We start from the raw sequence: 576716 nt of genomic DNA on the forward strand, positions 1-576716 counted from the left end.
GATCCCAGAAGCTCTGACTGGCCATCCTACAGCCAGGATTAAATCTGCGAATCACCTTCTGTTTTGTCCTACTTTTCTTGATTGTACTTACAAGCATCCAAATTCATCTTGAATATTGCCTTTCCTCCCTCCCTTCAGTCTAAGGGACTCCTGAGGGCTAGGACCTTACCTGTGTTGGTCAATGTTGAATTTCCATGATCTGGAACAGCGCTTACCATTTAGGAAGTGCTCCAGAAAAGGTATGTTGAGTATACATGAGCAAAATTCCTTTCCCGACGAACTCCTATCCATGCTTCAAAACCCAGCTCGAGTTGAACACCCTGCAAAGCCTCCCCCTGACAAATACGCTGGACCAAACACTCAACCAACATTTGTCGGCCAAGCTCTGCTGCGCTCCCCACGGGCTGAGCTGGTGAACGTGGGCTCTGCAGCTTGGCAGCCAGCTGGAACTCGCCAAGTAACCCCCTCAGATTGGGGCTAGTGCAGAGAGTGAGGAGTGCGGGCAGCTTCCAAAGCCAGACTCCCCGGGCTCCCATCCCAGCACACCCTGCTATGTGTGAATTTGGAAACGATTTTGACCTTTCTGGGCCTCCATTCGTCATTGTCAACGAGGATCACAATAATCAGCCACAGAGGGTTGCGATGAGGCCCTGAGACACAAGGTGCCTGGCACGCAGCAAACAAGCACAGGGGTTCCGTGACTTTATACTGAACGGGGGCATCTTAGACACAAACACACAAAATACAATCTAAGAGGAAATAAGCAAGTCAAGTGAACACAGTGGAAACACAGCGATCCTCTCTGTAAGGACACAGAGGAGGCCCCTGCCCCCAGATGAGCCCGTTCACACCGGCTCCATGTGGGGGCTCCACAGGGACCCATCCTCTGCCCGATGGTCCCTGTGACCGAGCCCACGTGGGACTCCTCCCGACACGGGGCTGAACTCAAGCTCCCCAAGGGCCAGCCAGCCTCCACCACCGAAGTCACTTAAAATGCATCCCCATCTCATCGCAGAAAACCGTCACACAAGCTCACCGTTTCTTACTCGGAAGAGACTCAGTAGGTACAGAATCCCAGGAGCCCCCGCTGTCTCAGAGCGCACAAGAGCAAGGAGCCCCACAAAGATACAGGGACGGCCGGACCTCTGTCGTGGGGGCGCTGCCGATCACAGATGAGCAGCACAGCTCCCTGGATGGCCCGACACACACACAGGAGGCGGTCCATCCCTCCACGGGTTCAAGGACTGGTTCCCGACATGTCCTGGAGAGGACGGCAGGGTCTGCCCTGACCCCGAGCAGCCGAACATCTCCTGGGAAGCGTAGGTCACGTACACAAAGCCGTCCTCGTCCTTGTAGTCCCTGTAGACTTCGGCCATGGTCACACTCATGCTGACCAGGCTCTTGTTGTTCACCAGCAAATAAAAGGCTTCAGTGGCCCCGAGGACCAGGCGGCTCCTGGATGGGGAGGAAGGAGAGGGCAGGACGGGAAAACTTTAAAGAGGCAGGGAATGGGCCCCTGGCCCAAGGCCAGACTTAACCTCTGTTTGTCCGCCGTAAACACGTCTACCCAAGGAGCCCACCTCCCCGCGCGAGTGCACGGTCCTCAAACTTGATAGTTCCCCACGAGGGCTGTTGAAAGTGCAGATTCCTGCACTCCAGACACAGAGGTACTTTTAAAAGTTTTATTTGTTTGTTTGTTTGAGAGTGTGTGAACAAGCAGGGGGAGGGGCAGAGGGAGAAGCAGACTCTCTGCTGGGCACAGAGTCTGATGTGGGGCTCGATCCCTGAGATCATGACCTGAGCCCAAGTCACATGCTTATCTTAACGCACTGAGGCCCCCAGACGCCCCTCCAGACCCAAGGATTCTGATTCAGCTTGCGGGATCATGACCCTCGGGAAGACTGAATTGCTCCCTATTCCTTCCCTGCAGATTTAAAAGACCATTAAGTACTCCCAGTTGGGCCAAAAAGGCAAGGCCATCCTATCACTAACTAGGAGACATATCAACACAAAAATGCTAAGTGAATAAGCCGGTCCTTGCTCTGAAGCTCAAGGTCTGTACATCCCCGGACATACAAAGGTGATGACAGTATCTCCCAGCATCTCACTGTTCAACAGCCTCGGGATGACACTTGGGAAGGTTGCCGCTCTTTCTCTGCCAGCCACCTCTCCTCCCCTCTCAAGGAGAGGGAGAAGCGGCCAAGTTCAGTTGGACGTGCTGTAAATGTCAAGGTCAGTCTGGGGCCTGGCTCATCCTGGGGTGGAGGACAGCATGACCATGGGGACACCCATGTAAGGGTTCTGTCTCCCCGCGGCACCTTCCGTTTGCTTGGAGACGCAGGCACAGCCTGTGCTCTCTGGTCTCAGAGCTTTGGACTTTCTGAGCTCGGGCTGGGTTGCCGTGGGACACAGGTGGCCGGAAACTGACTAGTGTTCCAACCAGATACGCCCTCCCAACACAGCCCCATGCTCAGCTTTGACAACTCATGGCTGTTCGGGGTTAAAGAAGTGGCTGTACAGGGGAAGCGGGTGGATCTGGGACAAGTGCATGACCTTCCCGAGTGTGCATGACCTTCCCGAGTCAGCACGGCCACCTCCTATCTGTTGCCTTTCCTCCCTCCCTCCCTCCCTCCCTCCCTTCCTTCCTTCCTCTCTCTCCCTTTTCCTTCCTTCCTCCTTCTCACTCTCCCTTCTTTCCTTCCTTCCTTCTTTTTTTTCTTTAAGATTTATTTATTTATTTGAGAGAGAGAGCGCGCATTAGCAGGAGGGGGAGAGGGAGAGAACCCCAAGCTGACCCCCATCAAGCGTGGAGCCAGTGCAGGGCTCAATCTCACAACCCTGAGATCCCAAACTGAGTGGAAACCAAGAGCTGGACACTTAACCCCCCAGAAGGCCGCCATGCTCTCCTTCAGTGTGGGTTTTGGCATCCTCCCCTGGAGAAGGGGGTTGAGGGCAGGGATTTTTGTCTGTTCTGTTCACTGTTACAAAGACAGAGTCTAGAAAGAGCAGAGAACATAACTGGTGCTCACAAACGCCCTGGAGCACCCCGTGTTGGGATGGGGCGGGGGGCGGGGCTGGTGGGAAAGAGCATCGATGACCCCTGTGTGGAAGGGAGAGAAAGACTGGCTCTCGGAGCTGACCGGGTTGTTTCTGAGGGAGGTGGGGGAGGGGATGTAATCCTCACGTTCCCTCAGCCGCTCCGTTCACACCCGGCCACGCTCCGCTTCCCTGAGGAGGGGGATCAGGATGCTCTTACACGACTCATCAGGACAAACACACTCGTGCTGAATTCCTGAAGACACGAGCAGCCAGGCGGTGTGCGAGGGCCGGCCTCTCCGGACTTTCCAACCCATCAAGAATCACCCCCCAGGGGTTGCATTCACATTAGCCCCAAATCATTTTTATTGAAGCCGTGTGTCGGGTGACACTAAACCCTGTTAAGCTTGGAAAATGGCTCCATTTTCTTGGCTGTGTCTTAGCCCCAGGGAGGAGCACGTGTGGGGAAGCCTTCCCTGTCCTCCCTCCCAGAGTCTGAGCAGTTGGGGGAATTGAAGAGGCCCCCACTCCCCCACTTGAAAGGTACTATGTCTCTCCTGGGAAAATGCAGACTGGGTTTAAGCAGCGTGTGGAAAAAAGGATCTTCTGGGCTAGTTCCAGAGCCAAGACGACCTCTGAAACTTCTTAGAAAACTCGGCAGCTCTTACTCCCTTCACACTTGTTGTCTGTGGGGTTCTCGCGCCTGTAGGAGCTACAGCATCTTTCCCACCGCACCTTTCCCGGGCGCTGCAGAATCTAAAAGGCGAGTCGCCTTTTAGAAACTTTTTCTCTCTCTTCAGAACGCCCCCAGCCTCAGAACCAAACCAACTAACAAAGCAAACGGAAAAAACCCCAGCGCACTCCCCGACGTTCACTTTGGCACCTACCGGACGACGCTGAGGAACTGGGTCATGGTCAGCTCCTGCGGGACCAGGAACTTGGTCTTGTCCAGCGGAGGCAGGAACTTCTCCCCGGGGTAGCGCTCCACGATCACCTGTCAGAGGGTCAATCCCAAGAATGTGACTCCGAGCTCTCACCATCTTGGATGCTCAGAACAGGGAGAGACAGTGGGGTCCCCCTCCCTGCTTCCCCCCCCCCCAGGGGACAGGGTGTACTCCTTTTCAAAGAGCCCAATGGAGTCTTACCGGGATCTTGTTTGGGAACTTTGCCCGGATTCCAGCAACTTCCTCTTGTCTAGTTGCTATGAATATTTCAAAGACAAAAGAGTAAGTAAATGGCAAGAGAAGTCTGCATCCTCTTCCCTCTCTCTGGCGACCCAGACAGCTTCCCTTAAGAGTTTTACCTAAACTCTTCCTCTGCTTGAAGGGTCTGAGGCTTTGGGTTTTCTGTGGAGCCTGCATTTTGTGCAACAGCTGTGTCTGACAAAAAAAAAAAAAAAAATCCCCACAGCCGGGACCTAACTCATTCCTCCAGCTGCTTCCAAACCGCCCGCAGGAGCCTAAAGGAGGCCCTTATGTAGGGCTGTGTGACATCAGGACTCCGCAACCCGCCCTCCCCTACCCCTCCCCGGGCAGGAGGAGGTCAGTCCCGAGGATGGAGACCGGGTGGAGACCTGTGTTTGCTGCTCAGACAAAGTCACTTTGCTCACCATCAGCTCAAGATATTTCTTTGCTGGAGACACGAGGGGTCACAGTAGAATCAGTGGCTGCATCATCCAACAGCTACATCCGGGCGAAGTACTCTGGAGAGGCCAAACAGTGGTTGGCTAGGCGCCGCCTCATGCTTCAGGAGGGACCCATCTTGCCGGCGGGCCGGGACTGGGCTACATGACCCTCGCAGCAGTCCTGGCCAGTTTTCATGGAGAGAAACATGCTCAGAAAGGTACAGGCATTTGTCCAAAGTCACACAGCCAGCAAGAGAGGCGGCTGGGATTAAAGCTCTCATTTGGTACAAAGTAGGGCACACTCCCTTGTAGACTGGAGTTTTATCTTCTCTGCCATGGAGGGGGAAAGGAAGCCCAGCAACACCCCCCCCCCCGCAACAAGATCTCCCTTCAAGAGATGAGAAACAGAGGCCCATAGAGGCTAACTGGTTTGCCGGGGATCCAGCGGTTTATAAGAGGCAAGACACAGATTTCCCAGGTCCCAGCATCCAGGATTTGCTTCCAGAAACTTATGCACATCCAGGCCCACCTCAGCACTCCGAGTGAGCAGACGGTTTCTGCTTCCCACGCCGACTTCCCGACAGAGTAGCACGGCAGTGGGGTCTTCCAGTGAGCAGAGAGCGACCGGAAGGAAGGTGACGGTAGGTCCTCCACGTTTGCTTTGAAAATCCGAGTGTGAATCTCAGCACTTCGGTTAATCCTCAGGAAAGGACATCGAGTGAGTAAATGGTGGCATCACTGCCAAGTGGCCTCATCCTCTGTCTTTAGAAAGGGCACATGCGCTCATGGGGCTGGGAGGACAGGGGGGAGGTGTGCACGGCAGGAATGTAGCCAGGCGGCTTTCAGAAGCACCATCTCGTTGAAACCTCAGGTGCCTCGGGGGCGGGAGGGGCGGGTCCGTGCACCCTCAGCAGGGACTCCTGGACGTGGGGGCTCCCCGAGACCATCCAGTTCCCAGGACCCACAGAGCTGGCTCCAGGCCTGGCCCTCCCAACTCTCACCTCAATTTCTGATCGTAGGTAAATCACTCCACTTTATGAACTATGGTTTTCCTTGTTGCAAAATGATTATTTTTACCTGATTAAAATCGTCTGTTTTTAACCTAAGGCGGAGTGGCTAAGTAGGAGTTGGATGAACTCATTGATGCGAAGCAGCTAGCAGGGGGCCGGCGGGGGGGGCTGGCCCCAGATCCCAAGCTCTCCCGCACCCGCCCTCCCCAAAAGCCCCACAGTCCAGCAACCGCTTTAAGGCCTGAAGCCTGAAGGAAATCGCTCTGGATTGGGGCCAGGGGAAAATAAGTCCCAGCTGCAGTGTTTGGTCCGTCAATATTGGGACTGAGATGTGTCCTAACTCAGGATATAATGGGGGTAAAGGGGGTAAGAGAACAAGGGACTTGGGGAAAATATAAAATAGGGCCACAGTCCTGGAATGTTTTGTCGTTCAGCAAGAGAGTGGGCTAGATCACGTTTTCCTTTGTGCAAAAGCTTCTTTTTTGAGGGGAGCAGGGGACCCGTGGGTGCTGTGGGGCCCCATCGTGCTCCTCGGCGAGGGACAGGACCAGTCATCCGGAAGGTGACCAACGGCAGAGAACACAGCGTCGATGCCGCAAGGCCTGCGGCGAAGGAGCCGGGAAGAGCCGCGAGGTAGACGGCTGGAGGGGGCGCCCGGGCCTGGCCCGGAGTCCGGCTACTAACGTCGTCATGAGCAGAGCCCAGCTTTCCTCTCCCTAGACCTGCCCCGCGGCAGAGCTGTGCAACCCGAGCTGGGGAAGGTCACGCTGATTCGCACCCACTGGGCTGCCCGTCCCCGAGTCCTCCGACCTGGGGCCTGGGCGGGGGTCCTAGGACTGGACAGAGCGGGTCCAACAAGACGTTGGGTGGCGGGGTTGGGGGGGCGTGGCTAGCAATGGGGGATGAGGAAGAGTCGTTTCTCTCCAGCTATAAACACGCCTGTGTCCCACCTTACAATAGCAACCTGCCACCCTTCCTTTGACTCTACCGGACATGCGGAAGGTCACGGAAAGAACAGCTTGGAGAACAGGCTCGGGTCCCAAATCTGGAGCTTCATGTCGCTCCTTCTCGATAGGCGTGTGCTCTCGCCCCTCTCCTGGGCTCGTGTGACGGCGAGAGGCGGGGAGCTCCGGGGTGTCCGTGGGCACGTGAGACGGCACAGTGGGGCTCCGGGAGCACGGATTCTCCCCCTCCCCCTCCTGGGTTGCCTGTGGCCTGGCCCGCTCCGCTCACACTTCCTGAACCTTCTGCAAGAGCGGCCCGAGCTCACTCTTCCCACGGAGCTCACCGCCGCTCTTCTCCCTCCGCTGTGGTCCGGAGTCCGTCCCGACACCAGTGCGAGCTCCTGGGAGGTCAGCACCAACACACACAAGCACCTCTCTTGGGTCCTTACTCACGTGATCTTGGATCCATCAGGGTGTGGAATTGCGCAATTTCTCCTTCTGAAAAGTCTCATCTTTTGGGTTCCAGGATCCCACTTTCTGGCGATTCTTCCCCCTTTTGTCCCGCCACCTCACCCCCCCCCCCCATCACCAAACCTGCCAGTTCCCCTTAAGGCTGCTAAGGACATAAGTGGACTGCCCACTTATCCATAATAAACCCACGTTTGTTTATGTGAATAAAAACGTTCACAGAACATCTCTAGGTTGCTTGATCTGTAGTTTTGTGGGGTCTGCTGGAGCTCACGGAAGCCTGTGGAACGGCAGTGTACTGGCTGTGCACACTGTCTTCAGTGAGCCCCCTAGCCCCCGCTAACCGTGCTTCCAACCCCCTTGCTGCCCTGAGCCCTTGCTGTGTACAAACCTTAGAGCCACCAGAGCTCCTGCGTCTTGAACTTGACATTCCTGCAGTCCAACCCCTGTCCTCATCTTGCTTTATGGGTTTTCCTGGGATGACTTGAATCATTCCTGAGGAGTGCCCTCAGGTGACTCAGTTTCTTTAATGTGAACACAAGGAGCCTGTCCCCTGCCAAGTGTAGATGTGTAGGCTTACGAGGGACTAGGACCAACCCAGATTGCTTTCCGTCCTGTCCTATGGTGGTCCTGGGCATTCATCCGTCCCGGCTACAAACTTTTATTCTCGGGGAACAGGTGTGGGAAGTGAAGTGCGAACACCTTGGAGAAGTGGCCAGGGCGGGTGGGAGGGCTTGAGTGGAAGGAAGTCTCCATCAGCGCCTCTGTTTCCGAGAGGGAAGGTTCTGGAAGCCTGACTCCTCCATGGACTTTGCCTGCACTTTGTGGCTTCACAGTGGCCATGGGGGGAGACGGGAGAGCTGTGTGTTGGAGGGGGTGGCTGCTGCTGCTGCAGACCCCCAAGACTTCCCCTCCTAGATAAGACACATCTGCGAGGTAGACAAAAGTTCAGACTTCCTTTCCTTCTATTTTGTTTTCTTCATCAAGTGCCTTTTAAGATGCTGCTTACCAATGAGACTTGCTTATCTGATCAACATGGAAGAAAACACTTTATTTTGAGTCAGACCATCAGTGAAAATAGAAGCTTCTAGTTCCCAGTCCCAAATTAGCCATGGAAGGATGACATCACTTGAGCTCAGAATCTGCTTAGTTAGCCTATGAGATCATTTTAGTGCTGGAACGTTGCCATCCTGTTCCCCAGTAGCTATGAAACAACCGAGGGCAAGACCTTGCCTGTCTGTAAAGCCCCACTACCTAGCACAGAGCCTGGCATGTAGGTCATGCTCTATAAAACTAAATGCATTTCTCCGCATGCAAACCACCAACACGGAGCAGTGCCCAGGCACACAGTGGTGTTTGTTGTGTGAAACCCTGCATGCGGGGACGGCGAGCTCATACCCAGACCAGGTGTTGGTTATGGTCAGATGAATTGCAACTTCTTCCAGCAGTGAAACAAAGCGTCTCTGGCTACTGGGTGACCAGTTGGCCTCCCTGAGGACTCTTGCGATCAGGGCTCTAGCATCGGTGTCGGTCGGGTGATTGGCCGGGGGCCATAGCGCCGTGGGAGCTGGGCCTGGAGGGTTGGAATTCATGCTGCTGGGCCCGTGCCTCGCCTCCATCCCATGGAATGGCCCGCATGCATCTTCCTTCACACAGTCAGTGTGAAGGGGAAAGTGGGTGTTGGTGGCCAACATCAACCGGCTAACTGCCCAAATCGTTCTGTGTCCTTGGCTGTCGAATGCTTCCTCGGGGGACTGGTCTGCTGGCATTCTCGTGTGTTATCAAGATCTCCACACTTCACATCTATGCCCATAGGTGCCTCTTCACGTTTCTTTCCTAGATGTCCTTGTCCCCCTTCTTTGTGTTTTCTTCTTACAGCCCCTGAACAAACAGCCAAGACATTTGCCACCATCCAGAGTCTGTAGAATGAGTGGGCATATGCTGCCCAAAGCGCTGCCCTGAAGCAGGACTGCCCCCCGCCACCGACTTCGGGGCTATGAGGGTAGGGTTGTAAGGTACGTCAGCTTGCACCGTATCCTGAGCCTACACTTCTGTGAATTAAGTGTAGCCTTCTCCTTCCTTTGTCGGCTGACGGGAAGCAGCCCTCCCCAGCAACGGCCATCAGAGTGAATGAAGGAGGACCGGCATACAGCGGCAGTGAGTTACACGGGCTCCGCGCTGCCTGCTAATGGAACTTTCTGTGCTCTTGGTTCTGTGGATCTTTTCCTAAAATGCACCCCTTCGGTTTTATTGATTTAATTAAATTACTTTGTTTGTTTGTTTAAATATTTTATTTATTTATTTGAGGAGGGAGAGGGACAAGCTGACTCCATGCTGAGTGCAGAGCCCGAAGCTGGGCTTGATCCCATGACCCAGAGATCATGATCTGAGCTGAAATCAAGAGGCAGACACTCAACCGACCGAGCCACCCAGGCGCCCCTCCCGCTTCAGTTTTATGATAGATTGCTGCTGCTTATAACTTTGTGGGTCGGACAAAAATCTCATAGTGGCCAGGTCTGGCCACGTTTCCTCTTAAAGTCCATGGTCAGCTAAATTTAAAAGCTGAATCATTCTCTATTGCAGATGACATGGCTATGCTTTGGGACCCTAGCAGTCTAAATGGTGACTCTTTCCTTGGGACTGACTATAAGTGACCCAACACAACATTTTTTTCCATCATAGATACCATGAGGTCTATGGGGTCATATGGCCTGAGTCATGGTGGCTGGGGACAAGAGTTCTTTCTTGCTGTGTCTACAGTCAACGCTGGCAACATGTTATGTCTTCTTGTATATTGTCATGTGCAGAATATGCAAACTTTAGAACCCGAAAAGGCAATCAAGCATTGCCTTTCCGTCTTTGTAGTGGGAGGTGGGCTATGGAAGAATTTGTTCTTGACTACTAAGAGGATGTCGAAACATGCCCAGGCCACTGACTCCCTAAAAGCTTTAAGGATTAGGCAAGCCCCTGACTCATTGAAAGATTTATGTCCCACCTCTGGAAAGCATGTGCCTCATAAAGGCTCCCAGTGTACTCCCTACATTTTGTTCATCTGATTGAATCAACATCATATACTGGACCTATTACTTGGAATGACTAGAAAATTTTTTTCTCTTCAGACAATAATATAACAGAGGGTAGGAGAATTCAAATAGCCTGGCATTATCTGCTCCAAGTAAATGCAAAATGTTTTTAGTTCTTTTTGGTAGGGATGGAAAAGAATGTATTTGCAAGACCATGGACATATATCATGCATCTGAAGCTATGTCAAGATTCTCCAGGAAATCTCCTACACCTGGCAGAGCAGCTATGGTGGGTCTTCTGTTTGGTTGAGTTTCCAAGAGCCACCCAAGCATCTTGGTCGTGGCATCATCTTCTATGTTCCTTGCCAGGACATCAAACCCTTGCTATAGGGAAATGCTCTGACGTCAGTTACTTCTCCCTTATCTAGTTGTATGTTCCATGTCTGCCCACCAGGCGTACCTCCCATCCACCACATTTAAAATCAAGACCTATACGTTCTGTCCTGGCTGCAGGGGTACAATGTGTGAGGTCCTGCCCCTCTCCTACTGGCCATCTTGTGCTACTAACCAGGTTTGGGTCATAACTGAAGGAGCTGGGTGGTGTCATATCCTGAACCTAGTCATTAGCATACTGGCCAGTGTGGCAAATGCTAAACAGGGACACCTGTTCCCTTGTAGGGTAAAAGTCTCTGCATGATCTTTGGGTAAGGGGGAGGAACTAGCTTTTACCTGGAAAGAACAGATCTGATCTTTCAAGAGAACCCAGGGGCTCAAGAGTTTCGAATTAATTGACCCAGATGTCTTTATTCCAAGTCTCAGGCTCCAGTCCTTCCCTGCCAGGAGACTGGCCTCAGCGTAGCAAACACACCTGTGCTGTGAATTCGTCCTTCTCTGCAGTTCTATTATTCTTGTAATTATGTTGTGGCCCTGATCGTCAGCTCCCTCTGTCCTCCGGCTGAAGGAGAGGAGTCTCTTCCTGGGAGGTCCTCTGGATTTCATACCTTGCTTTTAATTGATGATTAATCAACATGAGCCTTTCTTTTACTTTCTGGATAGCAGCATAACCCCCAGCAATAGCTATGAAACTCCATGGTCCTTATAATTACCCTTTGCATTTTAGTACTCAAATTCCTGATACAGTGTGTCTCCAGCGCACCCCTTTGCCTGCCTACTGCCCCAGTGCCTTAGCACCGCCACAGCTGGGGGATTAGAGTCTCAGTCCTGGCCTTTCACTCAGCATGCACCACAGGCTTCCTCTGCCACCTGTTACCTCACTTACCGAGCTGTACCACTTGCTCCTCCTTGGGCTGGGGGTGGAAATCAACATCACAAACTCAAGTCCTCTTATTCCATTGTCTTAGTTAATCCCTCTAAAGAGAGGTCAAAAGACACACCTGAAGGTCAGAAAGTTTAAGTAATTTGCTCCAGATCAGCCAGCTGGTGGGATCTGAGCCTGTGACTCTAGCGCACCCAAACCCATGACGATATGTTTGCCATTCTAGAATTTTAAGTTAGCTTAAACCAGAGCCATCGCCGTCATGGGGAAGACACTCCCTGAAACGTGTCCCCAGCAGCTCCCAGTTCACTGCCTGGAACCTTGACCCCTTCCGCTGCAGACATCCCCAAGTTTGTTTGCTGTTTTGTTTGTTTTTTAACTATCATTGAGGGAGAATTGACATAACATTGTATCAGTCTCAGGTGTCCGACGTATCGATCTGAGATTTGTATACATTGCGAAACTGAGGTCTAGTTAACACGCGTCACCTCATAGAGTCACACTTTTTTAAAACTTGTGATGAAAACTGGTAAGATTTACTCTCTTAGCAACCTCCCTAATACACCCATCATACGGTATTGGTCTTTCTCCGATTTATTTCACTTAACTTAATGCCTTCAAGGTGAGGAGTCTCCGGGTTCGGGTTAAGACAGACCCTGCGCTGGAATCTCGCCGCGAGACCAAGAGCCCGGTCCCCGGCGCTGTCCGCGCGCCTGCAGCCCCTGGAAACGAAGGCCGAGCGCCCCGCAGGCAGGTTCTTTTTTTTTTTTTTTAAGTTTATTTTTTTTCAGTGTTCCAAGATTCCTTGTCTTTGCACCACACCCAGTGCTCCAGGCAGGATCTTTCTAGAATCCCCGGAGCCCGAGGAAGGAGCCGGCCCCGCCTCCCCGCCCCGCCCGCACGTGGTTCCTCCGCTTTAAACCCGCGGCAGGTGTTCGCGGCAGGTGTTCGCTCGCTCCGGGCCCACCTGCGGGAGCGGGAGCGGGAGCGGGACCGCGCGGGGCTGCCAGTGCCCCGGCCGCGGGCGAGTGGAAAGGGCAGGGAAGTCTAATAGGGAGCGGGACGGAGCCCCGAAGCTGGCGGGGAAGGACCGCGGGCCTTGGCGGGGGCGTGGGGGCAGGAAGGAGCCGGAGCTCCAGCTCCCAGGGGCCGGCGGCGTCCGCACCTGCTGCGCTCAGGGGCCGCCCGCCCTGCCGGAAACTGGGCCCCGGTCCTGGCGTCTGCCGGGAGCCCCGCTTCTGGCATCTTCGGAAGCTGCGGGAGGGTGTCGCACGGCCTCCCCTGAAGACCCGCCGCTCGGAGCCCCGGCCTTCCCCCGGCCTGAACCCGTCACCCCGCGACACCGGCGTCCGCTGCGTCCCAGGCTCCGGCTTCGGGAAGACTCCGGCTTCTCGCCGAGCTTCAGGTTCGATCTTTACTTTACCTATTTATTTATTTATCTACTTTAGATTTTATTTACTGATTGACGGGAGGGTGAGGGAGACGCAGACTCCCCGCTGAGCAGGGAGTCGGAGGTGAGACTCGATCCCGGGACTCTGGGATCGCGCCCTGGGCCTAAGGGCAGACGCAGTATGTTCGTTTATTCATTCCAAAAACATTTACTGGATGCGTCCCGTGGGGTGGGCGGCCTCCACCCTCGGTCTCGGGGATGCCTCGGAGCTCAGGCAGTCCACGGCTTAGTGGGAGGCCGAGGATGACCTGCCATGAAGGGGGGCCGTGGTGCCCGGAGAGGACAGGTTGGGGGGCCGGTCTGGGTTAGGAGAGGCAGGCTGGGGAAGGCTTCCCGAAGAAGCCATATTGAGGGACATACTTCAGGAATGACTAGGCGTGAGTCAGGCAAAGTGAGGCAGTGGTGGAGGTGGGCTGTGGGGGTTCCGGAGGTGTCTGAGGCAGAGGGAACAGCATGCCAGAGGCAGGATATGGCATGGCGAAGGAACGGTTGGAGGCCACAGTGACCGCAGCATTGATAGCCAGGAGGAAAACGGGGCTGCCCAATGTCATGGGAACCCACGGGCCCTGACACCTGATTCTTATCACAAGGGCAACGAGCAATCACCTAAGCAGAATGTAATGGATTAAATTTGCAATTTGAAAAAATGGTTCAGGGAGGCAGCCTGGGTGGCTCAGTAGATTAAGCATGCAGCTCTTGATTTCAGCTCAGGTCGTGATCTCAGGGTCCTGGGATCGAGACCCTGGTCAGGCTCTGTGCTCAGCAGGGAGTCGGCTTGAGGGTTTTCTCTCTCTGGCTCTCTCTGCCCCTCCCCCTGCTCGTGCATTCTCCCTATCTCTTTCTAAAAATAAATAAATCCGTCTTAACAAAAATGGTTCTGGAATGTGAAGAATAGATTGGAGGCAGAGCTATTGTAGTGGTTTAAAAGTGGGAGAAAAGATGGAAATTTGGCTTAATATCGTCAAGGTGTGGATGTATAAATGTGCCACTTTGGGAACATTGCAAGTAGATACAATTAGGATTCCTGGGTTTATGGCTCAAGTAACCAGATGAGTTGTATTGTCCCCTAAAATGGAAAGCCTGGCTTAGTGTCAGGTCGGATTTGGGGTTTGGGGCACACGGAGCTTGGGGTGCCTTTGAGACCTCCAACAGGAACTGTAAAGGGGAGTGGTGTGTGTAGGTTTGGGCCGAGTTCTAGGTTCGCGAGTTAATGTTTAAGTAAGAATGTTTAAGCCAAAGGTGTGGCCGAGATGGCGAGGGAGAAAACACAGAGGAGAAAAGAGGGCTCGGGGACCAAACCTGGAGCTGTTCTAGCGAGCAAAGATGTGCACCCAGGAGGGTGAGCTTGCCAGAGAGACCGAGGTGCGCCGGCGACGGGCAGGTGCAGCCGGGCTGGCATGGTGGAAATGAGGCGTGTTCTCAAGGGGAGTTCTGTGCTCCGGGAAAGGGGCTGCTGCCCCGGACGTTGCTCAGACAAGGACTGACCAACAGGGAAGAACCTTTCTTGGGGTGCAGGTGTGCGCTTGGGCCCATGGTGGAGTGACGCTTGGCAGATGGAATGGAATAACACCCCGTGTATCACCTTGAGGATATCTGCATTTGGCTCATAAAACTATCATTTACTTAAGATATTTTTTTTGAAGTTACTCAAATTTTTAAAAACACAGATACATGTATTTTGAAAGGAAAGTTTATATCATTGATGGAAATAATATAATTCACTATAAATGGTAAATTTTCAAAAAGGCAATGCTAGGGGCATTAGACATAGTGGGCTTACCCCCGGAGACAAGGATCTGGGTGACCTGACCGCTAGGTCTCATCTGTGCCTGTGTACGCTTTCTTAAAATGGCAAGGACTCTATGATGGGGGGGGGGGCTCCGAAAGGGACCTAAGGGGAAAGGCAGGAGAGGTTCCAGAGGTTTTACTCTCAAACTGTTGGCATCATCTAATGTGGCCTGGCCTTCTCTGGCCCATTCGGGGCCTCCCAGATTCTCTCTGTAATGGGAGAGGATGGAATGGGAGAGGAAAAGCTGAGTGAATGAGAAATCTTCTCAACCTTGAAATCTATGCGGTTTACTCAGTCCTGTGGCATCCCTACCTATGCCTTCCCGTCAGTGACTGGCCCGGAATTTTAAAAACCTTAAGTTCTCAGACTTAAGAGTGAAGGGCACACCTCAGTCAAGACCCTTCATCATCTGATCCCAATCTTTCCCACACCGTGACTCACCCCCCCGCCCCCCAACAAACCCTCCCTACCCTCTGGCACCCAATTCAATTTCCTTCCCCAGGCCTTGGACTCCTCGCCCCATATTTTGAAAGCTCTCAGTCGATTTCCTTCTAGTCTTGCACAAACCCTGTTCAAGAGAATGTTTTTCCCCCTAAAACATTTCCTGTAATTACAACATTGCCAAGGACATTTATATTTAACTTCGAATGTGTTCATGGCTCAGTAAGTGTGAATGGGTTTGGTTTATTCTCAACCATCAATTAGTGACAATTGTGGGAGATACAAGGATGTACTGGCTACGACATCTTCCCTTGGGGAAGGTAAGAGTGGATCCTTTCTTCTCTGCTTGTGTTCTCGAGTGTGTACCCACGGGGCTGTTTGTGCCCAAATCTCAGGAACACCATTTAAGCCCAGAACATAGCTGGGAATGTTCTTCCATGTTCCTCTAGTGGGTGAAGAGCATCACCAGATGATTCAGGTCATGGGATAGGGTGAGCTTAGACTCACCCAAGGGCTACCAGTCCATTTCTCCTCAGTCTATCATTTTAAAGCCTTAGTATTGGTTTATATATATTTTTAATCACGTAAAATTACTAAGGCAATTTGAATTATCTTGCAAGTTGATGCCATTCTTGTCTTACTGAAGTGCGTGAATGTTTAATCTCCCTCACACTTACACCCAGTGAAATGTGGCCTCGCAGAGGACCTTGTGCTCTCTGGCGCTCTCTGCCGTTCCTCGCGTTGGTCACGGTCTCTGGAATTCGTCTGCAAAGCAATTCTCCACATTCAGGAATGACAAATTTCCACAGTGACCACGTTTCCTGACTGGCGTTAATCCAGCTTTAAAACCATGGTTTTAACAGCATTGACACAAATGTTCACTTTTTAGTCACTGAGAGTGAAATTGTGAATAGTGACTAAACCCCCAAACTGGTAAAAGTGCTGAGCAGAAATGAGTATGAAATTAAACATTTCCAGGCCATTTTCCAATCTAAAATTCGGCACCCCATGTGACGATATTCTAGACATTAGGAATTTTTTAAATGCTATTTCTATTTCTTTTCGGAACACAATTTTTATATTATTTTGCCAATTTCTCAAATGGCATGTGAGGCTTATTTTTTAAAAAAATTTTCCAGAAACACCAAGCTTAAAGTAAAATAAAATAATTATACATAATAATTTTGCAAGTGAAAATTTAAATTTATTATCCAAATAATATTTAAATACATTTTAATTATTTCTAATTACATGTACATTTTTATTCAGAAGCATCCTAAGGAAATCAGAATTTAAAATCAGATTGAATTTAAATTTCAATTCAGTTAAGGTTAAATTCAGAATTATCAATAAAACATCAGAAATTGCCTCAAACCCTCTCACTATTAAAATTCTGAAATGTGATTTTGAACAAGAAGCATGTGAAATAGTCCAGCCCGGTCAGTTCACACAAAGAATTTAAGGAATCAGGAAAAGCCTTCAAAGAAGCAGAAAGGAAAGGATTATAATAGTAAGTCAATGAATCATACCTCAAATTTGAAAAACTATAGGTACACCCTTAAAACATGAGATGAACCCAAACACAGAGGCAACCTGCCTAAATATTGGCAAAGCAGAAATTAACATAGAGAACTGAGAAACACACCAAACGGAGACGTTTCCATCTGGAATGCTGAGCTTAGAGACTATAATAAAAATTCAGGGAGAAAGACCTATCATTACCTGTAATCAAGACTGACAACAGATGAAGACATTTTTAGTAAATGAACACGTTTGGCAAATTGACCGCGATGGTCTTTCCATGCAGCCTGATTGCTTGCGGTTATCGTTTTAGGTCTTTTCAGCATTTCCTTTGGACAAGTGGCCCAAAGTTAAACAAATGTAGGTATTTTAAATGAGTGTCCTGTTTTAGGGTTAAAATCTCTTTCCTGCACATTATGTCAGTTGATCTGCACAGGATTTCTGTGAAGTGTTTCTTAAGCTTGTTTGACAGTCGGGCAAGCGTCTCCGAGCAGCGGCGCCCCGTCGGCCGTCCGTGGGAAACACCCGCGCTCGCACCGCAGCCCCAGTAAAATGTGTGTTTGCCAGCATCTGCGATTTAACGTTTCATCATTTTATCACACCCAGGAACTGCCGTCCAGTGGGAGCTGGGACTCCCCTGATTCTCCTCTGGCCACCATGGCTTTTGGCAGCTTTGATGAAATGTTATTGAATAGGAGTGGATACTTACTGCGCTTTACTCTGTGCCAGTCTCAAGGCTGAGGCTTCCTGTTGATCGCCACACTCCAGCCCCAACAATCCCCTGTTGTTCACTGATGGATCCCAGATCTGTCCCCGGCTGGGGCCTCCCCCATTTCTGTCTGGTTGCCCATGCTGGAAGGTGGGATCGTGACACAACGCTTGAGATCGGGAGTTAGAACAGGTAACACCTGTCTTTCCCCCACGCGCTGTAACTGAGGCCGAAAGCTCCAGGGAGAGCAGAGACAACACATTTCATCCCCTTCGGTCGTCTTCCCCTTTCTGCCATACCAGCTGCGGGGTGTGCATTGGCTTCAGGGTACGTTTTGTCACTAGGGCACCTGCATCAAGGCAAGAAAGAAAACGAAATTGGTAACTTTGGCCACTAGATGTCACACTACCTTTAAAGGTTAAAAAAGTTCCCAACCTGATACTACAAAATTTTACTTCGATTTTAGTGTGTAAGCGAATCTTGTGTTTCTGTTGACTCCAATCTCCGTCATTTAAAGCGAACGATCAAGCAGACTTGGTATTGGCGTCCTTTTTTAACCCCTCATTGCTGTGGGAGGAGACGGGGTCTGGGGCTGACGTACAATCATTTGAACTGAGTTTGGAATGTATCATGGAACGTCTTCCCAGCCTTTTGGGCTGGGAACGGATTGTGTCCGTTTAATATAAACTTGTGCATCTGAGTAATAGCGGAGTGAGGTCGGGGGCTAATCTGGGGTCAGGCAACATTCTTGTGCTGTGTTTGGCAAAATTCTAATGATGCCATCTTGGGCACTGAGCCCGTCTTCAATGGGTTCCCATTGTTTCTAGAAGGATCAGTGTGCTGGAGGCAGCTGACCTGGTCCCTGCTTGAACACCTGCTGAGCTCTCCACTCCCCTGACATCACCCCTCCCCTTGCTGCTCTAACCTCCTCTGTTCGGCCTGCTCCGACTCTGCCCTCCACCTGTTCGCCCAGGTAGCCTGTGTGGTTCCTTCAGATGGTATCCAAGAGCCGCAGCCTGATGGGAGGCTTTCCAGGACCTCCCACTGCATTAGTGTCTTATCTCTGCTGTAACAAACTCCCCTCAATTGCCACAAATCAGTGGCTTAAAGCACCGCACATTTATTAAGTTCTGAAGCCCAAGGTGGGTCTGACTGGACTAAAATCAGGATGGGGGCGCCTGGGTGGCACAGGGGATCACGCGGCCAACGCTCCGTTTCAGCTCGGGTCTTGATCTTGGTGGTAGGATGGGGTCCCACTCCGGGCTTCATGCTCAGAGTGGAGTCCGCTTGGGTTTCCCTCTCCCTTCCCTCTGCCCGCACTCCCTATACTCATGCTCGATCTCTAAAATAAATAACTCGTCAAAAAATAAAATAAGATCAAGATGGCCTGCATCCCTTTTAGAGGCTGCAGGAGAGAATCTCTTTTCTGAACAGCTTCTAGAAGCTGCCTTCATTCCGTGGCTTGTGTCCACTCCCATCTTTGAGGCCAACAGCCCCATCACTCAGACCTCCGTCCTGGTCGCATCTCCTTCCCTGACACTCTGGGCTCTTCCCCACTCGACGGCCTTGTCATTCCATGGGGCGCGGCCAGCCGATCTGGCATCATCTCCTTTTTTAAAAAAAGTGAGCTAATCCACACTCTGAATTCTACCTAAACCCTCCATTGCCCACCCACCCTTGCTGGATAACATAACATATTCACAGGTTTGGTTGGGGTCTGCATGTCTTTGGGGTCATTATTCTGCTTGCCACAGACGTTTCAGTTAGCCCTGAGCTCTGATATCACTGGCCACAGTTAATTATACACACATATTTTTAGGTTTGGATAATGGCACTCTTGCCCCCTGGCCTCTGTAATTCACGAGGCTGCAGGTCGCATGCACTCGCCGCTGCATCCTCACGTTCTAGCACTGAGCTGAGGTACAGGCCCGGTCCAGAGCTGGCCAGTGGGGATTCACGGGGCTTGTGATAGCATTTTCTAAAATGAAAAAAATTAGTGTATTCTCTTGGACTCCCACCAACCCTACTCCCCAGTATAGTGAACTCCTAAAAATCCTCAAGGCCTTGGAAACCTTGCATTTCCAACATCTGGCGCAGGTTCCTCACACTCTCCAGCATCACACATTGAAGTCAGGCAGGCCTGGCTGTGAACAGGGCTTCTCGCTCGAATCTGTGTCTCCACGAGAGGTGACCTGATCTTTGCGAGACACGATCTGGGGAAAAGCACACCCAACAGTGCTGCACCGGCTGTTAGTGCGTAAACTGCGCACCACCACGCCAGGCACGGGACCGACGCTCGCTGATGTCTGGAAATATCCTGTCCTGCCCTTGGATGCTCTGTTATTCCTCTTCTCATTCTCGGACTCTCGAGTGTTGAAGGGTGGACGGGGTCTGGAACTGTCAATCGCATGAACAAAGTCTCCAAAAATCGTAGTGGGAACCATCTGGGGATTGAAGAGTTAAGTGTGAAAGTGAGGAGGGAGTTCAGACCGGCTCTGGGTCCCCCAGAAAGAGGAACGGCATTTCCCCGAGCAGCAGCGAGGGGTTTGTTACCTTTGAAAGAGCGGCAGTGGGCCCTCTCGCCTGGGGCACCTGCACGCTCACTTAATGGGGAGCCGGAGCCCCTCGTGTCCGGTGCTGAAGCCCGGCCGTGTGCGCTCTGCGAGCCAGGCCCGGGAGAGGTGCCGCGTGGCTTTCATCCCAGGCTGAAGAAACCACTTTTCCATGATGGGAGCTAAGCCGGGTTACCCCCCAGGCGGCTTTAGGCCCCGAGCGTATGCGCCGACCCCCTTTCTCCCGCTAAGACTTTCCTCCAGTAGCAAAGCATTTTCCACAGTGAACGAATAGACCAAAGTCCGCACAGCTCGTTCCTGTGCTGGGGAGCGCGAGGGCACACGGGGGCTCATCTTACACAGTGTGGTTTGCGGAGTCTGCAAGATGCCGCGGGTGACGTCCGTGGAGACGACGAATTTCACCTGTTCCACGTTCCCATTTCACGCAGCAAGCGCGTCAGAATAACTGCTGGGAGCTTTCTTCACGAGAGCAAGCTATATTCAGCACACACACTTGACAAAAACATCCTCGGTGATGAACACTGTCAGTATTGACGTTTTCCCCAGCTTTCTGGAGATACAGTTGATCAAAATTGAATATATTTAAGGCATAAAATGCCATGTTTTGGGACACCTGGGGGGCTCAGTCATTAAGCATCTGCCTTCGGCTCAGATCATGATCCTGGAGTCCCGGGATCGAGCCCCGCATCGGGCTCCTTGCTCCGTGGGGAGGCTGCTTCTCTCTCTCCCGCTCCCCTGCTTGTGCTCTCTCTCTCACTGTCAAATAAATCTTTTTTTTAAATCCATATTTTGATGCATGTTTACATTGTAAAATGATTACCGCCATCAAGCCAATCAGCACACCTGTGACCACACAGTCACGACTGCTGTGTGTGCGTGCTCGGGCTGAGCACGCTTAGGGTCAAGTCTTAGCAGTCTGCTTTGAAATGAGCAGATTTCAAGGGCATAGGACAGTACTCTGAACCGCATTTACCATGACCTCTGCGGCCCATTCACCCCACATAACCGAAACCCTGCATATCTGCATCCATTGGCCAACATCTGCTCGTTTCTCTCACCCCCGTTTGGCCATAAAACATTAGAGAGGAGGATTGGTCAAATATTTTTGTTAAGTAGAAAGATCTGCAAGATGGGCGTGAAGTGTGTTTTCTGAAGTGGGGTTTTGTTTTGGTCCTTTAAAGCTTGGGAATATCGTTTCACGGTCCCTTTCAGAAGCAGGAGACTCCAGCCCCTTACAAACATTAGACCAAAGCTCCTAAAAGATACGGACTCAGGCAGTTCTTGGATAATGATACGAAGCTTTGGAGAATTTAACTGATGGGTTACTGCCCATGAGGAATCTCTGAACTCCCCGTCTGGCACCAGAGCAGGATCCCACCGTATTTCTTGGTGCCTAGCACAGCTTTTGTGGTCCTTGCCATAATCTTAGCTCTGGGTTTTAGACTGGCTTGTATCGCTCCTAGGTGTTCCGTGTGTATAAGTCTTGACTCAGAAAAATTTAAACTCTTTTGCTCAATAGCCATGTAAATTGACAATCGAAAATAACTGTTGAGGGACGCCTGGGTGGCTCAGTTGGTTAAGCATTTGCTTTCAGCTCAGGTCATGATCCCAGGGTCCTGGGATCGAGTCCCACATTGGGCTCCCTGCTCAGTGGGGAGTCTGCTTCTCCCTCTGGCTCCTCCCCCACTGCTCATGCTCTCTCTCTCTCAAATAAAATCTTAAAATACCAGTTGATTTATTATTGCTTTAAACTTCAGAGTAAATGATTTTTAAGATTTTATTTATATGAAACAATATAGGAAGGCGGGATAAGCCACACAATGAGAAAAAGTGGCCACCAGTGTTAATAGCCTTAATATATAAAGTGCCTATGCATATTTATAAGAAAGATACTGTGACTTCGTAGAAATGCTAAGTACATGTAAAGCTTATTCACAAATGATGGAATGAAATGCTTAATATATAAGAACACATTTGAAACTCTATTAATGATAAAATAAAGGCAAAATTTTAAAAATATCCAATTTCTGGGGCACCTGGGTGGCTCAGAGGGTAAAGCCTCTGCCTTTAGCTCAGGTCATGATCTCAGGGTCCTGAGATCAAGCCCCGCATTAGGCTTCTCTGCTCAGCAGGGAGCCTGCTTCTCCCTCTCTCTGCCTACTTGTGATTTCTGTCAAATAAATAAATAAAATCTCTTTTTAAAAAAATAAAATAAAAATATTCAATTTCTGACAAATTGTGAAGATTTTTAGGGTTTTTAGAAAATGAGAAATACTGAGTGAAGACAGTTTATTTTATAAAGATTTTATGTATGTATGTATGTATAGAGTGTGAGCAGGGAAAGGGGCAGAGGGAGAGAGATGGAGAGAATCCAAAGCAGACTCTGTGCTGAGCCCCCATGGGGGGCTTGATCTCATGACCCTGAGACCATGACCTGAGCCCAAGCCAAGAGTTGGAAGCTTAACTGAATGAGCCACCCAGGAGCCCCTTGAGGGAAGGCGGTTTATACATGGAGAACTCAGGCAGGACCATAAACATTTTCCCCAAATCTTCCTCTAATGCATTGAGTGGTGTCCACCCAAAAGGTATGTCCATTCAGAACCTCAGAATGGAGCCTTGTTTGGAATAAGGGCCTTTGCAGATGTCATGAAGAGTGACTCTTGAGATGAACTCATCCTGGATTAGGACGGTCCTAATCCATGACCAGTGTCTCTACAAGAGAAAGGACAGGAGATCCGAGACCCGGAGATACAGGTTGGGGGAAGCAGAGTGAAGACCAAGGAAGAGTTTGGGGGACGCACTCACAAGGCGAGGGGCCCCGGGATTGCTGCTACCCGCCCGAAATGGGGAGGTGGCGTGGGAGGGGGTTTTCCCTCTGAGCCTCCTGAAGGAACTAGCATGCCGGCACCTAGACTTTAGATTTTCTGGTGCCCCCCCCCCGCCCCAGTGTGTGTATTTTGTTGAAGCAGCACTAGGAAAATAATACACCTACGCTCTATTTGCCTGGCTGGGCGGGAAGGGGTTTTAACAACTGTGTCACAGGATCAACTTAATTCAACAGCTATAAACTGCCCACTACTACACGGCAGATCTTGAACCTGGAGGACAGAGAGGTTGGTAATGGAGATATAGGAAGGAACAAGACACATTTTAGGGGAAGGGAATGGAGTGGAGAGCAAAGAAATAGGGGAAATGGTAGAGGGCAGGTCTGGAATGGCTTCAGAGCCATGTTAGCTGGTCTAAAATTCATCGCCAGGGGACACCTGGGGGGCTCAGTCGGTTAAGCATCTGCCTTCCGCTCAGGTCATGATCTCACGGTCCTGAGATCGAGCCCCACGTTAGGCTCCCTGCTTAGCAAGAAGCCTGCTTCTCCCTCTCTCTCTCCTCCTGCTTGTGTTCCCTCTCTTGCTGTCTCTAAAAAAATATAATAAAAATAAATAAAATAAAATTTATCGCCAGACCAGTGCAGGGTACCACTGAAAGTCTTAAGCAGAGGAACAACACAGAGTTGTATTTTGGGAAGATCCTTCTGACTATAGTCTGAAGAATTAAGCAGCTAACCTGAAGGGGCAAGACTTGGACCAGGGACCAGTTGAAAAGTTGCTAGAAGGAAGCGCCTGGGTGGCTCAGTCGGTGAAGCACCTGCCTTCGGCTCAGGTCATGATCCCAGGGTGCTGGGATCGAGTCCCACATTGGCCTCCTTGCTCAGTAGGGAACCTGCTTGTCCCTCTGCCTCCCCGCCCCCTGCTTGTGCTTCTCTCTCTCTCTCTCTTAAATAAATAAATAAAAATCTCAAGAACAGAGTTGCTGGAAGGATCTTGGTGAGGGATCCTGGGGGTATGACTGTGGTTGTGGACATAGGGGAAGAGAGCCGTGAGCAGATCAGAGAGATACTGAGGAGGCTGGATCAGGAAGACCTGGCGGCTGGCTGACAGTTTGAGGGAGGAGGAGGAGCACGGAGCTGAGGACGAAGTGCACCTTCCGGCCTCAACACCACTGTGGGGCTGGGGGGGAGGGCGCATGCTCGGAGGGATGGAGCTCACTTCTGGAGTTTCGAGGACAAAGGGGAACATCCAAGTGTTAGTTTCAGTAGGGAGCAGAATTTGAGTCTGAAAATCTCACAGAAGCTGGGGGGCGGGGGGGTTGTGCATAAAATTGCCTAGAGGGATGCCTGGTTGGCTCAGTTGGTTAAAGCGTCTGCCTTTGACTCAGGTCATGATCCCAGGGTCCTGGGATCAAGTCCCGCATCGGGCTCCTTGCTCCCTGGGGAACCTGCTTCTCCCTCTGCCCGCCGATCTCCCTGTTTGTGCTTCTCTCTAACAAACAAATAAATAAAATCTTAAAAAAAAAAATTCCCTAGAAAGAGTGGGTGAAGTGAAGACAGAAGGGAGGAGCCCAAGTGAGAACACCAAGAGGTACCAACATCTGAGTGACTTAGAGCAAATTCGGCTTGCCAAGAAGGCAGATACGGAGCAGTTACAGGGATAGGACAAAGTCTAGGAGCCTGTAGTGTTGTGAAAATGAAGGAAAACCAAGAGGACAGAGTGCTTCTTTTTTAAAGTATTTTTTTTTAAGATTTTATTTATTGATAGAGATCTCAAGTAGGGGGAGAGGAAGGCAGAGAGAGAGGGGGAAGCAGGCTCCCCCACTGAGCAGAGAGCCCAATGCGGGACTCGATCCCAGGACCCCGGGATCATGACCTGGGCTGAAGGCAGAGGTTTTAACTCACTGAGCCACCCAGGCACCCCACCTTTTTAAAAAGGTTTAATGAATTTATTTTTTTAAGTAATCACACCCAAGCTGGGGCCCAAACTTACAACTCCGAGATTAAGAGTTTCGTGCTTGACGGACTGAGCCAGCCGGGCACCCTAAGGATGGAATGTTTCAAATGCGAATGAGTGGAGGCTGGTGTCAGATGCCATCAGCGATTTAAGATCAAGCCTTAAAAGGGGAGATGTTTGACGAAATGAATGCCAGCCCTGTCCGTGGAGTGGCTGAGACTGGAAAGCCACACGGCAGGGGAGAGAGGAGCACGTGAAAGGAAGACGTGTGTTTGGATACTTGGTTGTGACGTGAAGGCAAGCGGGGTCAAGCTGCATGTGCTGCCTCGCTGGGGGAGGAGCCGGTGTTGAGGAAGACGATGCAGATGGAGGAGAAAGGCACACGCAGAGGCTGGGGAGGACAGAGTCGGGAGCACGGGCGGGGTTGGGGGGCTGGCCTCAGCTAGAGCGCGAGGGGGAGACCAGGTGAGATCTAGGGGAGTAGGAAGGCTTGAGAATGCTGCAGGGCCGCTCCTACCTGGTGTGCAGACTGCGTACTACTTTGCACGAACCCTTATTTGGGAAGCACTCTTTTTCTGGCTCCGGTAGTAACTTGATTTTGTCTGGTGCCTCTGGTTGTCTCCCTGAGGGAACAGCTGGACACAGGAGGCTGTGCTTACTCGGGAGTCTGGTACAGTCACTTTGCCTTGCCTGAGGGGTGCGGCTCCCCATGGTACTCCCCAAGACTCCCAGGGCCTCCCGGGGGCCGGTACCTCGCGTTGCCTCTGGCTTTGGACTTCTCCTGTGGCTGGATTTGACCGTGTCAGCGCCTTCAGGTACGAGTGCGGATGATTTACTGAAAACTGGGGGCAGTGGAGATTTATGTCAGCAGCACACACCATCGAAAACGCAGTGCTAGCTATTCCTCTCCAAGACCCCTCCGTCATTTCTGACATGGGGGCTCTCGCCAGTTTCTGCATGTGGATCAGCCCTTCTCTCTGCTCAGAGCTTGTTCTTTCTGGCAAATTCTGCTCTTATCTGAGGCACGGAGGGTCAGTGCCCGCCCCCCCGTGGGTTCTGTTGGGGTTCTGTTGCCTTGACTCCTGCTCATGTGTCCTCAGGGTTTGGCCTTTAACCTCCGGGCTGCTTATGAGGGTATTTTCCTGAACAAAAATGGTTCCCTCCTTAAGAGAAATTCTGGTTCCAAGTGTCACTCAAATACATTCTTTATCCCAGTGCATAATTTTGAAAGAAATTAAATACTTGCTTCTGTCGACTCAGCATTTGGGACGCATCCACCTGCAGGCATGAGAAAAAGTAAAAATCACAGGGTGTCTGGGTGGCTCAGTGGGTTAAGCATCTGCCTTTGGCCCGGGTCATGATCCCGGGGTCCTGGGATTGAGTCGCGCCTCATTGGGCTCTCTGCTCAGAGGGGAGCCTGCTTTTCGCTCTGCTGCTGCCCACCCTGCTTGTGTGCGTGCTCTCTCTCTTTCCCTCTTAAATAATATGATCTTAAAAAATAATAATAAAAATCACAGAAGGGGACTCTTCAACTGTCCTGGGCTCTACATGAAAATGGTGCCTTTCTTCCGTTAAGTCGTAACTGGTATTAGTGTAGGGTTTTCAAGCGTACCCCTGCATTTGATTTTCACAAGAAGTCAAAGCAGAAGCAATTCCAGCATCCGTCCCTCTCTGCCAGTGAAGCACCTGGGGCTCCACACGAATGACTGGCCCTTTGGCGTTTTGCTGATGAAGCAGCAAGGCCAAGGCCAGCTTCCAAGGAGAGTCCTGGGCTCTCCTCTTTCCGCTGTGACAGGACGCTGGTCTGGTTTCTGTTCCTTCGTTCACAATGACAAGTCCTTCTCAATACGATTCAATGGGATCCTTCCCTCGACAACCGCAGTGTGAGGTATGACTTCTTCCGACCATGGAGTCATGCTTGCTTTCATAAACTCTTTGCTTTGACATTTTGGGTTTTCTGGCCATGCCACCTAAAACTTAACAAAAAACTCACCAGACCTACAGGCTCTGCTTTAAGTTTTTGGGGTACAGTCATGGAGAGAGTAGGGAGGAAGGTCTTCTCCATTCCCAGTTCCCAGATAATGGGTCGTCAAGGACAGCATCGATCAGTGTTGGCAGAGCTCAGAATCTCTGTCTCACCCAGCACGGGGTTCCTTCGCTGGCTCACGCGATGCCTCACACAGGCCTACAGGATCATTTGCGGAGCCGAGTCTCCAAGTGCATTTAAACGCTTGTGCGCCAGCCCTGTGTGTCCCCCTTCCCCTCATCCGTCTTTGTTAGTGATCAGGCGAGACATCATAAATTGTTTCTTCTCTAATTTTTTTTCTTTAAATAACGTAATGAATATTGATGCGGCCAAGAGTTCAGGGAGTGGGTGGGGTGGATGATCATTAGGAGAAAAAAAAAAATCAACGCGGTGTAACCTCAGGACTCTGGCTGAATTCCATATTGGGAGCCTGTTTTGCAGTTTAGAAAGAAATGATTTCCATTCCAGCTGTTTGTGCCTTGACAAGAAAATGCGACCTGACAGTTCTATTCAAAGGATGAACTCTGCGAGAACGGAGGGTGGGAACAGTGCCATCTCCCTGACACCTGGAGTGGAGATGTGACAGCACTGGGGACCGACGTTGTTCTGGCCAGACCAGGTTCCCCTGGCACCAAGGGGACTTGTGGGGAGGAGCTGGGTTCAAAGGGACAAAAACATGGGCTCTGAAGTTAAAGCTGGATTCGAATCCAGCCCTGATGACTGTGACCCTGGGCACTGCCCTGAAGCTTACTTTCTTCCCCTCTAAACGCGATCATAATGTCTCCTTTGCAGGTAATGATCAGCAGTAATGCACACGACACAGACACACGCTTAATGGGGAGTAGCAATTATCGTATCCTCCATATCATGGGATTATTTTTTAGAGAAATAAATTACAAGATTTGTCTTTCGTTGTTTCACACATGATTATTTTTTGCATGTGATTTATTTGAGAGCAAACAGTCGTATTAAAAAGTTCCCTATTCTTCTTCTAATTCTTCTATTGACCTCTCTGTGATCTCTGGTCTTGCTAATGTTAATAATAATCCCTGCCTTTAACTATACACCCCAGATTCCCAGGAGAGCAATTGAGACATAATATGAAAAATATCTCACAAAATGCAAAATGTATTGCAATGGTGTTTTTAGGCTTCTTTTCCCCAAATCCGGTATTAAGTGTGCTCAGGAGACTCAGCCTTCTGGAGGACTTCTAGCAAATCACAGGTGCCTTTCTGCATGTGTGCTCGCGGCAGACCCCACGTGGCGGAGGTGATGGCCAGGAAAAGGCATTTCTTGTAGAAATTTGTCACGTCTGACAACTGGTCCCTGTCCCCTCATTTGTCTTGTCTTCACTCTGTTTTGAGTAAACAGCTGTTCGACACCATTGGGCAGGGGAGATAAAAACCTCCAGCAGAAGAGCTATTAATAATTTGGGTTGCTCGTGATGGTAATGTAGACCGTCAGAGAATAAGCTAGAAGAACATAGTAAGTGCTTCCTTCTGTATAACAGGCATCTTATAGATTTGGGGCTTTTCTTCTTAAGTTGTCGTGGCCGTGGCTGGAGGTGGGGATCCTACGCACCTATGGTAATAAGCCACGAACACGAGGTGTCGAAGACGCATCAAATGCTCCTCCGTTCTGTGTTTTAGTTCCAGCCCCAGTGTGGACAGCTGGATGAGGCTTCTCCGGGCGGGCAGGCGTTTCCCAGCCGGGAAGAGCAGGGAAAGCCGGCCGTGGAATGACTCTGGAGGCTGAGGTCGGGAATCAATACCAGGGTTTCCAGACAGCCACAGGCGGGTTGTCTGGGAGATAAAGTCATGGAAACTGTTGATAAGAATGCAAAAAAGACCTTAGTTAACTCACTGTATGGTAATTTTGAAAGTTGTTAAGAGAGTAAACCCTGAAACTTCTCATCGCAGGAAGAAAAACCCACCTTTTTCTTTTTTTTTTCCTTTCCTTTCCTTTGCTCCCCCTCTTCCTCCTTCCTTTCCCCTTTCCCTTTGCCCTCCTCCTCCCCATCTTCCCCTCCCCTTCCTCTTCCCCCTCCTCCTCTTTCTTCTTCATCCATCCATCCATCCGTCCATCCATCCGTCCATCCGTCCGTCTATCTGTCTATCTGAGGTGTTGGATATTAGCTTACCGTGGTCATCATTTCACAGCGTACGACAGTCGTGTCATTGTGCTGTACATCTTAAACTTCTGGAGTGCCAAGTATCAATTCTATCTCAATAAAGAGAAGAAAAGAAAGCAAATAATTATTTTGCCAGCGACACAATCTCACCGATCTGGCTCTCGCTCGGAAAGATGATCTGATCACGGCAAATTCTCTTCCTGAAAACGAAGTGGAAGTTTCTCTCCCTTGATGCCCCAAATAGTCCTAACATCCTAATACCTAATTAAATTAGGATTCTTCTGATTTAATTTCAGTCTTCTTTGCTAGTTTCACTTCCTACCACACAAAATCCCAGGTCCAACGACCATTCTCGGCCACGCTTCTCACACTACAACCGGTGCACGGATCACCTGGGCATGTTCAAACGCAGATTCTGATTCCGTGGCCTGCGTTGGGGAGGGGGTGCTGGGTTTCTGCATTTCTTCCCAGTTCCCAGGTCTACAGCCCATGCAATGAGTAACCAGGGTCTTCTACAACAAGGTCTCTATCGGTTCCCTGCCGTGTTTGTGTCCGATCAATATATGAAAATGTCTTAGGATGGTGCTTCTTAGTTTATTTATTTTTTAATTTTTTTTCAGTGTTCCAAGATTCATTGTGTATGCACCACACTCAGTGCTCCATGCAGTACGTGCCCTCCTTAAACCCCACCACCCGGGTCTCCTATCCCCCCCGGTTTGTTTCTCAGAGTCCACAGTCTCGCATGGTTCGCTCCCCCTCTGATTTCCCCATTTCACGTTTCCTTTCCTTCTCCTAATGTCCTCCATGTTATTCCTTATGCTCCACAAGTAAGTGAAACCATATGATGATTGATGGTGCTTTTTAAATTCTGAGCTTCCTTGGGAAGCTCTTCCTTCTGTTCAGCTAAGGTCTGTCTGTCACTCCTCTCCATTAGTTCTAGTTCCAAAGACATGGAGGTTGAATCTCTTCCACCGAAAAGATCTACAAATATTTAAAGACATTTATCAGATCCCTCTAGGTTTTTTCACCTTCAGGTGAACGCCCCATTGCCTTCAACCACTCCCCATATTACAGGGTCATTGCTGTCCTTCTAGGGTCACTGCTCATCCCTACGTCGGTGACGTTGGTCTTACGTTTGTTCTGGGTCAGAATGCTCTTCTCTATCTCATTGGTCGACGTCTTGCCAAGGTCCATTTAAACACCGTCTCTTCTCAGCTCTCCGAGGCGCGTCCTCCTCTCTCCTGTGCCCTCTCCCATCCGAGCCAGGGTGGTTCGCAGTGTGGCCTCTGGCTCTTTTCATTTCATCAGATTGATCCTGGGTAATGGGATGGAGGCATTTCTGGTTATCTTTTGGTTTTTGTTTGTCTTTTATTTTTTTGAGGGTAGTCAATATACAATGTTACATTAATTTCAGGTGTACAAGTTAGTGATTAGACAGGATAGGTTATGTCAGGTTCACTACAGGTGCACCTACCATCTGTCCTGTTAATCCCTGTTACAGTATCGCTGCCTGTATTTCTTATGCTCTGATATTTTTGATAGTGATATTTTATTTTTTTTAAATTATTTTTATTAACATATAATGTATTATTTGCCCCAGGGGTACAGGTCTGTGAATCATCAGGCTTACACACCTCACATTATGCTCCGATTTTTATTCCCATGACCTACTCATTCCATAACTGGAAGCCTGATTCTCTCTTCCCTTTACCATTCTGCCCAACCTCTCACCCCCTTCCCCTCTGGCCGCCATCAGTTTGTTCTCTGTATTTGTAGTTCTAATTATGCTTTTTGTTTGTTTTTCAGATTCCATTTCTGAGGGGAATAACATGGTATTTGTCTCTCTCTGACTTGTTTCACTTAGCATAATACACTCTACTTCCATCCATGTTGTCTCAAATGAACCCATCCTTTTCATGGCTGTGTAATAGTCCATTATATATGTATGTATGTGTATATATATGTACACATACACACACACACACATAACATACACACACACACACACACACACATCTCCCTTATCCATTCATCTGTTAATGGAAATTTGGGTTGCTTCCACATCTTGGCTATTGTAAATAACGTGCGGTAAATATAGCAGTGCCTATATCTTTTGAGTTAATGTTTTTGTTTTCCCTGGGTATAGTGGCATTATTATCAGACAGAATTTCTATTTTTAGATTTTGGAGGAACCCCCATTCAGTTTTCCACGGTGGCTGTACCAGTTTGTGTTCCCACCAACAGTGCATGGGGTTCCTTTGTCTCCACATCCTCCCCAACATTTGTTATTTCTTGTGTTGATGATTCTAGCCATTTTAACAGGCATAAGGTGATATCTCTTTGGGGTTTTGGTGTGTATTGCCCTGATGATCAGTGACATTGAGTATCTTTTCATGTGTCTATTGGCCATCTGTACTCTTGTCTAGAAAAATGTCTATTTAGGTCCTCTGCTCCCTTTCTTTCTTTTTAAATTTTTTTCTCTGCTCATTTTCTAATCAGATTGTTTGGGGGTTTTTTGGAGTTGTGTGAGTTCTTCATTTTTGATATTAACCTTTTATCAGATACGTCATTTTCAAATCTTCTCCCATTCAGTAGGTTGTCTTTTTGTTTGGTGACGGTTTCCTTTGCTGTGCAAAAGCTTTTTATTTTGCTGTAGTCCCTGTGGCTTATTTCTGCTTTTATTTCCCTTGACTTAGGAGACATATCTAGAAAAATGTTGTTATGGCTGATGTCAGAGAAATTATGGCCTGAGCTCTCTTCCAGAATTTTTATGGTTTCAGGTCTCCCATTGAGGTCCTTAATCTATTTTGAGTGTGATAGTAACAGGCTAGAGTTGAGTCACTGCAGTGTTCCAAGGCTAGTGTCGAGGCAGATGGTTTGGGAGCTTATGTTTACAGACACCTTTCGTCCTGCTTACTGGGATCTGCATGGGTCTCTCTTGCTCGGTTTCCAGTCCAAGAGAGCAGAGGTTGCATTTTAGCTTTCAGTCCTTGCCACCGCTCTCCTGGCTGAGGAGCGATGCAACATGGAACACGACCCAGAGGTTTCGAGTCAGAAAGAGCAGAATTTCAGTGCTGATTCCGCCACAACATAGCTAAGTGGCCTTGAAAGCTTTCTAAGCTCTCTGGACCCCACTTCCCTCAGCATATAATAACGATGACTCTGTTTATCGGACAGTGTTATCATGAGGATTACATGAGATGATTCATGTAAAATGCATGCACAGGATCTGTGTGTTTCACGTGGGCTGTGAGCCATTTTATGTTCTCAGTATCTGTGAGTGTCGGTTTAGGATAATTGGTCCATGATCTTCATATGGCCCAAGATGAGTGGATTTTTTCTTCTCTAAGCATACCCTGTAAGTCAGCTTTACAGGCGAAGAAATGATTATTTAGGCTTGAAATGGAGGAGCAAGAATGAGGGAAAATCGTGGAAATGTTCATTTCTAGGGAAGACACACCTGTGTCATCCCCTCCCTCTTGGCTTCAGGATATTTTCCTTGCAAGGGGGCGAGGGAAGACCTGGGGCCCTCGTGGGAGGTGAAAGGCCCCTTCACTCCTGGGGCTGGCGAGCGGGAGGACACCCTGAGATAAACCAGGCTGTGCCTGGCTTCGTTCCCCCAGTTTCAGCTTCTCCCGCTTTCTCACAGAAACATAAGGTGGGTTGGGCAAAACCCCAGCCTCTGAGCCCCAGCTATGAAGTTAGCTGGTGTAGGGGAAAAGCCAAGCATGATCACGGATGTCGTACCACCTAGACTGCTTGCCGTCTTGGAAGTCTTTGTCATACAAAAGCTGTCTTGGGTTGGATGAGCAGACTCACATGTAGGGAACAGAGGACACACTGCTGGCTCACAGCCCTTTAGATGGGCCAGAAGGAAGGCAGACGGAGCCAGAAGACGCATGCGGATGCTCATCGTGACTGCCTGTGTCCCGGCAAACACCACAGTTCTCCATCCTTAAGTTCTTGTACCAGTATTTGGGGTTTGCTACTGATCCCCAAGGCAAAGTGCATGGGATAGGGTTATAGAAATAAGGCATTGTTTTTGCACTTGAATGATAAGATCTCATGCAGCACAAACCAGTAATGATGGAACAATAAGGTCAAATGGTCCATCTGTAAATCCCTGTGATGAAGGTTTTAGCACATGATTTGTCCAATGTAAGAGCAGAACTCGGTTCCTTGGATGCAGTGGTCACGAGACCTACCGCCAGTGAAGTAAAGACGTAAAAATTCCTCCAAGTTAGCCTTTTCAGATCTTCTCTGTGATGCTTTGGAATGCTACGGGACAGACCAAGTGAGTTGAGGGCAAAGTCATAGTCAGTTATAGAAACAGGAGGCTGAACCCTCGGACTCCTGTCTGTATCTGGCCCAGGTTTAAAACACAGCTAAGTCTTCCTAGGGCCTGGCTGGGGGAAGATGAGACATAGTGACCTTGAGGACCTGCAGATTTTTTATAAGATTTTATTTATTTGACAGAGAGCACAAGCAGGGGGAGTGGCAGAGGGAGGAGAAGCAGGCTCCCCGCTGAGCAGAGAGCCCGATACGGGGCTCAATCCCAGGACCCTGGGATCATGACCTGAGCCGAAGGCAGAGGCTTAACCCACTGAGCCACCCAGGACCTGCAGGACCTGCTGATGAATTCAACATTGCTCAAACGCTGATACATCCAGGACGCTTCCAAGCTCTTGGGGTACAGGATAACTAGAACAGTAAAACTCAGTACCCTCATGGACCTCACATTCCACAGAGGAAGACAGATAGTTAAAAAAAACTGATCAGGTAGGGGTGCCTGGGTGGCTTAGTTGGGTAAGTGTCCAATTTTTTATTTTGGTTCAGGTGATGATCAAGGGTTGAGAGATGGACACCCCCTTTACCCCACTGGGCTCTGTGCTGGGCACGGAGCCTGCTTGAGATTTTCTGTCTCTGCCTCTGCCCCTCCCACCCCTGCTTGCTCTCTCTTTCAAAATTAAAAGAAGAAAATCAATCAAGTAAATCCGACGATGGTACATGCTGTGGTGCAGAATACAACAGGAAAGGGAGGTCAGGTATGAAGAACGGGGCTATGTTTTTCCAGATAGGGGGCTGGGAGAAGGAGTTCGGAAGGAAGAACAGACAGGGAAGTCCTACGGCGGGAATATCCTCGGCCTCTGAGAAGCAGCAAAGCGTTCAGAAGGGGCCGTGGAATGAGCACAGGGTGAAGGGAAGCGTGGGAGGTGGCACAGGAGAGGAAAGGCCGTCTGACCTTGACTCCAAGAGAGATGACCCGGAGGTGATGGGGAGGCGGACGTTAAAGCTGCCGGCCTTCACCTTGTTGACCTGTTCTCATTCCTGGGCTGGGCACGGGCTGGAGGATGCTCCCGGCGAAAGGAAGAAGGCAGGTCCCCTGTGTAATCCCTGGTGGACAGACGCGCTGTTCTCTGGATTTCCCGGCAAGTCGACTCCTGGTGTTTGCGAAGAGGAAAGTCCTCTGTGCAAGGCTTATCGCAAGACCGCCTCCCCGGTCTGGGATCGCTTGTGGCAAAAAACTCAGAATCTGTGGATTTATGAAGCATGACTCTGTGGAAAATGTCACAAGCCCTAGAATGATCTGAGACTAAAATAGGGACATTTCACTAACTTACCAGTTCCTGCTCTGTGGCGTGACCCAGAAACCTTACTTTGACTCTGGCCCAGAGAGCGTGTTTCTGATGTGGAAGGAGCCAGGCGCCTCAGGGTGTCCCAGAGCGCACCTGGTGCTCCCTGTGTCTCTGAAATTACTAGGAAGGCTGGATACTGGATAAGCTCTCTACTATGTGCTAGTTTGATTTGGTAATTCCCTTTTCGGTGGTTTTGTTTGGATACAAGTAGTTAATTTTAGAGCTGATCCCAGGAAACACAAGCGAAGGAGCAGGGGAACTGAGGCAGGGAAGGGAGAAAAGCTGATAAAGGACACAACAATGTGTGAGCTCTGCTGTGGACAACCATGTGTAATCCTTTCAGAGATGCTCTGAGAACCAGGGACCTTTGTTTTTTTGTAAGACTTTATTTATTTAGGGGTGCCTGGGTGGCTCAGTGGGTTAAGCCTCTGCCTTCAGCTCAGGTCATGATCTCAGGGTCCTGGGATCGAGTCCCACTTCGGGCTCTCTGCTCAGCAGGGAGCCTGCTTCCTCCTCTCTCTCTGCCTGCCTCTCTGCCTACTTGTGATCTCTCTCTGTCAAATAAATAAATAAAATCTTTAAAAAAAAAAGACTTTATTTATTTATACATGAGAGACAGAGAAAGAGGGAGGCAGAGGGAGAAGCAGGCTCCCCACGGAACAGGGAGCCCAGTGCGGGACTAAATGCCGTGACCCTGGCTGGGATCATGACCTGAGCCGAAGGCAGATGCTTACCTGACTGAGCCACCTGGGCACCCAGAGAAACAGGAATCTGATAAACTCAGATGGGTGCCATTGAAGAACTGAGCCGAATGTCATGTTCAAGATGATGTTTTAAAAGGGTCCTTTGACTATTATTTTTAAAAACAAACTCTATAATGGCAAGAATAGAAGCAAGGAGACCGTTTGAGGGCTCTTTCTGTAGTCCTGGTGAAGTTGATGATGATTTGGACCACTTGGGGGTGTTGAAAGTGGTCCAGAGGACTTTGGGAGGAGACAGATGCGTCGTTCAATGGGGAGGTCTGGTCGGAAGATACGTGTTTATGATCAGTTGGATACTGATGCATACTGCAGAAGAGTGAATATAGAGAGAAAAGAAAAGAGGTCAAGATCTAAGCTCTGGAGCCTTCTAAAATGAAGAGGTTGGTGAGATGAGAAGGCATTGGAAAAGGAGTCTGAGAAGGAGCAAAACCTAACAAGAGAAGTATCCAGAAACCTATTGGTGACAGTGTTTCCAGAAGGAGCAAGGGGTGCCCTTCAAGGTCATGGAGTCTGTGCTGCTTCAAGGTCATGTGAAATGTGCCTGAGAAGGGCACATTAGCTCTAAGAGTGTGCAATTCACTGGGGCCTTGGCAAGAGCTGTCTGGTTGGAGCAGTGAGGGTGAAGCCTTGACTGAGGCAAGCTCTAGGGACCGGAGGAGAGAAAGTGGGGTTGCAAAGGAGAATTCTGTTGAGTTTTGCGCTTTAGGGTGGCAGAGAAATAGGGGAGGTATTTGGCAGAGGGTATGGGTTTGAGAGCGGGTCTTTTTGTTGCTCTGTTTTCCGAAGATGGAAGTATTACAGCATGTTTTAATGCTGAAGGGAGTGTTCTAGTCGGGGAGGGGGGGTAATGTGGGACTTGATGAGAGCAGGTCTTGGGGTGATGTTCCTGGGAGGGAGAGAGGGGGATGGGATCCAGCTCAGAGAGGAGGGTCTGGTTTTAGATAAGAACAGGGGTGATTTGTCCACCGTAAAGGAGAGAACAGAACATACAGGCACGCTACAACTGGGTTGTGGGTAGAATCGGTGGTGGGAACAAGTGGAAATTTTCTTTTGGCATTTCTATTTTTCTCAGTGAAATACAAAGCAATTGTCTAGTACCAAGCTCTTCCAAGTGTAGTCCACAGAGAAGTTACACCAGGGTCATGTGGGAGTTTATGGAAAATGTACAATCTAGGGCTTCACTTTAGATCTCCTGAATTAGAATCTTTATTTTAATAGGAACTCTCAGGTGAGTCTCACAAACATTAAAGCTTGAGAAGCGCTGCTCTAAACTCGTGCCCTCAACACACGGCCCCCACACCGCAGCTCGTCTGCTGATGATGTTTGCCACTGGCCTACAGCAAGTTTGTGAAGAAACTGAGAGTACTTGTTCAATAACTTTTGTAGAAATTTGACGTTGCGGTGACATTGACACATGAGATCGCGGGACTCCCCTTGAACGACTGAAGAGCATCGGGCGGTGCGGAACCCGAGAGGCGAGTCCCATGGGATGCAAGGTATGTTCTCGGTCGGGGCAGCAGGACCGCGTTACAATGTGTGGTTTTGAGAATTAATTTGCCGGTTTTAAGGTTCATGAAATGTAGAATGCATTTCTTTGGAGATTTAAATTTAACAATAACTTATTGGATGAACTGTTAAAACTGATGATGGATTGGAGATGAATTTTGAAACAAATTCTTTGGCTGCACCATCTCTAGCACCTAAGGCCCCGAGATCTCTTCCTCCTATGACCTGCAATCTCTGCCTTCTCGCTCCGCGCTCCGCCAGAGCCTCTGACTCCTTAGAGAAGAGAGGGACTGTTTGTTGTACAAATATGGCTCCATGCAGCTGGAGAGAGATACTTGGTTTTTGTATCCGGTGTTAGTGTGTGCGTACGTGTGCTGATATGAGTCTAATAATGATTCCTTTGACCGAAGTGTGTCATAAAGAATTTGGCTTTGGCCAAAGAGAGGTCTGGCCTTTGCCCTTGGCTTCTGGGGAGTTATCTACGGCAGACCTGACAAGAATGTCTTTGTTCGGGGCAGAGGTTGGCCTCACCGATGTTTTAGGATAGAAACTGGTCATGCCAGAATGATCGAACATGTGATTTAGGGGTTGGGGATCATGTGATATCAGTCTACCTAGAAGCTAAATTCAAACACTTAAGAAGTCAGTGACTCGGGCAGTCATGCCTACATAATAGAACCCCAGTAAAATCTCTAGACCGGAGCTCAGGCGAGAACCCCTGGCCAGCAGCCCTCTACATATTGTCACATGTCAGTGCTGGGAGGGTAACATGTCCTGAGGACAATGGCAACATTGCGTTTGGAACCCTTCTAGACTCTGCCTTTTCATCTCTTTCTTCAGTCGATTTTAATTCATATCGTTTCCTGGTAATAAACCATGTGAGCATAATAGCTTCAGGTGAGTTCATTGTGAGTCCTTCTAGCTAATTACTGAGCCTGTGGGTAGTTTTTGGAACCTCCTAAACTTGGCAGTTGGTATCAGAAGAGAGGATGGTCTCATGTGGATTCTTCTTCCCAATGTGTAGTTGGACACTGTCTTAGTTTGCTCAGGATGCCATAATAAAATACTCTAGGGTGTTTGAAACAACAGATTTTATTTTTCTCCTTGTTTTGGAGGCTGGTGAGTGTTTATTTCCTGGTGGGAGCTCTCTGGCTGACAGACACCCACCTTCTCTCTGTGCTCACGTGATGGAGAGATACCTCTGGCCACCAGAAATATCAGATCAGGGTCTCCTTCTTCTTGACCCCATTTAACCTTAAGCACCCCTCAAAGGCCCCATTTCCAGTACAGTCTGTGGTGTGTATGGGGGTTGGTTAGGGTTTCAATGTATGAACCTAGAGGGGGGCACAATTCAGTCCACAGGAGACGCTAATTCCTCGCAGTGGGGTCATAAGTCCCGGACAGACTTGACAGTGCAGGGACTGGGCTCTTAGCCTCACAGTTTGACTGCCTCTGGGAAAGAGGGATCAGGTAACAAGGGGTTACTTAAAAGTCCATGTGAAACATTATGCTCAGTGGAAGAAGCCGGACATAAAAGGGCGAAGATTACATGAGTCCACCCATGCGAGCTACCCGGAAGAGTCAAATTCACAGAGAGAGCGAGTAGAACGAAGAGGCCATGGCGCGCAGTGAATGGGGAGTTGCTGTTTGATGGCTGGGAAGGTTCACTCTGGCCTGATGGAAGGTTCTGGAGACGGGTGGTGGCTACAGTTGCACAAAAATGTGAATGTGCTTAAAGCCACTGAACTGTATACTTAAAAAGGGTCAAAATGGCAAGTTTCACGTGATGGATATTTTACCACAATTTTAAAAAGTCCACATGATCTGTCAACCCATTACGGTCGTGGTCACTGCATGGAGTTAGAATCCAACCGACTGGCAGCCCGGACAGTCTATGGCAGTGGGGGCAGGGCCGCTTTTCCCCTTCAAATCTAGCTCGCCTCTTGATTTAGGGGTGGGTGTTCAGCCAGTACTGTTGTGTGCTGAAACAGAGGCGGCTCATGTCCCCCAAACCCACTTCCTCCCCTTCCTGGGTGTATAGTCAGACCAGGTTTCCAAGGAGAAGCGGCCACACCACTGAGTGTGGCCCACCTCCCGTGAGGGGCGGCTCCTATTGTTGTGTCTACCGTGACCAAAGAGAGGGTTCCGAGGACCCAGAAGAGGCTGGATTGTTGTAGGTCAAGAAATAAGTTTATACTAAGTAAAAGCCTGTTTTTTGCGTTTATTTGTTTGTTTTTTCTGTTATGGGAGCTTAGGTTACTTTAATTCCTGTTCGCGCTCTTGTTTCCACTGGGATCTGCTGCAAAGAAAGAGCTAGACGTCCAGGTACTTCTATTATAGAAGCATTACTGTGATAAGGAAATCCGTTCCCTCTCCAAAAAGCAAATAGAAATCTTTTTCTTGAAACCCATTTCTAAAAAAAAATTGACATCGGGACATATCTAGTAATAGATTTTAGCAGATATTATACAGTAGGGTATTAAAATGAAGTGTGAGATACTGGACCCGTTCCTGCATGGACACAAAAATAGCACTATGGCTTGTCACACTGTAAAAAAACATAGCTTTCTTTAAAAGCCAAAGTTAAGGAAAAAAAATACAGCATTTCAAGATCCTATTAAATTATGTGTACTGCCTCAGCATTTATATAAAGCTTTGTCATAGTGAAATATTTCAAATATATAAGAAAAATGTGTGATTATTGAACCATATATTTCAGTGTGGGAGGAAACCCCAATTATAAAACAGGTATTAGAGAGCCCCTGGGTGCCTCAGTGGTTAAGCATCTACCTTCGGCTCAGGTCATACCCTGGGGTCTTGGGATCGAGTCCCACATCGGGCTCCCTGCTCTGGGGGGAGTCTGCGTCTCCCTCTCCTTCTGTCCCTCCCTGCCATTGGTGCTCTCTCTTGCGCTCTCTTTCTCTCTCTCTCTCAAACAAATAAAATCTTTTAAAAAATTAATCAGGTGCATGGAGCACTGGGTGTGGTACAAAAACAATGAATACTGTTATGCTGAAAATTAAAAAAAAATCAGGTATTAGAAATTCGATATGATGAAGCTGTTTTGTTTTTCTCTTCTGTATTTTTTTTAAAGATTTTATTTATTTATTTGACAGAGAGAGATCACAAGTAGACAGAGAGGCAGGCAGAGAGAGGGAGGGAAGCAGGCTCCCTGCTGAGCAGAGAGCCCGATGCGGGACTCGATCCCAGGACCCTGAGATCATGGCCTGAGCCGAAGGCAGTGGCTTAACCCACTGAGCCACCCAGGCGCCCATTCTCCTCTGTATTTTGAATCTATTTGCACACTCAGCGTGTCCCTCTGCTGTCTTCCAGTGGGACGTGGAAGATTTCACACGGGAAATCCCCCTGGTTCCTGAGCCTCTGCATGTCTGGGCATCCTCTGTGTTAGGCCGCGCCGCGTTCCCAGTCTTCATACTCCACCGGGCCTCGGGGTGTGCACCCAGGAACTGGAGAGGCTATTCTGGGATAGAGGAAGCGGTGTGTTTCCACACTCCTCTCTTTCCGGAGACCCTGCTCCAGGTCAATATTCTGGCGTGAAACTTTTTTAGAGGAGGATGCTGTGAGCGCCGGTTGCCCGGGTCCGGCAGTTGCTCAGAAGTCCCAAACCAACTGAAAATCCTGGGTACCACAGTTCTAGAATACCTTCTGTCGTCGTCAGCATGTTTATTTATTAATTTCCTCGGTGTTTCCGGGTACCACAGTTCTAGAATACCTTCTGTCGTCGTCAGCATGTTTATTTATTAATTTCCTCGGTGGACATTATCAAGTGCGGGGCAAGGAGGGATAATACGGCAGCTTAGCTGTCAAAGCCCCACAGTGTGCTGGGTGAGCCGTGGGGCTGGAGGGTCCAAGGGCGTCGGAGGATGTAGGTGTCCGAGGGGCATGACCGGTGGGCGCCGTGCTCATCCCGCTGGAAGGAGGAGGTCGGGGAAGAGCAGAGCATGCCTGGGGCAAGTTATAAAGGCAAGTAGGAGCAGATGCAGGGAAATGGGGGTTTCAGCCCAGGATTTATGTCAGAAAAGGTCCTAAGTCCAAGGACTGGTCAGGAGCTGGGAGGGACAGCATAGGAGGCTGATGGGGACGGGCAGGGAGGAAGGCGCGAGGGGCAGGGGTCAGATCGGAGCTCTTCACTGGCAGATGAAGGAAATAGGAGTTTATCCACAGGAAGTGGTGCACCCCAAAATACCTAGGGTCGTCAGTCTGGGGTCACGAGGGCACGTTAGGAAGAGGGGCCCATCTGGCTGGTCGCAGGTGATACTGAAGACAGGAATCATTGTTTCCTACCCGGAAATAAGGTGGGCTGTGGTCGGGGGCGCGGAGGGTACGCAGATGGGAAACAAGGTAGAGGGAGGAGTTAAAATCGTGCGTTGCCTGACTGATGGCGGGGGGGGGGGGGCGGCAAGAGTAACTCGCTGGTTCTGGGCGCAGGGGATGATCAGGTCGGAGTGGTGGTGCCCGTCGCTGGGACAGGAAGCGCGGTGCGGCTGGAGGAGGCATGGTGAGGGCACACGTGGGTGTGAGCGGGTGTGCACGGGGTGTGCACGGAGGAGGGGTATTTTCTCCAGACACGGATACTGCCCAGAGATCAGCCTTGCTCATCCCCTAAACTAAAGCCGTCCTCCCTGAAGGAGGGCGGGAGACATGGGGCGAGAGGCCCAGCGCGTCTACACCGCCGCTGGGGGGGTGGCAGGTAGCACTGAGGGAGCCGCAGGACTGCCCTGGTTCCTGGGCGAGCGTGTCTCTCCCTGTGTCCACCTGCGTCCCGTGACTCAGATTTGCACACGCACCAAGCAAGCTTATGATCGCAGGAGGTTCTCCAGTCTCCCCCCGAGGAAGGGACACACACAGGCTGAGGCCGGACAGTGGTTTTTCTCACTGGAAGTTCGTCAGTTCTCTGGATCGTTCTACATTAGTCCCCTGAGTTTGGTGATCCTGGGTGAATGCTCAAACCCGGTCACTTGAGGGTGTCCTGGCAGATCGGAGGGGAGCTCCGGTGACAGCCCAGTTCGAACAGCCAGCTGGTCTTTCCAGGCCCCCAATCCAGGTGATTTTAACGGCACTCATTGAGGCCAAGCCAACGGAGCCAGGACGCTCTGCAGCACGTTCACCACCGCGTGCTGTCGCGGAGCCCGCCCGGGTCCCAGCGGAGGGTGTATGACCATCCGGAGGAGCCAGCCCTGCTGTTTAACCAGCCTGATGCGCCGCGCTGCTCTGGGGCTCCCGCCCTCGACTGACCGGGAATGCGTAGAGTCTGGAAAATGAAAACAGATGGATTAGCCGCAAACACATCGTGGCTTCACATGCAGCTTCATCCACGAACACATCGCCTACAGAGGCATAGCCCTTTAACGTGTGTGCAAGGAAATGCTCTCGAGGGCAACAAAGCCACCGCATTCATTTGTTCACTCACTCATGCAGTTGCTTGTTAGCTGTCACCATGAGCCTGGGTGTGCTGAGTGCTGGGGTTGCCACGGAGGGTGGGGCAGGGTTCCACGGGGGGCAGCTCCGCGGGTGGGACAGAAGGCAGGTGATGGTGTGGCCGAGCTAGGATTCCTCGGAAGACTCTCCGTCTGCATGCGTCATTTGCCCAGAAAGCTGTTTCCCTGTGAATGTCCTGGGAATGGGACATTGATATTTCATATTCCAAACTAGAATCACAGAGCCGGGCACTGCTGTTTGCATCTTCATTTTCAGAAATGTCAGTTCAAGTTTACATGTAAGCACGATCATGTCTACGTGAGCACCAGCGCGTAGCTGCTCAGTTCAGCTACTTAGAAACATTAGGCAAAAGAAAGGATGATCATTAGGTTAAAAAATAAGGATGATCATTAGGTAAACACAGTCCTCCAAACACAGGAGTCCTGTGTATCTTTTATGCTGATTTTTTTTTTTTAAGTTTAAGACTTTTTTTTCTTGAGTATTATAAAAGAGTAAAAAGAGCAATCCGGTAGAACATATATTTTTATTTAAAGAGAAGCATAGCTGGGTTGAACATTTGCTCATCGCTATATGAGGGAATGTGACTTGGGTTTGACTCAGCCATCCGTGTCCATAGTTCACAGCCTCTTCTGCATCTTGGACAGTCCTTATCCATTTTCTTTTTCAAAATACTCATTTTCCTTTCTCATACCTCAGTCACCCGTGTGCTCTTCACGGTTTTGTGGTGTTAAATTTTTTTTCAGACTGAACTCCTCACCTTAGTGCCTATGGATGAGACTGTAATTCACGGTTCTCCAGGAGCCTAGTGGAGTCAGTAAACAGCCAACAAAGGCTTTCAGAAACTCTTGGAAAACAAAGGAGAAAGATGCTTCAGTTAAAACTTGCAATAACAGAAAACACTAGTAGCACAACAGTTCTCAAATAAACCATAGAAATCAGAAGTCCTGGGCGCCTGGGTGGCTCAGTGAGTTAAGCCGCTGCCTTCGGCTCAGGTCATGATCTCAGGGTCCTGGGATCGAGGCCCGCATCGGGCTCTCTGCTCAGCAGGAAGCCTGCTTCCCTCTCTCTCTCTGCCTGCCTCTTTGCCTACTTGTGATTTCTCTCTGTCAAAAAAATAAATAAAATCTTTAAGAAAAAAAAAAAAGAAATCAGAAGTCCTCTTGGGGCACCTGGGTGGCTCAGTTGGTTGAGTGTCTGCCTTTGGCTGGGGTCATGATCGCGGGGTCCTGGGATCAAGTCCTGCATTGGGCTCTCTGCTCAGTGGGAAGCCTGTTTCTCCCTCTCCCTTTGCCTGCTGTCTGCCTGCTTGTGCTCTCTCTGTCAAATATTTTTTTTTTCTTAAAAAAAAAAAATCAGAGTCCTCCTATCAAAAAAAGGAGGAAGGACTCAAAGAAGTAAATCACAAATGAGAGGGGAAAAATAACTACCAACATCAGAGAAATACAAACAACTATTAGAGAATATTATGAAAAACTACATGACAACAAATTAGACAACCTAGAAGAAATGGATAAATTCCTAGAAACATATCACCTAGTAAAACTGAATCAAGAAGGATATTAGTATACTTAGGAATAAATTTAACCAAGATGTGAAAGACCTGTACTCTGAAAACTATAGAACACTGAAAAAAGAAATCGAAGATGCCCCCCACCAAAAAAGGAAAGACATTCCATGCTTGTGGATTGGAAGAACAAATATTATTAAAAATGTCTGCATTGCCCAAAGCAATCCACACATTTAATGCAATCCCTATTGAAATACCAATGGCATCTTCCACAGAACTAGGCCAAAAATTCCTAAAATTTGTATGGAATCTCAAAAGACCTTGAATACCCAAAGAAATCTTGAAAAAGAAAAAGTTGGAGGCATCACAATTCTGGACTTCAAGTTATATTACAAAACTGTAGTAATCAAATCAGTATGGTACTGGCAGAAAAACCAGACACAAAGATCAATGGAACAGAATTGAAAAACCAGAAATAAACCCTCAATTTTATGGTTAATTAATCTTTAACAAAGCAGTTAAGCATTCCAATGGTAATTCCAGTGGAAATAGGATAGTCTCTTCAACAGATGGTGTTGGGAAACTGGACAGCTACATGGGAGAGGATGAAACTGCACCACGGTTTTACACCAGACACAAATATAAATTCAAAATAGATTAAAAACCTAAACATGAGACCTGAAATTATAATATCCAAGAAGAGAACACAGGCAACAATTTCTCTGACATTGACCATAGTAACTTGTTTCTAGATAGTTCCCCTAAGGCAAGGGAAAAAAAAAGCAAAAATAAACTATTGGAAACGCATCAAAATAAAAAGGTGCACAGTGAAGAAAACAGTCAATAAAACTAAAGAGCAACTTACTCAATGGGAGAAGATACTTGCAAATGACATATCTGATAAAGGGTTAGTATCCAAAATATATAAAGAACTTATAAAATTCAATACCCCCCAAATAATCGAATTAAAAAAATGAGAAGAAGACATGAACAGATATTTTCCCAAAGAGGACTTACAGGTGGCCAACAGACACATGAAAAGATGCTCACCATCACTTATGATCAGGGAAAATAATCAAAACTACAGTATCACCTCACACCTGTCAGAACAGCTAAAATCAACAAGACAAGAAACAAGAGGTGTTGGCAAGGATGCAGAGAAGGGGGAGCCCTCTTGTGCTGTTACTGGGAATGCAAGCTGGTGCAGAAATTGTGGAAGCCAGTATGGGGGTTCCTCAAAAAATTAAAAATGCAACTATACTACAATCCAGGAATCACACTACTGGGTTTTTATCCAAAGAATATAAAACCAGTAAATCAAAGGGATACAAGCACCCCTACATTTATAGTAGTATTATTCACAATAGCCAAACTATGGAAGCAGCTCAGTGTCCATGGATAGATGAATATCTGGATAGATGTGGTATGTATACACAATGGAATATTACTCAGCCATATAAAAGAATGAAATGTTGGCATTCGCAACAACACAGGTGGAGCTAGAGAGTATAATGCTGACCAAAATAAGTGAGAGAAAGACAAATGCCATATATCACTCACATGTGGAATTTAAGAAACAAAACAAATGACCAAAAGAAAATAAAGAGTGAGTGAGAGAGAGAGAGAGAGAGAGAGGCAAACCAAGAAACAATCTATTAACTATAGAAAACAAACTGATGGCTACCAGGGAGGAGGTTGATGGGGACTCAGGGAAAGAAGGGGATGGGGATTAAAGAACAACAACAAAAATTACATTGAGGTCATTATGAATAAATTTGGTGAAATCTATCTTTTTATTATTGGTTTCTAGTTGTCTGGACTCTTCTGCATTCCTTTCTTTCTATTCTTGCCTTCTAGTGACTCAATTATTTTTTAATCTGCTTCCTTCCCATTTACTAGCTTATTGGCTATATATCATTTTATTACTCATTTAATGATTGTCCTATAGATTATAATATACATCCTTGGTTTACTAAACTCTGAAATAAAAAAAGTCTCATTCTTTCTTGGACAAAGAAGTCCCTTTAGAACAAGGGAACTCCATTTACTTCTCACTTCCCTGTGCTTACTGTCTCGTGTTGCCATAAAAAATAAGTATTTATTTACACAGATCAGATTTGTTTAAATGTGCCCACATATTAACGCTTTCTGTTAATTTTCAGTCTTCTTGTGTCTTAGAACTTCCATCTGGGTTCACTGCCTTCTGCATGAGGAAGAATGTTTAGTGTTTCTTTTGGTGGGTGAAAAAAACCTTCCGTTTTCTTTGCTTGAAAATTATTTGACTTCATCATCTCCCTTTGAGAGTATTTTTCCTGTGTAAAGAATTCTAGGGAGGCCGTTATTCCAGCCCTCTGAAGTTGTTACTCATTCCGCTGTCTGCTGGGTTCCATTATTTGTTGAGAACTCAGCCATCATTTACACTGTTCCTTCTGAATTGAAGGTAATGTGTATTTTTAAAAGATCTGTCTAATTTCATTGTCATTGGTAGTTAGCTGTTTTACTATGGTGTGCCTAGGAGTGGTTTTCTTTGTATTCGTCTTGCTTGGAGTTCATAAAATTTTTTAATCTTTGGGTTCATATCTTTCATTGGTTTTGAAAATGAAGGTGGCTAAGCTGGAAGCAAGAACAATCCCAAACCATCTGACTTCAGAGACAGAGACCACCTGCAAGCCCCCCGATGCGGTTGGACTGTTTCCAGTTCATCCGTACTCCTCATACTCTATCCTTCACAGTCCCAGTTACGAGCCTGGGGCTTGTAGGGGCCCATCTCACTTAGTGGATCTGATTTCCAGTATCTCATTTCTAGTCCCTGGAGTCCACTGAACACGCTGTTCAACATCTGTGCTTTTAGAATCCGCAGATGCCTCTGAGGAGAAGTGGCTGCAAATTCTTACCTCACGTCTCTCAGTTTTGTCTCTCATTTTGACCATGAAATTTTCTTCCCTCCCTATTTCTGATACATTCAAACAAACCTCGTATTCAACCTTTTCTCAGCTTTTTAACTGGTTTTCTGTAACGGGATTGATCAGTACTACCTATGCAATCATTGTAGGAAGCACAATATTCCATAAGTTTAAAATACAGCATTTCACTTTTGTCTTTCTCTTTTCTAAACTCTGAAGTCCCTGAGAGGACAAATGATCTTACTGATTTTGGATGGCTAGCACTCAGCACAGAAATTGGAGTACAATACAGGATTATTAGATATTTGTTGAATAAATGAATAAACATAAATTCTGCTTGGAATTGGTGGCAATTAATGTTAATTGTTTCTACCCTTTACCAGAAAGTGGAAGAGTGTCATTCATGAACAGTAGTATCTATACCAAGGGTAGGGCAGTGGGAGCTGACCCCGCTAAATGTAGTCACTTGATTAAAATTTAGACCAACAAATTTTTTTTTCCTCAAGATGAGTATTTTGTCATTGACATTGTTTAGAATTGCTAGTAGTGATCATCATCGTAAAAAGCACATGATTTTAGTTATTCTTTGTTTTAAAGTTCCAGGATAAAGGATGCCCTACTAACTGCAAAGTAGGGTGGCCTGCCCCTACCACATAACCCTTATTTTGGCTGGCTCATGACAGTGGAGGCAAAGGAGATGATTGTGGGGGACAGTCCAGTTGGGTGTATGGAAGGATTGTGTCCATGTAAGTGAGGGGTCAGCTTGGACACACTTCATGTCCTGCCCTTTATTGGGACTCAGAGAAATATTTTTCAGGATTGGATTGTTTTTAACTACACTTCTAATGATGAGATGGACCAGAGCACAATCAGGCAAATGTTAAAGAATTGTTTGGTCCAACTGGAGTGATCCCATGTTTGAATTTGCTTTCTTTTTCCTTTTCATTTTTAAATTTAAATTTAATTAGATATAGTACATCATTATTTTCAGATGTAGTGTTCAATAACTTATCAATTGTGGATAACACCCAGTGGTCATCACATCACGTGCCCTCCTTAGTGCCCATTACCCAATTACCCCATCCCCCGACCGACCTCCCCTCCAGCAACCCTCAGTTTGTTTCCTATAGTTAAGAGTCTCTCATGGTTTTTCTCCCTCTCTGATGACTTCCCATTCTGTTTTCCCTCCTTTCCCCTCTGATCTTTTGCACTGTTTCTTATATTCCACATGAATGAAACCACATGATAACTGTCTTTCTGTGATTGATTTATTTGACTCAGCATAATACTCTCCAGCTCCATCCACGTCAGTGTAAATGTTAAGTATTCATTCTTTCTGATGGCTCAGTAATATTCTATTGTATATACATACCACATCTTCTTTGTCCATTCATCTGTTGATAGATGTCTCAGCTCTAACGCTGCTATCGCGGACATTGCTGCTATAAGCCCTGGGGAGCAGATGCCCCTTCAGATTACAACATTTGTATCTTTGGGGTAAATACCTAGTAGTTCAATTGCTGAGTTGTAGGGTAGCTCAATTTTTTTTTTTTTACTTTTATAGTATACTTTTTATTTTATAATAATGGGTTTTAGATTTCCAGTATGCCCCATGCCAAGATTCCTCTATTATTAACATTTTACAATACTAAGTTGTATTTGCTATTAACCGATATTGGAACTTTGCTATTAATTCTGTCCTTCCCCACCCTGCCCCGGGATTTCCTAAAGTTTCTTTCTTTCTTTTTTTTTTTTTAATTTAATTTAATTTTATTTTATTTTCCCAATTTATTTATTTTCAGAAAAACAGTATTATTTTTTCACCACACCCAGTGCTCCATGCAAGCCGTGCCCTCTATAATACCAACCACCTGGTACCCCAACCTCCCACCCCTCCGCCACTTCAAACCCCTCAGATTGTTTTTCAGAGTCCATGGTCTCTCATGGTTCACCACCCCTTCCAATTTACCCAAAAGCACATACCCTACCCAATGTCCATAACCCTACCCCCGTTCTCCCGACCCCCCTCCCCCCAGCAACCCACAGTTTGTTTCGTGAGATTAAGAGTCACTTATGGTTTGTTTCCCTCCCTATCCCATCTTGTTTCATTTATTCTTCTCCTACCCACTTAAGCCCCCATGTTGCATCACTACTTCCTCATATCAGGGAGATCATATGATAGTTGTCTTTCTCTGCTTGACTTATTTCGCTAAGCATGATACGCTCTAGTTCCATCCATGTTGTCGCAAATGGCAAGATTTCGTTTCTTTTGATGGCTGCATAGTATTCCATTGTGTATATATACCACATCTTCTTGATCCATTCATCTGTTGATGGACATCTAGGTTCTTTCCATAGTTTGGCTATTGTGGACATTGCTGCTCTAAACATTCGGGTGCACGTGCCCCTTTGGATCACTACGTTTGTATCTTTAGGGCAAATTCCCAGTAGTGCAATTGCTGGGTCATAGGGCAGTTCTATTTTCAACATTTTGAGGAACCTCCATGCTGTTTTCCAGAGTGGTTGCACCAGCTTGCATTCCCACCAACAGTGTAGGAGGGTTCCCCTTTCTCCACATCCTCGCCAGCATCTGTCATTTCCTGACTTGTTGATTTTAGCCATTCTGACTGGTGTGAGGTGATATCTCATTGTGGTTTTGATTTGTATTTCCCTGATGCCGAGTGATGTGGAGCACTTTTTCATGTGTCTGTTGGCCATCTGGATGTCTTCTTTGCTGAAACGTCTGTTCATGTCCTCTGCCCATTTCTTGATTGGATTATTTGTTCTTTGGGTGTTGAGTTTGTTAAGTTCTTTATAGATTTTGGACACTAGTCCTTTATCTGATATGTCGTTTGCAAATATCTTCTCCCATTCTGTCAGTTGTCTTTTGATTTTGTTAACTGTTTCCTTTGCTGTGCAAAAGCTTTTGATTTTGATGAAATCCCAAAAGTTCATTTTTGCCTTTGCTTCCCTTGCCTTTGGCGATGTTCCTAGGAAGATGTTGCTGCGGCTGAGGTCGAAGAGGTTGCTGCCTGTGTTCTCCTCAAGGATTTTGATGGATTCCTTTCTCCTCACATTGAGGTCCTTAATCCATTTTGAGTTTATTTTTGTGTGTGGTGTAAGGAAATGGTCCAATTTCATTTTTCTGCACGTGGCTGTCCAATTTTCCCAACACCATTTATTAATAGAGGCTGTCTTTTTTCCATTGGACATTCTTTCCTGCTTTGTCAAAGATTAATTGACCATAGAGTTGAGGGTCTATTTCTGGGCTCTCTATTCTATTCCATTGATCTATGTGTCTGTTTTTGTGCCAGTACCATGCTGTCTTGATGATGACAGCTTTGTAATAGAGCTTGAAGTCCGGAATTGTGATGCCACCAACTTTGGCTTTCTTTGTCAATATCCCTTTGGCTATTCGAGGTCTTTTCTGGTTCCATATAAATTTTTAAAATTATCTGTTCCATTTCTTTGAAAAAGATGGATGGTACTTTGATAGGAATTGCATTAAATGTGTAGATTGCTTTAGGTAGCATAGACATTTTCACAATATTTATTCTTCCAATCCAGGAGCATGGAACATTTTTCCATTTCTTTGTGTCTTCCTCAATTTCTTTCATGAGTACTTTATAGTTTTCTGAGTATAGATTCTTAGCCTCTTTGGTTAGGTTTATTCCTAGGTATCTTATGGTTTGGGGTGCAATTGTAAATGGGATTGACTCCTTAATTTCTCTTTCTTCTGTCTTGTTGTTGGTGTAGAGAAATGCAACTGATTTCTGTGCATTGATCTTATATCCTGACACTTTACTGAATTCCTGTACAAGTTCTAGCAGTTTTGGAGTGGAGTCTTTTGGGTTTTCCACATAGAGTATCATATCATCTGCGAAGAGTGATAGTTTGACTTCTTCTTTGCCGATTTGGATGCCTTTAATTTCCTTTTGTTTTCTGATGGGTAGCTCAATTTTTAACATCTTGAGGAACCTCCATACTGTTTTCCAGAGTGGCTGCACCAGCTTGAATTCCCACCAAGAGTGTAAGAGGGGTTCCCCTTTCTCTACATCCTCACCAACATTTTGTTCCCTGTTTTGTTAATTTTAACTATCTGACTGGTGTGAGGTGGTATCTCATTGTGGTTTTGATTTGTATTTCCCTGGGACCAAGGGATGTGGAGAATTCTTTTCATGTGTCTGTTGGTCATTTGTATGTCACCTTTGGAGAAATATCCATTCATGTCTTTTCCCATTTCTTGACTGGATTCTTTGTTTTTTTTTTTTTTTTTGGTGTTGAGTTTTGTAAGTTCTTTATAGATTTTGAATAGTAGCCCTTTATTATATACATCATTTATAGATATCTTCTCCCATTCTGTAGGTTGCCTTTAGTTTTGTTGACTTTCTCTTACTGAGAAGAAGCTTTTTATCTTGGTGAAGTCCTAACAGTTCATTTTTGCTTTTGTTTTCCTTGCTTTGGAGACGTGTCTAGCAAGCAGTTGTTGTGGCCTAGGTCGAAGAGATTGCTGCCTGTGTTTTCCTCTAGGATTTTGATGGATTCTTGTCTCACACTGAGGTCTTTCATCCACTTTAAGTTTGTCTTTGTGTATGGTGTAAGAAAATGGCCCTGTTTCATTCTTCTATAAGTGGCTGTCCAATTTTCCTAGCACCACTTATTGAAGAGACTGTCCTTTTTCCATTGGAAATTTTTTTCTGCTTTGTTGAAGATTAGTTGACCATAGAGTTGAGGGTCCATTTCTGGGCTCTCTATTCGGTTCCATTGATCTGTATATCTGTTTTTTACCAGTACCATACTATTTTGATCATTACACCTTTGTAGTGAATTCTGGCATTGTGATGTCCCCAGCTTTGGTTTTCTTTTTCAAAATTCCTCTGGCTATTCAGGATCTTTTCTTGTTCCATACAAATTTTAGCTTATTTGTTCCAGCTCTGTGAAAAAAGTTGATGGTACTTTGGCAGGGATTGCATTAAATGTGTAGATTGCCTTGGACAGCATAGACAATTTAACAGTATTTATTCTTCCAATCCCTGAGCATGGAATGTTTTTCCATTTCTTTATGTCTTCCTTAATTTCTTTCATAAGTATTCTGTAGTTTTTAGAGTACAGATCCTTACCTCTTTGGTTAGGTTTATTCCTAGGTATCTTGTGGTTTTTGGCGTAATTCTAAATGGGATTGATTCCTTAATTTCTCTTTCTTATGTCTCATTGTTAGTATATATACAGAAATGCAACTTATTTCTGTGCATTGATTTTATATCCTGTATGATTTCTGGTAACTTTGAGGTGGAGTCTTTTGGGTCTTCCCCATAAGGTATTATGTCCTCTGCGAAGACAGAGTTTGACTTCTTCTTTGCATCTAATTTGGATGTCTTTTATTTCTTTTTCTTTTTGTTTTCTGATTGCTGAGGATAGGATTTCTAGTACTAAGTTCAATAGCAGTGGTGAGAGTGGGCATTCTGGTTGCGTTCCTGACCTTAGGGGAAAAGCTCTGAGTTTTTACCCATTGAGAATTATATTCATTGTGGGCTGTTCATAGATATCTTTTATGATATTGAGGTATGTACTCTCTATTGCTACACTGTGGAGAGTTTTAATCAAGAAAAGATGCTATATTTTACCAAATGCTTTTTCTGCATCAATTGAGAAGATCATATGGTTCTTGTCCTTTCTTTTATTAATGTGATGTATCACGTTGAGTTGCAAATGTTGAACCACTCTTGCAGCCCCTGAATAAATCCCACTAGGTCATGGTGAATAATCCTTTTAATATACTGTTGGATCCTATTGGCTAGTATCTTGGTGAGAATTTTGGCATCCATGTTCATCAGGGATATTGTCTGTATTCTCTTTTTTGGTGGGGTATTTGTCTGGGTTGGGGATCAATATAATGCTGGCTTCATAGAAAGAGTTTGGAAGTTTCCTTCCACTTTTAATTTTTGAAACAGCTTCAGAAGAATAGGTATTAGTTCTTTAAATGTTTGGTAGAATTCCCCTGGAAACTATCAGGCTCTGGACTCTTGTTTGTTGGGAGATTTTTGATTACTCCTTCAATTTCTTTGCTGGTTATGGATCTGTTCAGGTTTCCTATTTCTTCCTGTTTCAGTTTTGGTAGTTTGTCAGTTTCCAGGAATTCATCCATTTCTTCCAGACTGCCTAGTTTGTCAGCATATAGTTTCTCATAATATGTTCTTAAAATTATATTTTCTTGGTGTTGGTCATGATATCTCCTCTTTTCATTCATTTTATTAATTTGAGTCCTTTCTGTTTTCTTTTTGATAAGTCTGGATGGGGGTTTATTGATCTTATTAATTCTCACAAAGAACAAGCTTCTAGTTTTGTTAATCTGTTCTACTGTTCTTCTGGTTTCTATTTCATTGATTTCTGTTCTAATCTATATTATTTCTCTTCCCCTGCTTGATTTAGGCTTTATTTGGTTTTCATTTTCTAGGTCCTTTACATGTAAGGTTAGCTTGTGCATTTGGGATTTTTCTAATTTTTTTGAGAGAGGCTTGGCTGGCTATGTACTTTCTTCTTAGGACTGACTGCCTTTGCAGTATACCATAGGTTTTGAATAGTTATGTTTTCAATTTCATTTTTTTTTCCATGAGTTTTAAAAATTCTTTAATTTCCTGGTTGACCCATTCATTCTTTAGTAGGATCTTCTTTAACCTTCAGGTGTTTGATTTCCTTCCACATATCCTCTTGTGATTGACTTTAAGTTTCAAAGCATTAAAGTCTAAAAATATGCAGGGAATAATCCCAATCTTTTGGTACCAGTTGAGACCTATTTGTGACACAGGATGTGATCTTTTCTGGAGAAGGTTCCATGTGCATTTGAGAAGAATGTGTATTCTGTTGCTTTAGGATGGAATTCTCTGTTCATAATTGTGAAGTCCATCTGGTCCAGTGTGTCATTCTAAGCCCTTGCTTCCTCGTTGATTTTCTGCTTAGATGATCTGTCCATTGCTTTGAGTGGGGTTGTTGAGGTCCTCTACTATTATTGTATTACTATCAATGTGTTTCTTTAAATTGGTTAGTAATTGGTTTATAAAATTGGCCTTTCCCAAGTTAGGAGCATAAATATTTATAGTTGTTAGATCTTCTTGGTGGATAGACCCTTAAATATGATCTAGTCTTCCTCTTCATCCCTTACTACAGTCTTTAGTTTAAAATCTAATTTGTCTGATATAAGGATTGCTACTCCCAGCTTTCTTTTGATGTCCATTAGCTTGATAAATTGTTCTCTACCTCCTCACATTCAATCTGGAGGTGTCTTTAGGTCTAAGATGAGTCTCTTGTAGACAGCTTATAGATAGTTCTTGATTTTTTAATCCAATCTGATAGCCTGTGTCTTTTGATTGGAGCATTTAGCCCATTTACATTCAGAGTAACTATTGAAAGATATTAATTTAGTGCCATTGTATTACCAGTAAAGTTCCTGTTTCTGCCTATTGTCTCTGTTTCTTTCTGGTCTATGTTACTTTAGAGTTTTGTCTTCACTTACAGGCTCCCCTTTAATATTTCTTACAAGACTCCTTAGCGATCACAAGTTCTTTTAGTTTCTGTTTGTCCTGGCAGCACTTTATCTCTCCTTCCATTCTGAATTAGATAGCCTTGCTGCATAAAGTATTCTTGGCTCCGTGTTTTTCTCATTTAGTACCCTGAATATATCCTGCCAGCCCTTTCTGACCAACTGGGTCTCTGTGAATAAGTCTGGTGTCAGTCTACATCTTGCCTCCCTTGGGTTTGCTTTCCATACTGGACTGTAAGCTCCAATGAGGACCGGGACATCCATTGTTGTCTGTTACACAGCACCAAATCCAGTACTGCAGAGAACTGGTGCTTGAAAAATGTTAGTTACATCTAATAGTTCTCCTGTGTTTTCACATATAAAACAAATACATTCATTGTATTTTTCATTCTTAAAACCCAGATGAATGGGAGTAAAGAATAAGTTTTTAGGGAATATATGACATCCTGATAAAGGGCCTTTTGCTTCCTGAGATAGAATTTTAAGAGAAATTGGTAATATATAAGTTAGGAGGGCATTATTTGCTTAAAAGGATAACAAATATTTGAAAAAGAGATGGTTTTATTTCATGAGGGAAATGATACAAAGATTAGTGAGCAGCTAGCCTAGACAGTATAGGGAGCGACCACACACACATCAAGAAATGAGAACATGAAATTCAAAGACAGACTGAAGCTCCTTGTGCCAGAAAACTTCAGACACATAAAGCTCAGCTGAAAACACACTTTTCTTTAGTTATGCTCTTATTTATCTGTTATTTTAGGTGTTGGCAGAAAATGAAGTTCACCTAAACAAATATCTAGAACATACAACCCCATTAAAGAAAGAAATTTGAGCCCTTTATATCCATGATTATCTTTGCCATTGCCTAAGCATTAAGTCAGCTAGCTGACAACTCTGACTCAAATTTTTGGCCTTTTTTTTTCTTAAGCAGTTATCAACATTGAAGATTATGGTATACTGTATTGTTTCCATTCATCCTTTCTTAAAGTCATTCTGATCCTTGAATTCTTATATTCTTTATATTCTTTTTTTTTTAAAGAATTTGTTTACTTATTTATTTGACAGTGAACAAGTGAGAGAATGAACAAAGTGGGGGGAGAGGGAGAGGGAGAAGCAGACTCCCCTCTGATCAGGGAGCCCATATTCTTTATATCCTAAGCATTCCTTACTTTTCATCTTCATAAATTTGTTTTCAACTGTAAATGAAAAGCTCATTGATAAGTTTGTATCTTTCTAATTAACTATATTAGTCATTCCTCCTATTCACTAAATAATTTATATTTTCCACCATTCCAGAAACACTGGTAGGATTGAATTTTTTAGCATTAGGCTGGGTGAGATCGTGTGACTAGTTGTGAGCAAAAGGGCATATGTTTCTTCCTGGCCAGAGTTTAATTGCTCGCTGATGTAAGACCTTCCAGCAATCTCCTTTCCCTCTGGCATAGTGACAGCAATACTGGCTTGGAACTCTGAGGGGCCATGGTGAAAAGATTATCCCCACTGACCCATCAAGTACATGCAGTCTGAACAAAAAAATAAATCTCATGGAATCCTATGGTATTTGTCCTTTTCAGTCTGACTTATTTCACTTAGCATAATACTCTCTAGGTCCATCCATGTTGTCTCAAAAGGCATGCTCTCATCTTTTTTATGGCTGTGTAATATTTCATCATTTATATATATCAATTTTCTTTATCCATTCATCTATTGATGAATACTTTGGTTGCTTCCATGTCTTGGCTATTGTAAATAATACTGCAGAAAATATAGGGTGCATATATGCGTATACCTTCTTGAGTTAGTGTTTTTGTTTTCCCTGGGCAAATACCCAGTAATGGAATTACTGGGTCATATTTTTTTTTATTTTTAATTTTTTGAGGAACCTCCATACTGTTTTCTGCAGTGGTTGCACCAGTTTGCATTTCCACCAACAGTGCACAAGGATTTCTTTTTCTCCACATTCTTACCAATGCTCGTTGTTGCCTATCTTCTCCATTTGAACCATTCTGACAGGTGTAAGGCGATGGTGCAAAGGAACAGTGGTAGATACACTTGTGGTAGACACAGCATACTATATAAACTTGTCAAATCACTAAATCATATACCTGAAACTAACATAACTTTGTGTGTCACCAATACTCAAAAAAATGTGTTAGGTGCAACTAATGGATCATTGAGTACTACATCAAAAACTTTTAATAAAAGAAAGAAAAAATTACAAATAATAATAATAAAACTTTTGGTTTTAAGCACTAAGTGGTTTTAAGCCACTAAGATTTTGGGATTGCTTATTACTATGTTTATCAGTCAGGGTTCTACCATGAAAATAGAACAAGTAAGGCACAGACCATATTTTAGGGTTAAATAAGAAAAAATGATTTATTGTAAAGGACTGGTTTCTCCTTTGTGGGGCAGGAGCAGGGGGGAAGCCCCAGGAACCCAGGGAAGAGCTGGTGGTATATCCCACAGGTGGAATTTCTTCCTTGTGGGGATGCCTTTATTTCTGCTCCTGCAGCCCTCCACCTGCCTGCCTCAGGCCCGGCTAGACTATCTAAAACAATCACCCTTACTTAAACTGATGATCGACTTTAATCACATCTACATAGTATCTTCCCAACAACTCCTAGGTTAATGTTTACTGAATACCTGAGGACCATATCCACCCGAATGGACACATACAGCCGAGCATCGCACTTGCTGTGACATGATTAGGCTACCCTAATTACATGAAAATACTAAATTAGCAAGATTTGACTGTCAGCAGACCTTACGCTTAAATGATCTACCTCACACATCCTTTTCATGTACTTGACCACAAACTGGCTGAGTGACAAACTTCAAAATAAGAACTTTGTTTTCAGCCCATCAATGAAATGGCAGTTTTTTAGGGCATTCTTTTCACTTTTGAATGAGTGTCCCCAAGGGGGTTACACGTGAAACAGAACACAAAAACCGTTGACCTTCTTCTTCTTCTTTTTTTTAAGATTTTACTTACTTATTTGACAGCGAGTAGACAGCGAGGCAGGCAGAGAGAGAGGAGGAAGCAGGCTCCCCGCTGAGTAGAGCGCCCCATGTGGGGGCTCAATCCCAGGACCCTGAGATCATGACCTGAGCCAAAGGCAAAGGCTTAATTCACTGAGCCATCCAGGCGCCCCCATGACTTTCTTCTGATATTACTAATCCTTACTCAGTTTTAGGAGGGAGATACTCCAGACTAAATATGCCTGATGCTGCCCCACTTCCTCTCATGGTGACATGAAGACCCGTCCTCCCTTGTCAGACTGCTTAGGGACAGTGAGACTTCCATCTTCCATAAATCCCTGTAAACTACCCACTTGCTCCAAATATTCAGCATATTATTAGCAATTTTTGCATTTATTAAGTCAATCAGAATATGTATTTAAAAACATTTCTAAATTCATAACACAACTGCCTCCACTTAAACTCAGCATGTGTTCCATGGCTCATTTTCCTCATCTAGTTAAAAAAAGATGGCCTTGAGCTTCAGGAGTCCTTTCTTCCAGCTCAAACAGTGTCTTTGTCTGTGGAGTAGTCCTCTCCTGAATGCATTTTCATCTGTGTCCTTAGTGCTTCCATTTCCTCTTGCTGAGTCCAGGGTATCTGGCAACAACTGATGTGATATTCATACTCGCAGAGGGGATCCAGAAGATTCACTGTGGAGATCGCCCAGTGTGGGCCTGTGTCTAATCGAGACACGATTACTACAGTGCTTCTGTTATTTCCTCAGAACATTCTCCTGGGGATAGCTGTGACTTTCTGAAGTGTGTTAGGCCTCTCTGGATGGCAAGGAACAGACACACAGTCAGGTTATCTCAATTATTGTGAGTTTATTTGTGTTGATACACAAGAAAGTACGAAAGATAAGAAAGCAACCCAGGAACCACAAAGTCCAGCCTTGTTGTTCGGGGATCAGTCATTCCTTGAGTAACCTAAAAGCAGACACGGTGAGTCAACGAGAGCTCTTGGTATGTCACCTCTGGGCATGTCACTCCTCTAAGGCAGCATCATTAGAGTGACTGCTCCTGTCTATTTTGGCTGCTCACTTCCTTTCTCTCTCTCCTGTTCGGAGGGCTCGTAAAGGAGGGTTCTGGATGGTGGGGCCAGGTGCCATCCAACAAGAACAGCACGGCTGGATCCTCTCTCTTCCTAGGCCACCCCACTAGCCCATAACTGAATTTCTTTGAGTGATGTTGCAGTTGACGGTGGTCAGTGTGGAGTGTTCATGGGATAGGAACATGCTTCTGCTCATGTAGGAGCCATGGACGTGGTCTCTGGAGGACTCTAGGAAAACTATAGATCCACCCAGGAAATATGGATAACAACACACAGCTTTACCCCTGGGGACAGGCAAGCTTTTGATTCCCAGTGACACTTTCTTAGGGAGGATTTTCAAAGTGCTCTATCAATGCTGTAACTTCCCCAAAACTATGGTGTTTTACTCTTACTACATTTTTTTTTGGGGGGGGGGGACAGTGTTGCCTTTAATAACATGTACTTTCTAGAACAGTTGATCATCTCCATTTTTTAAGCAAAAGGAAGTGGAATTGTAGATTAAGCTCTGAATCACATGTTGTTGGGTCATATTTTCTGAGTTGTCTTTAAAGATCTTCTTCCTCCAGAATACTAGAAAGTCATAGATAATTTCAATATTTTTAATACTGGAAATTGAGGTTTTAGTCCCAAGATCTGTTGTATACTTATGAGGGGGAAACTCTAAATTAGAAACCAGGTTTGTCCATGTTTATGTCTTACAAGGAGCTCAGTATTTCTCAACTATTCCTAAGATTTCTTTCACCCATGAAAGACAGTGGGGTCCATAAAGGAACTAACAATTTTTCAACTTGTCTGAGGCCAGAAGGAATAGATTTGATAGCCACATATCCATTTTGTAAAAGGAGGAATTTTTTCCTTATTCATTTTTCTATGAAATAAAAATAAATCATAAATCTTCTTCACCCTTACTGTGATTTAACTGGACTCCTTGTCTACAATCACTTCTCATTAGATTGTTAGGCCAATTTCTTTCTTTTTTTTTAAGATTATATTTATTTGACAGAGCACAAGTAGGCAGAGCGGCAGGGAGAGGGAGAAGCAGGCTCTCCACTGAGCAGGGAGCCCGATGTGGGGCTCCAGCACAGGACCCTGGGATCGTGACCTGAGCCGAAGGCAGTCACTCAACCAACTGAGCCACCCAGGCACCCCAGGCCAATTTCGTTTTAAAACCTGAAATGGCAGGATTCAGAAACAGCTGACAAAAACCAAATTACAATAGACTGTTGCAGATTCTTCAAGTTGGTTTGGTTAAGCCTTTGTTAAGCTCTCAAATGATAGCTCATTTGAAAGAAGTTTGCCTCCTCAGCCTTCATCCCTGCAGAGAAAGGGTCCCCACCACGTACATTCTTTCAGGGTAAGATGTTGTCTCAAATCCAAGCGACTCTAGCAAATCATGAAGGCGGTACTCTGTGTGGGTCTCGTGAAAGGGACGGTAGTAACCACTCCCAGTGTGTTGGCTTGAGTAGGTCCCCAATTACTGAGTGGCCAAATTGGAGGGAATTTGGAGTAGTTGCTTTGGATGGCTTTCAAGGAATGCTCCAGACCTGAGATTAAATTTGGGTCTGCTGAGTGGACACCAGGTGTGCTTGATTATGGGTTGAAGCCTAGAAAGAACAGAGTGTGCTGGGTAAGTGCACGAGGCACCTGAGCCTGTTTCCACAAATTCCTTTTCTGTCACTGGGCTAGAGTGTAGAGTCTGGAAGCTGAGGAGAAAAATAAATGCCTCATCTCACATAATGAAAAAAACGTAGAATATTCACTTATGAAAAAATCGAGCATTTGGTTATATGAAAGGTTTGAGAATTTTAATGATGCCCCCAAATTCAGCCCTTTATCACATTGATTTATTTAGGGATCTTAAGGTTAATAGGATAGATATGTCCAGGTACAACTTTATCCTATTTACATAAAGAAACATTAAAAATCCAAGATATCCTTTGTAACAGAATTAGAAGTTCAGCAGTTGAACTTAACAGCAGAAAATGCGGAATAGCTATTAAATTTCCCATTTCTTCTCAGCAAATTGCCAAAAGAAACAAAAGTGACCAGTGACCTTTTATTTCGTGAACTCTGTAGGTATATGATGGCTGATGAGTCAAAAATAAGAAAATTCGGTTTTTACTCTTTCTAGAAGCTTCCAAAGAATACCTATCTAGTCACCTTAAAAAGCTCTCTCTTCCTAATTCAGCCACTAGAAGGGAGTCTTCAGAGGGAAGGCAGACAGTGAACTGGGGTTGACTTCAGGGGTATTAAAAAGCTCCAGCAATTTAAATCGATTGGCTAACAGCTTATGAGGAACAGCTATTTGGTTACTAGCATAAAAAATAAAAAGAAAGAAAAAAGAGCTAAGTCACAGCAAATGGGAAAATGCTATGGATTCATTTATCCAACCTACCTTGGACCAAATGGACATTATATGAATCTCCCCATTCGAAAGGTTTATAATAATAAAGTGCACCAGTTCACTGAGTACAGAAACCCAAGCACTCGGACATTTGTCCACAGTGCGTGGGGCTGTGTGTCAGGGACGGCATCTGAGTAGCCAGGAGCAAAGTGTCTTTCATGGCGGGAGAGAACTGTCCCCTCGCAAGTGACGGCAGCTCTTCACGTCCCTTCAATGTTAAAAGAAAATGAAGTGAATTCTGGACAGAGAAACTCACACAAGCGATTACGCATAAGAAAAAAAGGCAGATTCTGGGATAGAATTCCTGAGACAGACGGACCCTGGGTCTGATCGTATCAAGAAATTCTGAGAGTCTCTTTATTTTGTGTTCCCCGGGAACTTAGTTCCATAAAAGCTTCTAAAAACAAACAGGAAGCTCAGAGTGAATCAAAGCCACTTGAGAACAGCCTCAGGCTGGTGGGAGGTGAGCTTCTGTCGGTCCCAGGCTCCGCGAGGCACTTTGGACAGACCAGTGACCGCAGTCACAAAACACAGTTTGCAAACGGCGAGATCAGCCAACCATGTGATCAGACCGTCACGAGGAACCGGGTCGGCGGGGGGACCAACAGCAGAGACATCCCGGGTAGAAGAAGGAGCCCAGAGCTACAGGACAGGCCGTTCTCCGCTTCCGCAGCTCGTTTCCTTTACTGGGGCTTTGAGACACGAGTTTTCATGCTGTGCTCCACGAGACCGTGGAAGTCCATGAGCATCTCTCGACGAGTCCTTTAAAGACAGCGGGGACATTTTTCACTGCGCCTCACTTCTGTCATTTTCAGCTATGCAAAGCGTGGCATTCACAGAGCACGGATATCATCCAGAACATTCCACTTCCCCTCCGGCGATTTGATAAGCTGTGATTTAATTAGCGGATACAGTGGTGGCCGGCGGCAGTGCATAGGAGGCCGACAGTGAGGCTGTTTGACCGTGAGTGTCAATGACTTGTGGGGGTGCTCGGTGCGGTGTGGTGCGGCTCGGGAGGGGAACAGGCTGCCCGAAAGCCATCGACACTCAGCACTTTGCCCGGAAGGCCCGTCGGAAGGCCTCACTGGACCCCGCGGGAAGCAGAAGTATTCTCATGGAGTGAATCACCGTTTAAAATCAATAATTGAGAATAAATAAGGCACCAGGTTAATGGAAGTGACACAGAACTCTAAACTATGGTCTTGAACTGCGTTTGCATTCCTTTTCATATTCCCCTTTGGGAAATTAACTCCTGGAATATTTATGTAGAAAAACAATGGAAGTTAGCAATTAGCCTCTTGCTCCTAATTTCTGGCAAGGGCATCGTCAGATTGTCTCGAATTCAAGTGTTTTTGCTTTGCCTTCTTTCCTTCTTGGGAAATCATTGGTGGGGCGTTGGGGGGTGGTGTGGGATGGAAGTTACTCGTCTATTTAGCACAGACATGGAGTTGGAAAGAGAGAAAGGCCACTCCTAGAGGGGTACATGAAGCATCCAAATGCAGAAGAAAGTACTGCCGAATTAAACACTCTCTCAGGAAACCTGGCCCATTTATGAAACTCTGTGCAGGGGCTGTTTTCCCAGCTGCCGGAGGCCAGCTCTGTCTCCGGAAGTCAGTGGCCTGGCTGAGGAGGTGGCCTCTGGGCTACAGGGCAGGGGGCGCTCTGCCGCTGCTGGCCCCGGTGGCCCGAGGTCCCGGGACACGGTTCCTGGTGACCCCTTACTAACGGGCTCAGCGCAAAATGGCAAGGACAGTCATTTTATAAAGGATTCAGTTCTCTCCTATCACATGGGGAAGCGAGGGACAGTGGAAGGGGCCCCCTTATGCCAAGCCAACGCTTGTCCCTCAGCTGGGACGCGCACTCCAGGGGACAACAGCGTGTCTCCCCCTCGGATGCCCTGTCGAACCCAGCCCCGGCTGCTCTTCTCTGCCCAGGACCGAACTGGGTATGTTTGCTTGTCTCCATGCCCGCTCTGCTTGTTCTTTAGTTTTCTTTCTTTTTAAAATCATTTTCAAAACCACCTTTACTTTAGCGAGATGGCTGGCAGGACCGTCTCCCTACTCGAAAGGGACTGGGGATATGGTAAATATTTAGAGTCTCATGGCCTAGCCACTAATGGTGAAGACTTCCATGAAGGACCTCCCCATCTTGCCCGGCTGTCTTCACTGACGGGTCTTATATCCAGTAAGGCCTATGTTGGAAGCAACAAAGAAAGAAGCTACGTGACCATCAGCGGGCCCACAACGGCCCTTCTGCGCCAATGGAACCCACAGGATGAGACTTGGAACTTCTTCTAGAAAAGCAAGTCTCTAGATATAAAAGGTAGTAATTGAGATTGCCTTTCCTTGCTCTGAAAACACACGTATATACCGGTCCTGAAGAACGATCCCTAACACAATGTCTCGTTTTGTATGGATGTTACTTGACAAAGTGACCTGACAAAATGTCCCATCACAGTGATGACAGTCCCGATCTCCAGCATGGCTTCGGAGTTCCTGTGTGCACCCACACCGACAGATGAAGGCTGTGGATTTGTTTTCCCTTGTAGGCTCTCTGCAAGAACCCGGTATGGATTATCTCAGGGTACCACAAAGATTAGTTCAAGGAAAAGATTATACAGCACAATGCTTACCTTAGCATTTATATAGATTCTTTTTGATTTCAAAACAAGTTATAAATATTTCCTACCGTGACAACATCTACGCGAGGTAGGTATGATCGTCCCTACGTTGCCAACAGAAACCCAAGGTCAAGGAGATCAGGACCCTGTTCCAGGCCCGCGGGGGTTAGGAGCGACCTTGAGACTGGCATCCTGGTGGTCACCTGCTCTGGGCTCTAGAGAGGCCATGCCGGTCTCGACGGGGGGCAACGGTCTCCATTAATATAGGGCTATATATTGTATAGATAGAAAACAGCAACACACGACGACGTTATAGAACAATAATCCAATATTTTTGTTTCTTAGTAAAATATGTGAAGCACAGTATTTAAATTGCATTTCTCTGAAAAGCATTTGGTATATTAAATAGCTCTATAAAGGTTTGCTGGCATACCCTTAACAGCATAATGAATGGTTCTAAAGAAATTAAAATCCACGGATGCATAGAGATCTTGCTGGTATAATACCATTAAGCTAACAACAACAAAAAAAAAAAGTGAGAAACTACTTTATTCTCATAATGCAGACCTAATCGCTTGCTGGATTTTCGCAGGTAGCTACCTAATTTTTCCGAGCTTGAGAGAAAAGGTACCTATTGCTGGCTGTGGTTTTTAAACTCGTAATTTGAGGGGAAAATGCAGTTGGAAGGTGAACATTAAAGACTGCTATTTCCACTTGGTATCCATTCGGAGGAATTCATACGTTTCCCAGAAACGTTGCCATACTTGGAACTAGTGTGGAGGCGGACAGAGGGACGCTGATGCTAATAAGGAGGACATTCTCTGAGAAGAGAAAAAAATGGTACCAAGTAAAAGGTACGGAATTTGAAGAAAATGAACAAAGAGGCCAAAGCGTGGTTTCCGAGCGCGCGGAGGCCGGCACGAGATGTGCGCCGCTCACGCTCGGCGACTGCAGGCCCTTGGACGTGGTTTACGGGCTAAGTTCTTGGCTGGGTCAGTCCCTTGGCCGTGGTGAAAGCCTCACCCGCCTCTCTCAGAAGCCGATCTCAGAGGGGTGTGAAAGCACTTACCTCATGCTAAGCTTTGAAAGGACCGACCAGTTGGGTCGGCAGAAAAAGGTCTAAAACTAGGAAGGGAGAGGCATCAGAGTCTTAAAATCGGTATGCAAACGTAAAAACTAACTTCCGAGCTGAAATGACATTCTCTGTCAGGAGTAACAAATACAAAAGTCCTAAACTTCGTGCACACGCCGCTAGGATACTGTTAGATAAGATATTACAGGGCGTGCGGAGAATATTTTTGTGGAAGTGTGCTTTTTCCCTAAAAAAGACATATTAAATTGTGTGGGGTTTTTTGTTTTTGTTTTTGTTTTTTAAACTCTCCTCAAGTCCTTTCTATATAAATAGGAAAGACGAGCTGTCCTGTCAGTTTGTTCCTTCACGGGATACGCTGGCGGGGTCCTTCGCGCTGCGGGGGTACGTGGCAGTTTTGTTGGTGGGGGGTCTGAGCCTGGACATGTCCGAGCAGTTCGGCTGCTTGGTCGGCTGCAGGGTCCTGGCGTAGGGCGAGTACCAGTCCCGCTCGAACACATCCTTCAGCTGCTTGATGATGCTCCTGTTGTTCCTCACGTCCGCCTGGTTGATGACGAGGCCTGTGCCGGCGTTCTGGGTGAAGTCATTCCCCACCCAGTCAAAATTGCCTGCCAACGAACAAAGGAGAGAACAGCGCCGGGTTAGAGCCGCGGGGGGGATCAGTCCCCGTTTAATGAAACACTGAGCAGATTCTATTTTAAAAAATAATAACGATGATGATGACAGGGAGATTGAATTGTGTTGACAGCTGAGGAAAAAAAATTCCAAGAGGCCTTACATATGGCGTATTAATATTTGCATATTATTTTGGCATTTTCTTCAGCTTTGCTCAACTTGAAACTCAAAACAAGGAATCTGCCTGGTTGGTTTTTTTTTTTTTTTTTTTTTGGTAAATGTTATTTCTTATTGACATTCACAAGACACACTAAATACAGCACATTTAGGATATATAGGAATACACTGAAGAATCCTGTGAACAATTACTGCCTTCTCAGAGAGACAACGTCTGATCCGGACGTGCAGACGAGGGATTCTCATTACAGTGCTCACAAGCTTGCCTGTCGAAGAAAAGGCTGAAGCCAGAGGAGGAGGATCGGTTCCTGTGTGAATGGACAAACCTCTCCTTGCTTGGCCTATAGGTCGTTTCCCGTTCCAGGAGCTTCTTGGCTTGGGAAACAAGGCAGCTGCTGTGGTGGTGGCTCCCGGCACAGCTGCCTGTGTGGGGCCATGTGCTGTTAGTTTGCTAAGGCTGCCGTAAGCAAGGCCCACTGACTGGGCAGCTTAAACCAGACAAATCTACTATCTCATAGTTCTGGAGGCCAGAAGTCCAAAATCAACAGGGCAGCAGGGTTGGTTCCTACCGGGACAGAGAATCCGTTCCAGGCCACTCCCCTGGGCTTGTGAGATGGCCAGCTTCTCCCCGCGTCCCTTCACACTCTCTTCCCTCTCTGCATGTCTGTCTCTGGGTCCAATTTTCCCTTACTTATAAGGGCACCGTTCAGATTGGATCAGGGTTCACCCTGATGAACTCATTCTGACTTGATGACCTCTGTATAGACCCTCATGCCAAATAAGGTCATATTCTGTGGTACTGGGAGTTATAACTTCTAACATATGAATTTGGGAGGGGACGTGGCTCAGCCCCTAGGTAGTAAGGCTGGAATCTTTCCTGGAAGGGGCCAGTCGTATCTAGGTCATTCACATCTCGTCCGTCTTTAGTGGGGGAGTAGATAAAAGCAGAGACTACCCCGAAGTCTCCCCGAAGTTTTCTCTTTAGGAGGGTTCAGTACCATTCATTTCTTTGATCTTTTTGTCCTTCATTTAATGCACATTTCCTGAGTGTCTAGTGTCTGTCAAGTGGGTACCTGGGCCCACGATACAAACCGGACAATGACAGCCCCTGACTTCAAGGCGTCCAGGAAGGAAACACAATGACTGTAACGCGGAGAGATGAATGCACACAGTGCCATGCGGGCAAGGGAAAGGATTTCCAGCTCTCGCTGCATGAGTCAGGAAAGCATTTTGTTGAGTCAGAAGAGATACACAGAAACCTCAGTTAGGAAGTTAGAGAGCCACACCTGCAGACGGATGTGGACAAAAATTCAATCAGGATCTTGGAACATGATGGGGAAGACTTAGGGAAGAAGTGGGATATAAGGGCCTTGACTGGGGGAGAGAAACTGTCCTTTATTAAGTGCCTACTGTGAGCAAAGCATTGGGCTTGGTATTTGTATCCATTATCTTTCATAGTTGGTAGGATTTACACCCATTCCACAGATGAGAGGCCTGAGGCTCAGAGATGTGAGCAAATTTGACCAATGGTGGACCCAGGTCTCCACAGACTATTTATAAAACCATAAAGGAAGCAGTGTTCTCACTAAAAAAACGATTTCTTGAATTACTACTGACCTGGGTCTGGTCTCAGCTCTGTTTTGTGCTCCTCTTTGGTTCACAGCTGGTTTCATAAAGAAAATGGAAAGCGTATTAAGTGTGAAGCTTGATTTCTAGGCCCTCAGAGTCTCTCCAGCCATCACTGTAGGGATATTTGCTGCAAAAGACACTGGGCCTCCCTGATCCAAGGCCCTGCAGTCACTTGGGCAGGAAGAGACACCCCCAGAGAGCTGATACCCGCTCCTTCCTGGCGCTCGTCCTGGGGGCCCTCCTCCGCTCTCTGGAGGCCCCGCACTATGAACTCCCCTTTCCACCGGCACTTCCTGGAACAGCGGAAGTAGTTCCCTCTTCTCCCACTGCACTCCTTGACTTTATTCCTCGGGGCCTCATACCAGGTCCCTAAATAAAACATGACCAGCAGAGAGATCAAACTCTGTCCCTCTGTCCTCCATCTCACACTGTCTCCCGCCACTCCCCAGCAGCACGCTGTTCCCCCTGATGGTTTCATGACAGGCATGACGCTGGGTGAATTTTGTTGCTATAATGAGGGAACCGTCCACCGAAGGGTTCATGATATGGTGCTGCAGTCTCTTCCAGAGCTGCGTTTCTGACCAGGTGCTCTCAGACACACGGCCATGCTCAGTGGTGGCAGGTTTGCGTGACTTTCAAGGCCACGGAAATACAGGCTTGGACTCTTACCCTGGGGATTAGCCGCAAATGCGGGTTAAGAGTTATTCTGGAACCCGCTGGCAGGCAGCTCCTTCGAGTCATCCCCTAAACAGAGGACCCCTGTGCTCCTGCACGCCTTTCGAGGACTTGTGGCTAAGACGCTGAGTGCCAGGCGGCGGATTCATCATCTCATTACGTGATCTCCTTCAATACCCACCGCGGGCCTGTGGTAATATTCCGTTGTACCGATGGGGACATGAAGGCACAGACAGGTCAGGCACTTTGTCCAAGACTGGAGTGGAAAACTATCAGGGCTGAGTTTCAAAGCCAGGTCAGAGCCCACAGCCCACACTCTGCTTCTGTTCTGTGTCATGTCTGACCCTAAAGGCCTGCGTGGTACCCCCCGTGCATTCCCCTCCCCCACGCCCGGGCTTGAGCGGCAGCCACGAGGGCTGGAGCGTCGGGCCGCTCGGAGCTCCTCTCCTCTAGGGACCACACTCTCTGAGCGACACGGAGATGGAGAGAGGCTTTGGGGGCCGCGTGAGAAGACGAAAAGATAAGCGGAGAGAAGTGACAAGATTTTGGAGCCTTATTTTGTAAGATTCGGCTTTTCCCTTCAAGACAGCGGATGGAGCCAAGATTCTGCATCTTTGATTCTCCAAAGCTTTAATTAGGTTCTTCTCTGCAACTCCAGCCCTAGGCAGCGCTTTCTCAGGCTCACAGAGGCCACCCTCCACCAGGATGATCATGTTTTCCCACCTTTCACGTCCTCATGGTTTGGCTCAAGTTCAGAATCCTGTACCTGCGTCCGTGTTTTCTCAGCTGGGACACGGTTCCACCCAGGGCTGAGCCTGCCATCGTGGCTTCCCGAGTGCGTGCGCGGGGCTGGGCAGCGGGAGACATACAGGGCCACCCCCGAGCCATGGCACAGCTATAGAGAAGCTCACTGGGAAGGCATGTGCGCCTCAGTGAACCTTCTGAGTGCTTCCGATTAACCTACCACCCCCTTGTCAGCCCCCCAACAATTCAAACCATCTTCTGGACAAACGCACCAAGCCAGACTCAAATATACTCCAGAGAATTCAAAATTAGAGAGACAGTACTGTTCGGGGTCTGTTCTGTTAAGTCTCGTGAAGATTTAATGAGCTATATACTTCCACGCAAGGTCTAGTGTGGATTATTCTTAATTCCACATTCTCAGCAGGTGTCCGTGTGATGACTTAAGATTTCCAGAATGTGCTGGTAATTATTTAAATTATCAATGAATTTTCCCTCTGGTTGCTCTTTAAATATTTTTATACAAGGACTATGCCTTGCTCTAGGGAATTAAGTGTTTTTCCAAAATGCTGTGTGTAAAATGAACTCATTTAAAAATGCATTATAATAGAGAGCCAGAAATAGACCCATGTAGATAGAGTGAACTCATCCTTACGGAGGAGCAAAGGCAATACGAGGGGGCAAAGCTAGTCTTTCCAACAATGGCGCTGGAATAATGACATCCACCTGCAAAAAAGGGAATCTTGACACAGACCCCACACCTTTAACAAAAAATACCTCTAAAATGGATCAAAGAAAAATGTAAAATGCAAAACTATAAAACTCCTAGAAAATGAAAAATAAGAAAATCTAGATGACCTTGGGTTTGGTGAGGACTTTTTAGACATAACACCCATGGCACGATCCAGGAAAGAAATCACTGATAAGCTGGACTTCATTAGAATTTAAAATGTTTTCTCTGTGAAAGACACTGTCAAGAGAATAAAGAGATAAGCCATGGGCTGGGAGGAAATATTTGCAAAAGACACACCTGATAAAAGACTGTTATTCCAAATATACAAAGCACTCTTAAAACTCAACAATAAGAAAATGAAAAGCCTGATGAAAAAAATGGGCCAAACACACCTCATCCAAGAAGATATTCAGATGGTAAAAAAGCATATGAAGAAGTGCTCCACATCTATTATCAAGGAAATGCAGATTAAAACAGTAAGGAGGTACCTCTATACACCTACAAGAATGGCCAAAGTCTGGAACACTGACACCGCCAAATGCTGGCGAGGATGTGGAGCAGCAGGAACTCTCCGTCTCTGCTGGTGGGAATCCAAAATGGTAGAGGCACCTTGGAAGACAGTTGGGCAGTTTCTCACAACATTCAGCATCGTCTAACCATTCGACAGGGCAGTCAAGTTCCTTGCCATTACCTAATGGGGTTGAAAACATGCCCACACAAAAACGTGTGCACGAATGTTTACAGAAGCTTATTCATAACTGCCAAAACCTGGAAGCAACCAAGATGTCCTGAAGGTAAATGGATGAACTGATCCCTCCAGACAGTGAATATTATTCAGCGCAAAGAACTCAGGAGCTATCTAGCCACCCAGAGATCCCGAGGAAGCTTAAACGCATACTGCTAAGTGAGGATATACACTATTTGAGTCCAACTATGTGAGAGCTTGGAAAAGCCCAAACAGTGGAGACCGTAAGAGAGATCAGTGGTTGCCGGCAGCTGGCAGGGAGGCAGGGAGCACAGAGGACGGGTAGGACAGTGAAGTGACTGTGACACAGTAATCGTGCATACACGTCATTACACATTTGTCAGGACCCACAGAATGTCACCTCAATAGCGAACCCCCACTGTACATCCGTCTCGGCGTTGGTTCACCCACTGTAGCCAAAGCACCCCTCTGTGGGGGCGGCTGGTAATGGGGCAGGTTGTGTTTCGTGTGTGAGGAGCCCAGGGATGTGGGAATTCTGTAGTTTCTGTTCAGTTCTGCTGTGAACCTAACTGCTCTTAAAAAAAAAAAAAAAAAAAGTCTATTCTAAAAATATATCGTACAGGGAGAAGGAAAGAGAGAGCCGAAAATCCGTATTTACTGAGGATTGAGACAGATGAGAGCCAGTGTTTGGAGCTTCTCCTATATTATCTCTTTTAATCTTTCTACCACTACCAAAGGGTGGATACTTTTATACCCATTTTACAGATAAGAAAACAGAGGCATGGGGGCACATGGGTGGCTCGGTCAGATGTGGCTGCCTTCGGCTCAGGTCATGATCCCCGGGTCCTGGGACTGAGCCCCGCATTGGGCTCCTCGGTCAGTGCAGACCCTGTTTCTCCCTCTCCCTGCCACTCTGTCTACTTACGCTCCCTCTCTCTCTCGCTGTCAAATAAATAAAATCTTAGAAAAAAAAAATCAAATGAGATAAAGTGCTTTACAAACCAAAGGCCATTCTCTTGACTCACTCACTGAACTGGGGGGGAGGGGACCACCATATTCCACATTCCTCCATCCCACATACATTTTTCTTTTCTGCTTTGAGCCTGCCATGTCCTCTGTACAATGAAATAGGCAGACTGCCGTTCTGGGATTTATGTCCCTTCTTTTATAGATAACAATTTCCGCTCCGATGTTGATGGTACCAGTTAAGGGATTACTCTGGACTCATGCACACTGTAGGAAAGGAGCACAGACGGACACATTAGTAATTCCGCCAGCTGGTATGATTTCGGCATCTGGAGCATTATTACCCTAAAAATAACCGCTGACACGAATCCGTTATTATCTATGTGCCGGGATTCTAATTGTGCAAGGTACCCTGCATATATTCTTCTGCTTAAATTTCACCCAACAAAGTAGAAACTGTTATGGGCCCCATTGCACAGAGAGGATGCTGAGGCTCAGAGAGCGTAAGCAAGTTCTCCGAGGGCAGACGTTGCCAGATCGGCGGCGGAGGGACGCTTGTCCAGGCAGCGCTCCTTGTGCTGAGCGGCCGTCAGGTCGGCCTCCTGGGACTCGGGACAGGCCGGCTGAGGTACGGTGCGTGGGAAGGGAGCACTGTGTTCACTGGACTCTCAGGACTCTCTCTTTTTTTTTTTTAGATTTTATTTATTTATTTGAGAGAGAGCCAGAGTGAGAGAGAAAAAAACATGAGCAGGGTGAAGGGCAGAGGGAGAAGTAGACTGCACCCTGAGCAGGGAGCCCGATGCGGGGATCGATCCCAGGACCCCAGGACCATGACCTGAGCCGAAGGCAGACGCCCAGTGACCAAGCCACCTGGTGCCCCTGGGACTTGCCTTTCATGAGCCACTCACGTCCTCACCCGCAGCACGAAGCAAGTGGGCCAAAGAAAACACTTGTTCAAAACATCTTCTATGATGTCCTCATACTTGAACCAAGCCCTAGAGGAGATGTTCAGTTCAAGGGGTGTTTGTCCTCCCCGTCCTGTTTCCTCCAGGGCCCGCGGGGCATGGAAGACCATGGTGGGACCACCTGTTGGCCTGCCTGGTCCCCCAAGGAGCCCGACAGCCCCAGCACCTACCGATATAAGCTGCGCTGTCCGTCACCATGTATTTGTTGCGATTTAATTTAGGAAAGGTGTGATCCTTTTGTTCTTTTGTAGCACACACATTCTCTCTTTCCAGATCGAAAAATTTCTGTAAGACACAAAAATAAGCACATCAAGAAAGCAGGTGAATAGGGAACATTTCTGATTTTGTTCAGGAGCACAAAAGGGTTTCTTCTCCAAATATGCACAGCCGACCTCGTACTGGGTTATCAAAGCCACAATCTTGTTGCTCCATATAGAGGAAGCTATTTTTGTTCTCCCATCTATATAGGCAACAAGAGGGAAAATTAGCATGCTCAACTAGATCTATAATTAACACTTTTAAGCTGCAAAATGAGCATAAAATTCATTCTTTCAACAGGGTGAAGGCCAGAAGTTTCTTTAATTCTCGTTGTCTTACTCATCTGGATGTACGGGTATTTGAGGTCTGCCTCGGGGTCCTCTCTGTCACGCATGCTAACGAACTGAATTAATGTTCCTCTGTTGCACGCATTATAAAAGCAGCAGGCCCTTTGTCAATGACTAGGTGATTCAGCTGGGGATTTGCAAAGGTCAAAAGAGATTTTGCCAAGAGAACAAATGCTTTGCATCTCAACACCTTGGTCTTGAAGTTCTTTTAATAAGTCAAAAACAAATCACCATTTCAGACTGTGAATCCTGAATTTCAACTTTACTGTGACCCCAAAAGCACCTCTCGGCCTGGGGCATGGGGTGGGGGAGCTGAGAGGGGGCTGACAGTGGAGGTAGGTGGGCTGGTGTTTCCAGAATCTGCTAGAACTGGTAACTGCTCAGATGAGACCTGAACTGTGACTGAGCTCACAGGATGACCCACCATCCAGGGTGATCTCTTGACTAAGAAGAGAACAAAAGGATGGATTCTGCTTTCCTTATAATTTCTTGCTAATCTTAAACGAGAGCACTTAATATTCCATGATGGAGATTTCAAAGGGCAGGGTCTTCGAGAAGAGGGGCGAGCAAAGGCACCATGTGTGCTAGGCTCTAGACTTTCTTCCCTCTGCTTCTGTATTAGTCATGTCTTCTTTTCTGTGTTCTGATGCTTTGACATCTGAGCCGTGCTGAGCCTGGGGGACTGCCCTCCCGGGGGCTGGCTAATTCCTGGAGATAGCAAACAACTTGTCTGTGAGAACACTTCTCATACGTAACCCAAACAGTCCATGGTCCATACCCTGAACCACCTGCTTTATGGGCTCCCACTCTGGGCCACTACCCACCTGCCCTAATCACCCCAGGGTCAGGTACCAGACAACTAGGGACAGTCCCCAGGCCTAAGAGCCCACTGAAATCATTCAACTTGCTAGTCCTAACTGGGTTTATCCTGCCTTGCCCCTTCCCCAACCCTGTAAACCAAAACAAAAGTTCTTGTCCATGCTTCCTTCACTCCTGCCTCCCCGATGACCCTGGGACTTCCCATCTTGCTCCCTTCTCTTGAGATCTGTGAATAAAACAGTCTTTCCAATGGCCTTCATCTCCTGATCTGTGGGTACTGTCACATCTAAATCATAATCAGGCCTGTACCTTACGACCCTACTGAACTTGGTAAGTCTGGCAATGGTGCTCCTCCGACTGCACATGTACTGAACTTGGAGTGAATCAGCTTACCCGGCAGATTCTTCACCCTTTTCCAGCACACTAGAGTGTGCAAAAGTGACTCCACGTCCACATGCTTCCTGCTCCCTTCACTCCCTGGTTCACAGATCCTTCCTGAACCTTCATCAGCTACCTTTTTTGATTCCTTCTTTCCTCCCATCCAGCCACCCAACACACACGTTTTGAATGCTTTGTGCCAGCATCCTGCTAAGCACTGGGAATACAGTGCTTCACTTGCTTCTCCATGGTGTCCCACGTGCCACTTCAGTTATCTAGAAAATGTCATCCCTGAGCTGAAACAACCCCCAGGATTCTCTCATCCATGGAAAGGTGCTGAACACAAATGGGCTCTATTCTCCTGGGTCTCTGTCTGGCTTTCTGGTGGGAACATATGACTGTTTCCTCTAATCCCTGATTATCTGATTCCAAACTGAGATTGTGCCCCAATCCCACTCCTGGTTATCACATTCACTTGCAATTCTGGTGTGGAAAACAGATCCATAGTAGTGATCATAGACCCGCCTCTTTCCATTTTACTGAGGAGTAACTGACATCTATCACTGTATAAATTTAAGTTGTACCGCATTATGCTTTGATTTACACATATCGTGGCATGACCCGCAATACGTCCAGCTAGCACCTATCTTCTCATATAGATACAATAAAAAGGTAAGAATGAAGAAGAGAATAAACAAAATTTCTCCTTGTAATGAGAACTCTTAGGATTTATTTTCTTAGCAACCTACCTGCATACCACATAGCAGTGTTAGCTGTAGTCATCAAGTTGTACGTTAAAGTATTTATCCTGTAATTCGGAATTTGTACCCTTGACCACCTTCCTCCAATTCCCCGTCTCCCCTACCTTTACACCCCACCCCCCGTAACCACAAGTCTCATCTCTTTTTCTATGACTTTGTGTTCTTTGTTTTTAATTTTAGACTATACATACAATATCATACAGTATCTCTCTTTCTCGGACTTATTTCACTTAGAATAATGCCTTCAAGGACCATCCATGTTGCCAGAAATGGTAGTATTTCTTCATTTTTCTGGCTAAAAGTCCATTGCATAGGTATATCACTTCTTTATCCATTCATCCACTGATGGGCACTTAAGTTGTTTCTATGTCTTGGTTACCATGAATACTGCTGCTAAGAACACAAAGGTACAGATACCTTTTTGAGTTAGTATTTTAGTTTCCTTTGGATATAGTCCCATAAATAGAATTGCTGAATCATTGTAGTTCTATTTTTAATTTTTCGGGGATTCTCCATACTGTTTTCCATAGTGGCTGTGCCCATCTACATTCCTGCCAACGGTGCACACAGGCTCCCTTTTCTCCACATCCTTGTTATCTCCTGTCTTTTTGATGATGGCTGTCCTAACATGCATGCTACGGTATCTCACAGCGGTTTTGGTTTGCATTTCCCTAATGACTAGCAGTGTTGAGCATTTTTCATGTACCTCTTGGCCTTCTGTATATCTTCTCTGGAGAAATGTCCGTTCGGGTGCTTTGTCCATTTTTAAATTGGGTTATTTGTTATTCAGTTGTATGAGTTTTTGATTGATTTTGGGTATTAAGCCCTTATCAAATATATGTTTTGCAAAACATTTTTCCCCTTCAATAGGTGATCTTTTCACTTTGTTTCTTTTTAATTTTGTTGCTTGTTATTTTAGATGTCCCATCCAAAAAATTATTACCTTAATCCATGTCGAGCAACTTCATTCCTGTGTTTTCTTCTAGGAGTTTCACGGCTTCAGGTCTTACAGTTAAGTCTTTAATCCATTATGTGTTCATTTTTGTGATAGGTGTATGATTTGGGTCCAGTTTCATTCTTTTACATGTGGATATCCAGTTATCCCACACCATTTGTTGACGAGATTATTTTTTCCCCATTGAGTATTCTTGGCTCCCTGGTCAAATATTGGTTGGCTGCATATGCTTGGGTTTAATTCTGAGCTCTTGGTTCTATTCCATTGGTCTATTTGTCTGTTTTTATGCCAGTACCGTATCTGATGACCGTAGTTTTATAGCACAGCTTGAAATTGGTAAGTGTAATACTTGCTTTTTTGTTCTTCTTTCTCAAGATTTCTTTGGCTATTCAGAGTCTTTTGCAGTTCCACATAAATTTTATGAGCGTTTTTTCTACTTCTGCAAAAATACCATTGGAATCTTGATTGGATTGCATTGAATCTATAGATGGCTTTGGTTGTATTAATGTTTAAACAATATCCATTTTTCTAATCTGTGAATGTGGGATACCTTTCCATTTTTTTGCATTGTCTTCGATTTCATCATTGTCTTATAGTATTCAGTATAGAAATGGTTCATCTCCTTAGTTAAGTTTATTCCTAAGTATTTTGTTGTTTTGATGCTAGTATAAATGGAATCTATGTCTTTATTTCTTTTTCAGAAATTTCATTGTTAGTGTGTAGAAACACCACTGGTTTCTGTATTTAATTTCATATCCTGCAACTTTGCTTAATTCACTGATTAAATCCAACATTTTTTGGGTTAATCTTATGATTTTATATATAGAAAATCATGTCATCTGCAAATAGAGACAATTTTGCTTCTTCCTTTTCAATTCTAATACTTTTAATTTCCTTTTCTTGCCTGACTGCTCTGGCTAGGACTTCCAGTACTATGTTGAATAGGAGTGGTAAGAGCTGGAACCCTAGTCTCGTTTCTGATCTTAAAGGAAAAGCTTTCAACCCTTCATCATTGAGTAAGATGTTAGCTCTAGGCTTCGCAGACCTGTTTCTATTTCTAATACTGATTTGTGAACTCAGACATGTGCATGGCTACCACAGTTTATAAAAACCAGTTAAATGGAGATAAAAATTTGTTTTCCATCAATATTATTAGAATGTTAGGGAGACTAAAATGTAATCTACATGAGAATCATCATTTTTTTGAAATCTATGGTAAATCCTAGAATTTTATGTCTTTATATTGTTGATAACTTCAACTTTTAAAAAATTTAATGATATGAATAAGTTAAAGAACATTTTATCTATATTTTTGTTTATCCCAGAAATATATAAGTCAGATGTGTAGCTTCTCAAGTCTTTACAATGTACAATATAAATTTCTATGTCTTTACAATATAAATGTTCCTACTTCATAGTGTAGTTGTGAATATTAGATAGTACATACAAAGTATGTAATTCAGTGCCTGTCCAACTTATACTCATGAACTTAAGAAATTCCTTCATTTAAAAAAAATTAAGCACTTACTACTTCTAGGCAAAGTGAAATGAGATGATGCTGTACGGTAATGATAAAAACTTAACAGAAGACGTAACAACGGTTTACCCAGTGGGTAGCAGGCAACAAGGAAATTGGTTCTGCAACATGGAAAGAATAGAGAACAAAGCAGTGGCAAGGTATTTGATAAAACCATAACCTGCATTAATTTGGAAGGAAGACCAAGCACTCCCCCCACTCCTGCCCCCCCCCCAAATACTCTGGCTACAGGGCAAGGGATAGGGAACAAACTGTTAGTGGTGTATGTTGTTTGTTATTAGTGCTTTCTGGAAGTTATCAGAGGAGATAAATGAGCTCAGGATCAGGTGTGCTGGCTTATAAGCAGACAGGAAAGAGAACAGAATACTGGAAATTTGGTATTTCAAAGCATTGGTAAAACTGATTGTGCCAGGAGCCTGAGAGCAGAAAATTAGTTTGAAAAATACTTTTAAGTGACTGAGGCCCATTAAGACTCAATCCTGCAGCAAAAATCTGGTAACTGGAATAATCATAATCGGTATAATCTTCCCACCCAAGTCTGATGGAGCTGAATGAAGCCACCATGAACGAGAGAGAGGGAGAAAAGGAAGCGAAGGGGGAGGAAGGGGAGAGGCGGCGGGAGGCAGAGGCAGAAGTACAGGGGCAAGGAAGCATATTGGTCATGTTTCAGAATTACGTGCAACAAAACCTTTGGCTGTGGCTACTGGTACATACATTTAACTGGCCTTTCCCTGTCCCCGTTATATGGGGAGGAGGTAACTTCAGCCTGGGTTTTGGGTCTTATGCATAATCGTTTTCTTTTTAGTTTCTGTTTATCGAACTGTGAGGTCCAGAACTGCATGTCTCTGGGAGGTCCTGAACTTTGTGCTGTGCGGTACCCAATGGGGGACGAGGGTTCTCGGTGTGGGTGCCCAGAATGGCAGACTGATGACCCACAGACCTATTCCTGTGTCTTTTTGGGAACACGCCCCTCCCCTGCCATTAGGTGTGGCGGGGCGGGTGACTTCTGAGCAGCAGAAGAAAGGCTACCGGGATCTTCACACCTCCAGGTCCACCCCGGGAACGCGTCACGGGCAGTCCTCCGTTCTCTCTCCTGGCCTGGGGATGCTGAGGCTTGGGACTACCTTGGGAGCTATGTGTCAGAGTAGATGGTGGCGTCTCTGTCATCTTGGTCCCTAAAGACTGCATGGAGCACAGAGCCATGGCCCAGAAGGGTGCCTGGCACAGAGTAAGGTCTCAGGGTACAATTACTGAATGACTGCAGTAGGGGTTGGAAAAGGTGAGCCCTAAAGGACTAGCGGGCCTTAGTGAGATAAGGCACAGAGGAAGAGAGTGCTGTAGGCCGAGGGAGCAGTGTGTGCAAAGGCCTAGAGGGGAGGGCGAGGGCGTCACATGTGAGGACCCGAGAAGAATCAAAGATGAGCTAAGGCATTGCTACACTGAGCTGAAAACCCGGTCCTGATCTTGCCTCCCTCAAAGTATGTGGATGAGCACCCAGCCCGAGGGACTGGAGCCCAGGTGGTGATGGTGAGGCACTGTGGAGGAGCACGTGTCGCTCCTCTGATGGTCACAGACTTAGAAACAGGAACGGCAGGTGAACGAGGCAGTTCAAGCAAAGCAGAGAAGACCCAGCAGGCAGTGTGGGAAGACAGGGCAGGGCCGGGAGGGCTCCAGCAAACATGGGTTCCAGGCTCTTTTTCTCCTGTGTTTGTCTTAAAAAAAATACTTATCCTACTTTTGAAATATTTTCTTACTGTCAGAGACTGTAATCTTGGTTCTTAAATGGCAGTTTATGCAAACACGTGTGCCTACAGCTTTCAGGGACGTGGGGAAGGAATCAGCCCTTTTTATGTAATAATACTGAAGTCAACATCATACTTACAACTTTCAAACTGCAGTTGGCTATTTCAGTGCAAATAGCTTTAAGAGATGAAATAAAGTTAAATGTAAGGGGGTCAGTTTCCTTCCAGAAGCTTATAAGGAGTCGAACTTTAACGCTTCGCAAAACTAATGCTTCTCTTATTTTCCCATCCAAGTCTGGCCAGTAAGTCCTGTAGGAATAATATCCATGTGGATAAAAATAAAGAAAACAAGTTAGTTTGAGGGAAGAAATTTACTAGACTGCAAAGAACATTTATATTAACCCGATCATTACTTCGTTCTTCAATATAGACATAACCTGATGGGACACCTTGAAAACACACAGATCTCCTGGGTTGGGCACCTACAGACGATACTCTCCTGGGTCCTCCCCCTGACTGAAATGAGTTCTCCCACCACCGGGGCCTCAGGGGGTGTGGACAGACTGACCTCCACCACCTGCTGTCCTCACCGCTCCTAATCACCTCAGCTCACCTGTGCGCTGAGAGTCAACTTTCCAACAGAATTCTTTGAGCACCCCATTAGTCCCCAAAGGCTTCGAGAACTTCTTCTTTGGAAATTGCCCCCCCAAGTGAGCTTCTGCTCTGATTACCCAAACTTCCCCATACTCTCATTTCCAGGCTGCCTTCCTCTTTCCTGACCAAGCCGCCAGCTACTCTGGCCCTGGACTTCTCCTCCAGGCCAACGGGGTCTCCTGGAGGCTCAGCCTCTGCCCCGAATCCATAGCCTTTTGCCTTAACTAACTCCTGATTCCTCCTGAGGCCACAACTTCTCCAGAACTTCTGCCATGTTATTTGCCACCACAATTTACCCATCTGGTTTAGGAGATGGGGTTGGCCCCCCCAACACCACACATTGTCACTTCCAGAACTGTCGATTTCTCATTTAAAAAGAAAAAACAACAAACATTTCCATCTTAAAGACAAGCCCCAAATCTATCTCCCCTCAGCTCTGATGCACATAGACCTTCTGTTCACTGGTTCAAATCTTTCCCTCATTCCAGGCCAACTCAGTTTCGACTAATAAAGTATTATCAAAATGTTAGCCTGCTGCTGGCTTTGTAATCAGCGCACCTCCAAATGTCTCCTCTTCGTATGGACTAGCCTGTGGTCCCCCAGTGTCCTGCACCCTGTGAAATCCCCACTGAGCGCTCTCCTGCCCCATCAGCTTCAGATCCCCTTCCCAACCCAGCCCAACCTTAGTGATCACCTGAAGGACACATGCCCTGCCCCTTCCTCGAGCTCTTGGGTCAGAGCCACACCTCCCTTGGTCTGTTTCTACAGCCACAAAGCCAAGGACTGCTGAACAAGGTCAGCTCGGCCCCATGAGGTAGGAGACATCACCAAGGCATCTAGGCCCTCACCGCCATCCATCACCTCATCCTTGCCTTGGGCAAGTTCTTCCTCTAGGACCTTTCTGTTGCTACTCTAAGCTGTACCCCACTCTAGAAAAACCGGTTTCTCCCTCTATGCACCACGTAGAGCTTCTCTGTTCTGATCTTTCACAACTTTCTACCCCCCAGAGCCTCATACATCCTTCTCCCCTTTCCCCCAGCTCAGAGGATAAGGCAACCTGTTCAGGGTCATACCTGAGCCACCCTAACCCCTGGGCTATTCCCCTGACCCTCCGCAACTGTGTTTCATTGACCATTCCTTCCCAAAGAGAGTTTCAACCCTCCACCCCCACCCCGCCACCCCTTCCTCTTAGTTGAGACAAAATGTAAGTTTCGCTCAGAAAACCCTCCCCTGACTGCATCTCTGTGTGGCTGGTGCACAGTTTCTTTTCCCTTTTGAACTAAATAAACTTCCATCCGTCTATCATCTGTCTTAGAGTGTAGCTGACATACGGTACGTTAGTCTCGGTGTACAACGCAGCAATTCAGCATCTCTATGTAGTACGTTGTGCTCACCACAAGGGCAGCTGCCATCTGTCACAGCACCGTGACACGATCTCAAGTACGTTCCTATGCTGTGCCATCATCCTTGTGACAGACTCGTTCTGCAGCTGGAAGCCTGTACCTCCCTCTCCCTTTGCCCACTTTGCCTATCCTCCTGCCCCTCCCCTCTGGCGACCATCAGTTTGCTCTCCATCTGTGTGGGTCTGTCTCTACTTTTTTGTGAATATAACTTCTCGACAGTGTAATCCAGAACCTCTGACTTGACTTGACCGCCCCCACCCACTCCTCAGCCTACTGCCCCTGGGCTCCAGCTCACCATTTTTGTGCAAACCTCCAAGTCAGCAGTGATGTCCCAACAGCCAAATCTAATGGAAATCATTCCATTCTTATTTTTTTTTTTTTAAAGATTTTATTTTATTTATTTGAGAGAGAGAGACAGTGAGAGAGAGCATGAGCGAGGAGAAGGTCAGAGAACGAAGCAGACTCCCCATGGAGCTGGGAGCCTGATGTGGGACTCGATCCCGGGACTCCAGGATCACGCCCTGAGCCGGAGGCAGTCGTTTAACCAACTGCGCCACCCAGGCGTCCCATTCTTATTTTACTGTTAGTTTAAGCCACATGTGTCTCTGTTGATGGTTCTTTTCTTCTTGAAAGGGATTCCCTGGCTTCTATGACCCTGTGGTTTGATGGTCTGTCCCTTCCTTATGTCTCACAGCGTTCCTTTATCTATTGTGCGGTCCATACACCCCTAAGACTCCATCACCATCCCATCCTCCTCTCGACAGGCCATCTCCGGCGGCTTCATCGACGCACTTGATCTCAACTGTCTCTAGAGTTGAAAAGCTCCAAATTCACATCACCAGGCTAACCTTCTTCAGACTTCCTTCTGGATATCTTTGTAAGATCTTTACCCATCTGGACCTTTATAAGGTGCTTAAAGTCACAAATGTGCTTATTTCCTTCTACTTTGTATAATGTTCATCATCTCATCACCCAAAGCAAAAACCTGGCAATCCTTGTGCCTGCTCTCCGTTTCCCCGTGTACTGCAGAGACTCTCCTGGCATGTATATCCTTTATTCTGTCCTCCACGTCTGTCATCATCATCCCTGACCTGGGCCACTGTACCTGCTCCAAAATGGTTTCTCAGCCTCCAGTCTTGTCCCTGTCAAGTACATTTTCCATGACCACCGAAGTGATCTAAAAGTGTATCTCCCTTGAATAAAACATAGTGGAGGCTCCCCAAAGTCACAAGACTCCCTCACAGTCAGATCCTCCTGTCCTTGGTCCCTGCCCTCCCTCCAATTTGATCTCTCACCGCCTGTGTCCAGCACCAAACCCATTACAGATCCTGGCATGTGGTAGGGCTATTTTTCCCCACCTAAAACTGCCCAAGCTGTCCCTTCTACCTGGAAAACTCCTTCTTATCCTTTGTTTGATCAACTCCTGCGTATTTTAAAATGTAATCAGGTAGTATTTCCTCCAGTAAGCTTCTGCTACCTTTGAACCTGCCACAGGTGCTCTCTCACTGAGGACCTGTAATATGATATGGATATACTATTGTACCATTCACCGCACTGTGCGGTTACAATAGGTTCTGTGTCCGTGCACCCTATCGGATGGAGTTCCTGGGACCATACACCGCTCAGACTTTACTCACTCCTGCACAGTGCCCAATAAATATTTGTTGAATGCAAGCATAAGTGAAGAATATTAATAGCCCACAGACCAATCAGCCTCCTTTTTTTCTTAAGGAATAAATTCGATGCATAGCATTGTATAAATTTAAAAAGCTACACAGCATGTTCCTTTGGTACAGTCTTATATTGTAATGACTGCCCATGTACCGACAGTCACCGGATTACATAATCACAGTAAAATGCTCACAGCACATTAGCCTTGACCTATTTACTACTCATCACAAGTCTGCAGCCTTCAACACCGTCACTCTTGTCCCTTATCCCCCAGCCATTGGTAACCATCCTTGCACTGTGTTTTCTACAGGTAGAACTTTTCTAGATTCCATACAGAGTGATATGGATTGCAAAAATCTTTCCCCATTCTGTAGGCTGTCCTTTTATTTTGTTAATTGTTTCCTTTGCGGTGCAAAATCTTTTGAGTTTGATATAGTCCCATCTGTTAATTTTTTGTTATTGTTGTTTGGGCTTTGGTGTCATGCCAAAAGAATTATTGCCAAGACCATTATTGATGGGCTTTCCCCCTATATCTTCTTCTATGAGTTTTATGATATCAGGTCTTATCTTAAGTCTTTGATCTATCTTGAGTTAATTTTTGTGAGTCGTGTTGATAGGGGTCCAACTTCACTGTTCTCTCTGTTTTTCTCCAGTTTTCCCCAGCACCATTTGTTGAAGAGACTGTCCTTTCCCCATTGAGTGTTCCTGGTGCCTGTGTTGAACGTTAGTTGACTATAGGCCAGGGTTTAGTTCTGGGCTATTTTGTTCCATTGGTTGATGTCTTGTATTATTTTTATTACTACGGCTTTGTTCTTTTTCTCAGGATTGTTTCGACTGTTTGGGGTCTTTTGTGGTTCTGCACAAATTTTAAGGTTATTTCTTTTATTTCTGTGAAGAATGCTTTTGGTATTTTGAAGGGGACTGCATTGAATCTGTAGATCACTTTCAGTAGTATAGTCACTTTAACAATATTAATTCTTCTAGTCCACGGACAGAGATGCCTTTCCATTTATCTGTGTCTTCTTCAGTTTCTTTCAGCAAAGCTTTGTAGTTTTCACTGTACAGATCTTTCACTTCCTTTGTTAAATTTATTCCTAAGAACATTGTTTTTGATGTTACTGTGAATGTGATGGTTTTCCTGCTTTTTCAGAGGATTCATCATTGGTGTAAAGGAATACAACTGATGTCGTATTGTAACACTTTACTGAAATTGTTGATTAATTCCAACAGTTTTTTTTTTTCAAACTGATTTTCTACATATAAGGTCACATCATCAGCAAATAATGGTAATTTTACTTATTTCTTCCCAATGTGTATTCCTTTTATTTCTTGCCTGATTGCTCTGGCTAGGGCTCCCAAGACTGTATTGGGTAAGACTGCTGACAGTAGGCATCCTTGCTTTTTTCCTGATCCTGGGGGAAATGGTTTAATTTCTCTCCAGTGAGTATAATGTCAGCTGTTGGTTTGTCATATATGGCCTTTATCATGCTGAGTTATAGTCCTTCGGTACCCATGTTAGAGGGATTTTTTGTTTTTGTTTTTTTTTTTATCATGAAAGGGTGTTATATTTTGTCAAATGGTTTATCTTTGTCTATTGAGACGATCATGTCATATTTATCATTTTACTGATGCAGTGTATTTGCATTTGTTGACTTGCACATGTTGAAATACCGTGGTATCCCAGGGATAAAATCCCATTTGTTCATTGTGTGTGTATAATCCTTTTAAATGTGTTCCTGAATTCGGTCTGCTAATACTCTCTTGAGAATATTTGCATCTATATCCATCAGGGATATTAGTCTATAGTTTTCTTTCTTGTGGTCTTCTTATCTGATTTTGGTAGCAAAGTAACGCTGGCCTCACAGAAGTGTTTCTCCTTCTTGGTATTTTGAACAAGTTTGGGGGAGGACTGGTGTTAATTCTGCTTTAAACGTTTGGAAGCCATCTGGTCCTGAGATTTCTTGTGTTGGGAGTTTTTTTTATTACTGATTCAATCTCTTTACTCACAACTGGTCTGTTCAGATTTTCTCCATCTTCCTGTGTTAGTCTTGATAGGTTGTGTTTCTAGAAATGTAGTCATTTCTTTTAGTTTACATAATTTCTTGACATACAATTGTTCAGAGTAGTCTCATAATTCTAGGTATTTCTGTAGTATCAGTTGTAATATCTCCTCTTTCACATTTATTTCTTTGAGCTTTCTCTCTTTTTTCCTTAGTTAATCTAGCTAAAGGCTTCAATTTTGTTTTTCTTTTCAGAGAACCAGTTCTTGGTTTGTTGATACTTTCTATTGATTTGGTCTCTATTTCATTTATTTCTGCTCTGATACTTTCTTTTTTTAGTTCCTTGTGGTGTAAAGTGAGGTTATTTAAGATCTTTCTCATTTCCCAGTTTTTGTATTTATAGTCATAAACTTTCCTCTTGGATCTGCTTTTATGCATCCCATAATATTCGATATGTTGTGTTTTCAAGACAACTTTTTATTTCCCTTTTGATTTCTTCTTTGACCCAACAGCTGTTTAGAAGTGCTTTTAGTTTCGTGTATTTGTAGATCTTTTTACTGTCTTCTTGTTGATTCCTAGTTTCATAGGATTGTGGTCAGAGAAGATAGTTGGTATGATTTCAACTCTCTTAAATTTGCTGATTTGTGGCCTAATATGTGATTTATCCCGGAGAATGTGTATTCTGCTGCTGTGGGGTGTGATGTTCTGAGTACGCCTGTTAAGTCCATTTGTTCTAAAGCTAGGTTCAACTGCAACATTTTCTTGTTGACTTTCTGTCTGGTTGGTTTATCCATGGCTGATGTTGGGTATTAGAGTGCCCTACAATAACTGCATTATTGTCTGTCTCTCCCTTATGATCCCTCATTAATCGCTTAATATGTTTTGATGTCGCAGTGTTGGCAGCAAGCACATATATTTATGATTGCTCTATCTTCTTGATATACTGGCCCTTTTATCATTACATAAGAACCTTCTTTGTCTCCTGGGACCCTTTCTGGCTTAAAGTCTATTTTGTCCGATAGAAGTATGGTTACACTTGCCTTCATTTCTGTCCCCTTGGAGTGTCATCTTGCATTCCTGCACTCTGAGCCTGTACGTGTCTCTAGAGCTGCAGTGAGTCCCCTGTAGGCAGCATATTTGCTATTTTGTCCCTTCAGCCACCCTGTGCCTTTTGATTGGTGAGTTCAACGCATTTTCACTGAGGGTGATTGCTAATAGGTAAGCATTTACTTACTACTGGCCATTTTATCTCCCGCCTTCTGGTTTTGATTTTCCGTGTTTCTTTTTCTTTCTGTTTCAGTCTGCTTTTGCCAGTTGGTGGTTTTCCAGGATGATTTGGTCGTTCTCCCTCCTTTTTATATTTCTGCCCTAGATTTTTGTCATGTAGTTACTACGGGGTTTACACAAGGCATCTCATGGAAAAACAGTCTTCTCTCTGACTGCTCTCTTCTTTTCACCCATCATCCTTTTGCTCCTCTGCTCCTGTACTTTCGATGCTGTGATGTTACCTCTTCGTCAGCTGTGACTTCATCCCCAGTTTTAGTAGCAAGAGTTATTTTAATGCTCTTTTCCTTTAACATACAGTTAGAGTATAATCTACTATTCCAAAAAGGAGTTACAATTACAATATTCTAATTCCAACTGCTTATCACCTTAATCGGAATTTACTGTGCTTTCATTTTGTTGTTGTTGTTTCAATGAAAAGCTCCCTTCAACACCTCTTGTAAGGCAGGTCTCTGAGTGGTGAATGCCTTGAGCTTTTGTTTTCTGGGAAAGCCTTTGTTTCTCCTTCACATCCAAAGGTAACTTTGCCAGAGGGGGTTCTTGGCTGCCAGCCTACATTTTTATTGTTCCTTCACACTTTTACTGATTTCCTTCTGAAAGATGTATTGCATGTGACTGAGGAAATAAATAATGAACCACCGCACACTGAGAACCAAATAAATAAGTGAATTGCTTAAAGAAAGAGCACCCGATGGCTAAAACAGGAAGTGAAATAGGGCCTCTGGTTTTTTTACTGCAAGATCTACTTAGCCACACATCATTGTTCTGCTTTCTTCCTACTTCTTTGAAAAGTAGAAGTTACTTCTAACATTGCTGCTAAGTGACGGTGTATATTTATTTTTTACACATTGCCAACTATTTCTACTTTGGGATCATGTGTTTCATTTGGATGTTTAGCAGTGCATACACTAAAAGTTAAGTCTGTAGCATATTTGATAGTATCTATTTGTTTATTCAATTTGGAATCACTCCTGAAAGATTTCTTGAGGACAATGTAAAGACAAGGAGTCAGGCGGACTTAAATATTTTTTCTTTCTTTCTTTCTTTTTTTTTTTACTGTAATGAAAAGGAAGTTTAATTTACAGAAACAAAACAAAATTTTCTCATAGACTGGCTAGTGGTAATATTATTCAAAAGTTGTCTGAATTTCAAACCTGAAAGACCCAGCTTGCTTAATTTTTTTTATACTATCAAAAAAGAATGTTTTGCCACAAATGAATAATGAACAGAGACATGTCATTGGCATGTTTATAATTATGAAATATCTAAAGCCCATTTACACTTGATAAGAAAATAGTTAAAGGTAATTATTTTAAAGTAAGGCAAAAGCACATCTGGTTACAGTTGAGATTTTAATGGTCCTACTTTCAGATTTATGAGTGGGGGCATTAAATGCTTCAAGCAGTTTGTTTTCCTTTGGTGAGACTATGAAAGGAAGAAAAAGTGTAGCTCTATGTGGCTACATTGTTCTACTGCAGCAGAATAATGAAGTCATGTCACCACTCCCAGAAGTAAAATGTACCAAAACAAAAAACAAACCAAATAGACATTCTCAGCTGACACAAACTTCAGTGTCTTTTCCCAGGAGTTTTCCAATTTTTTGTTTCATTCTCACATATTTAATTATAGCCTAGATGTTTGAACTCTTATGTCTCTGATGACTTTTCATCAGAATCCTTGACAACAGGGGCAGGTCTTACATCATTTTAAGGATGAGAAAAGAACTCTTCTTTTACTAACAGCCGAAATGGGAGATTAATAACCCAAACGCAAAACTTCATGTGAGTTTTCTGTTCTTTATCATTCTTTTAGTTTTCTCTAACTTTGGCTTTTCCAAGATGTTTTAGGTTCTCCATGCTAACTCCCTGCCCCCGCCCCAACCACAAAGGAGCTTAATTTTCTTCCTGAGACTTCATGGGATGAAGGTTTTGTAAATCCCAAGAAATCAGCCTCCATACTAACATAAGTCCATAAACTTGACCTTATTCTCCTTCCACAATAATGGAAACATCAGGCAAAACCCATCTAATAGGTTTCAAAATCGTCCCCAGGGGGAGTTGACATCTAAAATGGTATCTGAAACCACACACACAATAAACAAGAGGAAAATGAAAAGGAGGGCTAGAAACTGTGCACAAGTAGATGGGTAAAAACCTGTGAGTATTCAAGGATGCACCGCATTTTAGAGTAAAAGTGTTTTCATACTGTCTCCAGCAGTTCTGGAGAAACATGCTTTCGCCGTCCTACAGCCGTTTGCATACGGAAGCATATTATGCCTGTGTGGCGTTGGCAAGTGAAAAAACGTTAAAGCAATAGAGAGCACGCACAATCATTTTACCGCAGCAAATGGTTATTTTGAAATTGTAATTTTCCAAATTAAAAAGTCTCAGGTGGTACTCCCAGAAATGTGCCCTTTGAAAACTTTTCCCGGACGAAATGTGTCCTTCAGAACGCAAGCCCCCAAATCTTTGCACCCCCAGCAAGAGAGCAAAAGCAGGAAACATCTGGGGGCAGAGCCACGCCTGTATCCATGTAAATATTCAGGGACTTACACACTGCCCCAAACAGTGATGAATTACTGCAAAAAAATCCCTTTTATTTTTAAAATAAAAATTCTTCATAGAGAGGAATGGCCTGAGAACATCCATGTTCTGAGGCTCCTCCTCCTTGACGCGGGAAGCGCATGAAAGTTGAGCATTTCATGAAGACTGGCGGGGGCACGGCGAGGTGAGTATCCTCCACGGAGGGTCTTGCCAGGCCTCCTCAGTGTCAGCGTGTCCTTCGAGGACATCTGCGAACTCATCTTCAAGACGTAGTATTTTTCTGAATCGTTTGGATTATTCCATTTGTTTTTACTTTTCAAGTACCGCTCAGGATGACAACACCCGCATCTGCACTTTACATGGTCCCCCTGCTGTGAGGTAGAGCACGGAGGAACCCTGGCAGGAGCAGGCGGCCCCCGAGTCCTGCACATGGACCGAGGGAGGAGCCATGTCACGGGGAAGGTCCGAATGCAGACCTAGGAGGTCTGATGGGCAGCGACCCCAGGTGAACAGAGAGCATCTCCGGGGGCAGGCTGGCTCCCCGTGGTCCCCCACGTGTGCCTGGCCCTGGAGAATGGGCTCGAGGACGAGGCTGCGCACTCACTGACCTTTTGGTGCTGGTGCTGGAGATGGGCAGGTAGTCTGTGACTGCGATGTAGACGTACTGCTTGGCATCATCGATCACGCTGTAGATGGCATCGATGTCGAAGCTTCTGTTCTTGGGGCAGAAGAGCTTGGGAGAATTCTGCAAAAACACACAAAAACCCCGAGCGATTAGATTGCTTTTTGTTAGGTGGGGCTTTCTCTCTTTTGTTGCTGTTTATGTGTTCTAATGGAGCTTGGCTTTTGGGTCAAGTTTTGCAAACCAACTTCGCAGTTCTGGATGAGATTGGACAAATCCGTATGCGATCCTAGCATAGTGAGGCATGTTCAGATCTGGGTGTGCTAGGACGGGTCTCGAGGCTGTCCTTTGTGTCTGTTTTGGGAGGGGATTCTAGTGTTCGATACCCACACCTGATTTGGGGAGCACTCTAGCTCTAAACTTAGGGGGCTCTGGCGGACACCTTGTCAGGCAGAGCTGCAAATTTTCTCAGGCGTTACCGTGTAGTACATAGTCTATACCGACGGCACGTGGAGAGGCATGCGTAATCCAAGGGGTGTTTTGTACCAGAAGTCTGAATACATGGTTTCTGGAACTCCCTGCTGTGGGGGCATTGGGTCTCTCATCCAAGGTTCAGGGGCTCCCCGCACCACGCTGCTGGGAATCCTCAACCCTGCTTAGGGAAGACGAAGTGGGTGTTCTAGATCCCGACCCGGAGGAATGCGGAGCGTGGGGGAGGGGGGCGGGAAAGGAGCCTGGTCAGGGTACCCCCCCCCACCCCCACCCCGGAGTCCCTGCTCAGAAAGTCACCTTGGCAGCTGACTATCAAATGGTTTTTGATTATTTAAATGATTTTTACTTTGGAATGAGGGTGAGCTTCTAAGTCTTTGAAAAAGACTAACGCCAAAACAACAACAAATCCTCATGAATGGACACAAAATAGAAAAAAAAAACATACCATACAAAAGCAATAAAAAACAAAACCCAGAGCTGTCTCTCCCCTTCACCCAGCTCACACATGGCGGTTACTCCGGCTGTCCGTGGGACAGATGTTCCTGCTTCTACAGCGTCTCCTGTGTCTCCCTGTCCTCCTGCCATTTCTCCCTAGTGCTCTTTGCTGGGACTTTAACACATCATTTCCTTGTCACCATGATGTAAACACACACATGTCAAGCTCAGCATTCCTGGTGTCTGGGAATCCTGCCTGAACTCACTGGAGGGGTCTATCTCTGGCCCTCTGTGCCCTGGCTTCCCGTTTCTCTGCCTCCCTCGTGGGCCAGCCACCATGCCCTCCGTGCCCCAGAGGGAAGGAACGGCCCAGCTCCCATCTGTGCGCTCTGCGTGTTTGCTCCCGTCAGCATTTCTGGCCCATCAGAGTCCTATACTTTCTCTACGTTCCGGCTCAAGGACGAGCCCCTCTGTGGAACCCAGAGGCTCCTTCTCCTTTCTCTGGCCTCTCATAATATGATTTATCTGTGCTATTAGTTAGCCTATGGCCCCTGCCTCATCTGCCTGCTGAGACAGTCCCTGGCTGGATTTTAGGGATTCTATGCACTCATTTTTCTGTCTCTATCAATACAGTCAATATGGAAACGACTTAATTTCCTCAGCCTGTTGGGTCTGCTTTAAATATTAGCACCAGGGGGCCTGGGTGGCTCAGTCAGTTAGGTGGCTGCCTTTGTCTCGGGTCATGATCCCAGAGTCCTGGGATCGAGTTCCGCATGGGTCTCCCTGCTTGGCGGGGAGTCTGTTTCTCCCTCTGCCTCTGCTGCTCCCCCTGCTTGTACTTTCTCTCTCTGTGTGTGTCAAATAAGTAAATTAAATCTTTAAAAAAAATGTTAGCCCCAGACCAGGGCCTGAGCCAGCCCTGACGTGCAGCTGGAGGCCCCGGTTTTTTGTTTCAGACGTCTCCCGGATTTCCTTGTGTATTCCCAAAACTAGTTTTGGTTTCAGGGAGGAGCAAATGGAGGTGTAGTGTCCTTGGTCTCCTCACATCTGGTCGTGCGTGGTGCCATCTGGTGCTCCTGGCCCGGCTCCGGCATTTACAGCCTGCGGCGTCCGGGCGGGGTCCCTTCCACCTGCTGAGCCCCGTGGCTGAAGGTGGGGGGGGTGGGTCATCACGGGACACCCCCATCTTGCTGTCTGGGCTCCGGGCCTCCCTTCTGTGCTTGCTGGACTTTGTTCAGCCAATAGCACTCAGCGCCTGCCACGTCCTAGCTCTGGTCTGGCTGCTCCGTGTACATCGGTGGCCCAAATAAGTTGCTGGCTTGGTGGTGGTTATTCTAGCCCGTGACATGGGGTTGTCTTCATGAGGCTGGGTGCTTCTGCACTGGCCTGTGCCCCGCTGGGCTGCGTGTCTCCAGGCCGCTCCTGGCCCCTGCTCTAGAGCAGTATCTGTGGGCTGAACGTGAGAGGGCTTCCTGCGTTAACCGGCGCCGCAGGTCGGAGGGACTCCCGGACCGGACCTCACTCCCAGTGGAGCTGCTTCACGTTGGGGATTTCCATCCACTGGGGAACAGCCCTGGATGTGTACTTGCCCGCCGCGTTGCTTCCGCCGAACCCAATGCCTGAAGTGTGGCAGGTGTCGTGGTGTGTATTAGGGAAATGTGTGACTATTTGTATCAGTCCCCCCAGCCCTGGGGGCGTGGCGGTGCCTGACGGGTGTATTCCAGAGTCCGCTACCTTTGAAAACAGTGTCTGGATATACTAGTGGCTTTGAAATATTTGCTTAAGACGTAAGTGAATGAACAACCACCTAAAGAATGACTGATCTACTGGTCCGACAGAGGAAGTTAACTAGTTCCAATAATTTAATTAGACAGAAGGCTGTTAAGTCTCCCTCTTATTGGTACTGAATTTTTTTTTTTAAGAAGATTTTATTTACTTATTTGACAGAGAGTACAAGCAGGGGCAGTGGCAGGCAGAGGGAGAGGGAGAAGCAGGCTTCCTGTTGAGCAGGGAATGCCGAATGTGGGGCTCGATCCCAGAACCCTGGGATCATGACCTGAGCAGAAGACAGGCGCTTACCTCAGCGAGCCATCCAGGCGGCCCCTGAATTAATTTTCTGAGCCTTGCACTGTGTACTCCTTTATTATGGGAAGGAGCAGGAAAACATTCTCTTTGTTTTGGCTCTGTGATGACCTTTTACCACTCCAGTTCTCTTCTGCACCTGCATCTAGGCAATATTTCTCTCTCAGATCAATTAGTGCCTTAAACATGCACATAACTTGCTTTGTATAGTCTTTAAATACTTGCCTTAGCAGGCTTCTGATTTATCTCACAACTGTTTCCTGGTTTGTAAAGAGTCCACACTCCATCCCAAGACTATGTAAGTTAAAATATATTAAACACAAAAAGCTGGCCCCATGGAAGGGAGAAAATATTTGCAAACTGTATATGTGGAATGTATAGGAACACTCACCACTCAATAATAAAAATCCAAGTAAAGTGGGCAAAGGATCGGAAAGACATGTCTCAGGAAAGATGAACAAAGGGCCAACGAACACATTAAAATATATAAGTAAAAACCACAGGGACATACCATTTCACACCCACACACCCACCAGGAGGGGTGAAATAAAATCGAAAACAACAGGCATTGGGAAAGATGTGGAGACACGGGAGCTGTCATTTGTTGCTGGTGGAACCGTCCACTGGGGCACCCAGTTTGGAGAAGGGTCTGTCAGTCGGAGCGTGCAGCCCCGCTGTCACATTACCACGGCACTTCTCCCGAGTCTCCATCCCCAAGACACTGGAAACGGGTGTTCAAATAAGACCTTGTACATAAAGCTTCACGCCAGCACTCTTCACAGGAGCCAGAAGATAGAAACTCCTAAATGTTCATCAACCGGCAGATGAATAAACCAAATTAGATACCTGGAGTATTATTTGACCATAAAAAAGGAGGGACGTACTGATTCATGTTGTAACATTAATAGACTTTGAGTGAAAGGAGTCAGTTACGAAAGACGACACCGTTGGGTGCCTGGGTGGCTCAGTCAGTGAAGCGTCGACTCTTGATTCTGGCTGAGGTTACGATCTCAGGGTCACGAGACTGAGCCCCATGTTGGGCTCTGGGCTCAGTGGGGAGTCGGCAAGAGTCTGTCTCCCTCTTTCTCTGCCCCCTCCTGTGCTCTCTCTCAAATAAATCTTAAAAAAAAAAAAAGACTATATACTGTCTTATTCCACTAATATGAAATGCTAGAGAGAGGAAAACCCTAAGAGACCGACAGTAGAGGAGAGGCTGCCAGGGCCTGCGGGAAGGGGACTAGGGAGAGGGACCCCCGTGGGTGTGGTCCTTGGGGTGATGACAGTGCTCGAAATGAGACAGTGGAGATGTAAGCACAGCTCTGGCCACACTAAAACCCACTGAATCTCATACTCGGAAAGGGTGAATTTCATGGACTGTAAAGCATGTCTCCACAAAGTTATTCAAATGTAATTAACAACGACGTAGGGGAATAGAGCACGGTATTTTTCACAGCACCACATTCTGCTTGATGTCTGTGCTTACTCACTAAACGCATCTCAGTCCACAGGACTGGATGGGTGAATGAAACCGTAACGAGAAATGAGATCTGTCTAGCACCCAGATCAGTAATGACAGACTTTGAGGGAAACCTAGGTGGTTCCACCGGTTAAGCGTCTGCCATAGGCTCACGGTCCTGGTATCAAGTCCCACGGTGGGCTCCCTGCTCATGAAAAGAACAGACCTTGAACTAACTAGTCTTGATCTTAGAAAGCAAATTTATAATCTCAAGGGTTCTAAAGAGAAATCTACAAGATAAGACCAAAACTCAGTCAACTAGGGTTCCTGTTTCTGATTTCAATGGGGAATGTAAATAAATCGAAACCATGTGGCTCCAAGTGGTTAGAGATCACAGAATGAAATCTCGTCAGGCCTCTCCTTTTGTTCCATGAGAAAATTAGAAATAATCCACGTTTATATCATAACTTAAAATTTATATATAACATGCTAAGTTATTAGTCATCCCAAATCTAATTTGGGGAATAGTAATTCTTAAGGTCTTCAATAATATTTGTGTGTGCATGTGTTAACTTAGTCTTGGGACTGTGAGATTATAAAAATATACTATTTTAGGGGCACCTGGGTGGCTCAGTGGGTTAAAGCCTCTGCTTTCGGCTCAGGTCATGGTCCCAGGGTTCTGGGATCGAGCCCCGCATCGGGTTCTCTGCTCAGCAGGGAGCCTGCTTCCCTTCCTCTCTCTGCCTGCCTCTCTGCCTACTTGTGATCTCTGTCAAATAAATAAATAAAATTTTTTTAAAAAAATATTATTTTAGGGGTACCTGGGTGGCTCAGCGGGTTAACCTCTGCCTGCAGCTCAGGTCATGATCCCAGGGTCCTGGGATCGAACCCTGGGATCGGGCTCTCTGCTCAGCTGGGAAAACCTGCTTTCCCCCACCCCTCTCTGCCTACTTGTGGTCTCTGTCAAATAAATAAATCTTTTTAAAAAATATACTATTTTAAGACATACTTTGAATTTCAATAAATTTGCTTGACATTTGTTTGGCATGTATTACTCAGAAAATTATATGCATCCTAGAACTTTTTATTAAAATTACTACTAATAAAACCAATCCCACATTTATTGTTGCTTTTAGAGAGCTGCAAGTAATGTACTGGGAATAGCAATGATGAAGATGGCCCTGTATATGGCCTTTGGAGCCTTTTAAATAGTGGGAGCGATGATCAATAAACAAGCAGTTATGAGAATGTGACAAATGCTACATTAGGGGTGAGATCAAAGAGCTTTGGGCAAATGTTACCAATTCCATTGGTGGGGAGGTCTGACTTTATTTTTTACCTGCAAGATTTTATGTCTCTGCAAAAACTGTGTTCAATTAATATCTGTCGGACTGGAATTCAAAGGTAGGCTTGATATTAATAGGAAATAGAAGATAAAGTAATAATATGAAAAATAAAAACAGAAAGCAGAGGTATTATACAGTTTAAAAGGCTATTCCTGAAGGCATGTTTCAAAACTCTATTTATTTTGGGGCAAATCATTTAATAAAAAGCAACTGGCAGATCTGCCCTAGACTACAACAAAGGCCTTCGTTTTAGTAGATTTTATTAAGGGTCTGGCCTTCTCTCTGGGGCAGGTATGGTAACTTTGGGATCAACAAGGGGGGACTCCCCCAGCTTTTTAAGAGTCAGAATATAAATGTACACAAAACTCACATCCACCTAGCTCTAAGATTCAAACCATAAATTCAAAATCCAGCAATTGTCTGAAACCTGCTGAGAATTCCTCTATTCCTTGCTGCTTCCCATCTGCTCTACTGGCCAAGCAAGTGTCCCTTGGGGTGTCGTGTCACCTTCGGATTCAGGGTTCCTTGGCCAATTTCCTATTGCTGGTTGTCTACAAATTCAGAATCAGAGCTGGCCTTCCCGTCTTACAGGGTTGTCTTGAGAGGAAATGAAACCGAATATGCTCGTAAAACGCCTTATGCAATATGCTACTTGCGACTGCATTGTGGTCTGCTGCATATTTTAAAGAAAGGGTTTTTTTTCTTAGCTTGGTTTGATGAAAATCTTGCAGTCTGTGTTCTGCTATTTGTATTTATATGAATTTGTTAAGACAGAAAAACACCCTCTTTTGTCTCAATTGCTACCCAGCTAAATTTTCAGACTGTGCTTTTGGTTTGAAATGCAAAAAGATGATGAGCGTGTTGAATTAGGAGCATGGTTTTAAGCAGTTTATCTGAGCACTAGGATGAGCTGTGGAGCCTGATTCAAAACAAAATTCTAAGGTCTTACCCCAGACCAGTGCTTGGATCCTGGGTAGGAGTAGGGGGGGCTCTACATTTGCATTTTAAACAGAATACCCAGCCAGTCCTTTTTTTTTTTTTTTTTTACGGTTTTTCTGTGACAGAGACTCCTCGAGAGAGGGAACACAAGCAGAGAATTTGAGGGGAAAGGAAAAGCAGGTTCCCCACTGAGCAGGGAGCCAGATGTGGGGATCGATCCCAGGACCCTGAGATCATGACCTGAGATGGAGACAGACATCTAAATGAGCCCCCCAGGTGCCCCGACCCCAGCCAGTTCTTCATTAAAGATTGGGGAGCAGGGCTGTAGGCACAGAGTCACACTGCCCATTTCCAGTGACACTGTGGGGCAGCTGTGCTGGGTGGGGGGTGGAGGTGGGGGATGGGTGGTGGTTTTCAGTGTATTCAGGGGCCCGAGGCTGTGCCCTGACCTGCCCTCAGCTTCAGTGACATACACACAGCTCTCCTTTTATCTGTGTTACACACTGGGGTTCCCTCAGACTCCTTTCATCAAAGGAGGACTCCGTGGCCAGAGTGGAGGAGCACGGTGACCGCGGGAGCTAGGAGCGACCATTAACCTTCATCACTGTTCCCCTCACTGGGGACGGCCGAGCCTGAGAGCGCGTACCTTACCTCTTTGAGGGATGGGACAGAACGGATGTGGGGAATTCGGGATGGCCCGGCCCCGGATCATACTCGAACGTTCCAGCTTGGGAGGAAGGAGGAGCGGGAGGGCAAGGACTCACCGACACAAAGGCTTGAGATTTGGTTTCGTTCAACTGAAGCTGCAACTTCTTCTCGTTGTCGTAGACGCCATAGAGCCTCTTGGACCAGGTCTGAGGCACTCTGTTCTTGAACTTTAATGAGCTATACAGAGCGAATATCCTCTGTAAGTCCAGGACCAGGCAGCTGCAGTTGTAGAAGATGACCCCGAGCTCTTTCATCTGTGGGATTAAAACAGAGAGAGCATCGATGCAGCGTACAATGGATGGTGTCCGTTTCAGAGGAAAAAGACGGGCAAGATTGTGGTCCTGGGGACTTCGTCTCCTGCGGCTGTTACACAGAAGCGTGTGGATACAGTCACAGTCTGGGATATAGAAGTGATGCCGTATAAAAGTGCTTCAGTATTTAAGGAGAACTGTGGCCTGCCATTTTGCATTGGGGATCTTACAATTTTTTCCATATTCACTTCCATTTTTATTTATTTCAGAGAGAGAGAGAGTGTGTGTAAGCATGAGCAAGGAGGGGGGCAGAGGGAGAAAGCCGACTCCCCGCTGAGCAGGGAACCTGATACGGGGCTCAATCCCAGGACCCTGGGATGGTGACCTGAGCTGAAGGCAAATGCATAACTGACTGAGCCACCCAGGTGCCCCTGCCTCCATTTTCCATACCAGATCTTCAGGGTCATTTCCTTAGAATATTTTTTCTGTATGAATCCTTACATCACCCAGCAATATAAAGGTAGGGTTTTAAGGGCAGCTTCACGGAATGGTTTAGGTTTAGATCATGGATTCTGAAGTCATGATAAGGAAAATCTGTGTGGCGGCGAACCAACCCAGCAGGGGAATCCTGCTGGCCATGCCAGGGGGCCATTCTTTGTTCTCTGCCACCCACCCTGCTGGTCGTGGCGCAAGAGTGGCTGGCACAGATGCAGAAGTAAAAGTGTACAAACGACCCCCTTTGTGCTCGGGTCTCACACCCTGAGAGATTACTCTGTCCCAGGCCCACCGCCATGAAGTTAACCTCCGGTCCTGAAGGCCGCGTGGGTTTTGGGCCAGGACCCAGTCCAGGTTCGCGACACGTGGCTCCCCCGCCCGCACTATCGCGGCCACCGGTTTGCGGCCGTCGCGGCGGCGACGCACGAGGGTCGTAAAGGAGAAGGCGCGCCGCCTGGTTTCCGGCAGCCGCCCACGGGGCGCAGCCGGCTGCTCCGCCGGTCCCGCCCGGACTCACGGGAGACTCGGCAGGTGAGGACCTGGTGGCGAAGTCGGGTTCCGGCGACGCCCGGGCCCCCAGGCCCCCGTCAGGCCGGAAGGGGAGGGTCCCTCAGGTCAGGAACCCCCCGAAAGGGGGGACAGGAAAGAACTTCCGAAGGGAAAGGAAGTGCGCAGGTCTGGGCCTGGGGGAGGAACTGTAAGAACTTCGGTGTGAAAGCGCGAGCGGATGTGCAGTTCGACCTGGCGGGTCAGGCGGCCCGAGTCCGTGGCTCCAGCCTTGGGGCCCCCAGAAGTCCACGGAGTCCGAGTGGGCCCTGACCTGTCTCCGGAGTGACCTCATAGGGTCTAAGACGAGCCCTTGGGGCGCCAGTCTGGGGTTTATATGGACTCACGGTGGCCAAGAGGCATGCAGGTGTCCCCCAGGAGGGCGGACAGGCGGGCCTGTGCCTGGTCTCTCTGCAGGGACACCCACCCTTTGTCTGTCTCTGCGCCGGCGACACAGGGAAACATCACTATGGGACCAAGGCAGAGTCAACCTACAGTCCCAGACTGTAGGATCAAAATCCGAGATAGGGGTTTACAGAAGACTATGAAGTTAAAATGCATCCTGGCCAACTGAGAACCCTATGTGAGTTAGAATGACCCACCTTCAATGCTGGATGGCCTTCAAAAGGGACATTAGCTGTCCCAGCGACTCATCGGGTTTGGCTCGTTGTAACAGAACACCAAAACACCCTGACCAATTTCTGTACATTGACTCCTGGCTAGGACTTGCCCAGACCCTACCCTCTGGGTGCCATTCGCTTGCAATAGGCAGGGATGGGCCTGGGTCTTAATCGCCTCATCCAAGTAGCCCAAAAAGACCAACAGAAGCCTCTACAGATCCCAGCCAGAAATCTCAAGGCTAAACCGATCCTGTCCCCTTTGTACGCACCCCCACGGCTGTCTACACCTGGCTGCCTCCAGCTCCAGACACTCCGCCGCCATCAGTCTTCCCAGCGCCCCAGGCCCAGAGGATCTACTTTCTCTAAGACCAGCAACCAGGTTGTTTCCCAGGCTGGGCCAAGTGCCCTCCAAATGCCGGTACAAGAAAAGCAAGATCCAGAGCGGCACCATAAAGACCTGACAGTCCAGCCCGGCCGTTGCATGATGTATTATCAACCTTTCTCCACCACCGACCCCTTCAAGTGGACACACAAGCCCACCTGTTCATTCTGGGAAAGGGTTTCCAGGGTGGCTCTGTTGACAGGTCTATAGGGTGGAGAGGCCACAACCACCAAACCTGGGGAACCCAGAACCCCCTTGGCCAGGGATCAATGTGCCCTACTGTAAAGAAAAGAGGCATTAAAATAAAGTATGTCTCAACCGGGGAAAGGCTCCCTGAAAAGGGGGACCTCATAGACCTTGCAGAAATAGACTGAGGGGAACCAGGCTCTATCCTCCTTGGCCTCCATGAGCTCATGGTCAGAATAAAAATGGGCCAACCAGTGACTTTTACGGTTGATACTGGGGTGGAGCACTCTTTTGTCACCTCCCCAGTGGCCCCTTTCAGCAAGAGGACTGCGATCATCCTTGGGGCTACGAGGACACTGGCAATTTGCCAGGCTCGTCAGTGTAAACTCAGGGGCTACCAGGTCCAACATGAGTTCCTCTATATCTATTGCCCCGTCCCCCTCCTGGGCTGAGGCATACTCTCCAAGCTTGGGGTTCAGATAACCTTTCAGCCCACTGGGCACACCAGCCTCCGAATGGAGACAGGGTCTCTGGTACTAGCAATTATCACACCAAGGGAAAAAGAATGGAGGCTATTCTGTGCCCAGGCCGAACCGAATGGCCTGCCGGAGTTCAGGTTCACTTCCTTTCAGTATGGTCTAAAGAAAACCCACCCCGACTAGCCCAGAATCGGGCCCCTATCATTGCTGAACTGATCCCAAGAGCCCAACCCCAGAGGCAAAGGCAGTACCCCCTCCCACAAGAAGCTAACGTTGGCATTCAAGAGCACCTGGCCGGACTTAAAAAGCAGGTATCCTGATTGAGTGCCAGTCGGTCTGGCATACCCCACTCCTGCTGGTCAAGAAGCCAGGAGGGGATATCTACCAGTTCAAGACCTCTGCCCATCAACAAGGTCGCCATCTCCCTGCACGCAGTCATCCCAAATGCACGTGCCCTCCTCCAGGACGTGGATGACCTCCTCACCAGTGACTGCACAGAAGGCACAAAGGATGGAATCTCAGGAAGACCTAAATCTGCCAACAACAGGTCTGATACCTCGGTTTCCTCCTCACCCAAGAGAAGAGAGAACTAGGGCCAGAGAAAGAAAGCCACCTTCTCCTTGCCACAGCCCCAGAAAAGGGCCTATGAGAATTCCTGGGGCCTGCAGGATTCTGCTGCATCCAGATTCCTGGGTTCTCAGCAATAACAAGAACCCTCCGTGATCTCTTAGGGGGACCAAATCGAAAACCCCTGCCTGGACTGAGAAAGCAGAAGCCGCCTTCACAGAGATAAAGGCTGCCCTGGGCGGGCTCTAGCCCTAGTACTACCAAATATAGAAAAACCCTTCAATCTCGTTGTACATAAAAAAAGATAGCGCTCGGGGTACTTACCCAGACAGTTGGGCCTTGACAATGGCCAGCTGCCCATCTGTCAGAGAGACCGGACTCTGTGGCAGCAGGATGGCACCCGTGCCTCAGGGCACTGGCAGCCAAAGTCCTACTCATTAAGGAGGCAGACAGGCTCACCCTGGGACAAGAACTTAACACCCAGGTCCTTCATGCAGTTACGTTCCTTATGAACACACGGGCACCACTTCCTTTCCAGCTCCCGGCTAGCACAGTACCAAGGGCTCCTCTGGGAGAATCCATAGGTCACCCTCGGAACAGTAAGGACATTAAACCCAGCAACCTCTCTCCCCAGGGAAGAGGGGGAACTAGACCATGACTGCTCTGAGGTAACTGATAAAGTCTATGTGAGCTGTCCAGACTTACAGGATTAAGCCATAAAGAATCCAGAGCTCACGCTGTTCGCAATGGCAGCAATTACCACAAGAGGGTGCCCGGAAAGCGGGTTATGCAGTGACCATGACCACGGAAATCCTAGAAGCTAAGGCATTACCAGCTGGATGGTCAGCACAACAGGCTTAACTATACGCCTTAGTCCGAGCCCTCACCCTCAGTGAAGGCAAGCGGGTCACCATCCACACTGACTCTCGGTACATCGTCTCTACTGTGCGTCTACAGGGGACCACCTACAAGGAGAGGGGCCTCCTAACTGGTGCAGAAAAAGCTATCAAAAACAAAGAAGAGACACTAAAACTCCTTGAAGCCATCTGGCTTCCAAGAGAAGCAGCAATCCTGTACTATAAGGGACCCCAGAAAGGAGACGACCCTATAGCATGGGGAAATCATCTGGCAAAAGAGGCTGCCAAGACCACAGCCAGTAAGGACACCGACAGAGCTCCTTCCCTCACCATGGCCCTGACACCCCCAGAAGAAGTCCCTCCGCCCAGTTACACTAAGAAGAAAAAAATGGCTCACCATTTTTTTTAGTCAGGGGCCACCCTGACTAAAAAGGGGTGATGGGTGATGCCAGACGGGCATGTCTTCATCCCAACAGCAACAGGAGGGCATCTAGTCAAGAAATACCATTGACTCACCCACCTGGGAAAAACTGCATTAGAGGCCCTTCTCCAGAAGCATGGCTGCATCCGCCAGCTGCCAGCACTGCACTAAGCAACCAGTGAGTGGTGTGTGACATTGGCTCAGTGGGTTGGGCCGCTGCCTTCGGCTCAGGTCATGATCCCAGGGTCCTGGGATCGAGTCCCGCATCGGGCTCTCTGCTCAGCAGGGAGCCTGCTTCCCTCTCTCTCTCTGCCTGCCTCTCCATCTACTTGTGATCTCTCCCTGTCAAATAAATAAATAAAAAATCTTTAAAAAAAAAAATAAAAAATAATGCCCAGCCTGCTCTGCGGCCCCCACCAGGTGTCCAGTTTGGGAGTAACCCCTTTCAAGGAGCTAAAAAGAGACTTCACAGCCGTGCAGCCGAGCAGGGGTTCAGGTGTCTCCTAGTTAATAGCATACACATTCCTGATTAAAACTCTTCAAAGTACAGGGATAGAGGGAACATTCCTCAACTTCAAAAAATTGATCTATGAAAAACCCACAGTGAATATCATTCTCAATGGGGAAAAGCTGACAGTCTTCCCATTGAGATCAGGAACATAAGGTTGCCCACTCTCACCACTGTTGTTCAACATAGTACTAGAAGTCCTAGCAACAGCAATCAAACAACAAAAAGAAATAAAATGTATTCAAATTGGCAAAGAAGAAGTCAAACTCTCTCTCTTCGCAGATGTCATGATCCTTTATATAGAAAACCCCAAAGACTCTAGCCTCAAACTACTAGAACTCATACAGCAATTCAGTAATGTGGCAGGATACAAAATCAATGCACAGAAATTAGTTGCTTTTTTATACACTGAAAATATAGAAAGGGAAATTAGAGAATCGATTCCACTTACTATAGCACCAAGAACCATAAGATACCTTGGAATAGACCTAACCAAAGAGGTAAAAGATTCTATACTCCAGGAACTACGGAACACTCATGAAAGAAACTGAAGACACAAAAAGATGGAAAAGCATTCCATGCTCATGGATCAGAAGAATAAACATTGTTAAAATTCTATACTGCCCAGAGCAATCTATACTTTCAATGCCATCCTGATCAAAATTCCACCAGCATTATCCAAAGAGCTAGAACAAACAATCCTAAAATGTGTATGGAACCAGAAGAGACCCTGAATCGCTAAGGAAATGTTGAAAAAGAAAAACAAACCTGGCATCATGTTGCCTGATTTTAAGCTTTACTACAAAGACAGCATAGTACTGGCACAAAACCAGACACATAGACCAGTGGAACAGAGTAGAGAATCCAGATATGGACCCACAATTCTATGGTCAAATAATCAACAAAGCAGGAAAAAATATCCAGTGGAAAAAAGTCTCTTCAATAAATGGTGCTGGGAAAATGGAACAGCTATGTAGAGAAGAATGAAACTCGACCATTCTCTTACACCACACACAAAGATAAACTCAAAATGGACGAAAGACCTCAATGTGAGGCAAGAATCTATCAAAATCCTAGAGGAGAACATAGGCAGTAACCTCTTTGACACTGGCCACAGCAACTTTCAAGACATGTCTCCAAAGACAAAGGAAACAAAAGTGAAAATGAACTTTTGGGACGTCAGCAAGGTAAAAAGCTTCTGCACAGCAAAGGAAACAGTCAACAAAACAGAGAGACAATCCACAGAATGGGAGAAGATATTCACAAATGACACTACAGACCAAGGGCTGATATCCAGGATTGATAAAGAACTCCTCAAACTCAACACCCGAAAAACAATCACGTCAAAAAATGGGCAGAATACCTGAACAGACACTTCTCCAAAGAAGACATACACATGGCTAACAGACACATGAAAAAATGTTCATCATCATGAGCTATCAGGGAGATTCAAATCAAAACCACACTGAGATACCACCTTATACCAGTTAGAATGGCCAAAATTAGCAAGGTAAGTAACAAGTATTGGAGAGGATGTGGAGAAAGGGTAACCCTCTTACACTGTTCATGGGAATGCAAGCTAGTATAGTCACTCTGGAAAACAGTGTGGAGATTCCTTAAGAAATTAAAAATAGAGCTACCCTATAACACTGCAATTGCACTACTGGGCATTTATTCCCAAAGATACAGATGTAGTGAAAAGGGCCATCTGTACCCCAATGTTCATAGCAGCAGTGACCACATTCGCCAAACTGTGGAAGGAGCTGAGATGCCCTTCAGCAGATGAATGGATAAAGATGTGGTCCATATATACTATGGAGTATTATGCCTCCATCAGAAAGGATGAATACCCAACTTTTGTATCAACATGGACGGGACTGGAAGAGATTATGCTGAGTGAAATAAGTCAAGCAGAGAGAGTCAATTATCATATGGTTTCGCTTATTTGTGGAGCATAAGGAATAACACGGAGGACGTGAGGAGATGGGGAGGAAAAGTGAATTGGGGGAAATCGGAGTGGGAGACAAATCATGAGAGACTCTGGACTCTGAGAAACAAACTAAGGGTTTTGGAGGGAGTGGGGTAGGGGGCTGGGTGAGCCTGGTGGTAGGGATGAAGGAGGGCATGGATTGCACGGAGCACTGGGTGTGGGGCATAAACAGTGAATGCTGGAACGCTGAAAAAATAAAATTTTAAAAAATAGTATACACATTCTCTGGATGGGTCAAAGCCTTCCCGAACAGGACAGAGTGAAGCCAGGAAGGAGCCAAAGTTCTCTTATGGGAGATTCTGCCCCAGTCCAGCCCGCCATTAACAAATCACGGTAACGATGGGCCCACATTTGTAGCAGACCCTGCACAGGTCTTAGCCAAGTCTCTCAGCGTCACTTGGGGGCTGCACACTGCCTTCCGGCCCCAAAGCTCAGGGAAAGTAAAGTGAATGAATCGCACCCTCAAGGGAACCTTAGCCAAGTTTTGTCGGGAGACTAGCCTCCCAAGGCCAGATCTGCCACCCCCGGCCTCCGGTGTGCCCACTGCACACCCGGGACGCTAAGTTACTCCCCTTTCGAATTAGTGTATGGACCAGCTCCCCTGTGCAGTTGGGGAGTCTTACATCAGATTGGAGAAAAAGAAATAAACCACTTCTGGCCTGGGGGCCACCCTAAATAAATGACAAAGTCACACCACTGAGAGGCCCCGGTCTCCGCAGGGTACCAGGTGCACGCCTTCCAGGCAGGAGACTCAGTGTGGGTCAAAGACTAGAAAAGGGACCCCCTCAAACCACAGTGGACAGGGCCTCCCTCTTTGTTCCAACCACCCCTACTGCCTGTAAGGTCTCCTGTGTCACCTGTGGCTCCACCAATCCAGAGTGAAAAAAAGCCCATCCCTCAGACAAAGAGCCAGAGCAATGGCAAGTCAGCCAAACCCCGCACACCCGCTCCAGCTTCACCTCCGACGAGACCCCACCGACTAAGGGACACCTGCTTGCTGTGCTCCCGAGTTCTCACTGGCACGATACCCATCATCTTAGGGGTCAGACTCGACTCTGTTGCCCCTTCTGGCTGGACTTTCCCCCAGAGACTTGCCATTACTGTTGTTTCTTGGGTGACCATAGGGTGTTGTACTATATACTTCCTTGTCCACAGGTTGGATCTGCTGTCCAGCTAGCCGCGATGGCGCCCTCTAACTAAGCCGGGGACCCTCCACTTTTGCTGGCCCTCTGCTGTCTACTCCTAAGTGCATTTCACTATGGTCTTTCTGAGCCCAGTCAGTCCTGGTCTTCTGCTGCCTGGGGTGTTGTTCCTCCCCACTGCCTTTAGCCCGCCCGACCTGGCAAGGGGGCAAACTCTCGCATTACCACTACTGGAAAGTGGCTCCCTTGGCGCCTCCTCCTCGTCAGCCCCCTCCTCATAGTAGCATTTGGTCCTCGTATTTTTAATGCCTTTACCAGGTCCACACTGCTCAGATTGCCAAGACCAGACTCCAGCTGCGCCTTACTCCCTGTTGTCCCGTAGATGATAAAGATGATGTCCTCTAAACCAGGTGTTTAAAGGGGCACTGAGGGGGGAATAATAAGGAAAATCTGGGTTCTGAGGCGGCTGACCAATCCAGCAAGGGAATCCCAGTCCCGGCCCACGGCCATTCCAGGTTTTCCCCTGCCCCACCGGCCACGGCCACAAGAGTGGCACAGATACAGAAGTAAAAGTGTACAAACTGCCCCTTTGTTCGTGCTCGGGGCTCAGACCTTGAGAGATTACTCTCCTTGGGACCTGCTGGCATGAAATAAACCTCCAACCCTCCAAGGTCTCCCAGGGCTGCTTGGTTTTTTGGCCAGGATGCAGTCCAGGTTCCATAACAGTCAGACTGCCTGGAATTATGTTCAGTTCTATGGCTTTCTATCTGCATGATTTTGTTGGACAAGACACATAATCTCTGGGTCTCATTCTCCTACAAAACGGAGTTAAGAGTACTTATTCCACACACCTGCTAGATGCTTTTAAAATGGTCAGGACATTTAAAAGGCTCAGAATGGCGCCCATGACTTGGCACACACAAATAATTTGTTAACAATACACAAGAAGTGACTCCTATGAACACGGCACAAGCCTCAAGAAGAATGCACCAATACACTCCTGCAACGCAGAGACCACAGAAGGATTTCTTCCACTTCCCGCAATGCACAGATGAAAGAGGGAAAGCTCAGGCACACAGGCAAAGACATTTGCCCCAAGTGGGAGACCTAGCCAGCCAACAGGTTGAGAATGTGAACGCAGGTTTCTGACCTTCGATGGTGCACACCCAGAACACAGCAGCGCTGGCTTCATCTGTGTCTGGCTCACTTTGTGAACATTACAGATGTTTTCTCATTCAGTCAATGACAGCGACACAGTAACACATGGATCATACATGAACAACACAAGGATGCGTGTTCTGAGATCTGAATACCCAGGGATGAGTGTGCTAGGGACACCTGAGTCCGCTGATGTTAAACTCCTTCCTACCCCTTCCTCCAGCTACCCCCTGAAGACACTACTCAAGAACAAAGAAGACGTTACCTGCTGCAGAGGAACCCCTAGGACTCCTCCAGTATGTCCTGGAGGTCTTTCCCCATGCATCTACACGTGCCTGGCTTCATTCTACCAGCCCACAGTGGCTACAGAATGAGGCATACATGCTACTTCACCTGCAGATAGACTTGCCGTATTTTCCTCTAATGCAAGACATAAAGCAATGAACATCCTTGAGCATCTATCTTTGTGCATCTGTGCAAGTACTCCTTTAGTATAGCTTCCTAGCACTGGATGTACAAGCACATTCAGGGCAATTAGAGGTTATAAAGTGGGCAAAGGCAGAGCAGAAGGGGCGTGTTGGGCATGTACAAAGGTACTGTGGCTCGTGGGGGGTGGGATATGATCAGAGCTGGGAGGCTAAAGCAGAGTGAGCTAGGGAGAACATGTGTGAGTGTGTAAATATGTTTTTCTGGGTAAAACTGTAGGGACATGGATAGCAGATCCTCAGGGACTTCGAGCTGGGATAAACGGCTTAACATTTATGCTGAAGGTTATGGGGAAGCAGGCAATGAGGGTAGGGGCATGACCAGGCTGTGAATTGGAAAGTTCGCCTGGGCTGTGTGTGGAGACAGAAGACAGGGTGAGGGACCTGGGGCTTCAGTCCCCAGGCCTTGGCAGGAGCCAGGTACAAGACTTACATGTTCCTCTGTGGTTACCAATCTCGGAGATTTCAAAAAATTGTCCAGGGTAATTGCCAGTGATCGCTAATCTTATTTAACATTGAAGACAGAGCCCACCCCACTGTTTGCTGACAGGGTGTCAGGAACATTCAGCTCTGCATCTGACCTTCACGCTTTGGTACCCTTTTGTAGACTGAATCAACACTGCCGCTCTGTCTTCTCCAGGGAAGCCTTGAGCATTTCACTTGAGCATCTCAACTTTTATACTGGTTTAGCAGGTATGAAATCAGGCTTTTTGTCTGGGGTAGGGGTGGGGGGTGGAGAAGCTCAGCTCTGGCTCCCTTGTGGGTAAGTAGTTGTCCCCAAGATCAGGGCCTCCTTGACCTCCAGGTGGCCCATGTTCTCTGCCTTGCCTGAGGCCACCATCAGGCAGGAAGGAAGGGAGGAAGTGAGGGAAGTGGGGAGGTGCGAGAGAGAGAGGAAGGGAGGAAGAGAGGGGGAGGGAGGGAGCTAGTGGAGGGAGGGAGAGAAGGGGGGAAGAAAACAGCAGTGCTGGACCTGAGGCCAAAGAGGGTGGATGGAAGTCTAAATCTTACACCAACCAGACACAGGGCCTTAGGGAAATCATCCCGTTTTCAGTCTTGGTCTACTCCCCTGAGCAATGAGGAGGTTGGGTTCATCAAGTCCACAAGGGTCTTTCGGCCTTGCCCTCTAGGGATTCAGGACATCGATGTCTTGCCCACCTTCATCCCCCTTTCCATGCCCTATCAACCCAGTTAGTGCTGCTTGGAGAACGTGCTTGTGTGACAGGATGACTTCCTCTCGGCTCCTGCTTGACGGTGGCTAGTGACCCTCCCTGGTTTTATTTATTTATTTATTTTTAAAGATTAATTTATTTATCTGAGAGAGAGAAGGAGTGTGAGTGTGGGGAGGCAGGGGAGAGGGACAGAGAGAATCTCAAGCAGACTCCCCGCTGAGTGCAGAGAAAATGAGGGGCTGATCTCACAACCTGAGCCGAAACCAAGGGTTGGACCCTTCACTGACTGAGCCACCCAGGCACCCCGTCCCTCCTAGATTTTAAATTCAGACAAGGCACATTGCATCTTAGTCCTGCAGTTTGCTTCAGATTGCTTCCTGAAATCCTGTAATTACCTAATTCTTACATTTCAGTTTATTGTGTGATGAAGGTAATGCTGATCTCTAAGGTTTGCTCTCAGAATTTAATAATAATCGTAATTTTGACAGCCAGTATTGATGGAGTGTTTAGTTGACGTGCATCCTGTGTTGAATAGTGCCCCCTCCCCGCAAATGCATTTCCACCCGGAGTCTGTGAATGTGACCTTGAGAAATATGGTCTTTGCTGCTGCAATCCTGATGAAGTCATACTGAATTATGGTGGGCCCTAAATCGAGTATGACTGGCATCCTTATAAGAAGAGGAAAATTTGTACAGACACACGGGGAGATGGCTCTGTGAAGACAGATTGGAGCGACACACTACAAGCCAAGGAACGCTACGGACTGCCGGCAACACCCGGAAGCTAGAAGGAGGTGAGGAAAGATTCCCCCGCTAGAGCCTTCAGGGAGAGCATAGCTCTGCCGACACCTTGACTTCACACTTCTAGCCTCCAGAAGTGTGACTGGGTAAGTACATTCCTGCTCTCTGAAACCACCAAGTATGTAATTCATTCTGGCAGCCCTACGTGTTAAACGTACAGGGTGCCTCACTGACTCTCACCTTGATGGTGCGTCTGGTAGACAGTGTTCATCCTCATTCTACACAGGGGAATGGAGGCTGTGATAGTTATTTGCTCACTGGTAAATGACACAGCTGAGATTTGAACTTGGGTCTAACTCAGAAGCCTGCATGCCTAACCGTTATGCTAATAACCCCACTTAGCACATGGTTAGAATTCAATCCATGGGACTTATTATTAATTCTGTGATGCCTTTTCTGGTCAACCTGTTTCCCGCTTTGTCTAGTACTATACCTGGTCCCTATTTCTAATGGGGCATGTTTTATACTGTATCATAGTTAAAAAAAAAATTATATACGTCTGTCTGTTCCCCTAAGTGACTGTAGTCTCCGAAGACACTATATCAGCTTCCTATTTTTTTTTCCCCAGTGCTGGATTATGGTACTTGCCTGGAAAATGTTTATTGAATGAATGCCTGGCCTTTGAAATGAGTAAATGGTGGAGAAATATGAAAACAAGTTCCCTTCTGAATTCAGGAGCCTAGCTCTAGGTCAGCCTCATGCCCTCTGATCTTTAGCACATGAATTTAACACAAATCTCTTTTCTGGTGTTAAGGGAGCAGAAAACCTGGAGATGGCCATGCCCAGAGACCCACCTGGAAGATTTCACAAGCATGGTTCTCCGTGATCTGTATCAGTGGCAGCGCTCACACTGGTCAGTGGGCCAACTGTCCTCTACATGTGCCTCCTGCATCTGCCAGCACTGGGGTGCAGAGACCAAGATGAGCTCATCTTTTGAATGCTGACTGCCTTAAAAGAGTCCACACTATCCAACACACAATGGAGTCAGAGATAGAATACCACTGAAAGTAGAAATTCAGAGAATCATTTGATTTTTGTCACTGAAAAGTGAACTCATCAGCCATTATTCACTTCTGGTATGCTCAAATCTTGTTGGTGTTCTTTGTTGTTGTTTTTTTTCTTCCACATCAGACCTGTAGTGTTTTTTGGTTAAGTGCTCTCATATAGCAAACACGTATGTTTGGAGATATCTGATCAAAGGTTGAAGAAGAATGTCATTGCTTCCCTGTCCACATTTTTCTCAGGAACAGATGTCCCCTAGTTTTCAGGTGGAGGTTATATCCTCTCTGCTGTGGTTGGGGGGTAGATCAAAGCTTTCAGTGGTTGGGGAACAAAGCCACTTCCCTCCCACTCCCTGCCATTCTCCACTGACTCTTTCCTGATGCGTGGAATGATATTAAATGCGGTCTCAAACACTGCTTCAAGCTCTCATAACTGTGAAGGAAGACAACCACTCTCTAGTATGATACAGCATGACTAATACGGGTACGCATTAATGTGAAATTTGACATCTAGAAGGGTGCCAGGATGGTAATTCTGATAGCCTTTTCCTGCAAATGAGAGGCCTCTCAATATGACCTAATGGGGACACATTAGGTCTAGAACAAGCTCAGAAGACAGACTAGCTCTACCCGGGGCTTGGCCCTGAACTCATCTGTGAATGGGTAAGCATCAGAGGATTGCTATGAAAAAAAAAAAAAAAAAAAGGAACAAAATGCACGTACAACGTTTCTCTTAGTGCCTGGCTCAAACAGTGTTAGCTTCAGCTGTACCAAGATCCCGCTCTTCTGCTGAGAAGAGATGAGAAGGATGTTTCTGCTATACTCTTGCTTGAAAGGGTCACAGATTTGTTTGAATCAAAGAAGAGAGGTGGCAGAATTCTTTATATGTGAACAACTGTGCTTTAACCACCAACAGATTCCAGACACTTTAGTCACAACTGTGAGGGCACGGAGTCATTCCTCAGAGACCACTGGTGGCGGGCACTCGGGGTCAGAAAGGTCACAACAGAATGGCTATTTCAAATGTATGAAATACAACATTTTCACTTGCTTCTTGAGGTCAGCTCTTGCTGGTCTTAAATGTAAGCCTTCCTCAGATGGTGTTGGGGGTGGCAAAAGCAGAGCCTATTAGCTGGAAAAAATGGGTGATAGTGAAACAAGGAGGTGCCCCTGGATAGAGCTGAAGCAGGATCCCACAGGGAAAAGGAGTCCACTGAGATGAGATGGGATACCGTCATGGGATAACGTCAATGGCTGGGGAAGCGTCTCCATGGGGCCAGGAGAACGACTAAAGGTTTGGGGCAAGGCAGGGAGGAAGTAGAGTGGTCGTACGAGCTTCACGTGGACTTCTCCACTGAAGTCCCAAATCTGGACATGCAGGGTGTTTGTGAAAGTGTTAGCCTGTTCATGAAGGAAGACCCAGTGGAGGGACAGTGACCTTCCTTGGACCTTCCCTGCATTACCGGAGTCTGTGGAACTCAGTACTCACACCTTTGAAGCCAACTGCCCCTAGAAGTCACCCTACTGAGGAGCCAGCTTTAGAGTAATAATGAAAGGCTCTGGTCATTGGGTTTCCAGGGAATTTTATCATTTTCAATAAATTGTTTTAAAAAGAATTTTATCTAATGTTTAAATTACCAACGAGGTCTCACCAACGTGGATATACAGGAAACATACCTCCACATGATAAAGGCCATCTATGAAAAACCCATAGCTAACGTCACACTCAATGGTGAAAAACTGAGAGCTTTTTCTCTAAGGTCAGGAACAAGACGAGGACATCGGCTCTTGCCACTTTTATTCAACATAGGACTAGAAGCCATAGCCACAGCACTTGGATAAAAAAAAGAAGAAAAGGCGTCCATATTGGTAAAAAAGAGTTAAACTTCATTATTTGTAGATGACATGATACTATAACACAGAAAACCCTAGACTCCACCAAAAACTAATAGATGAATTCAGTAAAGTTGCAGAATGCAAAATTAATAGCCAGCATTTCTATACACTAATAAGACTAGTAAGAAAGTAGCAGAAAAAGAAATTAAGAAAACAACTCCATTTGCAAGTGCACCAAAAAGAATAAAATAACCAGGGATAAACTTAACCAAGGGGGTGAAAGGCCTGTACTCTGAAAAGCTATAAAACACTAATGAAAGAAAGATCACACAAATAAACGCAAAGACACTCATGCTCATGTTGTTAAAATGTTCATACTACCCAAAGCAATTGACAGATTCAGTACAATCCCTATCAAAGTGCAAACAGCATTCCTCACAGAACAAGAATAAATAATACTAAAATTTGCATCGAAGACAAAAGACCCTGAATTGCCAAAGCAGTCTTGAAATAGAAGAACAGAGCTGGAAGCATCACAAGCCCAGACATCAAGATACACTACGAAGCTGTGGTAATCAAAACAGTACGGTATGGACACAAAAATAGACACAAAGATCAAGGGAACAGAATAGAGGATCCAGAAATAAACCCACACTTCTGTGGTCAATTAACTTATGACAGTGGAGGCAAGAATACATAATAGGGAAAGACCATCTCTTCATTAAATGGTGCTGGGGAAGCTGGGCAGCTACATGCAGAAGAACGAAACCAGACCATTTTCTTTCATCATACACAAAAATAAACTCAAAATTCATGAAAAACCTAAATATGAGACCTGAAACCATATTACCCCTAGAAGAAAACCCAGGCAGCAATCTCTCGGACATTGATTATTACAACATGTTTCTGTTTCTTAAGGCAAGACAAACGCAAAAAATAAACAAGTGGGACCTCAAGATAAAAAGGTTTTGCACAGTGAAAGAAACCATCTACAAAGCAAAAAGACAACCTACTGAATGGGAGAAGATATTTGCAAATAATATATCCTATAAGGGTTTAGTCCAAAATACATAAAGAACTTATACAACTCAACACCCAAAACCCCAAAGAATCCAATTTAAAAAGGGACGGAGGACCTGAATAGACATTTTTCCAAGGAAGATATACAGATGGCCTACAGACACACACAGAGAGGCTCCGCACCACTATTCATCAGGGAAAATGTAAACCAAAAGCACAAAACGGTATCACTTTACATCTGTCAGAATGGCTAAAATTAAAAAAAAGAAACGATAAATGTTGGAGAAGATGAGGGGGAAAAGGAAGATTCACACACTGGCAGGAATGTAAATCGGGGCAGCCACTATGGAGAACAGGATAGAGAGTCTTTCAAAACTTAAGAACAGAACTATCTTATGATGCAGTAATTTCATTATTTGCTACTTACCCAAAGAAAATTAAAACGTTAATTTGAAAAGGTATATGCATGCCTGTTTACTGCACTATGTACAATAGCTCAGATATGCAAGCAACCTGTGTCCTCTGACAGATGAATAAGAAAGATGTGAATAGAGAAACACACACACGTGTACATATGTATGTCTGTATAATGGAATAGTACACAGCCATAAAAAGGGATGAGATGGAGTCGTTTGAGACCAAGAGAGTATTATGCTAAGTGACATAAGTAAAATACTTTTCCGATATGTAGCAGAGCTCACATGGGACCCAGTATGTTTGGTGTCCTTAATCTGGTTCTTTCCATTGCATCTCCTGCCATAGGCTGTCTGCACCACTATATCCCTGGGGGGAATATCCCTAGCACTTTCTTCCACTTAAAAAAGAATACTTTTCTCTAAAGAGGGGTTCGCTTGCTCTGTTAACCTCAGGACACTTCTATCAAACAGTATCTGGAGCTAGAGGCTGGAGATCACCCACTAGAGGAGTTTGTGAATGTAAACATGGGTACCTAAACATGATCTGATGCTTGACAGAGGCATGGAAGGTTCAGGGAAAGAAGCTGTACTTGAAACAGTGTCACACCAGGCTTGGATTCTTGCTAAAGTCAATGGACAATGTTGTTTTCAATATTCAGTCCAATTTCCCACAGAATATGACAGGAAACTTGGCAGGAATCCTCTGGGAAATCCAGGAGGATGAAAACAGATGTTTCATGAAAACCAAATGAGAGCAAATCTTTGTCAAACGTTTGGGCTTAGGGACCAGATATAGCATTAACATTGTGGTTCTCTAACTCTCAAGCTGTATGACTTTGGACTAGCTCATCAACTTCTTTACGCCCCCGAGACAGACAGAAGCAGTTCTTGACATCTGGAAGCTGGCACATGACTGCCAACTTGGCCTCGATATTTCCAGGAGTGGCCTGGCACTCACAGCTGTGTCTTGGTGTTCTCTTGTTAAACATAAGCCATTTCTAGTGCACTAACATCAAAACAAAAACAAGACCACTCCATGATCATGTCCAGACACAGACAAAACCATAAGCACTGTCCAAATCACAAAAATGACCAACGATCCCCCCATATGAGTGACTGCTGCTTCTTTATTAACTGTAGTTTTAGCCTCACTGGATTCCCTCGCTCAAATAAATGAGTCTTATGGAGATACCCAATCATAAAATTCCCCCCTACTTCCTGACAGCATTCAGTCCTGAGCCAAGCCCTGCTTCCTAAATCCTCCCACAAATCACATAAGCCCTAATCCCCTAAGTCCTAGGACCTGCTTATTGAGACAGCCCACGTTTTGTCACAGTGTGTACTCTCCCTTGTAACAAGCAACTTCTTCTGCTTCACTTGGCTGGTCTTTGGCTGGAGGGCAATGCCACCACCTTACTCCCATGACAACTACCTCACAGGATTTTTAAGCACAGACAGTTCGGTGTAGCAGAGAACAGTGACCAGTACTCCGTATGTGTTCACTGTTGTTTTTCTATTCTGAGTCATACTACAGAGGTAAGTGTTAGGTATTTAATATAGTTCCAGTTTAAACAGCAACCTGCCCAGGCAGCAGAGCAAGAGGTATTTAGAGGCAAGGAGTGAATGAAGACACTGATGGCTCTTAAGCGAGGGCATAAAGAAGGGCTGAACTTTGGGAAGGAGCTATACCCATTAGAACCTAAGGCCAACTCAGGTTCCCAAGACATTTTCAGTGTTGCTCTGTCTTCTTGTCTCTGCCTGTATTCTATACTGTTTTGGAATGCCTATTGTTTAACATTTTAATTTGGAAACCTAGAGAACTAATTCTTTAAAACCTAATTGGTGAAATTAGTTTCACATTTAAGTCTTTAATCCATTTTTACTTTTTCTGTGTGTACAGGTAAGAAAGTGGTCCAGTTTCGTTCTTTGGCATGTCCGTTTTTTCCCGCACCATTTATTGAAGAGACTGTCTTTTCTCCATTGTATATTCTTGCTTCGTTACATATTAAATGGCCATATAATCATGTGTTTCTTCCTGGGCTCTCTATGTCATGTGTCTGTTTTTGTTCCCATACCATACTGTTTTGATTACAACAGCTTTGTAGTACCTCTTGAAGTCCGGGGTTGTGATACCTCCAGTTCTGTTCAAGACTGCCTTTTCTATTCAGGGTCTTGTGGTTCCAAACAGATTTTATTATTATTTGTTCTTGTTCTGTGAAAAATGCTGTTTGCACTTTGATAGGGATTCCATTAAAGCTGAAGATTGCTCTGGGTAGTATGAACATTTTAACAGTATTTGTTCTTCCAATCCATGATCATGAAATAGCTTTCCCTTTTTTGTATCCTCTTCAAATTCTTTCATGACCTAAATGTGAGACCTGAAACCATAAAACTCTTAGAAGAAAACACAGGCCGTAATCTCTTTGACTTCAGTCATAGAAACATTTTTCTAGATAGGTGTCCTAAAGGCAAGGAAAACAAAAGCAAAAATAAACTACTGGGACTTCTTCAAAAGAAGCTTTTGCACAAGAAAGGAAACTATTAAGAAAAAAACCCACAAAAAGATTATCTGCTGAGCAAGAGAAGATATTTGCAAATGATTTATCCAGTAAGGACTCAATACCCAAGATCCACGATGAACTTACTAAACTCAACCCCAAAGAAATAAATGGTCAAAAGTGGGCAAAGGACCTGAACAGATGTCTTTCCAAGGAAGACATACACATGGGAAACAGATACATAAAATGATGCTCAGTGTCAATAATCATTAGGGAAACGCAAATCAAAAGCATAAGATATCGCATCTGTCAGAATTGCTAAAATCAAAACCACAAGAAATAGTAATGTTGGAAAAGACGTGGAAGAAAAGGAACACTTGTGCATTGTTGGTGGAAATGTAAATTGATGCACCTACTGTGGAAAACAGTATGGAGGTTCCTCCAAAAGTTAAAAATAGAAATCCCATATGCTCCACTAACTCCATTACTGAGCATAAATTCAAAAAGACATGTGCACCTCTATGTTTACTGCAGCATTAACTATAATACCAAGATAAGGGAACAACCCAAGTGTCCACTGACAGATGACTAGATAAAGATGTGGGGTGTGTGTGTGTGTGTGTGTAAAATGGATTATTACTCAGCCATAAAAAAGAATGAGATCTGACCACCTGCAACAATATGGATGGTCCTAGAGGGTTTAATGCCAAGTGAAATAAGATAGTGAAAGACAAATATCATGTGATTGATTCATTTGTGAAACTTAAGAAATAGAACAAATGAACAAAGAAAAAAAAAAAAGAGAGACAAAAACCCAGACTCTTAAATACAGAGAACAAAGCGGTGGCTGTCAGAGGAACGGTGGTTAGGGGGATGGGCGAAGCAGAGAAAGGAGAGTAAGATGTACAAACCTCCAGTTACAAAATCAGTAACAGCGATAAAAAGTACAACATAGGGACTATGGTCAGTAAGACTGTAAACACGGTGTGTGGTGACAGATGCTAACTACACTTATCATGATGAGCTTGGAGTAACATATGTTTGGTTGTAATGTACTGGAGTAACATGTACGCTGCTGACTCATCACACTGTGCACCTGAAACTAATATAACACTGTTAATTATACTTAAAAAACCTAACAGAAAAGCTAGAAGTATAAAAATAAAAATTTTCATTTAATGGCACCCTAATTATGAGTGATGTTTGTCCCTTTAGGTACGATCCACTGGATGAAAGCATGTCTGTGAACACTTGAGGCATTTACTATCCCCAGGACCCCCTGACACACCATTCATCATTCTCTCCGTGCACACTATCCAGACGTTCTCCAGCTACTAGTAGTGCTAATCACTCTCTTCTAAACAAGATGCAGTGTTCCCTTTCCTCTGTTGTGTAAGCTGGTTTTTGTTGTTGTTCTTGTTGTTGTTTTGGTGAGCTTTTCTCTTTAACTCCTGACATTAGTCTGCTTGGTGACTACATTATAGCTTCAGAATCTGAAGGCGATAGAAGACGCCAAGCCGGGCCCTCTAGAGATATAAAAAGAATTATACTTCCTTTGAGTATCGTCCTCTCAACCTTAGGATGACTCAAACCTATTTCTAATTATATATATTTGGTTCAGACTGGTGGTGACTGAAGATTGAAAAAAAAAAAAAACTGGCTTTCATTTTGCAGATTTTTCAGCTAGAGCAAAAATCCAGGACAGCTTTGTGAACCAATCTTAAAATAAGGGCCACGGAAACAATAACTGATTTGGGTTTCTGAAAAGCTTCTGAGTCTAGATCATGAAGGGAATTAAAAGCTAAAATGATTGATGAATTGGCTGAGGTTCTCTTAATGCTGCTGTACTGGTAAGACAAGCCTTACCTATCAGGGATCAGCCCTCTGCTGATGGTGGGCAGTTCAGCTCAACATGACCATATGCCTGCCACATACCAGCCACACGCCGGTCACATGCCTGCCACATGCTGGTCATAAGTCTGCCACACACTGGCCACACGCTGGCCACATGCCAGTCACGTCTGCCACATGCCTGCCGAGCTTCCTGAGGGGCCACCCTGACTTTTCAGTTCAATCACACAGTTGACAGTTGATTGAATGGTCCAACTGTTTGAATAAAACAATCTTGAAAAAGTTGGAGATTTATCAGCTAATGCATCTTTGGAAGAGAATTAGGCTCAACAAAAGAAAAATTGTCTTTTCCACAAAATGGCCGCTGTGCTGGTGACCAGCCGATGGGGCTAAGGTGGCTTGGGTAAGGTGGCTTGGGGCCTCAAGACTTCACTTACAGCTCGAATTCTCTCTGTGGTTCCATCTGTCCCTTGTACTGGGATTTTAACGTGGGAATTTCTGGTGTGTGGGTTTGACACGACTCGGGAGATGGGACCATCCTGCCCCTGAGGGAGAACAAAGAGCAGCAGCACGAATCCTCCCGTTGCCTCCTGTGCCCCTTGCACGTTCGAGATGCTCTACGAGTCTGCGTTTGTTTAAACCTCACAACAACTCATCTTAGAGGGAAGAAACAGCAAAGGAGAGGACTTGCCCAAACGTAGCCGGTGAGCCGGGAAGCTGGCGTCCTAGATGCTCGGAGATGAGCTTATTTCGTCTTTGGGAAGAATTATGCACAACATGGAGTGTCCATAAGACACCAGCCTGGCTGTTCATGCTGTTCACGTGAGTCTGTCTTTGTGTGTGTGTGTGTGTGTGTGTGTGTGTGTGTCCAGAAGTTCTGTATATATTAGTCGTCTCAGTTTGAAAACAAAACAAAGATTAGGGGAAATGTGCAATTACACCAGAAAAACATTTTTCTTTGTTTTCTCAACATCAGTGGAAGGCAGTTATGGAAGGAAATGTGTTGAGTCAAAAACCAGCCCCTTTCTGCTTAGGGCCTAAGTGGTGGCAGAGGGAGACGGGCTGGGGTTGGCGTCTCCTGCGGAAACCAGAGCAGGCGTCTGATGGATGGTTCTGTCAGCAGAACGTGAAGGGAGAAGCATGAGCGCTGTTCCTCATTGTAATTCAGAATAATTAATGCAAGTTAGCTTAGCCACAGCTCAATTTATCATGTACAGATGTCCAGTTTGCTCTTTTCATGATTTCATAGGAATGTGAACAAGCATTTCTTTAATTTTCTTGACAAAGACAAAAGAAGCAGTCCTGTGAGCAGCTATATGCATCCTTTGGCCCCTGGTTTCTATTCTGAGTTACTGCGGGAAATTTAATTAGTAGGAGCTCTAACTTGATTTGGTTTCTGCCCTCAAGGTGAAATTTTTGTGCCCAGGGATAGAAAATAAAGAACTTAATCTCAGCATCTCAAAGACAGCCTCCCACTCAGACATGTGCTCTATGGCCTCTCCTTTCTGGAAGCCGGAGGTCTACACCACATCACTTCTTGATGTCTTATTTTCTCTGTCACTGAGCGGGAATAATAATGATGGCCACAAAGAACATGACTATTGAAGAGACAGCAGAGTGTAAGCACCTTGGAGAGCACCTGGTTCTGCCTTATCTCAAAAGGAAGGAAACTGAGGACCCCAAAGGGGACTGACTTGCAAGATTACAGAATAATGGATGTCCTGTGATTTTGGGTCCCAGACTCCTTGACCCAATAAGGCTGTGCAAATACCACCCAAGGTCTGTCGACAGGATGAAAAGGGCTGGTGTTTACTGGCTCCCTCCCTCCTTTTCACCCAAACCAATGCTTCATTTTTTTTTTTTTTTTTTAAAAAAACAAGGATATCACAATTCTCCAAAGTAACACTTATTTACCTGGCATCTTTGCTGGCTGTAAGAATTCACACATCACTTGCTTGGCTTTATCTCGTCAAAGGGAAATCAATAGATAAAACCTCAGGTGACCAGAGAATGTTAATGGAAGGAGTCCTGAAGGGGTAGGGCCGAGAGGGAAATGGGATGAAAAGCATCAGGATCACAGCTCGGTTATTTTTAAGTACTTGAATTTCATCCTGTGTCTTCTGGAGAGTTGCAAATGATTTTAGAGCACTGCCACAGCCCTGGCCATGCCGACTTTGTCTTCTCTCATCAATAAGGAGCATTAAGGAAGCTGAGATCATCCTTTTCAACTCACTGTACTGGAGTCCCTTTCCAACTCCCTCCAAGCTCGATTCTTTTTTTTTTTTTTTTTTTTTAAAGATTTTATTTATTTATTTGACATAGAGAGAGAGATCACAAGTAGGCAGAGAGGCAGGAAGGGAAGCAGGCTCCCTGCTGAGCAGATAGCCCGCTGCGGGGCTCGATCCCAGGAACCTGAGATCATGACCTGAGCACCCAGGTGCCCCATCAAGGCTCGATTCTTGACAAAATGTTGGGCCAGACCTGGGTAACTATGTCTGCCTTCCAGGTTTGAAAAATAAACACCCACCCCACTTCGGTACCGGGATATTAACAGTAATGGGAGTATTTGCCATTTAGCTTCTTTTTATTCATGCAAAGATGAAATAATTAATTAAACCAGAAAAGGAGAGAAAACCTTTTCTGAAATAAAATACAAAATTGTAATTTCAGGCTACTTTTCTTTGAAGCCAGGTCATCTGATAGTGGGAAACAGAGGCAAGGGGATAGAATTTAGGGGGGGGTTCCTTTGTAGATTCTAATTCATTAAACTAATTCAGTCTTCAGGGCTTTCTTTGAGACCTTGAAGTACAGAAAGGCTCTGAAAATTTTCAGGAAAAAAAGAGAAAAAGGATCTTCCTTTGGTCCCAGAGAAATGTTTTGACCTCAGTCTATTCCATTCCTCTTGATTCATTCCTTTGTAATTCAGAGCATGGCCTCAATACCCTTCTTCTCAGTGATGCTATCTTGAGCAGTACTGAGTTCCCTTCACTCATGTCACTGGACCAGGGATAGTAAGAGCCAGAGATACCTAGCCTTTTAAGAAGAAATGTTACACCTATCCTCTCGGCTCACTGGTTCTCATCTCCCCCGTGCCATCAAGAAACATCTCGGAACGGTGAAAGGAGACAGTGCTTCTCCTCTGGGCTGGGACACCTCTGGTCTAGCCTACGATCCTGACTATAATTGCTGGCCACCCCAGGAGTTTATCTGCCTTAGTGGGTAAAGCATGGATTCAGGCTTGAATTTTAGTTCTGTGGCCTTCTCCACAGGGACTTTGGTCAAGTTCTTTTTGTGCCTGAAACTGACATGTTCCTTAATCTCTCTGTGAAGTGGGGTAATATTAATACCCATAGGGTTGCTGAGATGATTAAACAAATATACAGAATTTAGTTAGGCCATTGACCTAAAAACAGCTCATGAGACTGTCCAAACCATGAAGTCACCACTGAATCCAATGGGCTCCCATCATAACCTGGTCTTCCTTGCATCCATCATGACATCAAGAGCCATCTTCTTCCTCTCCTGGGATTCCTATCTTGGCCTAAGGCTGTGGCTCAAAGAGTAAGGTCTTAAACCCTTCTTATTGAGAAAGGTAACTTCCACCTTCTTTCTACATCTTGCTCATTCACTCACTCGCTCCTCCCAAGGATGAAAGAGCGACCTCCCCAGGGAGAAGGGAAAGGACACAGGAGGCTCTTCCTCTCATTCAGAGCAGCCTGAGCTTTGGATGTTTTGCTACCGTCCTCTGCAGGCATGCACAGGGCCAGCTGGCAGATATGCCTTTAACTTGAGCAAGTTCAATTCTATAGTGAAAGTAGTAGGAAGCCCAGTTTTGGCCACAAATTCAAAATGGATTCTCCATTCTGGTTTCATCAGTGATAAAGTCATAATTTGATCAGTGTCTGTCTGATTCCTGATGCTGGTTTTAAAAATGGCTTAGAGCTCAGGAGAGTGGGAGAGGGATGTTATTTATTGGATTCCTACAACCCCAGGAACGAACTGCCACATCTAATGATCTCAACTTCATTCTTCTTTGGCCATTTCTGTGGGTTTCTCCACATCCTCACCAACACATCTTACTTCTTCTTATCTTTTTAATTCCAGCCATTCTCACAGTTTTGAGGTGATATCACATCATGGTTTTTAATTTGCATTTCCCTGATGATGAGTGATGTGGAGCATCTTTTTGTGTATCTCTTGGCCATCTGTAGGTCTTTAGAAAAATGTCTATTTGGGTTCTCTGCCCATTTTTTGATCTGACTTTTTTTTTGTGCTGAGCTATATAAGTTCTTTTTATAGCTTAGATATTAACCCTTTACCAGATAGGTCATTGGCAAATATTTTCTGTTCAGCAGTTTGGTTTTTTGTTTTATAGATGGTTTTCTTTGCTGTGAAAAGCTTATTTTGATGTAGTTTATTTTTGGTTTTGGTTCCTTTGTCTTTAGAGATGTATCTAGAAAAATACTGCCACAGCTGATGTCAAAGAAACTGCCTGTAAGATACAGTTTTTTTTTTTTTGTGCCGTGTTATATCCTCATGACTTATCTGTGTCGCTCACAGATACATTGTATTTTTCATCTAGCTCTCAGCACACTTTCCCCATCATAGTGTTTTGAATAGGTGGCCAACATTGCTTAATCCACTGATATCTTAACCTCCAATCATGGTTGCACCATGAAAATACAATTGAGATGGAACAAACCCTCTTCTGATTCTTCAGTTAGTTCCTAGACCCTAACTCCAACAAAGTACCCAGAGCACCCCTCTGTTGATGCTGTGGTGTCATGTTTTTCCCTTTTGGTGCTTCTTGTTCTTTTCATTACATATCGAACTAACATTTCTCTTGTGAGATGGGATGTTCTAGGAAATGTCAATATTCAAAAACAGAGTAAAATTGAAATCTGTGAACCTTATCATGTAACAATTTCACACTGAAGACATCAATTTATTTGCAGGTATTTATCTCATGGGAAGTCACCTTTTAAAGGATCAGGAGTGGGACAAGCCCTTCTTAAGTAGTGGGATGAAGTTCAACAGCTGCTCAGTAACTGGCTGGTCAAAACCATAAAACAGAAACCACCACATTGGGCTTGCATTGGGATAGCTGTGTGGGAGGGAGAAACTTGCTGCAAATAATATTGTTCCTTCTGAATATAACCAACATTGACTTGAAAACAGCCTCGATAAAAAAACAGGCATAAGGGTATCTTATTGAGAACCAGACTGGCAATTATATGGGGGAGAAATGTTCCCAATAATCTTACAGGTGGAAATGTCTTGAGGATTATCTATTAGCCAGTCCAGTGTGGTTTGAACTGTAGGATCCTTTGATATTGAAAACTATTACACAAACTGTAGCCAGATCTAACATGGGAGAACAGTAGGATCTGCTCAAACACAGACGTGGACTGTGAGCATCTTTAAAATGTATTAGAACCACAGAAATACCAAATATGCATGGAGAGAAAACTGGTCAAGAAGTGTGACCTGCTGGAAAGAAATGAAAGCAATACCACTGAATGCAGAAATAAATAAAGTAAGACATCAAAGACTAGATACTTTGTTTGCCAACTTCAACTTCTCCTTTGAACCTAAAATGAAGGCTGAATTATTCAAATCTTTCCACATGTTTATGGGTTACAAAGACATGACTGTCATCAATAATTCAATGAACTGGATGCCCTGGAAGTTAACATCACACAAAACAGTTGGCAACCAAGCATTTTATGTCCCATGTATAATTATAAAGTGATAATTTCTCCAAAATTATATGCAATGCAATTATTATGAAATGGTCAACTGCTTAGTCAATTCACAGGCTGGTATCCAGGGTTTATAAATATTAGATTCAATTCAATAATTAAATATCAAGCATGTCTGATGTACAAGGCATTGTAGGAGGCAAGCAAGGCAAGATTATGGGCAAGTCATGGTCTCTGATGGATAATTACATGTGCAGGTAGGCTAGGGTGTGAACGGGTGGTAGCAACTGGGAAAGAAGAACAAGAACAAGCTATAAAACAAGACAGAATCTGAAAAGCATCTTGAGAAAAACATCAGCAACACTCTGTAGGATTCAAGTAAGGGAGATACTGCATCAGATTAGAAGGATTTAACCCATGGACCACGAATGGAATTCAGTGAGCATATGTGTACCTGCAGGTTTCTAAGAAGACCCTTAGGCTTTAGCCAAATACTTTGATTATTAAAATAGCAAGAACTTGACTGGAAAATATCTGAAAATTCGCTGGGTATGAAACAGCTTCATGGAGGAGGCGAAATCTGAAAAAGATCTTAAAGGATCTTGAAACTCTATAGTTGTAACAGCAGAGCTGGGAGGACATGCCCAAGAGAAGAAAGGACATGAACAAAGGCAGGGAGGTGAGAATGGCAGGAGCATATGAAAGAGTGAAGGGACTGAAGGGGTAACCCTGGTCAGTGGTAGGATCTACCTGAAAGGCTGGGATTTTAAGGAGTGGGACTATCACCATTAGCTCAACTTGGAGACAAGAAAAACATGTGATATAAATGTGGGTAAAAATTTATGGCTTTCCTCGAAGATCAGGAATGAGAGGCAAAGATGTCTACTCACAGCTCTTATTTAACATAGTATTGGAAGTCCTAGACACACAATTAGACAGGAAAAAGAAATAAGAAACATCCATATTGGTAAAGAAGTTAACCTGTCGCTATTTGCAGACGACATGATACTATACATAGAAAATACCAAAGACTCATAAAAAAAACCTACTAGAGGTAATAAACGAATTCAGTAAAGTTGTAGTATATAAAATTATTACCTAGAAATCAGTAGTATTTCTGCATGCTGAGAATGGAGTAACAAAGAGAAATTAAGAAAATAACACCATTTACATTTTCACCAAAAGTAATAAAGCACCTAGGAATAAACTTAACCAAAGAGGTGAAAGACATGTATTCTGAAAACTATAAAGAAATTATTAAAGAGACTCAAGATGATACAAACAAAAATAAATATTCTAAAACAAAATTTAACAAAAATTAATTATTGGAAGAATTAATATTGTTAAGATGTCCATACTATATAAAGCAATCTATAGATTTAAGGCAATTTATATCAAGGTAACTGTGGCATTTTTCACAGAATGAGAACAAATAGCACTAAAATTTGTATGGAACCACGAAAGACCCCAAAGAGCCAGGGCCATCTTGAAAAAGGACAGAGTTAGATTATCACAATCCTGGATTTCGAGATATACTACAAAGCTGTAGTAATCAAAATAGTATAATAGACATATAAATCAACAGAACAGAATAGAGAGCCCAGAAATAAACCCATGCTTTTGTGGTCGATTAATTTTGGTCAATCAACCTATGAAGAAGGAGGCAAGAAAGCACATGGGGAAAAGACAGTGTCTTCAATGGTGCTGGAAAAACTGGGCAGCTACATGCAAAAAATGTAACTGGATAATTTTTTTTTTTTTAGATTTTATTTATTCATGGGAGGGGTGGGCAGAGGGAGAAGCAGACTCCCTGCTGAGCAGGGAGCCCAATGCAGGGCTTGATCCCACAATCCTAAGATCATGATTTAAGCCAAAGGCAGATACTCAACTGAGTGATCCACCTAGGTGCCCTAGACCATCTTTTAACACTATCACAAAAATAAACTCAAAATGGATTAAAGACCTAATTGTGAGACCTGAAACCATAAAACTCCTAGAAGAGAACATAAGCAATAATTTCTCTGACATTGGTTAAAGCAACACTTTTCTACTTATGTTTCCAAAGACAAAGGAAAAAAAAGCAAAAGTAAACTATGGGGACTACATCAAAATAAGCTTTTCACAACAAAGAAAAGCATCTACAGAACAAAAAGCCAAACTACTGAACAGGAGAAGATATTTGCCAATGACCTATCTGGTAAAGGGTTAATATCTAAGCTATATAAAGAACATAAAGAACTTATACAGCTCAACACACACACACACACACACACACACACAAAAGTCAGATTAAAATACGGGCAGAGGACTTGAATAGACATTTTTCTAAGGAAGACCTACAGATGGCCAAGAGATACACAAAAAGATGCTCCACATCACTCATCATCAGGAAAATGCAAATTAAAAGACAGTTAGAAGTAAGAAGTATTGGTGAGGATGTGGAGAAAAAGGAGACCCCTGTGCACTGGTGGTGGGAATGCAAATTGCTGCAGGCTCTGTGGAAAACCGTATGGAGGTTCCAACAAAAACTGAAAATAGAACTAACCACATGGTCCAGGAATTCCACTACTGGGCATTTACCCAGAGAAAAAAATTCAAAAATTTCACCCCAATTCAAAAAGATAGATGGACCTGGGTGTTCATTGCAGAGTTACTTAAAATAGTCAAGTTATGGAAGCAACCCAAGTGTCCATCAGCAAACAGATAAGGATCATGTGGTATATACGTACAATGGCATATACACAGCCATAAAAATGATGTGATCGTGCCATTTGAGACAACATGGATGGAGCTAGAGGGTATTATACTAAGTGAAATAAGCCTGAGAGAGAAAGACAAATACCCAAGGATTTCATGTAAATGTGGAATCTAAAAAACAAAACAAATGAAAAAGCAAACAAACCAAAATCAGAATCAGACCTATAAATACAGAGAACAAAGGGATGGCTGCCAGAAGGGTAGTGGTACGGGGTTGGCCAAAGTGGGTGAAGGAGAGTCGGAGTTAGAGCTTCCAGCTATGGAATGAGTAAGTAACAGCAACAAAAGGCATATCAAAGGGAATACCGTCAATCATATGGTAACAGCCACCCCTTAGGACAGATGGTAGCTATGTTTGTGATGAACTTAGCAATAATGTAGAAATTTGTCCAATCAGTATAGTATGTTGTATACCTGAAAGTAATGTAACATTGTGTGTCAATTATACTCAAAGTAAAAAAAAAAAAGGGGGTGTGTGTGTGTTGGGTTTCAAGAAGGAAGAGATCAACACAGACCATGCAGCTGAGAATTCCATTAAGACGAGTAAGTGAAGAGCCCACATTGATGTCTTGGCTGGCAACTGGGAAATCTCTCCTCTCTGACCTTTGCCAATTTTCTTAAGTGTGTCTAGAAAAGCTTTTTGCTTCTCTTTCTGAGAAAGCTTTCTGTTCTCTTCCTTCTTGAAGGCAGTTGAGCAGGTGGTAGAGAGAGAAACAGGGAGGTCAGGTGAATTCCTAAGTTAGGCTGGATCCTAGCACATTCTCAGTGTTGTTCACCAACACGAGGTGAACACAAAGCCCAGAAGGGAAGGGAAGTAAGAAAAGGAATAACTTCTTTGTTTCTCTGCATCCATGCATACATGAAATCATATGGTATTTGCCCATTTCTGTCTGACTTATTTAACTCAACATAATACCCTCTAGGTCCATCTATGTTGTCACAAATGGCAAGATCTCATCATTTTTGTTTTTGTTTTTTAATTGTTTTATTATTTATTTTTATTGTATGTATATGCGCACACACACACACACACACACCCACCCACCTCTTTTTTATGCAATCATCTACTGAGTGACACTAGGATTACGTCGATATTTTGGCTTTTATAAATAATGCTGCAATAAACATAGAGGTGCATATGTCTTTTTGAATTTTTGTTTTTGTTTTCTTTGGGTAAATAACCAGTAGTTAAATTACTCGATCAGATGGTATTTCTATTTTTTTTTAAAAAAGGTTTATTTTAGAGAGAGAGCACAAGTGGAAAGGCAGAGGGAGAGGGAGAGGGAGAGAGACCCTCCAGCAGATGGCCTGCTAAGCATGGAGCCCAGCATAGGTATGGATCTCAAAACCCTGAGATCATGACGTGAGCCAAAATCAAGAGTCAGGCATTTAACCAACTAAGCTGCTCAGGCACCTCAAAAATCAAGAGTCAGACACTTAACCAAGTGAGCCACTCAGGGACCCCAGATGTTTCTTTCTTTTTCACAACATGCCCTACACTTAGAAAAATTATGGAATACAGTGATTGTATAAGCACTAAAAGAACACTGTAGATCTTTTTTTTGTATCTTTATGACACAGAAGAATAACGATCCTATGCATTAAACAGTTCTTATGTTAAAATGACGGTAAGAGTTATGTATAAAAATCACGGAGGGTAATTTACACCAGTGGCTCATCAGTATGCACCAAGGTGACTCAAGTTCAGGACACACTTAGAACACAATGTTGGAAACTAGCCACATTTTATCCTAGTATGGATTTTGTTTTTGCCATAGGAATCACAGACCCCCACCCGCCCGCCAGGAAGCTTTTCCTAAAATCCTGTGCTAAATTATCTAAAACTGAGTTTGGTGACAGTGTTTGAAGCCAAAACCATTATAAAAGCACAGGTTTAAAGATGATTTCCATTTTTATTAATGGACACTTTATAGACAGTAAAGTCCCCCTTTTCAGCACACAACCTCGAGTTTTGATAAGCACTCTGCACCAGCACAATCCAGACACCGAACATGCCACCACCCACCCCAAAACTCCCCTGACACATTCGCAGTCACCTCCTCTTCTAACCCCAGCCTTTGGCAACCATTGATCTTTTATTTATTTATTTTTTGGTCTCTATAGTTATGTTTTTGTAAGAATGTCCTATAAATCAAACCATACCATACATAGCCCTTTGAATCTCGCTTCTTTCATTTAGAATGACCCACTTCATATTCATCTGTGTTGTGTAGAACACTAGTTTGTTCCTTTTTAAAACAGATTTTAGATTTTATTTATTTATGTAAAGATTTGATTTTATTTACTTGAGAGAGAGGGAGAATGAGAGCGAGTCCATGAGAGTGGGGAGAGTCAGAGGGAGAAGCAGACTCCCCACTGAGCTGGGAAACTGAGGCGGGACTCGATCCCAGGACTCCAGGATCATGACCTGAGCCGAAGGCAGTCGCCTAACCAACTGAGCCACCGAGGCGCCCATATTTTTAAAATTTAAATTCAACTTAATTAACATATACTGTATTATCAGTTTCAGGGGTAGAATTTAGTGATTCAGCAGTTGCACAGAACACCCAGTGCTCATTCCATCAAGTGCCTTCCTTAATGCCAGTTACCAGTTACCCCATCCTCCTACCCCCTTCCCCTCCAGCAACCCTCACTTTGTTTCCTAGAGTTAAGAGTCTCTTAGGGTTTGCCTCCCTCTCTGTTTTTGTCTTATTCTACTTTTCCTTCCCTTCCCCTATGTTCATCTGTTTTGTTCCTTAAATTCCACATGGGAGTGGAATCATATGGTATTTGTCTTTCCCTGACTGACTTATTTCACTCAGCCCAATACCCTCTAGCTCCACCCATGTTGTTGCAAACGGCAAGAGCTTGTTCCTTTTCTCTACTGAGTACCAATTACATGGGATGGGATGTGCCACAGTTTGTGTATCCAGTCTCCAGCTGAGAAACATTTGAATTGCTTTACTCCTTGGTGATTACAAATAAAGCTGCTATAAATACTTACATGTACATTTTTTTTAGAATGTATATTTCATCTCACTTGAGTAAGTATCTAGGAGCAATATTGTTGTCATATGGTTTAACTTAATAAGAAACCTCCAGACTGTTTTCCAAAGTGATTTCGCTATTTTGAATTCCCACTAACAATGTATGCTAGCCTCAGTTGCTCTCTATCCTTGCCGGAACATGGTTAATTTTAATATTCTTTATTTTTTGAAAATTTTAGTTATTCTAGTAGCTATATAATGGTATCACACTGCAGTTTAATTTGCATTTCCCCAATGACCAATGATATCGAATATATTTACATGCTTATTTTTCATCCACATGAGAAGTGCTTATTCACATATTTTATACATAAAAAAAACAGGTTGTTATTTTTTATATTGAATTTTGAAAATTTTACTGAGTTTAAGAATCTTACATATTCTGGATTTAAGTTCTTTGTCAGATTTGTGATTTGCAAATATTTTTTCTCAGTTTGTGGCCTGTATTTCATCTTCTTTTAACAGTGTCTTTCAAAGAGCAGAAGTTCTTAATTTTGAGGAAATTCAATTTATCCACTTTCCTCCAACAGATGTTTGAAACTCAGATGAAATCAGAGAGGGAGACAAAACTCTTAACTATAGGAAACAAAGTGAGGGTTGCTGGAGGGGAAGTGGGTGGGGATGGGGTAAATGGGTGATGGGTGTTCAAGAGGCACATGATGTAATGGGTGCTGGTTGTTATATAAGACTGATGAGTCACTAACCTTTACTTCTGAAACTAATAATACACTATATGCTAATTAATTAAATTTAAATTAAAAAGCTATTTTAGTTTAGAAATCTTTGCCGAACCCAAGGTCATAGTGATTTTACTGTCTTTTTTTGTTTTATTTTGTTTTTTTTCTGGAGTTTTTTTGTAGTTTTAGCTCTTCTATTTAGGTGTATGGTCCATTTTATGTTAATTTTTGCATAGGAGTGAGGTATGGATCAAGGTTCATTTGTTGAAAATGAACTGTCCTTGCATCTTTGTTAAAAAAACAACTGGCCAGAGGGTCCTAGGTGCCTTGGTTGGTTAAGCATCCGACTCTTGATTTTGGCTCAGGTCATGGTCTCAGGGTCCTGGGCGTGAAGCCTGCTTGAAATTGTCTCTCACCCTCTGCCCCTCCCCCACCCCAAAAATCAATTGACCATATATGTATGGGTCTATTTCTGTACTCTCTATTATGTTCTATTGATCAAGATGTCTATCCTTTATCTAGTAGGACACTTTCTGACACTTAGTAGGTAAGAAATTAACCAGTGTTAAACTTCCAACTTGTTCTTGTATTTCTAAAATTATTTTAGCTATTCTAATTACTTGGGTATTTATTTATAAGAAACCACCAAGTAAAATTTCTAAATAAATTTTAGAATAAGGGTGCCTGGGTGGCTCAATCAGTTAAGCGTCTGACTCTTGATTTTGGCTCAGTTCATGATAAGTTGTGGGACTGAGGCCCATTTTGGGCTCCATGCTTAGCATGGAATCTGCTTGTCCTTCTCCCTCTGTTCCTGCTTTTTCTCTTTCTCTCCCTCTCTCTCTCTAAAATAAATAAATAAAATCTTTTAAAAAAAGAATCACTTTGTCGATTTCTGTAGAAGTCTTGCAGGGACTCTGATTGGAATTACATTGAATCTATAGATCAGTTTGGGGAGAAATGAAATAAAAATATTGCATAATCCAAACCATAAATAAGTATAGTTGTATGTTTTTAAGGTCTTTTCTTAGTTCTTTAAAAGGTGTTTTGTAGTTTTCAGCATAGAGATCTTTAACATATTTTGTAAGATTATAACTAAATATTTCATACTTTTGGTAAATGGTATGGTTTTTTAAATCTAATTGTTCTTGCTATCATATAAGAACACTATTTTTGTATACAGAACCACTGAATATAGAAGAAATATTTCTATAAATAGACACATTCATTTTGGTGTACTGACTTTATATTATGCAAGTATTCTAAACTTACAGTTTTTATAACTATTTATAAATTCTTTAGGAATTTTTTTGGAATGGTTCACTTTTATTTTTTTAAATTTTATTTCCATTTATTTATTTATTTAGTTCAGTTAGCTATGGTACAGTACATCATTAGTTTTTGATATAGTGTTCAATGATTCATTAGTTTTGTATAAGACCCAGTGATAAGGAATAGCACATGGAATTTTTACATAATCATATCATCTACAAATAGAGACAGCTCTATTTCATCCCTTCCAGTTTATATGTCTGTTACTTATTTTCCTTATCATACTGCTTTGGCTATAATCTCTAGAACAATATGCATCAAGGTTGATGAGAATGGATATCCTTGCGTTGTTGCTGACCTTAGGAGGAAAGCATTTAGTCTTTCAACATTAATTATGATGATAGCTGTAGGGTTGGTTTTTTTTTGTTTTGTTTTGTTTTGTTTTTGCAGGGGGTAGATACTCTTTATTAGGTTAACAAAATTTCTTTTTATTTCAAGTTTTCTGAGAAATGAATGTTGAATTCTGTCAAAGGCCTTATAAATATGCACTTTGTAGTTATCATATATTACATTGTATATTACACTATATATACATATAGTGCTGCATTGGCAGATTTTTGAATATTGAACCAGCCTTGCATTCCTAGGTAAACTCTACTTGGTTATGTTTGATTTGCTAGTAGGTTGTTGAGAACTTCACATTTATGTTCTTCTTTTTTAAAATAGTCTTCTTTTCTTAAAATGTATTTGTTTCATTTGGTATTTGGGAAATGCTGGCCTCATGAGATGAGTTGGGAGGTGTTTTCTCCTCTTCTACATTCTGGATGAATTTGTAAAGAACTGCCATTTTCCCCTCCTTAAATATTTAATAAAATTCTTCAATGAAGCCATCTGGGCCTAGAGTTTTCTTTGTGGGATTCATTGACTATATATTCAACCCCTTTAATAAATAAAATATCATTAAAATCTTCTTTTCCATTTTGACTGAGTTTTGGTAGTTGGTATCTGTAAAGTAATTTAACCATTTCATCTAAGTCATCAAAATTATGTCCGTAGAGTTAATCATGATATACCTTTATTATCTTTTTGAGTCTATAGAGTCTGTAGTGATCTTGTATTCCTGATATTTGTAATTTGTCCTTTCTCTTTGTCTCTTGGTTAGTCTGGTCAGAGGTTTATCAACTTTATTAATTTGTTCAAAGAATCAACTTTGATTTCACTCATCTTTCTAACATAAGCATAAATTATAGTACAAACATAAATACAAATGAAATTAAGGCACTGTTGTACCTGCATCTATAAAGTGTGATGTGTCATAGTTCCATTTTCATTCAATTAAAATATTACTCAGTATCCCTTGTGATTTCCCCTGTACCTAGTCAATGTATGGGATATTTTTTATTGATTTCTACTTTTTCATTCATAGATTTAACTGTTATATGAGAATGTATTTTATATAACTTTAATTTTGAAAGAAATAAGTTTTATTTCTGATGACTTGGGATATCCTGATAAATGTTCAATGTGTACTTATAAATATCTATTCCACTCGTTTGGGATGAAGTGTCCTTGAAGCATCAATTGGTTCAAGTATTGATGGTATCTTTCAAGTTTTCCATATCCTCACTGATTTTTTCTCTACTTGTTCAATCAATCATTGCAAGGTGAATAATGAAGTCTTCAGCTTTAAGTGTGGATTTGCTTATTTCTCCTTATGGTTTTATTTATTTATTTATTTACTGCTTTCTACATTTGAAAACTCTCTTGTTAACAGCATATATATTCAGGATTATCAGTGGTATCTAGAAGAATTGGCCCTTTACCATTATCTGTAACATCTGTCTTTATTCCTAGTAATATTAATTTTCTGAAGGTGACTTTGATATCCTTATGCCCACTTCAGCTTTCTTCCAACAAGTGCTAGCAAGGTAAATATTTTTCCATCCTGTTCTTTTTATTCTATTATATATTAAGTTTAAAGTAGATATTATATATTTAAGTTTAAAAAATATATATTTAAATTTAAAGTAGATTTCTCTCTTTTTTTTTTAAAGATTCTATTTATTTATTAGAGAGAGCAAGAGTGTGCAAAAGAGCACAAGCAGGGAGAGCTGCAGAGGGAGAAGCAGGCTCCCTGCTGAGCAGGGAACCTGATGTGGGCTCCATCCCAGGGCTCTGAGATAATGATCTGAGCCAAAGGCAAATGCTTAACTGGCTGAGCTACCCAGGTGCCCCTAAAGTAGATTTCTTGTAGATAATATATACGTGGACCTTGCCTTTTAATTTTCGGTTTCTTTAAATTTTTTCCTTCTTTCTTTCAGATTGAATCTCATTTAATATTTCATTTTTATTTCCATGCTGAGTTAATTATTTGTGCACTATTTTAAATATTTTTAGTGGTTTTAGTTGTCCTAGACTTTAAGATATACATTTTAATTAATTAGTCAACTCCAAATAATATACCACTTTATATAAGAAGTAAGGATCTTATCTCCTTTTCTCTTAACCAGGTGAGCAAGTGCTTATGTCCTCTCTCTCTCTCTGGCGCCCTTTCTTAGGTTTTAGATTTGCTGTCTACCCTGAAATTAAAACTCCATGATGTATTCAAGAAAAGCTGTGAATCTGTGGTTTACCTTGTTTTCTTTCCTTTTTTTCCTATGTTAGAGCAATGCTCTTTCCAGCTTCCTCCATCCTAAGCAGATTTTTAAAATCATAAGTTTCCTTATAAAGAACTATTGGAAACCTGTCATTTAAAAAATTAAGATGTCGAGATTGGTCGGTTGGGACGATGGTGGAGAAGGAGGATTCTAAGATGACCCTGTCCCTTAGATACAACTAGGTAACACCCAGATCGATGTATATAACCCAAGAAATGATCCAAAGACTGGCAGAACGAACTCCACAACAAAAGGCAGAGAAGAGGCAACCTCAAATTAGGTAGGAAGGGTGAAGACTTGGTCTGGGAGGGAAATAAACTGTGGGAGGGAGCCAATGGTGCAGGCAAAGGCAGAAAACAGACCTTCACACCAGGAAGCCCATGAACGGGGGAGGATGAGTCTCCCTAACATTTGCCTTTGAAAGTGAGAGGGACTGGAATTCCCTAAGTTCTTAAAACCTACAGGACTTAAAGCCTGGAATTTAAAAAATTGACAGGCTTGGCTCTGGAAGAACCCAGAAGGCATCAGAAATGGAGTCATCCCCCTGCCCCCGCCCCCGTCTTAAAGAGACAACATCACAAATAGCCCATTCAGATACAGCCCAGAAGCAGCAGTTTGAAAAACTCTGGGAGAAAATTGAAGGTAGTGTGATGTGCTTATCTCAGAGTTTGGCCCAGAGAGACAGGTATGGTAGGGAAATCCCTCCAAGAACAAAGGAGAGGGCAGGCAGCATCCCCCCGCCCCCTCCACCGTACCAGCATAAACAACTACTACCTATGGGAACTAGTGCACACCAACATTCCTTACTTAACTTGCACCAAGCTCTGACCCCCTACACTTGCATGGATCCACCCTTCCCGCTCACCTGAGTCCCAGCGCTGTGGGCCCCTCCCCCAGAAAACCTGTGCCAACCTTGCCAACACCATGTCTCCTGAACTATGCATTTTGTGGGACCTCAGTTCTGGGAGCAGCAGGGGCAGGTCTGGTTTGGCAAGCAGATCACCACACAGCTTGCTGCCTACAACAGTTTAGTAAAGGGAGGTTCTGCAGACAATTGGATTGAGGAAAAAAGAGGCCAAGACTTAATAGCAGAGCATATACACACACATAGGAGACATTCCCTGAAGCAGCAGGTACAAGGGAACAGTGTACTGCAGGGCACTATAGAACCTCTTCTTCATAAAGCCATTTCCATCAAGAGCAAGAGATATAGCTGACTTTACTAACACAGAGAAACAGACACAGAGAGTCAGACAAAATGAGAAGACGGAAAAATATATCCCAAGTGAAAGAACAGGAATAAACCACAAGAGACCTAAGCTAACAGATACAAGTAATATGTGTGATAGAGAATTCAGAGTAATGATCAAAAAGATCTGACTGGGGGCACCTGGGTGGCTCAGTGGGTTAAGCCGCTGCCTTCAGCTCAGGTCATGATCTCCGGGTCCTGGGATCGAGTCCCGCATGAGGCTCTCTGCTTGGCGGGGAGCCTGCTTCCCCCTCTCTCTCTACTTGCCTCTCTGCCTACTTGTGCTCTCTTTTAAAAAAAAAAAAGATAGTGACAGGACTGGAGAAAAGAGTGGAGGACATCAGTGACATCCTTACCACTGAGATAAAAAAGAATCAATCAAGGACACAATGAATGAAATTAAAAATATACTTGAATAAATAGCAGGCTAGATGAAGAAGAGGAATGAATTAAAGAACTGGAAGACAGAATACTGGAAAATAACAAAGCTGAGAAAAGGAGAGGAAAGAGTACTATGTAAAGTGAAATTAGTCTTAAGGAACTCAGTGACTCCACCAAGTGAAATAACATCCAAATTATAGAAATCTCTGAAAAGAAGAGAGAGAGATAAGGGGGCGGAAAATGTATTTGAAAAAATAATAGCTGAAAACTTCCTTAATCCGGAGAAGGAAACAGATATCCAGACCCAGGAAGCACAGAGATCCACACCACCCGCCCCAATCAACCCAAGGAGGGAATGGCAAGGAGTAGCAATAAAGAAAAAAAATAAATAAATAAAAGCAGCAAGAGAAAAGAACATAGTTACATACAAGAAAAAACCCATAAAGCTATGAACAGATTTTTCAGCAGAAACTCTGCAGTTCAGAAGAGAGTGGTAGGATATATTCAAAGTGATGAAAGGGAAAAATCTGCAGCCACAAATCAAAAAACAGTGATAGAGATGCAAAGTACAAAGAGAAAGAAATGCAAGTTACTAAAAAATCCAAGAAATCTATATTACTAAAGAAAGCCAGTAAACCATGAATGAGAACAAGAGGAGAAAGGTTCTGAGAAAATCTATAGAAACAACCAGAAACAGGGGAACAAAATGGCAATAAAGACGTGTCTATCAATTACTACTTTGAATGTAAATAGACTAAATGCTCCAACAAAAGACACAAGGTGCCAGAAAGCAGGCTTATCAATATGCTGCCTAAATGAGTTTCATTTCAGACTGAAAGACACCTGAAGATTGAAGATGAGGGGGTAGAGTAACATTATACAAATGGATACGAAGAGAAAGCTGTGGCAGCAGTACTTATGTAAGACAAAATAGACTCTAAAACAAAAACTGTAGCAAGAGACACAGAAGGACAGTATGTAACAATAAAAAGGAAAATCCAACAAGAGGATATAACAACTGTACATATCTATGCACCCAAATATATAAAACAGTTAAGAACAACCATAAAGAAATTATCAATAGTAATACAAAAATAGAAGGGGACTTTAACACCCCACTTACATTGATGGGCAGACCATCCAAACAGAAAATCAACTAGGAAATGGTAATTTTGGAAGACACAGTGGGCCAGACAGATTTAACAGATATATTCAGAATAGTCTATCCTAAAACAGCAGAACACATATTCTTTTCAAGTGTATACAGAACATTTTCTAGAACAGATCACACATCAGGCTATAAAACAAATCTCAAGAAATTAAAAAAGATTGAGGTTATACCACACATCTTTTCTGACCAAAATGCTATGAAACCAAAAATCAATCACAAGAAAAATATCTAGAAAGGCCACAAATACATGGAGTTCAAAAAGCATGCTATTAATATATGGAGCTTAAATAACATGCTATTAATCAAAGAAGAAATAAAAAATTACATGGAGCAACTGAAAATGAAAACTCAGTGCTTCAAAATCTTTGCGATGCAGCAAAAATGGTTTTAAAAGGGAAGTTTATAGCAATACAGGCCCCACCTCAGGAGGCAAGAAAAATCTCAAATAAATTACCTAAACTTATACCTATGGAGTTAGAAAAAGAACAAACAAAACCCAAACCCAGCAAAAAAAAAAAAAAAAAAAAAAAAATCAAGATTAGAGATGACATAAATGATATAAAAAGAATAAATAAATAAATAAATAAAATAAAAACTGATCAATGAAACCAGGAGCTGGTTCTTTGAAAAGATCAACAAAATTGATAAACCTCTATCAAGACTCATTAGAAAAGAAAAGGAGAGAGATACACACAAATAAAATTAATAATGAAAGAGGAGAAATAACAACCAACACTACAGAAATACAAACAATGGTAATATTATGAAAAACTATAGGCCAACAAATTGGACAACCTAGAAGAAATGGATAAATTCCTCAAAATATTCACCTACCAAAATTAAAGCAGATGGGAATAGAAAATTTGAACAGAGCAATCACTGGCAATGAAATTGAACTGGTAATCAAAATAATCCCCCAAAACAGAAGTCCAGCACCAGATAGCTTCACAGGCAAATTCCCAAACATTTAAAGAACGGTTAATACCTGGGACCCCTGGGTGGCCCCATCAGTTAAGCATCAGACTCTTCAGCTGAGATCATGATCTCAGGGTTGTGAGATTGAGCCCTGTGTCAGTGTGGAGTCTGCTTGAGATTCTTTCTGTTTTTCTCCCTATGATCCTCTTCCTGCTCATACTGTATAAATAAATAAAATAAAATAAAATAAAATAAATCTTTGAAGAAGAAGAGTCAACACCCATTTTTCTCAAACTACCCTAAAAAATACAAGAGGAAGCAAAACTTCAACATTTATTCTATGAGGCCAATATTATCCTGATACCTAAACCAGATAAAGACTCCACAGAAAAAAGAGAACTAGAGGCCAATATCCTTGATGAACCTAGATGCAAAAATCCCCCCCCCCAAAATTAGCAAACCAAATTCAACAATATATTTAAAAAATCATACACCATGATCAAGTGGGATTTATTCCCAGGATGCAAGGGCGGTTTAATATTTACTAAACAATCAACAAGATAGGTTCCGTCAGTAAGAGAAAGGATAAAAACCATATTGTCATTTCAATGTAAGCAGAAAAAGCACTGGACAAAGTACAATATCTGTTCACGATAAAAACCTCCTGCCAAGTAGGTATAGAGGAAACATATCACAACATAATAGAGTCTTTATATAAAAATCCATAGTGGGGGCACCTGGGTGGCTCAGTGGGTTAAAGCCACTGCCTTCGGCTCGGGTCCTGACTCCCAGAGTTCTGGGATCGAGCCCCATATCGGGTTCTTTGCTCGGCAGGGAGCCTGCTTCCTTCTATCTCTCTTCCTATTTGTGATCTCTGTCTGTCAAATAAATAAATAAAATCTTAAAAAAAAAAATCCATAGTGAACATCATACTCAATGGTGAAAAACTGAGAGCTTTCCCCCTAAGGTCAGGAACATGATAAGGATGTCTACTCTCAACATGTTACTGGAAGTTCTAGGCACAGAAATTAGATAACATTAAGAAATAAAAGGAATCCAAAATGGTTAGGAAGCATTAAAACTTTGAGTCTCTGTAGGCTACAAGATACTATATAGTATGTAGATACTATACAGAAAACCCTTAAGACTCCACCAAAACTCTATTAGAATTGATAAATGAGTTCGGTTAAGTCACAGGACACAAAATCCATGTGCAGAAATCTGTTACATTTCCATATACCAACAATGAAGTAGCAGACAGAGAAATTAAGAAAATAATCCCACTCGTAATGCACCAAAACCTATAAAATATCAAGGAATAAACTTAACCAAGGAGGTGAAGACAACCTGTACCCTGAAAACCATGAAACGCTGATGAAACAAATTGAAGATAATACAAAAAATGGAAAGACATTCTAGCTCATGGCCTGGAAGAACAAATATTGTTAAAGTATCTATATACTCAAAACAATCTACATATTTAATGCAGTCCTTATCAAAATACCAACAGCCTTTTTCACAGAACTAGAACAAATAATCCTAAAATTTGTATGGGATAAAAAAGCCCCTGGATAGCCAAAACAAACTTGAAAAAGAAAAGCAAAATTGAAGATATCGTAATTCCATGTTTCAAGTTATATTACAAAGCTACAGTAACCAAATCTCTACGGTACTGGCATAAAAAGACACACTGGTCAAGAGGACAGAAAGAAAACCCAGAAATTAACCCACAATGACATGGTCAACTAATGTCTGACAAAGCAGGGAAGAATATCCAATGGGATAAAGACAGTCTCTTACTTAAACAAATGGTGTTAGGAAAACCAAGTAGCCACATGCAAAAGAATGAAACTGGACCCTTTTTTTCACCATACACAAAAATAAACTCAAAAAGGATTAAATACCTAAATGTGATACGTGAAATTATAAAAATCCTTGAAGAGAGCACAGACACTAATCTCTCCGACATGAGCCTTAGCAACATTTTTCTAAATATGTCTCCTGAGGCAAGGGAAATAAACACAAAAATAAACTACTGAGATTACATCAAAATAAAAAGTTCCATGAAACAAGATGGGATTGGGAGGGAGACAAACCATAAGTGACTCTTAATCTCACGAAACAAACTGTGGGTTGCTGGGGGGAGGGGGGTTGGGAGAAGGGGGGTAGGGTTATGGACATTGGGGAGGGTATGTGCTTTTGGGTAAATTGGAAGGGGTGGTGAACCATGAGAGACTATGGACTCTGAAGAACAATCTGAGGGGTTTGAAGTGGCAGAGGGGTGGGAGGTTGGGGTACCAGGTGGTGGGTATTATAGAGGGCACGGCTTGCATGGAGCACTGGGTGTGGTGAAAAAATAATGAATACTGTTTTTCTGAAATTAAATAAATTGGAAAAAAATATAAAAAATAAAAAGTTTCATAATCAAGAAAACTAAAAGGGAACCTACTCAGTGGGAGAAGATATTTGCAAATGACATATCCAGTAAAGGGTTAGTATCCAAAATATATAAGGAACTGATATAACTCAATAACCCCAAACAGAATAATCCAATTAAAAATGAGAAGATAAGAACAGACATTTCTCCAAAGAAGACATATAGATGACCAATAGACACATGGAAAGATATTCATTAGGGAAATACAAATCAAAACTACAAGGAGATAGCACCTCACACCTGTCAGAATGGCAAAACAACAGGTGTTAGTGAGGATGTGTTGCACTGTTCGTAGAAATGCAAATGGTGCAGCCATTGTGGAAGACAGTATGGAGCTTCCCCAAAAAGTTAAGAATAGAACTACCCTCTGATGTAGTAATCGCACTACTGGGCATTTACCCAAAGAATACAAAAACACTAATTCAAAGGGGATACATGTACCTCTATGTTCATAGCAGCATAGTTTATAACAGCCAAGATATGGAAGCAGTCCAAGTTTCCTTCAACAGATGAATGCATAAAGAAGCTATGGTATGTGTGTGCATATATATACATAAATATACACACATATACATACATATATACACACATACACACACAGTGGAATATTACTCAACCACAGAAAGAATAAAATCTTGCCATTGGCAACATGGATGGAACTAGAGAGTATTATGTTAAGTGAAGTAAGTCAGTAAAAGACAAATACTCTATGATTTCATTCATATGTGGAATTTAAGAAACAAAACAAGCAAAGAGAAAGAATAAGAGAGAAACAAACTAAGAAACAGATTCTTAACTCTAGAAAACAAACTTGGTTACTAGAGGGGAGGTGGGTGGAAGATGGGGGACACGAGGCAGTGATTGAAGATCACACGATGACGAAAAATAAAATAAAATGATAAAAACAAGTTGAGGTTAGGTTGAAAACAGAGAAAAGACAGAAACAAATCTCAAGAGCTGGCGCTTAAAAGCAAGAAAGGCCAATAAAACCTTCTCTAACAAAGCAAGGGGAAGGGAGAGAAATCTTGAATACACAAAACAAATGAAGTAATGTACATCGAGAAAGAAGAGATTACAGATTTCTAGCAAGGGCTGCTGGAAATCTATTTGGTGCCCTTGGTAATTTCTCAATCAAGATAAAAAACATGGATGTGAAACCATATGGAGACTCAGCTGTCCCAGCAAAGGGGAAGGAGAAATTGTTCTCTGGGTTATGCTTGGGCCCTCAACCCAACCTGAATATCTCAGTCACTGAATATCTGAATATCTCAGTCACTCAACCACAGCACTGTCATCATTTGCATGTTTCAAAGAAACAAATACTTGGCATAATTAAAAAATATATAGATATCATGAATTTTCAAGAAGATGAGGACATTTATTCAACAGGAAGCTAAATTCTCCTCTGAAACTTATACAACATTAAATTTCCAATTAAAGTTTCCAAAGATGGACGTCACTGAACGAAAGAACAGGGAACACTTAAAGTAGGGATCTTTGTTTTTTATTCCATAGGAATTCCCTCTGAATAAACTGGAAGTTTTTTGCTGAGTGTTGTCACCGTTCCACTCCACCAGTCATTTTTCTTAGGCAGGCACTCATTTCTCAGTTGAAAGAAAACTCTCTCACCCCCAATTCCCAAATTCAGTGTGAGTTCATTTCTCTAGCTTTCTTTTTCTCAGTCCTGTAGACAACTTTAAAGTATTAGAAAATAGCTCAGGAATGAGACCCTAACAATTAATTACCCAGACTCTGACTGTAGATTCATCTGAATATTTTTTTTTTAAAGATTTTATTTATTTATTTGACAGAGAGAGATCACAAGTAGGCAGAGAGGCAGGCAGAGAGAGAGGAGGAAGCAGGCTCCCCACTGAGCAGAGAGCCCGATGCGGGGCTCGATCCCAGGACCCCGAGATCATGACCTCAGCTGAAGGCAGAGGCTTAACCCACTGAGCCACCGAAACATCCCCCATTTGAATATTTCTAATATTGAGTTCCACCTTCTCTTTTGGAATCAAGGTTGCAATACCAAAGAGCTACACTGAGCTTTGCTATGGCTCCCAAAAGAGAATAAGTCTTGCCATAGAAGTTTCCTTTAAATTAGAAAAAATGAACAGCCTAAGTCATTCGTGAATCATAAAGCATATGCTTTATTTTTCGGTTAGAAGTATTTGCAAGTGAGAAGCAGATGGTAGCAAGGTAGCAAAATTACCCTCCAGCCTGGCAAGATGAAGAAGGAGACTCAGAGTCACCCATTTATGTCCTGAACACAAAAGAAGAAATCTAGTAAGTGTAAAAAGAAATTGTGTTAGCAATAATCAATACCATCTTTCCCCAAAACAGTTGGCAGAGACTCTGGAGCTTTCTGCCTCAGTCCATCCCAATCCTTCTGTCCAGTGCTATTCATTAAATGTGTGTTGGCTCTGGATGCCACAGACATCTTAGGGCTATGCAAAAAATTAAGGAATTCATGGAAATAGAAGCAAAGCAAAGGACAGATGGAAGTATTTTCCTCAAGTTTTAATTGTCATTGAGAGGGCAGGTAATTTTTATTTTTATTGTGTGTGTGTGTTTTAGTGAGAGAGGAAAAAAAGAGAGTGTGCCCATGAGCGGAGGGGTGGGGGCCCAGGGAGAGGGAGAGAGAGAATGTCAAGCAGGCTCCACACCCAGCATGGAGCCCAACATTGGGCTCGAGCTAACAACCCTGAGATCATGACCTGAGCCAAAATCAAGAGTCAGGTGCCTTATGACTGAGCTACCCAGGCACCCCTCTTTGCTTGTTTTTTAATGACAGCTTTAGGCCTTGAAACCCCAGTCACCGACAGTCTGCTCTACCTCTGTTTATTTTCCTAATTTGGACAGTCTACATAAATGGGGTTACGTAATACGGGATTTTTCCCTCCCCGGCTTCTTTCACTTAGAATAATGTTTCAAGTTTCATCCAGATGGTAGCATGTTATTGGTATTTCACTCTTTTTTTTTTTAATGGCTGAATAATAAATACTCTTTTGTAGAGAAATTAAACATTTTTTTTCTGTTCATCAGATAAGGGATATTCGGGTTATTTCCATTTTCTGCCATTATGACTAATGCTGCTATCAACATTTACATAAAGCATTTTTGTAGACATAAGTTTGCAGTTAAGTTGAGGTATATCTAAGAATTAAATTGCTGGGTCATTTGTTAAACATACTTAGGAACCATCAAACTGTTTTCCAAAGTGGTTGAATTTCCAATTTCCCCATGGCCTTGCCAACATTTGTTACTGTCTTTTTGTTTTTAGTCATCCCAGTAAGTGTGCAGCGTATCTCCATGTATTTTCGATTTGTGTTTCCTTTAAAATGAACTTGAAAAGCTGAGTACCTTTGCCTGTGCTTTTTGGCCATCTGTCCATATTTGGAGAATCTCTATTCAGATTCTTTTCCATTTGTCAAATGCACTGTCTTTTTATTGCTGAATTATAAGTATACTCTTTATATATTCTGGATATATGCTCCTTATCTGACATATGATTTTTCTTTTTTTTTTTCTTACTCTGTGGGCTTTCTTTTGATTTCCCTGATGGTCTGTGCAGATTTTCTAAATTGAATTAAAATTCAAACAAACAAAACAAAGACAAAAAAAAGGATGGAAATAGGGGCTAAGGACGGTTAATCAACATATTAAAAAAGGAAATTTTCTCATAAATTTGAACTTGGAAAGGTACGTCACTTAGTAAGCACATAAGTGCTTCCTCCCCCCATGCATTTTTCTTTCTTTCTGTGCCTCCGTATATGACCTGGGCTGGTTGAACTTACAAAAGGTGGAAAAAGGGGAAAGAAGAGATGGGAGCGAGAGGAAGGAAGCAGAAGAGGAGAAAAGAGGGGAGGGAGCAATGTCAGCACGGGATCACTCTCTGCCTCGGAGGAAAGAAATAGTATCTTCTATTTCAGGTGGACCTGAATAATTTTAATTCATAAATTATGACACAATTAATTATATATATTTTACCTTTTATATATATTTCACATGCCTATATTTTAGAGAAATATGGATTAAAAAAACACCAAAATTGCAGCAGGTGTGAGTAAGTCGCCAGCCATCTACAGGTAATTTCATCACTTAAATTTCCTTGATGTTGGCAAAGGTTGAGGCTATTTAGGAAGCTGATTTAGAAAACCATATAAACGCATATAAATGTATGTGAAAGCCATTACTGCCATTATATTTTAAAGAGATACTTGGGTAAAGGAGGTTTAAAAAAAACAAAACAAAAAACAAAACAAAGGGGCACCTGGGTGGCTCAGTGGGTTAAGCCGCTGCCTTCGGCTCGGGTCATGATCTCAGGGTCCTAGGATCGAGTCCGGCGTCGGGCTCTCTGCTCAGCAGGGAGCCTGCTTCCTCCTCTCTCTCTCTGCCTGCCTCTCTGCCTACTTGTGATTTCTGTCAAGTAGATAAATAAAATCTTAAAAAAAAAAAACAAAAAAAAACAAAAAAACAAAACAAAAAAAACCCCTTAACACCCAGCCACTGGTCATGCATCTGAAAACAGAAAAAAAGAACTGTGTGCACTTTCATACAATTACGGAAGGTACAGAAAAATCATGTTCCTAGAATCAGATTTCCTTTATCCTCAGTAATGTCAAAAACCCAAGTGAATGTGGGGGAAGTAGCGTTAAGACTAATTTGGTATGTGAAAAATGTCTGTACTTGATGCAAGTGAAACTGTATATACCCCTGGAAGGTTCGATCAATTTTATCCAGTGGGTTGTCAAATGGTTTCAAAATTAAAAAGCGCTCTCCAGCCGCGCTCTCCAGGGACGTCTACTCTCCAGATTCACTGATGTTGCGCAAACACTAAGCCACGTCAATTGCCAGCACATCAGGATACTTTATTTGTAAATATAATCTGGGGCAAGAGAAAGACAGCAGCAGCAAAGAAAGGGAGTATTAGATACGACCTTCTTAAGATCCCAAATTCAAACTCATAATGTCTGCTTTTTTTTTTTTTTTATAATGTCTGCTTTTATGTGTGGAACCAGATCACACACTGGATACGATGGTGTCTGTCGGATAGATGTGATGGGTGTATGGCAGGGTGGACAGAAAGGGACCTCACATCTACATGACTTTCACTTTTAAAACCTTCACTCCGTGACCTTGGGGAAGCCCCGCCTGTGTGACGTCACTCAAGTGTCCAATTCCTCCTGCAGCTTATTACAGAGCTTAGTACTTCTCTACTTGGTTTAGACGCGATGTGTTCGCAAGGATTCCTACGTTGGCTTCTAGATCTCTGAAGGCACTTTTCTTCTGTGGGTATCATGCTGCTCTGATTTCCATCAGAGCAGCTAATTCTGCTTCCATTCCTTCACAGTCTTCCACTGTCTGTCTGTTTCCTCCCCCGCCACTCTCTCAGCCTAGCCTTCACAGAAACAATTCATCACCCTGCAAAGGGCTTTTTCCAGAGCAAGAAGACAAGTGAAAGGGGAGAGGAGTTTTCCCAGTTGGAACAGCTTCCCACCCTCCTGTTTCCAGTCCTGCCTTTCCTTACATTCTAATCCCCACAAGCAAAATGTTCATTTTTGAGAGGGAGCAAGAACAGAACTCAGTACTCTGAAACAAGGAAATGGAGTGATCACAGTCTGTGTTTACCACACGCAGCAATACTTCTAGAATGAGCTGCCTTCATGGTCTTGAGGTTTCAATGCCCTTTTGCAAGAGGGCATCTTCTCCAGAACACGCTGTAACTTGTGTTTACGGAAAATTAATCTAAGCCATTTTACTTCCTCAGTCTGATATACAGCCTGTCTGTGGCTTGAAGGGAACAGATGCCCGCCAGCCTCCAGCTGGAAGTGAAAAGTAGACTATGCAAAACAGCTTTTTTCAAATCTTCACCCCCATAATAAACACATGGGAACCAACGAGAGGCCTTTAGATCCTTACTGGAGTGATGTGTATAGTTAAGAAGAGGTAAAAGCTGATGCCCTTCTAGAACACTCTCCTCTACCCACATGAGCCCGGGCACATGAGTGCACACCCGCTCCCGACCCCTGCCCCAGACCCTGCTGGGGCCGAGTACCACCAGCCTCTTCTCTTTTGGCCCATGCTCAACCTCCCCACCAAGCCCAAGACCTACCGCGAGCGGGACCATGTTAAGAGACACGCGGACTTTATTCAGCAAGTGACCTGCCACCTCTGCAGTGACTAAAGGTTTCTTGAAATCCTTCCCCATTTTCTTTTCCAGTGGAGAGACACAATTTTTAATAAGGTTCCTTCAAATAATTAACTGAATGTTACTCGAAATGATCCACTAACTAGGTGTTGGCGGACAGTGATAAGTCGTTCAGGAAGAAAGCCACCTTGGGGAAAATGGCAGAATTCACCCTTCGTAACAGTCCACAGACTTGCAATCCATTTACAGGCTACTGAGGCCCGTGTCAGATGTATCTGCCTGTCCTGAGTTGTGGGCTGTACGTGAAACCCTGTTATGGATCAAAGAGAAGAACCAAAAAAACTGAAACATATTTTGGCTTCACGAATGAGAGTGGATTTAAGCTCACTCTTATTGTAAGGTCCCTGTCACTTGTTTTCTGGTAGCTTCTGTGGAGGAGGATGCATGTAGGCTACAGCAGGATCCTGGGGATAGCAGTGACAGTCAGAGCTCCCAGGGATGACAGAAATCATGCACACTTAGGCCATCTTTAATAATTGTCTGAGTTCTTAGTATTATCTCATTCAGTCTCACAATAACACGACGAGGTTGATAGCATTTTAATCCCCATTTTATGGGTTGAGAAACCAAGGCCAGGAGAGGGACAGGGTCTTATCCAAATCACCCATCTAGTAAATACATGTACTGCTTATGCGAAAGCAATCTGAAGTAGATCATGGCAGAGTTAATGACCATAAGACCCCCGATTCTCCAAAGATTCAGAGAGGCTCCTTGTTTGTGCTTTCTCGGGTGAACTGCCGTTTGCCTTTGAAATATTTCAGTAATTTTTACGCAGCCAGAGGATAAGTTCCCATCAGGGTAAGGTGGAAAATGTCAGCTTGAGGAGAAGGTGGCTCTCCACCAGGTTGTGTGAGACAATAGACACTTTGGGAAAGCATTTTCCAAATGCATATGCAAGGGGGCAGCCCCAAATCTATGGGTCAAAGTCTCCAGCCCTTTTAACAACAAACATAAACAAGGAAAAAGCAAGTGGTAATGATATAATCCTTAAGAATAATAAAAATTAAGATAAAATTAAGACTTAATAACCTTATAGACATCTACTTATCCATTTTATTATTGTGGATGATGGAATGGTTATAGCATTTAGAGTGAGCCTTTGGCCGGGCACAGGAAAAGATGACTTGGGCCAACAAATGAAACACGCATGTCTTGAATACCAGAGTAATAGAAACATGTTATTAATGAAAAGAAATTTCCAACTTTTATTTCTGACTTAATGACTTTTTTCCCCCCCAGCAATATGGTGAGTTAACTATGAACCTGTCAAAGATGTTGGACAAAGAAGCACTTAGAAACTGTAACAACTCCAAGGCAGTCTTTTCCTTAAAACAGTTTCGGGGATGAGAGCTTTTCCCGAGTACAAATTTATTCAAGAAGAAGAATATAAACAATACCCCCTTGATCAATGGATACAACCACATTTAAGATTGTAACAGGGGCCAGCATGGCAGTATACTTTCGCATTATTTGTGAGGTAAGAGGATTCTTAAAGGTTTTTAGACGCACATCGTTAACCTGCTTAAATACACCAGCTTACTTTGAGCAAACCATGCTGGATAAAGAGAAGTTATCTGCTCACTAAAGTAACAATTATTGCTAAACATCAGCCTGAAAGCTGCAGGTACATCTCGTTTGATGTGTTCCAGCAGCCATGCACCTGAAAATCATGACGCAGTACTTCTTCAGAGGAGACGTCACTCATTCGCACGGGGTTTATCTGTAGTCCCATCTAACGAGTAAGTTTTATAGAATGAGCTTCTGGGACTCTGCTACTTATTATAAAGCCAAAGAAATGAGAGAAGGGAAGAAGTTCCAACGAATTTAGGCCCACCATGTAGGTAAGAATTTAAAACCACTTTAGATGTCTCAGAGTGCTTTAGTTTCCTTATAAACAGTGTCGATTATTAGCGGATTCATGTACTAAGGCTCTCCCCGTCCATCCACTAGTAGCTCCCCAAACACAGGAAACAATTCCAACCAAATGGTTTTAAATTAGCGTAGATCAACCCAATTGCTTTCCCCCTTCAGAATGGAACGCTTGAGAATCCCTTAATTGTCCACAAAAGCTGTAAATAACTATTCTCTTTCAAGAACAGACCAGGACTCCCCCCACCACCCCCGCTAGGCTCAAGATTCTATTTGCTAATGAGGCCTCAAAACACAGGATTCCAATGGAAAGCCAACCAATGGAATCCCATTAACCCCTCATCACTACAACGCCAAGGAGTGCTTGGGCAGCGTGTTCTCACAGGACCTTGCCCTGGGTCTACAGCCCAGTCTGGAAGACAAGATGGGACCAAAAGGGAGAGGCTGGAGCAAATGAAGATTAAGGGTCTGACACTGGGGACCCGGACAAGACCTAAGAGCCTACCCCTTCACTGCTCAGCTTGTGCTCACTCCTTGAAACGAGCATCAGTCACTGTGTGCATCTAGACAGAATGGGTTAATTGAGGGTTCTTGGGTTCTCCTTGGTTTCTACCCAATGCTTTGAACCAATCTTCCAGGTTAAAGCCTGTTCAGCTTCTAGAATGAGCTCTTCCTCCAGTCCCTATGGATTGAAATGCTGCCATGACTGCCCACATCACTGACCTGCCAAATACACTCACTGTTGAACCCCCAACTGTTCTTTGTATAAGTATGACCAGCCCTCGCCTCGCCCACATTCCAACTCAGGAAATGTGGCCCAAGTCAGCAAAGACCACAACTCCCCATTCATCACAACTCTAACACAACGCCACCGTGCTTCTGAGCATCGTGCTTGGGAATACACACTTCACCTGCCATTCCTCTTATCTGTGATGTCTGTCACTCTGTCCTGGAGAGAAATGAAGCTGGGAAATTTTCTCCGTGAACCTCTTCTAGGCCCAACTTTTTCCTCCTAGATCCTTTCCAATTGCTATTCTGGTGCTGAACTTCCCTGACTATTTTCAAACAGGTTTTCAAGCAAGACAAGATGTCATTTCCATGACTCTCTCGGCTTCGAGAGGAGGATGTTCACATATGCTGCCAGCTACGAACGCATTAATTAACACTCAGACCACAATGTAATTTCCACCGCGTTACAAGCTGCCGTCGTGCCACAGCATCTGTGTTATTGTAGAACAGAACAAAAATAATTGACTTCAGAAAAATACGTACTAAATCTGACCCATCAAGAAGCCACTGATCTCTCCACTTGTGTAGAAAGGGTACACACATTTTATAATTCAGGAAATGGCTTGCACTGAGTCTTGCACATGCTACTTCAGTGCAAAGACACTTTGCTGTGGGACTGAAAATTTGAGACTAATTGCTAGAGCTTTCTTCGGTACTACAATACATCCAGAAATTACCCAGGAAACACACAGACAGCTTCTGAGGGCGGGCCGGATATTCCTGGGACCCTTAAGAAAATACGTGAATTGCTGTATGTAACTGTTGACATAACCATTTTAAAACAACGTGTGAGTACTCACAATGAGGACTCAGAGGGGGCTGTGTGGGTGTGACAGAGAGGCTCAGGGGGGTTCCCCTCTCTTTTGAAGGTTTCTACAGAGCCGATTTCTTAGGTGACAATCAGTGGAACATTCCAGGCCCTGAGAAAACATCAGGAATGCCCCCTTACTGTCTGAGGTGGGAGTACAGCAAGGGGAGCAAACGGGGGGGGGGGGACCATCAGGCAACAGGGGAGGCACCATCGGCAAACAGTAAGGAGACTCAGAAAGACGGATTGTGCCCAGGATTCTAAACTAGTTCAAAGACCATTCCTCAAGAGGTGGTGGGCTTCATCTCTATCCTTCCCATTCCAGTTCGTTCCTTATGCCCCTCGCTGCACTGCTGCAAGGGTACAGGAGGCTGGGTCACTTGTCTTTGGGTCTGCCGATGCCTGGCTGCTCTGGACTGTGGCTCCAGAGTAGCTCCTGCCTCTGTCACTGACCACATGCTGGCCCTGAAGTCCAGGGCCCTCATCTATGAGATACGGGTATTCATGCCTACTCTGCAGGGAGTCGGGGGGGGAGCCAAGAAAATAGGTGTAAAATACCTACTACACAGCCCAAGACAGGAGCGGTGCTGAGCAAATGATTGCTTTTACTGCATACCAACCAAAGTCTTTGACACTGATTTTAACATAGGTATTTCAATATATACTGAATGGGATCACTTAACATCCTAGTGGGTTTCCATTCCCCATCCTGACATGTGAAGAGGTGCATAGTTGAGTCACGACAGTGGGAAACAACACTGGTTCCTTAGCAAGTGGAATTGATTAGGGAAAAAACTCTCTCAAAATAGAATGCCTGTGGGGAAAACCATAGTGCTATCTTTGACAGGGAAAGATGTTCTGGTAAACTGGTCCTGAACGCGCGCGTGTGTCAGAACCATCTGGAGAGCTTGTCAGAACTCAGATTTCTGGCATTGGTGGTACTGATTCAATGGGTCTGTGTTGGGGCCCACGGATTCCCAAGTGGTGCTGCTGCTGTTGGTACAGACACAAAGATCCCATGCTGTCAACCACTGTTCTAGAAAGCAGGGATTCTCAGACTTTAACACAGGCACCAATTACATGCGACGTCTTACGAAGATGGAGACTCCCATTCCACAGGTTGGGGACGAGATATGGGAATTCTGCATTTCTCCTAAGCTCCCAAATAGTGTTGATTCCTCTGGTCTACAGATCATGCATGGCTTTGGCAAAGTGGTGTGGGAGCTGCCTTGCACAGGATGGTAGCTAAAAACCACGTGTGGCTCTCGAGCACTTAAAATGCAGTCTGAATTCAGAAGTCTTTATAAAGGTAAAACACTGGATTTAGAAGACTTGGTATAAAAAGAAGTAAAAATATTTCAATTTTCCATATTGATTGCATACTGAGATGCTGACATTTTATTTTAGCTAGATGGTGATAAAATATTGATGATTTTTACCTTTTTAAAAAAACTTTTTTTTTTAAATGTAAAAAACATAAAATAATGTGTGTCCCATTACACTTCTATCGGGATAGCACTGCTGGAGAGAATGTGAACACGCCCTCTGCCTCCTGAGCCCAATGCGAATCTCGAAGCAGCACCATGCAAGGATTTCAAATTAGAGCCTGCTGCCTTCATGCCTCCTCGACGCTGCTTTCAATTTCACATCTCTAAAATACTTCTTTGAGGGACACCTGGGTGGCTCAGTCGGTTAAGCCACTGCCTTCAGCTCAGGTCATGATCTTGGAGTCCCCGGATCGAGTCCCACATCAGACTCCCTGCTCAGTGGGGAGTCTGCTTCTCCTCTGACCCCTCCCCTCTCATTCTCTCTCTCTCTCATATATATAAATAAAATCTTTTTTAAAAAAAGAAAAAAAATACTTATTTGATTTAGTCAAGATAAAGAAATCTTCACTGGCCCTCCACTGTTTAAAAGACAGACCTCCGAGTTAAGTGCCTCTTGGTTTTGGCCCCCATCACAGTCTCATGGTCCTGATCTCAAGGTCGTGAGATCCAGCCCCAGTTGGGCTCCGCGCTCACTGGGCAGTCTGCTTGAGATTCTCTCCCTCTGCCCCTTCCCCCACTCACATTCTCCCTCTCTCTCCGTAAAATAAATATATTTTAAAAAAAGACAGACCTCGAGCTCTTAAACTTAGCAGCCCAGGCCATCCATAGTCTTTCCAATCTCCTTTTCCAGTTTGTGTACAATTACCTTTCCTAAAGCACAAGGCATGGAAGTGACTTGCTGATCGTTAGATTCATGATTTCGATCAGCATCAAAAAAAGTGGATTTCTAAACCAGCCTCACCCAACATCAGTCCTTTAGGGTAAATGCTTCGATCTCTACTCAGCGGTAGAAGTTAAGATGATAATTCCTACCTTCGAAGATTGACACGAGGTCTCAGTGTAATTTTATAGATATATAAAGACCTGGTGAGTTTCCGTTCACTTCCCTGCAAATTCCCTGCAATTTTTACATGTCAGGTCCTCTTTGTAAGTGATCGCTGGTCTGCCTTCACTCTTACCCAACTGCCCCCTCGAGGGGAGGAAGCCCTGGGGTTCAGGGAACTAGGGAGTCCTCCCCGACTCACTACCATTGCCAAGACTCACTCCTACCTCTTCTTCCATCCCTCGATCACATCATTTCACTCTGTGATGGTCTCTGTTCCCAGATTCTCGAATACAGAAGCTACTGCAGCAGGGGAGGGGTGATGGAGGTTTATCTTATTTTATCTTAATTTGGGTAGGAAAAACAGCAAGAAGAAAGTTAAATATTAATAATATGCCCACGAACTCCCTCCCTAACTCGAGCATTCACTTTTTAGCATAACTTGTAATTTCCCCTAATGAGGGCAGCTGGTTATAAATTACAGTATGTTTTTGCTGTATTGCAGTTTAAATATTTTATTAAAGCACCATTCCTTGTTAAATATTAGTAATGTCACCAAATGGGAGTCTAGACTAGTGGGACTAGCAGAGCTCCAAGACAGAGGTCCCCAAACTTGCTTGATTCATGGCATCCTTGGTGTCTCAATAACTCAGGGCAGCACAGTCCTCTCAAGCCAGAAGAGAAACTAAGAATTTGACTTATTAAGTAATGAGGTCCAAATGACTTCACTTGTAGGTATGTCCTAACAATGTACTAGCTTTTTTTTTTTAATGCACACAAAAATTAAGAGAAGACATTATTTTCACTTCTAAATAATCACAATTACTCATCAATGGGATGTGTGTACCTGTCTGACCCAACCTCTCAGACCTGGGAACCAGCTGAGATCTGGCTCATGATCTGCTTCACAGAGGTTTTGCCCAGGACTTGCTTTTGATCACAGTAATCCCTGGAAAGGGAGATTCACAAAGAACACTGAAATCATAAACTATTTTGAGACAGTAACTCATGCGGTGACCAGACCAACAGATTTTGCTGTGTTTTCCCTGAAATGTAAAGCAACCTCCAGCACCTCTGTGAATGGGCTGGTGACTCAGGGTGCCTCAGGACCCAGTTTGGAAACCACCGCTCTGCCATCTTCTGCCTCTTCAACACTGTGGTTCAAAGGATTTTAAAACCTTAAGTGAGTTTGAGTACCACTTGAGTCCATGCCTTCTTCCCCCCCGTTAGGACTCAAATCCCACAGCACTGTTGGAAAAAAAACAAGCATCGGGAAAAGTGTGAGGCCCACGGACAGAAGGGCAGGAGGCACGTAAGTGCTTGGCTGTTTTTCCCACGGGATCAGACAAATGGGGTCCTGAGATGAAAGGCAACCAGCAGATGTGTTCCTAAAGTTGAAGCCTGGGTGGACCACAGAACTTCCCTACTAAGCCGGGGACCCCACCCCCACCACTGCCCCCTGCCAAATCACCACATCTGCTTCATAAGCATAGTAGCGCGCCACACGAAGCAATGATGAAGACCTGGGCAATGGGGGCCCGCTGTGACAGCTGGCGGCCTCTGCTCTGTCATCTGGAGCCCACTCGGGAACACACGCATCTGCCACGGTGTGCTCCTTGCGACGGAAGAACCGGCTTGCCCAGCCCCGCTGCGCTTCCGATGATGAGTGAGGCTGCCTTTGCCAAATCCAGTGGAAACCTACCACGGGCCAGGAGCTTCTGCAAAATGAGCAGCTACCCACAGGGAGGGAGGAAGAAGCTGGCTGAAAGCAATTATCAGTCGGGGAGGGTCTGTGCGATGGTGAGTGCTGCGGACTGTGTAAGACTGGGGATTCCCAGACCTGTACCCCTGAAACAGGTAATATAGGATGTGTCTGTACCCCTGAAACAGGTAATACAGGATGTGTTAATGAAAAAATAGTAAAATAAAAGCAATTATCAATGCACCAGACTGTAAGCTAAAACTGAGTAATAGATACTTGTATTATTTAGGAGAATTATAACCAGGAATACTAATAAAGCAAACTGTGAGTACTGCATGTTCTTTGCATAGTTCTCATTTGGGGCGGTGCAGAGCGGGGGAGGAGGGCAAAAAAATAACTGTGGCTATTTTCTCGATGGCCATAAACAAGATTCTGTTTTATTTTCAGAGAAGACAAGAACACAGAGAAGACAGCTCCGAGAGGCTCGCCTGGGGCACAGAGATATTACAGAAGGAAAACTTTATTTGGCAGAATCATTCTCATGGTCCTGTTAAGGGTCTCTTGCCGGCCCTGACTGCAACTTTCATGGGTGTCTTTTACATCTTCTTAAGCTATGCTGGCTAGGTCGCTTAAAGAAAATTAAAAGAATATGCCTCTGCTTTTTTATTTTTAAGGATGGCATTTTAAATTTAACTTGAGATGCTCCTCCTTACCGCCCCCCCCGCCCTTCTAAAGAATGGAAAAGCCTCACAGCCTGGGGTGTTGACAGTATTCCAGGAGACCCCAGAGCCCTGTGGCTTCTGGATGATGACCACAGGGCCGGCATCTGCCAGCCCGACTCAGAGGGATTCCCCATAAAAACGTGCCTGGCAACAGTGCCGGTCCATTACCCACATCACAGCCCGGAGTGCGGAGGAAGAAATGATAGGGTCAGTTTCTTGGCCGTCATGCTCTGATGGGTAAGTGAAGTAGTTTTAAGAAAATACGAATACGATTTTAATGCCCCGGTTGGTCACATGCTATGTGCTAGGCACTACTCTGTATTCTGTAAAGAATATGTAGTTTTAAAGGTGTGGTCACTGCCTTTCACAAGGGAAAGCTGAGAAGGGAAAAACTATGCAAACAGGTAACCTAAGAGCTGCAAAATGGAGTAGCTCGCGAAAGATACATTTTATGAATTTCGGAGGAGAAGGACAACCAGCTACAGAAAAAGCTACTCTGTCCTTTCCCTATGTTCTCATTGAACTTTGCGTCATCTTTGTCAAAGCCCTGTAAAACAGTAGAATCACCAATTCACAGCCCAGGACACGGAGGTTTTCAGAGATGACGCAGTTCAGTCACGGACAGCGCAAGGGGTCAGAACGCATGGTTTCCAACCCTAGAGCCGATCTCTGTTCTTTGCCCCTGTGACTCAGGGCAAACACATGAACAGGCATATTATTCACGTATTCCAATGAAGGTTTTATTTATTTTTTTTTTAAAGATTTTATTTATTTATTTGAGAGAGACAGACAGTGAGAGAGAGAATGAGCGAGGAGAAGGTCAGAGAGCGAAGCAGACTCCCCATGGAGCTGGGAGCCTGATGTGGGACTCGATCCCGGGACTCCAGGATCACGCCCTGAGCCGAAGGCAGTCGTCCAACCAACTGCGCCACCCAGGCGTCCCCCAATGAAGGTTTTAAAATACCTATGCTGAAATAGGAAGGATAAAGTTCCTTATTAAAAATTTTAATTTCTCACTCAAGCCAAAGCAACACGTATATTATCCTAGGATCCAAGGAGAATAAAATCAACATTTAAATGAATCCCCCAGGACATATCCACTATAGCAAACACTTGTGCATTGTCTGATGCAACAACAACCAGCCACAGCCCCTTCTCCCCAGCTGGGGTGGCCATGGGGAGCCAAGGGGATACAACAGAAAGGCCTGAGGAGCGCCCCTACCCAAATGAAGACTTGAACTTGGAGAGAGAAACCCTTCTGCCCTCGGCCTTTGTACCACTGTCTTCCCACTGGTGGCTTTCCAGAATGCAGTAAGAGAGATACAGGTCTCAGCGGCCTTTTGACCATGATGCCTCAAACAGGAGAATAAAGGCCGAGAGAATCAGGTCCTTGATGGCATCACTGAAGCACGGTGTCAGCCCTCGGCTGTTTGCTTGTGGCCTTTTTGCTGCGTGAAACACCGAGCTGGGGGCCATTCCAGCCCGCGTGGCTTTTATTGTTGTTTGCGGTGAGCGAGTTCATAACTGATTTATACCCTGTTAATATGACATACATAGGTATACACTATATATGCACATTACATATGTGTATATATATACTTCTGCATATAGAATTTTGAAACTCGCTTTTTGTCATTAAATATTAAATGCCTTCCTGGTGTTTCATTAAGTGCACGGAGCTAATTTATTTTATGGTGTTCCATTACTACATTCCTGTTTACTGCCTTTCTTCCCTTCTTAGCCACTGTTGACATCTCTGAGCACCCCAAAGGTAGAAACGCCCCCAGGCAGCATGAGAGGGGAGCGCATTCCCCCTTCTGGAGGGAAGAGTGTGTGCAGAGACACAGAGAGGAGAAATGGGGATCTCGCCCAGGGAACAGTCCCGCCGTGTGGCTGGTGTGTGCGGTGATGGACGTTCTGGTTAGAAAGATGGATGGAGGTGAGGGTTGAGAAGAGCTTTGACTGTCAGCTGAGGAGAGTCCCGGGGATGTCTGAGTGCGGAAGGGGTACAATTAATTTAGGAAAATGAACCTCGGGTAAAGGTAGGGATTAATGGCAATGGGGCAGAGCCAGAAGCAGGAAGAGGCCACTGTGCACTGATGAGTCCCAGAAAAGACCACCAAGCGCTCGCTCCTGCGTCCCTGTCAACGGAAGGATGACTGTGCGGGTGGCAAGCGTGAAGCCCGCCTCTTCCTCCGCTGGCCATCAGCTGGCTGCGCGCCAAGGGAAGAGGGAGAGAAGTTACCAGCGGCTGCAGCCTGAAGTGAAGTGGCTGTGAAGTGGCCGGACAGCAACGCGCCACAGAGGAACGGGGGGATCAGGAATGAGAGCTCAGGCAGGAGCGCATGCAGCCCCGTTGTGCTGGGAGGCCGAGATAAGGCTTCACGGCGGCGTGCGCACAGGGTAGGGATGTGTGCTTGCAGATCCGATCTCAGTCAGCGAGGGCTCCGAAGCTGGAGGCACTCAGCTGTAAGCAGCATTGCCCAGAGCCGAGACGACAGCCGAGGCAGCGGGCGTGACATCCTAGGCACGGCAGGTGGCCGAAGGCAGCGAGATTCTGGGCTATGAAATGGACGCAGGCCAGTGGGTTGCTTGCGATACTGAAGATGGCGGAGCCCTTGAGCAGAAAGGAGGGATGCGAGGCCACAGAGTCTCACGAGGGTAAGAGAATCTGGAAGAGGGAGTGCCCTGGGTCCCTCCTGCACCCCCCCACCCCCAGCTTCTGTCCGGGGTCTAGTCCATGGCTCTTCCATAGCCCAGCCCGGGAAGTTCTCCAGGCTTCCTGCCAATCATGGATGCTTCCAGGAATTCTCTGTCCCCGACACCTTCCTCCCGTTGTCATCGGTCACAACACCCTCTGTGCTGCACTCAGCACCCTTCACTGTAATGACTATTTCTTTGCTCACTTGATCTGTAGGCTGACTCTCCCCTCAGACTGGACGCTTGCTGAAGGCAGGTTTTTTCCCCCCTTGGTCTATTTTTATTTCCAATGCCTAGTAATGGTCTAGATGAAACGAGGGAGCAAATGAACTAAGGAAATGGAGAGGAAAGTAGAGTAACTGTTCACTCTTCTCTCTTCTGGGAGGCCTCAGACGACATCCCATCGCTCTGGGAGAGTCTGAGAATTCAAGAGGCTCTTTCCGCTGCGTCCCTCACTGCTGGCGAGTGAGAAAAACCTTAGCAAAGGAGGACAGCCATGGGCAGGGCCATGTCCCCATGGAGGGGCCCACCTTGCGGACAGACACAGCCAGGGACACGACACATCACTGGCTTCTGGGACTGGGACCAAAGGAAACATTTGCTTCTTGCTCATTCACCATGAAATGTTTGATAATCGTTATTCTCGGGGCCATTCATTAGGGTGTCGCTTGGGTGAGGAACACCAGGGTCCTTCCGGAGGAGACTCAGGCGAGCAGAACAGCCTCTTCCAGGGACCCACTTCGAGGACATACTCGGGCTCATCACTTCATGTTTCTGGACCTCAGTCCCACATCTGTGACCTCAGGACAGTAACACAGGCCCCTGTCTCATCACCAGCTGTAGGAGGATCAGGTAAATTAATGTGGAAGAAAGTGTTTTATAAAGTACAGAGAACAGACAGGGCTGGTTTTCCTTCAGACGTCTTCATTGTCAGGATATTTGCTGCAAAAGCATTTCATCTGCATTTTATCTTTGGAGGAGCTAACAAGCTGTGTAAGTATTTACAAGAACACAAAATAAATCTCTTCAACATTTAGCAAAAAAATAGCCCCTATGCCCATATGCCGCAAGTTCTGGCCTTAGGGACACAAGGCCACCCTTCCACAAGGGCAGTATTGATCCGGCGCCCGCAGAGGGGAATGAAAGCTCCTCTGCTGCCCCACGCTCCAGACACCCTGGCAATGCCTGCTCCCAAGTATGTGGGTTCTCACACTCTGTTCTCTGCTCACAAGGTCTGTAGTGTATTATGTCAGGATTTTTCTCGAGGCCTGTGAGAATGTCTGTTCTAGAACTTGGAATGATGAATGGTTGGTTTGGAAGCAGATTTGGGGCCACATGGAGGAAAACTCTTCTAAGGAAATGAGAAATTCATCAGTAAAATCAGCTTAGGCAGGAGTGAGCCTCCCGTCATGGGGGGGTGTGCAAGCAGAGGCAGGTCACTGGTGAGGAGTGCTGCACAGCAGCGTTCCGCATCAGGAGTTATTCTGTTTTTCCCTTCCCCACCTGGGTGAGTTCTCGGTGCGACTCCTGGTGTAGGAAGGTGCTGAGAAGAGAGCACCACAAAACGAACTTCTTTCTCCAGGAAACCATCCCGGGGCTTTGCCCTGGTTCCCGAGCCTCTTCCACTTTGATGCTTATGCTCCAGCGGGTGAGGCGTGTCTTCTCTCTGACAACTTCGGTCTCTTTTTTCTTGGTTCTAGGTGTAAATGCCAACTGACACCAAGAAACTGACAATGCCAACTAAAAATAACTTGAAAATAAAAACATTACGGCTGCCTTAAATATGGTGTTTTCCATCTGTTATAGACGCAATGTCTCACATTGTCTGGCAGGCATTTCAGAGACCGAGAGGCATCCAGGGCCAGCCTCCCGGCCCCTTCCATGAGAACGCGCCTCTGCAGTTCACGAGGCCTCCGTCTGGGGACCTGAACCCGGAGAGACACCCAGACGGGATTCGGGAGGGACTGGCTGCTTCTTCCCCAAGGAAAAGAGCCTTCTGAGAAGACTGGTCACAGAATAGAAAGTAAAGGGAAGAGGACGAACGCTCTTGTTTTAGATCCTATGTTTTGCTCAGAATTTAAGTTTAGAAATGGGTAAATAAGCCTGAAAGGCCAGAGTTAACACTGGGTTGAGACCCAAGTGAACGAGGTCAGGGGCCGAGAGAGAGGAAGAGGAATGGGACTTGATGTCATGTGACGGTGAAGGGCAGAAATAAGTTGAATGAGAACCAGACAGGCCCCGAGGCAGAGGATAATATGCAATATTCTTGAATAGTAATTCTAATATTACATTATTATTGTTTTGTTGGGGGGGAGGGACAGAGGGAGAGGAAGAGAGAACCTTAAGACCCTTAAGCAGGCTCCACGCCCAGTGCAGAGCCCGACACGGCTCTGAAATCAGGCTCGATTTCAGGACCGTGAGATCATGACCTGAGCTGAAATCAAGAGTCAGACACTTAACTGAATGAGCCACCCAGGCACCCCATACTATTAAAATTATAAAATATTAAAGTGGTTTGAACTATTTTTGTTGTTTGAGTATTCATGTTAATCTGTCCTGCACATTTTTATAGGAGACAAATACAATCTTTGAAATCTTCTTAGTAAACAAATCTGAAAAGAAATTATGTCTGTGTTTATACATGAAAGCATCACGGAAATTCCGGACTCTCACGCTGCCCACTGTTAATGGTGCTGGAAGGCGAGGCAGGCGGCCTCCAAGCCATTCATGACCCACATCCCTGGGGGCAGGCCCAGCCAGCATGGTGGGGCATTTATGGTCCAGGGGTTTTGGAAATCGGAAAGATCCTGTTCTAGCTTTACTGAAATGTAATTGGCACTACACCACTGTGTAGCTCAAGGCATACAGAACGAAGGTTTGATACGTGATACCTCTATATATTAAAAGACATCACCCTAATGAGGCTAATGAACATATCCATCACCTCACGCACTTACTTTCTGTTGTTGCAAGATCCCCCCTCTCGGCAACTTTCAGGTATATACTATTGTTGAATAAAGCTTTTCTTGACCTTCGCTTTGTATCAGTCTCGCTCCTTTAATCACGGACCCATTACTGGGGTACCCAATTTTGGGGGTGCAGTGCATTCCATCCCCAGAACTCACTCATCTTACAACTGGAAGCAAGGAAGGTCTTTGATGATGGACCCTACGTGCAGGATCCGGGACTTAAGTATTTCCCCTTGCTGGGTGGTTACCGTTCTGTGTGACATGTCACACAATGATAGATCGATAATCTCTACAAACTCTCTACACACACATATAAACACTTATTATGACATACGCAATTACTATTGAATTAAAATTAAATCTATTTTAGAATGTCACTCAATTTGAATATGCATGTTTATTCAACACAAAGGAGTACTTTGGAGCATGTGGGTGTCCCTAGAGAGTGAGCTGAAGCCCTTCTTCTGCTATGTCTGCTCCCTCTGCAGAGGTCATCGCTGCGAACAGTCTGCTGTGTGTCCTTTGGCTCATGTATGCCGCTAATATTAAGGGCTGTCCCTGTTTATAGAAACGGATAGTGTTGCACCCTCTAAGCAGACACAGGGGCTGATCTGACTCCTGACTCCTGACTCAACCTCAAGCTTCTCTCGGGGGCCCATGACAAGAAGGAGCCTAAAGTGGAGACTCGTGGTGAGAGCCCGGGGCCCCTCCGGCCCCTCCTGATTGCCCAGGGCGTGGCTCAAGAACGCACCTTCTCCAGCGCCCGCCTGCCCCACCCCGTCTGCAGCCGTCTCCCCAGGGGGGTCCCTAACAGACCCCCGTCTTCCAGCCTCCCATCCACGTCCCCACAGCTGTCACTCTTCTGCCTAGAAACTCTTTGAAGATTTCCTGCACAACTTCAGACCGAGTCCACCCTTCTCCGCGTGACACCAGAGGCCCCCAAGACCCCGAGCACCTCCCTCTACTCAAGGCGGCACCGTAAGAGCCACGCGGGCAAGCACGTCTTCTCTGAGCCAGCGGTGTCCGTCCTCTCCACGGACCCTTCAGGTCCAGCCCAAACGTCACCTCCTCCAGGGAACCATCCCCGACCCCTCCTCCAGGCTCAGTTAATTAAACGCACATCAAACTGTATTCAAAATATTTTCTCACTTGCTTATCTTCTTAGTATAATGTGAGCTCCTTAAGGAAAGGGACTGGGCTTCGACTTCAACGTCCTGACGCTCTGCGGAGTCCTGGGCCCTCTGACTTTCCAGGTGGCCATGGCTGCTTCGTCTGGCTGATACAAAACTAGCTTTAGAGCGTGAACTCCTTAGCTCTGTAGGCTTGTGGTTAAGTTAGAAAAAGCAGTCTTCTTCCTAATTCAAGAGAGATGCTCTAGACCCAGGCTAACTGCCCAGATTGCCAGCGGTGCCGTGTGGTTAGCAGGCACCGTCTGGACAAGGCGAGCTGAGACATGCTGTGGACGTCAAGTGTCCACTGGTTCCTGAAGACTCATGACAAGGAAGGTAAACATATCTCACTATTCATATTTCATATTAATGACATGTTGAAATCATATTTAGGGAATTTGAAATTCATGAAATATACTAATGTCAATTTGACTTTTCTCTCTCTCTCCTTTTTTTTTTAACTAGAAAATTTTAAATTACACCCATGGCTCTCATTAGTGGCTTACAGGATAGATCTATGGGTCAGCTCTGGTACTGAGGTCCCAGCTGCCCAGAGTTGGACACTCTGGAGATGAGGCCTTCCACCATTTTGACAGACAGACAGACTGACAGCTCTGCACGAAGTGGAAGCATACGTCTTGTGTCTGGAATGGGAAACAATGAATGGACAGTTTTCCGTCTTCCGAAAGGGAAAGCCGAGGTCATTCTGAAAGCCCAGGGCCACTGGAGCTGGCTGAGAGGCATGCGTGACTAGCTTAGACTGATTGGTTCATGAGGACTAGGAATTTCAAATCTATGTGTTGCTTTTATTTTTCTTTACTTTTATTATTATTTTTAAAACATTTCTTTCTTTCTTTGAGAGAGAGCACGTAAGCGAGCATGAAATGGGGGGGAGAAGTAGGGGGGAGAAGGACGAGCAGACTCCGTGCTGAACGTGGAGCCCAACGTGTGGTTTGATCTCGCAACCCTGAGATCATGACCTGAGCTGAAACCAAGAGTCCAGTCAGAAGCTTAACTGACTGACAGGCGCCCCTGTGTGTTGCTTTGAATGGTCAGTGTTCACTCCTGCCCCAAGGACAGTTCTCATTTGTCTCAGCCGTTGGTGTTCTCAGACTTGTGACTTCTAATTGGCCACAGCTTGGACGTTAATCAGACTTGTGGTGAACCTAAGGTCGAACAGATCTGTCACAAGGCCAAAGGGGTGTTCTAGGAAGGAAAAGGCCATGTGGGTGTTGGCTGTACTCCAGTTAGAGAAGGCTCTCAGGTATCCAGTTTCTAGTCTCTGGGGTATTACCGTAAATGTGGGATGTTGCTCTGTTTGGACCACTGACTCAGACAATTATTAAGTAAGAAAAAGAGTAGGCCATGGAAAAAGAGTGTTCCAGAAACCAGAGGTTTAGGTTCCAGTCCTAACTCTGATGTTAACTGACAGAAAAATTTCAGAACATTTTTTAAGTGGCCTCTCAGAAACAGTTTCCGGGTCTGTAAACGAAGTTTCTAAAACCGTGAGCTCACAGCACGGCTGTGAGGAGTGAAGAAATCAATGGGAAATTTTTAAAAGGTATAAAGGTCTGCGGGCACCTGGGTGGTTTAGTCAGTTAATTGTTCAACTTTCCATTTCAGCTCAGGTCCTGACCTCAGGGTCTTGGGATCGAAGCCCTGGGTCAGGGTCTGCTTGAGACGCTCTCCCCCTTTGCCCCTCCCCTGCGCGCTCTCTCTCTTTAAAAAATTTAAGAAAAAAGCCCAGAAAGCTCTGTTGAAAGCTGGAAGACTATTAACATTTGAATCTATCGGTTTGGTTTATCTTAATTTTGCTTTACTGTGAAGCATGAGTTCTCCCACAGGCCTCTGAGGATGACATTCAGACCCACCATTTCCAGAACAAACATATCCCATACCGTAGGCAATTAATTCAGGAGCGGAGGAGTAATTTGAGGCTGTTCCTAAGGTCCGAATATGGTACATTCAACTCTGGCTGTGACAAGAGAGAAGTAGTTTCGCAGTGTGGGGGGCGAAGGTTAAGCAGGCCAGCGGATAAGGGCGGCAAGGCAATGGAGCTAATTTTCTACATGCAGTTTCCAGGGGCAATTAAACTTCAGGAACGCTTTTTACGAATATGACAGTTACATTTTGGTGAACTCAACAATAAAGGACTGAAGTGACAGCTTATTATAATAAAAGATGCTTGAGCTGTAACAGCTGAAGTACGCAGAATGACTTATGGGTGTGAGGAGTATTCTTGAAAGTCATTGTATCAAGATAATACATTCCAATTTCTTCCAATTAAAATATGAAAGCCATGAAGTAAAAAAAAAAAAAAAAAAAGAGACAATAAAATTCACCTAAATGAGTCTTTTTAAATATAGTTGTTAAAATCAATGCATTTCTTAGGTCTGACTAAGCCCTCAAAGAAACCCAGTGAAACGTTTTTAATCAAGTTTTGCTAACGGAAACAGAATCTGGAGGTATGTATTCAACAAGCTTTGCCAGTTAGAGTTTTACCTCAATATTAAAAACAGAACAAAACTCCACGGTCTCAAGTGGTATTTTTCTGCACACAAAGACTGTCATAACACATAGTGTATTTTTATCCACCCTGAGGGGCAATGTCAGAAATTCGACTGGGTCGTTGTGGGCCAGGTTTGGGGGTAGGACACTGTTCTGTCACCAGCGCGACATGCGGAGGGAGGGTGTGGCCAGGCTCCTGGGGGTGCGCACACCTGTGCTGTGGCCCCAGAGTCAAATGGGCAAGCAGAGGGGTCGTGTGTTGTTGAGTTGTGTGAGGTAATGAGGACGAAGACGACGTTCGCTCACGCTCACCAAGCTCACCATGTGTCAGTCGTGGTGAAGAGACCAGAGACATGTCAACCCTCACCCTCTCTTCCTGCCCTTACACACGTGGTCCGGGGATGGCACACCATTCACAGCTTCCAGAACATTCCCTCCACTGAATCCTGGAGAGGTTACCATTTAGCCCCTGCCCACGACAGGGAGCTAACACGCTCACGACGCTGGCCTGTCTATTGCTGAAAGACTCCAGTGTGAGACACTTCTCGTTCACACTGACATAAGCCCAGTCTTGGGTCCTGGTTCTCACATGAAACAGCTTTAAGCCTCATGTGGTTCCTGAACACACACTGGCTTGCTAGTTCATGTATTTATGGGACAAAACAATTTTAAGCATTGACTATGGGCCGGGCACGGACATCGGTGCTGGGATTTCCTGTATTAACCCACAGTCGGGTGACCCCCATCCTGGTCCTCAGAACTGGCTCCCAGACACCCATCCAGGATTCTAAAAATCTCCTGCAGGCAGGCAGAGGGCGGGAGAGGGCTTTTTCAGAGACTGAACATACAAACGGTGCCCTGGACAGAGCACATGTAAGAACAGATCTCTGACACACAACGTGCAGCGGCCAGCCCCAAAGCCAGACCCTAACTCCTGGAGCAATTGGCTCCAAAATGGCCCAGACTTGGTTAGTAATGCTGTAGTTGTCCTCATTCTGCCCATTCTCCATTCAGGATCAACCAGAGGAAGCCAAAGACACATCCCTAATGATCAATAGCACAGCATATCCTAGTGCCGCCACCGCCCCCTGCCGCCAGGCACACCTGCAGCCAGGCCACCTGCCGCCTTCCCCCTCTCGCCACAAAGCACCCCCCACCCCCGCCACCTGCCTTTAAGTCTCTACCAAATGCCTCGGCAGCGACAGGCTCCCCCCTGCAACCCCTCCCCCGTAGCTCGCTCTGAATAAACAGCTTCTGCTTATTTTCACTGGGTGGCCTGCATTTATTTTCACACCCCTGCTCAATGTCTCCTCAATAGCACCAATCTGATTAACTAGCTAAAATCTCTTTACATCTGGTTTCTGAAAACCACGGTTTTAGCTCGGTCTCCCAGACTTGCACTACGTGTAAATCTGGCTGACCACCCTCTGTGTCCTTTACCACTGCTGATAACGTTGAGCAGCACAGGATATAGAACGATAACCCCTCGCCTGTGCCCCTCGGTACTCACCCTCCACGTCCCTGTACTATTAATGAGGCTACATGCTTTGGAGATTTATGAAATCTTTGCTGAAGATCATAAATAAACACCAGTGCCTCTGGCTTTCCCTTGACCTTGATCTAGGTAACTTAGGAGGAGGAAAAAGTGTGCTTGTCCTGAGCTCCAAGGCAGAACATCCTATTCCCATTCCTAACAATGACATGAGGTTCATATTATTGGTCTAACTGTAGATATACAGAAATTAAAGCTCAGGGAAACAAAAAAAAAAAAAAAGAGGGTCATCTACTGGTAAAAGGTAGAAAGAAAATTCACTGTCAAGTCATTTCTGACTCCAACCACTATGCTGTCTTGGGAGGCAAGGAACTTGAAACCATAAAAATAACAAATCCTACAAACCTGTGAGTCTAGATTTAGCCTGTTTTCAGGGGAAATGCTCATATGACAAGAAGCCGAAGTCCACATGGGGAGGCGACTTTTGAGGTATTGTATTGAATTCTGGCCATCATATTTTAAGAGGGAATTTAACCAAATGGGATTCAATCTACAAAAATAAAAAATTAAAAATTAAAAAAAAACAAAAAAACAGTGGCCAGGATAAAGACCTTAAGACATGTCACATGAGGGGCCATGATGGAGCTCTCCGATTATCATGCCGGTTAGAACACGTTTACTCAGGAATGCCTGGGGGGTGCGGTGCAGTCGGTTCAGCCTCTGACTCTCGCTTTCGGCGCAGGTTGTGATCTCAGGTCCTGAGATCGAGCCCCGCGTTGGGCTCCAAGCTCAGTGTAGAGTCTGCTTGGGATTCTCTGTCGCTCTCCTTCTACCCCCTCCTCATGCTCTCTCTCTCTCTAAACTACATAATTTTTTTAAGATCAAAAAAAGAGCATATTTATTCAGGAAGTAGGGCTGGAGGGACATAGGGACATGGTACGTTTCACTCGGGAAAGACCTACGAAGCCCCAGCTTGGCAAAGGCAAGCAGGAGAGGGCAAAGGATGCTCGTATTTCTTCACAGAACTGCACAAGCGGAGCCCATTCGCCAGAGGCAGCAGACTGGTTTGTAAGAATGTCTCCCACAAGAGCCTAGAGAAGACATTTCCTGCTTACGCCTCCTTGGAACAATACCACCTGCCAAACCAGTGCGTGAAAACCTGCAGCGGATAAGCAGGACTTTGCCGCTGCCGCCGCGGTCTGCGAATACGGTTCCTCTGTAACACCCTGGGCCTCCCACTCGCTCATTTACTTCAGACGCATCTGCCCCCAAAATGACCCTTCCGAGCCGTCCCGGTAATCTGAATCAACCCTTGCGGGATTAATCCTTTGTTTGCCTCCATTTCGCGTTGCTGAAGGAATATTAATTATTCTCTATTGCATTTCCACTCGAGTTGCCTTCCGCTTTGGTTCATCTCTGTTTTGCTTCTGACATGTCGTTACCTGTATTACCAGTGCACTACTTCCCTGGGAGCTGAACGTGTCCTTAGAAACTCATACATTCTGGGGAAGATGCAGGCGTGGGGCGAGCCCTGAATGGGGATGAGGAGACCCGCTACAGGACAGCGCGCTCCTCCGGCCCACTGGGTCTTAAAGGTCCGCCTCTGCCCTCTGTCCTTTTAGGGGGCAGAAGCCACAACCAAAGACACTTTAAAGTGCTCTTTCTCATTCTTAATGTCAGGACACAACCTTAACCTTATGGAGACTTGAAAAGAGTGACCCGGCTGGGTGCACAGAGGGAGCGTGACTCCCGTCAATATTCCACCCCACGGTCACTGTCAGGAAATTGTAGCTACAGATGAGATCCGTAGGTTTGGGGCAGTCAAGAAACATCACTATTAGATAAAAAGCATCAATATCAGCCAACCTCTTGGCCGTTTTTCCAAATGCCCACTGGACTTCAGAACTGCCCCTTTCTCCTGATGTCCCCCACTTCTGTCGACAGGTTGGTCCTTCTCTGATGAGCCCAGCTCAGGGACTGGAAACGTGCCCACTGTGCCTTCTGGCTTATTCCTTATGGCCTGCCAGTCACTACGACACAGCTTTGCCAGGTCTCTCTGTTCCATTTCCTTCTAGCTCTCACAGTCACTGTCTGTACTAATCGGTGCACTCCAGAGAAACAAAACCAATGGGGATATATAAATAAATACACACACACATTTATTTTCAGGAATTGGCTTCTGATCATAGGGGCCGGTGAGCCGGACATCCACAGGGCAGGCTGGCAGGCTGGGAACTCAGGCAGGGTGTCTATGTTGCTGACTTGGGACCAAATTCCTTCCTTCTAGAAACCTCAAAGATCTGCTCTTCCTATCTGCTGCCGTAGAATAAGACCAACCCTCAGTATGGAGCGTAAGCTGCTTTGCTTAAGACTACCGATTTAAATGTTAATCAGGCCTCAAAAATGTCTTCATAGCAGTATCTAGGCTGTTTGACAAAACAACAGGGCATCAACTTGACACAGTCAAGAGTCAAGAGACTCTTACCCAAGTCTCTCCTGTCTTTTGTCTTGGCCACAGGCTGTCTCCCCGCTCTCCTCTTCCCTCAATGCACACCCTTCGTGGAGATTTCTTCCAGAGCTGCCAGATCCTGGCCCCTGTCACGAACCTCAGTGTCCCCTGTAGCCTGCAGGACTTCATCCGCACTCCCTCACCCCCTACCCCGTGCTGGGCACACGCAGGCCTTCCCGGGCTTATCCAGGTCTTTCCTAGCTTTGCATCCAAGGGCTCTGCGGCTGGAACGTGCTGGTCAGCAAGAAACTGATCACAGACCTTCTGACACACCACGCTTGCTCCCAGCTCTGGCTCTTTGCCCAGAATCCATCCTTCTCTCTCCTCAGCTCCCTTACCACTCCAGGCTCAGATCAGATCCCGCATCTCACTGTGGTCTCCACTGTTTACTCAGTGGGGATTTTCGGCTTCCTGAGTCCCCACAGTACTTGTTGCCGACCCTCCTTCCTCAGCACCTGGGTTCCTGGCATCTGGCTGTGGAACGCGGAGGACCTGACTTACAGGGACCCCACGCTTGGCATGCTGGCTCTGCTCTCGCCATCCTGAGGTTCTTGATCGTTCCGTAACATGAGGCCCCCATTTTCATTTGGTACCGGGTCCCGCAAATGATGCTGTTGGCCTTGCTTGGCAAATATCCTGGGTGGTCATTTTCCCTTGAAGACAGCTGAAATATTTTGGTTTTCAGGCTGGATTATAGACTTTTTGCCAGTTTATGTGTTTAGTGCGGATCCCTGAATAGACATGCAACAATTCCGGTCAATTATCTTTCCCAGTAAGCCCTGGTCTGCCAATTGTCCAGTCGTTCTGTTGCTAAGGAGACAGAACCTACAATTACCAGCTCTGGAATCACATATGTTTCTTGAGGCAGCACATGTGCTGAAAAGAGCGTTCGCCCGAGTCCTAAAACCTGACGGAAGTGATGTGGGGTCGTGGGCGACTGACCAGCACCTCCCCTCCCCACTTGTGCCCTCTCTCTCTCTGAGAAGTAAATAAATAAAAATCTTAAAACAAACAAACGAACCACAGTTTCTTCCTGTTAGAGTCCACAGTGAATAGCATTTCCTAAGACACATCCTGGGGACACCAGACTCCTTCTCCTGTGAGTTAACTGCCAGCTGCAAGATTAACAGCCTCAGTGATCCTGGACTCCAGGCAGATCCTGGGCCAGGTGTGCTCTCCCCCCTGAGCTCCAGGACAGGGACAGGTCTAGGTCCACGGCACTGCTGAACCACCACGCCAGGTGGGTCAGCGACAGCCTCACAGCCAGCACAGTCACGGGGCTGGTGCCCCCCACGAGAGCCCATCCGTGCCAACGTACCCGTATTTAGGTCTTCTCAGAACAAAGGTGGACTAAGATGAGAGTACATATTAACAGAGTTTAAACAGGCCTATTCCTGTTCGCTCTAATTACATTTGCAAATATATTTTTTAAAGACTTTATTTGTCAGGGGGAATGAGTACAAGCAGGGGGAGCAGCAGGCAGAGGGAGAGGGAGAAGCAGACTACCCGCTGAGCAAGGAGCCTTACTCGGGTCTCGATCCCAGGACCTTGAGATCATGACCTGAGCTGACAGCAGACGCTTCACCTACTGAGCCATCCAGGTGCCCTGTATTTGCAAATATTATTTAAAAGATCTATCTCCCTCCAGAGTTGCTGGATTCTTGGACCAACAAACCTATGGAACCCTGCTTTGAACTCCAGGCTAGTATTTGTTTAAGACGGTATGTCCGAAAAATAAAAAAGTAACATTTCTACGAAACGTGGTTTTCACATTTTCCCTCCCAGCCGCTCCCCCTTCAGCATCACACCTCTGAGCCCCGTGTGGTTTCGAGGCTGCCGTGCCCTTTCCTTTCTACTCCACACGCTACTTAGTCTTTGGTTTGCTTTGCGGGCCCTGTATTCGGCATTTCCCCGCCCCCCACCCACGGTGGTGGTTTTAGGCATCCCTGAGACTCCCAAATCCAGACCCCTGTGTCAGAAAGCCTATGGGGTTGTTCTCTTTACTCCTGCAGGATCCCCTGTGGCGGCGGATTCTAGGGGAGCACCCGGAACCTTGGGAGAGACGAATAGAGAAGCAATCACAGTGACTCCCTAGTCTTTGAATTCCAACCCCGAGCTTAAGAGAGTTTGCAGAACTCGGGTACCAAGGAACATCTGTCCATCTGTGGCCGTGGTGTCCTCGTGGGTGTGCGATCGGAAAGACGTGAGTGAGGGAAGGGCTTCTTGGCCAACAGTGCTGTTAGCTCTTCTTAAAGAAAAGAACAAGTGAGACGGACTCTATAGCTTAGCATCCCGGTTAGAGCACGGGAGAAAATGATTTTTCATCAATGTGATGTTACTATTTTTTTTTTTTTTTAAATGATTAGCAGTGAAATCAGAGTGAGGGATTTAGAGAAAGATTGCCTGGATAAGAATTCTGGCTTTACTACCTCCGGGAAGGAGTAAATCACTTCTTTGTCCCTCAGTTTCTGCCTTTGTAAAACAAAGCAATAATAGTATTTGCAAGGAAGGGTTACCGTGAAAATTAAGTACGTTCATATTCTTTAAATGCTCAGAAGAATGCCTAGTACAGAGAAAACCCTCAATACACTGAGGCTTTTATCAGCAGTCGTACTGTTTCTCCTAGTTAACCACACAGTGAAGGCAAGAGTGGGTACCGGCAACCTGCTCTCCGCGAGCAGGAAACCTCACAACACACAGAACTGATGAGATGGGTTGACACCGACACTTGGAAAATGTGTTATAATTCTTCCCGTAATTGTTTGCCTCACACACCACTCTGCTCAAATGAAAATCCGCTCTCACGCACGGGTCCCGCTGAGCAGGGTTTTATGCCACGCCGAGGCAGACCAAGAAAAAATCCCACACAGTTGAGCACGGGTGAAAAAGCAAACGAATTCCAGGTGGATGTGAAGTGCGGCAGCGTGACGCCAAGTTCTGAGCGCTGCGGGGGACGGTGCACACGGTGGGCGACAGCACCCGGGTGTCCGCGTGAAGGGGACAGAGAGGGGCGGCTGCTGAGGGAGGTCTCCAGTCCTAGTCACGGCTGACACGCAGATGCGGGGAGCTGAAAGGTGCTAAATGCTCTCCCAGAAGAGTCTGAAACCCTGTGCCCCCCACCAGCCCTGGCGCCTCTCCGCCCCCATCAGAGAACATAGTTTCTGCCGAGAGGAAAATGGGAAAAAGTGTTGAGAGAGGAATAGGATTTAGTTTAATTTTTAAGTGTTTGTTTGGCAGCAAACGGCAGCTTTGTGCTGACGCCCGCCTGCGTCCCAGATTGCGAGGAACGGATAAAAGATACAGACTCGACCAACTGGACCGTCCATCTAAAGGGAAACCCATCTCCAACTGCCTAATTCCTACACGGGTTAGAGAGTGTTTTCCTGGGTTACGAGAGAGGAGCAGCAGAACAGAATCTGTTCTGTTGTTATTTTTCCAATATTATCTTCGTTTGGAAGATGACGACTGAAGACAGCCGTACGAAGCTTACGAGCCCAGGGCCCAGCACATGCACAGGAGCCTTTTGGGAAAAATGACACAAAGAATTCTTCCACTCACCTCCTCCCAGTTCCCTGGTCCCCATGGAGCTTAACCTGTTATTGAATTTACAGCCTGTTATTGAAGTTACAGCCAGGTGAAGAATGCAGATTTCCGCAAAAGAAGTCCACGTGCCCTGAAATCACCGGTGGCTTAAACATTCGCCACCAACGTGGACACTGTATTCCGGCCTGCAGCCTCTGCTCCAGCCTGCCCGAGGGTGTTCTCCTCTGAGGCCTGTTTCCACAGACTGCAGGCGGCATGACCCTTCGCCTGCCCTCTCTTCATGGGCAAGTCTGGAATTGTTAAAAAGGAGGTAGCAGGCCCCAAATGGAGTCACTTATGTTAAATCCCATGTTAGCGAACCAAGACTTAATACCAGACCTAACTGCAGTTTCACCCACCCTGGAACGGAACATTAAACAGTTTCCACGGAGGGACGCCTGGGTGGCTCAGTTGGTTGGACGACCGCCTTCAGCTCAGGTCATGATCCCGGAGTCCTGGGATCGAGTCCCGCATCGGGCTCCCAGCTCCATGGGGAGTCTGCTTCTCCCTCTGACCTTCTCCTCGCTCATGCTCTCTCTCACTGTCTCTCTCTCAAATAAATAAATAAAATCTTAAAAAAAAAAAAAAGTTTCCACGGAATTACCTGTCCGCACTCAGTGAAATACTCCACCGATGGATCTCTCCCGTTTCCCTTAGGAAGGCGAGCTTGCCTACAACAATTCATTCTTTGCCCATAATTACCTTTTCCGCCCCCTTTCCACCTTTATAAACCTTTTCTTTTCTGCAGCCTGGCAGAGCTCCTTTCTGGTGCTAGGTGGGACGCCGCCCGACTTGCCAACTGCTGAGTAAAGCCAATTTGATCTCTGAAATGACTCGGTTGAATTTCTGTTATTTAACAGAGTGCAGAGCGTTTTTATCATGGTTTCCTTTCTGAATTGAGGATGGATCATAAAGTAAGTTTATTTATTTTTTTTTTTAAAGATTTTATTTATTTTTTTTTTTGACAGAGATCACAAGTAGATGGAGAGGCAGGCAGAGAGAGAGAGAGAGAGAGAGAGATTGAGAGGCTCCCCGCTGAGCAGAGAGCCCCATGCGGGACTTGATCCCAGGACCCTGAGATCATGACCTGAGCCGAAGGCAGCGGCTTAACCCACTGAGCCACCCAGGCGCCCAGTAAGTTTATTTTTTATTCCTGCTTACACTTACTCCATCCTGAAGAAGCATCACGATATAGATTTGTGTTTTCAAAAGGAAACTCTGCTGCTCTAGCTGGGCAGATCCTCTGAAGGAGACAATCTCCGGAGTCCACCGTTTATTCTCCCTCATTCCATGGCTTACGAGCTGAGCCCAAGCCAGCCGTGGGACGGGGTCGGAGGGACAGATCCGAAGGGCCGGGTCACACATGGCGTAATGGAGAGGTGGTAATTCTCCTTACAGAGAAGGACAGTAAATGAATTGCAAGGAGCTGGTTGACCCTTAGCCGAGGAGCCTGGCTAGCTGTTTGACAGAGACTGGGCCCTGGCACTTCTGCGCTTGGTCCTCTGACTCGTGAGCAACTCGGGCCTTCTGTGCTGGGAAAGGGAAACCAGCTACGCCTGCAGAATGGCTACACAAGCAGAGATTGGGGATGGTTTCGAGTCTTCTCTGGACTCATGCAGCCCTGCCTTCATCTGCGTTTACCATATTTAAAGCAGGGAAAGTGTCACATTTCACGATGGGGATCCATGTCTAAATGACGATGGGTAAAAAGCGAATATTTAAAAGATCGACCTACTTTTCTACGGAACAAACAGCAAAACTCAGAGACAAAGGAGTAAGCCTCAAGCAGGGACACCGACACATGAATATTTTAAGGAAACACCTGTCTGAGGAAATTAGAAAGATAATTTACTCAAAAATATGGAGAAAAATGTCACTAAACTTCAATTATTCAAACGGTATTCAAACGGAATTCACAGAACTTTAAACCCTATCTGATAGTTTCACTTAATATCAAATGAAATAAAGTTAGGTGGTGGGGAAGTGCATTTTTCTGAAGCAAAAAAAAAAAAAAAAGCAAATGATTCTCAAGTTAAAAATTGCTTAGCAGCAGAATTTACATGTAATCAATATTGTTACAGAACTAATTTTATCTATTTATTATAAAAGGCTCAGCTGAGAATTTCTGGGCAAAGGATGATTAGCAAAAGATGAACTCAGATATTTCTATAAATCAGACTATAATACTATCCTTGCCTTACTTCTTGTTTCTGTTTTCTGTACAGCCGAAGTTGCTGTAATCCATATTTTTTATTCTAATTAATTAGATAGTTTTTTTGTGTTTTTTTTAAGAGACACAGAGAGAGGGTGTGCACACACACATGGGAGGTAGCAGGTAGGGGTGGAGGAAGAGAGAATCCCAAGCAGGCTCCAACCTCAGCATCTAGCCCAATGCAGGGCTGGATCTCAGGACCCCGAGCTCGTGACCTGAGCCAATATCCAGAGTCGGACCCTTAACCAACGGAGCCACCCAGGTGCCCCTAATCCATATTTTTTCTCTCCACATTTGAAGGGCTATCAGACATGAGATCTACTAAATCAAAATTTATGTTGTTCATATCAGAATTAACACTCAAAGGAACGGCCTAAAAATTTTAATACCAAAATTCAATCCTGGGCGCAGGTCTACTTATCTTCAAAACAGGAACAGAAATCTTTTCCCATCATAGGATCACCGTGAGACTTAAGTAATCTACTTAAATGGCTTAGCAGAGCACCTGGTGGGTAATATTCGAGAGTTATTACTGTCACGATTGCTAATCGATACTATTATTTTGTTCAGAATCATTTTTATATCAGTAGGAAGCACCTGCAAATTCCTAAGCAAATATAAAATAAAGGATGTTTTGTCAACCTTGGATGATGACTTCTCCCAAAACTGATTGGGAAACTTCCTCAGTGTTCCTTCTTGCTGGGGTGAGGCCATCTTCTCAGAAACAACAGTTTGAGCTTCGGGACTGGATGACCCTGACTATCCTTTAAGCACAAAACTAGGTAAACCCACCTTAGATCAGTTGTACTTGGGCTCTACACTGTCTGTTTCCTGGAGAGGGAAGTATTATTTTATTTCAGTATTTGGTTTGCCCGTTGGCTACTTCTTTTACAGCTGCCTCCACCGGAAAAATGGAAGAACAGAATTTGCATGCCCGAAGGGTAGCATTTTAAGAAGAAAAACAGGACAATGGTGGAAACTGGGAGGCAAATGGTGAATCAGCTGGAAGCCGACCGTACCAACACCCTGTTACCCTCTCTCGGGTTTATCCTACGTAGTTGGTATCTTTCTTTACAAGTTATGGCCCTTGTGTCTGTCCACACATCCACGCTCTCTTTCCCGTGAGAAACACAGTATAATTCACTTGGTAATTTCAGGGATCTGAACATTAAGAGTTCAGCCAAAGGTCTGTATGGGCCACATGGCATGTGTGATTGACCTGCCCGTCCTCCTATGTCCCCCAAGGATCGAGACCTTCCAGCCACCGGCTGACTAGTGGGAAGAAGCTGGTTTGCCATCCTCAAGGGATCACCCGACAGAAATGAATACATGAAAATTACATGAAAATACATGAAAATGAATACATGAAAATGGTTCAAGTGTATCTTCAAGACATTTGAAATGACTTATTTGCCAAGAGGAGGGAACACCGTCATGTGAAGATCTACTCGAGGAATAACACAAATGATCACTGTTCTAAAACATACGGACTACGCTGAATTGATGTTTTCCGCTGTCTCATAGAGTATGTGATCTCACGCTGACCAGTTCGGTCCGGATAACATAAAGCACACACCAACCCGCCTACAGAATCTGGGTGCAGCATCTGAATTATAAGAGCCCTGAAACCATGCTGCTTTGGGGGAAGGTGACTCTGTCAAGGAAAGGGTTCTCATTTCATATCAAAAGGAGGGGAGCCTATTAAAACTTCCAGTGAAAAATAATCAGTGCTGTGTTTTATCTCCTACACCCTGGCGGCGCAGCCCATGTGCGTTATGGAGCGGGGAGCTTTGATGCCGACGTGGCTCTGAGTTTACGGAACGTGGAAAGCTTACCTGTCCCAGCGACTGCCAGTCCAAGCCAGCGCTGCCGATGTAGACATGCTGCTTGTCCACGATCCAGAAGGAGGACTGGAGCCGGCCCTTGTTGTAGGCGGTCATGTTCATGTAGGTCACCTCTGCGCCTGGGGGGTTCAAGGAGATCCTGGTCAGCCTCAGGGTCAGGCCTTGAACTTGCAACCAGACATGGCAACACTGCTCAGGATTTGCAACGACCGCAGCTGGCACGCAGGCCGGCCCAACATCTGCATTAGTTTGGTGCACAGAAGGCCCTGGAGAACTTATTTGTTCTCAGAGGAAAACAAAAGGAAAATAAGAAGGAGAATTACAGGGACCCTTGTGCAGAGGAGGCTGGAGTCAAGAGGCAAGAACACGGCCTCTCCAGTCAGACGGGATTCAAATCCCAGCTCCACTGCTGGCCTCCCAGCTGGTGAGATCCGTGCACCAAACTCTTCTAGTTTTGCAGTCATTTTCATACAAATTTGCAATCAAAGGATCATCCTGTTTAGTATCACAACTCTCCTCAGCAAAAAACTAGCTATCTCGTGCTTTTCTATGGGCTATTTTCACCCTTGACCCTGCAGTGGCTTTTCCTTCCTCACTTTTCCTTTTCATGCCTTTGAACTTGGCCTCCTCCTGCCCTGTCTTTATCTGATGTTCCTAACTTAAGCAACAATTATTCAAGCCTTACAAAAATCATCTGTCATGCTGTTACCTAGTCCTGCCTCAGAACAATGCAAGCACCACTTCTCAAAAAGAGCATATTGTCCACTGAACGCAATTAAATCTATTTACTGGTTGTTTTTCTATTTGAGTGTAGTTGACACAATGTTAGCTTCAGGCTTATAACACAGTGACCCAGCAGGTCTACCCTGATGTCCTGCGCCCCACAAGTCAATGCGTCACCACGCAATGCTGTTCTGACACCACGGACTCTTCCCTATGCTGTGCCTTTAATTCCCATGACTTAGTCATTCCGTAACTGGAAGCCTGAATGCAGTTAAACTTAGAGAAATGCAATCCAGTTTAAATGAATTCTTTTTTTTTTTTTTTTTTTTTTTTAAGAGAAGTGGTCAGAAGGGGCAGAGGGAGAGGGAGAGAATCTTAAGCAGGTTCCGCACTCAGCATGGAGCCCAACGTGGGACTCGATCTCGCGACCCTGAGACTACAACCGGAGCTGGAATCAAGAGTCAAGACACTTTGCCAACTGAGCCAACCAGATGCTCCTTAAAGAAATCCTAAATTCCCACATCTTCAAAAGAACAGGCCTATATGCATATTTTTAATGAAGCAAGCTACTTTGTTTTCAGACGCTGGATATTAATGAAGCAGATGTATTCTGGTGGCCTACTTCATCGTCAGGATCTTCATTAGCAGGGAAAGATAGAACATCGTATGCATAAAGGTATATTCCAGAACACCAGAAAGGAAGAGTGGTGTGTACTCTGCACTTAATCTGCTCCTCTTGGGAGAAGGAAGGTAAAGCGTGCACCCGGCCCTGTGGCAGGGGGATGGCAACAGAGGCTGCGGGGCGGGGGCAGGATGGAGGGGAAGAGAGTGCGCAGGTGGGTTGCCTCAGCCTCCAGCCACGCAGGCATCGTCTCATCCAGGGAGGGTTACGGGGAGGAGGAGCAGTTGGGGAGAGAGGGTCCAAATGGCCACAGTGGGTGGTGGCCATGGCAATTACGGAGAGATCCACATCTGCACGGACGCTGTGGTATCCCCCGCGTCCCCCAAGCACACAGCTGCCAGCACCCATGAGTGGACGGAGAAGAGCATGTCTTGGGGACGTCATTTCCCATGGCCACTCTAACTAAGTATCACAAACTGAATGGCTTGGAACAAAAAAAGGTGATTGTCTCTCAGTCCCGGAGGCTGGTCGTCCACAATCGAGGTGTTGGCAAGGGCCATCCTTCCCCTGAAACCTGCAGGGGGGACTCCCTCCTGTGTCTCCCCAGCTTCTGGTGAATCTCTGCTGTCCCCTGGCTGGCAGCTGCTTTCCTGCCACCTTCACCCATTGTCCCACGGAGGCATGCCCCTGTGTCTGCTTTTCCTGAGCTCACAAGGACACTAGTCCTGTTGGACCAGGGACCACCCCACTGCTGCGGGCCCTCATCTGAACTAATTATATCTCAAAAAACCCTGTTTCCAAATAAGGTCACATTCTGAGGGACTAGGGGTTAGGCCTTTAGCTCTTCTTTTTTGGGGGACATAATTCAATCCACCAACAGAGCTCGAGGCCACATTGGCTGGCTGTGCCCTTCAGCCCACTAGGCTGAGCAGCACTGAGGGAAGCATCTTCTCATCTCTGGAAGGAAGATAATGCAGGGGACCCTGGTGTGTGCCTCAGACTCTACCCACGACAGGGGTCTCCGGGCAAGTCTTTGCCTGCCTTCACGTTTGGACTAGAAACAACTTGATCCCTCTGTGACGCTGGCTGGCTCTCGCCTCCTAGCCTGGGACACTGGGCCTGAAATTTGACCCACAAAGTTGGGTCAAAACACAAACCTGGGGGCGCCTGGGTGGCTCAGTGAGTTAAAGCCTCTGCCTTCGGCTCAGGTCATGATCCCAGGGTCCTGGGATCGAGCCCCGCATTGGGCTCTCTGCTCTGCAGGAGGCCTGCTTCACCCTCTCTCTCTGCCTGCCTCTCTGCCTACTTGTGATCTCTGTCAAATAAATAAATAAAATGTAAAAAAAAAAAAAAAAGCAAAAAAACCCCACAAACCTGGCATTGGATTGTGTTTTAGTTCTTAGATCCCTGTGCTCTCATTCGGGTCTACTGCAGCCCCAGCCTGCTGGTCCCCTGGAGGGAACCCCGAGCCATCTGAGGGGCCCACGGGGACCGTCCCTTCTGACCTCTCTGTACCACACTGCATAGCCACGGCCCTAAGGGTACTGTGGCACTTCACTTGGACATTTAGCCTAAACAGTGTGATTTCAGCGACCATGGATGGGGCTTGTGTGATGCTCTAGGCAGAGCCTCTACAGTTACATACTGATGCCTACAATCATCCTATAGATGAACAGCTTCCCTTCAGCAAACTTTTCCTATCTAATATATCCCAGCTACTATGATATGTGGAATTAGGAACACAAGACCTCAAGTGGCTGAGTCAAGTTCAGGCACACAATTATTTTGTGTGATTTTTAAGGATTTTATGTATTTGTTTGAGAGAGCGAGACAGACAGAGATAATGAGAGAGAGCAGGCGCACCCGAGTGGGGAGGAGAGGGAGAGGCAGGTTCCCCACTGAGCAGGGAGCCTGATGTTGGGCTCAATCCCAGGACCCTGGGATCATGACCTGAGCCAAAGCCGGAAGTTTAACTGACTGAGCCACCCAGGGGCTCCTAAAGCGTAATATTTAAAATGACTGGGATTGTTGGGACCCCTGGATGCCTCAGTCAGTTAAGCAACCGACTTTTGGTTTTGTCTGTTTTCACGATCCCAGGGTCGTGAGACTGAGCCCTGTATCGGGCTCCACGCTGGGCACGGATCCTGCTCAGGATTCTTTCCCTCTGTCCTTGCCCCCACTGTCCCCCTCTTAAAAAGAAAAGAAAAGATTGGGATTGTTCAGACAGTGAGAGGGCAGTGAGTATCTGAAAGGTCAGGAGGGAACTCCAAAGGGGGGCCAAGGGCACAAAAGACACAAATGACTTCACAGTTCTGCCTGGGGCGGGGGCGAGCTGCCAGGAGGCCTGCGGAGCTGGGTGCAGAGATGACTAAGCAACGCGCAGTAATGGTAACGACCCTTTGCTCAACACCATGTGTGCCCGGCACCAACACAGCTGCGCTGGGGCAATCTCTCCGGGGATGTTGTTGTATTTTCCCCATTTCAAGGGACAAACTACTGGATGTGGTGTCATCAGTCAGTCAACGGAAACTGTCTGATGGTACAGCTGGAAAATGCCTGCCTGCGTATGGTTTGTGGAGTATTACTTTCCCATGAAGAATGCTGTTTTTCTGTCAATATATCCTCCATCTATCTCTGAAGACATATGCCTTTATCTTAATTTATACCTAATAGGTACGTTGTCATAGCCAACATGTCCCTGTTTATTACATGCATATTATTCAATGTTTAGCCAAACAATTTATTTTACAGGCACTTAAGAAATATTTTTGTTGATTGGTCACAGAGATTCGCCTCATCCTACTCTCTTTTTTTTTTTTAAAAGATTTTATTTATTTATTTGACAGAGAGAAATCACAAGTAGGCAGAGAGGCAGGCAGAGAGAGAGAGGGAAGCAGGCTCCCTGCTGAGCAGAGAGTCTGATGCGGGACTCGATCCCAGGACCCTGAGATCATGACCTGAGCCGAAGGCAGCGGCTTAACCCACTGAGCCACCCAGGCGCCCCCATCCTACTCTCTTTTTATACGTGTTAGAAAGATACAGTTAAAATTCAATGTTTCTGGATGATAAAATATAATCACTCGAGTTTTAAAAGATTCTTTTTATTTACTTATTTGACAGAGACACAGAGAGAAAACGCATAAGCAGGCAGAGTGGCAGGCAGAGGCAGAGAGAGAAGCAGGCTCCCTGCCAAACAAGGAGCCCAATTCGGGACTCGATCCCAGAACCCTGGAATCATGACCTGAGCCGAAGGCAGCGTCTTAACTGACTGAACCACCCAGGCGTCCATCACTAGAGTTTTCAATGTACCACTCATGCAGGGGCAGTATTATGGGCACAAACTAAATCTGAGTTTATTCCCTAGGGCTGTGCTAGAGAATTCTAATTCTACGGATTTAATTTAATTCTAATTTTAAAGACTTATGTATTTGAGAGAGAGAGAGAGGGAGCATGCATGTTCAAGTGGGGGGGAGGCGCAGGAGAAGGTCAAGCAATCAAGCAGAATCCCCTCTGAGGGCAGAACCCAGTGTGGGGTCCACGATCCATGAAAACTTATGACCTGAGCAGAAACCAAGTGTCCTGACACTCAACCGACGGAACCACCCAGGTGCCCCACTGCTAGAATAATCGGCAAGGATGGTCACTCATGTTATGAAGCTGCCCTTTAAATATTACAGACGAACAAGATCACAGAATATCTTTAAAGGCTTGCTTGACCCAAAGAAATACATCTTCTTCAACAGCATCGAAAAGTTTTTGCTTTCTTAGATTCAATTTTTAAGAGGGCAGACTACTCCCCTTCAGCCTGTTTGCAGTCCACGACCCACTGTGCCGAGGCCCCAGGATGCCAAAGAGATGCTCATCGCAGGACCTGTGGCCCACGAGGACCCCTGGCAGGTGGCTGCAAGGTGGGGGAGGGAGGTCTGAATCTCCGAGACCCTCCCATTTCAGTCCCGTCATCTATTTGTTTAACCGATGGTTAGCAGGACTTATTACCAATTCCAAAGAGTGTTTCCAGATGCCCAAAGTGATGAATCAAGAATATGCACTTGTTTCTATAGTTGCTTATGAAATACTTCCCTGATATCTAAGAGGTCCAGTTAAGTCTTAAAAAAAGCTACCAGGGGCGCCTGGGTGGCCTAGCGGGTTAAAACCTCTGCCTTCGCTCAGGTCATGACCCCAGGGTCCTGGGATAGAGCCCCGCATTGGGCTCTCTGCTCGGTAGTGAGCCTGCTTCCTCCTCTCTTCCTCTCTGCCTGCCTCTCTGCCTACTTGTGATCTCTGTCAAATAAATAAATAAAATCTTAAAAAAAAAAAAAAGCTACCAACATGCTACCATGGTCAAGGTGGTGGGCCAGGACCTAAGTGGTTGCATTGATCAAGATAAAGAGGTACAGATAATTCCCATGTTTTATATCCTTCATGCAAAGTAGAACATTAAAAAAAATAAAGAAAAATCTCAAACTGCTAATTACAACCACTTTTAGCTTTCACGGAGATGTTCTGTTGAAATGGAAGAGAATGCTTCTGCTTTCAGGGAGGTCTGCTTCTTTACTGTTTTGCCAAAATTGTTATTCTTATAGTATTAGCCAGATAATACTATGCCTATTTTGTGCATAATTTCGATGAAGAAAATATGCCACTGAAATTAGAGAAAATGAAAATCGGGACTAAAAATGTAATAGTTAAAATTTATTTAAAGTACAAAGTATAATATCACAATGAATTGGAGATTAATGTTACTCCTTTGGGGAATCAAGCTGACTGCCACAAACACACATTTCAAAATGTGTTTTTCTCAAAAGCCTTCCCCTAAGACTGGACAGCATTAAATTTGCTTATCAGAGATCTGTCCCATATCCCATTTAGTGGAATGGATAGCGTTCTCACCTACAGCACTGTTCCTTTTCAGAGACCCTAATTTGCTTTACTGTCAGATTTCAGAGTACCTCGTTGTTCGGCTGTGGATGACAATACATGAGTGAACCTCAAGGTCACCGATGCCTCCCTACACTGCAGACCCCTGGGGACCATCCTTCCAACCGCGCCTATTACATGATTTCGAGGATACGACTATGTCAGTATTTCCGCACCATTATCAACAGCTTAAAAATCTGTATACTCAGATTTTGATCAGAAGGAGTTTCACAAAGGGCTCCTGGGTGGCTCAGTCAACAGTTAAGTGACTGACGCTTGATTTCAGCTCAGGTCATGGTCTCAGGGTCATGAGATCGAGCCCCATTGGGCTCTGCACCGGGCCTGGAGCCTGCTTGAGATTCTCTCTCTCCTTTTCCCCCGCCCCATTCCCCCACCCACACTCGCATGCTCCTGCTCTCTCCCACTCAAAAAAAAAAAAAAAAAAGTTTTACAAATAATCTTGGGCATTTGTTGAACAGGTAGTTAATTCACCATCTCAGAGCTAGACCAAGGGTTGACACCTGACCTACACCAAGCCAATACGATTTCCTCAATCATGAGTCACAAAATGAGTCAGGCAGGGGGTGAGGAGAGAGAGTACCTGGCAGGCCCAACCCCCGAACCCAGTGTCACTTCGAACCCTGAGTCCCTCTCAATCCCTAGAGTAAGTTCCTTGTTATTTAAGCTGCTTTTGAAGGGTTCTGTTTCCTGACTTATTCTTATCGTATTAATCAGACAAGATTGTACCTTATTTTGTGTGCACATGACTTGACGTCTTGCCCCCTTTCTACATATATTTTTGATATTTGACGGGAATATTCAGTTCTGGCCTAAAAGCCGCACAATTTTTAGCAAGAGCCGGTTGCCCAAATTGCATAATTAAATGTTTCAGACTTTGAAGATTTAAAATAAACATCCTGTCAAAATACGCATCATAATGACACACGAGGAAATATGCTGGTGCACTGGTTGGAAAGTGAAAAATAAAGTTCCACACTCTCCATGAATCATCGTGACGCAGATCAAACAGAATCTGTCTCCAAGGTGATTTCCAGAAAGTCACCTGCTGCAAGGAGATTATCTGCAGCTTTAGGACATTTAGGATAGAACACGGAGGCGCACTCTCTTGAGTACATGTACGTAACTTCTAAGCAAATTACGAAGCGCCACGTACAAATGGACACCCATGAGCCTTCCACTCCACTACCAACCAAGCATTCCCGCTCTGATCAAAGCACAACTTCCCAATCAGTGGGGATTCCCTTTCCCTGCCCTCGGGAACACACAGCCATATCTGTAGGCATTTTTTGGTTGTCACCATTAGGAAGAGAGGTGCCAGCAGCATCCTGTGGGTAGGGTTCAAGGATCCTGAACATCCTGTAATACACAGGGCAAGCCCCCAGGAGAGATGACCCCAAACAACAACAGTGTCAAGGTGGGAGAAATCCCGCATTGACCTTAGCGTGTTCATGCTTGACCCCAGACCCCTGCCACTCTCCTCAGATGCAACCGCTTCCCTGAAATTAGTGTTTACCACTGTCTTGATCTTCAGAAGTTTATGGTATGGTACGTATCCTCATCGGCATTATAAACAATGAGTGTACCACCAGCTTTTGAACAGATTGTTAATGAGCATCAAGTGTGTATCAAGAGGAACTGCACTTAGTATCAATAAGTATAGATTTTGGGGAAGGATTGCAGATGTACCCTGAAAGCAAAACATGTAGCAGAAATCTGCCTTATCGATCAAGCCCTTCTAAATATATTGCTTTGTGTGAGCAATGAAAAAGGTCATAATTAGCCCACATTGGGGAGCTTTAATAAAACCAGCGCAGTTTAATTGGTTTAATGAACAGCATTTTGGAATCCATTGGGTTTAAGGGCTACAGGGAACCCCAGGGGGTAAAAATCAGCTGTGGTGACATATGCTTGGCTCTTTAATCATTCAGTGAGTAATGTCCAGAAAGACTGTAAGATAATCAGTTACATGTTCTGTTGTAGAAAAAGTGAATCTTCAGTGCACGTTTCATTTTTAGTTCTAATGTGTCTATTCAAATATTGTCAAAACCGTGTTGTAGAATTTTTCATAGGCTGCCCTTGGTACTTTCCTTCTTTAGTCCACAGGTTTGGACTCAACAGGGGAATTTCTATGTGTTGTCTCTTTCCTCCCCCTATTTTTCTTACAGTTAGAATATTCTGCTTCCAGGGAAATTCTGTGCATTGATTATTGCCTTAGAGTCCAGCAGGCAAGCTATCTATAGGAATGGTTGATTTAAGGAACCATTAGGCTTAAAATGGAAAATTATGCTTAAAAATAAAACTTGCTTAAATTATACTTCCTCGATTATGCATAAAAGTGAAAAATTCCATAGATCATAAGCAAACACATGATCGACAATGGCTCATCACTTCTCCTAAGACATGGTAAGTTCTGGAGGTTGATGTCTAAAGCAAGTGCTTCGGCTTCCTCTCTCTTGTCCCTCCACGTTGAGTTCACACAACTAATGACGTGGACACCAACATGGAGAGCAGAGAAAGAGGGTCACTCCTGAAGATTCTGTTTTGGTGCCCGTGTCACCAGAAGGAGGAGGCCCACCGGAGTTGTTGCAATGACAGGGAAGACGGCAGCTTGGAAGCGCTGAAGGGAGTTTGCTTTCTTGGCAAAGTTTGAATCACTGTCTTTACTTTATCTTGCTGTGCTAGTAGTGACAGAAGATCCAGAGCCCAATCTGACAGGCTTCTGAGGTAACAAGCCTGCTTTCATTGTAACAAGCCTGCTTTCATTGAACATGGCACTTCTTCTAACACAAGTCGGCCGCTTAGGGGAGGCATGTCAAGTAGGAAAAGCATATGGCTATCATTGAGGCAGATTAAATGAAGAAACCGGGGTTCTTAAGGACAGTTGAGAAGAGATTTCCAAAGAATAATCCAAGAACAAAGAAATGTTCTTGGAAATTAAAAAGATCCAAAATATGAATCTCATGAAGGCAATGTAATATGGCACTGGCGAAGCTGAAAACTGAAACAGTGACCTACAAGTTCAAATACAGTAGCTTCCAACACAGAATGAACCTAGAGACACTGAAATTATTACCGAAAAGTTGATGCATGAAGGATATATCGCAGGAACTAATATCTCAAAGTCTCGGAAGGGAGGAAAAGGGATATCTCTCCAAGTAGAAAAAAAGCATGATTAATGTTAACAGGAAAAGTATGAAGTTAGAGGATTTGCCCAAGATCCTCAAAATCCAATTAGGAGAGTTCTGGAGAGAACCAAAATCAGACAGGAAGAAGTTATACATCAGATTGCGAAGCAAAATTTCTATGAACTAAAGGACCTACATGTCATTTTATTTTATTTATTTATTTTCAAAGGGCATACACTTCTAAATGATGAAAGCTTATCAGTCCTGGGGCAAGAAGTAAAATAAGACCCAAACACACATCAAAACTTTTCAGAACACTGGAAATAAACAAGATCCCAAAAGCTGTCAGAGAAAGTAAACTTATAGAAATGATAACATACAAAGATTAGTAAATATGATTTATACCAGCTATTTTAACAGTAACAACAAAGGAAATAGGAAATAGTCTGAGGGGAAATAAATCTGTGTATCTAATAAAGACTGGTGAATGTCCTCCAACATAGTAAGGAAAATAAATGTAGAAGACCCTGCGTAAGACAGACACAAAGTGAATTCCCAGCAGGATGATGAGGACAAGTCTCTGTGCAACAGCCCCAGAGAAGCTGGGGAACAGTTTCCAGGCTGGACCATGAGGGAGAGATCCATGAAGGGCATCGCTAAGAAACGGTCAGATGGACAGAATATGCGACGTGTCAGAGAATGGTTAAATGGTTAAGTTCTATGCTAGAGTGTTTTGAGGGGATTTAATACAAGGTACACAGCATCATTAAGTAAAATGGAAAAAGTGACTGCACAAGAAGAAATGGGATTGTTGTACACAGCTCACTTGTTAATTATGTTCGGTGTGAACAGTAAATACTGATTTAACAACAGCAACAAGACAAGATGACAGACCTCTCCTGGGAGGCTCCGGAGAGAGGAAGTACGGGCTTGTAGTGGGGGAGGGAATGGGAGAGAGGGGAAAGGGAGACAGGAGAGAGGTAATGCTTCATATTCTACAACAGTAATTAAACAGATCGTCTTTGAAACTAGGAAATCAAGAAATAGCAATGCAAACAGGTTACATTAAAAAATGAAAGGAATACTAGAAGATAGAGATAAAAGTAAGAAAGAAGTTTCCTTCTGGGAAGTAAGAATTAGAAGTAGGTTGACCTAGCTCAGAGAACTCCTTTCTTTAATACAAACATTTTGGCCATTTTTTATTTTCTATTTTTCTGTATTACTTTGATCAATACATCAATAAAAAGGATATGCAGATGAAAAAAAAAAAAAAAAGCTACCCCAAAATCTTATGAACTATTTACCAAAATTCCAAGCAAATTCCATTTTACTGGTGAAATTATTTCCATTTCCATTATAAGTAGAAATAATAATTCCATTTCCATTTCCATTATAAGTAGAAATTATTATGTAATTATTCCAAACATACATTAAAAATGAAAAAAAAAACCCTATAAACTGAAGATATAAAATTCTCTCTTTTGGTGGTGGTTTGAATGGTATATATCTGAAAAAACCCAACAGAGTATAGCAAAAGCCTTCCTGAATTTAAAAAGATAAGGTGTCTAGATAAAAGATATATTAAAAAAATAATTTTCTCTTCAATATCAATAATCAGGAATTTGAATTTTAAAAATCCATTTATGGTGTCAAAAAAGTATAAATATGTAAAAATTATTATAAAATCTTACTGAAGAACTTACAAGTCTATAATATTGGAAAAATATTCCAAGGGGTGTGTGTGTGTGTGTGTGTGTGAGAAAGAGAGAGAGAGAGACTTATTTCTGGAGTGAAAATTGGGATATTATTTTTTTTTTTTTTAAAGATTTTATTTGTTTATCTGACAGACAGAGATCACAAGTAGACAGAGAGGCAGGCAGAGAGAGAGAGAGAGAGGGAAGCAGGCTCCCCGCTGAGCAGAGAGCGCGATGCGGGACTCGATCCCAGGACCCTGAGATCATGACCTGAGCCGAAGGCAGCGGCTTAACCCACTGAGCCAACCAGGCGCCCCGGGATATTATTATTTTTTTAAGGTTTTGTTTGTTTGTTTGTTTTAATCTGAGAGACAGAGAATGAGAGAGAGAGAGAGCACGAGAAGGGGGAGGGTCAGAGGGAGAAGCAGACTTCCCGATAAGCAGGAACCCCTGATGCGGGACTCGATCCTGGGACTCCAGGATCATGCCCAGGCGCCTGGAATATTGTTATTTTTATGTTTATACTTCTCTGGTTTTCCAGTTTTCAGAAAGTAAACATGCTATTTCTATAATCACAAAACTAAGAAAGCCTATAAATACCTTTCTAATTAAAAAAAAAATACGTAGCATTCTCTCTATAGTCCGATATGAAATAATGTCATGAAACACGCCCGAACTCTCATGTTCTCCCTCTGTGAAAGGGCCCTGCCTCTTCCAGTCACTCTGTAGCCCTGCCTCCCTCCAGCCCCATGAAATCAAATTGAGATCTCTTTCCCTTCTAAAGCCCCCAACATTAACATTCAGGTTAATACAGATATTTTCTTATATTTGTCAAGGTATTGTTATGTTTTCCCAACCAAAATACAAATTTCTCCAGGAAATTATCAATTTTTAAAATACTTTTTATAAATTGAAGGGATATATGTATATAATTTGGGATGTTTTGTATCTTGAAGGGAAAAATATAAATTAAGGGCATAAAATGTATATTGCCATTATGTTTTTTCCATGCTTGTGTGTGTGTGTGTGTGTGCGCACGCGCACATATATACTGGAAAGGAAAAAAAAACACTCAAGATCTTAGGGTTTTTTAAGGGCTTGTTCAAGCTAGTTCAAGAAAAGAGGAGTCCTCAGCTAAGTCATTCAATGAGAAAAAACGGTAATACTAGTCAACAAGATTAGCAACAATGCTCCCTTGTTTGTATCATACTTAACAAACTAGTGCAAAGAATGACAGAGTTACAGGGTATTAGGTCATTCTGTGGGATGATACCATGAGGATCTTGAGAGACAAGTAAAAGAGGCAAAAGGGATTAAATCTTGGGAAAGTGAATGACTTGCCTGAAGGCACACAGCTAGGAAGCAAGCTGAGACTCAAGGTTATTCCTTCAAATTCGGGGCTCTACCTGCCCTCCTGCTCAGAATTACAGAATAGTCTGCGTTATTCTGACACTCCCTAGGAGATGTGACTCTTGCAAATGGTGATGTCTGACATGAGTCCTTCAAAAGGAACCTGTCTTCTAATGAGGTCCCTACTCAATTTTCTTCTTAAAGAGAAGCTAAAGGGAAAAAAATAAAAAGAAAATGGAAATGTGGGAGCTGTTTGAGAGGCTGCGTCTTACTCGTTTCCCTAACTCAAGAAGGTAGCACAGTGCCAGGCATGGTTTAGGGGCTCAATAAACAGAAAAACAACTGAAGAAATGAATGAGTGAATGTGTTTCTGAGCACTTGTCCTATAAAAGCTCCCTCCCCAAATAATCAATGGAAGGGAATCTGTGGGGATTTCCAGTGCAAATTCTGAGTAAATGTATTAGGGCAGCAAGGAACCCAGCAATGTGAAGAAAATACACTAGAAACATACTTTTTATAGGTGGGAGATATGGTGAGAGGAAACCTCAATAGTTATATGGAACTCAGGTTCCACTCTAGGTCACATTCAAAATGAAGGAAAACTGAAGCAGTCTGACCGGACTTCCTAGCATAAATTAAACAAAACTCCCCAAACTTCAGTTGTTTCTTCCTTTCAGAACCAAGGGTTTTAACATTTATTCTTCCTCTTCTAGAAAAGAAAAAATTACAATGTTGTCTTCCATTCTCCAACACGCAGTACTTTGTATCTCAAATTGTAACAGTATTCAGAAGGGGGAAAGAAGACAGAGATTTTTTGTTTTTATTTTTATTTTTAACTTAAGTTTTTATTTAAATTCTAGGTAGTTAACATATAGTGTACTATTGGTTTCAGGAGTAGAGTTTAGTGATTCATCACTTACACAGAATACCCAGTGCTCGTCACAAGTGCCCTCCTTAATATCATCACCCATTTAGCCCGTTTCCCCGCCCACCTCCTGTCCATCAACCCTGTTTGTTCTCTATAGTTAAGAGTTTCTTAGGTTTGCCTCCTGCTTTTTTTTTCCTTTCCCTATGTTCATCTGTTTTGTTTCTTAAATTCCATATATAAGTGAAATCATATGGTATTTGTCTTTCTCCATCTACATCATTGCAAATGGCAAGATTTCATTCTCTTTGATGGCTGAGTAATTTTCCTTTGGGATATTTGCACCACATTTTTATCGACTCATCAGTCGAAGACCTCTGGGCTCTTTCTCTAATTTGGCTATAGTTGATAATGCTGCTATAAGCACTGGGGTGCATGTGCCCCCCCGACTCTCTATTTCTGTATGATTTGGGTGAATATCTAGTAGGGAAGTTGCTGGGTCGTAGGGTAGCTCTATTTTTAACTTTTCGAGGAATCTCCATGCTGTTTTCCAGAGTGGCGGACCCAGTTTGCATTCCCACCAACAGTGTATGAGGGTTGCCCTTTCTCAGCATTCTCGCCGGTATCTGTCATTTCCTGACTTGTTAATTTTAGCCATTCCGACTGGTGCAAGGTGGTATTTCATCATGGTTTTGATTTGCATTTCCCTGATAATGAGTGATGTTGGGCATCTTTTCATGTGTCTGTTAGCCATCTTGATGTCTTCTTTGGAGAAAAGTCTATTCATGTCTTCTCATTTCTTAACTGAATTATTTGGTTTGGGGTGTTGAGTTTGATAAATTCTTTATAGATTTTGGATATTAATGCTTTATTAGATCGGTCATTTGCAAGTATCTTCTCCCATTTTAGGTTTGTTGGTTGTTTCCTTCACTGTGCAGAAACTTTTTAACTTGCTGAAGTCCCAATAGTTCATTTTTGCATGTTTCTCTTGCCTCCAAAATGTGTCTAGTAAGAAGTTGCTAAGCCTGAGGTCAAAGAGGTTGTTGCCTGTGTTCTCTAGGGCTTTGATGGCTTCCTGTCTCACATTTGGGTCTTTCATCCATTTTGAATTTTATTTTTGTGTATGATATAAGAAAGTGGTCCACTTTCATCCTACTGCATGTTGCTGTCCAGTTTTCCCAATACCACTAGTTGAAGAGACGATCTGGTTTCCATAGGATATTCTTTGCTCTACTGAAGATTAGTTGACCATAGAGTTGTGGGCTCATTTCTTTCATAGGATTTTCTTTAACCTCCATGTATTTGAGGTTTTTCCAAAAATTTTCTTGTGGTTGACTTCAAGTTTCATAGTATTGTGGTCAGAAAATATACATGGTATGATCTCAATCTTTTTCTTTTTGTATTTGTTGAGGTCTGACTCATTACATATACTGGAGAACGTTCCATGTGCACTCTAAAAGAATATGTAGTCTGATGATAGGATGAAATGTTCTGAATGTATCTGTTAAGTGCATCTGGTCCATTGTGTCATTCAAAGCCACTATTTCCTTACTGATTTTCTGCTTTCATGATTTGTCCATTGCTGTCCTTACTGAATGCTTAAGTCTCTTACTATTATTGTATTATTATCAATAAGTTTCTTTACATTTATTATTGATTTATATATTTGGTTGTTCCCAAGTTAGGGGCATAAACATTTACAATTGTTAGATATTCTTTTGGATAGACCCCTTAATTATGATATAATGTCCTTTTTCATCTCTTATTACAGTCTTTGGTTTAAAATCTAGTTTGTCTGATGTAAGTATGGTTACTCCAGCTTTCTTTTGACATCCGTTAGCATGATAAATGTTTCTCCATCTCCCCACTTGTAGTCGGTAGGTGTCTTTAGGTCTAAAGTAAGTCTTTTGTAGGCAGAACATAGATAGGTAGGTTTTTGTTTTTTTTTTTTTAAATCCATTCTGTTACCCTCTCTTTTCTAAAGTAGGCTCCATGCCCAGCACGGCTTAAACTAATGACCCTCAGGATCAAGACCTGAGCTGAGATCAAGAGTTGGATGCTTAACCAACTGAGTCACGGGCACCCCCGATACCTTATGTATCTTCGTTGGAAAATTTAGTTAATTTATATTCAAAATGACTATTGATACATATGAATTTAATACCATTGTATTACCTGGAAAGTCATTGTTTCTGGATATTTTCTCTGTTTCTTTCTTTTCTTGCTTTTCCACTCAATGAGTTGCCCTTAATATTTCTTGCAGGGCCCATTTAGTGGTCACAAAGTCTTTTAGCTTTGTTTGTCTGGGAAGCTCACGATCTCTCCTTCTATTCTGAATGACAGCCTTGCTGGATAAAGTATTATTCTTGGCTGCATATTTTTTTTCCCATTCAGCACACTGAATATTCTGGCCTGCCAAGTTTCTGTGAACAGATTGGCTGCAAACCTGATTTACTTTCCCTTGTAAGTTAGGGATTTCTTTTCCTTTGCCACTTTCAGGATTTTTTTCCTTGTCTCTGTACTTTGTAAATTTTACTATGATATATTTTGGTATTGGCCTGCTTTTGTTGATTTTGATGGGAGCTCTCTATGCCTCTTGGATTTGGATGTCTGGTTCCTTCCCCAGATTAGGGATGTTCTCAGCTATAATTTGCTCAGATAAACTTTCTGTCCCTTCCGTCCCCCCCCCCCCGACTCCCCCGGGGACTCCTGTATGGTATTATGCTTTATGACGCTGCTATGCTCCCTACAATCATGATCCAATATTTTTCTTTCTCTATTCTTTTCAGCTTCATTATTTTCCAAATTTTATTTTCTGTATCAGCTATTCATTCCTCCTCCTTCTTCCATCCCTACGGTTATTACATTCAATCAGTTCCACATCTTGGTTACAATATTTTTTTATTTAGGCCTGACTAGGTCTTTTATCTCTGCAGTAAGAGACTTCCTGGTATCTTTTATGCTTTTCTCAAACCCAGCTAGTATCCTTATGATTGTTGTTTTAAATTCTGGCTCACACATATTGCTTATATCTCTTTCGATTACCATGACCTTTTCTTGTTCTTTCTTTTGGGAGGAATTCCTCAGTCTTGGCATTTCATCTAGGTCTCTGTCGTCTCTGTGTTAGGAAAGCCTGTTATAATTCCTGTTTCTGAGAGTAATGGCTATATTAAGAAGAGGTCATATATTGACCAGGGCCTGGCACTGCCAGAAGTGTCTCTGGTGTGTGTTGCATGCACTCGGCTGTTGTGTTTTGGCTGCTCTTTCCTGCAGGTCAGTCCTCTGCAGAGTTCCCCCTTGCCTGCTATAGGAAGGGTTTGGACCTTGCCCGGCGTATGGCAAGTTTTGACTAGGTGTGCTTTGGTCTGCTTTTTAAAAGACGCTAGATCCTGTTTCCATTGGAGCTGAAGCTTTGCAATACTCTATGGTCAGCAGACTTGGTATGTGCGGTAGGTTTACTGGTCTTCTGAGGGGTGGAGAGGCTGCTGCCACTCCAGCTCTTGGGCACACCTGCCCTCGACCCAAGTCTCCAGTGTGGGCGCTCTGCGGCTCACTGAAGTCCATCTGGGCTGATGGGCAGGGGTAAAAATGGTATCAGGGGGCTCTCTTTTCCCCAGAGGAAAGAGTTCATGCCCACCACGGTCCAGGAAGCCCTCAGAGAGGAGTGATCAATTTCCCCTTGTGTGTTCCAGCCGTCTCTCAGATCCTGCCTTCACCCTATCCATGTCCAAGCTGTCTCTCCACTCAGTGGTGCAGTGCTCCTGTGTTTTATCTTAGGCCCACCAGCTCATTCACAAAACTCCAAATATTAGGGACTCAGTGTGGCTCAGGCCTGCACGATCCTTTGGGGGTCTTGCCGCCCTGTAGCCGGTGCTGGTTTTTCCCAGAAGGACAGTCATATGGACATGCTGGAGCTTAGAGTTTGTGGTAAAGCACAGCAAAAAGCCGGTATCCATGTTAGCTGCCCTCGGCAGGTGTCTCTGCTCCCGTGTTAACAAATAGGGCAGCTCAAGGGGTTCCCGCCTCTGGCTCTTTTGTCCCCAGAGAGGCAGTACCACCTCTCCCAAATGCACTCCAGGAAGGGGAACCATCTATCTCAGTGGGACCCAGGGCATCCTCAGATCACACGGTCAGCTCCGGGCCTCTGCCCTCCTTCTCCGGGGGAGCACTAAGCATGCCAGGCTCTATCCTGGCAGCGGCATGGACTTCTAGAACTTCAGACTTTGAGTTCTGCTTCTGGTACAACCTTGTGATAACCAGCCTCTCTCATTTTGCCTGTCAGTGGTTTTGGAGAAGTGCTTTTCTTCTAACACTGTTCTCTCTCTCTCTCTCTCTCCCTGGTCAGGGATCCCTCACCTTCCCACCACTCATGGTTCTGTTCTCCCCCAAATCATGTCTCCACATGCCCTACCTTCCACAGTGTGGCTTCTTATCTCCCTCTAGCTGTTCAGTTAGTTCCCTCAGTCCTCAGATCAAATAAACATCCAACAATCCAATTAAAAATATGGGTGGAGGATCCAAATAGACATTTTTCTGAAGAAGACATACACATAGCCACCATGTACATGGAAAGATATTCAACATCACTAATCATCAAGGAGATGCAAATGAAAACCCCAATGAGAGATCACGTCATGCCTGTTAAAATGACTGAAAGACAAGAGCCAAGTTCTAGGATGTGGAGAAAAGTCAGCCTTGTATATTGTTGGTAGGAATGCAAACTGGTGCAGCCATTATGGAAAACAGTATGGAGGACCTTCAGAAAATTAAAAACACAACTACCATATAATCCAGCAATTCCCTGAGTATATATCTGAGGAAAACAAAAACACTCACTTGAGAAAATATATGTGCCCTATATTCAGTACAGCATTGTTTACAAGACAATTCATTTATAATTGTCCACTTATTTACCCTTCCCAACATTTTCATTCCTCCCTTCCTAACTTTGCATACATAAGTTTCCTTCTGACTAAAAAATTCACTTACTAGTGGTTTTTAAAAATGAATCTTCTGCCAATAAATTCTCTTTGTGACTGTATGAAAATATCTTAATTTTGCCTTCAGTTTTGAAGGCTATGGTTGCTGGGCACAAAATATCAGGTCAGCAAATATGTTTTTCCAGATCTTTCCAGATGTCATGTTATTATCTTCTGCGTTCAGTAAGTTCTGCTGAAAAACCAATTATCCATTTCATTATTATTCCTTTGGATGTAATATGCCTTTTGCTGATGACTTAAAAAGCTTTTTCTCTTTATCTTTGGTTTCCATCAGTTTTTCTATGTTATGGTTACATACAATTCTCTTTGTATCTGCCTTTCTTGGCTTCCTACATTACCTTGATGCTTTTTGTTCATTTTGGAAAAGTTATAAACAGCATATCTTCAAATACTGCTTCCTCCCACTTCCTCTTCTTTACAGTTCTTCAATGCCACCCAACTAACATTAGAGTTCTGAACCACGTTTTCTATGTTTCTTAAGCTCTTTCCTGTGTTTTCTATCCTTTTCTTCTCTGACTTACCTCTATGGATATGTTCTACAGACTAACAATCCAGTAACTCCCTTCTGTGAATCTACCCTGCAATTAAACTTTTCTATTGAATTCTACTTTACAGCTTCCCTATTTCTCAGTGTTAGAATCCTAGTTGATTTAATAGATCCTAGTTCCTTTCTTTCTTTTTTTTTTTTTTTTAAAGATTTTATTTATTCACTTGACAGAAAGTGAGAGAATACAAGCAGGCAGAGAAGCAGAGGGAGAGGGAGAAGCAGGCTCCCCACTGAGCAGGGAGCCTGATGCAGAGTTGGATCCCCGGACCCTGCGATCATGAGCAGAGCTGAAGGCAGTCGCCCAACCAACTGAGCCACCCAGGCACCCCTAGATCCTAGTCCCCTGGTGAAAATCTCCACCATGTTATCTAGTTCCTTAAACATACAAATTACTGTGATGTCAAAGTCCCTCTCCAGTATCTGGAGATCTCTGTGGATTTGTTTCTAATGACTTTCTTCTATAGGCTTCACTCATTTTTCTTCCTGTGCCTTAGCATGCCTGGTAATTTCTGACTGCATAATGGGCTTTGTGTAGATAAATACCATTTTTTGTCCCCTTGATCCACTGATCTAGGAGCCAAGTCGAGGTCTCTGCTTTCTGCTTGACCTCTACTCCCTGAGATATAAGTGACAAATGTCTCCAAAGAAAAGTTGGTGGTGAATACAGGGCTCAGCCTAAGGAGTTCTCTGTCTGCCAGGTCTGGGACCCCAAGACTAGAGCCTTTAATTGCTCTCTGATAGATTCAAATGGTTTTCTTTTGTGTGACTGTATCTTACCTAGCTTTTCTAGTCTTCTGTGAAGGAATGGGTTCTTTCAGACTCATCCTATCAAAGTCCTTCTTAGCGTTTCTAAAGCCATTAATCCATTTGCAGACCCTTTCCTGGGGGGCGGTCTTATCTCTTACACTCCTAGTACCTCAAGGCTACTACAAAGTGAGGCAAGTGTTCTCCTGGATTGCTTCTGCCACTTCTGAACTACTTTCCTTCATCTTTCAAAATCCCAGGCTACACTGAAATGCAGGACATCTGGCTATATCCCAAATGATCCCCCAACACCGGTGCCTGCTGCTATCCTTTGTCAACTTCCTGGTTCTCATTCATTTACTAAAGACTCTAGTTAACTGCCTTCTCTACTCCTTACCTCCTCTCCTGCAAGATCATCACTGATTCCCAGAACCACAAGGACAAGCACTCACTCCATAGGGTAGGTCCTTAAGGACTCTGCCCTCCCACCCCCACTGATCTTTCCCTGTTTTTCTCTCTAGTAACCACCCCCACAGGAGTCTAGATTTTATTACAAGTAACTGTAATTGGAAATGGTGACTGTAAGAGACTCTGTTTCTGAACTATACTTCCCTCCAGCTCACTTGTACCACGCCCTCACTTTGACCTCACTGAGAACTCCAAATCACCGACCTTATCACGACCTGACTGTCCATCACACACCCCTTCTGGTGACTTCCCCCTTATCGAGTTTATGTTTCATGGTCATCTCGGTCTCTGTAACATTTTCCTGGAAAAATCTCAACCCAGGGGAGTTCAACCTATCCTTCCAGCTAAATCTCACAGCCATAGTGATTCTTTTGAATTTCAAATTATGATCACATGGGCGCCTGTCTCAGTTGGTTAAGTGCCTGACTTGATTTTAGCTCAGGTCATGATCTCAGGTTCGTGAGATCCAGCCCTGCATAGGTTCTGCACTGGGCCTAGAGCCTAGTTGGGAATCTGTCTCTCCCTCTCCCTCTTCCCTCCCACTCACTCTCTAAGGAAATAAAAATAAAATTACGATCACAAACCTCTGATGAACATGCAGTCCTAGCAGACAATCCTTCGTTTCTCTAATAAGCTTGATTTCCATCTCCCCGTACAGCTATGCCATTTCTTTCTTTCTCTTCAAAGCAGAATGCTTGGAATGAGTTGTCAATACTCATTTCAACCTCTTTACCTAACCATGCATTTTTCAATCCACTTCAATCTGGCTGATGCTGTTCCTGTTAAATTCACCAGAGAATTCTGCTGTCAGGTTGAATGGCTCCTTCTTTCCTCCCCAGAAAGCAGAGAAAAAAATCTTTCTCTCCTCCTCCTCTTTCCCACCTCAGTTGTTCCTCCTTTGCCGGCTCCCTCACTAGTTTCTCCATTTCTACAAAGAGAAAAATGTTGGAAAGCCCTTGGGCTTGGTCCCGGTCCCCATTCTACAGCTGTTCTTCCTCCCGTGAGGACAGTATCCAGCTCTGCAGCTGTAAATGCCATCTCTATGCTGATGATTCCCCAAATCCGATCTGCAGGCTTGACTCTCTGCTAGGAGAGGCCAGACCAAAATTAATCTCCCCACTTGCATACCTCATAAGCACAAAACAGAGTTTGCTATGCCCACAGCAGAGCTCTTCATCTTCCCCAGACGCCAAGCCTGTTTTTCCATTATCCTTTCCATCTCAGTAAATGATAACTCCCTCCATTCAGCTGCTCAGACTAATACGCTGGGGGTCATCTTTGATTTCTCTCTTTCCCCCAACCCATCCACCCAGGCAAATACATAATCAAGGTCTGCCAGATCTATTTCACACACACACACACACACACACACACTTTTTTAGAGAGAGACTATGTACAAGCATGTCATGGGGGGAAGGACAGGGGAGAGGATAGAGGAAATCTCAAGCAGACTTCACACTTAAGCATGGAGCCCTACTGGGCTTGATCTCATGACCCTGACATCATGATCGGAGCTGAAATCAACAGCTGGACATTTAACCTACTATGCCACCCAGGTGCCCCATCTCCAAAATATATTTTTGAATATGTTTCATTTCTTTCTACCTTCCCTAGCTAAGGCCATGTTTATCCCCTGCCTGCAGGAAACCTGACAGCCCCACCCACCGGCTGGTTTCCCTGCCTCGATTCTCCAATCTCTTCTCCTCGCAATAGCCGGAAGGAGCTTTTAAAGATCTGAATCAGATCCCATCCTTTCTTTCTTCTTCTTCTTCTTTTTTTTTTTTTTTTAAAGATTTCATTTATTTATTTGACACACACAGAGAGAGAGACAGCGAGAGAAAGAACACAAGCACAGGGAGTGGGAGAGGGAGAAGCAGGTTTCCCACTGAGCAGGGAGCCCGATGGGGGGCTCGATCCCCAGGACCCTGGGATCACGACCTAAGGCAGATGCTTAACGACTGAGCCATCCAGCGCCCCAGATCAGGTCATTTCTATCAGTGCTTCATCAGCGGCACATTGTAAGAGTCCAGTAAGTATTCATTAAAGAATGAACGGACAGATGAATGACTGGGAAGGCAACTTGTTTAAGATGTGAGAGCTACAACCAAAACCTGCGTCTCTCATTTCATGAGAGCGTACACCTTTACCCGGGATCTGGAGCGGCTCCAGCCCTTATTCTTCGGCAACCTTGCTGAGAACAACCAACCACACTTTGCCAAATTTCAAAGCAGAATCTATAGAACAGCTACATTTTATGCATAGAAATACTACAATAATTTACCAATTTTTTTTTTCATTTAATTCCATTTAGGAAGAAGAGGAGCTAAACGGAAGAGGATGGATGTTCTTCTCATTTTCTAAGGTCTTTGCTAAATGTGTAATTTACAAAGATGCGATGGTATTGACTAAAATCACACGCAGAGGGCACTCAGCCAAGAATTAGAACAACAGACATCTTTTATTACAATGGGACCACAGGCACCTGCTTTCACCTTTCTATACCCATTTCCTTGTGTGTAAAATGGAAATAATACGGTATCTCTTAGGGACGCCTGAGGGTTAAGCAAAAACACAACCCAAGTACCTGAAACGCCTGAATGCTAACTGCAACTTTATTCTTAGCTCCAACTACACAGCAGATCTGCTGAAAATATTTTTCATTTCTTTTTTTAATGGCTAATGTTTTGCTCTGCGGCAGGACTTTTAGTAAGTCTTATTAGGACCCCTCATCTGGAGGTTTCCCAGCAAGTCCCCAGTGGAATCCCGACCCCACGTCTTGGGGATTACAGGCGGGTTTTCATTACCGGACCTTCTCTCTTTTGCTTCCTAAAAGCGCATTCCCCACTCCTGGGCCCAGCAAGAAACAACAGACATGTGACAAAAATGGCATTCTCAGGAACCAACAAGAGTCCTGCAACAGTGGAAAAGAGGGAAGAAGGCATCTGAGGCTGCCAATCAGACAGCTTGCTGTGCACACTGTCCCTGGTACACACTGGCCAGGCGCCTGCTGCTGACTTCTGAGACCAGAAGGACTGGGCAGGGGTGTGGCAGGGGGCACACTTCAGGCAGGAAAAGGAGGTTAAGGGGAGTCTGGGACCAAGTCGGTCAAAGAAGGGGCCCACAGCGTGTATAGCTAGCTTCTTTCTGGAATTCAGAAATGAATGACATTTTCCATTTCTCCTAAAGAGCAGTTAAAATGAGGTGGGTTTTAATGGCAGCCACGAAGACAAGAGAAAAAGGCTGGGAAGAGCTTACAGCTGAACTGGAGGGCAATGAAATGAATAATTCAGGAAGAGACGTTTATTACCAGAGATGCTCGCTCTCGGTTTAAGAGAGCTAAAATCCAGCCTTGTCCAGAAACTCAAGCCCGTAAACACTTAGTGAGCACTGGTAGTTTTGGGTACAGAGCAGGGAATTCAATTCCATCCAACCAACCAAGGGCTTTCTGGTTCTGAGTACAGTGGAAGGGACGATGGAAGGGGGCATGGGCTTTGGAAGTCCTCCTGGGCCAGCTCCTGTCCATTCTGGACCTTCTGTAGACAGAGGACTCTCTGCTGCCCATGAAATCAAAAAAGTGGGGTACACATGTCAGAGCTTTTGGGCGGCCTTCTCTGCCTGAGGCCTCAACCGACTGAGGAGTGATTTAGTCCTTCCTACCATTTTTCTGTTCAAGATTCTCTGGAGCTTACGCTTTCTAACCTGAAACAGTGGACTACCGTGCCTATTCACACCCTATGTACTTCTTGGATTGTAAAATGAATAACGATGTTCCTCAGAAATGTGATCTTCGGAACACCAGCTGGTGTTTTGTGTGTCCTGGTCACGGTGAGACTCAGGAAGGACGGGGGCAGCTCTTCTCGGGGCCTCGAAGCAACCAGGTTTTCTAGATCATCTGCCTAGTCTCCCAACAAATTCAGAATGGATATACTTTCCATGTGGGATGAAATGCAAGCGCGTACCCCCTGATGTGCTGTGTCAGCCATGGTGGGGCCCTGTGGGGAGGCAGAAAATGCCTGTTCTGCACAAGGGCATGGGAATCGGGGTCACGAGGCACCTGCACTGCGGCCTGTGCTTTAGGACAAGGTCCTAGGCAGATGACCTTGAGGAACTTTTGCAGCTGCAAAGTACTCGTGATGGGGCAGAAGTGATCCTGCAGGTCGTGGCCCCCAATCCCAGGAACAGGAGAGAGAAAGGGAAAACAAGGAGACGAAACAAAGTGGGGTCTAGTGAAGTTAAGTTACTGCATCTGAGACACAGATTAGAGATCGACCAAAAGTGACACAACGGAAAAAGTCACTGGGTCCTGGGGCTGGTGAGCGCCAAGTCACTCAGGGGCACCTGGGTGGCTCCGTCGGTTGGGCGTCCAACTCCTGATTCTGGCTCAGGTCGTGATCTTGGGGTCCTGGGATTGAGCCCTGCACTGGGCTCCACACCGGGCATGGAATCTCCTTGGGAGTCTCCCTCTGTCCCTCCCCAACCCTCTCGCTCTCAAATAAGTAAATCTAAAAGCAATGAAGAACAGAGTCACTCAGCCAAGGGTTGGCTGTAAACGAGTGCAGACACACGTAAGTCCGTCACGGAATTCCAGGCTTCGAGGGGACTCAGGGAGGAGTACGGCCAGGGTGAGACTTCGGTCTGCCATTAGCGAATAAGCTGTTAAAAGAGCGTCGCTTCCTTTGGAGAATGGCTACCGGAATGTCCACGTAGTTCGTGGTTTCTTCAAGATTCTGGGGGTCAAGACCTGGACGTCTCATTACGCCTCAGTAGGTGGTCAACCACCTGTTGGATGCATCTGCACTGCTGAGCTGTGCTTCCCCCATCAGCTGCCCCCGCCCCAGACAAAGACATTTTTTCCCAAGTTCGGTCTTAGCAACAACTGAACAGAAAATAAAGCTCTAGCTGAACTTCCAAATCAGGATAATACGAATACTCGGAAACTCCCCTTGGAACTCAGAAACTTCATCAACCCCCTATTAGTTCCCAAACATTACTGAATTATTATACAACCCTAAATGAATCACATGACGCTCCCGTCAGCTTATGAAAAGTTCTGTCATTACCGATTATTCTAAGACGTGTATGGATTAGGGAAAGGTGTGAGGAGGAAGTTTTTAGAGAAGGTTAATTCGAAAGATAAGCAGAATCTGCACTCAAGGAAACAAAGAGCAGAGTAAATGTGCTACAGAAGCTCATAATGCCTTCCCCAAACTGCGGCCTGAGCAGAGGAAAAGACTTTCCTCCGGCATAATTACGGGGAACTCATTTAGGGGAACACAGCGGCACAGACTCTCCTGGCTCCCAGGTTGGCATCTGCCTTCTCACCAGCTTTGTTCCATGAATAATTAGATCCCTTCCTCAGCCTCTACGTTGACTGGAGCAGCCTCCAGCGGGGGGAGGCCTGCTTGGCATGCAGTGGGCCTCAGTGGTGAGGGTTCCTTGGGGAAAGGTGGGCCTGGCTTCGTGGGGGGAGCACAGACCCATTACCAAGCCTGTCAGGCAGTTAAAGCCCATCTCTGCCACCTCCTCCTCAGACCCGCAGGAAAGAGCTAGCCCCCACTGGTAGTTTTAACTCATTCTCATCCATTATTTATGAAGTGTTGGCATTTTCAGCTGAGAAGCCCTGTAGGCTACAAATGAGGGAATTTCCCTGGGAGACGAGGGAGTGGGTTCAAGGGTGGGGGTGGGGAGAAGCTCTTTGAGCCACCTGCTTGTTTTTTTTTTTTTAAAGATTTTATTTATTTGACAGACAGAGATCACAAGTAGGTAGAGAGGCAGGCAGAGAGAGAGAGGGAAGCAGGATCCATGCTCAGCCCCCAATACAGGGCTCCATCCCAGGATGCTGGGATTATGACTTGAGCCAAAGGCGGAGGTTTTAACCCACTGAGCCACTCAGGTGCCCCTGGTTCTTGCTGAGGGTCTGTCCCAACCCGCGTGGGCTGCAACCCCTCACCCTACAGGCCCCTCACCCCTGCCGGCCTCTCTCACGGGAGCATCTACAGAAGTGAACTAATGCCCCCTCTTCTCACCTCCCTCCTTCCCTTCCTTCATTGACAATGTTTCTCCCTCTGTACAATGTGCCGAGTTTCTTGGAAAAATCCTCACCGGGCCCTGTGTGAGCCACGTACCAGGTACAATACTTCCTAACGGGTACAACACTTCCTAACGGGTTATCTCATTCACGTTCGGGTTACTATCGCTAGCCACTGCCGGAGTCAGGAGACGGGTTTGACGGGGTTACATCATTCACAGACGGCACCCGAGTGGCAGAGCCTGCGACACAGTCCCGCTATTCCCACCCTGGAATCTGAGCTTTTAGCTTTTACCCCACACCTCAGAGCAAAGTGACCTGTAATCCCACCACCCACGGTAACTTGCAGGAATACCTCAGAGGAGATCTTTTCACATGTAAAACATCAGATTATCCTTGAATGAAAATGAAAGAATACAGGAGCTTCCGTTTCCTGATTTTTACTGAGCATTCTGTTCTCGAGGTCCCACCGTCCTACTGTCTTACCCGGGTCACGGGCTCTCTGCCCGCGGCATGATTTTAGGACGATGAGTGATAATCCATCATGCGACTGTCCCACGGTTTATCCACCAGATCCGTTTCTAATCCCAGGAATTGGGCTGCACTATACATATTTGCCCATCATCCCTGGGAACCTAACTGAGCCGTCGCTGGGGCCTGGGGCCGAGGGGGACAGGTCTGGAGAACCATGAGCAGGAGGAAGACAGACCCTATCCCAGGTGACGCCCGTCTCTGGCGAGGCAAAGGCACAAATCCCGCCATGACGCAGGACCTCTGGTCTTGCTGTTTAATCAAGTCATTTTAACTCCTCTCCAGGTGGTTATTAAGCAGCATTTTGGTTCTGTATAGTTATGGGATGGTTATGTGGTTACTTTACCTTTATTAGTTATTCTACATTTTGTTATATAATTATTTTGCATCTACCTTTAAGAGAAACCATAATTTATTAGTTTCCTGAATAATTGGACAAGATTATGTATCTCTGCACATTCTCAAACCTTCTTCCAAGGAGGGCTGAACCAGAGTCCACAAAACCCCACAGGCAGGGTGGTCTTCTCAACCCTTTGTTGAGAAGGAAATCACATAATGTCTTTGCCTGTTTGGGTGAATTAGCCTTATGGAGTGAAGGAAGAACCTGGAACATCTCAGCAAACCAGACATGCTCTTCTAGGCATGATGAGTCCCTACCTCACCCTCCAACTGGGCAAATGACCATGTGAAGAATGTACTAAATGGTGTTCCTGTATCTGATTTCCGTGGGAGCTTATTTAAAGAACAGAAATGCACACCAAAATAGCTCAAAGTGCCCTTCAAGTGCCCTTTCACTGTTTTCCATCAGAAGAAAGGTACTATGTAAATTTCTATAGAAATCAGCATTTCTGCAGCATTTTATATTTTCAAAATGCTTGTACCATCATTTACTGATATAACATTTGATTTAACTGATTTTACTGATATAACATTTGATTTAACTGATTTTACTGATATAACATTTGATATAACATTACTGATATACATTTGATGTACCATCATCTGCTTTAAATATAGGTAAATTATTTTTAAAATGGTTCTTTTAGTACAGAGAAACTCATCCGCTCACCCCCTCCTCCAGATCTTTATCATGTCAGACAAAATGGTTCAGCCTCTTCTAAATCTTCTGATTTTACATTTAGCAACTTACCACAAGGCCTAGGGTCTTTCACACACACAAAAAAACAGAGTAAGAAATCCAAGACTTCATCTGAAATCTGGACAATCTGAAAGCTGAGCTATGGGATGCTCCCCACAGCCAAAGCCTGGGCTGTTCATCCCACAAACACGGACTTACTGCCTACATGGGCCTCGAGTCTCCATCTTGCCCTTACTGGCAGTGACGTCTAGAGGTAGAAATGGGCCTGGCAGCGCCCTGGGACCTAATGGGAGTGGGCATGACTCAGACTGGAGACCTATGGGATAGGCCTGTGGAGAAACCCCAATGAAGGCTTCGGAGTATCTTCTCTAAGTTGTCATTTGAATTCTAGGTTGTCTTTTTAACCAAGACTGGGTCTTGTAAATTATATTTACATAAAATTGTATTGTCATTATTCTTTTAACCTAACTATTCCCTAAGCATTCAATATTCACAAAATAATGGGTCTGATGTGCTAGTTATTTTATCCCAACACATGTTAAATGCACATATTGCACGGAGCATTGGGTGTTGTGCATAAACAATGAATCTTGGAACACTGCATCAAAACCTAATGATGAATTTTATGGTGACTAACATAACACAATTTAAAAAAAAGCCAGGAAGACCTAAAATCACCTCACACACCATCGATGGCATATGAGCCCCGATGAGCCCACGTTACAACAGATGACAGTCAGCCACCAACAAAGGTCAAAGCAAGGAAAGGCAGGGGGTATATGCTGATTTGTAGGAGCACCATTCTGTTGAATTGACGACACCAGGAGGCCATTGGGCTGGGGTGACTCTGATGCCTGGGTAGTCTACACAAACCAAAACCTATGCCTGTCAATGTCTTGTGTTTAAGAAACTGAAATTTTGGGAGTGTCTGGGTGGCTCAGTCGGTTAAGCGTCTGCCTACGGCTCGGGTTATGATCTCAGGGTCCTGGGATCAAGCCCCACGTCAAGCTCCCTGCTCAGCAGGGAGCCTGTTTTTTCCTCTCTCTCTACCTTCCCCTCCCCTCCGCCCGCCCTCTTCTCTCTCTTGCTCACTCTCTTTCTCAAATAAATAAAATCTTAAAAAAAAAAAAAGAAAGAAATTGAAACCTCAGGGCAACCAGAAATAAAGAGACAAGTTAGTAGGGTTTAAGCTACAACCAATCAAATAATTTCCTTCCTTTGCTTTGCCTCCTTTTCTGGACAAGTCTCGGCTCCCATCTGCAGAGCGCCGCTAACCATCGCCAGGTTTCCCCTGCCTGGTTTAAAATGATTTTTGCTCAAATAAAATCTTAAAATATATACTATGCCTCAGTTTATCTTTTAACAATTCTGTGTAGAGAGGAGTAGACAGGAAGCCCAGAGGCAGGAGAAACTGTTAGCATGTCTTCAGTGATCATTCCAGAGGGAAACTGTAAAGGCCTAAGCCAAGTGGTGGTGGTAGACGGGAAAAGGGACCCGTTTCCAGAGATGCCGAGACTGTGTGTCTGTGAGAACTGTAGTCCAGTCTGGTTTTAGAAGTTAGGGAAAGGAGGGAGTTGAGGATAACCCTAGGGCTCTGTCCAGAACCGGTGGAAAGACACTCTGGCCATTTTCCGAGACACGACATAAAGGAAGGAGAACATGGAGGGAAGGGAAGGGGTAGCAGCAGCAGCTTAATCTTGGATGAGTGGCTTCTGAAGTATTTCAAGAATATCCAAGTAGGAATACTATATTTGATGTTGAATGTTGTGAGCCTGGGGTTCAGAAGCCACCACGTGTGGACCATCTCCTGCGGGTGACGAACGGGGCAGCGGGCTCCAGAGCAATTAGCATGGAAGGGGTGTGGAGAGTGGGAGGGGAGAGGAGGAGAGGTGAGGAGACCAAGCCTTAAGGAGCAGAGAGAGTATGAAAACCAGCAGAGGAGACTGGGGAGGAAGAGCCAGGGACAGGAGGGAAGCATATGGTGAATAGGGCCATGAAAACCAAGGGACAGAGAAGGTCTAAATGTCTCCAGTGAGTTCAACGTCAAGGCGGTTTCTGGGGAGCAGGGACAGAAGCCAGACTGTGGCTGGGGGGCTGCATGGGGGCGGGGAGGAGAGAGAATGCACAAAGGAACCCGGAGGAAAGGGGAGGAGGGAAGAGGGCAGCAGGGAGTGGGCCATCTGGGGGGGGGGTGTTTGCTGGGTTCTTTTTCCTTTTCACCAGTTGACTTGAGCCTGTTTCTATAAGGCAGAGCATAACCAAAGATCTTGGGGGGAAAAATGCGGTTGGGGGACCTGAAGGAGCTGTGAATATCTCCACGACCTGCTATGGGTGAGGGAGAGAAAACCAGTAGAATCACCAAGGCATGGTGGTCCCTTGCCATAGGAAAAGGTAGTTCAAAAAAGAAAAGAACAGAATATGAAGAGAAGAATAAGGGCACAGAAATTCTAGGAAACTGTAACTGGCACTCAGCATGCCAGAAACAATAGAAGGGGCTTTGCAACTTAACCCGCATGAGCTTTTATGACGTTGATTTCAAAAGCAGGTCTGACCAGGAGACTGAACTTGAGAATGGACACAAAGTCCCAGAAGTAGGAGATCTCACTAACTAGGGCTTGCAGGACTCCTCCCTACATGGAAGCTTCCAGGTCAGAGTCAGTGGGTGGCCAACCGAAGAGGAAAGCCAGCTCACAGACACCTTCACAGCACACATAAGTGAAACCCCACACAGCTTCCCGGGCACCCCCAAACAGGAAACCAGTTGCTAAAAATGATGGGCACAGGGTCCCCAGGAATCATGAGGCTCTCGGGAACATTTTTATTCATTGCTTTATTTTTATGTATGCCTGTATTTCTCTTAAAGGACACCCCCTCCAAATTCTAGTATCACAAGGATAGAAATGCATAAAGTCACCACTAGGTTGAACAGATAAAACTCTCCTTACTTCTAGAATGTCACATGGCTGAATATGCATATAATTTGCCTTAAAAATGCCACTCCTGCCAAAGTTCTTCTGTATTAAGGATAAAAATAAAGCCTCTGGCTCAAGATCCTACATTTTAGAGCAAACGGATGACATCTTACATTCTCTGTGCCAGATGAACCCCTCTGAAAGTTTATGAACACTGAACTGCAACCTAATCTGGGTGGATCCTAGAAGAGTGACGGAAAATACAGATGGAGCGTCACTGGTGCTGCCGGCTGGAGAATTCTGATCACAAACTGAAGCCAGCCCAAGTTACTGCAAAACTATAAAGGCAAATGAACCAGCTGGATTCCCAAGGATGATGTGTACTGTGTTCAGAACCAGGCCTTCCTTTCACTGCAAATCACAGGGCTGGGTGTGGGCTTTCAGGGTAGACACGAATTCAATCTGGACTAAGAAGGGCTGACAGATCAGACACAAAAATAACACTCCCGGCTAAGAGATAGCGGCTATACGTGGAGGTCACTTATGACTAACGGTTCACTGTGAGTTAGGTGCCTGCACTGGCTGGTTTTTATGCATTACCTAATCAAAGTCTCATAACCCTCAAAGGATTATTATTATTCCCATTTCATTGAAGAAGATACCGAGGGTCAGAGTAACTTGCCGACGCTTGCATCCCACCATGAATGAAAGGTCCAGGTCCAGATTTTTAACACAGGTCTACGTGACAGCAGAGTATGGGCTCCTAAATGCTGTCCTTCTTACTCTGCTAATGATCTTTAAAGCATAATGGCTCTGAAGAAGCTCCCGCCTTGCTGCCAAGTTCTTTGGTGTTTTGTAAAGCAAGGTGGAAGACAGAAAGCCTTGCATTGAACAGAGATGAACAAAGGTGCCAGGCTTCAGGCACTGAGCATGAGCCTAAGTGGCATCCGCCTTGAGAAGATGTGAAAACAGAGCAGAGCCTGATGACAAGCACGCTGGATGGCAGCAAGGGCACCGTGACTTTTGCCCAGGCCACTCCCGGAGCAGGCTACTGCCCAAAGGAGGCCCCTCCCCTTGTGAGAGTCACTAGAACAGGCCTTCACTTGGAAAACCAAAAACCTTATCTTTAACAATGGCAACCTCTCAAATGGTGGGCAGAAAAGCCAGAATAATATAAAGTTTACTCTGGGGAAATTACTAAAATATACTTGCTAATGTTACCTTAGATTAACCCATACTACCGGACATTAACACTCAGAACCATACCTACTTGTAGAGTTAGATTTGGGGAAAATTATAAAAACAAAATTACAAAGCCATAGTAAAAAAAAACCTTGACAAGCATAAAATCCCCAAATTATGCCACACTTGTTTGGAACAAGCAGTTCAAAAAACAAAAAACAAAAACCACCTTGCAAAATTTCTAACTTGGAAAGTGGGGCACCTTGTGTTCCATTTAAAATTTACACAAGCCCTTGTTCTTGGATTTTGGAAAATATATTCCCGTTAGGTTCTGCTCAGCCTTGTCCATGAGTGTGAGAATAATAATACAGATTACTAATGTGAATATAGCTTTCTTCAATTAAATAAGCAACAGTGAGGATCACATTTAGAATTTGACAGAATGAACACAGCATTTCCGCCCCCTGTTTTTAATAATGTGACCCAAATAAATATAATAATTAAAAATACAGTATTAGCAAAAGAATGAAGCAGAACCTCTATCTTAGCTTACACCACTGAAAAATGAGCTCAAAATGGATTAAAGACTTAAGTGTAAGACCTACAGCCATAAAACTCTAGGAAGAGAACAGAGGGAAGAAGACCTCCTTAACACTGGCCTTGGCAATGAGATTTTGGACTTGACACCAAGAAGCCAGGCAACAAAAACAAAAATAATCAAGTGGGACTATGTCAAATTAAAAAGCTCCGTGCCAAAAAGGAAAGAATCAACAAAATGAAAAGGCAATCTACAGAACAGCAGAAAATACTTGCCTAGCAAGTAAGCAAGTTAGGTAAGGGGCTAATATCTAAACATATATAAAGACCTTATACAACTCAACTGCAAAAAAACAAAAACAAAAACAATTTAAAAAAAGGACAAAAACCTGAATAGACATTTTCCTAAGAAGACATAAAAATGGCCAACAGGTATACACCGAAAAGATTCTTAACATGACTAATTATCAGTGAAACACGAGTCAAAACCACAGGGAGGTATCACCAAATACCAGTTAGAATAGCTTTTATCAAAAAGACAAGAAATAACAAGTGTTGGCACAGATGTGAAAAAAATGAACACCTTTGCACTTTTTTTTTTTTTAAAGATTTTATTTATTTATTTGACAGATAAAGATCACAAGTAGGCAGAGAGGCAGGCAGAGAGAGAGGAGGAAGTAGGCTCCCTGCCGAGCAGAGAGCCCGATGCGGGACTCGATCCCAGGACCCTGAGATCATGACCTGAGCCGAAGGCAGCGGCTCAACCCACTGAGCCACCCAGGCGCCCCACCTTTGCACTCTTGTAAGCTGGTGCAGCCTCTATGAAAAACAACATGGAGTTCTCTTAAAAAAAAAAAAAAAAATTAACTACTATACAATCCAGCCAATCCCACTTTGGGGTATATACATCCAAAGAAACAAAATGAGTATCTCAAAGATAGGATGCCCATGTTCGTTGCAGGATTACTCACAATTGTGAAGATACAGAAACAATCAGTCTGTCAATAGCTGAACAAAGATATGATGCGTAAACAGACACACACACACACACACACCCCATTTAGCCAGAACAAAGAAAATCTTGTTATTTGCAACAACATGGATGACCCTAGAGGGCGCTATTCTAAGTTCAACAAGCCAAAGACAAAACTCCTGTATTATCTCATTCACATGTGGGATCTAAAAAAAGTTTAAAAGTCAAAGTTACAGAAACAGCTACCAGGGGCGGGGGTGGAGGTGGGTGGGGGAAGATGGGGAGATGCGGTCAGAAGGTAAAGTTATAAAAGGAATGAATCTGGGGATCTAATGCACAGCATGGCGCCTATAGTTATTCTTATATTGTGTACTTGAAATTTACCACGAGTAGGTCTTAAGTGTTCTCATCACAAAAAGGAACAATAAAGGTAACTATGTGAGGTGATGGATATGTTAATTAACCTGACTGTGGTAATCATTTCACGGAAGTATGGATATCAAATCATCTCATGGTACCCTTGAAATACATACAATTACATTTGTCAATTACAACTCAATAAAGCTGGAGGGAAAAAAAAAGAAACAGTTTCACTGACAAACAGAAATCATTGCCAGTTTCTTCTCTATAGGCCAAGCTCCGCATTATGGAGAATTTATGAACATGCTGATGGGTGATAAGAAACAGGTACTAGTCACCCAATAGTTAAAATGTGGAGACTTCATTCCTATAAGCTTGGGTAACTTCTCCAGAACTAGCATTCACTCTAGCCGACTAGAAAAGTAATTAGAATCACCCAGATGGAGCTCTAGCAACTATGGGACTATTCTGTAGTAATCTTTTTTTTTCCATAGTATTTTGAGCTAATAATTCAAAAATAAAATCAGGAATTAAGGGAACAGAAGGTTTACTATCAAAGTTATTTGCTACCCTTCTGATTTGAAACCATCTCTCTATTTTACATACCTATAAATCTGATAAATTTTCTCATGGTTAGAACCCTATTTTCTTTTACAAGAAATATCTTGGGAGTTTCAGAAGACTACTGACAATAGTAAAACTTGGCAACCCCAGGTCTGAACACTTTGAAAAGCATAATGATATGTTTAATATGTGTAGCTGCTTATTTTCATTTCTTGTCCTAAAACAGGTTATTAAATAACCACACAGATATAAAATATAATTGATGCTCCATGAAAAAAGGAAGTTGTTGTTATGAGTGCAAGGGCTTTAGTCTTATTGCAAATATTAAAATTCTGACTTAAGGGACGCCTGGGTGGCTCAGTTGGTTGGACGACTGCCTTCGGCTCAGGGCGTGATCCTGGAGTCCCAGGATCGAGTCCCAAATCAGGCTCCCAGCTCCATGGGGAGTCTGCTTCGCTCTCTGACCTTCTCCTCGCTCATGCTCTCTCTCACTGTCTCTCTCTCTCAAATAAATAAATAAAAAAAATCTTTAAAAAAAAAATTCTGACTTAAAGGCATAGACTTAGTCACAAGAAAATGTCAGCTAAATATTTGCTCTTTGTTCCATGCTTTGTGGATAGGAAGCCAAGACAAGCTGGGGATGCCCAGCCCGGCTCCTTAGGATCCTTTTGCCCTTGTCTGTTCACCAACATGGGTAAGGTTCTGATTAGTTCATTTGGTTGACATACGGTGGTAAGGAGGGACCACTGAGGTTAGGTTTACTCAAACCACAGACTCTGTTTGAGCCCGTCACCCAGCAAATGTATGACAGATTCACAAAAGGAGAAGATGGCAGAGGAGTAGCAGGCTGAGACGATATTAGGTAGTAGATCAGCTAGAGAGTTTATCAAACCATTCCAAACACCTACAAACTCAACAGGAGATCGAAGAGAAGAGCAGCAATTCTAGAAACAGAAAATCGACCACTTTCTGAAAGGTAGGGCCTGTGGAGAAGGGAATCCGAAGTGATGGGAAGCTAGACCGCGGGGGGAGGGGCCCAGCTCCTGGGCAAGCAGAGGAGCAGCGGAGCACAGAATCAGAACTTTTAGAAGTCTGCTCCACTGAGGGACATCACTTCAGAGGCTAAGCAGGGTGGAGCCCTCTTGGGGAGGTGTGGTCTCAGGTCCCACGTGGTCAGAGAAGGATCAGGGCTGTCTGAGTGTAGCAGAGCTCACAGGTATTAAAGCGGGGAAGCCGGCTAGAGAGACAGAGCAGAGGAGTGAGCGCTCAGCTCAGGGTTACCTTAAACTGTGATCTGCAGCACAGTCGGACCACTGCTCTTTGAGCAGGGACGCCACAGTGGCAGATCCACCAGAGAAAGAAAAACTCCGTTACAGGCCGGGTGAGCTCGGAGCACGGCCAGAGACCAGGGAGACAGGAGGGACTGACGGCTCTTCTTGGAGGGCGCACGGAGGAGTGGGGCCCCAAGCTCTCGGCTCATCCAGGCCTGAGACTGGCAGGCCATCATTTTCATTCTTATACTCCAGAGCTCTACGGAAAGCGGAAAGTGCTCAGGGAACAAAAGCACCCTAGAGTGAATGGGAGGGGGCAGATCATTTAGCCCGGCCCCTGGCAAGGGCTATGCAATTCCGCCTCAGGCAAAGACACTTAAGAATCACTACAACAGGCCCCTCCCCCAGAAGATCAGCAAGAACATCCAGCCAAGACCAAGTTCACTGATCAAGGAGAACAGAGGAATTCCAGAGGAGGGAAAAGCAAAGCATGGAATTCATGGTTTTCTCCCCATGATTCTTTAGTCTGGCAAAGTTAATTAAATTTTTATTTTATTTTATTTTTTTCTTATTTTAATTCTTAAAACTTTTACTCTTTTCTCTTTTAACATTTTTTAACTAGTTTATCTTAATATCTTTCTTAAAAAAAAAACTTTCTGAACCTTTATTATTCTAGTCATATTTTATCCTTCATTGTATCTAACTTTATCTTTTCTATACACGTAAGGTTTTTTCTTCTAAAAAATTTTGGGATACAACTTCTTCTAATGGATCAAAATATACCCTAAATCTAGCACAGGGTTTGTTCTAGTCTCCAGCCTCAGCAAATTCTCTCCACTTTCTTTTTCTCTCTCTTTTTTTTTTTTTTTAATTTATTTGACAGAGAGAGAGAGAGATCACAAGTAGGCAGAGAGGCAGGCAGAGAGAGAGAGAGGAGGAAGCAGGCTCCCTGCTGAGCAGAGAGCCCGATGCGGGACTTGATCCCAGGACTCTGGGATCAAGACCTGAGCTGAACACAGAGGCTTTAACCCACTGAGCCACCCAGGTGCTCCCTCATTCATATATTCTTATCTGGATAAAATGACAAGGTGAAAAAACTCACCACAAAAAAAAGAACAAGAGTCAATACCAAAGGCCAGGAACCCAATCAATACGGACGCTGGTAGTATGTCAGATCTAGAGTTCAGAATGACAATTCTCAAGGTGCTAGCTAGACTCAAAAAAGGCACAGAATCTTCCTTCCTTAGAGAAACCCTGTCCGGAGAAATAAAAGCCCTTTCTGGAGAAATTAAAGAACTAAAATCTAACCAAGCTGAAATCAAAAAAGCTACTAATGAGGTTCAATCAAACATGGAGGCTCTTACTGCTAGGATAAATGAGGCAGAAGAGAGAATTAGTGATATAGAAGACCAAATGATGGAGAATAAAGAAGCTGAGCAAAAGAGAGAGAGACAACTACTGGACCACGAGGGGAGAATTCTAGAGATAAGTGTTGTAAGATGCAACAATATTAGAATAATTGGGATCCCAGAAGAAGAAGAGAGGGAAGCAGAAGGTATATTGCAGCGAATTATTGTAGAGAATTTCCGTAATATGACAAAGGGAACAAGCATTAAAATCCAGGAAGTGCAGAGAACTTCCCTCAAAATCAATAAAAATAGGTTCACGCCGAGTCATCTAATAGTAAAACTTGCAAGTCGTAGTGACAAAGAAAATACTGAAAGCAGCCCAGGACAAGAAGTCTGTAACATACAATGGTAAATGATCCCAGGTCCTGGGTTTGAGTCCCACATCGGGCTCCTTGTCCAGCAGGGAGCCTGCTTCTCTCTCTGCCTCTGCCTGCCACTCTGCCTGCTTGTGCTCTCACTACGACAAATAAATAAAATCTTTAAAAAAATCTCAACCAAAAAACCCCCATCAATATGCTGTCTGCAAGAAACTCATTTTAGATCCAAAGACACTTCCAGATTTATTTATTTATTTATTTTTTAATTTTTTAAAGATTTTGTTTATTTGACAGACAGAGATCACAAGTAGACAGAGAGGCAGGCAGAGAGAGAGAGGGAAGCAGGGCTCCCGCTGAGCAGAGAGCCCCATGTGGGACTCGATCCCAGGACCCCGGGATCATGACCTGAGCCGAAGGCAGCGGCTTAACCCACTGAGCCACCCAGGCGCCCGACACTTCCAGATTTAAAGTGAAGGGGTGGAAAACCATTTACCATGCTAATGGACATCAAAAGAAAGCTGGGATGTCAATCCTTATATCAGATCAATTATATTTTAAGCCAAAGACTATGATAAGAGATGAGGAAGGACACTATATTATACTTGAAAGGTCTGTCCAACAAGAAGATCTAACAATTTAAAATATCTATGCCCCTAACATGGGAGCAGCCAACTACATAAACCAATTAATAACAAAAATCAAAGAAACACATTGACAATAATACAATAATAGTAGGGGATTTTAACACCCCCATCACTGAAATGAAGAGATCATCCACGCAAAAGATCAACAAGGATTTCCTTAAATAACACACTGGACCGGATGGACATCACAGATATATTCAGAACATTCCATCCCTAAGCAACAGAATACACATTCTTCTCTAGTGCAGGTGGAACATTCTCCAGAATAGATCACATCCTGAGTCACAAATCAGGTCTCAACCAGTACCAAAAGATTGGGATCATTCCCTCATATTTTCGGACCACAATGTTCTGAAGCTGGAACAAATAATCCTAAAATTTGTATGGAACCAGAAAAGACCTCGAATAGCCAGAGGAATGTTGAAAAAGAAAGCCAATGTTGGTGGCATCACAATTCCAGGCTTCAAGCTCTAATACAAAGCTGTCGTCATCAAGACAGTATGGTACTGGCACAAAAACAGACACAGAGATCAGTGGAGTAGAATAGAGAGCCCAGAAATAGACCCTCAACTCTATGGTCAACTAATTTTTGACAAAGCAGGAAAGAATGTCCAATGGAAAAAAGACAATCTGTTCAACAAATGGTGTTGGACAGCCACATGCAGAAAAATGAAACTGGACTATTTCCTTACACCACACAGAAAAATAGACTCCAAATGGATGAAAGACCTCAATGTGAGATAGGAATCCATCAAAATCCTTGAGGGGAACACAGGCAGCAACCTCTTCCACCTCAGTCGCAGCAACTTCTTCCTAGAAACATTGCCAAAGACAAGGGAAGCAAGGGCAAAAAATAACTACTGGAATTTAATCAAGATCAAAAGCTTTTGCACAGCAAAAGAAACAGTCAACAAAAACAAAAGACAACTGACAGAATGGGAGAAGATATTTGCAAATGACATGTCAGATAAAGGGCTAGTATCCAAAATCTATAAAGAACTTATCAAACTCAACACCCAAAGAACAAATAATCCAATCAAGAAATGGGTAGAGGACATGAACAGACATTTCTGCAAAGAAGACATCCAGATGGCCAACAGACACACGAAAAAGTGCTCCATATCACTCAGCATCAGGGAAATACAAACCAAGACCACAGTGAGGTATCACCTCACGCCAGTCAGAATGGCTAAAATTAACAAGTCAGGAAACGGCAGATGCTGGCAAGGATGTGGAGAAAGGGGAACCCTCCTACACTGTTGGTGGGAATGCAAGCTGGTGCAGCCACTCTGGAAAACAGCACAGAGGTTCTTCAAAAAGTTGAAAATAGAGCTACCCTACGACCCAGCAATTGCACTACTGGGTATTGACCCTAAAGATACAAATGTAGTGATCTGAAAAAGCATGTGCACCCGAATGTTTATAGCAACAATGTCCACAGTAGCCAAACTATGGAAAGAAACTAGATGTCCATCAATGGACATACAATGGAATACTATGCAGCCATCAAAAGAAATGAAATCTTGCCATTTGCGATGACATGGATGGAACTAGAGGGTATTATGCTGAGCAAAATAAGTCAATCAGAGAAAGACAATTATCACATGATCTCCCTGATATGAGGAAGTTGAGAGGCAAAGTGGGGTTTTGGGAGTAGGGAAGAAAAAATGAAACAAGATGGGATTGGGAGGGAGACAAATCATAAGAGACTCTTAATCTCACAAAACAAACTGATGGCTGCCCCGGGGAGGGGAGCTGGGATTGGGTGGTTGGGTTATGGGCATTGGGGAAGGTATGTGCTATGGTGAGTGCTGTGAAGTGTGTAAACCTGGTGATTCACAGACCTGTACCCCTGGGGCTAATAATACATTATAGGTTAATAAAAAATAAAAAATAAATTCACAAAAGGAGCACGTGGTCAGGGAGGCTGCGGGCCAATACAGAAGTCCAGAGTCCAAAGGCCACACTTTGTTCTGCCTTCATAAAGAGTAACAGAAATGAAACAACGTGGATAAAAACATAGTGAAAGGGGCGCCTGGGTGTCTCAGTGGCTTAAAACCTTTGCCTTCGGCTCGGGTCATGATCTCAGGATCCTGGGATCAAGCCCTGCATCGGACTCTCTGCTCAGCAGGGAGCCTGCTTCCTCCTCTCTCTCTGCCTGCCTCTCTGCCTACTTGTGATTTCTGTCTATCAAAATAAATAAATAAAATCCAAAAAAACCCAAAACATTGTCAAGCCTAGAACTTTAGTTTTTAAATCTCATAGCAGATTTGAAGATCTGTCTATCCATCCATCCATGTTTTCATCTGTCTATTTATCTATACAGCTAAGGAAACCAAAGAGGAAAGAAATTCTCGACACATTAATGCTATGGCTAAGATCTGAAAATCTGTCTGTCTACCTATCAGTTATCCATCTACCCACCTATCTAAAGAAGCCAGAGGGGAAGAAATTCTTGACACCTTAATGCTCTAGCTAAACAAAATACAACTCCATAAAAAAATAGCTCTGCTACCATCTCCTTAATGATGTCACAAGCATCTTCAGGCAGAATGGTCTACACTCAAGGTTTGATCTCCCGTATGTCTGCATGTGCACAAAAGAAGGGATCAAGAGGAAGACGGGTTTGACTCTAACGGACTGAGAGCTTGAAACTCCAGCTGACCCAGGGTTGGGCCAGGCCTGAGCCCACAATGAGCTGCACCATCAGAAGACAGGGGCCCAGTGCGCAGGCCCAGTCGGAGGTCCCCCCAAGCTCTAAGATGAATTTCTTTCTCTTGTGTAGCTGGGCTGATCACCAGCAATGAGGAAATCCAAGAAGCATCCATGCCAGAATTTAACCTATCAGTTTTGACTGTTTTAGAGTCCTCGCCTTTTCAAAACCAAGCTTTTAGGACGACCACTTCGCTTTTCATTTGGGCTGCGATTTCATAATGCTGTATTCTTTGGATATGGTTTCTGACTTCTTCTTTGTCTACCCCAGGAGGCTGTCTTGTCTCTGGTGTATTTTGGGCTTCTGATTTCATTATGATGTTTTCCCATAAAACTTTGGTATAAAAATCTGGTTTGCAGAACCTCTTCCCCATTTCAAGTCATAAAGCACAATTTTTCTTTTTTGTTCATTCGGACAGAAACATTTCCTATACCCGAAGGCACCTGCCATCAGGAGTTCTGGTAAAAACATCCTGGTGTTCCTGAAGCATGAACAGAGCCTGAATTCTCTGCATTTCTGTTCAGAGGATAGCTACTGCCCCAGAAAGAATCCCTGGGACGAGAGGCATGGTCTAGCGGCCACCTCCCTCCGTGCAGTACTAGGAATGGTCGGTTTTAACTTGAGTATTAAAGCTGAGGGTTTCCGGTTGGATTTTGAAATTTATTACTGAATTTTAAAGTATCCTTCACTACCCTATGTCACTGGTTCTAAAACCTGCTGTTTCAATAAATGGTGCTGGGAAAACTGGGCAGCTATATGTAGAAGAATGAAACTCGACCATTCTCTTACACCGTACACAAAGATCAACTCAAAATGGATAAAAGACCTCAACGTGAGACAGGAATCCATCAGAATCTTAGAGGAGAACATAGGCAGTAATCTCTTTGATATCAGCCACAGCAACTTCTTTCAAGATACGTCTCCAAAGGCAAAGGAAACAAAAGCGAAAATAAACTTCTGGGACTTCATCAAAATCAAAAGCTTCTGCACAGCAAAGGAAACAGTCAAAAAAACAAAGAGGCAACCCACGGAATGGGAGAAGATATTTGCAAATGACAGTACAGACAAAAGGTTGATATCCAGGATCTATAATGAACTCCTCAAACTCAACCCACACGAAACAGACAAACACATCAAAAAATGGGCAGAAGATATGAACAGACACTTCTCCAATCAAGACATACAAATGGCTATCAGACACATGAAAAAATGTTCATCATCATTAGCCCTCAGGGAGATTCAAATTAAAACCACATTGAGATATCACCTTACACCAGTTAGAATGGCCAAAATTAACAAAACAGGAAACAACATGTGTTGGAGAGGATGTGGAGAAAGGGGAACCCTCTTACACTGTTGGTGGGAATGCAAGTTGGTGCAGCCTCTTTGGAGAACAGTGTGGAGATTCCTCAAGAAATTAAAAATAGAGCTTCCCTACGACCCTGCAATTGCACTCCTGGGTATTTACCCCAAAGATACAGATGTCGTGAAAAGAAGGGCCATCTGTACCCCAATGTTTATAGCAGCAATGGCCACAGTCGCCAAACTGTGGAAAGAACCAAGATGCCCTTCAACGGATGAATGGATAAGGAAGATGTGGTCCATATACACTATGGAGTATTATGCCTCCATCAGAAAGGATGAATACCCAACTTTTGTAGCAACATGGACGGGACTGGAAGAGATTATGCTGAGTGAAATAAGTCAAGCAGAGAGAGTCAATTATCATATGGTTTCACTTATTTGTGGAGCATAACAAATAGCATGGAGGACAAGGGGCGTTAGAGAGGAGTAGGGAATTTGGGCAAATTGGAAGGGGAGGTGAACCATGAGAGACTATGGACTCTGAAAAACAATCTGAGGGGTTTGAAGTGGCGGGGGGGGGGGGGGTGGGAGGTTGGGGTACCAGGTGGTGGGTATTATAGAGGGCACGGCTTGCATGGAGCACTGGGTGTGGTGAAAAAATAATGAATACTGTTTTTCTGAAAATAAATAAATTGGAAAAAAAAATAAAACCTGCTGTTTCTACTTTTTTTTTTTTTTTTTTTTTTTGGTGTGTTTCTACATTTTAACAACTCTGATGTTGGGATGCCTCTTAGGGTTGCTGAGAGCAGGCGCTGGTTGTGACTGAGCTGTCACTTCAAGTCTTGGCTGTTATTCCTGGTGGTGTGACAGGGCTCCTGAAGTTTCTTAATATTCAGTCGGCAAAACACTTAAGGACTCTTTGAGGAAGGATTGTGCGGCCTGGTTACTGTCAGAATTTGTCTTTCATTGACATTTTCTGATAATGTTCAGAAACAAGCAGAACGGAAGTCTGCTCAGAGAAAAGAGACAATAGTAGAGCGTCTGTTTCTAAAGTTAGAGCACCCTCCGCATCTCGATGGTGCAGATGGTGCCAGGTGGAAAACACAGGCATGCATGACTCAGACGCCGTAAGTGTTTTGGAAAACTTGGACTCTGCGTGGATGTTTCAAGAATTCCTTGATCATTTTATTTCACTCACAGCAACCTACTCTAGCTAACTGTAAACTCTCCAAAGTCTGCAGAAGGCTCAGGCCTTTGTCGGTTTTTTAGCTTTCAAGCCCAGCTTCCTGGCACCTGTCAGATGTTCAAGGAGTGCTTGTTGAATGACTAATGAATGTACAACAGAGGAAAAGAAGATGGGAAGACCAACTGTGAGACAGAAAGGAGGTCTGAAGGCGATGTTATGAGTGAGGCTTAAAATGGACCTTGAGGGTTGAACAGGAGCTCGCAAATTGATGAGGAGAGAGAGGGTATTTCAAGTTCAAGGAAAAGTATGTGTTAAAAACAGAGCCCCAGGAAAGCGGCCTGTGCTTGGGAAATAACAATTATCATTCAGCTCTCTGGAAAGCCAAGATGAGAAACTGGTACGAATGAGAGTGAAAAGGACATTTGGACCCTGAGCAGTTTCAAGCACTTTTTTAAAATTCATGTGGACTTTATTTCTAGATCACAGATTTCAATCCTTTCTGACTTTAATAGAATGACTCATGATATAAAAGAGTTATCGTCTGACAGTGAACGAGTCAAAGCCTGGTTTTTCCCAAAGTGAAATTTATATTTTCTATTTTAACATTATTTTAGTCTTAATTTTTGGTAGGCTATTGGAGCAAATATTTTCATCATATTCTAGAACATACACTGAATTGCTATGGCTTTGAAAGACAAAAAATTATTATTATATATTTCAGTGCAACAACAATAGAGTATAAGAATTAAAAACGCAGTAAGTGGGGAGACGGCTGGCAGAAGACCGAGGACTTCTAGGCCATGAAAATACTCTGTATGGTGTTATGACGACAGATGTATGTCACTACCTATGTGTCCAAACCCGCAAAATGTATAACACCAAGAACGAATCCAAGGGAAACTGTGGACTTCGGGTGACGATGAAGTGTCGAGACAGGCTCATCCTTGGGGACACCCCTCCCCCTCTGGTGAGTGAGGACGGTGATGGCATAGGCTGTGTGTGATGGGAGAGGGGTTACCTGGGAAATCCCCGTATCTTCCCCTCTATGTTGTTGTACACCTCAAACTGCTCCAAAAAACACAGCCTTAGAAAAACGCAGTAATATGACTGAGAAATAATATTTTGCATATGACTAAGAAACACACCTAGAAATAAAAATTTTTTTTAAAAACCCCCAACAGGGTTTATAGTACAAAACAGCCTTGGTGTGGCTGGATGAGGTGGAACTTTCAAGGCACCTGCTGGGAGACAAGAGCCGGGCCGGTGGCGTCGCCTGCAGCCATGGTGGGCCCCACGTACGGCAGGGGTATAGGAAGGAGCAGGACTGGTGACAATCCCACATCGTATCAGCTTGTCCGTGGGGAATGAGGCAGCCAGAAGCCATTTCCCATATGCTGCCGTTAAGCTCTGACCTCATCGCTTTCTGACTAATCCTCCAGCCAAGACAACGGGGAGCGGATAAAATCCAGAAACAAAACTCGTGAAGCCATCCGAAAGGCGTCCAGATTTAGAGAACAAGTTTACTGCTATGAAAAACCATTTATGGGGTCCTTTCCCACACATCAAACAGAGTGCCTTCTCCGATGTGGATGTGCCCAGGAGTGGCTGGGCACGTGGGAACCCAGCTGGAGGGCTTGTGGCTGGAAGGGAGGAGAGGAAGAGCGTCGGCTAAGCCCACGTGCTCATTTCAGATGCTTACGGGGACAAGTGCTAACGGTCAGTCAGTGGCATAAATGTTCGAACCGAAAGGGAGCCTTGTCTAAAATGAAATCCCTCCCCGGGCTCGCGGGCTTCTTGAGCATAGGGTTTCAAATGCACCCCACCCCCCGGGCCACAGTGTGAGGTGTTTGCGGGGGGGTGACCTTTCTGATGTCTTAGTCCTGTGAGTGGAGGAGCGGTCCCGGGCGGGGGTCGGGGGGTGTGGGGAGCTGGGATCTGTAAGCTACTGGGATCTCCCCCGCTCCAGGAAGGGCTCGGAGGCCTGGCCGGCCAGCCTTGCCCTTGCTGGGCCCACACCCACACTAAATCCTCGCCACTTCCTGGGGAAGCCTCACTCACCCCTTCTCACCTTGTACGTGACCAGTTTCTATTCCCAGTGACTTCTCACAGCTGCAGTTGCTCATAGCTAGTCTCATGCTTATCTGTCACTCGTGGACTATTTCCGGCCAGACCTTCCTGGAAAGTCACCCGAAGACCAGGATCTCTCCATAAAAAAAGAAACGATAAACCTAAAGAAGGGTGTTCCGACCCAGATTGAAAATGATTTCATAGGGGCGCCTGGGTGGCTCAGTGGGTTAATGCCTCTGCCTTCGGCTCCGGTCATGATCCCAGGGTCCTGGGATCGAGCCCCAGGTCAGGCTCTCAGCTCAGCAGGGAGCCTGCTTCCTCCTCTCTCTCTGCCTCTCTCTCTGCCTGTCTCTCTGCATCCTTGTGATCTCTGTCAAATAAATAAATAAAATCTTTAAAAAAAAAAAAAGAAAATGATTTCATAAAAATTAATTCATTAAATAAAACGGTTTCATGACAAATATTTCTACGATGCACAGTTATTATCTAATTTGTCTCTGCCAGAGGATGAGAGAAATACAGTCACTGTGATGACTACGTGTGGTGCCACATTCAGGCGCAGTAACAGAAGTCGGACGGACCTACCAGAAGCACACACAGGACAGCAACAGGAAATTAGGGTCCTGTTCGTTTCTCTCCGATTGTAAAGGGAAGTAAGTCATCTGTTCTGTTTTGGTAAGAACTCCTATCATACATTAACAGAGCCTAAGTTGTAGTAATATACCCAATTTGCTGTGAAATTCCTTTGTGAGAAGTAATGGTTATAATGAAACTTTAATTCATAGTTCACTCTAGAACCATAGTCAAGGACTTCACCTATAAATTCATTTATAGTGAATGAACATCTTAGGTGCCAAATATTCAGCAGCACCTGACATACCCCTCAGTCCTCATAGTCGGTATATATATTTCTTAATTGTTATAATTGACATACAATTGTCATACAATATTTCATTCATTTCAGGTGAAAGAAGAGATTGGGGGGGTGTATATATGTCGGGTGTGATTGTGTCTTATGTGGTGTCTATGTGTATATAGGTGTTGTATATACACAACATGTGTTTGTATGGAAGTAGACACCATGGGAAATTTATCAGCAAATACAGGAACTCGGAGTTAGCCCAAAGTAATCCGTTCCTAAAAATGTGGCAGCTTGTGGATTTTCAGGTAGTGGGAACCCAATCTCGTGTTTTCTAAACAGGAAAAGTAAGATCACAAATCAAACAAAACACAAATCAAAACCAGATACCACCTTACACCAGTCAGAATGGCAAAAATCAAAAAGGCAAGAAACAACAAATGTTGGAGAAGTTATGGAGAGAGGAGAGCGCTCTTACACTGCTGGTGGGAATGCAAGTTGGTACAGACACTTTGGAAAAGAGTGTGGAGATTCCTCAAAAAGTAAAAAAATAGAGCTACCCTATGACCCAGCAACTGCACTACTGGGGATTTACCCCAAAGATACAGATGTAGTGAAAAGAAGGGCCATATGCACCCCAATGTTCATAGCAGCAATGGCCACAGTCGCCAAACTGTGGAAGGAGCCGAAATGCCCTTCAGCAGACGAATGGATAAAGAAGATGCGGTCCAGGGGACAAGATGGCGGGGAAGTAGGAGGAGGCGCCTTTTCATCTTGTACCCCAAAGTGAGCTGATTACCTACCAAAGAACTCCGATCACCCATGAAATCAGCCCGAGATCAGAATTACACACGTCGGGATCTCTACAGGGGAGAAGACGCCAGTGGGCAGGTAAAGCGGAGTGGGAACAGCGGACTGATATCGGAAGATAAACAAAAGGGGGAGGGAGCCACCAGAGGCGACCGGTGCGAAAGTCAGACCCCGATCCGAGCGAGAGCGCCCCGCGTCTGGGGACCAGCAGTAACTCGGAGCCTGGCTGAAAGCACTCCAAAAGAGCAAAGGATCGCGGGGGGAGATTGTGGGAATCGGGGCGGCTAGGGACAGGGGCTTGAGTCCCCGGTCCCAGACGGCCTCCCCTGTCCTGGGCACACAGAGCGCGGCAGAGAAACCAGCTCTGCGTCCCTAAGCCGCCAGCGGTCCGTTTCCTGTGAGGGGACGGGAGCCACGCGGGGGCCGAACGCGGGAGCCGAACGCGGGAGCCCTGCTGCAGAGCCTGAGATACTCCCCTGAGAGAGGGATGAGGGCCCAGCCGGTGCCCTCGGATACCCGCCACTGTTTCAGAGCCTGCACCAACCCCCCCCAGAGAGGTCGCGAAGGCCCAGCCTGGTGCTCTCGGACCTGCGCCCCGTTCTCAGAGCCTGAGACCCGCGCGCGAACCTCAGCCTCCCCTGAAACTGGCGCCGCAAGCCCGACGCTCTTAGACCAGCAAGACCAGCCCTCCCAGCCCGGCCGGCGGGGAATGTAGCGCGCCATCGCGGCCTGGAACCTCTCTGGCGGTCGGAGGGGCCCAGGGCCGCTGCTGCCTCGGCTCTGGGGACGAGCAAAAGATCCTGCGTCCCCCGGGACTGCGACTTGGAACCTGCGCTGCCAGCGGCCAAGGGGGATCTTATTTAGGCGCCACAGCCAGACTGAGGCTTCTCTCTGAGACGGAGATCAGGGTGCGGTTTGTTTTCCTCTAAAACTACAAAAACCATCAAAAGCGGTCAAAGTGAGGGAAAAAAAAAAGTGAACAGACATAAAAACCGCCAGAGAACAAAAGCCTGGGGGGAAAAAAAAGTTTCCTCAGAGCCCACCGCCTTGAGGGGAGCGGGAAGACTTAAGTCAGGGAACATCACTGACTGAAAACCCACGTGGCAGGCCCCTTCCCCAGAAAACAAACCAAGAAAGAAAAAAAAAAAAGAGAGAGAAAAAAAAAGGACTGCAAGAGAACAACCACTACTTTATAGGAAAACTTTATTTTTCATTCATTCCCACCATTCTGGTTCATTTTTTATTTTTTTATATATAGGTAATTTTTTTAACCTACTAACCATCACAGCGAGCTATCCAGTAAATCAAATTCCACAATAACCTTCTAACCTGAACTTTTTGATACATACACCTATGTTTTTCTTTTGCATTTCTATTTTTTGAATTCCTTCTTTTTTTAAATTTTAGTTTAGTTTAGTCTAGTTTATTCCTTTTTATTTTTATCTTCTAATATTCATATAGAGTTAAACTTCAAACTGATCCCCTATCCCCAATCAATACTACGCCAATAGGTAAACTAATTTTTAATCCCCCTTTATCTTAGGAAAGTTGAGTCCTTTAACAAAGATATCAAGATACATCCAGGAAGAATCAAAACAACCTTCCTCGCACACACTGAGAATTTATAACCAGTCTCCCATCTTTTTCTTCCACCAGTGTTTCTGTGTTTTTGTGTTTGTCCTGATAGTATATAAATCTTACACGTGGGGTTCTTTTTGATGAGGTTCTTCCTTTATTTGCATATATATATTTTTTTCTCTTGTCATATACTTTTATCAGTCTTTTTGTTTGTCTGTTTTTGTTTGTTTACTTCATAAATCTTACCAGGGGGCCCATTTGGGCTGAACCTTCTCTTTCATCTTCCCTTTCTTCCTGTCTCTCCCTCTATCTCTTTTTTTTTTTTCTTTTTCTTTTCTTTTGTCTCTCATTTGGGTGGGGAATCCTGATTGCTCAGAAGTGTTCCACAGTGCACCTTGACTGCACCACAGTTGATACATCCAGCTACATCTGTTCAGTCATCTCCCACTAAAATGACTAGGAGGAGGAATGCCCAACAGAAGAAAAATACAGAGGATGGACCTTCTACAACAGAGCTAACGGCTATCAACATAGACAATATGTCAGAAAGAGAATTCAGGCTAATAATTATCCAGGCAATAGCTAGGTTGGAGAAAGCCATGGATGACCAAACAGAATTGATTAGGGCCGAGCTGAAAGCGACCAGACAGGATGTTCACAATGTTAGGGCGGAGCTTAAAGCTACCAGGGAGGAGGTCCACAATGCTCTCAATGAGTTCCAATCCAATCTAAACTCTCTCAAAGCTAGGGTAACTGAGACAGAAGATAGAATTACTGATCTGGAGGACAAACAGATAGAGAGAAAGGATCAGGAAGAAGCCTGGAACAAAGAGCTTAGAAACCACGAAAACAGAATCAGGGAAATAAATGATGCCATGAAACGTTCCAACGTCAGAATTATTGGAATCCCTGAAGGGGAGGAGAAAGAAAGAAGTCTAGAAGATATAGTGGAACAAGTCCTTCATGAAAATTTTCCCAATCTCGCGAATGGAACCAGCGTTCATGTACTAGAGGCTGAACGGTCTCCACTCAAGATTATACATTCCAAAAATACATCATGACACCTGATAGTCAAATTGAGGAATTATAATTGTAGGTATAATCTCTTGAAAGCCACTAGGGCAAAGAGGCTCCTTACTTATAGAGGAAAGCCCATCAGAATAACATCAGACCTGTCCACAGAGACCTGGCAAGCCAGAAGAGGCTGGCAAAATATATTCAGGGCACTAAATGAGAAGAACATGCAGCCAAGAATACTTTATCCAGCAAGACTGACATTCAAAATGGATGGAGAGATAAAGAGTTTCCAAGACCGGCAAGGCTTAAAAGACTATGAACCACCAAGCCAACACTGCAGGAAATATAAAGGGGGGGGTTCTATAAAAGAGGAAAAATCCTAAGAATAGCATTGAACAGAAATATAGAGACAGTCTACAGAAAGAAAGACTTCAAAGGTAACTCGATGTCAATAAAAACGTATCTATCAATAATCACTCTCAATGTGAATGGCCTAAATGCACCCATAAAATGGCACAGGGTTGCAGATTGGATAAAACGACAGGACCCATCCACATGTTGTCTACAAGAGACCCATTTTGAACCTAAAGATACACCCAGACTGAAAGTGAAGGGTTGAAGAAGCATTTTTAATGCCAGTGGGCCTCTAAAGAAGGCTGGGGTAGCGATTCTCATATCAAATAAATTAGACTTTAAACTAAAGACTGTAGTCAGAGATACAGAAGGACACTACATAATCCTTAAAGGGACTATCCACCAAGATGATCTAACAATTGTAAATATCTATGCCCCCAATATGTGATCCAACAATTGCTCCAATATGGGAGCAGCCAATTACATAAGAAAACTGTTAATCTAGATAAAGAGTCATATTGATATGAATACACTAATCGCTGGAGATCTTAACACGCCTCTCTCAGAAATAGACAGATCATCGAAGCAGAAAATCAATAAAAAACAAGAGCATTGAATGACACATTGGACCAGATGGACCTCACAGATCTATACAGAACATTCTACCCTAAAACAACAGAATACTCATTCTTCTCAAGTGCACACGGAACCTTCTCCAGAATAGACCACATACTGGGTCACAAATCAGGACTCAACCGATATCAAAAGACTGAGATTATTCCCTGCATATTCTCAGATCACAATGCTTTGAAACTGGAGCTCAATCACAAGGAAAAGTTCAGAAGGAACTCAAACACCTGGAAGCTAAAGGCCACCTTGCTTAAGAAAGCTTGGATCAACCAGGAGATCAAAGAAGAACTGAAACAATTCATGGAAACCAATGAGAATGAAGACACTTCGGTCCAAAACCTATGGGATACAGCAAAGTTGGTCCTAAGGGGGAAATACATAGCCATCCAAGCCTCCCTCAAAAAAATCGAAAAATCCAGAACACAGCAGCTTTCTCTACACCTTAAAGAACTGGAGAATAAACAACAAATCAAACCAACTCCACACATAAGAAGGGAAATCATCAAGATTCGAGCTGAGATCAATGAGGTAGAAACCAGAGATACAGTAGAACGTATCAATGAAACTAGAAGCTGGTTTTCTGAAAGAATCAATAAGATCGATAAGTCACTGGCCACATTAATCCAAAAGAAAAGAGAGAAAGCCCAAATTCATAAAATTATGAATGAAAAGGGAGAGATCACAACTAACACCAAAGAAGTAGAAACAATCATCAAAAGTTATTATCAACAGTTATATTCCAATAAGCTTAGCAACCTTGATGAAATGGATGCATTCCTGGAAAACTATAAACTCCCAAAATTGAACCAGGAAGAAATCGACAACCTGAATAGACTGATATCTAGTAACGAGATTGAAGCAGTGATCAAAAACCTCCCAAAAAACAAGAGCCCAGGACCTGATGGCTTCCCTGGAGAATTCTACCAAACTTTCAAAGAAGAAATAACACCTATTCTCCTGAAGCTGTTTCAAAAAATTGAAGCAGAAGGAAAACTTCCAGACTCTTTCTATGAAGCCAGCATTACCCTGATCCCCAAACCAGGCAAAGACCCTACCAAAAAGGAGAATTTCAGAACAATATCACTGATGAATATGGATGCTAAGATTCTCAACAAGATCGTAGCAAACAGGATCCAACAGCACATTCAAAAGAGTATCCACCATGACCAGGTGGGATTCATCCCTGGGCTACAAGGATGGTTCAACATTCGCAAATCAATCAATGTGATAAAATAAATTAATATGAGAAGAGAGAAGAACCACATGGTCCTCTCAATTGATGCAGAAAAAGCATTTGACAAAATCCAGCATCCATTCCTGATTAAAACGCTTCAAAGTATAGGGATAGAGGGAACATTCCTGAACTTCATCAAATCTATGAAAGACCCACAGCAAATATCATCCTCAATGGGAAAAAGCTTGCAGCCTTCCCATTGCGATCAGGAATAAGACAAGGATGCCCACTTTCATCACTCTTGTTCAACTTAGTATTAGAAGTCCTAGCAACAGCAATCAGACAACAAAGAGAAATAAAAGGTATCCAAATTGGTAATGAAGAAGTCAAACTCTCTCTTCACAGATGACATGATTCTTTATATGGAAAACCCAAAAGACTCCACCCCCAAACTACTAGAACTCATACAGCAATTCAGCAACGTGGCAGGATACAAAGTCAATGTGCAGAAATCAGTGGCTTTCTTATACACTAACAATGAAAATACAGAAAGGGAAATTAGAGAATCGATTCCATTTACTATAGCACCAAGAACCAAAAGATACCTGGGAATAAACCTAACCAAGAGGTAAAGGATCTGTACTTGAACTACAGAACACTCATGAAGGAAATTGAAGAAGACACAAAAAGATGGAAGACCATTCCATGTTCTTGGATCGGAAGAATAAACATTGTTAAAATGTCTATACTGCCTAGAGCAATCTATACTTTTAATGCCATTCCGGTCAAAATTCCACCAGTATTCTTCAAAGAGCTGGAGCAAATAATCCAGAAATTTGTATGGAATCAGAAGAGACCCCGAATCGCTAAGGAAATGTTGAAAAACAAAAATAAAACTGGGGGCATCATGTTACCTGATTTCAAGCTTTATTACAAAGCTGTGGTCACCAAGACAGCATGGTACTGGCATAAAAACAGACACATAGACCAGTGGAACAGAGTAGAGAGCCCAGATATGGACCCTCAACTCTATGGTCAATTAATCTTCGACAAAACAGGAAAAAATATGCAGTGGAATAAAGACAGTCTCTTCAATAAATGGTGCTGGGAAAACTGGGCAGCTATATGTAGAAGAATGAAACTCGACCATTCTCTTACACCACACACAAAGATAAATTCAAAATGGATAAAAGACCTCAACGTGAGACAGGAATCCATCAGAATCCTAGAGGAAAACATAGGCAGTAATCTCTTCGATATCAGCCACAGCTACTTCTTTCAAGATATGTCTCCAAAGGCAAAGGAAACAAAAGTGAAAATAAACTTTTGGGACTTCATCAAAATCAAAAGCTTCTGCACAGCAAAGGAAACAGTCAGAAAAACAAAGAGGCAACCCACGGAATGGGAGAAGATATTTGCAAATGACAGTACAGACAAAAGGTTGATATCCAGGATCTATAATGAACTCCTCAAACTCAACACACACAAAACAGGCAAACATATCAAAAAATGGGCAGAAGATATGAACAGACACTTCTCTAATCAAGACATACAAATGGCTATCAGACACATGAAAAAATGTTATCATTAGCCCTCAGGGAGATTCAAATTAAAACCACATTGAGATATCACCTTACACCAGTAGAATGGCCAAAACTAGTAAGACAGGAAACAACATGTGCTGGAGGGGATGTGGAGAAAGGGGAACCCTCTTACACTGTTGGTGGGAATGCAGGTTGGTACAGCCTCTTTGGAGAACAGTGTGGAGACTCCTCAAGAAATTAAAAATAGAACTTCCCTATGACCCTGCAATTGCACCCCTGGGTATTTACCCCAAAGATACAGATGTCATGAAAAGAAGGGCCATCTGTACCCCAATGTTTATAGCAGCAATGGCCACAGTCGCCAAACTATGGAAAGAACCAAGATGCCCTTCAACGGATGAATGGATAAGGAAGATGTGGCCCATATACACTATGGAGTATTATGCCTCCATCAGAAAGGATGAATCCCCAACTTTTGTAGCAACATGGACGGGACTGGAAGAGATTATGCTGAGTGAAATAAGTCAAGCAGAGAGAGTCAATTATCATATGGTTTCACTTATTTGTGGAGCATAACAAATAGCATGGAGGACATGGGGAGTTAGAAGGAGAAAGGAGTTGGGGGAAATTGGAAGGGGAGGTGAACCATGAGAGACTATGGACTCTGAAAAACAATCTGAGGTGTTTGAAGGGGCGGGGGGTGGGAGGTCCGGGTACCAGGTGGTGGGTATTATAGAGGGCACGGCTTGCATGGAGCACTGGGTGTGGTGAAAAAATAATGAATACTGTTATGCTGTAAATAAATAAATTTAATTAAAAAAAAAAGAAGATGTGGTCCATATATACAATGGAATATTAGGCAGCCATCAGAACGGATGAATACCTAACTTTTGCATCAACTTGGATGGGATCAGAAGAGATTATGCTGAGTAAAATAAAACACCAGAGAAAGTAAACTATCACATGATTGCAGTTATTTGTGGAACATAAGGAATAGCATGGAGAACAGGAGAAGGTAAAAATGAAGGGGGAGAAATCAGAGTGGGAGATGAACCACGAGAGACTGTGGACTCCGGGAAACAAACAGAGTTTCAGAGGGGAGGGAAGGTGGCGGATGGCTTAGCCTGGTGATGGGTATTAAGGAGGGCACGGATTGCACAGAGCACTGGGTGTGAGAAACAAACAATGAATAATGGAACACTACATCAAAAACTAATGATGTACTGTATGGTAAATAACATAACACAATGAAAAAAAAAGAACACATTTCTAATTCACGTTAATCCACTGAACTATGTATTTTCTAGTGTTTCAAAAATATTATCCTGTGCTCAGGTAGCACAGTGAAGATTTTCAGGCCTAACAGTAGCTCCTAAGTTACCCTGATTTTCCCATGCATAGAAAAAACAATACACCTGAGCCTGACCACGCTTATATATTCTGTGTAATTATATCGTCCCTTAGGTTTTATTGCTTCCAAGTTTTCTCTTGCACAAGGAAAGACTACTTGGGCTCAACCCTTTGCTTCATAGCCTGGTACATTTTTCAGAAAGTGTTTTCACTTAATAATCCAGGGAAGATAACAAGCAACACCGCCCAGCATGTTTAAATGCACACACAGGAGACGCAACGCTGCTCCCTGGGGCCAAAGCCTCGTCTTCTCCTGGGGACACCTGGTAGCACGAGCATTTTCACGGGCCCACACCTACCATTTCCATTCAGAGGCTTACAGCTCCAGTAGTGAAATACAGGGCCAACATTCTGATAAACCCGTGAGAAGTATTTGGAAGGAACAGTTGTGTTAGTGAAGACACAGCAAAGTCAAGGAAGTTATTTCCTAAGGATTCCTCCTGGTCTTGGGATTTGGAGACAAATCACAAAGTGGCCTGTGAATGATATTCTCTGTGGAATTACACTGGGTTTCACAGACGCCTCCATCTGACTATACTATTTTAAAAGAAGTTGGGGCATGAGGAGGATTTTCATTTGAAGGGCAAGAGAAAAACAGAAATCCAGTGTTTGTTTGAATGAGAAGTGGCTCTTGAATCATATCATTGCAATGTTCAGAGAGGGAAAGAGTCTTCTTTTTAGTTAATTATCCTTTAATGGCTAGTAGATTATTTTGCAACAACACTATTTAAAACCTCCCAGTAGTATTGATTAATTAGGTCTCTCATTTATAGGCTTTAATCGGGTTATTTTTCAAAGGAGAAACAAGAAGTGAACTTCATGCAGTGGGCTGACCATCAAGAAATCACGTATTATTTTAGGCAGAATGAGAGCTGTCCTCAGGGGGCCCCCCCACCCCGGGGCTAGAGTAGCGCAGAGACCTTGGCCTTCCTTACCCTTTGATCTCAAGGCTTCTAATACCTTTGAGTCGGCGGTCACATCACTCACTAGCTTGATTTCAATATTTTGCGAAGTCAGTTGGAGCAACTTTTCAAAAAGACGTTGACCCTAGAAAAAAATATTCAGAGATGAGGAAAGTCAGAAAACCTAAAGTATGCTACTTAGGATAGGTATAAATAAACGTATTAACAATTAAAACTATTCCTTCAAATTTTTTTTAAAAGATTTTATTTATTTATTTGACAGAGATCACAAGTAGGCAGAGAGGCAGGCAGAGAGAGAGAGGAAGGGAAGCAGGCTCCCCGCCGAGCAGAGAGCCTGACGAGGGGCTCGATCCCAGGACCCTGGGATCATGACCCGAGCCAAAGGCAGAAGCTTTAACCCACTGAGCCACCCAGGTGCCCCTATTCATTCAAACTTTATAAGGGAAGCGTTTCAGCAGTTAGCGTTCATGGAAAATTTCTTTCAGAAGAGTTCTAGAACCGGAGCAGTAGCATGAACACAGATTACATTATGTTTTCCGAGTGACAATTACTCCAATTCCACGTTCAATGCTACAGTGCAAATCTACTCTTCTTTTCCTTTTCCATGAATTCTGACATTATCGACACCAGAAGAGGCAGCAGAGACTATTATAAAATTGTGTTTGGGCCTAGAGAGACCTGGATTCCAGCTGGTTTTCCAATTTATAAGCTGTGTTTCTTCTCACTAATCTCTAGCTCTTCCTCAGTAGAACGTAGATAAAAATAACGTACTTTAAAAGTTTTTTTGTGAGAATTAAAGGAATTAGTAGTAGGTAAGTATCCTTTCAGTGGAAGCTCTGATGGGGAAAGTCACGGCTACTTATCGGTGATTTGCCTGAATTCACCTTCTGGTTTAAAACCCCTTTTTACAGAATTCAACTAACGCTCTGCCCTAGCCATCTGTCATTACTAGCACAACCCAAAAATGACTGGAATAAAAATAAAAAATAAAACATAAAGCTTTGCTTACATAAGATTTTCAAAGCACTACATTTTTATAAGAAATGTTCATCTCCGGGAGACTGCGCTGGGGCAGGTCCTCAGCAATTACACCGTCTCTGGTGAGGGGACGGCAACCTTAGCTCGTTTATTTTCCCTTGTGTGTGTTCACAGACTCCCTCTCCTATCATAAAAGGAACTGGTCTTCCTTTATTGATTTTGGAGAACTTTGTTATTCAGCCACAAACTCAAATGCCTTCCGGGGTCGGACAGGCAATAAGGTTTGGTCTTAATGGCCCCCAGGTGGCAAAGTCTTATCCTGCTTTGCTAAGGATGGACCGTTAATAATGATTCGGTACAAAGGATGGGAGGGAAGGGAGGGTATGGATGCAGGATTCCTGCACTTCAGCCTCAGAAAGCAGAGAAGCCAAAGATGCAAGTCCGAGACTTTGGAGGGTAAGGAGAGCAAGCCGGCAGGACAGTCCTAGGGCCACGCAGCAGGAGGGGAATGTCTGGCATAATCCAGCCCTGCTGGCCTGGAGCGGGGCCCCAGATGGCCAGTGCTCTCTCATCCCTGAGTACCAGAGGGCGGAGTGGGAAGTGCACCCCACGGCAGGGACATGAGCCTGCCTTCCTCTAACTAAGCATGGAAATCAAGGGGCCCAAAGTGGAGCTCATGAATTACTCCGCACCCAGAGCCTGGAGGCAGGCTCCCTGCAGAGCAGGTGTTCTGGAGAGGGGTGGAATGAGTGTACCAGGCTGGTGTCCACTATTTATTTAAAAGAGATTGGAGGGGTGGTGGCTGAACAAGAGAGAAACACACAGAGAGGCAGAGGAGGGAAGAAAGAAAACAGCAGCCGCCTTGTAGATTGCAGGGTCTATGTGGATTTCAGGTTTCCTGCAGGAGCCGGAGTACCCGGCAGCCACGGGCTCAGATAGAGGTGGAGAGGGATAGCCAGGTGGCGGGGAGCTGTGGTTCTCCTGCGGGGTTATCACCAACACAGCCTTCCTCGTCAGCTCTGGTACCCCATGGACTTGCGGACTATAATCTTGTCACACACCCTTGGAGGCTTGGGGATGTCTGCATGGCCCAGATTTCTGGAGCCCAGCCTCACCGTCAAACTGTCTGTATTCTTCCCTTCACACAGAGAAAAGGCTTATGTGCGGTGTGTTTTGGGAGACTCCACCGGTAACAAGCCACAGTTTTTACAGGAATGCATGGTTTTTTTCCCCCTGCTCTTAGTTAACAATAGATCTTGCACCAGTGAAATGTAAGAGATCTCCTAACCTATCTGTATTTCTGGCTGTGTGCCTTAAATTGATTCCCACTATGTTATTTTTGTGAGATTTAAAATGAAGACCAGAGCTCTCAAACATAGATGAAAATAGAAACTCCCAAGTTCACAGATACTGGCAGACTGTCATTAAATAAAGCTAATTTTTCCTGTTAGTACGTGCTGATGACTTACCCCAAGGATTCTTAAAATTGTTAATTATATACTTACTGTAATGAACTTGGGCCTGGGTGGGTGAAGTTCTCCCCTGCTTACAGGGTCTTACCTTCCTATCTGCACATTTTTGTTAAGACATTCGGAATGTGGTAACCAAAGTATGAAGCACAGAGTATGAAACACTGAGAGATCTCCTCTGAGGGCTTCACTGCGGAGTTATATCCTCTCGCTGAGTTTTCATAAAGGAATACAAAAGCTTCTTTGGTTTTTAAACATCAGAAACTCCTGAATGACAGGAGTTTGAGCTGCATGGGTCCACTTATATGCAGATTTTTTTTTTTTTTTCAATAATCAGGGTAGTCCTGTAAAAATGTTTTCCTAGCCTTAGGATCTTCTTAATCAACATATTTTCTTAGCTTACGTTAATGTACATATAACATACAAAGTATGTGTTAGTTGGCTCTTTCTGTTATCAGCTCTGGTCAACAGGAGGCTATCAGTATCAAGTTTTGGGGAGTCAAAAGTTTCGTGCAGATTTTTGACTATGCAGTGGGTTATCCCCCGTTAATCCCCATGTTGTTCAAGGGTCAGCTAATTTTTTTTTTTGAGATTTTATTTATTTATTTGACAGAGGGAAAGAGAAAGCGAGAGAGGGAACACCAGCAGGGCGGAAGTAGCAGACTCCCTGTGGAGCTGGGAGCCCGATGCAGGGCTCCAACCTAGGACCCCAGGATGAGGACCTGAGCCAAAGGCAGACTCTTAATGACTGAGTAACCCAGATGCCCCCAAGGGTCAACTAACTTAAAAATGTGCTCTTTCTGATGAGAAACATTAGGCAAAATTTCCAAGTTAAATACATCATCTTGAAGATAGTCAGTGGTTGAGGCGTGTTGAGCAATTTAAGCCGATTAAGCCCAAGCAGACTGCCTAGGGGTTGGAGTATGAAGTACGGGGGTGGGGGTGGGGGGCTAGTTAACCACCTAATACTGCCCCTTCTTCACCTAAAAGGAAGAAGCCACTAATCATCTGATAAAGTCAAATACAGATGCATGTAAGGGGCCCAATAAGAGAGAAGACGCTGGAACACAGTAAGCAGCTGACGAGACAGGCTACTGGAGAATACGGAACTGGAGCTAAGACACAACGTTGTCAGATGCAAAGACAGAGAAGTCTGGCTGGGACTAACACTCTAACGATTTTAGAATTAAATTAGAAGTATAATTAAAGAACAGCATGGTCACTGTCGAGACCCAAATTACAGCTTGAAGATCTAACGGAAGAAATATTTCAAAGCACAGAGGGGCATGCACACAGAAACAGAAGGGTAATAAGGGAAGAAAAGGGTGATAGATAAATCAAGGATATATAACACATGGCTAATAGATGTGTTGGAAGAAAACAAGAGGCAGAAAGAATAAGCTTTCAAGTAACAGAAGAGAAACTGTCCCACTAGGAAAGGCCTAAATCTACATGTTGAAAAGATAATTGAAGGATGAAGGCAATGCAATGCAGAAAGACCCATTTAGGCACAGTCTATGCAATCGATCAATAGCAAGAAGAAAGAGGAATTCTTACAAACTTCTGGCCAAAAACAAAACAAAACAAGTTACCTCCCGAGCACAGTGGATCGGATGGGCAGGAGCCAGTCACCTGCAGCATTAAGCCAGTACAGGGTGGCCACAGACTCCGATAAAGAATAAACTAGAACAAGGGAATGTTTTACCCCAGGGTCAAAAAACAAAGAAGAAAGAAATATTTGCAGATATATACAGTAAAATCTCTTTTAAAGACTGTATTACCTACATGACCCATATGAGGAACATATTCAAGGAAAGTCTCTAATCAGACTGTAAATAATACTACCCACCACTGAGGAGGATGAAAGGGAGAACACATGATGAACAGTAGAAAATGGTATGTGTTTGACGTAGCTGCTACAGAAGGATTCTTGAAATAGGACAGACACATTACAAGGGAAGTTCTACTGTTGTACTGAGACCCTACTACGTGATTCTCAGTGGGAAGCACTATTATTTGAAAGGGATTGTGTTGGGGTGCCTGGGTGGCTCAGAGGGTTAAGCTTCTGCCTTTGGCTCGGGTCATGGTCTCAGGGTCCTGGGATCGAGCCCCACATCAGGCTCTCTGCTCAGCGGGGAGCCTGCTTCCCCCCGTCTCTCTGCCTGCCTCTCTGCCTACTTGTGATCTCTCTATCAAATAAATAAATAAATAAATAAATAAAATTTTTAAGAAGGGATTGAGTTGGTTCGTGTGTGTGTAAGTTTATTCTATAAATAAGACATGTATATAAATACAATAAACACACAGTGTATCTGTGGTATAACAATGTCACAGGGTGGTAGGTTTAGGGAAAAAAATATGTAAAAAGTCTCCTTATTAAGGTGAGAGTGAAAAGCAGCCGAGGAACACTGATCTGCGGCCAACAGGACAAAGAATCTCAGTAAAAATTAGAGTAAGAGTTAGGAGGGCTCAAAAGTACTAGATGGGAAAGAGTACGGCCTTAATCTGTCGTGGCACGATTTATGGAGCAGTGACAGCTATCGACTGGTATGTGCCAAACAACACAGCAGCGAAATACGTAAAGCAAAAGCTAACAGTAATGCAATTAAAACACAACCACAATATAATGCTTCAAAACAGGTCTCTCAAAAATGGGTAGATCTAATAAGGGATAAATGAGAATATATGAAAATTGAATATTATCAGTAAATTTGATGTGTATACATTTATACATATTTCTCATTCTATATATCAAATCCCTCCAAGCGACGGTTTGTCCTGAGAACATTATAAAAATCTGTTCTGTAACGGCTGTTAAAGAAAAACCTAAGAAAACCAGTTGCAGGGAGATGTTCTACCAGCTTCATTCTTTACTCATAATTTAAGAAAATGAGAAATAGACCATTAACGCGTGACACATAAAACACATCATATCTACTTGAAAATTTAAAAACTCACTCTTAGATCATCTGTACATCACAGGAGAAAAGAAAAGTGAATTTCTATATTCTCTAGAAAGCTATAAATAGTGGAGAACTTCACAGCAAAGCCATGAAATGAAGGCAGTATCTGGTGTCAGAGAAATTTATAAGTGTAAATGCCTTCAGCATTATAAAAAAAAATTACAGGGTGCCTGGGTGGCTCAGAGGGTTAAGCCTCTTCCTTCGGCCCAGGTCATGATCTCAGGGTCTTGGGATCGAGCCCCGCATCGGGCGCTCTGCTCAGCAAGGAGCCTGCTTCCTCCTCTCTCTGCCTGCCTCTCTGCCTACTTGTGATCTCTATCTGTCAAATAAATAAATAAAATCTTTAAAAAAAAATTCCAAAGTCACAGTAATCATATCAACAAGGTAGAAGCACAGGAATAGATAAACAGATAAGGGAACAGAAGATCCAAAAATGGTATACACACAATTCTGTCAATAATAAAGGTGTTATTTTAACTCAGTCTGAAAAAGATAAAGTAGTTTAATCTGGTATAAGTGAAAGGATCCTTATATTATACCACAGAGAAAAGTATGTTTCAGGCAGAATAAAAACACAGCAATACTGGGGCACCTGGCTGGCCCAGTCAGTTAAGCATCTGACTCTTGGTTTCAGCTCAGGTCATGATCTTGGGTCATGAGATTGAGCCCCATGAGCTTGGGCTGATGTTCCATGGGGAGTCAGCTTGGGATTCTCTCTCTCCCTCTGCTCCACCCCCCCACTCAATTGCCCATCCTCTCTCTCTCAAATGAGTAAGTCAGTCTTTTAAAACAAAACAAAACAAAACAAAAACTAAAACAAAAACAAGAGCACCTGGGTGGCTCAGTCAGTTGGGCATCTTCCTTGGGTTCAGGTCATGATCCTAAGGTCTTGGGATCGAGCCTAGCATTGGGCTCCCCGCTTAGCAGGGAGTCTTCTTCTCCTTCTCCCTCTGCTGCTCCCTCAACTCAGTACATACTGTCTCGCTCTGCTCACTCTCCCAAATAAATAAAATCTTTAAAAAAAAACTGACAAAATAAAAGCAAAACCAAAAATCATACCAACCCTTTCAAGAAAAAACTATTCAAGTACAGGTATGTACAGTCTTAAGAGTAGGGAGAAATTTAGCTTAGTTACAGGAGGCTAAATAATGCCCCCCAAGATGTCACGTCCTCACCTGGAGGATGTAAGTTTTACCTTCTTTAGAAATAGGATCTTCACAGGGATGATTAAAGACCTGGAGATGAGATTATCCTAGATCATTGGAGAGGGCCCTAGACACAAGCAGTACTTGCAGGAGAGAGGCAGAAGGGAATGGCCACCCCTTGCGGAAGTGGGTACATGAAGACAGAGCAGAGGTATTCAAGGATGGCAGCCTTGAAGACTGGAGAGACACAGCAGCAAGTGACACGAGGGGACACTGGCAGCTGCTACATGCAGGAAGGGGTGGGAAGTATTATCACCCCAGTAGTGGAGGCTGCAGGAGTCTCTGGGGGGAGCACAGCTCTGGTGACACCTAGGTCTCAGCCCAGGGAAAGAGGTCACAGACTCGGAACCTCCAGAACTGGGACAAAATGAATTTCTGCTGTTCTAAGCCACCTGTCCGTGGCACTTTGCGTGGCCTCGAAACTAATATACAAATTAGCTACACAGAAGCGATACAAGATATACAGAGTTACAAAAGACAAAAAAATTATATTGCAAAAGATACCACCAACTAGATGAAAAACAGTAAAATTCTGGAATAAAATATTTGCCATGCAGACAAGAGGAGAAGGGTTAGTGGGTGTACTCTATAAAAAATATTAAAAATGAGGAAAAGCTGAAAGCCAAATCAAATCTGGGCAAAGTCAGGCTGGCGGATGTGAAGAGATGCTTCATGGGAAGCCCAACACGAAGAAATGTGGGGAGCTGGGTACTCAGGAGATGGGAAACAACTTAGGAGTGGCAACCTTGACTCCTGTTGGCGACTGGGGGAAAAGGTACTCGGACATTGCTGTCTTCCACTCAGCAATCCCACACCTAGAAGGCATTCCCCAAACCCTAATCCTAACATAAGCACCAGAATGTGCGTGTGTGTGTTTGTGAGAGAGAGAGAGAGAGACTTTGTGTCTTAGGGATGCTGTTATCTGCCCGTGTACATACGTGTATATGTGTCTATATGTGCACAGAAAGTTTAAATCAAAGTTTCAAAGGACTGATTAAAGATACTAAGCAACTGATGATACAGTCACGAGAAAACAAGACTAGGATTTATTGTAAGCCACGATTTCCTTTCAAAGCAATAGACTTCCCTTGATTTTTTTTCTTTATGATTTGACATAAAACCACATATGCGTGGATCCCCTCTGGACTCAATTTCCTAGCTTTTTATTTAACCAATTAGTCCAGCATCTTTGATTATCTACAAGACTGATCTCTTATTTAACTCTCTATATTTACTGAAAGTTTCAGTATTGTATTTGTGGAGTTTTTTTTTCCCATTTAGAAAACTTAACTGAAATTTTATTTACTTACTATAATTACTGCCAGGGATATAAACAAAGATATGTCATTTTCTTGTCTATTTCCCAGCATCAGCTATTATTCTCAAATAAAAGGAGGCCCAGAACAGAGAGAAGGGTGTTTAAAGCAATTTCATTTAACACATTCACTGGGTTTTGCTAAGGGTTAGGGACCTTCATAAGTGCTGGAAATAAATGATAAGTAATTAAATGGAGCCCAGTGTGTCAGATGCCAGGGTGTAGGAGTTACAAGCCTGGGGACAATGTGACAGGGGCACTAATAACCCAGCCTAGGGCACACAGGGAGAGTTTGCCAAAGGAAGGAAGGCAAGAAAAAGTGGTCCAGGTCTGAGTGCGAAGTAGGAGGTTCCTGTAAACCTGGATGTAATTTGTACCCAGTCTGGAAAGCTCCGTGGATCTGAGGGATTTTACATAGCAAAGAATATAACTGAATTTGTTTTTCTGTTCTAAAAGAAACCTCTGGGGCGCCTGGGTGGCTCAGCTGGTTAAGCATCAGACTTGGTTTTGGCTCAGGTCGTGATCCCAGGGTCATGAGATCCAGCCCCGCATTGGGCTCTGCATTGGGCGTGGAGCCTGTTTGAAGATGCTCTTCTTCTGCCCCTCCTCCCCAACTCACGCATGCTCTAAAATAAATAAATAATTAAAAAAATAATAAAATCCTGATGACAAATTGGAGAAGGACTAGTATAGGGCAGGGCTGGAGGCTGAATGGGGAATCAGATTGGTGCACGGTCCAGTGGGAGGTAATATGGACTGGGACAGAGCATGTCCAAGATAATCGGAAAAATGGGAAGATCTCGGGCATTTATGGGAGAGCACAGTGATGAGCTCCATGGCTAGGCTTGGGCTCGGGGGTGGGGGGGAGACAGCAGAGCCAGGGAAGGTGGCCAGAGGCCCCAGAAGCTCTCTCAACATGGCTGTGGAACACGGAATTCCTTATCCAAAGCGAGAAAGTGGTGGCCTGCACAGGAGTTCATAACCATCCTGAAGTCGGGGATAAATCACAGCTTTGGGAAGTCAGGCAGTGCCACATGTCCAGCATCTTAGAGACTGCCCGCCTCGTGGGCAATGAGCAACAAGGCTCACCAGCCACCACCAGCGAGAGGATCTGCTAAGCAGGCCTGCAAACTAAGGCCACTCATTAATCCAGGTTCCATCCCACTCAGGGGCTTCATTATTCTGAACAGTTACTCATCAAGGGTTTGCCTAATGACAGTGAGCACAGTTATGCGCCCTGTGGGCAGGAACACAGCCACCCCTATCCAGGGCTGAGAGATGAAGACAGAGTGAATAAGCTCATGTTGCCAATAACAGGTCAGGAAACAGCAAGGACTTCACATTGGGAGCAGCATGTTTATAATGGGGACCTGGGCAGCTGGAGATCTACAGTAACTAGAAATGTAGCTTTTGGGGTGGTGGGGTGGGGGGTGGAGCTCTCCAGCATCACCTCTAGCTGCAAAGGGCAGGTGGGTGAGGTCACTCCGGTGGCACGGTCAGCCATGTCTGGAAGCAGGTGGCTGGCACAGCTGGTCAGCACCCTCGGCTTCAGAAAAGGCGGAGGGGACAGGCAAGGGCATAAGCCTGACACTCCAGCTCTTTCCCAATCACTTGTTCTGAGCGGGCAGAGGGCCCCACACTGCACGAAGGCAGACTTCCTTTAGGTCCTCACTCCTGACGAGTCCCACTCCCCCTGCCCGTAACCACTAGGCCGCCCTACACGCTCCCTGAAAATCCCACAGTCTTTTTTTTTTTATTTTAAAGATTTTATTTATTTGTCAGAGAGAGAGAGAGAGTGAGCACAGGCAGAGAGAACGGCAGGCAGAGACAGAGGGAGAAGCAGGCTCCCTGCCGAGCAAGGAGCCCGATGTGGGACTCGATCCCAGGACGCTGGGATCATGACCTGAGCCGAAGGCAGCCGCTTAACCAACTGAGCCACCCAGGCGTCCCTGAAAATCCCAAAGTCTTAAGGAAGCAGCTTCACCTTCGTAGCCCTCTGCCCCCACTTATGAGAACTGATCCCAAGTTAACGAGCAAAAAGAAAATGTTTTGCACAAAGGTATTTCCTGCAGCGGAAGTTCTTCAGGAAAAGAAGGATCAAAAAATAGATAGCAAGTCCAAGAGGAAAGAGCTACGTCAATTTAATTCACTACCCTGCATATCATGCAGCCAATTTAAAATAAGGTTTAAAATGTTAAAATAATATAAAGGTGCTTATGGTGTAATGTTAAATTCAAAATCAAGATACACATTTCTTTGTATAATAGGAGTATAGGTATATAATTATGCAAAAAATATCAAACTTAAAAAAGTTTTGCTGATGGTCCCATGGTGGATTGTGTTTTTCTCATCATTTCTCTAGTTTTTAAATTTTCTATAGTGCGATGCTATTACTATTATAATGAGGGAGAAAAATCCAACTCGTGCTTTTTCAAAAAAAGCTGCAAAAACATAAATTGGCCAATGGGACCCTGGAAGCTCAGCAAGAAGGTCTAGAGAGACATTTAGGTGAGAATTTAGGAGAGCAAATCTAAGATAAGACCACTTAAAAAGAAAAATCATTATTTAATCCAAATTATTGGGAAGAGTATCTTGGGGTTCATGATTTATTCATGCCTATATGATTGGATTTAAAAAGAATCAAAAGAGGTTAAACTCTTGCTAATCATAGCGCTTATGAGTTTATATGAGAAAGATGATTTCCCTTGGAAATATATTGGAAAGCAAGAGCATAATTAGGATCGCTCAACAGATGGGGGCACAGAAGCACAGGGAAGCAGCAGGAATTTACCAGGAAAGAGCAACACTGAGGGAGAACCAGAAGCCACAGGAGCCGGAGAGCTCGCTGAGCCACCAAGGGCCGACCGAGGACGGCCTTCCCAGCCTGCTCACTGCTGGCTCCAACTGCTGTTCTAGCTCTCTGCGCTCTCCTCACCCATTTCTCCATCTCCTTCACTCAACTTTTGAGTTCCACAGTGGGTATTTGACTTTGCATCCTCAGGAAACACAGTACCTTGCTAAACATTTGTGCAACACAGGCCCATGCGAAAATCATCCCATGGCCACATTTCCCATGCAAGAATGCTAATTTGTAAGCTTCTGCTGAGTGCTGATTTTGTGGAACAGGGAAGAGACGCCCTTTCCATCAGGTTGTGCTATTTTCATGCTGACACCGCATACCAGGAGCTTGACTGAAATCATATTCAGCCTAGAGATGTGAGGGCTGGAGAGGAATTTACGGTTTCAAAGCTCAAAGCAATCACTGGGCTCCCTTCCCTTCCAAGCCACATGCTAGACAATAAAGCTACAGTAGTAATACATGACACATGCTCCAGAGACCAGGAAGGTGAGCAGTATTCCAGTAGAAGCTGCCACCATTTTATATCACTGCGGAGAGAACAAGTGGGACAAACAGGGTTAAACTGAAACAGAGAAAACTGGGTCCACAGACCAGATGGGAAGGGACCAGTGTGGGCCTGCTGTGAAATCTACCAGAACCAGACACTTTATTGGGCTGGGGTGGTTTTAAAACAGGGATACTCAATCCTGGCTTCCAAGTCTTCTTTTTAAAAAGTATCAAAGCCCGAGCCCCTCTCCAGATCCTCTAACCTAAGTGTCTGGGGGTGGCCTGAGCATCAGTATGTTCTAGAAGCACTCCTGGTAATGCTGACAGGTAGTCATGGTTGAAAACCGCCCTCCTGGGACCGGAGGGTAAGATCTCCCTGAAAATATGCACATTTCTCTTTCTTCCTCCTTCACCTACAACCTGAACCTCCTTTAACAGAAGTTGAGAGCTTGACGGACAGCATAGTTATTCCCGCTCTCAGAAGACACAGAAAGCAAGGTAAATTTGAAGTAAATGTGAAACTAACTGCCCTTCACCAGAAAAACAAAAATAAAAATGAAAACAGCAACTCTCTTTTATGAGCTCCATTATCTGTTCTTTTATAAACATGATCTAAATCAGATTTATAGAGCCATCAAAGGAGACTGGCATTATTATACCCATTTTATAGATGAGTTAATTGAGGATCGGATAAGTTATGACCTTTGCCCAGTGTGGCCACAGGTACTAAACTACAGGTCACGTCAGACGCCTTTGGTGCCAAACCCTGCAGTTCTCCCAGGGGAGTCTGGGTCTCCTGAGGAATGCTGCTTGGGTGCCTTTTCTACAGAACCAAACCCTGAGAACTGAAAATAAACAAATTAATGAATTCTAAACTGAGCCAACTAACAGAACATTAGTATGCATCCTAATTTTGTATTCATTAATTTACACATCTTATTTTTCCCTATATCCCTGCTTAAAAAAAAAAAAAAAAAAAAAGATAGCAAGAAGTTGGCCATCATATAGTAGAAACGCAAGCAAGCCCCCAGTTCCACAACAGAACAAAGGATGAAATGTGTGTTTTCCAGGTAGTAACAGAAGATTCTGTTTTCTCTGGCTGCCTCACGCCAACCTACTAATTACAATACACCAATCTATTAATTGCCAACAGTCTCAAAGAATTTTAATCACTTAAAGAACCTGGTCTCCACCAACAATGCTCATCTCCTTTAAGACAAAATGAAAAGCAGGAACTGCTGTGATTTTTCCCTAGACTACAAAAAAATTCAGCAAAAAAAAAATTCAGGAAAAAAAAAAAAAGAAATTCCTATTAAACATTACGATGAGGCTGCCAAAGTACTGGGTCCTTTTCTGACTTTTACATGGGAGTGACCCTGACAAAAACAGGATTCTCCTGGTTCCAGAAATACCCCTGTGTTGCTGACTGTGGACACTGACTGTCTGCATGAGGAATGAATGAATGAAGCTTCCTTCACTACTTGGGAAGGGAATGGACGCACTTTGGGACAGGAGGAGTGAGAAGACAGGAAGAATGGAAGAGATGTGGAGAGCACAGAGCCCTAGCTGACCCCTTCAGACGACAGGTTTCCTGGGACAGCTTGAATCATACAATGATTCTAATAGAAAATGTTAATAATACCATTTAGGAACCAGCTATGAACATGGCTATGAAACCAATGGGACAAGGAAGAGGTTTCTAAGTTAGGTACAACAAAAATCCTTGGCTGTTGGTTAGCACACATCTTTAGTCCATTAGGATGAATACCACTAGCAAGGAAAGAGAAGGCTACAGGAGGGACCAACTAAGTCACACTCGGCTGCAATACCCTGGTCCAGACAGCAGAATGCGTCCCATCAACATCAAGGTGAGATCTCTCAGTGTTGCCTGGGTGTAGGGATCTTCCATTTAAAACCAAAACAAGGAGCAGAAAACCAACCAATTGATCAATCAGCAAAAATCAGAAGTGGCCACAGGTTTGAGAAGACCACATGGCTTCTTCTGGGTTCAAAATTCGAGATATCATACACAGGTGTGCATGAGCAGATGGACAGAAGCAAGACTGTGTGGTTGTGTGTTTGTGATTTTGTACTTAACAAGTGAAATTTATGTAATAAATGTACTTAACGTACTTAATAAATGAAATCTACAGTTGTATATTTAAAGATAATTTGCATAATCCTTCTTGTCTACCCAGAGCTTCACATTTTTAGAAACGGTTTCTCTTTCAATTTGATGGACCCATCCCGGTTTCCAGCAGAGCATAAAGCATAGAAGACGAATTCATTATCTGTTAGTAAAATCAAACTATAGTGGAGCTGTAGCTACAGTGTGCACGTGAGTAACATTGGTGAGCTTAACGAACATGTAGTAAAATGGCCAAACACTGTTCTATGCTCTTCACGTACATTAGTGCAATCTACACAGCAGCCGATAAGGCAGGCTCTGGGCCCCTGGTCTTGCTGATGAGGAAACTGAGGCCTAAAGTTCAGCATCTTACTCAAGGTCACACAGCGGATAAGTAGATAAAAAGGAACCTGAGCCACTCCCTCCTCACTCACCTCTACCTTCTTCCTACTACCTACAGTGTAGAGATAGGATCCTGGCTTGAACTCTCCCAAACGACCCATGGCTCCCCCAACTTTCATTTGTGGTACCACTGAATTGAGCAAATACCACCCCATTTTTTTAAAATCAGGAGTTTTCAAAATTAATTGTAATGTACCATGAATTGGCAATCGTGACTCACGGTAGACAAGTGACTAACCGATTCCGTATAAAAGCATCTCAAAGATTCAGTCGTTGCAGCCCATTAATTATTTCATTTGGTTTCTGACAACGAACTTGCAGAGAATAGGGATTTTTTTTTTCCCCAATGAATCAGGTAGTTCTGAAATCATCACATTTCCTGGCTTTTCCCAAACAGTCTTGATTTCATAAATCCCCACTACCTTAGCCCATAAATTAGCAATCACACTGTCCTAGAAATTTCAGTATTTTGGGGTCGAAATTCATCATCTGGACAGAAAGAAACAAAATCCCTTGCCCGACCACGTACTTTGATCACATTTTAAAATATGGTTACCATGGAAACACAGATCACTAGCCCTTGACCTGGCTTTCACACACAGGAAAGTCACAGAAGGGAACAGATACAATAGTAGCGCAAGTTGGAAAAGAGGAGAGTTTTTCAGGGTAGGAATTGAAACAGCAATCTCTTAGAACCACAGATTAAAACTGCATTTTTAACGAATGTGTTTACACACACACACAAGTCCACATTCATCATCCTTTAGATCATGACCACCACACCCTCTGCTGAAATTGCTTCTCACCCAGAGAAGACACAGGTGTCCTGTGCCAGGCTGATCTGTGTCTCTTTTCTGCTGATCTGGGGCCTGGCTGCCACCTGGTGCCCATTTCTCAGGGTATTTTGCTTACAGTATTCTTTTGTATTATTATGTATTATAATGAGTAGATGGGCTGAATCTCAGTTATGGCTCCTGTTCATTCATGTGTCATGTATGGCTTCCATGTAGGACATTTCAGGCTCAGTTGGTTTAGAAGTAAATACCACGTTTGACTCTTTAACTCTTCAAAATAAAAGCCTTTTAAAAAAACATATTCAGGGAAAACAAGCTGTGAACCTGGGTCAATTTGCATTATATTGGAACATCTTAAAAAAAAAAACTTCAGATTTTCTCCCTTGGGTTATTAGGGTTTGAAAGTTTTTTTAGCATCTTTTTAAGAGTGCAACAAGCCAATCAATGACTACATCACAGTATTTATAAGGTCTCGATAAAAACAAAAAAAGTCCAAAGATTAGCCACCCAAACTCTGAAAGGAATTTTTTTTGGGCGGGGGCAATGTAATTGTTTTGAGGACACTGCATTTTCTACTCTCAAGATAGTGCTTATAAAGTACAATGTTATTTCCTTTTCCCACACACATAATCCATGTTCACATACCAAGAATGTCCCATTTTTTACTACAGCAGCTCAACTTTAAAACTGCCATGGGAATTTATTACAAATTTGGGTCCTTTGTTGTTTTGTGCGGAACAATGTTCAATATTAAATCCAGAGTCTTGAATCTCCTATTGCATTTGAAAGGTAAGATCAGGTAAAATTTAAATCAAACGGGCACTCAGCTGGTACCTTCTTTTTTTTAGGAATGGTAAAAACTTAGTGGCCTAAAGGAAACAGAATCTGGGGTCCTTACTGCACCTGGAGAAACAAGTTGGTGGTTAAGGACCTACTTTCAGGACTTTGGTCCTGGTCTCATTCTGGACCTCTGCAAGATTACCCTCCACTGGCAGGAGGGAGGAGAGGAGAGAAGGGAACAAACTTCTTTCAAAATAATCTTAAGAACCCAAGACACGTGGTACTTCGACAAGTTCTCCTGGGTCCCTTTGCAAATACTGCTCTAGAGGTCAAGGGGGGCATGAAGGAAGATGGGATAGGGAGCTAATCAGGCTCCAAGAACCATTTCTATTCTACAGGCTTGCTTGCTCTCTCTTTACTTTCATGTATTCGTTTTGCTTTTAAGATTTTCCTGTTCACAAAATCTATAAAGAGCTTAGCAAACTCAACATCCAAAGAACAAATAATCCAATCAAGAAATGGGTAGAGGACATGAACAGACATTTCTGCAAAGACGACATCCACATGGCCAACAGACACATGAAAAAGTGCTCCACAGCACTCGGCATCAGGGAAATACAAATCAAAACCACAATGAGATACTACCTCACACCAGTCAGAATGGCTAAAATTAACCAGTCAGGAAATGGCAGATGCTGGCGAGGATGTGGAGAAAGGGGAACCCACCTACACTGCTGGTGGGAATGAATGCAAGCTGGTGCAACCACTCTGGAAAACAGCATGGAGGTTCCTCAAAAAGTTGAAAATAGAGCTACCCTACGACCCAGCAATCACACTACTGGGTATTTACCCTAACGGTACAAACTTAGTGATCTGCAAAGTCCACAATAGCCAAACTATGGAAAGCAAAGTCCACAACAGCCAAACTATGGAAAGAACCTAGATGTCCATCAACACATAAATGGATAAAGAAGATGTGGTATATACACACACACACACACACTGGAATACTATGCAGCTATCAAAAGAAATGAAATCTTGCCATTTTCGATGACGTGGATGGAACTAGAGGGTATCATGCTTAGTGAAATAAGTCAATCGGAGAAAGACAACTGTCATATGATCTCCCTGATATGAGGAAGGGGAGATGCAACCTCGGGGGTTTGGGGGTAGGAAAAGAATAAATGAAACAAGATGGGATCGGAAGGGAGACAAACCATAAGTGACTCTTAATCTCACAAAATAAACTGAGGGTTGCTGGGGGGGAAGGGTAGGGAGAGGGTGGTGGGATTATAGACATTGGGGAGGGTACTTTTACCCCTGGGACTAATAATACATTATATGTTTATAAAAAAAAAAAGATAAAAAAAAATAAAAATTCTAAAATACAAAAAAAAAAAAAAAGAAGAAGAAGACGAAAAAGATTTTCCCGTTCATCCTAGTGGAACGGATTCAACTCTGCTCGGATCTCAGCCCCATGAGGGAAGGGACCTCGATCTCGTCCCCTGCTGCATCCCATACGCTCTCAACAGGGCCCGCACAGAGGGACCTCAGCAACACCTGATGGCTTGCTTTCATCATTTGGCCCGTGAGAGGGTCAAATGTGATCATGTAAAATACTATGAAGGCATGAATAGAATTCTTGCAAATAGTTATTAATCTAAGAACCGCCCTTTCATTTACACTTTTTGTCTCACAGCTAACGCTGGGCTGACTCGCCAGAGCGCAAACCTGTGTGTAGACTCGGATTTCCCCGTGGGGCCTGTAAGTTCTAGAAGCCTGGCGCCCACATAAAATGCTAACACTTCTGTGGGACGGAGGCAGGCAGGGCAGGCATTCTAACTTGTATCATCTCGGTTTCTGTGGTTTTCCCCTCGCTTTTTTAAAAAATGGAAGCCGAGCTGGTGCCCAGTCTTCGCTTCAGCGGCGCACCGTGGGGCGTCAACCATGCACACGTCCGACAGGACATCCCGTAAGTGCAGAGCCATCCTTCACCACACAACGCAAGGTCCCGCTGCTGTCCCCGATTTTATAACTGCGAGTCTCCTTCTTTAATCCCCTCCCCCTCCTTTGCCCATCCCCCACTCCAAGCCCACAGTCCAGACCTGGTGCTCGAAGGGCGGAGACAGCATCATCCCCCAACCAACAACGGACCAGACCGGAGGACGACGAGAACCTCCACCGTGGCGCTGAGCACGGACAAGCCGCAAGGACGGAAGAACTGCTCCCCAGGTCGCTCTCACCGCGGGTTGAAATCCACTTACCGTGGGAGCAGGTGAAGCCCCTCACTCCTTCCCGTCTGCGCATGCGGGGCCTCGTCGTGCACACTCGGGCAGTTAGACCCCGCACCTGCAGACGCCGACTGCTTGGAAGCTGCAAGGCACCTGGTGCTGTGAGAGGTCCGAGAAGTCCGAGGGGCAGCCAAGAGGCGTCTCCTTGGAGGGAGCCCTAGGGCCCCACCAGAAGACCTCAGTTCTAACCGGGCTCCTTCCCGCAGGGGTGGGTGTGAGCTCAATCCCAGCCAGGTTATTGGCAGTAAATTTGAAAAGTTCCATTGTTGCCAGGAGGCAGGTTGCTGGAGTGACCCGAACGAAGCTTCCAGGCGCAGTCTTCTTCCCACAAGAGTAATGCCCACCTGAAGCCACACGACCTACAGATATTCTCCTCTTGACCAAACTCCAGCCAGTCTCCCTCTGAGCCCTCTTCTTCCCCTGGGCTCGACCTTGCTTTGTAAAAACTGTGGGCTCTCAGCACAAATGATCTCATCCACCCCGCCCAGAGGTCCCTCCCCTCCCTCATTTAAAAGGCCTGAACAAGGGACACCTGGGTGGCTCAGTTGGTTAAGCGGCTGCCTTCGGCTCAGGTCATGATCCCAGCGTCCTGGGATCGAGTCCCACATTGGGTCCTTGCTTGGCAGGGAGCCTGCTTCTCCCTCTGCCTCTGCCTGCCACTCTGTCTGCTTGTGCTTGCTCTTGCTTCTCTCTCTATGACAAATAAACAAATAAAATCTTTAAAAAAAAAAAAAAAAGGCCTGAACAAAATGCTAACAGTTTTTAACAGCTCAAGGCCACGCCCCAGGATGACCCCGCCCCCTTAAGGTGCCCACTTCAGAAAGCTCAAAAAGGCCCAAAAGAAGTTGCTGTTTGTTCCTGCCAGCACCTGACCAGAGGGCCTCTGTCTCCCAGTCTCGGTGGGAAGCAACGAACCTAACTTTGATAAGCGCCAGTTAGCACACCCCAGATGGGCTTCCTATGGACCAACCCTCCTCCCCAGTGTTTATAAATGTCTACTTCCCTGGTCCAGTTTAAGCCCCTGCTGTCCCCCAGCCCATTCCCTCATTCTCCCTAAAAAAATGCTCCATCATCTCTGTACAAATCTGAGTTCTGAAGTTCAGTTCACTCGGGCCCTCTTCCCTTTTGCAAAAATACATCCTGTTTCAAATCTGTCCTTAGAACGTTAACCAGTGTCTGGCTCTGTTTTGTTTGACACAATCCATTCGAGTACTGGGCAAATATCTCCTGAGCACCTAATACGCGCCCAGCGTCACACCTGGCACTGTTATTCAAAGCAGACCCAGACCCTCATTCATGCTCCCTGGGCAGAACAGAATTCTGACCGTGAACTAGGACCCAGCCTTTCTGTGGCCCATCTTCTACCCCATAGCATGAGTGCCGAGGAGGGCTGGCCGGCCTTATAGCCAAAGGGGGTAGTTCAGAACTTTTCAAACGTTTCTGAGCATAGGAATCAGCCTGGGATCTTGTTGAAATGGAGATCCTGAATCAGGTAGGGCTGAGGTGAATCCTGAGAATCTGCATTTCTCATAAGCTTCCAGGGAATAAAGATGCTTCTAGTCCCAGGACCAAACTTTGAGTGGCAAGAGTTTGGCTCACCCTAAAGGATTAGGGTAAAAGCAAGGAGAGGCCAGAAGTCCTCAGGTAGCTTTTGAGAATGATGTCTATCTATACCCCTCATCCAGGGACTCAACTTATCTGTAAAGCCATGTGAGCGCCCCTGTTCCACTGGTTTGAACCACCAGGCCGCAGTCCCCAGAGCCACCTGCCTGGACTACCAGATACTTCGCTTACTGACTCAGCCCCAGAATCAACCTGAATCCTGCAAATGGATTTAATGGCTGCCCTGGGCAATACTGTAGGTTCCCTGGGACCCCCAAGCTTCATCAACTCCCAGTCTAGACTGATTACAGAAATCCTGGAAGCGAACCGATATTGAGGGCAGAGTCAGAGAGAAATAGTAGTCACTGGGAAAAATAAAGCCTGTTAGCAAAATCACTTTGTAGCTGGGGAGAAAAATCCATCATTCCGGGGGCACTGCATTTCAGAAAAGAGTTCTACTGGGTCACCAAGTCCAAGAGTAAATGCCAATCTTCCCCCTGTGTGTTTGGCACCCCCCAGCTCTTCAGGGATGCCCAAGAGGTTGACAGCCTGGGGTTCACACAGCATGGACACCTGTGCAGGTCTGGGTCCCAGCATAGAGCACGGCTCAGTGAGTCAAACTAAAGCTTGCAGTTCTTGCTAAATTCAGTGGAAATGAGCTGGTCTTGTCCCGCACAAAGGAAAGACAACTTGAACTATCTCCCACTTACACCATCAAACCTGTGAAAGTAAACTGTTTTGAGTTTGCTGCCAACAATCTCCCTTTCCTGAACTGGCGTGCTTCTCCTAGACTCTCTTGCCCCTCCCCTGGACGTGGGCTGCTGACCTTGTGAACTGGCTCTGGCTAAAAGCATGCGGCCAAAGTCATATTCTAGGAGCCCAGGAATTCAGAGGTCCTGCCGTTTTCACTCTTACCCTCTGGGGATCCAGCAGCCCGCTAGAAAGCCAGGGTTAGCTTACTGAGTGAGGAGTGTCCACTTGGGGTGAACGAGAGCCGGCCAGTCCCCAGAGAGTCAGCCCAGACTCAGCCACTATCCCAGCCAAACACAACCGCATGAGTGGTCCCAGCCAATAGCTACTGGGGCACAAACTGTGTGTCCTGTTCACGGAATCATAGGAAATAATACTCGGTAAGTTTTGGAGTTGCCCGTCTCGCCACAGTGGATTAAGAAAATGTATCTAGTGTAGCAAAAACATAAGCCACACAGTCTTTGGGATTGGGTGTGATTGTGGATGCTGGAATCTCATTCCCACTCAAGACTGGAGGAACAGGAAAGAAATGGATCTGGAGCCTCGAGAGAGTGACAGTGGGCGACTTGGCAACACTGCCACCTGCCCTAAAGCAGAAAACAGAGAGGGTGTCTAATGGGTTTGGGGACCTGGCTAAGAGGATCATTCAGGCAGGTTATCAAATTGTTAGTGGTCTATGGTAAGAAGCACTGTTCTGTTTTCATGCAGAAGTATGAGAAAATGTAGAAAATCTAGAAGACTCTCTTGATTCAACAAAATACTCTCCAAGAAAGAAAGAGCCTCAGGGTAAAGACGAAATGACAGTCGTGGCAGGAAGATGCTTTGTCAAGGTTTCAGAAAGACTGAAAGTGGCGGGCGGTTCACAGGCCCCCTTGGCCAGATGAAGAGCTCCCAGAAACTTTATAAGGGGCAGGTCCTAAAGCATCCTGAATCACAGTCCAAAGCAGAGAAGACCCACTGCCAAGAGTTTGGGGTCAGAGTTTTTTTTTTTACCAGAGTGGTTTATGACTGGATACAAATTAAGTCTACAAAGGCTGAAGGGATTGTACCATTTTGTTTAAAAAAAAAAAAAAAAGGGCAGAGCTGCTTTAAAATGAACAGAGGTCCTCTGGGGCCTCAGTTTCTACCAGCAGGAAGACAACTAAGACAGTCTATTCTTATGGAAAAGAAAGAACAACACAGAGGGGAGCAAAGAGCTTCACAGATTAGGAAAGCACACCCAGGGAGCAGAACTAGATCCTAGGCCAGCAGCATTCCCAGTTTTCTGAGCTTGGAAGCCTGGCGTGCTGGGCTGGGCTGGATTTCAAAACTGCTATGGGCTCAGGACTGGTCTGTGCTCTCCATCCCCACCCCCACCACTTAAACCAAAGTGTGTACTATGGTTATCTTATCCTGCCTCCCCGATAGAGGTTGGGAGTGTGTGTGTTGGGAGGCATATGACTTGTCTTCTAGTTCAGAAGTTTCTAAATCAAGAAAAGCCCCTACGAGGGGGCTCAACCCGATTCAGACTTGGTGCAGAGGAGGAGACCCTGAACGTTGAGCCTTTGCTGTAATGGGGGAGGGCGGCGAGGACTGCATTTAGTAAGTGGAAGAGATCTGGACTGCGATGGCCAGAGGGGACTATGGTATATAATTTCCAAAGAGGCCTGCCAACAACTCTCCTTACTCCTGTATAGAGGCTACTCCTCCCACCTTGAATCGTGACCTGTTTTGAGCAATAGAATGGGACAGAAGCAGCTGTGATCCCAGAGCCCACATCTTAAAAAGCCTCATACTTTCTGCTTTGGGCCTTTTACAATATAACCACCCCCTTAAATCACCCCAAGTTCAGGCTTATGGAATGATAAGAGACATATGCAGAGAGAGGTCCAGGTGGCCCCCAGACCTTCCAGCCTGCCCCAAACAGCACAATGTGGATCCAAGATAAGTTCTTTCTGCTCAACACCATCCAGAATCATGATCCCACTACATTTTGAAATGATCTATGCAGCAGCAAACACCTGACCTACCTGCATAAACAGGGGAGGGAGAAAAGTGCAGAACACGATTAATAAATTTATTTTCTTCCTCAGTATGGCCTTTGTGAATTTTGGTTTTTTTTTTTAATATCTATTTTCTGATGTCCTTTGATTTTAAAATAGTACAACTGAATGAAAGGTTTGAAAGCACCAATGAGGCAGTGATTATAGGCTTAGTGCCAACACATTTTATATATGGTGACAGAACTGATTTTCTCCGTGACCCAGATAGGACACGTACGTGCAGACGAGCGCCGGAATACCTGGGTAGAAGAGCCTGGGTAGCTTAGCGCTCTTGTGATCATACCAGCACAAATTACAAGAAACCAAACAAAAAACTGCTAAAGAGAACCAGGATCCCTTTCCTATCTCCAGGACACTTCGTTCAGAAATCATTTAGATCATTTCAGCAGACTTCTCAAGGCTGTTCTTGGAATTAACACATTTCTCTCTCCTCTTCACTCAAACGGGACAGAGCCAAGAATATACAAGTATAATGGGAAGTTCGATTCCACTATTTAAAAAAAAAAGTTGGCTCTGGGTCCTCCAGGCGAAATAGGACACCAATTAACCACATAAATGCCTCGGCAAGCAGGCATGGGGTTCACGCCACAAGCATGCAGGGGGAGCAAAGCAGAATTCGGGGGCATGCTGTCAACGGATACTGCGGTGTGGACAGCGTCCCCCAAAATGGTCCAAATCAACAGACAGCCTAGAGTACGCACAGACAAACCACGAGTTTGCCCTTGAAAACCTGGCATTCTAGCAGGAGCTGAGCGGACACATGATCAACGAAGGCACATACACATGAATGCGATGATGTATGGGTACCGTGGGTGGGGGAGGTGGACTGAAAAAGAGACCTTGAACTGGAGAAGTGAAGGCAAGAAACATGAAGGCGCGGGAGATGCACGGAAGTAGAAGCATCACACACAGAGAGGATGCAGCTTACCTGACATGCTGATGGATGACTGTGGTTGAGATCCCAATGGGAGGACACTATGTCAACAGACTTTTGGGCCATGTTGAGTAAGTTCATCCAGCCTTGGAAAAGTGATAAGTGAAATGGTGCATTTTCTGAATAGTTAAGGCCTTCAGGAATATTTTCCACCAGGGCAATTCTTAGAAAAGATTTTGAAAAACAAACAAACAAAATCTAGTCAAATTTGAAGCCATAGATCTTTATACATGCATACAGAGACATCTGGAACATACTGTACTTTTTTCGAATAGACACGTTCCTCATTATTTACATTTTCTGCCAGAGGCCTCTTATATGTTCCCTCTGCTAAACTTCCCAGCTGTGAGAATTTAGATGCTCTGGTTTTCTCCAGGTTTTGCTTGTATTTCAGAAAATCACTGCATATGTCCTAAAGTCCAGTTTCTGACTAGCTTTGAAAAAAATTCAGAGCTTCCCACACAAGCAACTTCCTCTAGTAATATATTCCTTTTTTTCCTATAGCCATGCAATTCTTACATACAAGAGCACTTCTGCGAGCTACTTTTGGCCATAAGTTACATTTTGCATACCTCGTTTCTAGGACAATGTTGGGCGTATATAGAACTAATTTTGAAACTGAAATATTATGAGTTTTTTTATTACTGGAAAATAAAAATAATACATACTATTATTACTGCTTAGCATCTACTGATGCTTCCCAGCCCCAAAGCATAAAATGATACGAGGAAACATTCAAAACCTGCCTGTGGGAGGATTTCAACATAGTGGGTGATAAGGAATAGATAAAATAATCACAATAATCAAAACTTAAATAAGATACAACAAAAGCGTCCCAATAAATGTGTTTTGTCCTTTGATAGTCCCATGCATATTAACAATACATCCACTGTCCTGTTTCTGGTCAGTACGCAGGAGAAGACGGTATGATTTTCACTCCTGAGTCAGCCACGGGACACATAATGTTTAAATAAAGAACTGAACTATCTTTCCCCCCATTTCAGAAATGGAAATTATCCTGCAACTCTTGATGGAAAACTGCACACCTGTAAATACTCCCAGTATAGAGATCCGTTTCATTTGTGGCTATGCCTCCCCAGTGCTGGGAACATAATCAGGGCTCAAGAAATACCTAAAGAATGAATTTCAACTTCCAACAGGGAACCTGGTACTCCTCACTAAAACCGTTAGCTGTTTCTCCTAATGGTACTTGTCCCATTTAGCAATTTTAGCAACAAAAGCAGTAGTCTTAGTAAAAAAAAAAAAAAAAATTTTTTTTTGTTCTTGTGCATTTGATGACTATTACAGCTAGAATGGGGTTGGGTGTGTGACTCGGAGACGTCCACGATTTGGGGTTCCCAATCATCCCGCTGCCATCCACAATCAAATTTAACGTTTGTTGGGGTCTGATAAGCAGAGGCCAGGCAGCACAGAAATGACTGTGACAAATATCCCTAGTCCTCTGGAATTTACAATCTGGAGAGTGAGCCGATCTCATACATAATAATTCAAACGGGAGGCAGGCTCTATGCGGCAGTGAAACAGGAGTAGGAAGTTTAATTAGATAGATAATGCATCATCCAAAGTACGTCTGTGCAGGGGCAGGAAGGAGAGATTAATTCTGGTTGAGGCTTGGGGGCATGGGAAATTGGAGGAGGAGGGACTTGAAATGTGTCTGTGGATGAGCTGGAGGGGACAGGAGGTCTAGGTAGAGGAAGGAGCCTGCCGAACTGGATCCTTGGATATTTGTGAAGTGAGCCTAGGAGGGGTGAGGCGGGAGGAACAGGAGCTTGTCTTAGCAGAAAGGAGAGACGACACCAGGAGGGCCCACACTGTGGCTTGGGCTTCTCTTTGGTGCATTTGGGAGCAGCCGAGTACACCATGGGCTCCCTGGCAGGCCCACTGCCTGCCACCGGAAGGAGAAAAGGGAGACCCGGAAGTGAAAAGCCGGTAGAGCGTAGACATGGCTGAGCCACCTCAGGAAGGTAAATGAGAAATCTGAAGTCAGTCAGTGGGAATAAGAAGAGGTGTGCAGTCAATGCGGTTTTAGGAACCGAATCTGAAAAGATTTAGTGTTTGATGTGTTTGATGAGAATGTGAAGGACGAACAGGCAGGAGCCAGGGGTGACTGAAATTTTCCTGTAAGGTCGACACATGGTCTCTTAAGGGGGCGACCATAACCATCTTCCACTGTCTCCTTACTGGATTCTCGCCCCTCCCAACTGTGGTCCATACGGTACTCGGGGTAATCATTTAACAATGTAAACCTTAGCTCTCTGCTGCTTGATGAACACCTCCTGCGGGCTTCCCCAGTGCCCTTAGGGCGATGCCCACCCCAGCCCTCGAAGATGGTTGGCAAGTGTTTACAGCCAGTCCGGTCCTGCCTCCTCATAGCCTCACTGAACTCAAATGCCCTCTTTCCACTTTACACCAAAGCCACACCAGACACGTCATGCAGATCTTCCCAGTCACCAATCCCACGCTACTGTGTCTCAACTAGCCAACAAGGTCCTGATTTAAATATTACTTCTTCTGAGAGACTCCCCCCCACCCCCCCAGCAACGAGGCTAGCTCTCTCTTATGACCAAGCCTTGCATGACCGGCTATTCCCCCTCCAACCTATTCCTTCTTGAAATCACTTGTTCAAGGCTGACTTTCCCTGATAGACGGTGGGGTACAGGAATGCACTGGCTCAGTATTGTAGCCCTAGTGCCTAACCTATTGCTCAGGGCACAGGAAGTAACCAAAGAATCTATGCTGAGTGTTCCTGAAATCGGAACAACTGGAAAGATGGGGGTGGGGGGGCAGGTCCATTGAAAAGGACAAGGAACACGGGAAGGAGGTAGATCAAATAGACCAAGGATTGGGAGAGATCATCAGGGGGAACAAATGAAGAGAGAAAGTCCAAAGCCTAACATGGGGAGTATTTCTGTTGATAGAGAGCGAAACAGACAAGGATTCAGAAGGGACCAAAACAGAGGCAGGAAAGCAAGAGACATCCAGGGGGATTCAGTGTTTGAGAAGCCAAGATAAGACGAGGTTTTAAAAGGTGGAGGGAGGGTTTTAAAAAATCTACTTCACAACCTTTGACAGAGGTTGATGTTTGGTATTTTTAACCTCTATCCACATTTAAAGCCCAATTATCTGTTTTAACTGAAGCATGAGGGAAAGAACCCCCAGACAATGATCAGTTTCAGCCTCCTCTATAACCAGATGATATGTTTTTTAAAAAGGTTCATCCATTTATTTTAGAGAGAGAAAAAGCACAGGGAAGGGCAGAGGAAGAGGGAGAGAATCCTCAAATGGACTCCACGCTAAGTGCGGAGCCCGCTGCGGGTTTCAGTCCCAGAACTCTGAGATCATGACCTCAGCAGCAGCCAAGATCCGGACGCTCAACCAACTGAGCCACCCAGGTGCCCCTAGAGACTATATTTAGAAATCGAACCAGAGAGAATCCCTCCAACAAACAAAACCAAAACAGAACAGCTGCTGATAAAGAGAAGCGACTAGTTTTGATTTCACTTCAGGGCAACAGGGAAGCTCAGGAAGACAAGAGAAGACCCAAGAAGCCCAGACAAACGGAGCAGATGGGATGAGGATGTGGAGGAAGTGCCCACCTGTCACTGGCTCTTCGCCATCCCTTTCCTCCAGGCATGTCCTGCGGCACCTGGCAGGCAGACAAATAAGGATCTCCAGTCTCCTCTAGAAATCTTCAGACCAGGTGTTCTTACCCTTGGATCCATGGATAAGAGTCACAGGACTCTGTGAACCTGATCTTTAGTCTCCTTGCTCTCTAACTGAAATACAACATTCCCCCCAGTTACGAAGACAGGCAAAACCCCACAGGAATACTAGAAGCACTTAGGAGTCCGTCCCCAGGGACAATCAGCCGACCACGGTACGGCTGCCATGAACATCTCCGAGTACTCAGCATTGCTTTGAAATTCTGGGGGTTGTCAGATCTTGTTGTTTCATGAAGAGGTAGTGCACGATATACCTTCCTCCTCCACAGATTTTTTAAAAATATTTGATAACTTTATTTCAGCGTTATTGGTTGCCATCCTATGTGTTTAATTCATGCATTTAAAAACACTGTTCAGGGCACCAGGCTGGCTGAGTTGGTAAAGCGGGTGACTCTTGATCTCAGGGTTGTAGGTTCAAGTCCTATGTTGGGTGTGGAGATTACTTAGAAAGAAAACCTTTTAAAATTTCATTAACTAATTAAAAAATAAAAACATTATTCAAGGCAGGGTTCATCAGAGCGCTATACCCTCATCAGGCTGCCCCTGAGTGCAAAGGTCTGTGGCATGGAAGGGTTAGAGAGCATTTCCTGGCCTGACAACGCATGTGGGATTGTATAACATTTCTGCACATCAGAGACTCAGCTTAGGGATGCCTGGGTGGCTCAGTCAGTTAAGCAGCTGCCTTCAGTTCAGGTCATGATCTCAGGGTTCTGGGATCGAGTCCTACATCAGGCTCCCCGCTCAGCGGAGTCGGCTTCTCCCTCTCCCCCCTGCTCATGTGCACACACACTCTCTCTCTCAAATAAATAAATAAAATCTAAAAAAAAAAGAAGAAGAAGAAGAAGACGACTCCATTGCAAAGTTCCATTTACGTCTCCAACTAACAAACCATTGAAATGAGCCATAACCAGCGACCGTTTTCCGAATGGTTTTGTTCATAAAATTTCAGTGGAGCAACTAACATTTGGATCACACAAGGACAGTGAAATTAATTAATACGTGTCAGGGACATTCATTTGAAAGTACCAATAAAATCATTAATAAGCTAAGAACCCAAAACAGCTCAACGGGTCAGCACCAAATTAATGGCATTCCCCCCCCCCTTTTTTTTCCTAAATCATGGAATTAATCCCTCCTTCTTTCTCATAAAAACCTCTTGCTTTCCCCACATGGTCACGATACTTTTCTGGATTCCTCCAGAATCTCTGCAATTCTGAGATCCCCCAGTAAAAGCCTTTGTTCTTCTTCACCCTCTCATTTTCCTCGGCCAAAGTGCATCATCTACTCTTTCTTCTAATAAGATTTCTCCCCCATTGCTCAAGCCTTAGAAGTGGGCAGGATTACCAAGAGAGATTTCCAAGAGAAGAGAATTGGGACAAAGCCAGTTACGAGAAACATCTGATCACTGGCGCCTGGTAGAGAAAGTGGGCCAAGGAAGGAAGACAGAAGAAAGGCCTGGAAAGACTGAAGGGAGGAGGAGGAAAACAGCCTAGAAGCCAAGGAAACCCAAATGTATCATCATTATCTGTTTCTTACTATCAAAGTCAACTACAATTTCTTACTAAGAATGAAAATAGAGACACCAGCCCAGGTCTGCAGACACGCTGGTGCACGGGTAACAAATTCCAGGGAAAGCCGCTGCACGAGGACCCTGCTCACCTCCTCACTTCTCCCCTCCACGAGACCTGGGGACAGTGATGGTTCCTCTGTGACACAGCCCTGGGCTCCCACGCCCGGCTAGAAGCCGCCTCCAGAAATCAGCTTTAAAATGACTACTTTCTGTGACCTATCATTTTATTCCCTTTAATGGCCAATAGCTGGCTACTCTCCAGGGCCCTGATCTAATTAGCATACATACAGAACTCATTTCTGTGCACTGACAGCCCTCCCTGTCCTCCTCCTTGGCAAGCAAGGCGAGAAGGAGGCAGACCTCATTAAAATTCACCTCTGGGCAAATCCCTGGAATGCCCGCTTTCACCCTCTCTAACAGAACTATGCCCAAAGGCTGTAACGCGGTTCTTGACACCTAACAACAAGGGGAAAAGCTGAATATACAAAGTTACAATCCAGCAAAAACCTCTTTGTGCCTCTTTTCATAGTACTTTGAGATAAACTACAAATGATTTGAACTGTGAGTCCAGGGAGCTCGAGTAGAAGAAACACATTTTCAAAAATGCATTTTACATTTTTAATAGATTTTAAAATAGAACTCTAGCTGTTCTTATTAATAGTATGGATGTATTCTCCAAACTTAATGCAATCACCAAAATTTCTCTTTCGATCCAGAAACATATTTTACCTTCTTAAAGAACTACCTACAGTTTCCCTCCACTAAGCTACTAAAAACTATAGTCCCTGCCTTTGCAAGTTTTTAAAACATGGTGTGTGTATGCTAGCAAATGAAAAGATGATTATAAATACATTTTCACCCTTGATTTTGGAAATATTACAGAGAAGTATTTAAGAGGAAAGGATTCGTTATAAGGTAGAACAAAATCTAGCTCTGCCCGTTATTAGCTGTATGACGTTAGACAAATGATTAACCTCTTCAACTCAGTTTCCATTTCTGAAAAAAAGTTACTATGAGGATTACAGGAGATGATCTCTGTCAAGTGCTTTTCTCAGAGCTGGCTTCATAGGAAGCACTAAATTAAAGATATTTTTTTCAAGTAACTGAGAGTCTGAAAACGTATTTAATTAATTAAAAATTTCTCGAGGTTCTCAAACTGATAAAACACAGTAAGTAGGAAGAGTCTACATATATTGGCTCCAAGGAGGCTTGTAAACTAGGACCTGTGTGACATTTTCAAAGTGAAATCTATTTTCATTGCCTACTGCAATGGAGCTCTTAGTAGGACTTGATTATATACATAGGGGCATGGCTGGTCAATTCAGTGACTTTCACTGCATACCTGTTAGCTTTCTGATGGCGTTAATTGATGAAACTGAACAGAGAGCCTTAGTTCATCAATACAGTTAGATGGGGACTCAAAGTAAGAGGATGCAGATTTTGTTCCCTCATTTGGGGTCACCTGGTTGTAAGTAAAGCCCAGGACAGACAAGGCAGACAAAGACACTAGGGTGTCTGGCATCGATGGCCACCCCTGGACATGAATATAATCGGTACAGACCTCTGTCAGTCTGCGCTAATGCAGGCTGAGACATAGGTTTCATTTTTTTCCAAGAATTTGGGTTTACTTGTGAAAGATAGCAGTAAAAACATCAGTGAGGTCTGGCAGGCTAACAGTGTCCTGAAAATTCTTGATCCGGCATAGGGATTAACATTGTTGAATATTAAAGTAATCCGTAAAGTAATTATTAATTGTTTTAATAATTTTAGGCCAACTTTTTATTCTGAAAAAAATCTCAAATCCACAGAAAAGTTGCTAGAAGAGTATGGAGTGACTGAATATATTCATTGCAAAAAAGTTACGTATATATATGTAATATTACACACACACACACACACATTTTAGAAAACCATTTGAGAATAAGCTGTAGACATCAGGATAATTTATCTCTGAATCTGCAATAATCGCACAGGAGATTTAACACTGATACAGAGCTATTACCAATATTTAAATTTTCTCAGGTGTCCCAATAAGGTCCTTGGTCCCAGTTTCTTTTCTTTCTTTCCTTTTTTATTCCTTTTTTTTTTTTTTTTTTAAAGGATCCAAGATCCATTTAATAACGTTCACTCACTGCATTTAGCTGTCAGGTCTCTTTAGCCTAGGAGAATTCCTTAGCCTTTTTTGTTTCTTTAGTTTTGCTTGTTTTCCTTGAGGTTGCTAATTTAGAAGAGCCCAAGCCTGTTGTTTTGCTAAATAGTCCTGGATTTGATTTCCTTGACTGTTGCCTCATGATTAGCTTTAGGTTAAATATTTTTGGCAGGAACACGACCCACGTAACATGTCCTTCCAAGTGCATCATAAGAGGCGACATGATACCGGGTTGTCTCTCTACTGGAGATGCTAAGTTTCATCCCTTGGGGAAGGGAGTGTTTGCCAGATTTCTCCAATAACAGTACCTTTCTTCCCTCTGTAAGTAATAAGTAAACGTTACAGAGGAACCTGAAAATATCCTATCACCCAACATTTCACTCACCGATCTGCCATCCATCCACTTCTGATTCTTGACTGAACCGATCTTGTTGACAATTTTCTATCATCAATGCTGTATTTGTTATTTGGTGTTATTCTGCCAGGAAAAACTTTTCCTTCTCCTATCACCCTTAAGATTTTTTAAAAAAAATGTTTCATTAGTGTGGATTCATGGATTCACTTTTTTAATGTAAAGTATAGTTCTCTATTCTGTCATTATTCCCTGTGCTGCTCACGCTGTCGCAAGTACTGCCAGGAGAGGCTCCTGTGAATTCTCTCCTGTGTTTTTTGAGGTCTCTTTCAGTTTTTGAATACTTTCATATTTTTTGTCACTAAGTATTTCATTCGCATTAACCTTTAAATTGACTTCTGAAGAAACAGTGGCAAAGAACACAATAGTGAGTTTGAGTAGGCAACAGCAGATCCCTGTTTCCATAAATCTAGAAAGTTCTGATGACAGCCTCATTAATTCCAGGCCTATAATGGTATTAAGTGAAGAGCAACTAAAGCGTTCTCCCTCTAAAAGAGACGCAGTAGGGCAGTAGAGGAAGAATTATAACTGTAGTGATTATCCTTTGTCTGCATATCACAGTTCACAAGTTAACCTTACACATCACCATCAGTGAACAAGGGAGGTTCGAGCCAGGTGTCATCTGGCTAGATGGAATGCTAGAGAGCTGGGATGTAAATTCAGGTACACCTGAGCTCATGTGCATTTCACACCAGATTAGGTACTGGGCTTATCCCAGAAGGTTTGCATAGCACACCCTGGGTCTCTGGCAGGGTGAGGGGGGAAGTAGACTCACATCAGACAACAGAGGCCACCACCCTAGAGGGGAATGTCCGTTTGGGTCCCAGTCCCAATCTTGTCCAGAGAAGAGGGGAAGATATGAGCGACAGCTTCCCCACGCCCCCTCCTTGTTTTACACTCCACCCTGTCAGTCCACCTCGACCAGACGATCTAGTGACAGGAAGGCACATTTTCCTTGGTTCACTATTTCTAGATTCCGGCCCAGAAAGGAAAAAAGAATAAAGGGAGAAAGAAGCACAAGAAGGATGAAGATAAAAAAAGAAAGCGAGAGGACTTTTGGGGAAGATGATGGAGCAGGAGGACCCTAAGCTCACCTTGTCCCGTAAATACAAGATACACTCCTATCAGTGTAAATAACCCAGAAAACAAGCCGAAGACTGCCAGAATGATTCCACACCTAAAGGCGAGAAGAGGCCACATGGAAGAGGGTAAGAAGGACAGAGACGCAGTGGGGAGCTAAACGGACAGCAGGACCATCTGTGGGAGGGAGGGACCTGCAGGTGCAGAGGGGGTGAGCAACAGACCCTCAGTCAGGGAGCCTGCAGGGGAAGACAAATCCTTATAAACATTTGGCTCTGAAAATCAGAGGAGCTGAATTCCTTGAGTTCTTACAACCACCAGGTCTTCAAACCTGGAACTTTAATAATCCAGCTGGCTTGATTTGGGGAGAGCCAGGAGGATGAGAGGAAGCTGAGTCCCCACCCTTAAAGAGACAGCCAAAAAACCCCAGCCCCACAGAGAAGCAATGGTTTAAAAAACACATGAGGTATATGGGAGGGAGATTTGTTTATTCATCTCAAAGTGCTAGATAGACAGGATCCTTGGGAGACCTCTCCAGGAACAAAGGGCCTGGCCGACACCATGTATCTGCCTCCCCCATACGGTATAAACACACAGTCACCTACAGAAACCAGCATAGCCCCCATGCTCAATACCTAACTTGCCCCAACCCCCAAGATTTGGCAGCTCCACCCATCCAGGCAGGCCTGCCCAGCACTGCAGATCCCCTCCCCCAGGGAACCAGAGCAAAATCTGCTAACACAGAACCTCCCAACCCAAGCACCTTGTGGATCCTCCCCATCCAATATGCTCTTGGCCAAAGGCTATGTAAGGTGGTGCCACAAGTCTGGCAGTGTGCAAGCAGCCCCCACTGGGGCCAGCACCACCCTAAAGTGACTCCTTCCCTGGGGACAGGGAAAGAGAGCCACACACATCAGTCACACTGTGGCCCTCCAACAAAAGCTTCTTAGGGGACAATGCGAGAAAAGTGCCCTGTAGTTCAGGGCTATTAGATCTCTGGTGAATATCTGATCTGACTCAACTTGAGCCCAAGGGGCCCCTGACTGGCGCACTAAGGCCACAGGGAACAAACCCTGCCACAGAAGGCAGAGAGAGCCATTGCAGACAACTGGATTGAAGAAAAAAGCAGCTCAGCCTCAAGGGTAGGGTGCATGTAACACTCATAGGAGACACCCATGAAGCATCAGATTCTGGTGAACAGGGTACATTGCACTGAAGGGAATGACAGGAACTCTTCTTCATAAAGCCACTACTTTCAGAAGCAGGAGATACAGCTGAGTTTCCTAACAAAGAGAAACAGACACAGAGAGTTCGACAAAATGAGGAAACAGAGGAATACGTCCCTCATGAAAGATCAGGACAAAACTACAGCAAAAGAACTAAACAAAACAGAACACATCATCTGCCTGATAGACAATTTAAAGTAATTTTCATATAGATACTTATAGGGTTTGAGAAGAGTGGACGATATGAGTGAGACCCTTAACAAAAGATAGAAAACAGAATCAATCGGAAATTAAAAACTCAATAAATGAAATTAAAAATACACTTAATGGAATAGATAACAAACTAGAGGAAGGAGAAGAAAGGATCAATGAGCTGGAGGACAGAGTAATGGAGAAGAGAGAAAAAAACTATGCAAAATGGGAACAGATATAGGAAACTCAGCAACACCATCAAGCATAATAAATTCTCATTCTAGAGATCCCAGAAGAAGAAAGAGAGAGGATTTCATTGAAAAAATAATAGCTGGAAATTTGTCTGAACCTATGGAAGGAAACAGAAATCCAGACCTAAGTGGCACAGAGATTCCCCAATAAAATCAAAGGAAGTGCACACCAAGACATATAGTAATTAAAATGGCAAAAAGTAGTGACAGAGAATTTTAAAAGCAGCAGGAGAAAAGAAAACTTACATACAAGGGAAACCCCATAAGATTATCAGTTGATTTTTCAGCAGAAACTTTGCAGGCAAGGAGAGAGTGGCATGATATATTCAAAGTGCTGAGAGGAAAAAAGTCTGCAGCCAAAAATATTCTATCCAGCAAGGCTATCATTCAGAACAGAAGCAGAGCTAGAGTTTACCAGAAAAACAAAAGTTAAAGGAATTCATGACCATGAAACCAGCCCTACATGAAATGTTACAGGGGACACCCTGAGAGGAAAGAAAAAACTATAAGTAAGAGGAAGAAAAGCAGGAAATTAAAAAGTAGTAAAAATAAGTATATCTATAAAAATCAGTCAAGGAACTCACAAAATAAAAGTATAGAAATTATGATACAATATTCTTAAAACATGGGGAGGAGAGGAGTAAAGAATTGGTTCAAACTTAAATGACCATCACCTTACTATAAACTCCTATATACAGAAGATGGTAACAACAAATAAAAAATCAGTAATAGATAATGTAAAAATTAATGAGAAAGAAATCCACATATAACACTAAAGACAGCTCACTTGTGGTGATAGAAGAGAGCAAGAGAAGAAAGGTATAGGGAAGAACTACAAAAACAATCATAAAACAAGTAACAAAATGGCAATAAGCATGCACCTACCAATACTTACTTTAAATGTAAATGTACTAAAAGCTCCAGTCAAAAGACTTAGGATAACAGAATGGATTTAAAAACCAAGACCCATTTATATGCTGGCTATAAGAGCTATATGCTGCACGCACAGACACATGCAGACTGAAAGTGAAGGGATGGAGAATCATTTATGGTGCAAACAGATGTCAAAAGAAAGTGAGGGTGGCAAAACTAATAGAGGACAAAATAGACATTAAAACAAAGACTGTAACAAGAGACAAAGAAGGATTCTATGTAACAGTAAAAGGAATCATCTAAGAAGAAATAACAATTTTAAGTATTTATATACTCAACATGGGAGCATCCAAATACACAAAGCTGTTAATAACAACCATAAAGAAAGTAATCAACAGTGATACAATAATAGTAGGGGACTTTAAAACCCCACTTACATCAGTAGACAGATCATCCTACCAGAACATAAGCAAGGAAACCGTGGCTTTGAATGACAAATTGTACCAGATGGATTTAACAGATACATCTGGAACATTCCATTTTAAAACAACAGAATAACACATTCTTTTAAAATACACATGGAACATTCCACAAGACAGAGCACATGTTAGGCCAAAAAACCAAGTCTCCACAAATTTAGAAATACTGAAGTCGTACCATGTACCTTTTCTAACCATAACACTATGAAACCTGAAATCAACCACAAGAAAAAATCTGGATAGAACACAAACACATGGAGGTTAAATAACATATTACTAAACAATGAATGGGTCAACCAAGAAATCAAAGAAGTAAAAAGGAAAAAAAAATGAAAATAAAAACACAATGGTCCAAAGCCTTTGAGATGTAGCAAAAGTACTCCTAAAAGGGAAGTTTATAGTAATGCAGGCCTACCTCAAGAAGCAAGACAAATCTCAAACAACCTAACCTTATACCTAAAGGAGCAAGAAGAAGAACAAACAAAACTCCAAACCAGCAGACGGAGGCGGGGGGGTGGGTGCGTAATAAAAATTAGAGCAGAAATAAATGAAATAGAAATTACCAAAAAATGGAATAGATCAGTGAAAACAGAAGTTGGTTTTTTTGAAAAGAACAACAGAATTGGTAAACTGTCAACCAGACTCTTCAAAAATGAGAGAGAGAGAGAGAGAGAGAGAGAACTCAAATAAACAAAATCAGAAATGAATAAGTAGAAACAACCAACACCAAAGAACACAAAAAATGAGAATATGAAATATTATATGCCAAAAAATTGGACAATATAGAATAAATGGATAAATTTCTAAAAACATATAACCTTCCACAACGGAATCAGAAGGAAATAAAAAATTTGAACAGACCACTTACCTGAAATGATATTAAATCAGTAATCGAAAAATTCCCAACAAACCAACATCCAGGATGAGAGAGCTTCAGAGGTGAATCCTACCAAACATTTAAAGAAGAGTTACTTATTCTTCTCAAACTATTCCAAAAAGTAGAGGAGGAAGGAAAACTTCCAAATTCATTCTATGAGATAAGCATCACGTTAATACCAAAACCAGATAAAAACACCACAAAAATGGAGAACTATAGATCAATATCTCTGATGAACATAGATGCAAATCCTCAAACAAATATTAGCAAACCAAATCCAACAATACATTAAAAAAAAAACATTCACCATGATCAAGCGGGACTTTTTCCCAGGGTACAAGTGTGGTTCAGTATGCACAAATCAATGGATGTGATACACCACATCAATAAAAGAAAGGGGAAAAATAATATGACCATTTCAATAGGCAGAGAAAAATATTTGACAAAGTATAACATCCACTCATGATAAAAACCCTCAACAAAGGAGGTTTAGAGGGAACATATCTCAACATAATAAATGTCATATATGAAGAACCCACAGCAAACATCATCCTCAGTAGTGAAAAATAGAGTTTTAGTTTTTGGCATAATGTCAGGAAGAAAACAAGATGTCCATTCTCATTTATTCAACATAGTACTGGAATTCCTTGCCAAAGCAATTAGACAAGAAAAAGGAATAAAAGCACCCAAATTATAAGGAAGAAGTAAAACTTTCACTCTTTTCAGATGACATATGCTATATTTAGAAAACCTGAAAGAATCCATCAAAAAAACTACTAAAACTGACATGTGAATTCAGTAAGGTTGCAGGATACAGAATCAAAGTACAGAAATCTGTTGCATTTTTGTACACTAATAATGAAGAAGCAGAGAGAAAACAAGAGAACAACCCCATTTACAGTTGTACAAAAAATAATAAAATACCATAACCAAGAAAGTGAAAGACCTATACTCTTGAAACCATAAAACACTGAAGAAAGAAATTGAAGACAACACAAAGAAATGAAGAGACATTCCATGCTCATGGATTAGAAGAAAAATGTTGTTAAAATGTCTGTACTACCCAAAGCAATGAACAAATGTAATGTAATCCTTATCAAAATACCAACAGCAGGGGCGCCTGGGTGGCTCAGTGGGTTAAAGCCTCTCCCTTCGGGTCTGGTCATGATCCCGGAGTCCTGGGATCAAGCCCCACATCGGGCTATCCGCTCAGCAGGGAGCCTGCTTCCCTTCCTCTCTCTCTGCCTGCCTGTCTGCCTAGTTGTGATCTCTCTCTGTCAAATACATAAATAAAATCATTAAAAAAAATACCAACAGCATTTTTCACAGAACCAGAACGAATAATGCTAAAACTTATATGAAACCACAAAAGATCCTGAATAGCCAAACTACTCTTGAGAAAGAACAAAGCCAGGGGTATCATAATCCCAGATTTCAAGTTACACTACAGAGCTGTAGTAATCAAAACAGTATGATACTGGCACAAAGACAGTCACCATAGATCAATGAAACAAAACAGAAAGACCTAAAATAAACCCACAATTTTATGGTCAATCATTCTTCAACTAAGGAGGTGAAAATATCCAATGGGAAAATCTCTCCAACAAATGGTGTTAGGAAAACTGAAGAGCCACATGCATAAGAATGAAACTAGAACACTATTTTATACATAAATAAAAATAAACTAAAAACTGGGGTATCTGAGTGGCTCTCCGTATGTTAAATGCCTGACTCTTGTTATCAGCTCAGGGTTGTGAGGTCAAGTCCTGTGTCCAGGCTCTGTGGGCTTCCTGCTAGGTGTACAGCCTGATTGGAATTCTCCTTCTCCCACTCTTCTGCCCTGCCCCACTTGTGCTCTCTCTCTCCCTTTCTCGCTCCAAATAAATAAATAAAATGTTGACTACATACAAGTATGCACAAATAACTGTTATTCAGAGAAGCAGAACTGTAACAAGATATTCTTTATAAAGACAACTGTTAACTATAGCCCAATATTTTATTTTTAAAAAGAAGAAAGCAGAAGTCAATGCCCTGCCTTTTGATATTTTACCAATATGAGATCTGAACAAAGAATCAGGACGTTCAGTGATATAATGTCCGTGACACTGTCCTCAAAGAGTTTGCATGTGGTGAAAAGCAGATGATGGAAAACAAGAACAGGCTTGCATTCAAGACAGTCATTACCCTTAGACACCTATCAGACACCTACCCTTAGACACCTATCAGATTAACAACAATACCATCATCACTACTGTATTTGAACATTTATTATGTACTTGCTTTGTGTCAGGCACTATGTTCAACAAATTTACTGACAATATTAATACATGTTTACAATGATCTCAGAAGTAGGTACTGTTATTATTCCCATTTTGTAAATGAGGAAACTGAGATCCAAGAGGTTTATATCATGTGTCCAAAGGCACACAGCCAGTGAGTGTTGGAGCCCATAATTAAGGTTGGGTAGTATGACTACAGACAATAACCTTTTCATCATTATCCTTCACTGTTTCTCCCAGCTTTCAAAGCAAAGCAACCAGGCAGAGGTAGGAGATGCCGTCAACACATCTTCAGTGAATCAGGTCCATAGTCACCCAGGAGCACAATGTCCATGACAGCAAATGATAGAGAGACTGGCGGAATCCCTTTCTGTTAGGATTTATTCCCTCAAAGTCCGTGTTTTTCACAAAGACAGTCTTTTCCCTACTCAGTCATATTCTGTGAATCAAAATTCAGGACATAATCTGTCCAGCAATTCTGGGGTCATGTATGCGTTTTCCATTTGACAGGTATTTGTGTAGAGCCAAATTCATGGTGTGCTCTGTCCGCGGTGCTGAAAAGTAAGCACCAGATGCAGCCCTGCCCTTGTGAGGTGCACATTCTATAGGTGGAGGTCACAGGTAATGCATGAGCAAGCAGACAGTTGAAAAGATGGGACAAACGAGAGAAGGGAACAGGATCCCATGGTAGAGGTCATGAGAAGGGCTGCTTCTTTAGACTGTCAGCCGACCCTTCTGAAGCTGTAACATGGGGGCAGAGTGGTCAGGGCAGAAAGAACCAACAATCAAGAAAGAATCAAGGCAGAAATGAGGTTGGAATGTGGGAAGAATAGCCAGGAGACCAGTGTGATTCACCCTAGTGAGTGAAGTAGAGAGGGACAAAGCACAAGTCAAAGGGGTAGGTCAAGGTTAGAATATACAGCAGAAGAAAAATTTTTTTCCTCTACTCTTCTAACTTCTTGGCTGGGTCTCTAACAAAAGACAGATTAACAACAGAAAGGCATGCAGATTTATTAATGTTCATGACAAGGGAAGCTTCATAAGGAAATGAAGACCCAAAAACATGGGTGAACCTTCACAGTTTTTTATCAGTTTTGATGAAGAGTAAGAGTTTGATGAAGCTGTAGGAAAATGAGATGGGGCAAAGGATATGAAGTAAGTGTAGTAAAGTGGGGGAAAAGTTAGCAAGGTTTGTTCATTCAGAATCCTCTCTGTGTCCCTTTGTCTTTGGAGAGATAAGGATGCTCCTTTCCTCGAGTGGAGGGAAGGCACCACTAACATGAGGGTTTTATGACCTATTTCAGGGGAAGGCCAGAAAGTCCTTCCTGGACGTGCCACTTGTAGTTTCACCACAAAACCCACCACAGGGCTGCATGGGGAAGAGCATCACAGCAGGAGATAGATGAGAAGACCCTGCAACAGTCTGGGAGACAGACGATGATGGCTTGAACTAGGGTGTGAATGCTGGAGGTGGAGAAGAGTGGAGAGATGTGAACAGAGGCTGAAAGCAAAGCAGATAAGAATATGGCTACTGCTGGGGGAAATTCTTCTGCCCATTCCTGATGTCATCTTCAGGTTCAAGGGTGTTCCAGTGGGTGCCGTGACACAACTTTGAGTTTCTGCACACCTTTTCTTGCCCTGCCCCAGGTGAGGAGGAGAGAATCAACCTGACTAGGAGATGGACAGACAATTCAGCTTGATCCCTCACCTCCTCCTCTTGAGAGAGCCATGCCATTCTCGGCCACACTACCACAGCCTTGCCTGGACAAGCCCCTTCATGTCCAAGCTTGCCCTGGACAAGGCTGGCTGCAACAGGTTCAATCCGGAAGACCACGTGATCTCATATTATGCTACATCTCCCAGTGCAGTCTGCAGCCTTCACCCAAAAGGAGATCTTTTAGCCTCCCCCTGCTACTCCTTGTCAGAACTGTCACTTTCTTCAGGAACAAGGATGCTATTTACCAAGCACCCACAGAGACCCCCCCCCAAAGTAGAATCAGGACATGTGTTGGAATTCTATTGATTTAATTCTTCTGGATATTTTGATGGAATGAGGGACCACAGGTCAGAATCTAGGATGAACAAGTGCAACAGAAAAAATACATTGAGAAAATGATCATGAGGGAGACCCTGTTACTAGTTAATACTTTACTAATTGACTCAGGAATCCCGATTCTATTTCTTTTCTTTTTTTTTTTATTTAAGATTTTATTTATTTATTTGTCAGAAAGAGAGAGAGAGAGAGCACAAGAAGGCAGAGTGGCAGACAGAGGTGGAGAGAGAAGCAGGCTTCCCGTCGAGCAAGGAGCCTGATGCGGGACTCGATCTCAGGACCCTGGGATCATGACCTGAGATGAAGGTAGATGTTTAACCAACTGAGCCACCCAGGTGTCCCTCTATTTCTTTCTTTCTTTTTTTTTAGTTTTTTAAAAATTTTATTTTAAACGAGAGTCTATACACACACACGTGTGAGTGGGGAGAAGGGCAGAGAGGGAAGAAGAGGAAAAGGGAGAGAATCTCAAGTGGGCTCCAAGCTGAGTCTGGAGCCTAGCACGGGGTTCGATCTCACAACCCTGATATCATGACCTGACTTGAAACCAAGAGTCAGATGTTCAACTGATTGTACCATCAGGCTCCACCCCCAACCCCCACCCCTGATTCTATTTCTGACAGAGCTCACAGCCGGCAAGACAAATATGTGTTTCCCTTCGTGACTCCATGCCCAACACGGACACTGAAAATCAATCCAGACATTCTTTCCTGGGCCTGGCCTTGGCCTTACAATCCCTCTCAGACAAATACGATCCAAGCACCTACTGACAACCAGGGCTGCAGACAGGATGAAACTGAAGTTACAGCTTTGAGGCCAACTAGAAAATAAAGCTGATCACATTTTCGAGTTAAGGCAAACTTACTCAGAAAATCATTTTTATTTCAAATTTGTTGAGCATATTTCTTAAAATGGATAAAGATAATTTTTCTGGAATTGGAACGCACTGCGTAGAATTTTTTTATGATTTTAAATTTTCCCTTAGGCCCCCCAAATGCTACTTGGTAGAATATATAAGAAGTTAGTCCAACTCTATAGAGTTCAAGATTTATTCCTTGATTTATTCTAAAATAAGTTCTTGACTCACTTCATAATTCAGGTTGTCTCCTTAAAGCAGTGAAGTTTTTAGTAATTTAAGACTTATCTATTAGTTCTAGTACTTGTTTTCAAAGTAAGGACCAAGAAAGATAGGCCCACCCTTCATGTCCTTAATATTACTAGATCTTATTTAATAACTGCGAACTTGCTAAGTTTTGTTGTATCATTGCTAAGGGATGGTGGTAAGTGCATTTTCATGCGTGGGAGATTATATGCAGTTTTTTCCCTTTCCTTCTTCTCTATCTTGAATCTCAGAAAATATCAGACTTTGAGGCCACATCAGTGAATCTCATTACTTGAAGATTCTTTTTTTTTTTTTTAAGATTTTGTTTATTTGAGAGAGAGAAACATGGAGCATCAGCAGGGGGTGAGGGAGAGGAACAAACAGACTTCCATGGAGTGGGGAGCCCAACATGGGACTTGATCCCAGAACCCCAAAACCATGACCTGAGTCGAAGGCAGACACTTAACCAACGGAGCCACCCAGGTGGTCCTGGCCAATTCTCGTTTGCCCACCACGGGCTACGTCAGACTGACACCAGCTAAATGAGAAGCTGCCTGGTGGCCATGGAGGAGCCCAACACCTTGTTTGGGATAAAGTCTATACCACAATGAAAACCTTTAAATAAAGCAGACCTGATCAAGGGTCCTAGGAGGAGCACAGCAGCTTCCTGGTAAGGAGGGCTGTATGTAGCTGATAATGCTTCTAGAACCAAAGAATGAGTGTGAGAAGCAAGCAGAGTATCAATCAGCCAGCCCCCCTGGAGGTCAGCCACTGGCAGACCGCAATCTTAGACTGTGCGCTCCTCAGTGGGGGCCCCTCGGGCTGCAGGGCACAGCCACTTGGCGAAGATAATTCCACCAGCTATATTCTAAGTCCACCAAGGGTGGGCAGCAGCATCTGGCACAATATGTGCCATTTCCAGAGGTTTAAAATAGTTTTTCTAAATGTGTCCTTTCACAGTCCAAATGTGGCTTAAGTTTCTTCTGAGTTGAGATACTAAAGCGGATGAGACAATTTTGTAATGACTTTCATAGGGAACGGGTGGCCGTGGGGAGACAGATCAATGAGAAGACCACTGGGCGAGGGCTGGGGGGACAGGGGAGGGGAACTTCTGTTAATCGACCTAGTTTTGTAAGATCCAAGGACACTTCTTCCCATGTTTCAAAGCATGACGTGTACAGGTTAAGAGAATGCCAACAACATAGAGACAACCCATGTAAACGCTCCCCACTCTGTCTTCTGGTTCCCTGCCCCAGGGTGGACACATAGCCAGTTGTTATTTTCTGCAACTAAGCTATTGCCTGCACACACACGCATTACCTTGCCTTCTTTCTGTGTTTGGACCTCCCAAAGCATGCCGGTTAACTCGGAAGGGTTACAGAAGGCATCAACCCTTCACTGACTCACCTGGCAGAAGTCAAGATGGCAAGAGAAGTCCAATTCAGGGCCAAAACAGAGGCTGCCCATGAGCTACTTCCCTTTCTACATTTTGCTGTCCCAAATCCTGGGCTGTTCAAGAGAAGACGCTGTGCGTCCCCAAGGGGAAGGGCACAGAGGAGTGACTCTGAGACACTCCAAGGTAGAGAGGAGGCCCCGTGATCAGAGAGGGCGGACAAGTCTGTGGGGCAGCACAGGACCCACCACGTAGTCCCAGGGCTGCCTGCGAAGATGCCCATCTCCCAGCAGTCAGAGGTCGTATGCTGCACGCAGGGGGGCTGCACCCCAGGCCCTGGGGATCCGTCGGTTCCACTGTAAGTCCCCAAGGTGGAAGGGCCACCACGCTGAGCCAGTGGAGTCTAGAGATAAGCAGGGCGGACAAGCAGCTTTACCAGAGGGGCCTCGGGATGTCTGAGGCTGGGTTCCTGCCAGGCTGATTCCTGTCAAGGATTTGGTCTGATTTCATGATGTGTCTGGAATTTCTGTTCGGTCTGAGTTTGGGGCTGAGATGTGAGCCCACCAACAAATGGGGCATTTGGTCTACTTCTAGAGGGTGACCCCGCACCACACTCCAGCCGCCTGAGCTTACTAAATTCAAGGAATTCGCCAGGCTTCATATGAAGCCTCCTGCAGCTCTGCCTGGCTCATGGAGGTAGGGGTGAGAGGCCACACTGGGAAACTGCTCCGGAACAAGAAGCCAGGGTCTCTGACCAGTGTTATTTGCAACATGACCCAGCCTGTCTGCCTGCTGATACCTTTCTAAGTCAAAGAGAAGCACATACAACATTGGCATTTAAAATGTTCCCAAACCAAAAAAAAAAAAAAAACCAAAAAACTCACCCGCCATGCAACAAACAGAAAACCCCACTCCCACTCATGTCCCAAGGCAAATACAAGTGTGCTAAAATAAACGCATACTTGTGCATAGATTTTTTTTTTCTTTTCTTGTTTAGGTACAGACTGAAAACAGGAAGCCCACATAAGGCTTAACTCATCCCATGAAACCCTTTATAGGACATCCACACACTCGTTCCCTGGTCAGGAAATGGCATTTCCCATTAATTTTTGATAGAGAAATCGCATTAAGCTTCCCAGAGGAGGACTTGAGGAATTTAAGGGAATTGGGTTCTGGGCTACACCGCCATGTGCTCTTTTCTCATTACCAGTTTTAGGGCAAAGTCTCATTCAATGGCTTATTCGTTTCCTGGCCAGAGATTTAAAATGGAAATTGGAAAGGAATTTCCAGGTGCTAATGGGGTATGTGGTCTGAACACAGAGGATTAAGCCAAATCCCCCTGTGGTTTAACTCTCTCAGCAGCCTGCAATAGCACATGGAGTTGAACAAACTTCCAGTCTGTAAAACTGACCTCCATCAAAGGACGCCCAATTTAGAAAATGGTGAAATTTAAGGAATGGGCACACCCATGAACATGAGAAACTATTCCTGAAACTGGTCATGAAAAATGCCCATGAAGACCTTACACCCACTGTGAAATAAGTGGCTTCAGGACGAGGGCTGGTCACCAGAAAGACCAAGCCATGATTAGACACTTCGCAGGTTCTTGGGATCGTCCCATACCTCACCCTATGCCACTCTTCATCGGACTGTCGCTACATGCCCTCTAATAAACCGGTAAACTAAGCAAGCATTTTCCTGAATTCCATGAGCTGTTCTAGCAAATCAACTGAACTCAAGGAAGGGGTCACAGTAACCTCCAGTTTGGAGACAGAAGTTGCAGGCCAATGGGGGACCTACTACTTGAGTTGGCACCCAACGGGCAGGCAGTCTTTAGGGACTGAACCCCGAACCTCTGGGATATGATCTCCAGGCAGACAGAGCTAGAACGGAGTTAAACTGCAGGGCACCCAGCTGGTGTCACATCGAGTTGCTTGGTGTGGGAAAAACCCACACACATTTGGGGACCGAAGGTACCAAAAGGGTTTTGCATGGGGGCATCTGGGTGGTTCAGTCAGTTAAGCATCTGACTCTTGATTTCAGCTCAGGTCATGATCTTAAGGTGGGGAGAGCAAGCCTTGTGTCAGGCTCCACAGTCAACAGGGAGTCTACTTGGGATTCTCTCTCTCCCTCTTCCTCTGCCCCTCCCCCATGCTTATACTCTCTCTCAAATAAATAAATAAATCTTTTTTTTTTTTTTTTTAAAAGGAAGTGTTCTGCATGTAAAGGAGATGATAGAGGAGGGAAATAGTTCTTTTCCCGATACATGCGTTTAGTAAAAAATAGCAAAAGTGATCACGATGACAGTTAAGTCACGGTGCCATCACTGCAATGCCCACGCGCCAGGCATTCTGCAGACACCATCACACCACCTCGCGACGCAAGTATTAGCATTCCCAGCTTTAATGAAGACGATGAGACCTGGGGAAACGGTATCACGTGGGAGGCCCAAAGTCACAAGTCAGTAGCAGAATCGGTTTCAAATCTTGTTCCTTCCGGTACCCAGATCTGCCCCGCTCAACACACCCTCCTCGGGTGGGCAGATGATCGCTAGGCCAAGAGCACAGACCCAGCCTTGCGGCTGACGGGTGGGGGGCGAACTGCGCGCGTACCGACACCAATGAACACCGGCCAGCTAGGCTTCTCTGTTCTCCTTCGGCTCTGTAATAAGACATATTTATTACCTCCACCAGTAACTGTCTAGACTCCACTAATACACTGATGGATTTTTAATCCTGAACGGACGGCATTAATTAGCCGAAGCTAGCTCTGATTTCCGCCAGCAGCTGTTATCAATCCTTTAAAAGACTGTTGAGTGCTCCAAGGGGTCTAATTTCCCTACTTGAACTCCTGATGGATTTAGATGTATTTAAAAGCTCATGAACTCTATTATAAAGTATGATAGAGTTACTGTGTATTATAGACACAAGAAAAATGAACACTGAAGCACTTTCTATAAAGTTTCTTATAAATATGTAAATATTTTAAATAATGAGCAATAAACCTTTCATTCATATTCACATTATAATTAACTTTTTAATTTAAGTAGCAACCAAGAAGCTATAAATTTGGGATCCTGATTCATTTCCAATCACCTTCTAATTTATATTTGCTCTCATTACAACTAGTCTATGAAAAACTTCAATCTTGCAATTCTCTAATCTTGGAAGCTTAAAAAATTCACAAGACATAATTAGAATCTGCGTAAGAGACATTAGGGTTTAGTAAAAGAAATACTGAACCAGGAGTCACAGGAGCTTGGTTCTAGGCCAGAGTCCGTTTCCTACTCAAATTATTTCTTTGCACACAATTTACTCACCTATAAGACAATTAGGGTCCCAGAAATACTCCTTAAGGCCCAGAGTTAAGATTCTGAGTTATAAATTCTTACACTCAGAAAACTACTTAAATGTATTAAAAATACTACAATCTCTATAGGTAGATGCTATTATATATAGTATGAGAAATAATTTGCTGATGTAACAAAACCACAGCTACATGCAAGCAATCTCCTTCCAGTTGAAAATGTCAAAGGCAGAGAAAAGAAGATACTAAATTGTAATGATCTCGATGTTTCCAGACTTCTGTTATTGGGGGTCACTTGTAATAATTAGTCATTTTTGAGCAGTTAAACCTTTTAACACAATCCATAATCTTTATCCTGTAGGGAAACAGGACTAGCTTGATCACTCCAGTGTAGAAAAATAAAAGAAAGGTTCCCCTCCTCTCCTAGTTAGCCCCGAGAGCATGCCGAGTCCCCTCTTCTGCATTTGTATTTTGGGATATGGAGGAGGGAGGGAGGGGAGAAGCAGGAAGGGAAGAGAAGGGATAAAATTATGGCCTAAGGCAAAAATAGAAAGGAGAAAAAAACTCAGGAGCAGTCGAGTCAACACTGGCATTTCCATGAGAGGAAATGACACTTAGCAAATGGAACCTTGAACTAGGAGAGGATGTACCCCAAAGTAGACTATGGAGGATGTGCAGACTGTTTTTCTAGAATCCAAACTTTTTTACACAAAATACTTTTTCCTTCCCCTCGCCACTTTTCCTTTCTGCCATGGGAAAAATTCTCTAATTGGAATTCAGTCAGTCATTTCTGGTCAAGTGTAAGCATGAAAAGGAAATTTCCAAGGCTTTTATTATTGTTCAACAAGCATATTTTGAGCAAGGTCCTGTCTGAGTGGAATAAATAATTTATTGTTTTTTTTTTCTTGTTCTTAGAGTATGGAAAACTATTGTACCTGGGGAAAGTCAAAGAGAACATCTTGTCATAATACGAGGTAAAAGGTACCACATAAAATCTGAATCAAGATAGTACCACACTCAACGGCTTTGTTAGTGTCCACTGAAATGCCAAAGCTTCCTTGGTTATAGGATTGATTTTTTTTTTTTTCTTTTCAGCAAAAAGTCACCCTCAGCAGGAGATCTAAACCAAAAGCATTCTTGTGTGGCTGGGACATACGTCAGCAGCAGGAATTGTAACAAGATGTCAAGTATTAGACTCTACGGTAGGCCAGACTTCAGACTGGTCCCATGCTCCCTCAACACACATACTGTGAACAGACAGTCCGTCATTCTGGCACCTGTCTCGTTCTTCTACAAGCGGTGGGCAGACATATGTGGCCCCTGTCTCTTGGATATCATCCCAGAGGGACCAACAAGATTCTTTCACTTCTCTTCCAACATACGTAATGGAAAAAAACCCTCCTGAATGCAGCAACTTACAGTAACACTGCCTTAAGAAAAAAAAAAAAATTGTCACACCTCCCTCCTAGCCTCCCCTCAACACAAACAATAATGACTGGGTCTCTATGGGGGCCAAAGGTTTCTTTTCTTTCAATTCATAGAAATAGATGTAGTCAGAACATGTAGCTTCTGTGCCACAAAGAGAAGCAGGTGGACAGCATCTTGGCATGAAGTGAAAAGTAATCTGCAAAGGAAATATGAAGATCAAGAAAACCTCTTAAGTCTGTTCTCTCAGGATAGCCCCCACAGTTGGTTAGTGATGGAAGCAACTGTGAGATTCACAACTTCAGTCCTCTATTTCACAGGGAAGAAGCCAGAGGCGGACAGAGGGAGAGGGAGATCTCGTAACTTTTCAAGATAGCCAGGCCAACCAGTGGCAGAGCTGGAACCAGTTTGAACTCGGGCTTCCAGGACCACCCTCCAGGATCTTTATTCACCCGATAGATCCACATCTTTTATGTGAACCTCCTTAGAGCTATGTGTGTGTGTAGTAGATGTGCGGTAAATCAAACACCCTCAGTAAAGTGTAAAGCTCTGTGATCAAACCCATTCACATCTTTACAGTGAACATGAGTATTCACACAAAGCGGGTAAGATCCCAAGTAGCCAACTGCTAGGTTGATTAGATTTTGGCACCAAATGCTATTAAGAAAAATTTTATTTTGGTGTTCAGGGTTTTTTAACTTTCAGAAATTGCAGATAACAGATGGTGGTCCTATAGAACGAGGCTTCCCCTGTAAAAAGGAAAGGAGAAAGCCCTCACGTGTTTAAAAGCAGCACATCTCAGATACTATGGTAGTTAAGAGAAACCCATCATCTAAGGGTTTAGTTAACAGCTAGACTGCTGCATCCCATTGCCACAGTCTGTGACTCAGGACAGCTGAGGTGAGGCCGTAGAAGTGTCATGTCTAACTAGTCAGAAGCTTTGCGGTGTTCCTCGGACTTTTCCTGGATGGTACTGAAGCTTGGGTCCGTAACACCACACTTTAAGAACCAATGGTTAAGCCCATGAGCCTTGCACTGACAGACTGTGTTCAAATCTACCATTTCTTAGCTGCTGTATTTTCAGGCAAATTGGCTCACTTCTACTGAGAAATCCACTGAGAATCTTACTGAGGATTCCTTGTAACATGACAAGTCACTTTTCTTTTGTTGTTTTCAAGACTCCTTCTATGTCTGCGGCTTCTGACAGTTTGTGTATAATGTGTTTTGGTGTGAGTCTCTGAATTTATCCTACTTGGAGTTCACTGAGCATTTGTATTAGTATAGCTAAGTCTTCCCTCAGATTTAGGTCATTTTCAGCCATTAGTTCTTCAAATAATCACCCTGCCCCTTTCCTTCTCTCTCTGTCTTCTGAGAATCTCATAATGCACACAGTGGTACATTTGCTGATGTTCCACATGTCCCTTAGGTTCTGTTCACTTTTTTTCACTCTTTTTTTTTTCTTTTTGCTCCTCAAACTCAGTAATTTCAAAAGACCTGTCCTGAGTCTCTCTTCTACCTTCTCAAGTATATTATTGAGCCCCTATAGTGACTTCTTCAATAAACTGTTGTATTTTGCAGCTCCAGAATTTCTTTCATTCTTTCATAATTTGTTTGCTTTATGTTCTCATTTTGTTCATGTATCACTTTCCTCATTTCCTTTAGTTCCTGAAGCATATTTAAGAGTGTTGTTTTAATGTCTTTGTCTAGTAAATCTAATAGCTGTGTTTATTCAGAAATGGTTTCTGAAGATTTATTTTGATCTTCTGAATGACCCATGTTATCCTGTTTCTTTATATACCGATGATCATTCATATACATATAGATAGGTAGATAGATACAGATATATATAAATTTTTTTTAATTGAACACTTAAAATTCCAACCACCTCTCTCAGTATGACAAACAAGCTCCAGGCAGGGAGACAGTCGATATTCAGTCCAGGGTACAGACTATGTAACATCTCCTTAGCGCTTTTCTTGACATGCATCTTTCCTGGGCCTGTGTCTATGATATTTTTTCTTCCCCACTGTCTACATGGCTAGTTTTAAATGTCTCAATTTCCCTAGGAGTTTCACCCTTGCTTCAGGACTCAGCTGTTCTACTGTATTCTTCAGTCAAATATCTCTTGCTGTAGGCACCTGTGGGTCTCCAGCCCCTTTGTGGTTTTCATGAATCATGCTTGCTGTTCCCTGTGGCTTCCTCTAGACTGAGACCTAACCTGTACAGCTTTTGGTTGTCTGAGCTTCTAGTTAGATAACACAGAGAATAATCCCTCAGACAGCCCTCAGACAGGTTAGAACACTGCAAATGCAGTCGTTCTGTTCTCTTTGGTTTGTGGAAGGGACCTGGAAACTAAACCACTGATTCCTCTAAACTACACCATGCCAAGCCAGGGAGCAGTTGGGGCCAGAATGAATTAAAAATACCATAAAACACCATGTTCTTCTGAATGTGGGTTTTTCTTGCTTGGGCATTCACTTGGTTGCTGTAGATTTGACTTTTAGAGCTCTTATAAAATTTCTTTAGCCACTGTCTAGTTGCTTACTTAAATGTTTCCATGGGAGCTTCCTGTGGAGACCAGAGTATCCGGAGTTTCTTAATCTACCATCTTGCTGACATCTTCATTGTACAGTTCCTTAAGCCTCAGCTCTCTATAATACTTACTTCACAGTGTTGCTGGAATAATTAAATGAGATAACATACTACAAGTATTTAGCACAGAACTTTGCATATAGTAAAAGCTCAATAAATTTTGGCCACTATCACTACCATAAGACTAGTACAACTATGTCGCCATTGCTGGGAGACTTCATTGCTGGAAGGTAGAGTGCTGATTTAACTGTGTTTTACACAAACCCTAGATCTCCCACAAATATCAGTTGCCTAATCTATGCCCACCTTCCTCTACAGTGCTACTTTATACTCGTTATCCATAATGGGTAGGTTTTACTAAATACCTGAAACATTTTTTTACTCTTGTTTTAGATTTTGAAAATCATGCTTGTTCACAACTTTTAAGGGAAGTTTCCATCCTCTCATTGATCTAAAGGTCTATAAAGTGTGTGTGTGTGTGTGTGTGTGTTTTGGTGGGAACGTGAAAAAGTTGCATATAGATACAAATCTTATCTTTAATAGAGGCATGGTCAGTTTAATTTTAACACACTTATGCAAGAGAAAACAGCAGAGGAGTACCTCTTTCTTTCTGAAACTGTACCTCCAACTTCTCAAATAACACATTCATCATTTGGCTCCCTCATTTCCTACATTTTGGCCAAATACTGAGACTAGTCTTCTATCCTTTCCAACACGCACTTCATCTACCTTTTCTTTTTTCCTATATGCCATTTTGATGAACATACATAATGGTTTTCACAAAAGATATTAGCTATCTTTCTCCAGAATATATTTCATTGGTCTTGTACTGGGATAAGAGTGCTCAGCCAGTGAGGTCCAAAGCTATCTTTGAAGACCATCTTGGGATATTATAACCCAGGGGCAGGAAATGACAGTGAGGACCATAACCTAGAGAAATTATCTGAGCCAGATGTCACAAGCATACTTCATAGAATTAGTGATAACCTGCCATTCTAGAAGCAACCAGCAAGAAAACCAGGAACATAAGCTTTTTTGCCTCAGCTACTTCTATTGCTCCAAAAAACCTCTCACCTCAGGTTCTGCATTATTATCTTGGTCATCCAGCATATCTCCACCAGGGGCATGAGACTTGATGAATTTGCATCCTAGAAACCCAACTGCTCAGCATGCTGAAAATGGGATGCCTTCCAATATGAAACTACATTAGCCAAGCTCCAAGAGATATAAGTCAGATGACCCCACCTTGATCTCCCATAGCCTAGAATGAACAGGTAGTTCTAGCCAATGTATATCCCCAAGCTACCTGGAAGCTCAAAGAGTCAACATCTTATGTAAGAATGCAGTTTGGGAAAAGGAGATTCTTATTAGTCCTCAGAAGTGAGCTCTCTTTCATCTAAAGGAATTTGAATCAGTTCATCTACCAAAGGAGCTAATTTACCAGAGTTCTCTTGTTCCCTTGAAAAACTCCCTTCCCTCCTAGACATGATTTGCCTGGTCCTTCTTCTGTTTCCACTACAGATCAACTCCCTTCCTATTCTTTCTCTTATTTTTCCTCCAAAAAAGATACAATTTCCTATTTGAAATTCCAATCACATATTAGCTCTGCTTTGCTGAAAATACATCCAGATCACCTTGATCGGGTGACTTTAATAGCCCCTATTGGATGCCAACAAATATGAAGTCACATTTTTATGTTTAATAACTTAAAAAAGTGAAAACTTTGAAATTTCTATGCAGGAGTCCTCCATAATTTCTGTAATTAAATTAAATTAAATATAATTAAATTAAACATAATGCAAAACAACACATTTCCTTCTCATGCTATGCATGATTGGGTCAAGCAGTTACTGACTTGAGGATTTATGTACTCCAACATGCAGCTAGGCTTGCCATCACCATGATGGACGGCTGAAAACCACAGGGGCAGTGCTTCCCCCCAGCTCACGGTCAGATTTCCAGCAGCTGGAGTTGGGATTCTCTACAGCCGTTGCTTTCTTACAGAGTAAACAAGACAATGAGGCAGGCACCAAAACTTAACTAATTCGTTAAAACCAGATGACTCAAAAGAAAAAAAAACAACAAATTGGAAAGGCTGGTGCATTATATTTCTTTTGGAAATGGATGGAGCCTAAATCAACACGTAATTCTGGACAAGACAGTTACTTAATTAGTTGTAAATTTGGGGGTAGGTATATTTCGTGAGTCAGCAAACACTGAGTATCTACAATGTGACAAGAACTATGCTAGATGTTGGGGAAATACAGAGGCAAGACACAGGTCTACCCTTCGGCTGACTCACCTACGGGGCACGTGGGGAGTCTTCAACACTCTTCCTCGCGCCATAATTCAATACTCCTAGTATCGGAGTATCACGTGCTAACAGGCACCGAGACGCTCAGACTCTCAACTCCAGCTGCACTGACAATTCCCTGAATGTATCATTTCTTGACCGTTTGATCAGTATTGATCAACTATTGATATTGATCATTTGATTTTCTCTGCTGATGTCATGCGGAGTTAACTATTCTGGCATCAACTGTAAGCTTCAGAATCAGAGAGACCTGCTTTAAGGTTCCCCATATCCTGGGAAAATTGCTTAGACAAGTGAGCTCAGTCACACAGGCCTGGGCTTGAATCCTATTTCAGTCATTGCCACTGGGGTTATCTTGGTGAGTTCATGTCCTCTCTGCCTATTTCCTTATGTGTAAAAGGGGGCCAGGGGTGGGAAATCATCTTCCACAGGACTGATGTTAGAAGTAAATGATGGCATGCTCAGCACAGTGTCTAGAACATAGTGACCACATGGCAAATACCAGTTATTATGTGACCATTAAATGACTTACTGCATTCTAAACACTTAGCACAATTAAAATCAGTGCCTATTTTGGCGGCAGCCATTTTCACAGATGCCATTTTGTTTCCAATACAGCCTTTAACAGAAAAGTCCAACAGTGGAACTGGTTGCCTCAGGACACAGTACCCTATCACTGGAGATGACCAGACGGACATTCCTGGCTTCCGGTCAAGGCTGGGGCTAAGGGATTCATATACTCGGAAGACCTGGGATGAGATGTGTCTTAAGTTTCTTCTCCACTTTTGGTTTTCTCATTCGATGACTTGTACTGATCTCTGATGAGAAAATCTACCATTATTAACAGTAAGGTAACATACAAACTTCAAATAATTTTTATAAAGACTCTTTAAGTTGGAAAATATTCAAGAATTCATCTAATACTTTTTCTCCAGAAAAAGATAAGCCCATCTTCTTTCTTACTTGTCTTCTTCCAACAATGTATGTGCAAATCAAAGTGAACTGTGATTTTCTTTTAAAATTTTTATGCCCTGTTCATTTTTTAATTTCATGAAGCAAGAACCATGTTCTCTGTTGGCTCTGCTTCTGGTGATAATATTATGAACTAGGTCAGAAGTTAGTTTAAAAAAAAAAAAAGGGTCCATAGCTAAGAATCTCATTTAAAACAACAACAAAAAAAAACTTGGCCATGGTCCGTGTTCAAAATAAACTCTTCTCTATTCTGGGGCAATCATGAGATGTTTCTGAGAAAAGTGCTTCAGGAATCCTAGCCAAGGAAATGTTCCATGGAGAGAGTAAGGGTCAAGATCCTGATCACCTGACCATTAGGACAATGACAAATCACTTTCCACTTTTTCTCAATGCCTCCAAACAAGTATTGTCCATGGGAATGAGGTCCTGGGTACTTGGTCAAGGAAACATTACTGAGTTTGCCTTTACTGATGGTACTTTTATCTGTAGCTTGGAAAGGGGGGGCTTGGAATGGGGATGTTGGAATCTTCCTGAAAAGCGGCCTTTCCAGAAGAAAAACATAAAAGGGAATAACAGGGGCATTATCTAGGACAAAAGGATGTGCCCCAGGACACTGAAGGAAAGTGAGGGCAAACAAAGGCTGGTGCCCAGATGGGCTTGGGTTTGAACGCACTCCTGGGCCCATATGAGAAAGAGGTGAGGAAGGCGATCCACAGGGAGCGCGCCCTTTTGTGACACTGGGATCTTGAGTCCCACAGTGTTCCTTTTGTGGGAGACGAGGTTTGCTCTGCTCTTTTTCCAGACTCCTGGGCTGTCACCCCTGCCAAATGCTGCCAGTGGGCACTGCCAAGACCTGGACACTCTTGGTTCGATTCCCAAGCAAGTGTGCTGAGGGGCAGAAGGAAAGAGCTCTATGACCAGATGGCCTTTCTGCTTTGCTAGGCAAGTTGTTTATTTTTGCATTTTAGTCGACGCAGAACTACTGCTGCACCTTGGCGAATCCCAGAGTGGGACTGTGGGATGCCTGCCGTAGGATACATTCGTAAAGAAAAAGTTGTTTTGTTTGTTTGCATTTTAAAAGGGAGAGTACTGCTTTTAATGAGACAAAATGAAGAAAACAGGTGTCAAGAAGATAAGAGGGAAAGAAAGGATAAAGTAATGATTTTCAGCACAGAGTGAGGAGAGATGAAGAAGTGAAATTGCACCTGATCTTGAGGCAGCCTTGGGGTGGGTACGGAAGTGAGTGGGGGCGGGGGTGGGGGGTGGTCCCCTGGGTGGCATTGAGTGGCTCAGGCTCTGAACCAAGGAGAATGGGAAAGCTGCCACAGGCGGATGAACTTGAAGTCTGTGCACCAGGCATAAACCACGCTGGGAAGACAACATTGAGAAGACACACAGATTTAGTTTTCAAGGTCTGACTCTGGGAGGCAGGAGACTATCAGGAGGCAGAAGCCAAAGCATCATTAGACAAAAATAAACGTATCTGGCGCCAACCTAAGGAGCTTAGTGATGTTTTTAAGGCAGGTCACTTGGGAAGCAGTTCTTGTCTAACGCGGCCTGTGAGAATCACTGGAGAAGCTTAAAATAAAATACTTGGGATTTAATTGGTTTGGGGGAGAGGCCTGGGTAGCGGTATCTTTATTTTTTTTTTAAGTTATCCAGATGATTCTAGTATGCAGCAAGTAACAAATTGAAGATCTGTGGCATCTGTACTTTGGGCAAGTCTACTGAAGACATTTCCCAGGAGCGTTTGCTCACTTCATGTCTCCGTGTCACATTTTGGCTATTCTTACAAAATTTCCAACTTCTTCATTATTTTATTTGTTACGGTGATCTGTGATCAGTGATTATAACTCACTGATAAGAACTCAGATGGTGGTCGGCATTTTTTAGCCATATATATTTTATATATATTTATTTTTAGTATATTTATATATTTTATATTTATATTATATTATTTTATATATTTATATGTTTATATGTATTTATATTTATATTACATTTTATATTTATATTATATTCTTTGTATTTATATTATATACAATTAACTCTTTAAATAATATATATAATATAAAGATATTCTTTAGACATAATGTTATTGCACACTTAATAAACTACAGTATAGTGTAAGCAGAACTTTTACATGAGCTGGGAAGGGGAAGAGTCATTTGACTCACTCTACCGCAGGGCTCCCTTTATTGGCGTGGTCTGGAACCCAATTCCCAGTATCTCTGAGGTGTGCCTACCTTTGTCAAGTACCTGCAGTTGGACAAAATACTCCATAATCAACCATTTAGGGGCTCTCAGTTCTCACACAAAACCTCACTGCGGTCAGCAGGCAGGAAGACGCTCGGCTCACCGCAGCAGCAGTGGGTCCGGCTGGGAGGTGCCGGGAGCGCGGGGCGCAGGGATCCCGCACGACCCAGCCGCAGACCCGCAGGAGCGCGCGGGTTAGCCCAGGACGTGTCCGCACGTTTCGCCAGGGCGAAAGCCGGCTGCAGGTGGGGGCAAGTTTCCAAACTTTGGAGCCACAGGTTTGATTATGGGCCAGGCACTGCCACGCGCTCGTGGCACAAAGGGTCTCATTTAATGGACGTGTTTGCTCACTCCGTCAACAGGCCAGGCGGGCTCCCAGCCTGCCCTGCCACCTCCAGCCCTCGTCCTCCGGGCGCCCGCCTCCTGCACGTCCCTTCCAGGGGAGAGCTGCGGGAGCGAGCGGTCAGCGGACCCTCCTTCCCTGCTCCCCACCCCGCCTTCGCTTGCGGGTTCTCTCCTTTCCACATTCATGGCTTCCTGCCATCCCTCCCTCTCCACATACACCATCAACCCATCATCTATCAACCGACCTGCCCATCATCTGTCAATCATGTATCTATCACCTGTCCTCTCTGGGTCTATCATCTAGCACCCGTCTATCCCTCTAGGATCGCTCACCTGTCTCTGCTCTAGAATCTGAGCTCCCTTAGGGCAGCCCCCCCTTCCCTCTGTCTGACCCTCTGTCTCTCTTCCCCCCCACTGAACAGTGTCTAACCATCCCTGACATTTAGTAAGTACCAAAAGATTCGGTACTACTGCAGTAAGTTTTACTATCCCTATTATAGTTATTTTGATTAATAGAAATATCTTTTGTGCTATAAAGAGATGCTTTATACATTGTTTAATTAAAAAAAAAACATTGCTTAAGAAAAAGAAAACAAATAACGCAGGGAAGAGAAAAGAGGGAGAAAGGAAGAGAACTGTAGCAGGCTCTGGATAACGTTGGTATCATCACAAAATCAGGGTTTTTTAATTCCTGGAAAGGTAAAGGCTCCATGTGTCCTTGCGAAGCTGAAGGTAGGTGATTTAGAACTTGTCAGCTTCACTGCCTTCCCTTTAGTTTAGTGTTCTTTGTAGTTTCCGACCGGGGCACCTGACAGGCACCTCCCTCAATCTATCCAGAGGAATGTGACATCCCAAGGCTCTTTAAAGCAGAAACCCATCCGCAGACTTGGCTCCACAAAGCAAGAAGGGCACTTGCTGCCTGGAAGTGTTACTGTGCCTCCCGCATCCTCACCAAGCATTATTTGGATAATGAAGGGCACACAGAAAGCTGGGTCCCCTTCGCTGACAACACCTGCAGCCCTTCCTCTAGGTACGTGCTGGTGCTAACGTCCCCATTCAGGATTTGCCCGTGAGCCTGTAAATTCTAAAATCCTTACTCAGCAGGAAAGAACATTAAAACATTCATTTTTGCTCCCAGTAGAGAAAACAAATTTACATTTTTACAAAAGTTCCACCCTTCTAGTGCTACAGTACTTAAAGGAGCTCTGCACATAAAATCAGAGGCTTTCCGGATGGTTGGACGATGATTACGGTAGGCAAGGAGGAAGCAGGAAAGCCAGGGAGGACTCGAAGAAGAAAGAAGTCACGCTGACAAGTGCGCCGTGCTCCCGGCAGGACGCTGTGAAATTATTTTCAAAGAGCGTAAGTCAGATCTTCACGCTCAAGCATTAAAATCTTTATCGGTGCCAGATGCACACAAGAAAAGGAACATTTGAACATGATCAATTTCGGGTTGTAAGGTTTGACAGAGAAGGTAACATGATCCATTTCGGGTTTGCCCTCCCCTTTTTAACAGGGCACAGATGGCAGATGTGTTTACTCAGGCCACTGTCACCTGCTCGGGAGCGCTCAGGGCCAATCCAAGATATCTGGGACTCGATCTCCATGATTTCAGACCAGGTATGTCAAAAGCAAGCCAGTTTCATTATAATCATTAAGGCAGTACATTTCCATTAAAATGCTAATTTGCACACTAAGCAAAAGCAAGAGGACTCCTTGCTAAAAACTAAGTAAGTGAATTTGTGAGTACACACTTAAAGCTGATGTCACATTTATTATGCCTAAAGCTGGCAAACCTCCTCCATATCAAGAAAGGCCTCCCAAATCCTCCATCAAACAAACACAAGTTCTCCTTTATTATTTTCCAGGCTCCTTTAATGTTCTGAGTTAACTTCCTTTGCACCCCAGCTTGCTCTAACCAAGGAGCAGGGATCCAAGTGATGGCCGGCAGGCTCACTCCATCCAGGACAAAGGTTCAGCCTGTTTTTGTTTTTTCTTTGAAGTCACATATTCGAATCCTTTCATGCCAGCACGCATGAACTCTGGTTCTCAGCAAACCCCCGCCCTTGCTGTAGCTGACAGTTTCTCCCACTGGGACTCAAACAAAGCCTCTTGCATCCTGGAGTCACCAGGCTGATCAAGAGACCGTCCTGCAGGATATCACAGCACCTACACCCTGGGGAGCTGCCCCCCGACCTCCCAATCCTGCAGCTCTCAGACCTCACTGGGAACTCCCTGCAAATACCTGGAGGGCCAGTTATAAGCCAGAGTCTTAACTCTGTTACAGTCATACAGCATCTCGGATCAGAAATCTAATTCCCAGGGCACCCGGGTAACTCAGTTGGTTAAGCGCCTGCCTTCGGCTCAGGTCACAGTCCCAGGGTCCTGGGATCAAATCCAGCATTGAGTGCCCTGCTCAGCGGGGAGCCTGCTTCTCTTTCTTCCTCTGTTGCTCCCTCTGCTTGTGCCCACTCTCTGTCTCTGTGTCAAATAAAAAAATAAGATGTTTTTTAAAAATCAAATTACTTATACTATTCATGCCTTGCTTCTTAAAACATGTTTCCTAGAAAGAACTACTAGTTTCCCAAAGTCAACACTATTATTTGCGAACTAAAGAGAAGAGTGTGGTTCCTCAAAATCTTTCTTCCCTTGGCTGGAGGCATGGGGTGATGTGGAGTCCTAAGGGCTGGGATGGATTCCTGGCTGGGCAGCTACGCCCTGATCATGTGTGGCTAGTTTACGTGACTTAGCCTAATCAAAGCAAGAAAGATACTACTTCTTTAAAGTTCTTGACATACACCCACATTAACTGAATGGTGGCAGCTTCCTCATCTCCCAGCTTGGTAAAAAAAAATAACTGAAAAGTACTGCCCATTCTGTGCTTGAAATGCTGCACTATTTAAATCTCTTTTGGATTAGATCTCTCTCTCCACCTTTTATACAAGATTCTTAAAAATGGCTGCCCATAGCTCATTTGATCGATAGGTAATTTGAGGGTGAATGAATTGAACTATCTTTTCACAATATAAATTAGATTTCTTAGTATCTCTTGTTTCGCACTTGAAATATGAGCTGGGGTGCCTGGGTGGCCTCTGCCTTCAGCTCAGGGCATGGTCTTAGGGTCCTGGGATCGAGCCCCGCATCGAGCTCTCTGCTCGCTCGGCAGGGAGCCTGCTTCCTCCTCTCTCTCTGCCTGCCTCTGCCTACTTGTGATCTCTGTCTCTCAAATAAATAAATAAAATCTTCAAAAAAAAAAAAAAGAAATATAATAAGCTGCACTTCCTGGTGTCTACATTCAACAACACGGTGTTCTAACAATCTCTCCATGTTTGTTAGTAGTTTTTAACGGAGTTAACGCAGAATAATAAAACCCAAGGCAGGACATTTCAAATATGTTGGTTCCTTGAAAATGTTATCGCCAAAGCTACACATTTCAAATTTAATAGGAGGCAAAAGGACCATCATCCTTAAAAGTGCAAAGCAATGCATTTCACGTGCACCATAACTACAATCAACTGCTGTGTGCAGTTCAGCACACTGGGGATGTCAACCTTCCTCCATCCCAAAATGTTCTTGGGCCAAGCTCTGAAGAATGCCTTCCCTCATACAAAAAATTCTATTCAGGCATAAAGATGGAATCATGAATAGTGAACTCAAGAGGAAACCACTGGGAGTGCGTGTTGTTTTGTACTAAAAACTATCATTTTGGGTCCCTGGGAGGCTCAGTCTGTTGAGCATCTGCCTTCAGCTCAGGTCATGATCCCGGAGTCCTGGCACCGAGTCCTGCACTGAGCCCCCTGCCCAGCAGGGAGTCTGCTGCTTCCTCTGACTCTCCCCCTTCTAGTGCTCTCTGTCTCTCATTCTCTGTCTCTCAAATAGATAAAATGTTAAAAAATAAATAAAAACTATCATTTTAATTTTCCAGAGGACACAGACTTCTCTAGATAACCAATAGCAACTCTTTGTATAAAACACATCCCCAGAAGAGGTGCTGGTGGTATGCTTCCCACTCGAGAACAGTAAGAAACCAGTTTCTGCCTCTGGGACTTCACGGCGTACTTGAGGTGCGAGCAGAAGCCCAAGGACGTGAACGTTTCTACCCAATAAGCCACCAGGCGACCGACAAGCGGGTCTTGAGTGCCCACCACTGACGGGTAAGCCACAAGGCCTGCTTTAACCAAACTTCCCGTCTTACTAGATTTCTCTGTGGCATCCGTCTTTCTTCCCTGTGCTTCTAAAATAAAACCCTCTCCGGTTTCTCTTCTTGCTCTCATTTCTTTCCAATCCTGCTTGCTTGACTGTGTTTTCTGAAAACCCTTGAAACTTGGTGTTGACATGGGGGTGAGTCATGAGGGCTCTTTTTTTATCTTTTTATGTTCTACCCCATCCCAGGGGGATCATGCCCTTTTCAGCCACCGCTTACCCCCACTCTTTACCACCACCCCAGACTTCTTCCTGACACCCCTGTCGATGAGTGAGCATCAGCTTCTGGACACCTCCGCTGAGATGACCACAGATGCCACCTTGTTCAAAACAGAGCTGCGTCCGCCTGCCACGTCTGGGCACACAAGCCGTGTAAATGACAGACTGAAGAACGTTTAGAAAATTCTTGCAGGTCCTGGATAGTCTCTCTTATAAAATTCTTGGAAGTTTTATTATTATATTTATTATTTAGTATTTAGTATTAAATTATTATTTTATACGTTCACTGGAACTACCTCAGAGGAAGGGGACGGAACAGATTCTGTGTGATTCCTACTGGTCCCTAACCAAAATCCTGTGGGGGAGTTTCTTGAATCCTTCAAAGCCCATGCCGGAATCTGAGGGAGGACAAAGCCTGAGTGACTTCTTGGGGTGATTCCTAAACGCTTCCAAACACATTAGGGTTTGACGTAAGTTATCTCAATTAACCCTAACTGAGACCCAATGAGACAGGTACCACTTTTTTTTTTTTTTAAGATTTTATTTATTTGAGAGAGCGCACAAGCAGGGGGAGGGGCAAAGGGAGAGGGAGAAGCAAGAGCAGGGAGCCCGATGTGGGGTTTGATCTCAGGACCCTGGGATCATGGCCTGGGCCGGAGGCAGACTGAGTCACCCAGACATCCCAATTCAGGTACCACTTTTAAGCCCGTTTATAGAACGAAAACCTTGGCCTCAGAGATGCTAAGGAACTTGGCTCAGATGAGTCAGCTCCCAAGTGACCGAGCTGAGACTGAATGTTCATCAGACCCCAAACCCGTGCTCTTCTGGGTTCCCTGCCACTCCCTCTCCACTCGCTGCCCATCCCCCCATCACAGTGCCCATAGTTCCCCAACTTGCAGCTGCTTCAATTTTAAGAGGACTTTTTTTTTTTTTTAATGCAGGTTCCTAAGCCAAACCCACAGAAATTCTCAGTGTACAGGGTTAGATTCGAACCCAGGACTGTGCCCTTTAACAAGCACCCGGGGATTCTCCGGCAGGCCGCTAAGATTATGCTTGAAGACCTGCTTGGCTCATGGCACGGATGATTATTTTCCCACGATATGCAAATCGCATCCTGCCAGTTTCCACAGTGAAGCCCAGTTCCTGCCTGGGGCGCCGCTGGCCTTGAGACTAGGGTGCTCGTCTCAGCCCCTGCCTCCCCCTCTCGCACTCCACCCTCCTGCCGCACGGAACCAAGGATCTTGGCGTTCGGGTTAGATGATCGCTCCATTTTACAGATGGGAAAATAGAAACCCAAAAGAGTCGAGTGGATTTCCCAAGTTTACCCAGAGTTCTGTGGAGACCAAAAGCTTTTATTTCCCTGGCCTAGCTCCCCTTTTGCTATACCAGAACATTGCTTTTCTTCTTCTTTTTCTTCCATTTCTCCTCTTCTCTAAGAATTAACACTTACTTGAACCCTCTGGCAGAGGCACTGGGCCGGATAACGCCAGCTGCTCTCCCTCACCCTCTCCATCATCCGCCCTTGGGCTTCTGGGACACACAGCACCGCGCCCACTGCCAGACCCGTGAGCATTCATCAGAGCTCCCTCGCTCTACAAGCTCACCGTCGAGAGACGCATAAATGTGTAGCGATTAAGGAGCGGGTTTGCCAGCCTCACCAAATGGATACCCCACGACATCCTTGAGACTAAATGTTCAATGAAAATTTAGTGATCATGTATATAAAGGACAAATGTCACCTCTCCCTTCTCTTCCTCCTCCTCCTCCTTCTTCTTTTGAAAGATTTCATTTATTTATTACAGACAGTGAGAGAGGGAACACAAACAGGGGGAGCGGGAGAGGGAGAAGCAGGCTTCCCGCTGAGCAGGGAGCCCAAAGTGAGACTCGATCCCAGGACACTGGGACCATGACCTGAGCCAAAGGCTGATACCTAAAGACTGAGCCACCCAGGCGCGCTCACCTCTCCCTTCTTTACCAAATTGGTAATAGGGTCAATCAGAAAAAAAATACTAAAGCACACACATAAGATGTCTTATCCTAACTCAACTGTCTTATCCTAACTCAACTGTGGTTAGGGTGGCCAAACCAACAGTACTTTGTAAAGGGGCCATTTTAATATCCCCTTACTGCCAAGGCAGAATAAAACCCGAGATCTCTAATACCATAATTATTAATGCCTGAACCTGAAAACAGACACAGTAGCTACACAACATAATTAACCTTTACTGTCATATCTCCAGGCTAGAGTGATTTACACAGAAGTCCAAAGTGTCTTAGATTCTTAAAATATCCTTTGATGCCATTTGCATTAATTCTCCATTTTGAACCAAAGGCCAAACTCAATCCACGGCATCTGGTGTAATCCTTCCGGACTCTAGAACACTCTGTCTTCAAATGAGGTGGGCGGCGGGAGGGGCGGGGACTCTCCCTCTTAGCTGTGGCTCCTAACTGATCTCCCCTTTTTTTAAAAATATAAAACTAAATTCACAAACCCTTTATAAAGGCTCAGCTCAACACTATGGACTGAGTTAGACTTAGAAGTGCTTATAGTTCACTTATCTAAGGAGAATTTTCAGTGACTTCAAGATGCCAATTTTGTGAAACCAGCCTTCCCCTGGATATTGGTTAAATGAGTGGAAAATGAATACTTGGTGTCTACCGGGAGATTACAAGTACGCTCAGGGTGGTCAGCTCTGGCCGCTGCAGCAACATGCAGAACGGCAACTCACTGGGACCTGGGTGGCCAGGGAAGACCTCCTTCAGGCATGGCAGCATCAAGGAGACACGAAAGGAAGAGACAGAAGGCAGGATGTGCCCAGGAGAGGAAATGATGGGCAGGTGGGCCCAGGCAGACCTCTGGACTGACCACAACATAGGGTGGAAGTTGGGAAAGAAGAGAATGTCCAGACACAGCAGCCTGGAGACCTGAGAACAAAACAGAGCAACCTTCTCCGGTTTAAAGCCGGTCAGTCTCTACTTCGTGCAGAAAAACAATCTCCTGACACAAAATAATACTTCAGATAAACTTTGGGCTAAAAAATGCAGTGCAAGTGTTTAAGTCTTAAAGCCTTGCAGAACACAGGGAGATATTTTTTTTCTTTTTTGGAGGACTGAAATCAGTGGGGAAGTTCCGACAGTCAGCCGTGTGTCCCCTGAAAAGTGCTGCTTCTCTGTGCGATCTGTGGTGGGTCCTGGGGAAGCCTGCTGAGGCCCATGTGGGATGAAGTGGACAGGAGTGGACCAGGGTCTGGCTCGGGAGAGCTTCTCGGCAGGAGGTCCCAAGAGAAGCTTGAGCCATGCACTGGGACACGGCTTCAGGTGGGCAAGCTCTCTGAGGCGGGCACGATGACGCAGGACCCACACGTTCCCAGGACTCATTTCTGGGGCATAAGACACTTAGTCAACTGGAATCTTAACCTGAACTTTTCCAACCAATCCCAGCGGGTGCCAGAAATGAAATGAAAGGCGGGGGGTATGCATCAACAGCCGAGTCTTGCGATGGAAGGTACTCGAGCTGTAGGGTAAAAACAAGGGCCAAGAATGGACACAGAGGCCGAGAGCCGGGTGTGGGTTGCAGAAACTCAGCGGGTGACATTCTTCACCCTTACCATGGAGGTATGTGCTGACCAACAACGCACACCACCGTCCCGGCACGGCTCCCGCACGTTGGTGGGCAGTCCTTGCTTGTAGCCTCGTAGTAGCCCTTGGTTGGGAACTCAGAGCATCAAAATAAGGAAAAGGTCAGACACCTCTGAATTTGAGCTCAGAGTGACTCTTACTATGTGAGTAGATGATTTCATAATCTGAACCGAGCATTTCATCTGCAAAATAAGGACAATAACATCTGCTTTATTGGAAGAATCAATGAGATGATATTAGATAGCCTTCAGAGTAGCTGGTGTATTACAGGCACACGGGAAGAGACAGCTGCCACAATAAAGCCACATAATATCCGAAAAGTGGTCACCTGGGACGGGTCACAGCCCACCACCTCCTGAAGTCCAGCTCTGGACTCCGCATGTGAGAAGAACTACCGACCAGGGTCACGTGATGAGCTGATGAAATGGTTAACAGCTCACTCTGCCCACCCCCACCGGTAAATAGCATCACTGAGAACAGAATGTTAAAGACAAGAAAGCATTTGCAGGGCGCCTGGGTGGCTCAGTCGCTTAAGCGTCGGACTCGATTTCAGCTCGGTTGTGATCTCAGGGTCCTGGGATCGGCCCTCGACTCTGCTTGACTCTCTCCCCCGTTCCTCCCCACACTAGAGCATGCACTCTCCCTCTCTTTCAAATAAATACATAAATAAGTAAGAATCTTTTTTAAAAAAGCATTTGCATAAAAGCTAGATAACAAAATAGCCCAGCCTGCAATATCTCTAAGAGTGTTCCGAATAAAGTACTTCATGTACAGTATGGGACAAGCTAGGCTCATCTCACACAGGAAATGTCACAGTTACTGAGGCGAAGAGATCACAGTGGAAGTTCACCTTCTAAAGGCACAAGTGACCCATTTCAGTGCTCCGTAAAACACAGTAATTACCTGTGACCATCTCCTACAACCTGGTATTTCTAAACTGATGGAGAAGAAAGGCTCAAAAATCTCATTACAGCTCTGCTAAAACAGATCAGCTGCATGTGGCATCATTTACTGTGTTACTATTACTCTCACTGAGGAGTATCGTACTGGTCTCGGATATTTTGCTACGTTTTACTGGCTCTTCTACCAAGCCGTACTGTCCCCGCTCTGTTACACAAAGGACATGAGCAGCCAAGTCACAGATGAGGAAGTAGATACGGTTCATAAACGTGGCTTAAGATTTTCAACCCTACCCATGATTTTCTTAAAAAATAAAATACCACCGGGGCACCTGGGTGGCTCAGTGGGTTAAGCCTCTGCCTTCGGCTCAGGTCATGATCTCAGGGTCCTGGGATCGAGCCCCGCATTGGGCTCTCTGCTCAGCAGGGAGCCTGCTTTCTCCTCTCTCTCTCTGCCTGTCTCTCTGCCTACTTATGATATCTGTCAAATAAATAAAAAAAAAATAAAATAAAATACCACTTTTTGCCTTTATCAAACTGGCAAAGATAAGAGATTTGATAATTTGCAATCAAGTAGTATTGTAGTTTTCAAGTATTAGAGAAACCAAGTAGGATTACATCTTATTGACACAGAACCCCTAGAATACAGTTTGTTCTATTTATCTGAATTAAAAATACGTTTACCTTTTGACCTAGCAATTCCGTTTCTGGGAATTTTGAGTATGGTCCCACATATGCCTAAGTGCATATATATAAGCACAGCCACTGGCATTTTCTGTTCCAATAACAGTAAAACCCCCGAAGATGATAAATGTCTTTCAAATCAATAAAGGACTGAGAAATTATATTACATCTATGCAATAAGCATTACGCAGCCATCGATCTACCCACTTTTTCCTTACATTTATTCATTTCAGCAATCTCTACACCCGATGTGGGGCTTGAACTCACAACCCCAAGGTCAAGAACTGCACACTCTGCAGATTGAGCCAGCCAGGCACCCCAGAGCCATGTATTTTAATAGGTAAAGACGTCCAGAAAAAAAAATTGTTTGAGGTACAAAAGCAGGATGCAAAGCCATGTGCATATGCTGTCATCTGTTGGGAAAATGGGGACAGATATGTAGACAGAGACATTACTCATACATATATATACAAATTCATACACATATACACACATGCATCCATAAAATCCTATTTCTGGGAGGACACACAAAAATGTGTTAGCGGTTTGTCCTTGGGCAAGGAGACCCAGGGTCTGCAGTGGGAGATGATTTCACTCTAAGACTCTGCATTTGCATATTTCTTTGTTCATCTGTATATATCAGTTTTTCAACTGCATAAACAGTTGTTTAAAGAGGCAAGGATCTGATGGAATCGCTTGGAAATATGGGTGCAAGAAAAGAAGCAACGGTGACTGAGGGAGATCTAAGTGCATGAGCTTTGCAGATGAAACTAAAGGGACGGGATCTCCAGCGCGTGGAGGTCTCTCCCTTCCGGTCAAAAGAGCCACCGATTTTAATTCATTTATTTTGTGTAAAACTCCACTGTGGAGTGTGTACCATTATTGCCACCACCATTTTACAGGTGAAGCAGGTGAAGGCGAAGGGAACGAGCTGGCCCCTCGGGTGACTGAGCCGAGACGCACAACCAGGTGTCCGGGACGCCAAGCCAAAAGCGTGCGCGTGGGTATCACACGGACACTGCACCCTTGACCTCTACTGCCTGGCGAGGGCCGGGGCTCCAGAATCTCCCCATGGCTTGCAATGCCTTCAAAAACTACAATTTCTATTTTAGTAAAAGCAAAAACTCACAAGGCGGTGATATATATACATATTTATATTTAAAAAATGACATTTCCGGCCCCGGATGCTCTCCATCTCTGTGAGTGTGACTCAGAAAAGAAGTGGATGACACGAGCAGCGACGGACCTGACGACAGCACGGAGGGAGAGTTGTCAGTTTTAAAAAGAGACATTGGGAGCTCCCCTGAGGTGACTGGCTCTGGACGGCACAGGAATGGGGCGACCCCAGTCCTCGGAGCCGAAGTTCAGTCTCCACACGGATCGCCACACCAAGCGGGAGTCAAATCTGAAAACCAGCTTCAGACTCAAAACTTCGTTGCACAACCTCGTACTGCCTGCAGCCGTGTCTTCCAGGCTCACCCTTCTAGGGCTTTCCTCTGAAACATGAACCCGTTCTCAAACACTGCATTCCCAATCGGCAAGCTGTCCTAAATACCAAAAGTTCTACAGCTTTGGAAGCTGGGTTCCAGTGAATCCTTAAACAGACTTTTCAGGCAATTTGTCTAACAGAAGGTTCTGATTTCCAGCTATAGGTCCATCAGCAAAATACACAAATATCCGCCAAGCAACTCTACCTAGGTTTTCTCTTTATTGTTCTCCCCACTGTCTGGGTCAGTGTTTCTCTTGCCTCGGTAAGGGGTGGGCTATCCACGGCTACCTGTGGGAAAATCAGCTGTGCTTTCTGTCCCCAAGGCTATTATTCATAATTATCAAATATGGCTGTGCCTGCAAAGGTTCAGTGAACTTTTTGAAAAATATATATCACATTCAAATAGTCTTCTTGGAGAACAAACCTGGCAACAGGAAATGTCAACATCATTAATCATATATTAAGCTTCATTATAATTAAAACCTTGAAATAATTAGTTTTGGCTTCTTCCCCAAGTGGTAATTATAGACCATCAGCAAGTATCACACTCTCAAGTGTCTTCCTTTAAACATTAGATGCTAAAGATAAAAGATTATTTTAAAAATAATCTTTGAGATTTTAGGTACGGGCACGTAAATGGCACTTTCAGGGTGCTGGGCAATCAGTTCTCTCAAGATTCAGGAAATTTGCCTTTTAATTTGACTCAGTGGTGAAACCAAGATGTTACTATGTGCTATTTCACATGAGAGTAGAGTTCAGGGGCGCCTGGGTGGCTCAGTGGGTTAAGCCGCTGCCTTCGGCTCGGGTCATGATCTCAGGGTCCTGGGATCGAGTCCCACATCCCTGCTGAGCAGAGAGCCCGTTTCCCCCCACCTCTCTCTGCCTGCCTCTCTGCCTACTTGTAATCTCTCTCTGTCAAATAAATAAATAAAATCTTTAAAAAAAAAAAAAGAGAGTAGAGTTCAGAAGAATAAAACTATCTGTATTTAAAAGGCTGAGAACTTCTATTTTCCTTCATTTATAAGCATTTATCTTCCATTCCCAATTATTATAAAAAGTTGTTCAATGCTAGTGGGAAAAAAATTATGTGTCAGATTATTCTATTTATATTTAGCCACTCTCTGGGTTTCTTCTTCTAACTCATTTCCGTATGATGTCTTTAGGTATGTAATGTGTAAACCTCAACCACTCCTTTCATAATCCTTAGTTACTCCCCCCAAGAGAATTCCACCATGGAGGGATAAGAAATTAATCTAGATAATGCATACTATCTCAATGAACAGTATTACTTCTGCATTTTTTACTTATATGAGCCACTAAGATGCAAAAGAGAAAAACAAATGGGATCCCCGGTTCTCAGGGGGGTTTTGATCTTGTGGAAGAGTCAATGGAGAGACAGAAGTGCTGGTAACACCAACAGAAGGCCCAAGCCACCATTACAGAAATGAAATGGTCTAGGATACCAAAACCATGAGTTTTGGAAAGTGGGCATAAGGAGTGAGAAATCAAAGCTGGTGGGGTACCTTTGCCCGGGCCCCTGGGAGAACGTGTTGCCCTGCTCTGACTGAGTAGAAGCTCAACGCAGAAAGAAAGCAGCATGTGATGAGCGCCTCACCAAGACAAAGCAGGTTCCAGGCGCTCTACACTAACACTGAATTGGTAGAAAGAGCTGGGCCAGTGGGTACACGATGAGAAAAGAAAGAAACCATGGCCCGAGCTAGGGATTTGGGCATCACTTGACAAGAGTTGGGGGTGAAATCACGGGAATGGGTTAGAAAGTGCCCGAGTGGAGAGTGGGAGAAGAGAAAGAAGATTTGAATAACCCAATTACATACTGCCCGGCTATGGAAACGGGCAGTACAAAGGATATGAGAGATTGAATATACAAATGGGCAAAGGCCAGACCATCTATCTAGAAATTTGGACTCTGACCCACAACCGGCAGCAAACTGACCAAGATGCCAACATCTCACCTCGGCAAGCAGCCAGGGAAGCCAGTCTGCTGTTAAGTCAGACCCGCAGAAAGGCAGGCCACTATCTCCAGTCACAGCCCAGGCCACCAAACAATAACTTCCAACATCAAGATGGTAGGACTTGATTAATAATGGGACAGCTTCCCTAATTTTTTGCCTCCAACTGACGACCAACTGGGGAGAGCCAAGCAGGCCTCCCCACCCAATCACATAGGATGCCCTGCTTTGAGTTAGCCCCACCCCGTTTCCCCTTCCCCCTCCACTTCAGGGCACACCTGAAGCCTTCCCCACTGCACTACAACACTCCCCCATTCCTCTGCCTGACTCTGAACTTCTGAATGCAAGTGACAGTGGCTGACACTCTTGTGAACCAGAAGCTCCAAACAAACAGCTTTTGCTTTTCTCATTAGTCTTCATTTATTTCCACAGGGACTATGTGCAGAGACAGAGAGGTCTGCCTAGAGAGGGTAAGAGGAAACCTCTTCCTGAGGAAAAATGGGAAGCGGGAAGGACGAGTGAAGACACTTGGGGTCTGAGCTGGAAAGACAGGTCACGGAGTCCTACCAGGCGGGCGCCATCTTCCCCTGGAATGACCTCTGATCGCAGACTCAGGAGAAGGCAGGCTGGGGCTGCAGGAGAGAGAGAGGAGTGCAGAACTGGAAGTGGACAAGACGGAGCCAACCAGAAATGGGGGACATGCTCACTTCTGTCTAACAGAGTGGGCTATGCAGAGAGCCATCTTCTCTCTTTCTTCAGATCCAGCAAGATTCGGTGAGAAAGGGGCACCTGGGTGGCTCAGTCAGTTAAGCATCTGACTCTTGATTTTGGTCCAGGTCATGATCTCAGGGTTGTGAGATCAAGCCCCACATCGGGCTCCCCACTTAGCAGGGGGTCTGCTTGGGGACACTCCCTCTTCCTCTGCCCCTCCCCCTGCTTGCATGCACACTCTTTCTCTCTCTCTCCCAAATGAGTAAATAAATCTTTTTTTAAAAAAAAGATTCCATAAGAAATGGATACCAGTGCTATAAAAAGAACACATCAAGAAAATCATAAAGGAACTAGATTCATTTTGTGTTCATATGGACAAACTGGGGAAGGATGTAAAAGAAAATCTCTAGAGCCAGTTCTGCCAGTTTCTTCTACCTTTCGCCATCTTTGCTGGGTTGGTACATTGGAAATCTGTCCAAGGGACTGAGTGCTCCAGGTTTTTCAATTCTTTGGTGTTTCTTTTGGATGCAGGTGCAGATTAAAGTCTCTCTTCCTCTTTAGTCAGAAAAGTGTTCAAAGACTTTAGTCAAAAACCAAATGGACCTTTCAAAACTTGGGAACAACACACTAATTTTTTTAAAATTTTTTAAAAAATTTTACTTTATTTTTCCAGTGTTCCAAGATTCATTGTTTATGCACCACACCCAGTGCTCCATGTGATCTGTGCCCTCCTCAATACCCACCACCAGGCTCACCCACCACCTACCTCCTTCCCCTCCAAAACCCTCAGTTTTGGACAGTCTCTCATGGTTTGTCTCCCCCTCTGAATTCCCTCAACTCCCTTCTCCTCTCCATCTCCCTATGTCCTCCGTGTTATTCCTGATGCTCCACAAGTGAAACCGTATGATTATTGACTCTCCCTGCTTGGCTTATTTCACTCAGCATAATGTCCTCCAGTCCCGTCCAAGCTGATACAAAAGTTGGGTGTTCATCCTTTCTGATGGAGGCATAATACTCCATACTGTATATGGACCACATCTTCTATCCATTCGTCTGCTGAAGGGCATCTCAGCTCCTTCCACAGTTTGGCGACTGTGGCCATTGCCGCTATTAACATTGGGTACAGATGGCCCTTCTTTTCACTACATCTGTATCTTTGGGGTAAATACCCAGTCATGCAATTTCAGGGTCATAGGGAAGCTCTATTTTTAATTTCTTGAGGAATCTCCACACTGTTTTCCAAAGTGGCTGCACCAACTTGCATTCCCACCAACAATGTAAGAGGGTTCCCCTTTCTCCACATCCTCTCCATCATTTGTTGTTTCCTGTCTTAATTTTGGCCATTATAACTAGAAAATACCCTAATTTTAAAACATGGTTGGGTTTGTCACTGTAAAGCATGGCAGATTAAAATTAATATATATAAAGGGAAAAATGTGTAGCTTAAAAAGGGAATGGAAAATGGGTATTAAGTCTTCCTTACTTTGGAGCAAAATACGGTGAAACTTTAAAGGGGTTGTAAACACCTGCATGAACTCATGACCCTTCACAAAAAGGCTAACAGCCAACATTTACTGAGCATTTATGATATAACAGATGCTATTATATGAAAAGCACTTGCATTAACATATTTAGACCTTCCAGAAGCCTTTCAAGTAAGACTTGTCTTTATTGTACAGATGAAAAAAAGTGGTACTGTAAAATCAAGAAACTTGTTCAAGACTGCAAATCTCCTACATGGTAAAGCCAGACTCGAACCCTGGTAATTTGACCCCATGGTCCATGTTCTCGTATCTATCATATGAAAAGAGGGAAAGGAGGAGGGGCATTACTCACTCATAAAGATAATTTAAAGAATCTTTCCTCTGGTGTCATCTTATCTACCACCAACACCCCTATGGGACAATCTAATGACACCCTAGAACTTAGATTCTGTTTTTAATAGAATTCTTCATGAAAAGGAACCAGAGCTCAATGGAGAGTAGATAACACCATGTCCCAGAGCAAGAAAATTCGAAACAGGGCCAGAACAGCTTTTTGGTGCCAGAAAGCAAGGCTGTTCTCAGAGATGTCTGGAATAGTGTTAAAAAACAAAAAGCTCCCCCTGGTCAAGTAGTGACAATTTGGGCATTAAAAGGGAAAACAATGAATAAAGTCCACTGGGGCAAACTGAGTCTCCGAAGATAGCTCTAAGGTCATGATACTCAAAGAGAAAGGACAAGACATTAGGAGGTGATTGTCATGGCACAGTGGCCTCTCAATGCTGTTTTCTAGAAATTTTACCTATCGATAGACTAAATTATGGGTGCCCTACATGGGAGCTGCAACTCGGTCATTAATACAGATATATCTATAGATGTTGTTTATTATTTTATTTTTTAAAGATTTATTTTTTATTTATTATTATTAAATTTGATTTATTTATTATTTATTAAAGTTTTATTGATTTATTTGACACAGAGAGAGCCCAAGCCAGAGGAGCTGTAGGCAGAGGGAGAGGGAGAAGCAGACTCCCCGCTGAGCAGGGAGCCCAATGCAGGACTCGATGCCAGGATCCTGAGATCATGATCTGAGTCGAACTCAGAGGCTTAACCACCTGAGCCACCCAGGCATCCCTAGATGCTGTTTAATATTTCAAATAAGAAAATAATGGATTAGAAGAAGAAATCCATAAAACAAACTATATGAAAATTATAGAGGAGTCAACCTTTTTTGAGAGAGAGAGTTTGAGCATGAGCAGGGGAGGGGCAGAGGGGGAGGGAAAGAGAGAATCCCAAGCAGGATCAAAAGCCCAGCAAGGAGCCCGATGCAGGGCTCGATCTCATGACCCTGAGAGCGTGACCTGCGCGGAAATCAAGAGTTGGACACTTAACTGAGTGACCAACCCACCCAGGAGCCCCTAGAAGACAGCTTTTAATAGAGGAATCTAAAAATTAGAAAGCAGATGTGAAGGGTACATATTGAGGGGTGGGAAATTACCAAGGGGGTCTGGCTCTCGCTGTACTTCCTACAGTGTCTAGGCCCCTCTCTACTCGGGAACCACTATGGTAATTCATACATTGCTTACCCAGGCTCAAATCTTTCCTGGGTCCCATTCCGTGCAGACTCAAGTCTCTCCACTTCAGAATGAAAGAAACTCCCTGGGCTCAGGACAGTGGGCATCATGTACAGAGCCATTGTTGGTATATTCTCTCCAGCTTTGGGCCAAGTAGGCATAATGAGCTAAAAGGGATATGCAGACTCGTGGGCGAGAGTGAGCCCCACCAGGACAGGAGCCACACAGACATGGGGTTGAGTCAAGAGGACAGGGGCAAGCCTGAGGAGGTCCAGGGGCAGCGACTGTCATAACTGCTGTGACAGGTCAGGTGGCAAGTGTCCGTGGACAGATCAGAAGCTGCTGCTGACCTGCCCCCAATTTTATGTTTCTGTAGCTTGTTTAATGATCGTTTGCAGAAATTGGCTGCCATATTGTTTATAGCTACTGGGCCTGAGGTGCAGGAGGACGAGGGTGGGGACCGGTTCTTTGGGCATTTATCAGAGAGGGGTGGTCTTCCAGTAAGTGTGTAATGGTGTTCTCTGACCTACAGTAAGGGATGAGAGATGAGAGAGATACGAATTACAAAGTGGAGGCCTCGCCTCTCACCTGAGAGGCTGGCCATTCACAAGTGAGCAGGTGTTCCACGGGTGACATCCCTGGGACGGAAGTGCCAGCATCCCCACTAGTCCCTGGGGATGCAATGTGTGCGAAACCAACCGTGCCCCGACCTCTTCACATCGTGGTGTGAAATGATGACTGGAATCACAAAGCAGCCAAGCCACAGGACGGATGCGATCTCCAGCGCACGCGAAGCCACACTTGACTACATAGTGATGCCCTGGAGCTCACGGAGGCACAGTTTTCCAGCCAAAACTAGCAAATTTGTCCTTCACCCCCTTCTGTAAGTCAAGTGACATGTGACATGGAGGTCGATATTTACGGAGACTGAATCAGCAAATTAAACACATGGGAAAGTGATGGAAACTACTCTGAAATCCGGTACAAGAAGGCAAAGAAATAGGTCAAAGTCACTTACTGAGGTCAAAGATCTGGTCTCCTGGTGTAATAAGGTCAGTTAAAAGGCATTTGGGAAGAAGAGAGCAGTTGTTAATTCACCGATTCATGTGGGAAATTATGACCATCGAGAGCATCACTACCCTACCACTGGTACAGTATTTTAGCAGCCAAATAACAAAAAGGGGAAAATAAAACATGATGCCAGGAAAAATATAAATAAATTTAACATAAATATAATACAAATATCAAATAAATAAATAAATAAATTCACAGGGGGATACTTTTTTTTTTCTCCAGAAAGACATAAAAGTTTGGGAAACACTGAGTGGGCAATAGGATTCCGAGTAGTAACCCAGCAGAGGCTAGAAAGGCATCTCAGCTAGTTAGTAGAGTTAAGATGAATTAAAGTGATGCACACATGACCTTGAACAATGTGGGGGCTAGGGGTACCGGGCCGTGCAGTCAAAGTTCCCCAATACCACTTTTAACCCTCACTCCCCCAAAACTTAACTACTCGGCTGCTGAGGAGCAGAAGCCTTGCTGAAAACGTCAACAGTCGAGGAACACATATTCTGTATGTTCCACATAATATTCACGGTATCCTTACAATAAAGGCAGCCAGAGAAAAGAAAATGTTATTAAGAAAGTCATTGGGAGGAGAAAATGCATTTACAGGACTGTACCGTATTTATCGAAAAAAAGGCGCACGTCTGTGGACCTGCGCAGGTCAAACCTGGCCTTTCCAGAGGTGGATTTAGGAAAGGCTGACACACCCACCTCTCCACTGTCCCCCTCCCCCAGCCAGTGAATGAGATTTCGGGGAGGGGCTGTCAAAACAGGGAGAAGGGAAGGCCCTGAGACTCTCAGCTTTTCAGGAGTGAGGAGAGCAGCAGGCACAGAGGGATTTAATTCCGAAGCAGCAAGATCTCAGCAAAGGTTGCAGGGAGCGGGCAGCGTTCTTCGGGATAACGATGCCAGAAGGAGAAAAGCATAAAGAGGAAACTCTTGTGGGGAAGTAAATGGTACTTGGAAGGTAAGCATCATGTGATCCCGTTAGTGCTGCTCTGGGCTAGAGTCTGGGGAGCTCAGCGCCAGGGTGAAGAGGAGGTCAGGAGAGGCAGAGGTGGGCTTTCGTGCAGAGGGGCTAAGTTGAGACGCTTGCTGCTGGAAGCTTCTCTCACCAGGGGCACCCCTGGGGGATGGCTGGGGGGACCCAGGACTAAAGCACAGTGCAACTCCCTCTCCTCTTCAGGTTGTTAAGGGACTGGAGCCCTGAGGACAAGGAAGGCGGACCCAGGAGTCAACCAGCCTCAGAACCGGCAGTGTGGTCGAGGCAAGAGATCCAAGGAGGCCAGGGAAGGCTTTAGGATCCTGCAGCCAGCCTCATGGACCTCATGCACACTGGCCTCTAGCGACCTCTAACACACTGGCTCTCGCAGATGGAGAAGAAGAAAATGAAAACAAAAGGGGCTGCTGTAGGAAGAGGTTCAGGAAGCTGGGAGGTTAGATATGCAAATGGACCGTGGCCAGACTGTCCATAACAACTAGCCTCGGCCCCAGCAGCTGCGGCCGCCTGACCAAGACACCAGCCTCCCATCCACAATAACCAGCCCAGGAAGCCAGCCCGTGGTAAGGCAGGCTATTTCCAGTAACACCCAAGCCGCCACACAGTAACTTCTGTAACCCTGTCACCTTGTGCCCCAAATGGCCATGACTTGATTAAGAACTACCAGCTTCCCCAATTTTTGATCCCACTTCCAACTCGGGACCAAGGAGAGAAAGCCAAACACGCACCCCTTAATCAAGGAGAGAGAATACCTCGGTTCCAGAAGCTGGCCGCCTCCAGCTTCCCCCCGGCCACAGCCCCCGTCGGGACACACCTGAAGGCTCCCCCTTTCCCACTAGAAAGCTCTCCGGGGCCTCTGCCTGTGGTGGGGCTTCCCCACCTGCCTGCTTTGCCAGAGCCAGCCCCGAACGAACAGTTTCTGTTCCGTCCTTGTCTTCGTCTCCTTCCCCAGAGCCCAAGAGCACAGCCAGGAGAAAGCAGATTCGGGGTAAGTGAGGACATAGGAGGAACGGGAAGTTGGTTGTGAAGGGAGAAGGGGGGGTTCAGACACTCGGGAAGGGACGGGGAGCGGGTCTGTCATGACCCATCGCTTGTTATGAGTTTCCTGCCGCATTCTTATGGGGTGTGCAACTTACCAATAAAGCCCCATGAGACACATTTCTTTCCATCTACCACTTTCAAGAGAAACAAAACTAAAATAGCCTTTATGACCCATTGGGGGGAGTGGAGGCCAAGGCCAACCAAGGTCCCTCTTTTTCCCATGCCAGACGACGCCCCCAAGAGTTCTCTGCCACTGCCCCTGTGCGCCGCTGCCTCAACTGTCTCCTCACTGACCGTCCTGGGGCTTGTCCTTGTGTGCCGCCCTGCTCCGCAGACAGGCAGGGAATGAAATAATGAAATGAATACCTTGTCCCTATTTACAGAGTCAGTAAGCAGTATCGTGCAGATCTGAATCCAGACCTTTCTGATTTCAAAGTCTGTGGTGGTCACCGCATCCGGGTTACTTGGAAACACAACAGTGAAATGGACGTGAAATGACTGACTTGAGGCAGTCGGAAGAGTCGGGCCAGCGCCGGGAAGGACCCGTGGTAGCAGGAGGGCAGGGATGGTGCTGACAGCCCGGGGTCGTCAGCCAGGGACAAGACAAGGTGGGAAAGAGTCCAGGAATTAGCAGGTGATGTCACCTAAAATACGGTGTGAGTGGACAACGGAGTCAAGTTCCATCAAATTAAAATAGGAACTACCGTGAGCAGAGGGTGGGGCAGTGGCTACCGGACTGGAGACTTGGGCTGGACGGGGCGTAAGGCATGGCCATCGGCCATCACCCCCTACCGTCCTGTGCACTGGAAAGAAGAGACAAAGCGAAAGCTCTTCGCGATGGGGTTAGGGGTGGTAGACCAACGGGCAGTTCCCATGGCGCGGCTGAGAACGCAAGAAGACACACACAGGGCAGAGGGAGGAGGGGCTGCTGGTTCTAGAAAACACGGTTGCATGGAGGGGTAATAACCAGATACCAGTAACTAGTAACCAGTAACCAGACAGTGACTCCCAACTCTACAGGGGAAAGGCAGCCAGGGAATGGTGGGTAAGGGGAAGAACCCGTTCCGGATCAAGGGAGAAGCACTGTTGAGTCACTGGGATTCAATGACTGATCAAGATGAAGAAAGGAGACGCAGATTCCAGCTGTATGAGCTGAAAGTAAACACTGGATTAAATTATAGCTTCTCGCAAGTGAAAAGAGGAATAGTTAGTTCTAAGTCTCCCTCTTTGTTGTTGCTGAAACCTTTGGATACCTGCTAATGTGAGGAAAAGGTCCTGTGGATTTCGTCTTACAGAAGTTGTTCCAGTCTGACTTTGTAAAGTTGCTTTCTAGGGGCTGGGATTTTCACATCAAGTACTCAGCGGACCTTGTCACGGATGAGGTGAGAAGGGGCTGAGCCAATCCACAGAAGAAGGTGAGTCACCGGTGCCCTGTCCACAGATGTTTCCATCTGTCGTGTCCAGGGTTCTCAGAAAGTACTGACGCAGGAGTGTCCAGGACGAAGCCGGTGGCAATCTGCCGTTGTTCTATCGCCTTCCTGATTATCCCAAAACAGTAATTCGGTCTGGGAAGTAATTATACGCAGGGACCCCTTTCAAACATGTTAGAAGAAATCTAAGACATGTGCTAATTTCTCTCTCGTATCCTTCGCTCTGTGTCTAACACTGTTGTCCGGCGAGTAGCCTATACGTCCATGGCCTTTTCCAGACCTTTTCTGGTGCCCCACACTCAGCCCTCACAGCAAAAAGTCTCCAAGATAAAAACCTGCATACACATTACCACGTTACTGTTGATCTGAAGCTGGAAAAGAGGGGCACTTAGGCTAAACCCTGCCCCAGGGAAAAACTACAAGAAAACGCATTGTAAGCTCTAACTCGTAAGAACTCTTGTGGTTGTGTGTCCTGACTTCAGCTCTGCAGGAACATCTATTAAAAATAGACTTCTTATCTATCTGCCCCCTGCCTTGGTGCTTGCCTACCCTTCCCATGACCTGAAAAAATGAAAATTTTTTTTAAAAATGTAGTTCATGGAAGAGATAAGGAGATTTATGGGGATAAAACCATGTCGCAGTGACCTAGCCAGTTAGGAATATCCCCAAGGAAATGTTATTTAAGGTAAAGGAAGAGACATAATACGTAAATATAATGTAATCCATTTCTAGATTAATAAACCTATGTGCAACATTGAGACAGAGGACGTGCGTGGCTTCCCATAGACATCCTGACTTATTTCATCACGAGTCTGGAGTTGGAATTTTTCATGAGATGTGTGCTTTTCTAACATCCACTTGATGTGACAACTAGCGCCGTGTCCTCTGTCCATCTGGGGCACTCGTTTTTGCCAGGCTCATCATGGAACGAACCAAAACCTCCTCCACAGAGAGGGGTCTCCAGAAATGTCAACTGTACAAAATTTCACCCTGTCCACCAGCCCTCTGTACAGGATATGCCCAAGTTGCAAAGAACTCACTGAATGAAACTGTTACTCGTGTTCAGTCCCCTGGTCTAAAAAGCAACAGGCACACCCATGTACTTAGGATACGTTTCTCTCTACTGTCCAGAGCTCTCTTTGCTTTTCTGCCCGCCCCCTAAAAGAGAAGTTTTGTTTGTTACCTCTTACCGACATTTATTTTGACAATTTTTTTCTGAGAGCCCATCCTCGTCCTCTCCCATGATGTCCACGGCAGAAAATATTAATGCCACGAGAATGGCAAAGCAGCACACCAGGGCGAAGATCACGATACACTTCTGCTGGGACTGTCAAGAAAAAGAAGGAAAAGAGAAGTGAGAAGTAGCTTTCATTCTGGAAACTCGGGATTGAATAGATTTTCAAAACCTCTGGGAAAGGGTCACTTGCATTGCTGCCAGCGAAGGCTGCCCTCGGAGGGAAATCTTGACGCTCATTCCTCGACACAGCCTTCAACCCCCCACTCAGTAGGTCAGAACTTGCCAAATAATTCAAGTGCCATGTCGAGATTTCTGAACCAGTTCGCTTTCCCTCTTTCTCATCAAAAGCAGTCCAGGAGATCTGGAAATCTTCTACAAGATCTTCTACCAAGCGCAGTCTGAGGTTCATGAGTGCAAATTAAAAATGAAAAGTGGCACAATAATGATTCTCTGTCTGTTATTGTCACCACCTTTCATACCCTATGCAAAGTCTGTGCCCTTAAACTCTGCAGCCTCTAGCTTCTCCCACCTTGTCTTGCTCTAGGGTCTTTCGTATGATGGCTTCAGGAGAGAGGATCCCGGCAGGTGAGGATGTGTTCCCAACTTGGATCAGAAATTAGATCCATCAGATGCCGGCATCTTGGGTCATGGAACTGAGATGGCTCATTTTGAAACACTGAACACAGCCATAACCAACATTCACACTTTTGATACGATTTTCACTTAGAAACAGAAGCTGAGGGCACTTGGGTGGCTCAGTGGGGTAAGCCTCTGCCTTCAAGCTCAGGTCATGATCCCAGGTCCTGGGGATCGAGCCCCACATCAGGCTCTCTGCTCAGTGGGGGCCTGCTCCCCCCATCCTGCCTCTCTGCCTACTTGTGATCTCTCTGTGTCAAATAAATAAATAAAATCTTAAAAAAAAAATAGATGGCTCAAAGAAGAGAAAGAACAAACTTCAATTTTACTTTTAATTTTTAAAAGTGTTGCCGAAGCTTTTGGGGATTAGTTGCACGAGGCGAAAGGGTGACCACTGGTCAGACAGCCAGGAGAAATTCCCTTAGTGATGAGACACACACGTGTGTACACGTACTCCCATATGCGTGCACACACACGCACACACACACTAGCTTTGTTGAAACCAGCTGGCTTTGCTTCTCCTGCCACCCCCCTGCCCTTTATCCCGCAGCCGCATGATCTCCAAAGAATGGAAGAACCTGCCCAAGCTCAGGGTCCAGTTTGTCCAGGGACAGGCTCGGATGAGAGATTCTAGAGAAAGAATGAAGACGCCCTGTGACCAGACGCTGTCTGCTCAGATGCGTGGCTCCTTCTGGAGGCTTTCTCTTCTGACTTCCCTCCGCGGTCCCCTCCCAAGAGAAGCTTGCTCTGAGTCCCTTCCTGACCTCACTGCCCACTTTGCTTACTTCACACCTGGGGAGGAAGTGGGGGGAAGCCCAAGCGAGCCACAACCGCTGTTCATTGTCCCAGGCCCCCGGGATCTTTAAGACATGCACACGTTTTACTCTTCTCATCCCGAGCAACCAGCACAGGCCCAACAGAGAGAAGGTGCCCAAGAAATAATGACCGTGTAAACAAAGCGAATGAATGAAAGGAACATCCTGAGGGCACACTTCTGAGCAGGCAGGGTGATGGGAAAGTTCTTGGAGAATCAGATGTGGCCTTCCAGAGCATTCGCTTGCCTCCGCCATTTCTGTGACTGTGAATCCTGTGGCCTCTCCTTGTTCCTGCTCTACCCGAGCCCCAGGAGAACCCAGAGCTGCGTTTACCGACTCCATCCAACTCCACAGAATAGTCTGTGCATTCTTCCTGCCCCTTTATTTTCCATCATCCTCATTAATTTTATTTTTCAGAAGCAGCATAGCAAACTGGTTGAGGGCACAGACTTTGGGGGCCAGAGCACTTGGATTCCTCCCCTAACTATGCCCTCGGGCAAGTTATTTAGTCTTTGTGCTTCAGATCCCTTGTCTGTCAGATGGAGAGGACAATCATGAAATAATAATAGTGACAGCCTTAGGGGGTAATGACTGATGATTAAGTTACATGAGATACTGTATGTGAAGTTCTTAGAACAGTATCTGAACAGACAGAACGGGATGGGTGTTTGCTGTTGTAGTACATGTGCCCGCTAGAAGCTGTCTCAAATATTCGGGAGAAACAAAGTAAAGATATGAAAAAATAAAAAACATACAGGGACATCAGGGTGGCTCAGTGGGTTAAGCATCTGACTCCTGATTTTGGCTCAGGTCCTGATCTCAGTGTTGTGAGATGGAGACACGAGTCGGGCTCTGCGCTGGGCGTAGCGTCTGCTTGAGAGTCTCCCTGCTTCTCTCCCAATCTCTCTCTGCCCCTCCCCCACCTTTCTCCTGCTCTTAAAAAAAAAGAAAAAGAATAAAAGAAAAACAGACAATAAAAACCATACATGTAAGAGAGAAGCAGAGTGATAGAGACATAGGCAGAGTAGGAGAGGGAGATATAAGAAAGAGAAAAGGGAAATGTGAGACAGGCAGAGAACATCCCAAGCAGACTCAGCCCTGAGCGTGAAGCCCAGCACAGGGCTCCATCACAGGACCCTGAGACCATGACCCAAGCAGAAATCAAGAATCAGATGCTCGACCACCTGAGCCATCCAGGTGCCCCTGAAATCCTGCTTAATACATGTTGATCTTCAAACGTACCTCTTTTAGTTCATTTTTTAAAAAAGATTTATTTATTTATTTGAGAGAGAGAGAGTACAGAAGCAGGGGTGGGGGGGTGAAGCAGGAGAGGAAGAGAGAATCTGGAGCAGACTCCCCACTGAGCACAGAGCCCAACAAGGAGCTCCATCCCAGGAACCTGAGATCATGACCTGAGCTGAAATCAAGATGAGATGCTCAACTGACCAAACCACCCAGGCGCCTTCCCTTAGTTCCAATAAAGGCAACGTGATAAATACATTCAGTGTGGGGGCTCGGAAGGAAATTATTTTAAATATTTTTTAAATTTTGAATGGGTTTCTTTTTGCCCTTTACTTTTTATTTATTTTACTAATATTCATTGCTTGTATAATCAGAAACTGTTTGCTATCAACTATTTAAAAAAAAAAACTACATAATACAAAAAAAGGAAATAAATCACTCCGGATCCCACACAGACCAAACCGCCATTAGTATTTTGTTCTCGTTCCTTCCCATGTACTGTGTCTACAGATCTAACAATCTAAAGATGTTGGTGTCATGCTATATATAATTTTGCATTCCGCTTTTTGCACTTGATTATGCTTTAAGGTCATTAAATATTCTTCTAAAGCAGAGTTTCACATTGTTGCATCACATTCCATTGTGTGGCTATGTCGCCATCTCCTTTAGTCCAAGAATTTTTTTTTTAAAAAGCCACTCGTTTAACAACACCAAAAATAATTAAACATTTTTATCATTTTACCTTTATGTCCCTATATGTTATAAACAGAAATGAACAAAAAGCTTTTAGAGAGGTTTAAAACAATGCAATCGTAACACATTAATCTAGTCCAGAAGAGACTTTAACCTAGGATGATATAATTAAACATTATCTCAGAAAGAATCCTGAAGAGAGCAGCATAAATATATCGTGTCAGGTACATTAGTGGGTACTTAATGAAAAAATCCTAATGAATACTAAATACTTCATCCACAACAATGTTGATCTGTTTCCCTTTATTCTGAATTTTACAATGAAACAGTCAGTAAGAGCTCTAGTTAATTTGTGTGCTACTGGAAGTACTTTGATGTAGTAACCCTCACAAATTTCTATTAATGTCTATTCATTTAATTCTATATTATCTTATTCTATTAATATGAACTGACCTAGTTAATTTCATTTTAATTCATGAAAGAAGAGAAATGCAGACTCTGATATTCATTTTTAAAATGTCTCCTTGAAAGAATGTACTAGAAAATTACAAGGTCAGACCACTACTTTCCTTTCTTTTCCACCTCATCAAAAATGAACGATTCCTTGCAAAGGACAGTCTAAGAGCCTCACAAATGAGACCAGATTCCAGGCTACCAAGACACTTACTCATTTTCAAATCCTTAACAGATCATTTCAGATCATTCAGGAATCAATTTGAAACATACTCTTCTGTTTTTATTGAATAGAATCAAACTACGGAAAGTTTTAAGGAGAACCCATTAACATGATTACAACCTCCATTCCACTAATGAGCTCAACCAATTAAAAGAAAACAAAACTTGGAATGCTATTATCCAGGATCAGTCTGTACTTTTCTTTCTTTTGTTTTTTTTTTAAAGATTTTATTTATTTATTTGTCAGAGAGAGAGGAGCAAGAGTCAGCACAGGCAGACAGAGTGGCAGGTAGAGGCAGAAGGAGAAGCAGGCTCCCTGCCAAGCAAGGAGCCCGATGTGGGACTCGATCCCAGGACGCTGGGATCATGACCTGAGCTGAAGGCAGTGGCTTAACCCACTGAGTCACCCAGGTGTCCCCAGTCTGTACTTTTCATAGGAGTGTGTACTGAAAGAGTTTTGAAAAGAATTGCTTGCTTGGTCAAGAAATAAATCCCATTATGCTAATGCCAAAAATAGTTAAATAACATATCCTTATCAAATAAATTTCACCTTAATACCGAAAAAGAGGTATATGACCTCTAAATGGTAGAGTATTAAATTTGAAACTTGGAAGTACTATCTATTCCAACCTGAGCTTTTATACCATTTGATATACTCTTAGAAGGAATCTACACCTATGTGCCTCAGGATAAAATATACATTTGCAAAGATTAACGATAAATTAAAATTATTCATATTATTTTTCATTTATTTACCATGACAATATTTTTTAACAAAATCAAGGCAAAGTCTTCAAAATAACCATTTTTATGTGTGCAGCTTTTTTTAAAGATTTATTTAGTTGACAGAGAGAGATCACAAATAGGCAGAGAGGCAGGCAGCGAGGGGGAAGTAGGCTCCCTGCTGAGCAGAGAGCCTGATGCGGGGCTCCATCCCAGGACCCTGAGATCATGACCCGAGATGAAGGCAGAGGCTTAACCCACTGAGTCACCCAGGCGCCCCTGTGTGCAGCTTTTAATACCTATAGAGCTGGAAGTTCTAGTATGGTTATTCTCCATGTGAAAGACATCAAAATTAGGACTCAAAGACATTGGGTTACTGTCCAACGTGACCCAAACAGTTGGAGACAGCCCAGGGATTTAACTTAGGTCTCTGAAACTGAAATCTCTAGACCTAGTCTATAGATCCAAACTTTTTCCTTTTCTGGTTTTCGTTTCTTGACTTCATTTTCTACTTAATTTTTGCTATGATTATTTTATTAGTTTTATTATTAGTTTTTAGTTAACCAATACCCACATGGCCCATTAGTGAGGAAATGAATGTTGAACATTTGGTTCTAACCTGTGGAGACAGGGCATTCTTGGGCCTTTAGAACTTTCTTATGATTCTAAATGCGTTCCTAGCTTGAGTTCCTAGACATGTTCCCAGAAAAAAAGTAGGTGATCCAGAAGATTCATAGGAATCTTAGCTGATATTCATCAATCTCCTGAATAATGACCACATTCTGGATCCTCGTAGAAAATCTAGACTATAAATAACTTAAGAGCTTTGCTTAGAAAATCCTTTTACAAGAATTATTACTTCACTTTCCACATTTATTTTGATGTCCTATTTTCAAAATACTCTTATATTTTGAATTCTATTTTAGAATTTTTCTCTTCTTGTTCTGTACCCTCTCCCTGAAAGACGCTAATTTATTCCCAAATCTTCACCGGCTCTATACACTGATAACTCCCAAGAGTATATCACCAGCTTAGAGGACTTGCTGAGTACCAGATCCACACTGAATGAGTTTCTCTGGAAGAGTTTACCAATCTAAGTCTATCAGTCTATGTTGAGAAGACAAAGTGGGGATTTTAGAAAGGCCAGGTCAGTTATAGTTGACAGGACAGAGTAGTAGAGAGAGGAGACCTATATAGGGAAAGAGCTGGGGAAATCTTCAGAGTCTCCTGAATCCTCAGTGAAGTACTGATAAGTAGGTGCATACAAGAAAATTGTCTGAAGTCAGGAAAAAGAACCACCTGAAAGGAGAAGGTGAGGCAATCCCTACCCGAATACACAGGACCAGGAAAAGTTGGTGTTCCCGCTATCTGGAGTGCTAAAATCTCAATACATGGGGCATCAAGTAATCAGAAGGACACTCTATCTAAAATATGGAAATCACAAAAATTAGCCCTAGACTCAAGGCCGCTCTCCTACCTAAAAAAGCATAAAAGCAAACCTTAAAAAACTTTAAGAATATTTTTTAAATATACGGTAATATTCACCACACAGCAAAATCAAAAATCACCATGTCCAGCATCCAGTAAAAAATTTCCAGACATGCAAGGAAACAAAAAACCACAATCCCAAGTGAGGCGAAAACTCAGTCAACTGAAATCAACTCAGAAGGGAGTTGAGCGGTGATTAAATTAGTAGATGCAGGTATTAAAACAAATATTACTATATTTCAAATGTTCGAGAAAATAAGTATGTTAAAGAGACATAAAGAAGACATAAGTAAAGGCGCACTTCAAAATTCTGGGGATGGGAAATATACTGGATAGGATTAAGAGCATATTAAACACAACATAAAAATAGTTTAGTGAACTCTATGAAAACAGAGAAAAATGAGAAAAACTTGAACAGTACATCAGTGAGCTATGAGGCAACTCAAGCAACCTAATATACATGTTCTTGGAGTCTCCCAAGGAGAGGAAGGTACAAAAAATTTTTTTGAAAAATATAAAGTCCAAAAATTATTCAAATTTGTTGAAGATAAAATAGAGTTGCTTCTGAATGATAAAAGGATAAATTCATCAAAAAGACATAATAATAATAAACTTTTATGCACCTAATAAAAGGCCCTCATAATGCATAAAACAAATGCTAACAGAAATATAGAGAGAAATGAACAAATCTTCAACTACTCCATGATATCAAAATGCTTCCCTCATTAACTGATAGAATGAACAGTCAGGGAAGAATTTTAAATAGAATGAAAATAAAAATAGAATATATGAAAATACATGAGATGCAGCAAAATAAATGCTTTAGGGAAATATATACCATTTAATGTATATTTGAAAATAAATAAGGTCTTCAATGATCTAAACTTCTACCTTAAAAACGTAGAAAGAGAAAAGGGCAAGCTAAACTCAAAATAGGAGAGGAATAATAAAGAGAACTCAATAAAAGAGAAAACAGAAAACAATACAAAAAATTTCAATGAAATCAAAGTCTGGTTCTTTGAAAAGATCAATAAATTGATAAACTTTAGGCCATACATATACGAATGGTTAAGGAAGATGTGGTCCATATACGCTATAGAGTATTATGCCTCCATCAGAAAGGATGAATACCCAACTTTTGTAGCAACACAGACGGGACTGGAGGAGATGATGCTGAGTGAAATAAGTCAAGCAGAGAGAGTCAATTATCATATGGTTTCACTTATTTGTGGAGCATAAGAAATAACACAGAGGACATGGGGAGAGGGACAGAAGAAGGGAATTGAGGGAAATTGGTGGGGGAGATGAACCATGAGAGACTATGGACTCTGAAAAACAATCTGAGGGTTTTGAAGGGGCAGGGGGTGGGAGGTTGGGGAGACTGGTGGTGGGTATTATGGAGGGCACGGATTGCATGGAACATTGGGTGTGGTGCATAAACAATGAATTCTAGTACACTGAAAAGTAATTTAAAATGAATTAAAAAAAAGGAAAGACACAAATTACAAATATCTCTATGAAACACAGGACATCACCACGGATGACATAAAAAGTAAAAGGATAAGGGAATAATATGAGTAAATTCATGCCAAGAAATTCACCATAAATAAAATGAACACATTTTTATCAGATAAAAATTACTAAAGTTCACTCAAAAAGAAATAGATAACCTTAATGTATCTTTATGCCAATTAAAGAAAATAAATTTTTAGTCAAAAACCTTCCCATGGAGAAAACTCAAGGCTTCAATGGCATCATTGATAAATTATGCCAAACATCTGAGAAACAGTAATAACAATAACACAAAATACCAAAGAGAGGGAAAAACCTCCCAACTCACTCTATGAGGGCAACATTACCCTGACACAAAAACCTGATAGAGACTTTAAAAAAATGTTTTGTCCTGCTGTTTAACAAGGCACTACCTAGAAACCAAGACACTACATCCATTTTGCAGGTAATTAATACCTACTCTGTGCAAAAAAAAAAAAAAAAGTACAGGGGACTTCAGATCTCTATTATTTCAACTTGCCTTTAACTGAAAGATGAATCATCAGCTCCCCAGTCTGCTTATTGTTTTTTTCATGCCTGCTAGAGTTCTCCCAATGGCACTTAACCACGTTCCTCTTTGAGGAGATTCTCGCTATTTTTACCAGACCAATAAGGGTAAATTATTTCTTTAGCAGTCTAGGTTGTCCTTTCCCTTTTAAAGACACGCAAATTCACTGTTGGACCATGCATTTGTTAGTTTTCTACCTTTTGGTCTCTCTCACTAAATTGAGCTCCTTGAATTCTAGGATCTTGTCTGGATCCACAATGCTTGGCATCTTAAAAAAAAAAAACAAAACAGAAGGTGTGGGGGTGGCTCAGTGAGTGGATTCGTTGAGCATCTGACTCTTGGTTTCAGCTCACATTATAAACTCGGGGTCCTGGGATCTAGCCCTGCAGTGGGCTCTGACCTCAACAAGGAGACTGCTTGAGGATATTCTCTCTCCCTCTCTCTCTGCTCGTGTGGGCACAAGCGCGCGCTCTCTCTTTCTCTTAAATAAATAACTAAATCCTTAAAATAAACAAATAAATAAATCTTAAAAAAAAATCATGCCTGGCAAACATGTTCAATAAATATGTGTTGAATGAGTGATGAATAAGTGAATAAATGTAAAAAATGGCAAGGGTTATACAATGAAAATGACAATTTTTGTGTTTTACAGCCTTTGTTATTTATTTCCTCCCTAGAAGCGTTTCCATTGATTCCTATCACAGAAGCCCATTTATTTGTAAATTAAAAACATGCAAAAAATTAAGTACTATATTAAGTACTATAAGCTCAAAATTAGCCTAACGAAGAGGATAACTTGCAGAATAGAGAGCACCTTATCCAGAATAGCAAGACAGAGAATAAAAATTCAAGTCTGAATCAACTGAACACAGGAAATGGCTCCCAATCTTACATAAATTCTTATAGGTGATAAACAGATATCTAATAATAATAATTCTATAATAGTGCTTGACAAACAAACGGGATCACCGATGGACAAGAAATTGTAAAGATTTACTCTAAATTAGATAAACCAAGGAGATCAAAACCCAACACACATAGAGGAAAACACAAACTGCTATAAAGGAGAGCTCCAAGTATAGAGGTAACATAGAAAGATCTAGAAGAAACTGGAATGGCTGACAGTGATTAGTTGGGATATGTTTCGGAGCAGGCTTGCCAGTCAATCCTTCCCACTACTGCTTTCTTCTTCGGAAGTGTCATACGCAAGATAAGCCAGGAACAGGGCGATTTTCTCAGAGAGCTAAGATTCCCAGGAGGAAACTACAAGGCAAGCTCCGTAGCTGGGCAGCATCTGCAGCCCCTCCTGTAAGACCTGGGGACAAACCAGTGTGCTCAGCCACCACCCACAGACATGCAAACAGGAAGTGCCAAGTACAGAAGTGGCCAGACAATTAAATGTCTCCAAGAGTTTGAGGAAAAAGAAAACTATGAGAGAGATACTTAACTCAACCCAGGCAACAAATTATGGAGAAAAACAAATGACACATCTGAGCCTTTAAAAGCAGGATAACCCAAGTTTTCAGGAAGATGTGGGGATCAACTGCACCTGTGAAACATCAGGAGAGATTATTAAGAAAGATGAGCAAAAAGAGATCTTGAAAATGACAGACCTCGCTACATGGGCTGAATATCAAAACAGATCCAGGTGAAGAGCAAATTCACACAGTTAAGTCAAAGGATTCTCCCACAATGCATCACCAAAGAACAGAATCCTAACACCTGTGAGAGAAAACTCAAGAGAAACAGAGAACCGACCTAGAAAACCAGGATCTATCAGATCCCTGTTCCTAAGCAAGAGAAGAGTGAGAACACAGGACTCTAAATAATCAAAGAAACAGAGAAAGAAGAAACTTTAATAGCTAAAAACGCATGTCTTCCAAGTAAGTACATTTGTTTTGTACCTGCGTTTGGCAACCGTTCAAAAGATTGACAACTCCACTTGGCAAGGACTGGGGAAAATGAGTGTTTGTCTGAGAAAATTCTGGCGGAGCTTGTCTGGATGGCAATTTGGCAGTTTTTATCATGATCTTTATCAGAATTTTAAATGTGCATATCCTTCAGCTCCTCAATTTTACTTCCAACACTCAATTTTATGGAAATGTTTACTCAAGTGCACGAAGATACAAGACTGCGATGTCATTGTGTGTGTGGGGGGGATCTAGGAAAAATTATCTAACTATCCACAAACAGAAGAATTGAGAGAGTCAAAAAGAGTCCTTCTGCAGAATACTGTACCCACTATATGTTTGGAAACGAGGGCAAAGTCTCAAGGGACTCATCCTAAAACTCTTGGAAGTCACGGTCTGTTGGGAAGGGCGAGGTTTTATGAGGTTGGAGGCACTGCAGTGTTTGGGATGTTCATGGTTTACTCTATATTTTTCTGTATTATTTATAAAATTTCGTATGAGCTCTCATCCAAATCATCTCTCACAGCAATGAGGAAGAAAGCTGTCCATTCTTGGACTATGTCCACCCCAAGGCAAGTTATTAATCCTCAGCTTAGCTTTCCTAAGACACAAGTGAGCTACACCAGCCACTGTCCATGGGTAGTCTATATTTACTCGAAGTCCTCCATATTATTAAGCAGAGAATAGGTATAATCCCAAGTTTCACAAACTGCAGAGGATAACAGGACAATTCTGGAGAATATTTGAACATAGAGAATACATGGAGACCCTCTAGTTCAACCCTTCATTGTATCATTTTCCAGGTAAGAAAATGCTGGGGGTAAGAGGTGATGACCCAATGTGCCCTCTTTGCCAGCATTTGGCCAATTGAATGACAGACCAGCAAATGCAAAGAACAAAAGAGTTTGCAAAAATGACAAAAAGAAGGCATTGGAAGGCTGTGATTTGAGGGTAGGCATGTCTGGCGCACCTGACGGGGGTTGTGGGGGGGTTGAGGGGAAAGGAGGTCCTTGAGAAGTCAGTGAACCTCTTCTATCCCTTTCCTCCTGCTTGCAGTTACTGGTGGCATTAGATAAGAGGAGCAAAATGTGTTTACTTCGGTTTAAAAATAGGTAGGGAACATCTAACATTTGTTATATGCTATCCAAACACTGGTGATGCAGAAAGTAGGCTCTTAAGGAGGTCTGTGCCCTTCAGGAACTCATATTTGAGGGCTGGGGGTGTGTGTTGCAGAGGATGGACAGTGGAAGACAACACAGTGTGAAGCACGGTGTTCCGATCATACAGAGAGCGAGGAGGGGCTGGGATGGTGACCACCCCATTGGAGAAGACTGATCCTGGTGTCACCATGTCCCCTGCCATGCATGCTTAATTCCTTAGAATAGGGAAGCAGGGATTTCCTCTGTACTCACCATAAAGCAAAATGACTTGTTCTGGAAAGCAGTGAGCGAACAAGAACATGCTGTCAGAGTCAACATGGAGCAGCCAACATGTCCCAGTGGAAATGTTGTGTTTTCCCCTCCCTCTGTTTGCCTCCATTACAGATAACGGTGAATGAAAAATGACAACCAATTATCAGCTGGTCTTTGATAAGCCGAGGGCTATTTTGGTGACTTGTATCCTACACTCTGCTTCAATGAGCTGAAAAAAATTTGAATCTTTTAATCTATCAAAATAAATCCAAGCCCTTCCAATGTACTGTGGTAGGAGATTTATTCTGAAGACCACTGGTTAAGACTTTTGTTTCTTGGGGTACCTGGGTGGCTCAGTCGTTAAGCAGCTGCCTTCAGCTCAGGTCATGATCCTGGGGTCCTGGGATCGAGCCCCGTGTCGGGCTCCCTGCTTGTTGGGAAGCCTGCTTCTCCTCTCACACTCCCCCTACTTCTGTTCCCTCTCTAGCTGTGTCTCTCTGTGTCAAATAAATAAATAAAATCTTAAAAAAAAAAAAAAAGACTTTTGTTTCTTGTCTACATTATTTGATCCTGATCACTGTAAAGGACAATACTTTATCTAGATAGGTGAAAAAAACATGGTGGACAAAACTCAACCATCTATATGGTTTTTTTTAAGCTTTTTTTTTTTTTTTAAAGATTTTATTTATTTATTTATTTGACACAGAGAGAGAGAGAGATCACAAGTAGGCAGAGAGGCAGACAGAGGTGGGGGGGGGGAAGCAGGCTCCCCGCTGAGCAAAGAGCCCTATGTAGGGCTCAATCCCAGGACCCTGAGATCACTACCTGAGCCGAAGGCAGAGGCTTAACCCACTGAGCCACCCTGGCGCCCCTATACTTTATTTTTTTTAAAAGATTTTATTTATTTATTTGAGAGGGAGAGCAAGTGAGAGCCCAAGAGCACGGGGTAGGAGAAGCAGACTTCCTACTGAGCAGGGAGCGCAATGTGGGGCTTGATCCCAAGATGCAGGGATCATGACCTGAGCCAAAAGCAGACACTTAACCAACTGAGCCATTCAGGTACCACAATAATCTATATTTTAAGCTAATTCAAAGTCAGAGAAAAGTCAGGTTTGACTTTGGGTATAAGAGTGACAAGATTTATCTTTGGTCCTGCCAATGTTTAGTTTCCCTCTTATTTGAAAAAGAAACACACACATACACACACACACACACACACACACACAGTGCATTCACACAAACACCCTTGTACGCACATGCGTACACATGCATGTACACACACACACACATCTATAAAAGGTGTGATTGGGGAATCTTACAGTGGGAGTGGGAGGGAACTTAAAGGCATCCAACCCAACCAGCCACTCAGTGCAAGGATTTCACCTCAGCACCAATGACCCATCACAATATCCTCTTCTGCTTGGTCACTTTGAGCTAGCAAAAGCTCACTGCTTAATGAGTCAGCACTAATTAGTTCAAAGTCCTTACTTATACGGTAAGACATATGAAGAACAGAAACCCATCTTAAACCACCATGACTGAACACCCACCCAGACCCCTTTCCTTCTGTCCTGGTTCCTAATTCCCTTACGGCTCTTCTCCCTGCCCTTCCTCCGAATCCCTCATCTCTATCCTTCTTTGTCTCTCTCTTTTTGGATCTCCTTTGGTCCCTTATCCCTTCACTGCCTTCCAACCCTGTCACATTCCTGCTCTGCTGCAAATCTGCCAATACTCCCTGAGTCCCGATGTCCTCCTGGTCTTCTGCTCCCACTCCCAACCACTTCCAAGCTGATGTGGCCTCTTCCCACAGAAAATCCATCTGTCCTGACTGCAAAGGGTCCACAAAAATGATAATGTCCCAAGGCAACGGATAAGAAAATACAGTTTTCTAATAGAGACAACTGAGGTCACTAGTAGTAGAAGGGGGAGGGGTGGGAGTTCAACATTTTAATTGACATTTTTAAAATACACTTTTTAAAGATTTTATGTATGTATTTGACACAGAGAGAGAGCACAAGTAGGCGGTGGGGGGGGGGGAAGCAAGCTCCCCGCTGAGCAAAGAGCCCAATGCTGGGCTTGATCCCAGGACCCTGAGATCACGACCTGAGCCAAAGGCAGAGGCTTAACCCACTGAGCCACCCAGGCGCCCCTTTAGCTGACATTTTAACAGAATTCAAATCTTAGCTCATTAACAGCATTTAAGAAGAATGCCACCTACTGCTTTTATATGTGCCCACATTCCCCTTCTCCTCACCATTAATCTATCAGCCCCCCTTCTTCAAAGATTCAAGTAGAAGCTCATCCCACGTCATGTACACGGCACACTATATCCACACAGGACAGGGCGCTGTAAGAACACTGCTTTGTGACTGGGCAGACTACAAGACCATCTGCACAATGCCCCGTGCCGAGCCACAGGACAGTCACCCCCTGCAAGGACAGTACTGTTGACCGTGCTCTCAGGCTGAGAGGGAGCTGAGGGATCTTCGCTCGGCTCATTGACAGGAACTGCTCTTTTTCAGTCCTTCGTGCTCCCCACCACAACCTACTTATTATCCCTCAAAAGCAAGACAAACCATCTTCCAGATGCCTAAGCCACGAGATAAATTATCAAAAGATCATGGAACAGGGAAGAGAAGAGTAAGCATACTTTTCATGTTTCTTCTTTCTTTCCTTAACGCAACACACCTCCAATTTCTCCATTCATCAGAGCCTGGCCTGGGTTCTACTTCCTTTCGAAGGTTCCATGAACTGGACAGTAATAACCAGCACCTGTTTGCATACACATCCGTCATTCTGTTCTCTCTCCCTCCTTCTCTCTCTTTTTTACTGATGCCTTCTCTTAAAGTCAATGTTCAGAGCTGCCTAACCATCCAGTCTCCCCTCCGAAGCACATCCAGGCCCTTCCCTGAGTCTGCAGGCGGTGGAATCAGGCCAGAGATCTGTCTTGGGCTGTTTCTGAGCAGAGGGAATGGAATCACTTTGGCACATGTATGTCAAGGTGCCTCTATGAGGTCAACTGTGTTGTTTGCCTAAGTGTAAAGATCTGCAATCTTCTGTGATGTGGGTCCTAGATTGAGAAGCTGCATTATAATCTTCCACGTGGTCTAAGTAGCCTACCTTGTACAGCAAGACATCAATCAGGGATTTCATCAGTGCTTGCCTCACAGAGGAGAGTCTAATTCTTTAATAGTAAACACAACTTCTTCCCACAAAAGCATCTGAGAAGGGCTGCCTTGTCTTTCAGGCTGAGCAATAGAATCTCATAGTCTAGATTAGAGACATGATCCCAGTCCCAGGACACCTCACATAGGGGGCTTGATATCTTGAAATACAAACAATTATTAGAGAATATTATGAAAAATTATATGCCAATGAGCTGGACGGCCTGGAACAAACAGATAAATTCCTAGAAATATACAAACTACCAAAACTGAAGCAGGAAGAAATAGAAAATTTGAACAGACCCATATTCAGCAAAGAAATGGAATCAGTAATCAAATATCTCCCAACAAACTAAAGTCCAGGGACAGATGGTCTTCCAGAATTCTAATAAACATTTAAAGAAGAGTTAATGTCTATTCTTCTCAAACTGTTCCAAAAAGTAGAAATGGAAGGAACACTTCCAAACTCATTCTATGAAGCCAGCTTTACCTTGATTCTAAAATCAAAGACCACTAAAAAGAAGATTTATAGACCAATCAATATCCCTCATGAACATGAATGCAAAAATTCTCAATAAGACACTAGCAGATAGAATCCAACAGTACACTAAAAGAATTATTCACCACAATCAAGTGGGATTTATTCCTGGGCTGCAGGGGTGGTTCAATATTTGCAAATCAGTCAACATGAAACACCGCATTAATTAAAGAAAGGACAGGAACCGTATGATCCTCTCAATGGACGCAGAGAAATCTTTTGACAGAGTACAACATCCATCCTAGATAAAAACCATCCAAAAAGAGATATAGATGGAACATATTTCAACCTCATAAAGGCCATACATGAAAGAGCCACTAATATCATCCCCAACAGGGAAAAACTGAGAGCTTTTTCTCTACAGTCAGGAACAAGACTGCGATGTTCACTCTCCCCATTACAATGTAGGGTAAGTCTTAGCCTCGGCAATCACACAACAAAAGGAAACAAAAGGCATCCAACTCAGGAAGGAGAAGTCAAATTTTCACTATTTGCAGACGACTTGTTACTCTGAGTAGAAAACCTGAAAGCCAAAAATACTGCTATTACTGAAACATGAACTCAACAAGTTGCAAGACACAAAATCAATGTACATAAATCTTTTTCACTTGAAGCAACAGAAAAAGAAATCAAGGAATCAATTCCATTTACGATTTACAATTACCAAAACCATTTAAGATACCTAGGAATAAGCCTAGCCAGAGCACAGAAAGATCTGTATTCTGAAAAGCATAGAACACTTATGAAAGAAATTAAACAGGCACAAAGATAAGGGAAAACATTCTATGTTCATGGATTGGAAGAACCAATATTGTGAAAATGTCTATCATACCCAAAGTATTTCGTAATGTAAGTATATATTAAATGTATACCCATCTATATATTTAATGCAATCCTTATCAAAATATCAATAGCATTTTTCACAGACATAGAACAAACAATCTCAACATTTGTATGGAACCACAAAAGACCCCAAATAGCCAAAACAATCCTGGAAATGAAAAGAAAAGCTGGAGACACCATGATTCCAGTCTTCAAGCTATTTTTCAAAGCTGTAGTCATCAAGAAAGTGTAGTACTGGAACAAAAACAGACACATAGATCAATGGAACAGAATAGAGAACCCAGAAATGGACCCACAAGTATATGGTCAACTGATCTTCAACAAAGCAAAAAATATCTAATGGAAAAAAGAGTCTCTTTAACAAATGGTGTTGGGAAAACCGGACAGCAACATCCAGAAGAATGAAATTGGATCACTTACACCATACACAAAAATACAGTCACAATGGATGAAAGACCTAAATGTGAGATAAGAAACCAACAAAATTCTAGAGGAGAACACAGGTAGCAACCTCTTTGACCTCGGCCCCAGCAACTTCTTACTAGAGACATTGCTGGAAGCCAGGGAAACAAAAGCAAAAATGAACTATCAGGATGAAAAGCTTCCTGCACAGCAAAGACAATTGACAAGACTAACAGGCAGCCTGCAGAATGGGAGAAGATATCTGCAAATGACATATCCAATAAAGGATTCGTATGCAAAAATCTATAAAGAATTTATGAAACTCAACACCCAAAAAACCAACTAATCCAGTTAAGAAATGGGCAGAAGACATGAATAGACATTTTTCCAAAGAAGACATCCAGATGGCCTAGAGATATATGAAAAGATGTCTAAGATCACTCATCATCAAGGAAATATAAATCAACACTACAATGAGATGCCACTTCACACCAGTCAGAAGGGCTATGAATAACAACACAGGAAACAGATGTTGGTGAGGATATGGAGAAAGGGGAACACTCTTGCATGGTTGGTGGGAATGAAAACTGGTGCAGCCACTCCAGAGAACAGTACGGAGGTTCCTCAATAAGTTAAAAATAAAACTACTCTATGACCCAGCAATTGCACTACTTAGGTATTCACCCAAAGGATACAAAATACAGATTTGAAGGGATATGTGCACCCTGACGTTACAGCAGAATTAACAACAGCCAAATTGTGGAAAGAGCCCAAACGTTCATTGGCAGATTAAAGGATAAAGAAGATGTGGTTTGTATATACAGTTGAATATTACTCAGCCATCAAAATGAATGAAATCTTGCTCTTTGCAATGATGTGTATGGAGCCACACTGTATTATGCTAAAGAAAATGAGTCAGAGAAAGACAAATACCATATGATTTCACTTATATGTGGAATTTAAGAAACAAAATAAATGAACATAGGGGAAGGGGGGAAAAGGGAGTGAACCAAACCATAAGAGACTCTTAACTATAGAAAAGAAATTGGATTGCTGGAGAGGGTATGGGCAGGGTGTGATGGGCATGAAGGAGGGCGGTTGTGAAGAGTACTGGGTGTTGTTACATGTAAGTGATGGGTCACTAACTTCTACTCCTGAAACCAGTATTACAGTATATGTTAACTAGCTAGAATTTAAATAAAAATTTGAAAAGAAAAAAAAATTAACTAAAGAAGAAAAGGCTCTTGCCTCTACAAAAAAAAAAAATCTTGAGAGAGGAGGAGAGACGTGGCAAAAAACCAACCAGATGATTAACTCAACAACAAACAAAAGTAACAATCAAAAGATGACTTGAATAGACATTTCTCCAAAGATGGCATACAAATGGTACCCAACATCACTGGGGAAATGCAAGTCAAAACCACAATGAGATACGAACTCACACTCATTAGGATGAAAAAATAAAAAACAACAACAACAACAAAAACCCAAATTGTTGGCGAAGATGTGGAGAAATTGGAACCCTTGTACTTTACTGGTGGTGATGTAAAATGGTGCAACCACTCTGGAAAATGGTATGGCAGTGCCTCAAAAAATTAAAAGTAGAATCACCATATGGTCCATCATTTCTCCTTCTAGCCATCTCCCTAAAAGAATGGAAAGCTGGGATTCCAGCAGAGATGTACATACCCGTGTTCTTTGTGGCATCACTCACTAAAGCCAAGAGGTGGAAATAATCCAAATCGATGGATGAATGGATTAAAAAAAAAAATGTTTCTTTGGGTACATCCAAGTCATTGGATATATCCCTTCAATGGAATATTGGTCAGTCTGAAAAAGCCAGGAATTCTGACACGAATGACCCCAAAGGCATTATTATGCTGAGTGAAATAAGCAGTCACAGAAGACAGATACTGTACGATTCCACGAACACGAGGTGCCTTAGGGTAGCCAGATTCACAGGTAGAAAGTAGAAGCAAGTTGCCAGGACAGCAGGAGGGAAATGGGGAGCTACTGTGCACTGGGTACAGAGTCCCAGTCTTGCAAGATGGAAAGGGTCCTAAGGGTGGATGGTGGTCACAGTTGCACACAATGTGAGTGCACTTAACACCACTGAACTGCACACTTAAAAATGGTGAAATGGCAAACGTGATGTCCATTTTACCAGAGTAAAAATTTTTTAAAAAGACAACCCCAACAGCTAACAACCACTGTTGAGTTTGGGCTTTATCAGGTTTTCCTCCCCACCAGGTCTCTCCTAAATGGTTCAAAGCCCTTGCTTTGAGCCCTGGCTTCATCTCCTCTCACTCGTGGGTCTTCCACGTCTGACACTTTCTTCTACACTCCGAGAAGTCCACGCTGGCTGATTTAGACGCGTTCCCTGCTTCCCCGCCCGGGACGTAACTAGCTACATGACTCACTGATCCAGGGGAGGGAGAGCCAAGTCTCCCACCCCAGCTAAGAGACCAGGCACTTCCGTTCTGCCACCACATACACAGTTGACGGAGGTCACCCATCTGCATGGGGTCCAGCCCCCAGATGAAATCTGTGTTCTTGCCCATTACCTGCTCCCCCTCCCGCAACACCCCCATTCCAGAAGAGACTGAGTGCTGTCCCTTCCTTCTCAGCCTATGCCCCTCTGCGTGTACCTGGCCTCGGCCCCCTCTCAAATCAGTCTCGGCTCATTCCCCTTGTGTCAAGGGATTGTGCAAACAAAGCCGGGTGTGGGCTCGCGCAGGGAGGGAGATGGGGGCCCCGGAGGCCATTGCTAAGGTATCAGGCGCTGATGAAGGGGGAGGGGTTATTCCAAGGCACAGACTGACAAACACTCGACAGCTGACTTACAGCAAAGCTCTCTTCATTGCTTGTTTTTGTTTCCTACCTTTATAAAAGCAACTTTTTTTCCAGTTTAATAATGTCTTCGATCAAACAGAAGCACATTTTACGTTCCACATGTTTTGTAGCTGCTATTTCTTTTCTGTCTGCTTTGGACAGTTACACTATTTCTGCGGCAAGTTCACGGGTGTGTGTCCCCATCGCTTCCTGCTGCCCCTCCCCTCCATGTATTGATGCGAAAGGCCAAGCTCAAAGTCCGAGACCCCTTAACTCTGCACTGCTTGTTGACCCAAACACCTGCTTTCATTCTCTCAACCCACTCGGCCTTGCAGCCAATCCGTCTTTTCATCAATTCTCCACAAAACGCGCAAATGCAGCCACACTGGTACTTGAGTGGGAGTTACGACGTCTCCCCGCCGCACTTCACTTGCTGGCTGTGGCTTTCAGGGACCCTCCCGAACACTGGGGCTTGTTGGAATCTATCGCAAACCAACAGGACGATATTTCTATGCAAAAAAAAAAAAAGAGTCAAACCCAGGATTTATTGGTGTTCCTTGCTAATCTGAATGTGGTGTAGAGTGAAATCATCATCTGCGTTTTAAGATAATACATGAGTCTGCTAAGAAACTTCTCGCTCCCAGTGGGTATGCTCTCAGGCCCCGGGGAATCTGCTCTTTTCCGCCTCCGGAGTTTGCCAGCGGAGAGCCTTTGTCTCCTGGGCACCCCGACAAGGCCGCCATCATCATCACAGGTTAGGAAATGCACGAGAGATGAGCAATTTGCCTGGAGACCAGCGTCTGGTAGGGGCAGAAGGTGAATGCATGGGCACAGCGAGTTTCCCAAACCACAAGCAAGCAGCAACACCCTCCGGTAATACGTGAAGGGCTCTAGAGAAACTCCCTCATCCTAAATTCCCTTCCTGGAAGTTTCTCTCCCCCTCTCTGCTTTGCCCTACCACAGAAATGCCTACACATTCCCTCATCCAAGTTCTAAGCTGCTTATGAAAGCCCAGCTATCTTCAGGACAATTTTGACCTTGAGCGTTTCATTTTCAAACTTTATCACCCCTGCAGTCAAAATCCTGGGAAATCTTTTAAATCAACCCATGTCTGTCCTTCCGCTATCTGTTCCCCCACAACATTTTTCAACGGAAGTTCTTAATACAAATGCATGTGCCACCATCACATGCGGCCAAGGGCCTGGCTTCCTGCCGCTCTGGGGAAGGAGACGCCTTCTCCACCTCCCTGGCTTTGCTTTATTTCCAACACAGATCACACGCTGGGCCCTTGTGACGAGTCAAGGGCTTGTCTGTGCCCAAATGCCCTCCTTCTGGGCTGAGCTCCAGGTGCACGGGGACTGGGGAATGAGCCCTCCTAGAGGCGACAGTACAACCAGGCCTACCTCCTGCCCAAGCTCGCCACTACAGACAAGTCTGCACAAAAAGAAGGGGGGAGGGGAAGAATGAAAAAGAATGAGAGCAGAAGTTTTTGTTCGCGGCCAAATGGGTCAAACAACAATACCAAATGTCCTCTGGGATTCTGAGGATGGGACGGAAAGGGGAATTTTTCTTTCTTTCTTTCTTTCTTTCCTTCCTTTCCTTCCTTCCTTCCTTTCTTCCTTCCTTTCTTCCTTTCTCTCTTTCTTTCATTTTCCTCTGCTGTGTAACTGTTTAAAAATGTACCTGGGATTTGTTTTTGTCAGGTAGAGTGAGGTGACAGACAAGGAGACAAATGTCTTAAGAAAAGAGTTCACTGCTTACGACTTCCAGGAGGAGGGGACATGATCCAGCATGCAGGGCCGCGTGGGACGGCACCAGGGTCATTCAGGGCGCAGAGGAGTGAGGGCAGAATACAGGCCAGAGCCTGCTCTAGGGCTTTATGGGACAGAACAGGCCAGGCAGGGCAGGCGAATTTGAGCAATGACTGGACAGTCAGGATAGGATAACCTGAAACATTTCGGGGAGCTCTAGGCTAGTGGGCTTGGTCACCAGTTGGTCACCAGTCGCCTGTACCTGGTCCTTGGGGGATCTGGAGCAGGGGAAAGACTGGCTCGGTTTGTGGGGGTTACACCCAGGTGGTAGCTGAGGGCTTGGGGCTTTGGATCGGTCGGAGCACATATGAAAGTCATGCCTACAGACAAGGAGTTTGCTACCTCTAGAACCGAACTAGCCCTAGGAAAGGCAGTCTCTCTGGGATTAACAAGGCCTCGAATATGTGACAGCACCATAAAATACAGAAAATCAAAAAAATAATAATGTTACAGCACAGTAGCCTATCTACCAAGTTCAACCCAGAGATAGGATAAACCAAAACTAATGAATCCCTTTGAGCCCACAACCCCATGGTTTGTGGTCTGTGCACCCGCAGCACACACCCACACCCACCAAGGAATACTGTATCTTTTTTTTTTTTTAAGTAGGCTTCATGCTGAGCATGGAGCCCAACACGACTTGAACTCAGGACCCTGAGATCAAGACCTGAGCCAAGATCAAGAGTCAGACGCTTAACCTACAGAGCTACCCAGGATACCTTATCTTAATAAGCCAAAATCTGTGTCTTAATAACATGGAAAACTAAACCAGCACTGGAATCCTCCAACTGATGGAATGGTATCATTCTCTATGCCACATTTATGAGGACACAGCCAAGGCCAGAGGTGTGAATTACATATTATCCTGCTTAACAACAGAACATTCTGTATTATTTTATATGCTATTCTTAACATTGAGTGATGCATGCATTAATAAAAATACAGATTTTCTACAATGATATTCTGTTGAAAAAGAACTATTTAAATGAAGGAAAGGCCCTCCTTCGAACTGATATTAAAACGACTAGTCTGCTTTCGGACAGCAGAGACTGGGCTGCATCTATGGTTGGTATAAGATCCAAAATGGGGGGGATGCCTGGGTGGCTCAGTTGGTTAAGCAGCTGCCTTCGGCTCAGGTCATGATCCCAGCGTCCTGGGATCGAGTCCCACATCGGGCTCCTTGCTCGGTGGGGAGCCTGCTTCTCCCTCTGCCTCTGCCTGCCACTCTGTCTGCCTGTGCTCGCTCTCTCTCCCTCTCTCTCTGACAAATAAATTAAAAAAAAAAAATCCAAAAAGGGGCACTCATGGGGCGGGGGAGCATTTCCTCCAAAGCCCAGGTCCAGTGAAGGGTTCTAGCAGTGGACATCAAGACTTCCAAGGACATTATTTGTCGCTTCATAGTAAGGCTGAAGTCCTTCGATAAGAACGTGTAGCAGAAAGGAACACTAAAAAAATGAATGAAATATGTTTCGGTCTACGTCAGCTCCCCACGTTACAATGAATCAATTCATAGATCATGGAACATGTGACACAGAAACACTTCGGCACGAAGGTTCTGCACTAGCTTGACTGCCTGATGATCAAAATGCAGAGCTGAACAAAATTCACTCGTGAAACAAATATTTACACAGCGCCTAACTCAACAGTATCCTACCCGATACTGAGACTGAGCATGAAATGAGACCGACACGGTTTGTCCTCCGGGAGCTTCTATTCGACAGAAGGGGCAAATGATCAATGTGGGAAGAGACAGCGAAGTCGTGTGCGATGTTGAAAACGAATGGGCTGACATGGTGGTGACAGGGCTAGCACTTCTGATGAGGGGACAGGAGGCAGCTGCCCCCGAAGAAGTGCCATTTCATCTAAGAATTGATAAAACCGAGAGAGAAGTCAGGAGGAAGATTCCAGGGAATGTGGACGGCAGGTGCGGCCACGTTCCCTCCTGCCGCTTCAGATAGAAATGCAATCGGCAGGAACGCAGGAGACAAGACCAGAAGGAAGCAGGGGCAAAGCACAAGGGCTGATGGCACACATTTGTTCTCAGTGAGACAGGAAACCCTGGAAGGATTTAGGGCAGGAAGCTGGCCTGATGTCACCAGACTCGTTTTAATTCTGAACCATTTGAGAATAGGTTGCAGACATGAGTCTTCTTGCCCTTGAATGGTTAAAAAGAAAAAAAGATAAGAAAAAAAAAAACCTCAAAAAATAAAAAAAGCACAAAACAAAACAAAACAAAAAACCAACCCAAACACTCTCCTATATAATCCTAGTTCATAACCACAGCACCACGGTCAAAATCAGAAAATACAGTTTCACCGAACAAGCCACAGACCCTTTCATATTTGCTGTTTTATCACAAGTGGATTCAATCCAGGACTGTGCGCCGCCCCAGAGGTCACACGTCTCCAGTCTCCTTTGACCTAGAACCGTTCCTCAGCCCTTCCTTGACTTTCATAACCTTATTATTTTTTAAAAGTTTTTATTTATTTGAGAGAGAAAGAGAGCGAGAGCATGAACACAAACACAAGCAGGGCGAGGAGCAGAGGGAGAGGGGGAAGCAGGCTCCCCACTGGGCAGGGAGCCCAGTGCAGGACTCGATCCCAGGACCGTGGGACCATGACCTGAGCTGAAGGCAGATGCTTAATGACTGAGCCACTTTGGTGCCCCACAGCCTTATTATTTTTGAATATCATAAGCCAGCTGTTTAGTAGACTGTCCCTTGATAAGGATCTGTGTCATGTTTCCTAAGGAGTAGACGGAGGCCAAAATTTCGTGTCGGAGTATCAGAAGGGATGCTGAGTTCCCATTGTTCTATCACGAGGCACCCGGTTCGGCATTGCCCTGTTACTGAGTGCCGACTTCGGCCACTTGATCATGGCAGGGCCCATCAGGGGTCTCCACCATACGGCCCCACTTCCCTGCCTCCACCAGGGATGTACTTGGAGACTCCGCAAGTATCGTGTTCTTCAGCAAACTTTCCGCGCTGCTTTCGGCAGCCATCAGTAATTCTGGCTTGGGGGCGTCTGGGTGGCTCAGTCAGTTAGGCGTTTGCCTTCAGCTCAGGTCATGATTCTGGGGTCCTGGGATCAAGCCCTGCATTGGGCTCCCTGCTCGGCAGGAAGCCTGCTTCTCCCTCTCCCACTCCCCCTGCTTGTGTTCCCTCTCGCACGGTGTTTCTCTTTGTCAAATAAATAAAATCTTTAAAAAATAATAACAATAATTCTGGTCTGAAGCAACGATTACCATTATGGCTGCCACGTGGTAGTCTTCTTCTACACTAGCCGGCACTGTCCTGACACGAAGGACTTCCTCTTCATTCATTCATTCATTCCTTCATTCACGGACTTACCTATCTGGTAGGGACTCACAGATTCCTATTTTTTTCAGTGTGTTATAACTATTTCTTCTCCTACTTATTTTGATGCTTAAATGTCCCCAGCTTTGGCTCCCGGGAGCGCCTCCGGGCCACCTTGTTCATCCTCCTGCTTGTCCCATTTGCACGTGGGAGCTTCCCTATTCATTCCACAAGGAACTGTTTCAGGCCCATCTTGTACTATCTCTGCCTCTATCCTGGAGTCCGGGTTTCCCCGAAGGATTCCTCCTTTCTTTCGGGAGACAATACTATTTAGAAACCAAGACCTAAGTGCTAAGCGAGCTCACTGTTACTACAGTATTACTTCTCCCAGACCTTCCCTGTGACGAAGCTAGAAACCCCCCCCCCCACACACACACAATATCCTCACATCAATCTCTCTCTATAAAAAATCTGACTTCAGGGGACCTGGGTGGCTCAGTGGGTTAAGCCTCTGCCTTCGGCTCAGGTCATGATCTCAGGGTCCCGGGATCGAGCCCCACATCGGGCTCTCTGCTCAGCGGGGAGCCTGCTTCCCTCTCTCTGCCTGCCTCTCTGCCTACCTGTGATCTCTGTCTGTCAAATAAATAAAATAAAATCTTAAAAAAAAAAATCTGACTTCACTCCAATACCTCAAATGTCAATCCACATCGCAGATTTCTCACTTTTCCCTTTTATACTTGTAACTTCCTTCGCAGGCGGCGAGAACCCTGGTTCCCAGCAGCCTCAATACATGTCCAGTGTCTGTTCCCCATGGGTAACCAACAGCCCAACCCTGTGGGGCCACCACATCCCTGACCACTTCCTCGCTTAGCGTCAGACCTGCCACGTTCTCCTAAAAGCACTGAGGGCAGGCAAGGACGGAGGATGCTTTTTCTCTTCAAAACGATGTCTACGGCTGCTGTTGGAGGATAAGCGTTAAGACGGAACGAGTACGATCAGGGAGAACAGTCGGAAGCCACCGAGTCCCCAACTTAGTCAAGAGATAAATGACATAAGAAGATCAAAATAAGTGGAAGAATCCACAGCATGTTTGGGGGTCAGAGCTGGGGAAGCGGCTGACGGCTCGGCTGCCTTGGCAGGACAGGAGAGGAGGAAGCCGGCTGGTGCCCAGGGTTCGATCCGAGCGACAGAGGGCAAGGACTTTTGGACCGAAAAAGACACAAGGGCCGAAGATGTAGAGTGGTGGAAGTTACCAAGAGTCCTTTATTGGAATTTTAATGGAAAGTTCTAGTTAATTCCCGAGTATGGCAGCTGAATGTGTGAGTCTGAGCTCAGAGGAGGGGTCGGGGCTGAAGGTGTGTGGATTCAGCACTGAATGTGGTACCAAGTATCACGGGGCTAAAAGAGATCGCGGACGAAGAAGAGGGTGCCCGACACCAAGACCTACGGCTGAGAGTCGGCTGGGCTGGGTAGGGGGCATGAGTCAGGGAGGGAGACAGAAGGGAGCTACGAGACGGAGCGTCCTCAGGAGACCTGGTGTCCTGGAAACGGAGAAAATAAAAGCATTTCAAGTGGGATGGTGTTGGAACTTGCTGACCTTGTTCAGAGAGGCGCCACTGGGCCTGGCTCGTGGGAATCACTGGTGGACATGGACAAGAGCATTCACTACGAGGGCATGGGGGATGCTGAAAGGGAACAGAAGGGGCGTTCTTCTGGCAATATGGAGGACCGATCTTCCCCACAGGAAACATACGAAATGATCAATAACATATTTTTTAAAACTTTTTTTAAAAATTTATTTATTTGACAGACAGAGATCACAAATAGGCAGAAGGGCAGGCAGAGAGAGAGAGGAAGAGAAGCAGGCTTCCCGCCGAGCAGAGAGCCCGATGCGGGGCTCGATCCCAGGATTCTGGGATCATGACGTGAGCCGAAGGCAGAGGCCTCAACCCACTGAGCCACCCAGGCACCCCAATAACACATTTTTTAATGTTAGTGTCTTCATATTAGATAGATATAATTCATCAACAGGAAAATAAAAGAATTACATGTATTTCACCACCGGAAATATTGACATTTATTCATTACGTTCAAAAAGACATTTATTCAAAACCTTCATTGCGTTAAATCTCATGGAGGACTGATCGGTTTCTAGTAAGATATTTACAAGCATGCAGTTGTTCCTCGTGAGTCTGAAGGGATAGCTTTGAGGGCAGAGCTGGCTTCTTCAGAGAACGTGTCATGGGAGAAAGACCAGCATCGGGGTCTCCCAGGTCTGGGTGGAGCACATGGTCCCCGGGCCCCTGCTGCTCGTAAGGACAGAACCACAGAACCTGCTGGAATCGGTCATTCTCTCAGTCAGAAGTTCCACATCTCGTATCTTCGGTTCTCTCTTGCCACTTGTTAGCAAGTTCTCCAGTTCTCCCCTTCATTAATTCTATCTCTTTTTTAACTTTCAAGTCATTTGTGTCTTTCGGAAGTTGCTCTAGGTCCTGCCTTCTCATCTCCCTTTTCCTTGTTTTTCATTTTCTTTTTTCATTCACTCGTTTCCCACCTTTTCCTTTCCAGGGGGATCTGCTTTCACCAAGGTCTATCTTCACAACTTTATTCTCTGTTTTCTGGGTTTTTTTTTTTCTTTTTGTTACTGCTCCAGAAGCTTCTGCCTCTGCTTTTGTCTCGTTTTATCTTTAAATGGAGCTGTCTGCTTCCATGTCCATAAATGCAGAATCTGCTAACAACTTTCCCCTGCCTTGCAGCATTCTGGGCATCCTTAGCAGGGCAGAATCCTGCCAAGACTAAAAAACTCAAGGTTCTTGAATTTGAAGACATTGCCTTCATGCTTTGCATAATCTTAAATATGCAACAGAGAAAGCTTTCGTCCTCCTTCTAAACAGCTCTGCCTTCGGGGGCCATGGAATGGCCAGGCTTTGTTGAAACACCGCACTGTGTTTTGCAGAGGATTCTTCCATGTATGTTTTGATCTGCCTGTTTGTCAAAACACAAGAAAACTGATGTATGACTCCTCCTGGAAAGTAAAAATCCCAAAACTTGGCTTCCTCTCTCACAATGGATCGTCCAGCCACACAGGTATAGGACAAAAACATTTGTGGGGCATTTGGGTGGTTCAGTCCATTCAGCGTCTTACTCTTGATTTCAGCTCAGGTCTTGATCTCAGGGTCTTGGGACTGAGCCTTGCGCAGGGCTCCTGGCTCAGCTCATGATCTGCTTACGATTCTTTCTCCTGGGGCACCTAGGTGGCTCAGTCGGCTGAGCATCTGCTTTTGGCTTACGTCATGATCTCCAGGCCCTGGGATGGAGTCTTGCTTTGGGCTCCCTGTTCAGCGGGGAGTCTGCTTCTCTCCCTCTCTCTCTGCCTCTCCCTACCACTCGTTCTCTCTCTCTCCCAAATAAATAAACAAAATTTTTGAAAATTAAAAAAAAAAAATTCTTTCTCACTCTCCCTCTGCCCCTTTCCCAACTCATGCTCTAAACAAATACATATACACATACATACATACATTAAAAAAATGAATTTTTTTAAAGATTTTATTTATTTATTTGACAGAGAGAAATCACAAGTACACTGAGAGGCAGGCAGAGAGAGAGAGAGGGAAGCAGGCTCCCTGCTGAGCAGAGAGCCCGATGCGGGACTCGATCCCAGGACCCTGAGATCATGACCTGAGCCGAAGGCAGCGGCTTAACCCACTGAGCCATCCAGGCACCCAAAAAATGAAATTTTTTTTAAGATTTTATTTATTTATTTGACAGAGAGAGATCACAAGCAGGCAGAGAGGCAGGCAGAGAGAGAGAGAAGGAAGCAGGCTCCCGGCCAAGCAGAGAGCCCGATGTGGGGCTCGATCCCAGGACCCTGCGATCATGACCTGAGCCGAAGGCAGCGGCTTAACCCACTGAGCCACCCAGGCGCCCCAAAAATGAATTTTTTTAAAAAAAAATATGCATTGTTAGTGGAATCTACTGAAAAACTCACTTTGCTTGAGGAATGGCTATTTCCTGAGCCACACATCAGTAAACTTTAAAATTCCCCTTTGTGATTTCTAGACTCTGTCTTTACATTTTTTTTTTAAGATTTTATTTATTTATTTGACAGAGAGAGAGAACAAGCAGAGGGAGTGAAAGGCAGAGGGAGGAGAAGCAGGCTCCCCGTAGAGCAGGGGGAGCCTGATGTGGGACTCAAACCCAGGACCCTGGGATCATGACCTAAGCAGAAGGCAGATGCTTAATCAACTGAGCCACCTAGGCGTCCCCCCATGTTAATTTTATTAAAAACTAAGATTTTAGAGGTGCCTCTAAAGGTGCCCTCACGGTCTCTTCCCTGCGCGCATGCCTGTCTCTCTGTCCATACATCCCCTTTGTATAAGGACACCCGTCAGGGCTGGATCAGGGCCCGCCCTAGTGATCTCATTTTAACTTGATTACTTCTGTAATGACCTTGTCTCCAAAGAAGTCACATTCTGAAGTATTAGGGGTTAGAACTCTTTGGGGGGTGGGGGGCCATAGTTCAACCCAAAAAGCCACCTTAGGGCTGTAGCTGATTGACCCTGATTGCTCATTTTAAAGGGAAATCTATACTTGGATAATAAAAAGACTTGGTGGGGCGCCTGGGTGGGTCAGCGGGTTAAGTGTCTGCCTTCGGCTCAGGTCATGATCCAAGGGGGATCCTGGGATTGAGTCCCACATCAGGCTCTCTGCTCAGCGGGGATCCTTCTTCCCTCTCTCTCTGCCTCCCTCTCTGTCTACTTGTGATCTCTCTCTGTCAAAAAATAAAATCTTTAAAAAAAAAAAAAAAGCCATATCGATAGGAGGTAATACATGGTCCTTGGCCAGGGTACCTGCTAGTGGGGGAAAAAAAAAAAAGCTCTAAAATACAGTTTGGAGACAACTGAGATTTGAGTGCAGACTGAACACAGAGCAGTCGTGGGCTGTGCGCGTCCTGATGAGCCACAACAGATACGGGCCCATGTTGTACAAAGAATTCCTTGTTTTTCAGGGAAGGGGTTCAAAGTGACATCCACATGATGTCTGCCGTGTCTTTCCAAATGGGTTCAGTTACACTGATTTTTCAGCCCTGGAAGAGACTGTTACACCAGTTCCGTACTCAGAAGACTGGTAACTGAAGAGGAAACATTAAGCATAGACCCTGATTTTCCAGGAAGGACAGTCATATTCATAGCAGATGTAGCAAACCTTAACAAACATTGAATTTAGGTGGTTGTGTACAAAAGTGATCATTCACCCCTTTTGAAAAATCTCCCAATAAAAATTTGAAACAGAAAAGACCTAATTAAAGAGAGATTCATGTGTCCATAAATAGGAGAACCTATGTATTCAAGGTGATTATAATCGAGATCCCAACAGGGTTGTATTTGTGTATACCTTTATAAGTTAATTTTAAATTTCACGTGCAAATTTCAGAAGGATCAGGAGTAGCCAAGATTTTCCTGCAGGATATTAACAATGTGAGACTTGCCCTAGCAGACACCAAGACTTCTAGTAAGGGCGGAATGCTTAAGACGGTGTGATTTCAGTGCAAAAGACTGAAGGTCTTGAAGTCCAGAATTCAGGACGATGAGGAAGGTGACAGGGAAGGGGGGAGGCAATGGGAGACACACCTACAAGGGCTTCGAAGGCACTAGAAATGGTCTGTCTTATAAGCTGGGTGATGCGTGTGTAAGTGTTCAACTCATTATTCTTTAAACAACACAACTATATACACCATCAAGTATATCACAATAGACAAAAGAAAATATATGGAACAAAGTAAGTGCCCCCCCCTCCACAAATGCAATAAAAAGCGTAGAAAACTCAGAAACTTTTGTTGTCAAAAACTCAGAAACTTTTTGTTGTCAAAAAATAAAAAAGGGGACGCCTGGGTGGCTCCGTCTATTAGGCCTCTGCCTTCAGCTCAGTCAAGATCCCAGGGTTCTGGGATCCAGCCCTGCATTGGGCTTCCCGCTGGGGGGGGGGGCTGCTTCTCCCTCTGCCTGCCACTCCCCTGCCTGCCACTCCCCCTGCTTGTGCTCTCAGGCTCTCTCATGCTCTCGCTCTCTCTCTGGCAAATAAATAAATAAAATCTTAAAAAAAAAACAAAAAAAAAAAAAACGGAGTATTTGGACTCTACAGACAGCCTAAGAGAGGCAAGTCGGTTTGTTTACATGTTTGCTGGCACGTTTATTTACTGCCACAAAGGATCCTGCAGAAAGGGAGACAGTGACCATGCAGGAGGAAAAGGCAGCCATCCCGGGAGCGAAGTACCCGCAAAGAGAGAACGGGAACCGGACACAAACACGGGGCTGCCTTGGACCAGATGAGGACCATCTCTGGAAATCCAGGACAGCGGGAGGCACCGTCATGAGGGCGGACAGTGATTCCGCTCCGCTGCCGGGAGGAGGAGAGCCCTGGACGGTCAGCCTCTTCTCCCTCGGTGAGTAGCAAAGCCATGAGCCCAGGAAGGTGGTGTGATTGCAAAAGGCAAGGAGGTTGAGGAGAAGAAGTCATCGAAGGCCCGTTCCAGGGTGCCCCAAAGTCAATGCTGCAGGGAAACGCACCAGGATCTCTGTGCCTTGACGCGCACCGGCCGGTACCGTGTGACCATGAATTCGGGCCGTTTTCTCCAGCGACTTCCACCTTAGAAGATGTCAGGAGGCCTGCAGGTGCAGGTCGAGGGCTCCGCCGAGGCTGCAAATTCAAAGATGCACCTTGTTGTCCAGGATGGGCAAGGCCGGAAGCGGAAGTCCGCGGGGTGTGGCCAGCTGTGGGAGCAGGGGGCGGAGCTCTGCGGCTGGCAAGGAGCCAGGAGCGGTGAGCAGCAGCGCGCATGCGCTCTCATGGGCGGCGCCGTCCGTCCCCGCAGCATCAGCTCGTAAGCGGGGTCCGGGATGGGGGACCAGGATGGAAACGACGCGGGGCCACGACCACGGACAGGGAATCCCGAGGAAGCCGGGGTGCTGCGCGGGGCCTCCAAACTCACACGCGGAGGTCACCAGGGAGAACCCCATGAGCCCCGAACAAGAGGACATTTTGAGAAATCACAAGCCGCCTTTCAGATTTTGGTAATAACTCATGTCCTACTCTTGAAGGCTTTTTAGAGTGTGGAAATAGAATTATTCACAAACTTGAAGTCGTCAACGCCTGGTGTACATGCTACACGGTGGCCGGTCTCCTAATTCATCCGAGGAGCATCTGCAGGTGAATGCCTCTTGTAACTGCCTGTGCTCCGGCAGGGTTTACAGATCGATGCCAAAAGTTTTCGCAGGTGGGGTTATCCATATAGTAAGTGTGTTTATCTCTTCCGAAGGACCCGGATTAGGTATTATTTATGATACCACCCTGGTAACCTGTGGCATCTAAAACAGTATCAATAGTGTCCCCCAGTGGGGCCCCTTGGTGGTGGAGTGGATTAAGCCTCTGACTGTTGGGGATCCCAACAGTCGTGAGACCGAGACCCCTGCACCCCCAAGTCTGGGTCCAGCTCAGCACAGATTCTACTTAGGATCCTCTCTCCTCCCTCTGCCCCCACTCGCCCTCTAAAAAATAAATAAATAACTCAAACAAATGAATAAAAATAATAAGTTTTATCATCAATAAAATCCCCCCAGAAATGGTGAGTATCTCACTCTGCTAGGGGAGGAAAAAAAAATCCCTTGCATACTCTTTGAAGGAAAATAAAACATTGATGATTTTGTGAGCTGTACTGAAGCAGCAAACTGGGAAATAAATATGGCCCCCGCACTCGTCAGGCCCTTCCCTGGATAACAGAAAATGATGTAAGACTCAGGCCAAACGGACCTGAAGAACAGACATCCATTCCAGCAGTCTGTCTACAGTGGCGAGAGTTGGGTTTCACAGGAGAGTAAGATGATCACACTAGACCCCTATCGTACAAGAACATCTCTGTCCATAGCCCCATGGAATTAGAGACCTAACCTTGGGTGTTGGCTACCTCTCGATTTTGTGAGCCCACAGAGGCCGTATAATGTCATCTGCGGCAGAGGTGTGGAGTTGAGCAGGTTCTTGGGGTCTGCTAGAGCGTGCACACGGTGTGCTGCCCTCCCGGGGGGATAACACTGTGAGTTACTGATGTTCCTGCTTAGGGCAACTACCCAGATAAGCAGAGACCTTGGTCAACTAAAAAACCCGTGGGGTAGAGCTCCCAAAGTTGGAGTTACGCAAAGCCAACAGGAGAAATACACTCAACTCCTATTTCTTTCCAGGGTCTCTGCTTGAGCTCTGGCTTTTAACGCTCACGCAATTCTTGGATTCCTTCTCTACACCCACTCTACTTGGATGGAAAATAAGAGAATATGCTTTCAAAGCTTTCTCACGGGCAAAGGACTGCAAAGCCTCAGTGATTTCAGGCCAAGGTCGAAGTGACCCTGGTGTAATTGTTTATTCCAATGACGGAGAGGTGGAAAATGATAGCTATGATGTGTTCACAGCTGAGGGATAAAGGGACAGCATGAAAATACCCGATTCCATGCTGATACTGTCAGAGTGAAAATACAAATTTTTGCATTTCGCCGTGCTGCCTGTTGCTCAGTCTGACCGATTAGAAGAATGCCCAGCTCAGCCCTCAGGAAGATTATCTTCTCCCCAGCAACAGAGGATCTCAACCCCGTATGTCAAAGACACTGCGAAGGGGCAGGGAAACATGGCAGGACCTGGCATGATGAGCAAAGAATGAGGTCGAAGTTTCTCTGGTGGTCCCAGATCACGGCTCTGGCTTTAGTATTTGTGCCTGGTTATAGGACGATCACCTCACGGAAGAAGGGTCTTTCTTGGTGGCAGATTGTTTTGTTTTGGGGGTGGTTTTTTTTTTGTTTCGTATGGGGGTTTATTGGAATAGGATGATCATTATTTTAATATTACCATAAGGCAGCAAAGTAATACAAATGGAAAAAGAAGGACAAATGGGTAATTTCTAAAACCGATTCTGAAAAATAAGGTATAGAAGACATGAAAGTCAGGGGAACGATAAAAGAAAAGTATTACGTAGGGAGGGAGCCTGGATTATGGGAGGAGGGGCAGACATCAAGAAGTTATTGTACAAAGGTTTGTCTTCTCTCACCCACGTGAGTCAAGGTCACCAAAAACCAAGAAGCAATCTGACCAAATAAAGGTTTCCACAAGGATGCCTGAAACCTAGTCCATATCTGGTTTCTATAAAAATCAGGACAGTCACCTTATGGAAAAAGAAAAAAAAAAGTTTGATGCAAATAGCAATCAGAGTCAGGGGCAAACATGGTATCCTTGGCTTTCCCTGGGGAATGTTTCAGGAGGCATTTGGGAGAACTATGTCCGGCCATCAAGGAGCAGTGCCACGCAGAGGAATAGCAAAATATATAATTTGAATTTAAACATGAATGTGAGCCTTCCAAGCTCTCTGCCTATGCTGACCTGAGGCAGAAAACAGTTCTGAGCACAAGTCTCTGTTTGCAGCCATCTCCTCATAGGTCCGGTGGGAGGGAGGGAGGCAGGGAGAAAACCATGAAGTCATCTCGGGGGTTTTGGTAATAAGAATTCTGTCCGAGAAGTCTAAAAAATCTTTGGGGATATTTTGCCCATATTTTCTCTCTTTCATTGGAGGTTCACCAGGAAGGAAGGGAATGCATGTTGTGGAAAGTTAGCAATAAAAAAGCCCAAATTAAAATACCTTACTAAGAAATGTTTTCATTTATTTAACTTGAAATTAACCTCAAAATTTGTCTTCTTAGGCCACAATTAGCTTTCACTATGTTCAACGGGTATCTGAGGGTTATTTCCTCATCCCTTTTCCAATGGGGAATTGGTTTGCTTTCCGCTTGATAAAATAATTCCATGTCTTCTTGCCCAAGTATGTGCTAACTACAATCTGCCCTTAGTTGGAAATGTAGACAAGATGGGGATTTACACCGATTGTCATAAGGAGTGATTGCTTGCAAGTTTTTTTGGAAGAATCCCTAGAGAATTAAGGCTAAGTCAAATAGATATGATCAGATGGAAAGCTGACTCTTAGTAAACAATGTGTACTCTTGGAGATAAGATAAGGCTGACCAGACTGGGAAAGGAAGTACCAAAACTTCAGGGCTTTAAGAAGAGAAGGATCACTCTAATTATCCTGGGACCACAGAACACAACACAGATAGATACTCGAAATGTACAAAACAGAGAGTATGTGTGGTTCACACAGCAGGTAAGGAGGACTGGCAGGATAAAGGAAAAGTTACTAAAATTACTGTAACACAAAAGTTGGTCATGGACAGAGAAAAGGAAGCGTAAGGAGTTGGATGGGTTCAATAACAGAAGCGTCCACATAAAGTTTATAAAAGAAATACCCTCCTGATTCTACTTTCCCCTCCAGCTACCATCTCATTACTCTCTTCCTTTCACAGAGTACTTCAAGCTGTGCTTGTCCTCACTGTGTCCAAGTCCTCCCACTTCATAGGAAATTCTCTTATCAAGGTTATCAACAGCCTCCATGTTGATAAATCAGCAACTGGTCTTCAATGTAAGTGACCTGCAATGGCATCTCTTCTCCTCCCTGAAAATTTGTCTCTAACTTTGAAGACTGAACTCTTGATTCCCTTCCGTCCTGTCTGGCCCTTCTTTCTCTGTCTCCTTTATCAGTTCCTACTCATCTTTCACATTTCTAAATGTTAAGAGTGCCTCCAAGAATCGGCCTGCGGACATCTTTTTTCTGGTTCCACTGATGATCTCATCCAATTTCATGACGTTAAATACCACTCACCCTGACATTTATTTCTCTCCCTGGACCTCTCTGGACCTCCCCCTCCAAACTCTAGACTCAAAGAGCCACGTGAATATCTGATAGCTATCTCAAAACTCACATGCCTGTTCCTCCCATGAGCATGGAAGTTATCAAGTCCACGGTTCTGTCACTTGAGCCATACCCCTGACTTCTCTCTCTCTCTCTTTTTTCTTACATCCAATTGTTCAAGTCCTACCAATTCTGACTTCAAAATCAATGCATAGTCCAATCACCTTTGCCTTTTCTCCAGTAGTATCAACCTGATCCTGATCACCATAACATTAGGGAAGAAACAAGATGCAGCAAGTCATGGGACAAGACTGAGAGACTGAGAAATTATGACCAGAAATATTAATAAGGGCCAAGACTGGCAATTCCTCCCTGATATGGGCTCTGTTTCAGCAGGGATGGGAGAAGACTGGAGATTCTACTAATAAGTCAGACCAAGGCTCCAGAGAAAGTCTTTCTACAAAAATATACTCTCTACCTAAACTTTTAAGGCCATTCTAACATCACTTTTTCAATGAATACTTTGCCCTTCCTGACACGTGTTTCTTTTTTTTTCTTTTGTATTCTCAATATCTTGCAGAGTTCCTAGACTAGAGCAGGAATGTGTATACATATTTACTAAAAGAAAGAATGAGCACATTATCGGCTAACTCAACAGGCTTGACAATGGCTTAAAGAGCTAAATTAGAAACATGACAGAAAAAAGTCCAATTCTAGAGATATTTAAACTCAAGCACCTTTTCTGAGAAGACATTTGGAAGTGTATTTTCCATAATTAGGACTTCCCTAGGAATGGCAGAAAACAAAAGTTGCACGGATTCAAAGGAAATAGATAAATAAAGGCCACAGGAAGAAAGCTCAAATAAGTGGAGGGCAACGTATGTATTTATAGCCCAGGAGCATAGAAGACCAGGAAGATAGCACTTACGTGTGCAACCCAGCATTACGGGGGGAAATTAACCTTCCATTCCACAGACCTTATACAGCTCATCCATACTAAAATCTTAAGAGCTGTTTCTCCAGGGACACTTCTCACTGCTCAATCAAAACCATGAGATGTTTTACAAGAGGAACAAACTTTTTCTGCTGAGGATTCTACTATCTTGTTGAGAATCACAACCCCCCCCTGCAATGTGATCACCCAGCCCATGGCAAGAAAGAATGTGCTTATCACCCACTTCCACAAAAACCCAGCCACGTCCAGCATGTCCTGATGTCTTGCCTCACATTCTGCTTAGACAATGTATTCATCTATCCGTAACGAAATGCTCTCTGAAATGCTTTCTGAAGTCACAGATGCCATTGCTGGGGGGTGGGAAGAACATACGTTTTGGAGTTTCAACTTCAAGTTGTAGAATTCTGCTTCACGAGCTGTGCAACCTTGAGCTGACTCACTTAACTCTCAGACCCTTTTTCCTCCTCTGTAAAACAGGGAGTATAACGCCTATCACTCAAGATTGCTGCAAGAAGAGATGTGAAAGCCATCTGCACACTTCCAGCCTTGCACAGATGCAAATGATTCAGAGAGAAAGCCCTTCTAGGGATCTTCAAGTTCACACAGACATGGCATCTGACAGAAAGTCCGAGCAGAAGCCACAGAGGTTGTCTCTATGTCAGTATCGGGATGTGATCTAAACAACCAAAGTTGTCCAAAATTCCAGCAGGAAACCTAGGGAGATGGTGAGTTGCTCACTAAAAGGGGCCCAGCGAGACAGATGAGGGCATTGGGGATTGCCATGAAGGAGCACGTGCTTGAGCAACAGGCGGAGTTCTCCCGTGCCTCTCTAGTTCCCCCAAGTCTTAACGTTTCTGGGGCAATTCTCCTTCCTCCCAAAGTGAAACCTCCTCTTGAGAACAAGACTGTGCATAATACGGTTTGCATTCGTCACAGGCTTAGCACTGTGTTCTACACGTAGTAGGGGCTCAACAAGTATCTGTTAATTGACTGCGAAAAGCTGTAATAAGTATCCCTGCTCTGGAGGTTTTCTCAGCATGAGTAGAGAGAAGTTATGTGAAAAGAAATAACTAAATTGCATGCATCCAACATAAACATTATCAAATCCAATTTGTATCTGAAAAAGATGTTGGCACTCACTTTCACATGTCTTGGGAATCCTTCCAAATCAAATGCATGCTGGACAAAAACACATGACACAACTAAGAAAATGCCGGATGTGGAAAATTAGCCAAGCCTCTTCATTCTCTCCTAGAAGTGGAAGCCAGGCTACCAGTGCGTAAAGCCGTATTTTATCCCCCAAATATTTTAAAATCATCATAAAACAGAAAGAGTTCTTCTCGATCAGTTGCAATTGGTTCCTCCAGATTTGGTGGGGTGGGCAACAGAGGCTAAAATGCAAACTATTAAAAAAATACATTGATTCTCACTGTTGTCCAATATATAGTGAAGGCCTCAATGCTGAGCCTTTAATGAAGGGCAAAATAAAGAAAGTCATGGTACCTTGCCTCTACCAAAAACAACTTGTCCGAAAGGTCTCAACTGCAGAATGAATGCATGGGCCCTACAACTACAGATAAGGAGATTAAAATTCTGTTTTAACTCTCATTTCTCTACACATAGAGTCTATTTACAACCATCTAAATATACAAAAAGTCTCATGTCATCACAGGAGCTGAATACTATCATTACCCCTATTTTTGAGGTAAGGAACTTGGAGCTCAAGGCAAGAGTGGCTCATCATGGACCTAAAGCTAATGTTCTCGAATTCTGGTTCCCAAGATGCCTCCCTGGGCTACATTTCCAGGTCCAAGAGCCTTCTGTCCATGTTTCCACCTGTATACATCTCTTCTGCAGGCTGCATAGGGAAGAAAGGCCTAGCCAAGGCATGAGCCCAGTAGGAACCCACATTCATGGAGCCAGAAGGAGTTTCTGGAGTTAGCAGAAGCTACGAAGAGTACAGTGAAGAGAACCAGTCCTGTAGTTCACCAGACCTTAACTATCATCTCCAGGTCCCTGATTCCTAAAGATTTGTTTCTGGACCTGCTCCCTCCCCTAAGCTCCAAACCACATCTTCAACTGCCCACCTAACACCACCACTCCAATGTCTGACACCCAGCTCAAATACAGAAGCAGAGCCCAATTTGGGATACCAACCCCCACAGCTTGCTCCTCTCCCCACTGATAACATTGGTCCCCACCAACAGTACCTCCAAAATGTACTCTGGCTTCGCATGTCTTCACGCCCCACCACTGGCATTTTTTTTAAAAGATTTTATTTATTTATTTGACAGACAGAGATCACAAGGAGGCAGAGAGGAAGGCGGGGTGGGAGGGCGGGAAGCAGGCTCCCTGCTGAGCAGAGAGCCCTATGCGGGGCTTGATCCCAGGACCCTGGGATCATGTCCTAAGCCAAAGGCAGAGGCTTTAACCCACTAAGCCTCCCAAGAGCCCTAACACTGGCATTTTTTGTGCAAACCACCTGGACTCCTTACTCAAGACAGTGGCAAGAATTGGGGCGCCTGGGTGTCTCAGTGGGTTAAAGCCTCTGCCTTCGGCTCAGGTCATGATCCCAGGGTCCTGGGATTGAGCCCCGCATCTGGCTCTCTGCTCGGCAGAGAGCCTGCTTCCTCCTCTCTCTCTCTGCCTGCCTCTCCGCCTACTTGTGATCTCTGTCTGTCAAATAAATGAATAAAATCTTTAAAAAAAAAAAAAAAAAAGACAGTGGCAAGAAGCAGCTTCCAGGCCTGCTCTGGCCCCATGGTCTTTCATCCACCCAGCAGCCAATCTGGTCTTCTGCAACCAGAAACAGGGTCCTGTTGATCTCTCTCCCCCTCCAGAGACTTCCTGATACACTTGGGATAACATCCAGACTCCTTCCAGCAATCTGGCCTCTGCAGGCTCTTCAAGCCCACGTCCTACCCCATTTCCCACCTCCAGACCCTGGCACACTGTCACCCTGATCTGTGCTCCAATGTCACCTCTTAGAGAGGCCGCCACTGAGAGTCCTATCCAAACGGAGGAAGCCCCCACACTGGGTCAGCATCTCTGTCCTGCTAAACTTCCTCCACAGCTGCGGCTGACTGCTCTGTACTGGCTCACCTCCCTTGTGCACCTGTCCCGTTCATCGCTGTATCCCCAGTGGCTACGGTAGTACCCAGCACAAAGGGGTGTTCATTAAACATTTACTCAGGAGTGAGTGTATCACATTAGAGTCCCTGTTCCAAGGTCAAGAGAAAAGAACATATTTGTTTTCCCTGCACAGAATATTCTCCAACACGGGGCTTCAGCCTGGGTCGTAGGTCTGCGCTTTCTCCCTACCATCGACATTGCTGAGAAAACGACTAAGAGATTTCAAGTCCATTCCTGCCGAGAAAACAGTATGGAATGCATTTCAGAAGCAAAGTTAGTCAATTATGTTGGTGACAGGATCCCCGCAGGATGTAATTTATATAAACCTGAGAACAGCTGGAACAAAGAAGATTATTCATAATTGTATAGCTCCCATAATAAAAAAAAATCGAATACAAATAAGATACAGTCTTTTTGCACAAATCTTTACCAGATTGACTTTCGCTGCATTAATCAAAAGTTTCCCAAAGAGCTCTTTTTTTTTAAAAAGATTTCCTGTGCGTTATGAAAAGACAGGAACATAAGGAGTTATAAGAAAAATAATTATAAATGTCAAGGTTGCTCTATTTATATAACACAAAAGAAAATAACTTAAAATGTGAATAACAAAACAAATGATAAGGTTGCCTACTTATATAGCACTGATTTATTGAAAGCTTTATGGTATTAATTTATTATTTAGCTGGCTAAAGAGAAAAAAATATACATTTTTGTTGGTGCTATTCCATAAAATATGGACTTAATGGACCTATTTAAGATAGGTTTTTACTTACTAAGCCCACCCCTGAGCTAATTTTTCCCCATAAACCAGTACATTCTGTTCTTTAATGTCCAGGCTTGTTTTCTTTCCCTCTAATATGAATGTGTATGAGAGCAAGTTTCCCTTAAAAGTGAAAAATGGCATCATATATAGTAAGCAAAGAATACAGGGCAGACTGGAAAAATGTGGGGGAGAATATAATTCCCGATGCATGAATCAATAAAGCTGCACTATGATTAGCAAACGGGGAGAGAGCCTTTAAGATCCAGAAAGGATGCCAGGAGTTACAAGCAATTTACAACAGTAATCAATTCCACAGGGACGCGTCCAAACCCCAGGAGAGACCATTAAAGGCTCCACTCCCCACCACTTCTATAGCAATATCTTCTAGAAACCTCCTGTCAACCTACCCTCCCAACCCTCCTAGCACCAGATTAAGAAACAGAAGACATGTGGGGGTAGGCTGCTTTTTCTTTGTTTTGTGGGGTTTTTTAAGGATTTTATTTATTTATTTGTCAGAGAGAGAGAGAGAGAGAGAGTACAAGCAGGGTGAGGGGCAGAGGGAGAAGCAGGCATTCTGCTGAGCCGGCTCGATCCCAGGATCCTGGGATCATGACCTGAGCCAAAGGCAGATGCTTAACTGAATGAGTCACACAGCGACCCTAGGCTGCTTGCTCTCCCGGAATCATGTTCAATTGCCCCTTAGGGGAGGGTAAGGCAGTGCCCTTGGTGTGGTGCAGGACCCCACAGTTCCCTGGGGAAGCCGGCTGTTTGCCATGGTGGGGAGGCCGCTCACTGCCCAGAGCCCTGGCTCACCAGCTGTGGTCTCTGATTCTGGCTGCATGTTCCGCACACAGCATCTCCCCTCCAGCACCAGGTGTCCTGAAACCCATCCTGGGGATTTCCCTGTGGCTCAAAGGCACAGCTACAAGTGGAAATGTATGAAGGGGCTCATGCCCCGAGGCAGCTCTCCACCCCAGGCCCCGGGAGGGGTGGTCAGGACCACAGGGGCGGGGAGCGGGGTGGGCGAGTCTGAGGCGCATCTGTCTTCCAGGTATAGAAGCCCTGGGTGGGAATGAGTCCTATCTGCCCACAGGGAGACCTCAACAACTTGGATGGCCTCTTCTGGGAGTCTGAGCTACAGCAAGCACAAGGTTCCTTCTAAGTCTCTGTGTTAGTAAAAGAAAGCAAACCACATTCCAGATGTAGAATCTAGCATTTCTAACCCCCCAAGGTTTCTGAGATACACCAGAATTCGATCAGCTCGTCCAAACTACTTCCTGACTGTAACTGGCAGGGACTGAGACAGAGTTGGGGGCAGGACATACAAGCCCTCCCTCGGGGTGCTGGTGGCTCAGGAAGGGAGAGGGGCGCTCACCAAATGCTTCCCAGGAGGTAAAACACTACAGAAGTACCAGATGCCAGGAAAGACTAAAAGAGGGGACCTATACCAATCTGGGGTGCAGGGAGAGGTCTCGGAAGGGTTCCCCAGTGACTTCTCTTGACCTTAAGGAAAACGGCAGATGAGGAGAGATGGGAAGGGATTATCCCCCGCCCCCCCTCCAGGTACCTCCTGGACTATCCCTTCCCCCCCGGTGAATTTTCCTTGTTCCTTTTTCAACGCTCATCCAAGGTGCACGATCTGATCGCGTCAGAACTCCATGTGCGCATGCGTAGTGTCTAAGCTGTGACCGTGACCGCTGCAGGAAGGGGCTGGGACGAGGTGGAGGGACTGAAGCGGGTCCAGCTCAGGAACACTTCCCGTGGCTACATCTCCCTCCCACGTCACCGAGGAGCCCCACGATGCCCAGCTAAGCCCCGCCGGCCATCATGGTCGCTACGCTGTCGCCCTCACTGCTTGTGCGGCATCCCGAGAGAGAGAGCCCCTCTTTAATCCCCCCCTCCCCCGTCCCCACCCGCTCACATAATTCACTGTCCCTCATACTTTTCTTGAGTACTGCCATAGATCGGCGCACACCCATGCCCTCCTGTCTGTTCCCTGCTCGTCCATTTTATTTCAGAGAAATCTGGTTTCTCAACGAGTGGCTTCAATGCTTCCCCGGGGCTCTCCTTGCTATCCCAGTGTTTCCCCGCTGCGCGTGCTTTACCCCCAAGGGGCACGTGCCAACGTCTGCTCCGGCCAGAAGGAACTATAAGGTGGCACCAGAGGAACTTGTCAACGTTTGGTAATTCTGACTTTAAAAAAAGCGCATGTTCTAGATTTTCACTCATTCCCCAAGACACCGCTGGAGAGCTGAGAGCAGAGCTACTGTGCTAAGAAATTCTCCCACTGTAACTGGAGGGAAGATAAATAACCAACAGTTTCTAAAGGCTACAGGAAAATGGGCCTCCTATACACAACCAACGATTCCGTGGGCCCCTAAGCACCGAATCAGAACACAGTGTGCCTTCAGCAGCCTAAAGCTAGCCGGCTGTGGTCCAGGTTTCTTGCTGGCTGCCAAAAAAGCTTTCGCTAAAAAGCTCAGAACCACCTGGGAAAGGTTTACAGAAACCGCCTCTGATGGTCCTTTTGAGAGAAATGCTCGGTTTCATCAAGACTTTGGACAAAGACTTAACTGCTTCCAGAACTAGGCAACACTGTCTGAATTGAGAATTTAATACAACTTGAAAATAATACGTGTTTGATAAGATTTAACCAGAGGTACCAAACTAGGGTTAGAAAAAAAACTCCTAAGTTCTTTCTGGTTAGCTGGGAAACAAAAGCCCTCAATTAGCTGTCAGTGGGTTAGAAGGGCACTTGCCCTTTAGAGCAGACATTTAAGGGAAGGTACGTGCACTGTGATCTGTTCTTGGTTTTGGGTTTAGTCTTTGCTGCTGTTGTTTGGTCCACTTTTTGGTCCCACGATATATTTAAAAAATTCTCAAGTAATGTGTTACACATTTCTAGTTTTAAGGACTGAAACACAATCTACTATAAAATATCATCTCCACCAAAATTCCTCCTACTCCAACATGGCCCCGCTCTCCAGAGATAATCACAGCTGATGGTTTGCCATATTTCTATAGAGAACTTCATGCATTTTTAAAAGATCTTAGTTATTTGGTAGAGAGAGAAAGAGAGAGCGCGCACAAGCAGGGGTAACAGCAGGCAGAGGGAGAAGCAAGCCCCCCACTGAGCAGAGAGCCCGAGGCGGGACTCGATCCCAGGGCCCTGGGATCATGACCGGAGCCAAAGGCATACGCTTCACCAACTGAGCCAGCCAGGCACCCCGATCTTCATGCACTTTTATACATCTATGTTCCCATGTAAATAGAGAGTTTTGCTGTTGGTTTGTTTGGTTTTTTTTTTAAGCAAAATGGAATCCAACTCTGCACATTTTTTGCTACTTGCTTTTTCTCCTTACTAAGCCTTTGAGCTTCTCCTACGTTGTGATGCACCCCTATCCGTTATTCCTTCAATAGCTGACGAGTACTTCAAAGTAGAATGGATCGTCACAATTTCTTTTATAAGATCAAAACATTTAAAAAACATTCTCCAGTGAGTAACTTATCTTGTAAATTTATTTACAACCATAAATTGTGTGGAAGCGAACATCCTGCTATTCCTACTAGAAGAGGATTAACGTGTCTTGGTGAAGGACGATTTCACGCTTCCAGAGAAGAGGGAGGAAAGGACGGATGATGTTCAAAAGTCAGGAAGATTTTCCTGACAAGGAAGGATTAATTATTATGGAGACTAGTCAGGAAAATGGCAGTGTTTCTATCTTTTGAAAATGTTAGGAAAAAGACCTTTCAGTCCGGGGTTAGATGGAAGGAATTTCTGGCCGCGAGTCTAGACCCAACGCTGTCATCACTACCTCACTAACCTTGCGCAAAACAACCTTCCCACGCCTGTTTTTGCTCATCTGTTATTTATCGTAGCCATTTTCGCAGTATCAAGCACAATAAATATGTTGAGAAAAGACAAGTTCTCAGATAAGTTTAAAATTGGGGGTCAGGAAACTGACATGCATTTCGTTTCCGATGATGGCAATCCCAGCAGTAATTAAAGATGAAGCAAGCCCTGTCTCCCGTTCACATTTAACACATAAGAAAAAAAAAAAAAAAAACAAAACTGATAATAGGTGCAAACAGAAGCTAAACGCATTTGGCAGACAGGAAAAGCTGAAACGCAAAACTTAGGACACACAGCCGAGTACGTAACCGAGGGACCTCAGGGAGGAACGGGCAGCCGAGAGTGTTACCCGAGCTGCTCTAAGACCCATCATGAGCTCAGGGATCTGCGACTACATAAATAGGTCGGCTGGGGTAGACCCCAGGGCAAACCCCCTTCACCTTCTGATATACGCTCCCTGGAGTATGATGTCATCATCTCCCAATCTCTAGAGACACTGCTTTGTGCCTCAGTCTGTTATTTCAACGGAAAAAAACCTAACATAACGAATTGACATGCTGGGAAAAAAGCAGTTAAGAAAGCTACTGTTTAGGGTTTTTTAGATTATTTTAAAGGACAATTTTCTTCCTTTCAGGGACTAACAGGAGTCAAATGAATCCCACTAAATAGTCACCAGTGACTTGTGAAAACCTGCTGTTGGATTCCTGGCATGCTATTTGGGGTTGGGGGGAGGCCCAGCGTCCAAGGACCTTAATGTCCTCTCTGGTGCTGTATGTGTCCAGCGGTCAAACATTCCGGAGGGGCAGAGAATGGAAATCAGTGAATCAGAACTGGAGTGTTAAACACGGCGTTTTGTTCCGTGTTCCATGCCATCTTTACAAAATAAAAGAAAACAAGTATTTTTAAAAGGCCGCTTAAGGGTGTTAAGTACTCCTAAACGGGCAACAGAACAAAATCACAATCCAAGGTAACTCAGATAAGTGAGAGAAAGAGATTACAGTTAACAGAAAGAATCGTAAGGTAAGAGGTTCTTCCAATGGGAAGATGCTCGAGGGTCACAGACGGCAGCTCTGCTCCAACCATTTGTCCTCCCAACAGAATCCCAGAGAAGGGACGGCCCAGCCGTGCTTGTTTTGAACTTTCAAGATTGTGTTTTGGTCAAAAGCTGAGTTTGAGCCCCTAATGTGGAGCAAGAGTTCAATATAACCCATTTCATAATTGTTTTAGGGATTTTAGAGGATAATTTAAACTACTGGCGTAGGTTTTGTTGGAATTTTTATTAGGACAACTGGAGATTTGCGTGCAGTTGTGACAAATAATACCAAGGGGACACCTGGATCACTCGGTCAGATGGGTGTGCAACTCTTGAGTTTGGCTCAGGTCATGATCTCAGGGTCATGAGATCAAGCCCCGCGTGGAGCTCCATGCTAAGTGGGGAGAGAGATCTCTCTCTCTCCTTCCCTCTCTGCCCTCCCCCTCAGTCATGTACTCGGTCCACAGACTAAGTAAAGCAGCTCGCTCTCTAGTGTGGGTGGGCCTTACCCAATCAGCTGAAGACTTGAATAGAAGAAAAGGGCTGAATAAGAGGTAGGTTCCCCTGCCTGACTATTTGAGCTGTGACACTGGTTCTTTTCTTTCTTTGGACGTAAAATGAAGCAACGGCCGTGTCAGCTAATCTTAGCTGTGAGCCTATGGCTTTTAGACTAGAACTACCTTCAGCGTTCCTTGGCCTCCAGCTTGCCAATTTTAGATCTTGGCATTTCACATCTTCCATAATCACATAAGCCAATTCCTTATAATAAATCTCTCCGGGGCTTTGTTTCTCTGGAGAACCCTGACTAATACAAATGGAATGCATATACCGTCATGCATTTAACCATTCATCTCTTTGGGGCTGATTTCAATTTTTGGCTATTACAAATTCAGCTGCTAAAAACTTCTGTGTACAGGTTTCTGGGTGAACGTCGAGTCTTCATTTTTCTGATACAAATGCCCAAGTGCACAACTGCTGATCGTAGGGTAAGTGCATGTTAATTTCCTAAGAAACTGCCACGCTGTTTTCCAGGGGGCTGCCCCATGTGACATTCCCACTGGTCATGTATGAGCGATCCAGTTTCTCTCCTCCCTACCAGTATTCGGCGTTGTCACTGTTTGTTATTTTAGCCCTTCGGTGAGTGTGTAGCAAGCTCTCATTGGGATCTTGGCCCAGGCTTTTCTGAAACCCCCCCAATACAACCCTCGCAAGTCCTGAGGACAAGAGAGCCTCTCGCTTCTTCTCCATGAAGCCCAGATGTGTCCCTCTGCCCCTTCCCACACTGACCCTACTTCTCTCTGGAACTCCAGCCCTCTCTCCGTGAACACACCTCTTCATCCCATCTTGGAAAAGCTCTTTTCTCCCTGAGGCTGACATTCTCAGTTATTTCATGGATTTCTCCAATTTCCTCGTCCGCAGGCCTTCGTCATTATGATCTCTCTTTTCCTTTCACTCAACAGCCCTCACTTCTTGAGTTTCTATTTCGTGTAACGGACTCTCTCCTGGGTTTAGAGATATATGGACAAGTCAGATGAGATTCTGTCTCTTGAGAGGCTCATAATCCAGAAGGCGAACAAACCCATAAACCACGACCACCTACCCTCAACAGTACAGTGAGTGCTGACACACAGATGTACACCAAAAACAACGATGCTTTTCATCTTTCTACCCTGAACACCAACATCACCGTTCACGAAGCCCGAGTTACCACGCACAAGCCTTACAGTGAAGGATTCATGCATCAATGTAATTTTAATGCAGTTTGAGAGCACGGGGGAGGGGGGCAAGACTGGCATTGGGGGGTACCAGGAGGGGAAAGCAGTGTATTAGAAGATGGCTCATATGGAGGCCCAGGAAATGGTGGGCACACACTGGGGAGAGATGAGCCTCAGGAAGGAGGAGGTCTGAAGTGACTTGAAGGATTCTGGAGTCTCTGATAACTGACAGGGGGTGAGGGGACTCTTGGAGCCTGATTGGGGGGGGGGACAAAGGTCAGACAGTGAGGTAGAGAGGGAGCCGGGCACTGTCCTGCGCTTGGTTAAGGAAAGGAGCATCTGTTCTCCAGGTGGTGGCGTGTCGAAGGCACAACAGTTGCTGTTTGAAAGAGATCCCTTGGCAACTGTGAAGAAGGTGAAGCTGAGAGGGAGGAGAGAGCAAACAGGAGTGCCAGGAGGAAAGCCATTAAAATCATCTTCTGAGATGTGCTAAGGCACCGGAAGCAAGAAAGGATGGGATGCAAGACTTGGGGAAACAGGAGGGAAAAACTGCAACCGTGTGCTGGTTAAATGAGAGAAATTAAGAAGAGGGAGTTAATGTTAACAAGAAAATAAGATCTGGGAAATGTCAAAGGATGAAACTTCCCGTTCTTTAAACGTAGAGGGATTAGCGGCACCCGCGTGGCTCAGCTGGTTGAGAATATGACTCTCAAATTTGGGTCAGGTCATGATCTCAGGGTCCTGAGATCCAGCCCTGTGTGGGGCTCCCCACTCAGCAGGGGGTCTGACTATCCTTCCCCCTCTCCCCCCCCCCTCCCATTCATGCTCACACTCTTGCTCTCTGTCTCCTAATAAATAAATAAAATCTTAGGGGGAAAAAGGTAGAGGGAAGAGATTTTAGAAGATTAAAATCTGAGATTAAATCTAAAGGGCAATGTGACTCTGACCCTCTGTCCTATGGAAAAATTCCAGACTGAGGACCATAGCTACACCTCCGTCCGCCTTTCCCAGAGTAAATGGCTCATATGATCAGGTATGTGAATCATGTTAAAGTTAACAAGAACTAAAAAGGTCTATTCAATTCCTGATGTGAAGTTAGCACACAATAAAGGCTGCATCTCCCAGAAGTTTGGGGAAAGGGAAAGGCTTTATAATAAACTGTACTGGGAAAGAAGCAGAGCTGATTAGAAACATTTTTCAGTTGGTTCTTTTCCTTACGGCATACACCAGGATAAATTCCAAACAGATCAAGGATTTTGACATAAACAAACTAAACCATATAAGAACTAGAAGAAAATATGTGCGAATTCCCTTACAGTCTAGGAGTGGGAACTTTTCTAAGAGCAATTCAAAACCAGAAAGAACAGGAAAATGGTAGATGGATTTAATTACATAAAAAACCCACTGTTGGCAAAAGTTATCGTAAGTCAAACAAAAAGACAAATGTCTAATTGGGGATAATATTTGCTACTGGCATCACAGTTGAATGAGTAATAAAATAGAAAAGGGAAAAAAATCAATCACTGTGGAAAAATGGGCTGGAGAAAACCTAATTCATAAGCAAAAAGAAATACAAATGTCTCTTAGCCACATGAAAAAAAAATTCAATTTCACTCAAAGAAAGAGAAATCTATGTAGAACTACACTGAGGTATGGTTTTATCCAACTTAGATTGACAAAAATCCCAAAATCTGTTGACATACTGTTGGTGAGGCTGAGGAAGCAGTCACTCCCATAGGATGCTGAGAGGAAAACAAAATGGCGCATGTATTTCCTGCACAGGGGAATTTGACGATATCTAAGGAAATGTACTTAGGCGTTTACCCTTTTACCCACTTATCCCTCTTCTAGAAAAATCAATGCTGAAGAGTCACGGGCAAGAAAAGATGAAAAGATGAATGTATGGAACTCTCAAACAGCAAAAAACTGCATTGCAGCCCATGATCAGGAGGCCAGCTGATTCAATCATGAAGCATTCACCAATGGATGTACGTACGTATCCCTTACTCAAAGTTATCAACCATGTGTTCACTGAATTTCCATCCTACCAAATATCATGTAATTGTAAAAAAGGAATAAGAAAAAATAAACAATAAAAGAATAAACCATAAAATTATTTAAAAAAAAAAAAAAGGAAAGAAAAAGTTACCTAAGGAGGAGGAAAGTCTAGGATAGCATGGTTAAGACTAGAAGCTAGACCTCTTTGAAAATTCTTTGTTTAGTGGATTTGACTTTGGCTTTACATAAATTTTTGCATGATTAGGCAGCAAAATTAAATTTTAAAAAGCAATGCCTAACAATTAAAATGAACCAAAAGAATGAGCTTAAATGTGTATACACTTGCATGGCTGTGCTAAGAACACCTACTACCAATGGTGGTAAAACACTGTGTCTTTGTGCAACCGAGAGGGATGTATCCTACAGACAAAGAGAACAGCAACTCTTCAACCTCGGGTAAGTGCATTGTTGCTGGGTGTTGTTGTCTGAGGCTGTCTCAGGTGTACCTGTGGGATGGTGCAAACAGGTAGTTATGTAATATTCCAATTATAACTTTTCCAGTGTTGCTGAGAACTAAGATTCTCAGTGTGGGAGAAAGAAGACAGAAGATTTTAAGGAAAGGTTAAAGAAATTTTAGACTGGCCATGTGTCAAATAAATTTTAAAGTCACATTATGGGTATGTGGGGTGTTCATGATACTCTACTATCTACTTTGGTGTATGTTTGAACTCTTCTACATAAAATGTTAAAAAAAAAAAAAAAAGGAAAAGAAAGGAAACTACCTCCAATGGAGAAAGTACCATCTTCTAGAATGTCTTAAGAAAAGGACTCGGGGCAGGGGGCACTTGACTAGATCAGTAAGTTAAGCATCCAACCCTTGATTTTGGCTCAGGTCATGATCTCCGGGTCGTGAGATCAAGCCCGGCATCAGGCTCCACACTCAGCAGGGAATCTTCTTGGGATTCTCTCTCCCTCCCCCTTCTCAAATAAATAAATTAGTCTTTAAGAAAAGGATTCAGGTATGATTATTTGATGCAGAACATGTAAGCATGATCCTCCCAAAAGAAGGCTAAAGGAAGGCTAGGATCTCTCGGTTTTTATGAGTCTATCGTTAGTATTATTGAAACTTCAAGTCAACAAATTCAGTTAATAACGTGAGCAGGAAAGAACAGCAAAATAAGTACAATTACCTGATCAGATAACTACCCCACATTCCGCTGGAAAGAGCAACTTCTCGGTTTCTGGTCATTGCTTGGAAAATGGTATTTTTATGTGCAGCAATGGCCTATGTTATTACATCACAAAAACAGATAGCACGGAATGATTCTTGAGCGAGAGACAACTCTGCCTGTGTTTATACACAGTAATGTATACCCTGAACAGTCTGAAACGAGTCAATAGTGTATCCACTTCCTTTCTCAGCAGGTTCCCAAATGGCTTCCTAATAAGCCAGAGCATTGGCAGCCCTGAAAACAAACACTTCAGCGCCACAGAGTGAACCAATTCATTTTTTAAAAAACCACAACCCTTGTTGCATTGCATGAAAAAAGAAATCCCATTTGTGAACAAAGGTGCTGATTTGACAGATTCCCCTGATAACTTCTTGGTGAACAGTTTGCTCCTGAAGCCGGAATGCCAGCCCCATGAGCGCATGTCAGTTTCGTACCAATACAGCAGCACTCACGGACACTCATTCATTCATTCATTCATTCACTTATTCATCCACTTGGTAAACACCTTCTGGAACCCCTATTGTATGTCAGACAGAGGATACGTAGCAGCGAACACAGCAGGCAAACATTTCTGCTCCCTTGTCATGGGAAATGAGAAAGATAAATTTTCGAGGTCAGCAAAAACACACATCGTTTTCATGCGGTTCTCAGCGCAATCACAGCGAAGAGTTATAATTTCAAAAGATGCCTGCAGACAGCTACTAAGAGGGAACGCGAGTGTAAAAACGTGGGACTATTGAGGAAGATAGCCATGGTGTTCATCCACGGCAAGAATAGGCCAGGCAGAGAAAGAACAAGTTCCAGTCCTGGAGCAGGAATATTCTCGACATTTCTGTGGATGACGGGGGTGGTGGACAAGGGATGAAGCCAGAGAGAGAGAGAGAGACAGGAAAGGACATCAACAAGCAGATAAGAGGCCAGAGCCTGCCAGACCAGGGAAGGTCATGACTAGGACTTTAGCTTCCCTCTGAGAAAATCAGGAAACCAGTCGCTGAAGAACTGTTGGCAGAAGGGTGACTGATCTAAAGAAGCCACCAGTCAAAACGACAGTCGGTGAGAACAGCTCAGGGGACAAGGACAGACACGCAGAGCTTTGGCCACAAGCCAGGGCAGACCTAGAATAGAGCCCAAACCAGCTTTGTCTTGGATGCGTTGGGGGGAAAGCCCATTAGACCCACACATCAAGCAGCCCACGGGCAGCTGGTTGTGAGTCTGAAGTTCAGGGACCAGGTCTAGGCTGAGGACAAAGACGTCAGAGCCGTCAGCGCACAGCCGAGTTTGAAGAGGGAGGACTTTGAACCGGATCACCTAGGCAGTGAGCAGGGGAAGGAGAAAGAAGTACCTCGGGCGCGGTAGTGTTTAGCTGTCAGGGCTACGAGGTGGAGTCAGGGAAGATCACAGAAAGGCCAGGAGAGTGAGGTCGCCGGCAAGGCAAAGCGTGCCAGCGGGGGGTGGGGGGTGGGGGTCGGTGAGTTACTGTGTCAAATTCAAAGGCTGTGGTCTAGGAGACCAAACAAAATGACAACTGAGAATGGGGGGGGGGGGGCGTTACTCTCTTGCCCACTGTCCCTATGTATGATGCTCCCTCAACAGCCACACGGCACACCTGGGGGTCACACCTGTGCTGGGTCTGAAGCTACAGCCACATGCTCTTGACCAAGAGTCCATGGAAGAGGTGTCCTTGATCCCAGACTCATGCAACAACACTGGCACAAAACTGGAATGGCAGTCTCTCCAAGTAAAGAAGTTCCACTGTGCTCTAGATTGTCTCAAAGACAATCTTTCTGGAAACAAAAGCAGGTCCTTGTTCTTCTAAATGAGTGGGACTTCACACAGAGCCATGGAGTCACACAGCATGGGTAACACTCAAGCCAGCTTTGACGCTACCACAAGCCATGGCAAGGATGAGGCCCATGACTTGTGTGTCTGCTCTGTCCTTCCTTGAGGGTATGAGGTGGTCCCCTGGGCTAGGAGAAGACTCTTGCCCCCATGTTCACATTGGGCATGCACCAAACCTTGATCAGAGGGGTGAAGGTTGAAATACTCTCTTTGGTCACAGACTATCTCAGGACCCAAGGATGAGACTGTTTCAGGGACACTTGGCAAACTCTTTATTACTCGATCTGAGGCTCCTGCTCATTACTGCAGAAGGTTCTTCCAGCCCTTCTACCATGTTGCAAATCATACTGTCTTGTACTGGGCCCTTGCAATGAGCCAGGCACCATTATAAATGATTTATGCACATTATCCCATTAATCCTCACTAAGGGGGCGCCTGGTTGGCTCAGTGGGTTAAAGCCTCTGCCTTCGGCTCAGGTCATGATCCCAGGGTCCTGGGATCGAGTCCCATATCGGGCTCTCTGCTTGGCAAGGAGCCTGCTTCCTCCCCCCTCTCTCTCTGCCTGCCTCTCTGCCGACTTGTGATCTCTGTCTGTCAAATAAATAAATAAAATTAAAAAAAAAATCCTCACTAAGCCTGTGTCAGGGGGACACATCACATGGATGAGAAAACCAAGATTAAAAAGGATTACGTGACTTGCCCAAGCTCTCACGGTTATTAAGCAGTAGAATCAGGATCTAAACCCAGGCACTCAGACTGAAGTCCAGATGGTACACCTCCTGGGAATTTCTTGTGGTCAAAATCAGTACTTATTCACAGCTCCGAACTCTACTCCTAGGTCATTACTTAACTCTCTCTTTAAGCTTACATACCTCTACGATACCCGCCAAAGGTTTATTTCTGCACCATTTTTTAGGACGGAACAAGATGGAAACATCAGTGACCTTCACCTTCTTGGACAGAACTACGTCACTGGAAGCACTGGAAGGATGGCTATATGCACTCAAATGCCTCCAATTTCCCTACCTTTCTACCACTCCTATCTGGGGCCATTAATTACACCAGCCTCATCTACTTATCTCCCAGCCAATGCTTCCCAAACTTCCCTAACGAGACGGTCATAATGCTGTGACTATCTGTAGCTTGCCTGACAGGGACCACCAATCAGGACTGTGAGGGTTATCAGCAGGCTAGTACTTTCCCTTTTTTAAAAAACAAAGGATTTCAATTTTGCATCCTACAATTCATTCATAATTATTTTAGTCCTTAAAAGATTTTAAGTTGCATAATTTCAAGCTGAATAAGAATGAAGACCACTGCTTCATGCTCTTTTCCTATCAGCAGTGTTGAGGCATTCCTGAAAGATTTACTGAAGAAATGAACAAATAACTGTGGTCCCAGGTGCAGGTTGGGTTTGGATCTTCAAAAGCCTCTTCTTATTCTAAGATCAAGGTAGAAAGAATAGTTCCTGTCCAGATACAGCCTCTCGTGGCCACTCATAGCCACGCAGTCCTTGGCAGATACAGAAGAGCAAGTTGGGAGGACTTCAGATGAGTTTCCAAAGGAAGCTTCTAGACCGACAACGGTCTGGAGGGTTTAGTGTTATCCAGTTGTAAAGGTTGTTTGTATGTACCTTTGTTGATGATGGTGCTTTCAGTAAATTTAAATATATTCTGAACATATGAAAGGAACCCAACATTAAAGAAAATAACATACTTCTTCTCAGGAAAGGAGGAATCCTTATGAAATGCCAGTATTTTCTCCAGTGAGTGTTTTGACAGCTTGGATTTGGGGAAATATCACATTTTTCTAAAGCAAAATACCCCCAACCTGTGTTTAAAAGAGTGATGAATTCAACTGGAGAGGGTGAAGTGATGTTACTGGTGCAAAAGATTCACCGTCCATCAGTTCTCACACCACATTCTGAGGTCTAGAAGGTTCTAGAAGGTTCTAGAAGGTCTTCAGTTTTCAGCCTGCCTCCTAAGTCTTCAGAGGAGAAAGTCTGTCCCTTTTTGCTAGAGATACTTAGTTTTCAGGCAAGGCCCTCATCCTGTCCCAGATAAATGGAAAGCACTAAATATATATGTTCTGCTCCCTCCATGTTAACCATGGGGAAGGGGGCGGGTGGGAAAGAGCAGGCACAGAAAGAGGACATCTGTTGCAAAGTGAACTGCCGGATCCGTGGTGCGGCAGGTTTGGCTGGTCTGCCCCACTTGTCAGAGAGATGCCTCCTGGACACAGAGGCAACACATCCTCCCAGGACAGGGAAGACAGATGTAGCTCATGACTCTCTGCAAGACAGATCTTTTGAGAAGTATGTTTATAAAAAGCAGATATGCATGGCAAAGTATTATAAGGTACATTTCCTAGCAATGATTTTCAAAGTGTTCCTCAAATATGTATTATATTACAATACGTTATATTCCGTCTATATTGCAACCACAACCATTCATTACGTAATCTCAGAATTTTTTTAAATTTTATTGTGTTATGTTAGATCCCATACAGTACATCCTTTTTGATGCAGCATTCCATGATTCATTGTTTGCATGACAGCCAGCGCTCCATGCAATCCATGCCCTCCTTAATACCCATCACCAGACCAACCCATCTCCCCACCCCCTTCCTTCTGAAAACCTCAGTTTATTTCCCATGGTCCACAGTCCCTCATGGTTCCTCTCCCCCTTTTATGACCCCTGTCATTTTTCCCTTCCTTCTCCTAATGTCCTCCATGTTATCCCTTATGTTCTGCAAGTAAGTGAAACCAAATGATAATTGATTTTCTGTTTGACTTATTTCACTCGGCATAATCTCCTCCAGTCCCGTCCATGTTGATACAAAAGTTGGGTGTTCATCCTTTCTGTTGGCTGAGTAATATTCCATTGTGTATATGGACCACATCTTCTTTATCCATTCGTCCGTTGAAGGGCATCTTAGCTCCTTCCACAGTTTGGTGATTGTGGCCACTGCTGCTCTGAACGCTGGGGTGCCTGTGCCCCTTCTTTTCACGACATCTGTATTGTTGGTGTAAATGCCCAGTAGTGCAATTGCTGGGTCATAGGGTAGCTCTATTTTTAACTTTTTGAGGAAACTCCACACTCTTTTCCAGAGTGGCTGCACCAGCTTGCATTCCCATGAACAATGTAAGAGGGCTCTCCTCTCTCCACATCCTCTCCAACATTTGTGTCTTGCCTTGTCAATGTTTGCCATTCTAACCAGCGAAAGGTGGTATCTCAACATGGTTTTGATTTGAATCTCCCTGATGGCTAGTGATGCTGAACATTTTTTCATGCGTCTGTTAGCCACGTGTATGTCTTCTTTGGGGAAGTATCTGTTCATGTCATTTGGGAAAAAGAGACTTAAGTTTTCCCCCAAGTCATCTCACACTCTTGGAAATGTTTTTGCAATGACAGATTACAGTAGAATCTGGACACGTGGCATCCACCAAAAGGATTGAGAACATAGTCTCGGGGGCACAATGTTGGCAACAGAAAATCTAAACATAAAAAAATCGCCCCAGGGGTGCCTGGGTGGCTCAGTCAGTTAGGCATCTGATTCTTGGTTTCAGCTTGGCTCATGATCTCAGGGTCCTGGGATGAGCCCTACCTTGGGCCCCCACTCAGCGGGGAGTTGGCTTGTCTTTCTCTCCCTCTACCCGCCCCCCCGCACGCACAGGCTCGCACTCTCTCTCTCATAAATAAAAGTTTAAAAAAAAACAACTCACCCCAGTTTCTGCATTCCAGTGCTAAGCCCTACAGACTAAAAGAAGCACAGGGTCAGTTCCTGCCCATGGTGAGGGGGAACCTAGGCAGGTAGATAAAGCAAATTTCAAAACAACTGGTAACCAAGAGTACCTGTGAAAGGCTAAAATGTGCGTCCATAACGATTAGAAACTATGAAAGTCGAAAAATAAGGAGTGGCTATGGCAGGCAGTCAAGAAACACAAAGGCACCAGAAAAGTGGGAGGTGAAGAAGTTTCTAGAGAAGAGCCTTGATGGGAGCTGGAAGCGGAGATGGGAACACAGAAGTGGGGGAGGGTGAAGGGCACAAGTGTCACGTCACGGAGGATAGGCCGGCACGCCAAAACATCTGGGTGATTAAATGAACCCTACCCTTATATTGACCCACTCAAGACTATAGTGACTGTGGACAAGGCATGAAGGCTCAGTTTCTCCATCTGTGTAATGGGAATAATCCCAACAGTTGATAGCATCAGCAGCACACTGTGAATGTCTCAGCAGGGTCACCCCTCACGTAGGCTGACATGCCCAGCGTTTCTTGGAACGCTAGGGTCCATAAGAAGGACAGTGTCAAGGCCACTGCACCCCACTCCCCTGCTCTGCAGAGCGCCCAGCACATACATAACAGAATTCAAAGAATACAGATGACGCTGCCCAAGAAAAGACAGGATCGTACAAGCAATTGTGTCTTCTCCCCCTGCCAGCCTTATCTGCTACAATTTTACCCACGCTGGGGGTGGTTAAACATTCCTCCCTTGGATGAAAGTAATGTGGACAAAGTCCCTGTGAATTTATGTTACTTTATACATAAAAAGCAGAGAAGAAACAATAAAACCATCATAACGCTGCTGGATAACGCCTGCATCCCACTTTGCTTCCCTTTGCCTTACAGCTCATCATAAGAAGGAAAACAGATGTTTATATTCCTTTCCCTACAGCTCCTACACTCTCTCGTCCTTTTATTTTCCATGTATTTTACACCCGCTTCACCCTGGCTTCAGCCCCTGCGGACGCTCTGAGCGTCACAGACTTTCTTCCAAATGCAGACTCGAATGGCTCTTCTCAGCCAGCAGCCTGCAGGGACCTCTTCTCACTTTTTCCTGGGAGAACTGAGCTTAGATAAGGACATCCAAGACTTGGTACCCAGGGGACACAAGCCTCTTCTCTGCCATCAATTACAGACGGAATGTCCTGATGTTTCTAGAACATTCCCTCTGGCAACCTTAAGTTGCGTGTGTGTAACCTGAGGGCACTATCCCACCTTGTCCTCCTCCCAAAGTTACTGCAAATGTCTTTGCTCATTGGTGTGGAAACTTCAGAAGGATCCTTCACTCTTCTCTCTCTGTGAAACTTCAAGTCCACTGGCACATCAAGTTCTGTCCATTTTACCTGAAAAATCTCTCTCCTATCAGTCCCCTCTCTCCAACCCGTGCCCCTGCCGAAGCGTAGAGACCACACTTGCCAAATCCTTTCCAAAACCGACAGAGTAAGCCTGTAGCTTCAGGATATTGCTAAGCAGTTCCCAGACATTTCCCTTTCGAGATCTCTGAGTTACAGGAATAAAAACTCCACAGACGAGGGGCGCCTGGGTGGCTCAGTCAGTTAAGCATCTGCCTTTGGCTCAGGTCATGATCCTGGGGTCCTGGGACTGAGCCCGCGTCAGGCTCCCTGCTCAGTGAGGAGTCTGCTTCCCCCTCCACCCCTTCCCTTGCTTGTGTGCGGTCTCTACCTCTCTCTCTATCTCAAATAAATAAATAAAACCTTTGGGACGCCTGGGTGGCTCAGTTGGTTCAGCGACTGCCTTCAGCTCAGGTCATGATCCCAGGGTCCTGGGATCGAGTCCTATGTCAAGGTCCTTGTTCAGCGGGAAGCCTGCTTCTGCCTCTGCCTGCCATTCTCCCTGCTTGTGTGCTTGCTCTCTTGTTCTCTAATAAATAAAATAAAATAAAATACCAACAACTCCACAGACTAAAATATCTCCTAATATTTTAAAAATAACTACAAAATGTGAGGCAAACCTCTCCCATTGAAAACTTAGGAAATGCAATAAAACCAGTAACAACAAAACAAATCCATTTCTGCAGCTCACATCAATCTGGTCTCAGATGATCAGGGCAGAGACTAACCCATTGTTGACCAAACCTATTTGCGGGAAAACAGCTAGGCTGTGCTCCCCAACCGTCCTGGGAGTGAGGTGTGCCCGCGTGCCTGCTGCACTCCTGGGTCCGAGCCTGCGGAATGTGAGGGTACACGCCACAGCCAGTCCAAGCAATTAAAACCTTGGCACACGTGGCCTTCTGTGTTTTCTATCCTTCTGGATCTTGGGGAACTGAGGACCTTGGAAGCCGCATGAAGAACACAGAGCAGCTAGATGGAAAGAGCCCAGGTCCTTGAATGGCTCCCAGGAAAGGCACCTGACAACCAGGAGGCGCATTTTTGAACTTCAGTTGAACAAGAAATTAACGTCTTTCTGTGAATTGGTTCAGTACAACAAAATTTAAACCATAACCTGCATCATCTTTTGAAATGATAAATTAACTTTGGGAGGGGGAAATAAAATTTACTGTATAAACTCACTGAGATTGTCTTTTAAAGATTTTGTTTATTTATTTGAGAAAGAGAGAGCAAGAGACAGCACAAGCAGGGGGAGGGGCAGAGGGAGAAGCAGGTTCCCCCTTAAGCAGGGAGCCTGATTTGGAACTCGATCCCAGGACCCTGGGAGCATCATGATCTGAGCCGAAGACAGACGCTTAACTGTCTGAGCCACCTAGGCCCCCAGAGATTTTGAGTTTCATATGTTGCAACAGCTAGAATTAGCCTAATTAACAGATGATTATAAAGTAGAATTAGCATTATCCCGCACATTTGGTCATTCGTTTGGGGGATCAAACGCCATGATGATACCCTAACTACAGAAAGCTTCTAGAGTTGAACTCCAGGGATACTGTCAACAGGAATCATACTGTGATTAATAATTAACACAATCATTAACATTACAAAGCAACACTGTCACCATGGTGCCCTTCTGCACGCTTTTTTTTTAAAAAAAGAAGATTTTATTTATTTATTTGACAGAGATCACAAGTAGGCAGAGAGAGAGAGAGAGAAAGAGAAGGAAGCAGGTTCTCCGCTGAGCAGAGAGCCCAATGTGGGACTTGATCCCAGGACCCTGAGATCATGACCTGAGCTGAAGGCAGAGGCTTAACCACTGAGCCACCCAGGCGCCCCCTGCATACTTTCATCAGAGGGAAGGATCACGTCATCTAAGGTCTCCCAACTATCACGTGTCCTGTGGGCAAACAAACAGAAATTTTGTGAAGGTTCCTTCACAGCCATCAACTACTTCCCACCCCGTTGACTAGGGAGCAAGTGGAAAAGCACAATGAAAGCAAATGGTCACGTGAAACGCTTTCTAGCTCATCTTCAAACTTGTAGAACCCTGGAGCACCTGGGTGGCACAGTTTATTAAGCATCTGACGCTTGGTTTCGGCTCAGGTCATGTTCTCAGGGTCGTGAGATCGAGTCCCACATCTGGCTCTGTACTCAGCACGGAGTCTGCTTGACTTTCTCTATCCGTCTCCGCTCTACCCCTCTTGCTCATGCGCTCTCTCTCTCTCTCTCTCTGTCTTTCAAATAAATAACTCTTTTAAAAATTACTTTTGAATCCAGCAAGGTCTTAAACTCTAGAAATTTTACAAAGCAGAAACTCCGCCACCACATATGGAAAGCTAATTGTTTCCCTTTCTAACATACTTATTCTTAGACCAGTCAGGGCAACACTTGGAGCAGATGGACGTTTCCTCTTGTCTACTAGAACCAACAGGCAGCCCAGAGCCCCTGGAGGTGACCTTAGCCACCCTGCCCACCAGAAATGATGCATGCTTTAAAATGGTTGTCTTCGGGGCGCCTGGGTTGCTCAGTGGGTTAAGCCGCTGCCTTCGGCTCAGGTCATGATCTCAGGGTCCTGGGATCAAGGCCCGCATCGGGCTCTCTGCTCAGCGGGGAGCCTGCTTCCTCCTCTCTCACTGCCTGCCTCTCTGCCTACTTGTGATCTCTGTCTGTCAAATAAATAAATAAAATCTTTAAAAAAAAAAAAAATGGTTGTCTTTGGAGAGCCTGGGTAGCTCAGTGGCTTAGGCGTCTGCTTTCAGTTCCGGTCACGATCCTGGGGTCCTAGGATTGAGCCCTGCATTGGGCTCCCTGCTCAGCGGGAAGCCTGTTTCTCCTTCCACTCCCCTGCTTGGGTTCCCCCTCTCGCTGTCTCTCTCTCTCTGTCAAATAAATAAACTCTTTAAAAAATAATAAAAAAATAAACCCACCCTTTCCCCCCCAAGTCCAACGAGCAAACATGTCTAACAGACACTCTCCAATGCTCTTGATGAATCCTCTTCTCTGGTCGAAGCAGAAAACCGTGAGCAGTACGAGGGGAGGACCGGGGGGAACACCGTCATCATCGGACTGAAACAGAGCCGCGTCCCTCTTCATTCTAGAACATGGACTCCCCAGGAGCTAAAGAACTAGAAGTTTTATCCTAGAAAAATTTCAGAAACTTCCAAATATTTTCCATCTCATTGTCTCCATGTTAGGCAGACACAGTGAATTCTAACAGACTGTTAGGGAAGGGTAGGGTGTTACCGAAACCTCCTCCAAGAAACAGCTATTTTAGATAGTCTGATACAGTAAGCGTCTAAAAGAAATGAAAATGCACTCCGTGGACGTCTGCGGGGACAGAAATGAAAGCCAAAATCACTTCCTATCTTGCCTGCAACTGCCTTGGCTTATAAACCAAGAACTGGAGAGTCTCACAGTTTTGTTCTCCATGAGGGCATATTTACTCTCCAGCAAGAAAAGTAGCTCAGCTACTCTTCCAATGTTGATTCTTAAACAAAAATTATTTTTACTAGGTGCAGAGTTACCAGTGTACCATGGTGATTAGAAGAAGGCGCGAGCATTCGGCCCTGGTTTAGTCACTCCTTAAAATAGGTAGTCAGGCAAGTCTATCCGTGCAAAATGTCAGGTTACCTTTCAAACCCAGAAGCACAGCACATGACCTGAGTTAGCTCAGAAAACTCAGCACAGGTCACCGGCTCATTAAATGTCACACGTAACGCAAGCAGCTGCTGCCACAACCCACAGCTCTCTCCCCTACGTTTTCCCGGTACTTTATAATCTCCTATGGTTCCACACAGGGGAAAAAAAAAAAATGTGTGCCACAAACTTTTAATTATACAAATTGCATGGTTAGAAGAAGCAGGGGAGAAAAGGGAGTGGAGTGGGGGAAGCCCCAACTATCAGAATTTATACTGGGAGAGCAGGTGGAGAAATGTTTTCAGTATGGCCAAAAAATGACAAGAGTGCCCATTTCATTGGGGCCAGCAGTCACCTTCCTCTGGAAGGCCTCTAAGCAGAGGTTCTCAGCTCTCTAAGTTAGGTAAAGGCAGCCACCCTCGTCTGAGGCTGGATGTGGTCTTGCCAGGTTCATGGTCCCCTGAGCCTCACGATGTCACGGCTCTGTCAACAGCAAGCCACAAGTTCAAAGGTGAACGACCACGACAAAGTCAAGTTCAAAGGTGAACGACCACGACAAAGTCATCCAATGAGAATTAAGATGTCACACAGGATATTGCACTGAAAAGGAAAACCTGGTCTTGAAAACATTCAAATAACCCTAAAGGCAAACAGAATTTCCTTTGAGGCAGATCCAACTTTAACGTCGGCCAAAAACAGTTTAACTTCAGTTTGGCAGGAAACTTTTGCATTTAGCTCGGGAGCGAGAACTCGAGCTTACTGGAAATTATTTAACAGGGAGGAAAGCAAACCACCAGCCTCAGTTTAACTGCAAGGACCATAAGTAAGTCTGGGAATATTCTTCATGCATTTACCATCAGGACTCCAGTGAAACTGTACAAAATATGTTCATCGGTTTCCTGACGGATGACCATTTTTACTTCGTATCATGAGCCCATTCCCAGTGGCACCTAAATCACCTTTCTACATCCAAGATTCATCACTACATCTGCATGTTTAAATCACTGTGAGAATTTGGCCATAAAGGAAAAGCAGAAATCTGAATTTATGGATTAAAACGTTCATTGACCACACTCCTCCAAGCAAATAGCATTTATAGGTACAATAATGAATGAATATATTCCTGATACGAATGTAATTTTCCCCCTAAGGAAAATTCAGAATCCATTTTCAAGGGTTTGGTTTGGTTTGGTTTTGTAAGAGAGAGAGAGAAGTTGAGCTTGTAGGGAAGGGCAGAGGGCGAAGGAGAGACAGAATCCCTGCCTGGCGCCCAACGTGGGGCTTGATCTTGACCCCACGATCGTGACCTGAGCTGAAATCAAGAGTTGGACACTTAGCAGACTAGGTCACCCAGGCACCCCAAGGTTTGGTTTGGTTTTGTCTTTTTGAGTAACTACTCCTCCCACACTTACTTCCCCACCACCCCCAATACACAAAGCACACGGAGTGGTTTCCCCTGCTGCCCAGTGGGGCCACAGAAAGCATCAACGTGGCTCAGGCCCACGTTCCCAGACATGACAGCCCTGGGCTCTCTGCCACTTCAGGCTCTATGGGTCCCTCAGGGACCAGGAATCCAGGGACCACCCTGAAATCCCATGTAACCCTCCCTGGTCTCTTGAATGGACACCTTAGTCCCCTTGGGCTATTGCAACAGAGAAACATATTTTCCCATCATTCTAAAGGCAGGAAAGCCCAAGAGCAAGGGGCTGGCTAATCTGACTCTGAGCGGGGGCCCTCTTCCTAGCTTGTAGACAGCCACCTTCTTGTTGTGTCCTCGCATGGCAGAGGAGAGAGCTCTGTGTCTCTGTCTCTCTTACAAGGACACTAAACTATCATGGGGGTCCCAGCTCCTCTAAACATAATTACCTCCTGAAGGTCCCACCTCCGAACATCATCAGACTGGGGTCAGGGATTCTAGATATGAATGCTAGGACACACATTCCATCCATAATCCCCAGAAATGACCACAAAGTGTCCACACACCTAACATACCCCTTCCCCGCCACTCAGTTCCTCTCCTAGTGCCATCTGGGTCTTCCCTATAGACCCTCTGTTCCTTGCAATAACAGGGTCCTTACCCTAAGCTGGATAGGACCCAAAGCCCTGCCTCCCTCCTGCTGCCTGGATCTTTTCACTACAACCCCAGCCCCCAGCCCTCAGGATCTGTCCCAGCTCCAGGCCAACCTCAAGCCCAGGACCCAGGCCCTGCCCCTTGTCCCCAGCCCCAGCCAGTGGTAATCTCTCAGAGGGGCATGACTTTCCTATTCTCAGTTTGGCACCGGGTGTCTTGTCATTGCTCCAATCCACTGTTAAGCTGGGACAGAATCAACAAATGGCTGGATCCATGGGCATTACATCCTTGCCAGCCCCACAGGCGTCATCACTTGCTCTGCTTCCCGGGGAGGTTTTGCACCTAGACCCAGCACCTGCCCCGGCCCTGCCTTCCCCATGTGTCCTCAGGCTGAGCCTGTCTGAACCCTGCATAATTCACGTGCGTCTCAAGAATTATGTCTTTGGGGGCGCCTGGGTGGCTCAGTGGGTTAAGCTGCTGCCTTCGGCTCAGGTCATGATCTCAGGGTCCTGGGATCGAGCCCCATGTCTGTCAAATAAATAAATAAAAATTCTTAAAAAAAAAAAAATTGGGGCACCTGGGTGGCTCAGTGGGTTAAGCCGCTGCCTTCAGCTCAGGTCATGATCACAGGGTCCTGGGATCGAGCCCCGCATCGGGCTCTCTGCTCCGCCGGGAGCCTGTTTCCTTCTCTCTCTCTCTCTGCCTGCCTCTCTGCCTGCTTGTGATCTCTCTCTGTCAAATAAATAAATAAAATCTTTAAAAAAAAAGAAAAAGAATTGTGGCTTTGATTGAAAAGCTGCTGCATGCAAGAAGCCTGGGTCATCTCAAAGGCTCTGAAGAACACAGATATCTGTCTCGTGCAGCCACGGTCGCTTTTAAGGGAGAAAAGAGACTTCCTGGGATGATCTTTTCTAGGTAATGGAGGTCAGAGATAAATCAGGATAAGAGTAACTTCCGGTGTAATTCAATCTCTCACGTGGGCCACGCCACCAAGCCCTGCACCTTCCACTCTCGCCTGGAGCGTGTAACCCCTGCTCAGCACACACTGTGATCCTGCTCTTTCTCATTCTTGCCTTATTTGCTTGTCTTAGCTGCTTTCGGAGGAAACAGTGCGAGGGGCAGGGCATCACCACTGGCCAACGCTGGCTGTCCCCTAAAAGATTTAACTCTGTCAGCCAGGTGGCGAAAGTCAAGTCGCGCATATCAGAAGAGTCAAGCATCGGGCTATTTTGAAGATAATGTTCATCCCTTCGGTTGTGTTCACTTTGGCTCCAAGAGCGCTCAAAGTCCCTAAGTCTTAGGGACTCCTTTTTCACTCAGTGCCAGTGGAAAGCAGACCACCGAATCACAGCTATATTCGAAGGTCACAAAGTTAGAGGCATGTCAAGTCAGAAGGCTCAGGGAAGCTCTCTGTGCCGCTGGTTGTGTCGGCTCACGTAGGGGGGCCCTGATCCCCACCTCGGAGGGAAGGCATCGCTGATCCCAGAAATCGTACAGGGGAATCTGAGAAGCCACCAGTCCGCCTGCCGCCAGGAGCTCACATGAAATGGTCTATGTCACCAGAAATACGGAAGGAGCGTCTGGAAGCGGAAAGTGGAGGCTCATGGAACTGTGAATGCACCGACGCTCCACGCTGTGATGAGAGCTGTAACTCACCCTGACTGATGAACACGTAACGGGCGCCACTTCCTGTGGCTGAGGAGCTGGGCAGTGGGAGGGACTCTGGTGGCTGCTCGGCGGCATAGTATTTTTGTTGTGTTTTACATCGTTCTCGGCTCCCCTAGTACACCTACAAGTCCGAAGATGCCAAAGACTTTGGGACAGGGGGGAGGAAAGAAACAGAATAATATGAAAGGGAATCCTGGTATTACCAAGGATAAATGCTAGCAGTGAGCCACTGATTGCTACTGGAAACCAAAGAAGCAACAGCCTATCATAAGACAAGGCCACAACACAACCTGCCCATATAGGGACTCCCTCATCAGGTCTGAGGGACCACGTAATACAGGAGCGGTCCTCCTCCACCTGTGTGGGGCCTGGGCCTCTGCTCAGGGTTGTCAGTGGAAGCCATGTCTTTAGAAATCTGGCCCCCAAGCCTGAAGCTTAGACCATTGATACATCTCTGAAAGCCTTATCTACAGGACACACAGCCACACAGGAACAAATGAAATTCTCCACTTTTCTAAGACAATCCCAGGAACCCTCACCCCGGCACAAAGTCTTGTGAGCGGTTGAGTGTCTTGGGCTGGGTCCCATGGGTGGGCCATGGAGGGGGCCAGAACAGAGCAGGGGCTGGGGGTGATGGAGGACACCCTCCTCGGCACCTTGGCCTGTTTTTCTAAATTAGAACTCGGGATAGATTTTGGTACCTGAAACACAGATGAAAAAACCATAGGGGAAAAGCCAACTGGGGGTGGGGAAAAGCAAGAAAGACAATGGCCAACTTTACCAGGAAGATGTGGCCATTTAAAATGGGATTGAGTCAGAGTTGCAATTTTTCAGATTAAAAAAAACCTCACTCGACATGCCGCCAACTTGATAGTGTGCCCATCTCATCCCCATGTCAAAATTTCCATGGCAGATGGCAAGGAGCAAAATGACCCCAAAATGTCAATCCTTTTTTTTTTCTTATAATAAAGAGAAGCGGGAAAAATACACAACACAGTGGAGAGAAAAGGCAAAAAGAAACTGTGACAGCCCTTCCTTTACAGGAATGGAGCAAGGCATACTAGTTCCCAGAAGCTCTCTTCCTTCCACAAAATATAGCTCATGCTCCGTAGAGGGGATTTAAGTAAGATGCTCTTTTTTAGTTGGCTTGTGCTAACTAAAAAGGGGACAGAGAAACACACATGTTTGTATCATCCCCCCTTTTTAGGCAAATGGGGCGATCTAAATATACTGTTCTGCACCTTCACAGTTTTTTGTTAATATTGAGGGTCTTACTTTATATGTATTCTTTTTACCTATTCATTCATTCAATAAATACTTCCCCACTCTTTTCAAAGCACTGGTCCAAGTACTTGGTACAGCAGTGAATGAACGAACAGTGTCTTTGCTCTGAGAGGGCATACACTCAGCAGATGGAATCATACCAAAAAAAAAAAAATTAAGTCTAATAAACATGTACTACATCAGATGGTAATAAGCATCATTTAAAAAAAAGTACAGCTGGGTGAAGAGGCTAGAGCGACAGCGGTAGTGAAGGGGAAGAAGGAAAGCTTGCCGTGTGATAACGTTGCAGTACTGACCTCAGAGAAGATGCTGAGGGTATCAGACGGATATCTGCTCAGAAAGAAAGAAGAGCATATGTAAAGGTCCTGAGACAGGTTTGTGATGATCCCAGCTGAGGAGCAGCAAGGAGGTCACCATGGGTGACACTGAGTAAGCAAAAGAGAGAGTGATGGGAAACGAGGCCACAGAATGAGGAAAAGAGCCAAATGATGTAGACTCTCACAGCCCGTGGTCAGATACTTGACTTTAGCTGTGTGTGAGACAGAAAGTCACCAGCCAGTCTGGAGCTGAGATGTGACAGGCTAGGCGTACATTTCAGAGTGATCATTCTGACTTCTGATAAGCTGCCAAAACGTCTGGACACAAGGACATGGTGGGAGTGGTCCAGGCACAAGGTGATGCTGGCGGGGACAGAGCGGAGACATGGAAACAGAGGGTGGTGGCCAGATTCTGATGCCTCGGGAATGCTGAGCTGTTCAGGAACTGAGCATGGAGAGGAGAAACAAGAGAAGGGCCAAGGATCACGCTAGTAAGAGTCCCAGCCTGAGCCATGGAAGAGGCAGAGTTGCTTTTACTGTGGCGGGAGCAAGGCTGGGAAAGGGGAGGCGATCAAGACACCGATTTCAGACACAGCAGGTGTGATATGCCTAGGGGACCTCCAAGAGGAGGAGGCCACAGGATGTGTGAGCCTGAAGGTCATGGAGAGGCCGGGTGTGGGGAGGCAGATGTGGGAGCCGTCAGCCTACGGATGGTGCCCTGAGACACATCAACACGTACTGTCCACTCAGACTCTGCTCGCTCTTTCTGTCCAGCTCCCTAATAGGGAACTTCATGTGGAAATGCAGATCACTGCTGGGAGAAAAGATCGGGGGACACACAGTACGGCTGATTCATTATTCACCAATTCTATATTGCTAAATTTTGTCCACTTGCTAAAATTTATTTGTACCCCCAAATCACTACTTGCAAGGCTTTCGCAGGCACTCACAAGGGCCATGTTCCCAGTTGAGGCTAGACGAGAAGATGCTCTGCGTCTTGTAGCTTTCACACCGTACAGAAGTGTCCTCCTTTGTGGTCTATTTAGTACTGTGTTTTGTTTGTTTGTTTTTTGTTTTGGGTTTTTTTTTTTTTTAAAGATTTTATTTATTTATTTGAGAGAGAGACAGTGAGAGAGAGCATGAGCGAGGAGAAGGTCAGAGAGCGAAGCAGACTCCCCATGGAGCTGGGAGCCTGATGTGGGACTCGATCCCGGGACTCCAGGATCACACCCTGAGCCGAAGGCAGTCGTCCAACCAACTGCGCCACCCAGGCGTCCCTGTTTTCTTTTTTTTGTATTTTTGTGATTTTGTTGGTGGTTTCACTGTCCAACACCTTCCCTCCCCCTCCCCACCAATCCCAAGCATAGCGTTGAAGGGCTTTCTGGCTTTCTTAACTACAAGAAGGCTATGATGGGACTCATGGTCCAAATACATGCATTAGATGAGCTTGGTCCAAGCATGAGTTACAGCATAGTTGGCTAATGTTAATGAAGTCCAGCGTGAATGAATCAACTATATTTAAAAAGGAGTCTTTAAACGGAATCGCATATCAGCCAAAGTTATGTGTTGACTGGTTGAAGAAAACAGAGGGACCAGAGGTTTGTAGAAACCTAACCTTGCATTTCTGCTAGGAGCACCTGGTCAGCAGGCACTAATTCAACATGTGTGGTAATACTATAGAACATAATAGCCACAAATAATGACAATGAACCACTATGCTTTCTAGATCTCTTCTACCCTTGACCTGGAGGCCTAAGATGGAACTTACTTGGAGGAATCAGCTTCCACTACTCTGTGCCTTAAGGTAAACCTCACAGAGGCCAACCCAGAAAGGCAGGGCTGTGACCTATTTTAAATAAGTACTAGAGAAAAAAACCAAAAACTGAAAGAACTCCATTAATAATGAAGTAAAGGTAAAGGGAAGGCCATCCCAAAATGGCCCTCTTTGGCATAAAGATTATTTTGAGTTAAAAGCAACCAAGGCCCAGCAGATTCAGAGAAAGCTCTTTGCGTCCCCCACAACCACTTAAAAAGAATTTAGATAGGTCACCTGCCCCAGGAAGAGAGGCTTCCACCACAGACAACCACAGCATGATATGAACAAGGGATGGTAGGCAGGAAGAAACCCAGCAAGGCTACTTGGACCAAAGTCTTCTCTCTGTCCCATCGTGTCCCAGGGGCGGGAAACATATGTTTACCGAACACGTATTCTTTCTTCTTCCTGAGGATTGCTTTATTTCTCTTTGAAGACCCAGACCCCCCCGCTTCTCCTAAGTTCCAAGTGACATATACACCTCATTTTGCCTGGCTTTGGAATTTCCATGTCTGTGTGGATTCCCCATATGTACATTGTTAAATTTTATTTTCTCCTGATAATCTGTCTCCTATCAATTTGATTCTTAGTCTGGCTGGAAGGACCTGGAAGGGGACAGTAGTTCTCTCTCCCCAACCAGTACAATGAACCATGCACAGTGGACCTCCACAAACATGCTCACTGACAACTTCCAAAACCCACTAGAAGTATCTAAGAGCTCTCCTTGTCAGAAAAATACCCTTGCGTCTTACCCTATCCCCCCCGTGCCGCTTAAAACGCCACCCATTTTTTGCATCCATGGTAGAAATGAAGGCTTGACCCCTAGCTTCTGTTAGAACAGTCCTTCGCGAACTCCTTAAACACATCTTAAATTGCCCTTTGCTCTTCCATTTTATAAATAAAATAATCCCATTTACTTCACAAGTTCTTTCTTAGGTGTTATTTTCTGTCCTTGGATCATGTGAACAGCATTTCTTCTGCTTTCAAACACGGACAATCGTGTCTTCTTTTTTACCCTGTTAAATAATGAATTGCAATCTCCATCATGTTGCCTCCAAAGCCCACATGTGGGTCATAAATGTTTAACCGGTAAGGTCATTTCCTATCAAGATCTCCATTAGCAGTCGTTTTAATGTGTAATTGTTCTACTGATCCTTCGGCTTAGGGGGTCACCTTTTTTTTTTTTTTTTTTGGTTATAAAAAATATCTTCACAATGAAGCCACATTAATTATTAAAGACAACAGCTCAAGTGAACACAGAGAAAGCTTTTTATCTAAAAGGAAACAAAGACAACAAAGTAACACCGAAGAAAATTAGCCTATAAATGGAAGCTGATTATAGACAGCTTTAATGTTTTTTGACTCATGTTTTTAGAACACGTGCACCTTGGCGGGAGGGGGCGGATGCAAGCACAGATACGATTTGTTTTCAGTTCTCATGGGCCACGTGTCTTCTCATCGGTATAGTGTCCAACCTTGGAAGACAGCCCTTCGATAAGAAGAACTATAAGTCTGGACCATCAGGACGTTACACTATGTTCTACCATGACCAGATGTCACATATTTCTACTACATTTAGTATCTATTCTAAGAATCTTCATAAAAATTAGTCCAGGAATCTAAAAGAGCAAAGAGAAGCTTCACTGTGTTGTGAAGATAAACGAAGCATCCTCCTGAAGGGAGGCTTCCAGGTCCTCTTTCGGACCTCCCTGGTTTCGAAACTCTGGGCTTACAGCCGGCTCACAGCTGGCACACAGCTGGCACACAGCTGGCACACAGCTGGCACTGAGGTGAGAGGAAGATCAGTGACAGCCCAAATTCACACAATGGTTACACCGAAATTAACTGAGGGTAGAGATGGTATTTTACTTGCCTGTCGCACACATGCCCCTCCATATGGCCTACCAAGGATGGGATCTTCTGCCTGGACTACTACCAACCAAAGATGCCCCCCCAAACCCTTCCCGCACCCCCATTTGATAATTCTCTAGAATGGCTCACAAAACTCAAGAAATCACTCTATATGTGATTATAGTTTCATGATTAAGGATACAGCCCGGGACTGGTCAAAAGGAAGAGATGCTTAGGACAAGGTATTGGGGGGTGGGTGCGGAGTATCTATGCCCTCTTGGGGGCATGCCAAACATTACTTCCACCAAACATTACTGTGTTCATCAACCCGGAAAGTCCTTTCGCCTCATCATTTCGGGCCTGTTTGTTTGTTTGATCAAAGCTTCATTATGTAGGTAGGACTGATGAAATCACTAACCACTGGTGATTAAAACTCAATCTCCAATCTCTCTCCCATCCCAGAGGTGTGATGGGCTTAGCTGGAGATGAAAGTTCTAACCCCCTAACCTGAGACCATTAAACTTCTAAAAGAAAACACAGGCAATAATCTCTTGGACATCGGCCATAGGAACGTATTTATGGATATTTCTACTCAGCCAAGGGAAACAAAGGCAAAAATAAACTATAGTGACGAGGCCAAAAAAAAAAGCTTTTGCACAGCAAAGGAACCATCAACAAAACAAAATGATAACCTACTGAATGGGAGAAGATATTCACAAGTGACACAGCTAATAAAGGGTTAATAGCCAAACTATATGGAGATCTTGCCACAACTCAACACCAAAGAAACAAACAATCCCATTAAAAAATGGGCAGAAGACATAAATGGACATTTCTCTAAAGAAGACATCCAGATGGCCAACAGACACTCAAAAAGAGGCTCAACATCACTCATCATCAGGGAAACGCAAGTCAAAACCACAAAGAGATACAACCTCACACCTGTGAAATTGGTGAATATCAAAAAGATAAATAACAAGTGTTGGTGAATATGTGGAGAAAAGGGAACCCTTGAGCACTTCTGGGGGGAATGTAAATGGGTGCAGCCACTGTGGAAAACAGTATGAAGTTTCCTCAAAATCTTCAAAATAGAAATACCGTATGACCCAGGAATTCTACTACTGGGCATTTATTTACCCAAAGAACACAAAAACACTAATTCAAGGAGATACATGCATCCCTATGTTTATTGCAGCATGAATTTCAATAGCTAAGACATGGAAGCAACCCAGGTGTCCACTGATTGACATATATATATATATATATATATAGTCATATCTTTATTATATATGGGGGAGGGAGAATATTTATTAATATATTCTCAGCGGCAAGAAAAGAATGAGATCTTGCCATTTGCAACAACAAGGATGGACCCAGAGGGTCTAAAGCTAATGACATGAGTCAGGCAGAGAAAAACAGATGGCACCTGAGTTCACTCTATGTGGAATTTAAGAAACAAAACAGACGAAAAAAGAGACAAACAAAAAACCAGACTCCTAAATAGAGAACCCCAGTTTCCAGAAGGGAGGTGGGGGAGGGGACGGGCAAAATAGATGAAGGAGATTAAGAGGTACAAACCTCTAGTTACAAAGAAGTCAGGCAAATGAGAAGTACAGCAGAGGGAATAGTCAGCAAATACTGCAACAACACTGAATGCGGACAGACGGGACAGACGGTGACTAGTTTATCCTGGTGATCACTGAGTAATGGAGAGAACTGTCAAGTCACTACGTGATACACCTCAAACTAATATAACACTGTACAACAATTATACTTCAAGAATAAATAAATGTATATATTTATACATTTATATATGTGTGTGTATATATACACGTGTACACACACACACACACATATATATATATATATGAAAAGAGTTCTAATTATGAAGAGAGCTCTAATGGTCTTTCTTTTTTTTTTTTTTTAAAGATTTTATTTATTTATTTGACAAAGAGAAATCACAAGTAGACGGAGAGGCAGGCAGAGAGAGAGAGGGGAAGCAGGCTCCCTGCTGAGCAGAGAGCCCGATGCGGGACTCGATCCCAGGACCCTGAGATCATGACCTGAGCCGAAGGCAGCGGCTTAACCCACTGAGCCACCCAGGCGCCCTCTAATGGTCTTTCTGATACCCAGCCTCCAACCTGCAGCTATGTAGAGACTGGCCTTGAGTCAGCTCATTAGCATAAACTTGGGTATGGTGGAAAGGAGCTTCTTACAAACTGCAAATGCTCCTTGTATCCCTCAGGGGATCCCAAGGGTTTTAGGAGCTCTGTGCCAGGGACTAGAGACAAAAATCAAATTTTATTATTAGGCATGTATGGTTATTATCACACACGAGTTTCCTAAGGCTACTTCATGAAGTTATTATGCATAAGGGTCCAGAGACCTGGCTTCTTGGGGAGCCCTCAGGCTGAGAAATAATGGCTTAGGGCACAGCCAGGGCTTTGGAAAATCTTACCCAATGCCCCTCTCAAAGACAGCAAAGCGAGGCGGGGGGCAAGAAGTCTCCCAACATCGTCTTCCCAGTAGGCAGAGGCTGGAGGAGTGATTTCAAACCAGCTGCTACCCTCAAGGAAATGGCACAAAGAATGGATGCCCTTGGGTCACTCGTCCTCATCATTTACCCTCCTCCCTGCTCTGTAAGAATTAGGTAGTTGACCAACATCTATGTAAGTAATTACTGTGGTCTGTTAACATTCCGAGTGCTTTGCAAATATTCACTCGTTAATAATTCCCACTTTCCCCTTCGAGGTGGTTATGGTTACAATGAAACTGGGGTGCAGAGAGGTTAAGCAACTTGCTCAGGGTACCCATCAAATCTAAGTCCATGCTCTGACCACTAGGCTACTGTACTGTATGAGCTCCCAGACTCGTAACCCAATAAAAGGTGCTATCGGCTATTGTGGAGGAGTATTACCTTTCTTTATTTTTTTAAGATTTATTTATTCATTTGAGAGAAAGAGTAAGGGAGCATGAGCAGGAGAGGAATAGACAGAGAGGGAGAAGCAGACTCCCCACTGACTCCCAAGACCCTGGGATCATGACCTGAGCTGAAGGCAGACGCCTAAGCAACGGAGCCACCCAGACACCCACCTCCTTCTTCATTTTGAAAATGAAAGACTCTTAAAAATTGGACTCATCTCTCCCTTTCCCATTTTTTTGTTTGTTTACATTTTTCACCTTTTAGGGGAGTTTATCATTTAGCCCACTGATTGCAAAATAGTGGGGAGGAAGACAAGGGCTTTGGGGCCTTCTTTGGTTAGGTGTCTTTGGTTATAGAATCTGATGGTAACAAGAAACTTTTTTTAAAGGTCCCCAAATTCCCCTCTGGGTGCGCTAAATATGTGTGGTCCACTGGCATAATCTGCAGTCAGAGAGGGTGTGGTGGTATTTATACTCCTTGGGCGCCAGCAGGAGCAGGCTAAGGGATTATCTGTAGGAGGAGGGTGTAAGCAAAGAGGGTGTGTGTAATGCAGGCCTCAGGGTGGGGATGTTCTCAGCACGTGGGTATGTTCTCCTTCCTATTTGTACTGATATTAGCCCTTCCACACTTCCTGTGTGCCGTGGGAACTGGGCCATACAACTGGCCCCTGGACATGGCTGCTTGAATCAGGGTCCACACTGGGTGAGGCCACGGGGGGTGTGATTTCAGATGCTCGCACACATCTCAGTCACTGAGCTGAAGCCACCATCTGGGAAATACCCAGTGAGGGACAGTCTTATGTAAAAATATGTGAATGAATGAGTTCAGAGAGGAGTGTTCGGAGATAAACAGGAGAATGGCCATGGAGTAGACATTGTGAAACAGAGATACGGCCCCAGAGGAAGATGGTCTCTAGATCTGGCCCACCATCATGGGAGGCATGGCTGTACTTCCTGCTGGCGTTTTATTAAGTCCTCACTGCTCACGACACAGTTGTCTTTAACATAAGTCAGCTTGAGTGTGTTTGGGTCTTGGATCCAAAAAAAAAGTCCACAATTACCTATAATGTTACCTATAACATAGGTAAGTTTATAATTTCAATGAAAGTCAAAGTCCTGATGTTAGTATATAAAGAATTACTTCTCTCCATTCCAACTTCCCACATCACAGGAATTAAATCAAACTGGAAAAAGATAACTTGCCGATTTTATGGAAGTCCCTTGGATAATCAATGATATTTTTCCTTTGATCTTTAAAGGTATCAAGAGGCACAAAATCAATGTGAAGTTGTTTGGGGCCACTAAGAAGAAATCCTCTCTGCTTTTGAGTTCTTCAAGAAAACCCAAGGACACTCTCCCAAACCTCATGCTAGGATGATCTTCAACTCATCAGAACACAGCGATCTTGAAAATTTTTTGGAATTCTGTTGGAAATTCCCTACCACCCACGGAAGCAATGGGAATAAGGTAGTCTGTGCTGCTGTCCTGGTTTCTATGAATTTCCTATATCCTCCTTTAATTCATAGTTATTATGCAACTTTCAGAACTGAATCAACAATCCCTCTCCAGCATTAAGACCTACACTTCATTCAAAGAGGAGTTTATAGCCAGCACCCCCCACGTGACGTTCTTACTACCCTGCTAATTTCCTTCATAGCTCTTATCTCTATATGTAAATTTCTGACTTGTTTAGATGTTTATTGTTTATTTCCCTCATTAGAATCTAAGAAGGAAGCAAGGATCTTAATTAGCTAGGTCACTACTCTATCCCCACTACCTAGCACAGAGCAAAACAAAAATAAAAACAAACTAGAAGAACTTGATAAATTTAGGCTAGGTCACTGCTACCTGTTCTAAAACAAAGCCCAACATGTAGAAAGGCTCAAAAAGAAGCAAAGTGCATTTCTGACTCGTGAGAATCCGAATCAGTTGCATGTGGGGAGGGGGAAGGTGCCTTTGTTACCAGGGTCTTCCTGAGACGGAAGGAGATGACATCTCTGCCGTCTTCCCGTGGCTCCTAGAACCCTGGACGTTAACATTCAGACGGCAGAATGGGAATGACACATGGAGCGGGGATTATTTATGTGAGGCTGATTGCAGAGTAAGCCTGATGGGGCAGGCCACAAAGCCTATACATCTGTCCGATTCCAAGGGCCAGCTGGACCCTACAAAGAGCTAAGGAAGATAGGGGCTCCTTGCCCTACAAGGGGGCCTACGCTCTCATAATTCAGAATTTAGTTGCAGATTTCAGCTCCCTGGGAGGCGAGATGTCGCCTTGCTAGATTCCTCCACGTTATTCTTTTCCTGTACTTCCAGTCCTCTTTCAATCCACAGACTCAGTGCAGAAGGCTACAGGTCAACCCACAGATATCACAAGAGGGATATTACAGCTGGGATATTACAGGTGGGATATTACAGGTGCGATATTACAGGTGCGATATTACAGGTGTGATATTACAGGTGGGATATTACAGCTGGGATATTACAGGTGCGATATTACAGGTGGGATACTATAGGTAAGTTATTACAGGTGAAATGTTACAGGTGAGTTATTACAGGTGATATGTCAGACTACTGCAGTAAAGTGAGTATCGTCATAAAGCAAGTCAAGTGACTTTTTTGTTTGCTTCCCAGGGCATCTGAAAGTTACGCTTATAGTCTACTGTACTAGCATGATGTCTAAAAATACAATGCACACACCTTAATTTTAAAACACTTCATTGCTAAACAATACCAACCACCCTCTGAGCTTTTAGCCAGTCATAATCATGGATTCCTGATCACAATAAACACAACAATAACGAAAAAGTTTGAAATGTTGTGAGAATTACCACGATGTGACAGAGGACACCAAACGAGCAAACGCTGGTGTAAAAAGAACGGTGCGTCAGACTTGCTTGAAGCACGGCTGCCACAAGCCTTGAATTTATAAAATTTTTTTTTATAAAAAAAGCAGTATCTGCAAAGCACAATAAAATGAACTATATGCTCGTATATCCTTTCTGAAAACACTCTCCCATCTTCTTCCCTCCCTCTGTTTCCTTCCACTGCTCTGTCCATTACTCTGCTTAACACTTTTAAAATTAGGTCATTTATCCCCTTGATGTCAGGTAGTCAAAGAGCAAAAGAACTGGACCGACCGGCAACTGCTTCAACTTGCATGTGCAAAAATGCTCGCTCCGCATATTGGAAACAACGATTTTGCAGGAAGATTGGAAATAACATCCACGCCCACCAAAACGGTGACGGAGAGTGACATGTACTGGCATGGAGAAATGGCCATGAGAAATTTAAAAAAAGAAAAAGAACAAAAGAGCATGTTTATGAATACTATTCAGAGATGAGCATTTACTTGCGAACCTAAGGGAAATAATTGTTTTTTTGTTCTTTCAACACATATTTAACACACCAGGCACTGGCCGAGCCATCAAGATTAGGACGGGAAACGTGGTTCTGATGCGTGAGAGTTTCCAGTCTGTTGAGGAAGCAGATGTTAATCAAACCATAGTATAAATAATTTAAAAGTGTGATGAGTGCTAGGAAGCAGCATGTGGGATATTGTGAATATACAATTAAAGAAAGTCTTATCCTACTGCTTTTAGTGAGAATTACACATGTGTGGTGTGTATATGTGAGGGCAAGCACACGTAGGCATATAAGAAAGGCCAGAATTACGAACATGTAACACCCACAGGGATTAGCTCTGAATGTCTGTGCATTTCTCCTTTCGTTTTCAGCATGTTTTGAATCTTCTTCAATTATTATGAGTTTCTTTTGTCATCAAAAAGTCAAATAAAGTCTTAATTGGGTTTATTCTTTTTTTCAAGTTTTTATTTAAATTCTAGTTAATTAATGGTGTCATACTAGTTTCAGGTGTGCGACAGAGTGGTTTAACACTTCCACGCATCAGCTGGCGCTCAGCACAAGTGTGGTCCTCCTCCCCATCTCCGAGTCCACCCATCCCCCCACCCACCCCCCTCTGGTGACCAGCAGTTCTCTCGAGTTACGAGTCTGTTTCTTGGTTTGCCTCTCTCTCCCCCCCCACCCTTTTCCCCTTTTGTTTTGTTTCTTAATTTCTACATATGAGTGAAATCATGTACTATTTGTCTTTCTCTGACTTATTTCACTTAGTGTAATTCTATCTCCATCCCTGTTGTTGCAAATGGCAAGATTTCATTCTTTTTTATGGCTGAGTAATATTCCATGGTGTATCTATAAAACATCTTCTTTAAACATTCATCTATCAATGGACTCTTGGGCTGCTTCCATACTTGGCTATTGTAGATAACGCTGTTATGAAGATCAACGTTCATGTATCGCTTTGAATTAGTGTTCTTGTAGTCCAAATACCCAGTAGTGCAACTGCAGGGTCATAGGGTAGCTCTATTTTTAATTTCTTAGGAATCTCCACACTGTTTTCCACAGGGGCTGCACCAGTTTGCATTCCCACCAACAGTGTAAGGGGGTTCCCCTTTCTCTGCATTCTTTCAACACCTGTTGTTTCGTGTGTTGCTGATGTCAGCCATTCTGACAGGTGTGAGGTGATATTACAATTTTGATTTATTTCCCTGATCATAAGTGATATTGATCATCTTTTCATGTGTCTGGTGGCTATCTGGAGGTCTTCTTTGGAAAAATGTCTATTCATACCTTCTGCCTATTCTTTAATTCAATTATTCATGTTTTGGTTGTTGAGTTTTAGAAGTTCTTTGTAGATTTTAGATACTAACCCTTTGTCAGATATGTCGTTTGCAAGTATCTTCTCCCATTCCATAGATTGTCTTTAGTTTCGCTGACTATTTCCTTAGCTGTGCAGAAGCTTTTTTTCTTGATATAGTCCCAATAGTTTATTTTGGCTTTGATTTCCCTTGCCTCAGGAGACATATCTAAAAAGAAGTTCTTACAACCAGTTTCAAGGAAGTTACTGCCTGTGTTCTCTTCTAGGATTTTTATGGTTTCAGGTCTCACATTTAGGTCTTTCATCCATTTTCGATTTCTTTTTGTGCATGGTGTAAGAAAATGGTCCAGTCTCATTCTTTTGCATGTGGCTGTCCAGTTTTCCTGACACCATTTGTTGAAGACACTGTCTTTTTTCATTGGATATTTTTCCCAGCTTTGACCAAGATTAGCTGAGCATGTAATTGAGGGGTTCATTTCTGGGTTTTCTATTCTGTACCACTGATCTATGTGTCTATTTTTGTGCCTGTACCATACTGTCTTGATAACTACAAGTTCGTAATACAACGGAATTTTTTCTTTTCTTTTTTCTTTACTTTTTATTTTGCAAGCTTTATTTTTCTTTTGCAAGGTTGCTTTGGCTACTTGGGCTCTTTTGTGGTTCTATACAAATTATTTGCTCTAACTCTGTGACTAATGCTGGTGGTAGTTCGATAGGGGCCGCGTTACATGTGTAGACTGCTTTGAAGAGTATAGACGTTTGGGACGCCTGGGTGGCTCAGTTGGTTGGACGACTGCCTTCAGCTCAGGTCATGATCCCGGAGTCCCGGGATCGAGTCCCACATCGGGCTCCCAGCTCCATGGGGAGTCTGCTTCTCCCTCTGACCTTCTCCTCGCTCATGCTCTCTCTCACTGTCTCTCTCTCAAATAAATAAATAAAATCTTTAAAAAAAAAAATAAAAATAAAGAACAAAGAAAAAAAATCTTTAAAAAAAAAAAAGAGTATAGACGTTTTAACAATATTGGGTCGTCCAATCCATGAACATGTGTCTTTCATTTCTTTGTGTCCTCTTTAATTTCTTTCATTAGTGTTTCATAGTTTTCAGAGTACATGTTTTTCACTTATTCGGTTAGGTGTATTTCCAGGTATCTTATGGATTTTGATGGAATTGTAAGTGGGATTGATTCTTAACTGTTCTTTCTGCTGCTTCATTATTGACGTTTAGAAATGTAACAGATTTCTGTACATTGATTTTGTATCCTGTGACTTTACTGAATTTATTTATCAGTTCTAGCAGTTTTCTGGTGGCACCTTTAAGATTTTCTATAGAGAGTATCATGTCATCTGCAAATAGTGAAAGTTTTACTTCTTCCATGCCAATCTGGATGGCGTTGATTATTTTTTGTTGTCTGAAGGCGGTGGCTACATCTTCTAGTACTATGTTAAACAACAGTGGGGAGAGTGCACAACTCTGCCTTGTTTCTGATCGAGGAAAAGCTCTCAGTTCTTCCCCATCTAGGATGATATCAATTGTGTTTTGCATATACGGCCTTCATTATGTGGACGTATAGTCCCTCTAAGCCTACTTTGTTGAGGGTTTTTAACATGAATGGATGTTGTATTTTGTCCAGTGCTTTTTCTGCATCTATTGAAATCATCATATGATTCTGATCTTTTGTTAATGCAATGTATCACATTGATTGATTTCTGAATAATGAACCACTCTTGCAAACGAGGAACAAATCCCATTCAACCGTGGTGAACGATTTTTTTAAGTGTATTATTGGATTCAGTTTGCTATTATTTTATTGAGAATTTTTGCATCATGTTCATCAATGGAGAGATCACCTAAACAGGAAATCAACAAGGAAACAATGGCTTCGAATGACACACTGGGCCAGAATATACATTAACAAATATATTCCAAACACTCCACCCTAAAACAGCAGAATACACATTCTTTTCAAGTGCCCATGGAACATTCTCCAGAACAGACAACAAAATTAGGTCACAAGAGACCTCAACAAATACAGACTAAAGTCTTACCATGCACCTTCTCTGACCATAATGCGATGGAACTAAAGTCAACCACAAGAAAAAAATCTGGAAAGACCACAAATAAAAGGAGGTTAAAGAACAAATGAAAATGAAAACATAACGGTACAAAAGTTTGGGTTACAACAAAAGTGGTCCTAAGAGGGAAGCATATATAGCACTATAGGCCTACCTTGAGAAGCATAAAAAATCTCAGAAAAAAAACAATCTAATCTCACATCTAAAGGAGCTAGAAAAAGAACAACAAACAAAACCAAAACCAGAAGAAGGAAGGAAACAGTAAAGATTAGACCAGAAATAAATGATACAGAAACAAAAACCATAATAAAACAGATCAGTGAAATCAGGACCTGATTTTTTTAAAAAATTAATAAAATTGATAAACCTCTAGCCAGGCTTATCAAAAAGAAAAGAGAAAGGACCCAGATAAATCAAATCACAAATGAGAGAGGAGAAATAACCAACACCACAGAAATTCAAGCAATTACAAGAGAAAATTATGAAAACTTAAACGCCACCAAATCAGACAATGTGCAAGGAACAGATAAATTCCTGGAAACAGGGATGGCTGGGTGGCTCAGCTCGTTAAGCATCTGCCTTCAGCTCAGGTCATGGTCCCAGGGTCCTGGGATCAAGTCCTGCATCAGGCTCCTTGCTCAGCAGGGAGTCTGCTTCTCCCTCTGCCTGTGGCTCCCCCTGCTTGTGTGCACGCGCTCTCTCTCTCTCTCTCTCATAAATAAATAAATAAAAATCTTTTAAAAATTTTCCTAGAAACATCGAAACTACCAAAACTGAAACAGGAAGAACTAGAAAACTTGAACAGACTCATAACCAGCAAGGAGGTCGAATTAGTAATCCAAAAAATCCCCGCAAACAAAAGTGCCTTTGTCTTAGTTTTCTCAATTACATGTCAGGCTACCTGCAGATTTTGGGTCAGTGCTCTGCTCTGTCTTCCCTGAAGACAAAACCAGAATCTAGATTTCCTGACTTTACAGTGCGTAAGAGTATATTACTTCGACGCATTTGAAAGTAACAGGAAGCTCTGTGAAAAAACGGGTCAGGCAGACTTCATCATCCCAGGGGACATGGTTGGCCACGTAAGACAGGGGGACCACGAAACCCACCTTCCTTCAGGCCCCGCAGGAAATTACACTTATTCATGGCAACTCGGCTGAAGTTGAAACACCAGCTCAATGTGAAAATCCTAATAAGAAAAAAAAAAAAATCCTAACAAGACTATTAATTCTGATCAGACTTATGCCTTGCAAAGATATACAGACAATTAACTTGCAACAAATTTTAACCTTTGCCATTTGTAATTTATATTGCTGTTTACAACAGTTTCTAGTACTTGTAACAGCTCCTTAAGCCGCAGTGAGAAGTGAGAGTGAAGGGTTTTGCCTGTCACCTCTTACTGACATTCAAAGAATCTCCAACGAGACCACAGAAAGCCTCAGATTGACTTGCCCTCCAAGTGACTTGAAAAACGTCCTGACTGATGCCCATGATAAAATGTTTCAAAGGCTTACTTTGAGGCAACACAGTTTCTTCTAAAAATTGCTTATGTGTTTTCTGTAAATGGCATATGCTCGTTTTTATAAAGAACACTGTTAAGTAAGGAAAAGAATGAAGAAGAAAATTTGGAATTATCCCCCACCGTTCAGTGCGGTGAGCACACTCCTCTATCCCTACCCATGCACAGAGATCTACTAGGAGAAGTTTAGGAATGAGGGTATATAAGCTTAAAAAATAAGTAAAACTTGATTTGGGGGCTATAAGTCAAGATCACGAAGGCAGGATAAAGGGGCTTCCGGTGCCGGGGATGGTCTGTTCTTTGAATGGGTGCTAATTGCAAGACTGTGCTCATTTTGCAGAAATACGCCTTATACAACTATGATTTAGGCACTTTTTCCGTTCGGAAGTTACACTTGAGTAAAGATTCTTACTTAAAACCCCTTGATTAAGTAAATCAGTACTCCAAGGAGAGGAAGGAGAAAACGGGGGAGAGGAAACACATTCTCAGAACCAATTCAGTCCATTTTAAAAATTCATCCACTCCATGTCAATGCACTTTCACACAAGCTTACCAGGCAGTGCTAAGTCCCAGACTGGGTAAACAGTATTCACCTTTTTCAGGGTCACGAAACCTATGTTATAAACACAGTTTTACAAAGAACTTCTATGTTCCATGAATACAAACCGGGCAGGTCTTAGGTGTGGCGACATATTACAACGTAGTCTGCCCCTGAGAAACACCCAAAGCCGATGAACCACACTTTGCAAGAATTGATTCATCAGTCATGGTCGGAAACATACAAATCATATAGAAACAGAATAACAATTAATTAAAGAACTGATTAAGTAGGTACTGGTGTTGATTTCTCCCTTCTCTCTAGCAGAGACTTTGCCCATTTCCTAAAACTTGTCCATACGTGCTTCCTTATATTTCGATTTCCCTACTGAAACCGAAATAAACACAGAAACTAACCACATAAGGAAATTAACCCAAGTACTTTTATAAAACGTGCTTTAAATCCAAACACAGAATTTCAGAATCCAAACACCAATGCCTCCAAATACACTTGCCCTTCTGGGTGGGGCCGCGGCAAGGGTGAGGGGCTGACTCAGGGTGGTGGGTTTTGGGGGAGTCTGAGCCCTTCATAGACCGAAAAATCCCCAGGGGTCTGGGATGTCTGGGCAGCTAATGCACATACTGGATTGCTAAATCCCAAGAGTAAGACGGGAAGTAAGAGAGGAGGGGAAAAAACTAATAGGCATCTGGGAATACCGATGGGAAGAGCAGAAGTCAGAGAAGCAGACAGTGGGGAGCGTGAGCCTGCCTGTCGTAAGCTCAGCCCGAGTACCAGATACAGCCAGGACCGGACACACATCGGAGGATCTTCGTGCCGTTCTCATGTCTACATTTACACGCCAACATTTAAATCTGCATTTAAGGCTAACAACCTGAACTATCCCATTCCTCCCGTAATCCTCTGAGCATCTCCCCAAGGAGCATCTCCTCCCAGGAACCTATTTAATTTCTAGGTTACCCAGCTAATTCGTCTCTTTATCCTAGGTCTTCCTCTCTCACATTGATTTCACAGTCAACATGAGGCTTGATCGGCAACGACTTCTGTGGTATTTTACCCACCATGCCATATCCACCTGCTCTTATGCCTTCTCGCCAGACGGGACCGGTCCAGCATCCAACGTGAACCATCTGGACCCATGAGGCTGACCAACGGGGATGAAACCGGAACGGAGCTCACATTTGCTTATTTTCAGCTCTGCACTTCCCTGAACCCATCAAAGGCAGCTCCTTCACACAAGACCACAGAAAGCACAAGAGGAAGGATTCGTCTTCATTACATCCCTGGTAGGACAATTTATAATTTTTAATGCTCCTGACACACTCTTCAAGGAGAGACTCAAAGCCAACCGACACGCTGAAGTCCCTAAACTGTGCATCAAAATACCCCCCTTTCTGACAATTAGTATCCTACCTATACTAATTAATGAAATACTTCTATTCTGTGTGCTTTTTTTTTTTTTTGACGGAAGGGGGCTTTTTTTATCCACTCGTGTTCTTCCATATCTTTCCATTCATCTTATCAACGTGATGCTAGGTCATCTGTTACCAAGAACCCGGCCCTGAAATCATTAGTCATTTCCAGCTATCTCCGGTTTGCCCTCCACGAGTCACCTTCAAACTTCCAAAACCTTCGGTTCTATGTATCTGGGTGTAGGCACATGTCCCCTCCCCTGACCCTGTGAACCCACCTTCTTCTCTTCAGGAACATAACCGAAAGGTCACTTAGCAACCTGAGCCTCCGCATTCGTCCCAGAACACTTTACACTGTCCCTCACCTCTAAATACACCCCTGGACTTCGGGTGACAGGCTACAAAAGTCACCGGTTTATATGTTCTGACTCTCCTACTTTTGCTTCCTCGATGGGTATCTTTTTAATTCCTTTGACAACACACACAACCTATCAGGTACAAAGCGTCATGCCTGGTGGCGGAGGAACTACAGTCACGTGACTCTCCCTCACTCTTGTGGAGTCTGTTGCTTCACAGGAGAGGGTGCGTTTCCCTTTCTCAAGTTCACATCCAATCCGTGGCCTGCACAGGTGAACCGTTCATGCATCTGTCCTCCTGCTCAGATTCTTTTTCATTTTCTCGCCGCCATCCTCACTGAAATCCTGATCGCCTTGTACTCCAATAATTTCAAAAGCTTCCTCACAATTCATCTCCCCCCCCCGTGATCTCCGGCCTAATCAGACATCCAACTTTACACAAACGTTAAGGCAATTATTACCGAGACCCAACAGTGGTAAGAATCATGAGTCCCATTTTGCAAACAAGAACAGTAACTGTCAAGGAGTTTAAAAAAAAATCACTGCCCCCAAACCACACAAACAGGTGGGTAACAGAGAAATGGAACTCTAGGTCTCTTTCCATGGGGCACCTGGGTGGCTCAGTGGGTTAAGCCGCTGCCTTCGGCTTAGGTCATGAACTCAAGGTCCTGGGATCGAGCCCCGCACATCAGGCTCTCTGCTCAGCGGGGAGCCTGCTTCCCCCTTCCCCTCTGCCTGCCTCTGCCTACCCGTGATCTCTGTCAAATAAATAAATAAAATCTTTAAAAAAAATAAATAAATCCTCTTTCCATAACATTAGACCCTGTCCCAGATGAAGGGACTGTTGAAGGGAAGCTGGCCACAGTGGAAACATAAGAATCAAATGACAAGATCTGCGTCCGAACAGAGGACACCAAGAAAGAACAGACCTGTCTCAGGAGCGGATTGGACGTGAGGAAGAGAAGTGTCAAAGATTATGTGAAGCTTTAAAGGCTGGGTCATCGAAGTGTTGGCTTGGCTTACCTTCCTCCAGACCTTAAAAGGTTGTAGGATGAGGTGGCTTAGGGAAGAAGGGCCTTGAGGGGTGCCTGGTATGGGCGGGGGTCTGTTGGTTGAGCGTCCGACCCGTGGTTTGGGCTCAGGCCCTGATCTCAGGGCTGTGGATAGAGCCCCGTGTCGGGCTCCGTGCTGAGCGTGGAATCGGCCTCAGATTCTCCTCTTCTCCCTCTGCCCTTACCACTCATGCCCTCTCTCTCTCTCAAATAAATTAATTAAAAAAAAAAAGGAAGGGCCTCGTAATTGTTCCTACCCCCATACTACTTTTGCCTAGCTGTGCTGCGTGACTTTAGCAAATATTTAACTTCTCTCTGTACCTTATCTAAGCACAATGGTAATCATAATCATCATAATAATATCTGCTTAAAAAGAAGGATGGGGAGTATTAAAGTATTTAAAACACTTGGCACGTAGCAGAAACAGCCTCAATATTTGTAACATATTCCTGGAAAGCATTCACACATTTCCTTTGCCTGGAAATAACTTAAAGTGGTTTGCAATTCTGTGGGATGGATTTAACTCTGCATTTTCTTCCGATCTGTAAATAAAATGAAAACAGGCGATCTGAGGCCAGAGCCCGCGGCGGGCCGAGTTACTTGGTGGAGCGCCCAGCAAGTCCCAACAGGCTCCTGATCTAATAAGGAGGGTTTGAAACACAATGACTGTCCCTTCTCTCCGGCAAGCAAGGTGACCGCCCACATCTGCACGACGGGTTTCCTCATCCTTGTGGAGGGACTTCTTGAAAAACCTAACCTATGCAGAGATTCCCTCCCCTGACCATCAAAGACCCGTTGGCCAACCCCCTGCTCTCTGGACGGAGTTCTCAGCAGAAGGAAGGGGAGGCACAGCTCCCTTTGCAAAAGCCGGCTGGTTAGACCGTCTGCCCTACAGCACCGTGACCGCGTCAGTGTTCTCAGTTTGGAAAAGCTCAATTAGACCAAAGGTTTCATTTCAATGTACCACTGGGTGATGTTCCCAACTTTTTTCCCGCCATCCAAAAAAGAGGCCCACATACCTTCCTTAGGTTGTGCTACTGCAATTAAGTGAGCGCGTCCCTGGCAGGCTCCTTGTCATCTCCCTGAATATTGTACGGGATTGTTGCTACGCTTCAGCTCATGCCCACGCTTCAAGGATGCCTGCAGGGACCCCACCTGCATTAGAGCTCGGTCCTTTTTAATCCTTAAAGGAACGCCCTCAGGCTAATAAAAAAGAAAGAATTGGGTGCCTAGGTGGCTGTCATTAAGGGCCTGCCTTCATTCAGTTCAGGTCATGATCCCAGGGTCCTGGGATCGAGCCCTGCATCGGCTCCCTGCTCAGCAGGAAGCCTGCTTCTCCCCCTCCTGCTCCCCCTGCTTGTGTTCCCTCTCTTACTGTCTCTCTCTTTCTCTCTCTCTGTAAATAAATAAATAAAATCCTTAAAAAAAAAAAAAAGTAAAAGAATTACTATGCCTCCAGAATTGAGGCAAAACATTCGAAAGCACTAAGGAGCCCCCTTTAATCCTCATGCTGGGGAAGCTGATGGTTGGCTACCCACCCTGCTGGGCAAGGACGAATAGGGGGTTCTTTCATGTGACATCTCCCCGGGTTAGAAGACCTTCTAGCCCGTCAACTAAGGAGGGAACCGTCGGACCCTGAGCTTTGTGACCGTTTCCGCGGTCTGTCCGCTCCTGAGCGAGTGATCGAGGCTGGAGGGTGAGGGCAGGAAGTGAAATGCAAGTCTCATCAGTCTGGTTCCCAGTGTCCCCTTTCTGACTGGTTGGAGAGGCAGACTGACTTCTAAAAATTCCCATATCCCTCATCAGCACTCTCTTCATTCATCTGGATTATAAACGGAATAATCGTGTCCCACACATCAGCTGTGCAGTCAGATAAATGTATTTCAGGCATTCTCTCTACACAGTAATAGGTTATATTTTCTCTTAAATGTTATATAATCTTATTATTACCCATGTCCTCCGTTGCTGGATTCCTTAAAGCAAATGCGTGGGGCCCTGGGGGCTCAGCCCACGGTTCCTCCCTCTCCCCCCGGGGGCCACCCTGCCCCTCGTCCAGAGACCTGGCGCTCCCAGAAAGGCATGCCCCCCCCACCGGGCAATGTTCGCCCTGCCAGGGCCAATCCAACAGACTTCCTCCAAACAAAGTCACTTACACTTTGTTTTAGAACCTGGGCCCCTCTGGTCGCTGTGCGCGAATGACAGTTTGGAAGGAAAGAAAAAAAAAAAAAATCACTTAGAAGTTTGCTCTAGTCTTGGGTAACGTGCCAGTGCCTCCCGTCGACAGGGACACTCGCAGAACGGTGACATTTCCCTCGTCGGGCAAGAGAGCTGCTTCCGAATGAAGGGGTTTGTAGCCCCGCACGAAAATTCCGAGAGAGCAAAGCAATCACTTCTGGGAGGCGGCCTCCTGGCAATCACAGCTGCGTCCAGAGGACGAGAGCGCACGAGAGGCTGCGTTAATCGGGGCTCACGTCTGAGGTCACCATTGGACCGTCCCTCCCTGCTCCAGCCCAGCAAATGGTCCTTATTCATTACGAGGCTCCGAATCATTTTTCCCAAAAGTCAGGGCTTTGAGGCCAAGGCGGTGGGGGGGGGGGTCCCTGCCCTTTCTAGAAGACGCTGAAAGTACCCCCGAGCTCAAGTTCAGCCTCCTGCTACCCACAGCCGTTGCCACAGGCAGATGCCAGGTCCCAAACCAGCTCTACAGAAAACTCTGGAGGTTCTTACCATTGTGATCCAATCTTCCCTCCCTGCAGAGGCCAGCAGCCAAGAGCTGCTGCCGGTGAGCCGGTCCCACAGCCACTGGAGGCTCTGGAGGCAGAGAATGTTTCGTGTGGTGCAAATGTGCCACCACTGATTATATTTCAGTCCCTCAATTGCTGGCCTCGATGCTTTGGAAAACAGCCAAACCCAACGCGGGGAGAAAGGGCTGCAGCTTGCAATTCCAGAATTTCCCCGAGAACCTGCTCTGAAAGACCCGGGTCTCTTGTTTAGCATTTTAAGCAAATACCAAAGGCTGCTACATTCAATTAGATCTCCCTCCCCTCCTCCCTGCCTCCCTCCCTCTCTCTCTCTGATGGGGTGTGTTGCTTTCTGGGATGAAATTATAGCGGGAGCTCAAGCTGACCCAGGGGAACGCAGGCACTCTGCCAGCTTCCGCACACCTCCGAGCTGAGCACAGCCGGTCACTCTTCCCATCCATCAGAGAGGAGAGGGAGAGGCCATACCGGCGAGCCCCGGGGGACATTAGGGTCGCGACAGCCCTGTAACGGGCAGGAGTCTGCAAAGTGCGCCCAGGACCAAACCCAGGACCTAAGCCCAGGCTACACCGTTCCCTGTCATGCTGTCCGATCCAAACAGGCGGGAAGCAAAGTTCCTGGCGCATCAAAGGAGTCCATGAAGCAGAGCTTTATCCTACAAAATAGACTAGAACTTCTTCACATGCAGGACCGTATCTGCCAAGATGCTTTAAATCTAGCCGCGTCTGCTCAGTCATAGGAAACCGTTGGGCTCTTTGGGATCCTCCTATGTTTTGACAACACTTTATGTCTTAAAAATGTTTCTCTCTCTCGGAAGGATTCAGCCACATAGCTAGCACACAGAAGAGGCAGGTGGCGGTCAAAGCTCAGGCCAGGACGCATGAAAATAATAGCGCCAATAAGCAGAAGCAGCTCTTTACTGCTCAACTGTGCACCTGCGTTTCCTTCCTCACTTACTATAAATTCCAGTAAAGCGGCTGCCCTGTTGGGTTTTGGAAGGTGAAAAAAAGAGAAATTCTCTTACACAGGTGAACAAACAGCTACACTCTTACAATCAGGGTTTTCTGAACGGGGCCGATCCATTTTATCTTCTTCGTGAATCCTTTATTACATCCTTAAAAGGTATGTAAAATGTATACGAGAAGCCCACCGGGACGAGACTAGCTCCCTCCAAAGAGGGCTTGTTCTTCACTGGTCAGTATTTGAACTACTGGACCTGCATGAATAAAAATAATAAACAGATAAATAAAGAAAGGAGCCAGGAGAGATGGGAAGCTCCCGCGGGCGCCACGCCCCCCGGTCCCTGTGGCCACGATCCCCTGTGGGTAAGATTCCAGAGGAAATGAAGGACTTCAGACTCCCGATTATTCACAGCAGCAGAATGAGGCCTGTCCACCCCCTTCGAAGAGCAGCGAGAAGGGTTGGCAACTGTTCATCTTTCCCCCAGTCTCCTATCTCCAGTTTTATCCCCCAAACCCCATCCTCTTGCATTGCCTCGGGGGGTTGTTCTGTCTTTGGACACATGTGGCCTCATCCGCACCCCTGACCAGCCCCAAAGGCAGCCAATTCTTGAAACCACAGGGAGGGTTTCAAGAGTTCGAATGGACCAGAGATTACAGGATCCCTTAGAAATAAGCACATGGGATTACCAGATCCCTCAGAAATAACCAATTGGGGGCCCCTGGGTGGCTCAGTGGGTTAAAGCCTCTGCCTTCAGCTCGGGTCACGATCTCAGGATCCTGGGATCGAGCCCCACATTGGTCTCTCTGCTCAGCCAGGAGCCTGCTTCCCCCCCCCCCCTCTGCCTGCCTCTCTGCCTACTTGCGATCTTGGTCTGTCAAATAAATAAATAAAATCTTAAAAAAAAAAAAGAAAGAAAGAAAAGAAAGAAGCAAATGGGTTTACTACATCCCTTAGAAATAAGCAAATGGGATCACTGGATCCCTTAGAGGTAAGTGCACAAGATCGCTGGATCCCTTAAGAATAAGCACACGGGCACGAAGACGCTTTCAAATTTAATCTCAAGCAATCCCACTCCGTCTAAGAATCATAAAGCATGTAGGGATGTCCTTCAGCTTCTAATAATGTTTCGAAGGTTTCTGTTTCAATAGCTAGAAGTGATGTCGGTAGAGGGAAAATTAGGTCAAGGCAATGAGAAAAAGAACCCATCACTTCCTAAAACCCCTCAGGCTTGCCAAGTATTTATACCACGAGAACAGTCACCCAGAAGACAACATGTTTCGGCAACAAAATACTGACATTAACTTTGATCACGGTATTATTTACGAGCTATGAAGTCATACGGGACAGTTTAACCGTGAAAAGTGGCTAGAGAAGGGAGGAAATGAAGGAGACACGGAGACAATGCAAGTGTTCTCCAGGAACGGGAGCAACAAGCACATACACACGCCGATCACATGAAGGTCTGAAGGGTCTAGCGGAGGACACGGAGCCTGTTGTACCCACAATCCTGAGTTCTAGAGACAGCTAAGGAGCGGGGGTTCTCGGGGTTCTGTGCTGGGATCTTGACTTCCTCCAAGGGGCACAGATTCGGTGCCTGTTCTCCCTTGTCACCACAGGAGGGAGCTGCTGCGTAACAAGGGCAGGGCTCTCCGGCTTGCGGAGCGGTGACCAGGTTTCATCCCCAGCTCCAGCTCCTGGAGGAGATGCTTCCAACCCGAAAAGAACGTGAGCAATCGGTGGTTCAAAATCAGCTTCCGAAGCCCCCGTCCAACGGACCCTGCTCTGGTGTTCACCTGCAAATACGTGCGCACACAGGGCAACCGCTATGGGCTTTTCCTCCCACATCTACTCAACTGTCAGATTTTATAAATCATTTGAAAGATGTTATTTCGATGGAGATAATCCAGGTCCACATCTCAGCATTAAGATCCCTGATTTTTTTTAGCTAATGCCCTTAATCCCATGGAGCTCTCTGGATTGACTTACCGTGGATGAAAGCAACCTGTAATCAGTCTTCGCCCACCCAGTTCTCTGGACATAAATGATCGCCCCAAGTAAGAACGTCATCTCCCGAGGCAAATTGCCAAAGATGATTCCGTGATGGCAAATAAGCAGCTTAATGAAGTGAACTCTCCTTATTAACCCCGGGCCGGAGTCACATCTGTGCCCATTCCTTGTCTGGGTTCTTAAACACTCCTTAAAAGCAGCCGTCAAGGGCGCCTGGGTGGCTCAGTGGGTTAATCCTCTCTGCCTTCGGCTCAGGTCATGATCTCAAGGTCCTGGGATCGAGTCCCACATCGGGCTCTCTGCTCAGCGGGGAGCCTGCCTCCTCCTCTTTCTCTGCCTGCCTCTCTGCCTACTTGTGATTTCTCTCTCTGTGTGTCAAATAAATAAATAATCTTAAAAAAAAAAAAAAAAAGCAGCCGTCAAGTTCAGCTCTCATTTGCCTCTAAAGAATTCAGCGCACACCCATTTAGCAAAGTGATTATTCCCCAATTGGAGGCAATGAGGGAGAGGCTTCCGTGAGATCCCAAGAGGCGTGGATCCGATCCTAGTGCGGGTCCCAGAGGGTGGGTCTAGACCCAGATCAGTGCGGGAACCTGTGATACAAGGCACGTCTGCAAAGCTGGGTACAGGGTCTCAAGGTCAGGGGCAGGTGTAGCCAAAACAGGGACCAGGCAGAACGCGCAGTAGGAACAGAAATCCGCAAAGACGGCGGTCCTGGCTCTCGCATGAGGTAAAGTCCACTCTACCCCAGCTCACTGGTCAGGCCATGAGTGGAGCAGAGTGGGGACGGAGGGGCCAGCTCTCCCCATGCCACCACGCTCCGAGGCAGGGACCCAACAGTCCAGGAATTCTAAATGGGAACCTGGCCTCCTAGGCTGTTACAAAGAAAGTCTCGTCCGGATAGAAGGATGGAACGTATCTTACCTAAGAGTGTATCAGCTTGATTTGGACGTTTCATATATTTAGAAGTATGAGACTTTGTCCCAGACCCCACCACCAACCGCACCTTTCTCCCTTACATCATTTTGCGAATCAAAGGTGTCTCTCGGTTTGGTTCTGTTCAGTAGCTCTAGGCTGGGCTTCTGTGCGGATGAGAATTTGTAGGCACCACAGGAAGGCTTGGCTATTGAAGTTTAAATTAACTAAAATTAACAATGCAGTTCCTCCATGACCTCAGGCACATTTCCAAGGTCCCACAGTGTTAGAGGCTAGAGGCTACTGGGTTGGACAGAGCCCATCCAGAACATTCCATGCCCCGCAGGCCATGCTGCCCTAGAGAAGATGGGGTTGATGGGACATGTGCGCAGTATGGGCACAAACCCCAATGCAGTCTGCACTTTGGAATTCCAGTCTCGAGCTGTTCTTAAACATCTTAAATGCTATCATTTGTTTGGGGACAGTCTAAATCAGAGGTCTCAAACAGGCCACCTGTGGAATGAAGATCTTTGGTTTCTGTCATACTGTAAAAACAGTGAAATTAGTTTCCAACATTTAAAAAATGAGAACTCGTTAAAATCTAGTTTTTGGGGTTTTTTGGTTTGTTTCTCTTGAAAACATCAGAAGATCTGGCCCCTCCCAGCCTCCAATCCCAGGTGGAACACAGACCCGGAGCCAAGAGCCTGCTGTCCCTTCCAAGGGAGCCCGTGGCTTCAGCTGACCAACGTCCCCACTGGCCACTGCGGTCAAGGTCTTGGCTGTCTAATTCCTGCCATAAATGCGTTTGAATGGGGACAGCAATAACATCCCGAGTGTTGCAGAAAAGGAAGGATCTGTAATAAAACACCATAAAGATGCCCAGAACACTCTTGCTTATTTTTTCTGCACATACTTAAATAAATAAATTCCACTCAACCAACCAAAAGCCTCTACGATCTATAGAAACGGGATTAGTGAATTACGGCAGAAGTGCACTTTGTAATTTCCAGTAACATCCTAGGCTTTCACAAGTCATACGGGATGGGGGGACAAGAAGAGGGGACTCCTTCTTCCCTTGTCCACTGCCCGTTCCTCCGCAAAGAAACACACACAACACACATATGCACACACACAACATACAATATATGCGCACATATACACATAGAGCACACACACATACAACATGCGCGACACACATGTATACACACCACACAGGTATCAGAGCACACTCACATACACAATACACAATAAACATGTACACACGACACACCCATACGCCACACATACCTATACACACCACAGACACATACATACCTCCCCCCACACACACACACAAAGCTGTCCCTCGGGTACAGTGAGTCTCTACAAAGATCTAGTTATACATAAATAAAAATGAGCCCATGTCTGAATAAGATTTTAAATAATATTTGGGAGTCTCATGGAAAAACATCTCAATCACACACAAATCTCTTTGTTCAAAACCCAGCCTCATGCCCAGGAACTTGCACCTGTTTAAACCGAAGCTCCGGGAAGAAGCAGGGACCTTAGGTGCCCCGTGCAGGGCCAGCACGGAGCTGTATTCAGTTTGGAAATGTCTGGTTAACGGGGTATAAGACCCCTTGGGGGGAACGGAACATTCCCTTAGAAATCCCAGGTCTCGGGCGCCTGGGGGGCTCAGTGGGTTAAGCCGCTGCCTTCGGCTCAGGTCATGATCTCAGGGTCCCGGGATCGAGCCCCGCATTGGGCTCTCTGCTCAGCAGGGAGCCTGCTTCCTCCTCTCTCTCTCTGCCTGCCTCTCTGTCTACTTGTAATCTCTGTCTGTCAAATAAACAAATAAAATCTTAAAAAAAAAAAAAAGAAAGAAAGAAATCCCAGGTCTCTGCTAACTCCTCCTTCAACCTAATGGAATGACATTAATTTATTCCACAGATAGTCGCGGAAGGCCTCCTATGTGCTGGGCCTCTGCCGGCGTCTTATTTTAGAACGCAGCTGTTTATTCTCCAAATCACAGGTCACACACATAGGAAAAGAGCCACAGTCGGTCAGAAGGACTGGATTCTCCAGCCGCACTGCCTTTAAAAAATAACAACTGTATTCACACAAAACAATACTATAATGTGTGCGTATCACAACTATTACACATTTTCCAGATCTATGATAGCTACCATAACAAACAGTCACCGTGCCATCTGGATACTCTCCTGTATTACGTTCCCTATTCCCGAACCTTCCCTTCACCTCCTGGTCCCCACAGACACCTGGCTTCCCCCGGGGGCCCCCGCCCTCCCTACCATCCTCTCCGGCCCTGGGCCAAGGGTTGAGGAAGGCAGGAGACATCCTCCCTGCCCCTGCCGCCCCCTCCCTGCCCCTCTGAAACCATTTGTTCTCCCTCCCTTCTCCCCAAAAAAAGGCTCCAGCCCCAATCTCATGCCATCAGACGAGATCGCCAAATAGGTGTCTCAAGGGTCCCGCTGTCCGCGGACCCCAGGTCAGCTGTCTTCTCCCTTCTCTCTGCGATGATGTCTCCATCGCTGCTTGGGGTTTAATGAAGGACGCGTCATCTCACGTGTAAGAGAACCTCCCGGGGCTGTGCGATCTCACGGCCTTGAACCATCCCTCCCAACGGTCCCCACGGCCTCAGCCGCCGGCTCCCATGTCACCACCACCAGCCTCTACTTTTCCCTCTCCCTCTCCCTGCCAGGGATTCTTCACCTCCAACCCCAACCCTCACCCCCCACCCCACCCCCCGCCCTCCCCCGCGAGGACCTGCGACCCATGGATCTCAGAGCCCTGACACCATGTCTCAGCCCCGGGGGCTCCTCCACACCACCAGCTGGAAATCAAAACCAAGCTGGGTGACCTCAGGCTCCCACGCGCCCTCTCGTCCGTGCCCTTCTCGTCCTGCCTCCTCGCATTTGCTTGTCCCCCAGCACTGGACACATGCCCCTGCCCCTCTCCCCTCCTGCCCCTGCGCAGCAAGGCCAACCTCCCCTCACGCCTGCATCTCCACGGGATCCCTGGGCCTCCGGAGCAGCCGTTCTGCACGCCGCCCAACTCGGCCACCCGCTCCTCTCCCCGGGCGGCTGCGCATCGCTCGCCTCTCTCCAGACTGCCAACACCGCCTGGCCCCTCCGCACGCCCAGCTTCGGACCTCTGGTCTTCCCTCACGGCTCCAGACCCCGGGCTCCCACTTACCCTCTCCCAGGACGATCTCCCTCCCCCTCCCCGCAGGCACCCAGGGAGAAAGAGCCCTGAGGCTATTTAAAGGCAGCCCCTTAGGGGTCCCTCAAGGGCTTCTCATCTGGAATCCCCCGTTTTCTTCAAGAAAGAGTCCACTTGTTTGCTCTACACCAAATCACTGCTATCAGCGCACAAAATGCTACTAACGCCTCCCACCTCCCAGAGGAACAACAAGACCTTCTCCGCTCCCCATTTCCTCACCAGCCGCCCCGTCATTTCTTTACTTCCTGCAATGAAACCTGGAAGGCATGACCTATGCTGGGTCTGCCGTCCCCGGACACTGCCCATGACCCCCTGCCCCCTGCCCCGTCATTAGGTCCACACTTAGGTCTAATCACACCTGAGCCTCGAAAGCCTTTGACACAATCCGTCCTTCGTCTCCCTCGATACGATTTTGTCGCCCAGCCTCTGAGGACCTCAAAGCTCCTGATTTTCTGTCTACTTCCCTGGCTGCTGTTCCCTCTTTGTCTACTTGTAGGTCCTTGGCCCAAGCTCTTGATTTTGGAACGCCTCTGGGTTTGGTCCTTGGTTTCCTGTCCCTCTACCTTCTAGCCCCATAGCTTTAAATGGCAATTAAACGCCAGCGACTCCCACATGACATCACCAGCACCAACCTCCTTTGCTAGCTCCAGACTTGTCTATCCAAGTCGATGCAACAATGCCACGGGGACGTCCAAGAGGATCCCAAAATCAACCGGACCAACCTGAACATGGCTCTGGCTGTCCCAACCTCCACTTCCCTGAAATATTGTTCACCCACAACCTTCTTCATCTCGATGATGGCAACTCTATCCTTGCAGGCCACACACTTTGGAATCACACTCACTGCAGGGCTACAATGATTTTTTTTTTTTTTACCAAATGGTCCAGCACTTCCACTCCTATGTAGATCCGCAAAAGAACAGGCAACAGATGTTCAGACAAATGCCCATATTCAAGTATTTGTGGCAAGCCCACTGCAAGAGCTACAAAAGCAGAAACGACGTGACGTCCAACCCGTGAACCAGTGGGTCAACGACATGTGGCAGAGCCGTACAACGAGCCGCCCAGCGTCGGGGATGAAGCATTACCACCGGCCACAGCATCGCTGAAGCCTGAACACGCAGAGTGAGTGAAAGAAGCCAGACACCACACAGCACCTGGTACAGGTTCCCCTCACAGCGAGCATGCAGAAGAGGGAAATCTGCAGACAGAGAGGAGGTGAGTGGCTCCAGGGGCTTGGCCAAGCAGAGGATGAAGTGAGGCTGTTTTGTTTTTGTTTTATTTGGGGGATTTTTTGGGGGGGTATTTATTTATTTGAGAGATGAGAGACAGAGAGAGCAGGAGAGGCAGGGATGGGGAGAGGCAGAGGGAGAGGCAGGCAGAGAGAGAGCGGAGGAAGCAGGCTCCCTACCGAGCAGGGGGCCCGACGCGGGGCTCGATCCCAGGACGCTGAGATCATGACGCGAGCTGAAGGCAGAAGCGCCACCAACTGAGCCCCCGAGGTGCCCCAGAGAGGCTGTGGGATGGGCGCACAGAGGTGGTGACTGCCCAATGCCAGGAGGCCTTGAGCACCTCTGGACTGTGTGCTTAGAAATGGCTTAAGGTTCTGTGAATTTCACGTCAATTAAAGACCAAAAAAAGGGAGAAACGCCCTTAACGCCTTTCTTTCTCTGATGATCCTAGTTTAATCTATAAGAAACTCATCTGGGTCCGCTTTCCAAACACCTCCAGAATGGGACCACTTCTCCCCTTGACCCTGCAATCACTCTGGTCAAGGTCAACACCATCTCTCTTTGAAGGACTGTGGTCACTGCCCCCCGGTGCCCCTGCTGCCCCTCCAATCTGCTCTCGACACAGCCAGGCTGAGTGTGTCACCTGTCGACTGTGACGCTGCAAGGGCGTCCCATTTACCGCTCAAGCCAACCTTCCAACAGTCCAGGGGCTCCGCGTGACCCCGTCTCCGGGACCATCCCCCGTCACGTCCACCTTGGCTCCCCCACCTGCTCCCTCCAGTGCAGCCACACTGCCCCCGGCCCAGTCCTCAGTGACGCCAGGCACGTCCCACCACCGGCTTCTCTGCCCTGATGGTCTCCCACCTGGAAACCACTGGGCAAATTCCCTTATCTCCTGCAAGGCTTGGCCCAATCTCACCTTGTCAAAGATGCCTTTTTACCCACCCAGACCCATAACTCTGGTCCCCCTCATGCTGCCCTAATTTTACTTATAGCCATGCATTTTTCTCTTCCAATATATTATATGATTGCAAAAAAAAAAAAAAGTATCTCTTAGTTAGGGTGTAAACTCCATGAAGGGAAAAATTTGCACGTATTTTGTTCCCCAGTGCATCTCAGGCATCTAGAACAGCACCAGGCACATGGCAAGTGAGAAATGTTCACTGAATTGAACAGATCTTCAAAGTATAAATAAATGAATGATAAATGAAGGGGCATGTGCACCCCAATGTTTACAGCAGCAATGTCCACACGAGCCAAACTATGGAAAAGAGCCCAGATGTCCACTGATGGATGAATGGATAAAGATGTGGCGTATATTTATATACACAATGGAATGCTATGTAGCCATCAACAAATGAAATCTTGCAATGATGTGGATGGAACTAGAGGGTATTATGCCAAGCGAAATAAGCCCATGAGAGGAAGACAATCGTCACATGATCTTACTGATACATGTATTTAAGATGCAAAGCAGAGGATCATAGAGGAAGGAAGGGAAAAATAAAACAAGACAAAACCACAGAGAGAGACAAACCATAAGAGACTCTTAATCATAGGAAAGAAACTGAGGGCTGCTGGGGGGAGGGAGGTGGGAAGAATGGGGCGGCTGGGGGACATCGGGGAGGGTATGAGTTGTAGGGAGTATGGGGAATTATATAAGACTAATGACTCACAGACCTATACCCCTGAAACAAATAATACATTACTGTTAATTAATTGAATTGAAAAACAAAAAGCTGAAGGAGACGGAGGTTCTGAGCTAGAAAGAGGTGTGGGCAGAACGACACCACTGGCCAGGTCCCCTGCGCTGGGCATTTCAATCTTCCCTGAGGGTTCTAGACTGCTTTATGACCCCATACCCTTCTCAGCTCTTCTGCACAGCTCGCAAGTCCCTCCGCAGTCATTTCGAGGCAGCAGGTGCATTTGTCCTATGAGGTCTGGCCCACCGTCACTTCCTCTAGGAAGCCTTCCCCGATTCCTTGACGGTCCCTCCTTCCTCTGTGCACCCATGGCCCCTGGGCTGACCTCAAACTTCTCACCCTGGACTGCAACGGGTTTGGAGGTGTTTGTCTCCCACACTAGACTCTGAGCTCCTCAGGGTTAGGGACTGTTTTATTTTTCTCTATATCTATAGCAGGTAGAACGGGGGTTGGCATAGGACTCAGTAAGTATCTGGCTTTTTTTAAAAACAACAACAACAACAACAAAGAATTGATCATAAAGATATTTACCAAATTGACTATAGTGATTGTCAGTGGGAAATGAGGAAGAGAAGTGAAATTAGGAATAGATACAAGCGACTTACTTCATCTTCACATGGAATGTTTTGTTTATTTATTTTTTATGTTTTTAAAAGCTTTTATTTATTTATTTATTTGTCAGAGACAGAGAGAGAGAGCGTATAAGCAGGGAGAACAGCAGACAGAGGAAGCAGGCTCCCTGCCAAACAGAGAGTCCAATGCGGGGCTCGACCCTAAGACCCCGGGATCATGACCTGAGCCGAAGGCAGACGCTTAACCCACGGAGTCACCCAGGCGCCCTGTTTTATTTCTTTCAGTTAAAAACGATGACGTGTTCATCAGTTTCATAAAATCTTAATCCTTGTCCATTATGGATCATCTGTGAGCACTGGTTACAGGATTCTGTGCACTGTTTGGTATGGCTGAAATTTTTCAAAATTTTAAAGCAAGTAAGGAGGAAAAAAAGAAACTTTAACCGTTTTTGTAGATAAGAACCCTTTGCTCTTCCCAAAAGGACATGGTAGTCCTCTTGAAATGTCTGCAACAATGTCTTTGTTGACTAAATGTAGTCGTTGGGCAATTGCCCAATCCAGCAGAGAAAGGAACTAACAGAGCTCCAAATGCAGGAATAGGATTGTCACTGACTTCACCTCCACCGTGATGCTAGGGGATGACCCGGGAGCAAAGCCCGCATCCCTCTGGCACCCTCACTGACATTACCTCCAGAACCCACCAGGTGGCGCTCTGCGTGGGCGTCACAACCACGGAGCAAGGGCTGACCCGTGACCCCAAAAGAACGCCCTTCTCCCAAAGGCCCTCCTTCGGAGAGTTTTAAAGCTTCTCCAGCATATCTGTGATTTCAGTGCTCATGCTTAGGTCTAGAGCTCCGAAGAGAGCCCCCTGCCCGAGTTTCCCCGCTGGTCCCCTTCCAGGCAATAACCCGATGTGGCCCAGCCCTACAACCTCCAGACAAAATTAAAATGTATTTATTTTGGAAAATAGAACTCAGTCATCCACTCGTTTCCTTTTCCAACATTTCACAGCAAAACAAAGGTTGTATTGCCAAGAGTTATAAAATTAGAGAGGAAATGAAAATCTGTTATTTTCATAATAAGGTCTTTCTACTTAGCCAAAGTATTTTTGAGTTCCAAAACAACTCATATCCCCAAATGGTTGAGTTTTCATAGTGCCTTACTGATTTTAAGCATTTGTCATGGGCTCTAACTTAACCAGACTTTAAGCACGGCAATTTTTAAGTGATGAGGGAAACTACTGGATATAACCTTTCCGACATTTTATTAGATCAATATCCAATAAGCATACAAACTATATGTAATATGTTCATAAGATACTGAGCAGATGGGTAAGATGTCCTTATTTTTCACTGTAGAAGTGATATAAGCTGTAGTAATATTCATGTATTTAGAGGCATAGAAAATGAATACTACCATCTTCCTTTTATCTTCCACCCCACTACGGCCCAAGCCTTAAATCATTTAAATTCCTGTTAGTTTTTGCAGACTTTTTAAAAAAAGATTTATCTATTTATTTGAGAGATAGAGAGCACATGCAGTGGGAGGGGCAGAGGGACAGGGAGAGAGAGAATCCCAAGCAGACTCCCAGCCTGCTGAGTGCGGAGTCCTACACGGGGCTCGATCCCACGACCCTCAGACCATGACCCGAGCCAAAAATCAAAAGTCAGATGCTCACCCCACTGAGCCACCCAGGTGCCGCAGACTTTTCCAAGTATAATTTTATTTTTTCTTTTACTGAGTGGGATTTCACCATACGTGCTGTTCTGAAAGATTCTCGTCATCACCTAACATTTTTACAGCGGAATACGTGGGTCAGAATATTTATTCTCCTTGCGGCTGAATGGTATTTTTCAGAAAAAAAAATAAGTAAGTAAACAGCAGCAACAATAATAGTACTAGGAAACACTTCCATGGGACTCACTGTGTGTCAGACTCAGCACACTCTGAGGTCTGGAGTCAGTCACTAACGACGGCCTTCTGCAAGAGGGGCTTTTTGTTATAGTGTTATCCCCCCTACAGATGACAAGACCGAGGCAGAGACGAGCAAGAATTTGCTCAGGGTCACACAGCTACTAAGAGGTGCAGCCATTGTTCAAACTCAGCCCATCTGCTTCCAAAGACCACGGTCTCCGCCAGCACACGATACTGATCACACCATAAACTACTTCCCAGCAGTGTCCCTGGAAAGGGACTTTTAGATCGTTTTCTTACTAAGTTATTTTATTTGTTGTTATTCTGTTCAGTTACCCACTGCGCAGTACGTCATTACTTTTTTGATGTAGGGTTCCATGATTTATTAGTAGCGTATAACTTACTATTTTAAACAGGAGCCACAGTAACTATCCTCAGAAATAGGTTATCACTATTTCCCAAAGACTCATTTTTTTTTTCTAGAAGCGGGACTGCTTGTACAGGTACTTCCAGTTTTGGTAGGTGATGCCAGGCTGAACCGCAGAAAAGCTTCATTGACCTCCATTCCCCCCAGACAATGCTGTAGGCTTGACCACCCGCCCCCCGATGTCCCTTGACCTTCTCAGTCATCCCCCTCTTCCCATAAGCGGGAAAACACCGCACAGAGTCATGGTGTTGCTCGAATCTGCAGGGCCCTGAGCACCTGTGAGCCTGAGCAGCCTTTCCCATCAGTATGGCCAGCAGTATGACTCATCTGTATTTACTGATCTCTGAATTTTACCTTCTCGTGCTTTGGCCCGTGAGTTAGAGTTGCCTTTTCTTATGGATTTGGAGAGGCTCTTTACATGTCCCCCAAACACACACACCATTTCCACCTCGGTGAATGCGTGTTGACTCTGCTGGGACCCCCAACTAGCCCTCGGAATCGGTGTCCCCGAGTCAGAAGAGGTTCCTGGCTCAGGTCCAGCGGCTGAGAACAGCTCACGAAATCACACTTGCTTCCCCAAAGCAAAGTCCTCGGTGTAGCAGAGACACAAGGAAGTTTACCCGAGGCTACGGCTCATGACCCTCCATGTAAAATGACCATCTTTAGTGGTAAACAGTTCATCGAGCCCCCGCGATACCTTAGGAGAACAAAGAAGGTGGGTGCCAAGAACATCCCGGGAGGTGGGTTTGGGGGGCTAGAGAACGGGACTGGCCTGGGTTTGAACTTGGAGCCATCACTCACTGGCTGAGCAGCCAATCTCCCCCAGCCTCCAAGCCTCCATAGACGAAATCCCCAGGAGGGAGTTACAGGACGTAAGGACAAAGTCTATAAAACTTACTATTATTGCTGTTAATAACATTAATCTTATTGATGGTGGCGAAGTCTGATCTGCCAAACGCAACTGACATGACCGGCTTCCCTAGCTTATTGGGTCTGGATCAAACTAGGTCATCTTGTTAAAACTCACCTCTACCTCCAAGGACCCAATGAGTAAGAAATCCATCTTCCCTTTCTGCCCTTCTCTTTCCATGTCCAGGAGTCCCAGCTGTGCTCGGGAGACCGACCCTGCCTGCTCCTGTCTTACTGTGCTAGTCCCAGACGCTCCCTCCGAGGTTTTAGCAGGCTCCCCTGCCATCAGCCTTTGTCCGAGACAACGTGGCCAAGGCCCCTTGCACTGACAGCCACGCGGATGCCCTTCCAAGCCATGGTGGTTCCTAGGCAGCATGGTCCTCCGATCGCCATCCCTGCAGAGGACTACGGGCTTGCTGGGGGAGCTTGCCTGGGCTGTCAATTTTTCATCTCCTCTGATGCATCCCTTCCCAGACTGCTGGCTATGGGCCCCACTCACCCCCCCAAGAGCCTTTACCCCTTAGATCTCTCCATTCCCCCCTGCAGGTCCCTGCACCTTGCCCCAGCCCATGTCCTTTCTCCGCTGCAGACTGCAAGATTATTTTAGGAAAAAATAATGCCAGTCGCTCAAGGATACCTTTCACTCCTCCCACTCAGATCTAGGGAGTTCCTGGAGATTCGGTCTTATAGGCAGCAGGAAGTGAAGCAGGTGATGGCCATGACTGCGACTCACCTTGGAGCTCAGGAAGCTCATTCCCGAACAAAATGGGTATAAAACACATGCTCTGCTTGGCTGGAACTGCCAGGTCCCCTCGTTCTTCGACGTTTAGGACCATAAACACTTCCTACACACAATCAACATTATCACTGGCGGGATTCCTGAAACGGAGTTTTTTAGAAACTGTACCTGTTCTGGTGAGATCCATTAGGAGAAAACTGGGTCCTGAACTTTGAAGGCAATCAAGTGTGTTACGTAACGGGCCGGCCAGAGGACGGGCACAATGATGGTTTTTTCTTCGTCTTCCCTCCCTTGGCCACCCCGGATCGTAGAGAAAGCCACGTGGCTTGATTAAGTCAGTGATGAGATGGAAGCTTGTGGAAATCCTTTACTCAGGGGCTCTCACAAATCATCTTGTTTGAAATCAAAGGGCTCTGGGAGACCCACCTGTTCGATTTCAACAACCCCCAAGATGACACATTTTCCTTGGTGTTGCAAAACTAAGCACCCTTGAACCTGAAGTGGCCGAAAAAGAAATAACAGCACCGCTGCCTTGTTGGTGGACAGGCAGGGGCTCGTGCCCACACCGACGCTTTCAAAGAGGAGAAGATGGAGAGAGGATCCCGCACGCATTCCCGCTGCTGAACTGCCCGGGGCCAGAGGAACGGCAATATTGATGACTACAGGTGCAGGAGCCCCAAAACCTCACGATTTTTCTTCACCTCCCCTCCCTTAGCTACCCAGATCCAAAGATATCCCCTGATGGCTGGTGCGTAAGGAATATGCTTTGTTTGCCTGGATGTCTCCAGATGTGTCTCAAGGAACCGGCCGCTGGTTCAACATCACAGCAAGCTGGCAGAGCACCCCTGTGAGTCCGGAGATGAATTCCAGAACTCTCTGCAAAGTCGGCCTCCGTGGCCAAATGCTGGACAAGGTGTGGGTGTACAGGGGTGTCGGACTGAAAATAAAACATTGTGTTGACCTACAGTCAAAACGTGAAGCTCCTCCAAGCTCCACACCCGGAACCAATGTAACATTGTGTGTCAATTCTACTCAAAGAAAGAAGAAAGGAAAGAAAAACAAAAACCAAGAAAGAAAAGGAAAACGGGAAGCTCCCTAGTGGAGATTCCCCATTGGAGATGGTTTAGTCTATTAAATGCAAGAGTCTAGATCCGTAATAGCCATCAGTGACCGATCAAAGGACTGAATCTGGTAACGATTACCTGGCAAAAGAAAGGTAAATAAACCATATATGCCATGTCTATATTACGCATACATAATGTACATATACACGGTAAGCCTAGAACATTCTCTTTTTCCTGGTTAATAGTCTCAATTCACTTCCTCATGTACATGCGTTCCTAACACAGATGAATCTCAATTATGGACCCCAACCGACAAACGACTTGGACGGGACCCAAGATAAAAGTTGAGGTCTGACGACTCTTTAAAACAGTGGAATTCTCTGAGTTTTACAGAAGAGTTTAAAAGAGAAATTCAAAGAGAGAGATGTTTTATTTTATTTCCTTAATCTCCAAATGTCTTGAGATCTGAAATAAGCAAGATGAGAATCAAAAAAAGAGAAAAGAGACAGAAGACAACATTAAAACAAAAACAAAATCCAAAAAACAGAGTAATAATACTCAAGCGCAAGCTAAAACTGACGTCTAAAAGTGCATTCAGGAGTACTCCGATGTTTCCTCAAAGCCCCCAAAGGATATTTCAATGAGCAGTAGTACAGTCCCTGCTGTTGGAATTCCCAAGTCTAGGTTTAAAGAGTAAGATATCCTCCTTTTGGGTTAAAAATAACAAAAAAATGGTATAGGAATTTATTTTTTTAAGACATTTTTTATTTGTCAAAGAGGGAGAGAGAAAGCATGAGCAGGGGAGGGACAGAGGGAGAAGCAGGCTCCCTGCCAAGCTAGGAGCCTGATGTGGGACTCGATCCCTGGGCCCTGTGATCAAGATGTGAGCCAAAGGCAGACGCTAAAGCAACTGAGCCACCCAGGCACCCCTGGTACAGCAATTTAAAACAAGAAAGTAGAGAGCAGTAGAAATGGGAACACAAAGACAGTGTAGTCCACGCTCCACTCCAACAGAATGTGCAGGATACCCTGGGGCAAAATGCAATGCTGGCTCCCTTTTGGTCCAATTTCCAAATGGGAATGGTACGCACTCCCTCACGGGGGACCAAAGTGAAGATAAAAAAGATGGTATGCAGTGCAAAGGACGGGCAGGGCTGCTATTACAGTGGCTAGCTGTGATCCTGATGCTCTTAGAAAAAAAATTATTTGGTTTGTATTTTCACTTTTATCAAATAACAGTGTAGACCGTTCCATAACATGGCATGGAGTCTACTAAAAGAGATAAAGATAAAAAGCAATTTAAAAAAAAAGGTTTTCTCCCCAAAGGAAAATAACCTTGCTAAGTATACACAGGGAGGACTGTTCCTACAAGCGCTAGATGAGCTCTAATAATTAGGATCCCGGTAAGAACGACCAGAGTTCCTGGGAATTCCAAGGGAAGGAAATAAAAGATGGCCTGTGTGCGTTAAAAGGATTCATGGGGCCAACAGGAGCTGGTATTTCATCCAAGTGCTGAGAAACACCTCTAGGAAGCAGGAAGAACTTGAAAGAGGCAACCACAGAAACTAACGCGTGAGCCTTGTTTTCCAAAACTGAGTTCCAACGACCGGGGAATATCCCATTTCCCAAGACAGTAATTTTGCAGATTGTAATTACCTCGAAATCTGCTGAGTTACAAATACAGAGAAGTCCAGCACCAAACGGACTGCTAACCCATGTGATGACCTCTTTATGATTTAGATCCTACCGATTAATTCCAAGGAGACACTCCCTAGAATTAGCACCTTCGGGAAACTAAGTCAGAGCTAAGAAATGAATGAGAGACACAGGGCAGTCCTTCCTCCAGCCGCCGCCGGCCACCTCCACCCAGATTCCTACAGGGCCTTGAAGAACTCACCCCCATCCCTAAAGCTACTCCCCTTGCATGGTCTACACTCAAAGCCAACGACCACCACGCTCCCTGGACTCGCGCCAGAAACCGGAGCTGTGGCCCCCATCGCTTCCCCCTATTCAGTGTCACCCAGTCCCTTCCTGGATCCACTTCTTAAATCCTCTTCGGTCCGCTCCCTTTATCTCAATCTCCACTGCCACGGTTTTAGTTTAGCTTCTCATGATCCCCGTCTACAATTCTGCGGTAGAGTCCAGCCGGCTCGGATCCGAGTTCCTCAACCTCCACGCCCGCTCTCCGCCCTATCCCAAAAGCAACCTTCCACACACAGAAGCGGGGCAGGATATTCCCCTGCTTAAAATCCTGTCGTGATGGGACGCCTGGGGGGCTCAGTGGGTTAAGCCGCTGCCTTCGGCTCAGGTCATGATCTCAGGGTCCTGGGATCGAGTCCCGCATCGGGCTCTCTGCTCAGCGGGGAGCCTGCTTCCTCCTCCGCCTCTCTGCCTACTCGTGATCTCTGTCTGTCAAATAAATAAATGAAATCTTAAAAAAAAAAAAGAAAGAAAGAAAAAGATTCTCTCTCTCTGCCGGTCCCTCCCATGTTGATACAAAAGTTGGGTAATTCATCTTTTCTGGTGTGCCTGGTGGTGGGGACTACGGAGGGCACGTGTTGCAGGCAGCACTGGGTGTGGCGCCTAAACAATGACTCTTGAAACACTGAAAACAAAAAATGAATAAAATTTTTAAAAAAAGATTCTCTTTCTCCCTCTGCCTCTACCTCTCCCCCAAAATAAAGAAGATAAAATAACAAAGTAAAATAGTAAAATAAAGTAATAAATTAAAATAAAATAAAACCCTGTAGTGAAGGCACAGACACTTTCCGACCCAGGTCCTCCCTTGCCCTGCACCATCCTCACGTCTGCAACTGGTCCTCTTTCGTTTAGATCCATGAACACCATTCTTGAAATACATCGTGCAGTTCCCACCACATCCACCAAATTCCTAATCATCTTCCAAAAGCCACACATGAGATCACCTTCTTCTCGGTCTTCTCCGCCTGCCGAGAGTCACCGTTACCTTCTCCGTGCGGCTCCTGTGGTTTGACAACTAGCGTGACACAGGGCATCGTCGATGTGTATTGGTGTTCGACACCCCATAATCCACGAGCTCTCAGAGGGCACCGCTGTTTCTTTGTGATCCCTGCGTCTCTCACATCTAACACAGTGGCTTGCCAAAATAATGCTCAAGAAATGAATGCGGAATTGCAAAGTGACGGCCCCTGAACTATGTCCACTGGGTGTCAAATAAGACTCCACCATGAGGCTCAAGAAACAATCAGGCAACCACAGGAAAAAAAGAGAGAGAGAGAGAGAGGAAAGCAAAAGGAAGATCAGGAAAGCAATAAAAGACTTCACGTTGATAGCAAATTTAAGTAGCTACCAACAATGTTTCACACAAAACCTGTAACCGAGTTTACCAAGAACCCATGTCCACCAGCCTCCTGCCCAAGAAAGTTGCCTGGAGCATCTTCAGCAGAGTAAACCAGACAGCAAGGAGACCGTCCCCCGTGCTAGGATGGGCTGAACTGTACCCCAAACTCGCAGGCCCAACCCTACCCCCCAGAACGGGACCCTTTGGGAGGGAAGATCTCTAGAGAGGTGATTAAGTTAAAATGAGACCATTAGGTCTGGCCCTAATCCCATCCGCGGGAGAGCTCAGGAGAGGAGGTCGGGGTGGGTGCTGCCAAGGTCACGAGTGTGCAGACGGCCGCCAGGCAAAAAGGCAGGAAGAGGAGGTTTTCTGTAAGCCCGAGAGGGAGGCCTGGAAACCATCCTCCTCTCCCCGCCCTTGAAGGAAACCAACCCACCAACACCTTGATCTTGGGCTTCCAGGCCCCAGAAGGGCGAGAAAATACACGTCTGTTGTTTCAGCCACTCCGTCTCTGGCGATCTGTTCCTGCAGCCCTGCCCCAGAATCCTAGAACTGGAGATTTGGTAAGGAAGAGGGAAAACCTGGCGGTCAGGGGAACTCCCTTCCAGTACCGAAAAGGCTGGCAGGGAGAAAAGGACTCAGTCAATTTTTCTACGATTCTTATGCTCCCGCTGGGAATAAGGACTCCTAGCAGGATTCCTTACCTTTAGAGATAATCTAGTCCTGAAATTCTAGGTCACTAAAAAGACATTCCTCTTAAGACATCTGATCACAGGCAGGACAAAAATGTGCTTCTTAGCAGCACAAATGCTTCCATGAAGGGTCAGTGTTTTCTCTGGTCCTCGATCTAAGCATCGCAGGAGGACAGAGATGGGGCCAGGTCCCGCCTGGAGTCGAAGCCACTTCTCTTTTCCTCCAGGTCCTTCCCCACAACACACAGATTTCCCTCCTCCACTGCCTGGGGTTCAGGGCGAAGGGCTTCCCGAAGAATCACAACCGTCCACTCGTGGAACGCGTACTGTGGAGGCACAGGGGTGGGGGCGGGAAGAGCAGGGCAAGAAGCCCTCCCAGGAAGGAGCGAGGAGGCCCCGAGCAGGACACAGGGTCAGGGCCCAAGACACGGGCCAGCGCTGCTCCCGGGACCGTGTGGGGCCGGCGGCTTAACCGTGAGAGCAAAGGACACGTGACCAGGCTGACCGCCTGTTGCAGGGACGGGTCCGATCAGGAAAGCTGCCCTCCTGTATTCTGCACAACTTCTGGGCATAAGCAACATAGTTTGGGACGGGCCGCTCTAAAAACAAAGAGAAGATCAGAGGCAAATGCCTCAAAAACTTTGGGGAGGCACGGAGTACAGCGACGTCCCCCTGGAGGGCAAGGAGGCCCCTGGCAGCGGAGCAGAGCGAGTGCCACCAGCGACTGAGAGTGAGGAGCCTGTCGGCCGAGGAGTTCAAGCGTAGAGCACAGACAGTCTCGCGGGCACCGCGCTCACGGGTGGTCAAGGGACGGCGGCATGAACTCAACCTCGGGGGGCTGTGTCGGACCACATGGGCCAGGCGGTGCCACTACATATGGGGATGTTGCAACGTGGTCTGAGCTCCCTCCGTCGCACAGGTGGACAGCACGGAGCTCTGGGTGTTGAGTTTTTAACACACATGTGTCCCTATGGTATCCACAGCTGGTGAGGTCAGGGAGCATTTACTATGCAAAGCCCCTACATTAAGAACATCTTCTTTAAAGCACATTTCGAAGCATATCCTTATAAAAGCAACCCGGTAGAACGCCATTAAATCTGGGCACACTGCCAAATGGAACAGGACAGAAGAATGGATCGGGAGACGTTCAAGGTCAGCCAGAGCACTTCCGACTAATCACCCCTGATGGGCTCTCAGGAAGGCTCCGACCCCCGAAGCCCAGATCCCCGGAGGAAAGCATTGTCTTAGGAAGGCTTTCAGAGGCTTGCTGAAGACAACGCAGATCCAGGGAGAAACATGAACGATGTAGCCGCAGAGGGGCCCAGAAATTCAGAAAACTTCGGTTTATTTCAGAGAACACAGCAGGCTGGGAGAAAAGGCACAGGAATGGGAGCCAGGGATTGAGACCAGGATTGAGACCTGTTTGTGCCAGCAGCCAGCGACCGGACTTTCCTTCCTACTTCTCTGTTTCCTCTAACATCTGGCAGCGTTCACATCCAACTTACCGACCAACCAGTAATGTAAGGCTCCAATGAGAGAGGAGACCTGTCCTGAACAGGTTCAAGCTCACAGAAATAAAAGGTATTCTTTATGAAGCTTGATCACCTCCCAAGATGTATCAAGCCCTATCTGTCCACAGGAAATTTACCAAGGGCTTGTCAAATGGCACGGATGGCTAGACACGGGAGCCAATATAAAATACCGTATTCCTTCGGTCTCATGGAAGTGTTCACGAAAAAAACAATGAGGGAATCATTATACCAGAAATAAGGAGAAAGTATCCGAAATTTAAAAAAGAGGATATGAAAAGTTCTGCTATAGTAGTATTTACAGAAATGTAGACAATCTAATTGTCCAATAATAAAGGAGTCCTCGAAGAACTTACAGAACATTCACATGATAGAATGCTAAACAGCCCCAAATAGACATTTTTCTGAAGAAGCTTTAATGAAAAGTAGTACACAAAACAGAGTATGTGGGATAAGATACACCCTTCTAAAATTAAACTCATAAAACTCCCTCTTCTGGCTCTGATGAGTTACTGTACCAGACTAGCTCTCCCACTGTTAAAAGGTAGAAAGCTGGACAAAATGCACAAAAAATTTTTCAGACATTGGACAACAGGCAGCACATGAAATAAAGCAAGAAATGCAATGAGCCCAATCAATATATCAATATATAAAATCAATGTCAATTTACCAATATATAAAAATGAACAGTATTTTTACCCACAACAGACTACTGCATATAAAACAAAGAAAAATAGACAAATGCAATTAGAAATACAATTCATAGGACATAGGACCATAGGACCACTGAAACATACATGATAAATTTAACAAGATACACATGAGACCTGTCGACTTTAAAATACACTGCTAGAAGAAAGAAAATTTAAATAAATAGGGAATTTTACGATGTTCAGAGACTAGAGTGGATATTGAGATTTCAATTCCCCATAATACTATTTTATAGATCCAGTGCAATCGGAATAAAAAAAAATCCCAACAGACTCTTTGTGGAAATTAGCAAGCTGATTCTATAATGTATATAAAATGAAAATGACCTAGAACAGCCAGACTTACTATAAAATGGCAGAAATCAAGACAGTGTAGGGTTAGCATAAGGATAGCACCCAGATCAGTAAAACAACAAACAGAATGTGGTCCAGAAATCATAGATCAAAAAAATATGGCCAATTAATATCTTTATAATAGTGGCAAGAAAAATCAATGCGGAATCCCGGATAACCCTTTTGAAAAATGAGTCTGGAGGAAAGATAGCAAAATGGAAAAAAGAATCTCTGACCCCATCTCATGTCATACAAACAATTAACTCTAAATGAATTACGGACCTAAATCTGAGAGCTAAATTCTAGAAATTTTAAGGAAAAGAAAAACACTGAAAATTATCTTTGCAACTTTGGAGAAGGCAAAGTAGTCTCAGAAAGGACATACATGGCACTAACCCACAGGGGACAAAGATAAATTGGGCATCATCAAAACTGAAAACCCTTGCTCTACAAAAGACATCATTAAGAAAACAAGTACACACACCACAGATATGGAGAAAATACTTTTCCTACGCATAGCTGGCAAAAAGGTTTATTATCTAAATGCAGAAAGAACTCTTAAAAATTAAAAAAAAAAAAAGACAAAAGCCCATAAAAAATGTGTGAACGAGTTTTTTTTTTTTTTTTTTTTTTTTTTAGATTTCATTTTTTTAATTTGACAGAGAGAGGAAACACAAGCAGGGAGAGTGGGAGAGGGAGAAGCAGGCTCCCGCTGAGCAGGGAGCCCCATACAGGGCTCCATTCTAGGACCCTGGGATCCTGACCTGAGCCGAAGGCAGATGCCTGTGACTGAGCCACCCAGGTGCCCCAAAAATGTGTGAAAGAACTTAAAAGATATTTCACAAAAGTAAACACAAGAATGGTCAATAACCACATGAGAAGACGCTCAACAACGCTAGTCATTAGGCAAATACAAACTGAAATCATGACGAAATGCTTGAAAGGTTAGTATCTAAAATATATAAAGAACCTATAAAATTCAACAACCAAAGCACAAAGAATCCAATTATTTTAAAGATTTTATTTATTTATTTGACAGACAGAGATCACAAGTAGGCAGAGAGGCAGGCAGAGAGAGAGAGAGAGAGGAGGAAGCAGGCTCCCCGCTGAGCAGAGAGCCCGATGCGGGACTCGATCCCAGGACCCTGAGATCATGACCTGAGCCGAAGGCAGCGGCTTAACCCACTGAGCCACCCAGGCGCCCCAGAAATTTATTTTTAAATAAAACACTATCAAAAATTTTTTTAAAAAAATAAAATAAATGGAAATAAGTAAAACACAACTTTACTTAGCATATAAACCAGTTATTCTAATCCTAGGTATTTATCTATAAGTAATAAAACAAATGTCTTTGCTTCTATATTTTTTTTTACTTCTTCATTGATGTCCACTGCAACTTTATTCACAATTACTATAACAGCACTAAGAAAACGAAAGCGATAAAGTATTTGTGAAAGCTAACTCCTTTAACAAAATGAACTACTGACATCTGAAACAATGTAACTTATCTCAAAAATTCTAGGCTGAGTGAAAGCCAGGCACAAAAGAACATATGCTGTGTGATTCCATTTATCCCAAGTCCCAGAACAGGCAAAACTAACGTCCAGTGGCAGAAAAACAGATCAGGGATGACCTGTAGCAGGGACCTGGGAGAGGGTGGACTCGGGGGCACAGGCAGGTCCTCATGCATCACTTCTCAGGGTGATGGAAATACTATGTAGCTTGACTGAGGCACTGGTTAGAACAGTGAACACATTTGTCGAAACACACGGAACTGTGCACTAAAAATGGGTGCATTTTGTTGAAGGTACGTCATACCTCAATACATTTAATTAAAAAAAAAACACAAAAACAAAGAGAAAAAAACACAAGTTTCAATTAGAGAGAGGGATGGAGAGAAGGAGGAAGGGAAGGAAGGAGGGAAGAAAGAGAGAGAGAGAACTAATATAAATAGTCATAAAATACTAGTAGTGGTTACTTTAGGAAATGGGATTGTAAGTTATTTCTATTTCCTTCCTAATACTCCTATAGTCCCAGTTTAACATAGAATATATATTTCTTTTAAAATAAAAATATTACTGGCGCCTGGGTGGCTCAGCGGGTTAAGCCTCTGCCTTCAGCTCAGGTCACAGTCCCAGGGGCCTGGGTTTGAGCTCCGTGTCGGGCTCTCTGCTCAGTGGGGAATCTGCCTCCACCTCTTTCTCTGCCTGCTTCTCTGCCTGCTTGTGATCTCAGTCAAGTAAATAAATAAAATCTTTAAAAATAAATAAATAAAATAAAATAAAATAAAAATATTACTGAGATATCACCTCATACCTATCAGAATGGCTAAAATCAAAAACACAGGAAACAACAAGTGTTGGCGAGGATGTGGAGAAAAGGCAATGAAACAAAATTTAAAATATATTAAAAAAAAAAAACCCACCCATCACACTGTAAGAAGAAAGGAGAGGAGAGAAAGAGGGAGGGCGGGAGGGAAAAGATAGCTCGCTGTAAGAGTTTATAACAAAAGGGAGTTAGGGACGCCAGGGTGGCTCAGTCGGTTAAGCCACTGCCTTCGGCTCAGGCCATGATCCCAGAGTCCTGGGATCGAGTCCCGCTTCAGGCTCCTTGCTCCGCAGGGAGCCTGCTTCTCTCTCAGCCTCTGCCTGCCACTGTGCCTGCTTATGTGTGTGCTCGCTCACTCTCTCTCTCTCTGACAAATAAATAAATAAATAAAATCTTAAAAAAAAAAAAAAAAAAGAAAGGGAGTCAAGGAAATATTCCCACAAGAGGCGATATTTGTATTGGACCTTAGAGAATCAGCAGAATTTCAAAGGATTTCACCAAGCACAGAAGAGAGAGGAGATCATTTCATGCAGAAAGGCCACCTGTACAGAAGAACATTTCAGGATGCCCTGGTAATTTGCAGAAACCAGCCCTACTCCAGGCAGAACATTTAAATTCTAATTAGAGAATGAAGCTTTTCTGTTACCAGATCTTGACGGAAACAGGATAAAAAGTTTACTCGAGTCTGGTACTTCGGGGTGTCAATAATGGAGGGTCCTCTGACTCAGAACTTTTCAAGGGATTCTCTGGAATGGCAGAGCTCACCTCTGCAAAGAGAACCATCTGCACCTTCTGTCTGCACCGGGGACCAGTGACATCAGGGTGGTCCGAGGCTCACCACTGACAAATGATGCTAATAACCCAGTGAGAAGCCTGGCTCCAGAAACACGCTCTGGTTAGGCCTGGCTCTTACTGGTAATTCTTAACCACAGGCTTTTCTGTATTCATTTGTAATAAGCCCAGAAAGTCAAAATCAGCAAGCTGTTTCATGGCCCTTTTGAGTCTATCGCTTTGATAAAAGAAATCAAACACCTTCTTTTCTTGCATTGCAATTACGTGCGCCCATATAAATCTTTCAGTCTTTCTTTAAATACACACTTTCAAAACCGTAACTTGAATATAGGATCACTCATCTTTAACCCTCTTCTGTTTTATACAATTATGCGGTCTCTTAATGTGTTTTTTGTCTCTTTAATAGTCCCAGTTTCTCACTGGCTGAAACAAAAACAAGGTCAGTATCGTATTAACTTAGTTTCTAAACCATCATGACAATGCCTCTGCTCACAGTAGCCCTTTGCCTACAGTCCACATGAGCTTTCCAGAACGTTTTCACAGACTGTTTCCTTTTTAATCTTGAACATCTCAATAACCTCCAAAACTGTCCCCCGGACCTACTGTTCTGTTGGACCCCGACAAACAGTGCTTCTCAAACTTAAGAATCCTGTCTTGCTTGAGTCACAGTGATGTCATGGCAATGGCAGACCTAGATGCAGTAAGTTGGAAGGAGCTTCTTTGGGTTCTAGAGCCCAGGGAATGCCCGTGCCCTGCTCTGTGGACTGAACACATCTTGCTCACCAGACTTTGATTTTTCCCCACATACATACCCCTGGGGCATGGCAGATTCCCACCTTCAGAAACATGTTATTCCCTTGAACTTGACAAAGAGATGCCTCAGGCTAACCTGATCTAAATCATGTTCCTAATCTGTATGGGTAATCTTTTTTTTTTAATATTTTATTCATTTATTTGAGAGAGAGAGAGAGTATGAGAGGAGAGAGGTCAGTAGGAGAAACAGACTCCCTGGCAAGCAGAGAGCCCGATGTGGGACTCGATCCCGGGACTCCAGGATGGTGACCTGAGCCAAAGGCAGTTGCCCAACCAACCGAGCCACCCAGGCGCCCTGTATGGGTAATCTTGCATGCTTAAAACTTCCTGGCACCTTCCTTATCCTTCATATTCTTTCATTTTCATGTTCTTAGCCCAGGGTGCTTGCCTACAGCAGCTTCTTTTTCTGTATTAGACCTTTCGAATTTACCAGTCATTAATCTTTTTTAAATTTAAATGTAATCTTTTTTCAATTTAAATCTTTCCTCTATGAGTTGTTAACCATGATTCTAGATGAGAAAATTAAAATACCCTCCTTTCTTCCTTATTAGATATAGATACACAGAAATATATAGGTGTGTGTGCATACGTATATGTACATACATAAATATACATGTACACATATGTATATGCATTACACACACATATAGTATGTATGCCTATAAACATGTATACACACATTAACTACTTCAGAAAAATAAAAGTCCAAACATTGTCAAACCTTGAGGAGGCAAACACTGGATATGGTCTAGCTCTACTGGGCTTAAAACCCAACTCCATAAAATAGGAAGAAAGGTAAAAAAGTATGTTCCACATAGAAAATTTCTGGCAGCGCATCGTTTCATGCTGCCGTCCATGTCCTTGTCCACCTGCCAGTCTAACCTAGCCTTATTCTTCCTCCTGAAACTCTGCCGTCAGGGCTTTATTCGCCTCCTTCTGTGGCATCCTTCTCCAATGTGAAAGTCCACTGCAGGCCGTCCTTTGGTGGTCCAATGCCTCCCTTGATATTGGTCAGACTCTCTACATGAAACCTCTGGAGTAAATTTCCACGCGCGTTCTTAAAACCTGGCTCGTTTATAACTTCTCTTTCCACCACCATTCACATCGATCTGCAATTACCAAAATTTTATGGACTCGGAGTCCAAGAACTCTTATCACAGGCTTGAAACGCACAATCTATCTCTTTGTAGTCATTTCCATTCTTATCTGTATAGGCCACATGTCAAGTTTAACAAGGCCATCTATTTCTTTTCTTCTTTTTAAAGATTTTATTTATTTACTTGAGAGAGAGAGTGAGAGAGAGAGAGAGCATGAGAGGGGAGTGAGAGAGGGAGAAGCAGGCTCCCCGCTGAGCAGGGAGCCTGATGTGGGACCCGATCCCAGGACTCTGGGATCATGACCTGAGCCGAAGGCAGTCGCTTAACCAACTGAGCCACCCAGGCGCCCAAGGCCACCCATTTCTTATTATCTCATAGGCTACTGATTTTCAATACAACAAATTGTTTCTTAGGAGACTACCCAGTGTCAAGGTGTAGAGCAAAAAATTGTATGAATACCCCTATTATCTGTGATGCTTTCTCTCTCCTACCCAGCCACCAATGTGAACAAGCACAGCAATAGTATGTATGCATAGTATGGTATTGCTGTAGTATTACTGAGTATTACACAGTATTACATAGTATAGTAATCCCATCAAGCTGATGCACTTGAGCAACCTACAGAATACTGTACTGGGTTATCTCTTGGCGCACTACTCCCATTCAGGAGGCTCTACCCCAATGACCTGATTACCCAAAGGCCCCACCTCCCAACACATCACACTGAGGGTTAGGATTTCCAGATAGGAGTTTTGGGAGGGAGGGGCACCTGGGTGGCTCAGTCATTAAGCGGCTGTCTTCGGCTCAGGTCATGATCCCAGGGTGCTGGGATGGACCCTCCTGTTGGGCTCCCTGATCAGCGGGAAGTGTGCTTGCCCCTCTCCCACTCCCCCGGTTGTGCTCCCTCTCTCGCTGTGTCTCTCTCTGTCAAATAACTAAATAAAATCTCTTAAAAAAAAAAAGAGTAGGAGTTTTGGGAGGGATACAAACATTCAGCCCATAACACTCTATTTTAAACATATGACAAAAGGAAAAAAACAAGAAACAAATCTAATCCTTATAAATTTCTAGTTCAAGTTCACTTAAAAAAGACATTAGAAAGACTTCCGTGCTCACAGCTGGTTGGCTCAGTCCGTACAACATCCGACTCTTGATCTCTGGATTATCAGTATGAGCCCCACGTTGGGTACGGAGATGGAAGGAAGGATGGATGGACAGACGGACAGAGAGAAGGAAAGAAGGGAGGGAGGCAGGGAGGAACGGAGGAAGACTTGAATGCTTACTATCTTAGAATGCCCCACTTTTATCTTTAGGATTTGAAAAGGTTCGCCATTTTTCTACATCGTATTCAGAATGTCTGGCTTGGCCAATCACCATTCCTGTCCTACATGTCTTGGCCCTGGTCACAGCCCACGCTCTTGATGAAATGACCAGGAAGAGCAAGCTTTGGGTCTAGTTGGGGAGACGGTGGGAAACCCCACAAGGAGGAAGAGGCTGGCCACACCCTTTTCTTGAAGCTCAAATCCACGGTTACAGTGTAGATGAAATGTTAACGGGAGGTCCTGATCTTCCACGGTCTGTCATGTTTTACGTGTAATTATATCATCTTAACCCCCCCCCATTACTCTGAGGCATCACATGGGTGTAATGCACATTAAGGAAGAAATTCCCAAGACCTACATTCGAATGTTCCATTCTGTTTTTTCAATGACCACTGGAGGCCGTTCTCAGCTCAATGCCTCTTCCGGACAGGTAGGGCACGTCGGAGACCACGATTGTATCTCAGACCCTGGATTACAGTCCAACTAGATACCTTCTGCAGTGGGAAACAAAACAAAACAAAACAAAACAAAAACCAAAAAACAAACAACAGAGAACTCTAATAAGCTTTATTCTCCTTTAAACTGCATATGAGAGAGAAAGTCAGGAAAAAGGAAAAAAAGATAAAAAGCCTGTCTTGCTTTAAATTTTGCTCTCCTAAGATGGATGGCAGCTTACAGAGAAGAGAATATACCGTTACCCTCAAAAAAGTCAGTTCAACTTCAGCAGCACAGACTGACCCAGCTTTCAATAATTTTTTTTTTAATGGAGGCTTTTTGCTATTTAATGTCATATGAGGTAAGGATTTACTAGCTTCTACCACAGCCTTATTAACCATTACTCGATTATGTTCTGACTGGCAGTTTTATGAGAAGCATCTCGGGGTACAGCCACCTTCTCCCACTTCATCAGGCTTTGAGAGCTGGTTCATTTAAGAAAACTAAGTCCAAGGGCAGCCGAAACATTACCAATATTGTCATTTTTTTTGGAAGATTTTATTTATTTGTTTGAGAGAGAGAAAGCACGAGCAGGGGGAAGGGAGGAGGGAGAAGGAGCCTCCCCCGCACGGAGCAGGGAGCCCGATGTGGGGCTCCATCCCAGGACCCTGAGATCATGACCCGAGCCAAAGGCAGAGGCTTCACCCATGGAGCCACCCAGGCGCCCCCAACACTGTCATTTATAATCCTTTCCGTTTTTCCCCATTCACACTAATACACACCCAAACAGCTCATGAAAGTGGTATTTTTAGGAGACTTCAAGGGTCACAGAATGCTAGAACAGCCCTTCAAAGATTGTGGCACAGATTTCAAAGTATCCTTCAGTATCTGCTCTCCCAGAGAAGCCCCCCCGAGTGTTGGCTGGTCACGTGGTTGCCGGGAATACAGATGCCAAGTGTCCGCCTCCCTTGCAGCTGGGTGCACAGTGCGACAAAGTTTCAGGCAAGGAGACGGGTGGGAACGGGGCGGTGTCCCTCCGGGGTTATGTTCTTAGAGGCCACCCAGGAGGGCAGGCGGGGCAGACAGCTGGAAGGGGACTGGGCACGTGAGGCTGTTAAGCCTCGCACAAGCCTGCAAGCTGCCTCCGTCTGCACTCCCCTGTGTAAGACAGAAACGCTGTTCTATCTTGTCAACCGCCATGGGGGACCTCTGTCATGTGCCGCCCAAACCGTCTCCAACACTTAAAGATGTCACAGATGAGGAAACTGGGGAGGGACTAAAAAAACCCAGACCCGCCGATTCCACAAAATCCAGAGTTCCTCCAGCGCCGCCAGCCAGTCTGACCCCATGTTGTCTCCCTCTCTTAAAAACGATAATTTATGAACAGTTTCCAGAAGTCCAGTTGGACCTTATTCTCTCTTGTGTTCTTGCTACTAAAGGAGAAAATGGCATCTAGGTCCAAAGCACATTCTGGAGAAGACCTTCATCTTCCTCTAAATCATCTTTATTTCTGAGCCACATCCTCTAGGGGTGAGGGGAGGGGGAGGTGGGACACAAGAGAATGGAGACTTCCCTGCGTTTGAATCTCAGTTCCCCCGAGTCTGGTTCCTCCGTGTTCTGGTCTTGACAGAGAGCTCCATGCCTCCCTCACAGCCTTGCTGCTGGAACTCACTGGAACAGCATCCAGAAGGGACCCAGCACTGTGCCTGGCATGTAGGAAGGGCTCAACAAACACAACTCTGTTTTCTTTCATGTCTTTGTGTATTTACTCATCACATGAGAGCTGTGTGGAGAGGCCCAGACAGGATGCCCGGTGTCGGGACAGCAAGTACGTGACGCAGAGGATGCCCACCCTCCTAAGGCTCACCTGGGAGGTGACCAAGAAATATAATAGGGCATGATGGCCACAAGGCACCAGACCTTTTGTTATAAAGAATTGGGGAGCAAAATCTAGTAATAAAGAGTTATGTTAAAATGGACCTGAGCCTTGGGCGTCTGGGTGGCTCAGTGGGTTAAGCCGCTGCCTTCGGCTCAGGTCATGGTCTCAGGGTCCTGGGATCGAGTCCCACATCGGGCTCTCTGCTCAGCAGGGAGCCTGCTTCCTCCTCTCTCTCTGCCTGCCTCTCTGCCTACTTGTGATCTCTCTCTGTCAAATAAATAAATAAATAAATAATCTTTTTAAAAAAAAAAAAAATGGACCTGAGCCTTTATCTAGCCATACCTATGTCTTGAGAGTCCTAGTCACCTATATATCTACAGTTGTGTGACCACAGAGCTAGAAAGACCCTTCTCTTTCCGACACTTTTTCCTCTTTCTTTAAGATCTTCAACTTTTCTTACTTTATATTCTGGTTTGTTTGCTTGGTGGTTTTGTTTTGTTTTGTTTCCTTGTCTTGGTGTCATGTAGTTGGCGGTAAGACGGATTACCCAGCCATGACCAATGAAGGTCTGCGACCTCTTCATAAAGAAACATTCCAGTTGTCTAGAGCAAAACAAAGCACCCCAACACTGCATGCATAAAGCCACAGCCCTTTTGTGATGCTCGTGGATTCTGTGGCTCGGGAATCCAGGCAGAGCACAGCAGGTGTGGCGTGGCTCTGTTTAAGCATATCTGGAGCCTCCACATGGGCAGAACTGAATGGCTAAAGATGAGAACCATCCAGAGTCCTTCTTGCCCACCTGTCTGAACCTTGGCTGGGACAATCAACCACAGTTCCTACATGTGGCCTGGGCTTCCTTACAGCATGGTGGTGTCAAAGCACTCAAAGGCTGGGGCTCTGAGCCTCAAGAATATTGTTCTAGAAGTTGTAGGCTTTTGATGACCAAGTCTTGGAAGTCAAATGGACTGAAGGTGTGGTGGTCAAAGCAATCACAGTCCTACCCTGGTTCAAGGCATGGAGACAAAGAGTTTGTGGCCACGTTTACAAACCGCCATATTAAAAAACAAAACTCATCCCTTCTGAGGCACTTCTACACACAAGACCAGTGTTTGGAAAATGCGGAGTTTATTTGGTCGACCAGCTGAAAATTCATCTCTCATAATCAACTGTCCAGCACTGTGTAAGCACAGCATTCATAAACAAGTATAAAATACTATCCCTGTCATCTAGACACACACACTCTCTCTCGGTGCTACAGAAAAATCCCCAAAGCAATGGAAATGCAATAAAGCAGCGACCTATGAGAAACCATCCAAGATGCAACACAAATTCATAAATGCAGGAGAGCTGTGAAGGCTGGCGCAGTTGAAGGCAAAGGCCCCCCATCAGGAGGGTGTGTGGGTCTGGAGTCTAACTCTGGGTGAACAGGTCTGGGAGGGAAGTAGAGAAGAATGAGCAAAGGAGCCCGGCACAGCCAAGGCTGAGGGAGTACACGCGGATGTGGTCGGTGGCAAGGTGGGTTAGAAAGAGGCAGACCATGGGGCATCTGGGTGGCTCAGGCAGTTAAGCATCTAACTCTTGATTTCGGTTCAGTTCATGATCTCAGGGTCATTGGGCTCTGCACTCAGCAGGGAGTCTGCTTGAAGATTCTCTCCCTCTCCCTCTGTCCCTACCCCCCACCAAATAAATAAGTAAATCGAAACAAACAAACAAACAACAGGCTCCACCAAGAAGAAGGACAGTCTACTGACTGAGCTCCATTCAAGAAAGGGTTACTGTGGAATTCCCAACTGGAAGGTGATGTCCAGAATGACAAAATGTCAGTGCTGCACAGGATAGGAAGAGAAGATGGGAAATCAGGGTCAGCAACTGGGAGACGATCCGCGTACCACCCGTAGAAATATTTAATGTTTTTAAGTCGGCTAACTTAGGGTTCAAGTTAGCTTGCTTAACCTACATACACTTACGTGAAAAGGAGGAGTTCTGTATTAGTACTATTCATGAAAGAGTATGCTAGGGGCATGTGTGTGTCTGTCTATCTGTGTCTGTCTGTCTGCCCATAGGGGAGACAGAGTGGTAAGCAGTTGCTTAAGGCTCTCTAGCTCCGAATTGAGATTCCCCTTCACTACGGCGATGGCAGAATTACAAGAGAACTGAAGAATCGATCACAAAGGGATCAAAACGTCCACCATAGTATGTCTTGTACGTTCGGAAGTCTCACCCAGCTGCCAGCTCTCTCAGAAACCTCAAACCAACAGAGGAGCACAGGACAAGGCAGCTGGACAGGATTACGTCTGAGTGCACCTGCACACTTCTCTGTGCCCCAGTGGAAACAGTAATAACCACAATTTTTATCAATCCCACTACCTTTCATGTAACCCTTGTCCTCTTCCCTCTTTAGCACTGCCACATTTGTAGTGCTGTCTACTCTAGGGCGGATATCTGCCTGCCCCATTGATACAAACACTGTTAATTCTTAATCATCCATGTTAATAAAAAGAATTAGAGGCAAATCCATTTGCATTTGTCTTGGGACTGAGGACCTCTAGTTGGAATTCATAAATAGGAAAGGCTGAGAAATGAAGCAAGGAAAAATCCTACTAGTATTTAGTTTTTTTGAGCTTTGGAATGCCAAAAATAGCTAAGAAAAGACATCAAAGAGACTTTCCTAATTCCCATTTGTTCAATCTACAATTAAGATGTATTAACTCTGGGGTTGAATGTCTGACTCTTGATCTCAGCTCTGGCCTTGAACTCAGGGTCGTGAGTTCAAGCCCCACGGTAGGCTCGAAGTTAGGGTAGACATGACGCCTACAAGAAGAAGAAAGAGGAAGAGGAAGGAGAATGAGGAGGAGGAGGAGGAAAAAGAGAAGACAGAGAAGGAGGAGAAGGAGGAGGAGGAGGAGGAGAAGTGCTTTAAAAAAAAAAGATGTATTAACTTACAAGGTCTCCTACAAAAAGGGGAACAGGACAGAAACCTGGAAATAGTCTAAGATGGTAAAGAAGAGTTGCCTCGCTAACCTCACCGACGCCCATGATTGTAGCTCCCACCTCCTGACTCCTCCAACCCACATGTCCGCCTGGATCTCGCACACACATCGAACTGTCTGGCAGACATCTCCACTTCTACAAGAATGTCCAGTTTAATATGCACAAAATGTAATGTTCGCTTTCCCCTCCAATTCTTGCTAGTTCCTGGATCTGCAGAGTCGGTAGTCATTGTCTACGAGGCTACCCAGGAGAGCCAGCTGTGAGTGATCCAAGACTAGTCTCCTGATGGGTTAATCCACAACCAAGCACTCACTGCCGCCTTTAAGGAAATCATGGAACCCCTGATTTTAGTAGAGAGCCGGTTGCACAGAATAGGAACAGAACAGAACTATGTAATCACATACCTATTCGCGGTACCGTCACCGAGACTGCTCATTTTCAAATAACTCGAGTGTGACAGGACACACGACACCGCGAAATAGACAGCAACCCTTCTTGCGCTTCTTAATTATGTAAGTCTCAGGAAAATGTGGATTCGCCAGGTCAGTCCCCTGTAACTGCATTTGTGGGTGTGCGCGCGTATCTCCTAGCTTCTGCAAACATCCCGAAGTGGGAGAGGTACATGCAGAAGATGCAGGACAAGGGGCTGGGGGTAGTAATCACTCCCACTCCCACACCACCTTAGACGCGGCTTCCAGGTTTGAGCGCAGAGGTAGAGAAAGCGGGCATGTGCTCCCACTCATCCATCCTCAGCGGGGAGGGGGGGTTAGTTCCCAGATCCCGGTTTAGGAACGGCCCGGTGGAACCCCCCTGCCAAGGTGACACATTGGGAGGTTTAACAGGAAAAGGCTTTCGAGAAGTATTTCGCTGCTCTTAAGAAGGGACAGGTGGGCCAGTGCTCTCATCTGGCCCCTGAATCCTAGGAGGACAGGATGCCCGGACTATTGTTGATGGCATTTTAGAGCCTGAAACAAAAGCCAGAGGCTGGAGATGCAGAGCAGAAAAGGTGACAGAGCCTTGGGGACCTTCATCAGGTTACTGAGTGGCTGAATGTATTCATATGAGGCAAATTGTTTCCAGCTGTTCCCGAAGATATCCCGAGGGGTTATTCTCTTATGTAAGGCTGAATTCTCGGGAAGGGATGCAGACTACATAAACACGGGTGTGTTCTAGTTTTGTGCTCTGTTTTTTAAAATGTGACCTGCTTGCCACTCCTTCTCCCATAAAACAGAACTGCAGGCGGTCATTTTCTGCAGCCCTTTCAGATACGGGGTAAATGGAAGTTAAATATGCCGATGTGGGGAGGAGAGGCAGGTCCAGCCAACTTAAAGAAAAGGTGCGTGCTTAGCTCCCTCTCGAAAATGTATTGTCTTGGGGCGCCCGGGTGGCTCAGTGGGTTAAGCATCTGCCTTCGGCTCAGGTCATGATCCCAGGGTGCCTGGATCAGGCCCAGCATCGGGCTCTCTGCTCAGCGGGAAGCTGCTTCCTCCTCTCTCTCCCTCTGCCTCTCTGCCTACTTGTGATCTCTGTCTGTCAAATAAATAAATAAAATCTTTAAAAAAAAAAAAAAAGTATTGTCTTAAGCGCCCCCAGTCCTTAAAGTTCCGTCAAGAGCAGCTGGTGTGTCTCCAACTGATTCACTTGGGGGGCTTCTCTGAGTAAAAACTGAGCAAACATGGCTGTTAACTAGTCTCACTCAAGAGCCTCTTCAACTCCCAGAGGTTGGGAAGCCAACCTCTGGGCTCTGCGATCCCGGAGACCCAGCGAGGTTTGCTGCTCTGGAATAGAGCAAGGAAACGCTTCCACTCACTTGCATATCTGGCAAACAGAGTCTTTAACTGCTGGGCAGTTAACGACATGGTGTGTTCTTACCATCACTGCCTCCATCCATAAAAGCACATCTGATACCCTAATATCTACAAATAAATTCTCAGCTCCCGCCCCGGACACAAGTTTAGAGCTTACATTTACTTTTTAGCATCTATGTTCATTGTTTTCCTCTTCCGAGAATTTTATCTCTGAAAAAGCCCATTTGAATTCTGGGGGTGGCGGGGGGTGCGGTGGTGAAGGCGTTTCCCTCCGCAAGGTGAAATACGATTTTCCTTATGTTGTAATTTTCATACGGACTCTTTCAAAACCGGTTTTCCTAATTCTGAATTTTAAAAATTGTCTTATAAATCATAAGTCTGCTGAAATACAGAGTAATACATAGGACCTAAAATTGAGAAAACTTTAATATGAAAGTAAACAGATGTTCTGAAGCTATTTGCCCTTGAACAAAACAAAACTATTGAGCGAATTTAGGCTTTTTATTCTGTCCTAAGAAGGACAGAACAATGGGGAAATGGGTTCACTTGTAATGAGCTTTAAGGAAAGGCGGAGGAGCTTTCTGGATCACGATGCATTTCTAAGGGAGGCTGCAGAGGGCACGTTTTCTTCATACATTTAGGATTTTCTTGCATTCCCACAGACATCATGGAAAGTTCTGGAGCATCATGTCTGTGGATCTTGTGGTTCCAGATGATGCACCAGAGAAAAGGAGACCTACCATCGGAGCTGCCAACTGCACAGAGCACTGTCAGAGGTCCGGTTCAGGGCCCATGGGTGTGGGTGTTTTGCGGGCTCCCGCGGGGCTCACCCAACCAACGAGTCTGCCGGGAGATCGTTACTTTTCTCACGCTTCTGTGCCCAGCACCCCGGAACAGAACAATGGCACAATAAAAGCGCAAGCCCCAGTGTAGGAGTCGGAAATGAAAAGAGGCTTTAATAAAAAACAATGAGCGGAAAGCAAATCGATAGCCCTTGCTTGAGACAAGACAAAAGTTCCCATTTTTTTTTTTTTTCCTTCAAGGGCTCATGAGAAAGGTTATTCATCCCATTCATACAAAAATAAAGTTCGGAGCAAGTCACAATCACCTGCTAAGTGACTCACATGGGCCCGTGTCTACACTGAGAATGTTAACTCTAGGAAGGCTCTCCGGTGGTTCAATGGTTTTCTCTGGCAAGTGAATGAGCCTCTCCTCTGCACTGCGTGGGGACCTTAAGTCTGCATTAGATGCTTTCTGTGCTCTCTTTGGAAAAGCCTGGGTGTGAGGACCGTGGGACCCGCTCACTCTCACTTTACTGAGCCCTCCGTGTGGTCACCCGCAACGATCTACCCACAAGAAGGCAGATGAATTTGGCCCAAAGAGGCACAAGCGGCTTCGGGGGCTGCGTTCTCAGGAAGGACTAAGGGCTGAAGCGGGAGGCCAGTGTGCTTCCTGGGAAAGAATCCCTCTAAAAGAGAGAAGGAGAAATCAGGATGTGCTCTGGACACTGGGGGGAAGGGGCACCTATGAGAAAGACACAGTTCTTGCTCCTCAGCTCTGTCTTGAAACTCAGACCTCCTCAAGTAAGAGAGTCCTAGGAAGGGGGGCCCTGAGGGGTGGGCAGCAACGTTGACTTTCCACAGAGCATCTCGCAGGTGTGGGAAGCACAAGGCAGTGCTTCTCTGAAACGAGGGGTCAGCATGGAGCACACGAGCAGGAAGAAGAGATTCTGCCCAGTTTAAGAGTGGCTTTGACACACGCCACAGTTCAGCTTCAAGGAGGAAGGTCAATTTACGAAGGCCGTGCCAGAAGCCTCAGAGCCAGCCCAGCTTCAGCTTCTGGAAGTTTCTCTGATGGCAGCAGAGCCACAGCACAGCAGCAAAGGTGACCTCAGTGGGGGCCCCCATCCTCAGTAGCTCAGAAGCGACGGGCACCCTGCCAAGGGTGGAAGGTGAACCCAGCATTCTGGGGGCAGTGGGTACCCTTGGCAAGGGTGCCATTTTGTAGACCTAAGAGACCACCCCCGGTGTTCATTATCTCACCACAGCTGAAGAAGAGCCGTCTCTAGGCAAAGCTAACGTCTAGAAATTCTCTGGACCCTGATCACAACACTATCTTAAGACTCGAAATTTTGTTTCTGGTGAAGACAAACTGTAAGAAGCAGGCCTTTGGCATTTAAGGGATTTAATGTGTTCGGTCTACATTTTTCACCAGTGACTCTAAAACTTAATTTAATGTAGTAATTGAGACCCTTCTGAGGTTCAGATCAGAGTTGTGGCTAATTGTGTGGGAGTCAGTGGGGCTAGCTGGCCTCCCAGCCCCCACGTTCCACAGTGGCTGCGCTGGGACCCGCCACTCTTCTCTGGAAGGTGCCACACTAGGAACCCTCTCTGTGCTTGAATATGTGTCCCCTCACCTCAGAGATGGCTGACGGAGAACAAGATGTTGACTCATCTACACGGACATCTATACCACACTGATAACCACCCGAAGTCAGAGAATAAATGTTCATGCCATGAAAAATCTGCCCACCTAATATCCTACTCAGACTGGATGGCTAATCTTGGAATTACACAGATATTAAGTCTCCTCCTACAAATAAGTCATTTGCTAAAACAATACAACCCTCAACATCATGCTGAAAAGGAAATGTCTTTCTGGATTATTAGCACAACCACCCACCAGTGCTATCCTAAAGCTTATTTATCTTCTTGTGTTTTCATGTGGCAAACTGCAAGCCACAGAGAACCAACGTGAGGCTAGCTAGTGCTGGCCCTGTTTGGGCGGGAATTAAACGCAATACACAGATCGGAGGAGTCATCGTCCTCCCCCCATGAAAGATATAAAACTTTCCTTTTTGGTGATTTGATCAATAAAGAATTTTTGAAATCCATTTTTTATTGCTGCTCAGCAATTTTATCCTGACAGCTTGTCACCAAGAGCAGGCCTGCAAGCAAAAGAAAGATGCGGACAAAAGAGGACGAGATAGATGTCCATTGTCACAAACCTTTTCTTCTCTGAGCAAATGAAAATGACCCAGTGCATCACCTGGAGCCTTGCTGGAAGTGCCTGGAGCTGTATCAGAAACCCAGAGGCTTTAAAATCTACCACACTAGCAAGCTTTCCACCGTGCTCGGTGCCTTCTAGAAGCTTTCCGACATTTAAAGAGAGGAAAGAGGTAAGAGACTGAAGTGAATACTTTCTCCAACCAGAGTACAAACCTTTTTGCCTGAGTACCTTCTACACAGTCATATTTCACGCAAACACACCAAGCTTCCTTCCAGGAGCTCAATACCAATCCTGTAAGAGTTACGGTTGATCCTTGAACAATGCAGGGGTTGGAGCACCAACCCCCAGCAGCTGAAAATCCATGCGTAACTTTCGCCTCCCCCAAAACTGAACTACTCATGGCCTACAGTTGACTAGAAGCCTTACTGATAACATCAACGGCCAACTGACACATGTTTTGTATGTCATCTGTGTCATATACACATACACATTAGAAAATCAGCAGAAGAAGAAAATATGTTTCTGTATCGTATTTATCAGGAAAAACCCACAGAGAAGTGAACCCACGTACCTCAAATCCATGCTGTTCAAGGGTCAACCATGTTCTAAACCCAATAAAAAAAATCAAGTAAAGTGATGTGTCCAAGTGGAAGAAGTTACCCCAATAGGAAAGGCAACTACAGGAATTCATGGAGGGCAAGGACTTGTCTCTTCCGAGCACCTCCCAGGATGCTTCTCGTGCTGATGCTCTCCAGTATTAACGCTGGTCCTCACCAGACTTACTGCGACTACCCACAGGGCTTTGGGGCACCTGCTTTTCCCTCTGCCTCCTGTACACTCAGAGCATACGTGGGCTCCCCATTCATCTTTGATTTTGTTCAAGAAAAAAGAGTGACAGTGAGACATTCTTTTCGCAAGCCCCTTAGAGCAAAGCCCTGCTCATCTTTATTCCACATATTTGGTATTTCCTACAGTGAGAAAAGCTACAAGCATCCTACAGTTCAGTTCATTTTTCTGGTTTTCAGGGATGTCATTAGGAATAAGCACCCAGTATGCCCACGTTTGTGGTCTAATGAGGAAGTCATAAGGACTGGGAAGCTGGTGCTTGCTACTGGGTGGCTTGCTGGTGGCGGCAGGAGGTACAGACGGACTCGGGGTGGAGAGACGAAGCAGCCAGAAGTCCAAGATGGGAGACTCCTAAGACACATGTGCATTCTTCCCACTTGATTTGTGTGCACTCTGGAACATTCCATCCCCAAGCACTCCAATGCCTGTCCTTCTCTTTCTACCCATCTCCTCTTGGTTCTGCTTGGGGATGTTTTCTTGGGATAAGTGAGCTGGGCTCAAAAATTTCCAACTGAGTTTTCCAAGGGGATTTGAAATCTCAGAGGCCACTCTTGGCTCTGAAAAGAGAAACGCATGACAACGGAAGGCTTCCCTTTTCCACACATGGGCCAGGTGATCTTAACATGAATAAAGGGGTTGAAAATAACACCCAATGGGAAACCAGAGGACGGAAAGGAGTTATTCACGCCTAGAACCGGATTCTCCAAAAACAGACCACGAGCACTGGAGAAAAGGGAAGTAGAGTAGCTGTAGACACACACATTCGCCCATGTCTGGGTAAGACAGACAGTCCCGGTACCACTCAGCACGCCCTGTCATCCTTGGTCAACTTCTTTCCATCACCTGAGTGAGAGTTAATGAGCTGGAGTTATCATTAAAAGCATGTCAGGAGTTTGACAAATGAAGATGTTCCCCTTTATCAAAATACATGCACCGAACTTTCACTGGATGAATGAAACTACTATTTCTCTTATTGGACCTCTGGGCATGGAAACAAAACATCTCCTTTTTAACTACACATATGAAAAACACCTTGAGACTACATTAGGAAGAGGCAAGAAAATTAAAAAATAAAACCAGACAAGCCCGGAGCCCTCTGTACCAACAAAGAGTAAGAAGTGCTCAGGACATCTGAGGATGAAGGCATGTCCGAGGGAGACAGGAGAAGTCTGAACGAGCTCCCAGCACCCAAAGTGGGAGTAACTGAAGGAACAAAACAAACAACAGAGAATGCCAACGGTGTAAAATAAATAGCCAAGAGATGTGCTGAGACAAATTAGTGATTGAACAGTAAATCTGGGGGGAGAAGGGTTACATGTTCCTAATTGAAAAATGCCACACAGGGTACCACCCTGGGTGGCTTAGCTGGTTGAGTGACTGCCTTCAGCTCGGGTTGTGATCCTGGAGTTCCAGGGTCCAGTTCCACATCCACTCCCTGCGCAGCGGGGAGTCTGCTGGTCCCACGGACCTTCCCCCTCTCATGCTCACTCACTCATTCTCTCTCCCAGATAAATAAATAAAATCTTTAAAGAAAAAAAACCTGCAACACGATAAATGTGGCTACTCCCCAGTCCAGGAGTTGTTGAGTGTGTGGATTTCAGACTTAATGCCCAACTTACAAATTAACGTGTGGAAAAGGAAAGACACTAACTTGACAGTAAACAAAGCTGGCAAACTCTCCTTGAGCCCAGTGATCGAGATGAACAGCCAAGTCATGTGGAGAAGAACTTCACCTCTTGCCCCCAACCCCTAATCAGTCTCATCATGAAAAATGTCAGACACACCCAAAGTAAGGGGCAGTCCACAAAACTCCTGACAGGTACTCTTTACATCCGTCAAGGTCATGGGTTCTGATCCACGGTCCTGACATAGGAGCTTCCCGAACTCACCTCCTCCACGACATACCAACCTCCAGCTACATATGGAATAATTCCCTTTGATGGAAATCCAGACATGAGCTCAGCAACCACCACACATTGGGCAAAAGAGAAAAAACTTACATTGAAATGGTGGGAAAGGCGGAGGCACACTCCCGCCATAAAACCCCCCAGAAGCACAGCACTGAACAATGAGGAGGGAATGCAGGACTCTCAGCTTCTTCCTGAGGAGCAAGGTTTGGAGCCAACATCTAACCCCAACTTCTAATCATTGCCCCTGAGGGACAGGCCCCCAAAACACCTAGCTCTGAAAGCCAATGAGGCTTGCACCCCTGAGACCACAAGGCTATGGCAAACAAAGAAATAGTTCTTAACAGGCCCATGAGGACCTACCATGGTTCGCTCCCCCCAATACCCCTGAGTTTCAGAGCACAGGCAGCAGACAGTAATACCTATTTCCCAGTCTTTCCCAAAAGAGACCGATCTGCGTATCTTAAAAGTACAGCCTGAGGGTCAGGCATCTCATCTGTCATACATCTAGGGTCTTACTGGAATCCTCTCTGCACACCTGGGAGGTGGGTACCACCTTTGTGGTAAAATAAAATAACTGTAGACAAATGGAAATGGAAACCCAGCATAACAAAGCTTATGGAATGCAGCAAAAGCAGTTCTAGGAAAGAAGTTCATAGAGATAAACACCTACATTAGGAAACGAGAAATAGTTCATATAAACAATCTAACTTTACACCTCTAGGAACCAGAAAAAGCAGCATAAACTAAACCCAGAGTTAGTGTAAGGAAGGAAATAACAAAGATCAGGGCAGAAATAAATGAAAGAAACTAAGAGGATCTAAACGATCAAGAAAACATAAGAGCTGTTTTTTTTTCAAGAGAAACAAAATATGTAAACCTTTAGCCACACTTGAGATAGATAAGAAAAAGAGGGAGAGACTCTAATAAATAAAATTAGAAATGAAAGAGGAGACATTACAGCTGATACCGTGTAAATACAAAGGATCATAGGAGGCCACTATGAACAATTATACACATTTCGCCCGATATTCAGAACTACGGGTTCCTACGAAATCTTTCATAAATCTAAATGGAATAAAGTAGCAATTGTCATTAATTTATATGAAAAAAAATGTTTAGTATTCCCAGACCCAAAAATCAACGTTAGACTTTTCCGATACCGTCTTGCTAATGGATGCACAAAATGCATCAAGATAAATCAGATGCAAAAAAAAAAAAAGATAAATCAGATGCTCACAGATGCTCACAGACACCCTTCAAAGCAGCGGCAGCTTAATGGAAGAGGCCGAGTGCAGTTCCTGGGGAAGGAGCTAGGTGGCGCCACTTTCACTGCTTGGAGTGCACACCGTTTCTTTTCTTTTTCTTTTTTTTTTAATTTTTTATTTCTTTTCAGCGTAACAGTATTCATTGTTTTTGGCACCACACCCAGTGCTCCATGCAATCCGTGCCCTCCCTAATACCCACCACCTGGTTCCCCCAACCTCCCACCCCCCGCCCCTTCAAAACCCTCAGATTGTTTTTCAGAGTTCATAGTCTCTCATGGTTCACCTCCCCTTCCAATTTCCCTCAACTCCCTTCTCCTTTCCCTCTTCCCTTGTCCTCCATGCTATTTGTTATGCTCCGTTTCTACAAGGGCTCAATGCATTGGAAGAGGAGGTGAACCATGAGAGACTATGGACTCTGAAAAACAATCTGAGGGTTTTGAAGGGGCGGGGGGATGGGAAGTTGGGGGAACGAGGTGGTGGGTATTGGAGAGGGCACGGATTGCATGGAGCACTAGGTGTGGTGCCAAAAACAATGAATACTGTTATGCTGAAAAGAAACTAAAAAAAAAAAAAAAAAAAAAATGCTGAAGGCGTTTCTCTTTGTCTTTTTTCAGAAGAGCCAAACTCCTGTTTGAATTCCTTCCAGTTGGTGAAAAAAGTACTATTGTAGGACATTTGTCAAAGTGAAGTGGAGTAACAAGAACTTATCAACAGCATGTGATACCTGTACCAACAAACTGGACAATAATCTAGAAATGGATAAATTCCTAGAAACATACAACCTACCGAGACTGTTGTGAAAAAATTGAAAAGCTGAACAAATTGGTTACTAGTAAGGAGGTTCAATCAGTAATGAAAAACCTCCTGACAAAAAAGAGTCCAGGACCTGATGGCTTCACTGGTGAATTCTACCAAACATTTAAAGAAGAATCAGTATCAATCTTCCCAAACTCTTCCAAAAAACAGAAGAGGAGAAGACATTTCAAAACTCAATATATGAGGTCAGCATTACCCTAACACTAAAATCAGACAGGGACACTGCAAGAAAAGAAAATTACATACCAATACCTCAGATGAACACAGATGCAAAAATCCTCAACAAATCATTAGCAAACTGAATTCAGCAATACCTTAATAGGACCAATCATCGTGATCAAATGGGATTTATTCCAGGGATGCAAGGATGAATCAACATCCACAAGCAATATGATATACCACATTAACAAAATGAAAGACAAAAAGTCATATGATCAGGGCACCTGAGTGGCTCACATGGTTAAGCATCTGCCTTTGGCTTAGGTCACGATCTCTGGGTCCAGGGATCAAGCACCATGTTGGGCTCCCTGCTTTGTGGGAAGTCTGCTTCCTCCTCTCACTCCTTCCCTCCCCCTCTGGCCCGTGTTCTCTCTCTCTCTCTAATGCATAAATAAAATCCTTTTTAAAAAATCATATAATCATCTCAATATATACATAAAAGTCACCTGGCAAAATTCAACATCCATTCATGATAAAAACTCTGAACACACTAGGCACAGGAAGAATGATTCTCAACACTATAAAAGCTATAAATGGCAAGAGAACAGCTAACATCATACTCAGTGTGAAAGCTGAAAGTTCTCCCTCTTAGGTCAGGAAGAAACAAGATAAAGATGCCCACTCTCACCACTTTTATTCAACACAGTACTGGAAGTCCTAATAAGAGTAGTTAGGGGAGAAAAATAAATAAAAGGCACTCAAATCAAAAACAAAGAAATAAAACAGTCTCTCTTTGCAGATAACATGATATTATACAGAGAAAATCCCAAAGAACCCACCAAAAAACTGCTCGGTCTAATCAGCAAATATAGTAAATTAGAAGGATACAAAGTCAATGTGAAAAAATCAGTTCCATTTCTATACACTAAAATCAAGCTATCAGAGAAGTTAAGAAAAAAAAATCCCATTTGCAATTGCATTAAAAAGAACAAAATGCTCAGGAGAAAACTTAGCCAAGGAAATGAAACATTTGCATACTGAACACTACAAGACATTGATGAAAGAAACTGCAGAAGACACAAATAAACGGAAAGACATTCCAGGCTCATGGATTGGAAGAATAATATTGTTACAATGCCCATATTACCAAAAGCAATCAAAAGATTTGATACAATTACTATTAAAATTCCAATGATATTTTTCACAGAAATAGAAAATATAATCCTAAAATGTGTATGAAACTAGGGGACCCTGAGTAGCCAAAGCAATCTTAAGAAAGAAGAAAAAAAGTTGGAGGCATCATGCTTCCCGACTTCAAGCTAAATCACAAAGACTCAGTAATCAAAACAATATACTATTGTCATAAAAACAGACACAGAGACTGGTGGAACAAAAGAGAGACCCTAAAAATTAAACCCATACAAAAATGGACAACTAATTTGTAACAAAGGAGTGAAGAATATACGGTGGGGAAAGGACAGTCCTTACAATAAACAGTGTTGGGAGAACTGGAGAGCCATGGGCAAAAGATTTAGACTGAATCTCTATCTCACACCATACCACCAAAATCAAAAGGTTTGAATTTAAGAGCTGAAACCAAGCTCTTAGAAGAATACATAGAAGATAATCCTTTGACATCCGTCTTGGCAATGACTTCTTGGATTTGACACCAAAAGCAAATGCAACAGAAACAATAATAAACAAGCAGACAACATCAAAATAAAAAGCTTCTGCACAGCAAAGGAAGCCATCAAGAATGAAAAGGCAACTTACCATATGGAAAAAAATAATTGCAAATCACATGTCTGATAAGAGGTTAATACTCTAAATATATAAAGAACACATACAACTCAACAGCAAAAAAGAAAAAGAAAAAAAAATCAACTAAATGGCCAACAGATATGTGAAAAGTTGTCCAACAACACAAATCATCAGGGAAATGTAAATCAAAAGCACAACTGTGATATCACCTCACACCGTTGAGAATGGATATCGTCAAAAAGAAAGAGATAACATGTGTTAGCAAGGATGTAGATGAAACGAAACTTCTGTGCACCAGTGGTAGGGATGTAAATCAGTGTAGCACTGTGTAAAACAGTACAGAGTTTCCTCAAAAAATTAAAAATAGAACTATGATATGACCCAGCAATCTCACTTCAGAGTATATGCCCAAAGGAAATGAAAACAGGATATCAAAGAGATCTCTGCCTTCCCATGCTCACTACACGATTGTTCGCAAGAGCCAAGATGTCAAAATCACCTGTTTCTATCAATGCATGAATAAACAAGATGTGATGAGAAAAAAGGAAATCGTGCCATTTGTAAACACATGGATAGACCTAGAAGGCTTTATACTAAGTGAAAAAGCCAGGCAGAGAATGAAAAATACTTTATATGTGAAATCTAAAAAAAAGAAAAAGAGTCTAACTCATGGTAAGAGGGAGCAAAACAGTGGCCTCCTGCCAGGGTTGCGGGTCAGGGGCCAACAGGAAGAGGCTGGTAAAAGGGTACAAACATTCATCAATAAGAATAAGGTCGGAGCATCTTAGGTATGACATGGTGACTACAACTGATAAAATTGTTACGTAATTAAATAAGATTGAGGGAAACCTGAAACTGGGCGAGACATGCATCATAGGAAATTCCTTTACTATATCTTTGTAACTCTTCCATAAATCCAGAGTTATTCCAAAATGAAAGTTTATTAAAAAAAAAAAAGATGTATTAGAAATTATATAGGATGGGCTTCGAGCAATGTGTGTACGTGTCATGGATTAAAGCAGGAAGATAGGGACGCCTGGGTGGCTCAGTGGGTTAAGCCGCTGCCTTCGGCTCAGGTCATGATCTCAGGGTCCTGGGATCAAGTCCCACATCGGGCTCTCTGCTCAGCAGGGAGCCTGCTTCCCTCTTTCTCTCTCTCTCTGCCTGCCTCTCTGTCTACTTGTAATCTCTGTCAAATAAATAAATAAAATCTTTAAAAAAAAAAAAAGAAGCAGGAAGATAGCAGAAAATGAGAAAAAGTTTGGAAACCATACAAGTCAGGAAGTTAGAGCAGAGATTCTGAACGATCAAGAGTGGAGGGTGTTTTGGGGCATTTTGGCAGTTTTGACACATTCCCTGCTGCTGAGTGTCCTACAATCGCTGCTCAAGACAGAGCAGGCAAAGGCTAAATAATGAACCAGAGGATTTCAGTGAGACAACGGGTCAGACCAAAGTACTTGGAGAAAATTCAAAAGTTAATGTTCTCCTCTTGACTCCTTAAAACTAAGATCCACAGAAACGAAAACCAAAACAAAACTCATCGTAAACAACAGTGTTACACATTGAAAGAGGTCAATCAAGGGAATGGGAAACCACCATTCTCCAGTCTTAAAAGAAGTCAATGGAGCTTCAGCCTGTGGATGGGGTAGAGGGAGACTCGTTATTGGCTTCTCCATCTTACCTCAAGTCAGTTTTCATTGACTTCTCATTGCATTTCGAGTCTGTTCTACTTATCTGGCCAGTAGCATATGCCACCGCATTCCTTCAATACCTGTGCAGATCCTGCCTCCCTAAGCACATATTCATTCATTCGTTCATTCATTCATTCATTCCACTCTTTCAATAGTCAAGTCAATAAATACTAGATGTCCATCAAGCACTGTGTTGGGCCTTACGGGTGTGTTGTCATGAATAAGACACCCATATTGTCCTCAAACTTTCCATTGAAGGCAAAAAATAGACAATCAGTAATTTTAAAAAAAAATAGCATGTTCAGTGCTATAAAACAGACACCTACCTACTCAAAGTGCCTGCATCCATGAGGGGCACCTAATGAGGACTCGGGTTTAGAGGTGACTGTTTTTTAGTTCCTTTTTTTTTTTTTTTTTTTTTTAAAGATTGATTGATTGATTTGGGAGAGAAACAGGGAGGGGCAGAGGGAGAGAATCTTCAAGCAGACTCTAAGCTGAGTGCGGAGCCCCATACGGGGCTCGATCCCACAACCCATGAGATCATGGTCTGAGCCAAAACCAAGAGTTGGACACTGGGGGCACCTGGGTGGCTCAGTCAGTTGAGCGTCCAACTCTTGATTTCAGCTCAGGTTATGATCTCAGGGTTGCGAGATGAAGCCCCACGTCAGGCTCTGCCCTCAGGGTGGAATCTGCTTCTCCCTTTCCTTCTGCTCCCCCTCCACAGCTGTCTCTATGTTCTCCCTCTCTCTCAAATAAATAAATAAATAAATAAAATCTTTAAAAAAAAAAAAAAAAGAGTTGGACACTTAACCGACTGAGCCACCTAGGAGCCCCTAAATTGAGCTCTGGAGGACTAAACCGTAAATAATCTGAGGTCAAAGGTCCAATCATGTGTATTTGAACCTTCCCAAGGTTGGGGCTCAGTTCCTTGCGGACAGCAGAACTGCAATGTCTGTAATTATGCTCATAAGAATATGGATAATATGGATCAAGATAATAACAAGAAATTGGGCCAAGATACAATGATGAACAGGGCAGAATTCCAACTCTCAAGGAGTTTTTGGAATTTTCCTTGCTCATCCCTGCCCCACCATGCCAATCTCAGTTACAGGGACATCCCTGGCACTCAGCAAAGGTTTGCTGAATGGATGAGGCTGTCCGGACTCTGCACATTCAACCCGTCAACTCCTATTTCACAACATTTCTGGCATCTTCCCCTCCTCAATTTTTCTGCTTCTACCACATTCTTTCGTTACTTCCCACCCCTACCGCTAGGACAGACTAACGCTGGTTTCCCCAATTGCAGGCTCTCGTTCCTCAACAGGGCAGGTTTCCCGAAATGTGGACTTGCTGCCTTCAAACATCTTCCCTTTGCTTGCAGAATGAAGCCCAACCTCTTCAGGACCCAGGAAGCCAGTCCCAGGGAGGTGATAAGTACGAGTCAGCTGCGTGAACACAACAGTGACAGAGGGCATCACAGCCCAAGGTCCATGGACTAAAGAGAATAGAACAGGAGAAGCAAGTCTGAGAAGGAACAGCCAGAAATAAGCAGTAAGCAAGGGGAAGGGCACTGTATACGTTTTACTTTTTTAAAAAATAAACTATCATGGAAATAATGATATACATGAGGTATATAAATCTTCAGGGTATAGTGTTTGTTTGTTTGTTTGTTTTTTAAGATCTTATTTATTGATTTGACAGAGAGAGAGCACAAGCAGGGGGAGAGGTAGGCAGAGGAAGAAGCAGGCTCCCCACTGAGCAAGGAGCTCCATGCAGGGCTTGATCCCAGGACCCTAGGATCATGACCTAAGCCAAAGGCAACTGCCTAACTGAGCCACCCAGGCATCCTCAGTGTATAGTTCAGTAACTGGTACTTTGTAGCCATACCCTAAAAAAAGAGACAGAACACTATTAGCCCCCCCACTCCCGCCAAGAGCCTCCTAGTTCCCATCTTACCTGCAAAGGTAATCACTATACTCGTCACGTAGCTTTGCCAGTTTTTTCATATAAACAGGAACAGTCTCTGACTTCCTTCACTTATTACTATGTCTGAAAGAGTCATCTACGTTATCCCACATACAGTGGGATACAGTCCTAGTAGAAGTTCTGAGAGTTACAGTTGTTCCTCATTTTAATCAACACTTGTTATTATCTGTCATTTTAATTTCAGCAATTCTTGTGGCTATATAGTAAAGTATCATTTTAACTGTTTACTTCCTTGAAGACTCATGCCGTCAAGCGCCTTATACATTTGATGGCTTGGCTATGTTCCTGTGAAGTTCTTGTTTAAATGTCTTGCTCACTTATGGGGGCTGTCCGCTGCTATTGATTTGTAGATGCTTTTTATATATTCTGGATACAAACTCCTTGTCAGAGTGTGTGTTGGAAGTATATACTGTTTTGTGACTTGCCTTTTAATTCTCTTAATGGAATCTTTAACTGTCAAAATTATTTAATTTTACTCTGGTCCAGTTTATTAATAAACACTATACTGGAATTATTAAAATTGCTTAAGAATGTTTTTCTCTAGTCCAAGTTGGTGAAGATTTTTTTTATTATATTATTTTCTAGAAGCCTCATTGTTTCCATTTCTAAATTAGATTTATAACCTACATTAAACTGATTTTTGTGTATGGCATTAAAGAGAAGTCAAGATCCATTTTTCATTCTGATGTACAACTGACTAAGAACCATTTTTTAAAAGACCATCTTTTTCCCACCACTTTTGTCAAATTTCAAGTACCTGTCAATAACAAAGTACATACACAGGTCTCTTTCTGCATTCTCTACTCTGTCAACTGATCTACTTGTTTATCCCTGCACCAGTACCACATTGCTTCGATTAATTTAGTTTATAATAAGTTTTAATACATAGAAACATTCTTCTAACTTCATTCTTCTTCATCAAGATTATGCAGGTTATTCTTGGTCATTCGTATTTTCACATAATTTTTAGAATCATTTTCAACAGATTTACACACACAAACTTGTTGGGATTTAACTGAGTTTTATCTGCGCTCTGGTACAGTCTGTGGAGAATTAAAAAGAGATCCTCCCTGTTTCCTTAAGTAGCTGTTATTTGTATGCTAATGTAAATGGTAAAGATCTTTAGTTTTGCATTAGAATAACTTTTTTCTAATTTGATTTTGCATATTGACCTTGTATGGAGTGGCTGTGATAAATCCAGGGACATTATTAATTCATTAGGTGTATCAGTGGTGTATTTGGGTTTCAAACGTTCATATGCAAGTCAACTGCTAAGAATGACAATTTTATTTCCTCCTTTTCAATCCTTATATATTCCTTTTTCTTGCTTTCTTGCATTGGCTAAGACCTCCTATACAATGCTGAGTATAAGTCATGATAAGTGGATATCTCCATTCTACTTACAATCTGTGCAAATAATTTTTCAACATCTCACCATTAACTGTTGAGTTTTTGGTTTTTTTAAAAATGCCTGTGTCAGAACAATAAAATTTCTTTTTATGTCCACTTTGTTGAGAATTTTGTCACGCTTAGGTATAGAATTTTATCAAATGCATTTTCTTCAACTGTTGGAATAATCACTTGGGTATACTCTATCATTCTTTTAATGTGATAAATTCCATCAATTGATTTTCAAATTTTGTAGCAACTTTGCATTACTGAAATAAACGAGTTTGTTATAATACCTCATCATTTTATGTGACATTACATATTTTTAACAGTATTTTATCCTTGTCTAAACAAGTCCTTCAAAGGCAGTGTTCTCGTGCTACTTTGCATTTTCCAGCGTTATTCGTAGCACTGTGATCAGATAATAACTGTATTTATAAAGCCCTCAACATCTTGAGGGAGGGACCCTGTTCTAGTCTTTGTATATCCTCCATCACTTGGAACACAGTACATGTTGTATAAATGCTTGTTACATGAAAGTCCTTGGAATCTCCTAACAAAGTTACGCGTCTTCCACATAAAAGGTGCCTGCAATGTATGCCTCAGTGGCACAGCTGATTAAGCATCAGACTCTTGGTTTCTGCTCAGGTCATGATCTCAGGGTCCTGAAACACGCCCCAACTGCGCACAAATATGCTTAAGATTTTCTTTCTTGGGGCGCCTGGGTGGCTCAGTGGGTTAAAGCCTCTGCCTTCAGCTCTGGTCATGATCCCAGGGTCCTGGGATTGATCCCCGCATTGGGCTCTCTGCTCTGCAGGGAGCCTGCTTCCTCCTCCCTCTCTGCCTGACTTTCTGTCTACTTGTGATCTCTGTCTGTCAAATAAATAAATAAAATCTTAAAAAAAAAAAAAAAAAGATTTTCTTTCTTCCTCTGCCCCTGCCCTCCTCCCGCACACATGCTCTCTCTCTCTCAAATAAATAAATAAAATCTTACAAAAGGAAAAAAAAAAACCAAAACAAGTCACCTGCAGTAAGAATCTGTTACAGAGTCCCAGCCTCCCAAGCTAACTCTTTCTGGTGTTGCTGGATCAGACCTATGAACTTAAGGGCAGGAGCCCAATCCTACGTAAGTCAGAGAAAGAGTATAGTCACAAGGCTCCCTGTCTGCTTTAGGGAATAGAGAACCATATTTATCAGCCAATGGCCATGACATCCGGTCCCACGGTACCAGGTCAGGCAGTTCAACTTGGGCCCACTTTATGTGTTAGACAGCAGTGAGATTTTACGAGGTGATTAATTCTACCTAGGAAAGGTACCATGTTCTTTATTCCCCCCCCCCATAAGCTCTGCTTAAAGGCTTGATCTGTGATTTTAGAAATTGGGTTCATGTTTTTCTGTTTGTGAGAAAAATTTAAAAAAATTTTTGTTGTTTTTTTTTTTAAAAAAAAGTCTAGCTCTGAACAGTCACATTTTGGCATTTCAACTGTTCCTGAACATTCATTGTTGTATTCTAAGCTCCTGCAATACAATCTGTGTGGGTGTGAATCTTAAGACAATTTAGTAACTTCACGGTCTGCAGTATATGCACCCGGAGCACCATTCCTGGGTGGATATCTTAGCAACGAGCCTACCTTTGCCTGATCATGCCCCGTTATCAGTCAATTCATATAAAAACATCGCAAAAGCTCCCTCACATTTCTTGATCTTTGGAGCTAAAATAGAAGAACTGAAATCTGTTACACAGATTAAAACCTGAGAGAGGCACAGAAGTCTGCCAAGAGAGGTAAAAACTTCTAGAGAAACTGGCCAGAAATTGGTATATGGCTATTATACAGAAGAAGGGAGGAAACAGAAACCTTAAGTCCAATCCTCTCCAGCTTCTCCAATTAAACGTATCACATATGATAGGTCATAGCCGATGAGGACCTCAAAATAAGTCAGTAAGACACCCCACAGAGTTCAAAGAATCAAAGGTTCTTCAATATAAACTGAAATGTCAACCCGCAGTGAGCGAAGTCCATTAGTGGAATTAATATTTGCTACCTGGATAATGGACACAACATGAGGTCCATTAGAACACACTCCAGAGACATCTAAATTTCTATTCCTTGACGATGACAGAATCCCGCCTCAGACTAGGCTTTGTCTGTTCCATCTAAAATCACAGGAAATCATCCTGGTAAATGTTCTTAAACATGCGGCAGACTAAAATTATCCTGTAACACAGAGATTGAACAATAATACGTAAAGTTAGGAAAGAATCTTTTCCGTTTGTTCATTTGATTTTTAATGGAATACCTTAAAGATTCATTCCCTTAGGTTGAACTGTCTTTGGTGCTTTACTGATCTGCTCTGTGGGGCATAAATGAGACTTTCACAGATTTGTTCTGTGGGACACAAATGGCATTATGCAATACAAGCCTACACCATAGTGAGCAGGTCTGCTCCAATCCATTATTATTTGCTCATCATGTGAATAATTTATTCCAGGAGGCAAGTGTGCCCTGGGTGTTTATTTACTACTCAGCGGTAACATACAATGCATTTAAGCAGGTGCATAGTCACGCTTAGAGGAGACAAGTTTTTTTAAGGGACGCACTCACCTAAACCAAGCAAGACATTAAGGTTCTCTACAAGTATGAACATTAAGGATTCTATCTTCTATACTTTACAAATTCTCTCCTCTGCTTTTTCATCCAATCTTAAGCAGACTTTCTGAGCCATTATGCAGATAAATGAAATACTGCTCCATTCCATTCCACCAGCACAGAGCTGGGTTGGCAAACAGGGGTTAGGGATGGGGCAAGGACCCCATCTCGGCTAGCAGGGCCTGCAGAGTGGGAACAAGAAGCGACAGGTTCTGAATGGCCGGGGGGGGGGCACAAGTGGGGTCCCAGAGAACAGACTGGAAGCCAGGCAGATGCAGCATGACATGTCTGGGATAGTGAGCGGCCCTTGCCGGCCAAAGGACCCACATACTCTGGGTCCAGGCCGACATCGCAGGCAGGCTGATCTCAAATGCGACATCCGGGAGGTCTCTGGGGGGAGTGGAAGGGCTCGGCCAGAGCGCTAGCTAATACCTAAGAAGCAACCGCATCTCTAGGTACCTCGAGTAGAACACGTAACACAGCCACACACGGTGCTAAGTGCTTTATGTGTTGTGGCCACACTGAGAAGCTGGTCACGGGTGTCCTCTTTCCCCTTCTTCTGGGTCTCTGTCAGGTCCCCCTTCCGCACCACCTCAGAAGCAAGCCTTGGCCTCGAAACTGTCTTTGGTCAATAAATAGGAGCCAAATGGATGTTTCCCTTCTGGGTGGAAACACCGAGAGACTTGACATGATTTACCATCTTCCCTTTAGCTGCCTTGACAACATGCATCGGGATGGAGCTTCCGGCAGGCCGGGCAACTCCCAGAAGGAAACTCCCCCGCTGCTGTGGACTGCGTGGTTGTGTTCATACAAACATCATAGGTTGGAACCTCATCCCCCCTGCAGGCGGTGATTAGGTCATGAAGCTGGAATCCTCATCAAGAGGAGAATAGCCTTATTACAGAATCTCCAGAGAGCTCCCTCCCCCTTTCTACCCTGAGGGGGAGAGCAAAAAGAGAGCCATCTAGGAAACAGGAAGCACCCCTTGCTAGCCCCTGCCTGGGCAGGAGCCTTGATCTTGGACTTCATCCGAGATCTCCGGAACGGTGAGAAAGTCTCGTTGGGTATTTACAAGACCCTCTATCTCCGGGATTTGGTTACAGCAGTCTGAACGGACTGAGAACCTGCACCCTGCACAGATGAGATGTGGGAGGGGAAATGCTATTTTGCAGTGTGGCGCCCCCAACGTCGTCAAGGGCTGTGCGTCTCTGCGAGGGACTGATGGACAGTCTCTCTGGATCATCCCAGCAAGCCTGCGCCTCCTTTAAGGAGGAATATGAAGGTGCCTCCTACTGACTCTGAGTCCTTTGCCTGAGATCACAGAACTAATAAGAGATGCTGGTCTGTCTCACCAGAGCCCACTCTTAACCACACTTAGACAAGAGCTAGCTGAGTAAGCACAAGGGAAAATAAGGCCTTCCCTAGCTCCGTAAGTGACATCAGGAAACTTCTACACACACGACTGGCATAAAACCAAGCAACTGAGCAGAGTATCCTCAGCAACTCTCTTACTTTGTACCAAAAAAAAAAAAAAAAAAAAAAAAAAAAAATGCAAACAGGGCATAATGTCACCATGAACCGTGAGACCAGCATAACTGATGCTACAGTCTCCTGTGGGATGACAGTTAAATCGAATTACGTGGTTCCTCTTAAAGTGACCCAGCCCCAGGGAGGGCTGACAGAACAGGGGTGGGTCAGGGGGTTGAAGGAAGGGCCCCCTGCTCCTCTTGCTTTGCTAGACCATAATGCTTCACTTTTATGTTACACGGTAACAGAGGATCTTACAGAATATAAGACGTCCGTTGTTTCCCGAACCTTCCAAACCGAGACTTCCACTGTTTATCATCCACAGCCATGGGCACAGTGAGGCAGAATAAGAAGGAAAGGTTACTAAGAACCAAGAGCACTATTTGTAGCTAATGAGAAGACAGTCTACCTGTGGCCAGAAATTTTACTTTCTCCTGAAATTTCCAAGTGGAGTTCAAAGTGCCGAATTCACGGTACCAAACCTTTGTAGCTTCTCATCATGACTTAAGGACACGAGAATTCCCTCATGTGCATTTATTTCTTAATGGGCATTCATCTTCAGGACTGACCAACAAGTGACAGGAAACAGATTCAAAGATGGGCTCTGACTTATCCTTGACCAATTCATGTCAGTTTCACATGTATGGCCCCGGGATCAGCTCTGTAGCCTTTAAACCAGAGAAGGAGAGATAAATTTTTGTCACTTTTAGCTAAGTGGGTGGAAGTATATTCCTTCGCCGTCACTTTACATCGTGTTATTGACTCTCAGGCTGAGCAATGCCTCTGAAGTCTGGACGGAGTCCACACGCTGCCACATTTCATTCCAGGGAATTCCGTCACTGCGATGACTGAGTATGTGTGTCATCTGAAGCCGTAACGTACTTATGCCCTTAATTCTAGATTGGTTTTCTAAAAACCGGCAAAAGAACGTAGGCCATTTGCATGCATATGATCTCCATCATAATTACTCATTTTTTTAACCTAATAAAAAATGGTGGCCCTCCATTTGATTAGAGAGATCAAAGGGATTTTTTTCAACTACCCTATATCACCTTTGAATTTCATATGACACTCATCGCTCATTCTAATCTCTGTGGTGTTACATAGGTTCTGCACGCCGTGTATAATAAAGTCAATATCACATTTTCAGCTTTGCATGGCAAAAATATACTAGGTTCCCTGTGTTACAGGTTTTTAAATTTCAACTATCTAACTAGAAATTCACATCAAACTACCTGAAATGTGGTGTTCCCCAACATCTGATATCTATTATAAATACCCCAAGCTTGACTTCAGATAAAATTTTTATTTTTATGCTCATTTAATTTTTTCATTGTACTTTCAGAAATACTATTTTTCCTTTAAAACGTAGATGCTCCAAAGGAACAAGAGAATGTCTCAAAAAATTTCACTGGAAGCAAATCCCCCCTTTCTAACTGAAAGCAGATACAGAGAAAACCATCAGAAGCAGAGTACCCATCTCATGAAATGTATTTGAGAGAGTAAACAAAAATGCTGTGTTGATTTAAATAACAAATGAGGTGGCTTTCTTTTTCTTTTAATGCAATGCTCTCTTTTTCTTTTTCTTTCTTTTTTTTTTTAATGCAATGCTTTAATGCAATGCTCTCTTTTTCTTTCTTTCTTTTTCTTTTTTTTTTTTTTTAATGCAATGCTCTCATTCTCTCTGAATGAATAAGAAAGCATGGGACCTCCGGTGCCTCTAAACAAGCAGACTTTCCTTTTCTTGGTCTGTAAGCCTCAGGAGAGGCTCAGCATCCAACACTCACCCAGAACCGTGAGGCTGCCATGGCCCACCCCAGCAGGCCTTGAAACTCAGTGGAAACGTGAAAGTGAGGACGCATTGAAGTCAAAGCTGTGCACTGTCTGGGACTGAGGGAGACCTAGAAAAGGGTGCACTACTGGTTTCCACTTGGAGAAGAAAGGCAACAGAGCAGGTAAAAGCACTAGGTGCAAATGAACACATATTCAGGGAAAGGGAGATTATTCTCCCACTGCTCTAAGACCGGACCAGTTTCCCTGGTACTGACATCAGACACAGCTTCTAGAGCCAAACTCCAAGAAGGTGCTCTTGAAACTACTAACCACCAGTCCCCGATGCTAATTCCGGAACTTGCATTTTTAAGTGGATTCTGCTGCCTTTCAAACAACTTGTTCTCCTAGAATCAGCTACTTCCATGGCCCTAAGGATCTGAGACAATCCTTCTGATGCCCGGAAATGGTTCTCTACACCCAAGACAGCCTGTTCCCCAACTGGAAGCTTTAAACTCCAGCTTTCAAGGGACTTAATCAGGCCCTCAGAGAAAAGGCACAGACCATCCTTTCAGGCTGTGGGAGAAACACCCCTTTGCACGCTGCTTCTTGGGAAGCTTGATGTTGCTGCAAAACCCAGGAGAGAAGAAGCGCTTGGGGCGGGGGGCGGGGGGCGGGGGGGGGGCGCGGTGCTGATGTGAGTGAGGTCGGTGGGGCGGCAGAAGATGTGTGACTTTACGAAGTTCTCCTTCTTATCTTTCTGTCACAATTGGAGATGTGACCCAAATACAAGGAAACCTCCACATCCCATTAACGGGCTCGATTTGGATTATGCAGCTCCGCGGGAAGAAACAGCATCCTCTCCCTTCCCAGCGGGGCTGCACTCCGGGAGAATTCTCTTAGTTTCATTTTAACATCTGGTTTAAGAAGAGGCTGACGGGTCAGGGTGGAAACTGGGGATCCACTAAACGTCTCTTTAGAGGGACTTTCCCCTTCCAGAACGGCGAGCCCCAGGAGCTCAGCTCCGGCGCCCGGGACGCCGCCCGCGAGGCGCGCACTCAGCCGAGCGGAGGTCCCGGCTCGCCGGCTCCCACCCGGCCGGGCGGCGGTTCCCGCGGAGCAGGGCGGGCCGCTCGCCTTTCTCCCCCTCGCAGCGCGCACAGCTCTCCCTAGTTGGGCTCAAGCAAGGATCGCCAGCTGCTCATCCCGGAGCACGGGCTGCAGAAAACTCTCCCGGCTCGTGCGCGGACCCAGGCGGAGTCGCCCGCGGCGGCTCCCGCGCGGACTCGCGGTGGGTAGTTTCTGGACGAAGTAACACAGCCTCAACGACCGTCTGGCCCCTCTAGAGCGCACCACCGTGCGACGCCACGTTCCTCGGAGCCCCGCTGGGGCAGTTCCCCTTCTCGCTCACCCCGCAGAGGCGCGCCGAGAACGCGGTGCCCACGAACCCTGAAAAAAGCCCGTGGGGGGAGGTCGAGGTGCGCGGGGAGGGAGGGCAGGCAGTGCCAGGAAAGGCACCTCCCCTCCCCTCCCCTCCCCTCCCCGCAGCCCGGTCCTTCCCGGCAAGAAAGTGCAAAACAGAGACCCCGGGGCGGAACGAGGACGCGGCCGCCCCGTCCCCGAGTCGCGCCACCTGCCGGGTCTCCCGCGCCCGGCCCCGCCGCCCCGCGCGCGCTCCGGCCACCTCCGGGGCAGGTGCCGGGCCGAGGCCCCGGGGAGCGCGCTGCTCTTACGTGCTCCAGCTTGTCTTTCCTCCGGAGCCAGACGCTGGCGCTGTAGTCCTGCTGCTTGACGCTGCTGTAGAAGTTCGCGCCCACTCGGGTCAGGCTCGGCGAGGGCTCTTTGGGGCGGCTTTTGAGCCTCATCTGCTCGAAGCCCTCGTGGGGGGAGGCCGAGAGCCACTCGTGCTGCCGGATCTCCATCCTGACATGACCAGGCGGCGGCCGGCGCGCAGCGGGCTGGAGGGCGCGCGGGAGGCCGGGCCGGGGCTGGAGGAGGAGCGAGCGGGCGCTGGGGGCGCGGGGAGCCGAGCGCGCAGCCGGGCGGGAGGAACGCGGAGGGAGGGGGTGGGGGAGGTGGGAGAAAGGGGCGGGGGCGAGAGGGACGCAGGGAGGGAGGGAGGGGAGCGGGGTCCGGAGGCCGGAGCCCCGGGTGCACGCCGCGGTGGCCGCGACGCCCCCGCTGGCTGCGGTCGGAGCGGGGCGCCCCGCACGCCGGCTCCTTGCGGCAGCGACTGGGACTGGGCCGGCCCGGGGCGGCGGCGGCGGCGGCGCGGGTGGGGTGTGGGTGGGAGGGGCCGCGGCCCGCAGCCAGCCCGAGCCCGCAGGTTGGTGCAGTGAGGAGCCGCGCCGCCCGCCGCGGGGCCGAGGGCTGCTAGCCCGCCGGTGCCCCTCCCGCCGCGGCGCGCCGGCCCCTCCTCGCGGGGCTGCACCTCTCCGGCTCGCGCTGGTACTGGAAAGCGAGCAGCCGCCGGAGGGGGAGCGCGGTCTCCGCGCCTTCTCCCTGCCGCTGGCCCGGCGCGGGGCTGGATCCCCGGGGAGACTCTCGACACCACCTCTGCCCTTCCCCCACCCGCCCCCTGCGGGCCCAGATCAGCGGACCCCGCCTTGCCCCGGCCTCGCGGGCCCCTTGTTCTGAAAGTTCTGTAACTTCCTATCTGGGGAGCCCATTTGTCCCACCGCGGGGACGCAGAGCACAGGGCGCCTGGCAGCCCCACCGAAAATGGCCACAAGGACAAGTGTTTTCTGGGGCCGTGCGCGCTACTTTCATCTGAGGGTGTAGCGCTGCCAATCCTTCCGGGCGCAGGGGCTGGGCGGGCTGGTTGGCTGGACCTGCTGCTCCCCGGCCCCAGGTGCACTTGGAAGCAGGCGGCCCGCGGCGACCCTGCCCCGGACCCCTGGCCTCGCTGCAACGTCCGGCCTCGACTGTGCGATCGCGAGGTGCGTGCGGCCCGGCGCCCTGCAGTGGTCTCACTACGCTGTCCCTCGCCCCCAGGACCAGGTTTTACTACCCGGAGGGTTTTTGCTGCTTTCCCTCCCAGGCCCAGTCTTACAGTCAGGCGTGATGATTTTTCTGGAAATAGAGTGGCATGTTAATAGTTAAATCTTACGTCTTTTTCTCTTTTGCTGCCTTTGCATTCAGCATCTTAGAACGTTTTTTGATTTTACCGAAAAGCTCAGTAACAATTCGTGCCAAAGATTTCTCAGGTCCATTTAAAAGCCTGAGAAGTGTATAGAAGGGGCCGAAGTATCTGGGAGGTTTTAAAGAGGGGGCCCAGAAGGTATAAACCGACCTCTCCGCAGCTCTCAGCTGACCTGTTCCCCAAACGTCCAGCTTGGATGATAGTTTCAAAGAAAGTCTGGGTTGGAATGTGATGGTTTTGTGAGGGCAAGGATTGTCTCATACCTATCCAGATTCTCTGTTTTTTTTTTTTTTTTCAGAGTTTCTATTTAAATAAATGGTATTGTAATAACGGATGTTGAAATAAAATCCTATAACAGTCAATTTGGTGACAAAGTAACAAAGTAACACAAAGTTTCTGCTTATTCTAGATTAGTCTTTTTTAGGGGCTGAATCATACTGGGTAATATGTACCCCCAACAGATGGGTTTTCTCTAAATCCCACAGTTACTCTGCAAGATGAAAGTTATTAAACCCATCTTCCAGGTGAGGGAACTAAGACTCAAACAGAAGTAACATATCAAAGCAAAAAATTGGAACCGGATTAAAAGGCTTCCAACATTGCCTTCCATTGTCTTGCTTCTCATTTTTTTTGCCAGGACAGTTTAAACTTCACGACTTTTGCTTCTTTTTAAAGTATAAACACACGATTGACATGACTACCATCACTTACATATTTTTTATAATATTGGTGTTAGAAAAACCTGAGTGCCCTTCTGCCAAAGGATATATCTGATTTTTGCTCTATCAGAGCGTCCTGAAGGTCATGTGATATATGCAAACCTTGACAAATGACAGATACCCAATTCAGAGTAATAATGAAGTTCCCCCGTAGCAGAATTTAAACAAATGGTTTCCATGTTGTCAGGTTTTCATGCGAATAGATTTTTTTAAGTAGACTTTCATAGGAGAAACACTATAGGAGCTGAAACCATTGTTTAAAGGCATGTACTGGTAGCATGTATGTTACAGGCAAACTACTAAATTGAGCCTTATAATCAATCCATTGATGATATCTGTTAGGATTTAAAATATCAGGCAAAACATAAATTTTTACTGCTTCGTACTTCACCTACTTAGTATGTAGTACCAGACATTACAACAGACTTACTACATTCAAATAAACCTGAGTGAAATGATATTCGCAATTTTATTTCGGTCTTAGAAACTTGTTCAGATTCATTGTTTATGACAGTAATATGGGGCTTGCTCATTGACCTTCAAAAGAATATTTTATATGAAACTGAGCTCAAGTCAAACTGTGGTAGGGAACACAATATTTCTGAAGATGGTCAACTACAATATGTGAATCTTGCCCCCCAAATATTATCAAAATGGGTAAATATCATTGAATTTACAAAGTAACTTTCACTGGCGCTTTTCCCTGTCCATGTTCACGGCCCTCACGTGGTCTGAATGCAACACAGGTGCTAGGTATTACCCATCCTCCTACTCGTGGCTTCTTGGAACTGGGGCCATCCTTCACTGGGCTAACACTTCAACATGTGTGTGTTTGTTTTTAAGATCACTGGACTTAATATTCAAAGACCTAGGTTTTAGTACCAGCTCCTTTAATCTCTAAATTGTGACTTTCTGGGTTTTCATTTGATATCAATAGACTTCAGATTCACCTAATAAATGGAGAATAATCACTGCTTCTTCAAATGATTGCTACAGGGATGAGCTGGTCTAATCCTTAAGAAAACATTGTATGAACTACTATACAGTGCTGTTATTGTTTTTAGAACGTTCAGGCACAGGAATGTTCTTTACATTCTTCTAGTGATAAGTTATGTTCGCTGGCGTTAGGTGTATCGCTTAATCTTGATTGCTTGTAATTAATCATAGAAACTGCACTCAGCCATGAAATTGCATCTCATTAATGTTTATATTTATTCTAGAAATACTTTCCCTAACTTGCTACTTTTACACAATACTTTCAAGCTATATAAAAATTTCAGGTAAGGGCACCTGGTAGCTCAGACGGTTAAGCATCTGCCTTCGGCTTAGGTCAGGATCCCAGGGGTCCTGGGTTGGAGTCCCACACATTGGGCTCCCTGCTCAGCAGGGAGACACCTTCTCCTTCGGTCTGCTGCTCTCCCTGCTTGTGCATTCTCTATCAAATAAACAAATAAAATCTTTAAAATCGGGTATAACATATATGAGCCATCAACATCTCTTGATCTCAAACTGAAACTCAAAGGATGCCATTGACCAAGAATTGTTAACATTGTCTGAATAAGTCATTTTGCAGGGGTGTAAAGCCTAAGGCCAGAGTAGGCTGAAGGCATCCAGAAGTCACAGGGAGAATTTTTTTTAAGCCTTTCATAACAATAATAATACCTTACATTACCACGATATTTACATTGATAGCGTGTTTTCATAGCCTTTAGCACATTTAGTTTATGCAAAAATTATCTGAAAGCAGTCTTGGTATTTGCTACCACCTGCGTTTTTTGAAAGGAAGAGACTGAAGCTGATGGAGGTTGGGCTCAAGACCCGCCCAAATCCATGTGTCTAACAAGCCATAGAATCTGGTCTAGAAACCACTGACCCTAAATAAAGGATTTTTTTTTTCACCACATCACATCAAAAAAAAAAAAAAAAATCTAAAACGGATGCTTCTCAGTACTTATGTTTTTTCATGTGTTTACTTCCACTAAGTAGTACCAAGCTTTTACTAAGTAGTTCCAGGCTTTCTTTACTGAAGAAGAAAACATTTCAATAATTAGATCTTCCTTAGAGGTGTGCTTGGGGTTCTCCCTGATGACCCTCACACTACGTAAGAACACACGGACCCCAAAACTACTCTGTTCTTGGCTGTCAAGCAGTAGATCCAGCAGCTTAAGGCCATGTTACTTTTTTGTAACACTGTTTTTTTACAGATGTTTGAGGTTCACTGCAAAATTAAGAAGAAAACACAAGAGACCTCCCGTGTTGCCCCCGTCCCACACTCACACAGCTTCCCTCATTATCAACATCACACATCCAAGAGGTACACTTGTTACAATTGACGCCCTACACGGACATGTCAAAATCACCCGAAGTCCATAGTTTACGTTAGGGTTCACTCTTGGTGGTGTTCAGTCTGCAGGTTTGGACAGATGTATCATGATATGTGTTGACATGTAACACCTTTATGGCATCATACGGAGTATTTTCACTGCTCAGGACATCCCCTGTCCTCTTCCTATTCGTCCCCCTTGCTCCCCCCCAGCCTCCATATCCTCAGTCACTACTGCTTTTCCCCCTCTCTCCACAGTTTTGCCGTTTCCAGAATATTATATAATGGGAATCATACAGTATGTTGACTTTTCAGGTTGTATTCTTTTACTTAGTAATATACACTTGAGATTCCTTCCCGTCTTCTCCTGGCTAGATACCTCATTTCTTTTTAGCACCCCATAATATTTCATTGTCCCGGTGGATCACAGTTTATTTCTTCGCCTACTGATGGGCATGTTGGCTGCTTCCAAGTTTGGGCAATTATGAATAACATTGTTATAAACATCCCTGTGCAGATTTTTGTGTGGACATAAGTTTTCAACTCCTTTGGATGAATACCAAAGAGCACTAGACAGCATTACTTTTTATAAATACATATGTTAATTATAAGATTATTTCCACAGAAAATTTGAATAAATCCAATCCCTTAGAACCAAGTTAAAGTGACTGTACATTTAAAATGTTTTTTGAGGGGCGCCTGGGTGGCTCAGTGGGTTAAGCCGCTGCCTTCGGCTCAGGTCATGATCTCAGGGTCCTGGGATCGAGTCCCGCATCGGGCTCTCTGCTCAGCAGGGAGCCTGCTTCCTCCTCTCTCTCTCTACCTGCCTCTCTGCCTACTTGTAATCTCTCTCTGCCAAATAAATAAATAAAATCTTTTAAAAAAAATGTTTTTTGAAAGGATGTACAAACATGAATATACTATATTACTCCCTGACCAGGGTCTTTTAAGCCACAGTATTTTCTTTAGCCACACAGTTATTATTGTTTTGTCATAAAATGACAATGAGAATTTTTAAATGTTATCTCAAGTTATTAACGGAGGACATGTATCTACCCACAAACTTAGTTTCGACTAAATTCTTTTTTTTTTTTTTTTTTTGTATTTGCTGTGTACTGGTCACTGTAGTGGTCCATCACGAAAGGGATTATTTCGTTTCTCATTTTTTTTTTTTAATTTTGTTTATTTGACAGAGAGAGAGAGATCACAAGTAGGCAGAGAGGCAGGCAGAGAGAAGGGGGGAAGCAGGCTTCCTGCTGAGCAGAGAGCCCAATGTGGGACTCAATACCAGGACACTGAGATCGTGACCTGAGCTGAAAGCAGAGGCTTAACCCACTGAGCCACCCAGGTGCCCTTCATTTCTCATTTTTTAAAAAGCCCACAAAGTAAGCATAACCGTCCCATGTTACAGATGAGGAAACAAAGACCCAGGAAGACTTCACTTGCCCAGAGACATAGTTAACAGGCAACGACGTGGCTGAAACTCAAGGTGGCTTCAGTGACTCTCAGTTCATGTTCATAGCACACATGTGCCTGGCCTTTCTTGGGCTCTATGAATCTCCACTGGGCTATGAGCCCCACAGTGAGCTTGGGAACTGGCGACTAGTGGGAGAGGCGGTGGAGCCCCCAGGATGAGACCCTAGCAGAGTGAGTTTCTGCTGTGACTTACAGGCTGCCATTTTGTTTCCACAAGGAGAACCAAATCCAATGGCACTGGGCTATTTCTAAGAGTTGGAAACCTTGTTTCCCGTGTCAGCTGTTGGTGTCAACCAACCAACAGTGGGGACTTACTCAGACTGCTTTGCCTAACTTTGCCCCACTTTGCCTAACCTGTGAAATTGCTGTGGTTTCATTACGAAGTTGGGTTTTGCAGGGAGCACTGGACAGATCCATCACATCAATACATCTGATTGGCTCTGTCCCAGAGAATTAGCCAATGTCTTTCCTGAAGGGGGGGAAAAAATAAAGAAAATAGTTGAAATGATTAACTGGACACTTCATACAACTAAAAGCTTCAAATGGGAAAAAAAATCTGAATTTTCTTAACTCATAGTGTGCATGGATTAAATCAATCAGATGATTGCTTAAACTGTCATTTCATTTGGACTTCATGCCCTCAGGCTTCAGACTGAATTAATATTTTAAAATCACCCTGACAGTCCACTAGGATGACCTGGGACAATCTTCTGTGTGCTGTGGTATTCTGTATAAAGTACATTCAACTCAACTGTAAAAAAGGAAGTATCTAAAGATAAGGTAAACCACACCGTAAATCCTACTCATCCCTAGATTCATAAAACTAAAATCTAACCTTAAATTAAGGGATGTGAACATGATATGGATTTACTGCATTTGGGCACCCACAAAGGATAGACTCTGTGTCCTTTCCTGTATTTTTATAGGACACTGGTAGTAGTCATGGTTTTCTCCTACTTGTAGTTCATCTTAGGAACCAATGTTGCTATGAGACCAGCAATATGGAATTAGTAAATATGTAAAACTATTTGGATTCCTCTGACATTTTCCATTTGTTGACTGGTGCTAAGAAGGAATTTGCTGACTCCTTAGATCTTGTTTTCCTGACAATCAGAGTAATATTTGTAGTAAATCACTTGAATAAATATAAGCTGACGTGTACCATCTCAGTGCTGGCCGAAGTTCCTGTTGTTGGCTTATGTACATTATGCAGTATCTTTTGAAGGTAGGATGTAACATAGTCAGTTCCCAACAATAAAATTCAGAAAGCTCAGAGCTAATTTTTATGCTCAGTGGCTGGAGTTTTCACTGGTGTTAGGTTTTCTAGGCTAATGATGTCCTTCTCCCTTTCTATTATGTGGTTCGAGTTCTTTGCCCTTGTCTTAATGATGTTATTTTTCTGGTCTTTGTTTTCTACTAATGGCTTTTTTCAGTGTAGGCAGAATATAAATAATAGATGAAGAATTAGTTAATCTGTCATAAACCAAGACTGCCTGTCAACATGTCAACCTGATAGATTGGTTTCAAGTTACAAAAACTATTAAACTGATCTGCCAGGATGGATGGGACACATTAAATAGCTCCCATCTCCCTCTTTTGACACTTGTACTCTGAGTATGCTCAAGACACTATTCTTTCCCAAAGCACTGATTTAGCAGTTGGTACGAGCTTGGTCAGGGTGACATAACACGAACAAAGCAAAACAGGATTTAAAATGATCTCAGCTCAGTCTGGTTGGAGAGCAGACAGGTGGGTGCTGGGCTATACTGCAGGTGGGTGGGGGCGGGGTAGAGGGTGAGCTGGGGGGGGGCGGGAAAGGTGCCAGAGAAAATGGCCCAGACGGGGATATAAGATCCTCAATAGAAAATATGGTTGCACACTTAGATGAAATTAGCAGAGAGACAGTTTGACTTTGCTAAATCGAACTCAGAATTTCAACCTCACACACTTGTATCCAGTTTCCAGCGTATCCTCACCATTGGATGAGCACGTGGGGCTTCAGGATTCTGAGAAATCCTAAGCCTCCTTATGAATGAATTGGCGATCTGAAGAAGGAGACACACTCTACTGAAACCACAAATACCATAAGATTCTGATCAAATGTCGAAAATAAATGCTGAAAAAGTAGTTCCCAAACGAGGCAGCATTTTATAAAAATGAAAAGGAAACATTGAGAAAATCCACATTGCCAGCATTTGGGGAAGAAAGCCTGGTTTGGGAAAGCAGATCTAAGTGGTCGGAAAAAGCCAGTAGGTTGCAGGCAGGAAGCTGGTTCTTGGAGTTATTTACCAGAGTTAAAAATAAAATAAAAAAAGGCTTTCTTTACAAGAGAGATTCTAATTTATCTGATGTAGCTAAGGTATCACGGAGGAGATGCACGCTAGAGGCATGGGTTGGACACTCACCCGGAACCTCGGGGTATAACCTGGTGTTGCTCCCAAGCTCGGAATGACAAGGTATGAACACTGCAGCCTTCAGTCTCTTTATTACGAATGGACATAGAGGACTATGTTATATTAACACCATAGTAACGAGTGGGTATAACTTCTCCCCTTTCAATCCTATTGACAATTTGTCCAGTTACTTATCTGACTACTTTAGATGCATAAACTATGATTCTAATATCATAAACTACCAATATGAGTAGGATTATTCCCAAGATTGTGTACCTAGAATTTTATTGAAGGGGAAAAATGGAATTATTATAGATTATTAGCTAAAATCTGAATATATGCACTTCCTAATGTTCTGACAGAGGATCTCAAGGTCAATGTATACACCATGAAGGAAAGGCAATCAAAACTTTTTGGTTCTCCATAAAGGAAGCTCCCCGACTTAATACTCATTAGAGACGGCAACATGTACCTATCACGGCCAAGTGATGGATGAAGTTAGCTGTAAGTTTCAGTCAAAGAACCACAGTGACAGGTGGGCAGGTGAGACCACAGAAGTAAGAACAAGTTTTAACTGGAAAACCCATCCCAGGAGTGCCTGAGTGTGCTGGAGAGACAGGACGGCTCACACATTTCCAGACCAAGAACAAAGAAGGAAAGGGAGAGGAGGGTAGAAACCAGTGAACAAAAATCAAGTACCAGCAGTTCGGAACGACTGGCCTAGCAAATGCAGGGGGGAAAAAACCTGATTTTGTTGGTAAGTGGGTCTAGTCAATTGAGTGTAAACTGTCATGAAACAGTTTAGAAAAGGATACAATCGCCAACAAGCCAATTGAAATTGCAAAGAATCATTGCTTCCATTTACAATTTTATTATGGGAAATAAAATGGTGGGTGATTTATATACACTCTCTATGAGTCGCCCTGTTGCAAATCCTCACACGTGAGAAGAGGCAGAGGCTGGCCTGAGGCATTGCTTTCTAGACTTCCCCAAGAGATTTTTGCATGAGAAGAAACCACAGAAACTAAAGGCAAGGAGAGCAAGTTTGTATGCTCGCTCCAGGCTAGGGCTGTACTAGGAACTTTGCAAGCATCTCATTTAATCCCCTCAATGATCTACTGTCATCTCCGCGTCACCGTCTAGGAACTGCGGCTCCCAGAGTGTGAGTGACAGCTCATGGTCACATAAAGTAAGGGTCAGAACTGGAAAGCCAACCCAGGACTCGTTTCAAAACCCAGGATCTCATCATACTGAAAGATCCCCCGGGGCTCCAAGCACCCCGGAATGGACCCCTTCTCAGGAGGAGACCCCCGGACCCAAAAACCAAGCCGAGTCCACTGATCAGATGCAAACAGCACGAGGTTTATTGAGTTGACACAGGTACCTGCGGGCGATCAAGTCTTAGGAAGACTCGCGCGCCAGCCCTTTGTTCAGGGCCTTTTTATGGGGTTTGGGGAAGCGAAAGCATACGTACAGAAGCAGAAACATAGTTACAAGGTTCTTATTGGCTGGTTTGAATGTAAGGCATACTCGGTGTTTGTAGATTGGCTTTGAAGGACCCCAGCGAGCGAAGAGAAAGGTGGGGAGGGGGAGTGAGGAGGGGGAGTTGGACCTTATTACTCAGCAGAGAAACATCCTGCCTACGTGACTAGGCCCACGTACCTAGGCGACCCCCCTTGCCTACATGACTATGCACATAAGGTATCCTGTTTAAACAGGAGACCAGTATCACCCCCTAAAAGCCAAGCGGTTACAGAAGGGCAAGAGAGCAGTTAAACAATTAACTGGGGGAAGGGTCTAACAGGGGAAGGGCGAAGCCAAACGATTACAGAAAAGCCAAGAAGCAGTTAGTTAATCAATGGCTGGGGGGGGTGTCTATATGCGGAGTCTTTCATTCCCCCCTTTTTTTTTTATCATGGATAGAATCTTATATCCATTCGCTCTGGTCCTGTACCAGGTCAGTTTGGGATCTGGTCTGTCGAATTAGCTGATATTGCTGTGTCACCAGTGGTTTTGCAGCCCCAATAGCGACAATAAAAGTGGGATGTCCCACTACAGTAGGTCCACTCTCTGGGTCTGTGAAACCCGGGGCATAAGTGTTCTTAACATACTTTGTTGACTTCAGTCCCCATAGCTTCCCCAAGGATTTAACCCGAGTTGCCCCCGGGGGGATGGTTGTGAAGGCGGTCAAAGTAATTTTCTACGTCCTAATTGGCTGGAGTTCCCATTGCTAGCTTGCAGATGTTAGGGTGTACTAGCTGCAGGGCTTGCAGATGGGCTTGAGGAACTGAGTTATGTGTCTTTGGAAATTGGGCTATTGATAAGGTAACTTCTTTGTTGTAAATCTCAAGGACATTTGCAAACAAAGGGAGACTCCTGCCTTACAAGACTGTGATCTCTGCAATATAAACATTTGTTCTTTTTTTCAGGGCAGTCAGGGGTGCCTGTGAAATGTCATACATATTATCAAGGGGAGGGGTGGAGAGGGGGGTGCAAGGCGCCAGCCCCTGCTCCCTCTTCAGCCAGCCTCCTGAACAATTTTGACCCTTAAATCTTTAAGGTGGTTGAAGGTGGAAGGTCTTATCTTCTGTAACTTCTTCCTGCTGAATAGGGGCGTAGAGCTGTCCCTACCTACTCAGGTCAACATTGATCAGTGGAGGAATGTATAGGGGAGTTACGAAAGGCGGAGGCAGCTGAATCCAGTGCTGACAGTGAAAAAGTATCTTTGCGCATGGTAAGGATCATCTGTCGTGGTGAAGTCATTGCAGCGATGGAGTCTCGGCATCAAGTAGAGGAATAGCGAACAAAGCAACATGTTAAGGTTAATAAGGCGATAAGAATAAGAAGCCCGAAAAGGAGAGTTGGCCATAGCCCTCCTCCAAGCCAGGAACTTAACCAATCACTAAAAGAGAGAGAGGGATCTTGTAGAGCCTTAATCTGGGCATTTATATTCTTTATTAATCCTGTGACATTTTTGTGATAGTCTGGGATGTACACACAACATTCTGTCTTGATAATTGCACATATGCCACATGACATCCTCTAGTCCCAAAGATGGAACAAAAATGGATGCTAAGTGATTATACCATTTAAAAAATAGATCGCATCCATCTTTGTTTTAAGTTGGGGAGACTAGCTGGAGTTGTAATGGTTTTAGTAATGCGCCCATGAATCCAGGCAAATCCTAAGGTACAGTGACCTATCCACCCTGGAGGAAGCCAGGGCCACAGGTTTGTTTCACATATCCACTGGGTTCCATTTGGAGCTGGCCATCTAATGCCAGGTCGCCTTGCCCAGTCAGTAGCAAACCAGTCAGTAGCCTGGAGTACTGTTACTTGGGAACACATTTCTAGTGATAGCCATCCTAGATATCGTGCGTTCTTTGCCCAAGTATCACTCGTATGATTTCTTTGTTCCCAGCATAAAACTGCCTTCTGACTGAGCCGTCCAATCGTGGGTGTAAGCCACAGATATGCATCCCAGATTTGATATACACCATCCTTAGTAAGTTAAGGAGGGTTTTGTAACTTAGGCTCATATTTGATTGGGGAGTTATGGCTTGATAGCAATCTCCTTTCCTTCCAAATAGCTCCATGGGCATGTAGTACCAGGAAAGCATATTTGGAGTCAGTATAAATATTAATTCTTAGGCTTTGGCAATTGGAAAGTGCTAGTGAGCACTACGGTATACCTAGCTTTTCTTATTTTTTTTTCTATGAAAACTATTGTCATCAGTAAACTGTCATTCATCTGGCATATCTGTAAGTATAGCCCAATATTTAATTAGTCGGCCTTCATCATTCTTTGGTGGCCTTTGAATTCTAAGAAAAATCTGGACCTGATGTGAACTCATTAGTTAGGGGCTGTTTTAGGTTTCGCTAAAGCATCTGTTTGCAATTGCACCTCAACAGAGGTGGCCTCTAGGATAAATATGACTAAGGGATGAAACCAATAAGAAGACCTTTGAGTGGTCCAGCCTTAACAATATCCTGATTACAGAGGATCACTGGCAAGTGAGAAAACTTGTCAAGAGATAAGGGGAGTTCCCCATGCATCATCCGATCTAATTATAAAGAAAGTGGGGTCATCCATTATCTCTGTAAGTCCACAGTTAATCCTATGGAGTGCAATAGGCTGGCCTTTAGGCAATTTTATTATCCCAGCCACAAACAAGGTGTTAGTTAAGTTATATAATTATAGGGGAATGGATCCCATTTTCCAGTTGTTTAATCATGTGCCGTGGGGTCTTGTTAATATACCCACAAGATAATAAGATCGATTAAAGAAGCTATTGTGTAACTTCTCTGAAGTTTACCTCAAATTGTTTAGCTTAGGTAAACAAACATTTAAAGACCATCAAATCTAGAATTTAACATCCATAAAGGTGTGTTACTAAAACATAATTTTTCTCTCTAAAATAAAAACCTCATTTCCAGAGATAGCCAAATCAGGACTAAATCACTTGTGAAACAAGTCCAGTTTTAACAAACTTGGCCCATTATTTACATAAGTTCAGCAAGAACAGTTGAGTGTGATCATATAGATCTTTTAGAATCTGCTTTGCTGGAACTTCTTAAAAGGAATCTCTAGGTTGAACTTCTAGTAGCCTCTCCAGGCCAGAAGCCAAGCCACGTACTTGCCATCAGGCATGCCTGCAATACCTGTCGATTTGGGCATATGCCTCTTCATGAGATTCTGCACCTACCAAGGAGTGACATTCTTTACTCACCTGGTGAGGCTGCTGGGAACTCTGTAAACAAGGTATCAGGCCAATAGTCCCAAGGGGCTTTATGGCTCCAGGTTTCATAAAGTCAACCTTAGTTCCTTAAAGCTGTCTGGTCATATCTGAGTCTATGCATGTCTTTTTCAATTATGACATTCCAGTCAAAGCCTTGGTAAAATAACCAGTTTCCAATGCTGTCCTGTTACAAAGAGAACAGATTCTTATTGAACTTATGCAAATGACTGATTACCATGGAAGAAAGAATACTTAACTGAGACCTTTTGGTTTCAGAGGGTTCAGATAGAGAGAAAAGGTTGAATGCTTTGACTCGTTTACAAAGGAGCACTTTTACATCTCTATAAGTTACAGATAACTAGGAGGAAGTATCCCTAGTCTGGAAGAGCAAACATTAGAGAGAACCAGCAATGTTTAAAGTAAGACAAAACATTAAGAGACACAACACTATAATCTTTTAGTTCATTTAGTTCCATGTTACTAATTCTGGTGAATGCACCTTTAGTTAATTTTGGAAATCCTTACCCATTTCAGTTTTAGGATTTTCAAGTATATCAAATATCTGTATTTATCCTGAAAGTCCTTTATATGAATCTCCTTGAAGATAAAACTCATTTTACAAGAGAATTAAAACAATTATAAATGACAAAAACTCAGAATGGATATGGTTAGAGCTGAAGAGACACGGGAGTTTACAATTTAGCTGCAAGCAAATCAGGTTACTTCTGTGAGACATAACATTTCCCTAATTACAATATCAAGCGGTGATCTCTCCAAACGTTAAAAATTTAGGAAGTGCGTAGAATCTCTAGAATAGTTATAGTATTTTCCCAAATGTAACCCAAGGTTTATCATTGGTTCAGTAGTACTTCATGAGCAACTTCGCATACCAAGGAAAAGCCTGAGTTAAAGAGATTTACAACTTAAATCTTGTCAACATTTGCTAAAATCTTATAAAGTTTTGAAGCACATGCCTAAATATAATTAGGGATGTTAAACACCTGATAAAACAAAACATAGGAACTGAGTTTTCTGGGCAGGCAAAGAGGAAACCATTTACATTCTAGTAACAGCAGATCAATTAATCTAAGAAAACATTGTCCTTTTGAACAGAGACAATTTCAGTCATGTACCAATGTAACTTTAAAACCCATCCATTTCAATCTTAGTCCATTCTTGACCATAGCTAAAATTCCTTTTGTGAAGATTTCCCTTCACAAACCTTCTACAACTTTCCTTTGCATTCAGGTTTTGTCCCAAGCCATTTCCTTCCAAACAACCATCTCATTTAGGACAAAATTTATCTTCCCTTACCTTCAACAAAATGTATTCCCATTCCTTAAATCTTTCTTACATATCTCCTACTTTCCTACATACAGAGTTTCCCTTTATTTCCATCAGTCTTAGTTACACTAAGCAGAACTTTGTATTCTTAGAAACACCTTTAGTTATTAGCCATTTGTGAACTGTTACAACAGAATTCTTCAGGTGGCAAATTTATGAATCAGTTAAGTGGAAAACAAGTTTACCAGCAGATTTAAATACTCTTAGTTTCTTTGCAGTTAAGAAGTCAAAAGCACAAACCTGCATCCAGTAATTAACGACTTAGCCTTTTATCCTGTTTGGTTAAGATATAGATGTCCACAATTCAATTCCGTTTGTCATCCAAGCAAAACTTTAAAACATTCAGGTTACCAAAGACTTTGAAAGCTACTTCAGCAATTACCCATTAAAACTTTGAGACAGACAATTAACCATCAGTTTAGTCATTTCTTTGCTAACATATTTTAACAAGTAACACAAGCTTATTTGACCTTCAGTAAACTTCCAAGTTTCACATTTACTACTGTTAACTTAAAAGACAGGTCTTATCTTAATTAAACCAACAAACTTAACTTAGTTCCAATAGTGATTTACGTTCCACCTGGGCCCACTCCACTTTGAATGTTTACCTGAGACATGCATGGGAAGATCTGGGGTGGGGGTTTTAGGTCCAGGGGGTGCTCTTTTTGCTCCTTGACAGTGGAGAGAGGAGCCATGGTGCATGATCTAGAGGCTAGTCATGCAGGCTGCACGCACGTTGGTGCAGAAACACGATAAGGGGGAAACAGAGGAAAACAAAGTGCTGCTAGGAGGCAGAGAAAGGATTCCCGGTTTTGGAGCTCATAAGCCCCAACAGAGGAGCAGATGCCATGCTTTCCCACCAGCAAGGGGGGAGGGGTTAAGCAGTCCAAGTCGGGCCAGAGAACACAGGGAAACTTCCCCGAAACAAAGAGAGTTTCGGCAGCTGCTCGGGAATATTCCTTATGGTCTCTGTCTCGAGTTAGACCAACCCCAGTTGGTTCCAGTTATAGCCATTAACATGGGAAGTGAGTGAGGGAGAAACCCCCACATCTATTAGGAGAAACTCAGAATCTCTCCAGTGACCTAAAGTGAGACTTAAGGGGGTGGTAAGTGTTTGCCCCATTTTAGAGTCAAAGAAAACACCAAGGACAATAAGTAAGACACACAAAACAGTTAACAAGAAGGACGCTGCGCAATTTCGGTACAAAACCGAAAGCAAAAACTCAAGCGGAGATCCCGGGGGTCCGGATTCCCCCTCTCCAACCAAGGCCACGTATCTCTCTGATACAGGCTGAGCTCCAAATGCCCCGCTGCCCCGGGGCCCAAATGTCCCGAAGGACCCAAATGTCCCGCCCGGCGGGACTACAAACGCCTCTGGAACGTCTTCCAGGGCTGCGAGGGAGAAGTCCGAGCCCGTCAGCTCCTTCTGGCCCTCGCCAAATACAAATGGATCCGATCGAACCCCAAACCAAACGCATGCGCAAATTCACAAGTAACAGGTTCAGACGCAGCCACAGACGCAACAAACAGACACAACGAATAAAGTGCTGGCCAGCTTACCTCCTGACAGTGGGTCGGTGGTCCCTGGGTGGGGGTCTCACATCCCGGACGAGCCCCCAAATGAAAGATCCCCCGGGGCTCCAAGCACCCCGGAATGGACCCCTTCTCAGGAGGAGACCCCCGGACCCAAAAACCAAGCCGAGTCCACTGATCAGATGCAAACAGCACGAGGTTTATTGAGTTGACACAGGTACCTGCGGGCGATCAAGTCTTAGGAAGACTCGCGCGCCAGCCCTTTGTTCAGGGCCTTTTTATGGGGTTTGGGGAAGCGAAAGCATACGTACAGAAGCAGAAACATAGTTACAAGGTTCTTATTGGCTGGTTTGAATGTAAGGCATACTCGGTGTTTGTAGATTGGCTTTGAAGGACCCCAGCGAGCGAAGAGAAAGGTGGGGAGGGGGAGTGAGGAGGGGGAGTTGGACCTTATTACTCAGCAGAGAAACATCCTGCCTACGTGACTAGGCCCACGTACCTAGGCGACCCCCCTTGCCTACATGACTATGCACATAAGGTATCCTGTTTAAACAGGAGACCAGTATCACCCCCTAAAAGCCAAGCGGTTACAGAAGGGCAAGAGAGCAGTTAAACAATTAACTGGGGGAAGGGTCTAACAGGGGAAGGGCGAAGCCAAACGATTACAGAAAAGCCAAGAAGCAGTTAGTTAATCAATGGCTGGGGGGGGTGTCTATATGCGGAGTCTTTCAATACATTTTACTCTATCTAATCCATTCATTAAGTAGCAGAAAGCAGCAGTGCCCTTTACCCCCCTGTTCAACCCAGGCTGTGGACTGCCTCATCAAAGACACTTCTGGCATGTTTCATAGAGAAGGTTTTTGGGGTTTGTTTTTGTTTTGGGGGGGTTGTTTTTGGTCATTTTTTTTAATTTTAAGAAGATTCCATCTAGGAATCACATAACTCCAAATGTGCATGCAGTGGGAAGGTCCCACGCCCCCCTTTCCTACCCCCCGACCCCAAAACCCAAAATGTCAGAAGGTGGCATTTTATGTCCTCCACCCTTGCTAACCGCTGCTCACAGCCCCTCTGGGTCGGGCACCAGATGAGACGTGTTGCAGATTCTCCAGGAACCAGACCCTTAATACGGAGCTTCACGGACAAGCAATGCTTGGGGAATTACCACCTCTGGAAGGGAGGAGGGAAGGGAACAGATCAATACATATGAAGGCTCCAGATGGCCCCTTGGGGAACGGTGAAGCTGGGTGTCCCTTCAGAGTTGGTCTGAGCTGGAGGTAGGGGCGGGGGATTCACTTGTGCCCCACATCGCTCTGTTACCGTTTGGGCTGTTCCCCTGGGAAAAGTTGTGACCTTGAGCAAGGCAGGCCATCTTCTGTTCTGTGGAGGCCATCCCCAAAGGAAGCTGACAGGTGAGGGCCACCTTCAGGTAGCACTCTTGAAAGCTGGGGGACACCTGTTTCTTTCTGAAGATGGGTCCCCATAGCACAACACAGCACCCACCATAGGGAAGAGGGAAGAAAGGTCTTCCTGCCCAGGTGGTCAGGTCCGTCCCTCTGCTAGACCACTTTATCTTCCAGGCAGGCTTCTTTAAAAAATGATGGATCTTTCAAAGTTGCCCGATGCCAGAAAACCCTCACTCCTAACCTATAAGATCAGATATCCTTGTTCTTGACTCCAGATTTTTTTTTTTTCACCATAGTCCTGACTTTGTGTTCTTCAAGAGAAAGGCATGATCTTTCATCTTTAGGTTTTCCCAGGAAGGAATGGGGTACGAGGGCCAGTGTCTCCCAAACTCCAGGGGCTACCTTTCAAGTTCCCAAGCTGGTTCTCTGGTAGACCCCTTCCTTCATTTGCGATGGCTGGTGAAAATGTCCCTTTTGCTGATGAGTCTTCAGCACCTGGCCTCTTTTATCTCTCAATGAATAATCTGCCTTGTTTTTTTTGTTTTTGTTTTTTTTTTTAAAGATTTTTTTTTAATTTATTTATTTGTCAGAGAGAGAGGGAGAGAGAGTGAGCACAGGCAGACAGAGAGGCAGGCAGAGGCAGAGGGAGAAGCAGGCTCCCTGCCGAGCAAGGAGCCCGATGTGGGACTCGATCCCAGGACGCTGGGATCATGACCTGAGCCGAAGGCAGCTGCTTAACCAACTGAGCCACCCAGGCATCCCTGCCTTGTTTTTTGTTGAGTTTAAAAGGAAGTGATGGGCTAACACTGGAAGGATTGGCTTTGAAGCAGGCTGTTGCAAGACCAGTCTTTGGGGCCACTGGCAACGGTGGCATTAGGTTCAATGTTTCTAGTAACGTTCTGAGCCACTAAGAATCTGAGACACTTGGGACGCCTGGGTGGCTCAGTTGGTTAAGCAGCTGCCTTCGGCTCAGGTCATGATCCCAGCGTCCTGGGATCGAGTCCCACATCAGGCTCCTTGCTCAGCAGGGAGCCTGCTTCTCCCCCTGCCTCTGCCTGTGCTTGCTCTCTCTCCCTCTCTCTCTGACAAATAAATAAATAAAATCTTTTTAAAAAAAAAAAGAATCTGAGACACTTTAGATTGCCCCTCATTCATCTGTCCACACTGGCCTGAAAGTCCTGTTTGGTTTGAAGGCAGGTGGAGTGTTTAAAGGTCACCCAAAGAAGGAAGCAAGGCAGGATGATGAGTAAGTAAGGAAAATATAGCCCCAACAAGCAGATTTTCTACCAAGGACTGTCCCTGCCAAGACTGATGTTCTATGTCTTGACCAACAGGATCTTGCCAAAATAGTGACTGGTAAAGAATGATCCAAATGCTCTGTGCCGAATATCTTCCATCTGTACAGTGTCGTCACTTACTGGATTTAGAATGGACCCCAGCTGTCAATGACTGTCCCAAACTGCTTGTTTGCTTAACCCTAGGTCTGACCTTAGTTCCTGCAAACATCCCAGGTCAGCCAACCACTGGCCTTGAGGAAGGGTTTGGGGATTAATGCCTATCTAATTTTTATTTTATGTATCTCAAATGGTTTCACATTTTTATGACCCATTAACTCAATACAGAAAAAAAAAAATCAGTGTCTGTTTTTTCTACAGTTCATGTCCAAGTGTTCCAACAGTGAAATCCTCTGCTGAACAAAATGAGGGGCTTGGACTGTGTGGTGTAGGTATGTGTCCCCCCACACAATTCTGTCCCGGTTCTCCACTATCTCCTTCTGGAACAAACCTGTTGTCCTTTCCATTTTTGCTTGAATCTGCTAAGGAATTCTTTCATTTGCTGGCTAGGAATTGCTTGATTCCAGACAACTTGGGGGAAGCCACAGGGAAAGTGACAGCCCCGGGAGCATCTCTACTGTGGGGCAGAGACCAAAAACACATCTCTTCTGTGACAGGAAGACCAGGGAGGTGTTACAGGATGGGGACTGTGCAATCCTTATATTGAATACCTCTATCTTCCTCTCTCTTCCAGGTAACATCCCTTTAGTTTTACATATCACACTTTGAAAATGAGAGCCTGACCAGTCCTCCTGATGAAAGAGAGTTATGTTTTCTTTTCACCTGATGATTTGCCCACAGCCTTTTGGGCTGTGCCTTCGCTTACGCATTTCGAGTGCGGCTGAGATGTGTTCTGTACTCTCCTGGGTCGTGACAGCCAATTCTCACAAGGTTACACAGTCCGTACAGGGGCAGTATAATCAACACCATAACCGTGTTCTGATCCACAAATCTTACAATATACGAGTGGGTGTGAGGTTCCACTAGCAGGTGAGGGTGACGATTGCTGTGAATAGCAAACGTCCGCTACTGTTAACCAGGGAGCACAGGTGTCTCATGCTCTCCACTCTCGTCTAATAATTCCTCCTGGGACTTGGCACAGACTCAGTCTGATGTGCACTCACTCTGTGAATCAGCATGTTAAGAACACCGGCAGCCTTGCTTCCTGTCTTCTGCCTTAAGCAGGTGTCAAGTCAAGGAAGATACTGGACAGTGTCGTCTACCTATTAGAAGAGAAAAGACCTAAAATGAAGTACAAGACATAGTCTATCATACTCGTCATTAGGAATAGGGTGGATAGGGACACTGGGTGGGGGCAGTCAGCGGGGCGTCTGACTCTTGCTTTCGGCTCAGGTCATGATCTCAGGGTTGTGAGATGGAGCCCCGTGTCGGGCTCTGAGCTCAGCGTGGAGGCTGCTGAAGTTTCTCTCTCCCTCTGCCCCTCCTTCACCCCTCCTCTCTCTCTCTCTCTCTCTCTCTAATGAATACACAGATCTTTCAATAAAAGCGTGGATAATAATAGCATTCATTGGAATAGTACTTTAGATTTCAAGATGGCTTTTACACACTTCACAGTGCACGTTGGGGCAGCTCTGTAAAATATGCAGAAAAACCCCTTCCCAGTAACAAGAAGTGAGCTGCGGGGCAGGGCACGGAGGGCAAAGACCTCTACCACGTGCCACAGGACAGAACGTCTGACTGCCACTGACCCCATCCACGGGGGGTCACAGAGAAGCCAAGCCCAAGCAGGAGCAACAGGGTCCCTCCCTTGTTGCAGCTCGGCTCTCCTCCCGCAGCAAGAGGGATTCCTCCCCGACAGAAGCTTCCTCTTGCTCTATCAGCCTCGCTCACCAAGGCACAGAGGTTTCTGTTGATCCATTCATTTCCTTGGCCACCAGGAAATAACAAAGGGCAAAGGAAGGAGAAATGGCACACATCCCAGCCAGAGGAACACCTTGGTAGGGTCAAGAAATAATTAAGCGACTTGTACTTGCCAAATACCCCCAGTTCTCAGAAGATAAAACCAAAAAGCAACTCTAGTGCCAAGTCTGGATTACAGTCCAGAAATAACCATTACCTAGAAGGCAGAGAGAAGCAGATGCCATTTTCTGCCTGTTCTAGCACAAAGAAGAAGAAATCTCTCCACGTGCAAGCCAACTGATCAATCCAGCTGGTGAAGCTGGAACTCGGTATCCCTCAGGCGTGCCTTCATTCATTTCTTCGGGAAGTAAATTTTTACTGAGCAACTTCTTTTACTGGGCAAGATCCCAAGGATCTTATGATGCTTGAAGGCATAGGAAAGTATTGACAAAAACATGAGGACATCCTCTCCTCTGCCTCTACCTTAATGTGGTTCGCTTCTTATTTTATTTCTTTAATGAACTGGCCAGGAAGGAAAGTATAATGAATATTGCCTCTTGTGCTCTTGGAGGAAAGGATGTTTTTGTTGCTGGTCCTGTGGGTTGCAGTAAATGAGCTAAATCAAGAATGTTCCCAGGGCACCTGGGTGGCTCAGTCGGTGGGCATCTGACCCCTGGTTTCAGTGCAGGTCATGACCTCGGGGTCATGAGATCGAGCCCTGTGACGGGCTCCACACTCAGTGCAGAGTCTGATGGAGATTCTCTCTCTCCCTCTGCTCCTCCCCCTGCTCTCTTTCTCTCTCAAATAAATACAACATTTTTTTAAAAAATTTTAAAGAATATACCCAATAGCCCGTAGGTAAAGGTCTGTTTCTACTTATAGATGTAGCAGATGCAGGATCACGAATTTTCTTGCTTCACGACGTGCTGGAGAACCGAGAAACACAACAATGTCGCTAACAAAGACACCGAGAACCTCGCTGCTCTGGCCCGGGGCCACAGACCTTCTTCTCTGCCTGTGCCATCTCCTCTCTCTCGGGAGACAGAGTGTGCTGGGCAGAGAGCTCACTTCCCTGATGCACCCCGCTGTACCTCTTGTACTGTGGAGAGCTAAGGAACGCGAGGACCATCTTGCGATCTAGCGTGCTGAAGCAGAGTGTGAAAGCAAAGTCCACAGCTGGTGGCCCTGGTAGAGAGTGAAATACCTCCATTTTCTCTAGTTGCAGAAATCGTGACTCATTGTGAAGACGGAGTTACTGGTACACATCCTGTTCCCCAGGGGAGGTGAAGCCTGCAGGGGGAGGAGAAGAGGGAAACCGGTGAGCCGAGCGGAGCAGACGGGATTCCATGACTGATCTCCTACGATGCTGACCAGAGGGAGCAATATATTTTGTTTCTACTTCCTTGAAATAGCTCAGGGGGTTAGGAAGGCTGCCAACTGGTTAAAGGGAAAAGACAACAAGATCCTGTGCTTGGTACAAGTGTATCTCTTGAGAGATACTTAGTCTCTCCCTCCCTCCTTCCCCGGACACCTCCCTCCTGCCCTCCCTCCCTTCGTTCCTTCTGCCCATCCCCCATCCCTCCCCCCTTTTCTTTTTTTGTATAATTAGAAGGAATCCAGGAACCTGCAGCTATTAAATCTGAAGACTTTCATTGTTTCCTTTAAGTCCCACACTTAGAACTTAGCATAATTTTGAAGATCTTCTTTCCTTTCATGTATAAATCATTTACCTCCATTTGCCTGGGCCCATCCCCTCATCTCTTTCTGCGGATCTTCTGGTGTAGCAATTTGAGTCAACGGGCACACTATCCAGGGAGAGGGGGTGAGGTTATTTTAAGACACTCAACAAGAATCCTCAGGTGAAAATACTTCAAAAGGGAGTCCCCAATAGATTATATGACTTCCTTCCCAGAGTGCCGCTGGGAATACAAATGACACCAGAGAAATTACCATCATTTACCAAATGAGGCTACACAAAAGCATCTAGTTTTCTGACTTGCCAGGAAAGCACAGAGCAATGTGAGGAAACAGACAGCGTGAAGTCGGCTTTAAGCGGCGGCCCTTGTTTTTAGAGCCAGAGTGTGATGATGGTCCCTTGGACAGAAAGTATCTATCAGAAATCTGATACTCGCTCTGATGGTATCATAGCAAGTCACTCATTTTTCTTAGTTTGGATGCGACCGTGCGTCCGCCCTATCAGGACTCAGTCAGGAAGAATATCTGATCTCTAACTCCAGGGCTAAATTTTACTTACAGAATCTGATTCACTTAGTTTGGTGTGAGGCAGGGTCTGTGTGGGCTCCCACAGACAGTGAGCCCTAGCTGTGCGGTAGCTTCCCCCTCCCGTGTGCTGTGACTTCAGGTTGGTGACTTGGAGTCAGCGGTGATGGGAATATTTATATCATGGAAACACACAGATCAGGGCACCCCAACCCCCACCTCCTCCCTCTAAGAGCTGGCGGTCAAACATTCACCACCAGACATCACGGCAAGTAGGCAAGGGGATAAATGTGGCTCATTTTCTTACTTCATTCTAACGCAACAGTCCTAGTTCATAAAAATATTAGTTCATGTCTTGCATAGATAAGGCTGAAACCTAGCCTGTTATTTAAATGCTTAAAAGATTTGTTCCTGGGGCACCTGGGTGGCTCAGTCAGTTGGGTGCCTGCCTTTGGCTCAGGTCATGATCCCAGGGTCCTAGGATCCAGCCCCACATCCGGCTCCCTGCTGAGGAGCGAGTCTGCTTCTCCTTCTCCATCTGCAGCTCCCACTGCTTGTGCTCTCTCTGTCAAATAAATAAATAAAATCTTCATTTTCTTTCTTTTTAAAAAGACTTGCTCTTGATGAAAGGGAACAAGAGGAGCTCCTGGGTGGCTCAGTCAGTTGAGTGTCCCAACTCTTGATTTCCACTCAGGTCATGATCTCAAGAGCCTGAGATCTGAGATCTGAGATCAAGCCCTGCATGGGGCTCTGTGCTCATCAGGGAGTCTGCTTCGAGCTTCTCTCTCTCCCGCTGTCTCTCATCTCTCCCCACCTCCTCCTATCTCTCTCTCTATGCAAAAAAAAAAAAGGAAAAAGAAAATGAATGAGAGGATAGATAGTCTCTGGGATATTATCCTGTCGATAAGGATATTAAGTAGCTATAGCATTTAGCTTCTCTGTCCCCATGCAGAGGAATCTGTACAAGACAGGAGGAAATATAATTGTTGCAACCGGTGTCCCCTTTGCCTCCTGAGAGCTGGTGTGAGATATCACACAGGGCCCCCATCCCTGCCCATACATCAAGGTACTTTTCTCAAGACCACGTGTCACTTGGTTGCCCACTTATCTCTAGACTATTTGCACTGTGGTTTTTACCACTTTCATTGTCTTAGAAGGGAAACTCAACAAGTCACAGACACCCCACTCTTCTGTTAGCACGTAATACACTTACAGTCTCCAGTAATGCCCCGGACTCCAATCTTGTAGCTTTCTTAAATGAAAAATCTGATGGTCTTTGGAAACAATAAAAACCAAAGACCAGAACCTCCAGATAGAAGAGCCGAAAACAGATGAATCAGAATTCACCAGTGCTTTAAGGATAATCTGCAAAAACAAGCAAGGAAACAAAAAATACCCCACACAACTGTATTTGGCTTCCAAGAGTTAAGTGCTTCACCTTTGGAGGGAGATAGTAGGAAGACTGAGGGTCAGTGATGATGTGGAGGCCACAGGGGACCCAAAGTTGGGGTTTATCAGTGAAGGTAGATCTGTTGTCGCACGTGCACGTTGTCCCAAGTTCAGTGAGTAGTTCCCCGCCCTGTAAATACCCTGGAAGCAAGTGTAAGCTGTGTCTTCACAGTTGCCTCCCAAAGCACGTCCCAGCCCAGTCATCGTTAGTCACGGCAGTGGGTAGTTTGGGACTTGTTGTACGCACAAGAACAAAATGATTGTTTGTTTGTTTGTTTCAATTTTGGAAAGCTGAGCCTTGAAAATCAAGGACTGGGAAGTCGCTTCTCTAGTCCCTTCCTTTACATAAATCCTCCTTCTAGTCCCTTCCTTTACATAAATCCTCCTTCTAGTCCCTTCCTTTACATAAATCCTCCTTCTAGTCCCTTCCTTTACATAAATCCTCCTTCTCTCCTTTACTTCCTCATTTGTGCACTCAGGGGTGACACCCGGCAGACAGCATCGTTTCTGTAGATGTGGGGGTGCATCTGTCTGGTGTGTGCATGTGAGGGGTGGACGGCTGTGACATAATCGTTTTATATCCCAGACACCAGGACAGGATCCTGGTCTGTGTTCATAACCAGTGCTAACCTTGGTCTTCTTTTCACCATTTTTTTTTTTGACATTTTACCCATCTATTATTCATTCAATAAATATATTAAGCTCATGTAATTAGAGTGAGGTCTGTGTACCCACTGAATTAAAAAAATTCTTTTGTGACAGGTCTTCTGACTGGCAGTATTTAGTTTTCAAAAGAGAATTTAATAGTTAGCTTATTATATCTAATATAGAGTTTATTTTTTTTCAAAATTTTAAAAGATTTTATTGATTTGTCAGAGAGAAAGAAAGCAGAAGCAGGAGGAGCGGCAGGCAGAGGGCGAGTCAGGCTCCCCCACAGAGCAATGAGCCCGATGGGGGACTTGATCCCTGCACCCTGAGATCGGGACCCAAAGTGAAATCGGGAGTCAGACGCTGAATCAGCGGAGCCGCCCAGTAGCCACAAGTTATTTACCTGCTCAGCCTCATTCTCCTGTTTGTAAAGTGAGAATTACTAAGAAGATGCCTGCAAAGATGCAAAAAGATGATATTAGCGAAGCCCTCACAGGTCCTTGTAAATGGTAACTGTTGCTGCCATTGTTTTGAGAAAGTTTCTCTGAGCAGCCAGCTGACTGTGGATGGCCTGTGTCCCTGTCCTGTGACCCAGGTGCTCTGGAGGAATAACGGATGGAGGGGCGATGCGGTCAGGGATGCGAAAGGATGGAGAAGACCTTGTGATATCGAAAAACAAAGCAGGCCACCCCATACTGTTTATACAGAGTTTCATCCAAGGTGATTTACTGAGTGGAGATCAGGTGAATGGTGATCCAGGTGCCACACAGCTATCCCCTGCAAGTCCCAACTTTCATGCACAGATTTTATAGAAGAGGGGAATGTGTTGAAGTCAGTGTGGTAAGGAAGGTCAAAGGGTTTAACATTTGGTAGACCTCGTGGCCCCCACCTCTGTACCAGAAGGCTGTGACGGGGAGAAACTATGTTCTCTCTACTAGTTTTCTGAACAACTTCAGGCAGGATCCCAGAGCAAGTCTTCCCACATTCAGGTTAGAGCAGATATTACCTCCAGAAGGCCTAGAGGACACAGTCCCGAGGGAGGTCACTGTGTGTCCCAGAAAAAGATGGAGTCGTCATGATCAGCATGCCTATAGGAGCCAGTAGAAAATCGACAATGTTTGAAATTTGATTTCAAAATCTTTTGCAAGTTTGTGTTTTTTGCCCCCTCCCTTGTTCCCAGAGGACCCTCTGCATAACCAGGGTGCAGGAGGGAGAGAGTACCTGGCTCCAGCCCTCCCAAACAGACCAGCTTGGGCCACTCACCACTGACAAAATCCAAAGGCAGCCACAGTGGTAGTGAAACAGGAAAGGGAGCTATTTCAGTGCGGCAGACACCAAGAAGACAGCTGACTAGAGTCTCAAAGATGGTCTCCAAACTGTTGAAGATACTTAAAGGTTTATATAAGGAAAGTGTGGGACAAAGATCAGTGGGTCCATGCAGGTGGGCAGTACAGGTCATGATGATCATTGTCTTGGGGCCAATCACAAGGGGGCTTGCTGGCTCAGGGCAGTCCCTGCTGCTAGAGGGGGTCATTTTGGTTCCCACCAAGGGATGCTTTTCCCATGGAGTCTTTTCCCGGAGTTAAGAGATAAGCTGAAAAAGAAGAATTTAATCAATTAGAAGGTGCAGACTGAGGTCAAAATGGAGGTCACTGAAGTCCTCTTTCATCTGCTTGGGAATTTACTTCCTTCTCTGTCCTGTCTTCCCTTCCCCATAGCTACCATACACAAGCCTGGGTCACCCCATCTAGTTCCGTTGTGGTCTTACAGTTCTATGGGGTCTGTTTTAGATTTCTCTGAGACTGCAAAGGTGTATCAGCCATTCCCTCAGCGAACATTCTGGTGCTGTCCCCTGGGTTAGCCCGGAGGGATAGGTGGATTCACAGGGGTGCAATCATAACTCATGAGCTTTCTCCCTAAAAGTGTTGTCAGTGAGTAGAAGGCAGAGGGAGCCACAGAAATTTCCACATCCAAAGATGGACATTTAGGGGGGTGGGGGTGAGATAGGTAGTAAATTCCCCAACACTGAACCTTAGCACAGACTAAGAAATTACATACTATACATGTTGGAATGTTGGGAGGAGGTATCAATGAGATGACCAGATCCAAGATACCATGGTTCTGTTAAGATGTCTTCCTATTTTGGGGCGCCTGGATGGCTCAGTGGGTAAAGCCTTTGCCTTCTCGGCTCAGGTCAAGATCCCAGGACCTGGGATCTAGGCCCCACATTGGGCTCTCTGCTCAGCAGGGAGCCTGCTTCCTCCTCTCTCTCTCTCTCTGCCTGCCTCTCTGTCTACTTATGATCTCCATCTGTCAAATAAATAAATCAAATCTTTAAAAAAAGATGTCTTCCTATTTTGTTATTATGATTATTATAATATTTTAAAGTTCAAAAATTTTAGACAAAGGTGGGACATTCTGGTACACACACACACACACACACACACACACAGTTCATCCACACTTGAAAATTCTTTCCCAGAACTGCATAAAGGTGCACTGAAAAACCCCAGAGAAATCAAGACCTTCCAATTTTATCTTCCAAAATCACACTTCAGGACAATCAGGGCAAACTCCAAGATTAACTGCAGTCCCTCATTTAGTTAATCCTCTTTATCATGGCAAAAAAGGTTCTGCCACTTCCTTTGGAGACTGAGCAGGGCATTTGTTAATAAAAACCTACTTTGCATGTCCCTCCCAGGTAAGCCCATTGCTGAAGGGTCAACTTGATTTGAATGACAGGAATCTGTCCAAGTTCTGAATGAAGCCAGTAAACTGGAATGCTCTTACCTGGGAGAAAATAGGAATCCCAATGCTGAGTGTCTATTTGGAATCAGGCTGGCCAGGGAATAATGTAGATACTTTATTACTGTGTCAATTTCAAACCCATCTTTCACTTGACACTTGAATCCCAGGGCTTCTTAGGTCTTCTACAATTTTCATGCAAAATATGATTCAGCAGGATTCATTGCCTACTTGCTAGGTACAGGCACTATGGTAGGCCCTGAGGGAAAGAGAAAAATCAGAAATAGAAAGTTGAATAAGACACGGTTCCTGCCTAAAGGAACTTAAAATCTACTGGGAGAGGAAGTAATGGCTAATGCTGTCAGTTAGGTTATTGAGTTATTTTATCGATTTCCATACTTTAACCAAGAGAAGTAAGGAAAGAACTATCAAAGAGAAAATTTTCTAAGGAACGAATGACATCAAAATGGTAAGGATCATTGTGGCAGGGCTCTGAAATTCAAAGTGATTCATTGTCTTTTGCCATTTCTACATTTTCTTTAACAAGATTATCATTTTTTATCATGAATGAAAATACACATATAAATAAACATTCTTCTAGAGGATTTTCTTGCTCCCTAAAAACACAGCTGTCATGCCTTTAGTACAAGAATTTGCTTTGAGGCAAGCAAAGGGAAAAAAAGAGAAAGACCAACTCCAGAGAACAAACTGACAGTGATCACGTGGGGGTATGGGGGTTGTAGGAGATGGGGATTATAGAGTACATTTATTATGATGGAAAAAAAGATAAAGAAAAGAAAATGATTTAAAAAAAAAGAATTTGCTTTGAGGGACAAGGAAATATAAAGTTAAAGTCAATATCAGTATAAACAGAATTACAAAAATGGTGGTTTTGTAGGTATGTACTTCTATATATTCATGGCCAACTCTAGAATATTCATGAGCCAGTGATGGGTGCTTGGGTTTCTGTTCCTCCGCTCTTGTATTTTTCTAGTGATTGGAGAGACAGAAGGTGATGGACTCCCATCCTCCACTTCTAATCCTGGCAGCTGTGGTGGACAGTAAGAACACCTGAGTGGTGCGCCCGAGGTCTCAGTTCAGATCCTGACTCCCACTCATTATTTTTTCCTCAGCAGGAATATCAATGTTTCTCCGTCTCTGCCTGGTTATTCTCGGTGGAATGGAGGGGTCAGTCAGATCCTTGCTGATACCAGGATGTTCCTGATGAGTAACCAGGGTGAGGAAAGGAAAGAAAACGTTGACAAGAAGCTCACTGACTTCTTTTGACCTTAGAGAAAGTCTTTGGAAATCTAGCCCATCCCCTTTCCAAACCTGTTGTCAATGACGATTCTGAGACCCAGATATTCCAACTCGAAACACTGCTTGTTCACCAATTTCTGACCTTCTATTACCCATCGACCTCCTCCACCTGCTTTGTAGGGGGTGTATATCGATGGCACAGTTCACACCAAAAATTAGATAGAGACCAGAAGAGCTTCTAAAAATAGCTACTTATCAAAGATCTCTCTGGGCAAAGTTCTCACCTGCATAATTTTATTTGATGCTCACGAGAATCCTCCCAGGTAGCTACTATTTGCTTGATTCTGCAGTGGAAACAAGGTTCAGAGAACCAAGCATCACACCCAAGGAGGGCTAGTTCACGAGTGAGACAACCAATGTATCAATCGGACACAGATGCGTTCCAGAAGAACCAAGGCAAACTGACTGCGCAAATAAAAAACGGTGCCGGAACTGGCTGGTTTCAGGGCCCAGGGAGGACTCTACGGTAGTTTGATTGGATTTTTCCCTCTTCCACAAGACCTGACTTGAAGGTGAGGGGGCAAATCTGTGAGTGTATTAGCTTGGGCCATGCTTCTCAGTATAAAGAGAGGAGGGAAGGAGGCTGGGAGGAATGGGATCCCCTTGCAAAAATTGTAGCTTATGGGTAATGAGAACCCAAACTCAAGTTATTGGATACAGATCTTTGCATCAAGTGAGGAAAGTCTGCTTTGAGGGGTGTATTCAACCATATACTTAAATTCTTCTCTTTGCCCCAAGACGGCCAAATACAAGTTTTCTGGCTTCCAGACACCCTGGTCCTTCTCTTCTACTTGCATGAGGACCAAGTGAGATCAAGTTGCGTGAGTTGTTGTGGATGTCAAAATAAAACATGACTTGCTATAAAATGACTTTGAAAATTAAAGAATAGAGGAGAGTATAGGAGAATAGGATCTGGGGAATTTTTTAAAAAGGGGTCAGTACCCCCAATTTTATACCTGACATGGGCTTACAAAGTGCTGGGTCCTGTCACCTGCCCCCTCTCTATGTTCAGCGAGGGCTGCTCTAAGTAGAGAGGCAAAGGCTGCCTCAAGCTCCATAGGGAAGCGTGCAGGTGGGGGGAGGGGCTCTGCACTGAATGCTGTCCCCCCATTTCCACACTTAGGTGATCCGTGGGGCTGCGTCAGTGGAGGCTACGGTCATCCTTCGATAACGGGCTGGGCTTCTCTGCCTAATCCTTTGGGCGGTACTTGTGCCATGAGCAAGCGATCCCCCAGAAGCACAAGGGTCAGCTACTCCAGATGACTGCATTATGGTTGAGGTCATACTATACTGAAATCAGGGTCTCTCTTCCTGCTAATCAGATCATTTAGGTACTCAAGCTGACTCAGGGCCTTCAGAGAATAAAATTTCTGGAATATGATGCACTGGAGATAGACATAAGGGACTGAGGATGAAAACCACATCCCAGAGCTATAAAAACGACAGACTGTTTACCTTATGTGGACTATCTCTATCTCTAGATTTATTTCCCTTAAAATGAATTTTTTAGCCTATAAATTAAAATGGCCAGTGGAAGAGACATTTTTTTCCTCTCTTGTCTTTCTAAGCCTTGTTGAGTCTATTGGTGGAAATAATGAGATTAGCCAGGTCCTAAACATCATGGTCAAAAATTTACAACCTTATCCACCACTTTGGTCAACCCCTTTATCCCACAACTGAGGAGACCCCAGGCCTCGTGATCTTCCCAGTGGACAAGGAGACATAAATAAACTTCATGTCCATTCTCATCAATTCAATACTGGTAAATGTAAGTTTCACACTGAACCAGGGAGTTCAATAAGTATAGTCCATAGAAATAATCATAGTAGAAAAGACTATAAAACATTAACCTTTGAAGTTTAATTTTCAATATTTAGAAAACCCCTATACTTTGACTCAAATTATCATATATGGATTATAATTCTTTTTTTAGTTTATAAATATGTCTCTATATATATGTCTCTCTTTCTCTCTATATATATGTATATATACCCACAAATATGTGTACCTAAAGACTAAAAAATAATGCAAATACCCATGTAACAACTGTCTGTGTCACCAAACAGAACATTTTTCCCTAGTATCTGCAACCAGACTGACCACCTTCCTTCCATTTCTGGGTATTTATCTGAAGAAAATAAAACATTGACTTGAAGAGATATATGCACTCTATGTATACCACAGCATTACTTACAATGGCCAAGACATGTAACAACTGAAGTGACTACCAGTAGATGACTGGCTAAAGAAAATGTCACACACACACATGCACACTACCTGTCCCCCCACAGACAAACATACTGGGATAAATTTTCAACCATATAAACGAATGAAATTTTGCCATTTGTGACAACATAGATGGATCTTGAGGGCATTATGCTATGTGAAATAAGTCAGAGAAAGACAAATACCATATGATCTCACTTACATGTAGAATCTAAAAAAAACCAAAAACAAGAACAAACCAAAAACCAAAAACCAAAAAAACCCAAACCCAAGCACACAGACACAGAGAACAGATTGATACTTGCCAGAGGTGGGGGATGGCAGATGCGTGGACTGAATGAAGGCAGTCAGAAAGTACAAACATCTGGTTGTAAGATGAATAAGTCCTGGGGGTATAATGTACAGCATAGTGACTACAGTTAATAATACTACATTACATATTTGAAAACTTGCTAAGAGAGTAGATCTTAAAAGTTATCATCACAGGAAAAAAATTATACCTATGTATGTTAACTAGGCCTACTGTGATGATTATTTTGTAATGTATGCAAATATTGAATCACTGTGTTGTACACCTGAAGCTAATATAATGGTCCATGTCAATTACACCTCAATAAAAAAAAAAAAATTGTTCCCTTACATTATGCTTCTGTTACTTGCAACACGTGGTACTTCTTAACGGTCTTCATCAAATATTTCAGCTCTCTACCTCCTGGACATATGATAGGATTGAGCATCTTGTCTATACTCCCGCCTGCCCTCCTGTGCTCGTTTAGTTGGCGGGGACCCTGGGACTAGCTCTGGATATTGAATTGCGTGCTGTGCTTACAGGTGTCACTTCCATGACAGAGGCACAGAGCTCAAGGCCATCCGGAGCTCTTTCCCTCCACCACGGAGACTGTCAGCATTTGCAACAGACGTTTGTCTGTCTGGGTCCCTATATGAGAGGACAAGGAGTAGAGATACCATCTGACTCAAGGAATGTGCAATGTGAACAAGAAATAAATTTTTATTGTTATAAGCCACTCTGCTTTGTTATTCTAATGGATATTCAACCAAAATGGCTGTAAGCAATAAAACCAGCCAGCCTCTGAAATAGTCATCACTCTGAGACCTTTTACAGCTGACTTTGAGGGCTTAAGATCTGACGGACATGTTAGAGTAGATGTGTTTCTGCCTATGATTACGAGAAACTCACCTTTACAACAATTCTCGGCTTTATACTGTATCAACAAGGTCATGCTTCTAATAAAAACATGACTTTAAATGTGATTATTCTTTCAAAATTTTAATTTGGCTGCACTTTGTCACAGACAGTGAAATCTGAAAGAACAGATTGAACTGAACAGCTTAGGAGGAAGCCTCTGTATCAGAAACAGAGAAACTGTGGATTTGGTGGTGTGATGTAATAAAAAGTAAATATTTCCCTTTTAGTCTTGGTTCCTAGGGTTTTTCCCTTGTTCTTGGCACAGCAACTCCCAATTTCAACTCTTGGAGTGAGAAAACTGCCTTTTGTATGCTAATGAGATGACTGGGTCCGTGGGCTCCTAAGGAGCTCAGCATTGTGTTGGTCACCAGAAAGAGCAAGACTTCAGCCCCATTCCCAATCTCCAGGCAGGAGAAAAGGGGCTGGAGATGGAGTTAATCACTAATGGCCAATGGTTTAATCCATCCTGCCTATGATTACAGAGGCAGGATGGATTACAGAGATTCCGTTAGGAATTCAATCCAGCTGAAAAGCCCCATGTTGGGGCGCCTGGATGGCTCAGTGGGTTGAAGCCTCTGCCTTCGGCGCAGGTCATGATCCCAGAGTCCTGGGATCGAGCCCCGCATCGGGCTCTCTGCTCAGCGGGGAGCCTGCTTCCTCCTCTCTCTCTGTCTGCCTCTTTGCCTACTTGTGATCTCTGTCAAATAAATAAATAAAATCTTAAAAAAAAAAAATTAAAGCCATATGTTTCCAGAGTTTTGGAGTTGGTGAATGCATCTCCTTGTTGAAAGCATGGAGCATTCGGGGGCATGGGAGCACTTTGCCCCTCTTCCTCACTATAGTTTGTGTTATCCGTCTCTTCTGCTCATCTGTCACTAAGCTATAGCCTTTACGGTAAACCATAAACCATAAGTAAATTGCTTTCCTGACTTCTGTGAGCCGTTCTAGCAAATTGTCAAGACTGGAAGGGTGGGGTTGCGGAAACCCTTGACTCTGGTGGCCAGATCAGACAGAACTAGGGGTGGTGTGGGCCCCTGTAACTTGTACCTAGCTTCGAAGTGAGAGAAGTCTCGTGGAAGTCGATGCTAACTCTGGGAGGTTAGTGTCATAGTTGAGCTGACTTATAGGACGCCTAGTTGGTGTCCAGAGAGCTGGAAAAGTGGCTGAGGGTATAGAAAAACCCCACACATTTGGTGTCAGCCATATAAAAGCCACAACAATGATAGAATTGTAAGCAGAAGGCTTCACCAATTTCCATACCTCCTGGCTCCTGAATCTGAATTTCCAAAACATATTCAGGTGCAAATTCCTCCCTTGCCTGTGAGGATACAAGTTGCCCATGTGCCCATTTTTGTCTTTGGTAGCAAAAAATCACATAGATTCTATTACTTGGGATAATGAGTCAAAGCTCTGGAACCTTGGATCCACAAATCCATAGGCTCCTGGAGAGAAATCCATATCAGTCCTAGAGATGGATGTGATATCAGGAGTTATTTAAGTTTGGAAAAGGGCAAACAAAAGCCTAGGGTAGAGAAGGCAATGACTTGAACCAGGGTGATGCCAGTGAAGTTGGTGTTTCAATCCTGGGTATAATTTGAAGGTAGACACATAGGATTTGGTAGTGGATTGTATGTAAATTATTGGAGAAATGAAAGAGTTAACATCTGGGGATTCTGACCTGAGCCCCTGACAGAGCAGCAGTGGCATAGCTTAGGTCACACAGCTAATCAATGACATAATCAGAAATAGGACCGAGTCTCCTACTGCCAGCTTAGTGGCTGTGCTGCCTCACTCCGGATAAAGTAGGGAGGGAAGCTAATAGCAGTGTTTATATATTGGAAATTTTTATCGTACATATCTCCTGAGATTTCTTAAGATTTATTTTTATCTTCATAGTACTTTACAGAACAAAGAAGAGTTTCATTCTATTTTAATTTCCGATACATGTTCCCAGCTACAAATTACTTGAAGGGACATTTTTACAACAGAACTTGCACAGATACCAGAACAGTGTGTGGCTATTACTCTGTTGATAGTACAGCATCTGTTGAGAAGGTTTTGTGCTACTCCTGGGGCCTCTCTGGCTTGAGACAGAGCCGTGAAGGGTTAGGGTTAGGGTTAGCTAGCACAGCTTTAATGGAAAAGACTAGATTAGAGGGGCACTGAAATTAGGGGCAAGGTGGAAAGGAGGCCAAAGGGCAGATCTACCTAGCCAGGTTCCATAGGATTCATGTCTCTGCCTCAGATCCTAACCACCTGCTTCATGGAAAGTAAGATCAATGAGAACAATATGGAGAAATATTTCCCTCAAATGATGCCATTGCATCCCAAAGTTTTATAGCACTTAGAGTGAATAAATGGGAGTCACAGTATAATAGCAATAGTGAAAAGATCTGAGTGGGACTCCAGCGCACACGTTCATATATGAAGCAAACATATTTTGAGCCCCCGCTCTACATCAGCATGTTCCAGACACTGGTAATACAGCGGTGAACAGAGCAGACAAAATTCTTGCGGTAATTGAGCATACTTCCCAGGAGGGAAAGAAAGACAATAAACAAAGGATTAAGTAAGATTATCCTATGTCACAAAGAGATCAGGGCTAGGAGAGCAGTAAAGCAGGAAGGGGAAAGGCAGAGTGAGTGGGGAATTGTAGGAAACGTTACTATTTACATAGATTAGTCAGGAAAGGCTGGTCTAGTAAAATGGTATTTAACCACAGATTTTAAGGAGCTTTCAGTTCCACACATAAGGAGCCTGGGAGGCACCACTCTGTCCTAACAACAGAGACACATCCACAGCCGAAAAGCAACCCTAGGAGGAATATGAGTGACTGCTCCAGTTGAAAGAAAGGGCTTGCATTCTCTTGGAAATTAAGAAAATTAAAACAAACAAACAGAGAGCTGAGTGGTAGAGTTAAGCCCCACCACATGAACAGAACATTAAATGTGGATGAACTAAATCATACAATTAAAAGGCGGAACGTCAGAATGGATTTACCAAAAGTATGCTATTTACAGAAAATCTACTTTAAATGTCAGAGCACAGGCAGGTAAGAATAAAAGGGTATGAAAGACATACCTGTAATCTCTAATCATAAGAAAGCTTATGTGATACTATTAATACCAGGCAGGCAACGTTATCAGAGGCAAAGAAAGATTTCATAATGATAAAAAGGTCAGCTTATCAGGATGATATCACAATTCTAAATGTCTGTGCCACTGAGAACAGAGCTTCAAATACAAGAAGCAAAGACCAGCATAACTGAAAATAGACAAAGTCACAATTAGAGTTGGTGACTTTAACATTCAACTCTCAAAACAAGTAGGCAAAAGAGGAAGGGGAGATGGGGGGGAGGGAGAGGAAGGGGAAAAAAGAGAGGAGGAGGAGGCGGAGCAAAATGTGGTACAAACACCAGCAAGGACACAGCAGATTTGAACACTATCATCAATAAACGTAACTCAATTGATAAAAATATAATACACACAGGGGTGCCTGGGTGGCTCAGTGGGTTAAAACCTCTGCTTTCAGCTCAGGTCGTGATCCCGGGGTCTTGAGATCGGGCCCCGCATCCGGCTCTCTGCAGGAGAGCCCGCTTCCTCCTCTCTCTCTCTCTCTGCGTGCATGTCTCCTACTTGTGGTCTCTGTCTGTCAAATAAATAAATAAAATATTTAAAAAATATATATATAATACACAGAACAACTGCAGAATACACATTATTTTCAAGTGCACATGATCCTTCATGAGTAGAGACTATATTCTGGGTCATGAAAGCAATCTTAATAAATTTCAAGTGACTGAAATCTTTCAAACTATGCTCTTTTTTAAAAAAGGATTTATTTATTTATTTATTGAGAGAGAGAATACACAAGCAGGGAGAGGGGTACAGGAAGAGGGAGAGAATCCTCAAGCAGACTCTCCCCTGAGCGTGGGGCACTATGCAGGGCTCAATCCCAGGACCCTGAGGTCATGACCTGACCTGAAACCAAGAGTCAGCCACCCAGATGCCCCGTTTCAAAATATGTTCTTGAATTAAAAGAGAATTAAATTAGAAATCAAGAACAAAAAGGTATCTGGAAAGTCTCTAGATATTTGGAAAATAAGAACACACTTCTAAACATTTATGAGGGCCACCTGGGTGGCTCAGTCAGTTAGGCGTCTGCCTTTGGCTCAGATCATGATCCCAGGGTCCTGGGATCAAGCCCCATGTCCAGCTCTCTGGTCAGCAGGAGCCTGTTTTCCCTCTCCATGCCATTTGCTTCCCCTGCTTGTGCTCTGGCTCTCTGTCAAATAAATAAAAAAAATCAAAATAAACTATTTATGAGTCAAAGAAGAAATAATAAGGGAATTTAGAAACTACTTATAAGTGAATGATAATAAAAACCAAACATTAAATTTTGCAAGTTTAATCTAAAGCAATCTTTAGAAAATTATAACCATAGATGTTTATATCAGGAAAGGAAAAAGATTCAAATTTTATGATCTAAACTTTCATGCTAAGAAGCTAAAAAGAAAAAATAAATTTCACTCTATGTAAATACAAGAAATGATAAAGAGTAGAAATCGGTGAAATAGAAAACATATAAGTAACAGAGGTAAGTAACAGGAAAAATTAACAACACTGAACTTTGTTTCTGAAAAAATTAACACAATTGAGAAACCTCTGGCAGGGCTTATTAGGAATAGTAGGAAACATGAATATCAGGGTTAACATATCAGGATTAATTAACAATATAGGAATGGAAGAGAAGACATCACTACAGACCATGTGTATATGCTCCCACTCAAAAAAAGAACTGGATAAGTTGCTGGGGGGAGGGGGGTTGGGAGAAGGTGGGTAGGGTTATGGACATTGGGGAGGGTATGTGCTTTGGTGAGTGCTGTGAAGTGTGTAAACCTGGTGATTCACAGACCTGTACCCCTGGGGATAAAAATATATGTTTATAAACAATAAAAAATTAAAAAAAAAAAAGAACTGGATAAACTATTACATGATCTTAATTTTCATGGAACCCTCCAGAGCTGTGGGCACAGGGAAGTCAGACAGTCTGAAATAGAAGAAAAGAGTGTCCCCTGTCTTCTTGAAGACAAGAAGGGAGCCAAAGCAGCATCTGTGTAGGAGGAAAAGCCAGCAGGCACCATACGAGTGGGCAAGAACATTTGTAATAAAGGACGAGGGTCAAGTGAGGGCTTGCATGAGACCATAGAACCATTGGGAGCCACAGACACAAGGAAAGTCTGCACCATGCACAGCCTCCTCTCCATGGACCCACTCTGATGCCCCTGAGAAAACATGGAACAGGATGGGGTACTGTCAAAACAGTCCTTCAAGGGGTGAACTTTGTTGGAAGATTTACACTGTCTGATTTCAAGATTCACACTGGCATTACCCTAATCAAGAGAATGTGCTACTGACACTGGAATTGACACACAGATCAGTGGAAAAAAGTAAAGGGCCCCAAGACTGATTTTTAGGAAGGGCATCAAAGCAATTCCATGGAGAAATAAAAATCATCTTCTTAAGAAATTGTACTGGAAAGATTGAATATCTCTGTGGGTGTGGGCCATAAAAAGACCCTACTTCACATTTTACATACGTGCAAAGAATCTAAGATGAATGATAGACCTGAATACAAATATGGAAACTAAAACTATACAGCTTCTTGAAAAAACAAGAGATTATACTCACAGCACATGGGAAGGCAGGTATTAAAAATCACTAACCTAAAAAGAAGAGTTTTGATGAATTACTCTTTATTAAAATTAAAAAGGTTTGCTCATCAAAACCCATCATGAAGCAAATACTGAAACCACAGTTTGAGAAAACATAATTTCAATAATTATATCTGACCAGAGACTTGTATTTAGTATCTATTTTTGTAAAACTTTTATTTGGTTTAATTCTAATATGGTCCCTCCAGTTCCCATTCCCTGGTGTATAGGCCAACAATAATCCTCTCCCCATGCATGGGGGCAGGCTCTGTGAATACAATGGATACAACTGCTCTAATTAGGTTACAGTACATGGCAAAGGTAAAAGATTTTGCAGATGTAATTATAACCAATAATCAGTTGAACTTTTTAAAGATATATTTGTTTATTTTGAGAGGGAGCGCACACATGTGTAGAGAGAGTGTGTGTGCAAGTGGGGGAGGAGCAGAGAGAGAGAATCTCCAGCAGACTCCCTGCTGAGCCCAGAGCCCCACATGGGACTTCTTCTCAAGATGGTGAGATCACGACCTGAGCTGATACCAAAGTTGGTTGCTCAACTTATTGAGCCACCTGGGCATCCCAATAATCAGTTGACTTTCATCTACTGGGAGAATATCCTATGTGGTGAGCTTTTCAAAAGAGATTCAAAGCAGGAGAGAACATGGCTTTGAATAAACAGGCTTGTCATGCTGTGAATGGCCTACAGACAGAGGAGCCTCTATGCAAGAAGATCTCAGTTTTACAACCACAAAGAACTGAATTCTACCAACAGACTGACTGAACTTGGAAAAGGACACCATGTTCCAGATGAGAAACCAGACCTTGGCATCATCTTGCCTGCAGCCTTGTGAGACGCTGGCAGGAGACCCAACTAAGCCATGCCCAGGCTCTGGATGCACAGAAACTGTGAAATAGTACCTGTATGTTCTTTAAGCCACTAAAAAAGTAACAAATAATGATAATTTATAAAGTAAGTAATTCATGGTAATTTGTTATGCAGCACTGGAAAACTAATATAATTCAATAATAAGACAAACTCAATTTTTAAAAAATCAGCAAAAGATTTAACAGATACTTCACAAAAGAAGACATACACTTGGCCCCTAGGCACATAAAAGGTGCTTAATATCATCAGGCATCAGGGAAATGCAGATTAAAATGACAATTATTTATCATTATGTACCTATACAATACCGATTTTATTTTTAAAAATAAACTGGTGATGTATGCATTTCTGGAGGGCATATAAAAATGTTACAACCACTTTGGATAATGGTTTGACAGTATCTGATAGATTCAAACATGTTCCTATTCTGTGACCAGGTAGTTCCACTATGTGTGTCTCCAAGATAAATAAAAACATAGGTCCACAATAAGATGTGTACACAAATTTACACAAAAGTTTTACTCACAACAGTGAAAACCTGGGAAGAAATTCAAATATCCATCAGTAGGAGCAGGGATGAAAATAATTGTGAAATGATACTCAGTAATAAAAAAGTTACATATTACTGAGACATGCAACAGTTAGGATGAATCTCAAACACACTGTATTGAGCGAAGGAGCCAGACACAAAGGAGTCGTAATATGTCATTTCTTACATATGAAATTCAATAACAGACGGAAGGAATCGATGATAAAGATAGAATTGTAGATGGCTCTAGGGCAGGAAAGAGTAACTGGAAAGGAGCACAAGAGAAATCTGAGGAGTGATGGAAATATTCCATATCTTGTTTGGTCTATATAGGTACATACATTTGACAAAAATATTGCCTTTATGTGCATTATAATTGCACTTAAAAAAAAAGATTATTTACTTATTTGTTTGAGAGAGAGAGCACATGTGAATGTCAGCAAAGGGGTGGGGGAGAGCACCTGTGAATGTCAGCAAAGGGGGAGCAGAAGGAGAGGGACAAACAGATTCCACGCTGAATGAGGAGCCTGATGGGGGGCTCGGTCTTACGACCCTGAGATCAAGACCCGAGCTGAAATCAAGAGTCGTACACTCAACAGACTGAGTCACCCAGTCTGTTGGTGGGCAACAGTGAGTGTCAACACTGTTGAAGTCTTGAGGAGAAGACAGCAAGAAAGTGGTGAAGTAGCTGGAGCATGATGTGGGGCCTAGTGAGGAACTTTTTAAAGTTTACATACTTGAATGCCATTCTCCAGTACAGAGGGATAAAAAATTGGTAAAAGCAGCATAAAAAGGAAAGAAAGGGGTGATTAGCTGGAATGATGTCCTTGAGTGAGTGAGGAAGAAGGGGATCTAATGCCCAGATGGAAGGGTTGGCTTGAAGCAAAACACAGTCCATCTAAAGTAAGGAGGGAGAAGGCAGGGAATGCAGTTTAGAACGGAGAAGGGGGAATGGAGTCTAGAATGGAGAAGGGGGGAGAGAGTCTAGAATGGAAAAGGGGGGAATGGAGTCTAGAATGAGAGCAGGGTGGGGTTGGGTGCTGGTGTTTTTTAAAAAATTATTTATTTATTTATTTATTTGACAGACAAAGATCACAAGTAGGCAGAGAGTCAGGCAGAGAGAGAGGAGGAAGCAGGCTCCCCGCTGAGCAGAGAGCCCAATGCGGGGCTCAATCCCAGGATCCTGAGATCATGACCTGAGCCGAAGGCAGAGGTTTTAACCCACTGAGCCACCCAGGGGCCCCTGGGTGCTAGTTTTGAAGTTGATAGTTCAGGGTTCCTGCAATCAACACTTATTAGATGGATAGAGTAATTCCTGCACTAGATGGATAGAGTAATTCCTGCAGTGCTTCCCTCACAAGATCGTGAAGAGTACAAAATGACACTAAGCCTGCACAGTAACAGAGCCTATAAAAGCAATAAAGCTTGCTCCAAACATTATAATGGATAATGAGGCTTGCCCTGCAGTAGAGCAGACAGGCTTATGAGCTCATGGGCTCTGAATCTCGCATTGTTTACAGAGAGGGGGTTGTGATGACATGTGGGAGGTTATACTAGGTGATCTCTAAGATACCTGACCGATTGGGGCTGTTGTGAATGATGCTGAAATGAATATGAGAGTGTACCTATCTCTTTGAGATCCTGATTTTGTTTCCTTTGGACACATACCCCGAAGTGGGATTACTGGATCATATGTTCTAAGTTTCTTGAAGAATCTCCATATTGTTTTCCATAGTGACTGCACCAACAGTGCACAGGGCTTCTCTTCTCTCCATATCCTTGCCAACATTTGTTATCTCTTATCTTTTTGATGATAGACCTCCTTACAGGTGTGGGGTAATATGTCATTGTGGGTTTGATTTACATTCCCATGATGATTAGTGATATTAAGCACCTTTTCATGCACTTATTGGCCATTAGTGTGTCTTCTTTGGGAAAATGTCTATTCAGGTCCTTTGCCAAATTTTTATCAGATTTTTTTTCCTCCTGAGTTGTATGAGTTCCTTTTATATTTTTGATATTAACCTTTTACCAGATATATAGTTTGCAAATATTTTCCTACACTCTATTAATCTATGCTATAGATTGACTTTTCATTTCACTGATTGTTTCTTTTGCTGTGTACAACCTGTGTCTATTGAAAGATATATGTACAAACGAAATGTGATATATATATATATAATGCATATATACAAATATAGATATATGTAATGGTATATTTTTTTAGCCATAAAAAGAAAAAAAATGCTGCCATTTGTGATAACATAGATGAACACGGAGGATATTCTGCTTAAGCGAAAAAAGGCAGACACAGAAAGACATGTACTGTAGGACCTTACTCATGAGTGGAATTTTGAAAAAAATCAAACTCATAGAACTAGAGAATACAACAGTGGTTGCCAGGACCTGGAGGTCAGGGAAATAGGGAGATACGTTGATTGAAATATACCACCTTTGATTTCCAAGATGAATAAATTCTGGAGATCTAATATAAGCATGGTGCCTCTAGTTAATAATACTGTATTGTATACTTGAAAGTTGCTGGGAGTAGATCTCAAGTGTTCTGACCACACACATACAAATGGTTACTAGGCAAAATGATGGATATGCTAATAAACTTGACTGTGGTTATCATTTCATACATATATTAAATCATCATCTAGTACATCTTAAAAAAATTAAAAACAAGGGCACCCCCGGTGCCTTAGTCAGTTAAGCCTCCAAGTCCTGGGTTCAGCTCAGTTCAAGATCTCAGAGTGAACAAGATCAAGCCCCACATGGGGTCTGGGCTCAACAGGGAGTCTGGTTGAGATTCTCTCTCTCCCTCTGCCCCCTCCCACCTGTGTGCTTGCTCTCTCAAATAAATCAGTAAATCTTTAAAAATTTACGCTAATTAGAGAGGACAGAGGGAAACTAATATTGGAGCCAAGGAAAGACTGGCAGCTCCCAAGACCCCTTTTCCCTCAGACTCAGTTCCTCGTGGTAAATTGTAGAAAAGCAACTTACTGTGAGATGAAATCTCAACACTGGTGGGAAAAAATATTCATACAAAGTTAGAATATCCCATGCTTAGAGAATCTTCCTCATCCACAGCCAAACCATCCAGAAATCCACCTCCACTGATGTTTCTGCAAGTGCTGTCTGGGATCACTTATTAAAACTTACCTCTCTAAGGAGAAAATAAATTCTGAATATTACCGGTGTTATAAATATCTTGCAACAATTTTTACATATAAGAAGTAGCTATAGAAATATCCATCTAAAAATAATTCTAATCTTCCTGAATAAAGAGGAGAAAAGAGAAGCAGAATTGCTCAACATATGGATGTAGGGAGGTGTACTTATATTAAGGTCAAGTTGAAGAAAACTCAGGTAGACAGGGGAAATGTTTTGTTAATAACTCAGCTATAAAACCAGGTTCCTTTTGGCCTCAGCATTGCTCCAACCTAGGGATCTGCAGGCATTTTCTGAAAAGGGCCAAAGAGTAAATATTTCAGGCCTTGTGAGCGACATACAACCTGGAGTGCAACTAGTCAACTTGGTTTTGTAGAGTGAAAGCAGCCATCAACATGGCAAATGGATGGGGAAGGCTGTGTTGCAATCAAACATGATTTATGAAAACAGGCGGCAAGTGTGGTACGTGCTTCCTGGATAGATACCAAGGTCAACGATTGTTTCTGCCATGTGAATCTTAGAATATGGATGAAGAAGATGAGGGAAATTAGCACTTTCTCAGAGCCAACAATGTACGTGGAATTTTCCTATCCGTAATCTCCCCAAACTTGCACAAACATTCTGAAAAAGGGGCTCATGATCTCCAAATTTTACCCACGAGGAAATCCCCAAAGCACTTCTCCAAAGGCACCTTGATGTTAATGGCAGTAGCTATGGAACTCAGATGATTACCAAAGCCTAAATTCTTTCCATCACTCTAAAATGGGGAAGCATCAAACATGATTTTTAAAAGTGAGAATGTGTTAAAGGTAAGAATGACTATGAAAAACAAAGGAGGTAAAGAATGAGAATAACTCAAGTCCCTGGAGACAAAGGTGTTCTGTCACGAAGCTGGCTTAAAGAAAAAAAAAAATAATATGGAGCAGGTTAGTTTGTTATCTGGACAATGTTCCCACTCGAGAGCATAGGACAAAACTACCTCCTAGCATAGCTTCCACTGATTTGCACCAGTGGGAGGTAAGGAGGGACACTCTGGGCTGAATCAAGAGGCCCAGGGAGGCTGGTCAGTGTTTCTACTTCCCTAAGAGACACCTCCACCCACTCAGGAGCAAGATTTCCTTGTGCTCAGGGACCCAGTGTTTCCCTCCCACTCTTCAGTTCCCCAGTCCTAGTGGTCCTGCATCTGTTTGTAAGAATTTAGAGGCAGGCATCCATAACTGAGTGCATCCAGGTAAGCCTTCAACCAGCTCCTGCCCATTGAGCAAAAGCCAAAGGCTCAATAAAACTGTCAGTTATCCTATATGATTCCCATTGGGTAATACAAAATATAGTAAAGGTTAATGGAGAATTAGTCTGACCTAAAGCCACCCGTTTCTAATGAAAATCGAAGCCCCAAGTCCAGACCTCATTTATGATGGGGAATCTCACACATGTTATAGACAGAAGGTCTAGCAGCTAGAAGATCTGTTATAACGGAGGGTGCAGGCAGTGAAATACCCTTTAAAATAATTGGTTTGACCACACTGTGGTTCCAAGCAGAGGTGAATATATTCATAGACTTTGTGGTGATAAGCAATTTGTCAAAGATTAAAGTTCGCTACTCGGTAAACGACTAATATCAGCACCTGCTCAGAGGAAGAAAATCTTCCTTGGGTTGTTTACTTCTTTTGTACTTCCAAGCAAATTTCCAACATGTGGGAGTGTTGCCAGGTTCAGTTCTACAATGTTCGGTGTAGGTGACCTTGATTTCTGTATCTAAGAAAAATAAACCACTTTTTGTTTCAGATGAAATTAGGTTTCCAGGACCTTGATTGCCAGGTTTGAACAAGTGGTAACCGTGTACCCTACTCTCCCAACATTATGGTATCTGAGGGCGTAACTCCGATTTCCTTCTAGGACTGATACCATTAACGAGCGAGAAGGCATAAGGATATTAAAGGCTCCAGGGTGGACATAGATATAAAGTTTCCCCAAGATTTATGCCACTCACTACATTCTGTACTACTAGGGATTGCTTGTATATAAATCCAGTGAAGAAATTTCCATCTTTGTTGACAAATACGTCCCTGGAGGAACGGCCCCAGGAAAGCAATACTCTACTTCTCCGAGACTCTGCGTAGCGCCCATCAATTGTGCTGCCCGTCCGGGCACTAGAGGCCCCAGAAGTAATGAATTCCACTGAGAGAGTACACAGAATAAAGAAAGGCTAAAATTAATCAAAATGTGACCAGAGTTTCAATCAGGCAGCACAGGGCTTGACAAGAGGGATGTAAATATTACTGTAAGTCACATCAAACCTGTCAGCAAATGAAATCAAATCCGGAGAAACCGTTTCCTGTCAGAGAAGGGGGAAGCTTGAGGAGGGCCCTTGAGGCTGACAGCTCAGAATGGTCAGTCCATTCTGACCTCTGCCAAGAGTTTTTCAGTGAGGGGGAAAAAAAATCAAATCTTTAAATGTGGGGGGATAGTTTTTATTCTTAAATATGTATACTGTTATAATCTTTCAAGCTTACCTTTAGGGAGATTTCTCTTGGGGGGAGGGGAGTCCTGGTCAGTCATACCACAGAGAAATCACAGGCATTACAAAAAAGTCCATAACAATATCTATTAGGAGGGTAGGATCTACGGTGTCTCCTTTGCCCTCACACTCAGGAGGCCCTGCGTGCATGATTGTGAAATAAATGAATGGGTTCAGGGACTTAATAAATCAGCAAAAGCTCCTCGAGCGTGGCACATTTTGTTAGGTTCTACAGATAAGCTATCGCCTCGTTATAATTACATACCACTGAAGTTTAGGAATGCAATCTAGTTAAAACACAGAAAAACAGAGCGAACAAATTCGGGTGCGCAGATGCGCCACAGTCTTAACAACCAGATTGCCTCAAGGCTCATCTAGAGATAGTTTGGCTCCTGATTTCCTGCCCATCCCCCAGCTCAGGTGTGGCTGCTGGGACGTGCACCTGGCCCTTGGTGGGCCAAGCAGTTGCTCCCCTCTGATGTCACCTGGAAGCCACGTCCCCACCGCCTGCCACCAGCCAAGGCCCGAGGGTCTGCGGAGCCTGAGCCCAGAGCAGGAAACTGCAGACCAAATGTAAGGGGCTCCTATCAAGGCCGCCTTTGGTTTCACTGCTTCCTGAAGGCTCTCTTGAGCCTTCCTTTCCTCTGGACAACAGTCTAGGGCAGCTTCCTGCCTGCTTTCCCTCTCTCCTTCACTTGGAATCAGACAGAAAATTCTCCAGGCTTCCCAGACTCCCTAGTTTCCCTCCCCACAGACATGTCCCCTAATCCCATCCCTGTAACTTTAACCCCATCTTGGCATCTAGGCTGACACGTCAAGATGAAGGGAAGACAGTTCCAGGGACAGCAGCAGGCAGCACGCGAGACTCTCTTCTCTGACCTCAATAAAATCAAGACCCTCGGGTACCCAGATTTGCGCTCGCCCTGCCTAGCCTTTAAAGAGCTATCAGCTGCTCTTAAAGGAAGATCTATTGCTTTTGGGCAAAGGCACTAACAATATAATAACTAACATGTAATTATATGTATAATATACCTAGGGAAGGCAGAAATTAATCACATTTATTTAAAGTATAAAATCTGAGTACTACATCTAAAACGAGAGGGAACCCATGTTGTGTTTTGGAATTTTGGACACCATTAAGAGATGGAATTCATCTCAATGTCCCTGCACTAAGTCAGGCAAGGACTTGGGGCACCTGGGTGGCTCAGTCAATTAAGCATCTTTTGCTCAGGTCATGATCCCTAGGATCAAGCTCTGCATCAGGATCCCTGCTCAGTAGGGAGCCTGCTTCTCCCTCTGCCATCATCCACCCCCCAGCCCCCCCCCACCCCCCGCCGCCACGCTTGTGCTCTTGTGCTCTCTGGCTCTCTCTGTCACATAAAATCTTATAAAATAAAATAAATCATACAAGTCCTTGAAACCATGTTGCCTGATCTTGCCATGCCCTATGGTGCGCTATACTATCATCTGATGAAGTAACAGAAATAGGTTAAGAGACTTGCCTGGGGTCATGCAAAGCCTGTAATTTTGGGTTCCACAATCCTGACTCTGGGGGTTGACTCTGAGCAGCTCTGCTCTCCTGCCCTCCTGTGTCATAATCTGCATCCAGCCTGATAAACGCCTCTAAGTTACTGTCCCATTATTCCCCATGTCTTGGCTTGCTGCGAATCCAATTACAGTTTCCTGCTTGGCCCCTGCCATTCATGGCTTAGGCTCTGCCACTTTAGACTCTTTCAGTGACTAAATTTGGAAAGAACCAATTCCACCTCTAGGATCCGGGCTGATCTGAAGCAACACCACTGGCCACCCAACAGCCCAGGGTATGTGAATGTGAGTGTGTCTGTGTGTGTGGAGAAACTTTTTAATACACTGCCGAGCTAACAGGATGGAAGGAAACACTCCAAGGGCCATGTCCCCAATAAAAACAAATCAAAGGGGGTGGAGTGGACCTTCCTTTGAAATCTGAACAACTTTGGAATCGGTTCTACAGAAAAGCAGGGATTGGAAATGCTGCTGGCTAGAGGACTAGCACTCTGCAGAAGAAACTGCCCGGACAGAGACCCAGAGGTAAGCATGCCTGTCCACACTGCATTTGCATCATAGCAGCCAGAGAGATCCTGTTAAGATGTATGTCAAATCACCTGGTCTGTGCAGATCACCCACAACACAATCTAAAGATCTTTCTGTTGCCTACAAGACCCTGTCTTACCTTGTCCCCTGCAACCCATCCTCTGTTGCTGGCTACAGCCACCCAGGAAAGCTTGCTCTCTGATGCCAGCCTTGAATGCTCTAGTAGATCCCAAAGGCACTGCAACTAGGGGCTCTTAGCTGATGGCAGTCCTATCAACAACTTCTCTCTTACTGAGGGTCTGAGTGGCCCCCTGCACGGCTGCTGGAAGAGGTCGGGCTGAATCAACCAAACTAATATTTTACAACCTAACTGTTCTTTTAGCCATTGAACATATTTTCTAGTTTATTTGCCTATAAATTCTACTTAATTGAGATGAAAGATTTTTTCCAAACTATAAACAATATAAATTATTAACCATTTTTGAGAAGTTAGTTTGTGTCTTTCTCTCATACATTAATGCACCTCAGGGTAACATTATGTTGACTAACAGAGGTGATTACGAAGAGAAATTAAGAGGGAAAATGGAGCCTTTTGCGTCTGCCCACATGTCTATGAATTCCAGCACTCTTCATTCCTTTCAGAAGATCTGAGTTTCCAGATTTGGTGCTGTTTCTACTCAGCCTGAGAAACTTTGTCTCTTCTATAATCTTAATATGTATTGTTTTGCCTTCATTTTGTTTCAAAATTAATAGACTTGATTTTTAGAGGAGTTTTAGGTTCACAGAAGAGTTGAGCAGGAAGCACAGGGAGTTCTCATAAACTCCTCCTCCCTTGCCTCAGGCTCCCCTGTTAGGAGCATCTTAAAGTCATTCAATATGGCTGTTTCGTTGATGAGCCAGTATTGATCCCGTATTGTTAACCAGAGTCTGGAGTGTCCATTAGGTTCACTGTATGTGTTGTGCATTCTGCAGGTTTTGACAATTGTGTGTGCGACATTATAGTATCAGGCAGAATAGTTTCACTGCCCTAAAAATATCCTGTATTCTACCAATTCATCCCTCTCTCCTTCTGAGCCCATGACAACCCTGAAATGTCTATAGTTGTGCCATTTCCAGAAGGTCATGTAGTCGGAATCATACAGTATAGTGGTTAATTTTATGTACCTACTCGACTTGGCCCTGGGGTGCCCAGGTATGTGGTTAAATGTTATTCTGGGTATGTGCATGCAGGTGTTTCTGGATGAGATTAGCATGTACATTGGGAGAGTGAGTAAAGCAGACTTTTCTCCCTAATGTGAGTGGGCCCTATTCAGTCTGTTGCAGGTCTGAATGGAGTCAGAAGACTGAGTGAGGGTCTTACTATCTTTGAGTTGGGACCTTGGTCTTCTCCTGCCTTTGGATATGGGCTCTTATCAAAAACTTACATTATCATCTCTTCTTGGTCTCCAGTTTGTTGACTGTAGATCTCTTACCTTTCATAATTGTATGAGCCATAATTCCTTTTAACAGATCTCTTTATCTATCTATCTATCCGTCATCTATCTATCTCTCTTATTGATTCTGTTTCTCTGAGAACTCTGAATAATACGTAGAGTATATGGCTTTTTTAGAGAGACCTCTTTCACTTAGCAATAGGCATTCAAGATGACTCTGTCTTTTTGTGGCTTCCTTGCTCATTTCTTTTTGTCGTTAAATAATGAATAATATTCCAACATCTGGATTTAGTACGGTCTACCAGTCGCCTACTGAAGAACTTCTTAGTTGCTTTTAAGGTTTGACATAATTGTGAATAAAGCTGCTCTAAATCTCTGTGTGCAGGGTTTTGGGGGGGCATGCATTTTCAACTCTTTTGGGTAGATACCAAGGACTGACACTGATGGATACATAGCAAGAGTATGTTTACTTTTTTAAAAGAAATTGACAAACCATCTTCCAATGTGGCTGTGCCATTTTGCTTTCACATAGCAGTGACTATCTTCATTTTCAAAAGGTATTTGTTGGATATAGAATTCTGGGTTGACAATCATTTTTCTCTGCATGGAAGAATGGCATCCCCTACCTTCTGTCTTCATTGCTTCTGATCAGAAGTCAGCAGTGATCGTATTGTTGTTTCTCTGAGTGATTTCAGAATGGTTTCTTTATCTTGGGTTTTTAGTAGGTTGGTTATGTGCCTAGATATGGGTTTCTTTTTATTTATCTTGCCTAGAGAAATTTCCCCTGCAATTAAATGATAAGAATGTTTTGAAATCATGTCAATGATTTTTAGGTAAATGAATCCCTATAAAGCATTTAGAAGCATGCTTTTCACCTAGTACCAGCTATTATTATTAAAGACATGTTTCCAAGTTCCTGTGAAAAATATGCAAAAATAGTTACTTCATTTACATATTTAAAACAGTAACTAGGTATTATATATTATGTCATTTTTTAAGAAAACATTGTTCCTCATACATGGAGCAAAGGTAAACTACAGCTAACCATTACATGTAGTTATTATAAACTCCAAATTACATGAATATCAACTGATACGGATTTTTCTGCACCTGAGTTCCCAGGAGAGAGAGACAAATGTTGTGGTTTAGTAAGACTTCAAACTAACAGTCTTGAGAAAGGACACAAGTGGAAAGGGTTAAAGGCAAAACTGCTTTTGCCCAAGCAAAGGCTTCTCACACTCTTTGAAGTAGGAAATGAAGTGACTTTGCTGTGATTTGTAGGTCTTGGGAGGCACTGCGAGGAACGGCATGTGTTCATTAGGTTTCTTGGAGGAATGGCCTTCCTGATGGCTCCTCCTAGAATCATGTTCTTTTCTCTGAAATAATGGTGCATTTCAAGAGAATAATAACTAATTTATGTATGGTGCTTTGGATCCTCATAAAAATTAATAGGCTCATCATCTCTGTTTTATTTGTAGATTCAGGCAGCTAAGCAACTTTTCTAGGGTCAACAGACCTGGTTAGTGGCTCACCCGGGCACCTTTCAATGCCAAATCCTATACAGTTGAATACCCCACAATGATCCCATTGCAAATAAAGACTGATTAAATAGCCCCTCACATGGTGAAATGAATCCACAGTAACTAAACCCAAACCCTGGAATTCAGTGGGTTGTTTCAGCCGAAGTCTGAAGCACCACGGGGAGTTCTAGAGAGGCAGGAAAAGGGGACTGTGTCTGTGATCTGAGTTGCTTTACAGTAATGCAGAGGGATTAGGCAACAAGGCCCAGACCCCCAGCTTAGAAGAGATGGTGTAAAATTTACAGCGGGTCTGGCTGTCTTCAGATTCAGCTCTCTTAATGACTCTGGGAACTTAGGATCATGTGTAAAGTGCCCTGGGAGCAGGAGCTCTGGGCATCAGGCACATCACAGAGCAAGGCTGTAAATCCAGGAGCAGGTACAAGAAGACAGAAAATGAGCCTGAGGAGGCAGGGTAGGAGGACACCGGGGACAGGAAAGCAGCATCAACACACTGACCTCTTCATTCCTGACAGGGCTTCTAGTTGGGTGAAGCAGGTAATAAAAAAGTCATTCCAAATCCAGAAGTTCTAAAACATCTTCAGTAATGATGTTTCTAAGTTTGCCCAAGGGGGTGACTGTATATTTTCCCCAAAACACCATTTTTATTTAAATTTGCAGTGAAATCCCTGGTCAGATTTTATCAGGAGCAGTACTAGCATTTAAAATTTGTATGCTCCTTTTATACTTTCCAAAGACACTTTGCACACATAGCATCATTGGTTCCCAAAAATGCTGTGAAGAGGCTACTGAGATTTCCAGTGTTTTCCGAAGGAAAAAACTAATCATCTCAGTGAGGCACAAGGTAGGTGGAAGAAGCAGAAGCCAGGCGTTACGCAGGCGGGGGTGCACCTCCTGGAGTACCCCGACAGTTCCTAGCATGTGACACAGGTGAGTTCCTCACTTGTCCAAACCTTGATTTTCCACGTGCACAGGGGTTGTAGCTCATAGATGGCAATGTGTTTTGTTAATATCATGTATGATAACAGGCACGTATAAAATCCTCAACCCTGCCTGAAACAAAGGGGTGCTCACTAGATAGCAGATTTTGCTATACTGTGTCAAGGTTCTTGGCTTCAAGGGACCACGTTCTCCCCCACATCATGTATTTATAGTCTGAACCAAACTGCAGGGACAGCCGAGATGTGGTTCAGCATTAAGAATGACAATGCTCAGCATAAAAGCAAGTGGGATATCATGCCATCTTTTCTTCCAGCGCTTCTCTGGCTGTTGTTTTCATTCTTTCTTATTACGGATGGATTCTTTTCATGGTGGCAGATGTGGCCTCTGATGGCTACCCAGCTCTATAGCCTCCACCACTGAAGAGAATTAGAACTTTACTCTCTACATCCCGATCTAGGGCAGAGTGCCCCTTTCTTCCACCCTCCATGCCAGTAACCTGTAGTCAGAAGGTGGACATCATGGAAGAACATGGCATCCAGTAGCCTTGTAGGTGGAGAAGGGGCTGAAATGGGGGTACCCAGAAGAAGGGGGTGATGGCAAAATGACCTCACAGAGATTCACTGAACAAGTACAGTTTCCCAAGGTCACAGACCTAGTGTCAGAGGTGGAACTTAGACTCACACCCAACTCCCAGTCACCTGTTTTCTGCTATATAAGTGCTGATGAAAGCCACCAGCCATCTGGCCACTAGATGATGTACAGACACAGACAGGTTTCCTCCACACGGGTCCATGAATATCTTCTTGACTGCATAAGAGAAGGAGAGTTTCTTGCCTAGTGAATGCAGAGGCTTGACATCACACGGAATCAATGAAATCCATGCCTCCAGCACCGTTATTAAGACAAGCACCTATCTGGGATCTGCTTTGCTGCAATCAACTGTTCAGAGTGTGGCTTCAGAAGGAAGTGGTGGAGACGAGGACCGGAAGCTGGGACAATTCGGGACACAGGAGCAGGGGCTCAGCCCACAGTATGGGGCTGTTCTGCCCCGTAACTGTGTTCTCTACTGGAGGGATCTTTAATAACTCTTCTCCTTCAAATTGAAATGTTCATGTGTTTTGGGGGTCTGGACTCCTCTTACAAGTGCCGCTGCCTTAGGGTTCTTGAAGGAACTCACAAAAAAACAAAGACCAGTTTGGCACACCGTCATTTTGGAGGTTTTCTTTTTGGCCAACCAAAGAACCATGACTGTGAATAAGCAAAATAGCACCCCAAATCTGTCACAAAGGTACACAGTCTTAGCCCAAACTTATAGGCTAAGGAAACCTGCCTCAAACCTATTACACCATGCTATTTGGAGCCCACTCCCAACAACCATAATAAAGTCCTTGACCCTCAGAGGGGTTAAAGGATAAACTAAGGAGTAACGGCTTACTGTTGCAACCCTCCATCTTGATCCTAGGCAACGCTAGGATGTTGGGCTTTGGGCATCTCTGCCCACAAACCTAAGCTCAGCCACTTGGCCCTTGAATTCCCCCTCCACATCCAGCAGTACAAGATGTAAATAATCCTATATGTTAACCAGGGAGTGGGAAGAGCCTGATGGACAGTCAGGGGGTTCAGGCTGTTTCTGGATGGCTCATAATAACGTACAGCATCACATACTATTGAGTCCTAGAGCACCCATAACTCCAGACCTTTGGGGCTTATTGAAGAACCCAGTAGTGTGTCTCCTTCCAACACAACAAGTTTAACGAATTTTACCTGGATATGAATGTGGTCCAAGCTCCCTTTGCTTTGCCTTTGCTATTATTCAACCTGGGGGAGATATTTAAAACAGGCACTAAGTAAAAACCCAAGTGTGTCATAATTCAGTTTTAAAAAGCATCACAAGAGAGCCGGAGTGACTTCCATGAAATCTTCATTTACTGCTCTACCACATGGTGGCTCAGTTTTGAAACAGTGCTGGTATGTGGTAGATGTTGCATTAATAAGAGTTGATTGCTTGATGTGTGCGTAGATTGAAAATGCATTTCCCTAAAGTTAGGTAAGTGGGGCATACATCTTGAATGACAATATCTAGGGCAGAGTGCTCCTTGGAATGTCTTAATTGGACTTAAGGTATTTGATACAATTTACTAGACTATTAAAATTCTCTCCACATCGTACTTGGCAATTTTGGAGCTGATAGGTTTTGTGGGTCCAAAGAGAAGGAAAGTAGAACTCAACAAAATAGGGTTCATTGCCATAACTGATTATCCTTTACTATTTACTCTGAATTTGCATTAGCATTGTGGTTTTTCTCTTTGGGGATTTATTGGTGTTCCATATTAAACCTGAGGCATTGGACATGGTCCCACAGGATTACTTAGTTCTGTGTACCATTCTCAGCTCCTCAGGGTACCACATACCACAAAAGCACACCCTATAAAGCAATGTAGGCATTCTGCCTCCTATATAAATGTGTCCACATAACCTGAATTTCTTTTTTTTTTTAAAGATTTTATTTATTTATTTGACAGAGATCACAAGGAGGCAGAGAGACAGGAAGAGAGAGAGGAGGAAGCAGGCTCCCCGCCGAGCAGAGAACCTGACGTGGGGCTCGATCCCAGGACCCTGGGATCATGACCTGAGCTGAAGGCAGAGGCTTTAACCCACTGAGCCACCCCATAACCTGAATTTCTAAAAGAAACAAGTAAGCAAACAAGTTGGGGCACTGGCCTCATTCTGCCTCCTCCCCCCGCAAAAAAAGAGCGTTCTACTGGAAATCGTAATCCATGGTCACAGACTGTTCCAGAGTTTCTAGGAGATATCGGGGAGCTGAGAGAGAGGGAACTAGGAGATATCTGGGAACTGAGCAGGGTATCTAGCTCACACAAAGCCAAGTGAAAACTCACATCAAGGTGTCTTGTGCCCAAGGCTAGCATCGTGGGCTCCAATGGAGGTCAACCCCAGTTTACACTCTTGGCTCTAACCTTTAGTTCTATGACTTTGAACAACCATCATTTTCTGAGCCTCTATCTCCCTGCTCATAAACTGGGGATAGCCAGGGAACCCACTCTACAGGGTTTCTGTAAGAGCCGAATGGGTGTTGTATCCTTGAGTGCTGGCACAGACGAGGAATGGTGCGTGCTCATAGATGGTGACCGTTCCTGTCCTTCCAGAAACAAAAGGGGCTGGCTTGTGTTTTGGTCAAGGTGAACCATCTTTGAGAGCCTGCCAAGTGTTTTATTTTTCAGTGCTTTCTTTTCCTCTCCTGAATCCCACCCGGGGGGACACAGGAAGGAGGGGTTTCCCCTCCTTGAAAAGAACTCGCCACATCTGAGCAGGTTCTGTGGAGAACATAAGACAACCAGTACCTTGTTAACTGATGAAGTATAGTTTTCCCTGATTAGAAGGCTTAGGCATAAATTCTACCTGGATGGTTTTTTATTATGCTCCGGGGACCGTTTTCTTCAAGGAGATGTGTTGGTGAATCAGCACATGGCAATTCGCTTTCTTCTCAGCCCTTGGGAATTCAAGAGACAGATTTCCTCCTGGAATATGTCCAGTGTAATGCTTAGAATTCCTTAAACAAACAACGAGGAGTGGGGTGTGTGTGTCCTATTTGGGTACCGATCTCATCCTCAAAAATCAGTATGAAATTGTATCAGTCTATTTTTCACCCTTTTGTTTAAGCCAATTTACCCATTAATACAGGTGTTCCCAAGAAGTAAAATACATCGCAAGAGCACTTTGACACATCTGTCACACGTCACTACTCAGCTTCCACAAAGGAAAAAGTACTCTTTGCAATAACAGATGCATCTCTATATACTAAACATTACAGAGATGTATTCTTGGGAGGATTTGCATAAGTTGTTTTCCCTTTGGGTCGTGCATCTGCCAAGCTGACTGCTATGTATAGCACTTCCTCAGAGACCATGGTAATTAGAACAATAGACATTATCTTCATACCAGTTATAATGAGAAGTATGCAAACTTCTTTATTCCAGTGAGTTTTAGTAAATGAAAACTCATGCTTCCATTTGCACTATTCCTGACCTGGCACAGAAAAGAGAAGTCCCTCGAAGTAGAAAGGGATTAGATATAGGGAAGTCCTAACACATCGGTTGGAAGGAGTTCATTCTATCTGAGTCTTCAGGGACACTGCAGAACAGAGGGTGACTGTCCCGCTAGAGGGGACGCTACCTCTGAGGACACCCCTGGCGCTGTCCAGGCGGTAAGAGGTTGCTGTTGTTTCCACTTTTTCCCAACAACTATGCAGATGGAGAATGGACACCTAAGTCTAATCCTGCGAGCAAGGAGCCAGAAGACAAGCCTGGTGCTGCCTCCACACCTTCTCGGCACTCAGGAAACGGGAACTTGTACAGAGACACCTCTGCAGGGAGACCTTCCACTGCCTTGGCCAACATGCCTGAAGAAAGGGCCAATAGTTGCCAAAGATCTCCTTGCACATCTCATGAATGCATCCAATTGAGAGCCTAATTTGTATTCAGAACCCTTGTTGCAAGGGAGTCGGGAGAGGGTACATTTTAGCTGTTTAATTTCTCTAACTTGTACGAGTGTGGCATGGAGATAAAATGAATTAATTCAGAGTCTCTGGAGCTCCATTTACATAACAGGTGAATCATAGCTAGTTCTCCCCGCCCGCCCTTATACTGAGCACGTATCTTCCGTGGAGCGTTTGTATTCTGATATGCTTATTTATGCCTGTCTTTCAAGAGTGATATGTGTATACCTTGAAAAAGTTACTCATGTCTCTAATAGCCTGGCACATAGTACAGACCCAACAAGGGTTTGTTAAGTGAATACATGAGTAAACAAATTCTCTTCTTCGCTAGACTTCAGGTTCAAGGCAGGAGCTGTGTCTTATCCACTTCAGCATAATCAGCTCCCAGACCTGGTCTATATTTGAGAAGAAAAGAAAGTGACTTAAATTGGTATAAAATGGATGCTTTGTTATTCTTAAATCCAACTGGAACACCATTCTAACTCTTTCATACGAGATTACCGTTTCTTTGGACAGATTCCACATTAAATCTCATTTTATGCTCCCACCACCACTTGCTCATTTATAATTGGTCCTTCTATATTCCAAACATATTTCAAAACACTTTTCGTGTATTAATTTATCTAACCTCATTCTGGGAGGTAGCGACTGTTACCACAAAAATCCCTTAAGTATAATTATTGGAAAGCTAAACACAGTTAACTCTTGAACAGCCTGTGTTTAAACTGTGTGGGTCCATGTAGATGCAGATTTTCTTCAATAAATACAGTATGGTCCTATAAATGTATTTTCTCCTCCTTATGGTTTTCTTAACAACATTTTCTTTCCTCTAGCTTACTTTATTGTAAGAATACAATTGTAATATAGAAGGTATTCAGAATACATGTTATATGGGCTATTTCTGTCATTGATACGGCTCGCCATCAACAGTAGGCTATCTGTGATAGAGCTTTTAAGGAGTCAAAAGTCAATGCTCAGATTTTCCGTGGTGGGGGGGTTGTCCAGGGGTCACCTGTATTCATCTTTCTTTCTTTCTTTCTTTTTAAAAGATTTTATTTATTTATTTGACAGGCAGAGATCACAAATAGGCAGAGAGGCAGGCAGAGAGGGGGGGGGAAGCAGGCTCCCTGCGGAGCAGAGAGCCCGATGCGGGGCTCGATCCCAGGACTCTGGGATCATGACCTGAGTTGAAGGCAGAGGCTTTAACCCACTGAGCCACCCAGGCGCCCCCTGTATTCATCTTTCATCTTAATGAAATATAAATACTTGTGTCACTACAGCTGGTATCAAGAAATAGACCATTTTTTTGCACCCCAGAAGCCCTCTCTGCCACCCACTGCTCATTTCCAATCACAACCTCCTTCTCCCTCTGAATAGATCTACTCCCCAGTATTTGTATTTATCACTTCCTTGCTTTTCTTCAACTTTTAGCTCCCTAGTTTGTAGCAATGCAAGTTCAGATTTCACTAATTTTGAATTTTATATAAATGAAATAATACCACAGAAATACCTTTGTGTTTCCTGTTTTGTTGTTGTTGTTGTTCAGTATTATGCTTCGGAGAGTTATCTGTGTGGCTGTGGGTAGCTCTAGTTCATTCACTTTACTGCATAGAATATCGTGTTGTTTTTAATATTTGTGAATAATTTACCCATGTTACACTTGAATGACACTTGAATGGTTTCTGTTTGGGCATATTATAAATAATGCTCCTAAGAACATTCTTCTGCATCTTTTCTGGAGTCTCTTTCTCTCTGTCTATCTCTATATATATTATAGATAGATTGATAGATAGAGTCAATAATCTTATATTATGCTCCAAAAATATTGCTTTCAACCTTGGGTCTGGAATTGATTTTGGAGTGAAGTAGAGGTCTAAGTGAGCATTCTCCCAACTGGTCTGCCATGCCACGTTTATCATAAATCAAGTAGCAATAAATAAGTGACCCAATATTTGGGTCTTCTGCCTTTTTCTATTATTTTATTTGTTTATCCATACAACAACAGATTGGCCAACTTTAAATGAATACTGCTATCTAGTGGAACAATTTTTCTCATACTATTCTTCTTCAAGGTGTTTTAGTTTATTTTTGCCTGTATATTTCTCTGTGTACTTACAAATTAGCTGATCAAGATATACAAGGAAATTTGGGAAATTAGCTAGAATTACATTGAATTTTTAGATCAATCTGTGGATAATTAACATGTCTAAAATATTATGTTTTCAATCTGGGGAGGTGGCATATCTATCCTTCAGTATATTCAGATCATTTAAAATTTCTCTTAAAAACATTTATAGTAAAAAAAAATTTATAGTTTCCTACAGAGAAATTTTGCTTAACTTTTGTGAAATTTATTCCTAGGTATGTGATCTATCTGATGTTTAAATTTTATGTTTGTTGATGGTACTAATAGACAAATTCCTTTACTACATGATTGCTTTTTCCTTCTTATTTCTCTTTAAAAAAAATTTTTTTTTAGAGATTTTATTTATTTATTTGACAGGGAGAGATGACAAGCAGGCAGAGAGAGAGAGAGAGAGAGGAGGAAGCAGGCTCCCTGCTGAGCAGAGAGCCTGATGCGGGGCTCGATCCCAGGACCCTGAGATCATGACCTGAGCCGAAAGCAGCGGCTTAACCCACTGAGCCACCCAGGCGCCCTCGTGTTTCTTTTCTGTTCTTTTCTCTTTTTCTTTTTTGGATATACTGCACTGGGTATGAACTCAGTACGTTGCAGAACAGTGGTGCTAATTATGAGTATTAGTGTTTTGTTCCCAATCTCAAAGGGGTTGTTTTCAACATCATCTTTAAGGTTAATATTTGTGTGAGGCTTTCTTTTTTTAAATAGATAATCTATATCCTATTAAGAAATTTTTCTATTCTTAGTTTGTTAAGAATAGGGACTTTTGTCGAAAACAAAATGAAAAATTTTTTTTACTTTATCTGCATTTGATGAGGCAGTCATCTAGTTTTCTGTTATTCTGTCAATAAAGAAAATTATACTGATTTATTTTGTAATACCAAAAACCATGCATTAATGGGATAAATACAACTTGGTCATGATTTTTCTTTCTAGTATGTTACTAAATTCTGTTTGCTGACTTTTCCATTCCATTCATGTATACAATATTTCTGAAAATTTTTCTGAGATTCTTGTAATACCTCTGCTGGGTTTTGGCATAAAAATGATGCTGGCTTCAAAATACAAGTATAAAAGTATTCTCTTTTTTTTGTTTCCTGGGAGACTTTGTGTATCATTGACATTATTTATTCCTGAAATGTTTGGCAGAATTCCCTAGTGAAATTATCTGGTCCAAACTTCAATTATGGATTCAGTGTCTTTAATCCTTATAGGAATACACAGGCTTTCTATTTCCTTTTATGACATTTCTGTTAAGTTGATGCTTTTCTATGCGTATCTATTACTTTTAATTAAAGTTTTAAATGCATTGCTATAAAGTTGTTCATAATGTCCTTTTACTATTTTTCAGTGACTCCATAATCTATAGTAATATGTCCTGGGTTAGCAGTTATTTTCTCCCACCATTTTGAAGATGTCATTTCATTATCTTCTGGCCTCAACTTTTTTAGTTGGGAAGTCATGTGACAGTGGTTGCTCTTTTTAATGCAATCTGAATTTTTCCTCTAACTTCTTTTTTTTTTTTTTAAGATTTTATTTATTTATTTGACAGAGAGAGATCACAAGCAGGCAGAGAGCCAGGCAGAGAGAGAGAGGAGGAAGCAGGCTCCCTGCTGAGCAGAGAGCCTGATGGGGGGCTCGATCCTAGGACCCTGAGATCATGACCTGAGCCGAAGGCAGAGGCTTTAACCCACTGAGCCACCCAGGCGCCCCTCCTCTAACTTCTTTTAAGATTTTCTTTTTAACTTTGTTGTACTTCAGCTTTACTGTGATGTTTTTAGTGTGTGTATATATGTGTGTGTGCATGTGTGAATGGGAATTCTTTTTGTCTTCTTATGTATCACTCTGGATATTTCCTTTTGATTCAAATCCCTGCCTATTAATTCTCTCTTTGGCCATGTGCAATATGGTCTTAAACCCCATCCATCAAGTTTTTAAATGTCCGTTATTGTGTTTTCTAATTTTAAAGTTTCTATTTGGTTCTTTTTCAAATCTATTTCACTTTTTATTGTTTTTAGTTCTTGGCTAACATTATCTATCTAGACAAGAACATATAAAGTATAGTTGAGATTTCTGAAATATGGTTCTGATATCTGGAGCCCCAGTGATTCTCTTCCCTTTTTTGATGTGTGTGTGTGCATGTGTGTGTTTTACTGTGCCTGGCTATGTTTTGTTGTGTCCCAGGTATAGTTATTAGAATTTTATTTGTAAGAAAAATTTAAGGTCTAGGACAAATGAAGGGTTGGTTTACTTATAGTTCAGGTAGTTAGTTTTTGTTACTTGGTCTGCTATTCCTGGAAGAGGAAGTTCTAGAAGGATCTCTGAAAGGCACAGTTAAAATCATGTCATTCCCCTCTTTAAATCTTTTCAGTGGCTACCCATGGAACTTAGAATAAAATCTAAATTTTGTTCAGTTAAAAAAACTTCTTCAAGCTCATTACATTTTCAGGTTTTTCCCGACTCAAGTAGCTTCTTTTTGTTTCCAGAGCAAGCCAAGCTTTCTCTTCTCTCTACTTAGAATACTTATCCTTGGCTCTGACTAGCTTATTCTAGCTCATCTTATAGTTCTCAGTGAAAGATGACTTCTTCAGTAAGGTCAAGGGGAAACCTAACCTAACTAAACTAGCTCATCCAAACTTAACTCCGTTTATTTCTTTGATGACACCAAGATTGGTAATGATTTGATTATTATTTCTGGCTTATTTATTATCTTTCCCTCACTATTAGAATGTACACTTTTGAGAACTGTACTATTTCTCCAGTAGCTAGCATGAAGCCTCACACAATGTAGTTATTCAGTAAATAGAAGCTTAACGAATTAAGGTTGTAATAATTGCTGAGAATATACATTAAAATAGACGTAATCACTGTTTTTGTCACAGTTTTGTCACAGTTATCATTATTGGTAGTAGTAGTAGTAGTGCGACCGTTAAAAATAGTCATATGGCCATAAAAAGTGATTAGAATCATATTGATTGAGTTTGAACCCTACTCTGCTATCACCACTTGTCTGACCTTGGACAAGTTAACTACGTTCTCTGTGCTTCAGTTTTTCATCTTTAGAAGAGTGAGAATCATACCCTCATCCCTTATTCAAATCCTGATGCTGAATATATTTTGGAATTCAGAATTTTCCCTACTTAAAAAAGTAATATGATTTATAGACCACATGTTGTATAACACCTCCAGTAGTGTCTGGGATAGCTCCCATAATTAAACACATTAATGTTTTTGCAGTAAAACACACAAATACTAACCATAAGTAGAATAATTACTATAAGTCACTGAAGTTAGTTCAGATCAGATTTTTAAAAAGGGGTTTTCCGAGTTGATCCTTGGAGGCCCCAATGAATGTAAACGCATAGAAATTTAGAAATGGGAAAAATCTTAATAGTCTTTGTTTTTTTCTCTTTGTTTTTTTTTTTTCTTTTACTTCTACATTTTAATGATGAGAAAAACTAAGACACAGAGATATCAGACAACCTTCCCAAGGTCATATAGCTAGTTTCCCAAAGTGCTGAAGACTGACCTTCAGTTCAAAGTCCTGCTTGCTACACCACAATTAAAAAAAAAAAAAAAAAAAGGAAACAGTCAACAAAACCAAAAGACAACTGACAGAATGGGAGATATTTGCAAATTACATATCAGATAAAGGGCTAGTACCCAAAATCTACAAAGAACTTAACAAACTCAATCCTTAAAGTACAAATGATCCAATCAAGAAACAGCAGAAGACATGAACAGACATTTCTGCAAAGAAGACTTCCAAATGGCCAACAGACGCATGAAAAATGCTCCACATCACTCGGCATCAGGGAAATACAAATCAAAACCACAATGAGATACTACCTCACACCAGTCAGAATGGCTAAAACTAACAAGTCAGGAAATGACAGGTCTGGGCAAGGATGAGGAGAACGGGGAACCTTCCTACACTGTTGATGGGAATGCAAGCTGGTGTAGCCACTCTGGAAAACAGTATGGAGGTTCCTCAAAAAGTTGGAAACAGAGCTACCCTATGACCCAGCAATCACACTACTGGGTATTTAGCCTAAAGATAAAAATGTAGTGATCCGAAGGGGCACGTGCATCCAAATGTTTATAGTAGCGATGTCTACAATAGTCAAACTATGGAAAGAACCTAGATGTCCATCAACAGATGGATGGATAAAGAAGATGTGGTATATATATACACAATGGAATACTATGCAGTCATCAAAAGAAATGAAATCTTGCCATTTGCAATGACATGAATGGAACTAGAGGGTATTATGCTAAGCGAAATAAGTCAATCAGAGAAAGATAATTATCATATGATCTCTCTGATATGAGGAATTTGAGAGGCAGGGAAGGGGGTTGTGAGGGGATAGTGAAAGAAAAGATGAAACAAGATGGGCTTGGGAGGGAGATAAACCATAAGAGACTCTTAATCTCACAAAACAAAGGGTTTTGGTTGCTGGAGGAGGTGGGAGAGTAGGGATAGGGTGGCTGAGTTATAGGCATTGGGGAGGGTATGTACTATGGTGAGTGCTGTGAAGTGTGTATGACTGACGATTCACAGACCTGTACCCCGGGGGCAAATAATACATTATACGTTAATAAAAAAAAGAAGATAATTTTATTTCAGACTTTAGCAATGAAACAAATAGATCTTTCTTGGTATTCCTTCTAATCTTGAATTTGTAAAATGTGGACTGACCTTCTCATGATCAATGAATAATTTTTTTGATCACCCAAAAGTCTGAGTTTCTTAGTAGGTGCTGATAATGAAGGAGAAAAAATGATCTTGAATCAATGGTACTAACTATATGAAGGAGACACATACAAAAAAGTAACAAATGGAAGTTAGCATGCAAATCTTTTTAATGCATGGTAAATGCTACATTATTGATTTTGTATAGAAAAAATAATGAAGGGTCAATGGGGAAGTTAAAGTTGATAAACTGAAATATCTGTAGAGTTCGATAGATTCTTTGCTCTTTCTGGATGGGAAAGGCCTTTCAGTTTTATTCCTCATTATCTCATATAACAAATGATACTCTAAAAATGGTGCACTGACATCTACTTTAGCTATTGAGACTGACATCTACTTTAGCTATTGAGAATGAAGTCATTATTAGTAGTGGGCCTATCAAATACTATATTATTTTCATTCAGTGAAAAGTCTAAAATTACCTATCAAGCAGTTAGTGCATGTTTTTGTAAGGATAGAAATCACTATCTTGATTTATTTATAAAATTTCAGAACCCATCATTGTTCAGGGAAAGATGTTAAACTTGAAATCACACTTAATGGCATGAACATAGCCTTATAACCTCATAATGAGTAGTGCCAGTCATAGGGCAATTGAAATACAAATGCCACATAGACTGCGGATTATTTTTCTCTTAGATCCCTTAGAGGCAGAGAATTCTTTGAAGGTAGGGTACCACATAGTGACAGGAGGTGTCTCTTCATAGGAAGATGTTCCCAGAAAGCAGCAGCAGAATTTCAGAATAACATTACAATTAAAAAAGAGAAGCACATGTAATTGTGTCTTACAAGCACACTATTTTTTTTTCTTTTCAAAATAACCATGGCATTTGCCAGAGTCCTCTGGGTATAGGCAGTATGTATATTTACTTGCATGGAGGGCTAGTTTGCTGGAACATATAGCTTCACATTTTTATAAGTGTAAGTGGAGATATCCAGTCTCCCCAATGAGCCATAGGAAAAAGAAACAGTAGGAGGAAAGACTCATAATCTACAGGCAATTTGGTTCATACTGTACATTTAATCTAAGTGCAATTCCTATCTTTTCTTAATGGAATTTTATTTTGTTACACAAAATCCAGAAAAGCATAAAGTGAAGTTAGCAATGTTTACACTCCAGTTTTTCTATGCATATATTTGTGATTTTTAATAACCTTTCCCATAGCAAGCAAAGAGTTCTGAGGCTTCTTTTTCTTTCAAAATCATGTGAGCACTCTTCCATGTCAGTAAATATTTTTATGCATAATTTAGTGCGTGAAAAGTAATAATATAATGTTTGCTAGAACCAGCCATGTGCTGAGCATTTTAAATTCCTTTTAAAATGTAATCATCATAATAACCATAAGAAGTCAGTATTATTATCCTTACTGGATAGCTGAAGAAATCAAAGTCTAGCTTAAGTAATATATCCAAGTCCACATATCTAAACAGTGACAGAAACAGAAAAGATGCCTGGACACTGAGACTCCAAGAATTTATGCCCTGAATTGTATCACTCGGTTTTGCCTTTGTGTGCCAAATCCATCATATACTTAACCCTTCCCTGTTGTTAGACCTCTCAACTTATCTCTTTTCTTTCTTCTGTTCTTCTCCTCCACCTTCTATAATAAACAGCTCTTCGATGAGCATCTCTGTTGCAAAATCCCGGATATCATCCTCAAGGATGAAATGGCCATAAGCAACTGCCCCACCCCCCGCCCCGATATCCAGGATTTGCTGCTGTCCTCCCAATTCTGACCCTTTGCGGGTTAGCAGTTCATGTGACAAGTTCTGGTCAATGGGCCACGAGCAGATGTGATCTACGTCTCTGAGTGGACAAAGCATGTTCTTCACGAACTTTCCCCCCTGGTGAGGCTGGCGTGCTGCTTGGAGTCCCCAACAGCCTGCATTCCAGAGTGACTACACAGCTCAGCATGCCCAGTTCCCATTGATCTGTTTTGAACCTGAAGCTCGAAGAACAAAAAAAAACATCTTTATTTGGTCACTGAGCTATTAGGTTTAAACTAACACCACATACAGTGGGAATTAGGCGATTACCCAGCAAAAATTACATCCATTTACCTTCCAACTCAGCAATGCAATTTCTATATTGCATTGGCAATTTAGTGGCTAAAGAACAAAAGAAATAATGTATGCACAAGGCTATTAATTGTAGAGAATATGACTTCTGAATATTTTGGAACAAATACACACAAGGAGCATTATTTCATCTTGGGCTTTGGGGGCATTGCTCTGTTCTCTATTGAAAAATGAAGATACTACCTGCTGACTTTGGAGTGATTTCCTGTGATATTTGTGTTTATTTGCTTGTCTTCACACCTTCATGCCTACATGTTCACATCTCCCTGACTCAGGGGGAGGTCACAGCCGATGCCTATGTTCACACACCGATGTTCAGATGACATCCAGACTAGATGCATAAAAACTAGCCTGAACTATCTGTAGGAAATGTAGGCTGCATTATTAGGAACCCGGGAGTGCATGATTGTTTGAAGATAAAAGGTGTCAGAGAAGCATTTGTCCAAAGTGCTTTCATGGGAAGGCTCAGTCTGGGGCATGCAGAGGGAGTGTGGGGCAAGTTAAAAGGCTCACCTGAGGGGTGAAAATGTTTAAGAGGAGGAGAGACAGTGGAGGACTGTGGGTCTGGGTTGTTAACAGAGTAAGATCCTTTTAGGTTTTCCAAACACAGCGTAGAGTATTTTAATTTCTTCAAGGGATTTAGTTTCATTTGCATTTGAGAGAGCACAATTTCACAAGGTTTCTTTCCTTTTCCCCCTTTGGGTAAATATTCAGTGCTGGTACATTTCCCCCTGAACCTCCTAAAAGATAAAGTGCTTTTCATGTTTCTTCTCAAGGTCTCACTCAATGAAGCCTCGGCAGAAATGGGAATTTATAATGACAGCCACTTCCTAACAGTGTGTGTGTGTGTGTGTGTGTGTGTGTGTGTGTGTGTCTCTCTCTGAGCATTTTTCAGGGAACTGCTTTCAGGAGTCGGCCCCCCCCACCCCCCACCAGCGCCCACGCCTTGGCCTTGTAGCCCATCCAGAAGGCGACCTGTGGCCGCCGCAGAGAACTGGAACGTGGCAGATGTGATGAGAATGCCTAATGGACCCAGAGCGTCCAGATGCGGCTGAAGACAGCCAGACAAATCGAAGCATTGCCTGGTCGTCACTGTGCGGGGGCAGGTGGTGAGCAGGGAGTCCCTACCCCACACAGGTAGTGTGGCCAGGGCATGACCCCAGTGCGTGGCCAGCTCTCCATGGCTGAACCCAGGCTGGGACACTGCTCTGTGCCCTGGGCTGTTTATGGTTCCTCTCACAGTGGGCACAGCTGGCAGCCCAGCTGGTGAGCACAGGGACGTCATCAAGATGCAAAACACAAATGGGAAGAATGCTGCCACACATTGGTAATAAACATGCACAACGTTAGTCAGCACTAAGCCACGGGAGATGCGTCCGGATGGTCATGGGCGAAAGAGGGTAAGAGTCACCCGGAGATGGCTATAGGGGGGCAATCTGCAGAGACTTGTGGCAAGAGAGACAGGGAAAGAGAAGCTTAACCAGTGAACCCTTGAATGGCTTGGGAGCCCATGCTCTCCCAGCGAGAAAAGAAAGGGTGTCAGGCAAGACTGTGTCTCTCTGCCCCTGCCATGTCTCTGTCCAATCTCATGATTCGCATATAGGGGAGGAAGCCAACAGGCTAGTGCTCGGTGACCCAGAGGTCCTGGACCATTCCTAGGCTGGAAGCCCAACCAATGGGAACATCATCCACGGTGATGAGGAAAATGAGAAATGAGGAATTGGTAATGACCACCATTTTGGATCTGTCGCTTTCACCTTGAGTGGGGAACATTCCACTGGAGACCCTTGTGAAGAGCTGGAGCCACCCCAGTGAGCTCCTTAGGATAAAGAACAGCAGCCACAGGATTGTTCTTGATCCCAGAAAAGCAATAATTTTTCTAAAGGAAGAAAGTCAGTGAAGGAAGGAAGTACAGGAGGGAGAGGTGATTGGGATTAGAGAGGGCCTCGGTGTTCATGGGCCCGGACGGGGCTGGTGTTGGGGCAGATGAGCTTGTCATCAGCAGAGATGGACAACCTGGAGGCAAATCCACTCTTTCCCACCAAGCTTCAGTTTCTTCATTGCTCTGATGGATAATAATAATAATAATAATAGGAAGTACTTCACAGAGTTTGGGGAAGACACTAAGATAATATACAAAAAACACTCACCACAGTGCCTGGAATATAGTGAGCCCTCAATAAACAACTACTTATTTATTAGAACATAAAAAATAGAAATAAAAAATAATAGTTAATGGTATTCTTTTAAAACATAGAGGGGGGATTAGATGTGAAAAGGAGGATTCTGGGTAAGGCTAAATACAGGGTTGAAGATCTATAGGAATACATTAACAGGTTTTGGAAGGAGCCAAGGAACTTTCATATATACATTCTATGGTTCATCAGATATATGTGTCTTAAAGCCCCTTGAAAACATTCTGTCTCCTATCAAAAGGAGAAATATTTTTCTAGGCTTTTTCTTTATCCAATCTTCCAACCATCTCAACGGGAGAGGCTGGTTTTCTCCAGTTGACAGTGTGCACATGGCACACTTTGCCTTCCCAATGACTTCAAGACTACTTTATGATTGAGAAGGGAAGTCTTGGGATAGATATATTGCAGTATTCCCAGGAAAATGTTTTTCCACGCACATGGGTGGACCCAGGTCCTCTTCTGTTCTCAACTCTGTCCTAGAATCAGATTTTTCACCCACACGGTGCCAGTGGAATGCACCTCCAACACTTCGGCACAGATAATGCCCCTTTCTTGCTTTAAGCGGGCTACTCACTACTCTGACTCATGGTTATCTGGGGTTTCTGTCATCTACTGGCAGAAAATGTTGGAGCAGACATAAAAGAAAATGAGTTTGAATGCTGGACCTACAGTTTATGAGCTTGGATAAATTAATTAAACAAGGAAGTCATTAAATAAGGTGGACTTAGGGGCATCTGGGTGGCTCAGTGGTTAAGCGGCTGCCTTCAGCTCAAATCAAGAGCCTGGAGTCCTGGGATCAAGCCCCGCCTCAGGTTTCCCTGCTCATCGAGGAGGCTGCTTCTCCCTCTGCCCTTCCACCTCGCTCATGCTCCCTCTCTTTCATTCTCTCTCAAATAAATAGATAAAATCTTTAAAGAAAAACAAAAAAGTGAGGTGAGTTTAATGCTTTGGTAGGCTGTGTAAAGCAATCAAAGCCTCTCTGTAATACCTCAAGGTTAAGAACCCTAAAAATGGTTAGTCATAAATAACCAAGTAGGCTTTCCCAAAAGAGCTATACCCAATCAAAAAATCCTCTTGCTTTGTTTCTGCCTCTTTCATTATATCTTTTAAAAGATTATTTATTTATTTTCCAGAGAGAGAGAGAGAGAGAGAGCATGAGAGTATAAGCAGGAGGACTGGCTGGCAGAGGGAGAAGCAGGGAACCCAATCTAAGGCTCGATTCCAGGATCCTAGGATCATGACCTGGGCCAAAGGCAGACGCTTAACCGACTAAGCCTCTTTTAAAAAGTCTTTCCTTCCCATAGCTCCTTGTCAGCTGAGCACTCCTAACCACTAATGAATGAACATATGCCCTCATAAACTCTCAAAACTTTTAGCATGCCTCAGTTTACCTTTTAACAGTTTTATAACCTTAACTTTCACTTTTCCTCTCTAAAACAAGCATAATTTACAAAATAAAACAAGGGTCTATGAAAGTTCTTTATGAATGATAATATACAAGTATAGGGTGGTACCATTAAAATTTTCACTTAATAATTTAATAATTATTAAATTATACAAATTATAAACTAATAAATTAATTTAATAATTAAATTTAATAAATTAATTCTTTCTTAATATCTGAACACTTGGTAATCCATGAGCTACCAGAAATGGAAGCATCTAGCAATTAAGTACAGTATGGAATTCATAGGCAATAGCTACTACTTCCCAAGGTTATAAAACTATCTTGTATTCTTCTAGAGCAGCAAGCATCCATATGGCTAAGATTATGAACAGGAAACTTTCCTCCTAATAGACACATATACATTTACCCAACAAATTCTATTAGACTAGGAGTCGAGTAGTGTCTGTTTATTCAATAACTCTGTGTTAAAAGTTAAAAAGAGAGAGAGAGAAAGGTAACAAGGTCTGAGATTTTTTTCTTACCAATAACCAGTTCTCTAATTCTTTGACACCAACTGGAAATCTAACAATTCAATTCCATTTGGACACTATTTACCTAGAGCTAGTGTCAGATCCCAGGAGTTAAAGAGCTCAGTCCCGTAAGATTGCCCCTACTACAGATGCCAACTGCAAATGGGCTACTCTGACCATCCACACTTCTGCCCAGCCATCCACAAATTGGGGGGTCCTATGACCTCCCCCCACTCCCTCAGATTTGATAATTTGCCAGAATAGCTCACAGAACCCAGGAAAACACTTTACTTGTGATTGCCAGTTATTTTGAAGGCTACAACTCAGGAATAGCTCGATGAAAGAGATAAATAGGGCAGGGTAGGAGATGAGGGAGCCCTCGGTTTCCATAACCTCTTAGGACACACCAATTCCAGAGTATCTCCATGTGTCCACCAACCCAGAAGCCCCCAAACCTCATTGTTAAGGATTTTTAGGAGACTCCATTCTGTGGGCATGATTATTAAATCACTGGCCATTGGTGACTGAACTCAATATCTTGCCCCTCTCCCTTCCCTGGAGGTCAGGGGGTAGGGCAGAGAGTTCTAACCCTCCAGTTGTTGTTTGGTCTTTCTGATGACAGCCCCCCTCCTGAGGCTTTTCTGAGGACGCTGCCAGGAATCATCTCATTAGCTACAAAAGGCACTCACCCCCTAGGCGATCCCACAGTTTTAGGAGCTCTGTGCTGGAAACTGGGGACATAAAATCAAACGTGTACTTTGGATTACTTCACACCACCAAACCTACAGCTTTTCTTCCCTGGATAGAGAGACTTGGCTAGACTATTCAATTCAGTCTGTTCTTTTAGACTTCATTGTCTGAACAAACATCAGATATATGTTTTTTATTATATTACACAAGGTTATAAGACTTCTACCATTAAATTCCTCAGAGGGGCATCATGAGTTTACTCCGAGAAGCTTGTCTCCCAGCCTCTTCAGTTCCATGGACTTGGTCCTAAGCAAAGAGATGGGCTTCCCTCTATCATGTTCACAAAATCTGACATGTACCAACTAGACCAGCGACGTATCTGCTTCACAGAAGAAAGGTTTCTTTTTCTGCCATTTGAATGCACGTGCCTTCCATCCTGATAACCATCTTATCATGTCAGAATACATGGAAAGCCTAAAGCGCAATCAAAAGATAGCTTTGTGAGGATGAAACTAAAGACAAAGAAATGGACATCCTTAAGGGACATTTTGCCTGGCTCTCATGAGACCCAGAGAATCACCTCTGCTCTGGTACATTTCCCCGGTGACTGGAAAAGGCATGCATCCAGAATTTATTGTCTCTTCTCCTCAATTGTCCTAATAAACACTCCTGGATTAGGCTTTTGTACTTTTATTCTTCTATGCTGAGCAGCCACACCTTCTGTTCAGACGCTCTTTCTCCAAACAGGATAACTCATAATTGGTGTTTCTTATTCAGAAATCACAGTCTTACTTCTACTACTGTTTCCCTGTCATTTCACCCTACTAACCTTGGAGTTTTGAGTGTTTCTAACCTTTAAGTTATATATTTGAACACAGGCTCTTGGAATTCCCCTTCAGCTGTCTTCTCGTATCTTCTATTTGTGGGTTTTACCCGTTTAAGTCACAATGATTCTGGCATTTCCAACCTAATCATAAAATGCATCACATATTGAAGGTCTCCCATGTGCCTGTATGCCAGTTAGGCTCAGATGCCAGGAACAGAGACTCACACAGATTAGCTCAAGAAAGGAAAAGGGAGGAAGGGAGGGGAGGGAATATTGTAAATAAGGGATGGGAGGGCTACTTGGGAAGCCGAGGAGGAAAACAAAGTTTGACCCAGTCTCAGAAAGAGGATGCTCTAGGGGGCGGGGTCAGTGGCAAAATGTCGTGGGTCTCTACCAAGTATTCGACCGTAAAGGAGCTCGAATAGTTTCCAGTGTTCCTTCTAGTCCCCTCTTGCTGGCCTCCTTGGCTTCTATTTTGTATATCTTTTCTTGTAATTACAGCTTTGCTTATTCCTAATTTAACTCTGTCATGTTCCCTCATGGTCCGGACTGTATCTCATTATGTCTTCCATTCTGTTATCCCACTGCTGACAGTTAATTCCCTGGGTATTTTCCCAATTAAGATTTCCAAAAGCGAGGATTTGATTGGTTCAACTAATCTTTCTTAGGCATGTTTCTTTTTACACCGAGTTAATTTGTATACCTTGAGTCTGGTGTCTGCTCACAATCCCAGGGGCTGCAGCCCATGAGGACATTGCTAGAAGATGCGTATAACTTGCTTGCTGAAAGTGAATTCACCTACAGGGACAGTGAGGAGAACCATTTTCCCTAGCAAGGCAGGAACCACCATCAGCCAATTTATTTAGATATCTTGCTAAGAAAGTTGCATACATTAGCTCACTTAATCCTCCAACAAACATATGGGGTAGATATTATTATCCTCACTTTGTAGAAAAAGAAATTTAGGCTTAGCAAGATTAAGCCCCAAATCATGCAGCTTGTTAGTAGCAGAAAAAGTACTCCAATTGAAATTATTATGCTTTAAATGTCCCCAAAGCCCATAGCTTAACAGGCCAAGTTCTTCTGAGGGTAAAGATCTGTATCATCTAAAACAGGAGAGACAAGGTGTTCCTGTGGCCTTTGAGCACAACGAATAGTGAATTCTACAATGATAGGTAACATTTTCTAAGTGTTTTCTATGTACCAGGTTACTAAATGGATTTTCTTCTTGAACATTCATAATAACTCTATGAAATAGGTGCAATATTATCCCCATTTTAGAGATGAAAAGTGATATACAAAAGGAAACAGAGGTTCAGACAAAGAAAGTGACCCATTGTTAATGGCCTCTCAAAGTTTTCCCCTTTTTCACTAAAGGCAGGACAGTGGTAATATTTTTTTGATTAAGGAGGGTCATTTGGATTACACATTAGAGATGCCTTCATGCCTATAAAAATTGGGCCACATAGAACCACTGGAAATCTGGAAATCACGTTTCTATCCATGCTCTCTTCTACCCCTTCTTCCTATATCTAAAAGCCCTATTCCCCACAAGGTAGCTAATTCTTGTTCTGGAAGGGTTTTAATGTACTCTTGTATGTTTCAGCACCTGTTTATGAAATGGTAAGAAAATCTTGCTGCCCAGGGGCACAGAATTTGACTGGGAACCAGAAAGACAACATGACTTGCACAAGAGAGACAGCTTCTGAAGGGGAGACCTGTGTGAGGCTTTGGTGGAGTGAGATCGCCAGTATCTCCCTGTCTGCCATAGTCTTATGATTAGTGAGGTTCACCCTGTGCCATCTGTAATCAGAAATGACAGTCAATTCAGTCTTCACTGATCGTTAACAGGTGGTTTGGCAATGACTAAGTACTGAAAGTCAAAGACAAATGACCCAAGTTCTGGAAAAAAAGATATTTCATTCCAGAAAATCCAGCAGATAATGGGGAAAAGCTACCCTTTTCCAGACAGGAGAAAGAGAATGGGGGTGCTGAGTATTCTCTCCTTCCTCTGGCTCCCCAGCACTTTGCCGACCCTCTACCTTAGCTCTTTTTTACCAGCTGTCTTAGAGCTGGTTGGTCATAAGCACATCCATTATCCTCTCTGGTCTCTGAGCTTCTTAAGGCTGGTGGCCACGTGCCTAGGACTGAGTAGGTGTTCAATTAATATTTTTAGTATTGTCCCTTGATATATAGGTAGCAAAACCAAGATGTAGGGAGTGGTCCTGGCCCATGGCTAGTCCATGAGTCAATATTACTCCAGTCTAGCCCCAATCCAATCTACTTTCCAGTTTTGGGGGAGCTCTAACCTCTCCCGGGGAGCTGAGTCTAAGGGATCACCATTCCCTAGGCTCTTTCTCAGTTCCTTCCCCTCATTTCCTCTCCCTCCAGAGTGTGACAGTAAATTATGAGCAATGAGGGGGCAAGTTTCCTGGGTTTCCTCTCTCCATTTCATACAGTTCATATAGGAATATATCTGGTGGGAGGGGGAAGTAATGACTTCTGCCTAGATCTTTCCTGGGTTTCTCATAGATCTGAACATGACCTGGGGCAAGAAGGAAAAAGGAATGCAATGAAGCCAGCTGCTGTTCCAATTTTTATTGCTGGCTATAAACCTGCCTTAGGCTTTACTTCCTCTTCCGGTTCTCCCCATCTCCATTCTGCAATGTTGCCCACCTCTAAAATGCAGTGATGCAAGGGTCAAGGAGAAGGTGGCCATGGTTGGGGCCAACATTGGCAGAGTTTCAGAGGGCATTGGGTTTCTAGAATAAAGAGCAACGGGGGAGGCTATTTAGTCCAATAACCTCATTTTGCAAATAAGAGCTAAAGCTCAGGGAGTTCAAATGATGTGCCAATGGTCATTCACATGGAGAGAATGGGTGGCCAGAGATGAATCCATTGTCTTTCATTCTCAGTTTAGTCCCTCATTGCTGTGGTACACTTACTGAGGAAAATAAAATGAGCAGTAAACACCAGTTTTATGGCCATTTCCAGATATACCACAGAGCTTCAGACAAACAGAATTACTAACAGTATACTTGTATAAAGACAATATTCCTTGTGCTTCTGGAGTTTTAGAAAAGACCAAGTTTTATTTGCCATAATTATTTTTGGTATTTTACTTCTTCGTATCTTAAAGAGCAGAACACAGCAGGATTCATTTTCTTGCCTGGTAGGAATGGCTTCAGCTTTCATACACAGAGTTAATTGGTTAGTGTTTTATTCCTGAGGTTTTACTATGCCATTGTTTCCATTTTATAGCTTTTCATACCTTGGGTTCTGTAGTGTTGGTAATAAGTGCTCCCCATGACTTTGTAGAGTTGTCTGCCTTCCCTACAGCTGCATGCTTGGAAAGGACTTTAGTTATTATAAATTTAAGCAATGGACGGTTGAGGAGTAAAACCAATTCTCAAACCATGAAAGGCATCACCTACTGTCACCTAGCAAAGTGAGTAGACATAGGGGTGAATAACGCTTTAATAAGGGGCGTTAACTCTGCTATATTAGGTGGGCATTTTACTCACAGGTATTTAGAGCACTTAGCTGTAGTAGATTGAATGGTAAATGTATTTTCAGGCTTTTGGGATTTTAGATTGAGAAAAACGTACCTAGAAATTAAATATTAAATGCAGAATTCAAACAGCTTGATCACTGTCTTCCCATATTCCAAAGTCTGTTCCTGAACTGAGAGCTGCTGAGAAACAATAATTCTCTAATTGAGTCTCAGAGGTTGCTTGCACGGACCTCAGGGTTGGGAATTAGTAGGGGGAAGGGGAGTGAGAGGGTATTCAATGAACAGGGCTTCAGGGTTCCAAACTGCGCTTCGATCAGATAAGCTATGGTTGTTTTTTTCTCCCTCCTGTCCTTCTCTTTTTTCTTCCCTTCCTTTCCTTCCTTCCTCCCTCTTTCCCACCCTCCTACATTCCTTCCTGTATTTTTCTAAATTTCTCACTAAGATAGCTTTTGAATAAAGGAAGATGATTTTTAAAAATAGAGTTTAAATATAGTACAGAGTCATCAGAGATTATATATCCAGTATTTTATAGTCAGATTCATTGAAACATAATTTATAGGCAATAAATCACATAATTGTCCGCATACAGCCTAATGAGATTTGACAAATGTAAACAATTGTCTAACCACCACCATAAGCAAGATAGAAAACACTTCCATTGCCCCTAAGAGCTTCCTTAAAACCAATACCCTCCTGCTGCCCCAGGCAAATACCAGTTTGTCTTCTGTTGTGATGATTTGGCTTTTATGAGAATGTCATAAAAATGGAATCAGCTTGTAGACTTTTCAGACTGGCTTCTCTCACTTCTTTTACTAGCATTGTATGTTTTTGAAATGCTTTCATGTCATTGTGTATATTCATAATTCCTTCCTTTTTATTGCTGAGTAGTGTTCCATGGCCTGGATATACTCCAGTATTTTTCCAATAAATAAGTGAATTTTTTTATACAGTTTCTAAATTTTTAAATTTGAGTTTCTAAAATTATTCTAACATTTATTTCCAAATGTCAATTACATTTATTTCTGTTAAATAAATCCTTTTTCATGACAGGAAAGTTAGGTTCTTTCCATTTTGGGGGGGTTTCTTCCCAATAAAGCTCCTCTGAACATTCCCATGTATACCTTTGTGGGGATATATGTTTTCATTTCTTTGGGGTAAATAGCTAGGAGTAGGGGGCGCCTGGGTGGCTCAGTGGGTTAAGCCGCTGCCTTCGGCTCAGGTCATGATCTCAGGGTCCTGGGATCGAGTCCCGCATCGGGCTCTCTGCTCAGCAGGGAGCCTGCTTCCCTTCCTCTCTCTCTGCCTGCCTCTCTGCCTACTTGTGATCTCTCTCTGTCAAATAAATAAATAAAATCTTTAAAAAAAAATAGCTAGGAGTAGAATTGCTGTGTCATATGGTAAATGTGTGTTTAACTTTTTAAGAAATTACTTAACTATTTTTCTAAGTGGCTATTTCTATCTCATTGTAGTTTTAATTTCCATTTCCATGCTAATTAATGATGCTTAATACCTCTCCATGTACTTTTTTCTTTTTGGGAAGGGTCTGTTTATACAACTGGCCCATTTTTAGTTGGATTATTCAAATTATTGTTACTGACTTGCAAGAGTTGTCAGATATATTGAGAATATTTTCAGTCCTTCCTGAGCTTGCTTCTTTATTTTTTTTAACAGAGCCTTTTGAAGAAAAGGAGTTTTAGACTGTTATGAAGTTCAATGTGTCATTTTCTTTTATGGTTCATACTTTTTATGTTTTCTCCAAGAAAATACTGAATATAAAGTCACAAAATCTTTGTATTCTTCTAGATGAGTTATACTTTTAGTTTATACATATACCTCTGTGATCCATTTTTAATTTAATTTTTCTGCATAGTATAAGGTAAGAGTTGAGGTTCTCTTTTTTCCCATATATAATATCCAAACTTTCCAGCACTATTTTTTGAAAAACTATCCTTTCCTTATTGAATTATCTTGATGTCTTTGTCCTAAATCACATGACTCCGCATATTTTGATTTTCTAATGTTCTGTGGTCTATGTGTTGATCATTACACTAGTGCCACGCACAACTTTGAGTACTGTCACTTTATAGTGAGCCTTGAAAATGTGTATAGTGTATGTATCCAACTTTGGTCTTCTTTGGAAAACAGTTCAGTTGTTATAGGTCTTTTTCAAACCCATACACATTTCAGCACCAACTAAGCAATTACTATAAAAATGTCTTCTGTGATTTCTATTGGGATTGCTTTGAATATATAGGTCAATTTGGAGAGAACTGCTATCTACATACAGTCTTGACTTTATTGAGTCTTCTTATCTATAAACGTGTTATATCTATTTAATTTCAGCGAAATTTTATAGTTTTCACTATTACAGGTCTTACACATGGTTTTGTTAAATTTTTAAAAAATATTTTATTTATTTATTTGACAGAGAGAGATCACGAGGAGACAGAGAGGCAGGCAGAGAGAGAGAGAGAGAGAGGGAAGCAGGCTCCCCACTGAGCAGAGAGCCCGATGCGGGGCTCGATCCCAGGTCCCTGAGATAACGACCTGAGCTGAAGGCAGAGGCTTAAACCCCTGAGCCACCCAGGCGCCCCGGTTTTGTAAATTTTTTTTAACCCTAAGTATTTTATTTTTTTATGTTACTGTAGATGATATTTTCAAATTTTTAATTTTCAAATGCTTATAATTACTACATAGAAACATTTATTTTTGCCTGAGGACTTTGTATCCTGGAACCTTGCTAATGGCCTTATATTTGTTCTGATAATTTTTAGGTAGATTCCCCAGAACTTCATATGTATATGGTCTTGTCATCTGCAAATAAGTACAGATATTTTTTTTCTTTCCAATGTTGATTCATTTTTTTCTCTTGCTTTATTGCAATAGCTACTGCATCCATCTATTATAGAACAGAGTTAAAGAGAATGGCAGTTCTGTCCTTTTCCTGATCTTAGGGGTAAAGTATCCACTAGTTTGCCATGATGTATGCTGTTAACTTGAATTTCTCATGGATGCTTACCATCCGTTTGAGGAAGTTTTCTTCTATTCCTACTTTGCAGAGAGGTTTCACCATGAATCAGAATTAAATTTTATTAAACCCTTTTTCTGACCATATGTTTTTTCTTTTATTCTGTTGACAAAGTAAATTATAATAATTTCTTTGTATACTAAGCCAACCATATATTCCTAGAAATTATCCCTTTGATCACCATATATTAACTTCATATGTATATATTCTACATGCTACAATTTTGTTAATAGTTTTTGCATGTATTTTCATGAGGGGTGTTGCTTTGTGGCTTCTGCTTTCTGGAAGGATTTATGGTAAGTTGGTATTTTACCTACCGTAAATGTTTTATATAATTCACCATTAAAGTCAGTTGGGTCTGAAGTTCCCTATGTGGAAATATTTTTCATTAATAATTCAATTTCAGAGGTGCCAGGGTGGCTCAGTTAAGCATCTGCCTTTGGCTCAGGTCATGTTCCCAGGGTCCTGGGATTGAGCCCCAGGGTGGGCTCCCTGCTCAATGGGAAGTCTGCTTATCCCTCTCTGCCCCTCCTGTTCCCTGTTTATTCTCTTTCTCTCTCTCAAATAAACAAATAAAACCTTTAAAAAACAAATAAAATTAATTGAAAAATACGTAGGGCTATTCAAGGTATCTGTTTCTTTTTGAGTGAGCTTTGATATTTGTTTCATGTAAGATATTAAAGTAATCATAATAGTTATTTATAATGTTTCCTCATTATCCATATATTATCTTTGCGTGGGTATTTATAAATCCTGACCAAAATTTATTTGGTCATTCTTCCCTTCATTCAGGCCATGCTTCCTTCATGCAGAGTATCAAACCACCCTTTCTAATCATTGAAATCCCCAGTAACCCCAATTCTTTGCCAATGAAAAATATTTGACCATAGATCAAGCTAATGATTTAACATGTAAGTCTTTTAGGAGGAGGAGAAAACCAGGCTGTAAGAAGCCCTGAACTCTTCACCCTGGAGATAGACTGGTGAGGACCTGGCCCGTGGAAGAGGCTGGACCTGGCAGAACCACATAGAGCACAATTGTTGGTGGTAAGGTGGGGGAGCCTAATCCCACTTGGCCATGTCAGTTGGTTCCAGATACCAGTGATGCCACAACCAGGTGGGGCTGTTCATGAATTTATAGAATCTGTTTATTCAGAAGTCTTTAGACAGAGACTGACATGTAGAAGGGGCAGGAAAGATCCAGGTAAGGTGTCAGGGTCCCAATCAAGTGGGTGTGGATGAAGGAAGGGAAACTGAATCCAGCGTGGAACTACTCACAAGTTAGATACCCAGGGCTCACTGTATATACCAGCCCCCACAGCTCATTTCAGGTGTTGCGGTCCTGTTTACTTCTCCATATCTTCTATTAATCTCCTTTGATGGCAGACAGAGAATTAAGTGTAAATCCAAGCAATCCCCTAATATGTGAAAAACTACCAATGCAAGAGATCAGCCCAGCTCACTTTGGTCTTTCCTACTTCCTAGCTTCTGTTGAATTTTTCTTTAAGTCATTTGTCCAGCAGTTCATGTTTGTTATTCCGTATGCTGTTGGCTCTTTATACATATTCTGTCTCTTCAGAGGGACTGTGAACCTGGTTTGTGTCAAGAAACCACAGAATTTCCAATTTGAAAAATAACAACAAAGAATTTCCAGTTTGGAAGCAATCTTAATAGCTGTGCAGTATTCTGAATTCTTTTTTTTTTAATTTTCCTGACTTTATTTTTTTATTTTTATTTTATTTTTTTCAGCATTCCAAGATTCATTGTTTATGCACCACACCCATTGCTCCTTGCAATACGTGCCCTCCTTAATACCCACCACAAGGCTCACCCAACCCCCAACCCCTTCCCCTCTGAATTGTTTATCATTATGTATTTGCTCTTTTTCACCCTTCCTTTTTCTACCATCCCAGCAGGTAGAAGAAGACACATAACCTTGAGAAGAATCATCATTGTTAAAGTTGGAATGCAAAGGTGAATTCAAAATTATTGTTCCATCTTTCTGATCTCCAGAATTGATTCTTGAGATTCAAAATGGAAGATTCTGAATGGATCATGATACTGAGTTTTAGCCATAATCATTCTTTGAGCTAAGGAGGTGGTGATGGCACAAATTCATGGAGCAGATTGGAGGGGACAGAAGTAGGAGAATCCGATCCGTAGGGACCACATAGAAAGAAATGAAGACAGTATCAAGCATTAGTTGAGTATCATCAAGGGCTGACTGGCAATAGAAAAGTCACGTGACTGCTTGAGGTCCATCTACTGCCATTGGATACGCTTCTCCACCACACCACCCATGATGAGGGGTTACTTCTTGATCCCACCAGGTGAGTACTTTTCATCAGTGGAGATCTGAGCATGGTTAGAAATTGGCCAGCCACGCCCAGGATGTTAAGCCTCATATAAACACTCTTAATTTGGCTTCCTCTCAGTGGCCCAGAATACCTATAAATTACCCCCCTCCCTAAAAGAGTATGGTGTCCTGAGGAGGTGGTTATTTAGAAGGGTCTCTATTCATTCTCTTCCCCAAATGAAATTCCCCAGTGTCTTCATTTATGCTTATGGGGGGGGGATTAGTATTTTTTGGATACTTCATGACAGACAGAAAGTTCTTTGATGAGTTATCTCATTTAATCCTGAAAACAATTCCATGACTTGAGAAATAAAAAACTATATGTATATATCATACATATGATGTTTATATTCATATATAGCTATCCATTCTAGGTAATTGCCTATGATGGAAATTGGTATATTCCTTTTATTTTTTATTTTATTATTTTTTTTCAAAGATTTTATTTATTTATTTATTTGACAGAGAGAGATCACAAGTAGCCAGAGAGGCAAGCAGAGAGAGAGAGGAGGAAGCAGGCTCCCTGCTGAGCAGAGAGCCCGATGTGGGACTTGATCCCAGGACCCTGAGATCATGACCTGAGCCGAAGGCAGCGGCTTAACCCACTGAGCCACCCAGGCGTCCGGTATATTCCTTTTAAAGTAGATATTATACTTCTATACTTTTATACTATTACTGTTTTTTACAGCCCAAGTTGCTATCAGTGTCCTAAGTGTCGTGATACTCGATACATGGTTGTTGATGATAATGATGGTGATGATATTGATGGTGACAAAGAAGAAACCACAGTAAGACAATTAGAGTTCCTCTGGGCACATACTTCCCAGTTTTATCACTCTTAACCTTGTGTCACTAATGGACGGTGATTGCAGACAATTCTATAATTATGTTACAACTCTTTAGAACAATTCTTAAAAGCATCAGGAGCCACTATGGAAAATCTCACCAACTCTATACAAAGCAAAAGGCTGCTTAGGGACTTTCTCCACTTGATTCTTCCCAGTGTTGTCTGTACACAGTGTCCACTGTCTTCTTAAAAGGATAACATGAAGGATTTCCCTTGAGGAGCAAATCTTAACTTTAATCGATGGCTAAATTATGCCTTGTGGCTATGTTCTCTGCCACCCACAATCCCCTTCTGGCTTTCCACACGGATTTATATTAAGCAGAAACCTCTTTCCCACACAGAAGAAAGGTGATCATATCTATACCCTCTCCTCACACACCCACTTGTTAGATACAGAGAGAACTGCACTTTGTCCCCCCCCCCTTCTACTTGCTGCTCTGACTACAGAGCGAGGTAGCAGGCATTCCTATAAGCTCACTGTGACTTCCTGTGAAAATCTGGAGGTTTCTGCCCAGTATTACTTCGCAGGATGAAAGATAGCATACTCCACAATCTATCCAAACACAGGAAGTGATTGCTTTCGTCCAGCTGACTCTAGAGTCAATAAGTATTCCCACCATAGATGGCATGAAATATTGAATACATGATTTAAGTGGTTTCTTTTTCAGGTACTGTGTGTGTATGAAAGAGAGTGCACGTGTGTGTGTGTGTTTGTGTGTTTGTTTTGTTGCCAAGATATATCCCAGGCAGCTCTAACAAACACCATCTCTAATGAAGAGAACCAGGCTGGAATTTCAAATTGCCATCATCTTACACTTCGTTCTCCCTGTCCCTGTCCTCGCTTCCTGCTATTTGGTTGTAAGTAATGTGGTGGGGCTGCTGCAGTTGTTGTCAGGAAGGACTGATGTTGGGCAAAACCACGTCCCTAACATTCCCTCAGAGGTCCTAGGCTTCCCCTCAAAGCCCCTGGGTCCTGCTACCTTTTGTCGTTTTATAAGCATGAGCCCCTACTGTCAGCTCTTCTCACTTAGCATCATCCTAGGCTAGAGAAAGACCCTGGACACTTCCTGCCCTGCCCCCATCCAAATCTTGGGACCTGGCACATTCCTGGAGAATCTATTTGATAAGGTAGATAGAACAGAGGTATTAATGGCTGGGAATGACCTTAAAGTAACCTTCTCAGGTAACTCCCTGCATTTTTATTGAATGTTTGTTGCTTTTAGCAGTGAGAGAAGTGAGCCCCCCAAATGTGATTGTGGATAAAGAAGAGTGAATTTTCCACCAGGAGGCCCTCTAAACATCCACCACATCATACCAGGCCGGTGTCCTCACGCACGAGCCTGATGAGAGGTGGCTCAGAGTAGGTCGGCACCTTCTCTTTACTCAAAGCCACAGACCCCAGTCTTAAATTAAGCTAGCCTTCTGACAAATGCACACGGTTCCTCGCAAGAGGAAGGGCTGGTAGAGGAGGATGGAGAAGCACAAATTCATCACCGCTGAGGGAAAATGGAATGGAAGCAGACATTCTGCCGTAAACAAGTTAGTGGCCGGATCTTCACATATAAACATGTCTTCGTACTTAGAGTTTGCAAGAAACAGAGGGAAAAAGACGCCAAACTTTAGTTCTGGGAAATATGTCAACATAAGCAGTGTTGAAAATGAAACTATTATGTGTTCGCACTGCGGGGCTGCCTTTTCTCTAAAGCACAGTTTGCACAGGTAATGTGTTACAGCATGACACAAACATTCGGGCCCTGAGGCCTTCTTTGGGGCACTGGGAAAGCACCAAAGAGCTCTGTTTGGGGGGCAAGGAACCCACTGTCACAAACATGAAAGAGGCGCAAGTTAAGATTAAAAAGAAAGAATTAAGAAGTAATAGTCTTGGGTACCTGGGTGGCTCAGTTGACTAAGCATCTGCTTAGGTCCTAGGGTCCTGGGATCGAGGCCCATGTTGGGCTCCCAGCCCAGTGGGGAGTCTGCTTCTCCCTCTTCTCCCTGCTCATGCTCTCTCTCTCAAATAAATAAATAAAATCTTGAAGAGAAAATAAAAAGTCTTTCAAGACACCTGGCTGACTCAGTCAGTGGAACTTGATGCTCTTGATCTCAGGGTTGTGGGTTTCAGCCCCAGGTTGGATGTAAAGATTACTTAAAAATAAAGTGTATATATATATATATATATATATATATATATATATATAATATTTATATATAATAAAGATATCTATCTATACATATATATATATATAAATAGATAATAACATTTTTTCCACAAATCTAGTTCAAGCCACTTATACAAATACTACAAGGAATGCCAAAAAATATTTTACTTTGTATTTCCTTTTACTTCTAGAAAAACTCATAAAAATTTTGGATGTTTTTCTCAGCTGTTCAGCCCCAAACACCCTAATTTGACCAAGAAACAGGTCTCCCTGAGTGGACAGTCTTAGCTTAGACATGGGGACAGAGGCTTATTAATGAATCCAGGCATCACACAGCTGGGGACTACTCTGCAAAGGATGGCTGGCTTCACCATGGGGAGCAGGCAGGGGTTAGCCAGAAATATGAAGAAGATTGTTCTGACTTTTGAGGAGCCATAACCTAACAGGGGAGGATTGGATATGAGCAAAGAGCTCTACACGTTGAAGTGAGTGTCATGATAGAGACAGGCAGAGGGACACTTGGGTGGCTCAGTTGGTTAAGGGTATGGCTCTGGATTTCAGCTCAGGTCATGATCTCAGGGCTGTGAGACCCGGCCCATGCTGGGCATGGAGTCTGCTTGAGAATCTCTCTCTCCCTCTGCCATTCCCCTACCTCTCTGCCTCTCTTAATAAAAAGATAGGTGGAGTATGAGTGGAGATACAGAGGAGAAACATGGACTCTGCAGGAGAGTGACTGGGCGCATCAGTGACCAGCCAGGCTTGAAGTGCAGTCTCTAGAGAAGCATTATGTAACAGCTTGACCTCCTTTTACTCAAATTTCATTTGGAACGCTGAGGGGGAAGATGATGCAAACTGGCAAGATATATCCAGTACCTGCTTGCCAATGTGTTAACTAGGAAGAACTAATTAAGTGATCTAATTCATTCTGGTTACATCGCCTTTATTTTTTGTAGTAAGATAGGAATGGATAACACGAGTTTCCTTCCTCACACGTTTTCACCGAATTCAGAGTAATTTCTATGCCTTGTTTTTGAGGATTAGTGTTTCAAATGGATAGCTCTGGGATCATGTTTTTCTTTAAAGCTTGACACTCAATTAGAAGAAGTTAACTCTAGACCCAATGAGTAGAAGTTACCAAAACAGCAGATCTGTGTCCCAATACAAGAAAGAAATGTCCATTGACTGTGTTTTCTACAATGGGAGGGACGGACTCTCCAGGAAGTAAGTATCCCTTTATTAGACATGCCCAAGAATGTGAGGGAGTTTCGTCTGTTGGGTGGGAGTTTGAACTGGATGGTCTTTAAAGACTCTTCTGACTCTAAGTTCTACCAACGATTCTCTCTTCTAAGTTTGCGTCTCTGGCTTCACCTGGGTTCCAGAAAACAGAGCCCAAGACCATTTTCTGGGCAGTCATTAAGAGGGAAAAGAAGATGTAATGCAAGAAAGAGGGAAGAGCATATTCAAGGTATGCTTGAATACCCCACTGGCCACAACCTGGCAAGAAACCTAGTTAGGGCTTGATCAGGTGGAGTGTCTTCTAGACAGGCGGGTCAGAAACACCATGCCTCCCTGCGCTCTGATGCAGAGCAGGAGGAAGGGGGAACTCTCTGCTGGCTTCTTCCCATCCCCTGGTTCTTACTGACCAAAGTTTTCCTCCTGGATGTTGATTCTGCTACACTTCTCCTGTGGGCTGTGTTGCCTGGCCCATGGGCACACCTGCCAGAAACACCAGCGTGGTTCTTTCCCTGAATCTAGAAGTCGTTTGGGAGCCATAGTCCATTAGGTTGGGGGAGGTCGGGTGAGATGGAGGCTTCCTCCTCCCACTCCTCCTGCTCCTCATCCCCAAGGGAAGCCAAAACAGCCTGAGGTGCTAGGAGGCTCAGCCAGGTGGCAGCAATCAGCAGGCGCTCAAACCCTGGGGCCAGGGACGCTGAGCAGATCTGAGGCAGCGTGCGCCCCTGGTCCAGCAGCACATCCCATCTGCCCCAGTGCCTGTTACCCACAGACTCTCCTCAGCTTGAGCTTTCTCCTCCACGTGAAACCTTAGGTAGTATTTTGTATATGGAGGAACAGACATGAGAAAAAGAGTAGATGAACCCAATGCAAAGAAAGAAGCACCAGACAGAAAGAGCTTCTGAGGACCAGGTTCGTGTGTGTCCCAATTTTTGAACCCCTAGCAGAATGTCTAATGCTTTTGAACTCCATCTCAAAAAACGTCTAGTACTTTGAAAGGGCTCCATCAACGTTGGCTGAATGGAATCGCGGGTCCACGCCATTATGTAAGCTGAAAATGGTGCATCTCTGAAGCATATAATGACCTGCAAGGTCTTAACCATGAGGCAGTTGCTGATGTGATGATACTTCAGCTTATTGTTACAAAGTTCTTTGATTTCAATGTTTATTGCACATTGTTTAGCTCATCCCTCTTTCTTATGCTGTTTATACTTCACACAGAGTATAAACAAGAAGAGAGACAATGAGCACTCACCAAATATTGGCTATGTGCGTCCAACACACCAATCAATAAGGACTGATTAAAGCCAAGAAGTGTCTTTTCTGAAAGTCCCATCTAAAGAGGTGATATCAGTACTAAAGGGCCAGGGATTCTGTGACTTCGGCATGGTCAAGACATCCAAACAATGACTTTTTAATGGTAATTTTCATGAGTATATTCCCACACTTTTTTCTAGCTTATTAGGCATAACTTATATAGAATAAAATCATTTTTTTCTTTTCTTTTCTTTTTTTTCTTTGAGAGAGAGAGAGAGAAGATGAGTACCCACAGAGGGGCAGGGAGAGAGGGAGAGAGAGGCCTTAAGCAGGCTCCATGTTCAGCACAGAGCCCATGCAGGGCTCTACCTCAAACCCCTGAGATTATGACATGAGCCAAAATCAAGAGTCAGATGCTCCCGAATAAGCCACCCAGGTGCCCCTGAAATCATCTTTTTGAAGTGCAAAATGTGTACACAGTCACGTAGGCACCATCTTTCATGGCTACTGTCCCCAAGCACCCAACTGCCCTGCCTTTTCTGGTATGTCATATAGATGCAATCATGTTTGACTTCTTCTACTCAGCACAAAGTTGTTTAGATTCATTCATGTTGCTGTCTGTTTAACATCTTATTCCTTTGCTGTATGAATATTACATGACTTGCTAACTCATTCATCCACTGATAGACATTCGGGTTTCTTTCCTTTTTTTTTTTTCTTTTTTTTTTCCTGTGGTGAATATGCTACTACAAACATTCATGGACAATGAACATATTTTTGTGAACATATATTTTCATTTTTCTTTGGTAAGTAACTAGAAGTGAGGGTGCTCAGTTGTATGGTTAGTATATGCTTAACTTAATACATTTTACATTCCCAGCAGCCATGTATGAGAATTCCATTTGTTCCATATCCTTGTCAACACTTGGTATGTTCAGTAGTTTTGACTTTGGTTACTCTAGGTTAGTGGTATCTCTTTGTGGTTTTAATTGGTATTTCTCTGATAACTAATGATCTTCCTGTACTTAATGGCTACCCATTTATTTCCTATATTGTCTGTTCAAATATTTTGCCCCTTTCTCAGTGGGGTGAAAGTGTTGTTTTCTTATTTTTTTTTTTAATGGATCATACATTTTATTTTTATGTTTTTACTTTTTTTTTTTTTTTTAAAAGATTTTACTTATTTGTTTGACAGGGAGAGACACAGTGAGAGAGGGAACTCAAGCAGGGGGAGTGGGCGAAGGAGAAGCAGTTTTCTTTCCGAGCAGGGAGCCTGATATAGGGCTCCATCCCAGGACCCTGGGATCATGACCTGAGCCGGAAGCAGATGCTTAACAACTAAGCCACCCAGGCACCTCAATCATTCATTTTATTTTGTTCTCTTTTTGTTATGGTATTATTTTTTAATGAGTTTTTAAAATTCCAGTATAACATACAGTGTTATATTAGTTTCAGGTGTACAACATAGTGATTCAATAATTCTATGTATTTGTCGTTGCTCATCATAATAAGTGTAAGGGCCTATTTAGCCGGAGCGATTCCATCTTGGATTAAACAGTCATTTTGTTGTTTATGCAGTAAAACTTAAACTGGCCCTGCCCCCCCACCCCCCCGCCCCGTCCCCCTCCGCCCCCCGCCAGGGGATTCTTGTTTTTGGCTCAGGTCATGATCTCAGGGTCAGGAGATCCAGCCCTATGCAGGGCTCCATGCTGGGCAGAAGTCTGCTTGAGATTCTCTCTCTCCCTCTACCCCTCCCCCTGCTTGTACACATTCTCTCTCTCAAATAAATAAATAAATATTTTTGAAAAAACAGAAGTCAGCTCATTTCTTGTTATGTTATTTTTTTAAAAAGATTTTATTTATTTATTTGACAGACAGCGATCACAAGTAGGCAGAGAGGCAGGCAGAGAGAGAGTGAAAAGGGTTTTCTCCCTCCCTTTCCCCCTCCTTCCCCCTTTTCTTTGCTTAGCCAACACCCCCTTCTCCCACTCCCTTAAACATTCCTCCCATGTTGTAAAAAGTGATAAGATACTACAAGGAATGTTGAAAGGTCAGTCTACATGTAAATAAGGGATTGTAGTCTGACCAATGCCGATGGTCAGTCTACATGCTAATGAAGGATTGAAATCTAGCCAATACTGTCTGTTTCCCTTTTGTTAACGACCAATGAAAGTAACTTCCCACTATGTAAATGGGGTCTCCTCCTGAGAAGGGGTCCATTCCGGGGTGCTTGGAGCCCCGGGGGGATCTTTCAAGAGGAGGAAGCAGGTTTCCTGCCAAGCAGAGAGCCCGTTTTGGGGCTCAATTTCATGACCCTGGAATCGCAATCTGAGCCAAAGGCAGAGGCTTTAACCCACTGAGCCACCCAGGCGACCCTCATTTCTTATTATATGTTATTTATCTGGCAAATTCAAGAAAAATGAAAAATTGTTTATAGAGCTGGAGATTTCCTTTAAAAACACCCATTTCTTTGACAGGCCTACAGCTACTATGTAGAGTTTTCAATGTGTTTTATTAAAAAATCTAAAAAGTCTCTTCATTGGCTTTGCCTTCAGCTCTATTCTTTTATTCAAGTCATTATTGCAGATCGGAGTGAAACAGGAAGTTTTGGTTGCTCTTGACTCCTTCCTCATCCTCTCTTTACCCAGGTCCTTTGATTCACCCTCCTTGGGAGTGACAAAAGCCAATGAGGGTAACTAAGTTAATGAAGGGAATTAAGGTTCAGTGACAAAGACTGCAAGACACTCAAGCCACTTATCGAAAGGGCACTATACCAGGAGAATGAGTTTCTCCGTTGGAAGGTATAGACTCCACTGGGATAGCTGGGGCCGTGTGATTCCTTGAAGTCTTGGTTTATCTACTCCATAACCACGTAGGCAGCAAGAACAGCAGAACCTCTGCACCAGGAAACGCACTGAGCGAGTGGCTCAGTACAATTCCTTTTCTTTGCACTCAAGACAATGACCTTGACTTCCTGGTGCACATATCTATTCCAAACTCCCACCAAACCTTCTTCCAGTGTCTGTCTGGTCAGAACACAGCCTCTAAGTAGTATTTTCTTCATTTACAAGGGGATTTTCTTTGCACAATGTTAATAGAAGTCGTGGCCCCCCTAAGCCAGGCCACCAGCTCTGGTGGCCGCGTGGTGTTGCCTCAAATGGGAACTCTGGTTTCTGAACTCCCAGGCAGGGAACCACGCTGTGGCATCTTCACTATCTCCCAGTATCTTTGCTAAATTAAAACCCATTCCCACCAACTAGAGCTCGTGCACTCCCCTGCAGTTCAATATTTTTCCATTCAGGTCAATGAGAAACAATCCTTTCTGGAGGGAAGCTCAGAGAAGTTGTGGGTCATGGTTCATCTCAGACTGGATCGTCTGGTTCGGTAACAGTTAGCCAGGTTTCTAGGTCCCTCCCGTGGCTGGTGCCTGGAAGGGAGAGGCCGCCACAGACTGCTCCAGGGAAAAGGAGAGACCTGGACTCATCCTCTGTTCAGTCCACAGAGGCAGTCCCAGCAGAGCCCAGCCCGTGTCTCTTCCCAAACATATGCTTATTTATTAAGAATGGTCTGCTTTAAATGGCAATGAATATCGCTTATAATGAAAGCAACCTCTAATTACCCAAAATGCACATTAAAGCTTATAGCAAATATTCATCAAATCAAATAAATTACTCTCTCTTCCTGTTCTGCTCTACTTCCTTAAGTATTTATAAGCAGGGCTAATTAAGACTTTTTGAAGTTGTTTATCGCCTGCCTTTCTCTTCAGTTTGGAACAAATGTTTTGGTTCTATAGATTCCAGCTATGCTTTTCAAAAACACAGAAGCCTTCCGTGTGCAAATCCAGCTCCTCAGGTTGGCTTTGTCCTCAGGAGCAGAAGCTGTGGTCCCTGGAGGCCACTGAGCTGCACACTGCAACACCTCACAGCATCCCAACCCCTGCCCCTTAGACCTCCCTTACCGGCTCAACTTCCATATTCTCCAGACAACTCATGTCTTTTAAACACGCTGTAGAATTTACTTATTTATCATCTCTACTGTTAGTGTAGCCCCTAAAATGTAAGCTCCAGAAGGATTTTCGTCTGATTCATTGATGTATCTTAAATGCCTAGACCAGGCCAGGCCCATAGCAAGTCCTCCATAAATATTTGTCAAATAAACAAGTTGATGATTCAAAGGCCCTCAGGAAGTCTCCTTTGCCCTCCACCATGTCTGAACTATGTTCATTAGAGATTTCTGCTTTGGGGTTTCTTTCTCTGTGGCTTTCTTCAAGTCATGATGCATATACCTCCTGCTATGAGGAAAAATGTTCATCTCTCCATTCAATGACTCTGATTACATATTATGCAGAAAGCACTATACTCAATATTTTGGGGCAACAGAAGTGAGTCTTACTTATCCCATCCTAAAGACAGGCTTCTATTTACTTTCCAGGTGGCATCGGGCCACTGGAGATAGATACGCAGAGCACTTCAGAGAGGCCCAGAACTGGTGACACCATTAACCTTGACCCCCAGGAGGCTCAGGGCCTTGCTGATCCTGACAGCAGTACTTCTGCAAACAGAGTGAAAAAATGGGGACTCTCATTCACTCATTTGTTCCTTTCTTCATTAGTTTAATGCATACTAAATTTCTCGGACATGCCAGACATTTGTTGAGTCCTGGGTGTGTAGCAGTGAACAAACAGGACAGAGTCATTGCCTCATGGCAGGCACAGCTGGTGAATGGAGATATTGGCTACTCAACAAGAAATTGTTTCTTTCACAAATGACAAGGGTTTTGAGGGGGGATGTATGGGGTGGGTTATAGGAACACATAACAAGAGGCCCAGGTCTAGCCCAGTCTGGGAAGAAAGGGCTGGTCATACGGAGGACCTCTAGGAGAACCCAGGGAATTGTGCAGGTCTGGACCTCAGTTCCAGATCTTATGGAGGCAACACAGGGATAGAAGTGTGAATGTGAGGCTAGTGTGTTCTGTGTGTTGTTGTTTCTGTCACTGGGGTTGGTTTTCAGGGTTGTGGTTGCGGTGTTTATTGTTGTCACATTTTGTTTTGTTGCATAGATTGCATGACAATTGTCCCCATATCCAAGGAGTTGGCCCTGATGGGGTGCGAAGGTCAGGGTCAGGCCTGGGGGTCATCCCCCATCTTCTGAGCTGTGCCTTAGCATCACATGGGAGGTATAAAAACTCAGATGCCTGCAACCACCCTGGAGTTTTGGGATTCCCAGGCAGCAACCTCTCCCGCAACCTCATCTTCCCTCATCGTCTTCCACCTCTAGGGCGTGACATAAACCTTTCTCCCCAGTGGTTACTCTTCTCCCCCACCCCCAAGAGATTATTCTTCAAGCCCCAAATACCAACGGGTCCATCAGGTGAATACCTTGGGTTTAGGGTTGATCCCTTCTTAATGTATCCCCCTTCTTTATTGCTGGCATCTTTCAATGTCTTGGAAAACCTCCAAATTTGTAGGCTTTGCCTTAAGTCTTCATATATTCATGCATTCAAATGATATTAACAGATATGAATTAACTGTCCGTCACGTGCTTGGGGACACTGGCAGGCGCTTGCAACACACCAGTACAAAACTTGTGACGTTACCCAGCCTAGTAATTCCTACATCTTCTACTGGGAGAAGAACGAACTGCAAACCAAATAAATTATATAATTTGTGAGAGATGATCACAGTTCTGGGGGGGACAATGAAGGAGCAGGGTCAGGAGGATTCGGAACGCCGGGAAGAAAGCGGTTTGCATTGCAAACAGGTGAGCAGAGCAGATTTCACTTGGAAAGGATATGTAGGAAAACACATTGCTTTTTTCCATCTTCACTGCCACCACTTTAGCACAGGCCTTTTTTCACTTGGCTGCTGCACCAGCCTCAAACCAGCCGGCTTCTAACTGGGTCCCTCAGTCCAGTCTCTGCCCAGAAGCCCCACTAGTATTTCTCAGTCCCCAGTCAGATGGTGCTACTCCTCTGCAGAAATCCCTTCAGCAGCTTCCTGTGCACAGGTCTTGGGCAGGGTAGCATGCGCATTCCGCATCCGTCTTCTCTCCTCCATTCTCTTTGCCACATCTTCTCTTAAAAACACAGACTTCCAGGTTGTTGGCACATAACCAGGTCTGCCTAAAATGCATGCCCACAGCCCACACCTGCTCCCCGCGGAAACCCATCTCTGTGGTACTCTCCTGCGAGCAGGCTTCCCGGGCTCCCCCAACCCCCAGCCTGGCTCAGGTGCCCTTTCCATGTCCCCAGGCACCCCCTCTGACACTGTGGGTCCCTCTGCCATAGCCTGGATCCTCTGCACCAGGTCGGACCCCTTCCCTGGGCTTCTGTGAGCTGACGTTGTTTTCACCCACCTCCTTACTCCCAGGACCTGGCACAGTGTGTGGTCAGTGAACTACTGGAGAAAATGTGGTCTGCTCGCGGGGTCAATGCAGAGTGCAGGGGACACAGATGAAGGGGCAGCAGGGGGAAGAGAGACTGACACGTGCCCAGTGGGCACATTCACATTGTGGGAAGTTAGGAAGAGACAGAGTTAAGCTCAATCACACTTATTTCGCGTACAACAGTAATTGCGGTTAACTCACATTGGCTCAGTATAGGTGGGCAGTGGCCAAGCGCTCCACAAACACCATCCCCATGACTCTTCAGTTCAACTGTGTGAACCAGGAACCCCTTGGGGGCTGCCTTTCCCTTGCCCCCAGTAACAAGTGCCTACACTTTTATTTGCGAGTGGGAGTAAGAGACACATCATATTGTACCAAAGTGACTTTAAGTGACCGTAACGGACATCATTTTCTGTCCAGTGTTACCAGAACCTGGAAAATGTCTATCTGTAGAAAAGTCATCAAGCTCTACAAACAGAACTGCTTTGCCTTTCTGTGAGCTAACTAGCAGCTGCCCTGATACTAGCTCACCTTGGACTTTGGGGAGCTCTTCAGATTCACTTTGAATTAAACAAGAGATGTCTAATTGCATTATGCCTCGGGAATCAAGGATCTGATGTCATCTACTTGGAACAGATTAGAATGCACAAAGAACATTTCTATCTGGGAATTTCATTGTAAAATTTAAAAGAATTTAAACCCGCTCTTCAAAAATCACTTCTAGGCAGACTAGGGGTGGGAGGTGTTGTGGGAGGTGAGCCAAGAAGCACCATGACCAAGAAAGGTAAAAAGAAGTTTCTGATTTGTGGATCCCAAGGCACAATGTGGATCTAAGATACTGTGAGACAAACCATAAGAGACTCTTAATCTCAGAAAACAAAATGGGGGGGGTGGGGGTTGGAGGGGGGAGGATGGGGTGTCTGGGTGATGGACATTGGGGAGGTATGTGCTATGGTGAGTGCTGTGAACTGTGTAAGACTGACGATTCACAGATCTGTACCCCTAGGACAAATAATACATTATATGTTAATAAAAAAAAAAAGATACTGTGATTGCATGCTGCAAAAGGCAGAGGACCCTGGAACAAAGCATGTGATGTTCTAAGAAGAAAGACTTCCCCACATCACTGCCACTAGAACTAACAGGACTAACTGGACCACAGAGCCACCCAGGGTATGAGGGGGCTGCTTCTGGAAGCTTCCCAACTACCCACAAGTTTTAGGACTGCAGTCCCCCTCTATTTGGCACAAAGACATCGTGAGAGTTAATAACCACTGAAATAGCCAGAAATAACTGCATGAGAGACAGACTTCTGTGTGTGTGTGTGTACACATATGTGTGTGCATGCTTGTGCACAGTGGGGTGGGCAGGTGTTTATTGGGACACACACTCCAAATAACCATATGGATAATGTCAGTGTGGTGTCCCTCCTAATTGGATGGGGCCCCAAATGTGGGCCTCCATCAGGTGGACACCAGCGGTCTGGGCGGTCTGGGCAGTGCAAGCGTTCACCTAAAGCAGAACAAAGGGGATAGAAGTTTCTAGAACACACTGCAGGGGAGCTGCTGGAAGTCAGCAGACAGAGGCTGTCTGCAACCCGAAAGTGGGTGGGGGCTGTATTTAAATCAGGAAGGGGAAGGAGGCCTGGGGATGTATGGAACTTTCCCTTTTTTGGTAACTGTGCCTGGGTGTGCGTAGCCCAGTGGCCAGTTAGGGCCTATGGATATTTTGGGGTGGGTCACCGGCTGGGCCCCTCAGTACTCAGCCAGGGGGTCACGGTGGGCTCTGTCTACATTCCCTTGCTCAAGCCTGTTGCCTAAAAGCAGCCCCTAAACATAACAGAATGAGTTTAAAGAATTTGTGTTGTAGGGGGCGCCTGGGCAGCTCTGTCAGAGGAGCACACAACTCTTGATCTCGAGGTCCGGAGTTCGAGCCCCATGGTGGGTGAAAAGATTATGTAAAAATAAAATCTTAAAAAAAAAAAAAAAAGGATTTGTGATGTAAATAAACAAACACCCATTCCCCAGATCGCAACAACACTCAAATGTTCTTGTAAAAACTCTGTGGAGAAAATGTAGGGCTTCCCCAGCCATTCCAGTTAATTCAGAATTTAAATCATTCATATAATGGTAAAGGTTAACATTATTTTATTAATGTGACATTTATATTCCATTGCATATTTTAAAAGTTCATAGCTATTATCATTGGGCATTTACGGTCCTTTGTAAAGACCTTTGAAAACAAGGCAGCGTTCCCTGGGGAGCCCACCCGGGAGGTGCTCGCTGGCGAGGCCACTCACCCTGTGGGAAGCAGGAAATGCTGGAGTGTTAACAGCAATGGGCACGGGGCCCATCCCGGACCCGTCCTTTCATTCCCTCAGGAACACCCGCTCCTTTATCTTCACTGCAAGACTAGCACAAAGATCTTATTGTCTCTGATGGGAACCGAGCAAAAAGGTACCTCAGTGAAACGATTTGAAGTCTTTCCTGCTGATTCTGAAATGTAGCTGAAACCATTCTCCATAGGGCAGAGATTACAGTCATCATGCTTGCCTACCACCAGCGCTAGAAAGGGTTCCGAACTGCCGAGTGAGCAGACACTGTTTGAAAGGGCGCACCCGGCTAGTCTAAGGACATTTGCCTCCAGGTTTCTTCACGGGGTTGAAACGTAGCTCACTTCCAATGAGAAAAGCAATAGACGCAGAAAGGGACGGATTTACTGTTGTAAAGTAACAGGAACACTTAAATATGAAGTCAGGCTGGGGAGGAAGAGAACTCCAGAGGGGACCATGAGAGCCCTGGGAATAATATTTGTTCCATTTGTTCTTTCCGCGGTCCATCAGCCTCCACAACTCCCTCTCAGGGCCTAATTCCCCCGGACTCGTGTTTTGACCTGCTTCTGTCTTCTGCCTTAAATTAGGGCAGGCTGGCCCTGCACTGTGTAGTTGGTACCCAAGACTTGCTTGATGGGGTGTTGCAAGGGCGTCCTGAGTCCCAGCACCCCATCATCACTAGGAGCTCCAGATTTAAACAGCAGCCACTACTCCGAAATAAAATCTGTGGTCATTTTGCAAGTCTTATGGATGTAGCATTACTTTTTGTTAAAAGTTTTGCAAATCTAAATGTTTAAACTATATTAAAATTGTTTCATAACCCTATTTTCAGCTTTCCTAATTTTTGTGCTTTCAGGAGCCTCAGAAAATGGAAAACATCCAGGCCTCTCTGGACACCTGAGAAACTCTGCTGGTGTTCTGGAAGTGAGTCTCAGGGCAGCCTCGCTCCGTTGCTGAGAGTGTCTCACTCCCCTCCCATTTCATCTGCCCTGGTTCTGGGCTCCTGCCTCTGCTCTACTATGGTCTGGGTCCTGGATCTGCCCTTGATCTCCTGCACACAGCCCACCCTCACCCTAGGAACTGGACATCAAGTCCACTTTTCTGCTTTGGACTCTGCTTGTCTCTTAAGTCATAGATTGAACTTGCCCTTCTCTGTCTCTGCTTCTTCCACCCACACAGTCCTGATCCTCCAGAAACCTCTGTAGGTTTTTCCAGCGGTCTCCTCCCTGCACCCCATAAGGAGCTGGGTACTCTTACTCTGAACATGCCCATCGCTATGGCAACACAGAGGCTCTGGTGGTTTATAGAGCAATTGCTTCATCTGGGAAACAGTGCTGGGGGAAGAAAACACCAGCCTTCGTATGGAAAGGTCATTAGCAAGGCTGAAGGAGCTTCGGGTCATCTCTGCTCCTTGGCTCCACCTACCCCAATCTCCATGAGCCCTTCTGGAACATTTTTGCTCCTGCCCATGAGAAATTTGAGGGAGTACGAAACAACTTTCAGGCTTTGTGGTGTGGTTCTAAATCTAGATGGAATACTACACCCTAAAATTTGGAGGAAGAGCTAAAAAGGTGTCATGTTCTATTTTGCTTTAGTTATCTACTGATGTGTAGCAATGACCTTAATATTCAGAGGCTTAAAATGTTTACAAACATATTATCTCATAGTTTCTGTCTCTCAAGAGTTCAGAAGTGTCTTCACTGGCTGGTTTTGGCTCAGGATTTCCCATGAAGTTCAGATCGAGATGTGAACTGGAGCTGAAGGCATCTGAAGGTTGGACGGGAACTGGGGGTCTGTGATCAAGGGGGCTCACACGCACGGCTGGAAAGCTAGTGTGGCTATTGGCGGAATGGCTGCCATTTTCACCATGCGGACCTCTCCCTGCAGCTGGGTGTCCTCACAACACACAGGCTGACTTGTCTAGGTCACTGGTCCAAAAGACAGCAAGCTATAAAGCGCAATCACACTTTCTCATCAATGTCTCTTTTTTTCTTTTTTAAAGATTTATTCATTTATTTCAGAGAAAGAGAAAATGACAGCAGGAACAGGAGGAGCAGAGGGAGAGAGACTCTCAAGCAAACTCTGTGCCCAGCGTGGAGCCCGATGTGGGGCTCGATTTCACGACTGTGAGATGGTGACCTGAACTGAAACCAAGAGCCGGATGCTCAACTGACTGCGCCACCCCCCAGGCGCCCCTGCAATGTCTTTCGGGTTACACAAGCCAGCCCTATGTGTTGTTGGGGGGAGACTCTTCAGAGGAGCGAACGTGAGGAGGAGAGCGTCACTGGGGACATTCTGGAGTCTGGTTACCATGAGAAGAGAAGACGAAGACGGATTGCAACCCAGCAATTCATTTCAGGGTTTTCTGGATTAAATACAGAGCATGAATTTTTGGTGCTCTGTTACCATATGGGGGCATAAGGCCCTGAACTTCCACGCTCAAAGCCCCAGGCACCCTGTCTGTCAACAGTGCCACTGGCAGCCCTGAATTCATTAAAGGTGCTCTGAGATACCCATCTCCCCAGGCCGTGGGGAAGCTGAGCCAGGCTTGAGGTAGATAGCGACATCTGAACAAAAATTATCATTTTCTCTGTGTTCTGTGACTATATGCAAACTGTTTATGCCTACTGTACGAAAATATCTATTCTCAATTATTAGGAAAGTCCCCTTGCCAAGGTGCCATAAAAAGAACATTAGGTTCCCATTCCGTGCATGACGCAACGTTCAATATATGTCATTCAATGTGTTAATAGTGCTGTTCAGATATCCTGGAAATCTGTCATCTGTGGTCTCCCAATGCAGTAAAGTACCAGAAGACATGTACTTTCACCTCCTGCTATAGTTATATGTTTATTTACTTCTTCTTTTTAATTCTGCCAATTTTTTTCTTTGTTTATTTTGAAGTAATGTTATTTGTTGCTTCTAAATTTAAACCTGTAATACCTTCCTGGTGAACAGAAACTTTTACTCTTCTGAAGTGAACCTCTTTATCAGTAGGAATGTTCTTTGGCTTCAAGTTTAGTTTCATGGATTCTTTATTAGCGTTTATGTCAATCATCTCTATGTTTTTACATGCAAACTTTCTGAATGTATCTGTTTTAGAACTGTCTTTTGTAAACAGCAAATTGTTAGATTTTATTATGTTGTGTTTGTTTTAAAAACTGCCTGGAGTGCCTGGGTGGCTCAGTGGGTTAAGGCCTCTGCCTTCGGCTCGGGTCATGATCTCAGGGTCCTGGGATCGGCTCAGCATTGGGCTCTTTGCTTGGCGGGGGGCCTGCTTCCTCCTCTCTCTCTGCCTGCCTCTCTGCCTACTTGTGATCTCTCTCTCTGTCAAGTAAATAAAGAAAAATTTAAAAATAATATTAAAAAATAATAAAAACTGACTGACAAAGGAAAAAAAAGCAAAAATAAATCACCGGGACTACACCAAATAAGAAACTTCTGCGCAGGAAGGAAACCATCAACAAAATAAAAAGGCAACTCACCGAATGGGAGAAAATATTTGCAAATGATATATCCAATAAGGAGTTACTATCCAAAACACAGAAAGATCTTATATAACTGAACACCAAAACCACAAATAATCCAATTAAAAATGGGGAGATGACCCACGGATGCAGCCACTACGGGAAACAGTATGGATATTCCTTAAACAATTAAAAACAGAATTACCATCTGATCCAGTAATTCCACTATTGGATATTTACCCAAAAAGAACAACAAAAAAAACTAATTAAAAAAGATACACCCACCTCTATGTTTATTACAGCATTATTTACAATAACCAAGATATGAAGCAACCCCAAATGTACATCAATAGATGAAGAGATAAAGGAGATGTGGTGTATATATACCTCCAATCACACCACGTGTCACTGGTCACCCTTGTGGATGCCTCCCCAAGAAGGAAGACTTCTCTCTGGCCCTCAGTATTCTCTCTTCCTATGCAGACCCCATCAAATGTATCATTGGATTAGATTTCTACAGTAGATCTTTGCAGACATCTTAAAATTTAATAGGTACAACCAATAGTAGTAAGAAAACATACCCTTAACTTTGATTCTGTTTGTTTAAGCTAAATTTCAATGTCATTTTAACAGACTTGGACTGTAAATAGTTTAAGTTCTGGTGCCAAGAACCAATTATCTACAGCGAGCAAAAACCAAATGATTTTATGCAGAATGAATCATGCGGGGAGCTTCCAAATTCTCAGCAGGCAAATTGGCTCAGATAAGATGTAATATTGTTGCTTGATTAGAGATGATGCAGCCAACTTAAGGTGGCTGTTTTTAGGGGCTGAAGGGGATACAAATCAAATAATATTTATGTAGAATTTCCCAAATTCTATCAAGACGCAGGGATTCTATATACTTCTCTGGTTGAGGCCTGATCATTATTCTCTTGCCACTCTTATTTTTTTCACAATTTTTCTAATAGCCATCTCGATGTATGGGGTAGCAACCAGCATTGTCTGAGACTAAAGATTAAAAATTCTATTTCTAAACTAACAACAGGTATTTCTGCTGAGCCTATAACTCCTATGATGGAGTAAGTTGAGAGCTTTCACTGGTCCTTTGTTTTCATCAACTTGCTGGATTTATATACAAAAATATCTATATAATATGGTTTTTAAACTAATCAGAGTCTCTCTCTTTTTTTAAAGGAAACCGACGAAAGCTATAACCTGTCTCCTTGCAGGGGGAGGGGTCCTCTCTCTCAAACAAATCTATATACACAACTTATCCTAGTCTTTTAGGAGGTCACAAGTCTCTGTGAAGCTCAGTTGAATCTGAGATTGAGAACCTTTGCCATAAATCGACTGTGAGAACCCCAGGGATTTGTTGGTCTTTAGTTTTAGGACCTAAAACAAGGATGTGATAGGTTCCAAATAAATACATATTTACTTGAGATAAATTATCTCTAAACAGACCAGCTCCTTTTTAAGTACACATATACTAGCTTCTCCAGTCTTAGTTTTTTGCTTTTTTGTACTGTATCTACCTCACACAGGCTCTCCAGTGGAGATTCTGCTGAGGAGACCAGATGACTCTGATGCGATTCTTCAAGCGCATCTTTACGTGGCAAGATGGCGATAATTAGCGATGGCAAACACTGGTCTCAGCATATTCCCTAATAGTAGTTCCTGTGTTTCCGTCCTTCTGGATGGCTCTTACACATGACCGTATCCAGTGTCTGTGCAGAGCACCACCACTCTGTGATTTTTGTCTTGTAGTTGGTTGTGAATTCACCACAGATAGGGTCTTGGAAGGTTTCTCCAGAAGTTTTGCTAAGAAACAGAAGGTGGGCACCGGCATTCTTCTTGTCCATGTGGCTGGTCCTTCAAGAAGAGCCTGATGGGATTTTCTAGTACATTTGCTGCCTGGGGCTGGTTTCAGGTTATTTAACTCAATAGCTATACTGTACCTTAAACACATTTACTCCAAGAAAGCAAGCACTTTCCTCTTTCATTTCCTTTTAAAAGTTCACTTAGTGGAAAATTAGACAAGCTAACAGGACTTTAGTGTCACTTTAAAAAAAAAAATGACAACATTCTATTACCCTGGAGACATTTGTTCATAAAAGGGAAATGCCCTCTTCACTCTCTAATATTTTCAGAGCAGATTGTGAACTGTGACTCAGAGTAGTTGTGAGGGTGATTGGAAGATGCTGCCCCCCGGAGAAGTCAGTCACCAAAATTCCCTGAAGGAAGAAACGAAACCTCTAAACTCACAGATGAAAACCTAGAAAGCAAGGCAGACACCTAATCATTTCTAATTATCTGCATCTCTCATTTGGTCCTAATGGCACTAAGCCATTCGCTTGTGTTGTTAATATTTAATGATGATCAGAGATTTTCTTAAGGTGGGCCTGGCATAAAGACTTAACCTAGTATTTAGTCCAACTGATTTTTCATTTGCCATGGCTTTTTTTGTGTGTGTGTGTGTTTTTTGTGTGTGTGTTTTTTTTTCCCAATTTATTTATTTTCAGAAAAACAGTATTCATTATTTTTTCACCACACCCAGTGCTCCATGCAATCCGTGCCCTCTATAATACCCACCACCTGGTACCCCAACCTCCCACTCCCCTGCCACTTCAAACCCCTCAGACTGTTTTTCAGAGTCCATAGTCTCTCATGGTTCACCTCCCCTTCCAATTTACCCAAATTCCCTACTACTCTCTAACGCCCCTTGTCCTCCATGCTATTGGTTATGCTCCACAAATGAGTGAAACCATATGATAATTGACTCTCTCTGCTTGACTGATTTCACTCAGCATAATCTCTTCCAGTCCTGTCCATGTTGCTACAAAAGTTGGATATTCGTCCTTTCTGGTGGAGGCATAATACTCCATAGTGTATATGGACCACATCTTCCTTATCCATTCATCCGTTGAAGGGCATCTTGGTTCTTGCCATGGCTTTTTTGTGGAAGAGAAGTGCCTTCTCAGGCATGTACTTTGAATTTGGCTTGATCTGAGTTTAATTTCCATTCTGCTGTTCCCACGCACGTGACTTAGGGCAATTTACCTACCACCTGAGTCTTCATTTTCTCATCTGTGAAAATCCACTTACAGTTTTTCTGAGAGGACAACATGCATATGCACCGTGGGCACAAGCCTGGCACACGTGGCATTTAGTGATAGACAATCTCCGAAGGCAGGACTAGAATGCTTTGGCCCAATTATAGATGAATCAGTGGACGGATCCTTGAACTTAGAACTCAGAAATTGTGGGAATCTCTCCAGTGTCTGACAGGGCACCATTTGTACTCAAGAAGTGCTCAAATATAGTGCAACCTAATCCATGTCTACACCTGAGATACAGATAATGGGACAGAGGAAAATTCTTCATTCTCGGGCAATAAGTTCTTTTGTTGTGTTTTTGACTCATGATGCTTAAGCTAGAGTTCTTAGGCTCTGTCTTAGATGCTTGGTGATGAGGAAAGAAACAGTTTCTTTTCAAAATCTTGGTGGGAAGAGGGGTTACTATCAAGTGAATTAAACCCAAAGGAATGATTAATCTCTTTGCCAATTAACATCTGAGCACCCTGTGGTTTGATTTACACATGAAAAGTCAACTGGAATTATCATTAAGATAACTCTAATCAGAGATTTTTTTTTAGTTCAATTAAGATAGCATCCTTTTACGTGTGATTAATCTACTGTTGAAAGATCAAATGAGAGTGACTTCAACACACCTCCCCTAATTCAATTGGTTTCTTTGCAACACTATTTTAGTTGCTTTACAAATCCTACCTTTATCCTGGAGAAGCATTAAGGGTTCATTAAGGAGTGTTTACATAGTCCCACACATACAACAAACATGCACACAAGGACTGATGTTCATGATGGGAAAGAACAATTATCAAGCTTACGATTTAAGGTCCTATTCATATATGTGATATCAAGGCAAATCATTTTGTTTATTACTAAAAGTAAATGATGAATGTAACTGGATTTTTCCCAATCTTCTTTTTATAGTAAAACCCCAGTATTAAGTAGAGAGATCTTGAAACTAGTCATTGAAGCAACCGTTATGCTCAACTTCTAGGATAGAACACAGTCTTGATAGTAGAAATGGAAGTCTCTTCCTTCATTTTGTGAGGATTAGGCTTAATTCGTCCTGTGAAAATAAGAAAAGGGATTCCTCTCTATCCCTTTTGCTTAGAGTGTTTTGCCTTGGAAAACTAGTCCTGGTACACGTATTTCTTTGTCTTTGAACTATGTATAAATCCTTTTGAAAAGTAGGTAAGTCTTTTGTCAGCTCTGTGTTCCAGGGATGTCTTTCTCAGGACCCGAGAGCCATCTCTTTGGACTGTGAACATCAGAGGAGGGAGCATTCCTATTCCCCACTCTCTGTGAGACGGTAGGAACCTATTCAGTGGGCTCCTTGCTCCAGGTTGCAAAACTATCTCTTGTCATAAAGATACGAGAAGCTTGTGTTTTCCTCTGGATAAAGTCAATTAGGACAGATCCTGTATGACAACCAATGCTGTCAAGTCCTAAGTCTTTGAGAAATGTATGGTTTCTTGACAATGTGAACACATGTAATGGGTTGTCTCTGCTTGGCTGTATAAAAGGGTATCCCTTCTTTCCGTCTTTGGGGATTGTGGATCTCAGAGGATTGCCTGTGATGAACATCACATTCTGGTTTATTGCTTGTTCAATAATAAAAATGTTTTCTTTCGCAACCATCTTTGTGGAAAGGATTTCTGTTCTAGAAGATGGTTTTGTTTTTTAATAACATTTCCCCAATAATTTGACAAATGTTTCCTAGGGGCCTATTACTGTTGGTCTTTCAGACATAGGGGCTTATTCAGTAACCCAAACAGACAAAACTCCTGAAATTGTGGGATCTTATCCACAAATCAACTATTTTATAAATTATATGTTAGGTGGCTCAGTTGGTAAGTGTCTGCCTTTGGCCCAGGTCATGGTCTCGGGGTCCTGGGGCTGAGCTCTGCATTGGGCTCCCTGCTCAGTAGGGTGTCTACTTCTCCCTCTCCCTCTGCTCCTTCCCCCTCCTTGTGCTCTCTCCTTCTCTCTCTCAAATAAATAAAATCTTAACACAAATAAGAAAATAAAAATTATGATATTCCCCAGCATATATATCTAGGGATGTGAGTTTGCTTTCTGAATAATTGATATCTGTCACCATTTCTCACGCTTTTGATATGTGATCAAAACTGTCAGGGAACTTGAATATAGTCCTGTCTAAATGACCATTGCTACTTTGTACTGGGATTAGAGCAATAGCTTTTATGTGGTTTCTGATGGTCTGAAATGATAGAAATAGATTAGCTTGTCATTTTCAAAGTTATTCAGTACTCCATGGTTTATATAGCTCAACATTTAAATAGCTCAAACTACTTTTCTTTTGAAGAGTCTTTGCTGTTCTGAGACATTGAAAACCTAAAGATGTAATACACAAAAAAAGTTTGTGTAATTTAAGGCCACATATAAAGGGGCCCACCAAAAAAAAAAAAAAAAAAAAAAAAAAGCAACAATACTCATGGGAACTCTCACCTTATGAATTAATCAAAACCAAACAAAAAGTCTAGTAAATGTTAAAAATATAGCCTGCAAAAATAAAATCTTTCTAGAAGGGAGATTTAAGAAATGCTTAAATGCTGTGGTAGTCACAGGTACTGCTCCCCAGAATAGCCACTGTCATGCTTAGCAATCCATTGAGAAATAACTTAGATTAAAAAATCACCTTTTTGGAAATTTCTCATCTTGTGAAATTTGAAAATTTGAAAAGTACATCACTGTGCTTTTTTTCTTAACTTTTCTTCCAAATAAAGTGTTTTCAACTCTTTCAGAAGTGTAATTGTTTACCTAATAAGTATTCACATGATTGTAATGTATAAACCTATATTTTATGAAAGAGAATAAATCTTAAGAGGTATACTATGGAAGTCCACTTATGGAGTCCAATTCTAAATTCTAATTTTAAGAATGCATTTGTGCTATTTTCAAAGATTCTCCTGAAAACAGGTTGTCCTGCCATTTTCCTGTTTGTATTTTCAGTGCAAAAATTTACATATCATTTCCATATATTTCCAGTAAAATGAAGATCAAGGTCAAATTTTACTTGATTTACTCCTACATCAAATGAGAATCAGCTTAACATGCCAAGGGAATCATGCTGACAGCCTCTCTGGAAGGTTGTCTTCAGGTAGGCCTGCAGGAAAGGGATGTCAATGAATGGCAATTCCAATGGACAATATGACAAGCATTTCACATTTAGTATTGTTTTCTACTCTTGGGTGACTCTAAGAAGTAAATGCTATTGTCATCACCTTCTTCTCTGGACAAGGAAATAGGCTTAAAGGTGTTGTTCCAGGTGATACAGCTAATATCTTCCTCCAAAACCCATGCTTACTACAGAATAGATGTGTGTGTGTGTGTGTGTGTGTGAGTGTGTGTGTGCGCACGCGCGCGTGCTTGCAACATAATAAATATATTTTGGTCTCTGCCTCTGGTTCCTGGCCAGAGATCCTCAAACCTTTGTAATTTCCTAAGTGATAAATGTACTAGGAGCATTCTTTCTTCCACTATTTGGCCTTTGGCTCTGGTTCCTAACCCAGGAGCTCCTAAATTCCTTGTCTTTTTCTGGTGATGGAATCATCTTTTATTCTAATGAGGCAACTCTTTATGGGCTCCTGGATGGCTTCAGGATGGAGGTTGGTCACCAGAAAGATCAGGCTATGATGAAGAGCTTGGAACTTTTGGTTTCATGACACTGCCCTCCATGCTCTGGAAGGGGAGAAGGGCTAGTGATTGAGTTCGTCACTGACCATGCCTAGCAGATGAAGCTTCCATAAATATCCTTAAAATATTTGGTTCAGACAGCTTCCAACTTAGTAAAGACATCCATCTTCTTGGAGGGCAGTGCACCCCAAACTTCACAGGGACAGATTCTTCTGCCCTCAGGATGCTTCTGGACCTTGCCTTGTTTATCCTTCCATCTGGATATTCATTGTATCCTTGTAATAAATTGGTAATTGTGAGTAAAACACTTTCCTGAGTCCTGAGCTGATTTGGCAAATTATTGAAACCAAAGAGAGGGTCGTGGGAATCTCCAATTGTCCCATGCAAGGGAGGTCTATGCAAAATGATCTCCAAAAGTCAAAGGAGGCATAAGCCAAAGATAAAGGATAACAGGTCCAGCTTGACAAGAAGTGGTTTATTCATGGAACTTAGAGACAGAAGGAAGTCTTGGTGGCAACAAGACCAGTAAATCTCAGCAACACCATCTCCCTTAAGACCTAGTTTTCTAGCCCTGGAGGCTGGGTGTGCATGCTGGGGTCTACCCAGGAGAATGTTGGAGAATCCTGAGGGTCTTAGTATTTTCTCCAGAGAAGATCAAGGATGTTGTGCCCGAGGGTGCACTTATGCATATAGTTAAACAAAAAGAAAGAATGTGCATGGGGGAGGGAGGGCAAGGCCTGTGCTCTGGAAGGCTTCCCTCACTGAGTGGTCGTTATGGCAGATTGGTCCGAGATGGTGTTAGTCGGTTCACACACTGATGTACAGTCACTTGATCAGTAGTATAGGTGAGAATGTGGGGCTTATGATTGTGTCTGAAGTGGGCGGAAGGGTGGCAGCCTTGTGGGACTGAGCCTTTTACCTTGTGGGATCTGACACTAACTCCAGGTAGATAATGTCTGACTGAACTGAATTGTAGCACACCTAGCTGCTGTCTAAGAATTGGTCAGTACAGAAAAAGCCCACACATTTGGGGTCAGACATATTCCACGTGTAGAAAGGAAACAGTAGTTTTTCCTTTTAATACCCTATTTCAATCAAATGTTCTTTAGAACAAAAAAGCAAACGTTCTTGTAGTTGAAGGACCATAGTTACCATTAGCCATAAACACATATGAATAACTGAACCACTTTGGGCAGAAGTAAAGTCTTAAATGACCCTGAAGTTGAGCGTCCCTTTAGGAGAAACGGAAGTACAAAGATGATACATCATAGAAAGAAAGGTCTATAAGTCTTTTTAAAATCCTTACAAATCCTACCGAATAATCATACCAGAATGATTCCTGAAAATAAGAAATACCCTGTAGACGGCACTTCTTGTATCTTTATGGCTTTTTCTGTCAAACGTTCCTACACAAACCAATGCTTGGCATTTCAGGAAAGTCCCATAGAGCTGCTCTTGTCCCAGACACTCCATGCAGACCTCGCCTCCTCCCTTTCTGTAGGGAGTCCTCTTAGCTCAAGGAATCTTTGGGCGGGAGATCTGGGGGTCATCTCGCCCAGCCCTTCAGCCTCTCTTTCAACAATGTCAAATACAATGTCAGATTAAAACTTCTTTGCTCCATACTCCCATAAGGTGAATTCTCAGGGGCTTTACTCACCCGGGATTAGAAATAGCAATGTTTCTACACATTCATGCATGTTTTGAACCTAAAGAAAAACCTAATTATCACAATATTTAATTTATCACAGTCATGGTCTCTCTATTTGTGTTTTCATGAGTATGCTCCACACTCTGTTTTTTTTTGTTTTTTAACTTATTTCTTTGACAGAGAGAGACAGCAAAAGGGAACACAAGCAAGGGGATGAGCGAGGAAGCAACAGACCTCCCCCACTGAGCAGAGAGCCGGATGTAGGGCTCGATCCCAGGACCCCTGGGATCATGGCCTGAGTCAAAGGCAGACACTTAACCACTGAGCCACCCAGGCACCCCTCCCACTCTTTGTTTTAAGCATCAGTGCTTGGGAGCTTTGCATTGATGCTTCAAATCACAACTGAATTATCCTAGTATGCAGATATAGGTATCCACCTGGCATGGCATCTTTGATCTGCTCTGGAGATAACGCTAAGATGCACACTATTCTCCAACATTCTCCTCAGTGGGCCCCAGCATGCACACCCTCTTCCAGGGCTATAAAAGTAGGTCTTATGGGAGGTGGGGTTACAGAGATCTACTCATCTTGCATTACTGGGGTCTGAGCAAAAGACACAATCTTTGAATTGTTTACCTTTTCATTGGGAATGCTATTCGTGTTACAAGCAGTCAGAGGCACTGGACACCAGGCTCATCTGGGCTCTCAGCAATCTCTGGCAAACTTTTTAAGGTTCCCTATTTGGCCCTCCTGCTTCCAGTTCTAGGGTAAGTCTCCAAGACTTACTGCCTTCTGGAGGACCTCTTCCCTCCCTGCAATGGACCTCCGGCCAAACCTTGCCCGCTTGTTTCTCCTCTGTTTTAGAGGAGTTTCACATTCTCAGGCTGAATAATCCTGATCTTCTGCCTCCTTACTTAGGAATTGCCCATTGCTGCCCTTTGTTCCCCAACTATTCTCAGTTCTGAGATATGCCTCGCTGTTAGGTATGATGGATCTTTACCTCTCACGCTACCCTACTCCCCTCATCTGTCTAAAGAACTTCCATTCATTCTTTGTTTTTTAAGTTCATTTATTTAAAGTGGGCTCCAGGCCCAGTGTGGGGCTTGAACTCATGACCTTGAGATCAAGAGTCGCACACTCTACCCGCTGAGCCAGCCAGGCACCCCTCCCATCCATTCTTTAAAACCATTCTGAGATGCTTCTTTGGGCAGCTAAGCACTGAGGATCTCCCACACGGGACACCGCACACACCAAGTGTGTTAGGTCTTCTTGGATTGTTAGTCCTTCTTTAAGTTATTTGTTTTGCACCTTTAAAAGCAGAGCATCCCATCCTGGCTGAAGAAAGATGAGGCAAAGTCACAGGAAAGGGTTCTGCAGCCTCTTGGTTATTTACTACCAGTCTCAACATCTAGCAGAGGCTTTATCTCCGGCTGCCTCATTGCTTTGGTTTGTTTGTTTGTTTGTTTGTTTGGGGGAGGGGGTTGTTTAGGTTTGTTTTTTTTTGTTTGTTTTTTTGTTTTGTTTACAAAATGCTTACTTTACTTTGGACTTTTATAATGGGTTTTGGTTCATTTGAGGCCTTGGTTTTCCTGATGCTTAAAAAATGTGTTCTTCTTTTAAAAAGGTGTCGTTCTTTGGGTCACATAACCTTGATAGTGTCTTTTATAGATGTCCTTTTTAATCAGAGTGTTCCTGGGAAGAGCCAGTCTGAGTTCTTTTGATGGCTCTTTGATGGTCAGAAGTACATTTTTTAAATGATATTCCACCCTTTGTGGGCCATGTTCCCTTTCAGAATTTAGCCCATGGAATGAAAACTTCAATTCTTCTGGATAGTGTTGACGTCTGTCTTCCCCGAGTCTAGAGATATGTCTGATAATCTGTGTCTAGTGTTTATAATCTGTTGCCGAATGCACTGCCAGAATACTTTTCCTAAGATTATTATTTTTAAATTTCTCTATTACTAGTACTTTTTTTAAAAAACATTTTTTTTGTGGTGCATTGAGGGCTTTTAAAAAAAAAGATTTATGTATTTATTCTAATTTTTTTAAAGATTTTATTTACTTATTTGACAGAGATCGCAAGTAGGCAGAGAGGCAGAGAGAGAGAGAGAGGAGGAAGCAGGCTCCCTGCTGAGCAGAGTGCCCCATGCGGGGCTTGATCCCAGGACCCTGGGACCAGGGCCTAAGCCGAAGGCAGAGGCTTTAACCCACTGAGCCACCCAGCCGCCCCTTGCCTGTGCTTTTGTATCAGACTTTCTTCTCCCTGAAAATTCTGCACAAAAGTTTGGTTTTCTTTAAATCACTTTCAGTGCCGGATTTACTCTTTTCAGTACTTGTTTCTTAGATGGAAGCCAGCATGCAGAGGGTTAGTGACATGCAACCAAGATTTCAGGCTCCCTGCTTTTGAAACACATGTGTGGATGCTTCTTTCTGCCCCCTTAGGGTTGGGTGGGGGCAGGTGACTGATCTGGTGAATAAACCAGGAGTGGGAGTGATGAGTGTTGCTTTAGAACCCAGCATTTAATTCCCAGCATGGTGAGGTCCTCTGAAATGCTTTGCCTTTGCCATAGCAACACTATTTGAGATGAAGCCGGCTTGAACAACATCAGTCCTGGAAAGAGGAGACCAGGAGCAGATCTCCTTGCAAATCTACAGTGCGCTTGAAGGGGGAGAAGAAAATAGCCCATCAAAGTTTGGAGGTTGGTTATGACCACGGCACATCCTAGCGTGTCGCCACTGGAATAGTACAAATGCATCTTTCTAGCATATAGTTACAGACCTACAGATGGAATTTCTGGCCTGTGTGCAGGCAGATAAATGCAGGCTCTGTCCCGCCTCTATTATAATCAGAGCCCTTCATTAAAATAAATGGAAAAAAAACCTTGGATTTTATATCTTGAGTTTCCAACCAAGAACTTCAAGGTCACTCACAGTAACTCCCGTGTTTCATCTACCATTGCTTTCTTACAAAATCAACACGGGAGGTGATTTTGGGGTCTAATGAATCTTGGCATGGTTTCTGTGACATCTTAAACTTTAATTACATTTCGATTATTTAATGGCATTTTACAGGGCAGATGTGAGGCTACATTTCACTCTCTGGGTTACCAAATCAGAGGAAGTTTGTACCAAAATGCTTAACTTGGTGACATAATTGAGAAAGATTCTTTGAGAGCAGCCCTCCAACATTTCAGAATAAAACATTGTTCTTTTTAATCAATTGTCTACTAAGTCTAAAGCACATTGGATTTGTTGGGTCTGGAATTCCACTTTTGGAAGTGTCATTTCACTCTATAAACCATGATTGTATGGTCAGGATACACGGAGCAATCTTATTTTTCTTTGCCTTTTCCACACAGAAAACTTGGATAAAATACACTCTGGGTACTACAGATGTGTTCCATAAAGTCCATTTTCCATAGACATGAAAGATTTAGGAAATTTATTACCCAGTTGCATTTAAGTATGATTTATCTGTAAATTAAAACTGTATTTTCCCCCCAAGATTTTATTTATTTATTTGAGAGAGAGCATGCATGAGGGGTGTGGGGGAGGTGCAGAGGGAGAGGGAGAAGTAGGCTCCCCACTGAGCAGGGAGCCTGATGTGGGGCTCAATCCCACCACCCCAAGATCATGAACTGATTCAAAGGCAAACACTTAACCAAGTGAGCCACCCAAGGCACCTTTATGAATTAAAACTTTAAATGGTTACATAAAATTGTTAATTAGACCTTATCAAATATATGGAAAAGGATAAAACAACTCAGACCAACACTTTTAGACACAAAGCTATTAATATAATTAGGTTATAAGTTACACACTCATACACACACACACGTGTGTGTGTGCACGCGTGTGCACATGCGCACAGATATAACTAGCCCATAATTCTCTTCGTTAGAGGTAGATTCTTTTTTAAACTTGTCCATAGTACATAGTTTTCTGTCCAAAAGCCCTCATAGGCAGCATCTTGTAGCATTTTGTCTTTGTGGAAGAGGTAAGTAACTCTTGCTGATTATCCCTTGCTTACAAGAACATGTTGCCTTTAAAAGCACATTGACTCATTTCTTTGGAGCAATCTCCCTGGCCACCCCACATGGTCCTTTTCTTCAAAAAGGACAAGGAGAGAAAAAACTAACTTCAGGGTGATGCTCCTGAGGTGTGTCCCCGATCTTCAACTGATTGTATCCTGCTGACTGGGATCATGGCGCCACCTCCACAGCCCTCTTTGCCAGGCGGGGACACCGAGGGCCCTCTTGTTGGAACTGACAGCACCTTGCATCTCCGTGCAATGTCAGGTTGAATTCTAGAGTCTGTGTGGCAAAGGGGGTGCCAAAGGCTTTCATTCCCAGGGCTGCCTGGGGCTCAGAAATCCCTAGTAGGTAGGATGGATGAGGTACTAAGTTTCAGCCTTGGCCTTCCATTTCTATCCATTTCTATCGTTTTTCAAAGTCAGGTGAATAAAACTGACCTTTGACCGACCTTCTTTTGTACACAGAGGTACTAAAAAGATGTTGGATATAGGGTGGAAAAAGGCAGATGCCCCCTTAATGGAAAAGGTGGCTGGTCCATTGGTGGACCTTGTCTGCGCAGTGCTTTCTCTGTATCCAGTCTCCTAGGTCTATGTGGTGACCAAACTGGTTTAGAGCTGTTTCTGGTACCAGCCAATGGTCATTAGGATAAGAATGACTTTAGGTAATTGGAAGACAGGTGGAGAAATGACCCCAAATATCCAGAAATTTGGAGAAGCTTGCAGTTGAGCTGCATCGGTGAACAGACTCAGGCAATCTCTCCATCAACCCCTTGATGGCCCTCCTGAATGCCCCCACGCACCAGTCAAACATGTAAACATTTTCCCTAAAGGGGGTATGGAGAAATAAGGATGAAATTGCTCATCAGAATGGTTTGTGACTACATTTTCCAATCAGTGATTTCCCTGACAGTTTCTAAATTGCTTCAGGTTCTCCTCTTCCATTTCTTTCTAGCTGTTAGATGTTTACCAATTAAGTAGTATTGCCTATAATTTGTCTTGTGTCCTAACGCTAAAAGAACACACACTCGAGCTTGCCAGTTTCGGGGTCAGTAACGTGGGACAAGGAAGCATGAGGATTCCCACCTCTAAAATGGGAGTAATCAGGGTTGTTGGGCCAATGTCACGCAGTAACTTTGTAAACTACTTTTAAACAGAGTGCAATAATGAGTCAGAATATATACAAGAGCTTCTTTGCAGAACAAATTGAAAAAGGAATTTTCTTTTTTTTTTTTTAAAGATTTTTTATTTTATTTATTTGACAGAGAGAAATCACAAGTAGGCAGAGAGGCAGGCAGAGAGAGAGAGAGGGAAGCAGGCTCCCTGCTGAGCAGAGAGCCCGATGTGGGACTCGATCCCAGGACCCTGAGATCATGACCTGAGCCGAAGGCAGCGGCTTAACCCACTGAGCCACCCAGGCGCCCGAAAAAGGAATTTTCTAAAGGCACAACATGCACAACTTAGCCAAATTCTTTGACCTTCCAGAAAGCAGCATGTTAATCATTTAGATAATTATTAACAAATAGTAGATGAGCATCCACTATGTGGCCAGACCGTGTGTTAGGTGCTGAGAGAGAATTGTAGAAGGCAAGAGCTCTCCATTAAAAGAAAATAATTTTTTAAACACAATGGGGTGTTTGGGTGGCTCAGTTAAGTGTCCAACTCTTGAATTTGACTCAGGTTGTTATCTCAGGGTCATGAGATGGAGCCCTGCCTCGGGCTATGTGCTGAGCATGGAGCCTGCTTAAGATTCTCCCTCTCCGGTAAAGGATCTGTACTTGAGCAACTACAGAACACTCCTGAAAGAAATCGAAAAAGACACAAAAAGATGGAAGACCATTCCATGCTCATGGATTGGAAAAATAAACATTGTTAAAATGTCTATTCTCCCTAGAGCAATCTATACTTTCAATGCCATTCTGATCAAAATTCCACCAGCATTTTTCAAAGAGCTGGAGCAAATAATCCAAAAATTTGTATGGAATCAGAAGAGACCCCAAATTGCTAAGGAAATGTTGAAAAGGAAAAACAAAACTGGGGGCATCACGTTGCCTGATTTCAAGCTTTACTACAAAGCTGTGATCAACAAGACAGCATGATACTGGCATAAAAACAGACACATAGACCAGTGGACCAGAGTAGAGAGCCCAGATATGGACCCTCAACTCTATGGTCAATTAATCTTCGACAAAGCAGGAAAAATATCCAGTGGAAAAAAGAAATTCTCTTCAATAAATGGAGCTGGGAAAATTGGACAGCTATATGGAGAAGAATGAAACTCAACCATTCTCTTACACCATACACAAAGATAAACTCAAAATGGATAAAAGACCTCAACGTGAGACAGGAATCCATCAGAATCCCAGAGGAGAACATAGGCAGTAACCTCTTCGATATCAGCCACAGCAACTTCTTTCAAGGTATGTCTCCAAAGCCAAAGGAAACAAAAGTGAAAATGAATTTTTGGGACTTCATCAAGATCAAAAGCTTCTGCACAGCAAAGCAAACAGTCAACAAAACAAAGAGGCAACCCACAGAATGGGAGAAGATATTTGCAAATGACAGTACAGACAAAAGGCTGCTATCCAGGATCTATAAAGAACTTCTCAAACTCAACAAACACAAAACAGCTAATCATGTCAAAAAATGGGCAGAAGACATGAACAGACACTTCCTCAATGAAGACATACAAACGGCTAACAGACAAATAAAAAAATGTTCATCATCACTAGCCATCAGGGAGTTCAAATCAAAACCACATTGAGATACCACCTTACACCAGTTAGAATGGCCAAAATTAACAAGACAGTAAACAACGTGTGTTGGAAAGGATGTGGAGAAAGGGGAACCCTCTTACACTATTGGTGGGAATGCAAGTTGGTGCAGCCACTTTGGAAAACAGTGTGGAGATTCCTTAAGAAATTAAAAATAGAGCTTCCCTATGACCCTGCAATTGCACTACTGGGTATTTACCTCAAAGACACAGATGTAGTGAAAAGAAGGACCATCTGTACCCCAATATTCATAGCAGCAATGGCCACGGTTGCCAAACTGTGGAAAGAGCCAAGAAGCCCTTCAACGAACAAATGGATAAAGAAGATGTGGTCCATATACACTATGGAGTATTATGCCTCCATCAGAAAGGATGAATACCCAACTTTTGTAGCAACATGGACGGGACTGGAAGAGTTTATGCTGAGTGAAATAAGTCAAGCAGAGAGAGTCAATTATCATATGGTTTCACTTATTTGTGGAGCATAACAAATAGCATGGAGGACATGGGGAGTTAGAGAGGAGAAGGGAGTTGGGGGAAATTGGAGAGGGAGATGAACCATGAGAGACTATGGACTCTGAAAAAACAAGTTGAGGGTTTTGAAGGGGCAGGGGGTGGGAACTTGGGTGAGCCGGGTGGTGGGTATTAAGGAGGGCACGTATTGCATGGAGCACTGGGTATGGTGTATCAACAATGAATTCTGGTACACAAAGAAAAAATTTTAAAAATTTAAAAAAAAAAGATACTCCCTCTCCCTCAACCCTTTCCTAGCCCCCCACTTGCAGGCACCCAGGCACACTCTCTCCAGAATAATAATTAAATGTAATAAAATACAAAATAAAATGCACAAAGCAAGACAATAACAGGCCCTGTGTAGGAATCACCTCATTCAGAAAGTAGAGAAGAGACACAATACAGATTCTGGGATACAAGCAATCCTGTAACTTACCCAAAACATGAGCACTGACAAATCAATTCTTATTAGACCTGCAGCGTGGGCGCAACACTGGAGCTACAGCTGCTGAGCCTAATGGAGCTTATTTGCATTTCAAACATCAGCACCTGAGGCCACATTCAAATGAATCTGCTCCAGGTATGTAGGGAATTGGAACTTTGGTAGATTAATGTACAATATGATTTTTTTTTCCCTAACACTTTATCTGCAGGGAAGATTCCATTTACAGCAAATTAAGTAATATTATTTAAAATTGTATGTGAATGGGTTGTATAATCATTCCTAATGTTAACATACTTTTGCTTTGCAAGCTTTCCCAGGAATGATGTTTGAATATTCAGGTTTGGGAGGAATCACAATAAATAAATATCCCATTAAACCTCAAAAGGATGCTGTCTTAAAAAGTAAGCTTCAATAAGTAATTTCAGTCCCAAATGAACTCAGTGTGTGATATGGACATGCATGATGGTGACAGTGATTTATGTAAGGGTAAGGTGTCAATTCAAGCTTAAGTTGTGTCCAAGAGTGTCCAAACATGTCTGATGAACTGCTAGGTGGCTAGCCAGAGTTGTTTTGCACCAAGGACTTCTAAGATGCCTAAAAACGAAATCTTCAACAGGTAATACTGGCTACACCAACACAGCTACACCACATGCCAGCTCTATTCTAAGCACATCCCATGTTCAGATGGGTTAACTCAGCTCACAAAAACCCCAGGAGGTGGGTACCATAATAATCCCCTTTTTAGAGACAGGGAAACTGAGGTTCAGAAAGGTAGAGTAAGTTGCCTGAAGTCACAAAGCTCGTGAGGCACGGGACCAGGATCTAACCTTGGCAATCTGGTGGTCAATCCTGCTTTTAAAAAAAAGGGGGGGGGGGAAGATTTTATTTATTTATTTATTTATTTGAAAGAGAGAGAGAGAGAGTGTACTTGCGTGCCAGAGAGAGAACATGAGTGGGGGAGGGGGCAAAGGGAGAGGGAGAAGCAGAATCCCTGATGAGCAGGGAGCCCAATACGGGACTCAAACCCACAACCCTAGGATCATGACCAGAGCTGAAGGCAGACCCTTAACCAAACAGAGCCACCCAGATACCTAGTCAGTCTGGCTCTTATATGAATGCTGTCACATGTTGAGCTTGACTCAGCTGCAAAGCCTGAGTCACCAGAGGAAAGAAGGATTCCCCAGGATGAAAGGAAGCTCCATGAAGGGCAAGAATTTCGTCTGCTGAGCTCACATAAAATAAAGAATTAACAGATAGGATTAGATTGTTGGTTCAGACTCATGTGAACCCCTAGAATGTATCTGGTATATCAAGATTTGCTCATTATTTTAAAGACGGTCAATGAAGAAGCACAAAGCACATATGCCTATGTGACTTCCCAGGACATGTGAAGCCCAGTGTCCTTCCCACTTTGGATGCCTGGTCTCTGGCCCAAAATAACAGATGACGTCTCTAAGTGGGGTTTTGCTGGGTTCCCACACATACTTTCAAGTTACAACCCAAGGTCATCCAATAGTTCAGGTAGCTCTTTCCTAGCGAATACCACTCATCCATCAACTTAGATGTTTAGCTGACAAGGATTAGAAATTAGAAGGATCACTTGCCTACTTTTCTTTCCCTTGGGACTGTTCCCCCAGTAAAGGGAATGGTCAGCCAGAGGTCATAACTCCTTCCTCCCCCATCCCTGCTGTACCCCAGCTCCAAGTACACTGCTTAGCACTTAGTAGGTCCTAAATATATATTTGTTGAATGAATTAGCACAGCACAAGTCTGTCACTTTAATTTTCTATACCATGATACTCTTTTTTTTTTTTTTAAGATTTCATTTATTTTATTTGACAGAGAGAGAGATCACAAGTAGGCAGAGAGGCAGGCAGAGACAGAGGGGGAAGCAGGCTCCCTGCTGAGCAGAGAGCCCGATGCGGGGCTCGATCCCAGGACACTGAGAGCATGACCCGAGCCAAAGGCAGCGGCTTAATCCACTGAGCCACCCAGGTGCCCCTATACCATGATACTCTTACTCTGAGCTACACCCCATACCCAGAGCCTAAGGACCATATGAATTATGGGTACAATTGAAAAGAGCAATTTCCATTCAAATTTCATTCATTCAAAACTTTGTGAGACACAAGGTGGTATCACCTTGGTATCATCGTGATCAGTTGGAACACACCCAAGGGAAAAGTCACTTCCAGCAATTTCACCAAACACCGTGCAGTTTGGGACCCTCCTCAGAACTCATGGTAGCTGTGTGAGGGACACCAGGCCCTCGGAGGTGGCAGAGTCACTGCGCTTTGCCCATCACGCATGGACGCGACTGTCTACACCGAGTACTGCAAGGGATGAGCCAAGAACTGCAAATGAGCACAGCTGGCATCATTGAGCACAGAGAGTGGACCAGGCACTGGGCCAACTGCTCGTCCAGGTTTTAACCCATTTCCTCCTCACACACAAGCCAACAAAGTAGATTATAATATTATTATTCCCTCACAGCACGAGGTCTTTGCCTGTTAACATGCATCAGGAAAAACCCAAGTACAAGTCTAGGTTGTCACCCGTGCTTCTGACTGACTACACAGCTGAGGTTCCCTGACATTGCACCCCCTCACCCCACCCTGCCTTTCAGGTCTGATGACGTTGGGAGGGCAGCTGACAGAACTCGGGAAACACTTACTTCGGTTTACCGTTGACTAACGGACATGATAAGAACGAGATGAACAGCCAGATGAGGAGATACATAGGGCGAATCTGGGAGGGTCCCGAGTGCAGGAAATCTGCCCCCGTGGAGCTGGAATGTGTCACCCTCTCGCCCGTGGAAGTATCCACACGCACCCCGACCCCCACCCAGAGGCTCTCCCAACCCTGTGCCATCGGGATTTCTACGGAGGATTCTTCAAGCAGGCAGGACCGATCACCACCTCCATTTTCAGCCCCTGCCCCTCTCTGGGTAAGTGGGGGTGAGGAGGGCTGCGAATTCCAAGCTTCTAATCATGGCTTGGCCTTTCAGCCGACCCGCCCCCGGCCGGGAGCCCACGCAGAGTCCCCTCAGGGCAACGGGAGTTGCTCCTCGTGCTCTCACCATGTCGGAACAGACATGGGTTTCAGGCGCCCTGTGTCAGGAATGGGGGCGTGGCAAAGTCCAGCATATGTGTTTTCTATAATCTCACATCATGCTGCCCAAAGAAACAAAATACAAGAGGGGGGGTGGTAGAGAGCCAGAGGTGGCCTGGATCCCCTTGTTCTCCCCAACCTCACTCTTGGACACGTCCCCTCACCCTCTGAGCAACGGGGGGGGAGGAGCTCTGACTCATCCCTCACACTGGAGGTGGAAGATTTCACACTAAAAGAATGCTAGGGGAGAGCCCCTGCAGGATGGGAATCACCAGGACTTGAGCACCAGGAGGAAGGGGAAATGCAGTGTAATAAAGACAGGGGGCTGTGAGGGAGCCCCGCAGGGTCTGGGGAGGGGAGCTCCAGGCTTGCATTCAGGGCTGGGCTGATAGCTACATCCCAGGGCACCAACAGCCACTGGTCACCACACCTCCCATGAGGAACACCTTAGGAGTCTCTCGCTCATTCATTTGGAGTCCATTTACGAGGATGAAGGGCTGTTTGAATCTTCTTTGGGATTTTCTATGTGTGTTTAGGTGCTCATCAGCAGGAAAGGAGTGGAAAGCACCCAGCCTTGAGAGATACGCGTCGTGCCGTCACCAACAGCAGCAGGTGCAGGACACAAGCCCAGTGTGAGAGAGAAGGTCACGTGGATCCATCTCGAGGATCCCCGGACCATGTAGGCAGTGGGACCGACTTTGCTGGCTGCCTTTTTTTTTTTTTTTCAAAGACTTTATTTATTTATTTGACAGAAAAATCACAAGTAGATGGAGAGGCAGGCAGAGAGAGAGAGAAGTAGGCTCCACGCTGAGCAGAGAGCCCGATGCGGGACTCGATCCCAGGACCCTGAGACCATGACCTGAGCCGAAGGCAGCGGCTTAACCCACTGAGCCACCCAGGCGCCCCCGGCTGCCTTTCTTTATCTCCAAAAGTCACTGTGGGCCACTGATGAAGTATATGGTGTGTGTGGTAAGGTTCAGAGATCGAGCCAGGTCAGTTAGGCTCCCAGACCAAGAGAACATTCTTATTCATCCATAGGCCTGGCCCCAATGTCTCCTCTACAAAGCTGAGGAACCTTCCAGCTTCAGCATTTCTGGACTGAATCCCATCTTGCCTTCCCGTTGTACTTATTTATGCTTCATATTACTTATCTCCAAGCATCATGACCCATAAGTAATAATCCTGTAGAAAGCTGACAGGCGATGTATCATCTGGTTGGTCTATTTCTGTTCTATTTTAATTAACTTTCTAAAAATAATTTGGGGGGAGGAATCTGAAATCCCAGTCTCAAGGTTTGCGAAGTGGCAGGTAACAGAGAACTACTGTATCGATGTATGCCACACTATGTAAGTGGTCTCCTAACCTGAGGCCTGTATTTGTACATTTCTTGGGTTTTGGGAGCTCTTCTTCCTTGCTTTGTATCCATTTCCCTCTACCTACCTGATAGTCAATCTCAGCTTGTGTTACCTTTTCCATCTGCACTATTTGACTCCTCCCTTCTCACCAACACCCTACTGCCAGGACGACACCCATGTTGTTCACACGATCAAAGATTTGTTACTCAATTCTGACAACTCATTCCTCAAGGACAGTGCAGTCACTCCCAGGGATATGCGGTGGGGGGCCGGGTAGTCGCCCAAACCATTGGATCCCATAGAATGCCTCCTTTCAGTGCCAATTTTACTTCAGGACTTGGGAAACTTTTGTTTTAACCTCTTAAACATTTTTTTAATTAAAAAATTAAGAGAGAGAGAGAGTGCATATGCGCACACGTGCGAGTAGAGGGGGCGGGGGGGGGGGTTGTGGAGAGAGCATCTTAAGCAGCCTCCATACCCAGCGTGGAGCCTGACATGTGGCTCAATGTCACGACCCTGAGATCATGACCTGAGCATAAATCAAGACGCTTCACCAACTGAGCCTCTCACACACCACTTAATCTCTTAAACATTTTTGATGCACTTAGTCTCAAATGTATTAGAATTCCACTTTTTCCATGTCAACCTACCCAAATTGTGTGTCAGCTATGTTTAGATGTGAGTGTGAATTTCTGTAACATGAATGTCTATAAAGACAGGTACTGATGCTTCAACCCCCTTGTATCCACATCCTTGAAGGCAGCTTTGTAGCTCTTCCCATGGAGAGGTAGAGTCCAGGAGGACCCTAGTATTTGTAAAAGGTGATGCTGGCAGAGGTTTGAAAAGCACTGTGTGTGGGATTGCTTCTCTTAGTAGTCTAGCCTAGCCCACTGGAGAACGGAAGGCCAGGAGAAGAACAGAGGCATCCCAGCTGTCAGTCTGCTAACCCCAGAGTAACTTGTCAGCTCTCAGGATACATGAGTAAGTCCCCCAAGAGATCAGCCCCACCCAGATCAGAAAAACTGCCCAGCCAAGCCCAGCTCCAGATTGCTGATCCACAGAACTGGCAGGTAAATCAATGATTATGGTTTTAAATGTCTATATTCGGGGATGATTTGCCACGCAGCAAAAATTAACTGATATGGTGAATAAGAAAAGGAAGGAAAAAAAGCCCCAGAAGTAAACCATTTGTATGGGGAAGCTCAGGATTGTTAGAAACTCCGGTGTTACTGTTTATCCCACCTGTGTTCCTCCACATTCTCAAACATCCCAAAGCCACTGTGGCCCGAACTGTTACGAGGATGGAGATGCTTTCCAATTCACCATGTACAAGTTTAAAGATTTGTCTGCAGTGAAGATGAAGCGAGTCTTAGCCAAAAGCAACATGTAAAACACAATCGAACCCGCCCGTTAGAAATTACTTGAGACTTCTTTTGCAATCCGTTTCAGATACACTTTGCAGAGTAAGTGATGAAACAGAAGAAAAGATGTTGGAGCTGCAGAGCTGATCTCCACTGTTCCAGACTCAGAAAGTGGCAGCAAGGTGAATGCGATACTCTCCCACTCCCAGATGACCGGTTTTGTTATTCTCCGCAGACTGATGTAAACAATTGGTTAGAAAACAAATTCAGCTGGATGGTTTGTGCTACATTTGAATGTGTGCTTAGATGTAATGAGCTGGCTCACGGATGGGTTTCTTTGTTCCCTGTGTTTATAAAGATGATGTTTATGAAGTGTTTGTGCGTGTTCAGTGAGGTGGTCAAAATGATAAATTTGATAAAGGGAAAAAGCGCACTGAATAATCATCGTGTAGCCACAGTGCAGAGTAATGGGAAATAACTTGAAGATCTGCCCACACAATACGGCAGTGACTACTTAAATTGGTCAGCAGGAGCCATCCGTCCTGGGGACAGCAGTAAAGGGATGCACTGTCTTTAGGGAACTGAAAAATCATTGCAAAGCCCATAAAATTGTTTTTTTTTTTATTATTATCATCACATGGGCCAGCAATTGCAGGTAATTTTGGGGATGATATAAATACTCCTCCCACAGGCGTGAACCCCCTGCAGCTCCCCACACCCCCCCTTGCTCTGGAACAGCCATGGAGCCTTGCCTCAGCTGGAGGAGGTACTCCTCAGGGCTGGTGTGTTTCTTCATGAGAAAAATTTGCAACAAAGGGGGGAAACCGGAATGAAGTAAAGGAATTCATTGTTAATCGTAAGAATAAAGGGTAATTCACAAAGTGAGAATGCTTATAAAAATCCTGAGAAAAGGGGTGCCACTGCCTTCGGCTCAGGTCGTGATCTCAGGGTCCTGGGATCGAGTCCCATGTCGGGCTCTCTGCTTAGCAGGGAGCCTGCTTCCTCCTCTCTCTCTCTGCCTGCCTCTCTGCCTACTTGTGATCTCTCTCTGTCAAATAAATAAATAAAATCTTAAAAAAAAAAAAAATCCTGGGGCGTCTGGGTGGCTCAGTGGGTTAAGCCGCTGCCTTCGGCTCAGGTCATGATCTCAGGGTCCTGGGATCGAGTCCCGCATCGGGCTCTCTGCTCAGCAGGGAGCCTGCTTCCCCCTCTCTCTCTCTGCCTGCCTCTCCATCTACTTGTGATTTCTCTCTGTCAAATAAATAAATAAAATCTTTAAAAAAAAAAATCCTGAGAAAATTTGCCATTGATAGACATATACCTTGGTGGGCCTAGATTTTTAGAAATATTCTGACCTATCAAGACAAAGAAAAGAATTGCCTCATCCAGTGTCAGCTCATTTCAGTTTAGTCCTATTTTCTGATGAGAAGAGAGTCAGCATTCCAATTTTATTGTCCATGAGCCAAAAAAAAAAAAGAATTTGTTTTTCTTGATGACAAGTTACTTCAAACACACACATATATATAGGTATACAGTATAAATATAAACATAAATATAAATATAGTATATTCATACCTATGTGTGTGTGTATGTATATATAGATATAGTATTGGGACACTGAATATATACATTTATACACATATATAAAATATATAAATAATTATACATAATTATATATAATAATAATATATTTTTAAATTACCAATATAAAATAGACTACAAAGTTCACATGGGTTACAAATAAATTCATTTTTACAGAGAACCACTGTAAGCCATAGTTCTATTCTTTCCTTGTCTGCAATTCAGGGGTATTTTGATGAAAAATTTGAGCTGTATTTTTTCAGGATAAAATTTACCTGATTGTATTACAATAATTTATTCATGAGTATCTCCCTCTTACTAGATCAAATGAACCAAACTGCTTGTTTTTGTGTGGTCAGCACCTAACACATAGCTTGATAAAGGTCTGTCCACCTCTCACCACTTTAAGGCTTATTACCCTTAGTCCCTGCTCAAAGAGCAGCATAGTCAGCCATGTTTGGTGTAACATGACTGCTCCTGTGGTGCCCCCCACAATCTATACACTGCATATATATGCACAGGTACACATATACACACGTGCACACATACATTTAGATACACTCATACACACACACACAAAAATATCAAAGAATATCAACATAAACCACTGACCCATTGCTGGAATTTTTTTATAGTTCTTTTGTGATAGGTAATTTCTGATTTATTTAATTATATTTGATGCATTCATTCTATAGATTGTCTTCTCAATACATGCTGCCAATCCTTTCTAGAATTACCACCTACAGTGTTGATGCTGGAAAGTTAGAACTAAAATTCCCAGAATTCCTAGCAACTGAGGCTTAGGCTGTGATAGGTTTCACTCATCTACTTCGTGAGACTTGATCTGGAGGGAAACACATTGCACGTGGGCATCCGTTCAACTGGTATGGGTCATGTTGCAGACAGTGGGGGTTTTGCAGTGGCAGTACCCCCTTCCTTTCCTACCTGGGGGACAAGCAGAATGGTTCTAAGAGCTGAGCATTATTCATGGAAGCTGAGATTACAGCCTGGACCCACAGTCCTTTCTGTGACTTTGTAAACCTATTAGTCTAGTGCAGTCCCTTCTGTTTAAATCAGCTAGAATGGATTTTGTCCTTTGCCACTGAACTGTGAACAAAAAGCTGATTGTGTGTATGTGTGTGTGTATGTTTGTGTGGATTGAGAGTAACTCTGTTGTAAAATCAAGCTTATAAAATTCTAATAATAACAATCTAGCAAAATATCAGGAGATCTGACCTCAAATAACCACTTCCCAAAGGCAGCTTAACATGAAGATAAATGTTAAAAGCTTAGGAGCCTATGGAATGACAGTCCACGTGCTAAAGTCTATTAGCTAAAAATGTATGTTCTCCAAGTTCATTTTATATTCGTGTCTAAAAACTGGTTTCATTTGGGTTATTTGCCCAAAGCAATTAGACGAGAATATGGCTATTAAAGAAACGCAGGCTAATAGCAAGATGTGTTATCTGACTTCCTGACAGTGAAGAATGAGCCAGGAAATTACGACAAAATGTAAGAACAAAGAAAGCTTAGCAGTCTGGTCCATCAGTGTGGGTCAAGGGGAGCCCCATTCCACAACAGCCTCAAGGACATCTCCAGATCACCGTACAGCAAATGCTGATGCCCATGTATGAAGACCCTCTACAGCAAAAGGGAAAGTGTTAAATCATGTTGCCTTTTCTCTCATTAATAACAGGGAAGTCTGATGTCTGGCACCTGTGTATTCTATCTTCCCAGGAAATCAGCTCCTTGCCCCCCAAGTTCAGGTCAACGTTAGTGGCAGGGGCCCAGAGAGACTACTTTGTGAGGGAGTTTCACCTGCCTTGTCCCATGGTACATGATAGGGTGAAGTGTTGCGACACAGACTTATTAGAGCCTCACCAGACCGTTTTGGTTTTACATTTTATCTGTCACCTTGGCCTTGTCATCTGGGGAAGTGGCATAACGAAGCCCAAGAAATCGAAGGAAAAGAGCAAAGAGAAAACCTTGGATGGTTCCATTTGCTCCTCTTCGTGGCCTGGGTGGTACTTGCACAGAATAGAAGATGAAAATCAGGTTTCTCTGGGGAGCATGAGAGGCGAGGTCAAGGAAAGAGGGGAAAACATATTAAGCTTTGTATGATTTGGATTCCAGGATTTTGATATTGAGGCAACATAAATGTAAACTTCATTTTTATTTTTATTTTTTCTTATTAGAGGAGGTTTTTTTTATTGCAATCTCCTTCCCTAATGGCAGAGCTTAAATCATGGACCCTCAGGGAAGAGGTGGATTCACCAGTTCTGGAAAGACATAGGGCAAGAAGTTCATAGAAGTTACATATCTCTAGGACGCCTGGGTGGCTCAGTTGGCGACTGCCCTTGGCTCAGGTCATGATCCTGGAGTCCTGGGATCAAGTCCCACATGGAGTCCCACATCGGGCTCCCTGCTCAGCACGGAGTCTGCTTCTCCCGCTGACTTCTCTCCTCTCACACACTCTCTCTCATCTGCTCTCTTTCATTCTCTCACAAATAAGTAAATAAAATCTTAAAAAAAAAAGGTATATATCTCTAACAAGCTAAAACAAAACAAAACAAAACCGTATGAATTCATACTATGGAAAGAGATAAGACAAAGGAGCAATCATTAAAATTTCTTCAGATAGTGACCCCAGAAACCCACCATACACCATGTACTCTCCATGCTCTAAACAATTATCTTCCACGTCAGTCATGTTTCACCCAAGAAGTACTAAGAGATTTTTCCAGAGGTGGTCTCTAAACACTATGGTGACATGCCACAAAGGGGAACATACAAGATGTGGGATATCTATCTATCTATCTTTCTAAT

General features: G+C 44.3%; 2 protein-coding genes across 3 annotated transcripts; both read right to left on the reverse strand.

Annotated features, from left to right (window-relative positions):
• Positions 1-1166: 1166 nt before the first annotated feature.
• MAP1LC3C (microtubule associated protein 1 light chain 3 gamma) lies at positions 1167-4397 on the reverse strand. The gene is made up of 4 exons (XM_044266124.1): positions 4340-4397; positions 4182-4237; positions 3924-4030; positions 1167-1455 (listed from the first exon to the last, which is right to left on the reverse strand). Exons 1-4 carry the CDS (start codon positions 4395-4397, stop codon positions 1167-1169), a joined length of 510 nt encoding a protein of 169 aa, XP_044122059.1.
• Positions 4398-63216: 58819 nt separating this feature from the next.
• Positions 63217-453731, reverse strand: PLD5 (phospholipase D family member 5). 2 transcript variants are annotated; one of them, XM_044267027.1, is made up of 10 exons: positions 453495-453731; positions 308295-308431; positions 252808-252976; positions 229827-229938; positions 174333-174460; positions 95999-96196; positions 88471-88607; positions 78448-78616; positions 71681-71795; positions 63217-64911 (listed from the first exon to the last, which is right to left on the reverse strand). In XM_044267027.1, exons 1-10 carry the CDS (start codon positions 453681-453683, stop codon positions 64637-64639), a joined length of 1629 nt encoding a protein of 542 aa, XP_044122962.1. In that variant the 5' UTR covers positions 453684-453731; the 3' UTR covers positions 63217-64636. The 2 variants fall into 2 exon arrangements, with proteins under 2 accessions (XP_044122962.1, XP_044122964.1); XM_044267029.1 differs by lacking the exons at positions 252808-252976; positions 308295-308431; positions 453495-453731 and having other exon boundaries at positions 229852-229938.
• Positions 453732-576716: the final 122985 nt, after the last annotated feature.

The sequence above is a fragment of the Neovison vison genome, chromosome 10 (assembly GCF_020171115.1).
Source record: "Neovison vison isolate M4711 chromosome 10, ASM_NN_V1, whole genome shotgun sequence".
NCBI classification, from domain to species: domain Eukaryota; kingdom Metazoa; phylum Chordata; class Mammalia; order Carnivora; family Mustelidae; genus Neogale; species Neogale vison.

Coding starts and splice junctions, on each gene's coding strand:
- MAP1LC3C (XM_044266124.1), bottom strand. CDS start 4,397: ATGCAGGCTCCACAGAAAACCCAAAGCCTCAGACCCTTCAAGCAGAGG. Junction 4,238..4,339: donor CAAGCAGAGGAAGAGTTTAG/GTAAAACTCTTA, acceptor AAATATTCATAG/CAACTAGACAAGAGGAAGTT. Junction 4,031..4,181: donor AGTTCCCAAACAAGATCCCG/GTAAGACTCCAT, acceptor ACCCTCTGACAG/GTGATCGTGGAGCGCTACCC.
- PLD5 (XM_044267027.1), bottom strand. CDS start 453,683: ATGGAGATCCGGCAGCACGAGTGGCTCTCGGCCTCCCCCCACGAGGGC. Junction 229,939..252,807: donor GTCATCCATCAGCATGTCAG/GTAAGCTGCATC, acceptor ATTTTTTTCTAG/GGTCAACGTCTTTTTGAAAA. Junction 88,608..95,998: donor AATCTCAAGCCTTTGTGTCG/GTGAGTCCTTGC, acceptor GTGTTTTTGCAG/AATTCTCCCAAGCTCTTCTG.